This window comes from Rhodnius prolixus, unplaced genomic scaffold (genome assembly GCF_049639745.1).
Source record: "Rhodnius prolixus isolate KJV_2025 unplaced genomic scaffold, Rpr scaffold_8, whole genome shotgun sequence".
Taxonomy (NCBI): domain Eukaryota; kingdom Metazoa; phylum Arthropoda; class Insecta; order Hemiptera; family Reduviidae; genus Rhodnius; species Rhodnius prolixus.
The window spans coordinates 6,269,005-6,791,003 of NW_027411593.1; the positions used below are offsets into that span (position 1 = coordinate 6,269,005).

The window sequence follows — 521,999 nt, forward strand, 5'->3', positions numbered from 1 at the left end:
GGGATTAAGGCAAATAAGTTCTATTGGATAATAAATCTTCAGCCACCAAAGTTCATTGATGTACATTTGCATTCAAGAAGAGAAAAGCAATCGATGACCCCAAGACAAACGTGAGGGCAAAAACAAAGGAAAGAAAAAAAAAAGAAAAAGGAAAACCTTATTTATGTATATACAGAATTTATTCTAAGCATATCCTGGAGGAAGTTTTCCGGGAAACTGCTGGCCCACTCTCATAAAAGTGATATATATATATCTATATAAGGAAGAGGAGACGCAGGTGGGGAGCTAACAACAGTTATGTTCGACAGGGTTAGTTCTCGGAACGGGTGGTGGGCAGCACCTAAAAAGGGCAAAAGTTCACTGTGGTATGTGTTCGTACTAGGACTCGAAAAGTTTTCCTAGATCAACATGGGAAAAACTAGGCTATCCCACGGTTAGAAGTTCTGGAAAGCCAATGCATTTGGCCCCAGAGAAAGGGTTTAAGTTTAGTGGTGGAGTTCAGCTTTTTTTTTTTTTTCATCAGTGTGGAACTGAAATCCACATAGAAGGGCCCTCAGAGCTGAACAACTGGCAACAAGCAGTGTGGGTTCCCCTTTTTCAGCAACCTTTAAAGCTTTATCCTCAACCCTTTGTTTTACAGAGTGTGGATGCGTGTAGCGATAAGCCGATGGGAAAATTTTAAGTGAAAAACAAGGGTGAAAATTTTGGCATCATGCCCATCCTGATTGAATCGTGCTCATCGGCTTTTCACAATCATCATTACTGGAAACTTTTCAGCAGTTTCTAAGAAAGGGTGTGCTTTAGATAAAATGTATAAATTGGGCCCCATGAACTTGTATTTAAGTTGATTTAAACAGAAAGAAAACAACTTCTTCACTAAATCTTTCAGTATCTTTAGATTTTCCGTTCAACTTTTAGCAGTCTATCTCAAATAAAACTTTTTCATTTAAAGAACCCGGGAAATCATCAACATTTAACTGGGCTTAGAGGAAATCGGGTATACCAGATATCTTTGCGCAGAATTTAAAGCAGAGAAAGAAAACCCCATTCATCTCATTGATTGAAGAACTTAAGTGGTTTTCCATTGAGGTTACCGTCCGATTTGTTCTATGATCAATTTTTGGTGGTAAAATTTTAGAGCTAGAATTTATTCCTAGACTCCATTTATGATGCTATTGTTCTTCTTTGGGGTAACTACAAGGGCCCAGAGCGTAGGGCTTTAGTTCTTCCACTCAGACAAGTTATAATAAGGAGTGTTACATTCATTGCTGGTACACGGACGGGTCTAAGATGGATGACGGAGTGGGAGCCGGCGTGTACGGGGCTCATCCGAGATGTAATATCTCGGTGAGCCTGGGAAGGCTAGCTACGGTCTTTCAGGCGGAGCTAGTCGCGATTATTATCTGCGCTACCGAAATAAGAAGGCGGGGAGTGTATAACTCCAGAGTTGTCATTTATTCGGACAGCCAGGCTGCTCTGCGGGCAATTGACTCGTGGGAGATCAGCTCAAGGCTGGTGTGGGACTGCCTAGGTGCACTGAAGGAAATCAGTAGCCATAATAAGGTCTTCCTGGTTTGGGTACCTGGGCACTCGGGTCACAGAGGCAATGAGGCGGCGGACCGCCTGGCCCGGGAGGGTTCAATGAGAGCGCTTATCGGGCCGGAGCCGTTCTGCGGTGTCTCAAGATGCCTCAGGAGCACATCCATTAAGCTATGGATGCAGGACCGATCAAGGGAATGGTGGGTCAAAACTCCAGGCCAGAGACAGGCGAAAAAGTTTATCCATAGCTACTCGCCCAAGCTAACTGCAGAACTACTCCAACTAGGCCGGGTGGCCATAAGGATAGCAGTTGGCATTCTCACTGGCCATTGTAGACTAAATAAGCACATGCATCGCATGGGCCTGGCAACGGATAGCCTGTGTAGGTTTTGTCAGGAAGAAGAGGAGACGACACTGCATGTGGTATGTCAGTGCGAGGGGCTGGTCTGGCTAAGGTACCGACTCTTTGGCAAAGAGAAGCTGGTGCCAACAAGCCTCAGCCAGGGCCCTCTCTCGGACCTATTAAGGCTTTTAAGGCAAGCAGAACTCGAGAGGGTGCTCTGATGGCAGGTGCTCTGATCGACCACCTGGGAGCCCCCCCCAATTCCATAGTTTGGTTAAGGACAGGATAGGGAGAGGGTCTTCAACTAGGGGGATGCCACAATAGATCCTTGGGGTGTCGCGGTGGCGTAGGCTGAATAGCCAATTCCCCAGATGGAATCTAATCTAATCTAATCTACATTCATTGCTAAATTTCCAAATGTGAAGAGCATTTTTTCAATGAATGGATTCCTGTTTATACTTTGTGTACACTTTTATTCCTGTCATTTCATAGAAAATGTATGTACTTATTTATCAATAAGTTTCACTGCAACCTTTCATAGAAGTGAGAACCAAGTATCCTTTAGATAGACTAAACATAAATAGTTACAAAAACAAGCCTTGGTTTATGTTTATAAGAGTTACGGCGGCAGTGTAAGCGTTGTACGTGTTGTTAGGCTAGGATACCCACAGGGATGTTAAGATCCCTGAAGAAATGGCTAGCCCACTTCCCCGCACTTTTAAGAGAAGAATGAAAGACTGGGTCTGGGTTTGGACATAAAAATACTGGTTTAGGTAATATGTATTGTTGGTTTAGTGGGTTCGATTCTCGGTCTTAGGCCTTGGATTTTATTTAATGGTTAAAATTTACAGTAAAATATGTTTGCTAGTCGCCTCCGTTCACGACACCTAATTGGTAGTTGGATGTTAAGCCCCGCCTGGCAAAAATAGGCGATTACTTTACTTTACCTTTTTACTGGTTTAGGATCGATGAGGAAGAGCAGAACTTCCGTTCTGGAAAGCCTGTACATCTCCTGTTCTGCGAAATCACCATGTAACCTGTTCCTCTGATAATCTTTAAGCCAGCACTTCCGTTCGTTGTCCTAGAAGATTCAACAACACCCTAGAATAGAAAAAGATTTGACCCTTTTCTCCAGGAAGTTGCGAGTCTTTATTTCCGGAACGCACACACAAATAGCTTAATCAGGAGTAAGGGAAACTCTTGGTCTGGGAAGTTAGGGTTCACTTCCTGTTTTGAAACAATCACATTTTTATTTTTAATTAAATTGAGAAATTTCAAAAAAATTTAGAAACTTCATAAAACGAACCTAAACTGATTTCTATTTTATCATTTTCGCACTTTTTTATAAGAAAAAAAAATGGTTTTCAGAATTTAATTATAAAAACTACAGGGAAATATAGTCAAGGAAAAATATGACAACGTTTTTTCTACCAATAGAATAAAAACATAATATGTTTTTCCAACTCTTATAGAATGTTATGTTAGCTAGCCTCACACAAACATTGAACTGAAATGAAACATAACAAAAAATAAAAAAAATACCCAGAATGTGGGTATGAAAGAAAATATATACCTTGGAAAAACAACTACCACGAACATTTCTCACAGAATCCAAACAAAATTGACGTTCTGTATCGTTAAGTTCAACAAGCCCAGTGCTTTCCCTAGTAGCAATTTTTTTTTTTTGTTTTTCCTCAAAGATTTCCCCAATAATGGCTCAATCAATTTTCATTAAACATTGTAATAGCTTCGGAAAAATTCCTTTAAGGACACTTTAGAGAAGCAGACTTTTTGCACAAGGTGTTAATCGAAAGTACTGAAGGAAATACCTCGACCGGAAAGAACGACCTGTTTACTCGATAATTTGTTCACTTTCCCGAATATGGTTTTACGTACTTTGACGTAAAAATTTTGTTAATAATATAACACACATAAATTTAATTTTTTCACTCATCATGTTTCTAATTAAACTTGATTTAGGGCAATTCTTGAAGGTGATTTTTTGCAAGAGAAACTGGTCATGTGAGAGTTCAAACGATTTTGTTTTTCTTAAAAGCATCACCTGGGCAAGAAAAGGCTGGTAAAAGGTGGAAGTCACAGGTTAATGAGAAAAACATGGAGTGCTTAGTTCTACTTAATGAGGTGAACAGCCACGCGTGTTCTTCATACCATAATCAAGGTGTCTGTCTGCTGAAAATAAACCAAAAAAAACAGTCCAATCGATCTAACTGAATCACACCCCATCTTCCGTTCCAAATACAACAGGAAGTTCGATTCTAAGTTCCTTTCCAAAACCTTATTTCTCTCTCTCTCAGGACGTACGAGGTGTGTTCAAAAAGTAACGGGAATTTTCGTTTTTTGAAAAAAATATTTATTTATTCATCTACATTAATATTGTCGCCTTCAAAGTAGCCCCCTTCGCATACAATACACTTGTGCCAGCGCTTTTTCCAATCCTCGAAACACTTCTGAAACTCGATCTTTGTGATAGCTTTCAGCTCTTTCAGCGATTCGCTTTTAATGTCATCTATGCTTGTAAAACGACGGCCTTTTAATGTTCTCTTTATGTTTGGAAATAGAAAAAAGTCACATGGAGCCATGTCTGGCGAATATGGAGGCTGGGGCATCGTTAAAGTTTTGTTTTTGGCCAAAAATTCACGAACAAGCAATGAAGTGTGAGCAGGTGCATTATCGTGGTGCAAAATCCATGAATTGTTTTGCCACAAATCCGGGCGTTTTTTTCGGATTGCTTCACGTAAACGGCGTTGAACTTGTAGGTAGTACTCCTTATTGATTGTTTGACCTTGTGGCAAGAATTCATGATGCACTATGCCATTAAAATCGAAGAACACAGTGAGCATAACCTTCACATTCGACCGCACTTGTCGAGCCTTTTTCGGTCTTGGCGATCCAGAATGCCTCCACTGGGACGATTGAGCCTTAGTTTCGACATCATATCCGTAAACCCATGTTTCGTCACCTGTTATAACACGTTTCAGTAGATCCGCATCGTTGTCGACTTCATTGAGTGACTCTTGAGCAACTTCCATTCTCCGCTGTTTTTGTTCGAAATTCAACAATTTTGGAACAAATTTTGCTGCCACACGTTTCATACCCAAAACATCCGAAAAAATTTCATGGCATGAGCCAATTGATATGGCAACATCATCAGCGACTTCTCTGATTGTGATTCGGCGATCGTTCATAACCATTTGTTTCACTTTTTTCACGTTTTCATCGGTTGTTGATGTGCTTGGACGTCCAGGTCGTTCGTCATCTTCAACGTTTTCGCGGCCATCTTGGAAACGCTTATACCACTCGTAAATCCTTGTTTTACTCATAGCAGACTCACCATATGCCTTTATTAACATTTCACACACTTTATTACACTTTATTTCATTTTTTACGCAAAATTTAATACAAATTCTTTGATCCATTTTTTTTAACAAACAAAAATCGCCAAGCTCGAAAAACACGTCTAACCTTAACGGCTGCCACTTAAGAAGTAAACAATGAATATTACTGAAAATTTGATCGTACTTCAGGGGCATGTGTACCAACATAATAAAAAAAAAATTTTACAATCAGACTCTCCAAACCCGCGAAATTTAAAAATTCCCGTTACTTTTTGAACACACCTCGTATATTGCCTCCAGTGTTAAAAGCACGTCCTAATACTCGTAACTTACCAACTATTTTACCATTGAAGAACCCTGGATGTTCCTCATTATTTTCTCTTAGTAGAATTTTTGCAAAATCGATAATTTAATCGATGTTTTCTATTGCTAGGATAAAATTTTAAAATAAACTCTCAATTATGACGGACAAACAAAAAGTGATCACAAGCCTGCAGTTGACAAATCCATCAAAGCGGCTCTGGTGTAGCTATCGAAAGTATGACGCCACTGTAAACACATTCTACGTACTTCATAATTACTGTTTTCCATTTTTTTTTTTTTAATTTGTGTTTATATTTTCCCTTTTCATAAAGAGAAAAAGTGGCAGAATTTGCACTAAAATATAAATGATATTTTTTTTAAAAAAAATATCGTGTTTGATAGGATAATTTATCAGTTAGCTGCGCAATAGGTGACCCAGGAAAAAATGGGCGGCTACAGGATAGTGAAGGAAAATGTATTCTCTGGAGAGAAGAATAATCAACAGGACGCCTGGAACTGAAGTTGAAGCAGGATATATTCTCGTTTGGGGGATAGTGGTTAAGATCTTAGCCGACTGCTCCGATTTTTTTTAGAAAGCCAGAATGGATGAAGAGGTTTTATCCTGCCTAAAAAAACCACCCAGTTTATGGTGTCATCTTTAGAATATTCTAGAAGGGAGTAGGAGAAAGGAGTATATGGGACACAGAACAGGAGTATAGGACAACTCTCGATTATCCCTTTTTAGAGCCAGATTCCATTAATTTTTGGGAATCATTATCAAAAGGTATACTGTTCATTATATTTTGGTGACTGAATCATAGTTTCAATAGGATAAAAAAATTATTGCCAGTTTCATGACATTATAAACTTTATTATGCCGCGAGCTTTCGACCTTAGGGACTAGGTCATCTTCAGGGCTAATTTACAATATACTGTTCATTACATCATTAGAAGGTTGGTGTGTCTTCTGTCTTGTCTGTCATGAAACTGGCAATAATTTTTTCATCCTATTTAAAGGTATAGCGTGAACTTTCACCAAGGGAGTGATTACTCCTAACCGCTGACTCCTAGCCTCTACCTGTGGCTTTCCTGGATAACCACGATGTTATTAGTGAGGACACACTGTTCATAGAATCCTTTATCTTTAAATTGGGGGGGGGGGGCAGAATTTTCTTCAGAATATTAACTGTGAGAGTGAGCATTGTGGAGATGTGTATGAGTTGGTACTTCGGATTGGTTGTCCCTAATTACTGACTCCCACTTCTCTACCTAAAACTCTCCTAGAAATCCTGAGTGAATGATTGCTTTCGAACACCCTGACATAATTAGTTTTCTGAATGAAAGCAGTTGCACAAATTATGAATAAAGATTGGCACTTACAACTATCGAATATTATAGTTAAACGAAGTCTTTCACACGCCACGAAAACTATTTTGTTCATTTGATAAAAGAAAAAAGTTTACTTTGCAGATAAAGAAATTCAAACAAATTACCACGGCAACCGAATGCTGAAAATGTTTTCTAATTATACTGCAGCAAGACAATGTTTATATCCCACTTCCTTTCCAACTAGACAACAAAATCCTTCTTTCCAGTTAAAACATTCTTCTTCCATGCTGTAATCTTTCACAGCCATCTATATATCTAAAGAGCATTTCCTGACATTGTGCTGCTAGTTCTGTTTCCTTTTTTATACTATATATATATATTGTTACAGCCTTAACATTGCATCAATCCATCCTTGACAATTACAGAATCCAAAGAGAACTAAAGATTACACTACTGTCCAATAAGAGAAATCAATAAAGAAAAAAATATTGAAATTTTCTTCTTAATCAATTTAAGATTTCTTTCAAAGATGCTGCAATGAGCTGATGAATGAAATTTGCTGGAAGAGCAATACTAAATACTACCTTGAGGAACCCAGTTTCTGCAGGAGGTCTCAGAAAGAGTAGGTTGAACTTTCTTACATATGAGTGGGTCTGTAGTTTTTTTATGAACTATTGCTTAAGTAAATGCAGTTGGAAGGAATCTCTTGAACTGCCAGATCGAGGGCTTGATTCAAGAATGTTAAGTTGGTTATTGAGTAAAAACTCTTGTAAGTACAAACAAGAAAAAACTCATATTTCAAAACTGGACGACTTCCATTTTAAAGAATAGAAATAAACTTTGACCTAAAATATATGTATATTTATTTTACAGCCTCTTGTAAACACAGATGTAAGATAGTAAACTCCTAGACTATAGTTATTCATGAATATCGATCAATTTTCTAGTTAATTGTAACAGACATATCAATTTGTATTCCATTAACATAGTACGGTAGTCATTAATAAAGTTGTACAATGCTCTGTCAATAATAGACTTCCGTTATACTACAAGCTTGTCATGTTCGTAATATCTTACTGACAATGGTACCTGTATCACTGCATGTACATGCATTACCTGTTTTGTGTTTATTTATTAACTAATGCACTGATCATTTTGCAAGTTCATATCATATTTCAAAGAATATTTGAAATCTAAACTGTTTTTTTTTTACTTTTTTCTCGCCTTGGAGAGACTAGATTTCCCAAACCGGTATTTTCTCTGTGAAGGTAATAATGATTTTGAAGAAAAAGTAAAGTAATTGCCTATTTTTTCAGGCGGGCTGCTACCAATTAGGTGTTGTGGACGGAGGCGACTAGCAAACATACTTTACTGTAAATTTCTTTTGTTAACCATTAAATAAAATCCAAGGCCTAAGACCGGGATCGAACCCACTAAACCAACAATACATCTTAGCATTGCGGGTCTAGTCTATAACCGCCTAACATACTTTACTATAAATTTCTCATATTAACCATTAAATAATACAAAGATTTAGACAGGGGAATCGAACCCACTAAACCAACAATACATCTTAGCATTGCGGGTCTAGCCCATAACCGCCTAACATACTTTACTATAAATTTCTCATATTAACCATTAAATAATACAAAGATTTAGACAGGGGAATCGAACCCACTAAACCAACAATACATCTTAGCATTGCGGGTCTAGCCTATAACCGCCTAACATACTTTACTATAAATTTCTCATATTAACCATTAAATAATACAAAGATTTAGACAGGGGAATCGAACCCACTAACCAACAATACATCTTAGCATTGCGGGTCTAGCCTATAACCGCCTAACATACTTTACTATAAATTTCTCATATTAACCATTAAATAAAATGCAAGACCAAGACCGGGAATCGAACCCACTAAACCAACAATACATCTTAGCACTGCGGGTCTAGTCTATCTAACCGCTCGGCTACCGTGGCGCCTGAAGAAAACTTTAAGTGATAATTCACACGTAGTTCTTTACTAAAAATTTGTAAATGTATAATTTTTCTTCTATCTTTAGGTTTCTCTTGAAAGTGGTGGGATAATTCTGGCAGGTATTGGATTAGATCATGAGAAGGGTTATGTTCTTCCAGTTACTGCCAAATGAGGCTCATTATGCTGACCCTTTGTTTTTTAACCAGTTTATCGCATTCTTCTTCTTGTAGCTCTACAGCCCCCGGGGTAGGCCTTGGCTTCTCTAATTATGTCACTCCAAATATTCCTATCTCTTGTTTTTCCTCACCAGTCATCTACTCCAACGGTCTTTTAGGTCTTCCTCAACCAGTAATACCAAACAGTAATCTGCGTGGAATTCTGTTTCCAGCCATTCTTTCCACGTGACCCTGGCTACTCTATTCGTAGGATTCTTATAAAGTGCGTTACGCAGACGTCTTTTTACGGCTCACAGAGCTCGCAGTTATTTAGAATTCTCCAGCAGTTTCATTGTCATAAACCGAACGGAATATTTTCCTTAATATCTTCCGTTCGTAAGTTTAGCGCATTATCACTCCCTAAATCCAAACGCCAGAGGTGTCATATTGCAGAGCTTAAGGGCTCCTGTCCTCTCCTTGACTCCTGTCACAATGAGCAAAGAGCTGGGACTTGTACAGCATTTTTCTGCGACTATTAAAAAAAAAAAAAAAAAAAAAGAAAGAAAAGAAAAAGAAAGAGTTTTGACTAATAGAAGCAACAGGGATGGACTTGCTCACTGGCCAGGGATTAACCTCTTTATACCCATAAAGCTCCAAGGGTAGAAGGGAACGAGGTATTCCTCCTTAATTGAGTCAGCATCTGAGAAATCGCCCTCTGTCCATAGTTAATAAAAACCTTTTTATTGAATGTAATATGCGTTTAGCTGGAGACAAAGTACACGTTTAAATAAACAATTATTTCAAAACAATTCATGTTCAAACATGAAAATAAGCGAAAAACTTTGAACAAACTGAAATATTTCCTTTTTTTAAGAGTTCTTTTCTTCCTGTTACGCTAAAGAAAGAACTTGACGTTAAAAACCAATTCTACTGAAATCTATAAAGTCTATTGTGTGACTCCCTTAGGTATCATCAATGTTTGTTCATAGATTGTACGAGAGGCGATTGTACAGGAAAGTCAAGTTTCCTCTGAAGAATTCTATAATCCACTTTCTCCAAATAGGAGAAGATAATGAAAGCAGTCGGAAAGAAAGAAAGAAGGAGAGAGAACGATGAGGATGAAACTGTCAATCTAAGAGCATGTCAAGAAGGGTGAGAAAAGAGAAATGGTTGAGTAGTTGGTGAAGAAAATTGATTCCGAGAGAGAGAGCACAGACGAAGAGATAGGAGCATGAATCCAACTGGGTAGGAGAGCGATATTAAAGAGAAAATAGCCTGTGGATGGCCTGCAAGTCGATGGCGAGTGGAGTGACAAGAAGATGGATTCTATATCGTTAACGTTTTAAGAACTAGCAGGACTGCGGAAAAGTAAAAACGTTTGTAACAATTGCAATAAGATTTACACTTTACCACTTTTATTGCACCTAAAAGTTTTCAATTTTGAGGTTTTCTTTTCCCCGGGAAATACACGTTTTGTATCCGGAAAATCCAAAAAAAGAGTTTATGTCCAGGATAACTGCTACCCAGAGAATGCAAAAAACATTGATGAAAATCGATACTAAAAGTAAAGTAATCACCTGTTTTTTCAGGCGGGGTTTAACGTCCAACTACCAATTAGGTGTTGTGGGCGGAGGCTATTAGCTAACTATACTTTACTGTAAATTTCTCATATAAACCATTGGGAATATAGACTAGTACCGCAATACATCTTAGCTTTGCTGGTCTAGACTATAACCGCTCGGCTATCGTGGCGATTAGCTAAGTATACTTTACTGTAAATTTCTCATATAAACCATTGGGAATATAGACTAGTACCGCAATACATCTTAGCTGTGCGGGTCTGGCCTATAATCGCACAGCTACCCTTCCTACGGGATAATATTACGTACGATGAACCTTTACTGGAATTACTGACAGTACCATACATGGTTCTGTCAAGACAGTTAAGAAGGATTCCCAACAATGCTCTTAGCTATACCAAAAATAAATAATAAATGAATTACACGAGAAAACGAAATAAAAAGCGATAAACTTTTTTATGTATCCGTTAAGAAAATCGATACTATTTTGCATGGTTACGAATTTTCCTTCAACTTATAGGAAAAACTTTTTTTTTTGCGAAAAAATTTGGGAAAATTCCCGCTCCCCCCGAATGAAGAGAAGAGTTCGATTTAGAGTGAGAAAGTGGGAGGATTCTTCTAAAAACCTATATTTTAGAGTAACATATGGTCTCACCGCTTTAATATTAGTATTATCCTAAGGATTCTAGGTTAGCGAGGAATCGGTCAAATAAAAAATAAACTCGTCTTTTTGCCAACTTTACGAGAAATATATTGTCTTCTTCAGGGCCTGGATATTACAAATACAAAACAATTTAGGGAGTCAGTAACATAGAAAATCAGTAATACAAAAATAAACAGTAAAATACAATAAATTCTTTATAATTATTGAAATTTACGTGGCTCTGCGGGTTGGTTGAGTTACAGAAACTAAGAGCCAGAACTGGAGAAGCGGGTTCAGATATAGCGGGACTTACACGGGAATTTTGGTAATGACAATAGAGTAATTTCAACAAAAGAGTAAATAAAATAGATATTGGAGATTTCTTTTAATTCAAAAATCTTTTTTAAAAACACTTTTAATACAAATCTATTGCACGATTTGTTTGTCACTTCCTTCCTTCAAAATTGCTTTTAAGTGAGGCTCTGTTACGTCACGCTTCTCTCCTTATATCATGATGATCCTTTACTGAACCCAATATACTTCAGTAAAACAGGAATTTTGAACAAAACAGTGGGAATTGGAATAAATTGTATAATTGTTCATTCATTTTCCCTTTTTTTTGCCAGAATTCACAATTCCAATTTTTTTAAACGACTAATTACTTGCACTCATGTCCGTAAATCTACTTTATTAAAGTATTCAATGGAATTTGAAATTCATTAATCCCTCGGATACTCTGGAAAGTAATTGCCTAAATCGATTTCATTCAATCATGCGTGAATCTGGTTTGAATAATTATTAGAGCCATATGAATCAAAAGTGTTTTACATTAATCCATTTCAGTAGCCCTCAGTTATTTGTGGACAAATCCTCTCTCCATTAATTACTTCTGCGAAGATTATTTGGGATGTGCAGCATCCCAGGTATGGAGATTTGGCACAGTAGAGCAGTTTTTCCTGGAAAAAACAAAAATTGAATTAATTAGTTAAAATTTATTTCCAGTTAATCGATTTTTTGTCTCAAAACAGGATAATCTAGGAATTCTTTAAAAGTACTTTAGAATTCTGCAGAATGTAAGATGGGAACACAGGCTCTTGTTTCCCAGGATCACTGACTAAGGAATTCCTTTTTCTTTACTCCTAAGAATTTTTTTTAAATTTATTTTGTAATTTACAATCTATAATGAGTAAAAGTGATGAGTATGATGAACTGATGCTGGAGAAGAGCAGGAGGAGAGAAACTACCCAGCGGTAGCACTCTCTATAGGAGAGAAGATGACGTTTAGGTCTTCAGACTGCGAGGAAGTCGCGGGGCCATTGGCGATTCACTCGGCAAGGAGGATTATTAGGAATGTCAGAGGAAGCGAGAGACAGTACAAGAGGATTTGAGCAAGTCGAGAGAGCAGTATGGAACTGGTGATATTTCGTCTTGGCGAATTGGTTGTACGAATGGGATGTTGAGGTCGTTGTGAAGAGTGAGGTTAGTCACGTAGAAAGAAGCGTCAGCTATCTATCGAAGTAGTTTTGACTGTTAATGTTTGTACAGTCCGTATGTTTGTAGGTTTGGCTGAATCCCACAGCTCTAGTCCGTAGGTTTGAGGATAGTGTTGTATATTAAGCGTTTTAGTTCTATGAGCAATTTGGAGCGTCGTCTAAGTAGTCTCTAAAGCAGTTAAGGATGTGATTTTCACCTTTAAATGTTGTTTAGGCTGAGATTCCGGCCAAGATGGCTATTCCACTTCTCCCCTAAGGCTGGAAACATAGTGGAGCGGCGGGCAAAGCGGCGATGATAGCGAAGAGCACAGCGGCAAAAACAAAAACTAGAAATAGATAGAGTTGCTCTATCTTCGCTTTGCTCGCCACTATGCGCGGTCCCATATGTTTACTTGTGTTTGATTTCGCCGCTTCGCTCTTCGCTATCATCGCCGCTTTGCTCGCCGCTCCACTATGTTTCCAGCCTTAGGGATAATATTATATGTTAAGAAGGATTCCCAACAATGCTCTCGGCTATCCCAAGACAGTTAAGAAGGATTCCCAACAATGCTCTCGGCTATCCCAAAAATAAATAAATGAATTACACGGGAAAAACTAAATAAAAAGCGATAAACCTTTTTATGTATCCGTTAAGTTCAAAGTTTAATTTAGTTGGATCTATTTCTGCAAGCTGGAAATCGAGGAACATCTCAGAGTGAAGGTAGTTCCTTCGTTCAAAGGAAAATTAGAGATTTTTCATTAAGAAAATATTTTTACTCAAGATAAATGAGCTAGCTTCTATCCTGCTCCATTCAAATTGTCATTTATATTATTTCCCAATTAGCGAATGTATTTTTAAAGGTGGAGAAAAACGGAAAGAAACAGATAGAAACTGGCCCCCCCCCCCCCAAAGAACTCAGCTGATCCTAAGTTGCCATGTTAATATAAATTAGCGCCATTGTGATTCAGTCAACGACGTCAGAGCCCTGACTGATTAGCATTCACTCCAAGATGCCTTTCTAGGCTCTTTTTTGCAGCTTCCACCCCCTCCACCACACTTGTTCAGCATTTTCTAAACAGCCGGCGGACCTTTAAATGAATATTTATAAAGAGATTACTTCTCTGAAAGCATCGGTTTGTTTAAAAGTTACCTATCTAATAATAAAGCACCAAGTGAAGTTCTAAAAATAAAGAAAAAAAAAGAAGTTTACTTTATTTAAGGAGGGGGGGTGAAGGAAATAAATAAATAAAGGAAAAAAGTGACTGCAATAGACGGAAACACGTCACAAAGTTAGAATTTAAATTTAAATGTTATAGATTCCTTCTCAATTACTTTTAACAGGATGACGAACTGTCCTGATCTGTCAAGTTCTATTTCAGTCAAGCTTTTACTGGCAATATGGGCTTTTCCAGGAATGTATTGTCAATACTTTGGAAAATATTCTGTTTGATCTTTTTCAAGTTAAATTAATTTTTCCGCCATTTTACTGCGCACTCTAACTTCAAAAAGCTGTTTTTAAATGATTTGAAAGCAGAACTTATATACTTATGTATATTAAATAAGAAATATTTCAATCTACTTCTGGCCTCCACAATAAAACTTAATGAGACTTTTTCTGTTCAAGTTATAGCTTAAATTCAGTCTACAATTTTATGTAACGCCTCAATGTTGGAGAGCACACCTAAATAATAAAGCACCAATCAACAGTATATGTACCACCAGCTCACTACGAAGCGACAGACAGACCCCAGACTATTCTCTGCGACGGACAACCTCCTTTTCTAGTAGCTAGTTTTAAGCACAGTCAATCTACGAGACTTGTAACCAAAACTAGCAACCATTTCTTAACCAGTGTTTAGTAATCTCTTCTCAAAAAAGGTTTTTAATATTTTTTAAAAAAAAGAAAAAACTTTCCCCGCGTCCTTCCCAAATATAACTGGCGCCCGAACAGGGATAACAAAGTTTCCAAATATAACTTACGACCAACAACCACATGCAGAGACGTTGGGTGCAGCCAATTCATTCTAACAAAGAAACACTGATCAAGTTTGTATCACGTGCAAGGTATACAGTAAAAGCTCTTTATTCGCGGGGTATATGTTCCATAAATATGCCGCGAATACAGAAACCGTGAATACGGAATGGTAATTTATATGGGATTATAGGGGATACGTTCCTAGCTGACAAAATAAAAAAAAAAACAAATATATAAAAAAATCAATTTAATTGAAGTTTTTGAACATTTTGATTAATTATCTTAAGGCTTAGGCAATGGTTTGAAGAATTTTGTAATTTCCTCTTGCTTGGCAGTTTTTAAAAGCCTTTGTTTGCAGTCAAAGTTTGAACTTGCCACTACAACTACCATCAGGTTCTTTAAAATGAGCGTAAAGATACTTTGCCTTCTCCCGGACCATTGGACCACTCAGGGGCACACCCTTTTTTGATTGCGGTCTTCGATCCATAATGACAACGCCACTTCCATTTTTTCTATTGCTGGATCACGAACAATTGCTTTCATTCTGTGCGTTTACATTCTCAAAAACACCGATCGCGGCGAAGGCGGCTTATGTCAAAGTCCTCGGCAATATCATTTAACAACATACTTTAGGCAAAGTTGTAATAAGATCTATTTTACTTTTTTTATTAGTCCATTTGACGGCATTTACAAAGGATATTGGGTTGGATACCTATTGGAATCCTTTTATTATCATAGTGTACTTCCGGGAATATCCGCGAATATAGGAATTGGGTCGCATTTTTTTAATCCGCGAATAGTGAAAACGCGAATGAAGGAAGCGCGAATAAGGAGCTTTTACTGTACTTTTAAACATGCTCCGGACAAATAAAAATCAAAGATTCTTAACTAATATACCTTCTCTATTACATAGTTTTAGACTGAAATTTGTTTCATGAAGTTAGATTTTTTTTTTTTAATGGGCTCTCGAACCTCATTTTTTGATAAGAATTTTTGCCAGTTTCGTAATATCTCTGGATTAGATTATTTTTTACACAATATTCATTTCAAAATATGAAATTTATACATTTAAATAAACGTACAGGTTTTCTATTTGATTTTAAGACTATTAGGAAAGATTTACAGCAATTTTCAAACTGTTTTTACGTATTTCTCAATAAATATGTTCTCTAAACCTTTAAACCATCTAGAATTTAATAAGCTTCTATCTTCTAATGCTTGTGTATATTAAATTATCTCATCTCAGTCTTCTTTGTAACGTTCTATTCTAAAGTTTGTCAGATGTAATCACCAGATGTAATCCATAATAAAAACAATTATTTAAAAGCCTAAAGTTATGAAAATAAACCCAATCATGAACTAATAAGTTATCAAATCGCTTTTTTTATTACTTACAATCATTACAACGGTTCCGCCTCAGGAGTTCTCCTTAGGAGCACTCCTATTAGAACTAGAATGAACCTGTAAACATAATTGAAGACAGGGGCGGCTCTAGCTCGTGTTGCGCCCGTGTGCAATGAAACCCTGGTGCCCCTAGGCCTGACCCCCCCCCCGCGGCTATAACTATTAACTAAGTTATCTCGTTTGATAACTTCCGCCACCGCGCTGGCTGGCCGCTTCTGTCATATCATTGTTGTACCATGATGGTCCAAGACGATGCTCTTAGCTGTCTCAGGGAGCGCCGCGGCCCGTGTGCATTGCACACCCTGCACTATAGGTTAAGCCGCCCCTGATTGAAGAAAACTAAAATTTGATAAAACTTCCAAGTTTGCAAGGAAAATCCTTTAAAACTCTGATAAAAGAAATTGAGGAAAGCTAACAAACCGATTTTTTTTTTTTTTACAGAAAAATTGGATTGACCTTGAAACTTGTATTTTCCTTTTTATAAATTCAATTGGGAAAACTTTGAAAGGATCCAAATATACTGGCGGCTACAGCAGCAGCAGCAGCAGTAGGCCGAGTGAAAAGAGGTGTTAGGGCATTGGGTAAGGGCTAACAGCTAGTTATACAAACATATACATGCATAACTTGACCTTCCAGTACTCCAGTAAGAGGATTACAAGGGTTTCCAGTCCCATTGTTAAGGTATTTCTTTTGCTCGCTGAAGGGCTGGGTTATATCCCTTTGTGTACAACAGATGTATGGCCGAGGTTTTTCTGGGAAGGAATGCTTCTTTTGCTAACTAATATGCTTAATTTTGTAAAGTTTAGACTTGCCAAGAAATTCCATCTGCTGATACTTGTCTTGATAATACTGTAATCTTGATTATAAGAAAGCAACTACCATGAAATTCAAGTATGGTGAGATGCTGCAAAATAAAAAAGAAGACATCAATTAGAATCTTTACTTTCTTACAGACATTCAATTACCGGAATTAGCTTCACTGAAGTCGATGAGTCTTCCGTTAATCATTTATGAAACCTCTTCCGGTATGATCGAATGATCAGAGCAGCCATTTATGTTAGAATTAGCATTTATGCACTTCAATCGTAAAATTTAACAGCATGTTACTTAAACAGAAAACCTACCTCATTATTTAATGGAGGGAGCAAGTATTTATTCTATAAAACTATGGCAAATCAGTTACCTAGACAACCATGGTCACTATAAATGGGTTGTTACAACAATAAGCAGGCTGAGAGAGCGAACCACGCGGTGTGCGGATCGTATCTTCACAGGATCAACAAAAGGTCCACTCTCCTCTTTGCGTAGATTGCAATGAGGAGGAGGATTTCAAACATATAATAATGATATGTCCACGTTATTTGGTGGAAAGGAAACGAATGTTTGTCGACTTATACAGGGTATTTAGATGCACCATTTCGCTACGAAGACATAATATTCTCCTCCAACATTTATGTGCTTAAGTCGATAGCAGAGCTAGCAATGAAATATGAATGTATTTAATAGTTTTAACCGATTAGAATGAATGCGAGAAAATGATTAGAGAAGGATTATTTGATTTTAATTTAGGTTAAGCTATAAGGATGGCAGGTATATAGAATACTGATCCATCCATTAGTTGTAAGTTTGTATGTAAATAGTAGTATATAGTAGAGGGATGAAGGAGTGAAGCGAATGTATATATAAGTAAGAATGGAGAGTGAGTGATATTCTAGTGATAAGCACCTACACGATGCTGGCTGTATGGCGAAAGCCGATGCCAAAAAAAAAGAAAAAAAATAAGTATTTATTGATGTCAGCAGTGCTGAATTAAATGCAGAAAATGTAATAGCAATGTTAATTAATTATAATCGATATTTTCATCCGTTTTAGACGTGGAAGGGCGACCCAGACGGTCATCATCTCCGACGTCTTCTCGGCCATCTAGGAAACGCTTGAACCACTCAAAAAACTCGCGCACGTGATTAACATTCATCGCCATAAACTTCCTTTAATAAAAGATAAGTTTCAGTAGCTGGTTTTACCGAGTTTTGATGTGAAATTTTACGACAATTCGTTGCTCTTTGTGTAGTATCATGTTTTCGGCAAAACGAAACGAATACCTCTTACACAAACGGAAGGTTCCGGTCAGACAGATTTCTCTACAAAAACACGTGAGACGCTGCAAACGAAAGAGAAGGCTTTATGCTGCACAGCTGTCGGTCGTTAGGATTTGGTGCTTGCATTAGTTCTTCTGTAGCAGCATCAGTCTCGTTATTTAATAGCCACACCTCGTATTATGCAGATTTAAAATAAGCATGATAAACTTCACTAAAAGCAGAGATAATTGTGGATTGTGATAAATAAAATTAACGTTAAGTGATCAATAATTTAAACGTGTAAACCACCAAAGAAGGTGTACGTTAATCAATTGCAAATAAGCATTTAATGTGCTGGTAGTAATATATACGTCTGGCCTCCACATATGCATTTATGGTAAAACTTCAGACAGTAAATCATCATAAGAAGACCAAATTTGTTCGGTTGGCTGTTTTGGATGGCGGGGATGATTATTATTCTTGATTAAGTATTATTGCACTCCTGTGACCCAGCCCAACATTAAGCAAATAGTTCATTCATTGGCCATGGCACTTTCAGTTCCATTTCCGTTTAGTTTCGTATTCACTCTCCCAAAACAAGTAAACTTTTCGTCGCAGAATTTCCATCAAAATGAAAAGTTTTTCTTGATCTGTATCAAATATTGTTTTTTAGGGTATGAGCGTTTATCTTTCCAGTTCAGTCACCACCGTCTGGAACAAATTTCAGCACCCCCCAATTAGCAGTATCACCTCTCCAGAAACTTGATTCCATAATCCTCTTTGATAAAAAACAATTCATAATGATCGAAGAAGAAGAAGAATAAATATTTATTATAATAAATATATACATAAAATAAATAAAGAAGTATAAATGAATACATTTCAACCTTCTTAACTAAGTGAAGTAAGAGAAAAGTTAGGTGAGGAGGATTGGAATGCAGGGAAAAAAAGAGAGGAAAAACCTGCAGCTAGTGTAGAGAGTTAGAGTAGGATATTTTTTAGTCTTCTGTGTCTGTATGGGGATAGAAGGATCTGTAGGAGGCTATGTCGCGGCATAGTGGATTGGGATGGCAGTCTAGGATGGAAAGGAGTTTGAGCAGACGATTTTGGATAAAGGAGTGTACGGGGGGATAATGGGCGCAGTCTCCGTGGAGTGAGTCATTTCTAGTGCGTCGTGGAGGGTCTGTTGCGAGTTTCAGTAAATTTGTTCTGTGTTGTCCTGGAGTTTCTTGATATTATTACTTACTACAAGTCCAGGCGTAGAGCAACATCCGGGACCTAATGACTACTTTGTAGAGGAGGAGTTTGTTGGCCCACAGTCATTTTGGAGTCACGTGAGAGCATAATGATCTTGATAATATTTTATTTGTCTCAATGCTTCAGTTACGACTCGTTTAAACGGTTATGGTTAACCCAGCATACGTCACTAACATTTCCTGACAACTTCACTAGATGTCTGATCTTCACTAGTGCTGTCCGCGCGATTTTCTTATTGACGGAAGTAGTCAGCGATTACTTCTCTCATCTTTCTATTTTCAGCTTGTTGATTTAAGTTTTGCAGTTGTAAATTTCAGAATAAATAATATTATTAACGAATATTTTTTGAGTACAATTTCTAAGAATAATGTTAGCTTTTTTTAAAAAAGAAAACCAGCTTTGCAAAAGGGCTTCTTTTTAAGTGAAAAAATTATTTACATTTTCGTGATTTTCTTTCTGTTCAAAAATTGTTGTTAGGAAATTTCAGTAAATAGGAATTCCGGTAACAATTTAATCAACAATGAAGTGTTACACTTTAAAAAAAAAATTAAATTGTTAATAAAGTCAAACTTTTCTAAGTTTGTAAAATGTAAAATCAAATATGAAAATGAAATTTCGTACAAGTAGACTGTTTAAATGAAACTAAACTGGGAAATTAATTTTGCACTTACTCCATCTAGCTGACCAAAACCTAAACAGTAATCCAATTTTAACTTTCTATTTCCTCAGTGACGTCATATTAACTATGACTTCATTTGCTGCCTGTCACACCGTGAGTTTTGGTAAAGTTCTTGTTTTATTTTATTTATAGGAAGTGATGGAAATTAACTGAAGGGAAGTTTTTTTTGGGGGAAAAGTTCGTGTCGAATTTATAAATAATGTGCTTTAAAGTTTGTATAGTTTATTTTGGTTAAAGTCAAAGTAAACCTTATATTACTTTTTACAAACATTGTAGTTTTAGTTAGTAAGGTTTTTTAAGTTAGAAAGTAAAGGATGTCAAAGAAAGCTGTAGCCCATGAAAGCCAAATAGCAACTTAAAGAAAGAGAGAGTAATGAAGTGAGTATTCGGGTTGATGCTTCACTTAGAAGGTGCTAAGACTTGAAGGCTTTTTTAGGTCTTCTGCGGATATCCTAATCCAAGAAAGAAGAACAACATTCAATAATGACTCCTCCAATAATCACATTAAATACAAATGGCCTGCAGAGGTTGTTTGTATGGGCTACTATTTCTATTTAGTGAACCAAAAGCAAAAAAATAAAGAATTCTAGAACTGCCCAATGCAAGGTGTCAAAAAAACCATGCTAAAGAATGATGGAACAAAGAGGATGTCTCCAAGACAACAGGCGTCTTCACGGAATAAGCAACTTTTCCTGAATATTGCGGTCCTGAAGAGAGCGTTGCAAACTTGTGCAGTTAGCAGATGTTGGAAGAAGGATATATCCTCTTTCTCGGGAATGTTTAGTCACCTAGGAGTGTTGTCCCAACGTTATGGCTCCCCTAGCTTTCCTGGACAAAAAAAAAAGGACCTACCTAGTTAACGTGGTACTTTTAATTTGAGGAAGAGTTTAGAAGTACCTGTGAAACATTGAAAGGAAAGGGATCAAGGGTTGATCCAGGTTTTGGTTATACTTAGCCCAGGTGTTTGAGTAGTGATTAAGAATTGCGAGGATTTGTTAAAGAGAGATACCCGGTTCGGATCCAGCATCCAGCTACTTTTTATCTTGTAGAAAAAAAAAATGTTCATAGAAAAGCAATTGCCCCGTCCATGACAATTGAATGGTTGATGGTTAGAAGTTGAGCCCCGCTTTGAAAAATAGGCTACTTTACATATCCTAAACTCGACTCCAGCCACTAAATGAAGGTTCCAGGAAAGCCTGGCTAGTTTCTCGATGCGCAAATAGGGAACATTCCCTATTTATGTTCTACGGTCCCTTTAATCTGGGAGAGTTTTCTTCGAAAATAATTAATGAGGCGAGCTGTGAATTGCTACAAAGAGGATTAGCTGCAGGTTTTTCCTTCTTTTTTCCCCTGCATTCTTTATCCTTCAAATCTTAAGCTTTCCACATACATCTGTTATGAAGGTTATAATGTATTGGCACTTCATGTTTGTATAAATTTTACATATTTTTATAATAAAGATTTATTATCTATTAAAAAATACATAAATAAAGAGGATGACGGCTTCTTAAACTTCCCTAGAGAATCCCTAGGGGACTGATTAGATACTGTAGGGCACTAAAAATTAGGGATTAAATTCATTAAGTATAAAATATAATAATTTTTTGTTCTTGAAACTTCATTAAAAATGTTTTCAAAATGCGCATAAATTATAACCTTAGTTAATAATTCCATTCTAACATTTCTCGCCTAATTTTGATAATTTGCAGACTTATAGTTTGCAGAGAATATAAACTGAAATTTTCTGAGAATCAATTTAAATCAAACTGTAAATGTTTTGTATTGTTCGTGGTTAACCATTGTGGTTAACCAAAAATTCAGATACTAGTCAGCTAGCCATTAGTAAACTTTAATTAATGTTTCACCGGTCTGTAGTTTTACCAATTTCAATTTCAGTGTTCCAGATCGCAAATGTTGGTATCCAGTAGATTGTTTTCGAATTTTCTCTGAATAAAACTCAAGGCTTTACAAGTTTATCATAAATGCCAATATCCTAAATGAAATAGATCACAAAAGATCTAAGTACTTGCCAGCTAAAACTACAGAATCTTCTCCAGCGAAATGGAAATAGTCCTGTCCTACTCTCTGGAGAATGTGTAATGCGTAGGCGGTGGATGTTAGTGGAAAATGGAAGACCTAGACTTTATATACTCGTACATGTATACATGTTGCTATGGCTAAATCTATACCACCTACAAAGACCGTAAGGGGGGATGGTAAACGAACTTAGTTCTTGGAAATGCCGAAAAGTTAGCGGAAGGGATAATTCCTTGCTCCTACAAGGAGATTTACAGCTAGGATTTGAAAGCTAAACATCTAAGGATCTTTTACTTCTCTTTTCTTATCTGCAGTATTTATTATTATTTTAAGAGAGTTTCTCTAATGTTATTAATATCCAGGAAGTTAATACGTATAACTCTTCTTTTTGTTTTATTTTCTCTTACTATTAGCGCAAGAAAAAGTATTACCATCTTCGCAGATATTCTGTGCTGATTTTTCATCATAGATATCTGTTTAGGAGATCCTCTAAGTCAAAAAATTAGTTTTTTACAAATTGGTTTGACGTGTATATCAGCAGCAGAATTCAAATTTGGAATTTTGCTTAGATGCTAACAAGGACTTCTTCCGGTTCAAAAAATTGTATTCCACATTCCTACAGATTTTTGGTTTTCACATTTTACCTGGAATACCCTCAGTACGAAAATTTTAAAAATGTTTGTGAGTGTGTGGATCTCCATGTAATATTTGGACTGTATAACTTAAAGAGTTTTCAGGGACTGAACATAAATAGAAAACGTATTACTAACGGGTTTTCTTCATTATCGACTCCATAGACACCCTAAGGATACTGGGCCTGGAAAGAAGAAGCGTATTACCGACGGGGTTCCTTCATTATCGACTGGATAGACACCCTAAGGATACTGGGCCTGCAAAGAAAAGCGTATTGCTGACAGGGTTTCTTCATTATCGACTCGATAGACACCTTAAGGATACTGGGCCTGCAAAGAAAAGCGTATTGCTGACAGGGTTTCTTCATTATCGACTCGATAGACACCTTAAGGATACTGGGCCTGCAAAGAAAAGCGTATTGCTGACAGGGTTTCTTCATTATCGACTCCATAGACACCCTTAACCAGTTAAGCGTGGAATTCAGTTGTAAAAAAAAACCCCCACAGTGTGCGGAATTAAAATCAATGACGTGTATACACGTTGAACGTAGGGCAAAACAACCCAAAGTTTGCAACGTAATAATAGTCACTGCAAGCGACTTTTTCTGCAATCTCTTTGGGGCTTGAGATAACAGAGCATTCTGTGGTGTTTCAAAAATCTTGCACCACTTCATGAATGCATTGCTCTAGTTAACTATGGAAGCATAAGAGCTTTTACAAGGAAGAAAAGAGCTTTTTGACTTCTGTACAAAATGAAAATCATGCTCGTACTGAGGTCTGCACCACTATCTAAGGTAAAAAACGGGCATTGCACAAGGCATTGAGAGCTACTATTTGTGTGAGGTAATTCCCCAATCTCTAATGCGGAGACCAAACATGTACCAACCACTTATCATTTGGCTGTCTCCCAACACCCACTCCGTATAAAATACTTGGCAGTTCTATTGGTAAGACAAAGGAAACATCCCACCAAATAATATTCTTATTGTAATTTTATTAAAATTTCGAGTTTTTATAGTTAATGGCAATTTTATATTTTTCACAACGAGTATATACACGTCGAACGCACCGTAACAGAGATTTGGTTTGACGTGTATACACGTCAAACCACGCTTAACTGGTTAAGGATACTGGTCCAGGAAAGAGAGTCAATTCAGTTTCTTTTAAGAGATGCAGAAGGCAGAAGAACACATGTGATGAAGAACGATTTTGACTTGACTATCGACTCGATAGACACCTTAAGAATAATAAGGCTTACCTTAGGATACTGGGCCTGGAAAGAGAGTCAATTCAGTTTCTTTTAAGAGATGCAGAAGGCGGAAACACATGTGATGATGGGCGATTTTGACTTCTAGGCAGTTACAAAAAACATTGATTCAATTAAATTATATTTCTGGTTAACTATATTTGACTAAAAACTTATTGTGAAGCCGTTATTGTTTAGCTTCTAAGCAAAATACCTAATTGGACTTCCTACGATTTCGTGTTATGCTACAGGTAAGCACACAAATACCACTTTGTAAAAACTAAATTTCTAGACTCAGGGTGGTCCACCTTTAAACGGATATTTATAATGGCAATAAATCAGCATAGAGTACCTGCGAAGATTACAATAACTTCTCTTGTAAACTCTCTTCTCCTTCGCTAAAAGTAAGAGTGAACAAGATAGAGGATTTATGGATTGAATATAGAATGTTTCATCCTCACTAAACATCAAAAACACAAAATAAAAAAGTTTTTACAATTTAAAATGCTATTTCTAGATTTGAACCCAAAACTCCATGTATTACTACTTTACTGGACATTATTCGCAATCTCGGCTAATTATGTGTATCTCTTTTGATTGCTGATTCAATATTCATTATTTCCATGGAATTTAATTAAAATGAATTGTACTGAATGAATTAAAACAGGGAAAGATTATAATTATAAAACTGTACATATGTAATTTACATTTGTCCAAATATTTTGTTGCTTTAATAAATAGGTGTATGTTGGTAAATTAAATGCTACTAATTTAGAAATAACTTTGTTAATATTAACAAAGTGATTTGTTTATTAAATTAAATTTGTTAATTGAGCCGCCATTTTGTAGCAATTAAAAAAAAAATCTTACCAAAACACTCTCATGACTCTTATTATTATTATTATTATTTATTTACTTAAGGCGTGTCAAAATCATTTGGTGCTATTTCCAGGTAGAAATTGTTTGCCTTCGGACAGTGGACTCCAGTTACAGACAACTTATTACCGGACAGGTAAGCTGTAAAGAAGCTCTAAGTTGAATTGAGAAGCTTTGGATGAGAGGATTAGAAATGAGGAACTAGTTTGAAATGGAATTTCAGATGACATGGATTTGTCTAAATAGGATACGAAGGGAATGCTCAGTCTTTGTAAGCTGATACGTAAATAGGAGCATTGACTATGGTGCATTAGGATTTTGGATTATAGGGATTGAATACGGATATATGATTATCCGATTGGCTGTTCCGTATAGTTCCGAGTTCTAAACGAACTGAAGTAAATTATCGTTACAGAAAAAACAGACTGTTAGACTAACGCACAAAGCGGTATACGAGGTGTGGCTATTAAATAACGAGACTGATGCTGCTACAGAAAAACTATGCATGCGCCAAATCGTAACGACCGACAGCTGTGCAGCGTCTCACGTGTTTTTGTAGAGAAATCTGTCTGACCGTAACCGTCGCCTGTGTAAGAGGTGTTAGTTTCGTATTGCCGAAAACATGATAACTACACATGTAGTAGAGCAACGAACTGTCGTGAAATTTCACATCAAAACTTGATAAAACCGCAACTGAAACTTATCTTTTATTAAAAGAAGTTTATGGCGATGAATTTTTATCACGTGCGCAAGTTTTTGAGTGGTTCAAGCGTTTGCAAGATGGCCGAGTAGACGTCGGAGAAGATGAACGCCCGGGCGCCCTTTCACGTCCAAAACGGATAAAAATATCGATTATAATTGATCAACATTAATCAAAGAGTAAGGAAAAAATGACCCGATTTGTGGAAGAAGAAGTCACGGGGTTCTCCATCAAGACAACGCGCCGGCTCACACTGCATTGTCTGTCAAATCGACGTTTCTAGCCAAGTACAACATCCCAGTTTTAGGCCAATCGCCTTATTCGCCTGTGACCTGGCCCCATGTGACTTTTATCTGTTCCCTAAAGTCAAATCTGCATTAAAAGGAACACACGATTTCAGTCCATTGAAGCTGTGAAAGAAAAAGCGGCACGCGTCATGCAGGAGCTCACAGAAAAAGACTTCCAGCACTGTTTCGAACAAGGGTAAATTTGCATGGAGCGTTGTAGGGATAGGGGAGGGGTGTATATTGAAGGTGATAATAACTAAATATGTATAAATTTAAAATAAAATGTTTTACAGCAATAGTCTCGTTATTTAATAGCCACACCTCGTATAGCATAACAAGGGACAACTGTGTACTATAATCCTGGACGTACCAGGGCACCATTACCCAGCCTAGAGTTCCTAGAATCATCAATCCATAGTAAAATTGATAGATTGTATTTATCATAATTTGAGAAGATGCAGGAGAAGACTTGTGCAGTAAAGCCAATCTCTCCTCTCCTTCGTCTACAGTTTCCATAATTAATTGATACAGAAATTTGAGTAGAAGTTTAACAACAAATTGGCGAAGTTTTGGACAACTAGTGCTGTACAGTAGAGTTCAAAACAATGAATCACTAGTTTGTGTATGAAGACGCTTGCTTGGCAGGGGCCTTCGCCATCGTTTTATAACACCCCCGACTTGATTAGGAGAGCAATTCTATACGGGTCTACCCTACTATCGTGCTAACCTCATTATTAACTGAGATACCGCCTCCTCTCAATTCTTACACCGCCCCCAACACACACACACACACAGACAGACAAATATTCTGTAGATAATGCGAGTATTTAGGTTGGCAAATTCTAATTAAAAACTTCATTCTTCCGTTTTAATTTTGTTTTCCCTTTATTATACTCGTATACAGATATTTTTTAATAATGGTAGTAAATAAATTTGTATTACAATCGAAATCCAATCAAACAAAAGTGCTACTCTTAATTCAACTCCTCCTCAACCAATTAAAACAGGCGCTCTTGAATTGTAAAGCCCTACAATTCTTTACAATGTGATTAAATAAAGAAAAACTTATGATGGAAACATGATTGATGTAAGAGGCGTGTGATTAATGAATTTTCCAAGTAAAGTGGGGGATTTACAGTAAATTTCATTATCTACGAGTAAAAGTAAAGTAAAGTAATCGCCTATTTTTTCAGGCGGGTTTTACGTCCAACTACCAAATTAGGTGTCGTGGACGGAGGCGACTACTTTGAAGGTGATAATAACTAAATATGTATAAATTTAAAATAAAATGTTTTACAGCAATAGTCTCGTTATTTAATAACAAGGGACAACTGTGTACTATAATCCTGGACGTACCAGGGCACCATTACCCAGCCTAGAGTTCCTAGAATGGCTAGCAAACATACTTTACTTTAAATTTCTTTTATTAACCATTAAATAAAATCCAAGGCCCAAAGACTGGGAATCGAACCCAGTAACACAATACATATTAGCTTTACAGGTCTCGCCTCTAACCGCTCGGCTACCATGGTGCCTCATTATCTACGAGTAAACACTGAACAGAAGCCGAAAATTCAATGAAAAAGTCTTTCTCAATTTTTAAAATTTACACCTGTACAATGCATACAATTAGTCAAAATGATGATTACTGCATCACTGAAGGCGTACACATCCGGCGATGGGTATCTCCTATATAACACGATAACTGGTCAATTGAGGAGGTCTTGTGACGCTTCAGCCAACGTCTAGGATGTGCCGGAGGTGTTTAAACTACGCGAGATAAGAGAATTTGCATGGAGGTGATAACGATTAATGGAAATGTTTGCGACGAGAAAAAAGGACCTAGGTGATTTGATGTAGGGAATAATTCTAGGTCAGATTTTTGGGTTTTTGTAACAAAAACCAGGAATGGTCTGCGATTTTTTTTTGGCTGAATTCTGAACTAGAAAGTTTCAGCTGAGCTGGACAGTTCGGATTTTGACAAGTCCGGATATGGCGTATTACTGTCTTTGTCAGTTTGTTTTTATGTGTTCGGATCGTGTACAGTAGTCTTGTAGAGAAGTTTATATTGTCAGTTTGTTTCTTGCCTTTTTCTTTTTTTGGAGACTATGGGGATTCCAGACCAGTTTCTTGTCTTTGTACATTCCTAAGCAACTTAGTGGTGACAGCTGTTGGGATAAGGGTATTTTAAAGGATGGTTGGAATACGTACTGTGCGACCTAAAAGTAATACTAGTGTTTTTCCCTTCGTTCATTTTTATTTTCCACCTTTTCCTCCCATTGTTGTAATTTTTCTTTAAATACAAATTTTCAAAACAAATCTAATTCTCACTGACATTATCTGGATATTATTTTACCATCCAGGAACCAATCCTAGAAATGGACCTTAAAGGAACACTACCCTTTAACCTCCTAAAATTGAGATCCACTTCGAGAAAGTATGCAAATAATAATTTTTGTTACTTTTTCTTCTTCTTCTTTGGGCATTGGCTTTCGCCATACTTCCAGCATTATCTAGGGTGCTTACCAACTCGTATTCATATACATTCTCTCAATAAATTACGTTAACCCTAATAACTGTAACTAGAAGCTATGTACGACCACACATGCACAACAATTTCTACATCAATACATATTTACCCTATTATACCCATGTACACCTGGATAGGCCATTCTTTTGTCACTAGAATATCACTCACTCTCCATTCTTACTTATAAATACATTCGCTTCACACATTCATCCCTCTACTATATACAACTATTTACATACAAACTAATGGATGGATCAGTACTCTATATTCCTGCCTCCTTATAGCTTAACCGTAATTAAAATCACCGTAATCCTTCTCTAATCATTTTCTTCCATTCATTCTAATCAGCTATAACTTTTAAATACATTCGTATTTCTGGGCTAGTTCTACTACAGATTTAAGTACATAGATGTTGGTGGAGAATATTATGTCTTCGTAGCGACATGGTGCATCTAAATACCTGTATAAGTCGTCAAACATTCGTTTCCTTTCTACTACATAACGTGGACATACTCGTATCATTATTATATTGTCCTGAAATCCTCCTCCTCATTGCAATCTACGCAAACCTTTTTGTTGATCCTGTGAAGAAGATAAGATCCACAAACCGATCCGTGTTTTGTTTTCAACCTGGTTAATATTAACTATAGAAGTGTTGGGACGTTTAGTTTTAACTTCACCGAGTCCAGGTTTTTAAGGGGGCCTAGTTCTCAAGAAGGGAATGGAATTGAAACTCCTCTAAAAAGAATTTAGTACAGTTTCAAAAAGCATAAATATCTTATCGAAACTTCAAAGAACCTAACTTGGAATTTATTCACCGTAAGTGCGACTGCACTCACTTTGGGTTGTAATTACTCTAAAAGAAATGTTGATTTTTTGCGTAGTGAAGAGGTGACGTGATGTTTCGTCAAGCATGATCATTTTACTATGCTCCTTTAACTGCAGAATCTATGACAAATTCTAGGTTCAGGGAAATTCATTTACGTAAACTGCGGAAAACGAAATTAGCCTGAATGGTTGCCCCAGCAAAGAGAAAACGAAGGAGATACTGTGATGAGTATATCTTAAAAATCTTTGAATTGCTTCTTTCTTTTTATAGTACTCGGATATATAAATATTTTTTCAAATTTTAATTGGTTTATTCAGCAATAAAAACCAGTACTGATAACCCACCAGAATTGTGTAAATAAAGTGTGAACAGTAGCGTAGGTGTGTAGCCTATACTGAAGCTACCATAAATCAGCATCTAACTTGTAATAACGAGCCTCTGAACAAAGTTCTCTCAAGCTGAAACAACAGGAGGAGCTCAATAATTGGCTCACGGCTTAACTACTGCAACTTTATCACCACCCACGTACCCAGGCCCTAGTACAGCCCTACATCCCTTCTAAATATATATCCAGTTATGATATTCACATGGTACGGTCAGCTAAATATGACCTGGTATACCCTTTTATAATTAGTCTATAACATTTTAACTGGTCTACAAAGAGAAAACAAAAACTTCGTGAAATTACTACTTTGAGGTTGATGTTGATATTTTGCTCAGTATTGCCAAATTAGATTCATAGTAGTTCAAATAATAAAATTGCTGAAAAAGAAAATTATTGATTACAAATTACTATTGCATTATATTATTTCAATAAAGGAAATAGTAAAGACAATAAAATTCTGAACACAGGATTGAGTTAAGGAGCGTGCAGATTCGAGTCCAGCAAAACTTTCCATAGATTTGCTCTTCCTGGGACCCATTTTCAGCTCTTGGGGACAGACAGGATTCAGAGAACTCTGCTCGGGAGTGCCACTGAAGAAAGTACCGGATCTCCAACTGTTAACGCGTCTTAATTAGTGTGAAACTTAGTCGACATCCTCTGGCGGATATTTTGCTACCAGACGGACAGACGCACTGGCCAATTCCTAAAAAACTGCTCCTACGTATTAAGTAGATTTGTAAAACAGATTCTTTCGATCTCAAAACACAAACTAGAATGCACGATTACGATACAACTAGCTGAGTAAGAAGATATGCTGAACTTATCTGAACGTTCTGAGACTTGTTCGAGCTAAAAGTTATGTATTTTTATTCAAAAAACAAAATAAATAAATCATAAATCATAGAAGAAAAGGGAAAATGTATTTTTTGGCACTCATGTACACAAAACATGAACTCTGAAACTAATAGAATGGGGCTTACGGGGGGGGGGACGGCAAAATGGTGAAGATTTGAACAGGGCGTATTCAAAGAATACTCTCCTGAATTCTGCACTTATCCACCCCTGTTGGCAGCATGACAAATGGGCATACTATTTGTTTACTACAACTGTTATGGCTACCAGTGTGCATGAATACACTTTGCGCTCTCTTCAGTTCTCTACAATGTTCGTTGCTTTACTGAAGGTTGTTCAGTCTGTTATCATTTTATCTCAGAAACAGAAAATTGTGAGAAAATTTAAATTTGGTATTTTGACCCGGAAAAACTTTTGAACAAAATTATTCAGCAAACCTGAAGTACCACTTTTCAGAACAAATTTTACATTTTCTTCATAAGTAGCTTCAAAACAAAAAATGAAACCTTAATCTCATCTGTATGTCTTACATGTTCCGGTGCAAATTGTATAGATCTCGGAAGTTCCTGTTTAGAGCTGTAAGAAGGATAAAAAAGGGTCAGCAAAAGGGTCAATACGAAGGGGTTAGTTCATGTAGTAATAAATAAATGTGAAACAATGCCTGCCATAGCAGGACCTGACAGCACTTTGCCATTCTGTCACGTATTGGTCACTACATAGAACGTCCAGTACACGTACTCCAAGGAGCTAGTCTATGTCCCCCCTATGTGAGTGGATATAAGAGACCGGGCGGCGGGGCGCAAATAGTAAAGATAGAGTCTACAGCAGCCAGAGAATTGCCAGAGGTCCCACCAGCCAAGGTTACCAAGGAAACTCTCCTTTCTAGGACCCCCGTCGTCTCATCCTTGCCTAAGAACACCAACAACCTGCCGCCCCACGTCAAGGTAATATCCTGGAAAATGAGATTTGGCGCGGTGTTAATTTTGTCTAGCTCAGTAGAGCAGCAGGCCCTCCCTGCTGTGTCTTCTACAATTCTTTACCAACAACTTTACAGGGCTGGAACACCCTCCAGGGTGTTTTGAGAGAAACACACCCGAGCTAATACTGTTCAGCTTGATTCCCAGGTTCTTGGAAGGTTCTTAATTGCCACACATTCCTGGTAAGGGATGGTCTCTTAAGCGGATAATGGAAATGCCCCGGGGAATTTTTTCCTAATTCGTGGAAATTACTATTTTTCCAAAGTTTAGAAAAAATAAATATGCATCAAGAATGATGTTTTTCTGGCCTAAAAACCCAAAAACTTGCCCTACTTTATTTGCCCTGACCAGGCACTTCCTCTTTCTATAATCTCAATTGATGACAATGGAGTTTTCATTCAGTTTTAGACACGATTTCAGTCCGCTGTGAAGCTGTGAAAGAAAAAACGGCACGCGTCATGCAGGAGCTGACAGAAAAAGACTTCCAGCACTGTTTCGAACAATGGTACATTCGCTTGGAGCGTTGTAGGGATAGGGGAGGGGTGTATATTGAAGGGGATAATAACTAAATATGTATAAATTTAAAATAAAATGTTTTACAGCAATAGTCTCGTTATTTAATAGCCACACCTCGTACAGGATACGGTTTAGTGTAACCTTAAACCGTGCATCTGCTTAGACGTTCAACTTCATCAACATCATCCACTATCATTATCGTCAAATTATCATCCGTATTAGGTCGAATTAATGTCTTAGTAGTAATCTGATTTCCGTCCAGCAATCGCGGTAAAAGTAGAAATCACTCAAACAGCCCGTCTCTAAGTTTAATAAAGGCATCCCTGATTAGTCTGAAGGAAGAACAAAGTTAAAGTATAACTTTTTCTGTGGTCTTTGTCTTTGTCTTTGTTTGCAGCTTGTGCTTTTTTTTTTTTGTTGGTTAATTGTGTCTTTGTAATGGTGATTAGCAGCCTGGAAGGAAGCATAGAGTCTTCAAGCCTTTTTTTGTGCTTAGATTAAATATAAAATGAGACTTAAAATGCTTTCTCGACGTAATTAACATGAATCTTAATGCTGGGGGAAAAGAAAGCTCCTCGCTATTTTGTAAGTGGAATAAAGTATGAATTCCCAGGACTTAAATCTTGTGAACTCAGTAAATCTGGCGAAGTTGATAATTTAGAGCATTTCCTGATTGCTTGCCCTGTTTTTTGTCTCATTCAGACACAAATATATCGCTACAAATCTCACTCAAAACACAAAATTGAATCTTTTTAATGATGAAAATGAATTGAACAATGTAATATACAGGGGGTGTACACGGAGGAGTGGTCGAAACTTCGGGAGGTGATTCAGCAGCTCAAATGCAACAAAAAATATTCTCTTCACTTTGGCCCGATTCTCAATAGTGTCCAAGATATTTGCATTTTTAACTTTTCCGTCGATATTCGTGTTTTTCACCATAAAAACGGCCGTAACTTTTTCAACCTTTATCCTACAAAAAATCTGTTTGAACGAAAGAGCATTAAATTTCCTATAAATATGCTTAACTCAGAGCCTAAAAATGTTTCTTATAAACAATGAAATTTTTACTTTAATGTCAACAAAAATTCGTTCTCGATGATTTTTGTTTAAAATTTTCCACTGCATTTTTTCAATGATTAATGAATCAAGGAGTCACATAATTTCAGAAAAAGTTGCGCATTTATTGAGCTTCAAGACCATATGGATGCTTTTTGTTTTTAATAAAACCCTACCCCGAACAGAGGGGTGTAAATGCAGAAAACTGGGATTTTGCGTAACCGACTTTTCACTACTAATTTACTCTTATGTCAATTTCTGGAGAAGGAACAAAAAGAAAAGTAAACCATTTTAGTTTTTAACTATCATTATTCAATAAAACGGAAAACGAAACTATTCCGTCGCTATTCGCGTTTTCCACCATAAAAACGGCCCTAACTTTTCTAGCCTTTATAGACAATTTTTGGCGGGGTATTGGTAAAAGTTGCAACAAGCAATAATTTTTTGGAGTCCTGCGAAGCTAATATGTATCGTACTGTGGTAATGAGTTCGATTCCCGGTCTTAAGTCTTGGATTTTATTTAATGTTTAATATGAGAAATTTACAGTAAAGTAGGTTAGGCGGTTATAAACTAGACCCGCAAAGCTAAGATGTATTGTTGGTTTAGTGGGTTCGATTCTCCCGATCTAGGCCTTGGATTTTATTTAATGGTTTATATGAGAAATTTACAGTAAAGTATGTTGGGCGGTTATAGGCTAGACCCGCAAAGCTAGGATGTATTGTTGGTTTAGTGGGTTCGATTCCCGGTCTTAAGTCTTGTATTTTACTTAATGGTTAATATGAGAAATTTACAGTAAAGTAGGTTAGGCGGTTATAAACTAGACCCGCAAAGCCAAGATGTATTGTTGGTTTAGTGGGTTCGATTCTCCCGATCTAGGCCTTGGATTTTATTTAATGGTTAATATGAGAAATTTACAGTAAAGTATGTTGGGCGGTTATAGGCTAGACCCGCAAAGCTAGGATGTATTGTTGGTTTAGTGGGTTCGATTCCCGGTCTAGGCCTTGGATTTTATTTAATGGTTAATATGAGAAATTTACAGTAAAGTAGGTTAGGCGGTTATAAACTAGACCCGCAAAGCTAAGATGTATTGTTGGTTTAGTGGGTTCGATTCTCCCGATCTAGGCCTTGGATTTTATTTAATGGTTAATATGAGAAATTTACAGTAAAGTATGTTGGGCGGTTATAGGCTAGACCCGCAAAGCTAGGATGTATTGTTGGTTTAGTGGGTTCGATTCCCGGTCTTAAGTCTTGTATTTTACTTAATGGTTAATATGAGAAATTTACAGTAAAGTAGGTTAGGCGGTTATAAACTAGACCCGCAAAGCCAAGATGTATTGTTGGTTTAGTGGGTTCGATTCTCCCGATCTAGGCCTTGGATTTAATTTAATGGTTAATATGAGAAATTTACAGTAAAGTATGTTGGGCGGTTATAAACTAGATCCGCAAAGCTAAGATGTATTGTTGGTTAGTGGGTTCGATTCCCGGTCCCCAGGTCTTGTATTTTATTTAATGGTTAATAAAAGAAATTTATAGTAAAGTGTGTTAGGCGGTTATAAACTAGACCCGCAAAGCTAAGATGTATTGTTGATTTATTGGGTTCGATTCCCTGTCTTAGGCCTTGGATTTTATTTAATGGTTAATATGAGAAATTTACAGTAAAGTATGTTAGGCGGTTATAAACTAGACCCGCAAAGCTAAGATGTATTGTTGGTTTAGTGGGTTCGATTCTCCCGATCTAGGCCTTGGATTTTATTTAATGGTTAATATGAGAAATTTACAGTAAAGTATGTTGGGCGGTTATAGGCTAGACCCGCAAAGCTAAGATGTATTGTTGGTTTAGTGGGTTCGATTCTCCCGATCTAGGCCTTGGATTTTATTTAATGGTTAATATGAGAAATTTACAGTAAAGTATGTTAGGCGGTTATAAACTAGACCCGCAAAGCTAAGATGTATTGTTGGTTTAGTGGGTTCGATTCCCTGTCTTTAGGCCTTGGATTTTATTTAATGGTTAATTAAAGAAATTTATAGTAAAGTGTGTTAGGCGGTTATAAACTAGACCCGCAAAGCTAAGATGTATTGTTGGTTAGTGGATTCGATTCCCTGTCTTAGGCCTTGGATTTTATTTAATGGTTAATAAAAGAAATTTACAGTAAAGTATGTTTGCTAGTCGCCTCAGTCCGTGACACCTATTTTGGTAGTTGGACGTTAAGCCCCGCCTGAAAAAAATAGGCGATTACTAGACAATTTTTTATTGCATTTGAGCTGCTGAATCATCACTCGAAGTTTCAGCCTCTCCCCCGTGTACTCCCTGTATATTAAGATTAACTGCTCAAAATTAGGCGAATTATTGATCTAATATCGATTTACTAAGATACTCGATTGCTTTAGCAATTACAATGCTTCTCTATTATTTATGTCCATTAATATGTTCAACATGAGAATAACATGATGATTTAAGTTCACGAACTTTTTCAATTTGGAACAAAATAGTTCTTATTTTTTGTTTTATGATTAGAACTTTATTTTTGTCTTGTTTATTTTTTTGTACAGACTTTGTTTAAATAATGTTTGTCAAACTCTTGTAATAAGACCAAGTCTTTTTTTAGCGATAAGTACGATACAATGCAATTATTATGAAACTGGAATTGTAACAAATTATTTGTCCTTATTTAAGGAAAACAATTGAAGTGAGATTTTCTTAAATTATTGAATCTGCCCTTAATTGGTTGAGAAACCAAAAGAAAAAATAGATTTTAGGGAACGAAAGCACCTTATACAGCAATTTTTGTTTTAGTTATCCCTTTACACTTTGATCAAACTGTAATTCTACCTGGAATACCGATTGAGAGATACAAAAGAGAAAGGACGAGGAGCTGTTCTTCAGATTCAGGTAGTTTTGTTAACAGCGTCGTGAGAAGCATATTCAATGACTTCGGATACACGCAGCAGCACAGAGAAGATAAAGCTGAATAAATATAAAATGGACTTACTATACATGTCGAGGGAAATTGTCTACCTGCTGTTTGTAAGCCTTTTCCCAAGCCCAGTTAAACACAAAGAGACATACAGGGAAATCTGCTGTAACACAAATATCATATTTTTTTCCCCCCCTTATTGCTATTATTCTCCCATTCTTGATAACATATATTTACTTTTCCCAAGCTCCCGTAAGTGGAGGATTTTCTTTTGAGTATCATTTCGGAAAATGTACGTAATTTTCTTTTTACTCGATTTTCAGCCGCACATTTTTAACCGTCTATACAAAGGATAGTTGCCGAGCATTATGGAAATGTTTTAGCCAATCGGAAATGGCAATTTTGGTAGAATTGTTTTTCACCCTTAATCCTTTATGCACGCTTCATCAGGTTTTCCTACACAAATATTTCAAATAAAAATTACAGATCTACATAAACGGTTTTTAAAGAAAATTTGGGAGGCATAAAGCTGAAATAACGATTTTAGCAAAGAGGTAAATCCAGCTGTTCTATTTTGAATGAAATGTTTATGTAGGTAATTTCATGAAATTATATTGTATTATTAGAAATAATACCAGCCCAATTTGCATATTGTTGCTAAGAGTTGTTTAGTTTTAACTTAATTGGAAAATTATTAATAAAGTTAATAACTATGAATATATAGGTTTCAAAATAAGAAAATGCGCCTAGTGATACCTCTATTCTAGAAAATGTTTTTAAGAAATGAAATAATCAAAAAATCTGAGTGTTCGTTTGGGTCACTTTTGTGCTCGGGAAACATGTTTTCTAAAAAAAACTGCCTCCTTAAGCATGACTATTTTTTTTTGCAGTTTTTCCTTTTAAAAATAATAAGAAAAAAATAAAAGGCTAGGGATTAGGGATTAATTAGAAGTTTTCTGGTGCACTGGATTCCCACTAGGAGATTCCAGATTTGAATCCCAATAAATTCTATTATTAGTCGAGTATAACAGAGAGAAAAACTAGCTTGTGTTAGTTACAAAGTTTGGAAAAACTTTAATAAAAAATATTTCCCTAGACCCCATTGGAAAAATTTTGTGAGTAAATCGTTAATGGATGAGTAATTTAGTTTACAATTTTTTAAAGGTCATTTTGTAATTTTCTGATTGCAAATCAAATGATACGTCCTGAGTTCAATTAAGATTCAGACTTAAAATAGTACAGAAATATGGGGGATGCAAGGGTTGGGAATGAGAAAGAGAGGGAAGGTGCGAATGAGAGAGCAAAACTGGCTTAATATTAAAAGCTCAACTTTAAGTTTGAATTTTTGAGCTTCTTTTTTTTGTATTTCATTTCAAAATTTCGAAACCATTAAATTACAAAATAAATACAAAATATAATCTAAAACCATCCCCATCCATGTGGGGGGGGGGGTAGGAGGTCTTAAATGTGATCGTTCACTTCCGGCAATGGTCGCCACAGTTCGCATAAGCCCGGGCTATAGTGTGCAACAGTTCATCTCGGAACTCGGACAGCATCATCCCCAACTAGTGGTTCGGTCGGCTCGCGTTTACAGTTTTCTTGAACGTAACATCTAAATATCTTGTCATCTTTTTTTTTGGAGGGGGGAAAATCGTAAGTAAAACGTTTACTATTTTTTATTTTTTAATTAAACTAATTATAAAATCTATTTTTCATTATTTAAAAAAATATTAATTTAAATCTTTTTTTTTTTAATTAAAATCTAATATACGATATTTTTTACCTAAATATTTGATAGTAAGGGATGAAATTTTATTAATGAATAATTTTTATGGGTCTATAGAGAGTTATATTAAATACTACGTAAATGAATGAAAAATGAACTCGAATAAAATTTCCAAATTAATTTGCTAGGTAATTAATAATATTATTTGTATTAATAATATTATTAATTAAATAATTAATACTGATAATTAAATATTAAAATATTAACATTTTTTAATTAATAATTATTTATTTATTTTTTTAATTTTATAGTAATAAAATAAAATACCTGGTTTTCTAGACCAACAGAGACTGTTCAATATTTACCTTACTTCCGTTTTGTTTAATTAAAATGCAAATTGGTAAGGGTACGACGACCGTTCTAGAGGCGTTGAAATAAAGATAATTGAGAGACCGACTTTTGCTTAGCTACTTCCTTTTTAGGTTTTCATTTTTCCTAAAGTAATAAAAAAAAAGAAAAAAGAAAAACCTACTTCATTTTTTTGGAATTTTCTTTATTTATTTATTTTCTTCAAGAGTAAAAAAAAAATCGAAATATTAATAGAAAATTTTGGAAAATAATGGTAACTTTTCATATTATTTTACTTTCATTTGTCGAAAGAATGTACATATAGGTGACCGTGCAACATTCTTATTTAGATTTTAAATGTACCTTAAGATATCGATAAAGGGCTTCATGAAAGATTAAAGAAAATGCCTAAGAAAATATTGAAATTGTTTAGAAATATGTCAGACAGTAAATTGCAGTAAAGGTTCATGTAATTCTTAGTCAATTGCTGTGATCGATAAGTTCGTACAGAATGAAGTACTTACTCGTAGCTCAACTTTCTACATTTATGACATAATGAGTACATTACTGATCGTGGGGCCCAATCGCGTTCAACTTTATCGAGACGGGAACTTCCTCTGTATGTCGTTCATTAAGTATTTCCTCTCTCTAGAAAAGTAAACCTGATTGAAATATTAATTTTTTTGCTATTAAATGACTAGTTATTTGTTCTTGAAACTATATTTTCTAGTTAAATTTGAGAAAAAATACGGTCAATCAAGTCCGGTTTTTAGTTGACGGGTCTAGTAAGGGGGCCCAAGTCAATGATGTCGTATGTCCATAGATTTTAGTCTGTTCGTCCGGCGTCCTTTCCAAGAGTCTCATTGGATGAAAAGTAACTTTTACAATTTACTGCACCCTTTTAAGGGAACTTTAGGTCAAGGTTCGGGGTCCATAATATTAAGAGGAAAACCAGAAAACTGTTTCTGACGCGCTGTTCCTTGGTGCATACTTCCGGCTATTTTTGCGGAGTGTTTCCTGTCTGAAAAATTGACTTCACGATTTCATGTTTTTGGCATTCATACTTTTAATAAAAATATTACATAATAAATTAATCGCTGGGTGTACAAAAACGTTCGTGTCCTGTGCTCATTTGTTTTCTCAAGGTTTCTGTCAAAACTACTGCCAAAAGAGAGTTCTTTTACAGCCTGCATAGTTCTGCTTATTGCACTATGTATTTCAAAAACTAACACACCCGATCATGTTCATATGAATCAATCTTATTGGAAATTCATTTTAGAGGCGCTTTAGAAGTGGCGTGTCTTTTAAAAATTACGTTTCAGTTTTAGGGTATCTATATTTTTTTTAATAGTTGTACAATTTAAAAACGAATCAAATTGTGTAGCCAAATTTCGAAATATTTGAAAACTATATTTCTAAAAATATATGTGGATGGAAACTACATTTCCCCTATTTTTTTGAAGATATGGTGCCTTAAGCGTCGTCCATTTTTCATAATTTCCACAGATTTCTGAGCAAGAACATCAAAGATACCCTCCAAAGATGCTGATAATGTTTTTTTCCCCATTCTGAATGTTATAACTGACTCTGAAAAATAAATATCTACATTTTCTATCTCTTATAGAAAATACAGAACACTTTTTTTGCGGACTTTTTTGACGATTAACGCCCGGAGATGGTTTAAAATATGGATGCTCCACAATACTTAAAAATCAATACCTTTGACCTTTTCAAAGAATTCATTCCAAACATGTCGGTCGTACGCTTTATGGTGGCATCTTCTTGCACTGGGCTTTGCCTATAAATCTTCTACATCATCATTCAACCATCTTAGTTGCCGGCGATTACGTCTTCTTGTGCGTCCTGGTTTTCCAGGCCCTCTTAATCTCTGTTGCAGCCACTGTCCAGGCAGACATCTTAATCTTTCTTTACTACAAATTGACTAATCCAAAAATTTGTTTAAAATATTTAGATGCTTCTAGCCAAAAATTTGATTTTTTGAGAGACAGAGGTGGATACACCCATCAAATCTCATGACGATAGTTCAGGGTCTGCGGAGGATAGATCATTGGTAGAAATAGGTTACCAGTGGGAGGAGCTTATTCTGGTATCCCTTGAGAATGTTGCTCGATTAGTGCGGGCTACTGGGAAACTCAGGTGGCTCGGTTCGTTGCTATTGGTTACCAATAAGGAGGTCCAGAGGAGTTTTGGATAGCTCAGAGTGTTCCTCCCCACTGATAAAATAACATAGCAGTGAAAGTACCATGTAATCAAAGTTTTAAGTTTCCTTGATTGGGTTATTATTTTCCAAATGAGACGTATTTATTTTCCGAGAATGCTTTATATATATTTATCTGGAAAGATAGTGTTACGTTACGCAACGGTTATAATATCGACTCCAGGTTTTTATTATTACAACTGCGCCTAATGTTGTGTGATTGCTGAGATGGATAACTGCGGCGATAAAGACTGTAAAATGTGAAGAAGTCCTTGAAAAGAGGCAGTTATAAATTCACTTGAAGAAAGTGGTGAATTTTAGTGGGATAACTGGGGGGAGAAAACAGGAGATGGCGACGACAAAATGGAGTACCTGCAGGAGATATGGCTGGAGAAATACGAGTCCTTTCTTTCTTTCCATCTTCCTCATACTTGGGTAGGAACTCCAGGGTACCGCTGAAGGTAGGAGAATATAAATCTCTATTCATACAGAATCAAGTAAATCGCCCGGGTTTTAACGAGTTTCTTCTGCACCTCACGATGTATTTTTTTCTTTTTGCCCAACGTGCTTTCTTTACACGTAAAGAGCGCGATGAGCCCATGTAGTGAACGTTGGAAATAATGGCTTATCCATATCCACCATTGGGTTTTCGTTAGTAGTTGCCATCATAAAATGGTTCTTTAATAGACTACCAGGAACTTGAATGGAGGAAGGGGCGTATTTTCTACTTTATGATCATCCGTTGGAAAAGCGGATGAGTTAAGACGTTCAGGATAATGGGCGCCTTCATATCCCCAGTTCTGCCACTACACAATATCCTCCGTGTATTTATGATACGTAATCACGCGCTTTAATCGTAATCCTGTCAAAAAAAAAAAAAAAAGAAATGAAATTTACGTCGTCGTCCTAACTTGATACAGTTTTCTTCATATCTTCTTAAATTTCTAGTGGATTTTAAAGCTATACATGTTCCCTATAAATGTCTTGAGATCTTTTTGGGGAAATCTCACAACCCTAGAATCACCCTAAAATTACCCCCACCCCCCCCCCCCCCAAATAGCATCAGATGTATTTGTGAGGTTTTTTTTTTTTTTTGTGGGTACAAGAATAAATAGCTAAGAAAGTGTTCTTCTGATTGACTTTTACTGAGCGGAAGACATTGTACGCTCAGCTTCCTGTAGCTGACTTCATACGCTAGTTATTAGAGAAACTGGCGAACAAATATAAAATTTAATCATTTCCGAATTAGAAATAAATGATAAAGTAATTGCTAAAAATATAACCTGAAAAGCAATGTACCCAAACATTTATTATTCTAAACTGAGCTACATTTGTTATATTGTTGCTTTAACTTGCAGGCTCGCTGCAAAGCTCCGAATTTAAAGTACAAAATATTTTTCGGGGACTTAATTAAGTAAGACGGCTTTGCTCAAACAAAGTTGAAGATTTGGTAAACCTAAGTGGAATTTTGCTCAATTTGGTCCCAAAACTGATCGAAATATTTTAATTGGGATTTTTAAAACGCTAACCACTGAGATATTTCCTCCCTTACGTGTTATTATTATTTAAAAAAGATACTTTTTTGTCTCTCGCAGTTTGCCCTGAGCAGAGTTTGTTGCAGATAGAGTAGTATATTTAAGTAAACTAATCGCCTATTTTTCTTACATCATTCTTGGATATTAAGCCCAACTACCAATTAGATGTCGTGGACGCGGGGCCAGAAGCTTATAGTGTGGATAGTGTTTACCATAACTCTTTCAAGATTAAACAAAGGCGAAGTTTTTAAAAATTTGTCCGGTTGGTACTTAGTTTTTTTTTTAAGTAGTGTTAAAACAAAACGGCTTTGCCTTTTAAATAAATAATAAAACAAAAAAAGGGTCCAGCCCCTCTTTTTAAATAGGAACAGACTAGACACAAGCGGGGTGACCTAGATAAATAGGGCAAAATCATAAACACCCGATACTAAACAGACAGGACTTGGAACGCGGATCCTTCCAGCTTAACACCCTTAAAATGGTACTAATTTGGATCGTGTGCGTCTATTGCACTTTACTGGATATAAATTCCAGTTTTATTTGCATCAAAGGGGAATGAGCGTCATTTGGAAAATACATAGAAGGACTCCAGGGTGTACTTCTAATATCTGCAGGTACTGATAAATATTTTTGTTTTTTGTTTTTAAAGATTTAAGGCGCGTCAAACATCTAAGGTTATTGGCACCCAGAGCTTTTTTCAGTGCACTGCCGGCCTCCGGACAGTGTTCTCTCGTTACAGACAACACTGTCCATCACCGAACTGTGAACTGTAAGAAGCTCCTAGGAAGAGAAAATCTAAGGATCTTTTTTAAGATTTAAGGCGCGTCAAACATCTAAGGTTATTGGCACCCGGAGCTTTTTTCAGTGCACTGCCGGCCTCCGGGCAGTGTTCTCTCATTACAGACAACACTGTCCATCACCGAACTGTGAACTGTAAGAAGCTCCTAGGAAGAGAAAATCTAAGGATCTTTTTTAAGATTTAAGGCGCGTCAACATCTAAGGTTATTGGCACCCGTAGTTTTTTTCAGAGCACTGCCGGCCTCCGGACAGTGTTCTCTCATTACAGACAACACTGTCCATCACCCGGACAGTGAGCTGTAAGAAGCTTCTAGGAAGAGAAAATCTGAGGAACTTTTTTAAGATTTAAGGCGCGTCAAACATCTAAGGTTATTAGCACCCAGAGCTTTTTTCAGAGCACTGCCGGCCTCCGGACAGTGTTCTCTCATTACAGACAACACTGTCCATCACCCGGACAGTGAGCTGTAAGAAGCTTCTAGGAAGAGAAAATCTGAGGATCTTTTTTAAGATTTAAGGCGCGTCAAACATCTAAGGTTATTGGCACCCAGAGCTTTTTTCAGAGCACTGCCGGCCTCCGGACAGTGTTCTCTCGTTACAGACAACACTGTCCATCACCGAACTGTGAACTGTAAGAAGCTCCTAGGAAGAGAAAATCTAAGGATCTTTTTTAAGATTTAAGGCGCGTCAACATCTAAGGTTATTGGCACCCGGAGCTATTTTCAGTGCACTGCCGGCCTCCGGACAGTGTTCTCTCATTACAGACAACACTGCCCATCACCGAACTGTGAGCTGTAAGAAGCTTCTAGGAAAAAAAAATCTAAGGGTCAGCAGTTGGATTCGAACCCGGGACCTCCGCGTGGGAGTCCAGTACGCCAACGGCATGGCTAAATAATATTGATAAATATTATGATTAAGTCTTCAATCAGTGATAAGACGTAGTGGGTGCATAATAATTAATAACTTAACATCGTCACTTTTTCTCAGTTACGCCTCCACACATTTATTTTCTCTTATTGTTCAAGATAGAATTGCAAAAATGAGAGAATTTTCAAAAAAATCAAGCTTTCTCCTGGTAAGAAATACGTTATGTTCATGTAGGTGAATAAGGTGTTGAAACATTTAAAAACGGAAGTAAGACTTTTCAAAAGCACTACTTTTAACTTTGGATTAACTGTGTGAACTTTAGAGAATGTGATTAAATGAGTCCTGTGAAAAGTTTTCGAAAATTTGCAGTTAATATTTCCGCTTTACAAGTTTAATGGTGATATAACAACGGAAGAGGTTTTTTCTTCTTTTTTTTGTGAAGTTAAGTGTTTCAAGTACAGTAGTACATTTGGTATAATGCCTAGTTTAGGAAACAGTAACAGAATTAAACACTCTTAGCTCAGTTTATTTTTATATGCAAATTAACTGCTTCTAAGTCTCTTTGTGAAGTAGATCTCTTGTCTGTTTCCGGAGGCCCCCTTTTATATTATAATTTCTACATCTCATTAACTTGAATATATTATAATAATAATACAAAAAAAAAACTTGTATAATGGGAGAAATTCTCTTAAGAGATATGACAAGCTGTTTGCAGACTTTGCTCAAGTTAGTTCTTGTATTTAACTACTTGGCAGAACATAAGTTCCATCTGTGTCTTAGCGATCAATTAATCCAAGCAAACTAAGTCTACATACATACACACACTCACACACAAACCTTTCAAACAAACATCTAAAGTTTTTCATCCATTAATACTTAGTAAGTTCCAAGGTTGGTGCATTAGTTTAACACCTTAAAATTTAAGACATTCGTAATTAGTAGCTACTTATTACATTCTTAACTTTGTTTTCATTAATAAAACTAAATAATTTAAAAAATGTTTAAAGTGAATCATCCATTGAATAAATCGGAACTTCCTTCTATTGAGAAAAAAAGATGCTTGCTTACCTACATTGAGAAAAAAAGATACTTATACGAGTATGTAAGCTAAGTGCTGGCTGCAGAATTAATCCGTCAAGACCGTAGGGCTATAAGGATAATTGTAGGCCTATTAACTGTGGCCACTGCAGGCTCAGAAAACACATGCATCGCATGGGCCTGACAGATGATAGCCTCTGTAGGTTCTGTCAGGAAGAGGAGGAGGAAACGGCACTGCACTGTGTTGTGTCAGTGTGAGGGATTCGTGTGGCTAAGGATGTTACTTCTCGGTAAGGAAAAAACCAAGGCCTGAGAGCTTTACCCAAGAGTCGCTCTCTAGAATTAAGAGTCTGATTAAACGGACGAGGTCTGGAGGGGAAGCCACAATAGATCCAAAGGGGTCGCAGTGGCGTAGGCCTTGAGGCCGCCCTAGTCTAATCTATCTATCTATGCATGCTCAGAACTTGGGTTCAAAACATGAATCACAACAATTCAATAATAGACGCATCGCTGGGGAGAAGTAAGAAAATTAAAGAGCTGAAAATGTCCAATTTTAAGAAAAACAGGAGTTAAGCTGTACCCTGTATAATCCTGGAATCGATGCGGGTCTTTTAAGAGTACGTCAAACCTCTTTCAGGTGTGAATTGCGTCGGTTTTAGTCTCATTTTAAATGATCTTCGTCTGCTTAACACCAAAGTTAATTTTTTTTATAAGTCTGTGTTAGACTCAAATACTTTTTTTCCCCTCGGTTTTAGAAGAGCTTCACTGCCTAAAAGAGCCTAAATTAAGAAACTTTAATTAAGCTGCGTAACAACACCAACCACTAATTATTTCATTGAAATCAAAACAAGCCTGCCTCCATTCATGGGTTATACTTTTCTTCTTTAATAAAAAAATTATGAATGGTAACTCCTGGCGATTAATTAACTCTCTGCACTTAAGAGGGGGTAATTTTGAGTAAAATAAATAATAAGCTTGGCAGGGAAGGGGTTAGCTATGCGGTTAGAGTATTGGATTCCCACGCGGAGGTCCTGGGTTCGATTTCCTTAGATTTTCTCTTCCTAGGAGCTTCTTACAGCTCACTGTCCGGTGATGGACAGTGTTGTCTGTAACGAGAGAACACTGTCCGGAGGCCGACAGTGCACTGAAAAAAACTCCGGGCTCCCAATAACCTTAGATGTTGACGCGCCTTAAATCATTAAAAAAATATATATAATCAGCTTGTCAACGCGTGAACGTTGACACCCCAAAGCGTAGCGTTAATCGGGGCGCTATGCGCCAGCGGATAAAACCGGAAGTGACGAAGCGGGTCACAATAATCGTGAATAGGTCACACTTGAATACATGCAAATATATATAGAGAGTAGAGCAGAGGTAGGAATGAGTAACACTTACCCTTGCGGCCGGATGTGAAACTCCTGAAGCGCAGTGCTAGAAGTATAAGGGCGAATGCCAAAACAGCGGATATGGTAGAGGTATAAGCGTCTCTAAGGAAAGCGGAAATAGTACATGTATATGCGTCTAGAAGGAAAGCGGAAATAGTAACTGTATATACTTGTCTGAGGGTTAAGCGTAGCGTGGAGGAAGAGGGAAATCTCAGGAAAGGCGTAAGGAGAGGACGAACCTTGCACCGGAAGCGGGTCCACGGAGTGGCCCGCGAAGCGTAGAATTATTGGGGTGATGTCCCTGGATGTCACTCGAGTGATGGTACGTGTATACCACCAAGGCGGAAGCGAAGCGTAGCAGCGTAGAGAAGCGGTAAGAAGCACAGTAAAACCAGCAGGCTCAAAGGCACATGCAGCAGACCAAGCACCGTACAGGACGATAAGGAGGTGACCCTATGGTCTAAGAGAAGGTAGAGGGGGTAGTTGGGCAGCGTGAGAATGGCATAGAATAACATCGAAAATAAGTTAAAATATATACAAAGCTTCAGAGAATAAGAATAAGGTTTTAAATATATACGACAAGCTGAAAGTCCAACCAGCAGAGGCGAACGTCAGTACGCGCGCGGGTGATGGGCCGACCAGCGCGAAGTCATAGCCAGCCGAACTGGCCGAACGTCCCCGATCGCGACCGAACACAGCTAATCAGCTTATCGACGAATGAAAACCCAAAATAGAAGATTTTTGAACAAGGCATCATCGAATCTAAGAACCAAGAAAGAGCGTGTTTTATAGAACCGTTTTCATTCAATAAAAGAACATCTTACATTCCAGCTCAAATACAGTGTCACGCCAAACGTAAACAATGATGTTTTCTTAATGTAATTCAGAAGGTGAACTACTAAATTTAAATGAATTTTAAACCTTATATTCAAGGGAAAGTAAAACGTAAATCTCTGTTCCATTCTCAGTTTTGAATGGTTTAGAACATGCTTTCATTCCCTTGTCTGAAATCCTATTTTCCAACTCCATTTAGGAAAAGTATTTTAATTTAGAATTCCTACAGGATGGGGGTATATGATAGAGCTAATGGTCCTGGATGGTCCTTCCTTGGAAAAATTACCATAAACAATCCTTCGCGTGCTGGAAATCTCTTGTCAAACAATTTATTTCATTTTCAGGGATCAAATCTTAAGCTTTTCTTTTAGTTTTCTAGTAGGGAAGGGATTAGTGGCAAGCGAATATCCCGGATTCGAATCCAGCTGCTGGCCCCTCACCTTGTCTTTTCCTAGGAGCTTCTTACAGCTCACTATCCTTCAGCGGACGGTGTTGTCAGTATCGAGAGTGAAGTGCCCTGAAAAAAAGGTAGAAACAGAGGTAGTGAACCGATATTGGAGACAAAATTTTATAATATTTAAACCGGCAAAGAAGTGGCGGATTAAAATGAACCCATAGAAATGCCCAGCATGCCACGTTTACTCTCTGGCGGGGCTCCTGTCCACCTGTCCTCTTCAGCAATCCTCTTCCTTGTACAGATCTGGTGCGCTACCTTGGGCTCTACATAGTCAAACGACTCACGTGGAACCCACATACTAGACTTAAAAGACAAGCAATGACAGAACGTGCGAAACTACTTTACAGACTACTTGGACGACGCTCTAAATTACCCATTGATCTCAAACGTTTAATATACAGTACTAATCTCAAACCTATGTAGACTTACGGACTAGAGCTGTGGGGTTCAGCCTAACCTACAAACATACGGACTGTACAAAACATTTCAGTCAAAACTCCTCCGACAGATAGTTGACGCTCCTTTCTACGGTGACTAACCTAACTCAACATTCCCTTCGTACAACCAACTCGCCAAGACTAAATACCAAAAGTTCCATACTGCTCTCTCGACTAGCTCTAATCCTCGCCGACTGAATCGCCAATGGTTTCGTGACTTCTTCGCAGATTGAAGACCTAAACGTCATCCTTCTCCTGTAGAAAGTGCTACCGCTGGGTAGTTTCTCTCCTCCCGCACCAGTTCATCATATTTACTGATTGTATTCATGTATACAGATAGTAAATTACAAAATTAATTAAAAAAATATATATATTTAAACCAATTAATTAACATTTTAAACCCATTTCCCTGCATTCTATCCTATGTGCCCTTTTTAAACTCCAAAGAAAAGTGGAATGGTTATTTTTTGGGCAACTTTCTTTAATTTTCATTGGGTCTTTTCTCATCCACATAAAAATAAGAACATGATGCTTGATGTTATGATAAAAATAATTTTTTCGTGCTTAACACTAAGTAAATGCTCTTATTAACACTAAACCTACCACGACCGGTCAATTGACTGTTTTTTAAATTTGATTTAAATTTTCTAATTACAGCGTCATCATACCGCCATTAAACTTCACTTCTTTTCCTAATATTTGATTTTTGAGAAAAATTTGTAGTCCCTCTTAACTACCGCGACCGGTCATTTGACCGGTTGAATATTTTCATTTTATTTACTCATGATTTAATTATTTAATATTTTATTTTATTTATTTATTTTTGTAACAGAATTCTCTCGAAATCTCAATTTGATAATGCATTTATCGGATTATTGTTTGCATGTGGTGCATGTGAGGCGAAAAATGTACGATATTGCCCTTTTCACTGGAACAAAAATAGGGAGGAGCATTCTTCTCAAACACTATGAGCAGAAATGTATAGACGGAAATTTTGAGGTTTATTCGAGTGGATCAAAGAAATCATCGATAAATTTGCTTTGATTTCTAAATTTTGGAACAAATTCGTTGAGCACAGTCAAAACTGTTCTAACCGAGAGCATTTATCTCTTCCAAGGACGTTTGTTCCCAACAAAGTCAAGATGCAGATTTACTCGGTACATGCCAAACAAACAGGACAAATTTGGTATCAAATCTTGGCTAGCGTTCGATGCAATAAAAGGCTTTCCATTTTTGGGAAAACGAGATTCATTTTTAAACAAAAGAAACAACGCTTTTCCATTGTTAAATAATTATTATCTTCATTCTAAAATAAGTAATTTAAGTAATTTTAAAGTCCGGTCATTTGACCGCTCACGGTAGGAATAGTTATGCATAAATGTCGGTAGGTTTAGTGTTAATTAGATTTAAAAAAAAAGGGCACCTGAAAACATATTTAAGGCATCAAAACTGTTCTTTTCTTAGGGAGGAAACTGTAATTTGTAATCTTTCTGCTGGATTATACTGTAATTAGAGAAACATTATGTCTTAACCATAATTATAAAAAAAGAAGAAGTTTTTTGATCCAAAAATTTACAATTAGAAATTTATCAAATGTTAAATGAAAAGAAGATCCATCTTTACAATCAGCAAGCACATTTGATCTAACAAACATCGCCCACATTTATGGCTTCCCTCTTTCGTCAGTCAGTCAGTAGAAAGAACCATAGTTGATTTACATTTCTGAAAACCAGCCTTTCTGGTTGGGAATTCAAAGTGAACCATGCATATCTAATCATACCTTTAAATCATGGCGAAAAGCTTGGTGAAAAGAGAACGGAGAGTAACTTTATTATCAGGCCTTGCCTTGAGTTTGTGAGCAAACATTTTGAGGAAAATACGAGTATATACGGGAATTCGGGATTTCTTCTTTATTATGTTTTCCAACCTGACTGAAGAAGCTCCCCATCATCATCATCATCATCATCATACGCTTGAGAAGATGCTGTGTGCAGTGTGCTGGAATTATTTCAGTTCTTTCATTTAAAGTTCTTCATCGATGAACAATGGTGTACGAGATCAGAGATCCCTAAACTACGGCCCGCGGGCCACTTATCCGGCCTCCGCTGCACTTCCGGAAGGGGCATCTCTTTCACTAGGTGGTCAGTGAGAGGAGGTGCCGCAAAGCGCTGTGTCGCTCATGTACAGTACTACTTCCGATGACGCGCGGGATGCACGCGTCACGGCTACGAAAACCGTGCGTAAAATAACAGCCAGAAGTAGGAAGAAAGGCAAAGCACTATAACTAAACCGGACATTGGACCATCTCATTAGCCAAAAAGCAGGTCCATAATTCCCACAGAAATACTGGGCAGTTTGTTGTTTTAAATTTACTTGTTCTTTATTTGAAATATTCTATTTGTTCCCGTTTTTTTTACTTTAAAATAGTCTGTTTTATAGTCGGGGCTTTCCAACGGTCTGAGGGGACAGTGAACCCCCTGTGTAAAAAGTTTGGGGACCCCTGGTGTAGATGAAATTTTTATCGCGTATAATTCCTCTTTAAGATTGACCAAATTAGTTGGTATTAGTAATACAATATTAGTAATACAGTATTTTACAAGTGCTTTTTTGTGTCTAGATTACAAAAAAAATGGTGTACCATTTTGCTAAGTAATTTTATTTCCCAAATGTCTTAAAATATACACAGAAACACTCAAAAAGCTTCCCTTTTTTTAAAAAAGTTTTAAGCTGGTTTTTACCGGAAGGAAGTATTTTTGAAGAAATTGATGGATCAGGGTTTTATTTTACCCACCGTGAAGTAAAGACCAAATCAACATTAGGGAGTCAGTCCCAGAAGTTTGGGACTAATACTTATCAATATAAAATATGCAACAAAAAAACTGGGGAACAATCGGTGACCCCCCCACCTGTCCTGTAGTAAGACTAAGTCGGAAAACCGACAGGAAAAGTCAGGAAAAACCTGCATTACGGAGGGAGTAACAAAGGAAATAATATTTAATTCCACCTCTTTAAAGTACAACCAGAAGGCTTCTTACCTTCTCCTTTTAAGCTTCTTTCTAATTAAGGCTATAAAATGAAGGACCTTTAAAAGTAACAAATAAAAGCTCCAAATGCTTTTTTTTTATAATTATTAAAAAAAAGTTCTCGAGCTTTTTTGGGTTCTCGAACCTGTTTTTCTTTTTTTGCGATAACAATACCACCTCTATTTAAACCAAAATCGTTTACCTGTTTTTAAACAATAGGTGGTTCAAAAATAAGATTATTTACTTTACCTTATTTACTTTTGTACTTTACGCTTACTTCTCCCCGTTGGAATTCTATTTACTTCTAGGAGAAATATTATATTTTTTCTGCAACCATTAGGGTTATTAACTAAAAAAAAAAAAAAAAACTAAACAGGAATCACTAGAATCCATTTTAAATTTCTATAAGGTAATACTACAACCTTTTTAACTGTTATAATTAAAAATATCTAATTATTTATTAAAATATTATTTTTATTTCTATATTCCTTTCAATTTTTATTTTATTTTTTTAATATTCGTTTTTTAATTATTTAGATAAAATAAATTTAAATAAGCTTATTAAAGTTTTACAGAAAATATTTAATTACAAAACTTCTTATATCAAGGAAGCACAATAAAGTTTTTCTTCACTCACTAAGTGAAACGAAACTAATGTGACACTAATAGGAATTTTTCCCCACTAGTAAAAGTAAAGTTGGGCCTAACACAGCTGATTTTAATTGAGTAATGAGAACATTCCTACATAGTTGCAGAAAAAAGATAATTTATTTGTAGTAAATAATCTGACTGGATTTAAGTTACATTAGTTAGCTTGGTGAGCACTCGTTTTTTGGATTGGGTACTCTAATAATTGGAACTCTATAAAAAGTGCCATGAAAGCTAAGATGTTATCCCAGCAACTTGAAAGCAAGGTAAACCCTTTTAAGTTTTTATTTTATAAACTAATTTTACATAAGTCTTATTTTTCATAAGGTCAATTTAGCAAAACCTAACCGTCTAGTTTTTTTTTAAAATTATTATTATGGGACTGAAACTAGCACTTTCTTAAGAGTTATGCGACTTAAGAAAACGACGCACACCCATAAGAAAATCACTGCAACAACTTAAGTATACAAGTTATAGCTACAGTTATAGCTAACTATATGGTTTAATGAGCAACATTCATGTGAGTTACGCTACAGTTAGTTCGGCTTATGCTATAACTTCATCATATCCACCATAGTGCATAGAGTTCATGAATTGCACATAGAATCATCATTAATCAACAAGTAAAACTTGTATACGATCTGGAAACCATGACGTGACAAACCACTGTCTCGAATAATTTACTGATATCTAGGTGAAATTAATTTATGTACTCTGAAAGGAATTAAATTTGGTTTTTTTTTCTGGCCTATAATTCAACCAAACAGTACAGTTATTAAAGTTTTTCTAAGTCCCCGAAGGATTTGGATAGTTAAATGGATAAAGTACAAAAAATGGGAAGGGATAATAAAGGATTTACAAAATTGATTGTAAACAAGCCACAGCTCTTATAACTTGGAGATGAATCAGTAAACCATAATTTGTAACTAACTCCTCATTGAAAAGTTAAGCTCTGCTAAAACATTTTAAATTCTTGTGTCCCCATCCCTATCTTGAAATTTGTTGCTAACTTATTCTTTACGAGACCGAAAGAAATTTTTTTCCGCATTAAGTTTGTACTTAGAAATCTGGCTACTAAGTTCTGCGGGTACTTTAGAAAATGAAGAAGAGATAGAAAATTATTTACCAAATTAAGTGTGCTACACTTCTCCCTGTTTTGGTTTCAAATATGTTGTATTTAACGAGTAACTGGTTAACATGAGTGTCCAGCTTCTAGTAATGGACAACTTCCCAGCTTCCCTTGCAGCTTTTTTGGGGTTGTTGATGCTTAACAGTTAGGAATTATAAATTTATTCCCTAACTAGGTTAAGGCCCTCAATGTCACAATGGTTTAAAGAGACATTGAAAAATTGATGAGCTAGATAATTGTTGGGAAAGCAATAATACCTAATTGGGGAGAGCTGACAGATTATAATATTCAAAAAAGGGAGGATCAAAGGGGATGGGCACGTCACCAACACTCAGAATTACTAAGAGCTTTAGACAAACAAAATAATTTTATATTTCCAATTAAAACAAGAACACCAAAACATGCAAATACGGGCTAGCCCTAAAATATAATTGATAAGACTTACAGTTCTTTTTGTTTGTTTTACAATTTGCAACACAGACTGACTTGTTCATTAATAATTGACACTGGCACCTGATATATAACACAAGACGAGACAAAGTTCTTTATATTTCTTCTATAAGGCACACCGAATGGCTGGGACACTGTCGAATTCCTAACGAAACATAGACACTTAAAGAAAAACAAGAGTAATGGCCGACCACAACACCGTTCTGAGCCCGCCAAACAAAGACCAAGCACGCTCTCAGCATCAGCTGGAAGTCCCCTCTTCTTTCCCAAAGCCTTGCCAACTGTCTGGGCGTGGACGACTTACCAGCAAGAGAGAGCGCGCGAACATCTTCAAATTCAAATTTTATTCAGGGATTGAACAGACGATCTCTTTAAATAAATGAGTCCATTATCGGAGGTAGATTTTTTTGAGGTAGGAGAAGATTATTGCCCAAGATGTTCACGACTCCTTTGTAACTTACTCAGGATTTTGAGTCTCGAATTTTGTTCTAGGTTTGGTTTAAGTTTTCATTAATGCGCAGAGGACACTGATAAGCGCAGGGCCATGTTTCTCCATTACACAACCAAATAATGATCCATTCAGCCAGATACAAGCTGCTGCGTAGACAGTCTAAATTGCAACTTTGAGTAATCTTGTTGAACTAATTCCAACCGATAGATCAGACATTTAAGCACCCCTTATTAGGTATCAATCGAATTTGATAGAACTTAATAGAATCTAAAGAACATTTCTTTATTTTCATTTAGAACACAATCAACATTAAGAGCAACATCTGCTGTTGGATTTTCCACACCAGATTCATTAATATTTTCTCCAAATGCACTGTTACCTTTAAAAAATTCTTTTTCCTATTCCAATTTTATGATTTTTTCCCAAGGAGGGGGCCTTTTGTTTTCTTTATTTTTTATTATTATTTATTTTTTTTTTCTAAAGAGCTACAGTTTTTCTCATTCATTTCGCTCAGTCTAAAACCCTGGAAAATTTATAACCAGAAAAACCAAGTCCAATTTCCTAACTTTGAATTACGAAGCATTTACATTGTGTATGTATTAAATTACGTTCATATATCTTTTTCATTTATTATACAAATGTTATTCTTTTATATATTATGTGGGTTGTTTTATATTATTACTTCTAAGGGATTACTATGCCCATATATTTAACGTTAATATAAAAAGTTTGGTTTAATCCATTTTTTCTTTGTAGAGCAATGTTTTTTCTTTTAATTTTATTAAAAGTTTAGATGGCAGCACTTTAATGTTAATTATTATTTTTTCTTTTACTTTTATGAGAATAATTACAAGAGAAAAAGGGTTTTCTTTATTGGTCTAGTTTGTTGTATCTTTTTGTGGAGAGCATGATTGAAAAACGGAGAAAATCGTTGAACGTTAAAATTTAATATTTCAATTTTGGAGTCACCAAAAGAAATAGCGAAAAGTTTTTGAACAAAGTTGCTCCACCGGAAGCGAAGCGTTAGGTGGGGCGCTATGCGCCAGCGGATAAAACCGGAAGTGGCGAAGTGGGTTACAATAAAATCGTAAATAGTTCACAATGAGTAATACTTACCCTTGCGGCCGGAAGTGAAGCTCCTGAAGCGCAGTGCTAGAGGTATATGAGCGAATGCCAGGAAAGCGGATATGGTAGAGGTATAAGCGTCTCTAAGGAAAGCGGAAATAGTAACCGTATATGCGTGCCTCTGGGTTAAGCGTAGCGTGGAGGAAGAGGGAAATCTCAGGAAAGACGTAAGGAGAGAACGAACCTTGCACCGGAAGCGGGTCCACGGACTGGCCCGCGAAGCGTAGAATAATTGGGGCGATGTCCCTTGATGTCAATCGAGTGATGGTACGTGTTTACCACCAAGGCAGAAGCGAAGCGTAGCAGAGAGGCGGTAAGAAGCACAGCAAGCAGGCTCAACAGCACGTACAGCAGACTCAAGCACCGTACAGAATACGCTGGTCAGTAGCGGACTCCCTCAATAGACCAGTTAGGTGACCATGTGGTCTAAGACAAAGGTAGAGGGGGTAGCTTTGTAGCGATAGAATGGCCCAGAATAACATAGAAACAAGTTAAAATATATACAAAGCTTCAGAGAATAAGAATAAGGTTTTAGATATACGTACATGAAAAGCTTAAAGTCAAACAAGCGGAGGCGTACGTCAGTACGCGCGCGGGCGACAGGCTGACCAGCGCGAAGTCATAGCCAGCCGAACTGGCCGGACGTCTCCGATCACGACCGTTTCAGGAAGCTTTAACTATTTTATCGCTACGTTTAGTGATGTGATGATTTTTTTGATATTTAAGTTACATTTGGGAGGAGTAGTTGTATTCATTTTTCACTTAAACATGTGTACACAAGAGTTAAGCAACCATATTTAATTAAAACCACAACAATAAATCTAGTGTTCACGTTATGGTTGTAAAAACGTGCTCAATTGTGCACATACAATATAGTGGTATTGAAAATATATAGAGGAAGACCACAAACAAAAATTGAATTTTCTCCAGTCACTTCAGTCCTAAATCCACCAATGAACACCACAACATGTGGAACATAAGTTTGATCGGCCCATGAACATTCACAGTGATCTGTAGTTTAAGGATAATAGATTCCTGTTCATCATCCTGCTTTTGAAAAGGGGGATTGCGGGGCGGTGGTACATTCACAGGCGGCAATTTAGGTTTGCAGGATGCTGAGTTCTCTAGTCTCCCTCCCTAACCAACAAGTTCCTGTAAATCATTCTGATTTCTATTGTAGACCGGTAAACTCCCAATGCAGTTTGGGTGGGAAATTTGGTCTATTGTAGTTGCTGGTCATTTTCATATCCACGACAAAATCCACATATCATTTTGTTAATATGTCCGGATTCCACAAAGGATCGCTGGTATAAAATTTAGGATACTGCACTCTGGGGTGTTAGTTTCAACTATTATATAGTTAGCATTTCTTCATAAAATAGCTGCATGCGCTTAGAAAGAAAGTAATAATTATCTCGTGAACGTCATACTGTGAAGTCCCAGTAAATCAGGCGGACTTCTATTAGGCCTCCTAAAGTTCAACTTTAATTAAGAGATGTCTTACTGTTAGGAACCATTCAAATTATTAAAGTTTATCTCAAATTAATGGTGCTGTGGATTTTTTAAAGAGCATAATCCTCGACTATGCCTGCTCATTATCTAAACACTCCAGAAAAACCCCAGGTGGAGCGAGAAGTGTCGAAAGTTTAAGGGATAGGCCTTCTTCCCTAGTGCTAGAAATCACCTAGAGATTCTAGGATCCCCAGGAAGGATATTTCTGTAGTAGAACATGATGTAGGACAAGGTTAACCCCTATCCAGTGTAATTCACGCTTCTTCCCTACTCTTCCAAAATATTCCTGTATGGTGATTTCCCCGGCTAAAGAAGTTAGAGAGTTCTAAGGTAGTACACACTGGTGGACTAACTAGGCTCTTCAGTGAAAATCCCAAGAGAGTGGGAGGCCGGCACAGGGATATCCCTTCCCCTAGAGAGGATATATTCCACCACAAACAAGGTTACTGTCCATGCGCTCTCTAGGAAAGCCGCAGGAAAAGAGAAGAATGCTGGGTTAGGATAACCGCAACATCCTAAACCTCCTTCCTCTCTGAAAAAGAGGGTATACCCTTCCTACAACTAGTGTTGTTCAGTTGAGGTTCGAGCTGAAGGCTCAACCGAGTCGAGCTTCGACTCGAGCCTTCAGAGCTCGAGCCTTATAGCCCACGAAGCTGGAGCCGTGAAGCTCAAGTTGGAGGCTCACAAACCTGGAGTTGAAGGCTCTCATAAAGTGCAAGCCTTTTTAAATTCTTAAGGAATGACGAGTAATCAATGAACAACGAACGTTTTAGAAATTATTGTATTCATTTATACAAAAAATAAGTTTGAAAAATTCATTAGCTGCTGTAACTTGATTTTAAGAAATGAATTTATTAATTAGTTCAGAATAAAATGCTTCACATAAAAAACAAAAAAAAAAGCTCGAACCTTTTGAGCCAAGCCTTGGAGGCTCACCGAGCTCTCTGTAAGGCTTCACCTCGAGCTCTCTGACTCGAGCCACACCCTGAGAGCTCGAGCGTTCAAGGCTCGAACCTTATAGCCTTATAGTTCAGCTCTTGAACAACACTAACTACAACACTTAGTCATTGGGAGAAGTTTACAATGCTCTACGTCAGTCAGACAAGTCTATTTACTCTCCGAGGGAGCGCCAGCTGCGCAGCAAAGCCTCTGTGTTGTCTACCCTTCTGAATCTGACAAAACTAACTTGAACTTCTCCAGTTTAAAGAGAAAAAAAGACTAATCGAAAGTGAAGAATATTATTATAAGTTTAAAAGACTAAAATATGTATTACACTATGATTTGGCAATTAACAGCTTTTATTTAAAAGATTTTCCGTGTAAAATTAAAATGCTAAAATGAAATTCAATGTTGTCAGTGAAATTGTAAACATACTGCAGTAAACGAGGGTGTTTTCATTTTCACTCTGATTTTTTTACACTTCCGAATTTGTATTGTTTTTTCGGTGGAAATCCTCCATTAAAAAATGAAAATTAAAAGGGCCTCCTTCTCACCTAAAAAAAGGGACAATTAGAAATATAATAATTTACTAAAGAGCCTTTAGGGCATGGAAATACAATACAGTTGAAAATTTATTTCAATTGATTTAACCCCCGGTACACCTGGCTGGTCGCTGGGAAATTTAATATGGAACAATGGGTTCATGAAAGGGGGTTTTCTGTTGTGACAGTGGAGACAGAGTGTGTATATGGATCACACACAGCCTGCACGCTGACCCACTTTGTAGAGCGATGGCGTAGCAACCCAAGCGTGCATGAGCACTTCGTTGCCCGGATGTCCATCAGAGGTGTTCATTGTGTTCCGGAGTCCGCTAACTACTAAATAGTTATTTAGCAATTAACATTGATTTAGGCGCTCCCTGATGCTGGGCCTTCCTCTAGTGTTACCATGAATACTGATTGTAAAACAGTTAGCAATATAATCTCCCTTTTGGCTTCTAAGATTGAATTTCTTTTTGACTGTATAGATAACATTTTCAATAAATAATTCTTACTAATATTATTCCAGATTTTAAAATTAAAAATTACGTGGAAATGAAACCATTTTACATTAAAATGACATAATTTTAATTTTTCTAGCAAAATTGTTCTAATAATAGAATTGTAAAGTTGTGGTAAATTGAATTTTCAATCATGAGTCCAAAAATCGCTCAACGCATGAGCGTAGCAATTGGGTGATTGGAAGTGAAAAATTTGGTTCAGGAAAATTCAATAAAAACAAAATTTTAGATCAATAAGTAAGCCAGTTTAAAGAAAATAGGTTCAGCCATTTTTCAAGAAAAATTTTAAAAACTAAAATTGAGAGGTAATCCGTGATTACTGGTTTTTGACTGAAACGTTAATGTAAAGTAAAAAGTAAAGTAATCGCCTATTTTTTCAGGCGGGGCTTAACGTCCAACTACCAAATTAGGTGTCGTGGACGGAGGCGACTAGCAAAAGTACTTTACTATTTCTCATTTAACCATTAAATAAAATCCAAGACCTAGACACTGGGAATCGAATCCACTAAACCAACAACACATCTTAGCATTGCGGGTCTCGCCTATAACCGCTCGGCTACCGTGGCGCCTAAACGTTAATGTTATGACTCCTAGTGGCAGCTGAACGAAGTATTACGCAAAATTGAAAATTGAAAATTACGCAATTCGTCGTATTGGCGTTAAGGTGATTGCAGGCAAACGGGTACTGAGACAGGCTAACTTTACGTTTGCACATAAAACGGTCCTCAAAAGAGTAAATATCCGGTGAAAAAGTGTAAATCTCAAATATGCATGACTAAGCATACTACCTTTTAAGAGTTGAACTAAGAGTATAAAAAAAATCCGTGAAGATGCACTTTCATGACTTACAGTAAAGCCCAATTATATTTTCAACCAAAAAAGGTTATAATGTGCTTCCCTTAAGAATCAGTCTTTTGGTCCACAGATTGTAAGCAACGTGTACAATGTGATTCGACTGAATGAATCAATGAGAAGCTAGAGTTAATAGAGAAAAATTCTTCGATCTTCGGCTAGATTGAAAACAGGAGACTCATATGGTATCCTGAAAAGCGTGATTAAGAGTTCTAGGCAGCTACGCCATTGAAAACAACGCCTTAGTTTATATCTTTTTAGTAGAAACCAACAATGATTTACGCTCTTAAAGGGATTGGACATCCCGTAGGAGGAAGTGGACTAGCCACTTCTTCAGGGATTTTGGCGTCCCTGTGGGTATTCCAGCCACTTCCATCTGACACACCTTTGGGTAAACCCACAGACAAACTAACTCTAGCTTGTTGTTCATTCTTTTTTGGTGACTGATTCATAGTTTCAATAGGATGAAAAATAATTGCCAGTTTTCAGTTGTGATAAATTTATTTTGCCGAGCTTTCGACCTAGGGACTAGGTCATCTTCAGGGCTAGTTTACAAAGTAATATTTTTACATTACAGGGTTGGTGTGTCTTCTGTCTTGTCTGTTCATGAACTCACACACACTCAGTCCATGAACAGACAAGACAGAAGACACACCAACCCTGTAATGTAAAAATATAACTTTGTAAACTAGCCCTGAAGATGACCTAGTCCCTAGGGGTCGAAAGCTCGGCAAAATAAATTTATCACAACTGAAAACTGGCAATTATTTTTCATCCTATTGAAACTATGAATCAGTCACCAAAAAAGAATGAACAACAAGCTGGAGTTAGTTTGTCTGTGGGTTTACCCAAAGGTGTGTCAAATGGAAGTGGCTGGAATATCCACAGGGACGCCTAAATCCCTAAAGAAGTGGCTAGTCCCTATAAGAGCGTAAACCATTGTTAGTTTCTACTAAAAAGGACAAACTAAGGCATTGTTTTCAATGGCGTAGCGGCATAGAACTCTTAATCACGTTTTTCAGGGTACCATATGAGTCTCTTGTTTTCAATCCAGCCGAAGATCAAAGAATTACATTTGAAAAGAGTTTTAGCGATTTAAAATAAACGTTGGGCATTTGTGTGGATAAAGTTGTGTAGATTAAATAATTGTAGATTATAAAAAACACAGCCCAATGTAGATTCACTGCAAAGGAATTTGTTTCTTTCTTTAAGTTATAAATAAACCTGAAGCTAGTTTAAGAGAAAAAGATTTAAGCCCCTGTTTAAAAAAAAAAAGGGCTAAAACTAAGAGAAGAAATCCTTCCATCACTAGACCTTCCAAACTCCCTTATTAAGGGCAAAGGGAAAACAACTAAACGAGTAACTTTTAATTCAGCCAGTAATTTTCTACTAAGTCTAAAAACGGAGTTAAAGTGGTAAGTACAGATGTGGTAAAACTGGATTAAAACCTAGAAACATTACGTTAAGAGTTAAAAGGCTGCGCTGTAGGGTCAGACGGTGGGGATGGAGAGATGAAGATGGTTGTTGTGGAAAGTATTCTGTCTCGCGAAGAATTAGAAAATACTTGGATATTCTCTGCAGGGTTGCTAATTACGCGTCTACTTTTAATTGGTGCAAGGGTTTATGAAACAGATGGCATTTATTAATTTAAAATGTTAACATTTATTCTAAATTGCTGCAACGTTTTATGTAATATGGGGCAGGATTTATTTGAGGGGGTTTGAAAACTTTGTGATCAAATGTATTTACTGTTAGGAAGGAGTAGTTCTTGGCATTCAGGTCTAGAAATGAAATTGGAGCCGGTAGTAAAAGATGATTGAGTAACGTGCGGTAGAGATGGTACCAAGAACGTGGATGGCTTCCCCAAAAATTTGGGGAGCCTTATATACGCTCAACAAATTATAAAAACTAAATTTGACCTTCTATTAATGTCACTTGTTTCTTGTTATTTGACCTCCAAACTATGTAATTTGTTTAGAAAAGCTGCTACAACATATCCAATGTCTAGAAGTATTGAAACTTGTCATACTATTAAAAAGTGGACAACATGAGTTAACATCTTCAAGACTTGCAACAGAAGAAAACAACACAAGAATTCGTGAAAAACAACTGTACAAAACATGAACTGTACGAAGGCCTAAAGAAAATCTGTTTAATAAAATGTGACATTTAGAGTTGGGAAAATATCATTGGAAGAAATGAGGCACTTCCTGTGTGATCAACTTTTGGTAAGGCTTTTTGATTAGTGCTAATTTCCTGTAAATATAGACTTAATTTGCATTCACACACTCTGACCCTATACTCGCAGTACGCTCACCACGGTCCCACCTTCACTCAATAGAACCTTGGTTAGAAAAACTGGCGTATAAAAATTAACCCAAGTCTAAATACATAGTCTTCACACTGAAACGACAAACTCCACCATTTGTCTTCTTACATCATACACCTATCCCACCAGCCGACCAAGTGCGGGTACCTTGGAATGTACCTAGACAAGAGACTTACCCCATACAAGACTTAAACGCACCGAAACTAAACAAACGATACAAACTTCTAGCCAGACTACTCGACAAACGCTCAATACTCTCACTACAGAACAAACGACGATTCTATACAGTTCTTCTCACTGCAATATGGACTTACGGGACTCGAACTTTACGGAACAGCTAAAAAAAATCCAACATCAATAGACTGTGCAAACACTCCAATCCAAAATACTCCGCCGCATAGTAGACGCTCCATTCTATGTTAGCAACCACACACAATACTTACAGATCTCTAAATTCCACTCATCTCCGAGAACTTGCCAAAATCCGATATAAAAAATTTTCATCAAAAACTCTCATTTCATCCCCCAACCTTTTGGCTGCAAACTTGTCTTCAACTACGCTACCCTCCAAGACTCCTCGAAGACGGCTGAGGCGTCGTTGGCCCCGTGACCAACTGGGTGGACTAATGGCGGCCATCACTGGATGACCGTCATTCACGTCTGCTACGCTGTTTATTTATACACTTATCTCATTTACTTATTGTACCCTGTAGGTACAGGTGTAAATTTCAATAAAAAATAATTGCATTCTTACTATTATTGTACAGTTAACAATGCAGTACAATGAACAGTAATGGTAGTTAAGGGTAAACCTAACTATCACAGAAATGCTTTCAAGATAGATCTTGCTTTTTAAAATATAGTACACCAAAATTTAAGAGGTAATCGTCACAAGCCTGGTGTGTAACTAACTCAAAATCGAAAGAAACTCGCCGGAAAAATGACAGAAAAACATGTTCCAGGTTGAAACCAAGTCAACCGAAAGTATTCTATATTATTGGACGGATTTCCCAGTTTTTCTTTAATTATTTTCTTTAAGGAAGATACCTGGAGTAATTTACATGTAATTTTGCAAAATCAATTCCAACGGGAGGAAGTGTTAAGATCATTCTGTTAAGCCTTCAGTTTGTAGAAAACTTTAATATAGTTACGTATTTCCGGTGCATACACAATTGCTAAACTTAAAACATGATCACGCCACAGTAAATGTGTGTGTGAAGTGAAATACAGGAAATTGACTTCATTTCGTTTTCCATCGTTTCATTTCAACACTTATCTACTCACTTCCACAACTTCTACCTCGGCTATGATATCCTGTATAGGTAAATTGCTTCATAGACTTCACATGGTTTGGCTTATGTATATATACATATATATGCCAGGTGTTACCAGAACTCTATTTACCGTTTCGATATCTATGTTGCTTCTATTGAAAGCAATAAGCAGAAGCCCCCTCCGAGTATCAACTCTCTCTCTATTTCTCAACTTTTATCTTAGTCCTTTTTGCACATTTTCGGCTAACTTATTTTTTTCAATTTCACTTTTTCTCAATTCTATTCTGCATCTTCTTATTAAGTGTTAGAAACACGTGACAAACCAGTTGAAAGCGTGTATATAAAGCATTGAACTCAGTTAAATTTCATTGAAACTTGGTATAGAGTACAAAAAAGTTATAGATATTAACTGTAATAATGAAATGATTCCTGTTAAAGAAAGACCTCTGCCGGAACCATCTTTTTCTTTAGCGATGAATGTTCACTGCAGAAAAGTTTTAACATCCGGTTGGTAAAACCAAAGTTTAATTTTAAATTTAATGCTAGTTTTTATTTTTAAGATATTTTTTCCGATCCTCTTATCACTACACGAACTCTACAAACACACATCAACCACTTACAGGACTGGCATTTCAAATGGAGAATCAAAACCAATGTTGCGAAATCAAAATTTGTAGTATTTACTTTCAGACGGGAAATCCTACCTCCTATCATCTTGAACCAAACTCCTATACCAACTCTGTGGACAAAGTACGGTATCTTGGACTGTACCTAGACATGGAATCCCCATACTAGGCTGAAAAGACAAGAAACTAACCAACGCTAGAAAACTTCTCGCCAGACTACTGGACAAACGTTCGAAACTTAACCTACCTAACAAAAGACTCTTATATCTACTATTACTGCGACCTATTTAGTCATACGGCATCGAAGTATGAGGGGATCGACTAAGCTTTCCAACTCACTACGCCTCCAGGCATTACAGTCCAAAAAATACTTCGAAAACTTCTTAACGCTCCGTTCTATGTATCATCTAACCTCACTATCCATAATGACTTCAAAATCCCTTTCATTACAGATCTTGCTAACCCTCGTTTCTTCAGATTTTATTCCTCTACAGCAGCTCATTTTAACCCTCACATAGAACACCTATCTTCCTCCACATTACCAGGTAATGCTCTAAGGAGATTGAAGAGAAGATGGCCTCGTGATCTACTCCTTATCGTGAGAGCAAAGCACGTTACTGGAGTGACACCACTGGGTGCCTTCTCCACTCATGATTTTCTTCTATTTCTTTTTTCTTTTACCATATTTGCTTGTTGCAACAACTGTTGCAGTGGTAAATTACAATAAAAGATTTTTAAAAAAAAGATAGATCACATAAAACTATTTTTCAAAATCCAAAGATTACACATTATTTACTTCTGGAGAAAAAGCAATGCGTAAAAAAAAAAAAAAAATCGATTGCCTACAGAAAATAGTGAAAACAAACATTTATACTCCAAAGGCTAAATATATTGGAATTATTTCTAGTTAAATTGGAGCTACTTCCATCAGACTGGAAACTCACTATCATAGAGTAGTGAAGCGGTAAATTAAAGAAAAAGAAAAAACCTAATTTTCAATAGTGGGGAAAACTAGTGTTTTCTATTTTCAGTTTTGAACAGCCAATTGCAATTTATTGTGAAATAACAAATCGATATTTATGCATGATTTCCCATAGCGAGCTTCACGGATAGATTTTAGGAAATCTATTATTTTAAATTGAACCTCAAATTGGATTAAAAATTGTTGGTAACTTAAATTTTATAAAATAAAGCAAAAATAGTGTAACAGCAGAATTTGTGCAAAACTTACTAGCGTAGAGAAAAAAAAACGGTTCTGCCGTTTATGATAATCCAGCATCCACTATGAGCCATAGCTTTTAGGAACTTTGCTCAACATTATCAGATGAGTTGCGAGGGTTAGGGTTAGCTGACAACAATAAGGCTGGGAGACACAGGATTTAAGATGGAAGAAAAAAGGGACATTCCTCCAGATCTCGGAAGTAACTACTTAAAAAAACCTTTGCCCTATTCACTACCATCGTCCTAAATTATCATGATTCATTTCAGTGAGTCATCATTCTTCTATTATTCAGCTCGGCATTGTCATTTATTATGAATTCAATTCCAGAATAGAATATTCTGGAGCTTTCCTTTATCAGCCCAAACTGTTATTGTTGTAGCTCCTATTTAATGAACTCATTAATCTAAATTAATGCATCCCATTACGTTAGATATAACTACATATTGAAGAAAAACTACCAAGCTACAAATGCCTAGCGAACATCTACATCTTATAACCTATTTGGACGTAAGCCATTGATTCAACAAAACGTTCTAATCTTCGGAGACTGTAAACTCTTCAATGCGAAATCATCCACACCATCGTAAATGCTCTCTTTCTATTTATAACCAGGACTCTCTTATGAACTGCATCTAACACTGCATCGTGGATGACGTCGCACAAAACTTCCGCAACAAAGAAAATCACACTAACATGTTTCTGCTCCTACACAGAGACAGCCTACGGATCTGTCTAGCATGGTCCTCTCTTCCGCCTAGTCGAATATAAGTTTCCAAAATTTCTAAGCTGAAACCTCTTCAACGAGTCTGTCATCCAACTTAAACTCTGCTCTTCCATTTTCTTATCCCACCGCAGCAGGCGATTTGAATGCTATTTATAGAAAATCGAGTCTATCACTAGCCTATTGACTAACCACTGCACCAAATGGCAATCAAAATAAACCATGAAAAAAAAAAAATAACGAAACCTTTATTCAACTGACGAATTACAATCAACACTACCTTGATCTCTTGGACTAAAAGCCTAACTCTGCCTAACTTTGGACAACCAACTGACCCTCTATGACCCTCTATTCAAGTTCAGGACAAAGTTAATTCTGGTAACTTTACAACAAGACTCTATTATTCTCACACGATTCGAAGAGGACTGCAAACTAATGTTTACAGAGTGTTCATTAGGCTGAAATTATTCTACGCCTACATTGCCTAAAGTCAGGAACTATTTTAGTAACATCAAATTGCATTATCCAATCCGGGAGAGGAATATTTTAGTAAAACTAGCAAAGATTTTCAATATTTTCCCTTTTATCGGAACGTCTTATTTCTAAAGCTGGCCGACATGATGTGTATGATCAAGCCCTGTCATAAAAATGGAATTCGCGAAGTAAGAAATAAGGAATTTCTGTAGAAACTTTAATAGATTTGCCATCCATACTAATTTTCAGAACCTCTACTTCCAAAACTAGCCCACCATCTGTGTATTATCCAACCTTGGTATTAAAAAAGAAATGTTAGAAGGAGAAACCAAGAAACTTTTAGTAAAACCAACAAAGATTTTCAATATTTTCCCTTTTATCAGAACATCTATTTCAAAATCTAGCTGTCAAGTGCTGTCATAGAATTCACGCAATAGAGATTTTTAAGATTAAGAAAATTTCCCACTTGAAATGTGTGGTTTTTTTCAAACGCTAAAATTTTCTTTTTAAATTACTAGATTCCGGTGGTAAATGCAGCATCTTTGGTTCTTTCTTTCTTCAAGACGTTCATTTATTCTTGCCCATTCATTAACGAACATTCGTTTGCGTTCAGCGTGGTGTTATTATTATTTTAAATATTATTACGGATATCATTAAGAACGAAGTGACTATAGAAGAGGCGGCTTCGTTTAGGTCTTCCGGTTTTCCCTTTTGCTAAAAATTTATGGAAAAAATCTTGGTTAATAATCACAGAACTAAAGAAAATAATAATAGTTAAAAGAAGAATCTCCATTCTTCTCAGTAGTTGCGAATAAGAATTTCGTAAGGGAAAAAAAAAGAAGTTAATTGTTCCATCTCTCTTTAAAAAATAGTCTTTCAGTATTACGTTTTATGATTCTTACTACTTTCTGTGTTCTTTCCGTTTTTGTAAAGACTCCTTTTAGTTCTAAATCCATCGTCAGGATAAAGATAGGGTCACCTGGCTAGACCTTAACGTTTTTTAAATTCTTGTGTCACACAAAATGGTTAAAAAAAAAAATTATTACGGTCAGAGAAAGTCATATAAGTGACCCATACCAGAAATCATCTTAATTTTTGTTACTTCAAACTTACGTAAAATGAAAACAGTGATAATCAAGCTCCATAATCAGTGATTTCAAACTAAATGAGCTTGAAGGTTGTTCTGGGCAAACTAGGACCCGGGCACTGCTTACACATAGTTGGTACAAGTCATCAAACATAGTTTTGTAAGTTTAAACCAAAGTCTTCATTCAAAGAGTTGCATTAAGTTAGTTTAGGATCTAAAACTAACTCGGGAACTTCTTTGCTAGTTTAAATTATAGATACCCTTTAGATTCGATATGATCTGGTTATTGAAAACAAACTGTGATCGATTTATTTATTTTGAGAGATTTTGAAATATTAAAGCAGCAATAATAATTTAAAAAAAGTTTCAAATTTTGAACAAATAATTTAAAAATCACTTTATTGATTGTGCAAAAGATGCATCGATTTCTTAAATTACCCCCCTCGCGACTCTCCAAGCTTTTGCTAAACATTTTGCAAGATTGTCTGAAGACTAAAAAAGACTAAGAACAAAAAAAGTATCTCTGCAACTTCTTTCTACTACCAATCCCCTGCACTTTGGGAGTTTTACTACAGACATTTAACAAAGATCTGAATCTTGGCAAAGCTAGGAATCCCACATTTAAAGAATAAAAACATTTGAAGTTAGATTTTCTTTTAGTTTTCCTAAACTGGAAAAATAAACTTTTTAGATGGTGGTGATTAGGATTTTATTTAATGTTTAATATGAGGAATTTTGTAGCAAAGTATGTTTGCTAGTCGCCGACAACTAATTGGTAAAGCTCGCCTGAGAAAATAGGCATCATCTTATTTAAGAAACATCAAAACATTCTTCCAATGAAAACTCCTTTACAGATATTTGACCCAATCCTTAGTACCTCCCTCTTATTAGATAGAATTTCATCGTAATCTACTTGGTAGTATTTTGCCTATATTAAACTTAGAATATTTTAGAATTTAGATTAAATAAAACAAAGAGAAGAAGAAATGTGACGAAATATAGCAGAATCAGTTTTAGGAATGTTCAATATTCTCCAATAAATCTGAGAGAGAATAAATGAAAGTGGAATAAATTGAATAACCGGAATAATCTATTCCAGAATGCGGCGTTGAGGGGGGGGGGTTGCTCATTGATGAGAAAGCTTGAAGAATTTCTAAACCCTTCGAGGGTTAGCCGGCCTATATATTTTTTTATTTTAAAATTAAGGATAAGGGCTCTAAGGGCTCTGGCATTTATCTATTCTATACTCAGCCTTAAGAATGGTCGTCTGGCATCATGAGGAGATTTTTATCCCAAGCAGCTGGGCTTGAAGGAAAAAAAAACTGTCCGCGCCCTCCTCAACCGCATTATAACACATTCTGTTCTGGTGAGGTGATCATGTAAATGAGTGTATGTTTTAGGGAAAAAATTAATTTGTGAATTACATGAAGTCAAAATATTTCAGTCTTAATCCCCAGTCGAGAATTATTGTAAGAGCTTCTTCTTCTTCTTCAGTTCAGGGATTAGGCAGCATGCCTGTTCTGTCTTCACAATATTTTATTTATTAATTTTATTTTATTATTATTATTATTTTTTATTTATTTATTTTCATCTCCATCTTTTCAATGGTCGTCCTACACTACGTTGTCCTCTAGGACCGTACTTATTGACCATAACCGGTATTCTTGTAGTTGACATCCGGTTAAGATGCTCCCTCCATCTATCTCTAATTTCCTCTATAAATTCGTTGATATTATATTCAGGGTGTTCATTTTAGGACGGCTCAAGCATGTACTGTGCCTTCAAAGGTGCCTCCTCTGGCTCGCATGCCAGGTTAGCCAGGAGGTTATCAACTGCTCTCTGTATCTGAGGAGGCACCTTTGAAGACACAGTACATGCTGCCCAAGCTGCGTAAAGTGCATTATTTGATAAATTAAGGAATAAGTTTGATCCTTTACATGAAAGATATTGATCACTTAAATATGTGGCAGGAGGTTTCCACTTTTTTTTGGTAATAAAAACGCAACTCTCCCAAAATTACCAAATAATTATTAAACCTTCTTACTTGTAACAGATGTAAAATTAATTTTTAGCCATTTTGGGTATGCTTGAGAACATCTAAAGCTCTTAACATATGATTTTTCTTAGAAAAATCACTCGGAAATCCCGATATTAAGAAAAAGACTGGCTTTACTGCCTTGGCAATATTTTTAGTAGAAAGGGGATGAAAAAATACATAAAAATGATCTATCGTGTGCTCTTCTTTCTCTTTGATAACAAGTTAAAAAATTGAAATATGATTAATAAACACCAGATTTTGAAATGGCCTAGCACCTTTAATTTTAAAGATATCGAATTGCGGTTTCCGGTTTCTTTCATAACTTTTTATACTCTTTAAAACTTTGTATATGAAAATGGGGGTCAACTGCAAACTCCTTACTTTTGGTCGCGCGTCAGTCGCGTATGCGGGCAGGAATCTAAAATCAAGTCACATATTCTGAAACTAGAGGTGACGGGCAACAAATTTTTCCTCCACCATTTTTGGCTCAGATTAACCGTTCAAGCATGAAATGCATTTGAGCCGTCTTAAAATGAACACCCTGTATATCCAATTACTCCCTACATTCCGTATCCTCTCTCTTTTTGTGTAACTTAACTCGTCTAAGGAATCGCAACTCTGCAGTTTGTAGGTTATTTTTATCTCTAGCTCTGGTAACCCAAGATTCGCTTCCGTAAGTGAGCAGAGGCCTGTGCTATGGCTGTCCATAGTTTTATAAAATTTTAGTTTTGTTTCCGGTCTCGTTTCTATTTTTAAATGTCCTGTTTATTGCACCACAGATAGATTGAAATTTACTTATTTTATTGTGTATATCATCATCTGGATGAAAGCTAACTCCTCTCAACCCAAATAATTGAAATACGAGATCTGTTCCAGTGGCTTATCATCTATTATTATTTTAGAACGAAGTGGGTGCATTCATTGTAAAAGCAATTTGGTTTTTATAGCAGATTTTTAAATTTTTAATTAGAGCAATTAAAGTTTGTTTGGAGATTACAACCGAACTTTTATTATCATTAAATTGGTTTGGAAAAGTGGTAGACACATTCCAGCAATGAAAAATGAAAAACTGCTTCAGTATTTTTCCATACAATGTAATTTACTGTAATACTCGTATTTTATTTAAGGCCCTACTAAATTTGCGAAAGAACCATCTAAACAACAGGTGGGCATATTTTTTTGGCTTTATTTTGGAAGGGGGAAAGGAAATAGAACTAATTATTTGAAGAAAAGTTTCCAATAATTTTGCGATAATTACGGAAATAAGAGAAAGTATTTGTGGAAGTTTATTTCCGTTTTTCCCCCCAACCACTTTCAACAAGTTAGAAAACAAGGAACATATATTTCGGAAAATAGAGGCAGTAGTTACTATGTATAATATATACAAACAGAAATGTTGCTAGCAACTTCACTGATTGCAAACATAACTAGAGGCTATAACCAACCCCCGTTGCTCGTTAAGTGTTTGAAGCCTCGTTTCTCGTTCAGCAAAACTTTACCCGAAGTACGCGTAACAGCAAGCTTGGGAAAACACAAGTCAAAAAATTGCGTATGTATGAAATTTTCTGTCTAGAACTTTTCTTAGCAATTTATTTCTACTTCTTTGACGAAGTACCCTAAAATTGACTTGGGCGACACAGCTCTCTCTCTCTATCAGTCAGTATCGTGATGTTAGTCAACAAAAAACAGTCAGTTTTTTTTTCAGTAAGTACTTAAGTAAAGCAATGCCTATTTTTTCAGGCGTGCTTAGCGTCCAACTACCAAATTAGGTGTCGTAGACGGAGGCGACTAGCAAACATACTTTACTGTAAATTTCTCATATAAACCATTGGGAATATAGACTAGTACCGCAATACATCTTAGCTGTGCGGGTCTAGCCTATAACCGCTTGACTACCGAGGCGTAGAGCTAACTATACTTTACTGTAAATTTCTCATATAAACCATTGGGAATATAGACTAGTACCGTAATACATCTTAGCTTTGCGGGTCTAGCCTATAACCGCTCGGCTATCGTGGCGATTAGCTAACTATACTTTACTGTAAATTTCTCATATAAACCATTGGGAATATAGACTAGTACCGTAATACATCTTAGCTTTGCGGGTCTAGCCTATAACCGCTCGGCTATCGTGTCGATTAGCTAACTATACTTTACTGTAAATTTCTCATATAAACCATTGGGAATATAGACTAGTACCGCAATACAACTCAGCTGTGCAGGTCTAGCCTATAACCGCTCAGCTAATGTGGCGATTAGCTAACTATACTTTAATGTAAATTTCTCATATAAACCATTGGGAATATAGACTAGTACCGCAATACATCTTAGCTTTGCGGGTCTAGCCTATAACTGTTTGACTACCGAGGCGTAGAGCTAACTATACTTTACTGTGAATTTCTCATATAAACCATTGGGAATATAGACTAGTACCGCAATACATCTTAGCTTTGCGGGTCCAGCCTATAACCGCTTGACTACCGAGGCGTAGAGTTAACTATACTTTACTGTAAATTTCTCATATAAACCATTGGGAATATAGACTAGTACCGCAATACATCTTAGCTGTGCGGGTCTAGCCTGTAACCGCTCGGCTATCGTGTCGATTAGCTAACTATACTTCACTGTAAATTTCTCATATTAACCATTAAATAAAATCCAAGACCTAAGACTGGGGAATCGAACCCACTAAACCAACAATACACCTTAGCTTTGAGGGTCTAGTCTTTTAACCGCTTGGCTACCGTGGCATCTCACAAAAAGGAACTGAAAATCTCTTTTAATTTTTAGATAAAAAAAAAAGAGAAGCATTTGTTTTTCTCTTTTATGCTACAGCCCTTTGTATTTAGGTGCCCTTCTCCTTTTACGTAATTCCAAAGGTATCTGGTTCATCCCATACTCCATAGAATGTTGTATAATATAATGAACTAGCAACTGCCCTTTTTTTATATTTAACCCAATTTCATTTGCCGCAACAAAATTGCCGTACAAACTAGAAGCTTTTTATGTTTGCTTTTTTAAAACCAAATTGAAATTGTTCTTTGTAAACAACAATCTAAATATATTCAAAGAAATATCATTTTTTAGTGTTCAAACAGAGAGCGTTTTAGCGTGAGTGAGAGAGAAACTTTGTTTTGAAAAGAACGCGGAAATCATCATTTGTTTATCACAATATCATCTTTAATAGGCCTTTTTTTTTTATAGAATCTAATCTGCTAATTAATTACTAAATATCTGTGACATCCTTCTTGCAAATGGAAGCAGTTCCTGAAAAAGATTTTTAAGGAAGAGATAAACTAAGAGGTGCCAATGTGGATTTTCGCAAAAGGTAATCCACCTCAACCTGTTCTTGTCACTTAGAACTCCTCCTTATCTTGTGTTAGGGAAGAGCAGCCCAAGGTGAACCTATGAATTTCTGAGACCTCAAAATGGATTTTTCGATATGTGAATGAAAGTTTGGGAGGGAGGGAAGCGACCTGCCCTGGAAATCGGAAGTTGAATTACATTCAACACTTGACGTAATGCAATAAAAGTCAACTGTACGGATAAAACGGAAATATATTTATGCAATGCAATTCATTACTCTCTTTCACATCCTCTTTAATTCATTCGCCTTACAATTTACAGCATCCTTAACACTTCTCACTCTACGCCTTTCTACAAGCCATTCATCTCTGCCATTGACAAATTATACTATTGACATTAACCAATCGCCCACGCCCAAATTGAGGATCACCAAAATAAATGCTTTTCCTTTTAAGCCGATACATTCATTCACTAGTCTACCATTTCATCGATTCTACTTGTTGCCTGCAATGTCTGAGGAGCTTTTAAAATTGACGTATAGGAAGAATTGAGTGTCAAGTTGTTATTTTTTTTTTTTTGTAGTCGATCGATTAATTGCGATATCGGAATGGAACATTCTTCGAATGATTGTGAGCATTCTTGTCAAACTGTATATAATTAAAAATCGATTTTTGGGCTTCAGCAAAGGGGAAGACTAAGTGAACAAAAACTGAACAATACTTAAAGGCTTCAGTTCCCACAGAAGGACAATTGTTCTTTCTCTTATTTAGTGATGAGAATCGTAACATATTTTTGTCTGTTTTAAGACTTCGCTGTAACTTATTTTTAGTTCCCGCTGAACACGAATTGGTCTTGAGTGTTTTTCTTTGCCTGTCGTCTAACTATGGCGAGCATAACTTCAAATCAAAGTTATCTGAAGTTCCTAATTTTGAAAAATATGACTGGATCAAAAATGAGAATTTTTACGAAGATTCTTGCAGTTTAGCGATATTTTCTCGTAATCCCCGTTATTATTTATTTAGTTTCTATTTTTATGAATTTGTATAATCCTTTAGTGACCGTAAACTATTAATATTTAGGATTAAACTTTACGTCACCGCGTAAGGACGGTATTTTCAATCCTAAATGTTTTCATTTTTGTCTGTTATCTGCGAAAAACACTTTTTTATACTCTAGGGAAGCTCAAAATGAGTATTTCCGGTTGGAACGAAAAAAGGAATCCGTACTTTCTTACGAGAACCAAGAAAAACCCCAAAAATTTATTTTAAACAAGAAACTGTCTGCCGCGATCACAACTCGCAAACATTAAAATAAGAAAATATGATTAGATTCGTTAGTGCTGGATTAATATCTTCGATAAAAATGTATCAGTAATCAATAAATGCAATCAGGAGGACTCTGTGATAAGGTTTTGATCAAAATTAATACGCAGGAAGTGCCAATAAATCTGTAGTTAATGATTTTTTTTTTTATTTATAGCGGAAATGGCTCAAAAAAGTTTCTTTTATCTTTGTATATTTCATAATTATGGAAAACTAACTTTTGTTTCCGATTTTCTTAGGAAAATTCGACTATTAGTCTTTTTCTGTGATTAGGTTTCCCTCTATGTCGTTATTTTAGAGCAATTTATAGATTAAGCTCTTATATGGTTTACGTTGGTAAAAGTGCAACGTTCCTGAATGGATCAGTTTTTCCACAAATGAAAAACTAAATATTTTCAAACATTTTATCTAGTAAAATTTATCAAGAATATTTCTGAAAAAATATCATACATATTTCAAACTTTATTGGAACATGGCTTTGCCATTGAAATATTACCGTTGTAAAAACCTGGCGAGTATAGTCTACTAAATCAAGTTTATCCGCTCTTATAGGTTCAACATATGAGTCGCAAGCTCTTTTTCTCAGTACATCCGGTTCACATATCTGCTTTCAGTTGGTACAAAAAATAATCTAGTTAATTGACTAACGAGATTTTGATTTTCCTGTTTTTTTTTTATTCCTTAATTACGCCGAGCGATGCATGTATTTTTAAATATTCCCAATTATTTTGGAAAAATCATGGATAAAAATTTGGTTCAAAGGGATTCTTCGCGGAATTTATCTTTTTGACTTCTACAGTAGGGATGTCTTTATCCCACTTAGGATATTTTAGAATAGAATAGAAAATAAATTTATTATTCTGGGACAATTGTCCCCTAAGAATAAAAACAGGTACAATTAAAGGCCTTAATAGTTTGGCCTGTGATTAAACAGAAAATATACATACGTAAATATTTACAAAAAGTGAAAATAAAAATAACAATAGAAATTAAGGAAATAAATTAAAACAATTAGGATTTCGGAGGAAGCTGAATAGAAAGGAGATCACTGAATAGACGGGATTTAAAGATAGAAAGGGTAGGAGGATGGCGGACAGATAGTGGCAAGGAGTTCCAGAGAGAGGTAGCACGAAGAATTTGTCAAAGGATGAGGTACGGTGAGAGGGAATATAGAGCTCAGAGGAGCGAGATCTAGTGTTACGGGAATGTATCGAGGATTTAAACTTAAAGAGTTGGAAAAATAAAGGAAGGCCTTTGAGACTGGATAACTTGAAAAAGAAAAGAAGCCAAAAAATACTGGCGGCGATAGACAGGAGAAAAGTCACTTCAACTCATCGTAGAAGTGCGAAATGCGAGAGTCTCTGGAAATGCTGAAAATGAGTTCATGGAGGCGCTTGAGCTTAGCTTCAATATCACCAGAAAGTCCGGCCATACACTAAGCAACCATAGTCGAAATGAGGGAATATAAGAGAGGAAAACTAGGAGTTGTCGGGTCTTAATTGGGGAAAAATGGTGTCAGGGAACTATTAAACTGCTTTGGGATATGGATGGAACGACGAGAGATTTGGGAAACATGGTTTTAGTCCTAAGCAAAATTCACGTCACAAAAAATTTATATGAATCGCGACGTTCATGGATTTCGTACCAATTTTATGTAAGAATAATATTTTGCCTTTAAGAATATTTATACAGTATTTCCTTCACATAAAAGTTAATTTTCTTATATGATTTCCCGGAGAACTCCAGAAAAGAGAATTTCCATCTGTTGAATTAACTATAATAGAATTCTGGACAGTATGGGGGTGTGAGAGAGTGGAATGAAACAGGGAATTCCTGTTTCTTCAAGTGATGCCCTGGAGTGCTTCTTTGTGTTCAAGGAATGTTCGGCAAAATTAGAAGCGACTGGAATAGAATTAGATTTTTTTTTTTTTATTTTCTATTTTTTATGGAGGATGTAGCAGCTAACGCCATTCTATGTTAAAGAAAAAGTAACATTTTTTTTACTGAAGAGAAAAATCGAAGAGCTTGGTGCAAAAAGGAGTTATCTACAGTATTTTAAAATTTTTAGTAGGGACAAAAAACTAAATACGCTTTAAGATGTATTCCTTATGTTGTGTCTGCTGTAAGGATTAGTTAATATATTGTGATGGGGTCATTTGGGGCTCAATTTGAACTTTCTAGAGCATTTTTTAAGCGTGCTCTAAGACAAAGTTATTTTGCAGCTAAAACTCTTTTTTGCACCAAAATCATAATTTTCAGTAAAACTTGAGTACATATTAAGTACTTTAGTCAACAGATTTCTTGTTTTTGAGCTTTTAAGTGGCATTTTGTGTCTTGTCGAAGCGAATGTTAGATATATAATTATGTCTGTCAAAAAAAAAATAATATCTACCTAATATAAACATTAAATAAAGCTAATAACAAAAATTTTTGTTTGATTGATGGCGTCATCTTTTCTGTTTGGAGCAAAAGAAAGTTGTCTGCAGCAGAAAACTCAGTTTTGCTCCAAATCTAACCAAGGTTAGAGAATAAGTAATAATAAATGAGTCTGCATAAAGACTCGTATATGCACCAAAAGATGTAGAATTGAACATACTACAGGGGGCGCCACTAAATACATTTTCTGAAAAAAATGTAGATAACTCCTTTTTGCACCAAGCTCTTCAATTAAGACTTTTTACTAAGAAGACGATCTTACAATACTCGCAGACCAATGTTTGAATATCACTTTTTCAGAGTCTAGGAACTTTGTAATTAATATTTCTGGCCACAAAGTCAAAAATCTAAAATCTGCATATTGCTAAACCTTCTCTTAAAACTAACAAGAGACTACAAAAAAAGTGAATAGTGGTTTGTTTCCGTTGGGTACTTAGAGACCCATTTCAAACAAACGATCAAAAAAAAAAAAAATCCTTCAACGGAAGTATCACGTGTTTGATAAACTCTTTCCTTTTTTAGTGGCTTCGAAACCAGCTGATTTCTTAAATGTTCTTTTTTCGTAAAAACCTCAAATAGCTCACAGTTCCTGGTAGTCATAGAGAACAGAAAGACACATTCCGGAAGCTGACTCACTATTTAGAAGGCTCCAGGCGCCAGTGGCCACCCGGAAGATGGAAGCACCTTAATTAAAACAATAATGAAGATGGACTTAAGGCATCACTTATCAAATTAAATTTTCTTTACTATATTGCCATAAAGCATCCAGGAAATTTACTATCTACATTTTCCATAATAAGAACCTATCTTAATATCCTTCTGGAAGAGCGAGAGGGGGGATATTTATCTTCTTGTAATATAATAAGAAAATATAGGAGGCCCTAGGGTGGTTATAATTAAAATTTTGATAAAACCACAACGGGTGGTAAACCATTAAGTAAAGAGTGCGAATTCTCATCCTCATACCATCGTGAACCCAAGTATTAGGGTTTCCTTTTATCAGGAGAAGATAAATAGCATTCAAGTAAAAGACCCCTGCTGCGTTTTACCCACTATTAAAAACAAGTTGGTTATTATGTATCGGGAAATGGAAGTACAATAGATTTCCATTAAAGCGGGTAAATATTTATTTATTTATTTATTTATTTATTTATATGTGAGAAATAGTTTTATTTTGTAGATATCTTAAAATTTTAAAACTACATATTTAAACTTCTAGTTTTGTCGCCAGAGTTTTAGAATTTACTCGCAGTGATTTACTGAGTTTATCTTCCAAAAATCTGGGACAGATCTCACAGACTCTTACTATTCAAGATTTTATCTTGTATTATTGGTACTTAACTTACAGAAAATTTGGCAACACTTACGCTAGAACTTGGTCAGTTTACAGTATTTAAAGGTGGCCACGAGGCCATCGGCGTCCTGTATAAGGGGGGGGGGGAGGGACGTGTTCGGCAATCTGGAGGCAGGAGGAAGATAGATGATAGATTTTTGAACCCGGAAGGTTTGTGCAGAAAGGGAGCCGAAGAATCTTGGAAATTTTGGATTTTGAGGCTTCAGTTAGTGATGAAATTTTCGTGTAGGATAACAGTTTGAGACTTAAAATTGAGTATTTGTAATCTGTTGGTTGAAAAGACCTAGGATATTTTGTGAATTTGAAAGCTTGGTTGAACTTTGAACCCCTCAAAGTTGCGTAGATCTAAATCGATTTGAGTATGCTGTTGTCGTGGTAATAATTTGTTCTATCCGGTTAAGGCTGGAAACATAGTGGAGCGGCGAGCAAAGCGGCGAAAACAAACACAAGTTAACCGTATGGTACCGCGCATAGTGGGGAGCAAAGCGAAGATAGAGCAACGCTATCTATAGAGAGTGTTTGTTTTCGCCGCTTTGCTCTTCGCTATCATCGCCACTTTGCTCGCCGCTCCACTATGTTTCCAGCCTTAGTTTCTAAGTCTTTTCAGTTTAGTACTCGGGTTCCTTGTTGATCTTCTGTCGATGTACATCCCAAGGTGCAGAACTAAGTTATGCAGCAGAAACACAAAGCCTCATTGAGTAAAACATCTCCAATGGGTTCGTTAAGTTTCTTGTATCGAAATGAGGGATTTCAATTTTAAGTGGAAATTTCTCCGAGAAAATCTAAGTAAAAGATGATGTGGATGGAGAATTTCAGATCAGTTTATTTAATGTAATTACAAGAAGCCTGGATGAACTCGTAGATGATTGAGTTTTGATACAATTGTTTTGCTAACTATTTGGGTCCTAGAGAAAATTAGATTTTCTTTATTTCACGTTGGAATGATTTTCATCTTGACCGCTATAATGAAGTAAAATTATAATTAGATTATGGTGAATCCATTTTCCAAGGTACAATGGTTTTGATTTTAATAAAAAAAAAATTTCCATCTTAGAAATTCAAAAACATGAAAAAGAGATACTGGTTCTTGGAAATAGATTATTAACCGATGATATTAAAGTTACAAAGTTCATTAAATTATAAGTTATATCATGGCTGCTGCGGCTTTTGGCCCCGACCCTCCATTATTGCCCAGCGGCTTCACCGATGTTAAGTGCAGTTGGGTGTACCCGACGACGAGCTAGGGGAGAGGCTTCTGTGTAGTGGTAAAGAAAATTCAATTTAACAGGAGTACGAACGATAAAGTGTAGGAGCAAAACGGACGTTTTTACCTTCACTTCCTGGTAGAGCTAAACGGGAGTCTTAAGTGACTAACCTGCCGCCCAGCAACCTTCCCCTTTTTTTCTTCCCCCTGCCATCCCTGTTGACTTCATACTAGGGTATCAGCAACCAAATAGAAGGGTTACTCCTGGTTGTTATGGTGGTAGTAGCGGCAGACTTGGGAGAGGGGCTTCTATCCCCCTCATCTTCTCCTTTCTATACTCCTCGTCTGGCTGTCACTCCAGGCCTATCCCTGAAGGCTACATTACCATAAAGCAGCCCGTGTCTATTCTCTTGGTATCGTGTATAACTTTAAAATAAATAAATAAAAAATTGTATATAATGGTGCACCATTTATAGAGCCAATTTCTTGACAGCTACTTACACCTACCTTTCATTGTTCAACTTTAATTTAAGATAAACAATTTATCACGTGAGCGAAATCTAACATCACGTATTAATTCATCAAAAGCAATAATATAGTTAAAATCACTCATTCATTATTCTTGATTCTTCAAGCTCATTAACCAAGTCCAACTTTTCTTTTTTTTTTACTTTCATTAAGAAAAACTAATCCCATCTAATGAATGGAACTAGGCCAGCGCCTAGATCTGATAATGATCGCATGGGGACCTGGTGAGTTTACTTAGGGGTTTCGATTGCTCTTGTTTTTCTAGTTTGCGGAGGGGGATTGTGGCTGATTGGAGAATAACTTATGCTTCGAAATGGTATCAATTTTTAGAAAATTTATCTTCCTTTCTGACCGTGTCATCAGAATCGAATTCGGACTAGGACTTCCTGAGTAATGGCATTTTTATTGGAAAGGGGTGATGATTTTGGAGGAGGAATTTAGAAGTGGCGTCACTCGGGAACGGTGGAAAGTGTGAAGTTGTGGCCAATACGTCATTGAACTCCACTTTTGGTGTACTGCGCACACGGTGGGCCTACGGTCGTTGCTTACTGGTTCACCCTGTATATACAGATAATTATTTCATTTATTTTATTGTATTATTATTTCTCTTTCTTTTAAATTGCATTCTCGTTTAATGTCCGCTAGATAGACTCCTCCGACGATCGATTGATCACGGATAAAATATTTATTATTAAATTGTAAAATGCATATTTATTTTTATTATTATATTGTATTTTTAAACAAAGTCTACAACTACTACGTTTAAATAAAAAAGACGAAGGTCTACGAGAAATAAGTATGTAATTAGTTGAGCTAGAAAAAGAATAAATAATTACAAAGATGGAATAAAACATCAATTTACATTTCAATCTTCAGTATAGTTTAGGGAACGTTTAGGTAGGGACATAGATATAATTAGTTGGGGGAAAAAGAATAGAAAAACCTCTACAGCTAGAGGAGAAATTTAGGAAAAGTGTTTAAATCTTTTTTTGGCAGCGAGGAATATGGAAGGGTCATAGGTGGCTATTTCAGGGGCTGAGGATTTAGGATGATAATCTAGAGTGGAGAGGAGTTTAAGTTTTAGATTGAGCCATCTTATGGGATGTCTATTTTACTACCAGTCGAGAAGAGTCTTTTCGCTTTTCTAAGGAATTTGGTTCTATGTTGTTCTGGAGTTCCATGAAGTTAATTCATACAATCAAGCTCAAGACGGAATAGATTTGGAGTAAAAGTGGCCTGATTAACACTTTGTAGAGGAGTGTAGTACGATCATCTTGTGCTTAAAGGAAAGAGTAGTCTTGTAGTCAGCTTACCAGATTTCACTTTGTCCTGAAGGTGCGTAGAGCGTTGAGAGGGTGAGTTTGTTGTACAAAGTTAAGCCGAGTACTACAGGAACAGACGATTGTTTGGTCTAATTTGTCTGTTCAGTATGGGACTACGTCTAGTAAAAAGTATGGCCGTTAGTCTTCTCATAGTTTTTTATTTTGATGCTCCCATTTAGTGTAGTATTGAGTCAGTGCTTGCCTGTTGCTAAAGTAAGTCTTTTGATGGTATTGTCGATTTCCCATGATGAAATGAATAAAAGCCACTACTGAAGAAATTCAAAGACATACAAACTGCTGCAAGTGATGTAATAAATGCATTCAAGGCGGCGTTCTTTGTAACGATTCGATTGCATCATGTTTCCCCAATATTACTATCTACCCCAAATCGTGTTATTTCTCTCTCTCTCGTATTCTGTAGGTTATTTTCTTTTAACCAAAATAACAGTATTGTTATTCACTTCTTTAACTTTTCTCCAGCAGAAAAGAGAATTTCTATGTCTTGTAATAAAGTATTTCGTTTAAGATGCTTTATTTGATCAAACAACAATTTGTTATTCATAAGTGTACTGCATTATATTTTTCTGGTCCTCTACTTTCTGTGCCATTTCTCTTTGAATATATTATTCAATTCTTTTTGTTTTCTTTCAGGGTCTCTTTTTTTGGCAAATTGTTCTCTTGTATTCTTAATATAAATACAAATAAAGTTTACATAATTGAACGTCTTTGTAGAGACATTGTTCATCCCTTTTGGTGGTGACTGATTCTTTGAATATTCTAATTAAAACTCTTTATCATTCTAAGCAAGTGGAGATTAGTAAACAGCCCTCTAAGTAAAATACATCAAGGTTGATTTCAATTCTGTTTACATTTCCCGTAACTTTATTGTTTATATTGAATTTAATTTACGAGCAATGTAGTGGAACTCGATGTAATTTCTTCTAGTAAATAGCCAATTTAATTGGCTCAAGTTTGCAATTACAATGTTACAGCTGTAATAACTGCATAATAGTTTCCATACTACTAGTAGTAGTGTGGTAAGGCTGGATTTTGCTAATAAATTTGACATACTAAAATGTGCTTACCGTAAGCTATTACGTACATTGAAAACTATACCTAGACTGTTCTGTAAAGGGGTTCTCAACACTACGGAGGGGAAATTGGTGGGGGCCGTCCATTATTGGTTCAAAATGCCCCCAGCTCCTATTCACACCAAACACGCTTTTCTTGCTGAATCGTTTTTCTCGTATTTAAAAGGTGTGGGAAATTCCAATTCTTGTTTACAGTTTGGGGGAAAAATCTGGATATGAAAGTTAGTCCATAGAATTGAGGAGATATGTTCAATTTTCCAGCTTCTTTTTAAGGAGACGAAAGTCCCTCTTTTCCAGGTTTAAAAACTTCTTCATTTTTTTTTTCAAATCATTTTCTTGCTAAGTTGAACTTTATTTAGTTGTGAAGCCCAAGAGACTGAAAATATTAGAATTGAATAGACTTTTATGGGACAACAAAGTACGACTAGTTGGGTCGGAGGAGATGCTGCATTGATCTAAGGACAGCGTTTCCCAACGTTTTTTGGTTTGCGTACCACTTGGTAGTACATCATGCTAAATTGTACCACCTCGTAAGAATGATTGTATTTCGTGAAATTTGTTATTCCGAGTGTGCTATTTTATTATTATTATCTTAATTTGTATAGAGATACCAATGTATCTGTTACGAAGGAGTTCCAAGTTCATATTCTCTTTATAAACTTTGTAAAGTGTAAGATCTTAGTTTTAAAACTTTTTTTAAATTAAATTTAATGTTGCTTGGATAGAGCTTACTCATTACAATCCAGTCTCTTTAAGCAGATCTTTACATAGTTATCATTTAAGTTCTGTCACATGATAATTCTATTAAATTATCTTTATCTTTTATTGGATAATGATGTAGCTTTTCCTAAATTTTCTTTATAGAAGGGGTTTTGAAATCCAATTATCATTTGTGTTTTCAGGTTTTGGGAAAATACTCGCATGAAAGACAATTTTAATCCTGTTAAACGTGCTATTATATTTTCTCGTATATCTTGAGACAGATTTACTCTATTCCTGTACATATTAACAACTTTACTGTATAATATTATTAATTAAAATAATTTTTATGAAATAGGTAAAAAACGTATCTATGATATTTTTAAGATTTAATGTTTTTTTATGTCCGCCATTATTGGTTATTTTTCGCGTACCACCCAACCAGCAACTCGCGTATCAGCAACGCTGATCTAGGAAGTAGGTAAATTGATTTGGTACAGTTAGTAATACTTTTGATTGACCAATTTATTTCCCTTAACACTTATTGTGGCGCCCTTAGTTGGCATTTAAACGAAATACTTTTTTTCAAACTTTCTTCATTTAAGCTTTCTCTTTCTCGGAGAGAGAGCTAACGAGTGAGAGAGTAAGTGAGAAAGACAGAGAAGAGAAACAGAGAGAGCCAATTTATAGAATATGAGAAGGTTCAAAGAGAAAGAGAGGATTTGCTTTTAAATTAGCTTTATTTTGTACCCACGGCCACGACGTGTTTATAAAAGCTTATTATTCACGTATACAAATTTACGTCCCATAATAAAACGCGACGATGCGTATGTACTATATATATAAAACCTATTAAATGGTGAAAATATGTATTTTTTTTCCTCTCTGTTTAACAGCATGTAATGATCATATTACACAGTTAGGGTTAAAAGAATCAAAAAGAATCAAGTAATACGTTACAGGAAATTGAATACAATTTTAGTACTTTCACAGGATATTATTTAGGAAAGGTTACAGTTTAAATTGTGTTCCTTTTTATATCTGCATTGGGGTCCCCCTATGAGGGTAAGGGTTTTAGGGAATAAATCCACAAAAAAATAATAAAAAGCTACCAACGTATAAATATAAAACTCCCGAGATATGTGCACCTTTTGTATTATATAAACGTAATATTCCCTGAGGGATTTATTGTACCGTAAATACACAGATTTAAGGAGGAAGTTATCTGGACGTGGTTGCAAAAAAATGGAAGAAGCTACAATTTTATTAAATAATTACAAGAATTTAGCGGTTTAAGCAGGAAATGTTTATGATATACAAATTGATATTTAATTTATTGTATGCGGTTAGCGCGTACTAGGACTCCCACGCGGAGGTCCCGGGTTCGAATCCAGCTGCTGATCCTTAGATTTTTCTCTTCCCAGGAGCTTCTTACAGCTCACAGGGTTGTCTGTATAGAGAGGAACACTGTCCAGAAGGCCAGCCGTGCACTCACTGGCGTGCTCCGGACGCCAATAACCTGAGATGTTGATGTGCCTTAAATCATTAACAAAAAAATTTGATTGATTCTTGGTAATTTAGAATGGCATTTTTCATGAATGCGATACATAGGATGTAATTTATTAATTTTTGACGATATTAATTGGAAATTTAAAGTTTGAAGCAAATTTTGGAAGCCAATTTTGAGAAAATTAATAAGAAAAAAAATTGAAAAAGATAGTACGAAATTTAACTAAAATTGCAACCATTATTTAGATATTTAATTCATATGAATATCTTACAGGTAGTGAGATCGTAAATTACACAAAAATAGCACTTTTTAATAAAGTAAAGCAATTAGTTTTACCAATTATCGACAAAAATCGATGTAGGAGCTGTTTTGGTAAAAAAATAAAATAACTGAAACATAGACTTTAGCGAAATGAATATCCGGTTGCCCTAAAACTTATTTCCGTATTTGATGGTGAAGCAAAATTCAAATTTTAACTTCCTGCTTTTGGTTTTATTAGTTCAAAAACACACCCAATTAGTAAAAACAGCTTTTTTTTTTTGCTTCAAGAGTGAGATTTTAAAAAGAATAATTTTGATGAAACCATATCAGTTTACGTAATTATTATATTCTCAGAAAATTTGAATGGAAATATCTGTTTCATATTGAGAGGATCCACAGATTTTCCAAGGTTTGAGAGACTAAAAGGAAAAAGACAAGAAAACTGTCAAAAATTGGAAAAACGATTGAAGCTGGAACCAGCGAAGATCGGAAACTGTATTTCTACCTAACCGGAAGGAAGTGAAGGGTGAAATAAAGAGAGAAATCAATGTTGGCAAATTACATTAAACCCTACATCCAGAAGAGTATTTCCTCTTTGTCTTCAGATTCAGTCTTCCTCATCCCTATCACAAGACGGCCGGTTTCATTATTGTCTGGGGGGAGGGAATGCATTCTGGCGAGAAGCTGATATGGAATTCTCTCGTAGAAATGAGATTCTCTTTCAACAAATACTACAGTCTTACAAAGATATAGGACTTTTGGACAAACAATCGCTCTTAACTGATATGCTTCATAATAAAATGCAACTTTACATCTTATTGGTTCGCTTCTACTTTGGGCAAGAAATGTACAGAATCCCTAAGCTAAGCTAAGCATTCCTGTATTCTCGCTACGATTGTTGTACACTCTATTTATTTATTTATTTTAAGTGACAGTAAAACGACGGCCACATACATCATTCGATACATCGTAAACGTTCTTATCTTAGGAATTTAAACAGATCTCAAATCTAGGCTGTAAAAACTCTAAGAAACCTCAAAACTATTTGTTTCCAGAGAAAACACTAAATCTGATCGATGTGTTCCTACTTTCTTAAACAGGAATCAGAAAAAATGAAAATGAAAAATATTAGCAACCAAATATACAATTTATTTATCTTTCTGTATCAAATATATCTTACTTGTGAACGATCCGTATTTTTGGGTCCATTCGTTTTTCCGCTTTTTCATTCCTTGTTTTCTCTTCGAGTAGTGAGAGGTCGAAATACAGTTTTCACTAAAATGGAAATTTGTTGTTCAATGAATTCGAAAAAAAGTAGTTTTTACAAATAGGAGGTCAGAATGTTGTGAACAGTATATAATAGAAACGGAAAATTTAAGGAAAGGTCCTCTCTCCTCTTTGCGTAGATTGCAATGAGCAGGAGGATTTCAAACATATGTCCACGTTATGTGGTAGAAAGGAAACGAATGTTATTACGACTTATACAGGTATTTAAATGCACCATTTCGCTACGAAGACATAATATTCTCCACCAACATCTATGTGCTTAAATCTGTAGCAGAGCTAGCAACGAAATCTGAATGTATTTAAAAGTTATAGCCGAATTAGAATGAATGGAAGAAAATGATTAGAGAAGGATTACGTGATTTTAATTTAGGTTAAGCTATAAGGATGGCAGGAATATAGAGTACTGATCCATCCATTAGTTGTAAGTTTGTATGTAAATAGTTGTATATAGTAGAGGGATGAATGTGTGAAGGGAATGTATTTATAAGTAAGAATGGAGAGTGAGTGATATTCTAGTGATAAGCACCTGGACGATGCTGGCTGTATGGCGGAAGCCAATGCCATAAAAAGAAAAAATAAATGAATTTGTGAAATTAATTAATAAAGTTCTTCCGTTTTAATGAACAATAAATTTACCCAAATCTAGGCTAATTATTTTTCTTAATAGTTTAAAAATTAGAAATTACTTCCTGTTCTCTCCCAAACTTTATTCTGAACTTTAAGCACTATCCTCCATCTTAACTTATAATTTATCCTTTCATGAACTACTACGGTTAAAGATCGGATGTCAAGGCGCAAACAACTTCCTTCCTCTTTCAAAATTTAGAAAAATAGGAGGAAGTAGAGACTAAGTTTCAAGCTGGACTGATTGGCCAGCTGACTGGTCTAATTGTTGTGCGTGTGTCCACACACTATCGTTAGTTAGCTAGCGTTGATTAAAATGGTGCTTTTTGCGCGATTTACTCGGCGATTCAGTTCAATAATGCGACTCTTTGAAGAGCCATTCATCATTAGAGGTTAAACTCTTCTCATATCACTCGTCAGTTTTATGAATTACTTGTTAGTTGCAGGCACAACTGCTCTCTTGTATTTGCCAATTGCAATAAAATTATTTAAAACAATAAAAGAAAAACAAACCTCGCATTCAAGAGAAGCCAGTAAAGAGTAAAAGATATGCAAATCGATGTCTAAATCGATTAAACTTCCTCATTACACACAGTTGTTTTTTTTTTCTCTCACACCACATAATTATAAACTGAAGTTAAACCCGTAGGCTGAGCTACTTGGCACCGTCTTGGGATAAAAAGGAATGAGACACGGACTTTACGGGTTTTTAAAAAAGGTCGCGTAATGAAAATGGAATGGAAAATGGAAATGTAATGGAAGGGAAACTCATTAGAGTGGGCTAATGAGCAGAATTAAAGGGGATGAGAGAATGGCCAAAGGCATTTCTAGTCTAGGAAAGCTAAGAGGGAAGAAGACGACGAAGACAGAAGAAGAAGAAGAATAAGAGATGGTCTTCTTAAAAAGAAAAGAGAATTAGATGGAGTGTTTTATCAGAAATAGTCTTTAGAAATAAACTCCAAGAACAGAATTAAAGGTATTCTGAAAAGATGAAATTTATTAAACTTTTACCAATGGGGTTGTAGCTGTTAAATTATGCATTTTCTATTCACTATTTTATAGTAAAGAAAAGGTACTGTAATTGTGCAGATGTTTCTAGTCGAAAACTAGTCGATCGAAAGTACTACAACTCTTTACTAAATTGACTTTTCATCCTGTACCTTCAAAGAAGCGAGTGAAATGTATTGCCTAAAACAGGAAGTATGTGGGCAATTTCCTTAACCGGAAATATTTACTAAATTGATTTGTTCATTTTTGTTTTTTCGAGATATTCTCGACAATGTCTCTTAAGATTTCCTTCCTGTTAATTATACTAGAAAAATTAGTGTTTTGGGGCTAGTTTCCGGGGAGCGACTTGCCCTGTATAGTTCCGTTACAGTGTAATTCATGGATATCACGTATAAAGTAAAAGTACAGTAATTGCCTTAACGTCCAACTATCAATTAGGTGTCGTGGACGGAGGCGGAAGCTCATACATTATTATAAATAATTTTTTTCTAACCAATAAAAAGTAGCCATACGTGGGATTCGAACTGGGGATCTCCCAGTTCTTACAAAGCCTCGCTCTTGACCACTATAACCAACACCTGCCCTTTACATACTGTATAATCCCGAGAGAAGCAACATTTACAGTCTATTTCAGTCATAATTTTGTTAACACACAAAAAAGAGAGAATGATTATTGCCTATTTCAGTCATTTTTTTTGTTTTTGCCTAGCTTTCGGACCTTAAGGTTATTTTTAGGGCTTATAGGATGAAAAAATAATTGCCATTTCAGTTGTAATACATTTATTCTGCCGAGCTTTCGACCTAGGGACTAGAGTCATCTTCAGGGCTAGTTTACAAAGTAATATTTTTACATTATAGGGTTGGTGTGTCTTCTGTCTTGCCTTCAGTCCATGAACAGACAAGGCAGAAGACACACCAACCCTCTAATGTAAAAATATTAGTTTGTAAACTAGCCCTGAAGATGACCTAGTCCCTAGGTCGAAAGCTCGGCAGAATAAATGTATCACGACTGAAATGTCATTTATTTTTTCATCCTATTGAAACTATGAATCAGTCACCAAAAAGAATGAACAACAATTTAGGGCTTATATTAAACAGTTATAGTTTTGAATTGCCTACATTGAAAGTTCGGCGTATGTTTTACATGTTCTGACCTGTTTAGTTCCTGTTGAATTCTGTCTGAAATTGGCAATAATCTTTGTTATCCCCGTACAAAATTCTAATCTTGAGGTTTTACTGGAAACTCTTAAATGAAAGTGGAAATCTTAAATTTTATTACGAGAAAATCAATCAACCGATCGAATAAAAAGCAATCGATAAGTTTTTTTGCCCTCCCCCACTCACAATTCTGTTTACTAAGATTGACCAAATACTTGGATCAATCTAGCCCAAACTGGCTTGCTTGGAAGCTGAGCTGGCACGTTGCCAATCCTGAGCTTTCTTTACATTAGTTTCTTTTTAGTATACTTTCTTTATCTCATCAGAATGTACCAGCTACTTTCCACAGATTCCCTGTTTATGTGAAAAATCTCCCCTCCCCCGCTCCTATTATCATTGGCAATCTCAAGATATACTTTGTCTCTATATTCTTAGAGTAAATGAAGTTAGTCCTAGAAAGAACTAACTCGCGCTCTCTGTTTCTTTCTTTGTTTTTTTTTATCAAGAGTTTATTTCAAGCAAAATTAATGAAAACAAGTAAATCTTATATCCACAGATCAATTTATCAATTACTCCTTTCTTAAGACATTCAACAATCTATTATTTGCGCCTCCATTTCCTTTTTAATGAGAGAAAAATTAATTATTTTAATATAACCAAGAACAAACCACTTCCCCCATAATATTAAATTATACGTTAGTACTTTGTACGAAACTACCACCTACATAATCACAAGAAACATTAATAATCATTGCATAGAGTCCACGTGTAAAGAAAAAAAAAACTAATGGAGTTTCCCAGGCAATTTCGACAGAGAAAAGCTACACCATTTACTTTGACAAGAAAGACAGCTTTTCCATTACGAAAGGGGCAACACCGTGCTGGAGAAAATTAGGAGGCAATAGCTTTTTAGTTTTTTATACCCAATAAAACCCAAAGAATTCCCCATGTTTGGGGAAAAAACACTGTGAGGGGATAACGAAAAACTGGGGATTAAGAGCTAATCCGCTGTTACTGTTGACAAGGACTTAATTTAAGCACTGTCTTGGTTAAATTTATAAGCTCGTTGATGAAGATCGTTATATTTACATGTTAAGGTATTCGCATATAAATGGTTGGGACAGCTGATGTATAGTTCTTAACAAGAACATGGTTTTATTGGGCTAAAATGTGTCCAATGATTGGGAGGCTAATGCCGCTTGCAACCCGATTATTACTTAGCTGGTGGCTTGCTTTAAAGGTTTACTGAAACTAGTCGAGAATGTCGATGAAAAGGATGAAAGAGATTTGAACAGAACGAACAGAAAGGAGTTTGCGATACAGGCAACAAAGAAAAACCGACAAATCGACCAAGAAAAGAAGACGAATGACAAGAAAAAAAAAAAAAAACTCAGACTGAACAACCTAATAACTTCCAATTAAAGAAATACAAATAATACATATACTCGTATCGAAGATGTATCGATGGATCGAAGTGACGTGTGAAATAAAATAAATTGAGTATACATTCCAATACTGACTTAATTATTAATATACTGAAGCAGAAATCCTAATTTTTCCGGTCAAACCAGACGAGAATTCCTTATTTTACCATTAATTTTGCAATTACAACTTAAAATTCAGGCTACCCTGTTTATACATTCTACCTTTGACTTAATTATTAATACAATGAAGCAGCAATCATAATATTTTCAGTCAAACCAGACGAGAATTCCTTATTTTACCATTAATTTTGCAATCGTAACTCCAAATTCAGAATTTCGAATAACCATTACGATATAATTGGTAAAACAAGTAATTCTTCTCTTGTTAAGAACATAAGAACGTGATTTTGCTTCAGTGAATTAATAATTAAGCCAAAGGTCGAATTTGGTCGAAAGGACGGCCACAGGGCCGTCAAGAATTTGAAGTCACGATTATAAAACTAATGGAAAATTAAGGAAATCTCGTTTAGTTGTACTTTAAACATTGAGTTTTCTGCTTTATATATTTCATTACTAAGCTACAGGTGGAATGTGAATTAGATTCATTAAAAACAAAACACATTTAAATTAATTGTTTGACTCTATTTTAAGCATCAGATCCAAAATTACCATTCTCCAGGTATTATGATATACGCTTAATATAAGAATTTAATGTTAGAGTCAGAATTCATTTTTTCTGATTGTCTATATCGAAAACTAGCCATCCTAATCGATATAATATAAAGCTTTCTACACAAAATTAAAGTTAAAAACATAAAACCACCAAATTCCTGTAAAAAAGAAATTAAAATGATACATTTTTCCCCTATTTCAAAAATTTCCACAGCCACAACTAGCTGACGTAAAATGTATCATTTACAAATGGCTTGAAAATACATTGTTAGAAACAAAACAAGAACATTCTATTAATAATAATAAAGATTATGTATTTTTCTCTTCTTTCGGAAAATCTGCGTTCCCATTTTTCTGAATCTTTTCAAAAAAAATAATTCGAAAATTAAATAATCGATAAAAAATATCTCACAACATATCTTACAAATTGTGACTTGTAACATTTTATTATTATTATTTAATAACAACAATAGTTCTGAAAATAGTACAGATGAAACATCACCAAAAAAACTTCAAAATGTAAATCTGACGCTGAGACGCTCAATATTTGGACTTGCAAATCACTTTCCCCTACGTCTATAGAAATTTACGAATCTGAACTATCTAAAAACTAGAAGTTTTTAGTACTAGTATAAAGTTAGTGAGAATTGGACTTAAAAGTTTTTGACTAAGATTTATTAGTGACTTAACTGTCAGGGTGGCTAGCCTGACTACTTCCCCTTTAAACTTCTGTATTGGAAATTAGTCGACTAAAAGAATGTAGAGAATATAAATGTGAGGACAGACGTGTGTCTGTGTGTTTTAGAAAAGAGCGAGATTAGCGTATAGAAAAAGTTAGAATTCCTAAGTAAAACATTTATTGGAATAACAAGAGAATAAATAGTTAGCAAATAAAAATCCGAAAACTCTAAAAAAAGGACTAATCTAAAAGTTTATTAAAATAATTAAATATACCGAGCTATATATAAGCTTTAAAAAGTGTACTGTCTCTGTTAGCCTACTCCCGGGAGTAGTTGCCCGGGGAGCACCTCGAGGAGGTAGAGATCAGTTTTCGCTCCCCAAAGAACGCCTTTCAACCCACATCCGTATTCTAGTTGGTCTCTTAAGCAGGCATAGGGTTATGTAGAACTCCATACAATGGAGCTTGTAAAAATGGATTGGGAGAAAATTGGAGGAAAAGGGAAAAGGGTAATAAAATCGTTTAGTGATTAAGGGATATACAGGGAAATCTGTCTGCATAGACCAGTGACTAGAATGACGTAAACCTAGATTTCTAGGTTTTGTATAGGATGGGGCAAGTAGGGAAATAGGGGGATAATCAGAAAGGCGTTCGGAAAGAAAAGGGTTTTTGGTCTGGTGGGTAATTGGCATTATAAAAAGATGCAGACTTGAAAAAACCAAGTCTGCAAAACCAACAAAGAAAACGAAGTTCAAGAAACAACAAGACGACGATTAACAACTGAAACCGAAGCCTGAATTTAAACCAATCAACCAAGAAAGAACAAATTAAAAATAAATGAAAGGTGTAATATGTAAAATCGGAGCCAGTGTTTTTTGTCACGAAGTGTTGTGCAGAAAGTGTATCCCAAATAAATCTAACACAATAATTGATTAGTCTGTATAATTGATCCACAGTTAGTCATAAAAAAACCCGTAGAAAAACATTTATAGTGGCCACTAAAATGTTTTAAATAATTATAATTCCAAGTATTCATTTAGGTGATTAGTGAACATGCAATTAGTGAAATGATTTAATTTTTTTCATGCATTATCATGCTATTAGTTACACCTTATTAATTGAATATGAAAATGAAAAATAAATGGAATTATAATTATTATTGAAACGCAAGATTATAATAGAAATTTGGTAAAGTAAGTGAAACAATTATTATTAATAATAGAACTCATAAAGATTTTCGACTGACTGCTAAGCTATTAATGTAGAAACAATAAGACTGTTTAGAGAATGCTATCAAAAATAACTAGAAAAGATCACCTACGCTTGGATGAATTTGAAATGAAACCATCTCGACAAGTTTCTCAGTAACCAGCATACAATTTTAACCTGTTCAACCGTTTTCTTCTTCCAATCAACGTCACTCTTTTACCTAAATGTAACCTTCTTTTTAAGAATAAAACGAACCTTTAAATGAACAACTTAGAACTAAGCTTAACTAAACTTATAAACTAGATACTATAGCCATCCATTGAAATTCCTATGATATGTCTTCTTTTGATATGTTTTCTTCTGATATGGCAGTGGCAAGTTTTGCCAAACATACAACTAAGCTTAACTTAACTTATAAAGTAGATACATTAGCCATCCATTGAACTTCCTTTGATATAGTTTCTTCAGATATGAAAGGGGAAAACTTGCCCAAAATAATACTAAGCTTAACCTAACTTATAAACTAGATAATTTAGCCATCCATTGAACTTCCATTGATATGGTTTCTTCTGATATGGCAGGGGCATATTGCCCAACTTAATACTAAGCTTAACCTAACTTATAAACTAGGTAATTTAGTTCTCCATTGAACTTCCTTTCATATAGTTTCTTCTGATATAGCATGGGCATGTTGCCAAACTTACAACTAAGCTTAACCTAACTTATAAACTAGGTAATTTAGTCATCCATTGTGATTGCTTTGATATAGTTTCTTCTGATATGTCAGGGGCATAATGCCCAACTTACAACTAAGCTTAACCTAACTTATAAACTAAGTAATTTACTCATCCGTTGATCTTTTATTGATATAGTTTCTTCTGATATGGCAGGGGCATATTCCCCAACTTACAACTAAGCTTAACTTAACTTATGAACTAGATAATTCAGCCATCCATTAACATCCTTTGATATGGCTTCTTCCGTAATGGGAGAAGCAAACTAGCCCAACTTAATACTAAACTTAACCTAACTTATAATCTAGATAATTTAGCCATCCATTGAACTTCCTTTGATATGGTTTCTTCTGATATGACAGGGGCACACTTGCCCAACTTACAACTAACCTTAACCTAACTTATAAACTAAGTAATTTACTCATCTGTTGATCTTTTTTTGATATGGTTTCTTCTGATATGGCAGGAGCATATTCCCCAACTTACAACTAAGCTTAACTTAACTTATAAACTAAGTAATTTACTCATCCATTGATCTTCCTTCGATATGGTTTCTTCCGATATGGCAAGGGCAAAATGTCCAACTTACAACTAAGCTTAACTAAACTTATAAACTACATAATTTAGCCATCCATTAACTTCCTTCGATAAGGTTTCTTTTGATATGGGAGGGGCATACTGACAACTTACAACTAAGCTTAAATAAACTTATAAAGTAGATAATTTAGCCATCCATTAACTTCCTTTGATAGGGTTTCATCTGATATGGGAGGGGCAAACTTGCCCAACCTAATACTAAGGTTAACCTAACTTATAAACTAGATAATTTAGCCAACCATTGAACTTCCTTTGATATGGTTTCTTCCGATATGGCAAGGGCATACTGTCCAACTTACAACTAAGCTTAACTAAACTTATAAACTAAATAATTTAGCCATATATTAACTTCCTTTGATAGGGTTTCTTCTGATATGGGAGGGGCAAACTTGCCCAACTTAATACTAAGCTTAACCTAACTTATAAACTAGATCATTTAGCCAACCATTGAACTTCCTTTGATATGGTTTCTACCGATATGGCAAGGGCATACTGTCCAACTTACAACTAAGCTTAACTAAACTTATAAACTAAATAATTTAGCCATCCATTAACTTCCTTTGATAGGGTTTCTTCTGATATGGCAGAGGCACACTTGCCCAAATTAATAGGAAGCTTCACCTAACTTCTAAACTAGATAATTTAGCCATCCATTGAACTGCTTTTGATATGGTTTCTTCTGATATGGGAGGGGCAAACATGCCCAACTTAATACTAAGCTTAACCTAACTTATAAACTACATAATTTAGCCATCCATTAACTTCCTTTGATATGGTTTCTTCTGATATTGGAGAGGCACACTTGCCCAACTTACAACTAATCTTAACCTAAGTTATAAACTAGATAATTTAGTCATCTATTGAACTTCCTTTGATATATTTTCTTCTGATATGGAAGAAGCAAACTTGCCCAACTTAATACTAAGCTTATGCTAACTTATAAACTAGATAATTTAGCCATCTATCGAACTTCCTTTGATATTGTTTCTTCTGATATGGCAGGGGCACACTTTCCAACTTAATAGTAAGCTTAACCTAACTTATAAACTAGATAAATTAGCCAACCATTAACTTCCTTTGATATAGTTTCTTCTGATATGGTAGAGGCATTTTGCCCAACTTACAACTAAGCTTAACCTAACTTATAAACTAAGTAATTTACTCATCCATTAAAATTCTTTTGATATGGCAGGGGCATAATGCCCAACTTACAACTAAGCTTAACCTAACTTATAAACTAAGTAATTTACTCATCCATTGATCTTCCATTGATATGGTTCCTTCTGATATGAGAGGGGCAAACATGCCCAACTTAATACTAAGCTTAAGCTAACTTATAAAATAGATAATTTAGCCATCCATTGAACTGCTTTTGATATGGTTTCATCTAATATGGGAGAGGCAAACTTACCCAACTTAATACTAAGCATAACCTAACTTATAAACTACATAATTTAGCCATCCATTAACTTCCTTTGATATGGTTTCTTCTGATATTGGAGAGGCACACTTGCCCAACTTACAACTAAGCTTAACGTAACTTATAAACTAGATAATTTAGCCTTCCATTGAACTTCCTTTGATATGGTTTCTTCCGATATGGGTGGGGCAAACTTGCCCAACTTAATACTAAGCTTAAGCTAACTTATAAACTAGATAATTTAGCCATCCATCGAACTTTCTTTGATATGGTTTTTTTCTGATATGGCAGGGGCACACTTGCCCAACTTAATACTAAGCTTAACCTAACTTATAAACTAGATAAAATAGCCATCGATTAACTTCCTTTGATATAGTTTCTTCTTATATGGCAGAGGCATATTGCCCAACTTACAACTAAGCTTAACCTAACTTATAAACTAGATAATTTAGCCATCCATTGAACTTCCTTTGATGTGGTTCTTTATGTAATGGCAGGGGCACACTTGCCCAACTTAATACTAAGCTTAACCTAACTTATAAACTAGATAATTTAGCCATCCATTAACTTCCTTTGATATGGTACCTTTTGATATGGTACCTTCTGATATGGTACCTTCTGATATGGCAGGGGCATATTGCCCAACTATCAACTAAGCTTAACCTAACTTATAATCTAGATAATTTAGCCATCCATTGAACTTCCTTTAATATGGTTTCTTCTGATATGGCAAGGGCACACTTGCCCAACTTAATGCTGAGCTTAACCTAACTTATAAACTAGATAATTTAATCATCGATTGAACTTCCTTTGGTATGGTTTCTTCTTATATGGCAGGGGCACACTTGCCCAACTTAATACTAAGCTTATCTTAACTTATAATCTAGATAATTTACCCTTTCATTAACTTTTTTTGATATGGTTTCTTCTCATATGGCAGGGGCATAATGCCCAACTTACAACTAAGCTTAACCTAACTTATAAACTAAGTAATTTACTCATCCATTGATCTTCCATTGATATGGTTCCTTCTGATATGAGAGGGGCAAACATGCCCAACTTAATACTAAGCTTAAGCTAACTTATAAAATAGATAATTTAGCCATCCATTGAACTGCTTTTGATATGGTTTCATCTGATATGGGAGAGGCAAACTTACCCAACTTAATACTAAGCATAACCTAACTTATAAACTACATAATTTAGCCATCCATTAACTTCCTTTGATATGGTTTCTTCTGATATTGGAGAGGCACACTTGCCCAACTTACAACTAAGCTTAACGTAACTTATAAACTAGATAATTTAGCCTTCCATTGAACTTCCTTTGATATGGTTTCTTCCGATATGGGTGGGGCAAACTTGCCCAACTTAATACTAAGCTTAAGCTAACTTATAAACTAGATAATTTAGCCATCCATCGAACTTTCTTTGATATGGTTTTTTTCTGATATGGCAGGGGCACACTTGCCCAACTTAATACTAAGCTTAACCTAACTTATAAACTAGATAAAATAGCCATCGATTAACTTCCTTTGATATAGTTTCTTCTTATATGGCAGAGGCATATTGCCCAACTTACAACTAAGCTTAACCTAACTTATAAACTAGATAATTTAGCCATCCATTGAACTTCCTTTGATGTGGTTCTTTATGTAATGGCAGGGGCACACTTGCCCAACTTAATACTAAGCTTAACCTAACTTATAAACTAGATAATTTAGCCATCCATTAACTTCCTTTGATATGGTACCTTTTGATATGGTACCTTCTGATATGGTACCTTCTGATATGGCAGGGGCATATTGCCCAACTATCAACTAAGCTTAACCTAACTTATAATCTAGATAATTTAGCCATCCATTGAACTTCCTTTAATATGGTTTCTTCTGATATGGCAAGGGCACACTTGCCCAACTTAATGCTGAGCTTAACCTAACTTATAAACTAGATAATTTAATCATCGATTGAACTTCCTTTGGTATGGTTTCTTCTTATATGGCAGGGGCACACTTGCCCAACTTAATACTAAGCTTATCTTAACTTATAATCTAGATAATTTACCCTTTCATTAACTTTTTTTGATATGGTTTCTTCTCATATGGCTGGGGCACACTTGCCCAACTTACTACTAAGCTTAGCCAAACTTATAAGCTACATAATTTAGGCATCACTATGTTTGACTTCCACATCACTGAATGTGAGGATTTGTCTCACTTCTATAGCTTCTTATTTATTTAAATTGTATTTTCCATTTTTGGCTTCCATATCATGGCTACATTGCCCTTGGTCTTACAATTTAATGTCATACTGGTGCTTAATATTAAGAGGATTAAGGAGAAAAATAGTAAGAGATATCTTGTTTTTCTTTTTTTTTAAATACAATATACAAACTTAAAATCTCTTAAAACTAACTTAACTAAACGAAGTGGGTTTTCCTCATCACAGCTTGGAATTAAGATTACTTAAAACTAACTTATAAGTAAGTAGCATTTAAATTTTTTGGTTTCCACATCAAAGCTTGATTCCACATCTTCATTATCGTTGACGTTCTACATTATCCTTGATCTTAATTGCTATCTTAACTATACTTAAAACTAATTGTTTGGAACATGAATAGTTTAATTTGTTAGCTAAACTATAATGTGATTTCAGTGAAACGACACTAAATAAACTACTCTTAAACTAACGTAAAGCCTTTTTTAATTCTGTCTGGCCAGAATGATTATTCTGCCATGAATTATCGCTATGTATATTTTTCTCTGTCACTTTTACATGTTTTTGTAAATAAAGTATTATTGATTTAAAAAAGACCCTGATTCCTAGATCAGTATAGAAATTGTATATTTAGCTGGCAATAAATTTTTCGCTAGTTAATTTAAGTATCGATCATAAAAGGTAAACGGCAAATTTAAGCGAAAAGATGACATCAATACAGAAAAATGTTTAAAAAATTAAACACGCTTGCTGTAGTGTAAGAATTAACTTGACGAGATCTTATTAGTTTTATTTCAAGGTGGAACTGAAGCAGTTGCGGATTATTTTTGTTAGCAAATTTAGAATGCTATATCTCAAACATTCGCGATACTGCACCAGATAACACTTTCATATTCTACAACCCTTTTAATACTGTACTAATTTACAATTTGTAATCATTTCGATTAACGTTAATGAATATATTGTTATTTATAAAGATTGACTAATTTTGGAAAAAATTAAATTGAAGCTACATTTGAGCTTTAAAAAGTATACTGTCTCTGTTAGCCTACTCCCGGGAGTAGTTGCCCGGGGAGCACCTCGAGGAGGTAGAGATCAGTTTTCGCTCCCCAAAGAACGCCTTTCTACCCACTTCCGCATTCTAGTTGGTCTTTTAAGCAGGCATAGGGTTATGTAGAACTCCATATAATGGAGCTTGTAAAAATGGATTGGGAGAAAATTGGAGGAAAAGGGAATAGGGTAATAAAATCGTTTAGTGATTAAGGGATATACAGGGAAATCTGTCTGCATAGACCAGTGACTAGAATGACGTAAACCTAGATTTCTAGGTTTTGTATAGGATTGGGCAAGTAGGGAAATAGGGGGATAATCAGAAAGGCGTTCGGAAAGAAAAGGGTTTTTGGTCTGGTGGGTAATTGGCATTATAAAAAGATGCAGACTTGAAAAAACCAAGTCTGCAAAACCAACAAAGAAAACGAAGTTCAAGAAACAACAAGACGACGATTAACAACTGAAACCGAAGCCTGAATTTAAACCAATCGACCAAGAAAGAATAAATTAAAAATAAGTGAAAGGTGTAATATGTAAAATCGGAGCCAGTGTTTTTTGTCACGAAGTGTTGTGCAGAATGTGTATCCGAAATAAATCTAACACAATAATTGATCAGTCTGTATAATTGATCCACAGTTAGTCATAAAAAAAACCGTAGAAAAACATTTATAGTGGCCACTAAAATGTTTTAAATAATTATAATTCCAAGTATTCATTCAGGTGATTAGTGAACATGCAATTAGTGAAATGATTTAATTTTTATCATGCATTATCATGCTATTAGTTACACCATATTAATTGAATATGAAAATGAAAAATAAATGGAATTATAATTATTATTGAAACGCAAGATTATAATAGAAATTTGTTAAAGTAAGTGAATCAATTATTATTAATAATAGAACCCCTAATGATTTTCGACTGACTGCTAAGCTATTAATGTAGAAACAATAAAACTGTTTTGAGAATGCTATCAATAATAACTAGAAAAGATCACTTACGCTTGGACGAATTTGAAATGAAACCATCTCGACAAGTTTCTCAGTAACCAGAGTACAATTTCAACCTATTCAACCGTTTTCTTCTTCCAATTAATGTCACTCTTTTAACTAAATAAAACCTTCTTTTTATGATTAAAACGAAGATTAATTAATAAAACTATATTGCCAGAAAATATACCATATCTGTTCTAAAACAAAAAAAGTCCCTCAAATCCACCAATAATGCTAAGAGTACAAAAAAAATACAAGTGAAATTTAAACATATATCAATACTTCAAGAGCACTTCAACAGTCTGCAAAACAAAATTAAAGTGTTCACTTAAATTAGTTTGAGTTGTGTATTTATTAGATGTAGTGCACTGAAATTACTATTATAGTCACGATTTAACTAAATAAACAATTTGTTCCAAACAATTACCTTAAAATACTACTTATCAACTACTGTCAGATCCACTATTTAGGTTCCAAAGATATGGTTTTCTTCTAAGGTGAAGGACGGACGCTTCACTTACTTACAACTAAGTTAAAACTAATTTATAACCTAGCTACATTGGGCATCCTTTGAAATTCCTAAGATATGGTCTCTTCAGATATGGCAAGGGCATACTGACAAACTTAAAACTAAGCTTAACCTAACTTATAAACTAAATAATTTAGCCTCCATTGATATTGAATTGATATGGTTTCTTCCGATCTGGCAAGGGCATACTGTCCAACTTACAACTAAGCTTAATCTAACTTATAAACTAGGTAATTTAGTCACCCATTGTGATTGCTTTGATATAGTTTCTTCTGATATGGCAGGGGCACAATGCCCAACTTACAACTAAGCTTAACCTAACTTATAAACTAAGTAATTTACTCATCCATTGATCTTCCTTTGATATGGTTCCTTCAGATATGAGAGGGGCCAACTTGCCCAACTTAATACTAAGTTTAACCTAACTTATAAACTAGGTAATTTAGCCATCCATTAACTTCCTTTGATAGGGTTTCTTCTGATATGGGAGGGGCAAACTTGCCCAACTTAATACTAAGCTTAACCTAGCTTATAAACTAGATAATTTAGCCAACCATTGAACTTCCTTTGATATGGTTTCTTCCGATATAGCAAGGGCATACTGTCCAACTTACAACTAAGCTTAACTAAACTTATAAACTAGATAATTTAGCCAACCATTGAACTTCCTTTGATATGGTTTCTTTCGATATGGCAAGGGCATACTGTCCAACTTACAACTAAGCTTAACAAAACTTATAAACTAGATAATTTAGCCATCCATTAACTTCCTTTGATAGGGTTTCTTCTGATATGGGAGGGGCAAACTTGCCCAACTTAATACTAAGCTTAACCTAACATATAAACTAGATAATTTAGCCAACCATTGAACTTCCTTTGATATGGTTTCTTTCGATATGGCAAGGGCATACTGTCCAACTTACAACTAAGCTTAACTAAACTTATAAACTAGATAATTTAGCCATCCATTAACTTCCTTTGATAGGGTTTCTTCTGATATGGGAGGGGCAAACTTGCCCAACTTAATACTAAGCTTAACCTAACTTATAAACTAGATAATTTAGCCATCCATTAACTTCCTTTGATATGGTTTCTACCGATATGGCAAGGGCATAATGCCCAACTTACAACTAAGCTTAACCTAACTTATAAACTAAGTAATTTACTCATCCATTGATCTTCCTTCGATATGGTTCCTTCTGATATGAGAGGGGCCAACTTGCCCAACTTAATACTAAGTTTAACCTAACTTATAAACTAGATAATTTAGCCATCCATTAACTTCCTTTGATAGGGTTTCTTCTGATATGGGAGGGGCAAACTTGCCCAACTTAATACTAAGCTTAACCTAACTTATAAACTAGATAATTTAGCCAACCATTGAACTTCCTTTGATATGGTTTCTTCCGATATGGCAAGGGCATACTGTCCAACTTACAACTAAGCTTAACTAAACTTATAAACTAGACAATTTAGCCATCCATTAACTTCTTTTGATAGGGTTTCTTCTGATATGGGAGGGGCAAACTTGCCCAACTTAATACTTAGCTTAACCTAACTTATAAACTAGGTAATTTAGTCACCCATTGTGATTGCTTTGATATAGTTTCTTCTGATATGGCAGGGGCATAATGCCCAACTTACAACTAAGCTTAACCTAACTTATAAACTAAGTAATTTACTCATCCATTGATCTTCCTTTGATATGGTTCCTTCAGATATGAGAGGGGCCAACTTGCCCAACTTAATACTAAGTTTAACCTAACTTATAAACTAGATAATTTAGCCATCCATTAACTTCCTTTGATAGGGTTTCTTCTGATATGGGAGGGGCAAACTTGCCCAACTTAATACTAAGCTTAACCTAGCTTATAAACTAGATAATTTAGCCAACCATTGAACTTCCTTTGATATGGTTTCTTCCGATATAGCAAGGGCATACTGTCCAACTTACAACTAAGCTTAACTAAACTTATAAACTAGATAATTTAGCCAACCATTGAACTTCCTTTGATATGGTTTCTTTCGATATGGCAAGGGCATACTGTCCAACTTACAACTAAGCTTAACAAAACTTATAAACTAGATAATTTAGCCATCCATTAACTTCCTTTGATAGGGTTTCTTCTGATATGGGAGGGGCAAACTTGCCCAACTTAATACTAAGCTTAACCTAACATATAAACTAGATAATTTAGCCAACCATTGAACTTCCTTTGATATGGTTTCTTTCGATATGGCAAGGGCATACTGTCCAACTTACAACTAAGATTAACTAAACTTATAAACTAGATAATTTAACCATCCATTAACTTCCTTTGATAGGGTTTCTTCTGATATGGGAGGGGCAAACTTGCTTAACTTAATACTAAGCTTAACCTAACTTATAAACTAGATAATTTAGCCATCCATTAACTTCCTTTGATATGGTTTCTACCGATATGGCAAGGGCATAATGCCCAACTTACAACTAAGCTTAACCTAACTTATAAACTAAGTAATTTACTCATCCATTGATCTTCCTTCGATATGGTTCCTTCTGATATGAGAGGGGCCAACTTGCCCAACTTAATACTAAGTTTAACCTAACTTATAAACTAGATAATTTAGCCATCCATTAACTTCCTTTGATAGGGTTTCTTCTGATATGGGAGGGGCAAACTTGCCCAACTTAATACTAAGCTTAACCTAACTTATAAACTAGATAATTTAGCCAACCATTGAACTTCCTTTGATATGGTTTCTTCCGATATGGCAAGGGCATACTGTCCAACTTACAACTAAGCTTAACTAAACTTATAAACTAGACAATTTAGCCATCCATTAACTTCTTTTGATAGGGTTTCTTCTGATATGGGAGGGGCAAACTTGCCCAACTTAATACTTAGCTTAACCTAACTTATAAACTAGATAATTTAGCCATCCATTAACTTCCTTTGATATGGTTTCTTCCGATATGGCAAGGGCATACTGTCCAACTTACAACTAAGCTTAACTACATTTATAAACTAGTTAATTTAGCCATCCATTAACTTCCTTTGATAGGGTTTCTTCTGATATGGGAGGGGCAAACTTGCCCAGCTTAATACTAAGCTTAACCTAGCTTATAAACTAGATAATTTAGCCAACCATTGAACTTCCTTTGATATGGTTTCTTCCGATATAGCAAGGGCATACTGTCCAACTTACAACTAAGCTTAACTAAACTTATAAACTAGATAATTTAGCCATCCATTAACTTCCTTTGATAGGGTTTCTTCTGATATGGGAGGGGCAAACTTGCCCAACTAAATACTAAGCTTAACCTAACTTATAAACTAGATAATTTAGCCATCCATTAACTTCCTTTGATATGGTTTCTTCCGATATGGCAAGAGCATACTATCCAACTTACAACTAAGCTTAACTAAACTTATAAACTACATAATTTAGCCATCCATTGAACTTCGTTTGATAAGGTTTCTTTTGATATGGGAGGGGCCAACTTGCCCAACTTAATACTAAGCTTAACCTAACTTATAAACTAGATAATTTAGCCATCCATTAACTTCCTTTGATAGGGTTTCTTCTGATATGAGAGGGGCAAACTTGCCCAACTTAATACTAAGCTTAACCTAACTTATAAACTAGATAATTTAGCCAACCATTGAACTTCCTTTGATATGGTTTCTTCCGATATGGCAAGGGCATACTGTCCAACTTACAACTAAGCTTAACTAAACTTATAAACTAGACAATTTAGCCATCCATTAACTTCTTTTGATAGGGTTTCTTCTGATATGGGAGGGGCAAACTTGCCCAACTTAATACTTAGCTTAACCTAACTTATAAACTAGATAATTTAGCCATCCATTAACTTCCTTTGATATGGTTTCTTCCGATATGGCAAGGGCATACTGTCCAACTTACAACTAAGCTTAACTACATTTATAAACTAGTTAATTTAGCCATCCATTAACTTCCTTTGATAGGGTTTCTTCTGATATGGGAGGGGCAAACTTGCCCAGCTTAATACTAAGCTTAACCTAGCTTATAAACTAGATAATTTAGCCAACCATTGAACTTCCTTTGATATGGTTTCTTCCGATATAGCAAGGGCATACTGTCCAACTTACAACTAAGCTTAACTAAACTTATAAACTAGATAATTTAGCCATCCATTAACTTCCTTTGATAGGGTTTCTTCTGATATGGGAGGGGCAAACTTGCCCAACTAAATACTAAGCTTAACCTAACTTATAAACTAGATAATTTAGCCATCCATTAATTTCCTTTGATATGGTTTCTTCCGATATGGCAAGAGCATACTATCCAACTTACAACTAAGCTTAACTAAACTTATAAACTACATAATTTAGCCATCCATTGAACTTCGTTTGATAAGGTTTCTTTTGATATGGGAGGGGCCAACTTGCCCAACTTAATACTAAGCTTAACCTAACTTATAAACTAGATAATTTAGCCATCCATTGAACTTCCATTGATATGGTTTCTTCTTATATGGGAGGGGCATACTTGCCCAACTTAATACTAAGCTTAACCTAACTTATAAACTAGATAATTTAGCCAACCATTGAACATCCTTTGATATGGTTTCTTCTTATATCGCAGGGGCTCACTTGCCCAACTTAATACTAAGCTTAACCTAACTTATAAACTAGATAATTTAGCCATCCATTGAACTTCGTTTGATAAGGTTTCTTTTGATATGGGAGGGGCCAACTTGCCCAACTTAATACTAAGCTTAACCTAACTTATAAACTAGATAATTTAGCCATCCATTGAACTTCTTTTGATATGGTTTCTTCTGATATGGCAGGGGCATATTGCCCAACTTACAACTAAGCATAACTTAACTTATAAACTATATATATAGCCATCCATTGAACTGCTTTTGATATGGTTTCTTCTGATATGGGGGTGGCAAACATGCCCAACTTAATACTAAGCTTAACCTAACTTATAAACTAGATAATTTAGCCATCCATTGAACTTCGTTTGATAAGGTTTCTTTTGATATGGGAGGGGCCAACTTGCCCAACTTAATACTAAGCTTAACCTAACTTATAAACTAGATAATTTAGCCAACCATTGAACTTCCTTTGATATGGTTTCTTCCGATATGGCAAGGGCATACTGTCCAACTTACAACTAAGCTTAACTAAACTTATAAACTAGACAATTTAGCCATCCATTAACTTCTTTTGATAGGGTTTCTTCTGATATGGGAGGGGCAAACTTGCCCAACTTAATACTTAGCTTAACCTAACTTATAAACTAGGTCATTTAGTCACCCATTGTGATTGCTTTGATATAGTTTCTTCTGATATGGCAGGGGCATAATGCCCAACTTACAACTAAGCTTAACCTAACTTATAAACTAAGTAATTTACTCATCCATTGATCTTCCTTTGATATGGTTCCTTCAGATATGAGAGGGGCCAACTTGCCCAACTTAATACTAAGTTTAACCTAACTTATAAACTAGATAATTTAGCCATCCATTAACTTCCTTTGATAGGGTTTCTTCTGATATGGGAGGGGCAAACTTGCCCAACTTAATACTAAGCTTAACCTAGCTTATAAACTAGATAATTTAGCCAACCATTGAACTTCCTTTGATATGGTTTCTTCCGATATAGCAAGGGCATACTGTCCAACTTACAACTAAGCTTAACTAAACTTATAAACTAGATAATTTAGCCAACCATTGAACTTCCTTTGATATGGTTTCTTTCGATATGGCAAGGGCATACTGTCCAACTTACAACTAAGCTTAACAAAACTTATAAACTAGATAATTTAGCCATCCATTAACTTCCTTTGATAGGGTTTCTTCTGATATGGGAGGGGCAAACTTGCCCAACTTAATACTAAGCTTAACCTAACATATAAACTAGATAATTTAGCCAACCATTGAACATCCTTTGATATGGTTTCTTCTTATATCGCAGGGGCTCACTTGCCCAACTTACAACTAAGCTTAACCTAATTTATGAACTAGGTGATTTAGCCGTCCAATGAAATTCTTAGGATTGAACCATAAAAACATAAATACTTTTATTTAACTTCACACGTTTCGAATCTAAAAAAGGATTTCATCTATTTAGAGTTTAACCCCTATGGATTGTTAATCTACTGCAGCGAATACAATTCCATGAACATTAAACTCTCAACAGAAAGAAAGTTTATCCCAAAACATTAAATTCAAAACGTTGAACTTAATAAATAAAAGCTCATTTTTTGAAAATTTTTAGAATTTAAATTCTACATAAATGTTTAATCAAAATTATGATATACACATAAAACCGTACAAATAGACGGTTTGGGACTGAAGCTTTCAGTTCGAAGCCATACAAGCAATTTCACTAAATTAGAACTCATACATGCTCTGCGCCCTGTTCTGCTTGGCACATTAAATAACAGTAAATTAATTGTTCGGCGACATATGTCGTACATAGTCGTTCTAGAGATCACATACTATCGAAATAAGCGTTTACCGATTTAGTTCCGTTTGCCACACCGTATTACTTCTCGTACACGCTCCGCGCCGAATAATCTTTTAAGCTCATTAAAATAAAATAGTAACTCGGACGATGGATATTTCATACCGAATGTTTTAACGTTCACGGATTATCTAAATACGGATATCCGATTTTATCGTTTCCTAGAAGACCCGCTTATACAAATCGCACCGTTTTATTTTATATAAGCCCGGTTATTAGTTGTATGGTACCACACTTTTAAAATATATCGTATTAGTAGTGAACTCTAGAAGAATTAAGTGTCACATTTAAGCTAGCAATTATTTTTTTATTAACGTGCAAAAAGCGTTAGGTGCAGATAGTTTCAGAGGAATAAAAGAGTAAAATTGCTTGTCTGGAAATAAGCTTCAAATTCACTTATCTTTTATGCCAAGGTGGGGTAAGAGCTAGTTTTATTTAGGTTAGAAACATAATGTAAGAGGAGTAAGTTAAACAAATTAGGTTAGTTACCTATTGAAACTGCATCTCACAACATCTGAACTTTTTCAATGAATATAAACTGATATGATGGCCTTTAAATGTGCTTAATACTAAACCTACTTCTATTACTAATTCCTTAAAACTATGCCTACTTCTATAACTAATTCTTAAAACTTTACCTATTTTTATAACTAGTTCTTAAAAATATACCTACTTCTATAAATAATTCTTAAAACTATACCTACTTCTATAACTAATTCTTAAAACTATACCTATTTTTATAACTAGTTCTTAAAACTAAACCTACTTCTATTACTAATTCCTTAAAACTATGCCTACTTCTATAACTAATTCTTAAAACTATACCTATTTTTATAACTAGTTCTTAAAACTAAACCTACTTCTATTACTAATTCCTTAAAACTATGCCTACTTCTATAACTAATTCTTAAAACTATACCTATTTTTATAACTAGTTCTTAAAACTAAACCTACTTCTATTACTAATTCCTTAAAACTATGCCTACTTCTATAACTAATTCTTAAAACTATACCTATTTTTATAACTAGTTCTTAAAAATATACCTACTTCTATAAATAATTCTTAAAACTATACCTACTTTTATAACTAATACTTAATTCTATCGCTACTTTAAAACTAATGCTATAATTAAACTAAACTGCAACTAAAAATGTAACTAAATCTAGTGCCATCTATCAGTTTTTATTGTCACTTCTGATATAGTCAGTTTCAAGTCTTAATTAATTTATGTTTCGATCATAAAATGTAAACGGCAAATTTAAGTGAAAAGAAGACATTAATACAGAAAAATGTTGAGAAAATTAAACACGCTTGCTGGAGTGGAAGAATTAACTTGACGAGATCTTATTAGTTTTATTTCAACCTCGAACTGGAGTTTATTTTTTTTTTTAGCAAGTTTTGATATATATAAATACAGATATATCTCAAACGTTCGCGATACTGCACCAGATAATACAGTTTATAGTTTGTAGTCACTAATGAACATCTTTCTATATTTAAAGTTTAATTAAATTTGGTAAAATGTTTAATTGAAGCTACATTTGAGCTTTACAAAGTGTACTGTCTCTGTTAGCCTACTCCCGGGAGTAGTTGCCCAGGGAGCACCTCGAGGAGGTAGAGATCAGATTTCGCTCCCCAAAAATTATCTACCGATTATCGCAATAACTATAAGGTGTAGGATTATCTTACCTTATTAATGCAATGTATTAACAAACATAAAATCAAGATATTGTTTTCAACAATTGAGATCGTTTTAAGATTTGCTCTATGTAAGTATAATGGAAGGCTGAATCATAGATTTCTTTTTATTCAATGCTAAACTCCAAAGTGAAGGTTGTATTTCTTATTGTGAGTTTTCAAATTATTTCAAAATCCAATCAATTGTAGATTGTAGCATGTTTCATTTGAATCCTTAATTGATTTCAGTAACTCATTTTATTTTATACTATTTGAATTTCTATTAAAAAATTTTAATTTGCAGTGTTCCTTATTAAATAAAATAATAAATATTGTTACATACTTGTTTTTTTCCAAAATCTACTTAACCCCTGCTTATTCTGTTCAAGATAGGTAAAGACTGTTCCGGGTGACATGCTTGACAATTCGAACTATTGATTGTTTTAGAAAAGTTGTTAAGAAATGTCCCAAGGTCAAAAGCTATTTCAAGAGTTAAGTTAAAACAAAAAAATAAATAAATAAATTTAAAATTAGAATAAACATAAATTTAAATTCAAAATGTAAAAATTAATAAAGTGAAATAGAAAATAATTAAAGCTTGTCCAGGCATGCAAGATTCGTTGGTCGACCACGTGGTAATTAAATGTTTATAATTTTTAGCAAAAATAATATTTAAAACAATTATAAAAATTAATTTCATGTTAAAATGTAAAAATAATAAAATGAAATAGAAAAATAATTAAGGAAATAAGAACTATTGCTTGTCCAGGCATGCAAGATTCGTTGGTCGACCACGTGCTAAATCACTTTTGTTAAATTTTTAGTAAAATTAATAATAAAAATTAATTTCATGTTAAAATGTAAAAATAATAAAGTGAAATAGAAAAATAATTAAAGAAATAAGAACTATTGCTTGTCCAGGCATGCAAGATTCGTTGGTCGACCACGTGCTAAATCACTTTTGTTAAATTTTTAGTAAAATTAATAATAAAAATTAATTTCATGTTAAAATGTAAAAATAATTAAGTGAAATAGAAAAATAATTAAAGAAATAAGAACTATTGCTTGTCCAGGCATGCAAGATTCGTTGGTCGACCACGTGCTAAATCACTTTTGTTAAATTTTTAGTAAAATTAATAATAAAAATTAATTTCATGGTAAAATGTAAAAATAATTAAGTGAAATAGAAAAATAATTAAAGAAATAAGAACTATTGCTTGTCCAGGCATGCAAGATTCGTTGGTCGACCACGTGCTAAATCACTTTTGTTAAATTTTTAGTAAAATTAATAATAAAAATTAATTCCATGTTAAAATGTAAAAATTAATAGAGTGAAATAGAGAAATAATTAAAGAAATAAGAATTATTGCTTGTCCAGGCATGCAAGATTCGTTGGTCGACCACGTGCTAAATCACTTTTGTTAAATTTTTAGTAAAATTAATAATAAAAATTAATTTCATGTTAAAATGTAAAAATAATTAAGTGAAATAGAAAAATAATTAAAGAAATAAGAACTATTGCTTGTCCAGGCATGCAAGATTCGTTGGTCGACCACGTGCTAAATCACTTTTGTTAAATTTTTAGTAAAATTAATAATAAAAATTAATTTCATGGTAAAATGTAAAAATAATTAAGTGAAATAGAAAAATAATTAAAGAAATAAGAACTATTGCTTGTCCAGGCATGCAAGATTCGTTGGTCGACCACGTGCTAAATCACTTTTGTTAAATTTTTAGTAAAATTAATAATAAAAATTAATTCCATGTTAAAATGTAAAAATTAATAGAGTGAAATAGAGAAATAATTAAAGAAATAAGAATTATTGCTTGTCCAGGCATGCAAGATTCGTTGGTCGACCACGTGCTAAATCACATTTGTTAAATTTTTAGTAAAATTAATAACAAAATTTAATTTCATGTTAAAATGTAAAAATTAATAGAGTGAAATAGAGAAATAATTAAAGAAATAAGAATTATTGCTTGTCCAGGCATGCAAGATTCGTTGGTCGACCACGTGCTAATTAAATTTTTTTAATTTTTTAGTGAAAAAATATCTAAAACTCTCTAAATTTAATATAGTTTTATCACTTTATTAATTTTAATAAAAATTTGATTGAATTTAATTAAATAAATAATAAAATCTTACTTACGTGAACAGCATAGATGTGCACTGGTCGGGAGCCCAATGGCAACTGACTGTAAAAATCCGTTAGTCCCCATATTTGAACTTGGATTTTTTATAAACTCAAATTTAAGCATAATTCTATTTAAAAAGGATTAATAATAAGTTAATATAGATAAAAAAAATTATTTTGCCACACTTATAATAATTTTAAAGTCTTCTTTTTTTTTATATAAATAATCAGGGACTACTTTATGATGTCACTCAAAAGCACATGGTTTTGCGGAAGAATACAAAAAGAAGTTCCAATTAAAAATTAATAATACTACTACTACCAATAATAATATTTAAAATTATAATAAAAATTAATAAAGTGAAATAGAAAATAATTAAAGCTTGTCCAGGCATGCAAAATTCGTTGGTCGACCACGTGCTAATTAAATTTTTATAATTCTTTAGCCAAAATAATATTTAAATACTAATAAAAATTAATTTCATGTTAAAATGTAAAAATAATAAAGTGAAATAGAAAAATAATTAAAGAAATACTAATCATTGCTTGTCCAAGCATGCAAGATTCGTTGGCCGAGCACGTGCTAAATCACTTTTGTTAAATTTTTAGTAAAATTAATAACAAAAATTAATTTCATGTTAAAATGTAAAAATTAATAAAGTGAAATAGAAAAATAATTAAAGAAATAAGAACTATTGCTTGTCCAGGCATGCAAGATTCGTTGGTCGACCACGTGCTAAATCACTTTTGTTAAATTTTTAGTAAAATTAATAATAAAAATTAATTCCATGTTAAAATGTAAAAATTAACAGAGTGAAATAGAGAAATAATTAAAGAAATAAGAATTATTGTTTGTCCAGGCTTGCAAGATTCGTTGGTCGACCACGTGCTAATTAAATTTTTTTTAATTTTTTAGTGAAAAAATATCTAAAACTTTGTAAATTTAATATAGTTTTATCACTTTATTAATTTTAATAAAAAATTTGATTGAATTTAATTAAATAAATAATAAAATCTCACTTACGTGAACAGCATAGATGTGCACTGGTCGGGTGCCCAATGGCAACTGACTGTAAAACTCCGTTAGTCGCCATATTTGAACTTGGATTTTTTATAAAATCAAATATAAGCATAATTCTATTAAAAATGGATTAATGATAAGTTAATATAGATAAAATGAATTATTTTCCCACACTTTTCATAGTTTTAATGTCTTTTTTTAAATAAATAATTAGGGACTACTTTATGACGTCACTCAAAAGCAGATGGTTTTGCGGAAGAATACAAAAAGTAGTTCCAATTAAAAATTAATAATACTAATTTTTTTCTTTTAAAAAACGAAAGAATAATTAATTATCAAGTTAAATTAAGTAGTTAAAAATTTATTTTCCATTGGAAATTGTTTTTTAAGGCAAAAATGGCCACCTCTACTTCTGACCTTCTCTGGCTATTTCTTAAAAATCTACTCGATAGATTATCTTCAAATTTGGAATTTTTATTAAATAATAGATAATGTTTAATAATAAATTAGTGGTATAACTTGAAATTTTATTTAAATGCTTGTTTACGAGTGTTACCTAGGGCTGAAGTTGTACTAAGAAAGTGGTCTCAAAATAAGATTTCAGAGAACAGTTTTGAGTAAAATTTATGTAATACGGCTTAAATAAAAAGTACACAAAGTTTAAACAAAATCTTTGAAGCTGTTTTTAAGAAAATCCGTAAAATTTACTTACCTATACCTCTACCCTTATACGTGACGAATTTCCACGAACCTACGCGATAATTTTCTTTTTTAAGTTGATATTTTTGTAAAAACTTCATTGTGTGTAATCCTACATTAGTGGTAAGATCTTAATCTTGTGTTGAAATTGTTTCATATGTAAGCCTTAGAGTGGAAACCCTACTTAAGTCAATATTCATTCATATTGAAATTTTAGCTCGCATTAACTGTTCATTTACGCATTATAATTGAATTTTACATCACATTTAAGAATAACAGTTAAGTGTAGGTGAGAAGTTTTACCTTTGAGCCATTTTTTAAATAACTTAAATCAGCCTTTAACCAATCTTCCTTTTTCCCATAAGTGCACTCAATAAATTTCCTTTCTATTGGTTAATATTAATAAAAAAAAATAATAAAATTTAACTTCTTTTAATGTGATGTGCCTGCTTTAAACAAGTTTTATTATACTTATGGGCCGTTTAGACCCTAGATGTGATTTTCAGTTCACCAAAGTAGCTCAAAAACCAATCAATACTCAACATATACATACAATATTTATCAAAATAACAATTTTAGATAAAATTAAAGTATTTTAACAATAATATACCTCCTTGAATGCTGAAGATTAATATTTCGACAAATTATTTGAATCTGGGATCTTATTTCGTTCAAAATACCTTGAATTATGTGATTTTCCATCATTTAAGTGAACATACAGCAGTTTATTATCAAATAAAGTTATTCTATGTTAATTCTATAGAAATCTTTGTAAATTTGTTAACTTTTATTTAAAGTTGTAAAAAAGATGATAGTTTGTTATCTTACTGTTCGAATGTGAATAATCTTCTTAACCACATTAGCCAACAAATAAGATCACACTAAGCTTAAAAGCAAAGATAAATTTGTGAGTTATATTTGTAATAATAGTAAAAAGCTAATATTCTTCAGACATTGAATTACAGGCAATCCTTTTCATTCAAAGATAACAATAAAATGTATGCTTTACCAAAATCTTCTTATATTAAGTTCTAGAAGGCAGCAAAATTTAAAAATTAATCATGAATTTTGAAGAGATGTAGACATATTTAATTCTATGCAAGAGGCATACCTCAAAAATCGACTCTCTAAACGTTTCCAACAAAAATGAATGTTTTACTTGATAAAATACATGCATCTACTACTACAGTATATAGTAATAGGCCCTAAATGAAATATTAGATTTGAAAAATGAATTCAGATGGATCCGAATTCTCTGAAACACGTTCAGATAACAATGTTTTACCAACTTCTTTATTTATTGATATTTTAAGAGGAACCAAAGTATTAATAAACATTCTGAGTTATCAAGAAGATTTGTCCAATTATAATTATTATAATTTCAGTAGGAGAAAGTAATTTTAGAAGATTTTAAGTTGCGCATTCTTTACATAAAAGGGGGAATTTTTGCTACTTTCTACCTTCTGCATTTATAATTAGTTTAAAGCCACTCAAGTTTTACTGAGTTATCAAGTGGATATGTCCAATTATGATTATAATAATTTTAGTAGGAGAAAGTGGTTTTTGATGATTATATGTTGCTCATACTAAAGTTGTAACGATGAATTTGGGCTACTTTCTACTTTCTGCATTTACAATTAGTTTAAAGCCACTCAAGTTTTACTGAGTTATCAAGAGGATATGTCCAATTATGATTATAATAATTTTAGTAGGAGAAAGTGGTTTTTGATGATTATATGTTGCTCATACTAAAGTTGTAACGATGAATTTGGGCTACTTTCTATCTTCTGCATTTATAATTAGTTTAAAGCCACTCAAGTTTTACTGAGTTATCAAGAGGATATGTCCAATTATGATTATAATAATTTTAGTAGGAGAAAGTGGTTTTTGATGATTGTAAGTTGCTCATACTAAACTTGTAGCGATGAATTTAGGCTACTTTCTCCCTTCTGCATTTATAATTAGTTTAAAGGCAATCATGTTTTACTGAGTTATCAAGAAGATATGTCTAATTATGATTATAATAATTTTAGTAGGAGAAAGTGGTTTTTGATGATTGTAAGTTGCTCATACTAAACTTGTAATGATGAATTTAGGCTACTTTCTATCTTCTGCATTTATAATTAGTTTAAAGCCACTCAAGTTTTACTGAGTTATCAAGAGGATACATCCAATTATGATTCTAATAATTTTAGTAGGAGAAAGTGGTTTTTGATGATTGTAAGTTGCTCATACTAAAGTTGTAACGATGAATTTAGGCTACTTTCTATCTTCTGCATTTATAATTAGTTTAAAGACAATCATGTTTTACTGAGTTATCAAGAAGATATGTCTAATTATGATTATAATAATTTTAGTAGGAGAAAGTGGTTTTTGATGATTGTAAGTTGCTCATAATAAACTTGTAATGATGAATTTGGGCTACTTTCTACCTTCTGCATTTACAATTAGTTTAAAGCCACTCAAGTTTTACTGAGTTATCAAGAGGATATGTCCAATTATGATTATAATAATTTTAGTAGGAGAAAGTGGTTTTTGATGATTGTAAGTTGCTCATACTAAACTTGTAACGATGAATTTAGGCTACTTTCTCCCTTCTGCATTTATAATTAGTTTAAAGCCACTCAAGTTTTACTGAGTTATCAAGAGGATATGTCCAATTATGATTATAATAATTTTAGTAGGAGAAAGTGGTTTTTGATGATTATATGTTGCTCATACTAAAGTTGTAACGATGAATTTAGGCTACTTTCTATCTTCTGCATTTATAATTAGTTTAAAGCCACTCAAGTTTTACTGAGTTATCAAGAGGATATGTCCAATTATGATTATAATAATTTTAGTAGGAGAAAGTGGTTTTTGATGATTATATGTTGCTCATACTAAAGTTGTAACGATGAATTTGGGCTACTTTCTACTTTCTGCATTTACAATTAGTTTAAAGCCACTCAAGTTTTACTGAGTTATCAAGAGGATATGTCCAATTATGATTATAATAATTTTAGTAGGAGAAAGTGGTTTTTGATGATTATATGTTGCTCATACTAAAGTTGTAACGATGAATTTGGGCTACTTTCTATCTTCTGCATTTATAATTAGTTTAAAGCCACTCAAGTTTTACTGAGTTATCAAGAGGATATGTCCAATTATGATTATAATAATTTTAGTAGGAGAAAGTGGTTTTTGATGATTGTAAGTTGCTCATACTAAACTTGTAACGATGAATTTAGGCTACTTTCTCCCTTCTGCATTTATAATTAGTTTAAAGGCAATCATGTTTTACTGAGTTATCAAGAAGATATGTCTAATTATGATTATAATAATTTTAGTAGGAGAAAGTGGTTTTTGATGATTGTAAGTTGCTCATACTAAACTTGTAATGATGAATTTAGGCTACTTTCTATCTTCTGCATTTATAATTAGTTTAAAGCCACTCAAGTTTTACTGAGTTATCAAGAGGATACATCCAATTATGATTCTAATAATTTTAGTAGGAGAAAGTGGTTTTTGATGATTGTAAGTTGCTCATACTAAAGTTGTAACGATGAATTTAGGCTACTTTCTATCTTCTGCATTTATAATTAGTTTAAAGACAATCATGTTTTACTGAGTTATCAAGAAGATATGTCTAATTATGATTATAATAATTTTAGTAGGAGAAAGTGGTTTTTGATGATTGTAAGTTGCTCATAATAAACTTGTAATGATGAATTTGGGCTACTTTCTACCTTCTGCATTTACAATTAGTTTAAAGCCACTCAAGTTTTACTGAGTTATCAAGAGGATATGTCCAATTATGATTATAATAATTTTAGTAGGAGAAAGTGGTTTTTGATGATTGTAAGTTGCTCATACTAAACTTGTAACGATGAATTTAGGTTACTTTCTCCCTTCTGCATTTATAATTAGTTTAAAGCCACTCAAGTTTTACTGAGTTATCAAGAGGATATGTCCAATTATGATTATAATAATTTTAGTAGGAGAAAGTGGTTTTTGATGATTATATGTTGCTCATACTAAAGTTGTAACGATGAATTTAGGCTACTTTCTATCTTCTGCATTTATAATTAGTTTAAAGCCACTCAAGTTTTACTGAGTTATCAAGAGGATATGTCCAATTATGATTATAATAATTTTAGTAGGAGAAAGTGGTTTTTGATGATTATAAGTTGCTCATACTAAACTTGTAACGATGAATTTAGGCTACTTTCTATCTTCTGCATTTATAATTAGTTTAAAGACAATCATGTTTTACTGAGTTATCAAGAAGATATGTCTAATTATGATTTTAATAATTTTAGTAGGAGAAAGTGGTTTTTGATGATTGTAAGTTGCTCATACTAAACTTGTAACGATGAATTTAGGCTACTTTCTCCCTTCTGCATTTATAATTAGTTTAAAGGCAATCGTGTTTTACTGAGTTATCAAGAAGATATGTTCACTTACTACTTTTAAAATAAGCTTACTCTGAATGTAGAAAAGATCAAAGCTATTGTTATTGTCTCCAACTCTCTCCTTAAATCATTGACTCCTCTTCCTAATCTTGTCCTCTACAATATCCCAATAAAATATTGTTCCTCTGTGATAAACTTTGGTATCACTTTTGACCAAAACCTCTCCTGGAAATACCATGTTTCCCAAATCTCTCGTCGTTCCATCCATATCCTAAAGCAGTTAAATTGTCCCTTGACACCATTTTTCCCAATTTAAGACCCGGCAACTTCTAGTTTCCTCTCTTATATTCCCCCATTTCGACTACGGTTGCTTAGTGTATGGGGCGGTCTTTCTGGTGATATTGAAGCTAAGCTCAAGCGCTTCCATGAACTTCTTCATAAGATTTATTTTCAGCATTTCCAGAGACTCTCGCATTTCGCACTGCTACGATGAGTTGAAGTGGCTTTTCCCCTGTCCATGGCCGCCCAGTATTTTTTGGATTCTTTCCATTTTCAAGTCATCCAGTCTCAAAGGCCATCCTATATTTTTCCAACTCTTTAAGTTTAAATCCTCGATCCATTCCCGTAATACTAGATTTCGCTCATCTGATCTCTACATTCCCTCACGCCGTACCTCATCCTTTGATAAATCCTTCCCTTATACGTGCTACCTCTCTCTATGGAACTCCTTGCCATCATCTACTCCCGCCATGCTCCTACCCTTTCTATCTTTAAATCCCGTCTATTCAGAGATCTCCTTTCTATCCAGCTTCCTCCGGAATTTTAGTTGTTTTAATTTATTTCCTTAATTTCTGCTGTTATTTTTATTTTCACTTTTTGTAAATACTTATGTATATTTTCTGTTTAATCAAAGGCCAAACTATTAAGGCCTCTATTTGTACCTGTGTTTATTCTTAGGGGACAATTGTCCCAGAATAATAAATTTTTTTTCTATTCTATTCTATTTTACATTTTTTAAAATACCTCCTCACCAGACAATTGAAGCTGTAAAGTATTGTGGGTAATCATCATCTTAATGTATGAGATAATCAGATTGTGTCTCTTAACAAACCAAATTTGAAGTTTTTCTTTATGGAAAACTAAATAAACAATTAGAGGAAAATTACAATAGTAACAGTTTTGGTAAGATAGTTGTAAGTTTTCTCCAGTATCTGCTTCTTTACAACTATAATTTGTTTTTGTAATAGAAATTTAATCTTACGTTGAAATAAACAAATTATAAACATTTTTAATTTATCTAAGTGAAAACTTAATTTTTATTGGAGTAACTATCAGGAACACAAGATCCACATTTCCATTTATTGATTCCGTGTCTTATGTATTTGTATCTATTTTTCAAGTCCTAATAGTGTTGGTTTCGATTGATGGATAGATAAGTTCATGGACTTGAAATTTTATCTCTCAATTTTCTTTTCTCTCTCTTGTCTGCTTATTCACTTTATTTATTCTTCTTTTTTTGTTTTTTTCTCTTCAGCAAACTCGTTTGTCTAGTTCAATCTAGCACTGATTGCTTCTCTCCATTTAAAATGTAAATGAAATTGAACTACTGCTGTTTTCCATTTATTCATATGAGTAAGAGTATATATTTCATTTTTAAAAAGACTATTGACATTTTGTCTACAAATCACAACAGTATTAGCGTAAAATAATTCAAATTTAATCTTCGGATCTGACAGAAAATCTGATTGTACTATGGGAATGCGTATGAAATTGGTGGAAAAGATCTTGAGTGGCTGAATTTGTCACAGATTAGGCGTAAGTGTGAAGGTGAATGCTGGGGAATAATAATCTGCATGACTTTGCGTGTATTCGCTCTAAACCTAAGTACGATGATAATCAACTACTGGTCTTCAGAGCTGAGATGTTAGCATAAGTATTTTCTATGCTGAGATATCCGTAGGACTCCTAGGGGTAAGCGACCAATCTGGTGAGATAAATTATTAAATTTTAAGAGAATGCTTGAGTGCATCTTCTTCCCAGTGAAGCTCCAAGTACAGAGGATGGATGCTGGAATGTTTCATACCAGTCGCAACTCTTAAGTAGACATAATACAGATAGTCTTATACCAGTTATAGCTGAAGGTGCCTTATTCCAAACTTAACTCTCACTAGAGTGAATGCAAGAGTGTCTCATTTCTGTCTTAACTCTCAGTAGAGAAGATTGATGCTGGAATGTATCATCCCGTTCTCAACTCTAACTAAAGATGCTTTCAGGCTGTCTTGCTTCAATTTCTGAAATGTCCAAGTCTTCAGGAATGATGTTCTTTTTTATTTTCGCAAAATAATTTCTTATTAGCCAATGAAGCGCTTCTTTAAATATTTAATACAACAGATAACTTAAGTGCAATAATAACAATTTTAAACAAAAGTTCAGCGTAATACCAATAAAAACAAAAAATGAGCAATGTTAGGCTTAAAGTAATATTTATTCGATTAAATTGAATTTATTTTCGTATCTATGGTTGCAAAGAGTAGTAAATCAAACCCAGTAAAATTTATAATCTGTTGTAAAATTGTGTATTCAATACTCCTGATCCTTTTAACATTGGGCAAACCATAAATTTCAGCCCACAAATCATACACCAAAGAAATGGAGGTTGTTCTTTGATTGATATATCGCCCATATAGCTCCTACCAGGATAAAGTTGCGGCTATTTTTTTTTTTTTAATTGTAATCCTGGATTTAATATCGCTCTCTGTTGTAAAATTGAAATATAATTATTTTTTTTTATTATTAGACAGTTGAGACTCACCCCAAATTTATAGATTTCATACGATACCTTCGTGTTAGGCGCAACAAAACGGTGGAAAAAGTTTTAAAGAGGTTTTGAGATAAACAGGGGGGTTTCAAAACATGTGTTCCTGTGAAAATTCAGTTTCAAAATTATGGCTCGGAACCCAATACTCTCATTTACTTATAGTAAGTGAGAAAAAAAAAGTTTAATTTGAGAGATACACGAATTCAGTGAGCTGCTAGGCTTTAAATTGAACCATGGTAGTGCTTTTACTTTTCTTCGCTTCTACGACGATGAAAAGAGCTCTTTTATGATATAAGAATGGATCGAGAACTCCGCAAGAACTGGAACTAGAGTGTTTTGTCGCCGTAATAAGTAATTGGAACCCGTGAGAATATTTCCTTATCATCTTGCTGGCGGTGATTCACACGATTAGAAGAAGTATTAAGTTTTAAGGCCGGCCTTCGAGGATCAGGAGATTATGGTGATCAGGAGGGCATGAAGCACAGAGCTCAGTTGTCAATGATTTCGAAAATTATTTTGTTAACGTTATTGGCCTTCTAAACGCCAGTTAACACTGGTTATTACCAAGGCTTGTTGGCGTGGAAAGAAATTAGATGTTCGACACTCTGGCAAGACAAGGCGCTAAATCCTCTCATATGAGGGCTATAACCTTTTAGCGGTTAGAGACTTCAGTTCTTCTCACTTAGGAAGAAGTTCGAGAGCCACCATTAGACCTCATAGATGTAAGAAAAGATACTCTTTTTATTTTTGCAGTGAAACTCAAAAATTCTGTTACACTTACAGATTCTGTAGCAAGATAGAGGGACCATCATTGCACCTCCAAATAGTAGCAATGTCATTATCTAAGAATGACTGAGATACCCTGGGTTTTTTACCAGGTTCTGGAGTTGCACATACCCACCCTGGAATCTGCACAGATTATAACATAATTCAGACATCATGAATTGCTATATGATATCACCTACCAACAGTAAGAAAAGAACTGAGATCTTGAAGGAAGCAGAGCACTGCAGGTAACTTTAACACAGATATCTTGAATTGCTGCAGGGTTTCACTTTACACTTGTTAGAAAAGTGCAGTAGATGTTGAAGATGATGCTGTAAGAGGACACATTTACCCTTGAACCCTCTCTGATTATAATATACCTCGAATTACTGTATGGTTTCATTACTTATCATCACAAGTAGCAGGAAGCCCAGTAGATATTGAAGGTCGCTGATAATTCTTAGACTCTGTCAAAAGACAAATGAAAGTACAAGTGTTTTATACTAATCTTTAGATTATTTACACAGACATTCTTACAAACTATTTAACCAAAACAGCAAATAGTACAGTTTCAAGAAACGGGTCCTACTTTATTGATGATAATTAGAAATAACTGCTATTAAAAAGTTAATTCAAGTAGTAAGAAACGTTTAAGTTGTTCTTTCGTCGTTGTTAAAGCTTATTTTATGACAAGTTTAAGAGACTTGAGTTTATTTAGAGTTTAGTGTTTCTTAACGATAAGACTATTTTGCTAGTAATTCATTAAAGGAGTTAAAAATGTTAATTTCATGACGGGTAACTTCTAAAAATGAGAACAATTATAATAATTTGGCTGTTATTTAGTGGCATATTTCATTTTCACAAAACTCTTTAAGTAAAACCTCCAAATATTATGATTTCTGTCTTTCTCTGGAATGTTAGAAATTCCTTTTTCAATTATGTCTACATTATTCAAGAATGTTTTCAGCTCCAATTGGCAGTAGTTTTAATTTAAATTGTGGAAACCTATTAAATCAGTTTCCATCTTGATAGTATTTACAGACCAGACAAATTCATCAATGAAAACTCGAGATCAATTCTTGTTTCTGGATTGGCCAATCTCTTTTTCTTTTCCATTGTTAAAGCTTTTCTTATCATCTGGCTTCTTTCTCTATCATGCTGCTTACATTCCAATATTAAAATGGTCCCAAGTTTCGTCACATACATCGCCGCAGGCACTGTCCAATAGTCCAAAGCTCTGAAGAAAAACCCCGATTTAGTGGGTACGTGTTTTAAGCTCAGAATTTATAAAAAACAAAAAATACGTTTTTAACTGAAAAATTGTCCAGTATCGCTTTAATTTCCTAATAACAGTATTTAGAGGAAGTCAAAACAAAGTAACTGCCTGTCTAGTCGACTTCCTTTATTTAATATCTTACATGTTGGAAATAAGGAAATAATTGCAAAGGATAATTTCGTTTTCCTAAAACTAACTAAACCGTCAACTAATTTCCTGTACGTTTAGGAAGGCTGCTAATTTGTTTATTCCACCGGATAAGTTACCTATTTGATAAATTTTCTTTGAAGATAATTAAAATAAAAAGGCAACACAATAATTGGAAAAAAATGTTGTGATCACTCTCATGACTTCCTTTTACAGCATTTTACATGATTTATTTTCTTTATTTTTTTTTTTCAAATTTAGAATTAATACTAAAAAAGATATTTGGTTTCTGTTTTTCTACAGATGACCCTTCCATTGAAATAGTTATTTCCAAAAAAATGTGTTATAATATATAATTCGGATGTGTTCAAATATTTGAAATGATTCCTTTCTAGCGTTTCCTAGTAAATCATGGATTCCCTAAAATACCATCTTCTTCCTGCAGGACCCCCATCTAATTTGATAATGCCTCGTTTGGGGAAACATATCAGTTCGTGGTTAATTTCTCTTTATTCTGGGCACATTTCAAATCTGTTACGATTAATAATAATAATAATTCACTAACCAGATTTTGGTCTATTTCAGGACCAGGAAAACTGGTCCAGAGAGAGAGAATTCGTAATTGAAGGAAGGCGTCTCCCACTTACTGCTCGTTAGAGTAAGTTTTGCGAAGTTGTTTTTACCGGAATAGGTTTTTTTTCAACTTTAAGCATCACAAACCTATGTGGGACTTACGGACTAGAGCTGTGGTGTTCAGCCAAACCTACAAACATACGGACAGTACAGGACATTTCAGTCAAAACTCCTCCGACAGATAGCTGACCCTCACCCTCTTTACAACGACCTCAACAACCCCATTCGTACAATAACTCGTCAAGACGAACTATCATCAGTTCTCTCTACTTGCTCTAATCCTCTCGTACTGTCTCTCGTCTTCTTTGTCAATCCACTACGCTGACTGAATCGCCAGTGGCCTTAAGACTTCCTGGAGGTTTGAAGATCATCGTTTATATCCTATAGAGAGTGCTACCGCTGGGTAGTTTCTCTCCACCAGCTCTTCTCCCGCACCAGTTCATCATACTCTTCATATTTACTCATTGTATTAGTGTTGTTCAAGAGCTAAGCAATAAGGCTATAAGGTTCGAGCCTTGAGCGCTCGAGCTCTCAGGGCTCAGCGGGTGGCTCGAGTCAGAGCTCGAGCTGAAGCCTCACAGAGAGCTCGGTGAGCCTCCAAGGCTCGGCTCAAAAGGCTCGAGCTTTTTTTTTTTTTGTTTTTTAATCAAGTTATAGCAGCTAATGAATTTTTCAACATATTTTTGTATAAATGAATACAATAATTTTTAAAATGTTCGTTGTTCATTGGTTACTCGTCATTCCTTAAGAATTTAAAAAGGCTTGCACTATGTGAGCCTTCAACTCCAGGTTTGTGAGCCTCCAACTTGAGTTTCACGGCTCGAGCTTCGAGGGCTATAAGGCTCGAGTTGAAGCACGCCTCGGTTGAGTTCAGCTCGAACCTCAGCTGAACAAAAATACATTGTATACATGTATACAGATTGTAAATTACTAAATAAATTATAATAATAATAAAAGTATCACAAACTCGATTTTATAATTTGTTTAAAATATTACACTCGTTAAAACTATAATTAACTACTGCTGGAAAATTAATTTAACACTCTAAATATTAAAGAAAAGAGCAAACGATAAGCTCGTGAGTAGGGGAAAACATGAAAGGTGCTTTTCTTCTCAGTGAAATGAAAATTATCCATACTACATTAAACATATAAAACGTAGTAAAAGCTGTAAACGTAGTATACATTATTTATCCTTTATAATATACGAGTATAACCCTATATTACTTTAGCTCGAAGCTTTGTTTAAGCTTTACAAGCATGCCACGTGCATGATTAATAAACACATTTGTAAATGGAACGTGTTTGAACGTATGTTTACTAAATTCTGAAAGGTTAACTGCTTTGTTTATATAGTGCCGGCTAAAGTATGTTTAGAACCTAGAATTAATTCTATTAGCTAAAAAACTTGGAACTTAATGAACGTATCTTTGATTTTATCGTGTTTTTTGTTTGTTTTTGTTTCTGTCAGGATGTTGGGTTTTCATCCATAATCAGAGATTGATTCATCGACCCTAATCTCAACTTGAAATCGTAGCACAGTAAATAAATCCATTCTATAGTGAACACTACTGCTGTCAGAAAAGAAAACGTTTTGGGTGACTATTCACTGTTGGGCCAGGTGTAGACGAGGATACACACTCTCTATGAATGGGATTATTGATAGGGAGTGTTCTGCCACCAGAGTGAGAGGTGTTTTGCCTCTAACAGACGTCTTAAGACATGCCTTAAGTAGTTATAAGTTATAAGTTATTAGTTATAGCTTGAGTAGTTATAAGTTCAGAGGATGACCGGTCAATTACCCAGACGATTTCGTAGAACGTCTGATGTGATTTAGTATTTTTTAGAACAGTGCACAATATTAGAATATGCAGGTCATTATAATGAGACTTGAGACTGATGGACAGTCTTCTTGAAGACATCACCAACAGAACAAGTATGGAACTGGTAACTTTTCTTTGGGAAAATTGGGATAAAAGTCTTTGGAGACTTTTAAGTCCCTCAGCAAATTGTTGCCTCAGCAACAATAACTTAATAAATAAATAAATATAAAAGAAATTAATATGTCAGTAGTTAGCGCACTAGACGTCCCTGCGTACTAGAATCCAGCTGCTGGCTCTCAGATTTTTCTCTATCAAAGATAATGGGAACAACGTGGTCTGAAACGAGAGAATACTGTACAGGGACGGTCAGTACACTGAAAAAGGCCCCGGGTTCCGACGCCAATAACCTCAGATAATTCCTTAAAGTAAATAAATAACTTCACAGATATAAGCGACACGGTAGCCGAGCGGTTAAGATGTATTGTTAAGATGTAACTGTGCCCGCAAAGCTCTAAGATGTATTGTTGGTTTAGTGAGTTCGATTCCCCGGTCTCTAGGCCTTGGCTTTTATTTAATGGTTAATATGAGAACTTTATAGTAAAGTATGTTCGCTAGTCGCCTCCGTCCACGACACCTAATTGGTACCTGGACGTAAAGCCCGCCTGAAAAAATAGGCAATTACTTTTACTTTACATCACTGATAGGCTAATATGCTGTAATAACCCGGATAATTCACTTTTTTAATAATTTAAAAATAATCTTCCATCATAATGTGGAAAATTTTGCAAATAGTTATTGATTTATTAGAATTTAATTATTCTAGTAAAGTTAATAAATATGGCTTTATATTCATAACTCATTGATCAGTGATAATCGATAATTGGAAATTTGCGTATATCTCGAATAAGGGCTCCCTTTGCAAAGCAATAAACTAAAGCCTGCATTATGTATTACCATGAATCCTGTCCTTCCTCAACTCACTTCCTCACTCTCTCTCCATCTCTCACTTCACCCAGGATTCTAGCAGAAGTAATATCTTTCTAAAATTTGTTTCCGATAAAATGGTGGACAAAATGGATTTGCAATGGGTGCAGATTTACTGATTACAAAATCAGTATTCAATCAGATTTGTTGATTTCTGTCGGAGATATTGGCGGAAAATAAATAAATGATCTCTCCTTTTTCCTCTCTCTTTGTCACAGTAAGCGAAGGTTATTGTAATCATTTTTAGTTTTCACGGAATTATCAGTTTTACAGGAAATGTGATAAAAGAAAAAGGAAATCTGATACCTCAGATCCTGAGAAAACTGTCCGGTAAGACAGTTGGATAAGGTTTGATCGTCAAAAACTGCTAGGAAAAGCGTCAAGTTGAAAAAAAAAAAACACCCGTCTTTGACCACTTTTTTCTCTTTTTCTATATAAGATGAAATCCCCAAATTTTCAGGAAAATGTAGGGCATTCCCTCTTTTTTATAAATTATAATCATTTAGATAAGACGCAGGTCGTTTATTGTACCATGCTCTAGATAATCTTGCAGGTAAATCCTTCCCTTCTAATTAGGTCCAGGATCTTGACCACCAGTAAAACGAGAGGTTGATCCTGCTCACCAAGGCACCGCTGCCAAATGGCTTATTGTACAATTCCTTAGTCTATGAAGCAGGTAAACACAGTGCACAATATTAGAATATGCAGGGCATTCTAATGAGACTTGGCTGATGGTTAGTCTTCTTGAAGACATCACAAACAGAGCTGTAACTTCTCTTCGGAAATATTAGGAAAAAAGCCTTTGGAGACTTTTAATCCCCTAGCAATTTGTTATCTCAGCAACAATAACTTAATAATAAATAAATACAGTGCACAATAAATCTTCTTACTTGGTTCAGGATCTCACTCACTAGTAAGGCAACGGATGTTGCCTAATCCAGTCGCCAAATTGTGCTGGCTGTGGTGAGTCCGATGAAACTGTGAGGCACTTTGTTGAGGTGTGCCCAGTTTATTCTAAAACTAGATTCCTCGTCTTCGGAAGGTCAAATGTCTCCCTACCGGAGATTGTAGCATCTGGTAATCTTAATGAACTTTCTAGGTTTATTCAGTGCACTGGGCGATTGAGTCGTCAAGCTCGCTAGTGTCCTGTTGCTACTTTGTTAGGTTATTATATTAGCATCTGGTAATTTTTAGCCGGATTTGTTTTTAAACCCCGGTATCTCTCATGAGATGAGGGGTGGGCGGGGAACAATGGGCATTAGGATTGCCTGCGTTCCTTCCCCTTTGTTTTTGGTGGAACCGCCCGTCTTGTACAATCTACAATCTACAAAGGCAACGGACGGGTCATGTTCTCCAAGGCTCCGCAGACAAGAATGCTTGAATAAGTATATCACATTGCATGGTGTCGAAAGGAAGGGTTCCTCAACAATTGGAATGGAATACTTTGCTTTACATTTGGGCAATACTATGGAAGAACCAAGGCACCAGAAATCTAGGAAGAGCTAGCTGCCTGTGGTGGCTGGATAATGTGGATGAGAATGTGAGAAGGATAGAAGTGAGGAAATTAAGGAGCCCTTTAAACTTTCAGGGCCAATTAAAGAAGATTTACTGTTGATAGAAGGCGCCACGGTAGCCAGCGGTTTAGAGGCGAGACCTGCGAAGCTAAGATGTATTGTTGGTTTAGTGGATTCGATTCCCGGTCTTAGGGCTTGGATTTTATTTAATGATTAATAAAAGAAATTTACAGTAAAGTATGTTTGCTAGTCGCCTCCGTCCACGATACTTAATTGGTAGTTGGACGTTAAGCCCGCCTGAAAAAATAGGCAATTGCTTTACTTTTTAACTTTTTACTGTCGATGGATACATATCTACTTCACGAATCTGCCCAATCTCATGATTTCTTCTATTTGAAGATTAAGATAATAGCAATAACAATAATGATAGTAAAAGAAAACAAATGAATAAAATAAATACAGTCTGTGACAAGGTGGGCAATATCTAAAAGATAAATGAGGTAGAATATTAAAGGTGCAACGGTACGGGAACCCTTGTACATAGTTCTTGCTATACGTGCAGGCTGTGGAGTATTCAAGCGAAGGAAGACGAAGATGGTGGTAGCTGGGGCTCATACATCACCTTGACGGTTCAGGGCGCTGCTCTACTCCGGAAAACAGCTGCAGGGCTTCTGATCTCTTTATCTCGCAGCTGACAAGAAGCACCTACGCGCGTACTCACTACTTCCTCTACAGCATTTTTCCTTGTTACATCTTCTTGCTATGCTATTTATTTTGCATCTTTCTCTTTCCCTCCTTATTCTCTCATTTTATCCATCTAATAGCGCTGAACATGCTTTAAGGATGAAGTAGGCTGCCGTCATATGGAAATACTTATGTTTCTTTTTTTGGGTCCTTCCTTTTAGTAGAAAGAACTCGTTGTGCTTTCTAGTTTAGATTATATTATCAGGATAAGGCGTAAGCCACCAAGATCAAGCGGAGGTCTACTGCAACATCTAGTAGTTACAGCATCTCTTCCAGGCCTATCTGTTTAATTAGACTTAGTCTGGCTTCAAGGTACGGTTAAAAGGTATTGAACTGCGCCCTTCACAGAACAGCTTCCTCTTCTTCCTCACAGAATCTGAAAGAGCATCAGTGAATCAACAAAGCTAACCCTGAAGTAAGATGTCGCTAAATTTTTGTAAAGAAACGCAAGATAACTCAAAACCCTATTACCTGGAATAAAAACCCAAAAAAACCGAGAATATGTACGAAAACAGAACTACCTCTTACGAGAGATAAGAGATGTGTCTATATCCCTTAGAATATACCCGTTAAATTTTCCTCTATCACTATCGAAAACGAGGTATTTTCTTAAAATTTTCAGTTACAGTTAAATGGAAATTCATGAATTGAGATCCCCAATTTGAAGAAAGTGTGTTAATTTTCCAAATTTTGTGAGCACGTATTTACATCCAGTGAAACACAAAAAGTTGATATGCAGCATAGGTTCCTCAAGAGCACCAAGACGTTTTAGAGGCAAAGCCCTCTAAGCTAAGAAGTATTGCGGTACTGGGTTTGAATCATTGTCAAGGCCTTCGATTTTATTTGATGGTTAATAAAAGGGAATTCTCTTGCTATTCACCTCCTACGTCGTAGTTAGGTGTGTGTTATAGTTAATTAATTGCCATGTGATAGAGTTATTACACTCAGAGAGGTGAAGTGTAATATAGTTACTTAATTGCCATGTGATATAAAAATGTATGTTAAATTGAGTTGTAAAACTAGATTGTATGAAAAAACCGAATTAATTGCAGAATATCTGTAACAATTCTAGAGTTCTTTTTGTTGTTAATAGTAGATAGAGTTATTACACTCAGAGAGGTGAAGTGTAATATAGTTACTTAATTGCCATGTGATATAAAAATGTATGTTAAATTGAGTTGTAAAACTAGATTGTATGAAAAAACCGAATTAATTGCAGAATATCTGTAACAATTCTAGAGTTCTTTTTGTTGTTAATAGTAGATAGAGTTATTACACTCAGAGAGGTGAAGTGTAATATAGTTAATTAATTGCCATGTGATATAAAAATGTATATTAAATTGAGTTGTAAAACTAGATTGTATAAAAACCGAATTAATTGCAGAATATCTGTAACAATTCTAGAGTTCTTTCTGTTGTAATTGTAGAGTTATTACACTCAGAGAGGTGAAGTGTAATATAGTTAATTAATTGCCATGTGATATAAAAATGTATGTTAAATTGAGTTGTAAAACTAGATTGTATAAAAACCGAATTAATGGCAGAATATCTGTAACAATTCTAGAGTTCTTTCTGTTGTAATTGTAGAGTTATTACACTCAGAGAGGTGAAGTGTAATATAGTTAATTAATTGCCATTTGATATAAAAATGTATGTTAAATTGAGTTGTAAAACTAGATTGTATAAAAACCGAATTAATGGCAGAATATCTGTAACAATTCTAGAGTTCTTTCTGTTGTAATTGTAGAGTTATTACACTCAGAGAGGTGAAGTGTAATATAGTTAATTAATTGCCATTTGATATAAAAATGTATGTTAAATTGAGTTGTAAAACTAGATTGTATGAAAAAACCAAATAAAGAATATCTGTAACAATTCTAGAGTTCTTTTTGTTGTTAATAGTAGATAGAGTTATTACACTCAGAGAGGTGAAGTGTAATATAGTTACTTAATTGCCATGTGATATAAAAATGTATGTTAAATTGAGTTGTAAAACTAGATTGTATAAAAACCGAATTAATGGCAGAATATCTGTAACAATTCTAGAGTTCTTTCTGTTGTAATTGTAGAGTTATTACACTCAGAGAGGTGAAGTGTAATATAGTTACTTAATTGCCATTTGATATAAAAATGTATGTTAAATTGAGTTGTAAAACTAGATTGTATGAAAAAACCAAATAAAGAATATCTGTAACAATTCTAGAGTTCTTTTTGTTGTTAATAGTAGATAGAGTTATTACACTCAGAGAGGTGGAGTGTAATATAGTTACTTAATTGCCATTTGATATAAAAATGTATGTTAAATTGAGTTGTAAAACTAGATTGTATGAAAAAACCAAATAAAGAATATCTGTAACAATTCTAGAGTTCTTTTTGTTGTTAATAGTAGATAGAGTTATTACACTCAGAGAGGTGAAGTGTAATATAGTTAATTAATTGCCATGTGATATAAAAATGTATATTAAATTGAGTTGTAAAACTAGATTGTATAAAAACCGAATTAATTGCAGAATATCTGTAACAATTCTAGAGTTCTTTCTGTTGTAATTGTAGAGTTATTACACTCAGAGAGGTGAAGTGTAATATAGTTAATTAATTGCCATGTGATATAAAAATGTATGTTAAATTGAGTTGTAAAACTAGATTGTATAAAAACCGAATTAATGGCAGAATATCTGTAACAATTCTAGAGTTCTTTCTGTTGTAATTGTAGAGTTATTACACTCAGAGAGGTGAAGTGTAATATAGTTAATTAATTGCCATTTGATATAAAAATGTATGTTAAATTGAGTTGTAAAACTAGATTGTATGAAAAAACCAAATAAAGAATATCTGTAACAATTCTAGAGTTCTTTTTGTTGTTAATAGTAGATAGAGTTATTACACTCAGAGAGGTGAAGTGTAATATAGTTACTTAATTGCCATTTGATATAAAAATGTATGTTAAATTGAGTTGTAAAACTAGATTGTATGAAAAAACCAAATAAAGAATATCTGTAACAATTCTAGAGTTCTTTTTGTTGTTAATAGTAGATAGAGTTATTACACTCAGAGAGGTGAAGTGTAATATAGTTAATTAATTGCCATTTGATATAAAAATGTATGTTAAATTGAGTTGTAAAACTAGATTGTATGAAAAAACCAAATAAAGAATATCTGTAACAATTCTAGAGTTCTTTTTGTTGTTAATAGTAGATAGAGTTATTACACTCAGAGAGGTGAAGTGTAATATAGTTACTTAATTGCCATTTGATATAAAAATGTATGTTAAATTGAGTTGTAAAACTAGATTGTATGAAAAAACCAAATAAAGAATATCTGTAACAATTCTAGAGTTCTTTTTGTTGTTAATAGTAGATAGAGTTATTACACTCAGAGAGGTGGAGTGTAATATAGTTACTTAATTGCCATTTGATATAAAAATGTATGTTAAATTGAGTTGTAAAACTAGATTGTATGAAAAAACCAAATAAAGAATATCTGTAACAATTCTAGAGTTCTTTTTGTTGTTAATAGTAGATAGAGTTATTACACTCAGAGAGGTGAAGTGTAATATAGTTAATTAATTGCCATTTGATATAAAAATGTATGTTAAATTGAGTTGTAAAACTAGATTGTATGAAAAAACCAAATAAAGAATATCTGTAACAATTCTAGAGTTCTTTTTGTTGTTAATAGTAGATAGAGTTATTACACTCAGAGAGGTGAAGTGTAATATAGTTACTTAATTGCCATGTGATATAAAAATGTATGTTAAATTGAGTTGTAAAACTAGATTGTATAAAAACCGAATTAATGGCAGAATATCTGTAACAATTCTAGAGTTCTTTCTGTTGTAATTGTAGAGTTATTACACTCAGAGAGGTGAAGTGTAATATAGTTAATTAATTGCCATTTGATATAAAAATGTATGTTAAATTGAGTTGTAAAACTAGATTGTATGAAAAAACCAAATAAAGAATATCTGTAACAATTCTAGAGTTCTTTCTTTTGTAATAGTAGATAGAGTTATTACACTCAGAGAGGTGAAGTGTAATATAGTTAATTAATTGCCATGTGATATAAAAATGTATGTTAAATTGAGTTGAAAAACTAGATTGTATAAAAACCGAATTAATGGCAGAATATCTGTAACAATTCTAGAGTTCTTTCTGTTGTAATTGTAGAGTTATTACAAGGTGTATCCACCGACACCTAATCTGATAGTTGGACGGTACAGTATTCCTGAAAAGCTATGCACTTTAAAAGTGCACACTGCTTTTTTTTTTAAGCTCAATTGAAAGTTTCAAGTTAAGTTGAGCTCATCTTTTTTTTTTTTTTAATCCTTCGGAGAACTTATAATCTTCCAAATTGGAATTTTTGTTTGCCAGTTCGTGTACTAATTAAGTATTTAACGTACAAATTTATAAGACTTAAACTTATCTTCATCTTGTTCCTCTTAAGAGCAAGGGCTTAAGTGCAGTTTCAAGTAAAAATGCACCAAGTAAAATTAAATTTCTGCATTTTTCTGTGTTATACATACCAATTAGGTAAAACCATGGTTTTTCGTATTCAGGGGACCTCCTATCAGATATTTTGATGAGCGTACTCAAAAACCATTAACAATACTTTCTGCTTACCTAAGCATAAAACTTCTCTTGCTTCGCTTTCCCTTAATCTTTTTAATTTACCATGACTAAGCAAGAAAAAGGATTATCCTAAATATGATTTATCAGCTGGTTAATTAAGCGGGCTTTTAACTAATTACTTATCTAGGTCAGCTTATCCGATAATTCCTGCATCCCTAATCTAATTCAAATAAATCAGATATACCTACCTACCCTGTAATATTAAACAGAGCATGATAAATACTAATTAAATGCACGTGTAATGAATGAATGGAAACTACTTTAAAGTCCCTAAATATTTATTCAACTGGGGTAATATTTCTCTAGAAAATTGGGACAGTACTCTGGGTACAATAACTCAACTGGGAACCATTTGTCTGTATTTTGGGGGCACTTTAGGACTTCACTGTTCACGAGCTGGTCTTAATAAAAAGTAATGTGCTTCACTTGGGTTTCTTATTGATCCTAGTAGTGCCGGGGTGTACCTTCGTTCAAACAAAATTTATATTACTTTACGAAAGATTTCAGAAACATTTGAACATAAATCAGCTCGAGACAAATATGGGTGTCCAATATTCTAAAAATTAGCACTCAGTACTAAATTTATGATAATTATACATAATAATAATAATTTAAGCAACATTAATATCGAACTATGGCTGTGGAGATATTTAAAAATTAGAAAAATACCAAATCTCTCTTACTTTCGCTGTAATTTCCTAAATTTTTGTTTCTAACAATGTACTTTATTGCCAGGGGTCAGGGCCAGATTTAGATGAAAAGAGGCCCTAGGCTATTCCACTTGTAAGGCCCTTTAACCTCCCATTTTTTAGTTTGTAAATTACTAGATTACTTGATATTTAAGATTAGGGCCTACCCAAGATTATGCATCATGGGTCGATCTATTTGGACAACTGAGAAGTAAAAACTACTAGAAAAAGTCCGAATTTTTTTTAGCTTTATTGGCAATTTCAATCGTTGATGCCTGATTTAAGGGTGAGTATAGATGATAGCAGAGATGATAACTGATAGAGTAAAATATAATCGCTGATTAGTGTGCACAACGGAGCTGTGATACATCCAACATGTCCGAGAAGTGAAGAAGAGTTTTTATGTTCAGCAGCAACGAAATGGAATATTTTAAAGAAAAAACGCTTTAGAAAATATCATGTACATCGCATAAATAAAAAACGAAGTACTTTGGGCGAATTTCACTATTTATATAAGGAACTTAGAAATTATCCGGATCGTTTTTTTGAATATGTGAGGATGGGTCCACCCACATTCGACTATATTTTAGAAAAAATAAGGTCAAAATTAAGAAAACTTTGGAAAAATTGTCATGGAAATCCTATAACCATAGAAGAAAAACTGGTGATTACTCTTAGGTAAGTAATGATTTGATTGGAAAAAAAACAACAAATAAATACACATGAAAATAAATGTAAGCACGATTTAAAAAACAAAATATTGTTAAAAGTAAATAATAAAATAATAACCAAAAATAATGAGTAAAGACAGCACTAAATAATTTTTCGACGTCCATTTTGAAGCTCCGATACTGGAGTTCAGCTAGCAGAAAAATGAAAAATTCAATTCTATCATCTATGCTGGTTTATAGCAGCGCGTATGAGTCACTAGTCGAAGCTTCGTTGTGCACGCTCACATAAGAATGTACTAGGTTATTCTATAAGCGCTGATGCATCACTGCTATCATCTCCGCTATCATCTATGCTCACAGCTCCGTTGTGAACGTACCCTAAGGCTGGAAACATAGCGGAGCGGCGATGATAGCGAAGAGCAAAGCGGCGAAAACAAACACTAGAAATAGACAGCGTTGCTCTATCTTCGCTTTGCTCGCCACTATGCGCGGTCCCATATGGTAACTTGTGTTTGTTTTCGCCGCTTTGCTCTTCGCTATCATCGCCGCTTTGCTCGCCGCTCCACTATGTTTCCAGCCTAAGGGAATTAATTAAGTTTAGCTTCCAGTAAAAGCGACTTTTTTAAAAAAATAAATGGTTTTTGGATAAAATTTTAGGTCTTTGTTTGAAGTTAAATTGATTTTTAGGCTATTTCTTCGATTAAATTTTAAATTTTGTTCAAAAAAAATATATAAAAAACGCTTGTTCTGAAGATTTGCTTGTATATTTTGATTGATTGATTTCAAAATGTAAATTTTAGTCCAGGATTTAATGCATCTGAAACATTTATACTTATTTATTTATGCACATATTACTTGGATCATTTTAGCAGGTTTAAGATAAGATTGTAATAGGGCGGCCCTTCAGGCCTACGCCACTGCGACCCCTTTGGATCTATTGTGGCTCCCCTACTCTAGAGCTCACCCTCCAGACCTGTCCGTTTAATCAGACTCTTAATTCTGGAGAGCGACACTTGGGTAAAGCTTACTGGCCTTGGTTTCTCCTCCCAGAGAAGTAACATCCTTAGCTAGACAAGCCCCTCACACTGACACAACACGCGCAGTGGCCATTTCCTCCTCCTCCTCCTGACAGAACCTACAAAGGCTATCATCTGCCAAGCCCATGCGATGCATGTGTTTTACTAAGCCTGCATTGGCCAGTTAATAGGCCTACAATTATCCTTATAGCCCCACGGCCTTGACGGATTAAATCTGCAGTCAGCTTTTTAGCAGGTTTGCTTGGATATCCACTTCACGTACCCAATGTGCAAAACTTTTAATCGCTCCAGTTGCAAAACAAAACAAAAAAATCAAAGTAATATTTGCTGATCAATATACGGGTTTTAAACGCAGAAGATCTGAAGAGGTATTTAGACAAGCTGAATATATATTTACTTTTTACAAGTGTAGATTGCCCACAGTCCAAAGGACTTAATGGGTCGCCTAAACCAAACCCTCGTTAACAGGATCAGGTGTAAAATAAATAGTGGGAAAAGGCGGGCTTGGACCGTCATTGCTGAAGAATGTGTCGCCGAATATAACCAGGACCATACACACACCAACTAAGTTTGCACCGGCATATCTTCTACGTGGAGAAAAACAAACAATTTGTCCAATTAATGCTTCTAACCCAACTAATCTTATGGAGGATCGGGAAAAAGCATTCAAAAACTCGTTCATAAAGTTTTGCTAGGAACAAAAAGAGATTTGATAAAAATCGTCGAGAATATGAATTTAAATTTGGAGATCCAAGTATGCATAGAAAATGGAAATAAACTCAACAGGCGGAAAATGGATAAAGTAAGAATTGGTCCATTTAAAATTGCAACATTTAGGTTTTAGCAGTAAAATTGTCAATGTTTTAATTGACATTTAAAATAAGGCAACTATAATTTTAAAAGATTCTAATAACGAGTATTAAAGTTGACGTTACCAATGGCGTTCTTCAGGGAGACTCTATCAGTCCCTTACTATTTTCGCTATTTATTAGCGATCTAATTGCCTTTTACAGAAATAATGGGTGAGAGGGAATCAATATTAGTATGGATACGAATGTTTTGGCACTTCTATAAGTGGATGATTTAGTGTTGGTCGATTGTAGCGTTCAGGGTACTATTAAAAAATTAAAGTTACTGTCTGATTATTGTTCTAGTAATTTCCTAAAAGTTAACATTGCTAAAAGTAAGATTGTTCATTTTAGAAGAGTAGGTAGGCAGAGAAATATTAGACCTGTACTTAACAATTATGAAAGAATAGAACTTTGTTCCAAATTCAGTTATTTGGGTGTAATTTTGTCCTCGTCAGGTGTTTTTTCACAAGCGGCTGACGAGTTTGTTTAAAAAGCTAAAATGGCCATTTTCCAGAGTAAGAGGAATATTTGTTAAATCTAAATCTGACGCCTGGAACACAAAAGTTGAGCTTTATAGTTCTATAGTGTGCGCCATATTACTATATGCCTGTGAAGTATGGGCTCCATTGTACTGCTCGAGAATTAATGTTATCAGCACTCAATTTTTTAATTCTGTGTTCACCTGACAGCGTAATACGCCCAATTACATGGTACGCTTGGAGACCGGTATATAGATCACATTGAATATGAAGTCATTAAGAGAATGTTAAACTGGTGGTCCAGCAGGGTTGTTCAGATGGATGATAAAAGATTGCTAAAGATATGAATGAAGAGGTTAATTTCTTTAGATGGCAACCCAAGTAACAATTTCAAGTACAATTGGTACTCCCAGTTGAAATATAATTTGACTCGTTTTGGTGCTCAACATTTTCTTGAACCTGGTAGTAACTTCTGTCAGACTATAGAAATTTCTAATGTTTTGGAAAAAGTAAGAAACCACAATCTCTCAGTGACATATCTTCTGCTTTAAACTCTAGTTTTCTTCCTTTAAATAGGAAAGTCAGTAACTTGGGTAAAAGAGAATGGTACTAAGAATATAGAGGTAGTATTTTGAAGCAGAGGATTGTAAGTCAACTGAGGCTAGGCCATCCTGATAATTGTCTTGTGATCTTTAAAGGCAGTCTTTTCAGATTCAATGTGGACACTCACTGTATCTGCTGCAATTTAGGTGCCCCAGACACTTTCTGTTGGTATGTCCATCATTTAGATCTACCAGAAACGAATATTTATCAGAATTTATTAAAGTTGAGCACGATAACGAAGAAAATTTACTTTAATTTATTAGTAATTGACAGTCTCACTAAATTGAATAACTTTTATTACTTTGTGGCATCTGCTTTAAAAATTACATTATTAATATTGAAAATTAAAGAGCATTTTGTTATTTTTCTTTATAAATTTTAGTTCTTTTAGTTGTCTTTTATTTTGTATTTAGTTTTTTATCTGTACCAATACTCCATTTGTGAAGGGAAGTACCCTAAGAACAAATAAATTATACTTATACTTACTTATATACCCAACATTTTTTGAAATTAACTGTGCGGAAAACGGAAGAAGAATTCGAACTATTTCCATATTAGTAAGTTGTCACTTTTTGCTCCGGTACAAACCAACCATAGAGGTGGAGATGTAAAAGTGCCAACAGAGGGTGCTGACAACAACGCGACACAACCTGAATGTTAGGTTATAGTCTGGGAAGGTTTAGCGTCACTTTAGAGTGTTTACGTTACATAGGGTGTTTTCATAGTGTTTAAAGATGGTGAAATGTAAACTACAATAGTAATTTAATTATTCTTTACAGGTATTTTATTGTTTTAATTATTTATGTATTTATTGTACGTTAAAACTGTCCAGTAGGACAGTTGTATAAGGGTTGATCGTCAAAAAGTGCACGAAAAAGCGTAACGTTGAAAAACACTCAACTTCGATAATTTATGTATTAATAAATTATAATTATGCATAGTTGGTTAATGGGTTCGATTCTCGGTCTTAGACCTTGGATTTTATTTAATAGTTAATATGAGAAATTAATAGTAAAATATGTTTGCTAGTCGACTCCGTCCACGACGCCTAATTTGGTAGTTGGACGTAAAACCCGCCTGAAAAAATAGGCAATTACTTTACTTTTACATTTTTTTATTTGTCCAAACAGACACTTTTCAAGTTCTTGTTACTAAACAATTTTTAAAAGATCAATAAGTGATGTACCGGGTTACAAAGAAACTGGTAAAAGTAGAAAAATAGAAAGATATAAAAAGAAAAGTAAAAAAAAATTATCATAGCAATAAGAACGAAAAAGGAAATTGTGGAAAATAAGTCTTGCCAGACAATATTTCCTTCGGTCTGACATTTCCCATTGTGCTATAGACGAGCAAGAAGTATGCCATTCCCCTACTATGGAGCCCCGATTTCATTGTCCCTTACCCCCTTTTTGGGAAGGAAGGAGGTATTCTCAGTGATACTCTTTAGGCTCATATAACGGGTAACCCCAGACACTCCTTATTTCTTGTGGAATGCCGTCTTAGGAACAGTTGTTCTCTCTTTCTCTTGCACCACAAATACATGCACAATGTCCACAAATCTATACGTACAAATAAATGTATCATGAAAACATGCGCACCAAGATAAATACATCGATGATCAAACTACATAACTTTGGTACTTCTTGTGTACATCTGGTTTGTTTTCAGCATGAAACGGTAGTAAAAACTCTCCGACTATAAACTACTTACTACGAATGCTGATCATCTCAGATCTTCCTCTTTCTGGAATCTTCGATTCCTAATTTTTCAATTTTCTTCATGCTTTTAAAAGTACCTCTTTTGTTTATTATCTTTTTAAATGGATTACCTGGAATATGTTAATTTCATAAAATTCCTCGTAATTTTAAAAAGCATCAATCCAAGGCTTTGTCGAAAACGGGGCTTCGCAGGGTACAGAGTGCTCAGGACACAAGGGAGATTAAATTAATTAATCTCTTTGGTGAGTTTTGATCTGGTAGAGGCATCCTTAGAACATTTGGGGATTCTAAGCTCCTGGAAGAGCCGGTGATAGTTAACCTGGTGTTAGTGGGGGAATATACTCTACCCAGTAAAGGAAGTTCTAAGGAGTTTTCTTCGCAATGTTTTGGGAGAGCAATATAAGTGGATGTAGGCTGGACTCCCGGATTACTTATCCTTAGGGTACGTTCACAACGGAGCTGTGAGCATAGATGATAGCGGAGATGATAGCAGTGATGCATCAGCACTTATAGAATAACCTAGTACTTTCTTATGTAAGCGTGCACAACGAAGCTTCGACTAGTGACTCATACGCGCTGCTATAAACCAGCATAGATGATAGAATTGAATTTTTCATTTTTCTGCTAGCTGAACTCCAGTATCGGAGCTTCAAAATGGACGTAAAAAAATTATTTAGTGCTGTCTTTACTCATTATTTTTGGTTATTATTTTATTATTTACTTTTAAACAATATTTTGTTTTTTAAATCGTGCTTACATTTATTTTCATGTGTATTTATTTGTTTTTTCTCAATAAAACCATTACTTACCTAAGAGTAATCACTAGTTTTTCTTCTATGGTTATAGGATTTCCATGACAATTTTTCCAAAGTTTTCTTAATTTTGACCTTATTTTTTCTAAAATATGGTCGAATGTGGGTGGACCCATCCTCACATATTCAAAAAAACGATCCGGATAATTTCTAAGTTCCTTATATAAATAGTGAAATTCGCCCAAAGTACTTCGTTTTTTATTTATGGTATGTACATGATATTTTCTAAAGCGTTTTTTCTTTAAAATATACCATTTCGTTGCTGCTGAACATAAAAACTCTTCTTCACTACTCGGGCATGTTGCATGTATCACAGCTCTGTTGTGCACACTAATCAGCGATTATATTTTATTCTATCAGTTATCATCTCTGCTAGCATCTATACTCACAGCTCCGTTGTAAACGTACCCTTAGTCACCTTAAGAGTTTTGGCTAAGTCGTTTCATCCGCGGGTTGGAGAATTCAGCTGATATCAGTAGGGGACTTAATAGACCTAAAGATCGACGTGTAGATTGATCCCTGTCTAAAAGAAAGACTTCTTGTCATGACGGGAAAGCGTTAGTGAAAATAAAATTCAAGCTCATATTGGAAAATAAGCAGAGATCGCGAAAATTCCTTTTAATCATTATTTAATGATTAAATTTTTATTATTTTTATTCACTGCCAAAATACAAAATTGCATAACAGTGGAGCTCGACCCACTATAAATCATACATTGAGCAATACATTTGTAATCAATATGAATTCTTTAAGAGGACTTATTAAAACTATTTACTTTAACATTAAAATATTCAAATATTTAAAATAGCCAATAAACAAATCTATAAAAGTGGAATGAAAAAATACATACACAAATAGATACAAAACAAACATTTCACAAATATATTATTAATAATCAATTTGTAAAAAACAATAAAATCCCTCAAAAAAGGGTGGAAAAATACCAAATATACAGGTACCAATACTACATAGCCAGCCCATCATTTACAGCATCAATTCTAATTTCTTTTCTCTCAGACTGAGAGCCTGAATGGTGAAACAAAACAGCTCATTTATTCCCTCAATGGTGTTCACATTTAGGAGTGATAATAATGCATCTGGAAGGTTGATAAATCCCTGCAAAAACTTATTTTTGATTGCAGAATACAGGAGGGCATACAAGATAGAAGTGCAATAGATTGTCTAGCACTTTTAAATTGCATAACTGGTATACATTTTTTGGGTTAAATATATATATTTCTTCCCAAGGGCATAAAGTGTTGGATATTTCTTAGGTGCTAGCGGTACTTGTGAGAGCCATTTAATTTTAGCCAGGTGCACCTTCAGTGAGAGATATGTCCCGTCAATTAACAAGTGGGGCAAAACATGTCTATAGGCAGCATTAAGAGTAGTATCAATATCCCGACTTAAGCAGTTATTTGTACATATCTTAAACATATTTTCCATATTTCGCTTTAAAAGATCAGGATAATTCCTTTTATTACTTTAAACAGTATCCAGGATAAACATTTTTGGCATTTCTAATCTATTATATGTTCAAGTTGAACAAAATGAAAACCTTTCATTCTAAATGTAAAACAATTTTCTTTTAATATGGAAATATATACTCGTGGAAATTAAATTCATTCCACAAAACTACGTGCCAATGTTACGCTAGACGTGCTCTCCTGAGTGTTGTTAATAAAACAAATGAACCGAATTCCCACTTACGCCAGGGATCAATAGACTAAATATAAATGGAATTACTAATGTTTGTTCCCTTCACTCAGCGCTCAATTATATGCTCTAGTATTTTTTTGATCTATTAAAAACTTTATGAGGAATCACGATTATCATAATCATGGTTGATCTCCTTCGAGACAATCGATGTAATCCTCCTTACATCTAGTTGTGGACATCAAGAGTTCTTGCTTTATTTTAAAAAAAAAATCGATCATTTACTCGATTTTACTGGTATTGAATACTTTTTATCTTTTTAAGAACGCGCCAAAAACTAAAATTTACTGGTTTAAATCCATTTTAGTGCTCTTGTAATAGTTGATAAGATTGGTATCTTTTGATTCCTCTTGAACACCCAACATTCTTTTGCCGCCTCCTCTAAAACCAGCCTTAGAGGCCTCTAAAAGTAGGTTACACGGAAGCAAACTTTTTAATGATCCCGGAGGTCCCGGGTTCGAATCCAGCAGCTGACCCTTAGATTTTCTCTTCCTAGGAGCTTCTTACAGCTCACTGTCCGGTGATGGACAGTGTTGTCTGTAACGAGAGAACACTGTCCGGAGGCCGGCAGTGCACTGGAAAAAGCTCCGGGCGCTAATAACCTCAGCTGTTGATGCGCAAAAAAAAAAAAAAAAAAAAAAAAAAAAAAAAAAACATCCCCAAGAACCGATAATGAGAAAGAAGAGTAGAGGAAAGAATGTAGTAAATCGCAGTGATGCTTTTTTATGGGGACGTCTTGAAGCCTTGAAGGAGGCTAGCTTAAGAGGTGGTACCTCTTTGTAGAATGGATGAGATTTGTGCTTTGCGTTCGAAAACTTTTTTTTTTTCCTTTGAGTCTGAGCCTTGATCATTAAGAGCGAAAGATTGAAATACTTGCTTGGTGATTTCAAACGTAATTAGGCTGTATTGAGTTACTTTATTTTTTAATGAACCCTTTCATGGGATGGAACAACTTTTTTTGTTTTCTTGGGATGCTGCAATTCCAGATTAGATTAGATAGGGTTTAGTTCAGATAATCGCCCCTAATTCATGTCGCCTCTTTCATGTATATCCTGGTTCCACTATTCTTACTATTTCGTTTTAAAGCGTTCCTCTTGGTAGGGAAATCCCTTATGTAAATGAGCCTAGGGGGAAGAATAGGCATTTTGGATTACCTGCGTTCCTTACCCTTTTTTTTTTTAGGTGGAACCGCCTTGTTAATACAATCTACAAAACGTTGCGCATTTAAGAGACAACTGTGCGTGAAACACTTACATTTAGGTCACAGGGGGACTTAATTTTTATAGTCACTTTCTTTCAAAGCATCACACTTCTATTATCCATCACTTTACAGAACAGATGTAATCAGTAAATTGTAAATTATTTATCTCTTTGTTTTTGTTTTTGCAAAAGTAATTTTGTTGTGTTACTTTATCCAATCTGTCCCGTTTTATTTATTAAAGTAATTTCTTTTTTTTTGGTAAAGAGCAAAAAGAAAGTAGGAAACGTTTCGATAAAATTGTTGTTTAAATTGCGTAATAAATTTAACTCGGAGATCGGATTTATAACCGTTAAAGGGTACTTTACAGTGGCAGCTTTAGGCAAGATTTGTGGACACGTTTTCGGTACTATTATTGCTACAAGGATGTTAGGGAAGAGGAGGAATCAGGAAGCAAAGCACAGTATTCAAGCGGAAATGGCACACTTAGTAAATTATTTTTACAAATGAATAAAAATAAATTACAGTGAAAATGTATTTCTTCCGTCCTGGTGATTATATATTGGTGAAGGGAAGGGATACATTCAGTGTTTTAGAGCATTGGATTCCCCACTCGGACATTCTAGGTTCGAATCCCGGTTGGAGCTTCTCTCTTCTCTTACTCCTCCACTGTCCGGTGATAGACAGTGTTGCCTGTACCGAGAGAAAACTTTTCGGAGGCTGGCAGAGCGCTGAAAGAAGCTCTGGGCGCCCTTAAATGATTCTCCTGTTTTCATTCACCATTCCACAGAATCTTGCAATACTGGCCTTAGATTAGATTAGTCTAGGGCGGCCTCAAGGCCTACGCCATTGCAACCCTTTTGGAGATCTATTGTGGCTCCCTTCACTCTAAAGCTCACTCTCCTTTTAATCAGACTCTGCAATGCTGGGAGAGCGTCTCTTGAGGGGTAAAGCTCCACAGGACTTGGGTTTTTCCTCCCCGAGACGTCCTTAGTCCAGACAAGCCCCTCATCACACTGACACAACACGTACAGTGCCGTTTCCTCCTCCTCTTCCTGACAGAACCAACAAAGGCTAGCCATCTGCCAGGCCCATGCGATGCATGAATCCTGCCCTTTCAGTAACTAAGTTTTTTTTTTTTTTTTGTAAACGTACAGATTGATTTTAGAGTAAATCGCTTCAAAATAAAGACGCACTACCGGTTTTTCGAATTTTGGGCAAAATTATAACAATTATAAAAGTAACAATGCTTTAAAAAACGAATTATAAGTTTCAGGTTTTTTGGGGGGGTAGTTGGAGTAGGATGTTGGCAGTAATTAGACCAGCCGACCATGTGCGGTACCTTGGAATGTACCTAGACAAGAGACTTACCTGGAACCCCCATACGAGACTTAAACGTACCGAACTAAACAAACGACACAAACTTCTAGCCAGACTACTTGACAAACGACCTAAAACTCTCACTACAGAACAAACGACGACTCTATACAGCTCTTCTCACACCAATGTGCAGGGGCAGCTCTAGCTCGTGTAGCGCCCGTGTGCAATGAAACCCTGGCGCCCCCTAGGCCTGACCCCCCCCCCGCGGCTATAACTATTAACTTTGAGTTGAAACAAAATGTTCGAAAAAGAAGCCGCCCATTGGGCGCTCGCGTTTGATAACTGAGACGGCGGCGCCCGTGTGCATTGCACACCCTGCACTATAGGTTAAGCCGCCCCTGCCAATGTGGACTTACGGACTCGAGCTTTACCGGAACAGCTAAAAAAATCAAACATCAATAGACTGCAAACACTCCAATCCAAACTACTCCGCCGCATAGTAGACGCTCTATGTTAGCAACCACACAGATCTCCAAATCCCATTCATCTCCGAGAACTTGCCAAAATTCGATATAAAAATTTTCATCAAAAACTCTCATTTCATCCCCCAACCCTTTAGCTGCAAACTTGTCTTCAACTACGCTATCCTCCAATCCTCGAAGACGGCTGAGGCGCCGTTGGCCCCTGTGACCAACTGGATGACTAATGGCGGCCATTACTGGATGACCGTCATTCACGTCTGCCACGTTATTTATTTATACACTTATCCCATTTACTTATTGTACCCTATAGGAGGTACAGGTGTAAATTTCAATAAAAGGATATTAAAAAGAAACAGTTTCAGCTTTTGGGAAACTTAAGTTTTTGTTTTTTTTTTGAGGCAATCACGTATTAAATGTTTCCTATCGTCTAGAAATGCCTTTATTCGATTTTTTACTGGAAAACGATTTTAAAGTTGTTGAACGTCTAATGGACGTTAATTATGCCCAAGTAAAAGAAAAATCGTAGAGGCCGTTTTTGAGAAAAACTCATGAAAATTTATACAGTGGTTCTTCCGGTTTTCTGATTTCGTTCAAAAGGTTATTCCCAAGTCCGGAAGTTAGTTTCCTAAAAACCAAATATCAAATGTGAATTTGCTGCAATGTTTCGTTTAGAAATTATGCTTTCCCGAACTCCTGATTTGAGGGATACGTGAATTAAATTTGTCGAAACTCCCTTTTTTTTGGATTGAGATAACCGTATATTTTCGGTAATGACATATTAATACATCCTTCTTACTTATCTTTATATTAACTAAAAGTAAAAAATTTATCACCAACAAGTTAACAAATCTCAAATTAGTTATTGTTTACAGTTAGTCACTACTGTTAAACATTGTTTTCAGGTATCCGTTACAAATTTATAATTTAATTCGAATTCATAAAATATTTCCAAAACCTGAAATATCCGGCATTTTTCTTTTTTAAAAATAAAAGAAAAGATAACAGGGTTTTGACATTATTTCTCTCTGATCAAAAACTAAAGGGCACATCCAGGACACAATATGTTGAGAATCCTCCTCAACATTCCAGGGGTAAGCGCACAAAGGTTTGGTTGGCCCTTTGTCGCCGTCCCCCCAGTCCTATGCAGATGATAAAGGCTTTACCAACTCGAGTACGGTTCATCTTTGCTTTTAGTTGGTTCACCGCGTGCTTTCTTGATTTTTAGCTACCGTTAAAGCATGGTAACTCTTATTGTCCTACTTTCATATTGTTTCCTTCTATTCGAACTAGAAGCTTCGTATTTATTGATTGGTATTGGCTATTATCGCTCCCAATTTTACAGTCTAAATCAGTGATTCTCAACCACTGTGTTGCGGCACGCGAAAGTTTTGAAGTGTGCCGCCCAAATTTTAGAAATGCATACAATAAAAATTATATATTAAATTGTAGAAGACGATATGAGAGTAGCATTATCATACATTAAGACCAAATATAAACTGTAATTATCAAAAAAAAACATCAAGCTCAAATTTCTCATTAAAAGTATTCTTATTATTAACTAGTAATTAATCCCTTAATAAACATATACTGTTGTTTTTGTAGTACATATTATTTTATTTTAAATTGAAAATAAACATAAACTATTTTACACAGTGTATTATGGGATAAGTAAAATACTTTTAAACTTATCTTATTGTTAGTGTACCGCCAAATTTTGAAATTGTTATAAGTGTGCCGCGACAAAGTTGAGAATCACTGGTTTAGGATCACCAAGGGTTCAGTTCGTGAGGCTCTCAGAGATTGGATCTGGAGAGAACATGAAAAGTACTGGGTGATGCTTCCTGGGGTCACAGCACGGCAAGAATATCAGCCCTGGCTGTGTAAACAATGGACCAAAGTGACTCTGGGCTTGGGTAGATATCAGATTACTCTGGTTACAGGCCTATTCACAGGGCATGGTAGGTTCAGGAAGAACCTGCACTAGGTGGGGGCTTATTAGCTCGGAACCGATGTGCAGATTGTGGCCAGGAAGAGGAAGAAACGGCCTCTCATCTGTGTGCAATCGAGAGACTGCGATACAGATATCTTTGGAACTTTGAAGCCAAAGGAGATTGTAGCGCAGAAAAAACTGGTAGGGGAAAGTCCTCAACCTTCTTAGAAGGGGAGGTTTCATCTATCAGACTCAAAAAGGGGAAGGCACAATAAGCCTCTTGGTGGCTGCGGTGCCGTGGGGCAAAAAAATCTAAAATCTAAAAAAATCACTGGTCTAGATACTCCACATATTGCCTCTTAAGCTAAATGATCAGCAGTTTTGCTGTACCTGTTCCAAGACGGCCCTTAATTTTTGGAATTAACGAAAGATATTTTTATAAGATGAAAAGTTAGGATTTTTAAGATGTCAGGATTTTTTTTATTATTATTGTTACTATTACCATAGGATTATGGGTGGATTTTTCTGGAGTTATCTCAGGTGTAATAAAAGGTGAAAGTAAAAATGCCAGTAAAAGAATAATGTCTTATCTAATGTTCCATAACAAAAATATTTTCGTATTATATCTCAAGCTATACCTACAACTTTTTGTTTTATCCAATTGCATAACTGTGTAAGAATCACGGTGAATAATGCAATAGGATTTGTGAACTTTATACACACAAAACCAAGTTTTTTTGTGCTGAAATGTTTTTGTATTTGTTTAGTAACATCAAGGTAAGTTGGCCTCCGTATTGTTTCAATAGAAACAGTTTCCAATGGTTATTGGGTGCTTGCAAAACCACAAAGAGATAAAGCTGTACCATTCGGCTCTCTAATAAATATCTCACAGCTTTTATAAAGCTTCCCAAACTGGGAATCCATCCTACTTTCGATTCTCTACTAGTATAAAATAAATGAAATATGGATGAAATATTATTTTCGTATATACCAGTATTTTCATAAAGATAAACAAATATTCTTCATAAAAGAAAACAAAAAACTCAAGGAAAAATAAGGAAAAGAAAACAGAAAGAAAATCAATTTCCTTTGTTTGTGAACATACATGATTTTTCTGTTACTCCAATTAGCGAGTACTTGACTGAAAATGCCTCAAAACTAATTTTCCAAGGAAGTTTAAGATGAGAAAATTTAGAAAACATTTTCGAGAGAAAAAAAAAAAATCACAGTAACGTCAAAAAATCTATTTGAGTAACGTACTACTTCCGTTAGTTTTGGAATTTTCTTCAAACTAAAAAAAAGTGTTGGAGAATACTACTACTATTCGTACTACTTCCGGACGTCCGAATTCCATTTTATGGTTTAAATTTTAAGGGGCGTCAACATTTTTTGTGGGACATGTTCGGACAGTAAGAAGCTCCTAAAGAAGGGAAAATTTCTCTCAACTGGATTCGAACCCAAAATCCTCCGCGTGGAAATCCACCATACTAAACAACATAGTAGCTTAATTCCTCCATCCCTTCCTGTTGTAATTATTACCCAGATTGGATACTGTTGGCGGAAGTTTAAGAGTTGCTAAAATAAAATAGAAAGAGATACAAATTACTTAGTCGAGAGGTCGCCAAAGTGGTCTATACGAGTATAAGAACCCCAGGGGTCTATTTAACAAAAGTAGGGGTCTATCTGAGCCAGGGAGTCGAAGGAATGACAATTTCGAACCCAATATAGCGAACCTTGCAAAGAAACACCAGGCACACCCATCTCATTAATTAAGAAGCAATACTGTAGTTACTTTGCTTATTATTTAATAAATATTAATGTATTTAAATTTCAACATTAAGATATTTTTCCCCCATACTAGGCTGGAAAAGACAAGAAACTAACCAACGCTACAAAACTTCTCGCCAGACTACTTGAGACAAACGTTCGAAACTTAACCTACATAACAAAAGACTCTTATATCTACTGCTACTGCGACCTATTTGGTCATACGGCATTGAAGTATGAGGGGTTGGACTAAGCATTTCCAACTCACTACGCCTCCAGGCATTACAGTCCAAAAAAAATACTTCGAAAACTTCTTAACGCCCCGTTCTAACCTCACTATCCACAATGACCTCACAAAATCCCTTTCATTACAGATCTTGCTAACACTCGTTTCTTCAGATTTCATTCCTCTACAGCAGCTCATCCTAACCCTCTCTTAGAACACCTATCTTCCTCCACATTACCAGGTAATCCTCTAAGGAGATTGAAGAGAAGATGGCCTCGTGATCTTCTCTTATCGTGAGAGCAAAGCCCGTTACTGGAGTGGCACCACTGGGTGCCTTCTCCACTCATGATTTTCTTCTGTTTCTTTTACCATATTTGCTTGTTGCAACAACTGTTGCAGTGGTAAATTACAATAAAAGATTTTTAAAAAAAAGATAGATCACATAAAACTATTTTTCAAAATCCAAAGATGACACATTATTTACTTCTGGAGAAAAAGCAATGCGTAAATTTTAATATTTTTTTAATATTTCGTTTTTTAATTATTTAGATAAAATAAATTTAAATAAGCTTATTAAAGTTTTACAGAAAATATTTAATTACAAAACTTCTTATATCAAGGAAGCACAATAAAGTTTTTCTCCAATCATGATTTTCTTCTATTTCTTTTTTCTTTTACCATATTTGCTTGTTGCAACAACCGTTGCAGTGGTAAATTCCAATAAAAGATTTTAAAAAAAGAATATATTTTCCATAAAACTATTTGTAACACAATGTAAAATTACTTTAATAAATGTTTTTTTTAAAAAATCTTTTATTGTAATTTACCACTGCAACAGTTGTTGCAACAAGCAAATATGGTAAAAGAAAAAAGAAATAGAAGAAAATCATGATTGGAGAAGGCACCCAATGGTGCCACTCCAGAAACCTGCTTTGCTCTCACGATAAGGAGTAGATCACGAGGCCATCTTCTCTTCAATCTCCTTAGAGGATTACCTAACTGGCCACTGCAGACTCAGGAAACACATGCATCGCATGGGCCTGGCAGATGACAGCCTTTGTAGGTTCTGCCAGGAAGAAGAGGAAACTTCCTGTTTAATGCTTCGTTTAATGCTGCACGTGTTGTGTCAGTGTGAGGGGCTTGTATGGCTAAGGATGTTACTTCTCGGGGAGGAAAAACCAAGGCCTGAGAGCTTTACCCAGGAGTCACTCTCCAGAATTAAGAGTCTAATTAAACAGACGGGTCTGGAGGGTGAGCTCTAAAGTCGGGGAGCCACAATAGATCCAAAGGGGTCGCAGTGGCGTAGGCCTTGAGGCCGCCCTAATTTAATCTAATCTAATCTAGAGGATTACCTGGTAATGTGGAGGGAAGATAGGTGTTCTATGAGAGGGTTAGGATGAGCTGCTGTAGAGGAATGAAATTTGATTTGACTATCATTATGGATAGTGAGGTTAGATTACATAGAACTGAGCGTTAAGAAGTTTTCGAAGTATTTTTTTGGACTGTAATCTCTGGAGGCGTAGTGAGTTGGAACGCTTAGTCGATCCCCATATTTCGATATGACCAAATGTAATAAATGTTTAAAAATCATAAAATAAATGTACAAAACACAGTACCTATTAGTTTGTTTTATTTTAATTAACTGAAAATTACTTTCATGGGAGGTCGATGGAGATTACGAAAAATTATATAGGGGGGGTCCATGTTCAAAAAAAGTTTGGTGATCCCTGACTTAGTCGAAATATTACTTACTATGAACTTAAGGCGATTTGTATTTTTATCTATTATAAAATGAAATATTTACAGTTCATTTCATTAAAAGGAAAGAAATAAAATTTACTTTGTAAAAGAAATAATGAATTCCTTTAGTAATGGAAACCGGAAAGATGGCCGACAGGTAATAAACAAATTCACAGAACACACAAACAAAACAAAAACAGAAACATAAACAAAAAGGAAATGTAAGATTAATAGCCAGTTTTAAGAATTTCAATGGCCGCTATAGAAATAATAAAGGGTTTGCATTGTTAAATTATTATTTACTGTACAAACAGCAAACACTTAATAGTATTGTCTTCTAATTGAATTAAAACCATTCTTTTAAACGTTTACTTCTACTCATAATTTATTCTAGTTAAAAGCTTATTTTGAATTTGTTTAATAATACAATTTAAAATTTGTAATAACACTTTATTTATTAGATTTATTAAAACAGTTTGCTTGACTAATACTCTATTTTAATAAACTTTATTTTAATCTAAGTCCTCCAGCAATTATTTAAAAACGTTTAATTGTTATTTATTATTTTTTACAAATTTCTAATTTTTATTGAACGTTATTTTACGAAAATGGATTTTACTTTTAGGACTTGTGTGGAAGCGTGCAACTCTCTGGTATCACCTTGTAACTGAGTGAAGAATCGAATGCTGGCAAGATTATCCGTGAAGTGATTCCTTTATATTCGCAAATTTTTTCCAAGTTTAATTGTCTGTAGTAAGAAAGGTAATAATGCTATACAAGTTAATATTATGACGTTAGCGGAAATAATTCCTCCAATCTCGTTTTCGTTATTATTTTTTTAATCAATAGTACATCAATACGTTCATTTCCGGTATTCAATAACTTCTTCGCTTCTTGTTTAGAGTCATGACTTCTCTGAACCAGAGGGACCCTTCTTGTCCAAGGTATTTTTTTCCCTCACCCTCCTGAAACATCTTTTCTGATATTAAAAATATGATAACAGGAATTCAGTTCATTTTGGAGTTCATGATTCAGTTCAACAGTCAGATCGTTCTACATCTGTCCGCTGTAGGCTATAGGGAAGGAGATCAGTAAAGTGGACAAAAGTGACTCGGATTAAGCTCCTAGTTGTTCATCGCCTGCTCTTTTCAATTCCTTTATTCTGGGGCTCGGCTGAATGAAGATTGTCCAGTGACCCGTTCAAGATGCGCTAGCCCGGACTGGCACTTACTTTCTCCAGGTCGTTCAAATGGAAAAATATAACCTTACTTTTTTTTTTTTTTAGTACTTCCTTCCGCCTTTACCCTATACATCTTCTTACTCGATGTTCCTTCTTTCCCTACCATTGTAGGAATAAAAGTATATTCCAAGAAGGAATGATAAGATTATGCTGACACGTTTTAGCCACCTGTTAGCCATTCTTTGGGGGCTACACAACACTCCACTTCTCCGCAATCCTCCGTGGAGGGAGGGGCCTTGATTTATATTTTCACCCCTTCTACCCCAAAAATATCCGCAAACTCTCAAAGAATAGGCGCTCTATATTCCAGCTAATCCAATACCGCAATCTTTATAATTTATTTACTTATCAAATCCAAGTTGGGATCTCCATTTTAAGCTGTATATGGTTATTAATTTCAAAGCATGGCCTTTCTAAGGGGGGAAATATTTTCTGTTTTTAGAGATTCTACCCTTAAACGGACTTTACAGATTTTATTTAAACTTAGTGTAGCGGTTTTAAGCCCATAAATCTGCAACTTTTATAGGAGAACATTTTCCCGGATAGAGGTTATATTAATGAGACCTTGTGGTGGGTGGGTAGCCTTTAAAGTGAAATGAATTAAGTATAAGCTAAACGTTCCGAGTTTAAAGACTTGGACTTGCAACAAAAATTTGTAAATCAGAACTTTGAGAATTATAATAAAGTTTGGGAATGCCTCTGGTGCTGTATGGTTAGTGTACTGTATTCCCTCATCGAGATCCCTTGGTTTGAATTTCATCTGTTTGCCCATAGATTTCTCTCTTCTTACCGCTTATTGTCCGGTGATTGATTGTAACGAGAGAACCCTGACCGAAGCCCGGAAGTACACTGAAAAAAAAGCTCCAACAACCCAGATGTTAACGCGCCTTAAATTTAGAAAAAAAGTAAAAAATCAGTTATTTTTTTACTTTTTCATATATTTGTCTTTGTATATTACAAAGACATTTTGTTTAATGAATGATAAACGTTCATTGATAAAAATAGGAACCTCTTTTCGTGAATATTATTTACCCATGTGTATGTAAAAAAATAAAATCGATTGGTCGCTGCATTCAACAGTTTACGTAGATAACAGATGTTCCTATCAGAATTGATATTTGATGATGCTGTTTAGAATGAAATATTTTTCCATCAAATTGTTTCATCCATCAAATTTTTTAGACTAGGATTTATTTTTCTTCAATGAATCGAATTCGTCTTGCTCTTATTGTGGTGTTTCTATCTTGTCGCCATTCTTATGTTAATACGAGGATAATGTATGTAATCATCATATGTATTGATGATTTGTAACTTGAATGAGAAAAAGATGCGTCTCCATTGATGTCCATTGTCCAACTTCACTCATTCTTTTTTCCATCAATTGCTGGAAAATAACCGGTAATTCGGATTTAAACTCATTTTCCCCACATCAATATTAAATTGTCAGAAATTTAGAAATACCAGGGTGGACCCAAAAGTAACGCGGGAATTGGGCTGTGGTGGGGAAAGAGATTGGGGGGAACCCATTGCTCGACTAGGTATCCTTTAGGGTCACATCTCTTGAGACAGTGTGCCTCTCAACGTCAAGAACTGAAGAAAACGTGGATAAAATCAATCAATACCCTCGTTCGTGAAGACCGTCGCCGAACCATTGATCAACTCTATGAGATGTCTGGAATATCCTGGAGTTCTATTCAGAGGATTTTATCCAAAGATTTACTCATGAGAAGGGTTGCAGCCTAATTTGTCCCTCGCCTGCTCACAGACGAGCAAAGGGAGCGTCGACTTCAGGCATAAAAAAAAAATCTAAATCATTATTGTGTGGTTGGACACAATTAGGAGTTTAGTAAAAATTGTTGTAACAGTGTTCTTTAAAAATTAAATCTTCTTTTTATAAAGGCTTCTATTCAAAGTAAATCTTAACCAGGTTTTTCCACCGTAAAATGCTCATTTTCCATTTAATTATAAACAAGATTAAATATCCTTCTATAATTCTGAAAATGCCGTTTTTGGAAAAAAAAAAAATTTCTCGAAATCTAAAGAAAATTTAGGAAATATAATCTTTTATAGGAAAAATTGGACAGTGTTGGGGCATGGTCTTTCGTCATTACGTTTTCTTTTGGTTCAGGTTTTCTTTTTCTTGTCGTCATTCCTCACACAACTATCCTTCCGGTTTTATTATTTACTTACCCACCTCAGCTGGATGATTTAATGATGCCCTGCAACTATCCAGGAAATCAATTTGGCGTCTCTCTTTCACCAAAAGGAAACTCATTAGAATTGGACAGAATATAATGATACACCTGCAGCGCGGGAGTAGTGCGCTAGCCATTATCGCCGCGTTCCCTGCGCGGATATCCTATTCTTCCCACATAGATCAACATCTAGCTCCAAGTGATTACTCTTAAGAAACTGTTAATTTGTGCTATTTCTTAGGTGTTTTTGTATATTTTCTTAGGCTGAAAGTAATTTTGAAATTTAGTAAAATACTCTTTTTATGGTTCGGTTTCATTAAAACCTGGTAAAATTTTTGGGCAGTTTCATAAATAATATAAATATATTTATATATATTTTTTGTTTTATTGTCAGGGATGCTTCAAAATTTGCACCAATTTCTTTAATTATGAATTTTAGAAAACCAATCATTCAAAATATCTGCTAAATTCTTGATGATTTTAAATCCAAAGTTGCGTTGACGCTTCCTTACTCGAAGTAATGGTTTTGTTATAAGGCCCATTATGTACAGATGTTCTGAAAGGCACAGATCATCCCTAAATTCACCCACGTTAGATCGCTCTCTACAATCAACACTTATTCACCGTCAACCATACATGTTCATCCATTAGTTTGAATACTTTAAAAACATCCAGGGAGCCAGTTATGTATCCATAGGGATGACACCTTCAGCTTCAGAGTTCAGAGAAAAGATTTGGCTGACCTCATATCTCTAACCATCACAGATATCAAGTCCAGTTTTTCGGCACCATTAAACACCAACCGTCCTGTCAATTAATCTTCTAAAATGTGACACTCACTTGTTGCCGCCGTTCTAACTTCTGCCCAACTTTGCCTCTCTTTTTTTTTGGCTCTACGGTGTAGTTAAAAGCCAACCGTGTAGAGGAGGAGACGACGGCTCTTTTCCTCAAAAGCTCTAGCCCTCTAAGTTGCAGGTTGCATACGTGGCGATTTACCCACAGCTCTAAAAATATTTTTCTGCCTTTAGAACCTAAAATTAATATTGCTTTAATTAAAAACGTCTTAACAGATATTTTTCTAAAGATTTAAAGACTAGCTTTTAAACACTACTTAACCACGTCTACTAAGTTAAAGAACTTTCCTAAAATTCGTTCCTTTCTTCCCCCTACCATCTGTGTAAAAAAGGCCTACTTTTAAATAAAATTGAGCCACAAGCTAATTAAACTTCTAAAGTCAAATTAAAACTTTTTTCAAAACAAGCTAAATAAAACTTCGTATGCATTGTATTATTAAAACACTTTAACACGAAATGGAAAATGAAGGTTTTTATTTTTTTTTTAAAACAACTATTTGAGAACACATTCACAGACTCTATCTCTTATTTCTTTTTTTAATTAAATAATAAATAGTTTTGAAACTTACTAATCGTTCAAAAACATTTATTGACCTCAATATTTTACATGTTAAATGTAATGAGACTGTCGATGAAACGTGATGTCACTGCATCTCACTCAATAAAATCAATATTTCTCGATCAAATAGATTCAAACCGAAGTGATTTGGTCTAAAGATTCTTTATGCCCTTAAATAAAAAAGATACAGTTTGTAAAAGGTTAACAGAAATTGCTGAGGAGAATTGAAATTTCAACAATTAATGGAAAGAATTAAACAAAGCAAAAACATTTGCCATTCAGCTTGATGAGACTACAGTCATTCAAGATTCAGCTCAATTGTCCAACAAAAATCTTCAATCAAATCAAAATTAGGCACATCATAATTGAAATAAAGCATATTTGGCAATCATTCACTAACCATAATTGTTGGTGAAACGTAAAATAAATTATCAAAATAAATTATTTTTATTTTTGCATATAATCATTCTTTATTAAATACCTATGGGGGAAAAAATAGTGAAAAAATTCTAGAGTACATTTTTCGTAGGATTTTTTGGCCTCAAAAGTCTTAATGGCGGAACGTAGAAGTGGTATGTGGGCGTGTAATTGAAACTGGTATTCCCCCACCTACCTACAATTCCATTGGCCAGTGTACACGCCTACTAGACCCTTCTTCGATCCGCCATTAGGATTTTAATTGCCTTATATTTCCATTAAAACAATAGTTTAGAATTTTTTCACTATTTTTTCCTCCGTAGGTATTTCATAAAGAATCAATTTATGCAATAAAAATTTTTACCACAAAAATTATTTTTTTTTTAATTTAACTGTTTTATTCCGTCATAATTCTTCAATAAATCAAAATTAGGCACATCATAATTGAAATAAAGCATATTCGGCAATCATTCACTAACCATAATTGTTGGTGAAACGTAAAATAAATTATCAAAATAATTTATTTTTATTTTTGCATATAATCATTCTTTATTAAATACCTATGGGGGGAAAAATAGTGAAAAAATTCTAGAGTACATTTTTCGTAGGATTTTTTGGCCTCAAAAGTCTTAATGGCGGAACGTAGAAGTGGTATGTGGGCGTGTAATTGAAACTGGTATTCCCCCACCTACCTACAATTCTATTGGCCAGTGTACACGCCTACTAGACCCTTCTTCGATCCGCCATTAGGATTTTTAATGCCTTATATTTCCATTAAAACAATAGTTTAGAATTTTTTCACTATTTTTTCCTCCGTAGGTATTTCATAAAGAATCAATTTATGCAATAAAAATTTTTACCACAAAAATTATTTTTTTTTTAATTTAACTGTTTTATTCCGTCATAATTCTTCAATAAAATCAAAATTAGGCACATCATAATTGAAATAAAGCATATTCGGCAATCATTCACTAACCATAATTGTTGGTGAAACGTAAAATAAATTATCAAAATAAATTATTTTTATTTTTGCATATAATCATTCTTTATTAAATACCTACGGAGGAAAAAATAGTGAAAAAATTCTAGAGGACATTTTCCGTAGGATTATTTGGCCTCAAAAGTCTTAATGGCGGAACGTAGAAGTGGTATGTGGGCGTGTAATTGAAACTGGTATTCCCCCACCTACCTACAATTCTATTGGCCAGTGTACACGCCTACTAGACCCTTCTTCGATCCGCCATTAGGATTTTTAATGCCTTATATTTCCATTAAAACAATAGTTTAGAATTTTTTCACTATTTTTTCCTCCGTAGGTATTTCATAAAGAATCAATTTATGCAATAAAAATTTTTACCACAAAAATTATTTTTTTTTTAATTTAACTGTTTTATTCCGTCATAATTCTTCAATAAAATCAAAATTAGGCACATCATAATTGAAATAAAGCATATTCGGCAATCATTCACTAACCATAATTGTTGGTGAAACGTAAAATAAATTATCAAAATAAATTATTTTTATTTTTGCATATAATCATTCTTTATTAAATACCTACGGAGGAAAAAATAGTGAAAAAATTCTAGAGGACATTTTCCGTAGGATTATTTGGCCTCAAAAGTCTTAATGGCGGAACGTAGAAGTGGTATGTGGGCGTGTAATTGAAACTGGTATTCCCCCACCTACCTACAATTCTATTGGCCAGTGTACACGCCTACTAGACCCTTCTTCGATCCGCCATTAGGATTTTTAATGCCTTATATTTCCATTAAAACAATAGTTTAGAATTTTTTCACTATTTTTTCCTCCGTAGGTATTTCATAAAGAATCAATTTATGCAATAAAAATTTTTACCACAAAAATTATTTTTTTTTTTAATTTAACTGTTTTATTCCGTCATAATTCTTCAATAAAATCAAAATTAGGCACATCATAATTGAAATAAAGCATATTCGGCAATCATTCACTAACCATAATTGTTGGTGAAACGTAAAATAAATTATCAAAATAATTTATTTTTATTTTTGCATATAATCATTCTTTATTAAATACCTATGGGGGGAAAAATAGTGAAAAAATTCTAGAGTACATTTTTCGTAGGATTTTTTGGCCTCAAATGTCTTAATGGCGGAACGTAGAAGTGGTATGTGGGCGTGTAATTGAAACTGGTATTCCCCCACCTACCTACAATTCTATTGGCCAGTGTACACGCCTACTAGACCCTTCTTCGATCCGCCATTAGGATTTTTAATGCCTTATATTTCCATTAAAACAATAGTTTAGAATTTTTTCACTATTTTTTCCTCCGTAGGTATTTCATAAAGAATCAATTTATGCAATAAAAATTTTTACCACAAAAATTATTTTTTTTTTAATTTAACTGTTTTATTCCGTCATAATTCTTCAATAAAATCAAAATTAGGCACATCATAATTGAAATAAAGCATATTCGGCAATCATTCACTAACCATAATTGTTGGTGAAACGTAAAATAAATTATCAAAATAAATTATTTTTATTTTTGCATATAATCATTCTTTATTAAATACCTACGGAGGAAAAAATAGTGAAAAAATTCTAGAGGACATTTTTCGTAGGATTATTTGGCCTCAAAAGTCTTAATGGCGGAACGTAGAAGTGGTATGTGGGCGTGTAATTGAAACTGGTATTCCCCCACCTACCTACAATTCTATTGGCCAGTGTACACGCCTACTAGACCCATGTTCGATCCGCCATTAGGATTTTTAATGCTTAATTTTTCTACTAAAACAATAGTTTAGAATTTTTTTACTATTTTTTCCTCCGTAGGTATTTCATAAAGAATCAATTTATGCAATAAAAAATTTTACCACAAAAATTATTTTTTTTTTAATTTAACTGTTTTATTCCGTCATAATTCTTCAATTAAATCAAAATTAGGCACATCATAATTGAAATAAAGCACATTCGGCAATCGTACTGCCAAGGCATCATAGTCTTGCTGTGTTTCACCTTAGGCCACAACACTCAGTTCTTTTCATGCTCTCTCCAACATCCAGTCTCTGAGAGCCGCACAAACTGCACTCTTGATGATCCCCCAGGTCAGACTCCAGGCCATTGAAAGGAGTGTTTGCTCCGCACCTGACCATCTGATCGGCTGTTTTATCCCCATTGACCTCCATATGTCCTAGTATCCATTCCCAGCCAATCTTTCTTGTGCCGAGCCATTAGTTCCTGGGACTTTTTACATTCCAAAACCAGGTGAATAGGAGAGAGATACAAAAGATCCCTATTTCTAAGATCCATTCACGGGGTTTCCTCAGCCAAAAAAAAAATCCCTTATATTAAAGACCGACTGTGGCGGGATGATGTTTAGATTGTGATGTTCTTTCATTCAGTAACCTTCTGCTCCTGGATTCCATGAGATAGGCATTTATTAATGAATGGAGCATCAGAAATTGATGCTTGAAACGTTTCTTATATTAAGAAATACATAAACGCAGAGACTGTAATGGCCATCTTATAAAAGCAACCATTATTCTGACCATTTTGTGTTGGAAGAGTCTGAAAATAAGGCATAACTCCCTTAGAACAAATGGTTTGGATGATATTTGTTACAAATTAAAGAAGACTGAAAATGGTTAGGTCAACTGATCATTTCTAGCTTGTCTCCTCTGGTCGCAGTTTAGTCGAGACACCATTTATCCCCACTCTCCTGTCGCAGCTGCTTTCATCTTTCAGCCCCCACTTCCAGCTCATTTTACTGAACATTGTGAACCAGACGGCTCACTTAGGGCGCTCGGGGCTTTTATAATTTCTTCTTATTTTATAGAGATTTCTACAGCCACCCTTTCCTCGTCGCCAGTTTTGCCCTTCCAGCGTATTTTTGTCCCTTTTTACTTACCCTTCCTTACAAGAGTATAATTAAGAATTTAAAAGCTATGTTCCAGTGTTGGCCAGTGTTATCATTAATGAGAGCTTCTAGAAACTCTTCTCTCCCGAACACTCTCTCGGTCCATCTGCTTCCGCCCTGTTTCTAATGTAAAGTGGAAAACTATATTTCCCTAACCCCCAGTCAGCGAAAATATTATTTTTTTAAAACTTTCATTTTTAATTAATTTTTGTTTATATTTTAATTTAATTTTTAGCCAATAGTGCTTTTTTTTTTAAAAAAAAAAATCATTTCATTTTAATGAAAGTGTAATTAGGTCGGCTAGTGCTGGATAATATCTTTGATTTTATCCATCGTAGCACGCATATTTCCGGTTTCGTACTTTCGTCCGTCACCAGGGGTACAGATTTTCACTTAACTTTCGTTACCATCTGGCACTTCACTTGCTGACTATAAGGGGATACCTTAAATAAATATTAATAGTAAAGTATATGCTTCAGGCCCCTTCTTCGACACCTGATTGGTAGTTACGACATTAAGCCTCTCTTTAAAGAAATAGACTACAGTACAACCTGGATTAACCGGGCTGACCTCCGGCTATACCCACCCCGGAAAACTGAAATCCCTGTTAAACCGAATACACAGTATTACACAGTAATACATTACTGTTTCGTCCCAGAGATCAACTCCTATCTTAGGCTGGAAACATAGTGGAGCGGCGAGCAAAGCGGCGATGATAGCTGCTTCAAATCAAAGAGAGCGACGAGCAGCGAGCGAAGATTCGCATGCACATAGCGACGAGTTTAGTCGCGTTCTCCTTTTGACAAAACAAGATGGAGGAACTATTTTTATATGAAAATTCTTCGTTGAAAATTTGGTATTTACAGCAGATTAGTAGTAGGAGCTACAGTGTTCATGATATAAATAAATTTAGAAATGAACTTGGTAAATTTCATCACTTGTACCAACAACTTCGGGAACATCCTGGCAAGTTTCATTCGTATTTTCGAATGTCTTATCAACATTTGATTACATACTAGCGACTAGCCCAGTGTAACCCCATTAATCAAAATCAAATTTTATTGTTTTTGAGTAATACAAGAGTTAGGCATAATATAGAAAAATTAACTAAATACAAATCTGTGTAACCCCATTAAGTTACTTAGCAGTTACTTTAAGGTTAGAAAAAAATAAATAAAAAAATAGAAATATATGCAGATAAAAAGAAATTAGTCAATTAAAAAAAACACAATAATTTTATTAAATCACTACACCATGATTTGTCGTAAATTAATGTTGTTCATCTGAAAAACTGGAGTAGTAGGACGCTACAGAAGAAGGATTGGAGAATTCGTTCTGATCAGAAGTAGTAGGACGTGAAAATGTAATTTAATTTTGCCTAGTATTTAGATGAAAGTTAGCATTAAGGGATTGAGAACCAATTAAATGTAGCAAAAATTACCTGAATTCTCCATTAACTACTAATTGTTAATTAATTTTTACTATTAATTATTAAAAACTATTGTAGCTTCGCAAATACTGTGGTCCCACAGAGGTTTCTTTAAACAAACTAAACCAATAAATGTATCAATATCCATAACCTTTGAAAAATAACCTTCACAAATTGAGCGCGATAAGAGCGAAGAAATCAAACATATCATAACGCTTCGCTCTACTCTCTAGAGATAGCGTTGCTCTATCTTCGCTTTGCTCGCCACTATGCGCGGTCCCATATGTTTACTTGTGTTTGATTTCGCCGCTTTGCTCGCCGCTCCACTATGTTTCCAGCCTTAGACGGCCAGTCCTTTTTTTTATTTTTTTTTTTTACAATACTTACATAATGACCCTTCAAGAAAATCAGGTATAAAAGAGTTGCTGCCACGCCTAACAATTATGTTACATCGGAAGACAAAAAATTTTCCTGTCGCCACCGAAAATTAACTTTAGTTTCGGCGCCGATCCAGGTGTTTACACCAATTTACAAAGAAAGGGCGTTTACACCAATCTTTCTTCTCACAAAAAAAAAAAGTAAAATAAATAAATTGTGTACATAAAATATTTTAGATATCGAGCAGTTAGCCTAAACTAAAATATTTGGCCATAAATTTGTATATTATTGTGGTGTTTTCTTTAGTGACAGTGAGCTGGGTCTCTAAAGAAAATGTAGTAGAAAAACAAATGTAGTTTTTTTCCGGCTAGGGTCTATGGTGGTATATTCACTTCCAGAAAAACATACTAGCTTGCCAAAGTATTTTCTAGACCAGTTCGTTTATCTTTTATATTCTTTTCTTTTTCCTTTTGTACTATTTAGGATTTCTTTCAAAGTAATATTTTGGGCTATACTCGTACTTGCCAAAGAGATATTATTAAAATAATAATAATAATAATAATAGTAAGGGATACGATTTGTTGAATGGTAAGAAAATGGATTCCTACGCGAAGATCCTTGGTTTCTAATCCAGTTTTTGGCACTCTGGTTTTCTCTTCTTAGAGCTCACTGCCCGGTGATAGCTAGTGTTGTCTGTCACTAGAGAACACTGACTGCAGGCTGGCAGTTCAGTGAAAAATGATCGTTGGGTGCCAATGTCCTCAGTTATTGACACGACCTAAATTAAAAATAAAATAACTTAATTCTTACAGCCCTTTTTTATTTTCACTCACTGCGGTAAAGAGAAAATTATTGGGGAAAATCATGTCAAATTATCTATTTCGAGCTCTTACCGGATATAATTGAAGTCCTTTCTGTCCAAACTTGGAATCGCAGGAAGCCGGAACTTTAGACTTGGATTGTGCCTTAATGAACCTGAATGCAGTTGAGCTATCCAAGTTCCTTTAAGGAGTGCTTAAATGCATGAATACAATTAAATTCCAGGATGTGAATACAGTCGAACCTCCTATAAAGGACACTCTCACTAGCGACCACCTCCATTTACGGGCCAGTTTTTGGATTTCCCCGTTTTACCCCTATACACTTTCTATATAAAAGATCCTCCGCCGTCTAACGGGCACTCTACAAAGCGACCGCGGGCATTGATTTTGGGGAACGGATTAAATGTTTCACCTCCCACCAACGACCACCTTATTATTAAAAAAGTTCGTTTGACGGGGTGATCAAAATAATTATCCCCTCTCAAGTTTTTGTTTGTTTTTCCTGGTTTTCCCTAAAGTTTCCTATATAAGCTCCATACATCTTGTACCATTTTAATCTCATTTTTCAATGTAACTTTGGACGAACAATATTATTTTTTCCGGGTATGTCGCTCAAACGAAAGTTGTTTAACTCTAGAAGAGAAAATAAATGTGTTGTAAGATTTAGTAAAAACCAAAACGAACCATCGTTAACTACTTGCCGAAAGGTTTGTTCTATTTTTCTAATAATAGATGATAGTATGATGATAATTTTACCATAAATTATTATTGTTATGAATAAATGTGATGATTATTATAAAAATTATTAATTAAGTCAATAATATGTAGTTTTTTGATAATTTTTTTTGGATAATTAAGAAAAACTTGATGCATATCGTATAGCTGCAATAGGGTGAAGGGACCAGTAATTGACTGGGCACCAGTAATTGACATACCAGAAATAAACTGGCATTATAAGGGATATGACCCGTTTTTAGTGGTGATTCTTTCAATTTCGTTATTGAGAAGCCTTTGGGCAGCAGTTCCAGAAAAATATTAATTATTGGAAGGTTCCTTGGTATCAGTGGAAGGTTATTTGTGTTAAAAGTTCAAAATCAAGGAAAAAACAAGCCGTTGCTAAGGAGGATTGATAAGAAAATAATTTTCCTTTTTTCTTATTTTTCGTTTATTTGTTCATATATTCGTGTGGTTATCAATGTTCTGTTATAATTAGTATTACTTGTAGATTTCATTTATGTAGTTTTTTTTTTAATTATAAGAAGCATTGAGCATTAAAATGGGGCTGTCAATCACTGGTCCTTGAAACGGCAATCTGCCCAGTAATTGACATGTATGTCAATTACTAGTCCTACAGCTTTTTTGTTTGAGACCAGTGATTGACTTCCTGGGAAAATGATAAGATAGGTTGATAAATTTTATTATAATTAAAAATTCAATACATTGTAAAATAAAATCATTGATAAAAATCGGCAACATAAAATAAATAGTAAAACTTCCAACAAAATGTGTTTAAATTAATGAATTAGCAAATGTACGCCTTATTTCAAGAGGGCATGCAGAATGATTATTCTGTAGAGAACAACAATGTATGAACAACAAACTGGAACAGTCGTGATCGCCGAACAGCTTCCGAGGCCTACGTGACTGATAAAAACGACGCCCACGTAACGGAGTTGGAAAATCTCTCATTCTCCCTCAGTTTTGGGTCCTAGCCACATGACAAAGAAGAAAGGGAGGAAATAGCTAAACCATAGAATTCCATCAAAGAAAACGGCCAGAGGAAAAATGAAGCTCCCTCAAGAGAAGTACCAGGTGCGAAATCAAACATACGTGGAGAGTTGGTGACTTTGTGATGTTTGTGATGTTACCGGTAGTACAGTTGTGTAAGGGTTGATCGTCAAAAGCTGCATAAAAAAGGGTAAGGTTGAAAAAATATTAGATTATTTAGGTTTGCCTATTTAAAAACTGATTGTAATTAATTATGAATAAGACTAATTTTTGTTATAAATCTAATTGAAAAAGTGATTTATTTAGATTTAAAAGTGATTTTGAATGCATACCTTATGTCGTTTCATGAATATATTTGTATGTCAATTACTGGTCCCACCCCATGTCAAACACTGGTACCACCGAAAATTCGGTATGTCAATTACTGGGTCATTGACATATTTTCAAAAAAAATCATTTTTGGTTGACATAAAGATCGAATTTACTGCTTTTAAAATATTAATAAAATAAAATACATCCTACTGGAGCGGTACAATTTTATAACCTACACCTGGAGCCAAAATAACGGAAGTTATTCTATCTTAAACTCGAATTTTTTCTTAAGCAGTCAATTACTGGTCCCTTCACCCTAATTATGCAATTATGCACGTTTTCAAATCTATTAATAATAAACAATTTTTAAATAGATGTTTGGAAAAAAAACAACATATTTTTTCATTATGAAACTTGCCAACCTCCTTCTAACGGCCACCTCCAAACAGCGGCCACTTTGCTTTCCCTCCGCCAGTGTCCGTTATTGAGAGGTTCGACTGTAATTAAAAAAAAAAAAAAAAAAATAGTACCGGATGTGACGCATTACTAACTGAATGGATTTTTCTTTTTGTAGTACAAAAAATGGGTAGCAGCTCGTGGAGAAAATAATATTGCGTAATTCAGTACCTCGGAGGAGTACATTTTTTTTCAAAATTTATTTTTCTAATGTTTCTAATACAAAATTATTACTTTTATTACCCAACCATCTGTTACTTATTATCCACCAAAGATTTAAGTAGAATAACTTTAACTTCCGTGGGCTTATAAGTAAGGAAAAACCGTGAAAAAACTCTTTCATTTACTCTCCTGTAAAAAATTTAAAATTGAACAGTGTTGTGTACCTGCGAGGTACTGAATTTCATAAATATGTACATTTAAATTTCACATTTTCCTTTTTAATTTATTTTTTCCCGTACGAAATTTAAAATTTCCTCGGGATAAAACAGAATCATGGAAATAATAATATTTTTTGAGAATTAAAAACAAAAAAAAAATGTTAAAAATATAAAAGAGAAAATTATAATTTCCCAGTACATGAAAAATTCATTTGAATAAATTTGAAAATAGGGAGAGACCCTGAAAATGAATATTGAACTCCCGACTATACCTTGTAAATTAAAGTTTTTCCTTTCATCCAGTTTTTCCAAAATGCTAATAATTTATTCAGTATTTGTGAAGGAAATTTTTACATCAACAAAAAAATTTTACGTAGTGTTATGCTTACTGTATTATGCTGTTACCATCTCAGACAGGCTTCAGTCTATGATGAGGGTTAGACAAGTGTGTACGGTTGGGGGGAGGGGGATGCTGAATAATTTGAGGACAAGAAGGAATGAGTGTGGAATTTTTTTGGTAACTAGATCAGGAGGCTAGATCTGGGATGATAGGATTGTGTGGTTCGATATATGTATAAGGTAGCAAATGGGTTAATAGTGTTCAGGATTTTGGATTTTAGGTTCGTGCTATTTGTCAAGTATTGAGGATTATCTGGCCTCTTCTTGGGAGTGAGATTGGAGCGTTTTTCAAGTAAGCGTACTATCAATTTATATCACTAGATGCCTTATCTTCGGCTAAGTTGAAGGTGATTGTGGTTTAGATAAGTTGATTGGTCAGCCATGTTGACCGTTGACCTGCCGAGTTTAGGCATGGAAAAGTGCTTTCTGGTGTCCTTCTATTTTCGCTAGGATAGGCTAAATAAGAGAGAATGAAAAGCCAAAGGATAACTTTAAAGAAACAGAAAGATTGAATTTGAATATTTGGGGAGTCACTAGCAGATATGATTCCATTGCAACAGCCCTAGGTGTCATACTCTGTCAAAGACTTAGGAGAAATATACAGGAAGACACCCGGGCAGGTACTGTTTCAGTTCTAGGAAGGTAGCAGTAATGACCATTTCACGTTACGTCTCCTGGATTGTCGAAAGCCGTATGCGGGTATGCAGTTTAGTGTTTCAATTTCATTTTTGGAGGCGAAGCTGTTGAGGTTGTAAGAACTTTTGTGGTTTCGGTGTCTGAAGAAAATTTCAACAGGATGGAAAAAGTAGATGGTTTGTAGAACTGTATTGCATTTAAGTAGGAGTGGCCAAACTTTTTTGATCATGGACCACCCCTATATAATTTTTCGAAATCTCCATTGACGCCCCCATAAAAGTAATTATCAGTTAATTAAAAATAAAACTATCTACTAGGTACTGTGTGTTTTGTACATTTATTTTATGATTTTAAACATTTATTAAAGTAATTTTACATTGTGTAACAATAATTTTATGAAAAATATCTTCTTCTTTTTTTAAATCTTTTATTGGAATTTACCACTACAACGGTTGTTGCAACAAGCAAATATGGTACCTGATAAAAAGACTACGTGAAAATCACGAGTGGAGAAGGCACCGAGTGGTGTCACTCCAGTAACGGCTCTTGCTATACTGCTCTCATGATAAGAGTAGATCACGAGGCCATCTTCTCTTCAATCTTCTTAGAGGATTACCTGGTAATGTGGAGGAAGATAGGTGTTCTATGAGAGGGTTAGGATGAGCTGCTGTAGAGTGGAATGATATTTGAGAAAACGAGTGTTAGCTAGATCTGTAATGAAAGGGATTTTGAGGTCATTATGGATACTAAAAAATATCTTAATGTTGAAATTCAAATACCCTAATATTTATTAAATAATAAGTAAAGAAACTACAGTATTGGTTCTTAATTAATGAGATAGGTGTGCCTGGTGTTTCTTTGCAAGGTTCCGCTATATTGGGTTCGAAATTGTTTTTCCTTTGACCCCAATCGACCCCTACTTTTGTTAAATAGACCCCTGGGGGGGTCTATATTGATCACTGTTTGGCGACCTCCGCATTAAAGGGAGGTGTCCAAAAACGGTACAGATCATAGCTAGGACTTTTTGGGGAGAGGTAATTAAGAATTAATCTTGTGACCTTTTTTTTTTCTGGAGCTAAAAGGATAAAGAAGAAGTGGAAGAATGTCAAATTCATTACTGATGTTGAGTGTCATGTATGTCTCAAAGAGAAGTGAGTGAAAACTGAGGGAGAGAGAGAAAAGATGCTGATCCGATCTTTATCATCGTCGGTTTTGGCCCAAGTACCATCATTGAATTGGTGAGAAGTGTTTTTTTTTTTTTGTATTTTCTTGGTGACTGTCCAAGAGAGAATTGTCTTCCCTTGTTAGTACGTTCCGGATTGGTCGTTGTAGTTGCTCTTTAGTGAGTTATCTTGTCAGTTGATAGTCTTTTATAGGTGGGGGTTATCTAGCATGGTGCCAATGGGGTTTTCGCTCGACGTTTCCACGGTAATAGTAGAGAGAGAGAGGCTGAGACAGGGGTGAGCGATCAGGGTTACAGTTCTGTGGGTAGTGTGTGTTACGTGTAGTAAACCATATACGTCGTCATGGCTGATTCCCTAATACTTTATGGTGGTTCTGTCGATTTCTTCTCCACTTTTAACCTTTCAAAGTGAACAGGTACCTGAAGTTGACAATTTTTTGCCAAAATTTTCAAGTTTCAACAAAATTAAATTATTTGATCTGCGATGTGTGCAGGTCGTCTGAGTGTTCACTCCATACTTAAAAAACTGTGGCTGTGTCATGGACATGGCCGTGTGTTGTACGTGAATACGCTACTGGCTCTTCAGGGCAAGTATTAAGCAGCGGTAAGTGTTAGTAAGTTAGCTTTAATGAGCGCAGAAACCATAGACTATCACACACATCACACTTATGTCCGAATGGATTGTTGAAAAAAACGTCGTAGTGAAACGTGCACTAGCTGCTGCCCAATGTGTCTTCATAATCGACAATCGAACACAATCTATGCCTTTACAGCCCGTTGTCGATGTAGAAGTGATTTCATCATCCAACTTGCATAATTTCAACCGGCCCCAGCTGCAGATGTGACTGACACCGTCGTTGATCTGGTCGGCCGCATTCATTCTTTTACGTTCCCGGCACAGCTTGACTCGGTCATATGGTGTTTTATGATTACCATTCGATTGTTCTTGAGAAGCCCTTTCCAACCGTATACTGTATCTCTGTATTTGGTTTTGGCTTTTCGACGCGTATAGGCCGACATTATATATTTTTGATAATATTTTTTTATTCTAACATCTTATTATATTCGCTGTCCTGTCACTATTTTACACTAATGTTTTACATACAATCGATAGATTGTGACGACAGCTGACGATTAAAACTTAAACGAACATCTTAGCTACTCCGAGTCAAAAGTTATACCAATTGCAAATCTCGATACGCAGCAAAATTATCTCAAAATGGCGGCGCTTCCCCCTCCACTGCGCGCGATGCGTCACAGTCCTCGCTTATCGTAATGAATTCTTTGATCCTTTAGCTATCCAGTGGTCTAATTTAATTTTGGATGTAGACGATAGATTCGAAACTATAATGCCAAACTGTATCCCCCGATTTTGTTATCATTAGGTTTTTTGGATTGCCACCATATGATTCAAATTTAAAGACGTATTCACGTCAAGAAATAATAATAATTCCAGGCTTGATTGATAAATGAAAACGAAATTGATGCTGTGGTAAAACTTTGAATATAATTTTATTTAAAACCCACGGGATTATTTTATTTATTCAAGGATACCACAAGTTACTTTGAAGGTGTACCCCACCAAAGGACCATTATTTAGTTTTTAATGTGTGTGTGTGTGTGTGTGTGTGAATTGTTGACTTGGGAATTGTTGACTTGTGTGTGTGCAAGTGTAGACTGATTTAGGAGGCCAAACCGGAAGGATGGTGTACGCCCGCCCCAGTAGTGGTGGGCGGAAATGCTTGCGTAGAAGAAAGGGGAAGAAGAACTCTGCGGTCTGTCTGGGTCAGTGTGGAGATCCCTTTGGGGGAGTCAAAAGCGTTTGTTATTGAACATTTTCTACTGCTCCTTAACTCGGTCGTTAACTGGTTCTTGTCTTTGTGGAAGAGATGCGGCTTTATACCAGCTGGAGGCAGCAGGAAAGATGGACGATGAGGAAGCAAGGAAAATAGCTGTTGACCTCCATTTGCTGCCTCCAGGGTTGTAGCCATCATCCCCGCTTTATAATATACCCTCTCAAGAGTTGTTCCCTTTGAATATATTCTTAATTTCACGTATTTGTCATTTCACTATTTGCGCGTTAAACGGCAAGATTAATAGCGTCAATATTGAATTTCACTGTAAATATCATTTTGAGTTCGAAATAGGTTTTTAAATTCTATTTTAGAAAATAGTCACCTGTGCGAGAAAGAGAGCACAATATATCACGATAAAAACACAGGAAGGTGGAGCTCCTTGTTTTGATGGGGTCCTGCCAGAGAACAATCAAACTTTTAGCAATCTAAAAGCTCCTTACACAGGAAGCTGGAGCTCCATGTTTTGATTGGGTCCTGCCAGAGAACAATCGTAACTTTTAGCGATCTAAAAGTTTCTTACTATGTATCCAATCATGTCATCCAAAATGACCTAAAGTAAACAAACTGAGATACCAAAATCTTCATTTTACTCTGTCCCCACATCATCGGATCCTGAATCCTTCCTGGCAGCTCTCTAAGACGCCTTAAACGCCAAAGATAAAGATTTAAGGACTTATCTAATGGAGATTTGATGTGAATTAAGCGATCCTTAAAAAAAAGAAAAGAAGAACCTAGACAAATTTTTTAATGGAAGATACTTAACGGGTACCATTCATCACAGAATTATGTCCGCACCATTTTCCCAATAAGTAATAGATTGGTGGAAAATAGAAAATTTTATTTTTTGTCGAAGAGTAGAAGATTAATTATCTTCCCTTTCCGCTGTGTCACTTAAAAAGACGGTAGTGGTCGTTTTTAGGTTCTAGAAATAACCCTTTTATTAGGGCAGTTTTCCGTCTTTCTGAAAGTCTTATTAAGATGAATTTCCCTTGGGAAATATTTTCAGATAAACATTACATTGATGCAATCTAAAGAAAATTCTGAGAACTGATTTTCAAAATTCAAAAACACATCCGATTGGTCGTGTCGGTTCAAAAAGCTTATTTCCCAGGTGCTACCTAAATAAAATATCAAATTTTATTTATTTTGAATTACGTAAGCTGGCTTGACAGGAACAGGAAAGAACTCCATGCTCGCTAAGCTTCGCTGGACCAAGTATTTGCCAGCTTTGCTAAGTCCCGCAAAAGTGATTAGTATAAGTGTAAGTTCACATAGAGATATTTATTATATTCGATGTCCAGCAATAAAGCTTTAAAGACAAAAACCGGAAAAGCCATTTTGCCACATAGAATAGAATAGAATAGAAAAGAAATTTATTATTCTGGGACAATTTCCCCTAAGAATAAACACAGGTACAGATAGAGACCTTAATAGTTTGGCCTGTGATTAAACAGAAAATAAATAAATAAATAAGTATTTACAAAAAGTGAAAATCAAAATAACAGCAGAAATTAAGGAAATAAATTAAAACAATTAGAATTTCGGAGGAAGCTGAATAGAGAGGAGCTAACTGAATAGAAGGGATTTAAAGATAGATATGGTAGGAGCACGGCGGACAGATGATGGCAAGGAGTTCCAGAGAGAGGTAGCACGTATTAGGAAGGATTTGTCAAAGGATGAGGCACAGTGAGAGGGAATATAGAGTTAGGATGAGCGAGATCTAGTGTTACGGGAATGGATGGAGGATTTAAACTTAAGGAGTTGAAAAATATAGGAAGGCCTTTGAGTCTGGATGACTTGAAAAAGGAAAGAAGCCAAAACATATTGGCGGCGATAGACAGGAAAAAGCCACTTCAACTCATCGTAGCGGTGCGAAATGCGAGTATTTCTGGGGAATGCTGAAAATAAATCTTATGAAGCAGTTCATGAGGCGCTTGAGCTTAGCTTCAATATCACCAGAAAGACCGCCATACACTAAGCAACCCATAGTCGAAATGGGGGAATATAAGAGAGGAAACTAGGAGTTGCCGGGTCTTAATTGGAAAAATGGTGTCAGGGAACTATTAAACTGCTTCAGGATATGGATGGAACGACGAGAGATTTGGGAAACATGGTTTTCCCAAGATAGGTTTGGGTCAAAAGTGATACCAAGGTTTTTCACAGAGGAACAATATTTTATTAGGATATTATAGAGGAAAAGATTAGGAAGAGGAGCCAATGATTTAAGGAGTGGGTTGGAGCCAATAACAATAGCTTTGGTTATTGGGTTTTCATACGTACGGGTTTATCCTGTTTTATTGAGAAGTTTAGTCGATTTTTTTTTTTTAAACTTCCTATGACGTCACGTAGTTCTACTACATTTTCTCCTGGTAACTCCTAGAGTTCAGCTCTCGGAGTACAATGATCTACCTGTGTAGAGTTATTAATATGGATTAAATATATTTATATGTAACATTCAAAAATTCGAAGAAAATTAGTCTGAATTTCCATCTTACCAACAAGGAACTTCTTTGGTTTTTACTGTATTTTCTGGGACTTAATAATTAAAAGAAATAGCTCAAGTTGATAGTTCCAAGGTGCAGAGTTCATTTAATTTTTATTTAAAATAAGTTAATTTTAATAAATTATTTCAAAGAAATTTTGCACATCTCTCGTCACTCTCACAACTTTTAGTTTAATAATTATTGTAAAGTAGTTAATTAGATAAAGTTATCAAAATACTCAGTTATCTAATTGGTTAAATTCAATTAACTATTTATATTTACTTAGTAATAGATCAATTGCTGAGTAGTAAATAAACATTGTAAGCAATAAATGTTAGTTTATAGACAAAGCTTCTATTGGTGTAGACTACACTAACAAGAACATAGATACTCCTTTGATTTCAATTGTTGATATATACTAACAGCGTTCTCTATTCAATTCAACTAATCAGAGAAGTTCTTTGTCAATAATATGAGAACAACAAAAGTATCTGTTTTCAGTTCTAAACTTTTCTTAGTTTTTACAAAGATTACAAAGTTTCCATTTATGTCTATTGTATTCACTTCTTTATTTTTATTTCTTCTTACTATCTTTGGGGTTTCTTTTAATAATTCTTTACGATTCTTTGTTTTACAGAAAACGTAAATAATATTCGTTTGTCAAACTTACGTACTTAACACTTTACTTTTTAGTAGAGGTAAGAAAGGAAAAAGTCAAATAGTAAGCTATTTATTTTAATATCGCCCTGTCTAAGAAACAGTTAAGGGGTTGTGACTTCCTAGAGATGATTACTTGGGATAGAAATGATCTAAGTAACCTAGGGACCGCTGATTACTGGAGTGGCACTTGTTACTAGTCTCTTGTTCAAACAAAGAAGATGGAAGAGCTTTACAGATTCCGTGAAGCACTCAACTACCTTGAGGAATTTCCTTGCTTTGCAACAATACAGCAGATTTACGGTATTTGGAGTGGGGTTGTTAAATTCGGTGAGAGAAATTTTTAAATCTATCTCAATCAAGCACTTGTAGGAGAAGTGTGGAAGTTGAAGATAACCGGTCTCCCTATGACAGCTTTGGATGTCTGGCGCTTACCGAACAGGTTCCGTTCCTCGAGAGCGAAGCAAAAAGGATCGTTCTTAATCTTTACTTAAATTTTGCGGGGGCTCCGCACAAACATTTTTAAATTCGTACAAGTTTCTTGTACTTTACGAAGAGCGTTCTGCCAACCTCTACACATAACAATAATACTGAGAGATAGCTACTTCTACACAAGTTTGGGTACCTAGATCTCTACTTACTACAGTTGTCTAACGTGGAACCCTCACATAAAAGACACACTTAATAGACGGTTACGGACTTCACAGGAGACTCTCCCTTGGACCTAAATCCATCCTGACGATGCATGCCCACAAAGCCTTTACATTACTAAACACTGCACTTTACAAAGAACGTTCTAAACACTGAGAGACAGCTACTTCTACACAAGTTTGGGTACCTAGATCTCTACTTACTACAGTTGTCTCACGTGAAATCCTCACATAAAAGACACACTTAATAGACGGTTACGGTCCTCACAGGAGACTCCCCCTTGGATCTAAATCCATCCTGACGATGCATGCCCACAAAGCCATTACTTTACTAAACACCAGTTGGACTAATATGGGCTTCTGGAACAGAATTAAGGGGCTCAGCCAATTCTTCTAGCATTCAACCAGTGCAATCCTTCCAATATAGAGTCCTACACGGAATCTAAACCTTACTATATCTCCAATCATGACCTTGAAGTCTCCCATTCTATGTCAATGAAGTAATCCATACTTGATTTCTAAATTTCCACCTCAATCTAGCGGATCACCCGTTCCCTATATGTCCAATTTTTATCTTATTTCTTATTTTTTTCTTATCTTATCTGTCAATATTTTCCTACAATCTAGAAAGTGTCAGTGCTGGCTGGTTTTCAACCATCAAAATTCAAGTCCAAAGAAAATTTCTTCCGGTTTTCCCAGTTCCTTTTCAACCATAAAAAGAAATTTGGTGTAAAAACTCCCTCAACTTCGTCATACTTACTTTCTACTTCTGTTCTATCACCCAATCATCTTTTTCTAAAATCTACTTATTCGGACTTAAGGTACCATCTAAATGGGTATTTCCTCTTAATAAAATCTGAAATCGATTCGTTAACATGATTGCAACGCTTCTCATATTTAAGGAGAGAAAACAACTTTACTTATACTTTGAACTTACGATCAAAAATAGTCGAGTTAATGCACTTTACGTTAAGACAACTTAGTTGTCATTTTTATCGTATAGTCTTAAACACTGAGCTGTTCTTATTTTTTTTTTATTTCCTGCTTATAAAACTTACTTTTTTTTTTCTTAACAAAGTCTTATCTAAGTCTAAAGTGAGAACTAGAAATAGCATGTACTTTTTTTTTAACGCTTACGTTACTAATAAATGATGTAAGTTTCTAGCATAATGGTGTTAGTTTAAATGCCATAAACAGGTTCAAACTTTTCACCATCAACAAAAGACCCTAATGCCCGTTCAAGACGCGCCCTAACCATATCTACTTACATATTTGTTTTGAAGGTGTGCTTGTGTGTGTATAGTATATATATATAAATGTTCATGTGGTTTTCCAGACTTACTGTGTTCAACGTATCTTGAAAACAACTTCTTAGAAGTTAACTCTCATACTCTTATAGAATAATTGAACACTCTTGAGTGAAGAGATTCAACTAAGTTTTTAGTTAGTTACAGAACTGAGTAGGCGGTTTCTTTATTCAGCGGTGAAACTTTTACATTATCTACTATTTGCAACAACATCTTACTTTATTCTCGTACTCTTTTCCTATTCAAAAACTTAAAAAAAAGTAATAAAATAGCGATTTCAATGCACCTCTGGCCTCTGGACAGTGTTCTCTCGTTACAGACAGCACTACCCTTTACTGGATTGTGAGCTGTTGATTATAGGAACACATCTCAAAATGCTCAAAATGAATTTTTTAACAGGAAAAAAAAATATTCTATTATAAACTGATACAAAGTTAGAGTAAATTTAGCAGAAAAATATAACATTTATTGAGTAATGTGGTACCTTGGCTTGCTATCAAAACTTAAACTGAGGAAAAACCTGCTAATGGATCTTAGAAATAGGGAGATTTGCATCTTTTTCGTGCTGTCAATCTGCACACTGAAGGCCCTTACTTCCTACAGAACTACCTCTTCAGCTGGTTTGGGAATGTAAAAAGGTCCTTAGAACAACTGGTTTGGTATAATAAAGTTCGGGTGGAATGGATGCCGGGTCATGTGGAGATTAAGGGGAATGAAACAGCTGATTAGATGGCCGGGAATGGAGCTAGCACTCCTTTCATTGGCCTGGAACCTGTCGTACGGTTCACGAAGGGTGCAGTTCTTGCGGCTCTCAGAGATTGGATCTGGAGAGAGCATGAAAAGTACTGGGTGATATGTCCTGGGATCAAACACGACAAGAGTATTATGCCCTTCCTGTGTAAACAAAGAACCAAAGTGACACTGGGCTTGGGTAGAAATCAGATTACTCTGATTTTACAGTCTATTAACAGGGGTTCATGCTAGGTTCTGGAAGGATCTGTACAAAATAGGGCTTATCAGTTCGGAACCGTTGTGATGATTGTGTGCCAAGAAGAGGAAGAAACGGCCTCTCACCTGTTGTTATTCGATTGCGTTACAATCGATCGGCTGCGTTACGATATCTTTGGTACCTTGAGATTAAAGGAGATTGTAGCGAAGAAGGAAGTCCAGCCATGATCAAGGTGTCTTACTGCTACACCGGCGTATAGGTCCCCTGTCCTGTGTCTCCTTAAAGACTTTAATATAAATATTTAATGGTTTTAATGGTCATTAATGTCGCGAAGTCTATGTCTATTGTGTCAAAGAGTGAATTAATGTTGTAATAGCGAGGGAACATAAATTGTAATAAGAAGCCAAGCACGTGCTAATAGTAATTGTATGTCTCGTAAGGTACCAAATTATAAGTATTTTTAATATATATTTTGTATGGTCTAAACCACATTATGTGTGTTTTTGTGCAGCTGAATTATCTAAAAATATATGATCATTTTCTATCCAATCTCTGTTAGTATTCTGAGTGTTGGTGGCGTCCCCCAACCTAATCGTAATTCCCATTTTCAGTCTGCTCTCCCAATTTCTTACCTTTTAATATCTTTTTATTTCTATAATTGCTCTTCCCTCCTTCCAGTATTTTTTCATATCTTTGGAATTTTGAGACCAAAAGAGATAGTAGCGCAAAAAGAACTAGTAGGGAAAGTCCTCAACCTCTAGTAGGAGAGATATTGTCTACTAGATCCAAAAAAGGGAGCTGGCACAATAAGCCTCTTTTGGCAGTGGTGCCGTTGAGCATAGGTCTAGTTCTTCTTTCTAGTCTAATCTAATCTAATGTGGTACTTCCGGTACTTCCGATAGAGTTGGAGTTTTCCATGAATTTGAAATTAAACATTTTCTAAGGAAATAATTAGAAAAATTGATATTTACAAAAGACTTGTTATAGCTTACAGCTTTTTTTGGCTTTGAGTCAGTGAGTTCACATTTACACTCAAAAAAAACAGTTAAAACTTTGCCCGGAAATGTATCTCAATACACGTGTACTACAGTGGTGACTATATCGGAAAGTTAACATGATCGCTTGAACTTCCTGTTACCACTCACTAGTGAGAGGAGGTGAAAATACATTGAAAACATTGAACTTTTGTACTCCAATCTTCTTTATTGCTAAACTTTTAACATAATGTTCTAAGAGGAGGACAGTTAAGCCCCGCCCCGCGCTATCCGGCAACCTCTTCTCCACAGTTATAATAGAATTAAATATCCTTACCATAATAGAATTAAAAAGGTAATAACAGGACGTCCTGAAAGAAATAGGGGGAGCACTTTAACTTACTTTACCTCTTTTGTAACTCAGTTAATTATACTTCCTCTTTCTTACAACACTATTTCCGGCTGTATAATTCTTTGTAAATAAGTTGAAATTGAAATATCCATTATGAGTAATGACTTGATAAGGAAGAATAAATTTGAAATAACTAGGATGTACTCTCGCTCGACCTTATTGTTATTGTAGTTCATTTAATTCGATATTCCTGAAACTTGACTCTTTTCTCATGTTACTAACTGCAGACCGGGAGAAGACACGTTCCCTGGGCAGTTATCAGGGAAAATCAAATCTCCAGGGAATCCCTTCGCTTTTCATTGTTAAGAAACACCTGGTGGTTCAGCAAGATGCCGCTCATTGGGGTCTTCCCATCTCTCTTCTGAATAAAACCAAGAAGTTTCGACTAATTAAAAGAAGTCTAAAGCTACACTAGAGCTATTACAGTTAGAACAAGTCCAAGAAAACGAAATTACAATTTTGTAATAAACGAAAAAGAAATTGGTAAAAACAGAAATACATACTTTGAATGAAAACTTGCAAGTTTGTGGGAGTAAAGTAAGAGAAAATTAAGTTGTAAAGAAATCCATCTCGCTTTCACTTTTTTTGTTTACATTCTTTGAAACTTTCTTAGTCACGGCAAAGCTGAGCTTATCTCTACAAAGCTTAATTTGATTTTTTAACTTATCTTTCTTACTAACCTGCATCCCAGTTTAATTCCAACTCTATGTTGCTTCAGCGTTTTCAGTGTTTATTCCATTTTTCTTATTTGTTTTTCACTTTGGAAAACTGTGTGAAATTGGTTTTTAAAAAATGGGTTCATACCATTTTTCCTGACTGTTTAGAACTCTGAAGTGTGGTCGGTAGATTGTTTGTATATGTTTTGAAATACAATCTAAACAACATGTTCGCCAACTTACTATAAAATTCTTTAAAAAATCTTTTTTTTTTTTTTGCTATTTTTACCTGTTCAAAAAATCAGAAAAAGTATTTAAACCAGCCACTCTTAGTGCCGGTATAGGCAGGACAGAAGACACGCCAATCTTAGTAAAAAATATTATAATTATTAATAGTATAAGCCCTGAAGATGATCTAGTTCCTAGATCGAAAGCTTGGCATTATATATTTGACTGAAATGGGCAATATTCTTACTGCATTTTCATTTGTTTTATCTATTTTTGTTTCAGGGCCTGAAGTATCTTCAGTTTAAGAAAAGTATCTTCAGTTCAGATCAGCACAAGTGTATGTAAGTGACTTTATTTTTCACTATAAATTATTACATCTCATTATTACAGAATTCATTTAATAATAGTAATGCAGAAATATAATTTATCTCCGTGTATATTTTGAGCGGCCAACTTAACCACATTCTTAACTAACTAGATCTAGTTAAATATGATTTTTATTTACCTTATCTCGTACTTTAATACCAATTACACTTCATGAACGGTCGTCCTTCTAATCTACCTACAAAACGGAAGCCTCATTATGAATAATTTGTACGAAAATGAACAAATCTCATAGTTAAAATTTTAGACTCTAGTTAAGTCATCTTCTATATAAATATGTGTAAAGTAAATTTTACGATATAGAATAGAAATCTGTATCTCACGTTGAGAAATTATAGAAATCTGCTATCTCTTTCTACTTATATTATCATAATTATGGAAGAAGGAGTATTGGGAATCAGGGAAAACGAAGAACTTAAAAGAAATGTTGTAGATACCAGATATGGTTACAAGAACCAGATAAGATGGTTAGGGTTACGTATGTGGTGAGAATGTCTGACCTGAACACTCCCAAGGGTGAACTGTGAGGAAAGGCTGTAGGATCCAGTCAAAGGTGGATATGCTGAAGGAAGTAAGACAGATTTTACTTGACAGTAATTCGACCTAACTGGACTTACGGAGGTGGAATATATAGGGTCTGATCCGCCGAATCTCTGTCGTACCTTTTTATGTCTTTAACCCTTACCATCCCATAATGAGCTCAATATCCCTCTCATTTCCAATTTTATTACATCTGGATATAAAAATAAATAATAAACAAGGATTTTCACGAAAATGTCCAGCATTTGCAAATGTTTTATTATTTTTCTTTATGAATTCTGTAACAATAAAGAAATAATTCGACTTTTGTAGACTTCATTTTTCCCCACCTTATGTTTTCCCACTGCATCAACAGTGACGTCATGTTATCTAATGTTACCTCTTTTTTTTACCAAATCACCCTACCATAAAACATTTTCAATGTTTAAATTCCCCTCCAGCCTTCTCATCAAATCCTCTAGTATCCACATTATCTAATCACTCTTCCACAGAATCCAAGACGACACTTGGAGTGCAAACCAACCAAAATTTGTCTTGCTCTTTGAATATACTCTCGTATATTGGCCCCTCTTGCGAAAATTGACGTTGGAATAATGTGAACAAACATAATAGTTGAATTTATTTAAGATAGTTTTATTTAAGCCTTTACTATTCTTTCTGATACATTAATAACATAAGTATAGTCTTGATTAACCATTTAAGCAAACCAAATCTCTATTACAGTGCGTTAGACGTGTACACTCGTTGTTAACTTTATAAAATTGCTATTAACTATAAAAACTCGAAATTTTAATAAAATACAATAAGAATATTATTTGGTGCGAGGTTTCCTTTATCTTACCAATAGAACTGCCAAGTATTTTATACGGAGGCGAGTGGAGGGAGTCAGCCAAATGATAAGTGGTTGGTACATGTTTGGTCTCCGCATTAGAGATTGGGGAATTACCTCACACAAATAGAAGCTCCTCAACCCTTGTGCAATGCCCGTTTTTTTACCGTAGATAAGAGATTCAGACCTCAGTCTCAGAGCATGATTTCATTTTGCGCAGAATTCAAAAAGCTCTTTTCTACCATGTAAAAGCTCTTGTGCGTGTCCCTAGTTATATAGGAGCAATGCATAGCAGTGAAGCGGTGCAAGATTTTTGAAAGAGCACAGAATGCTCTGGTAATCTGTAAGCCCCCCCCCCCCCAGAGATTGCAGAAAAAGTCGCTTGCAGTGACTATTATGACGTTGTACACTTGTGGTTGTTTTGCCCTACGTTCGTCGTGTATACACGTCATTGTCGTGATTTTAATTCCGCCCACTGTGGGGGGTTAAAAAATAACCAGGACTTTATCTGTATTTGATGTTTAATTCAAAGTTGAAATAATGATTTCTTAAGTATTGCTTCTAGATTGAAAAATTACTTAATTAATCTATAAAACAAAATTTCATTCGACATATCATAAAAGTTTAACCTTTATTAATTTAAAGTAAAAAGGTTACCTCAAGAAAAGATTAAAAAATGAAAAACAAGGATTCTGTATATATCGTATTGCTCCTCAGAGTATTTCTCATTTTACGACCGTACTCGCTTCTAGAGTATATCTTAAAGAGAAAGAGGGAGGTTTCCTATCCTTTATTGAGTTTTGTTTTTGATGTCTACCCAGGAGTGGATATGGATGTTATTGGATTCAGAAACTAAATTCTGTTCTGGTATTTTAGTTTTTTAACTTCATTTAATTGAAAACGACTTTTTTTTTTTAGCTTTCAGCTTTTTAGTATTATTATTTTTTCACACAATTTTTTTTTTTTTTAATTTATTAGTTAAGTTAGACCAGCGCCTAGATACGTCATAAGTAACAATGACAATAACTGACCACTACAAACTCACTAATTGAGAGGAGAAGTTACCCAGCGATAACACTCCCTAAGTCGTCTCCCAGGATTAGCTACTCTCTTCGGAACAGAGAGAAAATCGCGAGTCCACTGGCTGATTTTAATCGCCCAGGAGGATGATCTGGAAGGTGATGAGATGATAAGTGGCGGACTTTAGAGGATTGGAATGAGAGTGCAAGTTCTGAGGAAAAATGGAGCGTTAACGATAGTGCGGAGAATTTTAGACTGAAGAGATTGAATTCGCTGAAGATTGAAGCGTTTCGTTGAACCCCACAGTTCAATACCAGTACGTCCAGGTGGGTTTTAGTATAGAATTGTAAATCAGTCGTTTGTTATTAAGTGAAAGTTTTGAACGAAGGTCTAGTAGTCTTTTAACCCTCAAACCGCAAGATGAATTTTCCTGACACGAACACTAAGGTAGGGTCGGATTCGACCCGATACTATATTTTCTTGCTTACAGTGAAAAACTCAAATATAACTCAAAATAACACATTTATTTCTATATAAAATGTATAAATTTTTTAATAAATTGTATAATTTTATGGCATTAGTCTATTTAGAATGGACTAATAAGTGAAGAAATGAACTTGAAAAAGGAACTTTGTTTCAATGAAAACAGAACAGTTTACAAAAAGGTTGAATGGAAATTAAAGTAAAATAGTGGTGTGGTAACAAAATTATCACATTGTTAAGGAAAAAAATCATTTGATTGTTCGCCATTATCAGTGGGAACAAGTAGGACATATTTTCCAATCGTAAGGAGTAATTCCTTTGGAAAACGATCGTTTTTCAGTCTTTTTTCTTCTAGTAGAAGCGACAAGGCAAACGCAAGATTCTTGAGAAACGTCGAACGTGCATCTCCAGAGTAACTTTCTTCATTTTTGTTCCACTTGTGCAGGCCAAAACGTATAACGTTAATACCAAGATGCGGGTCGGATCCGACCCAGAATCTGACTTACTGAAAGAAATACAAACCTAGAGAGCGGAGAGACCCTTACAGAATCGGCGGAAACAGTGTGGGCTCTTCCTAAGGACTCACAGTAAGGGTATACCGAGTCTAATCGCTAAGAGTTAATTCTGGGGGGAACAATGGAAATATTTTTTTTCCTCGGGTCGGATCCGACCCGCATCTTGTGGTTTGAGGGTTAAGCAGTCGATAACGTCTGTTAACTTCAGTCGTGTGTGCGGGTTCCAAGTCAGTCCCCCCCCCTGCAATTAAAGAAAAAATATGTAGTTTTTTTAGGCGTACAAATATTTAAGGTTATTGGCGCCCGGAGCTTTTTTTCCCTTCGTTACTGATAACAGCGACCTCCAGCGGACCGTGAGAGCTGTAAAAATATAAAAGCCAGCAGTTGGATTCGAAAACAGGATCTCAAGATGTGTTCATCACGTTAATTTATTTTATTTCGTAAATAATTAGCTAATAGTTCCGGTTAATAAAATGCTCACGTAGTCCGGATTGTGGTTCAAAAAATAATAAGATAACAGAAACAGAATAATGTTTTCTTCCGTCAAGATCAATATAAAATGATCTTATGAGCAGTTTATTGCACGAATCGATCATTTCTACCTTTTGAAATATCTTAAGTATCAGTAGCTTTTTATATTTAAAATTAATTTCCCAAATAATAAAGGTTAACACCTTTAAACGATAAAAAGATTTTTAGGCCATTAAATAATAAATAATTTATTTCAGAAGCCATTTATGATTAACTCAGTGCTCTAATTTAAATCGTTGCAATAATTGAACTCAAATTCTGTAGCAGGCGCTGATCGAATGATAATGGAAAATTTTATTTGAATCATATTATAAACAGATTCATAAAAAAATTACGTCATTTGATTGCTTTTATTTTATTTATTTTTTTAATGGAGCTGATCGAGTCTTGCAGCTTCATGGTATTGATAAGTTTTACACAGAAAAAACGAGTTAAGCATCTCGTTAACACCCATTCTGTTTTATTCATGAATGTAGTTTGGTACTTTAATATTATAATAAAAGGATAGATTGTGACGAAGTATTGGTAAAAATTGATTGATACTTTTATATGTATCGATCAATACTCTGATTTAAAAACAAAAAAAAATAAAAAATAATTATTAATGTTCTAAGAAAAGCTTTTAACAAAAATAAAGCTTGAAGGATTTTTTTATTTTTAGAAGCTTTAAGATAAATCTAAAAGAATAAAAAGCAAGCTCGATTTCAATTTTAGTGGTCGAAATCAATGATAGTTTTTTTAAAAAAAAAAATAAACTAATGTGTGAACTTACAAACAACAAACTAGTATCAGAAAAATAACGGCAGAGATCTACTAAATACTACGAGGGTCGTTTGAAAAGTCCGTGCAAAAATAAAAACTACTTAATTTTTTGGGGTAAACCTTTTTTATTTTTCAACATAGTCTCCTTTTAGGCTTATACACTTCGTCCAACGCTGCTCTAGTTTGTTGATCCCTTCCGAATAATAGGATTTGTCCAAGTCTGAAAAATAGCCATTCGTTTCTGCAATCACGTTGAATAAAATCTTTTTCCCGCCAGCCATTTCTTCATATTGGGGAACAAATAGTAGTCCGAGGGAGCCAAGTCTGGTGAATAGGGGGGGATGTGAAACGAGTTGGAACCCTATTTCCATTAATTTTGCGACCACAACTGCTGAGGTGTGAGCTGGTGCGTTGTCGTGATGGAAATGGACTTTTTTGTGGGCCAATCGTGGGCGTTTTTCTTGCAGCTCGGTTTTCAAACGGTCCAATAATGATGAATAATATGCACCTGTAATAATTTTACCCTTTTCCAGATAGTCGATGAGGATTATTCCTTGCGAATCCCAAAAGACAGTCGCCATAATCTTTCCGGCCGAAGGAACGGTCTTCGCCTTTTTTGGCGCAGATTCCCCCTTGGTAACCCATTGTTTAGATTGTTCTTTGGTCTTAGGAGTGTAGTGATGTATCCATGTTTCATCCACAGTGACGAAACGACGCTTAAAGTCCTGCGGATTCTTCTGGAACAGCTGCAAACCGTCCTTGCAACACTTCACACGATTTCGTTTTTGGTCAAGCGTGAGCAATCGCGGCACCCATCTTGCGGATAGCTTTGTCATGTCCAAATGTTGATGCAAAATATTATGTACCCGTTCATTCGAGATGCCCACAGCACTAGCAATCTCACGCACCTTCACTCTTCTGTCATCCATCACCATATCATGGATTTTATCAATGATTTCTGGAGTAATAACCTCAACAGGGCGTCCAGAACGTTCAGCGTCACTTGTGCCCATATGGCCACTCCGAAAATTTTGAAACCACTTATAAACTGTTCTAATCGAAGGTGCAGAGTCACCATAATGTTTATCAAGCTTCTCTTTAGTCTCCTGAGGCGTTTTGCCTTTCATAAAGTAGTGTTTAATCAACACATGAAATTCTTTTTCGTCCATTTTTTGAAAATCATTCGACTTCCTCGATTCAAACGAATGCCAAACACAAAGAAATAGACCGATCTGGCTGAAACTTGGTGTGTGTTCTTCCAAGAGATGCTACTAACTAAACATAACCTCGATACGCGCCAGTAGTGCTATCTCTCTGACATTACACGAACTTTTCAAACGACCCTCGTATATTTGTAAAGGAATTTTCAGATTAATTAATTTTTGTAACCATATTCTAAATTTGTTTCTTGATGTGAAATAGTAAACTGAAATAAGAATAGGCTGTATTCATCATCTGAAACATAACAAATACTAGATTTCACAAAATTAAATAAACGTTTAACCCTATAAATTTTTTTAGTTACAATCAACGCATTACGTTATAAGTAACAAGGGTAACAATAAGCAACATATCACACATATCAGAGTGGAGAAGTTACCCAGCGGTAACACTCCAATAAACATTCTAAATTCTACTGACTCTCTTCATCAGAGAGGTGATCGCGAGGCCATGTTTTCAGCAACTTGTGTAACGAAAGAAATGTTCAAGTCTGTGTGAATGGTTTGATTGATGACGTAGAAAGGAGCTGTTTACTATAGAGAGAAGAATTTTAGCCTGCAAGGACTCTGGATCCTTTGCAGATTTGAGCGTTTGGTTGAACCCCACAGTTCGATGCTCAGAGTGGCTTTAATATACTTACATAAATAAGTCTTTTGTTGTCCAGAGTGAGTTTTGATCTATTGTCGAGTAGTTTTTTCCAGTTGTCGGAAGCGTCTCCTATAAATTTAAAGTATTTTCTTTAAGTCTAAAAACCAGTTTATTTTATTTTTTCTACTTACGGTCGCAAATAATTCAAAATTTGCTGGCACATGAAGTTTCTTGTTAAAATATAATGTCCTTGACTGTTGAGCTGTTGCTAACATGATCTGCAACATTCTTGCACTGTCTTTATCCTTCACAGTGTACCAATTTATTGAGTATAATGCTTTTTCAAAATTGTTCTTCTGCAAAGATCAATAGAATCAGATGTGAACTTGATGCTTTAATAGCGGAAGTTCCTCATTGTCAAGAAAAAAGATTCTCAACACTTACAGCGCCAGAGATGATTTCTCCACACCAGCAAATTACGAAAAATATGCCAATTTCCGCTATACCAAAGGCCAGTCCGGACATGAATGTATCTCCACTTCCCTGCAATATACAAATATTTGAACGAATCTGTATTAATTAATGTTCGATTTTTATTTTAAGTAAATTTATCGATTTATTTATTGGATTCGTGACATTAAAAGTGAATTATGTACAAAATTTTGTACATAAACTTACAAATATCATAGATATTCCAGCAATCGCAATCAAAGTGGCAGTAGCGTAACTAGTGAAGGATAAAGCCACTCCTCCCAATACGTTCAGGTCAGAAACTGCCCTGAAAAGAAAATGGAGTCTTTAATTTTTTTTTTGTTTTTTAAAGAAAAAGATTGAAAAGTAATTATTTAAAAAATGGAGTTTATGAACGATTATTGACTCTGGCGCCCGGAGCTTTTATCAGTGCACTTCCGGCCTCTGACAACTCTGTCTATTGCTGGACAGTGTAGCTGTAAGAAGTATTCAGGAATGGAAAAACTAAGGGCCAGCAGCTGGATTCAAACTTGGGATCCCTGAGTGAGAATGCAGGATGTGGTCACCACTGAGTTCATTTCCTCTAAATATTATTATTATTATTGCAATCAAAACTTATGCTGAGGAAAACCTGCGAATGGATCTTAGAAATTGGAAGGGCTGCATCTTTTCGGGCAGCCAAGCTGCACTGAAGGCCCATACTTCCTTCAGAACTACCTCTCCCCTGGCTTGGCATTAAATAAAGTTCGTCTGGAATGGGTGCCGGGTCACGTGGGTATTAAGGGGAATGAAACAGCTGATCAGGCGGCCTGGAATGCGGCTAAACCCATTCATTGGCCCGGAAACTGTCCTGGGAAATCACCAAGGGTGCAGAGTTCGTGTGGCTCTCAGATACCGGATCTGGAGAGAACATGAAAAGAACTGGGTGATGTGTCCTGGGTCAAACACAGCTAGACTATGATGTCTTGGCTGTGTAAACAAAGGGCCAAAGAGAGAGACTCTGTGCTTGAGCAGGAATCAGTTCACTCTAATTACAGGCCTATTTATGGAGCACAGTAGGCTTCAGGAAGCATCTGTACCATAAGGGCCTTATTAGCTCGGAACCGTTGTGCTGATTGTGCCAGGAAGAGGAGGAAACGGCCTCTCACTTGTTGTTTGATTGCGTTACAATCGAGTGGTTGCGCTGTGAAACCTTTGACACTTTGAGACCAAAGGAGATCGTAGCGCAAAAAGAACTAGTAGTGAATGTCCTCAACCTTTTTAGAAAGGGGAGGTTTTGTCTGTTAGATCCAAAATGGGAAGGCATAGTAAATCTCTTAAGGATGCGGTGCCGTGGGGCATAGGTCTGTCCCGCTTTCTAATCTTACTATTATTCTGGCAATGGCTAGCTCAATTTTTGGAAAATATCTTCCAAGATTTTACATAATCTTGGTACGTAGATGATCATAGATTTATTATAACTTTTCTTTAAACATTTTACTAGGGAAATTTGTTTTTTATTGGGACATTTCTGGAGTAGGAGTTGGTATAGGCTTCCCTATATGGTAACAATTGAGGGTAATGTACTCCACGGAATTATGACTCAAGTATTCGGTGTTTCAAGAAAAGTAGTGAGTTAGAACCTTTAAAAAAAAAGGGGTTCTATAAGAGGAAGTCGTGAGAGTGTTCTCACCAGAGTTCTTTTTAAGGGTTTTTTGACCCTAAAAATACGATCCGGAAGCATAGTATGTACAACAGACAAACACAGAACTTTAAAACATTTACCTGATGATCTGTTGATGTTTTCTGATGCATTCTTTTACGCATTGTACTTGACAATTCAGTAGAGCTGGATTGTTATCTAGCTCGTAACTAGATACGCTCTCATCGTATAGCTGCTCATAGAGAATTATAGCTCTATCTTGTAATCTATTTATTGCATAAGTTAGTGTATCTAGCTCTAAACGAACATGTTCCACAAGTGAATAAAATAATGGTACACTAAACGAGATGATTAAAATATGCACTATCTGTGCAACAGCTATATTTAAGCAACTGATGGTAAAATTCCAATAATTATCACTACCAAATGGTGTCCATTGTAATTTGGGCAGATTTAATGATACACCATATTTTGTGTAAACTTCTTGCCTATTGTTTTTAAAGTAATCAACCAATGGTATTACTATTGTTATTATTGTATCAGTTATTGTGAAATAAAAAAGACACGTATAAAATACCGTCTTATTGTACTTTTTATTGTAATTTAATCGATTTTTTTTAAATTGATCAGTTACAGCGTCAAATTGTACACTATTATCGAACATAAGTGTTAATAAGTTTGTCAATTTTGATCTATGAACGTTATAGAATACAAAGCAAGACATTATAATACACATTATCAACAAACCGTTAACTACCTTGACTATATAATCAAAATTATCACTTACTAAGATAAGCGATATCACTTTGCTGATTATATCGAATATGAATATGAAAAAGAAAATGGAAAAGTGAACAATACTCTTCAACCGTTTTTCTGGATTAAGACGTGGATAAATACAGGAGATCCTGAGTAAGATACCATATTGTTCATCAAGAATTGTATGCAATTCTTCCTTATCTTCTGTAATTAAACTATCTAAAAAAGGCATTGTTTGGGTACAGATTTAGTTTAGGTTGTCACACTTGGAATGTACAGAGCACAATGACAGAATGTATCAGGCACTTTTATGTACATTATTCAGAAGATTAATATTTATTAGAAAACGTTATACTGGACAACTTTGCGCATTTAGTCATAAATATTTAAAATTGAAATCAATAATCAATATATCAATATTGAAATCAATATAACATGCTTGTACTTGGGATGAAAAAATAATTGCTATTTCAGTCGTGTTACATTTATTTTGCCGAGCTTTCGACCTAGGGACTAGGTCATCTCCAGGGCTAGTTTACAAAGTAATATTTTTACATTTTAAGGTTGGTGTGTCTTCTGTCTTGTCTGTTCATGTCTAGCCCTGAAGATGACCTAGTCCCTAGGTCGAAAGCTCGGCAAAATGAATTTTACTCGACTGAAATGGTAATCATTTTTTCATCCTAATGAAACTATGATTCAGTCACCAAAAAGAATGAACAACAATGCTTGTACTTATCATCAACATATACAAAATTCTTATATTTTTTTATTTAGAGTTTGAATTACAGCATAGTTTGTCTAGTAAAATCTTGAAATGTCTTGTAAAATCTTAGAGGCCTCGTAATTCAAATATACCGTCAATCTATTTATATTCTTAGGCTTCATGGGCAAAACGTGGAGTTCACAGGGCGCACAGTAATTCAATTAGTATGTTCCACTTTTATTATTTTTTTTTTAATTACAATATTTTTAATTTTTTTTAGATTGAAAGAGTAATAATGGTAAAATTCCAATCTCCAACTACTCGTGGAGTTCCCTTCGGAGAGGAGAGCTAATGGAGTAAATCCCAGAACGTCTGCGGTAGATGTGTAGGGCAGGGAAGGAAGCGTAAGGTCCAAGGTAGCGGAGGTATCCCTCACTGCTGCTCTTCTCTCTTTTCCCATCGTTTCCCTTGTACAATCCAAACTGTCAAGGCGACCCATGCTGATGGTTGGACAGCCCAGTGGTGACTGGATCGAATACTGAGCCCCTCCTTAGGTACCGGTCTGCCTCTATAAATTAAGTAGCTTTTCCCGTTCCATGAGGACTTTGAAGGTACTTTTTTCTTTTTTAACCTCCCTCAAAAAGCCTTTGGAATAGTGGCTGTGTAAGAAGGATATCGCTTCCCACCTCTCTTCCCTGTACATTCCTGCAGAGAGCCTGGATTTCCAGGTGCTGGGGCTTAGAGAGAGAGGCCTCAACGTGTGTAATAATAAACTATTTACAGTCGACTCTTGATAAATCGAAATCCAAGGGACTACAAGAAAAATTCGAATTATCGAGACTTCGAATTATCAACAAGTTTGAATTATCAAGAGGAAAGAGAACAAAATTCGAATTATTAAGAGTTTTTATTATGTATATATGTACATACTCTGAAAATACTTATGAGCTTACCTAAATTTTAGACATATTATATAGCCTCAAGTAAAAAAGTAAAAATGAATATTGATAGTTTTGGCGACATCTTTTTTTTTCGAACCACTTTCCACGGCCGCGATAATGTTTTCTTTGTCGGACACAGTTCCCCTTTGCATTCATAGTGACAAACTAAGAAAGAGAATCGGAAAGTTAAACTGGGCTGAAAGGAGAGGGAAAACATTACGCAGGAAATGAACAATAAGCGGAAAATGAGAAGTAAACATTACTAGGGAAAATTCGAATTATAAAGAGGTTGAAGCGGCCTCGTTCGAATTATACTCGTAGAGCCTTCTCTCCCCATGATGTTAAGGGAAAAGGATTTCGAGTTATCGAGCGTATCGAAATACACTGCATTTTTTCGATTTACCGAAGTTAGCCTCTGTTGAGTTTGAATTATCGAAAAATTCGAATTATCGAGGTTCGAATTATCGAGAGTCGACTGTATTTGTTCTGAGAAGTTTTGCTTTTTGAATATATAACAATCCTCTTCGCCGACTGGAATAGCCAATGGTCCCGCGACTTCCTTGCGGTCTGAAGACCTAAACATCATTAATATCGTAAATATCATTAATATTTAATAATATTAAAAAGGAGCGTCACATGGGTTTGAGGATCGGATTGTACTGTATATTAAACGTTTGAGTTCTATGGACAATTTCGAGCATCGTACAAATTGATCACACGTTTTCCTCATTGTTTGTCTTTAAAGTCTAGTACGTGGATTCCACATGAGGCATTTGTCTATTGAACAGCCCAAGAAAGCGCCGCACCAGGACTGGGCAAGGAAGAATATTGCTAATGAAGAAGTCAGGAGGACAGTTGCCTCGTTCATTACTGTTGAAAGTTGTAAAAATGGTATTATTGTACAATAAGGCCTTTTCTTTAAAAAACCCTCAATTAGCAATTGGAATAATTATAACATGTAGCCCAGCTGTGATATTGGAACTCGTGAAATGTTGGCCATGTCGGGTACAGCTGTTCCCCCTATTCAATCAATCACCACATAATGTTGACAAGTTTAACCATACAGAGATCCCTGACAAGACGATGTGACTTACAGCTGGTAAACATTAGTGGTTAAACTTCTTTTTATTTTGGTAATTTCTTTAAAAGATTCTGTAATTACTTTAAATTGATTAAGTAATGATGATTTTTTTTTTATTGTATCTATTTATCAATGAGTTGTTTTATAGAAAATGACTCAGTAGATTCTACTGAAACTGTCAGCTGACTATTAAGATAGGTTCAGTTCAACGCGTAAATGATAGAAGCTAAATGGAGATATCAGCACCAATTCATTCTTGCTGAACAATCCACTTCTCTACGGACGAGTGTTCCGTGAAATTGGAATTGTTGTTATCTAGAAGAAGCTTGCTGCAATTCTGCACCCGGATCTCTCCCAAAACAAATCATTCACCTTACACATGACAATTCTCTCTGCTTGGAAATTAATTGTTTTTATACTGTGTTAAAATAATTTAGGTTTCAATTTAGTTTTTTTTTATTAAATTAGATCGTCAAAAATACTCGAATACTTCAAGTTTTCCGTGAACCTCAAATCACGTATTTCCTGTGATAATTCAACATCGCAATTTTAAAACGTTTCCCCTCTTTATATTTTTTCTCAAATGAACGATTATTTTTAATAAAGCCGGTATTTCTACGAATAAATGGCTAAAAAAAAATCACTTACTTTTGAACAAAATGGCTCCAACCAAAATTGAGAAGCAAAACTGGATTAATTTTTAAAAAAATATTTTTGTTCGCTCGTGATCGGAGACGTTCGGCCAGTTCGGCTGGCTATGACATCGCGCAGGTACTGACGTACGCATCCGCTTGTTAGACTTTCAGCTTTTCGTGTATATTTAAAACCTTATTCTTATTCTCTGAAGCTTTGTACATATTTTACCGTAGTTTCTATGTTATTCTATGCCATTCTATCGATACCAATCTGCCCCCTCTCTACCTTCTCTTAGACCAAATGGTCACCTCCTTATCTATTGAGGGAGTCCGCTACAGACCAGCGTGTCCTGAACAGTGCTTGTGTCTGCTGTATGTGCTGTTGAGCCTGCTGTATTTGCTGTGCTTCTCACCGCCTCTGCTACGCTTCGCTTCCGCCGAGCCTTGGTGGTATATATGTACCACATCACTCGATTGGCATCAAGGGACATCACCCCAATTGTTCTACGCTTCGCTGGCCACTCCATGGACCCGCTTCCGGAGCAAGGTTTGTTCTCTCCTTACGCCTTTCCTGAGATTTCCCTCTTTCTCAACGCTACGCTTAACCCACAGACACGCATATACCATTTCCGCTTTCCTTAGAGACGCATATACCTCTACCATATCCGCTTTCTTGGCATTCGCCTATACACCCCTAGCACTGCGCTTCAGGAATTCATTCCTACCGTTGCTCTACTTCGTTTATATATTTCCTATATTTCTATTTGTTTATGTATTTAATTGTGAGTTATTCACGATTATACAACTCTCACGCGCTGACAGTTTTATTCATATTCATTATTATTATTATTTATGATTACATAAAATTATTTATTAAAGTATCGTAAAGTGAGAGAGAAAATAAATAATTGGAATACAAAATTAATTAACTTTACCTTAGTAACAAGTTTCTGAAATGAAGACTTCAAGTGATAAAATGATAGAGCTCATTAAGTTTTATGAACATTATTCTAAATATTAAGAAGCTATTGAATTCTATCTTTTTTCAATGTGCAGATCTTATGTTATTCAATAAAATAATATCGATTTGTTTAGCAGAAATGTCTTGGAGTTGCTTTGTATTATTCAAAAACACCTTACCATGTCGATATAAATAATAAAGAAATAAGTGTTTAGCTGTGTGGATTATCAGACTTCTTACATCATCTTAACATTTACCACATCCATAAACTGCTATTTCACCGTAATTGCTCTACCAGGGCCTCTAAACAAGTGGTGGTTTTTAACAGATATGTGGTTGTACGAGTGGTCAAAATACCACCAAAACGAAATTAGAATTATCTAATTTATAATTTAGCTTAGATTCAAATTTTAGATTTAATTTGGTTTAAATATTAACCAACCCGGAAAAGCCTCTTCGCTGAATCGATTTTTATCCCAGTTTTGTGGGATTTTTCCCCCAGAAACTACTCTTTCACTTTCCCTGACCATTTAGTTGGAACATTTCCCAAGAGGAATTCATAAAAGGACTCTTTTGAGCAAGAGAGAGAGAGGAAGACTGTCCTCTAAGTGCCATTCCAGTCAAATGTACACCATCTATAAAATATTAAACCGATTTAAAAGTTAATTGATGTTCATATTTCGAAGAGAATCAACCGATCACATTTTGGAATAAGTTTACAGTAAGCTAGCGATTATTTCGAGTATCGATTTATTCTTTAAAGCTTCATTTATACACCATAGTACAAGTAGGAATGTTACATTTATAACAATCGTTGTTTCTAAGCAACTTTACTTATTTAGGAGGGGGTTAAATAAGGTTTTCTAAACTTCCATTTTAGATATTTTAAGGTTTTACTACCTGCTAAGTATTTGATTATCAAATTTCTAACCAAACTTTCAAGAAGATAGAAAATCAACACAACGGAAGTGCAATTTTAAAGAAAGACTTTTCCTGTAATTCACTATGAATTTGCCAAACAAATTCATTTGAAGCTGATCTAATGGCGGACTTAAGCTTAAATGTCAGTTTGGCTTGTAGTATTTTCTCAATTAATAGTTTGGTCCAGAGGGAATGTGTTGCATTCTATCGACATTATTATTAAATTGATCTTTTAGTTCTTTTTTTTTAAATAATAATACTGAGTTAAAAGAAAATTCAATTATATTCGTAAATTATGGTAAGAAAAAGTCATGTGAGTGTTCATACGAGATTCTTTTCTTGAGAAAGTGAAGTGAAACTGTCGAATATTGGTGAAAACGATCTTAACTTAATAAAAATGTATTGAAAATTGAGAATGATTTTCTTTTTTTTAATTACGTCAATAGAGACGTCATCAGAACTTATTCCAAGGACCGGATGGCGTTTCTAGAACTAACCAGGCTAAATCTCTCCTCTCTAAATTTTTCTCTAATAATTAATTTTTGCAATGAAGTTTATCGTATCTTTTAAAATTTCAGAAAAAATGAAATTTTTGAAAATCACACTCCTAGTCTAACAATTATTTCTAAAATGCAATTTCATCAGTACTTCGGAGATCTTAAGAGCTTTTCCAAATTGAAAATTCAATTAAGAAAATTTTAATAAGATCGCCACGCTTCCTCTCACTTCCGGAGTAAATGAAAGCATTAATAAGGGGGGAAAAAAATCTCAAAGCATCTTTCACAGTTTTAATGCACTTTTAAAACTTTATTAAATGCAGTTTTAATTACCTAATTAAAATTTAATTACACCAAGCGTAATACTAGCAAAACTAGGTTATATTATTAGCGTAATTTCTGCTTCATTAATTAGCCCTGCTTCAGTTTTTTGTGTTTGTACTTTATAATGATGTTGTAATTTATAGGTAAATAAGCGAGCTAGTTAATTGGAACAAACTAGTTATCTAAACTAGACTTTAATATAAAAATTTCGCTACAAAAATATGCAATTAAAATAACCTCTTGTATTTTGGAAGTTAATAATTTTTTTAGCGTTTTTCATTTATTTATTTTTTTTCATGAAATAGTTTCTTAATTATGTAAAGGAAGAAATTTTATGATGTAAATTGGAGTTAGAGGAAGTCAAATGAGTGTCACAAAACGGATGTCCTGTTATTATTATTATTTTTCTACAATAGTTATTTACTTTGTAAAATTAATTTATCGAAGGTTAAATGATTTTTCAGTCGAAAAAAAAGGGAAATAAAAATCGACTCCGAACGATGAGTCAATTTAATTTTTACAGAACAATTGACTGTTACGATTATGTGACACACGTTTAATACAATTAAGATTTAAAAAAAAAAAAAAAAATTGCTGTACGCATGATTGGAACAGAATCTTGATGAGTTGTCAGTCTGCAATTTGCATCAAATACAATTATTTCAATTTTTTTCCCCATTCAATTTGTTATTTACTTTGTAAATCGCGTTTTTTTTAAAGGAGTATTAGTTATTTTATTTATTTTTGTGGAAGATGTGTTGCGGTACTAGTCTATATTCCCAATGGTTTATATGAGAAATTTATAGTAAAGTATAGTTAGCTAGTCGCCACGATAGCCGTGCGGTTATAGGCTAGACCTGCACAGCTAAGATGTATTGCAGTACTAGTCTATATTCCCAATGGTTTATATGAGAAATTTATAGTAAAGTATAGTTAGCTAGTCGCCACGATAGCCGTGCGGTTATAGGCTAGACCTGCACAGCTAAGATGTGTTGCGGTACTAGTCTATATTCCCAATGGTTTATATGAGAAATTTATAGTAAAGTATAGTTAGCTAGTCGCCACGATAGCCGTGCGGTTATAGGCTAGACCTGCACAGCTAAGATATATTGCGGTACTAGTCTATATTCCCAATGGTTTATATGAGAAATTTACAATAAAGTATAGTTAGCTAATTGCCTCCGTCCACGATAGCCGAACGGTTATAGACTAGACCCGCAAAGCTAAGATGTATTGCCTAATCGCCTCCGTCCACGGCACCTAATTTGGTAAAGTTGGATGTAAAGCCTGCCTGAAAAAATAGCCATTACTTCACTTTACTTTTATTCCTTCCTATCCTAAATAAAATAGGTAATTCAGTGTTCTTTTCTACGCTCTCTCGTGTAAATTGCAATCCCAACTTTATGATTCACGCAGCATTATTTATTTAAACGTAACAGTTATAAACTGCAAGTAACAGAAATTGCTTCTTTGGCTGATAAGCAAGGTAATATAAAGTCTCCAAGTCTATTTCAAGTCAGCCTAAACTCATATTTATAGAGTTGTTATTCGTTATGTTGTAGTTGAATCTCAAATGATAGTAATATGCTTTCCCCTCCTTTTTTTTTGTAGAGGGAGATTTTAAGGAAAATATTCATCCTTAAACGGGGAAATCGGAATTTAGAAAAAATACAGGCAGCTCTGTGAGTCAGATACGCGTTGGCAAACATGTTAAAAGAAATTAAAGGGCAAAGACTTGATTATTAGATGTGAGACTCGTTGAGGCAAGGTTAAATATAACGAAATAAGTTGTACGGAAATGAAGAAGAAAAGATGTGGCAGAACGAGGTGAAGGTGAAAATAGAAAGAGGACTTTGTGAAACTGGAGATTGCAAGATGGAGATAGAAAGCTAAAGGAAGGAAATGGTGGAAAATTGTCGAGGAAAGCCCGCTTCTAGAGTTGCATAAAGCGAGTATGTATAAAATACAAACAATTTTAAATAGGTATATGTTAAAATGTTTAGCTAAAAGTCCATTATAAGGCTTCACACAAATAAACAGGAAAGGTTACTCCCTGAACCGGCATTAAGCAAGATTGGAGGAGGAGAGTTAAGTAGTTTAGGAAAGTGGAAGAGGAAAGTGAAAGTGAAGAGGTCGAAGGACAAGAGCTGGACGACCGAAGGTGAAAAGGGATGCTGCTAACATCTTTGATCTCAACAAAACAAAAAGTCAGCCGCACAAAACAGGGAATCTGGAGGCACAAACCTTTGAACTAGAGGCAGCTTGGCTCTCTAGAGTACTCTTGATAAGGTGGAAATGCTACGTTAAAAATAGCCCAGACTTTGTTTTCAGAAGTACTTGGCAAATAGATAAATATTACATTCTAACTTGTATAATCGAACCAAAAAAATATCCCGTTTCTGTCCCAGTTTCTGGGGGAACATTGTTGTTATTCTTTCTGGGAGATCTTTCTCTCTCACAGAGTGAGACAGAGTATGTGAAATAGACAATACCAACCGAAATAGAAGACCATAAAACAAAAAGCAAAACAGGGACGGTAAAATCAGGTCAGTCTTTTAAGTTGTAAAGGGAGAATAGCAATTAAAATTGTTCTTTAGTTTGTAAGTTTATAATATCAATAGTAAAGTAAAGTAATAAGTAAAGTAATTGCCTATTTTTTCAGGCTAGCTTTACGTCCTACTACCATTTACTAGGTGTCGTGGACGGAGCCGACTAGCAAACATACTATACTGTAAATTTCATTTATTAACCATTAAATAAACTGCAGGGCCTAAAGACCGGGAATCGAACCCACTAACCAACAATACATCTTAACATTGCAGGTCTAGTTTCTTACCGCCTAACTTACTTTGCTGTAAATTTCTTGTATTAACCATTAAGTAAAATCCAAGGCCTAGACCGGGGGAATCGAACCCACTAACCAACAATACATCTTAGCATTGCGGGTCTAGCCTATAACCGCCAAACATACTTTACTGTAAATTTCTTTTATTAACCATTAAGTAAAATCCAAGACCTAAAGACCGGGAATCGAACCCACTAACCAACAATACATCTTAGCTTTGCGGGTCTAGCCTATAACCGCCTAACACACTTTACTGTAAAATTTCTTTTATTAACCATTAAATAAAATCCAAGACCTAGACCGGGAATCGAACCCAGTACCACAACACATCTTATTAGCTTCGCAGGTCTCGCCTCTAACTGCTCGGCTACCGAGGTCCTTTGTAATATCAATATTTAGGTTATTTTTTTAGATTTAGTTGATAAGAAGAGACCATAGATGGTTACCCAGAACATGTGCGCGCATAAAGAAAATAAATAAATGAAGCTGTGAAAATTTCGTATTCTCACTAAAGCTGTTTTGAGAATAATTGAACTTTAGATTGTTGCGATTGGGTTCATTCAATTTCGTATCGAATTGAGAAATAATCATTTTCAGGTCCTTTTAGTTATTAAAAAAGAAGGTAGCCCAAAACTTTATGTATCGATTAGGGTTACTCCCAAAGGGATCGTTAGCGGAAGTAATATTTTTTACTGAAATGATTTTTCATTTTATTGATATTTTCCTCCAAGATGGCTCCAACGTTTTTCTTGGTACTGTGGCCTAGTACTATTTTTCTTCTTTTTCATCGGTTTTCAAGCTTCCAATCTGGCAACATCCTCTACAAAACCGTGGAAACAGTAAGCCGTGTGAACGATCATAAGACAAGTCAGCCAAGTCTGAAGTAAGATCTCTATTAGATTGAGGATGGATTTTTTTCTTTTTCTTTTTGTAATCAATGGGTGACCAGCCACACTGTGGAGTTTACGGAAATTAGATGGCTGATATAGCAGCAGCAAAAAAGGGAACGATCCTGTCAGGTAAGGGAGGAATCTGGTCACCAATGAACAAGCAGGGAAACAACGCAGGCTGAACTTCTCATTTCTCTTTCCAAATGGATTACTCTTCCACGAAAAGAAAATGTTTGCCCTGTTTTCAGGTAAATGTCAGGTCACGATTACTGATAACATGGGTGTCTAGAGTTTGAGCCCATCATATTTATCTCTCTGTGGCGATTAGGGAAATGATGAGTGAATTCCTCGTACAGTGTTTAATGATCAAACGGAAAACAACATATAAATGGTGCTAAGAGCATCAAAGGAGTTTTCCACCTGAAAACATATGGAGCAAAACTCTTAGCTAAGCATTAAAAAAATCCAGGAAAATTCGATTTAGACTGCTTTTGGGGTTAGAGCTTGGGAAAAGCTTCCCTTTAAAGTTTCACTTTTACTTTGTGTTGGTCCTATCATTTATATACTACTAAGGAGAATTTGATTGGCTTTAAAAACTCCAAGTTAAAAAAAAAAATCCTTAACCAAAGTGCATTTTTACTAAATGGATTATTCATACCTTTAACTGCACTAGCTGCCCAGAAATATTGCAATCAGAAATAACTTTTTTAAAGTCCTCTAAGCTCACTTAATGTACACATATATAAGTCTTAATTTTGGGTCTTACTCCACTCGTAAGATCATGAAATTAAGTTTCAAGAAAACTAAAATACGGTAACAGTAATAAGAGAAAGTCGTGTCAGTGTACACACCATATTTTTATTTTTAGATTTTCTCGAAAACTGAAAAAAAAGACGTTAAAGAATATCATTTAAGTTCATTTGAATGCTTTTAAATATTTGACAAGAAAATTCAAGAGACCACTAAGCCAGTACTGCAAACAGTTGTTTTTATACTAGTTGTTTATTTAAACTTTTGCATTTAATTCGATTATTGAAATTAAGTTGGTCACTCTGCTCAGATATAGTTTATTTACCAGCTGGTACGTCTAGTCTAGTTACCGGCGGCCATCTTTTGGTTGTCCGTTATCTTTCAGTTTTTTTTACGTGAGTTTTAGTGATTATTTTATTAGTTTCAATGTGAAATTTCGTTCTTTGAGTTACAATTTTGCTATTCTTAGTGCGTGGCATTTCAGCAATAGTGGGAACAGTGTGGTGATTAGTTGTAAGAATGCAAATGCTCGGTTTGAGCTGGAGATCTGGTACTAGGTTAAATGTAATGTTTAGCAAGGTAAGTCTTAATTTAGTTTATAAATAATAAAAATTTTAAGAAACTCAAACGAATTTTTAAGTAATGCATCATTTATTTTAAATTATAATTAGTGTTGCAACGGTTAGTGACGTTGAATGGTATTGTTCAGAGGTGTGTAATTCGTTGTATGATTTAATTTGTAATTGTACCAAAAGTTCTTATACATTTTTAGTTTTAATATTTTCTGTGTTACCGATTGCAATGAACACAATATTATTAATTCCAAAAGAGTTACAATTATAAATTGAGATAACCAACGGTACAGGTTTCTTTAAAATAACCGACTGGTCCTGTACTCTGTTCTGACCTGTCTCGTCATCTTTGTAATTTCTTTTACTTGCATTAGATTAAAGGAAGTACTGCTTTCTTGCTGAGTTTCTATTTTTAATTTTCAGCGGAAATAGTTTTGCTTTTACTAATTTGCTCTGGATATCCATAAATTAAAATTACAGCAGTAATAGGTAAAGTAGAGAGATTGGTAAAATAAAATAGATTTAAACAAAAAAAATGTGGACTGAAATTGGCCATAATCTTTATTGGAACAAAATGGATAAATCAACAAAAAAGATATTCCATTTATAGTCTCACCTATAATTAGGATTTCAACCTACAAACTGAACAATATAGATGTTTAATTTTGAATAAACAATAATTCATCATACAAAGAATGTTTAAATCCTAATTCTGCATATAATAATTGAATTTATCATACCAGCATTTTGAACATTGTAAACATACGTTTACTTTATTCAATTTCCTTTCAATCAATTCTCTTTTATTAAGTTGTACTTTCTGGAAGTTCTATATACATTTTTATCGTCCTCTATTAAGAAATACTGTTTTTACATCTAAATTAAAACAATTCCAACCTTAAATAATTTTGTTACATCTATCTTGGTTATTTTAGTAGCCGCAGGTGAATCAAATACATTTTTTTTAAAGTATATATTTTGACAGCTAGTCTTACTTTAAATACGTAATAATGTTCTATTTCAGCGTTTTTCCAACCTTTTTTGACTCGCCTACCACTTGGTAGTACATCATGATAAATTGTACCACTTCGTAAGAATGATTGTATTTCGTGAAATTTGTTATTCCGAGTGTGTTATTTTATTATTATTATTATTATTATCTTAATTTGTATAGAGATACTACAATGTATCTGTCACAAAGGAGTTCAGGTTCATTTTCACTTTATAAACTTTGTTGTTCATTCTTTTTTGGTGACTGATTCATAGTTTCAATGGGTTTGAAAAAATAACTGCCATTTCAGTCTAGTAAAATTTATTTTGCCGAGCTTTCGACGTAGGGACTAGATCATCTTCAGGGCTAGTTTAGAAAGTAATACTATTACATTTCAGGGTTGGTGTGTCTTCTGTCTTGTCTGTTCATGGACTGAGACAAGACAGAAGACACACCAACCCTGAAATGTAATAGTATTACTTCTAAACTAGCCCTGAAGATGACCTAGTCCCTACGTCGAAAGCTCGGCAAAATAAATTTTACTACGTAGACTGAAATGGCAGTTATTTTTTCAATTCCTTTATAAACTTTGTTAAGTGTAAGATCTTAGTTTTAACACTTTTTTTTTAAATAATTAAAAATTGCGTAGATACATATTTTTCTCTTCAAAATTATTAATTAATTTACAAAGTTCTTCTTTAAGGATTATTATATTTGTGCCCAAATCTTCTAAATTAATTTCTTTTAAGTACTCATCTATCTGTAAGTACCAATTAAATTTAATGTTGCTTGGATAGGAGCTTACTCATTACAGTCTCTTTAAGCAGATTTTTACATAGTTCTAATTTAAGTTCTGTCACATGACAATTCTATTAAATTTTCTTTTTCTTTTGTTGATAATGATGTAGCTTTTCCTAAATTTTCTTTATAGAAGGGGGTTGAAATCCTATTATCATTTTTGTTTTCGGATTTTGGAAAATACTACATGAAAGACAATTTCAATCCTGTTAAATGTACTATTATATTTTCTTGTATATCTTGAGACAGACTAACCTTATTACTGCACTTATTAACAACTTTACTGTATAATATTATTAATTAAAATAATTTTTATGTAGGTATTATAGGAAAAATCGTTTCTATATTTTTATGATTTAATTTTTTTTATGTCCGCCATTATTGATTATTTTTCGCGTACCACATGTTGGGAAACGCTGTTCTATTTGAATCTCTATTTTTATTAAGAGCCTATCTGTCTACATTTCTATTAGGATGCTTGTGGATTTTGTATTGTCCTAAGTTTTGTTCAATTTTATGGGGATTACGTTTCAGTTTTAGTTGCTTCTAGCCGCTGTCCCATTTTTTTCCCTGTTTGTGACTTATGTAAATATCTTTTGGAGCTTCATTAATATTATCGATTAATGCAATTATGTATCTTTTTTTGGTGATTCATTTAATGTGAACGATAGATGCAGTTAATTTGTCTTGAAATTATTTTACCAGTTAAGTGATATAATTTCTCTATCTTCATCTATTTTGCTTTCAGCTGTTTTCAGTTATTTTGTGGTAATTCTTTTCTTCTACTTCGCTCAATATATCTTCTCCAAGTAGTTAGTTCATTGTAATGTTCTTCACGTTCAATCTCTTTATATTCTCTGCATTCCAACAATGTTTTATATTCAATATTATCAGTAACAAAATTTGTACTTTTATCTATTCTTTTTTTAATAGAATATTGTCTCTTTCTACAATTTTTCTTATCTTAGATTCCCAAAGACGACATCCATTTATGCACATCCTACTTCTTTGTTTTCTACTTCCTTCTTCCCCAGTTTTAATGGCTCCTAAAACTTGATAGGTTTACGCCACATATTTCTTTTTATAATAATCAAAAATTAATGGTTTATTTCTCTGGATGATTTATTATTATATTCAAGCATTAAGCTTTGCATTCAAGTTAATGAGAATATGGTTTATGGTGTGTTCTGATAGCTTTGTTCTTGAACCCTTTTTGAAATTCCTTCAATTTATATTCTTCACCATTATCTGCTCCCTGAATTCATATGTACTTTTTTTAAATTACTTTGTACTTCCACTTGACAAATACATATATATATTTGGTGATTAGGTCCTTCATTTTTTACAAAGTTCTGTAATCATTTATTAATGGTCTCTACTACATATCTATTATTATCCCAAGTTGGAACATCTGTGGGTTCTTTATCTTCAAGCATCTACGAGGGTCGTTTGAAAAGTCCGTGCAAAAATAAAAACTACTTAATTTTTTGGGGTAAACCTTTTTTATTTTTCAACATAGTCTCCTTTTAGGCTTATACACTTCGTCCAACGCTGCTCTAATTTGTTGATCCCTTCCGAATAATAGGATTTGTCCAAGTCTGAAAAATAGCCATTCGTTTCTGCAATCACCTCCTCGTTTGAATAAAATCTTTTTCCCGCCAGCCATTTCTTCATATTGGGGAACAAATAGTAGTCCGAGGGAGCCAAGTCTGGAGAATAGGGGGGATGTGAAACGAGTTGGAACCCTATTTCCATTAATTTTGCGACCACAACTGCTGAGGTGTGAGCTGGTGCGTTGTCGTGATGGAAAAGGACTTTTTTGTGGGCCAATCGTAGGCGTTTTTCTTGCAGCTCGGTTTTCAAACGGTCCAATAACGATGAATAATATGCACCTGTAATAGTTTTACCCTTTTCCAGATAGTCGATGAGGATTATTCCTTGCGAATCCCAAAAGACAGTCGCCATAATCTTTCCGGCCGAAGGAACGGTCTTCGCCTTTTTTGGCGCAGATAACCCATTGTTTAGATTGTTCTTTGGTCTCAGGAGTGTAGTGATGTATCCATGTTTCATCCACAGTGACGAAACGACGCTTAAAGTCCTGCGGATTCTTCTGGAACAGCTGCAAACCGTCCTTGCAACACTTCACACGATTTCGTTTTTGGTCAAGCGTGAGCAATCGCGGCACCCATCTTGCGGATAGCTTTGTCATGTCCAAATGTTGATGCAAAATATTATGTACCCGTTCATTCGAGATGCCCACAGCACTAGCAATCTCACGCACCTTCACTTTTCTGTCATCCATCACCATATCATGGATTTTATCAATGATTTCTGGAGTAGTAACCTCAACAGGGCGTCCAGAACGTTCAGCGTCACTTGTGCCCATATGGCCACTCCGAAAATTTTGAAACCACTTATAAACTGTTCTAATCGAAGGTGCAGAGTCACCATAATGTTTATCAAGCTTCTCTTTAGTCTCCTGAGGCGTTTTGCCTTTCATAAAGTAGTGTTTAATCAACACACGAAATTCTTTATTGTCCATTTTTTGAAAATCACTCGACTTCCTCGATTCAAACGAATGCCAAACACAAAGAAATAGACCGATCTGGCTGAAACTTGGTGTGTGTTCTTCCAAGAGATGCTACTAACTAAACATAACCTCGATACGCGCCAGTGGTGCTATCTCTCTGACTTTGCACGGACTTTTCAAACGACCCTCGTATTTACTCTTTTTCGAACTTTAAGACAAACTTCACCAATCAACTCGACAGGAATCCATGTTTTATTTGTTACTTTTAATTTTAACAGAAATTGAGAGTAGTTTTTTTTCAGTTATGTCAAACCTGGTAGACCCAAGACTGGATTGTTGCAAGATGTCTTATTTTCTGTTAAAAGATGGGTAATGTTTGTTAAAGTTCTTGGTCGTTTGTTACATTACTTTTACCTATCTGTTTAAATTCTATGGTCCTTATTGCTTTTTAATATTAATACAAAAGTTTTACTGTTAGAATTTCAATCAGTACTTGTTTCACGTCTTTTTTTAACAAGTGGAAAAAAGTATTCTTGCCAATTGAAGAGCTTGGTACAAAAAGGAGTTATCTACAGTTTTTTAAAAATTTTAGTAGGGACAAAAAACTAAATATGCTTTAAGATGTATTCCTTATGTTGTGTCTGCTGTAAGGATTAGTTAATATATTGTGATGGGGTCATTTGGGGCTCAATTTGAACTTTTTAGGGCATTTTTTTTAAGCTTGCTATAAGTAAAAGTTATTTTGCAGCTAAAACTCTTTTTTGCACCAAAATCATAATTTTCAGTAAAACTTGAGTACATATTGAGTACTTTATAGTCAACAGATTTCTTGTTTTTGAGCTTTTAAGTGGCATTTTGGGTCTTGTCGAAGCGAATGTTAGATATATTATTGCGCCTGTCGAAAAGAAAATTAATAATATCTACCTAATATAAACATTAAATAAGCCTAATAAAAAAATTGATGGCGTCATCTTTTCTGTTTGGAGCAAAAGAAAGTTATCTACAGTATAAAACTCATTTTTGCTCCAATCTAACCTAGGCTAGAGAATAAGTAATAATAATTTGGTGCATACACTAAAAGATGTAGAATTGAACATACTACAGGGGACGCCACTAAACACATTTTCTGAAAAAAATGTAGATAACTCCTTTTTGCACCAAACTCTTCAATTTCAGTCATAACTTTATCTCATTTATTTCCATTGTCAAAGCTTACGACGTAGGGACTAGGTCATCAAGACTGTAGAACGCATTTTACGTAACAGATTGATTTTATAACACAACATTATCTTACACTTATTAACAGTCGTAATTGGTTTTAATTTGTACATGTTATGCTGTAACCCTGTCCTGAATGTTTTGGTCGATTTTAATATGATCTCGCTTATGATGGAGTCGAAGTTGTCAGCTGTCAAAAATGATGCTTTTATCCGTGTTTCTTTTAGTAAGTTGGTGTATGTATGGCCATTTACTTATTATTTATTTACATTCAGAACTAAGCTATTCGCTTGCACGATATTAAGTAATATAAATAGTGTGATAAATTATGAAATGGTAGTTTGCGACGAACGATTCGGTACTAGATAATTCTTGATAGTAAAATTCTTACCAAGATTATGCTTATCTAAAGGATTAATGGTTCTTCCTGTTTTATCTGGCTGTCCTATTTACACAGGAAGAGGTAAAAGCGCTCCTGCTGGTCTCCTGGCAGGGGGAGGGCAAAATAAGGAGTTTCCCCATTCTCCCCAATTATGCCTTCCATTTCTTCATTACCAGCCTTTCTTGGGAAGCTACTGTTAGCATTTTCTTACGTTGACAAGTATTGGTAATTCCTCTTTTTCTGCAAGTTTTAACCTGAAATTCTGTTGAAGCTTTCTCTCCTTATTTTGACGGAGATTGGGTAGCTTTCAGCTTTTTATTTTTAGTGATATTTAGTATTCAGAACGATTCAATACATAAAAATGTATTTCCGGTGGGTTGTCAATTGTATTTTAATTCGATTCAGTAAAAATTGAGAAAAAAATTCGTTCTCTTCATTCTGTAAAATAGCTCTATTCATAACATCTACTTCTTTTTTTAAACCTCGAATTGCAGCCTTGTTTTTAAGGAGCTATATTTTTTTTTATCCTTTTATTGAAATTTACTCCCTGTACCTACAGGATACAATAAGTAAATGCGATAAGTTTATAAATAAATAGCGTGTCAGACGTGAATGACGGTCATCCAGTGATGGCCGCCATTAGCCCACCCAGTTGGTCACGAGGCCAACGGCGCCCTCAGCCATCTTCGAGGATTGGAGGGTAGCCAAGTTGAAGATAAGTTTGCAGCTAAAGGGTTGTGATGAAGTGAGAGTTTTTGGTGAAAATTTTTATATCGGATTTTGGCAAGTTCTCGAAGATGAGTGGAATTTGGAGATCTGTATGTATAGTGTGGTTGCTAACATAGAATGGAGCGTCTACTATGCGGCAGAGTATTTTGGATTGGAGTGTTTCCAGTCTTTTGATGTTTGATTTTTTAGCTGTTCCGTAAAGTTCGAGTCCCGTAAGTCCATATTGGTGTGAGAAGAGCTGTATAGAGTCGTCGTTTGTTCTGTGGTGACAGTTTTGAGCGTTTGTCGAGTAATCCGGCTAGAAGTTTGTATCGTTTGTTTAGTTCGGTACGTTTAAGTCTCGTATGGGGGTTCCAGGTAAGTCTCTTGTCTAGGTACATATTTAAGCTATATTTAAGAAGCAAACTTAACGTAACATTTTAAATACTATTACTCAATAGAAAGGCCTTGAGATCGGAAATTAGTATGCTAATTTTATTCCGGAAGGGAAAGGTAAAAAAATAAAAAATAAAATCACCGACCGACGACTTCTGTGCCCAGTTAACGAAATAATATTCTAAAAGCAAAACCGGAGGAAATATGAGCAACTTTTGAAGATATGAGGGAAAGGAATACGCTATAGAATATTTATTTCTGAAAAGACTGTGGCCTCGCGAACGATGTAGTTGAATTGGTATGACTAGAATAAATATCGATATATAATATGTGTATGCTTTTCACTTCAGTTGTCACGGTTATTTCTATTCCGATCACGCTCCCTGGCGATATGATGTTGTCAAGATTGTTTATAAGTAAGATCAGTAAAATGTTGGATGTTGTAAAAATCAAATTTATCTAAGCTATTTGATGATGGGAAAATGGTTTAATGTTGTATTTTTAGGGATTGTCCTTTAAAATTTTTTAAATAATTTTCTGATTAATTGTTGCATTCAATGGAAACTCGCGAGGTATATGTTGATATTTAATATCGATAAATTTGTCTGCTTTTCATATTAAATAGCGAATTAAAATTAACATGGAGATCTCGGTTATCTCATTAAATCGATTGTTTTCAAATCATGTTTGCAGCTAAGCGCTTTAATTTATCGCTTAAACCGGAATAATAATTGCATTGTATCGTATTTATTGCTAATAAAGACTTGGTCTTATTGTAAGGGTTTGACAAAAACATTTTTCAAATGTAGACATACTATAGTCTGAACAAAAACCAAGACAAAAATAAAGTTCTAATCATAAAACAAAAATAAGAACTATTTGTTCCAAATTGAAAAAATACATGAAACTTAAATACATCGAATATCATCATGTTATTCTCATGTTGAACATATTTATGCACATAAATAATAGAGAAGCCTTGTAATTGCTAAAGCAATCGAGTATCTTAGTAAATCGAAATTAGATCAAATAATTCACCTAATTTTGAGCAGTTAATCAAAAATTTATATATGCATAGTGTATACACTGTTCAATTCATTTTCATCACTTATCACTAGCAGGCGCCACGGTAGCCGAGCGGTAAGAGGCGAGAACTGTAAAGCTAATATATATTGTTGGTTAGTGGGTTCGTCTCCCCTGGTCTAGGCCTTGGATTTTATTTAATGGTTAATATGAGAAATTTACAGTAAAGTATGTCAGGCGGTTATAGGCTAGACCCGCAATGCTAAGATGTATTGTTGGTTTAGTAGGTTCGATTCCCCCGGTTTAGGCTTTGGATTTTATTTAATGTTTAATATGAGAAATTTATAGTAAAGTATGTTTGCTAGTCGCCTCCATGATACCTAATTGGTGGTAGTTGAACGTAAAGCCCGTCCTGAAAATTGTCACTAGCAAAGATTCCATTGTTCCGGAATTCAATTCCATAATTTTTAACTTAGGTCTCTTTTCAAAACGCATAAATAATGATAATAATAGAAGGGATTAGGTTAGTAGTTAGCTTACACTGGTTTCCAGTGCTGCTCCCCTTAGCTTTTCGGTTACTAGGAGCTTCTTATAGCTCACTGACCGGTGAGGGAACGGAAGTGCAATGGAATAAGTTCTTGAGGTGACCAGTGATCTTGAATGTTTACGCCATTTAAATTTAAATAATAATAATAATAATACAAAATGCAATTATTTTGATCGCCGTTGTACTAGTTTCAATCAAAGAAAAAACACGTGTGTTTTAGTAGCTATAAGTTTCGAGCTCATTGTCCGCCCGTAGGAAGAAGTTAATATTTCAAAATGTGTTTAGACCCAAAGTGCTAGATATTATCGTTGATTTTATCTGTCATAGCACCCCTATTTATCTCTTACCTCCATCATCAGAGGTAGGTTATACAGTTTGGTGAAGAGAATTCGAGACTTCATTTTTATGTTACCATCTAACACACTAAACTTTCTCAATTTAAGTCAAGTTAATGGGCCACATGGGGTCAGAGAAATCGACCGTGAGAGAGTTGTTTACTTTCATCCTAGTTCTCTGCAAAAGCTTAAACCATAGAGTCGCAATGAGTAAATATTATTTTACACTAATTGAATCCGCGTGGTAGGATTCACCATTGGCTGAGAATAAACAAATTCTACCATTTACAAAGGAAGCGCATGCTCCAGAGAATATCTCCATATTTATTTAGTGCTTTTTTCTCATCTAGTATTTATGTATTCAAATTGGCTCTTTGCTTTTGATGTGTAATGAAGGTTTTATGTATGTTATTCCACTTTATTTTTCGACGTCGAAAACTTTCTTCATTAACTGGGGAGACATTAATTTTTTTGTAAAGAAAAAATGTTAATTAAAATAATTTTTTATTAATTTTTTAATAAATGTGCACATATCATTAAAGGTACATTTCTGTTTTCGCTTAACCCGAGAGGTTAACAAGAGAAAACTGAAATATATATATATATGCCGTAGAGCATATTTTTATTATTATTTCTAGTGGAAAATATAAATATGTAAATAACCATGGCTGGATGAATTTACATGAGCAGGCTAGTTTGAGCTCCACTGGGTAAAATTCTATGTATTCACAATTGGGTCACAGTTACATTGAAAGTAAAGCCGATAACATTTGCCACACTGTTATTAAAATGAAACAGAAAAATGTCCAATATTTAGGTAAAAAACAAAAAGAAGATTTAATGTACCAAACAAAAAGTAAAGTTTAAAAGAGATATTATTTTTGACAAATTCCTGTTTTACCTTTTCTTTTTTTTAAATAATGATTCCCTCAACTTGGTCCAGGAAATTTATGGGATGCCCATTTTCCTTTCTAGAGAGACATTTATCTGCTGGCTGACTGCATAATCCTGTGGCATTAGCTTAATGTAAAGGTTGATTTTATGCCACGAAAATGGTAACTAAGTCAGCTTTCGTTGGAATATCAGAATATCAAAATCGGGCCAAGATTTGCAGAGTAATTAGTAATAAGAAGGGGGGGCCTTATATACATGGAGCTAACTCCTCCCACATTTGATATACAGCGTCGAGACCCCTAAAAGGCACATCTACATAAAATTCCGAATCGAATGACACCTCATTCATGAAAATCGGTTCGCGCGTTTAGGCGCTACCCATTTTACAAAAAAGGGTAACAAGAACAACAACGGTTTTCTGAAAATGCCGTTTTTGCTCATTTGCGGCAACTTTTTTTCTCAAAATCTAATAGATCTGGGTTGTTTCAAAAAAAATTACGGTTATAAAGGAGGGTTTGCCCTATATTTTAAAGTAAATTTGGGAATTTTATCTTTTATAGAAAAAGAGAAAAAAAAATGTCAAAGTTGGGTGTTTTTCAACGTTACGCTTTTTCGTGCACTTTTTGACGATCAACCCTTACCATTGAATAGAATAGAATAGAATAATTTTATTCGTTTTAAGGGTTCTACCCTATACAAATGGAGTTTGGTTAAATACAACAAAATAAAACCTTATAAAACATAAATAAAAACTTGAATTGAAAACTAAAAATATACATTCCAGTCGAATGGAAATAAAAAGAACCAAAATTTAAAAACATAAAAAATTAGAGACAAAACAAAATTATAAAAGTATTTTTATAAACTTAAAACGAAATTCCTCATTTTGAAGGCACTTGTTATAAAATAAAATAAATCATTTAATTTGTTAATATCGGCTACATCTAATAGAGCTTGAACTTGAACATCTACATCTGAAATACTAGAGATGTATTTATTCAAGTATTTATCTCTATAAGATTGCAGCCTTAAACATTTTAATAAAAAGTGCTGTAAATCCTCTCTTTCGGGAATGCTGCATATTGGGCAGCTGGAGGTATCTGTTTGGAAACTGTTTCTGAAACCAGAAGAAGTGATTTGAAATGAACGAGGCTGACATAACCTCATTTGACTAATTAATTTATGCTTTATAATTGGCACCCTAAGAGACAAATATTGCTCACCCAGCGTTAGACTACTTATCTTTCTGAAGTCTGGATTGTAGTTTGAATGCAGAACAGCGTTAATGTCTAAAGAAAATTTATTATTCCGAAATTTCAGAATGCTACTGCTGAATTCATCCTTAAATTGTCCCTTACCATTGATACCACTGTAATTTAGGTTAGGTTAGCTAACCACTAACCTAATCCCTTCTTATGTTATTTTTTTTTTTTTTTTGGCGCATCAACAGCTGAGGTCATTAGCGCCCGGAGCTTTTTCCAGTGCACTGCCGGCCTCCGGACAGTGTTCTCTCGTTACAGACAACACTGTCCATCACCGGACAGTGAGCTGTAAGAAGCTCCTGGGAAGAGAAAATCTAAGGGTTTCTTATGTTATTATCATTATCATTATTTATGCCTTTTTTAAAGAGACCTAAGTCAAAAATTATGGAATTGAATTCCGGAACAATGGAATCTTTGCTAGTGACAATTTTCAGGACGGGCTTTACGTTCAACTACCGCCAATTACGATACAACTGTCTTACCGGGCAGTTTTAATACTATAAATGAGGATATAAAAAAATAATAATCTGGAGTTAATTGGCTTATCATTAGACAATAAGTGATGACATTTAGTGAAAAATGGTATTATATGGGAGTAGAACAAAAAAAATTGGTTAAAGAGGTTGACATAAAAGATGTTAAGAGAGATAGATAATCCTCTGGAGGATGTTACTTAGAATTGAGAAAGAAGAGGGATATCTTCTCTGGACATCGTGGTAGTGTTTTCTTTCTCCTTCGGGAATGCGGCCATGGAATGGATATATATATATATATATATATAACGAGTTTTTGAACAAAAGAAGGATAAAATTATTGTATAAAAATATTAAGGATGAATGTCACGAGAGAAGATGATGAGGATGAGGAGGATGGTGTGTGGTGCATTAAGGAGAAGATGGATGATGTAAGACAGCTAGAGAGGGACTCCCATGATTCACTTGCTCTTCGTCTAAAAAGGGGAACAGGAAAAGACAGTTTAATAAAAAGCCCTCCGACTTTGGCGAGAATGTTGAGTGGGCGGGAATACGAACAACTCAGCAGTCTATATCTTTCATTTCACAGCTGATGGATGGAGATATATATATATTTATATACACCTCATTCAAGGGACCCTGTCTAGGAGTCAGTCGCTTCTAAAGCGACAACCCTTTTGGGTGAAGTGTGTACACGTCCTGTAAGGACTTGCTACAGCGAACATTAAATTTCTTTACTCCTGTCTTAATCCTGCCCCATGTCTTGGAAAAACATTTTACAGTGAATTCCCTCTTTTCCTCTATTAGTTCTGAATTATTTCATCCCATTATTTATAAGTAAGGACTTAAAAAAAGTCGATTCCATTTTTCCTTTGTGAAAAGGAAAATAATTAAAGTAACTTTTATCAGCTTTTTGTGTTAGATAAATTGATGTTTTTCCGCGTGGTTGTTGGAAAAGTGTCATTAACGAGAAAGCTGTTTTCCTTATACATAAGTTCAATTAAAATAAATCTCTGTGATTCATCCGGAAAAGTTGTTCTATAAGGAAATAGCTCACGGTCAACTTTTATTAAACTATACCACCGTTTCTTAGCAACCTCGGAATTTCTGTGGCCTCTTCCATCGCCTTAAAAGGTTTAATTCTTGTACTTCTTCCCAAATTTAACCACGACAAGACTAACGCTATACTCTTCACCAATTGTAGACCACTCTTTTAACCGATAAATCAGACTTAATAACACTCTCATTCCGTGGTCTACCCACGTTAAGTATTTAGGGCTAACTTTAGTCCAACAAACTGACTTTCACTACGCACGTTCAGGTCAAAGTCAACGCAGGCAAACTGGCTGTACGATTATTATTTCCTCTACTCTCACGTGACTCCAAAATGACTTTTTAAAACTATATCACCGTTTCTAAGCAACCTCAGGATTTCTGTGATCTTACTGTACCTTCATCATAATCGTGCGCCTCTTCCATCGCCTTAAAAGGTTTAAGGCTCCCTACTTCTTGTTCTTCTTCCTAAAATTAACCACGACAAGACTAACGCTATACTCTTCACCAAACGTAGACCACTCTTTTAACCGATAAATTAGACTTAATAACACTCTCATTCCATTGTCTACCCACGTTAAGTACTTAGGGCTAACTTTAGACAGCAAACCTGACTTTCACTACACACGTTCAGGACAAAGTAAACTCAGGTAAACTGGACTACACGACTATTATTTCCTCTACTCTCTAAGTGACTCCAAAATGACTGTGGACCAACAAACTCCTCCTCTACAAAGTAGTCATTTCGGCCGATGTTGCTCTAAGCCTGCTCCGCCTGGACTTCTAAGTAGCAACATCAAGAAACTCCAGGACAACACAGGACAAATTTCTGAGACTCGCAACAGACTCTCCACGACGCACTAGGATTGACTCACTCCACGGAGACTGCGTCCATTATTCCCGTACACTCCTATATCCAAAATCGTCTGCACAAACTCCTTTCCATCCTAGACTTCCATCCTAGACTTCCAACCTAATCCATTATGCCGCGATATAGCCTCCTACAGATCCTTCTACAACATACAGACACAGAAGACTAAAACATATCCTACTCTCTACACTAGCTGCAGGTTTTTCCTCCTTTTTCCCTGCATTCCAATCCTCCTCACCTAACTCTTCTCTTTCTTCTCTAGATAAGAAGGTTAAAATGTATAATACATTTATACTTCTGTATTTATTTTATGTATATATTTATTGTAATTAATATTTATTCTATTCTATTCTTCTTCCTCCATACCTCTGTGTCCTCTGCCATAGCTCTTCTCCTGTCATTCCACACAATTCCTCTTTTCTCGCACGCCTCCTTTATCTCCTCATCTAGCACTTCTAGCCATTCTTTCGTATATGGTGCTTGAATCAGGGTATCCTACTCTATTGCATCAATCATTTTAAGGGATATCCTAAATCTTTCTTAAAATTGAATCACTCTCTCGAGGGAAATCCTTCACCCTAGGCTATTTCAGAGTTTTCCCTTCACTCAACTGATTGGGGTCCAGATTATTCTCGGGAAATAGTACTATTTATTTAAAATTTGACATTTTTATTGTTGCTATAAACAAAATTTAGGGTCTAATATTTTTGCTTTTTAAAGAGAATATATATATATATATATATATGTATATATTTATGCATACAAATCTCATTTGCACAGGACTCTAAGGAATAGAAGTATATTCTCTCGTAGGATACTGTCTTTTCCTTTTTTTATTTTTTAAGATGAAATAAGATCTCCAGAGAGGAAAGTTAGTGGAATATTTATATTAGGGCGAAGATAGGAGGATAGAAGAAGAGGAAGAGAATGGTGGCTTTCACAGAACAAGAGGAAATGGTAGAGATAACTAGACAGGAAGTGTGAGCCAGATATGTGATCGAGAAGCAGTATAACCTCCGCCACCTGTATGTGAGTGTGCATGTGTGTGGATAAGCGTCACCATGTGGCTGGCGGCCCCATGTGTGTAAAGTGATGTTCCTGTGGTTGGAGGCGGCAGGTAAATATGGTGGTGGCACAGTGAACGATGGTGGTTGGTTGAGTGGAGAGTATTTCCCGCGGGAGAGGGGAGGGAGAAAAAAATTTTATATATATATATATTTACCACCTCCATTCCAGGGTATTAGAACTATCGCAAGTCCCCCGAGAGATACGCGCGCGCTGTGGTGATCGTGTGAGTTTGCGCGAGATAATTTTTCCTCACCAGCACTTTTATTTCACGGTTATCGAGGTGTAAAGTAGTGGTTACGGCTTTGTAGCTAGTAACTGCCACCTGCAACGAGTAACTGAGTTCGATTTTTTTAATAAAAGGAAAAAAAAAGTGTTGCCGATTAATTTGCGCAGGTTGCAAAAAATAAGGATCCTAATTTATGATGAATAAACTAAACTATCTAAAAAAAATAAAATAAAATTATATCCTACTCCTCCTAAATTTAGGGAACTTCACAACCCTCATCCAGAATATTCAGAAAAATACGTAATCTATCTAAGAATATCCAGAAGAGATGCAGCGCTCCCTAGGAGTCCCCCTGGAGTGAACTTCAGGGTGAACCAGAAGCCAATAATAATCACAATAAGGGAGGGGATCAGCTATGCGGTTAGCGAATCCTGTATTCCAACGCAGAGGACCCCGGGTTCGAATCCAGCTGCTGGACCTTAGATTTTCTCTTCTTAGGAGCTTCTTATAGCTCACTGGCCGGTGATGGAGAGTGTAGAAAGAAAACTGTCCGGAGGCCGGCAGTGCACTGGAAAAAGCTCCGGGCGCCAATAACTTGAGATGTTGACGCGCCTTAAATCATTCAATAATAACACTACTTTATTCACACCAAAATACAGTAATACACAAAAAGTATTAATCGTTATGGATATATTCCGTCTACGGGAGAAGGTGAACACTTAAAAAAAAAGATGAAGTACAATCCAAAAAAGAAAAAGAATACCTACTTTTAGAGAAAGAAACATCAAAAATTAAACTCTTGATTTAATTCAAAGCGATAATGACAAGCATGTCGTGCATAAGCGACAAGAAGCTTACAATTATCAGTATGCAGAAAACAAAAAAAAAATAAGCTGAGACTTAAGGATCAAGGATTAAAATAGCGGGGCGTGACCTGAGCCCCGTGGCACCGCAGCCAAAAAAAAGGCCTAAACTGAGACTTAGTAAGAGAACGATGACCCAGCCAGAGAAAGCGAAAGTAGAAGTAGAAATTGGTAGGTGATATGTCAGGGGTCTCCAAACTACGGCCCCCTGAGGACATTTATCCGGCCCTCGCCGCACTTCCGGAAGGGGGATCTCTTTCATTGGAGGTCAGTGAGTGAAGCACTATATGTGGCGGTGCCGCAAAGCGCTGCGTCGCTCATGTACAGTACTACTTCCGATGACGCGCGAGATGCACGCGTCACGGCTCCGAAAACAGTGCGTAAAATAACAGCCAGAAGTAGGAAGAAAGGCAAAGCACTATAACTAAACCGGACATTGGACCATCTCATTAGCCAAAAGCGGGCCCATAGTTCCCACAGAAATACTGGGGTAGTTTGTTGATTTAAATTTACTTGTTCTTTATTTGAAATATTCTATTTGTTCCCGTTTTGTTTTTTTAATTTAAAATAGTTTTGTTTTATAGTCCGGCCCACCAACGGTCTGAGGGGACAGTGAACTGGCCCCCTGTGTAAAAAGTTTGGGGATCCCCCGTGATATGTAGTAGTATAGCAGCCACTGCCTGCTGTATTTGATTTTATTTATGTGACAATTAGGATATGTGTTCAAATATGCAATCACCAACCAAAAATCTTAAATTTTACAAGAAGAAATGTGCGAACTTAATTGGAAAAACTTGTGTAGGAAAAACTGGCCAAATTGCCAGGCTAAGCATAAACTAGTTATGGTGCAATATGGTGCTGTAATAGCATAGACATAGAGAGAGCTGGTGGTCTCTAACAGAGAGACAGAGAGGAGAGAACTTTATAAACTCTCTTTTTCCACCAAATAATAACTTACACCATAGACCCTAAAATCTAATATCTCCATCTTGCTTCTTCCGCCCTTTATTTTCTCATTTCTCCATTCTCTCTCGCTGAATGTCTTCATTTATAAGTTCCTAGAAGACTTAATTTTTTTTTTTTTTTATTTGGACTTAGTAAATGCTTTAATAAGAAAGAGGGAAATCAGAAATTGTGGGGGGAAGCTTTTTGCTGGGTTTCTGTATACGAAACTTTTTATTAAAATGTTCTTAAATTATTTTGCTGAACATAATTTTTTGTATGCTTTTTATGATTGTTGGCTTCCACTTGTCTGTGTAAAATTAGGTTTCCAAAATTAGTAGCTGTAAAAAATAAAAAACCCTAAAAACAATCCAATCATCACACTGTGGTTACTCTTTAAATCTACCAGTTTCCATTGCAGTACCATCTGTCAGAGAGGCTGATCTGTAAACTTGTGTGTTTCTCCACTTCCAAGTAAGCACCACCGGTAGTGCTGCATCACACAGTATCATCTTTTAACACTGTTGACACACTGACAATGTGCAACAAGTGACTCTAGCTACAGGTGTATTTCCGGTAATAAATAAGCGGCCACTTAGCCCCCACCCCATTGCTAACTCCCTCCCACTCCATTTAATAATCCCTAGGAAGTGATAAGTGCTTATCTTCTGCCTCTCTCTCTCTCTCTCTCTCTCTCTGTGGAATCCCTTTGACTGGCCGATTTTGGATTTTGTGGGTTCGTAATGTTGACTCTTTTTTTTATTGGAGGAGGAAGAGAGGTATTTTTTTTAGGATTGTGTAAAAAAATTTAGGATTTCGAGATGTAAGGGGGGAACATCCGTTTTGAGGTTCCATTTTCTTTTATTTTTTTAGATAAATTAATCTATTAATTTATCTATTATCAATTCCAATCACCGTTTATTCAGTCTAAGTAATATCTTTTGATTTTATCCGGTCGTAGTGCGCATGTTTTTTTTTTGTATCCTTGACTGTTTTCGTACCTTCGTCCATTGTCAGAGTTTAGAGTAATCAGTTTGACGTAAAGATTTCAACTTATTTAACACTTATAAGTGGTCCCTTAATTAGTTACTCAGTCAGCTAGTGTAGTACAAGACGCTAACTTAATTGAAGTCGAAATCTCTTCATGTCTTTGAATTGAATTTGAAAAGTTTATTTACAATTTAAATTTTTTTATACAAATATACGAGGGTCGTTTGAAAAGTCCGGGCAAAGTCAGAGAGATAGCACCACTGGCGCGTATCGAGGTTATGTTTAGTTAGTAGCATCTCTTGGAAGAACACACACCAAGTTTCAGCCAGATCGGTCTATTTCTTTGTGTTTGGCATTCGTTTGAATCGAGGAAGTCGAGTGATTTTCAAAAAATGGACGAAAAAGAATTTCGTGTGTTGATCAAACACTACTTTATGAAAGGCAAAACGCCTCAGGAGACTAAAGAGAAGCTTGATAAACATTATGGTGACTCTGCACCTTCGATTAGAACAGTTTATAAGTGGTTTCAAAATTTTCGGAGTGGCCATATGGGCACAAGTGACGCTGAACGTTCTGGACGCCCTGTTGAGGTTACTACTCCAGAAATCATTGATAAAATCCATGATATGGTGATGGATGACAGAAGAGTGAAGGTGCGTGAGATTGCTAGTGCTGTGGGCATCTCGAATGAACGGGTACATAATATTTTGCATCAACATTTGGACATGACAAAGCTATCCGCAAGATGGGTGCCGCGATTGCTCACGCTAATATTTAATTAATATTTACATTGGTCGATATAAGTCGAACTTAATACTAAGCCAAAAAAACCTTACTACATACAGTTATTTAAAGCAAGATATGCATAAGCCTTTTATGCTTGTATTTTTTATAATTAGGAGAACTTAAGTTATAGTCAACAATACTTCTTACATGCGGGTAGGGACTATGTGTACAGGAAGTTACAAAAAATTTCCGTGGCCCTATAGATAAATGTAGATACGCTGGCAACATCAAGAGTGCTACATGTATGCAGTCTATGGGTGTACACCCGAGGATATGACCCGAACTAGTCTTAAGCATTTGTTTTGGACTCTTTGTAACTTCCCGTAGTTGGTGCAACAAGTATGGGACCGCACAGGTGCTGCATATAGGAGTACGGAACGGATCTTCACTTCTTAAATGTTCTGCAAAGAAAACAATAAAAACTATATTGTTATTCATAGTAAACAAAAAAAAATCCTAATTAATTTTATTATAGAAAATACAAAAAAATAAAATAAAATAATACAACTCTATCAGGGAAGAAATTAGCTATGCGGTTAGCGTACTGGACTCCCACGCGGAGGTCCCCGGGTTCGAAACCAGCTGCTGACCCTAAGATTATCTCTTCCCAGTAGCTTCTTACAGCTCATTATCCGTTGATGGACACGTCTGTAACGAGAGAACACTGGAAAAAACTCTGGGCGCCTGTAACCTCAGATGTTGGGGCGCCTTAAATCATAAAAAAAAAAATCCATGTGTGTGTGCGCGTGCGTTTTTTTAGAGAGTGTGACTCAGAGATGAAAAATCGCCGGAAGTTCCAAATGGATCTGGAGAGAGAGAGAGTCTAAGCAGATTTGGAGATGTGGGTTGGAGGTTGTGAGATTAAGATCGGAAATCCACTTTGAGGATTCTTCTTGTCGTCTTCTATCTTGCTTGGCACTACAGTCCTTGAAAGAAACTTGGCCGCCTCAATAATCTCTTGCCATTCACCTCGCTGTTGAGCCGCTCTTCTCCAACTTCTTAAAGCCCAAATCTCTCAAATCCTGCTCAACATTGTCCAGCCATCTCACCCGCGGCCTCCCTCTCTTTCTAGCCCCTCCTGGATGTCCAAGAAATAGTCCTTTCCTCCCCCCATTCGTTCCAAGTAACCTAAGCATCCTAATTCTTCCTTGTTTGAGATAAGGCCATCTAGGTCCTGATCAGTATAAAGATCTATAACTTCTTTGTTGGTCCTTATCCACCAACTGTCCCCTTCCAGAATGGGGCCATATATTCCCACTTTGAGGATTAGTGGAAGAAAATTTGAACTTCGAGGGAAGGATGCGGCCAGTCTTTTGAGGAAATCCTCATTAGTGAAAACAAAAAAGGGGGAAAAGGGAAAATTCACTGACGACCAGCCAAATGATCAGTTTCTCTGGAGGGAAGCACAGTGTAGTTATGTGATTACAATTGAAAAGCATGTAAACAACACGACACTAAGTAGCTACTTAAATATTCGGTGAAGGTAGATTGAGCAACACCTACACGAACAACAAACAAAAAGGAAGTGTATCCTTCATTGCCCTTCCCATTTCTTCCTTAATTTGTTTGTGTTCCCCCTTTTCTCCTTTTGCGAAACAAGGTTTCGCTCCTGAAAACGTTCCTTTCTGCTTTTATCTTTCTCCCTATTATATTTGGTATAGAATTTTCTGTTTGCATAAGTTTAAAGAAGTTCGTCTTTCTATTATTATTATTATTATTATTTATTCATCTCCATTTTAATGCCAGCTTCGTCTCTCTTGCACCAGAATAATACCGTTTTCTTCCTTTTTTTTTACGGCCAATTTGCTGTATCATTATTCATCAGCGCGGCGAACTCACCTCCTCCCATCCTTTCCTTCTTCTTTTCCTATTTACCCAATTTGTTCCTTTCCGTGTCCTTCCTCTTCCTTCAAAGTCATTCTATAAGGAATATCATTTAAATTTTTAATTTTAGAACCATTATAGCTACTTATATTGAATTTAACAATTATAAATATTTGGTGAAATTATTAACAATTCTTAATTGATTAAGGAACCCATCTAGGGTTCCCTTTAATGACTAGAAAAGAGCGGAACCCTTTTTTGGTTCCAGACAGCTGAAGATATCAGAAAACCCCTCAAGGATGCCTCAGATGAGATCGCTACGTAGTGAAAAGGTTGGATTCCTGTAAAAGGAAAAGGTACGCGAAGGGAAGCTAAAATAACACCTTATCTACACCTGTTCAGAGAGAGAGAACCCTTTTTTGGTTCCACTCTCGAGGCGCCAGACAGCTGAAGATATCAGAAAGCCCCTCAAGGATGCCTCAGACGAGGTCGCTAAGTTGTAAAAAGGGTGGAGTCCTGTAAAAGGAAAAAGTACGCGAAGCGAAGCTAAAATAACACCTTATCTACACCTGTTCGGAGAGAGGGAACCCTTTTTTGGTTCCGCTCTCCAGGCGCCAGACAGCTGAAGATATCAGAAAACCCCTCAAGGATGCCTCAGACGAGTTCGCTAAGTTGTAAAAAGGGTGGAGTCCTGTAAAAGGAAAAGGTACGCGAAGGGAAGCTAAAAAAAATCTACATCTGTTTGTTCCGCTCTTGAGGAACAAAGCCGCAACAATTTTGCCAGTTCCTTTAGATATTTACAGGCAGTAATCGCCTGTAATTTCCAGGTGGGGCTTAACGACCAACTACCAATTATTGGACGAAGACGGAAGCTCATACTTTACTATAAACAATTTTTTCTAACAAATAAAAAAGAGCTTTACGCAGGATTCGAACTGGGGATCTTCCACTTTAAAGGAAACCACTCTTCATAACCACTAGACCAATATCCGCTGCTACTGTAATTTTTATTTGAAGCTTAAGTAATCGATTTCATTGAAATTCAGGAAAATATCGAGTTGAATTTTAGGTTTTCCGATTCATAAAGACAGCAATCAGTAAAAGATAGTGTATCGATTACTTAATTATATTAATCCTTAACTAAGAATGTTTGTATATTTGTAATAGAGGTTAAATTGAAATGTTACATTACTAAAAACATACAAAGAACCAATAAAATCAGAGGATCAAAAATTGAAGACAAGACCCGCTCGCAAAAATACGTAATGTGCCTGAAGACTAGGCAGTTAAAAAAATTTACGCATTCTTTTTCCCACATAAAAGGCCTATTGGAAGCTTTAAATAGATTATTTAGAAGCAACCAGAGTATAAGACACGTTCAACACAGTACCTACATAAAACCAATTTATTTGAACTAAAGGGATCTAAGACCTATCAAATGGGACCAATTTGATGTGCATAATTTACCTCAACGACTGCACTAGCCTAGCTTTTATGGGACAAACTTCCCAGCATTTAGATGATAAAAGAATTGAAACAACTCGTTAAAACAATTTAACCAAGATACAAAATACAGTCACCGTATTTAATGCTGTAAAGCTCAACTGTATTAACCTAATATTTGATAAGTAATATGAAAAACCTCAAAATGGTGAAGATACGCCAGTGGTGTTACTTCAACAAAATTTCACTGCCTATGGGCACCCGTCATGTGAGAGGAGATCTTGAGGCCCCTGTCTTTTAAGACGTCCAGGATTGTTATCTGGAAGTGATCTGGGGAGATAGATGTTTAGGCCACTGTATTGTGATGAGATTGTAAGCTAAGATGGTATTTTCTTTAACGGGTTTGAGCAAATTGGGTGACGAAATGAATGTTTAAGTTTGTGTGAATGGTTTGATTGGTGACGTAAATAAGGAGCGTCCAACTATAGAGCGAAGAACTTTAGACTACAAGGCCTGGAGATTCTTTGGAGATTTGAGCGTTTGGTTGAACCGCAACAGTTCGATACCATGAGCCCAGACAGGCTTTAATATACTTACATATATAAATCTTTTGTTGTCCAGAGTGAGTTTTGATCTGTTGTCTTTTAGTAAAGTCAAGTCAAGTAAAGTAATCGCCTATTTTTTCAGGCGGGGCTTAACATCCAACTACATCCAACTGGGTGTCGTGGTCGGAGGCGACTAGCAAACTTACTTTACTGGAAGTTTCTTTTATTAACCATTAAATAAAATCCAAGGCCAAGACCGGGACTTGAACCCAGTACCACAATGCATATTAGCTTTGCAGGTCTCGCCTCTTAACCCGCTCGGCCTTTGTCTTTTAGTAGTCTTTTCAGTTGTCGGAAGCGTCTGTTGAGTTCTGTTCTCTTAAGTCGTGTATGAGGATACTAAGTAAGTCTTCTGGCTAGATAGTGCCCAATATATGTTAGCCGTACCACGTTGATTGCTGGTAAAGGAATTCGATTGTAAAAGACAGAACGAAGAGTGACGATAATTGGTTGAGATTTTGTCCCGATCCAGTTACGTAGTCCATTTTTTAAAACCATTTTTCTATGGAGTTGAAGTGGGACCCGAAGGTTTCTATGTGCTATTAATGGATCTTTAATTATAAAAAATAGATGCAAATAACTTAAAACTAGCATTTTTTTTTTTAATTTAAGAAGACATCCAAAATCCTTCTCATAACATATATCAAGCAATAGATCTGCACATAATACTGATAGTGTCTTGCTTCGACATTTCAGTCTCCGAAGAACAAAAACTCTCACTTTACAGGTAGCCCCCAAAAATTCGATGGCTCCACTAAGTTTGATAGAGATGATTCTCTTCAAACTCGAGGACAGTGGAGATTCTTCATAAGTGTCTAAGGTTCTTGTGAGAAGCCGCGGTTCTAGATGAATTAAGAAAAAGGAAAAAACGAAGCGAAATAGTTTGTTATACGTAAAGCTAGCCTAACAGTTAGCCAATAGGACAAGCTTTAATGTAATGAAAGTTGAATTTAAAAATATATCTCCTAAACCAAAACTTACAGTTTAAAATTGTTAAGTATAAGGGTTGATTAAACGCCAAAAGGTACACAAATCGGTTCTCGCGTTTAGGCGCTACGCAGTTTACAAAAAAGGTAACAACCGCGAGAAGAAGAAGAACAAGACCAATTTTTGAAAAAGCTGTTTTTGCTCATTTTCAGCAACTTTTTTCTCGAAATCTATTCGATCTGTGTTGTTGCAAAAAATTACAGTCATAAAGGAGGATTTGCCCTATATTATAAAGAAAATTTGGGAATTTTATCTTTTATAGAAAAAGAGAAAAAAATTGTCAAAGTTGGGTGTTTTTCAACGTTACGCTTTTTCGTGCAGTTTTTGACGATCAACACTTCATACATATTTATATAAATAATATATATATTTAATCAATTTTTAAATATCGATGTTTTAACTATCGACTACTTTTAATTATTCGTTTATTCAAAGAATTCAATCGAACATGTAGTTTGAAGTTCGCAATCTTACATTAAATTTGTTTTTTCTTGCTTTTACTGTGTTTTTCTTCAACATAATAAAGTTACGCTGGACTCAAGTGTCCTTGGGTCCAAGTGGGTACTTAGAAACCGGAAGTTGATAAAAAACAAAACTTTCCCCCATCCCCCTTAAACTCTCTTTAACCAATACCCACATTTCAATCAAACATCGGTGGTTTTTAATTCTGCCAACTTTTCTTTATATATTAGCATATTAAACCATAATTTCCCTGTTTCTCTTTCTTCCTTGGAGAAAGAGAAAAATAATTTATCGTACGCCCCCTAGCATTCTCTATATTTTTCATACGCTCACATTTTTAATTTTCTGTTATCTGAGTGCTCTTAAGATTTAATAAGGAGAGTTTTTTAATTAAATTTAACTTTGTTTGTCTGTCTTTTGAGAAACTTTTTATTGAATAAAATATTGTTTGATTATATCTTTTGAGTGAGGTAGTTTTAATTAAACAACAATGATAATTTTTCTTCCTTTGTTTGTATTGTAGCCGTTGATGGAGGGAATTTTCATTTCCTCTTATTTAAACAGAGCAATAAGGATGTGTAGAGATGGTGTCAAATTTTCTTTGTCGAATTTTCACTGGAAAAATCCATTTTTAAGGGTTTCCACAATAGATGCCTGTTTGTGCTTCAAAGGCTTATATCGCTAGGGGAAACATTAGGCCAACATAATCATTTAAGCTATCGAAGCGGGGGTGTTGAGCCAAGAAAATGTAAAAAAAGATTCATGTGGTTTCGGAAGGAAAAGTACTAAGAAAAACCTACGCCCTTAAATGGAGGGTGGAAATTGTGGGAAAAATGAGGAATTGAAGCAGTTATTTTTGAGGATCCGGATATAAAGAGTAAAAGATTAAGATGGTTGGGTCATGTGAAGAGAGGAGAAGGATACCTCTCAGATTAGGAAAGCTTTTGTATGCAGAATCGAGGATACGAGGATGCCTTCGAGGTGATTGGACGATATAGAGAAAGATGGCACCACATCAAGGCCATAGATCAGGGGTCCCCCAAACTACGGCCCGCGGGCCCTTGAGGCCACTTATCTGGCCCCCACCACACTTCCGGAAGGGTACCTCTTTCATTGGTGGTCAGTGAGAGGAGCACTGTATGTGGTGGCGTCGCTCATGTATAGTACTACTTCCGATGACACACGTCACGCGTCACGGCTCCGAAAACAGTGTAAAATAACAGCCAGAAGTAGGAAGAAAGTCAAAGCACTATAACTAAACCGGACATTGGACCATCTCATTAGCCAAAAGAAGGCCCATAGTTCCCATTGAGTTACTGGGCAATTTGTTGATTTAAAATTGCTTGTGCTTTATTTTAAATATTATATTTTTTCCCGTTTTGTTATTTTACTTTAAAATAAGGTATGTGCAGTGCGCATAAGGATTAGTTCATAGTTTTTTTTTATAGTCCGGTTTATTTTATAGTCGGAACAGTGAACTGGCCCTCTGTGTAAAAAGTTTGTTGGGTACCTCTGCCATAGATCGTCAAGAAGTGGGCAAAAACTCATTGAGGCGGTCCTAGTTATAGTCTGTGGACAGTCAAACCCATTACTTAGTAGCAATGGTCTTCCGAGTCTAAAAAAGCTGTTTCTAAGAGTATCCTCTTTTCTCTTCCTATTTGAAGACAGCCAAACTAGTCTGAATGCTTTAAAAAAAAATTAAGCATCTCTAAAACTCTGCTCGTCCAGTAAAATTATATAATTATAAATACAAAGAAGTTCCAATAATATGCATTACCAGCTAATACTTTTATGTAATCATTTTTATCAACTCAGTGTAAATTAATTTTTAATATTTTTGTCTTGCAGGTGGGCCTAAAAACTGACTTACCAAATTAAGCCGAGGTTATTAAGTAAGTACCGTTTTACTAGTACATAAATAATCAATAATAATGTGGGAAACAGTTGAAGCTGAAATATCAACCATTCCCTTTTCTCATAACTCGTAATCAAAAAGAGCAAGCTTGAATGAACTACTGTGTATATTTACAGTTCTTGGGGCGAGGGTGTTGGTCTAGTGGTCAAGAGCTTGGCTTTGTGTGTTGGAGATCGCCAGTTCGAATCCCGTGTATGACTGACTACTTTTTATTCGTTAGAAAAAAAATTGTTTATAGTAAATTATGACCTTCCATCTCTGCCTACGACACCTAATTGGTAGTTGGACGTTTGACTTTGCCTGAAAAAAATGAGATAACTTTACTATACGTATTTACAGAACTCTTTGCAAATTAACTAAATGGTTGTAACCAATTCGTCTGTTAGTCTGTGTATGATAAGTGCAAATTGAAATTGAAAAATCTTCAGTTCAAATTTATCGTGTCACCATTGGTCTAACCTTGTGGACACAATCAGCCAACCGGAAATGAGCCTCTTCACCGAATCGATATTTTTTCCTCTCGAAAACGGTTCTTCAGATTTCTTGTGAACTTGGTATACTTGTAGTTAGTGGTAGTGTCCTGTTTAGTGGAAAATTCTAATTTTGGCTTTTCTAGGTGAAGGTGTATTTAAGCTTGTATTTGTAAAGTGCCTTGAAGTGTATTTAGTGCAGTTAATAATGATGAGGATTAAATACGAAACCAAGTTTTAAAAATTTAAAGGAAATTGGCTTAACGGAAATGCTATTTAACTTGAAATTTTTTTGAAGTTTCATAGGGATTTTTTCCCTTCATAAAAGTTCCTTTTAAGTGCATTTAATGTTAAAGTGAAGTATGTACTCTTTAGTGCACATGGTAAAGTCCCTAGAAAATTCAAGTACTTCAATTATTATCAAGTTGTTTGTTTCGTGAGCCTATCTTGCACCTGCTTACAGAAAACACTATTTTTTAAGGTGTTATGGAGAACTTATGAATTATGGAAAATGAAGTACCATATTTAAGCAGTCAGAACAACCAGTTGAAAGCAAGTTAGTAATTGGAAGGCGAGTTACTGCAACTAGAGAAATTATTAATGGTCGTTGTTAATGGTAGGTTTGCCTTATATCTGTATATAGCTCTACCACACAACACCTGTCTCAACTCCCGTCCAATCATATTCCCTCCATGTAGATAAATCTTAACGAAGGACTGTTACCTCCACCATGCTTGATCCTCATTCTCTTCACCCAGGCGCACTCTGTATTTTCCTGCTATCAAATCCAATTACAGGAGGTTCCCATTTCCTGGCTGACAGCTTGACATAGTTACTCTCTCTTCCTGGCAAGCTAAGTAGATTAAAATACCGATCATCCCTTAGGCGGCAATCCAGATTGAATTAGAATCATATTAGTTTCTCAAATCATCCATATGGAACCCCTTAATTTCTCTGTATCTTACCAAAGTTGTTTGTTTAGATGCTTTGTGTTAGTAGGAAAATCTTCGAAATTTATTTTGTCCTTAGTGAAGGAAATTCATGTTATAGAGATTGAAAAATTTACAAGTCGTAAGTGAGTGTCGAAGCTGATTTAATGAAGAAAATTAGGATCAGCTGAAAGACCAGATAGATGTCAAAAGATATTGCAGGAGGAGTGCTTGCACTAAGACTAAGATTGAGTTTCCAGATAGAGGTTGAGATGGCTCAGATGTTGCCCTTCACGCGATTCTGGATACTCCCAATCGGTGAGCAGCCCAGGATATATCAGGAAATGACATCACAGATTGATTTCTTTGGTTTTTTTTTGTTTTTTTTTCTAAAGTTCATGAACATGCTGGGGGATGGCTTGGGATTATGTAGTCTTCTTGTGAACGTTCAGGAGATGCCTTGTGTTGGGTTCAGACTATAAGTTCTCACTTCTGGAATAAGAAGCAGCTAGCACATACTTCTCATCAAAACACTTTGAGGGTGGCCTAGACTTAGCCTTTCCATATTTAGCAGAAAAAGGACTTCTTTTAAGCTCCTTATTGAGATGACTGTGGTCTATCCGTGTTCAATCTTCTGAGGAGGGATTTTAAGCCTTCCGTTTGCCAGAGTGATGGACATCTCATTCTTCACATTAGCACCATCCACATCAGTAGCGAAGAAAAAAGTAATTTCATTTTCACAGCCAAGTTTAAATTTCCCCTTGGGAATTTTTCAAAACGGAAAAAATAGCAACCCCCTAATTTCATTACTTTTCCTCGAGGTTAATCGGAAATCTGGAACATGTTGGGAAATGTACCCTTGTTCTTGGAGTGGTCTAGTATTAAACCATCTTTCCCGGTCTCCCTCTTGGTCCATGGTAGTCCCAGGAATCGCTTGTTCTTTGATATCACAAAGAGCAGGGATTCACTGCTCCATTTTTCAATTTTGACATGAATTTCTTGTCAGAGATTTATTCGGTTTCTGAGGAGCTTGCCTTTAGGGATAAGCACTCCTTCTTAGTGCCCTCAAAACTTCTAATACTCTTCACTAATTTTTCTGATTACATCCTCCTTGGCTCTAATTGTAGGTTTAGATTGTAGGAGGTCGTTTTTTATTTAAAATTTCTTGGTGACATTCAAATGCAGAATATTTATGGATATATTATTTTGGTTGGTGAAGAAAGGTGTAATGTAGTTTGTGGAGAATATTTTTAATAGTAGAAAAAATTACAGTGAGAATAAAATATAAAAAAAAATTGTGCGGAGTAGAGAGGAGATAAATAACCAAGAAATGTAGTAAGTTGTAGCCGCAGGAGCAATGAATATCTGGGAGGTGTACAAAAAAGAAATCCATGGCACAAATAGAAGTTGAACGAGTGGGGGCCGTAGGTCAGAAAGCAATAGCAACGGATGCCACGAAGATGGCAGGAAAAGCGTGGTTGTGTTAGTGTGTGTGTTTGTGTGTGTACAGGAAGTGAAATGTCAGAATCTCGCCCCATCACTAACAGAATAAAGGCCAGCATTGTTGGGTGGCTCAATAAAAGTGGTAAAGTGGCTCCCTTGTGGTGGACTAAGTGGGCTGTAAACAGGAAGTTGAGTTAAGAGATGCAATCATGTCCACTATTGAGTTTTAAGCGGAAATACCCGTGTTTTTTGGGGCCCCTTAAAAAAAAAAAAAAAAGAAGGTTTTTAGGAAATCGTCGCCCCCCCACCTATCTTTCCCCATGTAGGCTTGTTAACGTATGTTCACACACATAAGCTCAACACCCAAAAATTCAAAAGAACCGTATAATTCATTTGAGGTCAATTACTGGAGACTATGACATCACAGATTGATTCGCGAGAGTTAGCTGGGATCATCTAGTAGTACCCCATGGGTGCTTTGGAGTACCCTTGTTCCAATAATTATGACCTGACGGAAACTTGGCGTTGAACATCTCGTAACCGGAAATACTACAGTTTATTGTATTTTCTCTGAAAACAGCTATGAATTTTTTTTTTTTTTTTTGCATTCTCAGTCTCTTCTTAAACCGGGTGAACTTATTGCACACATCTAGATCCATAACTTTTGTGTTTGAAACACTTTTACTGGAACACTAGATTAAGATCAGTTCTTGAAGAAAAAGTATTTATTGAATTTCCTCTGATGAACTGTTTATTTACATCCTCTAATATCCGTCCAAATACTGTCACTTGAAAAAAAAAAAAAAAATCGAATAAATACTCCACTTTTAAGGAGCTCTTTAAATAGCTCCTCTAGTACCTTGAAATCCTGTTATCTGTATAGTTTGTGTTTAGTAAATAAGTCAATAAAATTTACAGGTTTTGAAATCAGGATAACAGCGTTGAAGATAGCTAAATGAGGCGGAAAGCATCATCACCTTAGGCACTCACTGAGAAAAGTGGGAATTAGGTACTTGTCGGCACGTACTCTTGGAAGTGTTTGCTTGTAAAGCTTGAATTTCCCTTTCTAAATTTTTATTATGCAAAGAAGAACTTACATTTCTTGTACTGCTAATTCAAGTGTCTTTACTCTACAAGATTTTTCGTTACTATTAGAAAAGTCTTTCAGTCAATTTCTTTAACCTTCCAGTGATTTTTCTTTTTGAGAATTCGAGAATCTCTCTATCAAATTCTAGCAATGTAATATGACGATCCTATTACTAGCTAAAACGCGTTGCTAACCCATTGTACCCTACGTCATATTAATTTCACTTTTCACCAAGTTCATTTGTACGATGTTTTTCTAATTTAACTGGGAGGATAAAAGGAAAAGAATTTCCCATTGATCTCCGAGATTTCCATAGCGGCACAAGAAAACATTCTGCTCCCCGAGTTCTCCTTCATGGCATAACAAGCATCTCCGTACCTTTCCCTCCCTTATAAGACGCATTTTCGCGCCAAATTGAAGAAGAGGAAAAGGAAACGGAAATTTAAAAATTCCTTCTTTAAACAATCATAAAAAAACATGTTATTTCCCTGAGCTCAACATTTGTATATTTACCCTGCTGCAGTATTTTCCACTTAATAGATTGTAATAAAAATTTATGAAAGCTGGGAAACTTGAAGGGAAACACGTCATTTTGTTTTCACCGGAAAATAATCTTTAATAGCTTTTATTTGCTTTTCATTTTTTGGTTAAAACAATTTTTTTGTTTTTCATCTCTAAATTTGTTTTTAAAGATAAATAAACACGTTAAACACAGTTCAAAGTCACAAATTTTTATGTTCAGCGTTCTATTTGCTGTCTTGTCCGTTTGTTTTTGTACGTACATTTATATTTTCTTTAAACTTTTAATTTCCTTGATGTAACATGCAATATCTTGTTTGTTCAAACACTTTAAATTTTTAACGAGAGAAAGAGAAAACTAAGAGTACCCTAAAGTTCTCTTCTCTTCGAGTAACTTAGTTCGGCGAACCTCCTATTTTCAAGTTAGTGTTTATACTTGAACATCAAAGAGCAAAGTTAGGCGACGCCCAACTTAATACTCTTTACAGGCACTCATTAGCACTGTTGGAAACACTTTATTAAACAAGTACCGATTTACTACAGCTCAACCTTAGGACCGGGATATGTAGTAACTACTTAAAAGGATGAATACTTTAAGGTTCTGCAGTCTAAAGACTTGAAGCTTAAGATCTAATTCCAAGTTATGCGTCTTCAGACCATTTATTGGTAAATGTAAAAAATTTCCAAAATCTAGTGATAAAGATCTGGTTAGGTACAAGTGTTGGATGGTGTCTTTGATTTTATCCCGGTCGTAGCGTGCATGTTTATTGTGTCCCTGACTGCTTTCGCCGTACAGCCAGCATCGTCTAGGTGCTTATCACTAGAATATCACTCACTCTCCATTCTTACTTATAAATACATTCGCTTCACACATTCATCCCTCTACTATATACAACTGTTTACATACAAACTTACAACTAATGGATGGATCAGTACTTTGTGCTCCTGCCATCCTTATAGCTTAACCGAAATTAAAATCACGTAATCCTTCTGTAATCATTTTCTTGCATTCATTCTAATCGGCTATAACTTTTAAATACATTCATATTTCATTGCTAGCTCTGCTACAGATTTAAGCACATAGATGTTGGTGGAGAATATCATGTCTTCGTAGCGAAATGGTGCATCTAAATACCTGTATAAGTCGACAAACATTCGTTTCCTTTCTACTGCATAACGTGGACATATCATTATTACATGTTTGAAATCCTCCTTCTCATTGCAATCTACGCAAAGAGGAGAGGACCTTTTGTTGATCCTGTGTAGATACGATCCGCACACCGCGTGGTTCGCTCTCAGCCAGCTTATTGTCGTAACAACCCATTTATTAGTGACAGTTCCCCTTAAACATGGTTATCTAGGTAAAACTGATCTGCCATAGTTTTATAGAATCTCCCTTTATTACCATTACTGTAATCTGTCTGCCATTTTTGTAGTGCTACTTTTGCAATTATGCACTTGATATCGGTGTGTGGTAATTTATAATTAGCCATTTCCCCCACTATTGGTGGCTTCCTTGGCAAGTTAGATTGTAGACTGTAGTGTCTGCAGGCAGGCGTTTGGAGTTTGCAAGGGTTTGGTTGAGCCCCACACTTCTACTCTTAACAGTGTCTTGTAAATTGTCAGTTTGTGATTCAAGTCGAGTTTTGGATCTGCGGACAAGTAGTCTAGTAAGTAGCTTGTAGCGTCTGTTCACGTCTTGTCGTTTCAGTCGAGTATGTGGGTTCCACCACGTGAGTCTCTTGTCAATGTACAGTCCTAAGTATCGTACTACGTCAGCTGGAGGAATCGTTACACCGTTCAGTTGAAGTGGTGAAGTCGCAGATTTTCGTAATGTAAAAGTAATGTGCACTGATTTTTCTTTAACTTTTGACCAAATTTTTTATATTTATTTATTTATCTTTTTAATGAGATTTCCACCTGTACCCACAATAGGGTACCATAGGTAAATGCGATAAATGTATAAATAATTAACGTGGCAGACGTGAATGACGGTCATCCAGTGATGGCCGCCATTAGTCACCCAGTTGGTCACGGGGCCAACGGCGCCTCAGCCGTCTTCGAGGATTGGAGGGTAGCGTAGTTGTAGACAAGTTTGCAGCTAAAGGGTTGGGGGATGAAATGAGAGATTTTGATGAAAATTTTTATAACGGATTTTGGCAAGTTCAGAGATGAGTGGAATTTGGAGATCTGTATGGATTGTGTGTGGTTGCTAACATAGAATGGAGCGTCTACTATGCGGCAGAGTATTTTGGATTGGAGTGTTTTTGCAGTCTATTGATGTTGGATATTTTAGCTGTTCCGGTAAAGCTCGAGTCCGTAAGTCCATATTGGCAGTGAGAAGAGCTGTGTAGAGTCGTCGTTTGTTCTGTAGTGAGAGTTTTGGGTCGTTTGTCGAGTAGTCTGGCTAGAAGTTTGTATCGTTTGTTTAGTTCGGTACGTTTAAGTCTCGTATGGGGGTTCCAGGTAAGTCTTTTGTCTAGGTACATTCCAAGGTACCGCACATGGTCGGCTGGTGGGATAGGTGTACGATGTAAGAAGACAGGTTGTGGAGTTTGGCGTTTGAGTGTGAAGACTATGTATTTAGACTTAGTTGGGTTAATTTTTATACGCCAGTTTTCTAACCAAGGTTCTATTGAGTGAAGGTGGGACTGTAGTGAGCGTACTGCGAGGATAGGGTCAGAGTGTGTGGAGAGAATGGCAGTGTCGTCAGCGAAGGTGTAACATTGCCTTTATAAAAGAGACCCACTTCAATGTCCAAATTTAAGTTTAAAATATTGCCCATTATTGCATTAATTTTATTATTATTATTATTATTATAAGCAATAGGAGAAAAATAACGTGTTTCATCATTTCGAGGTAATGATACAACGGCTATTTATTACAAGATAACAAACGTGTTTACCCAATTACATTAATTTCAACCCCATTAGCCCCACCTATTCATGAAGGGCGGTAAAGTGCAGTCTAATTACATTAATTAGTAATTACATAAACCAGCTCAGTACAGGAAATGGTACGTACGATATGGTATGTACGAAATGGTTATATATGCTATGATATAACATAAATTGGTTGTTGATAATGATCATATATGAATGTGGATAAATTATTAATTTTGGCAATTAAGTATTGTACATAACTGAGTGATTATAATCTTTTCATTTGGTATTTATTACAAAATTTATATTGTTTTTGTGCAAGTATTTTCAGTTTTCCATTGTACATAGATCTACTGTAATGTTTGGGTTTAAAAGATCATATTAGGTGTAATATCACATCAGATTTTTTAAAATTTAGCTATCATTGAATTGCATTATTATGCGTTCATATTATTTGAACATATTTATTTCAAAAACTTCTTTTTGACGTGAATACGTCCTTAAATTTGCTATCATATGGAGGCAATCCAAAAAACCTAATGATAACAAAATCGGGGGATACAGTTTGGCATTATAGTTTCGAATCTATCGTCTACATCCAAAATTAAATTAGACCACTGGATGGCTAAAGGATCAAGGAATTCATTTAGATAAACGAGGACTGTGACGCATCGCGCGCACTGGAGGGCTGCTTATCGAGATTTGCAATTAGTATAACTTTTGACTCGGAGAAGCTTCGAAGTTTTAATCGTCAGCTGTCGTCACAATCTATCGATTGTATGTAAAACATTAGTGTAAAATAGTGACAGTGAATATAATAAGGTGTTAGAATAAAAAAATATTATCAAAAATATATAATGTCCCCCAAAACCAAATACAGAGATCGTATACGGTTGGAAAGGGCTTCTCAAGAACAATCGAATGGTAACAATTAAACACCATATGACCGAGTCAAGCTGTGCCGGGAACGTAAAAGAATGAATGCGGCCGAACGGATCAACGACGGTGTCAGTACATCTGCAGCTGGGGCGGTTTGAAATTATGCAAGTGGATGATGAAATCGACAACTACATCGACAACGGACTGTATAAGCATAGATTGTGTTCGATCGTCGATTATGAAGACACACTGGGCAGCAGCTAGTGCACGTTTCACTACGACGTTTTTTTCAACAATCCATTCGGACATAAGTGTGATGTGTTTGATAGTCTATGGTTTCTGCGCTCATTGAAGCTAACAAAAGAAAAAACACTTAGCGCTGCTTTGTCCGATTCGTATTGCATCACACAGTCTACTTAAATATATAACCCGTTACGTAAACGTATTCACGTACAACACACGGCCGTGTCCATGACGCAGTCACAGTTTTTTTTTTGTTTAGTTTTTAATATGCAAATCCATTTTTTAACTGGTCTAAAGTGCTCTTTCAGTAAATTGTACGCCATTAACCTCCTAAGTAATATGGTTTGAAAAACAAAACAAATTAGGTCCGAATAGACGTATCCTCATAGATGATTTCCTCTTTAGCCTTTGTACAGTGTACTCTCCTGATGTAAGCTCTGCCACTGGATTGAGGGAAGTCCTGAAATCAGCGAGGGAGCCGAGTTTAAGTGTCCCACTAGTTCTTTTGGTTTATGTTGTTATAAAGATGGTTTAGGTCCAAATAAGTCAGCAAATGTAAAGCGAGACGATGTCCTAAGTGAAATCGAAATCTTCTCTACACCCAAACTGATCTATCCTGCTGACCCCTGCTGATGGATGAAAATCCGAAACAGATCAGGGATACAAACGGATCAAATCAAAGATAGAATTTATATATTTTACATTCTTCTCATAAGATTGCGTTCATGTTCCATTTTCTAATTTGAGTTTTCACCTGATGTAGCGGTTTTGAGGTCCCAGATTGAAAATATGATTTTCAGAAAATTTTCTGTGTGTATGTGTGAGTGAACAAAAAACATCTCAAAATGGAAAATTGTACAGGAAAACTGTAATTTACAGAACGTTGATCACTTTTTTCTTTTCTTTTTGGATCAATATTTCTATTATTGGAATTTGCACTAATAATTTGATCTAGTTTTTCTTTGTTTCGATTATAGTATTTTATGAAGAACTGGATTCAAGTGGAAATGAATTTCTTTTAGTTAACAATAATTTGGTTGGTTCTAAGAGTTCTTTGGCCCCTTAAATCGGTTGAATAGATGTGCAGATAAAGGGACGGTTCTGAAACTAATAGGGACAAAAGGAAGGGAATAAGGGCCGTTCACCAGGGCTGCAGTTAAAGTTGATAATAGACTGTGAAAGTGAAAGGGTAGTTGTGTGAGAGAGGAGGAGGATATGATGCGATACCCTTACAAGAAGATAACCCTTACTGCGACTCCAGTATTGTCCCTACCAATACCTTTCTGCGTCATAAGAGCGGAGGAGAAACCCTATCCGTTACTTAGCCTCCTGACCATTCCTACTAACCCCAGGACAGTGAGAATTGCCCAATTTCCCCGTTTCATACTTCAGTACTTCTTAGTTAAAACCGCCATCCGCTCGTGTTTTCAAAACTAGAGGAGTATTGTTATAGAACTAATGCCCAGTTGTGCGAAGTAGTAGACTTGGGAAAGTCCGCGCAAGTCTAGATAACGCTATCTCCTCCACTGCCAAAATTATTTCAAAGTTCTTCACTGACAGAATATTAACCCATTCTCTCCCCCCTCCAAAAAAAGCTCCCCCCACACTTTGTTATCAGTGCTAGTATTTCAAACTAAGTAAAAAACTTTACAAACTTGTCCAAAACTTAACAATCAAGTTTGCTCAAATCTGTTTTCTTTCACTCAAATGTTATTGTGTATTCATTTTTAAAGAGATTTCTGTCTTTGTTCATTTACAAAAAAATAAAATAAATCAGCGGTTCCCAACCTGGGGTACGCGAAAGATTGTTTAGGGATACGCAAAAAAAAAGTAATTATGGCGGAAGATATAAAAATTATACAGATATATTATTAATGAGAAAAAAATTATATAATAAATGATTCCTACAACTTAATTACAAAATTATTATAATAAAACTGAATGAATATATTGGTTTCGTGACCGTAAATTGTTAAACTTAGGATGGATGATTTGCGAGGAATCGGTCAAATAAAACAACTCGTCTTTGTGCCAACGTTTCGACAAATATATTGTCTTCTTCAGGGCCTGGATATTACAAATACAAAACAATTTACAGGGTCAGTAACATAGAAAAAACAGTAAAAAATCAGTAATATAAAAATAAACAGTAAAATACAATAAATTTTTTTATAATTATTGAAACTTACGTGGGCTATGCGGGTTGGTTGAGTTACAGAAACTAAGAGCCAGAAATGGAGAAGCAGATACAAGGGTCGTTTGAAAAGTCCGTGCAAAAATAAAAACTACTTAATTTTTTGGGGTAAACCTTTTTTATTTTTCAACATAGTCTCCTTTTAGGCTTATACACCTCGTCCAACGCTGCTCTAGTTTGTTGATCCCTTCCGAATAATAGGATTTCTCCTAGTCTGAAAAATAGCCATTCGTTTCTGCAATCACCTCCTCGTTTGAATAAAATCTTTTTCCCGCCAGCCATTTCTTCATATTGGGGAACAAATAGTAGTCCGAGGGAGCCAAGTCTGGAGAATAGGGGGGGATGTGAAACGAGTTGGAACCCTATTTCCATTAATTTTGCGACCACAACTGCTGAGGTGTGAGCTGGTGCTTTGTCGTGATGGAAAAGGACTTTTTTGTGGGCCAATCGTGGGCGTTTTTCTTGCAGCTCCTGCGGATTCTTCTGGAACAGCTGCAAACCCGTCCTTGCAACACTTCACACGATTTCGTTTTTGGTCAAGCGTGAGCAATCGCGGCACCCATCTTGCGGATAGCTTTGTCATGTCCAAATGTTGATGCAAAATATTATGTACCCGTTCATTCGAGATGCCCACAGCACTAGCAATCTCACGCACCTTCACTCTTCTGTCATCCATCACCATATCATGGATTTTATCAATGATTTCTGGAGTAGTAATCTCAACAGGGCGTCCAGAACGTTCAGCGTCACTTGTGCCCATATGGCCACTCCGAAAATTTTGAAACCACTTATAAACTGTTCTAATCGAAGGTGCAGAGTCACCATAATGTTTATCAAGCTTCTCTTTAGTCTCCTGAGGCGTTTTGCCTTTCATAAAGTAGTGTTTAATCAACGCACGAAATTCTTTTTCGTCCATTTTTTGAAAATCACTCGACTTCCTCGATTCAAACGAATGCCAAACACAAAGAAATAGACCTATCTGGCTGAAACTTGGTGTGTGTTCTTCCAAGAGATGCTAATAACTACACATAACCTCGATACGCGCCAGTGGTGCTATCTCTCTGACTTCGCCCGGACTTTTCAAACGACCCTCGTATAGCGGGACTTACACGGGAATTTTGGTAATTACAATTGAACAGATACAATAGACTAGTTACAACAAAAAAGTAAACAATAAATATTGGGAAATTTCTTTAAACAACAAAAACCGTTAAACACAAACTGAATAACATATAAATTGACAAGAATTAAGTACTCACTCGATACTGCAGTATTTTTTTTTAAAGTAAATATATTTGTATATCAAAAATTATTAAATGATTTCTTGAAAATGCAAAAATTGCGAAAAAATGCTGCTTTAGTTTTGACTAATATTACACATGGCCCGCATATAATTTACTTCTCCTTTATTAACGCTTTGCTCTTTAAATTTACCACCCCCGCAATAGTTATTGGTTTGAAATGTTTACCTATTCATCAATGATTTTTTTAATAGGAACATATCATATGTATTTGTTCTTTACAAGACACATTATATTCAGATTGTTTTGCTGTTAATTTATAGTTACAATACGTATTATCAAGAATACGATTATTTATTTTTTTTATTTATATATTGTATGAAATAAATAAATAATCGAAGGAAAAGGAAGTAATGAAAAAAAAAAAAATGACTGCTGTGCAACCAAAATTGGGCATCAACGAACAAACAGTAGAATAACGAAGAAGCTTACAAAATTAGGGGGTAATATGCAGGAACAAATTTGATGCAATAATTCGATATGCCAGCAAGAGTAAAATTAAGAAGTTGAAGGTTCAAATATTTACATTGAAGGGTCCTGTTATTAAAGGGCTGCCATTGAATCAATGCTAAAAGGGTTTGCTTTTTTTGAAGATGCACTATTATGGACGCATGAATGGCTAAAAAAAAATTAAATTAAAAAAAAAACAAAGTTAGTAAGGGCTTTTTTAAATACCTTGTATAAACAAGTGTATTGAATCTGTTCAAAGTACTATATCTACTCTAAGTGTTTTCTAAAAGGGACCTAAATTCTTTCATCTAACACCTTTTAATTTCACCTTTAGGAAGGAAGGTAATATACCTACCCTTGGACACCTCTTCTTCCGGCCCCCCACTACCATTGATTAGCTGCGAGAGTTTATTGTATAATAGTGAAAGACTTTTCCTCATGATTAGAAGCTCAAACGGTTTTAGAGCTTCTTTAAAAAAATAAAAGAAAGAAAAACGAAGGATTTAATGAATTCCGTAAATAATTAGCCAATAATAAAGGTTTTTTTTTAATTAATTAAAGAGCCAATTAGAAGAAACAACCGGTGCAGGCTTTTTTTTTTACAATTGAATTCATAGCTTCTGTCAAATCCAATTGGTATTAACTTTCACTAGATTGGCCAATAATTTGGAAGCCTTTAAAGATTCAAAATTGAGGTGATTCATTGGACCAGAGTTTCTCGCTAGTTTTAACTGGTTGTAATAGATAATTATGATGTAATTAATTTCTCCCAATTAGAATTTCTGAATAACTCCTGAGAGCTTGCTGGCTAGGGTCTCCTGAGAGCTAGCCAGCTAGGGTCTCCTATCAGCAAGTTGGTGTAGAAATTTGGGTGTTCTTTAACTCAGAGTGGAGTATAACAATGCAGGAATTGTATCAATATTAATTTAACTTAGGTCTCCTGAGAGCTAGCTAGGTAGGGTCTCCTATCAGTTAGATGAAGAAATTTGGGTGTTCTTTAACTAAGGAGTGGAGTATAACAATGCAGGAATTGTATCAATATTAATTTAACTTAGGTCTCCTGAGAGCTAGCTAGGTAGGGTCTCCTATCAGTTAGATGAAGAAATTTGGGTGTTCTTTAACTAAGGAGTGGAGTATAACAATGCAGGAATTGTATCAATATTAATTTAACTTAGGTCTCCTGAGAGCTAGCTAGGTAGGGTCTACTATCAGTTATATGAAGAAATTTGGGTGTTCTTTAACTAAGGAGTGGAGTATAACAATGCAGGAATTGTATCAATATTAATTTAACTTAGGTCTCCTGAGAGCTAGCTATCTAGGGTCTCCTATCAGTTATATGAAGAAATTTGGGTGTTCTTTAACTCAGAGTGGAGTATAACAATGCAGGAATTGTATCAATATTAATTTAACTTAGGTCTCCTGAGAGCTAGCTAGGTAGGGTCTCCTATCAGTTAGATGAAGAAATTTGGGTGTTCTTTAACTAAGGAGTGGAGTATAACAATGCAGGAATTGTATCAATATTAATTTAACTTAGGTCTCCTGAGAGCTAGCTATCTAGGGTCTCCTATCAGTTAGATGAAGAAATTTGGGTGTTCTTTAACTAAGGAGTGGAGTATAACAATGCAGGAATTGTATCAATATTAATTTAACTTAGGTCTCCTGAGAGCTAGCTAGGTAGGGTCTCCTATCAGTTAGATGAAGAAATTTGGGTGTTCTTTAACTAAGGAGTGGAGTATAACAATGCAGGAATTGTATCAATATTAATTTAACTTAGGTCTCCTGAGAGCTAGCTAGGTAGGGTCTCCTATCAGTTAGATGAAGAAATTTGGGTGTTCTTTAACTAAGGAGTGGAGTATAACAATGCAGGAATTGTATCAATATTAATTTAACTTAGGTCTCCTGAGAGCTAGCTATCTAGGGTCTCCTATCAGTTAGATGAAGAAATTTGGGTGTTCTTTAACTAAGGAGTGGAGTATAACAATGCAGGAATTGTATCAATATTAATTTAACTTAGGTCTCCTGAGAGCTAGCTAGGTAGGGTCTCCTATCAGTTAGATGAAGAAATTTGGGTGTTCTTTAACTAAGGAGTGGAGTATAACAATGCAGGAATTGTATCAATATTAATTTAACTTAGGTCTCCTGAGAGCTAGCTATCTAGGGTCTCCTATCAGTTAGATGAAGAAATTTGGGTGTTCTTTAACTAAGGAGTGGAGTATAACAATGCAGGAATTGTATCAATATTAATTTAACTTAGGTCTCCTGAGAGCTAGCTAGGTAGGGTCTCCTATCAGTTAGATGAAGAAATTTGGGTGTTCTTTAACTAAGGAGTGGAGTATAACAATGCAGGAATTGTATCAATATTAATTTAACTTAGGTCTCCTGAGAGCTAGCTAGGTAGGGTCTCCTATCAGTTAGATGAAGAAATTTGGGTGTTCTTTAACTAAGGAGTGGAGTATAACAATGCAGGAATTGTATCAATATTAATTTAACTTAGGTCTCCTGAGAGCTAGCTATCTAGGGTCTCCTATCAGTTAGATGAAGAAATTTGGGTGTTCTTTAACTAAGGAGTGGAGTATAACAATGCAGGAATTGTATCAATATTAATTTAACTTAGGTCTCCTGAGAGCTAGCTAGGTAGGGTCTCCTATCAGTTAGATGAAGAAATTTGGGTGTTCTTTAACTAAGGAGTGGAGTATAACAATGCAGGAATTGTATCAATATTAATTTAACTTAGGTCTCCTGAGAGCTAGCTATCTAGGGTCTCCTATCAGTTAGATGAAGAAATTTGGGTGTTCTTTAACTAAGGAGTGGAGTATAACAATGCAGGAATTGTATCAATATTAATTTAACTTAGGTCTCCTGAGAGCTAGCTAGGTAGGGTCTCCTATCAGTTAGATGAAGAAATTTGGGTGTTCTTTAACTAAGGAGTGGAGTATAACAATGCAGGAATTGTATCAATATTAATTTAACTTAGGTCTCCTGAGAGCTAGCTAGGTAGGGTCTCCTATCAGTTAGATGAAGAAATTTGGGTGTTCTTTAACTAAGGAGTGGAGTATAACAATGCAGGAATTGTATCAATATTAATTTAACTTAGGTCTCCTGAGAGCTAGCTAGGTAGGGTCTCCTATCAGTTAGATGAAGAAATTTGGGTGTTCTTTAACTAAGGAGTGGAGTATAACAATGCGGGAATTGTATCAATATTAATTTATCTTATATGAATGTTTAATATATACAGTATAGTGAGGGAGTTACAACTCAAAATGGCGCCCACTAGAGGAGAAGGTGGGTAATATGGGACAGTCTTTTTTTACCTTGCATATTTTTGAACACTACTGAATTAAAAATCTACTCTGAAGTAAAAATCATAGACTTACATTATTTGTCTTTGTAAATTTGGAATCCTGTGTGATCCTGCAAGGAGTCTGGAGTTATAATGAAAAAGTCTGTGGTGGTGCCATATTGGGTTTTCAGAAAGTGTGGTCGTCATATGGGAGACACATAATAATTATAGTTAATGTTCTCGTTTCTCCATCAATTGTAAAAATAAGCCTTAAATATGCCATAAAACTATATTTTTACACAATTATCGTACATTAAGGAGAAAAATTAGGGTGTAATCAGTTTTCTCAGAGAAATGTGAAGAAATCTTTGAAATGATCTTTCTAGGCCCTTTATAGTGCCCTGTAGAAAGAAAAAACAATTATAAGACACTAGTTTCGTCCTCAGTGCCACTTTTCACACTTGTTCGGCAGACGATTAACGAGGTTGTTATATGGGACAACGCTGTCCCCATAATACCACCATACACCGCGTACAAATACGAGGTGTGTTCAAAAAGTAACGGGAATTTTCGTTTTTTGAAAAAAATATTTATTTATTCATCTACATTAATATTGTCGCCTTCAAAGTAGTCCCCTTCGCATACAATACACTTGTGCCAGCGCTTTTTCCAATCCTCGAAACACTTCTGAAACTCGATCTTTGTGATAGCTTTCAGCTCTTTCAGCGATTCACTTTTAATGTCATCTATGCTTGTAAAACGACGGCCTTTTAATGTTCTCTTTATGTTTGGAAATAGAAAAAAGTCACATGGAGCCATGTCTTGGCCAAAAATTCACGAACAAGCAATGAAGTGTGAGCAGGTGCATTATCGTGGTGCAAAATCCATGAATTGTTTTGCCACAAATCCGGGCGTTTTTTTCGGATTGCTTTACGCAAACGGCGTTGAACTTGTAGGTAGTACTCCTTATTGATTGTTTGACCTTGTGGCAAGAATTCATGATGCACTATGCCATTAAAATCGAAGAACACAGTGAGCATAACCTTCATTCGACCGCACTTGTCGAGCCTTTTTCGGTCTTGGCGATCCAGAATGCCTCCACTGGGACGATTGAGCCTTAGTTTCGACATCATATCCGTAAACCCATGTTTCGTCACCTGTTATAACACGTTTCAGTAGATCCGCATCGTTGTCGACTTCATTGAGTGACTCTTGAGCAACTTCCATTCTCCGCTGTTTTTGTTCGAAATTCAACAATTTTGGAACAAATTTTGCTGCCACACGTTTCATACCCAAAACATCCGAAAAAATTTCATGGCATGAGCCAATTGATATGGCAACATCATCAGCGACTTCTCTGATTGTGATTCGGCGATCGTTCATAACCATTTCTTTCACTTTTTTCACGTTTTCATCGGTTGTTGATGTGCTTGGACGTCCAGGTCGTTCGTCATCTTCAACGTTTTCGCGGCCATCTTGGAAACGCTTATACCACTCGTAAATCCTTGTTTTACTCATAGCAGACTCACCATATGTCTTTATTAACATTTCACACACTTTATTACACTTTATTTCATTTTTTACGCAAAATTTAATACAAATTCTTTGATCCATTTTTTTTAACAAACAAAAATCGCCAAGCTCGAAAAACACGTCTAACCTTAACGGCTGCCACTTAAGAAGTAAACAATGAATATTACTGAAAATTTTATCGTACTTCAGGGGCATGTGTACCAACATAATAAAAAAAAAAAATTACAATCAGACTCTCCAAACCCGCGAAATTTAAAAATTCCCGTTACTTTTTGAACACACCTCGTACGTATAACCTCATTTTTCCCCCAATATACATTCATATTTGAAATCCATAATACTGGCAATTTAAAACTCTACTTTCTACATTTTTAATGTCTAAGGGAAATTATTCTAACTTTCCTCGGTATTAACCAAAAGCAGAAGAAAATAAACCTCAAGAAAACTTTTTTAGCACTGACAAAATCAACACGGTCCTCTCTCTTGGACAAAGCTACCACTCGATTGACAAAGCCTACCCCAAAAAGTAGTAAGGCACCAAAAACTAACAGATAGCACTACTGTTACAAAGGTGTCCCAAATTCCAACCCCGTCCCATATTACCAACCTTCTCTGCATGTCAAAAAATCTATTAAAAGCCAGAGTTTAATTAAAAATCATTATATAAGTTAGGGTTAATCAAATACGGTGAATACATTTAATATAAATACAACTGGGAACAAATCTGCCATTCAATTAACTGATGAAACAGCTGATAAAATAGCGGTTTTTGTTGATATTAATTAAATAATAAAAACAAAACTGCAATAACAAAATGGTGGACTGGAGATAATTAAATTTCATTGGATCCTGAGAGAACAGAGTGAATTGTTCAAATAGGGATAATAATAGGGCAAATTCCCTACTATAATGTGAAATTTATTACAAAAACCTGGAATGTTTTATTATAGTTGGTTGCCCTTTTATTTAGGAATAAATATATATTAAAAAATAAATACAATAAGACCAGGCAATATTATTGTATTTTAAATAGGGTCCAAGGGTTGAATATATAAAGAAAATCACGGATTGTGACACGTCACCAGAGTTAAGTTAGGGTTTTTCAAAATTTTGTCACGATGGGCTCAAAAAAGTTCGCCATCACTGCACTAGACCCGGACCTAGCCCTAAATAAAAGTACTATTATTTTATAATTAAAAGGAAAACAAAATAAGAAATGTGAATCATTTTAAATACCTTGGGTCAGTTCTAGAACTGAATGGATCCTCCAAAAAAGATGTATTAAGAAGGGTTGCTGAGGGTCGGAAGGCTGTTGCTATTCTGAATCCAGTATTATGGAGCAGAAATATTCTTAACGGCACCAAAAGAATAATTTATTCATGCCCTAGTGCAAAGTATATTGTTGTATGGTTGCTTTGACATGGCCAGTTGGGATAGCAAGATCAGAAAAAAAACTGGTAGCTACCGAAATGGACTACTGGCGCAGATCTGCGAGAAAATCCCGAAGAGAAAAAGTAACGAATGATAAGATCTGGGAGATTATGAAGGTCCAGAAGTCGGTACTAGAAGTTATCTGTGAGAGACGACTCCAGTGGTTTGGGTTATGTTAAAAGAATGGCTCCAGAAAGGTTGCCCCAACAGGTTTTGGATTAGGAACTTGATGGTAGAAGGAGGAGAGGCCGCCCGAGAATTGCTTGGAGGTCTATAGTCGATATAGACATGACTGGCCATGGTTTGACGGAGAGTGATGCCGAGGATAGAGTTTATTGGAGAAAAAACATATTTGGCGAGGAAAATCTCAATTGTGGGGAAACTCCTTAAAAAGAAAGAAAAAATAAATAAATAAACCATAAATGAATGAGACAGTTACCATAAATTTTTCACTAACTCATGAAATATTGCTTTAAGCAATGAGTTTCATGAGTAAAAACAACTTTGTCCTTAATTTACGTAACACCACCCTCGTATACAATTATGTTACCTCTCTCACAACTAACACCTTCCGGTAAAGAATCGCCACTGAAAGTTGGCAATTAGATCAAAGCTAATTCAATTGCGTGTTGTTGTACTGTTGAGATTGATTCATCGTCACTTCTGAAAATCGATTCCGAAATTAGTTATTGATAAATAACTTCCTCTTTCATGGCAATAACAATTGAAATCATGTAGCCGGAAGTACTTTTTTAAATGAATGGAGTTTTCATTTTGTTTAAGTTTTTGTGATTTATCGTATCCGCTGTTTTTTTATTAATTGTTTTGTGAAGAGAGTAGTTTAGTTTTTATTTTGTTTATTGCAGTGTTTGATCAATTATCATAAAATATTGTAATATTTTTTTAATTATTTTATCTAATTATTAGAAAGTCTGAACAACTCCTTCTCAGAGCTAGCCATCTAGGGTCTCCTGAGAGCTAGCTATCTAGGGTCTCCTGGGGGGTAGCTTTGGGGGGGTAGCATTGCTCGCGTCCGTACAGATAGTACACGTGCCCCCTGGTTAGCGCTAAATGAGCAATACGAGGGGGTACCCAAAAAAAACCGGAATTATTTTTTAAAAGCTATTTATTTACAAATTTTTTACAGAACAACCTTATCCTCTTCAAAATACTCTCCATTACAACTAATACATTTGTCCCACCGGTGCTTCCACTGTTCGAAACATTTTTTGTAGTCATCTTTAGAAATGGCTGACAGCTCCTTCTTCGTTTTTTTCTTGTCCTCTTCAATGTTGTCAAATCGGTGACCTTTCATGCCCTTTTTCATGCGTGGAAAAAAGAAAAAGTCGCACGGAGCCAGGTCAGGCGAGTAAGGTGCGTGGGGCAGCGGAACCATGCCATTTTTAGCCAAAAACTGTGTAACAGAGATGGCTGTGTGTGCAGGTGCATTGTCGTGGTGGAAGAACCACTCTCCTGTTTGCCACAAATCGTGTCTTTTTTGGCGAACACTATTGCGCAATCTTTTCAAAACTTCCAAATACAAGGTTTGATTGACGGTCTGACTTGGGGGGACAAACTCTGAATGGACTACGCCTTTGGCATCAAAAAAGCAAATCAGCATTGTTTTGATGTTTGACTTGACTTGACGACATTTTTTTGGTCGGGGTGAAGATGACGTCTTCCATTGGCTCGACTGTTGCTTTGTTTCTGGGTCATAACCATAGCACCATGACTCATCACCAGTAATGACTTTTGACAGAAAGTCTGGATCAGTTTCAAGCTGTTGTTTCAAAGCACGACATGTTTCAACTCGATGTTCTTTTTGATTGTCAGTCAGAACTCGAGGAACAAACTTGGCAGCAACCCTTTTCATCCCCAAATCTTCCGTTAAAATTCGCTGAACCGAGCTCCAAGATAACCCACTACTCTCTGACAGTTGATCAATTGTCTGTCGACGGTCTGTGAACACCAGCTCTCGAATTTTTTCAACATTTTCGTCGATTCGGGCAGTTGATGGACGTCCAGAACGAGGTTTGTCATCAATCGACATGTCGCCATTTTTAAACCGAGTAAACCACTCGTATACTTGAGTTTTTCCCATAGCGTCATCTTTGTAAGCTGTTTTCAACTTAAAACACTTTCAGCAGCATTTTTGCCGAGTAGAAAACAAAATTTCAGAGCTGCACGTTGTTCACTTAAACTTGCCATCATAAAAAACGAAAAAAGAACAAAACAGCGCTGGTAAAAACAATCACTGCAGATGAACAGAACAAGCCAGGCAGACAACACAGGCAGGACTGAACTGGCAAGGAATTGCGCTATACACGTCTAGCGGCAGAAATGCGTACTACATAAGCTCCATGCGCGGCAACGCAATTCCAGTTATTTTTGGGTACCCCCTCGTAGTGTCGCCATACAATCAGTCTCCTGAGAGCTAGCTATTTAGGGTCTCCTGAGATCTAGCTAGGGTCTCCTATAAGCTAGATGGTTTAGAAATCGGGGCGTTCTTCAACTGAGAGTGGAGTATAACAATGCAGGAATTGTATCAATATTAATTTATCTTAAATAAATAAATATAATATACAGTATAGTGAGGGAGTTACAACTCAAAATGGCGCCCACAAGATCTCAAAAAGTAATTAAATGTAAAAGCAGACTTTATTAAAATAATATTCCCAAAATATTGGAACATTACTTGTCGGCTCTCTATCCAGAACTACTAAACCTCGGCTTCCTTTCGTATTTTTAAAACTACGCTAGTCAAAAGTCACACCTCTCCACTCAAAATTCTGAACTTCTACCGCTGTTCCCGAGTTCATAACACTGCTGTCCGGCCTTTTTCAAATACATTTCTTTATTATATTTATGTATATATTTTTTTTAAAGATGTCCCTGCCATGATTTATTACAATATTACGATTGTAAATTTTACGATTGTTGATTATGGACTTAACGATATGGGATTGTCAAACGCACAAATTTCTATCGCTTTCAATTCTTCGATTCTAAAATTGTAAAATAAAAAAATTATCAGGGCCTCACAAGGAAGATGTTCCTGGACTGAAATTTTCGCTATTTATAAGAATTATTTGAAAAGCAGAATATTGATAAAAAGTTAAAAGAACAAAAAAAGACTGTACCAGCATTTTTAGAACAAAAAAGAGGTAAACTTAGAAGTCATGAATTCGAAAAGTCGTAAAAAAAAGAAAAGTCTTAATGAAATTGTTCGTAGAATTTTCAGGAGTTATGAAAAACACAAAAGAAAGGGAAGAAAAAACTGTGCTACACAAAGAAAATGTATCGCTTAGGTAATTATAAATGGGAAAAATATGAAAAGCGGAGAGAGACGGTAGACATTGCAGGAGTGAAAATTGTTTAAAAGCTTTATTATTATTTTCTTCTTTTTTACCTTCTGAAGATGAAAGGAGTAATTAAAAGGAGATTCACTGGATATTTTCTTCTTTTTTTTCCGGAGTTTTAATCTCCCAACAATTCTCCGGGCATTACCTTCACAAGTTGTTATAGAAGTGGTGAGGAGTTTCATAGGCTGAAATGCTGGCGGAAGGAAATGGCGGGTGTAGCTTTTTTCTCTTGAGCTTCAAGCACACAATACCAGGATTCGCAGAGAAAGCTTCACCGAACGCCGTTCTAACGCATGAATACCTCCCCCACATTGTACTAGCTTACTTTATGGTATAGCCCAGAATGTACTTGTGGTTCGTTCCTTCCCTCCTCTTATTGTGCTTTGTACAGTAAAGCTATCTTAAAAGCTTACTCATACACTCATTGAATTACGCGGTGTGCGTGCAGAAGCTTTAACGCGGTGTGCAAGAGTGGTTAAATGCAAAATAGGTTTTATAAAGGATCACTCAGAATACATTAACACCTTCTACCTCCGCCGTCGGCGGTGGCAACCGTAAGGTATTTAATTATGCAATACTCCTTTTAGCGGCAGCAGCGCATTATTATATACCTATCGATAAGCTCTTTTAGCTTAATATTTCACTGTTGACTTAACAAATCGATCTTCTATTTGCTTGAGTTTTTTTGTTTTGTATAGATAATTTAGGTGTGTTTTCTGCTCACTCATATGTACGTACATACCTCGTACCCGGTTCTCGACCACAATTCGTTACGGAAGTGCGGTCGAGAACCGAAACAATTTATCCCTTAAGAAATAATGTAAACTATGTACAGTGGAGTCTCGGATATCCGTCATGACCGGGACCGGACACGTGACGGTTAGTCGAATAGACGGATAATGGAAAAAGACATGAAAATTTCCAGATTCTTTTGTTTAACGTGTTAACTTTGTATTAACTAGTGCTGCACGAGAAACGAGACAAATCTCGGTCTTGGTCTCGGTCTCGGTACCGAGACCGAGACGAGACTAGACTTGAGCAACCGAGACCGAGACCGAGATCGAGACATGATATATATCTCGTCGAGAAATCTCGGTCACGTCTCGGTTTTTCAAATATTAATTTTTAGCTACAAAATTATAAAATTGTGTTCTTTATTAATAAATAATCATTACGGGTATTGAATTAATTATTAAAAGACGATTTTATTATATATGTACAATATTACTACTTCTATTTGACTTAGTATAAATGTGCAAACAGAAAGCCAATTCGCCAAAACACTATGAATGACCAAATTAACCTATAACTCTGACACACTCTTTAAAGTCATTCCATAACACAAACACAGCTTAGTAGCAAACCTCAATCAAAACACTACAGTATAACGAACACAAAAGTGCGTGATCTGTACAAAGTAAAGTAAGCAAAGTAAAGTAAACGCCTATTTTTTCAGGCCGGGCTTTACGTCCAACTACCAATTAGGTGTCGCGGAAGGAGGCGACTAGCAAACATACTTTACTGTAAATTTCTCATATTAACCATTAAATAAAATCCAAGGCCTAAGACCGGGAATCGAACCCAGTACCACAATACACCATTAGCTTCGCAGGTCTCGCACCGCTCGGCTACCGTGGCGGCCCCCTTCGAATTACATAATTTTTACATAAATTCACTAAATTTCACTATTCATATCATTCATTTATTCAATTTCATAAATTTCACTATTAATAATCTAATACTTTGAACTTAGATATTATTTGAATTATATTTTAGAATTAATGAATTTGAAAAAAAAGACTATCTATGCACCTAAAAAATATTGCCACAAATTTTCGTTTTTAAGATACACTTTGCCCAAGCATTGATACATAAAAGAGCTTTTACTGAGTCAGAAGTTAGAGAAGATCTTCTATTGGTCATTATCATCGCAGCTTGCGAAAATAATCTTTCCGATGGCACTGAAGTTGCACAGATACTAAAAATATCTTTCGCCATTCTAGACAAATTTTTGAAGGAATTCTCCATTCTAAAATGTCAACGTCTACTGGTGCTTGGTCTAATTTGGTGTAATTAATTATTTCTGTCTTCCATGCTTCGGTGATATTTGCTGATTTTTGAGCAAATGGTGCAAAAATATTGATGCAGTCGTCGTCGTCGTCAAAAGGTGAATCATCAGATTCTTTATCTTCACCAACAGCCATAACTAATGGAGCGGGAAGTTTGTTGGGAGGTGTATTTTTTATTTCACGAATCGACTTGTTATAGTAGGCAGATATGTTATTTGGGTCTTTCATTTGGCGCGTTTTTAACATCTTTTTGAAATTATATATAGATATATAACAGTAATAGTAATATATGATGCATTGAAGTGTAAGTAGTTGTCTTCTTTTACACACATTTTCATTACCAATATATAAATTAAATTAATTATTAGAAAATAATAACATTTTTTGAAAAGATTATTAATAGCAAATCGCTTTTAATACTTAAACAAAAATTCAAAAAACCGAGACCGAGATATCTCGACGAGACCGAGACCGAGACCGAGACTTGAGCGACCGAGACCGAGACCGAGATCGAGACTGCATAATGTCTCGCCTTGTCTCGGTCTCGTGCAGCACTAGTATTAACTGGTGTACATATTTTATACGTTTATAGGCTTAAGCCTTAAAGGTCAGGTATCTTTCATTATTCAATTCATTCTATTGGGTATTAAAATTAATGAATACAAAATAATTTTTTTTTTTTAATTTTTAAATACTGAGGACGGTGACGGTTAATTTGAATAGACGGATAAAAGGGTGACGGATAACCGAGACTCCACTGTAGGTTATTTCGTTTCTAAGTCCCAGAAACATGCCGTTTTTACTGGCCTAATTTTTATATTTTATGTAAAAACATGTGTTTCTAAACAAGAAATAAGATCTAAAAGTGTACAATTATAAACAAAACTCGGCTTATCTCGGGTGTTCGGATTGTTGTTCGGATTTCAGGACAATATTTTCTCGAATTTCTTGGTCGAATACCGGTTTGTTTGTAAAGTCAAGTCGTTCGAAAACCGAGGTACCACTCTGTATTTCTTGATCATTAGGCAAAACGCGATGTAAAAAGAAGTTTTTAGGATTCCGCCGCTAGCCTATATCCTAAGTCTTCTTCTTCTTCAAACCACGCTACTGTCTTTTCTCTTTCTTAAAGAGCATCTTGCCCTCCCAGGTCTTCAGCAACCACTCTTAAATTTCAAAGTCTGAATGGAGTGCAGGCATTTTCTTGATTAGCGTAATCTTGAAGCAAACATTTTTAGAAGTGGTACAGAACCCGAAAACAAGAAGAAGAAGCAATAATGGCAAGAACTACTCGTATATAAATTATGTATCTTGGAAGTACTTAGAGATATACATTTTTTTTTTTTTTTTTTGCGATGTTTGGTAGTTGAAACTGAATTTCTAGAAGTTTTGTGATAATCTGGGCTCGAACTCGCGAGATATTCTGTGAAGTTAATTGCTGATCTGTCTGTTATTTCCCTAGATCCATCATAGAAAACACCTGTAGACTAGACAGCTTAAGTGACGCACTTTTATGTTCCACGAGAGGTTATCGCACAGGTCTGCCAACAATTCCATTGCCTCCGATTCATTTTAAAATTGAAATTAAAAAAAAAATCTTTCTATATTGTTGTTAAAATCTGCGGTGGTTGGGAATAGAACTTCCAGGTGGCCCGCATTGAATTAGCGCATCCAATTTTAAGATTAGGGTTTTGTTGACTTCCTCAGGCGTTGCTGGTTTAAAAGAGTTCTGATAAGATAAAAGTCTATTTTTATTTTTTTTGTTCAAAGACCAAAAGGTTATTCATCCGGTTGTTTGTTGCGTATTATCTCTCCTTCTTCAAATGCTAGAGGTTTCATAGCTATTGCATTCCACTCAGATAAGATGTAAGAGACGTTTTCTCACTTTCCATCTGTCTGCACAAAGGCTGTGGCCAATTCACTTTTAAGTACAACCTGTGTAGAAATTTTCTGAGCCTGAATAGCCATAAGACCTGATCAAGATGGTAAAGGATCTCAGTCTTATCGTTCAAGACTAGAAGACTCTCGAAAAAGGAAAGAAGACTAGCTAGAGAATCCTAGGTGTCGCAGACTAACGATAAAACAACACAGACCAATATAACAGTATACAATAGAACTTATAGCAACTGCAGTTATTGGATTTAGCTTTATTTATTGACATTGAATCCCTCTACTAGACTGAAAAGACAAGAAACTAACCAACGCTACAAACTTCTCGCCAGACTACTTGTCAAACGATCTAAACTCAACTTACAAAACAAAAGACTCTTATACCTATTGTTACTGCGACCTATTTGGTCATACGGCATCGAAGTATCGGGATCGACTAAACCGTTCCAACTCACTACGCCTCCAGACATTACAGTCCAAAAAATACTTCGAAAACTTCTTAACGCTCCGTTCTATGTATCTAACCTCACTATCCATAATGACCTCAAAATTCCTTTCATTACAGATCTTGCTAACACTCGTTTCTTCAAATTTCATTCCTCTACAGCAGCTCATCCTAACCCTCTCATAGAACACCTATCTTCCCCCACATTACCAGGTAATCCTCTAAGGAGATTGAAGAGAAGATGGCCTCGTGATCTACTCTTATAGTGAGAGCAAAGCACGTTACTGGAGTGACACCACTGGATGCCTTCTCCACTCGTGATTTTCCTTTATTTATATATTTTTATCAGGTTCCATATTTGCTTGTTGCAACAACCGTTGCTGTGGTAAATTACAATAAAAGATTTAAAAAAAAAAAAAAAGCTTTATTTAAACATTGCATTCTTAACTGTGGGCCACATTCTAAGCACGAATTTGGACACTTAAGGGAGCTTACATCTAAATCTTACTGTTTGCAATCCACAATTTACCGCAGGGACCACTAAGAAGTGTGTGTTACTTGCTTCAACCTATCTTGGCTACTGAAATGATCTTGTATGTCACATTCTGGACCTGTGTAACACCCTCTCCGTCCCAAAAGTGCCGAGGTCAGTAATTGGAGGAATATCAATCAGAACTGCCGGCGAGTCTTTGGTAATGGATACGCCCAAATTTAGGTGTTAGGCTCTGCTCCTCAGACCAGAGATCATGTTCCAGAAAAGGAGAGGGAATAAGACTAAACCTTGTATAGAAAAAAAAAAGGCTTAAGGGATGAGAGCCTATTTTCCTTCATAGTCTTAGTAGAGGATCCGCCCCCCCCCCCTTAAAACTAATCTGCAGACCAAAGATTAATCCAGCTATAAACTATCAATCCGTGAGAGCAATGTTGATCGTGGGCCACATCTTTCGAGAATCTTGGCGTCACTGCACTAATCCCGGCTGGACAATCCTCTCTGAATGCATGTGCAGCCTGCAGAGGTAGTTGTTGTATGCAACTATTATTTGGGTTTAGTGTATCCACAGGCAAACTTTAGCTCACCATTCACACAAACACACGCTAATCTTACAGTTGTCTTCATTTCCATGAATAAACTACTCGCTCTTTTGGATATTCTATTATAACTAATTAAATCTTTTTAAAATTTTTTGTTGCATTTTGTATTGATGAACTGATGATGCGTGAATGTCAGAAGAGAATATTGTTGGATGATTCACCTTTTTTTTCGCTCAAGTAATGGTAGCAGTTTCCGGTAGCTTTCATTCCTGCGGAGGTCTACAAAGATTTTCACTGATAAGTATTCCTTCCGTAATTGAAAATGTATTGAACAATATCAATCACCATTGAATATTATTTCTCATTTCTAACCTGTCTAATCATTATTAACTTATCAATGAAAAATACTTAGCTCGCTTTACAAAGAATGAATCAACTACATTCAAATTCAATTAACCTTTGAATGATGGCAGTTCCATTCACAAATATTTTTTAATTTAATATAAATTTACAAGTCCCTATATTTAGAATGGACAGAAGTTCCATAAACTTTTTGGTTTTAAAGAGTTACAGAAATATATAGATATATACATGTATATAAAGAAATCTTTGAATGACAGAATTAAATCTGTGAATGGTTTTATTTATGACAGCCCGGTTTTTCCTCCCTCTACTGTTTCCCAATTGATGTCCAAACAACGTCAAAACTTTTTCGAAGTTTTCTCATTTTTAATATAGAATATATTTTATTTTCCATTCTTTTTTTGCTTTCAATATTTTGAGTTGGTTTTTATTATGCTAGATTTTTATCTCAAAATGGACAAAATGAATGGATCTCAAAAAATATGGCTCTCTATTGTTTCAATTTAAATTTATTTGTCACCTCTTATTTACGTTTTGATGGCTTAGTACAACAAAATTAACAATTAAAACGTTAATTACACGTGTCGTTAATTCTAAAACATTAATTTTAAAAGATCGTTTTGATGAAGATGGCTGGGTGACGGTCGAAACGTCGTTAAAAATTTAAAACTTGTGACCTAATTTAACCAGTTTTTTTTTTTTTTTTAAATTTATTTGCTATTCACAATCTACAAAGAATAGAATTCGTAATAAGTGAATACGATAAAAGAAGTCTTCCTGACTGGATCAACTTGAGGAGAGAAGCTGCCCACCGGCAACACTCTCGCTGGCGTTTCTTATATTACTGGAGATTGTCACGAGGCCAACAGCGTTTCAGTCGTCGTGGAGGACGATCTGGAATCGTTGTGGAGGAGAGATTTAGAACAAGAGGATTGGTACAGAATGGAAGAGAGTCAAAGAATTTTCTATACTTAGATTTAGATTCGTCAGTTATGTATGAGATTTTGAGATCGTTATGGAGAGTAGAGTTAGACACATAAAATGGAGAATTTGTAATCTGTCGGAGAATTTTTGATTGGAAGGACTGTATTCTTTGTGAATTGGAATGTTTGGTTGAACCCCACAGCTCAAGTCCGTAAGTCCAGATCGGTTTAAGTACACTGTTGTATATTAGTCGTTTGTGTTCTAATGGTAGCTTGGATTGTGTGCCAATTAGTCGTAACAGTAATTTGTTTCGTCGGTTGAGTTCTAGTCTTTTCAGTTTAGTGTGCGGATTCCACGTTAGTCTTTTGTCGATGTACATTAACCAGTTTAAGCGTGGAATTTAGTTTTTTTTTTAAAAAAAAAACCCGCACTGTGTGCGAAATTAAAATCAGACAATGACCGTGTATGCACGTGTCGAACGCAGGTCAAAAACAACCAAAAGTTTACAATAGTCGTAATAGTCACTGTGCAAGCGACTTTTTCTACAATCTCTGGGGGCTTACAGATTACCAGAGCATTCTGTGCTCATTCAAAAAATCTTGCACCGCTTCACGTATGCATTGTTGTAGTTTGCTAGGGACGTAAGAGCTTTGTACTCTGCGCAAAATGAAATCATGCTCGTACTGAGAGAGGTCTGAATCTCTATCTAAGGTAAAAAAACGGGCATTGCACAAGGGGTTGAGAGCTTCTATTTGTAATTCCCCAATCTCTAATGCGGAGACCAAACATGTACCAACCACTTATCCTTTGGCTCACTCCCACCAACCCTCTCCGTATAAAATACTTGGCAGTTCTATTGGTAAGATAAAGGAAACATCCCACCAAAATAATATTCTTATTGTATTTTATTAAAATTTCGAGTTTTCGTAACGAGTATACACGTCGAACGCACCGTAACAGAGATTTGGTTTGACTTGTATACACGTAAACGCGCTTAACTGGTTAAGTTAATGCTAAATAAGGTTGTTGTGGACCATTCTTTAAAACAAGAGTGGTTTAAATCTTAGACGATATTAAGTTTAAAAGACATAAAGTTTAAGCTAGTTATGTCCATTGATTAAAGCTTAAGGGTAATTAGCATTTCATTAAAATAATACTTTTATATTAGATTAGTATTCAGCAGTATTTAGTTTGCTAAATATACTGGCCAAAGAAGTGTTCAAATTAAGTTACCTAGTAACAATGAATAAATATTCTTTGGAATTACTGCGGTCGTTAAACAGGTATATTTTTTGCCGAACTGTAACCTTATCAGGGAGAATAACCTGGTTCCTCTTTTTTTTTTTTCCTCCCTCGCAGGAATCTAATATGGACTTAAGAGAGAGAGTAATGGTCAGAAAAAGGAAGGGAATACTTCTTGGACGTTGTCTCTCCTGGTGCAAAGCAAACGGAAGGAAATCCGTTACAGATAGAAGGGATATAAGAGGAAATGTGTTGGACAGAAAGAAGTATATATGTTACCTACTCTCTCTCTCTCTCTCTGTCCCTCTTTTCCCCTAACCGGAAACCCCTCTCCAGAGAAGTTCTAAGTGATTTAGATGTAGCTTTTTACTTCTCCAAAGAAGACAGTTCCTGTATTAAGAGGCTACAGTATGTGGATGGGTGGGTGGTTTTCTTTGCCCTAGACTGCCTCTAAAGCTTGTCTCTGGGTATAGCAAAGCTTTTCGTCCTAGAAAGCTTATTTCTTCTTTTGCTTTCCCCGAGGAGTTACATATCTTTTCCTGTTTCTTTGATAAGAACCAGGAATTAAATTTTTTTTTGTTTATAAACAGGATAATCCTGGTGTGAACGGACATGATTTTCACTTACAATTATTTCCAATTTTTAAAGATTCTATGAATTTTGGGGGGAAAATTTTTTTTCACACTGATGCTGAATTGCCAAAACCATTTTTTTTCTAGATTAAAGTAAAGTAATGCTTTTGGAGGGGGAGGGGCTTAATGCCCAGTTATTAATTTCGTGACGTGTACAAGGTTGTGGAAGCACATACTTTACTCGTTTTTTTTTTTTTTTTTGTAAAAAATAAGAAATAGCTACAAGTGGGATTCGAACCTGGGATCTCCCTCTTACTTCTTATAAGATAAGATTCTAACAGAGCGGCCTCTTAAGGCCTACGCCACTGCGACCCCTTTGGATCTATTGTGGCTCCCCTCACTCTAAAGCTCGCCCTCCAGACCTGTCCTTTTAATCAGACTCTTAATGCTGTGAGAGCGGCTCTTGGGTGATGCTTACAGGCCTTGGTTTTTCCTCCCCGAGAAGTAACACTTTTATAAGAAAAAGAGGGAAAAATTGTTACAAGGTGGGTGTTTTTATACGTATAATGACAGTTTAATACTAGTTGCCGTTATCATTTTGACATTTAAAAAAATATATTTTTACTGTTCATTAACTACCTTTAAACCCACACTGCGCACCTCTCTTTCCAGCCAGCATGCGTAATGAGGGACAGAAACATAAAAAGTTAAAAATCAAATCTTCTGCACCAAACTTTTGAATCCAAAGTCTCTGATGATGAATAGAAGTTAGAAACTGACTAAAAGGAAAACATCTTCTAACGACAGATAAAGTCAACGTTATTTTCTCTAACACTACATATTTATTTTTACCTAACCTCATTTTTATTTTGAAATTTATTATGACTAAAAAAATCAAAAATACAATATCGTACCATAACTTGAAACTTTTTAACTATTACTTAAAATTTCAACTACCCAACTTCATTGATTATGATTTTCAGTCGTTGAGCGTGATTTTCAGTCGTTGAGCTTGAAGTAGCAGAACTTTTAATGATGTAACCCTGTAGTTGCATCTACGAAACTACAGCTACAATCTATTCATTAGAAAAGTTCTTTTTGTTTATTGTTGCTATATTTTGTTCATCAACCCTCTCACGACCATTAACAACGTCAATTTTTATTATAAATATTATTGGGTACTAAGAAGAAGGTTATTTTTGGTTATCCTTCAAAAACATGGCCGAAAATAATTTGCAGCTAATGAATTTTATACCGGATATTATCTTAATATACAAAAATTTTCTTTAACAGTTGTACGAAGGTCGTTTGAAAAGTCCGTGCAAAGTCAGAGAGATAGCACTACTGGCGCGTATCGAGGTTATGTTTAGTTAGTAGCATCTCTTGGAAGAACACACACCAAGTTTCAGCCAGATCGGTCTATTTCTTTGTGTTTGGCATTCGTTTGAATCGAGGAAGTCGAGTGATTTTCAAAAAATGGACGAAAAAGAATTTCGTGTGTTGATTAAACACTACTTTATGAAAGGCAAAACGCCTCAGGAGACTAAAGAGAAGCTTGATAAACATTATGGTGACTCTGCACCTTCGATTAGAACAGTTTATAAGTGGTTTCAAAATTTTCGGAGTGGCCATATGGGCACAAGTGACGCTGAACGTTCTGGACGCCCAGTTGAGGTTACTACTCCAGAAATCATTGATAAAATCCATGATATAGTGATGGATGACAGAAGAGTGAAGGTGCGTGAGATTGCTAGTGCTGTGGGCATCTCGAATGAACGGGTACATAATATTTTGCATGAACATTTGGACATGACAAAGCTATCCGCAAGATGGGTGTGCCGCGATTGCTCACGCTTGACCAAAAAGCGAAATCGTGTGAATTGTTGCAAGGACGGTTTGCAGCTGTTCCAGAAGAATCCGCAGGACTTTAAGCGTCGTTTCGTCACTGTGGATGAAACATGGATACATCACTACACTCCTGAGACCAATGAACAATCTAAACAATGGGTTACCAAGGGGGAATCTGCGCTAAAAAAGGCGAAGACCGTTCCTTCGGCCGGAAAGATTATGGGGACTGTCTTTTGGGATTCGCAAGGAATAATCCTCATCGACTATCTGGAAAAGGGTAGAACTATTACAGGTGCATATTATTCATCGTTATTGGACCGTTTGAAAACCGAGCTCCCTCGGACTACTATTTGTTCCCCAATATGAAGAAATGGCTGGCGGGAAAAAGATTTTATTCAAACGAGGAGGTGATTGCAGAAACGAATGGCTATTTTTCAGACTTGGACAAATCCTATTATTCGGAAGGGATCAACAAACTAGAGCAGCGTTGGACGAAGTGTATAAGCCTAAAAGGAGACTATGTTGAAAAATAAAAAAAGTTTACCCCAAAAAATTAAGTAGTTTTTATTTTTGCACGGACTTTTCAAACGACCCTCGTAAAATTAGGATTGGAAGTTAATAAGTGGTATTTTCAAAAGGACATTCCATCTCCTGTTTGTTGAGCCCACGCTAAGAGATAAGCATAATTTCGTTTCCTTTCGTTGATTTTCTCCATTTCCTTTGTAAGCTTGAACTGAAATATGATTAGGGAGGACCAGAATTCATATCGTTCAGTTTGTTGTTTCAAATTATTAATTTTATTCCCATTGTTTATACTAAATTTTATATTCGTTGAAAACTTTTTTTTTGTGTGTAAATATTACCTGACATAACATTGCTATATTTAGTACATGGCGTGCATTATGTATTTGTTATATGTACAGGCAAAAATAAATAAATAAAATGAAATGAAAACAATATCTGCTAAATCCTGAAATAAATGAATATAAAGTAAAATAATATCCTGTTTCAATATATTGTTACAAAAAGCTGTTTATTATTGTTAATAATAATGGCCAACCAGAGCAATAAAATAATAAATAAAATAAAAGAAGCATAAAAAGCATGAAAAATTAATTAATGCGAGCTTCTTTCTACTTACAGACTATGCATACACTCACAACGAGCACCACTTAACATTCTTAAAGTTTTGTTAAGTAAAGTAATTAAAAGTCATTCAATTTAATATTCTTTATATTCTAAAAAAGAATAAAGTAAAGAACAAAAACAAAATATTCCTATTGTTCAAAAAAAAAAGAAAAAAAAAGGTACAATAGAGGTGCAAACTACAACTTTGTTCAAGAACAAAAAAAGTAACAAAACTTTTTTGTTCTTAGTGTCATGAATTAAATTTTTTTTGTATTTTCTATGAAAAATATTCGCCTTTTTTTTTCTTTTTTTTTGTTTATCGTTTTTCCACGTGTTCATTGTTTAATAATAAAATCGTTTGATTGTATCCGTCGTTGTCCCCGCGTGTTTATTGGAAACTGTGGCTGGTATCTTTCCAGTGTAGATAGAAACCAGTTAGAGGAAGGGGCAGATATTTCGACTTCAATTTAAGCAAGTCAACTGAAGTTCCTATTTTTTCAGACAGGCTTTTTAAGTGCAACTACCAAATTGGGTGTCGTGGACGGAGGCGACTAGCTAACTATACTTTACTGCAAATTTCTCAAATAAACCATTTGGGAATATAGACTAGTACCGCAATACATCTTAGCTGTGCAGATCTAGCCTATAACCGCTCGGCTATCGTGGCGATTAGCTAACTATACTGTAAAATCTCATATAAACCATTGGGAATATAGACTAGTACCGCAATACATCTTAGCTGTGCAGATCTAGCCTATAACCGCTCGGCTATCGTAGCGATTAGCTAACTGTACTGTAAAATCTCATATAAACCATTGGGAATATAGACTAGTACCGCAATAGATCTTAACTGTGCAGATCTAGCCCATAACCGTTCGGCTATCGTAGCGATTAGCTAACTATACTGTAAAATCTCATATAAACCATTGGGAATATAGACTAGTACCGCAATACATCTTAGCTGGGTCTAGCCTATAACCGCCAGATTATGAAGGCGTTTCTGTCTTACACTACATTCGCTAAATCTACACCAAACTGATATTATTATTGTACCTGTAATGATGGATTAAAATCTAAAATCCAGTCAGGGATACAATAAACACGCGAATACTGACTTGTTTATTTATTTATTTAGATAGGGTAGTATTTTTGTTTCGGATGAGCGGATTAACAAACTCCTTGGTGAAAGAGAGACCCCTTTTTTGGGCCTAGCGGTAGAAATCCTTAGTATGTCTATAGATAGGCTGTAGGGGAATTAGTTTAAAGAATAGTGGAGACTGATCCGAAGAAATAGGGTTAACGTTTAAAAAAAAATCTTGGAGTCCCTAACAGGGTAAATTTAGCAGTTTTATCAAAAGAATTATTTATAAATTTTTTTGTTCTATTTTTGATTTTACCAATATATCCCCAAGAAGAATGTGTTCTTTGATACCACATCTCACTAGTGTTATACACCGTCGCTAACGATCCATGCGCAGCACTGAATCTTCTAGACTCTCCCTCTCAATGATCTAATAAAGTTTGTACCATATTGACTTAACATCACTTTGATTAATCTGAAGGAAATAAGCGGCAACATTGCGCCCCCCCCCTGAAGAACACGGCCCCCATTTGCAAATAACGCAACTGTGCATATAAAACCGTGTCTGCATTCTTCGTAACTTATTAAGTCTTGCAGTATTGATTAAACCATTTAATCTAGACAGAATGCATTTTTTTCCCTTGCATCAGCGACTTCAAAACGTATATATTTTTGATGGATAACCTTTTCTAATTTCTAAAAAAATTCGCTCGTGGTTCGTTACCGCCAATGTCAATAGTACTTCCTGTCTGTGTCGTATCTTTTTATAGAAATCCATTCCTGTAAGTGCCTTAAATTAGTTATTTTGTAAGTATTCCAAATTTTCTGAATACTTATTTTTTGGCTGAAATATTCGAGGCACTATTTTATACTTTTTGGGTCTAAACTTGCCCCATAAAGCTATTTGCTTTCACTGAAAAAAGTAAATAAAATAACCTAATTTTCGATTGTTTTTCTCATGGTTTCAGTGAGCAAATGATTGATTGCTATAATCAAATTCTTGTTAATATGTATTCCTTAGTATTACATTCTTGTAAAACTCCATCTTAGCTTAGCCCTTGGTTCTTCTTCTCGCATCTTTTTTTAAGGGTACACTGAAACCGGATACCGGTAGGGGCCAGTCGTATTAGTGGGTTGATCGGGAAAAACTGCACGGAAGAGCGTAATTTTGAAAAACACCCAACTTTGAACAATTTTCCTCTCATTTCCTATAAAAGTTAAAAATGCCCAAATTTTCTTTAAAACATAGGGCATATCCTCGTTTATAACTACGGATTGCGAAGGAAATTGTTTTTGTTCGTACTGTTACTTATTTTTTTAAAAAATTTTTATTTTCTGTAAAATATGTAAAATACATCTCTACAACTTGGTTAGTGCGGGCGTCAAGTAGGATAATTCTACGATTTAAAAACGAGTTGAAGTCCAGTTCAGTTTTCAGGTTAACTGTGGTGGTTTTTTTTTAATTATTTATTTAATTTTTGTTAGGCGCCACAGTAGCCGAGCGGTTAAAGGCGAAACCTGCGAAGCTAATATGTATTGTTGGTTAGTGGGTTCGATTCCTGCTCCCAAGGTCTTGGATTTTATTTAATGGTTAATAAAAGAAATTTACAGTAAAGTATGTACAGGCGGTTATAGACTAGACCCGCAAAGCTAAGATGTATTGCTGGTTTAGTAGGTTCGATTCGCGGTCTAAGCCTTGGATTTTATTTAATGGTTAATAAAAGAAATTTACAGTAAAGTATGTTAGGCGGTTAGATAGGCTAGACCCTCAAAGCTAAGATGTATTGATGGTTTAGTGGGTTCGATTCCCGGTCTTAGGCCTTGGATTTTATTTAATGGTTAATATGAGAAATTTATAGTAAAGTATGTTTGCTAGTCGCCTCCGTCCACACCTAATTTGGTAGTTGGACGTTTAGCCCTGTCTGAAACAATAGGCGATTCCTTTACTTTACTTACTTTAATTTTTGTTCTCTGTTCAATTTTCCTTAAGAGATGGGACGTGTCTTTTTCATTGATTTTATAGCTTCCAGCTTTTTCTTTTTAGAAAATACTACCGTGTAATTTTGGAATCATCTGTTTACTATTAAAGTAGTAATAGAATGAATTGTTCAAAGCAGTTTTTTTTTAAAAAAATATAAGTCTAGATAAATACAAGAATTTTCATTTTGAAATTTATTTCAAACGAAGTACAATTTTACAAAGTGGATGAGAATAAAACTTTATGTAGTGTAAGTTGTTAAGTTTACAACTTAAAACAGAGAGAATTTTGAGCAAATAATTTGCCCGTATTAACGGATAGTGAACAATAGAGAGGGAGAGAGAGAGAGTACAAAGCAAAAACTTGTGTTTCTAGTTTTAATTAGTTACAAGTTTGGTAGGAAAAGTGTAAATAGTGTGCGCATGCGTAGAACGTGCTGAAGAGCCCAGAATGAAGAACGTTCTACTGCAAACAAGTAACAGACTCTCTTCTCTTCTCTCACATGGTTTATATACCATGAACCCATAAAATATACCACACTCTTAAGAGGAATAAAGTGTTTTTGCACCCAAAAGATCTCTTGTATAGTAGACACTCCCACTCAAGTCCACTGTTAAGAGGAGTAGGAGGTTATATTTGAGGATTGTGGTACAACAACTTCTACGTCAATGTTCTCCCGCGTAAACGCATCTTTCCCACTCACACACACTTCCCTCTCCCGCCGGAAACCTTCCCCCACAGTGGAACAATAATAGTGTTATCCAAACAGTGTGCGGGTTTCCTCCATTCGCAACCCATTAAAACGATCTTCCTCGTAAAATCCAACGACATTTAAAGGGACAACCACAATGTTGTGTTGAATTTCCTTTATGTACTTTCGCTTCACGCGTTACTTAGCATTAATCTAATTACCATGTGCATACAAAAACCTTTAGAACCATTTCCGGTTGTTTGGTTAATTGTCTTCAAAAATAGAATAGTTTAGTTACAACTATTTTATGTGGTAATAACATGGTTGTCAGCGCTTTCTACTGGAGTTTTAATTCATTTAACTACAGGACAAAAAATTGGAAAAACATGATGTTACGATTTTCGCTAATATTTTTCCGGAAATACCGTTTTAAATACGACAAAAAAGTTTGTTTTAGTCAAAAAATACTTGATACTCCCATTTAGACTTAATGCCACTTTTTTTTTACTAATTTTTTGCGCGAAGTCCATCAATTGGTGCAACTTTACTAAAAATTCAGTATTTTCTTGGAAATAAATACGATTTTTTCTTTTTTTGCAGTTTCCTTTAATTTTTTTAAGTAGACTTAAGGACTACGAACTGCACAAGGTGGGGCTTATCAGCTCGGAGCCTTTGTGCAGTTTATGTCAGGAAGAGGAGGAAACGGCCTCTCACCTGTTTGCGCAATGAAACCTTTGGAACGCTGAGGCCGAAAGAGATAGTAGCGCAAAAAGAACTAGTAGGGAAGGTCCTCAACCTCTTTAGGAGGGGAGGGTTCGCTTACTAGAACTAAGAAGAGGCTGGCACAATAAGTCTTTTGTGGCTGCGGTGCCGTGGGGCATAGGTCCCGTCCCATCTACTATCTTATCTTATCTTATCTAAGGACTACGAAAGGTTATTTTTAATTATCTTACTTAGTCCTTCATTTCTTTCAAAGCACTTTGCCAACGTTTGTCCAAAAATATAAATAGGTACCATCCGTGAAGTTGTGATTCAGCTAGATAAGTGAAAATTCTTCTCCGGGTGTTTGCCCAACTAATTCGATACTCGCTTCCTGAATTATAACAATAACCTTGCAGGGGACATCCCCCAAATCCCGCTGCATAAGCCCTTTCTACATGAAAACCGACAATCCTCCACGACGATAGCCTCACTATCTCCTAAGTACTTTGTTCCTGATTTCTGTCCAGAGAGTTCCAGCTTAGGCTGGCTCACTCTGATCGTGGCGATGAGTCCTAGATGAATCAGTACTCCACGTGACTCATATTTACATCATCTATTACATCAGATATCAATAATTCAAATTTTAAGATAAAAGTGCTAAATTGTTTTTATGACTTTAAATCTAATTCTACTTATATATTATTATTATTATTATTTTGGTCATTATTAATGGTAGATGAGATTTATCAATTTGGAAGCAGCGGTATTTTTACTGTAATTATCAGTAATTGTTTACGTTGCTTATCTTCTTTCAGATTTTGTTTGTGTTTAAAAATAATTTTAGTTTAAACATTTTGTTAAAAAAAGTCGGAGACATCACTCAACTTCTCACCAGGTGCTTCGCGTTGTAGACACTATTGCTACCTCCCTCGAGCGAACGCAGTATTGCCCGAGTGGTTTCCTTGACGTCGCTCAGGCGTTCGACAGGGTGTGGCACGAGGGACTACTGTTTAAGCTGAGGGAGATTCTTCCTCATACATACTACCTTATCCTCAAATCCTACCTACAAGATCGATATTTCGGAATCAACTGTGGAGCAGAACACTCTGATATCCATCTAGCTCGAGCTGGTGTACCTCAGGGCAGTGTCCTAGGTCCTCTTCTTTACTCCTTGTGTACAGCAGATATACCTCAACATCCAAATACCATTATTTCTACCTTTGCTGACAATACTGCTATCTTATCTCCTCATTACGATCCTCTTATTGCTAAACGAATTCTTCAAACGCACATCAACCACTTACAGGGACTGGCTTTTCAAATGGCGAATCAAAACTAACGTTACGAAATCAAAATATATAGTATTTACTCTAAGACGAAAAATCCTACCTCCCATCATCTTGAACCAAACTCCTGTACCAAATGTGAAAAAAGTACGCTACCTTGGACTGTACCTAGACAAACGGTTGACATGGAATCCCCCAGACTAGACTGAAAAGACAAGAAACTAACCAACGCTGCAAACTTCTCGCCAGACTACTTGAGACAAACGATCTAAACTTAACCTACAAAACAAAAGACTCTTATACCTGTTGTTACTGCGACCTATTTGGTCATACGGCATCCGAAGTATGGGGAATCGACTAAGCGTTCCAACTCTCTCTACGCCTCCAGACATTACAATCAAAAATACTACGAAAACTACTTAACGCTCCATTCTAAATTTCTAACCTCACCATTCATAATGAACTCAAAATCCCTTTCATTAACGACCTTACAAAAACTCGTTTCTTAAAATTTGCATTCCTTTACAGCAGCTCATCCTAATCCTTTAATTGAGCACTTATCTTCTTCCACATTACCAGGTAATCCTCTAAAGAGATTGAAGAGAAGATGGCCCCGCGACCTGCTCTCCTCATAAGAGTAAGAGGGTCGTTTGAAAAGTCGGTGCAAAAATAAAAACTACTTAATTTTTTGGGGTAAACCTTTTTTATTTTTCAACATAGTCTCCTTTTAGGCTTATACACTTCGTCCAACGCTTCTCTAGTTTGTTGATCCCTTCCGAATAATAGGATTTGTCCAAGTCTGAAAAATAGCCATTCGTTTCTGCAATCACCTCCTCGTTTGAATAAAATTTTTTTCCCGCCAGCCATTTCTTCATATTGGGGAACAAATAGTAGTCCGAGGGAGCCAAGTCTGGAGAATAGGGGGGGATGTGAAACGAGTTGGAACCCTATTTCCATTAATTTTGCGACCACAACTGCTGAGGTGTGAGCTGGTGCGTTGACGTGATGGAAAAGGACTTTTTTATGGGCCAATCGTGGGCGTTTTTCTTGCAGCTCGGTTTTCAAACGGTCCAATAACGATGAATAATATGCACCTGTAATAGTTTTACCCTTTTCCAGATAGTCGATGAGGATTATTCCTTGCGAATCCCAAAAGACAGTCGCCATAATCTTTCCAGCCGAAGGAACGGTCTTCGCCTTTTTTTGGCGCAGATTCCCCGTTGGTAACCCATTGTTTAGATTGTGACGAAACGACGCTTAAAGTCCTGCAGATTCTTCTGGAACAGCTGTAAACCGTCCTTGCAACACTTCACACGATTTCGTTTTTGGTCAAGCGTGAGCAATCGCGGCACCCATCTTGCGAATAGCTTTGTCATGTCCAAACGTTGATGCAAAATATTATGTACCCGTTCATTCGAGATGCCCACAGCACTAGCAATCTCACGCAATCTTCACTCTTCTGTCATCCATCACCATATCATGGATTTTATCAATGATTTCTGGAGTAGTAACCTCAACAGGGCGTCCAGAACGTTCAGCGGTCACTTCTGCCCATATGGCCACTCCGAAAATTTTGAAACCACTTATAAACTGTTCTAATCGAAGGTGCAGAGTCACCATAATGTTTATCAAGCTTCTCTTTTGTCTCCTGAGGCGTTTTGCCTTTCATAAAGTAGTGTTTAATCAACACACGAAATTCTTTTTCGTCCATTTTTTGAAAATCACTCGACTTCCTCGATTCAAGCGAATGCCAAACACAAAGAAATAGACCGATCTGACTGAAACTTGGTGTGTATTCTTCCAAGAGATGCTACTAACTAAACATAACCTCGATACGCGCCAGTAGTGCTATCTCTCTGACTTTGCACGGACTTTTCAAACGACCCTCGTATAGTGTGCCTTCTCCAATCTTCAATCAAGACACTATATTACATCGCAAATTTCAATAAAAGATTTAAAAAAATAATAATAAGTTTAAAAATAGTTTTTTTTTTAAACTTCTTTTAATTTTTTTTTACCGTACGGAAAATATTTTGTAAATACATTTTGTTTTCAAAACATTCCGCATTCGACAAGAAAGGGTCAGTTTTTACGCATTTCTCATCTAAATAACTATCCTTTCTTAAAGAAAATTTTTTCAAAGAAAAAGTTCGATAAATTGCGTACAATGTGGGAGCAGAGAGAGTTTATAAAAGAAAATTTTTAGAGTAGTTTTTGAGAAAATTCATTAAATTAGTAATCTAAGTGGGGGACGCCCATCTACGGTTGGTTGGATTATGTGGAAAAGTTTTGTTATTTTTTCATTGTAGAATTTCTAAGAATTTTTCGATTTAGAAAAATTTTTCCGAAGACTGAAATATACATTAATAGGGGAGAATTTTTACGACCGAAAAAGTGGAAATGTTTTTTTTAGCCCGGGAAATGTTTATATTTATTTTATTTCCTATATATGTAAAAAAAAATTCTGTTTACCCAGATATAAGGCCAACATGTTCGCGAACATGTTCAAGAGCATTTCGTAGAGCGGGAGAGCAACCTCTAGGGGGTGGTGGCTTTTCCACGCTTTTATAAATATTTTCCCGCACAAAATAAACTTAGGCTGAATATATAGGCGTATCATGGCCCGCCTTTTTCCGTTTCATCTCTCTCTCTCTCTTTCTCTCCAATTATTTACTCAGCTCCTCTTTATTCTTGGTTGCGTGTATCTATCAAACAGAATAACGAGATGATGTGAAACGTGGTGATTAAGTTAATGGTTTTTCTGGGTAATACTGTGTAAATAAATTTTTTGTGGTTGATATCAAAGAAAACTGACCGTGGACTTGAAGATATTATTAGAAGGATTTTACTTTTCTTTTTTCTTGATTTGTACTCTTACTACTGTGATCAAGGTAACTTCAAGTTATGGGATAGCTGAGTGCTTACCAGATACTGCGATTACAACTCGAAGATCATGGGTTCGAATCCCAGCTGCTAGCTAACCTCTTTTAGCAATTTTACTAAGATGCTAATGTAGGAAAAGAAATGACGTAAAGTGTGATGGTTTGAGTGACGATCACCAAAAATTTTAAAACAAAATCACAAAAAGATGGAATCTTTAAATTATTGATTTCAGTCCACCAAGAGTGTGACGTAACGATCATAGTCTCAATTAACAGAAAGTATCAATTTTTCAAAATACAATTTTCATTTTTCCAGAATTTTCTTTTTAATAGCTCCAATAATTTTCTTTAAAACTGAAAGTACCCACGTAACTCATAGAGGACTACCAACTTTTACTTCGAACATTTTTCCGAGAAAAATTCGATCAAAGGCAGGAATTCCTTCAGGAGAGGAAAAATTGTTGTTAAAAATTTCCGAACTCTGGTTTGATGAAAAATTTAGCAGCCGGAAGTACTGAGTGAGTTTTTCATTTTCCTGAGCTATCCGTTTTTTTTTTTTTTTTACAAAACTTGCTACGAATATATCAACAAAAAGGGTGCATTAGTATTAGGGTCGTTTGAAAAGTCCGTGCAAAGTCAGAGAGATAGCACTACTGGCGCGTATCGAGGTTATGTTTAGTTAGTAGCTTCTCTTGGAAGAACACACACCAAGTTTCAGCCAGATCGGTCTATTTCTTTGTGTTTGGCATTCGTTTGAATCGAGGAAGTCGAGTGATTTTCAAAAAATGGACGAAAAAGAATTTCGTGTGTTGATTAAACACTACTTTATGAAAGGCAAAACGCCTAAGGAGACTAAAGAGAAGCTTGATAAACATTATGGTGACTCTGCACCTTCGATTAGAACAGTTTATAAGTGGTTTTAAAATTTTCGGAGTGGCCATATGGGCACAAGTGACGCTGAACGTTCTGGACGCCCAGTTGAGGTTACTACTCCAGAAATCATTGATAAAATCCATGATATGGTGATGGATGACAGAAGAGTGAAGATTGCGTGAGATTGCTAGTGCTGTGGGCATCTCGAATGAACGGGTACATAATATTTTGCATGAACATTTGGACATGACAAAGCTATCCGCAAGATGGGTGCCGCGATTGCTCACGCTTGACCAAAAACGAAATCGTGTGAAGTGTTGCAAGGACGGTTTGCAGCTGTTCCAGAAGAATCCGCAGGACTTGAAGCGTCGTTTCGTCACTGTGGATGAAACATGGATACATCACTACACTCCTGAGACCAAAGAACAATCTATATAATGGGTTACCAAGGGGGAATCTGCGCCAAAAAAGGCGAAGACCGTTCCTTCGGCCGGAAAGATTATGGCGACTGTCTTTTGGGATTCGCAAGGAATAATCCTCATTGACTATCTGGAAAAGGGTAAAACTATTACAGGTGCATATTATTATTCATCGTTATTGGACCGTTTGAAAACCTAGCTGCAAGAAAAACGCCCACGATTGGCCCACAAAAAAGTCCTTTTCCATCACGACAACGCACCAGCTCACACCTCAGCAGTTGTGGTCGCAAAATTAATGGAAATAGGGTTCCAACTCGTTTCACATCCCCCCCTATTCTCCAGACTTGGCTCCCTCGGACTACTATTTGTTCCCCAATATGAAGAAATGGCTGGCGGGAAAAAGATTTTATTCAAACGAGGAGGTGATTGCAGAAACGAATGGCTATTTTTCAGACTTGGACAAATCCTATTATTCGGAAGGGATCAACAAACTAGAGCAGCGTTGGACGAAGTGTATAAGCCTAAAAGGAGACTATGTTGAAAAATAAAAAAGGTTTACCCAAAAAAATTAAGTAGTTTTTATTTTTGCACGGACTTTTCAAACGACCCGTATTTGTTAATTAGGTATCTTTAAAAGTATAACCGCATTGCAGAACAAAGACGAAGATTAATTCAAAAATTAAAAAAAGCATTCCTATAAAAATAAAAATCACGTCACGCATTTGGAGATGGCAGCAAAAAATGGAAAACTGCTAAAAAAAATTGTATTTTTTTTAGTAAAATTTGTTTATTTTTTAAGAAACTAAATGTTAAATTTGATAGTTGTAACTGGTTAAGGAAGAATGTTTAAATATTTGAGAAGGTGTTACTAGCCGACATGTTGGTAAGTAATGCCGGTGCGGAGGGCAAGTAGAAGATCTACAACAACTAGGGCCTTTTATTTTATTCATGAGGCGTGTGTGCTGGAGGCGCCGCAATTGCTTCGCCGCCTCTAGTGCCTGGTGGGATTGCCACCCCCGAGCTGGAATATGGTCTTAACCATATCTGATTACTTGTTGGTTTTTATATTTACACATATATTCGGCTATATTGCTTTCACTTCCGGTCAACAGAGGGCATTAGTCCAGTTTCATTTTTACACGTTACGTAAAAGTCTACATGTTTTTCTACTTTCTCTTACTAGATATCTGAGATCTTTCTCTTACTAGATATCTGAGATCTTTCTCTTACTAGATATCTGAGATCTTTCTCTTACTAGATATCTGAGATCTTTCTCTTACTAGATATCTGAGATCTATCTCTTACTAGATATCTGAGAGATCTCTCTCTCACTAGATATCTGAGATCTTTCTCTTACTTATCCCCTCGTGTCCAACTTTTTTACCTCGCGTTTCGACGGAAAAATTCGACTCTAAATAACTGAGTCAAAATAATTGGTTTTAACAAATTTTTATGTGTTTTCTTTCCACCAAAGGTCGAATAATAATAATAATAGCCTTTATTACCAATACAAACTGTACATAAGCATATAATTCGAAATTTTAATTAATTTAAATATATACACAAACAGAAAATTAAATTCAAAAAGTAATGTTATATAAAATGAAAGATTTTGCCTGAAATAAACTTAAAATAAGAATAACTAAATAACTTTTCAACTGAAATTTTTACACTGATATATAAGATTGAAATTAAAAATTAAAAATAATTGAAAAGAATAAGCCCAAAATAATTTAATTGGTAACTAGGCCGATCTTAGGGCAAAGGCTTCTCCTTGTTTCTTCCATCCATTTGTGTTTTGAGCCGGCTCTGTTCCACAGTACCCCCACAGAATTTCTCCAGATCATCCTTCCATCTCAAGAACGGTCTTCCTCTTTTCCTTGGTCTGCCTATCGGGTATCAATTCTGTGACTCCTTGCCCAGTTAATCTCCCTCATCCTGGCCCAATTCCATTTCAAGCAATAAAGCCGCTTCTACTACATTAGTCATTCCAGTTTTCCTTCTAATTTCGGAGTTCCTAATTTTCTGAGCTCTTTGAATACCCAACATGCTCCTTTCCATCGCACTCTGGGTAGCTCTAAGACGACTCTTAGCTCTCCTGGTCAACGTCCAAACCAAAGGTCAAATAATTTGCATTAAATACTTCACAAGTCCAACCTATTGCCTATTTTTTTTCAGGCGGGACTTGAACATCTAACTACCAATTAGGAGTCGCGAACGGGAACGGAAGCAGGAATTTTTTTAATGTAAATATTTTCTCTAAATAAAAATGTTGTTACATTATTTTTTGGAACTGGGGATTTTCCACTTACAAAGCGCTACACTTCATAACCATTAAACCAAAACGCCCCTCTACAGAACAACACTTTTAACAATGATTCTTCAAAAAGTATACGGCTTTATTTAACGCGACATGTCATGTAATGTTTAGAATCAACTTTGATTAAAAAAAAACTTCTAAATTTTGAAGGAAATATGATTTTTAAAGCTTCCTGTGTATTGTAAAAAAGAGAGATAGATAATCGTATTAGGTTTTCACCAAATTGTCATTTTTCACTCCAAAAAAACCGGCTTCTAGCCAATTAAAATGTAGGAAAAAATAAAACCTTATTAATGAAATATCGACATCATTGAGTAAGTTAATTGCTACAGCAATCTTTGCGACCATTTTCCCCATCATTGGACCGTGAAATAACGGTTTATTGGTTGTTGTTTTTTAATCACCCAATCCCAGTAAACACAACGTATTTGTAATTCCATTTGGAAAAAGTTTTACACTCTAAAGTAGAAAAACAAAAATAAACTGAATATAAAACGTATTAAAAATAGCTCAAGTGTTAAAAAATTAAAAGAGCTCATGTGTTAAGAGCTGCTACAAAATGTGGCACAGAAATTTGTTTTTATTGGGCTTATCTTGGACAAAAATAAAACGTATGCCACCAAAATTGTTGGGTATTAATTGGCATCTTTCCTAAAGTTATACTGTTTTTTTGTATTTTTTATAGAAATCAATGAGTGAGTGTTATTCACTTGCATATTCAGTAGGGAAACATTCAGTCCTTTTTCTCCTGTAAGTGACCAAAGTTTCGAAATCTTTGATACCCCCTGGGGAATCCTTTCATCGATCCCCTTACTCCAGGACGGCGGTGTTATCTCGTTCCAGTTTTGCAGTAAGAGGCTCATAGCAAGAGAAAACTCGGTATTTACAGCAAGACTTCCAGTAACACTGAGCCAATACGTTCCCCCCCGTATAAATATCGTATCTTTAAAAAATGGATATTCAATTAAAACGTCGTTCTATTTTTTTTTTTGTGTGTGTTGCAGGTGAATAAAGCTCGAGAGATTTCTTTCTCCTATTGGTGAACTCTTACAGATGTTTACGGTCACCTAAAGAAGAGATCAGCACCATATCCCTTTCGGAAGTAACTAATTGGTAAGTAACTAAATTGATCGACAATACTGTAGTTTTCAATACAGAACTTGTGTTTATCTTCTTCCAAGTTATTTCCTCTTATTTCAGGAACTCTATTTGCTCGAAACAGATTACTAGAATAGGAGAACTGGGTGCTCAATCTGGGTCCAAAATAAATACTTCATCTTCTTGTATAGTTTTTTTTTTTGCCTTTTTCTTTGGCATTGGCCATACAGCCAGCATCGTCTATGTATACGAGGGGGTACCCAAAAAAAACGGAATTATTTTTTAAAAGCTATTTATTTACAAATTTTTTACAGAACAACCTTATCCCCTTCAAAATACTCTCCATTACAACTAATACATTTGTCCCACCGGTGCTTCCACTGTTCGAAACATTTTTTGTAGTCATCTTTAGAAATGGCTGACAGCTCCTTCTTCGTTTTTTTCTTGACCTCTTAAATGTTGTCAAATCGGTGACCTTTCATGCCCTTTTTCATGCGTGGAAATAAGAAAAAGTCGCACGGAGCCAGGTCAGGCGAGTAAGGTGCGTGGGGCAGCGGAACCATGCCATTTTTAGCCAAAAACTGTGTAACAGAGATGGCTGTGTGTGCAGGTGCATTGTCGTGGTGGAAGAACCAGTCTCCTGTTTGCCACAAATCGGGTCTTTTTTGGCGAACACTATTGCGCAATCTTTTCAAAACTTCCAAATACAAGGTTTGATTGACGGTCTGACCTGGGGGGACAAACTCTGAATGGACTACGCCTTTGGCATCAAAAAAGCAAAATCAGCATTGTTTTGATGTTTGACTTGACTTGACGACATTTTTTTGGTCGGGGTGAAGATGACGTCTTCCATTGGCTCGACTGTTGCTTTGTTTCTGGGTCATAACCGTAGCACCATGACTCATCACCAATAATGACCTTTGACAGAAAGTCTGGATCAGTTTCAAGCTGTTGTTTCAAAGCACGACATGTTTCAACTCGATGTTCTTTTTGATTGTCAGTCAGAACTCGAGGAACAAACTTGGCAGCAACCCTTTTCATCCCCAAATCTTCCGTTAAAATTCGCTGAATCGAGCTCCAAGATAACCCACTACTCTCTGACAGTTGATCAATTGTCTGTCGACGGTCTGTGAACACCAGCTCTCGAATTTTTTCAACATTTTCGTCGATTCGGGCAGATGATGGACGTCCAGAACGAGGTTTGTCATCAATCGACATGTCGCCATTTTTAAACCGAGTAAACCACTCGTATACTTGAGTTTTTCCCATAGCGTCATCTTTGTAAGCTGTTTTCAACATTAAAACACTTTCAGCAGCATTTTTGCCGAGTAGAAAACAAAATTTCAGAGCTGCACGTTGTTCACTTAAACTTGCCATCATAAAAAACGAAAAAAGAACAAAACAGCGCTGGTAAAAACAATCACTGCAGATGAACAGAACAAGCCAGGCAGACAACACAGGCAGGACTGAACTGGCAAGGAATTGCGCTATACACGTCTAGCGGCAGAAATGCGTACTACATAAGCTCCATGCGCGGCAACGCAATTCCGGTTATTTTTGGGTACCCCCTCGTACAGCCAGCACCGTCTAGGTGCTTATCACTAGAATATCACTCACTCTCCATTCTTACTTATAAATACATTCGCTTCACTCATTCATCCCTCTACTATATACAACTATTCTTGTATAGTTTGATCTATACAACCATTATCATATCATTGAGACCTACTTGAGACCTGCAAAGCTAATATGCATTGTGGTACTGGGTTCGATTCCCGGTCTTGGCCTTGGATTTTATTTAATGGTTAAATGAGAAATAGTAAAGTACGTTTACGTTAGTAAATGGTAGTTGGACGTTAAGCCCCGCCTGAAAAAATAGGCGATTACTTTACTTTACTTTGAGACCTACTTCTACTTAAAACTGGTTTTTAGGGTTTTAGGAAAGAATAAATAAAACCTAGAAAGACATAAAAAGTTGGTATCATTTTTTATCTATCCAACCATTATCAGCGTCATTGAGACCCACTTCTACTTAAAACTGTTTTTTTTTTTAAGGTTTTAGGAAAGAATAAACAAAACCCTGAAAGACTTGAAAAGTTGGTATCATTTTTTATCTGTCCAACCATTATCAGCGTCATTGAGACCCACTTCTACTTAAAACTGTTTTTTTTTTTAAGGTTTTAGGAAAGAATAAACAAAACCCTGAAAGACTTGAAAAGTTGGTATCATTTTTTATCTGTCCAACCATTATCAGCGTCATTGAGACCCACTTCTACTTAAAACTGTTTTTTTTTTTTAAGGTTTTAGGAAAGAATAAACAAAACCCTGAAAGACTTGAAAAGTTGGTATCATTTTTTATCTGTCCAACCATTATCAGCGTCATTGAGACCCACTTCTACTTAAAACTGTTTTTTTTTTTAAGGTTTTGGGAAAGAATAAACAAAACCCTGAAAGACTTGAAAAGTTGGTATCATTTTTTATCTGTCCAACCATTATCAGCGTCATTGAGACCCACTTCTACTTAAAACTGTTTTTTTTTAAGGTTTTAGGAAAGAATAAACAAAACCCTGAAAGACTTGAAAAGTTGGTATCATTTTTTATCTGTCCAACCATTATCAGCGTCATTGAGACCCACTTCTACTTAAAACTGGTTTTTTTAAGGTTTTAGGAAAGAATAAACAAAACCCTGAAAGACTTGAAAAGTTGGTATCATTTTTTATCTGTCCAACCATTATCAGCGTCATTGAGACCCACTTCTACTTAAAACTGTTTTTTTTTAAGGTTTTAGGAAAGAATAAACAAAACCCTGAAAGACTTGAAAAGTTGGTATCATTTTTTATCTGTCCAACCATTATCAGCGTCATTGAGACCCACTTCTACTTAAAACTGTTTTTTTTTAAGGTTTTAGGAAAGAATAAACAAAACCCTGAAAGACTTGAAAAGTTGGTATCATTTTTTATCTGTCCAACCATTATCAGCGTCATTGAGACCCACTTCTACTTAAAACTGTTTTTTTTTAAGGTTTTAGGAAAGAATAAACAAAACCCTGAAAGACTTGAAAAGTTGGTATCATTTTTTATCTGTCCAACCATTATCAGCGTCATTGAGACCCACTTCTACTTAAAACTGTTTTTTTTTAAGGTTTTAGGAAAGAATAAACAAAACCCTGAAAGACTTGAAAAGTTGGTATCATTTTTTATCTGTCCAACCATTATCAGCGTCATTGAGACCCACTTCTACTTAAAACTGTTTTTTTTTAAGGTTTTAGGAAAGAATAAACAAAACCCTGAAAGACTTGAAAAGTTGGTATCATTTTTTATCTGTCCAACCATTATCAGCGTCATTGAGACCCACTTCTACTTAAAACTGTTTTTTTTTAAGGTTTTAGGAAAGAATAAACAAAACCCTGAAAGACTTGAAAAGTTGGTATCATTTTTTATCTGTCCAACCATTATCAGCGTCATTGAGACCCACTTCTACTTAAAACTGTTTTTTTTTAAGGTTTTAGGAAAGAATAAACAAAACCCTGAAAGACTTGAAAAGTTGGTATCATTTTTTATCTGTCCAACCATTATCAGCGTCATTGAGACCCACTTCTACTTAAAACTGTTTTTTTTTAAGGTTTTAGGAAAGAATAAACAAAACCCTGAAAGACTTGAAAAGTTGGTATCATTTTTTATCTGTCCAACCATTATCAGCGTCATTGAGACCCACTTCTACTTAAAACTGTTTTTTTTTAAGGTTTTAGGAAAGAATAAACAAAACCCTGAAAGACTTGAAAAGTTGGTATCATTTTTTATCTGTCCAACCATTATCAGCGTCATTGAGACCCACTTCTACTTAAAACTGTTTTTTTTTAAGGTTTTAGGAAAGAATAAACAAAACCCTGAAAGACTTGAAAAGTTGGTATCATTTTTTATCTGTCCAACCATTATCAGCGTCATTGAGACCCACTTCTACTTAAAACTGTTTTTTTTTAAGGTTTTAGGAAAGAATAAACAAAACCCTGAAAGACTTGAAAAGTTGGTATCATTTTTTATCTGTCCAACCATTATCAGCGTCATTGAGACCCACTTCTACTTAAAACTGTTTTTTTTTAAGGTTTTAGGAAAGAATAAACAAAACCCTGAAAGACTTGAAAAGTTGGTATCATTTTTTATCTGTCCAACCATTATCAGCGTCATTGAGACCCACTTCTACTTAAAACTGTTTTTTTTTAAGGTTTTAGGAAAGAATAAACAAAACCCCGAAAGACTTGAAAAGTTGGTATCATTTTTTATCTGTCCAACCATTATCAGCGTCATTGAGACCCACTTCTACTTAAAACTGTTTTTTTTTAAGGTTTTAGGAAAGAATAAACAAAACCCTGAAAGACTTGAAAAGTTGGTATCATTTTTTATCTGTCCAACCATTATCAGCGTCATTGAGACCCACTTTTACTTAAAACTGGTTTTTTTAAGGTTTTAGGAAAGAATAAACAAAACCCTGAAAGACTTGAAAAGTTGGTATCATTTTTTATCTGTCCAACCATTATCAGCGTCATTGAGACCCACTTCTACTTAAAACTGTTTTTTTTTTAAGGTTTTGGGAAAGAATAAACAAAACCCTGAAAGACTTGAAAAGTTGGTATCATTTTTTATCTGTCCAACCATTATCAGCGTCATTGAGACCCACTTCTACTTAAAACTGTTTTTTTTTAAGGTTTTAGGAAAGAATAAACAAAACCCTGAAAGACTTGAAAAGTTGGTATCATTTTTTATCTGTCCAACCATTATCAGCGTCATTGAGACCCACTTTTACTTAAAACTGGTTTTTTTAAGGTTTTAGGAAAGAATAAACAAAACCCTGAAAGACTTGAAAAGTTGGTATCATTTTTTATCTGTCCAACCATTATCAGCGTCATTGAGACCCACTTCTACTTAAAACTGTTTTTTTTTAAGGTTTTAGGAAAGAATAAACAAAACCCTGAAAGACTTGAAAAGTTGGTATCATTTTTTATCTGTCCAACCATTATCAGCGTCATTGAGACCCACTTCTACTTAAAACTGGTTTTTTTAAGGTTTTAGGAAAGAATAAACAAAACCCTGAAAGACTTGAAAAGTTGGTATCATTTTTTATCTGTCCAACCATTATCAGCGTCATTGAGACCCACTTCTACTTAAAACTGTTTTTTTTTAAGGTTTTAGGAAAGAATAAACAAAACCCTGAAAGACTTGAAAAGTTGGTATCATTTTTTATCTGTCCAACCATTATCAGCGTCATTGAGACCCACTTCTACTTAAAACTGGTTTTTTTAAGGTTTTAGGAAAGAATAAACAAAACCCTGAAAGACTTGAAAAGTTGGTATCATTTTTTATCTGTCCAACCATTATCAGCGTCATTGAGACCCACTTCTACTTAAAACTGTTTTTTTTTTAAGGTTTTAGGAACGAATAAACAAAACCCTGAAAGACTTGAAAAGTTGGTATCATTTTTTATCTGTCCAACCATTATCAGCGTCATTGAGACCCACTTCTACTTAAAACTGGTTTTTTTAAGGTTTTAGGAAAGAATAAACAAAACCCAGAAAGACTTAATAAGAGTGTATTTGACCTTTAACTTAACTGGAACTTTATATGGTTCATAAGTTAATTTGACTTTAATTAAATCTCTAACTGATTAATTTTTGCTCTAAACTTTGGGATGTTAACAGTTTTAATTAATTTATTGTTTTCGAGTTAATATTAATTAATTCGTTTATAAATTAATTAAATAAATTTTGTGAACTTGTTTTTTTCCTCTGAAATTATGAAAAAATTTACCAGTACTAACAGAAATGAGTGTTGACAAAACAGTTTTACCGAGCCAGTCAATAAAGATAGCAGCGGTAGAACGCCCGGTCTAGACTCACTCAGTAATGAACTGATGTACATATATACAGGAAGTGGATGGGTAGATTGAGCTTTGTGCGTCCTGCTTTGTCTCGTATAATGAGCTTTTGTTGCCACTTCTAACGAAAGCCGATTTATGTTAAACCTTCAATCTAGATCCACTATCATTATTATATATAATAGATTTATTTGCATTTTAATAATTTCTTTATTAATTTAAATAAGCGAAATGTAGTTTTTTCCGGTTTAAAAGTGAGAAGGACTTAAAACTAGATTCGGTAATTCAGTAAACGACTGAGGACAATAGTTGGAATTTATCTAAGAAAATATTTTACTATAGAATAAAGAAATTTTGTGTAAACAATTACGAGGCTCCACGGTAGCCGAATGGTTAAATAAGCGGCCCGCAATGCTGAGATGTATTGCTGGTTAGTGGGTTCGATTCCTGGTCTACTTGGCCTTTAAATTTTATCTTAACGGTTAATATGAAAAATTTATAGTAAATTTCGTTTTCTTCAACACGCTTGTATTGTAGTATAACGTATCTTTCTCTTACTAATATCTGCGTGATTGCAATTCCTTCAGTTGCTCAACTAGCAACGTAAAAATGGTGGAAAGGTCATTAATAATTTAAACAAAAAAAAAATCTTTCATTAATTAAAGTTTTATGAGATTTTAGGATGGAGCGAACAAAAAAAAATCGAGATAAAAATAATGTAAGCTTCTAACTACCATACCCATCAATCTTCATTTCTCTGCGCGGTACATTTTTCGTTCCCGGAAGTTAAAATATGGATGTTGCAAAGAGTTCTGCTTTTTTTTTTCTTCTTTTTTTTATTGCAGTCGAGAAGCTACTAGCGCATTCACACTTATCTACCCACATACAATATTAGCCTTACCTTATGCATAGTTGACCTCTCATCTTCCAGATCGATACTTACCTACCTGGCCACTGGACCTTTGCCTTTCTACACCCATATTCTCCACCAACATTCTTGTGGTTTTTAGCTTCTGGCTTTTTTCTAGTGGCGATTTAATTTTGAACTTGTGTTATTTTTTTTTTTTTTTTATTTTTAACAAAGTATAATAAAAAGTATCAAATAATAATCACGAAATTTTACCTCAAAAATACTATTTATATTTATGTGTGTATTCTGCTTTTCTCTGACAAGGAATTCTGAGGTCATTAAGGCCCTTAGCTTTTTATCATTGCACTTCCAGGCTATGGTTAGTGTTCTCTTCGTTGCAGTGAGCTGAAAGATGATAGAGAAAATCTATGAGCCGGTAGCTTGATTCGTGTACCCAGAATCACTGCATGGAATTGCAGTGCGCTAAATTTTTCACCTGACCCTATTAGAGTCATCCTAAATTAAAGTATATTATTTGCCTATCTGCTGAAAAGTTGCCTAAAAGTACCTTAATGCTCAGCTCTGACACAATAATGCATCATAATTTTTTTAAAGCATGAAATTAAAACTATTAATCTTAATTTTGTGGACAAGATTTTTAACATTGTGCTATAATGAGAAATAACGTACTGTAAACTATTAACCTTTTAGCCTGAATGTTCTAAGGTCACATGGTTCTTGCTGTAATTTTAAGCAAACAAAGGGCATAGGTTCATTTTACATACTACGTGCCCTAATTTGTCCTTATTTATTATTGAGATTGATTTCTGGGTTGTAAATTGGTTTTAATCAAAATACATGTTTTCGAAATTATTCCCAATCAAGCATAGCCAATGTTCTCGATAATTTGTTCTGGAGTTGGTAATAATTAGAACAAAACTTCGAGTTTAAAGGATTTGTAAGGTTAGGTTAGGAATAATACATATTAAATACATTTTATGTATTTCTTTCAAGTACATTTTTGTTATCTTCAAGTTGTTTATTTTTATTTTTTGTCAAGCAACACTGAATCCCTCTGTCGTCGTACAACATCAACATTTGCAATACTAATGTAACAGCTCATAACATTAACATAACATTACTATGTTAATGTTAGTGACCCAAAAAAAAAAAGAGGAGGATAGATTTTTTGCCAAGGTGAATAAGGTATATAAAAACGGAATTAACATTTATGTGGAGAATTGGGTGGGGGAGACAGGAAGTTGGTTTGCTGAAGAAGATGAAGAAGGAATAGAAGAGGTTTAAAGTTGCTAAGAGTCGAGAAGTTGGCCTACTCACTAAGGCGCTTTCAGGAGACATGTAAAATTCAGAGGAGTGGCCCACTTTCATTGGTAGCTTTTAAAAGAAAATAAAATGGAGAATTGGTTTTCTTTTTGCTCTTTTCTTCGACTGTTTCTTTGTTCAGATTATTTAAATATTATAACTTATTTTTATCCCTAATTAAGCAACGTACAAAAAACAACTGCACAAAATGGAAAATAAATCAAATTAATGCTATTAACTGGACGGAGACTTACGATAAGTTACCCTCAAATATCTGTAACGCTTTTGCAAAGCAATAGTTACCAATTTAATTGAGGTAACCTGTAAATGGGAATTTCCACTAAACGATCGTTTGTCCACTTCCATAATTAAATTTTGTGGTAGGCTGATCATAAATTATGCTACAGGTAGGAAAACGCCCTGTTTAGTTATATTACTGTGCCACCCAGTTGTCGCTTCCGCTATCTTACTCAGTAAATATGATCTTAATTTTTAATGTTAAATCTCTGGTCTACAGGAAAATTTCTTGAGCTAATTTTTGATTTTTTTGGAGAAAACATTTTTCCAAAAATAAAAGTGATAAAGTGTTTAAATATGTCCCGTTTTCTTTTATTCTCAGTGAAAACTAGTATTTATTGGGAAAATGTTTAAATGAGCATCGTTTTTCTTTGGGAAATTGATATTGCTGTAGATGAAAACTCCTTACTACGTCAAATGCATAATTGTAGAAGATTGGAACTGAATGACATAACTGCTTAACAAAATGGTGTTCAGTTTGATTTGTTACTGCTTACTTACTCTGAGTGTTTTTTTTTTTAAATAATAAATAAATATAACGCCTTTATACAGCATCCCACCCAGATTTAGTATCAACAAGCAACTCCCGCAAAAACATAACGTAGATTTCCTTAAGCTTTAAAATCTTCACGACAAAAAAATCGATCCACCTCTACACATAAAATCTTCCCTAATCCCGAGGAGTATATCCTTTCCGGCAGAAACATCCTCCTCCACTCCAACCCATTCTACAGCAAAGAAAAACCATCACCGCCGAGAATCCATCCATTTCTTACTGAGACAAAAGATTAATATTCTCTTATAAGACCTTCTATAAGCTGCAGGTTTCTTTTTTTTTTTTTGTACCTCTCGACTTATCCCAGATATCCCTATATATAGTATATAGTAAGTCTTCCGTATTATACTTTCTAATATAATCTGCGGTCAACAGTTAATGGAAAGAAAATAAAATAAGCTATAGCTACAAACATTAAATGGATTAATAAAAGACAGACATAATTACAAAACAATAAGCATTTTTTCCGGCATTACGTAGCCTTAGTTTTGTAGTCTTTTAGGCCAAGACATCGTACACTTTAAAGAGAATTTATTGTAAAACCTTTTAGACAAACAAGAACTAACTAACGTCATAACTTGAATTGACGTCATGGTTAGATTAACAAAAAAAAAAAAAAAATTTATATATATATATACCACTTTTTGGGTCGCTAAGACCCTATTAATTAGCTAAAAATGTGGTATTGGGTTCGCAGTGCTAAATAATATCGCTGGTTTGATTCGTTGTAGCGAATGTTCTCAATATTCTCGACTGGTTTTGGATTTTCATGCATTATCAAGGTAGTTTAATCAACAACTTCTGATGAGAGGTGAAAAGTCTGAAACCGAAAGGCGAGTTTTGCGGTCCTAATTATAACTCAGAACATTTGTCTGTCAGCTTTGCGGTTCTAATTAACGCTTTAAATAGAATCCGAGGCTGAAAATAGGACCCATTACGCATGAGGGTCAGCTTTGCGGTCCTAATTAACGCTTTAAATAGAATCCGAGACCGAAAATAGAGCCCAATACGCATGAGTTTCAGCTTTGCGGTTCTAATTAACGCTTTAAATAGAAGCCGAGACCGAAAATAGGGCCCATTACGTATGAGTGTCAGCTTTGCGGTTCTAATTAACGCTTTAAATAGAAGCCGAGACCGAAAATAGGGCCCATTACGTATGAGTGTCAGCTTTGCGGTCCTAATTAACGCTTTAAGTAGAAGCCGAGACTGAAAATAGGACTCATTACGTAAGAGGGTCAGCTTTGCGGTCCTAATTAACGCTTTAAGTAGAAGCCGAGACTGAAAATAGGACCCATTACGCATGAGGGTCAGCTTTGCGGTTCTAATTAACGCTTTAAAAAAAATCCAAAAGCGAATTTATAATTCGGAATATTTGTATGTCAGCTTTGCGGTCCTAATTAACGATTTAAATAAAATCCAAGAGAGAATTTATAACTCAAAACATTTTTCTGTCAGCTTTGCGGTCCTAATTAACGCTTTAAATAGAATCTGAGACCGAATATAGGACCCATTACGTATGAGTTTCAGCTTTGCGGTCTAAAATAACGCTTTAAATAGAAGCCGAGACTGAAAATAGGACCCATTACGCATGAGTTTCAGCTTTGCGGTTCTAATTAACGCTTTAAATAAAGTCCAAGAGCGAATTTATAACCTAGAACATTTGTCTGTCAGCTTTGCGTTCCTAAATAACGCTTTCAATAGAATCTGAGACCGAATATAGGGCCCATTACGCATGAGTTTCAGCTTTGCGGTTCTAATTAACGCTTTAAATAGAATCCAAGAGCGAATGTACAACTTGAGAACATCTTTCTTGTCACCTTTGCGGTCCTAACCTTCATCTGTTCTGCTACCGTGCCGTATTTTATTATTATAATGTGTTGTGAACCATAATTTGTACCTGTAAATGAACCTTATCTGTCTATTTATTATTATTGTTATGCCACCACTGTTAGTTGTCGTAAAATTTTATTATCTATCTCTCTTGGCTTGCTGTTAGCCAAGTCTAGCTAAAGGAAAACGTTCTAACTCTACCCAGTAATTTACATTTTAGGCGGTAGGTATTTTTTAATTAAATAAAGTCAGAGAAAAAAACTGCAGGTCGCCCATTTTCATGCTGGAGAAAACTTCTTATATTGAAATTAATTTTTCTTTTATTTACTGAGGTTGAATTTTTTCTCTTTTTTTATATTTACAGTTTCTTGTTATTCTCTTCTGTTTTTTGTAACGTTTATGAAATTTTGTTTAAATGAATTCATCGTTTTTTTCCCCCCACAAGCAAGCGTGTTTCATGTTTTATACTTCACGTTTCTCTCTATATTCTCTTTATTTAGGTAGATTAATAAAACCAGGGTTAATTCCGGGTTCAATTTGAATCCGGTGTATAGAGTTACAAAGTTATTTAAGTGTAAATTTATGGTGTCCGTTTGCAAATGTACGAGTATATTCGTACATTTTTTACTTTTATTTGAAAACCCTCCGGAAGTGGTACTCTTGTATTTGTACAGATTTTTTTATAGAGTTCATCGGAAATGAAGGTTACGAGAATTGAAGTTAACTGTCGAAAATTGGATATGTCTGGCATTTTAAAGTTAAAAAATTGGTCATAGCAGTCGAAAACGCCTTTTTTAAAAAAAATCGTTATAAATATTCTCTTCTTTATAAACATATTCGTTGTACCTTTTATCCGGTCGTAGCACGCATCTTTATTGTATCCTGCTTCCTGTTTCAGACTTACATCCACTATCAGAGGTAGATTTAATAAGTTTGGAGTAGAGATGCTTCACTTATTCTACCGTTTCGCGCACTACTAGTCATCAAATCTTTGTAGAAATCTCTACACCAAAATTATTAATCTACCTCTACTGATGGATTAAATTCCGAAACCGGTCAGTGATGCACTAAACACGCGTACTACGACCGGATATTATCCAGCGCTGCGGATCTAAACCACATTTTCAATATTCATTAACCATTAATATGCATATTAATAGCGGAAATAATTTGTTAGACGAGCATCATTAGCGATTATAATATTTATTATGTTAATATGGTAATTTTTTTTGGTAAAATTTCCATCAAAGTCAAAAGAATTTTGCGAGCCTTTTATGCACGCCCATACACTACATAGAATTAGCACATCATCTCTTTTGGATGTTGTAAATACGATCTTTTTTTTAACGAAAGATTTATTGTTACATTTATCTGGATTTGTCTTCTGATCTATGGATGAAAATTCATTTTTCGCAAAGGTATTACAACAGGAAGTATACGAGGGTCGTTTGAAAAGTCCGTGCAGTCAGAGAGATAGCACCACTGGCGCGTATCGCGGTTATGTTTAGTTAGTAGCATATCTTGGAAGAACACACACCAAGTTTCAGCACAAGTGACGCTGAACGTTCTGGACGCCCTGTTGAGGTTACTACTCCAGAAATCATTGATAAAATCCATGATATGGTGATGGATGACAGAAGAGTGAAGGTGCGTGAGATTGCTAGTGCTGTGGGCATCTCGAATGAACGGGTACATAATATTTTGCATGAACATTTGGACATGACTAAGCTATCCGCAAGATGGGTGCCGCGATTGCTCACGCTTGACCAAAAACGAAATCGTGTGAAGTGTTGCAAGGACGGTTTGCAGCTGTTCCAGAAGAATCCGCAGGACTTTAAGCGTCGTTTCGTCACTGTGGATGAAACATGGATACATCACTACACTCCTGAGACCAAAGAACAATCTAAACAATCGGTTACCAAGGGGGAATCTGCGCCAAAAAAGGCGAAAACCGTTCCTTCGGCCGGAAAGATTATGGCGACTGTCTTTTGGGATTCGAAAGGAATAATCCTCATCGACTATCTGGAAAAGGGTAAAACTATTACAGGTGCATATTATTCATCGTTATTGGACCGTTTGAAAACCGAGCTGCAAGAAAAACGCCCACGATTTGCCCACAAAAAAGTCCTTTTCCATCACGACAACGCACCAGCTCACACCTCAGCAGTTGTGGTCGCAAAATTAATGGAAATAGGGTTCCAACTCGTTTCACATCCCCCCTATTCTCCAGACTTGGCTCCCTCGGACTACTATTTGTTCCCCAATATGAAGAAATGGCTGGCGGGATAAAGATTTTATTCAAACGAGGAGGTGATTGCAGAAACGAATGGCTATTTTTCAGACTTTGACAAATCCTATTATTCGGAAGGGATCAACAAACTAGAGCAGCGTTGGACGAAGTGTATAAGCCTAAATGGGGACTATGTTGAAAAATAAAAAAGGTTTACCCCAAAAAATTAAGTAGTTTCTATTTTTGCACGGACTTTTCAAACGACCCTCGTAATGTACGACTCTGCGTGTCTCATATTATTTATGAAGGAGGGTTTAAATTGGTCTTGGTAACATTCTGAGCCCATTGAAAGTTCCCAAATTACCATCAAAAATACCGGAAGTGCATCATTAAAGTTGATTTTTTGTTTTTCGAAATATAGCATGGGGTCTTCACATTAGATTTATTTTTAGAAAGAATCGATCCTTGGAGAGAATGAGTAGTAAGAATCGAGCAGAGTTGGTTTTCCATTCTGACTGAAAGAGCCGCCGCCTACGTCGGCTTTCCACTGGATAACAATAAATCACCCGCGCTTTTCCTTCTTAAAGTTATTCCATTAGGCGCGAAATTAATTAATCTTTCGTAATACCTACTCCATCTTGTTGCTGTTTACCATCCCCATAGTTTAACACGTATTCTCTTTCCCTTAAGTACTCGGGGAATATTTTCTCACAGGATTAAAAAGTGGAGATAAAGTTTCTATTCATCCCTTACTTCTTGTACTCAGAGTAACTTACTATCCTTTACCCAAGTACTTTTTGAAAGAAGTTGGCTTTTCTCTGGACCGTATTGCTAGTTAAGGTACCTGTTCTAGTTAAAGGGCGTCCCTCTAGAAGTGGGCTACTCCTCCCAACTCAATGAATTTTTCTTGAATGCATCTAGAAAGATTTCTTGCGTTTTCTTGATTATATGGTGCAATGTTATTCATTAAAATTTTAAACCTATTCTGGAAAAAAATGTTTTTCTATTCACAATTAAGTTTCAAGTAATACTTTGTTCAGTTCTCAAATTTAAGTATCCAGGTATTACGATCAAGTTCAATTTTTGATTTTGGTTTTACCGGAAATGGGTTTCCTCGGAATAATTTTTTTTAGAGAGAGAGAAATACAATATTTACTTGATGTGTTCATTAGTGAGGCCCAATTAGATCTTAGAATCACCTGAGCAGTTAACACTCTGTTCTATATTTCTCCATTCAGAACAGTTACTTGCAAAATTCCAATCCATTTTTATTCTAGAACTCTTTGCTTCCACCTTTCATCAATTTCGTTATAGATACTTCCTGATAATATAGGATAATGGTGGAGTTCCTCTGAAGTTCCATCTGAGTGCACTGTACCGATATATGTTTATTGAAGATATAGACACTTCCTGAGAATATAGGATAATAGTGGGTGTTCCTTTGAAGTACCATCTCAATGCAATGTATTAAGATAAGATAAGATTCTAATAGGGCGGCCTTAAGGCCTACGCCACTGTGACCCCTTTGGATCTATTGTGGCCCCCTCACTCTAAAGCTCGCCCTCCAGACCCGTCCGTTTAATCAGACTCTTAATTCTGGAAAGCGACTCTTGAGAGGTAAAGCTCACAGGCCTTGGTTTTTTCCTCCCCGAGAAGTAACATCCTTAGTCCAGACAAGCCCCTCACACTTACACAACACGTGCAGACTGCCGTTTCCTCCTCTTCCTGACAGAACCTACAGAGGCTATCATCTGCCAGGCCCATGCGATGCATGTGTTTTCTGTGCCTGCAGTGGCCAATGCATTGTATTGAAGAAAGGTTAAATTTTGTTGCCGAAATTTTTATCGAGTTTATGGAGAATCGGAAGTATAGACAAGTAACGCCTTCATTATTTGCTGTCAATCATTCAATTATTCAATATGTCAATTGATGTGTCAATCAGCTGGCCTGTAATTTAGCAATCTAATCAGGCAATCAGTTATCCGGAAATGGCTATCTACCTTTTTCTTCAGTTTACTGACTATTTCATAAAATATTATATATTTTTTTTTTAATTTTAATTAACTGTGGAGCAGCAGACTCTGATATCCGTCTAGCTCGAGCTGGTGTTCCTCAGGGCAGTGTTCTAGGTCCTATTCTTTACTCCTTATATACAGCAGACATACCTCAACACCAAATACTATCCTCTCCACCTTTGCTGACGATACTGCAATCTTATCTCCTCATTCCGATCCTCTTATCGCTACACGAACTCTACAAACACACATCAACCACTTACAGGACTGGCTTTTTTTTTTTTTTTTTTGGCGCATCAACAGCTGAGGTTATTAGCGCCCGGAGCTTTTTCCAGTGCACTGCCGGCCTCCGGACAGTGTTCTCTCGTTACAGACAACACTGTCCATCACCGGACAGTGAGCTGTAAGAAGCTCCTAGGAAGAGAAAATCTAAGGGTCAGCTGCTGGATTCGAACCCGGGACCTCCGCGTGGGAGTCCAGTATGCTAACCACATAGCTAATCCCTTTACAGGACTGGCTTTTCAAATGGAGAATCAAAACCAACGTTACGAAGTCAAAAGTTTATAGTATTTACTCTCAGACGGAAAATCCTACCTTCTTTAATCTTGAACCAAACTCCTATACCAACTGTGGGCAAAGTACGCTATCTTGGACTGCACCTAGACAAACGGTTGACATGGAATCCCCCATACTACACTGAAAAGACAAGAAACTAACTAACGCTACAAACTTCTCGCCAGACTACTTGACAAACGATCGAAACTTAACCTACATAACAAAAGACTCTTATATCTAATGTTACTGCGACCCATTTGGTCATACCGCATCCGAAGTATGGGGATCGACTAAGCGTTTCAACTCACTACGCCTCCAGACATTACAGTCAAAAATACTTTGAAAACTTTTTAACGCTCCGCTCCGTTCTACGTATCTAACCTCACTATCCATAATGACCTCAAAATTCCTTTCATTACAGATCTTGCTATCACTCGTTTTCTCAAATTTCATTCCTCTCTACAGCAGCTCATCCTAACCCTCTCATAGAACACCTATCTTCCACCACATTACGCCAGGTAATCCTCTAAGGAGTTTGAAGAGAAGATGGCCTCGTGATCTTCTCTTATCGTGAGAGCAAAGCACGTTACTGGAGTGACATCACTACGTGCCTTCTCCACTCATGATTTTCTTCTATTTCGTTTTTCTTTCACCATATTTGCTTGTTGCAACAACCGTTGCAGTGGTAAATTACAATAAAAGTTTAAAAAAAATAATAATAATAGAATTATAATTTAAATTAATTTACTTACTGATAGTTGTTATTATAAAACATAATTTATCAAATTAATAACCTCTTTAAAAGAAGAAGAGTGATTATAATTTATTATCGATAAAACAACAGGCAGTTATTATGAAAGCTGTTAGTAAACGTTCTGTCTGTTAGATGAACATGAATTTACCTTTGAGAATAATATCAATGTTAGACAAGAGGTAGCGCGGCGCCAGCAGCAGGGTGTGATGGTACCGCTTGTCATCCGTATATATAACATGGCGGCAAAAGGCTTTACAACGTCAGCTAATCTCTGGAACACCTGCTTCTTCAGGAAACACGACACAAACTCACACTGCGAGTGACTGGAGTGTTTACCATGTTCAACCATTTCTTGTCTTTTCTTTTTTAGCCAGCCGTGTAATCTCCATGCTGGAATTTCCATTCAAGGTATTGTTGGCACATCTGTTCTATTGTTCTTTTGATTCATCCTAATGAGTCTCTAAAGAATCTAATTAAATTATGCTCAGTTGAATCCTTTATATTTCAAAATCTTCTAATTCATTATTATCATGTTTTTTTTTTTCTTCTAAGATTGGCTCATTTTTCTTTCCAAATCTTAGACAGATTTTTACTAATAGATTCTGTAAAAATTTAAAAGTTCGTTTGTGGGGGAGTAGCTGCTTTTTGGGAGGATTTTTTGAGGCAAAAAAAACCTTTTCTAATAATGGATTTAACTAATTTTGTTTATTTATTATAAGGAAAATATCCTGTAGGGGGAAGTGGACTAGCCACTTCTTCAGAGAGCTTGACGTCCCTGCGGGTACCCCAGCCTAACAATACAAACAACACAATACCGTCACCCCTACAAAAAAAAAAACACTCTCAATCGATTTCCATAGAGCCTAGCATCGATCATTATTATTATTTTTTTAATGATTTAAGGCGCGTCAACATCTTAGGTTATTGGCGCCCGGAGCTTTTTTCAGTGCACTGCCGGCCTCCGGACAGTATTCTCTCGTTACAGACAACACTGTCCATCACCGGACAGTGAGCTTTAAGAAGCTCCTAGGAAGAGAAAATCTAAGGAGGTCAGCAACTGGATTCGAACACGGGACCTCCGGAGTCCAGTACGCTAACCGCTTAGCTAATCCCTTCCCTGATCATTATTTTGGGCATCTATTTTGGGTTCAGCCGAACCGACAGATCAACTCAAGCTAAAGCCAAACCCAACTTGTCAGGAAGCCCCGTGCCATGCTTACTAAAATTGAGTAGGCTTTTCTGAATTCACAATGGCTTCCCCCACAAATACCACAGGAGATGAAGAAGGATTTATTCTTCCTTGTTGAGAGAGAGGTGTTTATCCCATTCTGGGGGATAAATACCTGGTTTTATCGGGGATCTATCCCTTAACAAGAGGCCTCTGGCTTTAATTTGGGAGGAATTGAGTTGCTAGAGTCGTAGTCTCTGTCTAAAATAACATACATTTTCATCAAGAAAGAATCCAAAGCAGATGCTTCTAGCTAAATCGATATATAGTAAATAGCTGAATTGAAAAATACATAAATAACTGCTATTTACACAAAACTTTCCTTATAAAAGTGAAAATGATATATTTACAATTTATAATAAAATAGTAGCGGCCATGTGCTACATTATATATGGTTTCTGGTGTGGAGGGGGGTGCTAAGGGTAGATAAAATTAGTTGCGGTCGTATACATAATGCCAAAACCTAACCAACGGGCGGTATAGATAACACCGCTGTGGAAATGGTGCGGTATCCAACTTGTTTCAAACTCCATAATTCATATTTATTTCCGCTGGAAATATATTACAATTTTGCCATCTTCCTGTTAGCGTCAAGTAGTTTCTGTTATAAACCTGAAATTACTGTTAATTCAGATAAAAAATTTAAAAAAAAAAAATTATTTACATTTTTAATTTGGGGCTTACTGTAATTTTATTTTACGTATTACTTCTTTTATCGCTTGTAAAAAACATGTTTGTACTTTTCAGTGATATTCATTCAGAAATAGGGGCTTTTTTCCGTAAGAAAAGGAAGTTTAAAGTTTATGTTCAAGCTCCCCTCAAGCTCCAGTTTTAAAGATTCTTCTTTTAAGTTTAGATCCTGATTAAACGCAAATAGAAAGCTCTACAATCTGTGTTTAGACTATAGCATTTCTTTGATTGTCACTACAAACAAAACAGGACAATACTTTTGGCATTTAAAAAAAGTGTTGCAGCAGAATAGAAGTAATGCAAGATAGCCATCGAAGAACTGCTGAACGAGTAGCGGTCCCTGGACGAGGCGAAACGTTTAGGCCTTTTATTGAAGATTGACATTGAAGATGCAATATGATGTAGCTATACTACCCGCTTTCGATGATATCTGCTAAGAGCATAAATGGAATGCGTGAGTTTCGTTCGTTTTATGTGGAAGCCCTTGGCAATAAGATGGATGGAAGCATTGTGAAGCCCTCGGCAATAAGACGGATGGAAGCGTTGTGAAGCCCTCGGCAATAAGACGGATAGAAGCGTTGTGAAGCCCTTGGCAATAAGACGGATGAAAGCATTGTGAAGCCCTCGGCAATAAGACGGATGGAAGCATTGTGATGCCCTCGGCAATTAGACGGATAGAAGCGTTGTGAAGCCCTCGGCAATTAGACGGATAGAAGCGTTATGAAGCCCTTGGCAATAAGACGGATGGAAGCATTGTGAAGCTCTCAGCAATAAGACGGATGGAAAACACTGAGAAGCCCACAACAATGAGATGGATGGAAATAAGCACTTGGAAGCCCAGAGAGAGCAAAATTCCCTAATAATTCGCCCGATTCTTCGTTGCTTCCAGGATTGTAACGGGGTACACTACCTCGGAGTGCATCTTCATCGATGAGTCCTTCATGTGCTTTGTGCTATAACGAGATGTAGCTATTAAATAACGAGACTAATGCTGCTACAGAAGAACTATGCATGTGCCAAATCCTGAAGACCGACAGCTGTGCAGCGTGAAGCCTTCTCTTTCGATTGTAGCGTTTGTAGAGAAATCTGTCTGACCGGAACCGTCGTTTGTGTGAGAGGTTTTTAGTTTCGTTTTGCCGAAAACATGATACTACACATGTAGTAGAGCAACGAATTGTCGTGAAATTTCACATGATACTAGGCCAAGAATGAGATGGCTTGATGACGTCGAGGGGGATTTGAGGAAGGCGGGTGTGCGAAGGTGGAGACTGCAGGCTCTTGGATAGAGCTCAGTGGAGGAGAGCCTTGGTTGAGGAGGCCCTGGTCCTTTTAGGACTGTCCACGCCGTAGAGGAAGGAAGGACTTATACTCGTAGGCATGATACTCGTAAAGAGACACAACTTCTGCTGTCCACCTATACATGGAACCAGTTCTGAATGACATTAGAGCCATTGATGGACCTCTACCTTCAATAATAATGAATAATCCTCAAATTTTGAGTTACCAGGAAATGGATGATACTTACTTAGAAATCAAATTTATGCACTTCCTCTCTCTGACCTTTACCTTCAAATCTCACGTCATATCCGTTTACCTGCTCTTTACAAAACTACGCGCTTTTCTTTGTGTATTTAAGAGACCTCCGGCCATTTCCGGCGAATACCTAATTTCAGAGAACTTTGCGAACGATTGCAGTATTTTCTCTTCCTAGGAGCAGAAACCGGAAGTTGCACGATGTGTGTTTACATCTAATTTGTATTTTTTCAATCAACTTCCTTGTAAGCATATGTCTAAAAACTTATCGTCAATATTAAAAAAAAAAAAAAAAGCTATTTTGTGGGACATACATAGGAAAATTGTGTCATCTATTGAAAATAGAATTTGTTGTTAAGTCCCAGAGAAAGAATTCAAGCCAACAGAATTCCCACTTCTCCTAAGTCCCGTACAAATCTGTTTACCAATTTGCAATCTTTTACTTTTATATTACTTTTTCCCGCGTAAAAGAAAAAGTTTTTACCAAGTAATATTACAATGGGAAAACTACTACTTCAGTGAAGATTCCCTACAGGAAAAGGGAATTCAAGTTTTTCCTTTTTCTTTAATTTTCTTACCATCATGGACTCTTCTACTGAATGGAATTAGGGCTTGTTTTGGGAGCTTTTTAATAAATTGAAATGTCGTGTATTAAAGTTCGCGCAATTTTGCCAAGTATTTTAGCATTTATCCTGTTGTTTTCCTTTTCCTGCTTTCATGGAAATCAAGTAACATTTCAACTTTTAATAAAAAATGAACATAAAAAGTACTAGTATTATTATAATCATTTAAAAAAGTGCCAACGTGTGCGAGATTTTTGAGGCTGACGTAGTTAATTCATCTCTTTTTTTCTATTTTAAATTATTTTTCTTAAATTTAAACGTCATATCCGTTTACCTGCTCTTTACAAAACTACGCGCTAAAACTTTTTTCTTTTTTGTGTGTTTAAGGGACTTCCTGGTCTTTTTATTTCCGGCGAACACTTTAATTTCAGTACTTGCGAACGGTTTCAGAGTAAAGAAAAAATACAGATATCAGAAGTTGCTTGGCCACTGTAGCCTCTCATTCTTTTTACATCGTCTTGTTATTGAATAATAAATAATAATCATTTATTAAGCAAAATAAAATACATTATACAGTACAACCTCGATTAACCGGGATTCGGATTAACCTGGATCATGTTGAGTCATCATAAGAACACCTGGATCGGCGCCGAAACAAAAGTTAATTTTCGGTGGCGACAGGAAAATTTTTTTGTCTTCCGATGTAACATAATTGTAGGCGTGGCAGCCACTCTTTTATACCTGATTTTCTTGAAGGGTCATTATGTATGTATGTAAAACCCCAAAATATGGTGCAATTAGTACTGAATTTCTTGGGATTTACCACGGTCTTACAAAAGACTGGGATTTACGTGTCGTAAATGGTTGATTTTCAACTTCATGGTTATATGTAATATTTTTATGGAAAATTACCGGCATTATTATTTTAATCTTCCCAGACAGTAGCCTAATCTCAAGCTAGTCTTCAGTGTTAATCAGTAAAAGGATTGCCGTCTAAGATAGGAGTTGATCTCCGGGACGAAACGGCTTTTTAATTTACATACTCGCATTTTCACATAGGCATCTTACTGATGAGTCTACCTATGCACCCGTATAATACATACATACTTATGTACATATGTACATTCATAGGTACAAACATACTACGTAATACCATGTATTCAGTTTAACCAGGATTTCAGTTTTCCGGGGTGGGTATAGCCAGAGTTCAGCCCGGTTAATCCAGGTTGTACTGTACATTTAAAATGATGTAACTCCAGGTCTTAAGATCATCCGCCAAATTCCAATCATACCATAAAATAATATAACTTATGATAACTAAATTTTCTGCCTCTTTGTCAAGACAATCAGAATCGTGAAGCTACAAACTATCGAAATACCTGACATGCATTTGTACACTTAGTGCTTTGAATCATTGAAGTGAAGTTTAGCTAATCCTTGATACAAACCAAATCCCTTATGGAACAGTTTGGTGAGCGCCCTAATTTTGGGGCATTTCAGATCTTATTTTAACGATGAATCAGGAGAATTTTAAAGTTTGTAATATAAGAGGCATGTCCATGTGTACTGAATTTTTGTAGGTTACAAAAATGTTTATTTGAACAAAAACATAACCTGGTTACATTAGTACATATGTAAGCTATTTTTCGACATAGTCACCATCCCTCTTAATGCAGGTGGTGAACCGGGATATTAATTTTTTGATGCCTTCCTCGAAGTAGTTTCCCGCCAACTGCTTGTCCACTTCTCCATCTCGTCGGTTGAAAATCTTTTTCCACCCATGTGCAGGTTCAGGGAGGTAAAGAGATAGTAATCTGAAGGTGCTAGGTCAGGTGAATGCGTGGGATGGTTCAGGACATCCCATTTAAACGAGGCGAGCTGTTCCTTCGTGGCATTGGCCGTGTGTGGTTTGGCATTGTCGTGCAGCAGTCAGCATGCCTCTTCTCTTGTTCTGAATTGCCCTCCGCAATTATTTTAGGGTCTCACCAGTAACTTGCAGAGTTGATGTTCTCCCCTAGTACGTACTCTTTAGACGAAATGAGCGGAAACGGATATAGTTAAATGAGATTTTCTGTAATTAGTTTCTTTTATCAAAAAAGTTAGCATTCTCTGACTTGTTAGCGTGTTGATGAATGGTATAAGACATGTAGCGTAATACATTTTGATATCTACGCAGTGCACCACTTCCGGCATCACTCTCTCTTTTTTCGATCAGTTTATCCATCTTTTCCAAAATCTAAATCCCATCTAAGGATGTGCAATGTACCAAACTTTGTTTTAGTTTAAAAGCTAACTTGGAACTAAGATGCAGGAAAAGGTGATGCAAAATTTCTACTTGAATATTTTATAACCTAGTCATAAGGTAATTTCAAGCGGAAGTGTGTTTCCTGGATAAAAGCCTATATAGGAAGTACAATATAAGGAAAGTGTTTGCACGAGATCAGCCTAAAGGAATGATATCCTCCTGCGCCTATACTCTACCTAAATATGAAGGGGCTGTGTGCCTTTAAAAGAAAGCCGAGGTAAAAAAATTGCGCGCTATAATGGGGAAGAAGACACGTTCATCTTCTATTTATGAATAAAGTGTGCGAGTGTGTATGTGTGTGTTGTTTATGTGCTGAGAGAAAATGCCAAGCTGAAGATTTGATCTAAATTGCGTATAAACTGATATCTAAACGCTTATATTGTTATTTAAGTTGCAGTAACTGTTTTAACTAGCTCAGTATGCAAATTAAATCTACCTTTTTGTAATTAAGATAACGTATGTATCTGTCTCACTATTTTAGTGGATAGCTCGTAATTGGATCCGTAGATGTATGCATAAGGTGTGACGATATATGAATAAACTAGACCCACTGCTAGGTAGGTGTAGGAGATCAGATGTGTGTATTTGTGCACAGTGTGTTTGTCAATCGTCTGTAAAATTTGAGGTATGTATGTGTAAGTATGATGTAGAGCTAGAGTTTGCCTGGGGGTACGCTAATCATAGTTTGTTTCATAAGTAATGGCAGTGACTGGAAGATTACAAACGTAAGAGAAATGGTAAGAGAAACTAACTAAAGAGTAAAAAAACATAAAATTCTCTCTGCATTCAGTCAAACGAAAAGTCACTAAAGTTTACCCAGCTATATTTTCTGTTCTGTTGCATCTACAATCATCACATTTCTCTCAATTGTGTAGATACTTAATGACTACAATTGTGCAAAAATGCGTAGAGTTTAGTGCAATAGAAATCGAGATATCAGGGCTCAAAGTGTAGGCCTATCGAAATGTCACTAAAGTTTACCTAGCTATATTTTCTGTTCTATTGCATCTACAATCATCACATTTCTCTCAATTGTGTAGATACTTAATGACTACAATTGTGCAAAAATGCGTAGAGTTTAGTGCAACAGAAATCGAGATATCAGGGCTCATTTAGGCCAAACGAAAAGTCACTAAAGTTTACCTACCTATATTTCCGTAACTATTGTATCTACAATCATCATACTTCTCTCAATTGTGTAGATAGTTAATGTCTATAGTTGTACCAAAATACAAAGAATTCCGTACAATAGGAATCGATATATAAGGACTCGCGCAATACCTGCTTTTCTAAGAGCATTTACAAATAAAGAGGTGGTTTAAAGAAAAATATATGATTCAGCAGTAACACTTTGTACGATTTAAAAAGTATTGAAAATAGTGCAAATGCGATTTGGCAACTGAAAAAAGCTAGTCGCAGCTTATTCAGCTCCATTAGAGGAATGCAGCATTGCTGAAAGAACGGCAGACATTGTAGTAAACAGCATTGAGAAAGACACAAATAAGCACAAAAGAAAGAACTAACAAAAAACAAAAGAACTCTATAATTTTTGCGTCACAATTTTCCAAGTCCTTTTTCTGAGTATTATCGTTACCTTTTGATGCTAATCTCACTAATGATCTTGATTAAATCCTGAAAACATTATTGTTTCAAGAATATCTCATAAATGGTGGAATCAGCTGTTTAATTTATAGCTATTCAGCTAAATACAAAAAGGCACTGTCATATAGTCAGTTCGCTTTACTTCAAAGAAATCTAGAATACAAGAAGGAAGCTTGTGATTAGTGGTATCAAGTTGCTGTAGTTGCCTTAAGTCCCCGCCTTAATTACTAGAGCTTTGTGAGTAGGAGGCATTCTGTAATTAGCTCAAGAAATGTAGAATACAGAATAACACAAAAGGGACCAGTTTAAGTTGTTGGATGTTGTTGTGTAAATGTATATTTTTATAGGGTCAAAACCCTTTTAGCAGAAACCAAATAAATAAGTGGGAATATATTATTCTAAATTTTGGCCGTATTTGAAATTTCGTTTATCACCAATTTCGGTTTAGGAATTTCCGGAACTATTATCGGAGTTTACAACGGAATATTATCGGTGGGATGACCACTGTTCCAGACCAAACATTCTCTCCAGTTATTTTACCCGAGGATTACCTCAATCCCAGCTGTAGGACAAGTTCTCTCGATGGCAGTGGCCAAGTAAGCACTTTGGAGTGGTTCATATCGGATTTTGGCCCCCAATCAACGAACAACCAGACTTTTATGATCTACGCTAGCTTACAAACTCTAGTATCTTGGACAAGAAAAACAAAAAATAAATATTTATAAATGTAACTAATAGACAGTGGTCCTTACTTGTAGAAGTAAACGTACTGCAATTAGTAATCAAGCCTCTAAACCAGCATTTCCCACACTGTGGTACGCGAGTTGCTGGGTTGGTGGTACACGAAAATTAATCAGTCTCAAGATATACGAGAAAATATGTATAACTAAGCAAAAATCTACTTAAAGAGACTGGATTGTAATGAGTAAGCTCTATCCAAGCAACATTAAATTTAACTGGTACTTACAGGTAGTTGAATGCTTAAAAGAAATTAATTTAGAAGATTTGGGCACAAATATAATAATCCTAAAGAAGAACTTTGTAAATTAATTAATAATTTTGAAGAGAAAAATATGTACGCAATTTTTAATTATTTAAAACAAGTTTTAAAACTAAGACCTTACACTTTACAAAGTTTATAAAGTGAACATGAACTTGGAACTCCCTTGTAACAGATACATTGTATCTCTATACAAATAAAGATAATAATATCGCACTCGGAATAACAAATTTCACGGAATACAATCATTTTTACGAAGTGGCACAATTTTTAGCATGATGTACTAACCAAGTGGTACGCGAGCCCAAAAAAAAGGTTGGGAAACGCTGCTCTAAACCAAGCGTGATCTTGGAACAAAATACAAGTCACCAGATTTTAATCTAAACTGGGAACAATCTCTACAAATACTCCATTGTGCTCCGTAAACGGTGCAATCATAAATGCTGCAAGAAATATTTTACAAAATAAAGAAAAAAAAAGCTCAGCAGGTAACCGAATTAATTAGTAATTATTACCTTTAAAAATAAAACCGCAAATACGTTCAGCAGTTCTGTAACAGTTTTCAGAGGCGTAAGTTTCTAGCACATGTAACGGGTATAGACAGACATCTGTCTAGGTTACTTGGGAGCTTATGAATGTATATAGACAAGTCAGATTCTCGCACAAACAACCTATTATTTGACTTTGTGTCATACTAATACAATTACACTGACAAGAGTTATGAAAGCTCTGCTACAGTCTGTGCCAGAAGTGGGTTTATTAAATGCGCAAACTAGGACTGTTGGCAGAGAGATTGGCCGCACTTCCTCTCTATCCCCACTCCCTCGAACAAGGGTCTGATCAGTCAGTACCACTCTGTAGTAAAGCTGTAGTGGTGCGAGTATTTAAAGGGCCCATTATAGGTACAGTCTTGTTGAGTGTTGCAAGTTTATTTGTAACTCATTCATCTTCCACTTCCGCATATATGAAATATTAAATAATGAATTATGATTAGGTTTTGGCTAAATATCCTTATCAGATTCACTACGTCACGTATTATATGTTCAGAGAGAGCAATTTATATTAATTACCATTTAAAATTTCAATTAACAGTTCTCCCATTAATTTTCATTTTTGTGTCTTACTAAACTTCAAAAAATTAATGCGAAAACTTACACCCAATTTCTTTTCATTTAACTAAGTCTTAAGATGGTTTCTGATTCGTTCATTTTATTGCGAAAAAGTTGGTCTTAAAAAACAATATTTCGGCCAATTAAAAAAAAAAACAAGTCTTTTATCTGTGAACCCAAAATTTGAAAGCTGTGAACACTCGAATCTTTGTCTTTCTTTCGCTGCAATTCTCTCGCAAGTTCACTCCACAAAAATTTGGGTTAAGTATATTTAACCCTCGAACCACAAGATGAATTTTCCTGACACGAACACTAAGGTAGGGTCGGATTCGACCCGATACTATATTTTCTTGCTTACAGTGAAAAACTCAAATATAACTCAAAATAACACATTTATTTCTATATAAAATGTATAAATTTTTTAATAAATTGTACAATTTTATGGCACAATTAACATAGAATAGACTAATACATGAAGAAATGAACTTGAAAAAGGAACTTTGTTTCAATAAAAATAACAGTTTACAAAAAGCTTGAATGAAAATTACAGTAAAATAGTGGTGTGTTAACAAAATTATCTCATCGTTATGGAAAAAAAATCATTTGATTGTTCGCCATTATCAGTGGGATCAAGTAGGACTTATTTTCCAATCGTAAGCAGTAATTCCTTTGGAAAACGCTCGTTTTTCAGTCTTTTTTCTTCTAGAGGAAGCGTCAAGGCGAACGCAAGGTTCTTGAGAAACATCGAACGTGCATCTCCAGAGTAACTTTCTTCATTTTTGTTCCACTTGTGCAGGACAAAACGTATAACGTTAATACCAAGGTCGGGTCGGATCCGACCCAGAATCTGACTTACTGAAAGAAATACAAACCTAGAGAGCGGAGAGACCCTTACCGAATCGGCGGAAACAGTGTGGTCTCTTCCTAAGGACTCACAGAAAGGGTATACCGAGTCTAATCGCTAAGAGTTAATTGTGGGGGGAACAATGGAAATTTGTTTTCGCCTCGGGTCGGATCCGACCCGCATCTTGTGGTTTGAGGGTTAATTCTAATCAAAAGCTATAGTTAGTAAAATCCTATATTAAATCTTACCTGTAAATCTTAAAGAGAAACGCCCGCCCACCTTTTTAACCATCTTTTTGAGAAATACACTGAAAAGAATTTTTCAAACTCTACAAAATTTATCAATTTAAATTTCTTTCATGTGCATACAAAAAGTTTTCCAGTAAATTCTTGGAAGAATTTTCGGTAAAAAAAAAAAATAATTTTTCTTCGAATATTATTTAATTTTATATAAATAGACAATTATCATAACTCAATCTATATTTTTTTTTAAGTGAAAAACACACCAAAATATTTACAATCATTTAATTGAACTAGAATCTAGTCCCCATTGTAGTTACGTCATCTATAACCTCAGTACGGTTTCAACCCGCACGCGTACCATTCGTATCCTAATAGAAAGTATAATGCAATTCTTTTAAATCTTTCCAAAAATGAGAAAGATTTCATTAAGTTCGGTATTTATTTAATGAAATTAAGTGAATCATCATTAATTGTGGAACTAGGGCCGTACATCATCATCATACAGCAGATGAGCTTGTAAGTTATGCAGACTGGGTGCTTTAGAGTGAAGCTATTAATTCTAGATCCAGCTAATCAAGAGTAAGTCAATTATAATTTTGTCATGCATTTGTTATACCTCCATTTTACTCGAGTTTCTTTTCTGAACAATGAAAAACAATTTAATCTACAACAAAAATATTTGGTAAAATTTCTTTACTACTTTGAAACTATAAAATGTATATTTTGAATAAATTTGAGTAGAATTGAAAGTTTACTACTAATTTGTAAATAGTTTTAAACAGATATTAAGTTGGAGGTTATAACAGAAACCTTTTCTTATATCTTTGTTTACTTCTACTTACTACATTTCTAAGAATGTAGTAAGTAGAGGTTTGTTTTGAACGCATCTTGACATTAGTAATTCTCAAGTCTCTCCACTAAGAATACTAGCTTACAAAAAGTGAATCAAAAAAGGGTCAATTTTATTTAAATACTAACAAGTTAAGAGATAAACTTCTTTATAATTTTACTTGTTTAAATCATTTTATTTGTTCTTACTCAAATTTCTGTTTTACAAAATTATCTTCCAAGATAAAAGGCCTGCAACGTTTCCAAATTTGTTAACATATCTGTTTCTTTGTGTTGACTCTAACACCACCATATTTCGGCTGTAATAAATTATCATCTATTTTATTACTTCATTAGAATTTATATTTTACTTGTACATAGATTCTAACATTGTTTATTTTGTATCATTGCTCAGATTTCATAATGATCTGGTTAACGTTAGACGAGACATTAAAGTTATATTTATGTCCTATTATAAACCAACTAAAAGTTCGGCTGATATTATCTCCTGAACTTATACATGGTTAGGAGTAAATACTTTACTTGTACATAGGCCCTGATATAGTTCATAATTGCATAACGTTTTAATAAATATAGAGCAAGATATTAAAAGCATAAATTTATGGTGTGCTTTGAACTAAGAAAAGTTGAGCCGCTACTACTATCTCCTAAACTAATATATCGTTAAAGTTGATCTTTTACTCGTATTTAGGGACTGATATAGTCTGTAGTGTTTATGGTTCCATAATGATCTGATGAATTTGGAGCTAGATATTGAGAGTTAAATTGAAGCGTTTTTTTTATCAAGTAAAGAGTTGTACTTAATGCTTTTATGAATACAGGTATGTTAGGTATTGGCCATTATTGTACCCTTTATCGTTTAGCTTTTACGTTAGGTAATGGCCATTATTGTACCCTTTATTGTTTAATCGTTGAGGTATTGAGACTTCAATGTCAGAAGTGTTTGAACTATGAAAAGTTTAGTTGCCCTTATCTCCTAAACTAATATATCGTTAAAATTAAACTTTTACTCGTATTTAGGGACTGATATAGTCTGTATGTGTTTATGATTCCATAATGATCTGATGAATTTGGAGCTAGATATTGAGAGTTAAATTGAAGCGTTTTTTTATCAAGTAAAGAGTTGTACTTAATGCTTTTACGTTAGTTATTGGCCATTATTGTACCCTTTATCGTTTAGCTTTTATGTTAGTTATTGGCCATTATTGTACCCTTTATCGTTTAGCTTTTATGTTAGGTATTGGCCATTATTGTACCCTTTATCTTTTAGCTTTTATGTTAGGTATTGGCCATTATTGTACCCTTTATTGTTTTATAATCGAGATATTGAGACCTCAATGTCATAAGTGTTTTGAACTATGAAAAGTTTAGTTGCCCTTATCTACTAAACTAATATATCGTTAAAATTAATCTTTTACTCGTTTTTAGGGACTGATTTAGTCTGTTAGTGTGTTATGATTCCATAATGATCTGATGTATTTGAAGCTAGATATTAAGAGTTAAATTGAAGAATTTTTATAACAAATAAAGAATTGTATGTACTTCATGTTCATGCTTTTATGTTAGGTATTGGCCATTATTGTACCCTTTATCGTTTAGCTTTAATGTTAAGAATAGGCCGTTATTGTACCCTTTATCGTTTATCTTTTATTTTAGGTATTGACCATTATTGTACCCTTCATCTTTTAGCATCTATGTTATGTATTGGCCATTGTTGTACCCTTTATCTTTTAGCTTTTATGTTAGGTATTGGCCATTATTGTACCCTTTATTGTTTTATAATCGAGATATTGAGACCTCAATGTCATAAGTGTTTTGAACTATGAAAAGTTTAGTTGCCCTTATCTACTAAACTAATATATCGTTAAAATTAATCTTTTACTCGTTTTTAGGGACTGATTTAGTCTGTTAGTGTGTTATGATTACATAATGATCTGATGTATTTGAAGCTAGATATTAAGAGTTAAATTGAAGAATTTTTATAACAAATAAAGAATTGTATGTACTTCATGTTCATGCTTTTATGTTAGGTATTGGCCATTATTGTACCCTTTATCGTTTAGCTTTAATGTTAAGAATAGGCCGTTATTGTACCCTTTATCGTTTATCTTTTATTTTAGGTATTGACCATTATTGTACCCTTCATCTTTTAGCATCTATGTTATGTATTGGCCATTGTTGTACCCTTTATCTTTTAGCTTTTATGTTAGGTATTGGCCATTATTGTACCCTTTATTGTTTTATAATCGAGATATTGAGACCTCAATGTCATAAGTGTTTTGAACTATGAAAAGTTTAGTTGCCCTTATCTACTAAACTAATATATCGTTAAAATTAATCTTTTACTCGTTTTTAGGGACTGATTTAGTCTGTTAGTGTGTTATGATTCCATAATGATGTGATGTATTTGAAGCTAGATATTAAGAGTTAAATTGAAGCATTTTTTTTATAACAAATAAAGAATTGTATGTACTTCATGTTCATGCTTTTATGTTAGGTATTGGCCATTATGGTATTCTTTATCGTTTAGCTTTTATGTTAGGTATTGGTCATTATTGTACCCTTTATCGTTTAGTTTTTATGTTAGGTATTAGCCATTATGGTACTTTATCGTTTAGCTTTTATGTTAAGTATTGGCCATTATTGTACCCTTTATCGTTTAGCTTTTATGTTAGGTATTAGCCATTATTGTAGCCTTTATTGTTTTATAATCGCGATATTGAGACCTCAATGTCGGAAGTGTATTGAACTATGAAACGTTTAGTTGCCCTTATCTACTAAACTAATATATCGTTAAAATTAATCTTTTAGTCGTTTTTAGGGACTGATTTAGTCTGTTAGTGTGTTATGATTCCATAATGATCTGATGTATTTGAAGCTAGATATTAAGAGTTAAATTGAAGCATTTTTATAACAAATAAAGAATTGTATGTACTTCATGTTCATGCTTTTATGTTAGGTATTGGCCATTATTGTATTCTTTATCGTTTAGCTTTTATTTTAGGTATTGGCCATTATTGTACCCTTTACCGTTTAGTTTTTATGTTAGGTATTGGTCATTATGGTACCCTTTATCGTTTAGCTTTTATGTTAAGTATTGGCCATTATTGTACCCTTTATCGTTTAGCTTTTATATTAGGTATTGGCCACTATTGTACCCTTTATTGTTTTATAATCGCGATATTGAGACCTCAATGTCGGAAGTGTATTGAACTATGAAACGTTTTGTTGCCCTTGTCTCCTAAACTAATATATCGGTAATATTGATCTTTTTCTCGTATTTAGGGATTGATTTAGTCTGTAATGTTTATGATTCCAAAATGATCTGATGAAATTGGATCCAGATATTGAGAGTTAAGTTAAAGCGTTTTTTTAATAAGTAAAGAGTTGTACTTAATGCTTTTATGTTAGGTATAGGACATTATTTTTTCCTTTATTGTTTTATAATCGAGATATTGAGACCTCAATGTCAGAAGTGTTTTGAACTTTGAAAAGTTTAGTTGCCCTTATCTACTAAACTAATATATCGTTAAAATTAATCTTTTACTCGTTTTTCGGAACTGATTTAGTCTGTTAATGTGTTATGATTCCATAATGATCTAATGTATTTGAAGCTAGATATTGAGAGTTAAGTTAAAGCGTTTTTTTTAAGAGATAAAGAGTTGTACTTAATGCTTTAATGTTAGGTATAGGCCATTATTGTACCCTTTATCGTTTAGCTTTTATGTTAAGAATTGGCCATTATTGTACTCTTTATCGTTTAGCTTTTATGTTAGGTATTGACCATTATTGTAGCCTTTATTGTTTAGCTTTTACGTTAGGTATTGACCATTATTGTACCCTTTATCGTTTAGCTTTTATGTTAGTTATTGGCCCTTTATCGTTTAGCTTTTATGTTAGGTATTGGCCATTATTGTACCCTTTATTGTTTTATAATCGAGATATTGAGACCTCAATGTCAGAAGTGTTTTGAACTATGAAAAGTTTAGTTGCCCTTATCTACTAAACTAATATATCGTTAAAATTAATCTTTTACTCGTTTTTCGGGACTGATTTAGTCTGTTAATGTGTTATGATTCCATAATGATCTGATGTATTTGAAGCTAGATATTGAGAGTTAAGTTAAAGCGTTTTTTTTTTAAGAGGTAAAGAGTTGTACTTAATGCTTTTATGTTAGTTATAGGCCATTATTGTACCCTTTATCGTTTAGCTTTTATGTTAAGAATTGGCCATTATTGTAACCTTTATCGTTTAGCTTTTATGTTAGGTATTGGCCATTATTGTATCCTTTATCGTTTAGCTTTTATGTTAGGTATTGGCCATAATTGTACCCTTTATCGTTTAATCAACCCTTTATACTTAACTTTTTTTACTGTAAGTTTACTTTACACTTAGAAATAGTATATTTTACTATAAATATTATAAAATTGAATACAGATGTAATGCAGAATTCGCTCTGTTTTTAATAACTTCGGTTTTACATAGTTGGTTTACATTGGTTTATCACCAAAACAATATTGAACCTGTCTGTTGTGTCTCTATTTTTTATTAATTTATCTAATAAGTGAAACAAGGATTACTGTGGCATTACAGAAAGTTTCGTGTTAACTTAATGAAATTAAGGTCTAAGATTATCACTTCTTCAAGTAAAACAAACTAATCTCCAAAGTAACACGGTCTAGGATGGGAGAGTAGTTCCTTGTGAACGAGTTAGTAGTACGTGGTGCTTTGTTATCAGTTATAATTTAAAGTAGGTGTCACCTTAATTAAAGCTCTTAGTATTAAACTAAGATTTATGTCCATTACTTGATTGATGTTCAGCGCCTTAGTAGCTTTTTTTAAGTTCTTTAGAAAGAAAATAAAGAATTAGCCAAAGTATGTGTGAATGTTTCAAGTCTGATTTTTATGAATAATCTCGAGAATTGTGTCTCGTTTTGTTGAAGCAGAACAGAATTCAATGGACTGAATTCTGTGACTATGCTGAACAAATCCTTTGGAACATCTAGACATTAGACTACACTCGTTGGGAATCGTTCAAAATATTTACAATAAAATCATCTATTTTGAAGGAAATTTTTGATTTTCCTAGCTTGGTGAAAGTATTTATTTATTTTGATCCAGAATTTTCAACGCTTTTCATTTTAATGAAAATTCTATATACCATTAAAATGCATAATTCATGTCATAATAACCATTGATAACTAAATATTTATAATTAAAGTACTGTAATTTTATTTAATTCCAGTAATCATTAACATGAATGCTAATTAATAATAGCGCTTAGGGGCGTTATTGTGGTTCAGCGCATCTGAATAATTTTGCAACATAATTTACTCTACTGTGGGATAGACTTGAGTATATATATACAGACTATACAGATACCTTACTGCGTGGTTTACTGTACCAAAAGTTTGATCTGGGTAGATTATACCTGAGTAAAGTTTACCATGGTTTCAGTTACCTTGAATTTCTCTTACCACAGTTCTGAAAGGTTGTTGGTATTTTGATTTTCTTATTCAACTTTTGCCCTAAATCTTTTTATTCTTGGGAAAAATGGTTTTATATCTTGGAACTATATTTTGCCGCTCTTTTCCACTAAATTTCTGCAATTTCCTGTTGCACATTTAATTGTTCTCCTAAATTATTCAAGTGCTATAACAATTTGGTGGTGTTTAAAAGAGAAATACCATATTTACTGAAAAACTTGGGTAGATATTGTAAAATTTTCTCTCTATTTGAAAATTACAAACTGCAACTAGTGACTGCCACTAGTTAATAAGTAGGTTCTTAAATGATAGTACACGTTAAACTTGTAATAAAACTAATTTATTACATATCACAGTAAATAAATTTACTAACAACACGACTATTTACTGAAGTAAATCACTTAAGTCATAACAGTTCACTGTTAAACACTTATAACAGCACTACATAAGTGTATTGTTATTACGTTATTATAATTATTAATAGGTGATGGGGAGAGCTAGTACACATGTAAAGACGAAGCGTTACTTTTTTCTTATAACCTTTCAAGAAACCTACACAAGAGCTAGCCAAAATATAGATGGCGTTACTTTATATTACAATAAGTACACAATAAATGCTGGTTATAGACTATTCATATATAAACGATGACTATTCAAAAAAGACTGACTGGAGCCGCTCTTTCCCGCTTTTTATATACCCATAGAATGTTCTGGAATCTGCTAGAACAGCGGTTCCCAACCTGGGGTACGCGCACCCCTAGGGTGAAAAAGAAAGTTATTATGGCGGAAGATATAAAAATTGCGAAAAAATGTTGCTTTAGTTTTGACTAATATTACACATGGCCCGCATATAATTTACTTCTCCTTTATTAACGCTTTGCTGTTTCAATTTACGACCCCTGCAATAGTTATTTACCTATCATAAATAAAGGTTTTCGTGTTCCTTCAAAATTTCATACTATTATATCTCCTAAACTACTTATCAGATTTCAATGAATTCTTCATGAAAATGTAGAGAATAGTATTCTGTATAAATGGTATAAATAGCAATTTCCTAGCTATTATAGTACACAAAATATAGAAGGTTAAATTTTCAGTGTTTTTGATCTACGATAGTAGAGGGAAAATGACGGTTCTGGCGCACCTAAATTGTGCCAGATCCAAACAACTCCAAATCTGACCAGGTATTCATCATGGTAGAAAGCATTCCGGAACCGTCATCCTATCATTGCAAGAAGGATAAGCGAACTGTTTCTTGAGCGAAAGTAACCAATACTAGTTTGAACGTTTTGTATAATGAAGTTTCTCGATAATTGAATGACGCAGATGCCCTAGAAGGTTTGAACGAAATTAAAACTCTCCTGTAGGATAGCTGTATAAGGGTTGATCGTCAATAACTGCATGAAAAAGCGTAATGTTGAAAAATATTACATTATTTAGGTAGGCCAATTTAAAAACCGATTGTTATTAATTATGAATAAGACTGATTTTTTTTTGGTAATAATCTAAGTGGAACAGTGATTTAGGTATTTTGAATTTTCTCGGTCGTTTCAGGAATATACTTGTTGTCAATCACTCAGTTTTGGTTGACATAAAAATCGAATTTACTGAATACATAATACAATCTAATGGAGCGGCACAATTGTACCAACCAACACCTGGAGCCAAAATAACGGAAGATATTCTAAACGAAACTCGAATTTTTTCTTAAGCTCTAAATTTCCGGTCCCTTCACCCTATTTGTTTTGTGTGTGTGCTTTTTTAAACTCATTTTTCGAAAAAAATAAGCATACGCTTACAAATACCCTTTAGTCTGTTGTTTATTTTAAACTTCTCTGTCAAAAACCTATTTATTTCAAACATTATTCTGAACAAAATTATTACTTAACAATTCTGAGATCTGAGTATATCTATACCGATTTAAATCTTTAGATCTTTTAAAACGATTCCTCTTTTTTTTTGTGATGGTGCGGATTTCAGCCTCGTCAAATTCGATGATAGGTGGGAGGTAGAATGGTGCTGATGGGTATGGCTTACAGCTTCGTTGAACTTGATGATTACCCGGTCAGATTTGGAGGTGTTAGGATCTGGTACAATTTTGGTGCGCCAGAACCGCCATTTTCCCTCTACTTACGATTAGAAACTCGTTCAAAATTCAATCGAATATATCTCTTTGCGTACTGTTCGGATTTCAATGAAATCTTTACCAAATTGTACAGAAACGTTAGCTCTATAACGGATATAAATAGCGATGTTCTATTCTTAATAGGTATTGTGATATGGAAGGTTATAATTTGAACTTTTTCTTGTTTTTTCAAAATTTCATACTCTTATATTTACACCGAAACTGCTACTGTATAGAAAGAGTTTTTTTCTCTCTCTCTTTTTCTTGATTTCCGTAATTTTCTTAACAATTGCCTGTTGGGATTGATTTGAACTTGTGGGAGGGGACGTGAGTTAGGCCTATGTTATCCAATTTCTCTGAGGATTTAGTTGTAAGTGTGTTGGATCAGAAATATCAATTTTTCCTTCAATATTTTTGATAAAAATATTTTTTATTGCAGTGAACGTGTACAATTCTGAAGTGAAAACTTAATCAACTTGGTGAACTTAATCATTATGGGGGAAATTGTAAGTTCCAAGAATATATAGTAATTACGTAAGTTGTTGTCAGAGAAAGTGGATGTATTATAACATTTCATTTTATTTATTTATATTAGTTTTTTATCATCACCGTTGCAAATATTGATTGAATTGATTTAAACAGCGTGCAAATTGATTGCCATGAGCAGTATTGCCTCTGTTATACAAAATGACTCGGAGTCCATTTACGGCCCAATGCAATTTGCATAATGAGAATTGGCATTCCCCAAAGTGCAGCTAGCGTTAGGAGCCCTGGAAACGTGGGGTTTAACCTTTAAATAAATAATATGGGAAAGCAAACATGGTGATTATTTATTTAGTTTTTAATTTCATTTATTTTTCTTTTTATTTATTTAATTTCGTTTACATATTTTATGAACGTAATAATTTGTTTCTAAAAATTGAGGGAGAAAAGTTGGTGCCTGTGGGTGGGTATTTGCTTTTTACGAAAATAAGATCATATTTTTGGAACATCATTAAATCAATCATTCATTCACTTTTTAACATTTTGAATTGATATTTCCTTTTTCCGCTACCAAGAGGAACTTGGCGATAGTGTCCAATTTTCCAAAATTTAAATTAGTAATAGTAAAAATGAAAATCCGCTGATATGATGACAATAAATAATATAGATTGAAAGTATTAAAAGAGGGCCAACCAAAATCTTTATGATGGGTCGGCTAACTTAAGATATTACCGATGAAATGAATTCGAAGGAGGTCGTTTTCTGTCATGCGATCAAAGGTCATCGGTGCTTCAGCCTTCAGGGAAGATTCCAGGGAAAGAATAGTTTGTGACAGGTCTTGTATGAGGAGCGGATTGAAGTGTTGGGAAATTTGATGCTAGGTCAAGGTCGAAAAGGATTTTGGAGGTCAGTGTGGATAGTCTGATTGCTAACTTAGAAAGGATTGTGCGTAGGATTTTCGTTTGAAAGGATTGGAAGCGGTCAGGGGTCGCGCAACCTATTTTAAGTAGAGAGCCATTTCTCCTTAAATAATTTTAATAAATCTTACCAAGAGCCGCTGGGATGATAGTGTAAAAACATTTATTTTTACATATTGCAAAGTAAATAAACAAATAGATAATAACTAAACCTGTATTTGAATGAAAATGGCGGCAGTCCTATATATTACGTACTGTATTTTAATATAATTCTATTCAATTTCAAACCAAATCTCAATTTAAAATTCTTTTTGGAAAAATATCTTTACTTTAATAAATGAAATTTTCATTTGTTCCAATATAATTAAAATATACAATATATTTTAGGGAGGCTGAAGAGCCACACAATTTGGATAAAAGAGCCGCATGCGGCTTGCGAGCCGCGGGTTGCCGACCCCTGGATACGTTTAAAGACTGGAGGCCTTTGCAGTACCGTACAGTTCTGAGTCCAGATTTGTCCAGATTAAGGCTATGTAGAGTTTCTTTCAGTTCCTTAAAGCCAATTTGGATCGTTTGTCGATTAGCAATCTTTTTGATCATTCATTTAATATAAGTTAAGTTCAAGTTCTTGTTAGGAAGTACTTCATGATTGCATGGTAAAGTTTATTGTTAAGTGCTTTGGGCTCGTTGATCTTTATTCTCTGTCACTGACGAAATATCAGGGTTCGAGAATATCAAAATGGCTGAAAACTTCAAGAAGCCAAATTTGAGTCACATAAGGAAGCTTTAATACCAAAATCATACTTCTTTGAGGAAAGAGTTGGCTGGTAGTTTTATTAAAAGCCAGATCTAGGGTCAAGAACCGGTGGTTTAAAAAGAAGTAAACCCCTGAAAGAAGAGCTCAAAGTAGCTGGAACACTTAAAGTTTGGATGTTGTGCAGTAGCTACCGCGAAAACACGCGACTTTCTTAAGTTTACGAACTTAAATTTCTGGCAACTTAAAAATTGTGATTATTTCAAAAATTATACACATTCACTTAAAGGAACCAGTTTCTGGAAATATACTCCTCCCTAAAAAAAAAAAACTGCAGTAATTCTATGCACTTCCTCCGGACGTAGTAAATCTTCAGATAGTATCCTATTTTATCTTTGTTAATATTTGATTGGTTAAAAGTCAAGTACATTCTCTGTAATGGCATTTTCAAAGATAGATCAATCTCATCCTCCTAATGTCCGGAAGTGCTTTCCACCAAATTTTCCGGAGGGAAAATGTTTTAAAAAATAAAAGTAATAAAACTACGTATGTGTAATAATGTAATCCGATAAAGGTATTGCATAATAAATAGTGTATAAGGGCGATAGTAATAAATATTAAATGCCTTTTTAATGGACTATAGGAAAAAACCCTTTCTTCTGCGATAAGGAGCTAGCAAAAGTCTGCTGACTCGGTAGTATTATTGTCCGTAGTAAACTGCTCTACTGTAGGTTGTTCTGGTCGTGGTGTTGTAGAGTATAAGGGTCTTGGTGGTGATTGCCGATTGGAATGGATAGCCCCAATAGATGGGAATGTCTTGTGGGACGGCCATGACTGTCTAGTTCGCGGGGGGTAAATTTTTTTCTCTTTACCTCTTTGCTGGTTTCCGGTCTCTTTACGTATTTTGTATCCGTTAAACAATTACTATAGAACTTACAATAATTATTCATCAATTTCAGAATAAATTATTCAGATTATCCGTATCCCGAACCAAAAAAATACCGAAGTATAATAAACATCCCTGCCCATACTTTACCCACGTACACTTTCCACAGAGCTATAGATTAGATCTAAACTAAGAGTTTTTCCAAGATGAGGAAAAGAAATGAAGTATGTGGCCCAAAAAAACGAAAAGCATGTAAATTTTCGTTCACCATTATGCACTTAATTATACAAGTTTTGTGGTTTGGAAATTTCCATAGTGGGTTTTCTTCTTGGAATTCAAGACGCTTTCCATTTTCCGTTTCTCATCCCACTCTAAGCGAATAAAATATCATCTTTACTTTTCTCTATTTTAGAGTTACTTTTAACTTTTCTTTTTTTTTTAGAATGAGATAGATATTTGGTAACTGTAAACTTAGAAGTTTTTTTTTTTTTAAAGAAGTGACTTAATAATATTTCCATAACTTTTGGTGAACTTGAAAGTCAAGTAAGTTTTTAACATTAAAGTGTCCATTAACTATTTAGTTCTGTTCATTTAAGCCTAGTGTGGGGATTCCAAGACAGTAAAGCCCAAAGTAGAGGGCAACGTTCACAACTGGTAGAGGTTAATGATAATATTAAAAATAACAATAACAATAATAATAATACTAGTCTTTATTAAAGTATTACACAGTTTAAACAAAATACAAATTTTCTGGCGACAGACTTACTCATGGACATGACGACCGTCGTGAGAGTTGTCTTGCATACTGGTAGAGGTTAACAACAACCTTAACTACAGATTTTTTTAATAGAAAATGATTTAAAAAAAAAAATGTACAAATCCATGTGCCCGTAATTTAATACAGGAAGTTGACTAGGAAAAAGGGCTAGGAGATTTCCAAGGAAGTAAGTCTAGTGACGAATGAGGTCCTTCTCGATATTATTAAAACTCATTTTAACAATATATTTCCGCCAACATCCAAAAGGTGGAATACCACTCCAGTATAGGGGCTTTTCTTTTGAAACTTAAGTTTCAAATTTGATCGTCATTAATATTAATAAAGGTGCTCGATTATTAATTAACGTTAATTTAAAATTTATTCATATTTAAATTTATTAAATCATAAACAGAACAACAGAGTCAGAATTATTTAATTTACAGTATAAATATTGCGAAATTGTTTTAGGTATATCAAAAAATATTGCGGTGAGTTGAATTGTTTTATTCATTTTGCGTTTGTATTCATTTGCATTTGGTTGAATTTCGTATAATTGCGTTAGCACTCATTTGCTTTTGTAATATGCTTAGGCTATAGTGCTTTTTTACAAAAATGGTATTTTTAAAGGAAACGGAACAAAAATTTCTTATTTTCTTCCACGCTACTACAATTGAATTTCCGTTTTACCACATAATAATAAAAGACTTCCTTCTTCTGTCTCTTAATTTTCAATTGTACTCTGGTAACTACGTATTAAGCATACCTTCCTTTTTGTTAAGTACCTCAATTAGATTTAAGTATCTCTTTCAGTTTATGGTGGTATCAGTGGATTATGAAGAGATGAGAACTATAAAGGCTAGTTTAGGCAAAAAACCGACTGGAGGCCAATATTTTTAAATAAATAAATATTCCCTGGAGAAAGTTTTCGAAAAAAAAGGAAGGTTACAGAACTTTCAAAACTCCTGAAGATGAAAGAAAAAGGAAAAAAAGTAAATTCAAAAAGCAACATGTACGTTGGATCCATTGCTGGAATACGTAATGAAACTGATGCTATCTCAATTCAAGAGATGTCATCTGCAGTCACCGGAGAAGAGACAAGCAAAAAAAAAAAAAAAATCATTTGAAAAAGATGATTAAAATGAGTTTCTGCTTTGATAGGGAACTAAGATAAAGAGTGGAGAAGCTGCGGCGTTCCCTTTAATGAAGATGAATTAGCTAAAAGTAAAAAAAAAAATAAAGATTAATTCAAATATTAAGTAATTATTCAAAATGTCTAGCCAACGACCAAGGAAGCTGCTACGATCTGTGCGACGCCTGGACAATGTGATCTTGGTTAACCACTACCCAATCAAAGGTGAGAGACTTGCCAAACAAAGCAAACCAATGAATTCAATCAATAAAGTTAATTATAGAAATTAACTGAATTGGAATGTAGACACCAAGTTTAGAGTGTCAGCTTGATGTTGTGGTTGGTTTTCTACTAATTTTACAACATAATGGAAAGGATCTAAATTTCAAATCTTATTTTAATGGTGAACAGTTACTGTAGATTGCATGTTTAGTACAATAATCGAACATCTCCGGTAACGCGTAGCATAAACGCAAAAAAAATAATAAATAAAATAAAATAAAGTTGTTAGGGAAGGGTTTATGTAGACTTCCTGAATAAGTTACATTTCAGTGTAATTTCCGGTTTCAAAAACAAAACAAAAAGAGAATTTAATATTCTTGAGTTTGAGTAGATTTATGAGTTAGAATTATTAATAATAATTGATTATTTTTGGCTAATTGAGTAAATCTAATTAATAAACTATGAACTACAAACAAAGTAGACCAATAATAATGATAATAATAATAATAATGATAAAAACAAACGATGGAAAATCAATAAAGATCACTTTGATAAAATAGTTGATCAACTCCGTTTTATTATTCATTTCCAGGTTATCCGTCAATAATTGAACAGATCCAATAATAGTTGATGCGGTGAAGGATATAAGGAGAAGAGAGTTCAACAGGTTAGTTGAATAGCATCAAAGTTGTTGAACTTAATTATTCAATCAATCAATAAACGATAGTTTAAGCTAATTAATTTATTATTTGGTTTTTCAAAAAAAAGTATTCTCCTTTATTATTTATTAAAGTAGTGCGATCAAATCAGATTACTTTTATGGCATTAAATTACTACCTTTTTGTATCTTTAATGATATGTAAATTTGTGTTGTTTTTTTAATTCTATTATTTTTTGGTAAAAGGAAGTACCACTTATCGTGTAGACTTTGCATTTATATTATTTCCGGAAGTACATGTTTTGGTGAGACTTTCTTTTTTTATCTAATTTTTTTTTTTTATAATAAGAGGAAGTGCCTTAATTTTTTTAAAAAAGGATTTTTCACCGGCAATATCCGGTTTAAGTGAAAACAAATATCCGGTTTTTTGGTTCATTGAGACGGAACTTTTTTTTTTTATAAAATAGGATTGGCACCCGGAGAGAGATTGGGGTTCTGGTGATTTTATCTGCTACACGCTTCTCTCTTGACTAAGACTTCCTTCTTGAAAGCCTACGGGGTTACGTGCTGTTGTAAGGCAGGATATTGTCCCCTGAAGGGGTGTTGTGGGCAGAGAGAGAGAGAGAGAGAGAGAGAGAGAGAGAGAGAGAGAGAGAGAGAGAGGTGTGATCCTTATCCTGCCCTGCCTGTGAGTTTCCTTCAAAAAAGCCTGGATAGTTCCCTCAGGTTTCTTAAAAAAAAAAAAAAAAATACATTCTCTCATGACTACCAAAAAAAAATCTTAAAAGGAAATTTAAAAAACATCTTGGGTGAACACTCGTCCTCCAACTACCTCTTTCAGAAATACTCCTCTCCTCCCTTTCCAGATAATCCTCTACGTCGTTTTTAAGCGGTAGTGGCCTAGAGACTTGTTGATGTGATTGCAATTCACTGTGAAAGAGTTTCACCACTGGGTGATTTTGCGCTTAACTACTGAACGCAGCCAATAAGATGTTGAAGGGGAGGGGGGACTATCGGATCCCTAGGTTCAGAAAAACGAACATCTCCGGTAAAACACAGAATCTAAAATCTGTACGATCACAGGGAATAAGATGTTAAATTCTTTGATTTCTTTGATTGTATCCCTAACCAGATTCGGACTACCAAGAAATCTCTACACCAAACTGATTCATCTAGTGAATATTATTTAATAATATATTCTTTTTTATTTATTTTATTTATTTTGTGATTTACAATAAATTGTAAATATATACAATAAGTAAATAGGAGGTGAATGAAATGAACTGGTGCGGGAAGAGCAGGAGGAGAGAAGCTACCCAGCGGTAGCACTCCTATAGGAGATAGAGGAATGTGAGGAGAATATGAGTAGGAGAGAGGAGAGATTTAGTTCTTCAGACTGTAAGGAAGTCGCGGGGCCACTGGCGATCCAGTCGGCGAGGAGTATTGTTAGGGATGTCAGAGGAGGTGAGAGACTGTACAAGAGGATTTTAGTTAGTGGAGAGAGCAGTATGGAATTTTTGATATTTAGTCTTGGCGAGTTGGTCTATGAAGGGAATGTTAAAGTCGGTGTGAAGAGTGAGGTTAGTCACCATAGAAAGCAGCGTCAGCTATCTATCGGAGGAGTTTTGATTGAAATGTCCTGTACAGTCCGTACGTTTGTTGGTTTGGCTGAACCCCAAATCTCTAGTCCCGTAAGTCCACATAGGCTTGAGAATAGTACTGTGTATTAATCGTTTGAGTTCAATGGGCAATTTAGAGCGTCGTCCAAGTAGTCTGTAAAGCAGTTTCGCACGTTTCGTCATTGCTTGTCATTTAAGTCTAGTGCGTGGGTTCCAAGTGAGTCGTTTGTCTATGTAGAGCCCAAGGTAGCGCACCAGATCTGTACAAGGAAGAGGATTGCTGTTGAAGAGGACAGGTTTGACAGGAGCCCCGCTCGAGAGTAAACATGGCATGCTGGCATTTCTGTGGGTTCATTTTAATCCGCCACTTCTTGGCCCAGGATTCTATTATGTAATGTAAGTGTGTCTGTAACTTGTATGAGGCTGATGAAGGCTGTGTACTTGTAGCTAGTATGGCTGTATCGTCTGCATGTGTACAGAGTAGTGTAGAGGGTTGTACAGGTATGTCTGATGTGTATACAGTGTAGTGAACGGGGCCAAGTATACTCCCCTGCGGCACTCCCGCCCCCGCTGAATAATATATTCTTAAAAAAATAATAACCTACATTATTGTTAAATTAAAGCAACATCTCCAGCATCCCCTTACTGTAAAATAATAAATTCTACTATTTTTAAAATTCTCTCTCCTAGAATATTTCCAAATATGACAAATCCAATTATTCCTCACCACAAATGCGCATTAATTTGTCAGAAACAAAGCTCTGTGAGGATTATGAAGTTTTGATGAACATTCATTTATAATAATACTAATTATCTTTGAAGGGTATTTATTATATATTATATAATCAAATGGTTTTCATGAAGAGAAATCTACTGAATAAATTAACATTCATTAATTAAATCTCAGTGGAAAATTACTATTTTCTTTTGTTTCAAAAAACCTGACTAGTTCTTAAAATTTAGCACCTAAGCAGTTAAAGAAAATTCCAGTTTTTTAAGTCCTTAAATTCTTTTTAAAAGTTCTTTATATAAAATCTTCTTTTTTTGTTCTTTAGGAAGGAAAAATAAGAATTGTTCGACCGGTTTAAGTTGACCGTAGAACTAGATGGAACTTCAGAAGGAGCGAATCCGAATGCCAGACAGCTCTGTAGATCGCAACCTCAATTCAGAACTGTGAGGTTGCAACATATGTGTACTAAAACATACCTAAAATCCTTCAGGGATAATTTAGGTACAATACAATGGAATTTAGGTATGTAAATAAAAGATAATTTTCAATGAATGCAATTTTTCTTTCTCTTACTATAAGAGTAAGAAGAAGGATTTTCAGTTTTGGGTTTCCACTGGGAAAATAGCCGTATTGTTGAGGGTCAATCGAGTCCTTAAGAAGCAGTTTTTACAAATTGGTCTGTCTGGAAATGAGCAGTGTAACCTCAAAAACTAGAAGGGTGGAATGGTTATAGATTTCTCATTTTATAAATAAAATCTAAGGTCTCTAGACGGGGAATCGAACCTAGTACCGCAATACATCTAAGCATTACGGGATGCGCTTCTAACCGCTCGGCTATCGTGGTGCCTCGTTAAGTGGTAATGCTATAATAATATTTTGATTAGACCAGCTTTTCTATAAAGTGCCTTTGCTGTATTTAGTATATTTATTTAATACGGCAGTTACACCTATAATATTAAAAACAACCGTACTTCCGATTTAATTATTAAAAACAACATTCAGCCGGAAAAGCGATAGTACATGTTTTGTTGAGTTTTCTGCAATTTTCTAGACACTCGTCTTGGGTTTTCCTTTGGTCTTGGACATACTTTCTAAGCCTACATTTATTATTTATTTGATTTCCTATCTTTTCGTATGAGTTTTAATGGGATTCTGGAATTCTCCATTACAATGCGGGTATAATCGTGTATATCATATCTTAATCTTGGGTTGCAGACTTACTTTTAAAGTGTCATTTCAGAATCATTTACAGCTTCGTCACCAATTAAATTTTAATATGGAATGTAAAGTGAAATTCTGAAGTATAAGGATAGGGAGATGGTACTTTGAACGCATAATATTAAAGTCTATTAATTTTTAATACAAATTGTAAGTAAAATTTTTTTATTTTTTTCAACATTTAAGGTTATTGGCGCTCGGAGCTTTTTTTAAAAATGCATTACTAGCCTCTGGACTGTGTCCTCTTGTTGCAGACTTCATTGTCCCATCACCATACAGTGAGCTGTAAGAAGCTTCTTCTAGGAAGAGAAAAAAAACTCTAAGGGGCCAGCAGCTGGATTCGAACCCTAGATCTCTGTGAGGATCCCATTTGGATGATTTGGACACGGCGAATTTTAACAGTAGCACGCAAAGACTTGCTGAAAAATTAAAAAAACAAAAAAAATTTAATGTCTTCTGGAATTAAATATCAGTTGCCAATATCAGTACGAATTAATTTTGTACCAACAAACAATTTTCTAAATTTACCCAATTTGACTGTCACATATTGTTGTAGTTTTCGATCATATGTTTGTGAAAAAATATTTTTTTTATGAACATAATAAAATCAAAATATCTCACAAGATTAACTGATATGCACCTAAGACACCTAATAATTGTTAGCATCTCCAAAATCTAATCTTAATATAAATTGACTTAGTAAAAAACTACAAATTCAAAAGCCACATTAAGTGCACTAATTTTTTTTTATTAATTATTTAGAATTAAATGTTATTCATTTTTCCTTCAATTAAATGTTATTCAAGTTAAAAAACTACCAATTCAAAAGCCACATTAAGTACACTAATTTTTTTTATTAATTATTTAGAATTAAATGTTATTCATTTTTCCTTCAATTAAATGTTATTCAAGTTAAAAAACTACCAATTCAAAAGCCACATTAAGTACACTAATTTTTTTTATTAATTATTTAGAATTAAATGTTATTCATTTTTCCTTCAATTAAATGTTATTCAAGTTAAAAAACTACCAATTCAAAAGCCACATTAAGTACACTAATTTTTTTTATTAATTATTTAGAATTAAATGTTATTCATTTTTCCTTCAATTAAATGTTATTCAAGTTAAAAAACTACCAATTCAAAAGCCACATTAAGTACACTAATTTTTTTTATTAATTATTTAGAATTAAATGTTATTCATTTTTCCTTCAATTAAATGTTATTCAAGTTAAAAAACTACCAATTCAAAAGCCACATTAAGTACACTAATTTTTTTTATTAATTATTTAGAATTAAATGTTATTCATTTTTCCTTCAATTAAATGTTATTCAAGTTAAAAAACTACCAATTCAAAAGCCACATTAAGTACACTAATTTTTTTTATTAATTATTTAGAATTAAATGTTATTCATTTTTCCTTCAATTAAATGTTATTCAAGTTAAAAAACTACCAATTCAAAAGCCACATTAAGTACACTAATTTTTTTTATTAATTATTTAGAATTAAATGTTATTCATTTTTCCTTCAATTAAATGTTATTCAAGTTAAAAAACTACCAATTCAAAAGCCACATTAAGTACACTAATTTTTTTTATTAATTATTTAGAATTAAATGTTATTCATTTTTCCTTCAATTAAATGTTATTCAAGTTAAAAAACTACCAATTCAAAAGCCACATTAAGTACACTAATTTTTTTTATTAATTATTTAGAATTAAATGTTATTCATTTTTCCTTCAATTAAATGTTATTCAAGTTAAAAAACTACCAATTCAAAAGCCACATTAAGTACACTAATTTTTTTTATTAATTATTTAGAATTAAATGTTATTCATTTTTCCTTCAATTAAATGTTATTCAAGTTAAAAAACTACCAATTCAAAAGCCACATTAAGTACACTAATTTTTTTTATTAATTATTTAGAATTAAATGTTATTCATTTTTCCTTCAATTAAATGTTATTCAAGTTAAAAAACTACCAATTCAAAAGCCACATTAAGTACACTAATTTTTTTTATTAATTATTTAGAATTAAATGTTATTCATTTTTCCTTCAATTAAATGTTATTCAAGTTAAAAAACTACCAATTCAAAAGCCACATTAAGTACACTAATTTTTTTTATTAATTATTTAGAATTAAATGTTATTCATTTTTCCTTCAATTAAATGTTATTCAAGTTAAAAAACTACCAATTCAAAAGCCACATTAAGTACACTAATTTTTTTTATTAATTATTTAGAATTAAATGTTATTCATTTTTCCTTCAATTAAATGTTGTTCAAGTTAAAAAACGACCAATTCAAAAGCCTCATTAAGTGCACTAATTTTTTTTATTAATTATTTAGAATTAAATGTTATTCATTTTTCCTTCAATTAAATGTTATTCAAGTTAAAAAACTACCAATTCAAAAGCCACATTAAGTACACTAATTTTTTTTATTAATTATTTAGAATTAAATGTTATTCATTTTTCCTTCAATTAAATGTTGTTCAAGTTAAAAAACGACCAATTCAAAAGCCTCATTAAGTGCACTAATTTTTTTTATTAATTATTTAGAATTAAATGTTATTCATTTTTCCTTCAATTAAATGTTATTCAAGTTAAAAAACTACCAATTCAAAAGCCACATTAAGTACACTAATTTTTTTTATTAATTATTTAGAATTAAATGTTATTCATTTTTCCTTCAATTAAATGTTATTCAAGTTAAAAAACTACCAATTCAAAAGCCACATTAAGTACACTATTTTTTTTTATTAATTATTTAGAATTAAATGTTATTCATTTTTCCTTCAATTAAATGTTATTCAAGTTAAAAAACTACCAATTCAAAAGCCACATTAAGTACACTAATTTTTTTTATTAATTATTTAGAATTAAATGTTATTCATTTTTCCTTCAATTAAATGTTATTCAAGTTAAAAAACTACCAATTCAAAAGCCACATTAAGTACACTAATTTTTTTTATTAATTATTTAGAATTAAATGTTATTCATTTTTCCTTCAATTAAATGTTATTCAAGTTAAAAAACTACCAATTCAAAAGCCACATTAAGTACACTAATTTTTTTTATTAATTATTTAGAATTAAATGTTATTCATTTTTCCTTCAATTAAATGTTATTCAAGTTAAAAAACTACCAATTCAAAAGCCACATTAAGTACACTAATTTTTTTTATTAATTATTTAGAATTAAATGTTATTCATTTTTCCTTCAATTAAATGTTGTTCAAGTTAAAAAACGACCAATTCAAAAGCCACATTAAGTACACTAATTTTTTTTATTAATTATTTAGAATTAAATGTTATTCATTTTTCCTTCAATTAAATGTTATTCAAGTTAAAAAACTACCAATTCAAAAGCCACATTAAGTACACTAATTTTTTTTATTAATTATTTAGAATTAAATGTTATTCATTTTTCCTTCAATTAAATGTTATTCAAGTTAAAAAACTACCAATTCAAAAGCCACATTAAGTACACTATTTTTTTTTATTAATTATTTAGAATTAAATGTTATTCATTTTTCCTTCAATTAAATGTTATTCAAGTTATTATTTTTTATTTTATACATAACCCAACTGACTGAACCATTAAAAATGTTTATTAACAATAAAACCTAAGTTTGTTATTTTGTTTTATTTATTTTATTATTTTTTAAAACTCCACTACACAGACTTGAATAAAAACAAGAATGTGCTATTTGCGTGAAAATCCCATAATCTATCCCATGAATAACACTTTACAAAAAAGGTTTGGCAATCCCTGAATTACTCTGTAAAACCACAGAGTAAATTCCTTCCTTTATTAATTATTGTTTGCTTTTTTTTGGTACCAGAATTCTTAGTTTGGGGAAAAATTAAAAAGAAAAAATGCCGGAACTATGAATAGAAATAAAACGGGGCGGAAGTCATTTTAAGTGAGTTTTTAACGGCAGTATTTTTTTTTTTTTTTTAACCAGAGAGAAAAGCTGGTTCAAAATTATTACATTCGATTCAGCATCAGATAATCTGTCAGTTGCAGAGTGTGGTGGTGGATTTCAAGTTTTGAACGGGTGGGGGTGGGTGTATTGTTGGAGAGCGTCACGATAGTGTTATCTACGGGTAGGAGCTTACACAATGTGCAGCAGCCTTTAGGTAGGACGGGCTCTATGGTAGTAGATTCAATGGTGCACATTAATTCCCTTGGACTGGGCTAAAGCTCCTCCTAACCTAGAGACCAGGAGCAATAATAAAAACAAAAAAAAAAAAATGCTCTTCAGTACCATCCCAAACACTCCCAACAAAATCTGTTTCTCTTTATGGGTGAGATGTTTCTATTTTTCTTTTTAAATAATAAATTTGCCTACTTCCGGGCGTCATTTCATTTTTATTTTTAAACTCTTAAAAAAAATGAATGTTTTAATAGTTCCCTACAGGAAGTAGCTCTCTCTCTCTCTCTCACTCACCCCCCATGACCAAGATCCTTCCCTCACTTCCGTGACTTTAGTGATGTCACGAAGAGCTAACAGCCCCACTAATATTTAGAAGTAGCTCTCTAGACTCTGGGATGTTTGCTCTCTAAATTTAGCCAGGTTAACGGGGGGACGAAGTACTCTTAGCGAAGTCCTGACCATTCTAAAAACAAATAATTTACTTATGTACAAACATTTTTACAGGAAAAAAAAATTCGAAATTTTTGCGGGTGATAATTGTAAATACTTTAAACCAACTTTTATAAAAAAATAGTTCATATCTCCAATTAGAACTTTACCTTCCAAATAATTAAAATTATTAGCCAGCTTCGGGTTGCTTCAATAGATGAATGTATTTTATTTATTTAAAAAAATAAATACAATACGTTGTAAATTTCAAAGAGAAATTCGCAAATACTGTGTAATTTAGACGTGCCAGAAACGCAAGCTCATATATCTTTTATTTGCCCAACTTTACTGTCTGTATACGAGGGTCGTTTGAAAAGTCCGTGCAAAGTCAGAGAGATAGCACTACTGGCGCGTATCGAGGTTTTGTTTAGTTAGTAGCATCTCTTGGAAGAACACACACCAAGTTTCAGCCAGATCGGTCTATTTCTTTGTGTTTGGCATTCGTTTGAATCGAGGAAGTCGAGTGATTTTCAAAAAATGGACGAAAAAGAATTTCGTGTGTTGATTAAACACTACTTTATGAAAGGCAAAACGCCTCAGGAGACTAAAGAGAAGCTTGATAAACATTATGGTGACTCTGCACCTTCGATTAGAACAGTTTATAAGTGGTTTCAAAATTTTCGGAGTGGCCATATGGGCACAAGTGACGCTGAACGTTCTGGACGCCCAGTTGAGGTTACTACTCCAGAAATCATTGATAAAATCCATGATATGGTGATGGATGACAGAAGAGTGAAGGTGCGTGAGATTGCTAGTGCTGTGGGCATCTCGAATGAACGGGTACATAATATTTTGCATCAACATTTGGACATGACAAAGCTATCCGCAAAATGGGTGTGCCGCGGTTGCTCACGCTTGACCAAAAACGAAATCGTGTGAAGTGTTGCAAGGACGGTTTGCAGCTGTTCCAGAAGAATCCGCAGGACTTTAAGCGTCGTTTCGTCACTGTGGATGAAACATGGATACATCACTACACTCTTGAGACCAAAGAACAATCTAAACAATGGGTTACCAAGGGGGAATCTGCGTTAAAAAAGGCGAAGACCGTTCCTTCAGCCGGAAAGATTATGGCGACTGTTTTTTGGGATTCGCAAGGAATAATCCTCATTGACTATCTGGAAAAGGGTAAAACTATTACAGGTGCATATTATTCATCGTTATTGGACCGTTTGAAAACCGAACTGCAAGAAAAACGCCCACGATTGGCCCACAAAAAAGTCCTTTTCCATCACGACAACGCACCAGCTCACACCTCAGCAGTTGTGGTCGCAAAATTAATGGAAATAGGGTTCCAACTCGTTTCACATCCCCCCTATTCTCCAGACATGGCTCCCTCGGACTACTATTTGTTCCCCAATATGAAGAAATGGCTGGCGGGAAAATATTTTATTCAAACGAGGAGGTGATTGCAGAAACGAATGGCTATTTTTCAGACTTGGACAAATCCTATTATTCGGAAGGGATCAACAAACTAGAGCAGCGTTGGACGAAGTGTATAAGCCTAAAAGGAGACTACGTTGAAAAATAAAAAAGGTTTACCCCAAAAAATTAAGTAGTTTTTATTTTTGCACGGACTTTTCAAACGACCCTCGTACTGTGTAATATAGACGTGCCAGAAACGCAAGCTCATATATCTTTTATTTGCCCAACTTTACTGTCTGTATAGAGTACATTACCTGAGTGGTTGTCATAATGATTTAAACTTACTTTTGAATGATGTGAATAAAAAAACAGATATGGAATATTTACTACTTTATCACATTTGTACTTAAATTTTGGGGCGCTACTTGCCTAAGATTGCTTAAGTCATATGCTGTAACTTTAAGGGACTTAGTATGTTTTACTTTATTCTAATAGATTTTTTTTGTTAAGTAATCAGTTTAATTAAGCATTTGTTTAAATTAATTTTAAGTTTAATTTTTTTTTCCCCCAGTGGTATTATAAAACACTAAGTTTTTTTTTCAATAGGATGAAAAATTAATGCCAGTTTCAGTCATGACAAACTTTATTCTGCCGAGCTTTCGACCTAGGGACTAGCTCATCTTCAGGGCCAATTTACAAAAGTTAACAATGTTTTACATCATTGGTTGGAGTGGCTTCTGTCTTGTCTGTTCATGGACTGAATGTGATTAATGATTTAAACATTCAGTCCACGAACAGACAAGACAGAAGTCACACTAAAACAATGATGTAAAACATTGTAAATAGTGCTGCACGAGAAACGAGACAAATCTCGGTCTCGGTACCGAGACCGAGATCGAGACATGATATATATCTCGTCGAGAAATCTCGGTCTCGTCTCGGTTTTTCAAATATTAATTTTTAGCTACAAACTTATAAAATTGTGTTCTTTATTAATAAATAATCATTGCGGGTATTGAATTAATTATTAAAAGATACGATTTTATTATATATGTTCAATATTACTACATCTATTTGACTTCGAATTACATAAGTAAAGTAAGCAAAGTAAAGTAAACGCCTATTTTTTCAGGCCGGGCTTTACGTCCAACTACCAATTAGGTGTCGCGGACGGAGGCGACTAGCAAACATACTTTACTGTAAATTTCTCATATTAACCATTAAATAAAATCCAAGGCCTAAGACCGGGAATCGAACCCAGTACCACAATACACCATTAGCTTCGCAGGTCTCGCACCGCTCGGCTACCGTGGCGGCCCCTTTCGAATTACCTAATTTTTACATAAATTCGCTAAATTTCACTATTCATATCATTCATTTATTCAATTTCATAAATTTCACTATTAATAATCTAATACTTTGAACTTAGATATTATTTGAATTATATTTTAGAATTAGTGAATTAATGAATTTGAAAAAAAAGACTATCTATGCACCTAAAAAATATTGCCACAAATTTTCGTTTTTAAGATACACTTTGCCCAAGCATTGATACATAAAAGAGCTTTTACTGAGTCAGAAGTTAGAGAAGATCTTCTATTGGTCATTATCATCGCAGCTTGCGAAAATAATCTTTCCGATGGCACTGAAGTTGCACAGATACTAAAAATATCTTTCGCCATTCTAGACAAATTTTTGAAGGAATTCTCAAGTGTTTTCCACCATTCTAAAATGTCAACGTCTACTGGTGCTTGGTCTAATTTGGTGTAATTAATTATTTCTGTCTTCCATGCTTCGGTGATATTTGCTGATTTTTGAGCAAATGGTGCAAAAATATTGATGCAGTCGTCGTCGTCAAAAGGTGAATCATCAGATTCTTTATCTCCACCAACAGCCGTAACTAATGGAGCGGGAAGTTTATTGGGAGGTGTATTTTTTATTTCACGAATCGACTTGTCGTAGCAGGCAGATATGTTAATTGGGGTCTTTCATTTGGCGCGTTTTTAACATCTTTTTGAAATTATATATATAACAGTAATAGTAATATATGATGCATTGAAGTGTAAGTAGTTGTCTTCTTTTACACACATTTTCATTACCAATATATAAATTAAAATAATTATTAGAAAATAATAACATTTTTTGAAAAGATTATTAATAGCAAACCGCTTTTAATACTTAAACAAAAATTCAAAAAAACCGAGACCGAGATATCTCGACGAGATCGAGCGACTTGAGCGACCGAGACCGAGACTGCATAAAGTCTCGCCTCGTCTCGGTCTCGTGCAGCACTAATTGTAAACTTTTGTAAATTGGCCCTGAAGAGGACCTAGCCCCTAGGTCGAAAGCTCGGCAGAATAAAGTTTGTCATGACTGAAAATGGCATTAATTTTTCATCCTATTGAAACTATGATTCAGTCACCAAAAATAATGACCAGTAACTTAAGTTTTTTTGTTACTTTCATTTAATAGTATCTATTTTAGTTGTGTTTTCCTTTTGTATCTTTATATTATGTATTTATTCTGCGTACTGCAAGTCTCACTCCTTTGCTGTATGTACATTTATGTATGAAACAGTCAATAAAATAAATAAATTGTGAATACTTCGACGTGGCGATACATCTTGGGGCAGTGTACCTATTTATCAAGTTACCTCAAGTGTAACTTAAGGCATTCAAAAGCCAACTGCTCATGAAAAACTGAAGTTCTCACAAATTCAATATTAGTACAATATATACCTATTCATTTTATTTATTTGAAATTTAAAACGGTAATGCCACAAGTAAAAATGTGCAGAAATGTGTACGTATAAATACGAATAGGATGGGAAATTACCCGAGTGGATAGTTAAGTTCTCTAATCACTCAGTGCATTAACACTTGTACTAGAGAGGGACTTCACGAAGCTATCGGCGTTTAAGCCGTCGTAAGAGGTTTTCTGGAAATGTTCAGGACAGCCCCAGAACTATAGACTCTAGGATACTTGTTTTTTTTTTAGCGATTGTTCAATTTCCTATCTTCCAAGTTGAGTGAGTGGGGAATTCCTAGGTTCCAAGTTAGAAGCTGTACATTCCAAGGTAGCGGAGAACATCAGTACCACGAAGAGGAATCTCGTTGGATAAAAAAAAAAAAGGAGGGAAAGTAATTTAGCCAAGAGTAAGTTTGACAAACTACTGACGTGGAAACACAGGAACTTACAAAAAAAAAATGCTCCCACTTGTTAAGGCAACTTTAGATGGACAATCTAAACTGGCAAATAATATGTGTTCTCCAATTGAACCGTCCATAATGATTCTTACATAGGGCCGGCTTCAGCCTAGGGCCTGAAGATCAAGAAGGGCCTACATTCAAATTGTTAGCAAAATTAAAATTACACTATTCTAAAAACAGTACCAATAACAACATGTTTCATTTAACATATTGTAAAGTTTTTCTTGTCCTTTTACTAAGAAAAAACTTTACTTACACAACTAATGCCTGCCACTAGTTACGTTAAATATGTGGGTTTGATAAAATAATAAAACTCGCTAAATTTGTAAGTAATAACCTGATTTATTAACACATTACCTTTACTCACATTAACATTTACTAGCAACTAACGCTATTCATTACAGTAACCATTTACAACAGTCACAACAGTTTTCTGTTACTTACTCACTACGTAACGCCACAAAACTGTTCCCCGACTGGACTGACCACTGGTCCGCACTGCACCGAATTGCACTAGTCTCTGCTACACAAACAACATACTGCCACCACCTCAGGTGGGGCCGCCCTCCTCCTACTCTCTGTCTCGCTCCTACCTGTCAATCACTGGCTGGGAAAACACATATGCCACTCACTAACTGACTAACCGCCTGACTAGCTACCACTGAAGCACTCCGCAACACTGACTCTCTCAAACTGTCACTTCCAAAGTGTCTCTCCAAACCAACGTCTCTCCAAGACTCACTCAAAACTAACTGATTAACAACTCTAATAACTCGTTAAGAACTCTAATAACTGACTTCTCCAGCTGTGTCTGCCTCCTTTTAACTGCGTGCCTCCCTCCAACTGGGACTGCCCTCCTCCAACTCTCTGAGCATAAGTTTCCACGCCCTCCTGACGTTCATTAGCTGGAGAAAACATACTGCCACCACCTCAGCTGGGGCCGCCCTCCTCCTACTCTCTGTCTCGCTCCTACCTGTCAATCACTGGCTGGGAAAACACATATGCCACCACCCCAACTGAGGCCTTTCTCTTAGCTGGCTTTTCCACAGGTCACTAACTCCTTGAACAATCTAGCCCTTTCCTTTCTAGTTCAGGTAGAGACCGGCCCTTTTGTCTACACAGTGGTGGCCTGATACCGACTTTGATCGCTCAACCCCTAGAACAATCTAGGCCTTTCTTCTCTGCCCAGGTCAACTTCGTTACAATATTGATATACGAGTATATCACAGAGTGATGTATTTTATTATCTCTCATGTAATTTACAAACTTAAAAATGTGAGGTGGAATAGCCTAGGGCCTCTTTTCATCTAAATCCGGCCCTGCTCTTACATACTATTAATTAAATACTTCATCTTGTCTCGCTATAAAACAAAAAAAATTCATTCTAAATTCTTTAATTCATCTTAATCTATTCACTTTCATTCATTCAATATTCATCTTACATAAAAACTGTGAATGAATGAAGGCGAATATTTACAAAATATATGAAAAATACATGAATAGAAGTGCATGTACTTATTACAGAATAATATACAATTAAACACAAATTAAATAATAAACAATGTAAAAAGAATACACTAACAAAAAATTCAAAATAACTTTTCAAATAAAATAATATTTCGCATCTCAGACTATGGCCATCTGTCGAGTAGTTCTATTTAAGTTTATAAATATGATTAGTTTGGAAATGAGTGATGTGTAAACTATAACAGCAATACTATTTGCAATATGGAAATTTCAAATAAAGTAAATTTAACAATTCACTTCGTTCTTTTTAATTACAACGTTAATATGGCAGAGGAAGCTAAATTTTGGTTTAAACGTAGATATATTTAAGATTGTGAACAAAAACTGGGTTCATAGTTCTAAGAGAGTGTTATAAAATCTACAAAAATTAGCTTTGATATGGTGAACAATTGCTGTGCCTTAATCTTTTTTTTATTAAAATTAACAATAATTTCCGATTCTTATTACTTCAATTATTATTCTCTTAGTAATCTAACTTAGTAAGATATTTTGGAAACGTGCTTAGTACCAAATAACATCGTAAGTATTGGTTGAAACGCCCCAAGTCGTTACCAAGAGAGCAGTTAACAGTTAAGGGGATGTTATCAGTGAATTTGAATGAATACATGGTTTACTCTTATCTAGTCCTATATTCATCCCAGAGAGGGTTTAACTGTCCCATTGAAGCAATCAATAAATTTTAAAGAATCGTTTGGGAAATAGTTCCACAATCGCCAGCATTAGTGGTGTTGTAAACTTGAAATAACGGGATTTTATAAGTCAATTTACAGTATAGTTTTCAAACGATATATTTTTTTTTCGCTTACATTATCGTAGACCCTTTATTATACTATATATTTTATAATACACCGTTGATTTCAGCAAAAGGGCGTCTTACGTTCATATTGCTGAAAAAAAAAAGAAAAAATTAAGGTAATAAAGTGAATGTCTCTGCTCTCTGTTGGTGCAGAGACGAACTAAATTGTTGATAATTGAATTAGAACACCATTGTTAAGTTTGACAGTTCTGTTGATGAAATACTTAATTTTCTAAGCATTTTTTATGAAATAAATGATGATGAAAATCTTTGATTTTCCAGAAAAAAAAAATTAAGCGTGTAAAAGACATGTTTCAGCAATTTACCAAGTATTAGTTTGGTTACTTCTTATAATTGCGGTGTTGAGAAGGAATCAGTTAATAAAGGGACCAGCCACTTCTTGAGGGATTTTAGCTTATAGTTTTTTTTTTTTTGAGATATTCTAGATTCTCAAAATACAGATCATAGATAAAAGATAGCTTTATAATTTTTGTAGATGACCTCAAATTCTTCTTTTTAAAAAAATAATAATAATGTTCAACGAAATTTTAATTTTAAAAACTTGAAACGATAGCAGTGCTTGTGAGTCTTATTATGAAGCTGGAAATAAATGTTTTAGAAGCTACGTTTGAAATATGATTCACCAGTTTGAGATCCAAGATATACTCACTCGTGCGGCATGTGGGCTCGCTATGTGAACAGCTGGCCTGAACTATGTTCTTTGTTGTAGAGTAATAAACAAAATTTATTAAAGTACCTTCTCCGTACTAACTTAACTTCATTGTGAGTCCCATCTTTTCAGAGAATACCTTGCTTAACGTACATACAAGAGCATCGCAGACTTTTCAGAGAGAAAAAAAAAAAACAGAACCCTCTTCACTATTTTAAAGCAGGCTAATAAAGATGTCCTTTAGTTGTTGTTTTTTCCTCTTAACTTCAACATCCAAAACCAAAATTGGTTATGTTTATTTTATGTTGACAGGTAATGCGGTGGTGTATGAGCCAGTTATTAATGTTTAGTGATGTTGGATGGCTATGGCCTCCTTGTTAGTTGGTTCATGCTGGCCTCACTCGTCAAGGTTACTGCTGACACTAGGACAGACAAACAAGGTAAGGCGACAAAAAAAAAGTATGTATTTTGTTGATCTTGATGATCTTTTAATAATAATTGTTAAAGAGCGGATAGTTTAAAAATGTATAATGTTGAGATTCACCGAAAGAAGATGTTGGAATACAAAAAATTAGTATGGTAAGTTGTGGGCTTCACAAATTTTTCATTTGTAAAGATTGGGTTCAGAAAAGGTCGAAATGGTTACCGGAACCTTACACCTCTAATCCCAAGGTTGCAGCAAAGTTTTGTACAAAGTTTGTGTTGTAATATAAGTTGGCAAATCGTCTGTTAGTCTCTCCATTCTTTTCAGTCTGGATGTTGAGTGTTCCAAGTTAGCCGTTTGTTCCTAACCCACGATATTGTTCTATGTGAGTAGTAGGATGCCAATACCATTGAATTTAACACCAGAACAATTAGAGTACTGGAGTATAAAAATGGTTTGAAATACACCATGTTCATTAATTATTTATCTTCCACTTTTTTACACCACTCTTTTATTATGAACAAATGTTTTTTTTTTGAAAGTGTCCAGAAGCCGAGATATAGATTCAATAATGAGAAGGGAGTATAGTAATATCATCAGCAAAGATCCAAGTTATTGTACTAGGATGCAAAGGAAATCTGTAATGTAAAAATAGTGTATAAAATAGATCCCAAAATACTTCCCACCGGAACTCCTGCTTTCACATCAAAGCAGGGAGAAAAGGATGTACCTTGAGGGACTTCTGGGGGGGAAAAAAACCCGGTCTCTAAGGCGTGACTTAAGGAAGAGGAAATAGGTATGGGGTAGACTGCCTTTGACTTTTGGCAGTAGCCTGGGATGCCAATCCTGAGAGACTTCGAGGAAATCTTATTGTTTCTTCTCAAAGGAGAAGAAATAAAAGTCCAAACTCTGATGATCAACCTACTTAACGATAAGTTTCTCAAATTAACACATAAAAGGCGAAGGCCCTACCTATCTAATCGTTACGCAAAACATCTTAGCTGTAAGGGTTTCGTCCCTAAACTTTTATTGCGATAATTAAGCGAACGTAAATATCTTAAAATAAATTTAATGTCATTACCTTTTCTTTCCTCTCTAATTACTCAAGAAAGTAATTAATTTAATTGATTAATAAATTAAAATGTTTCATAAAAAAAATAGCTGAAACTTAAAAGCATCGTCTTGATAAATTTATTAGCTTTCTTGAGTAAATAAAAAGACCTGCAAGCTAGAAAGTATAAATTTGTCTCTCTTTATTTATTAAAGTAACTTTTATGAACAAGGAATGGGCAAGGTCTAACCTGTAAAGTAAAATAACCTGTAAAAGACTATTTGTCAAAGCTCTTGTTTATGTGAGCATTACTTTTTTTTCCAGTGAAGCTAATTAGTTAATTTTTTAGTTAATTATATTTGTTTAATAATTTTTATTTATTTGAGTAACTTTTAAAATTAAATAATTTAATTTATCATGATAGATAGGGTCATGATGGATACACTGTTTGTGGCAACGCTAAGTAGGGTGCCGAAGCACAAAGGAGAACAACAGACTTGTCAAGGAGTAGTACTTTTCGGATACGCTGAACATTTTACCATGGCCCATTGGGTCACTGAAATAAATGATCCTTTATTGGGAGAGGATTTCGCCGATATGAACCATTCCCAAGATTTGGCCAGTGAAGTACTTGTAACATGTCTCGCTTAACCTATAACGATAGTCATGCTGTGAAAGATTACTGTATAAGGCGCGCGAACACGCCTACACCCAGATGCTAAGGTGCCCAAGTGGGCGCTGTAAGAAGTAATAGTAAACAAAAAAAATAGAGAAAAAGAGGGAGGTACTTACCCTTTGGTGCAAGGAACGATATGCGTGAGGTATGTTGACGAGATGCCTGAGAAGCGATGATAGGGAAAGGAAGCTGTGGAGCGGAAGCGGGTGTATATGTTTGTGTAAGTGTGTGTGTGTGTGTGTGTGTTGAGCTCTGAGAAAGGTAGGCAAACTGAGAAGTGAGGTAAGCGGAAGAGTAAAGGGGAATAGTGCAATAATGCACTAGATGCGGTTGAGGGAAGATTAATAGTGCAATAGATGCGTGTAGATGCGGACTGCTAGGTGTCAGCGGCAGTGAAGCGTAGCGAGTTGAGATGCGTTTAGAAGAACACCAAAAGCAGACAGCAGAAGCGTAGGATGCAATGCCCCACAGAGAAGCACTAGGCGTCAGCGGAAGTTATGCGTAACAGGCGGAGATGGTTAAAGTTAGCGAAAGCTTAATTAGCAAAGAAGCGTCTGAAGCAATGGCTAGCAGGGAACTGTACAGACTGAAAGAGCGACCACATGGTCCGAAAGGAAGTAGTGGGGCAAAGGGTCTAGAATATAGACACACAAATAAAGGAAATAGAAGCTATAAGTAGTGACGCATTTGGCATAAGAAAAGGAAACAAGTTGAGATAGATAGAAAGTTGAAGAGAATAAAAAGGTGTAAAATAATAACATAATAATAAGCGATACGAAATATGTAGAAAGAAGGAAATTAAGACGGATGCGTACATTAGTACGTGCGCGGGCGCGAGGCTGACCCGCGGGAGTCGGAAGCTAGCCAAACTGGCCGAAGGTCCTCGGTCACGACCGAACACAGGGTATTGCTTCTTGAGTTAGTAAACTAGCTGAGGAATCTGTTTTTTAAGAAAATATGGGCAGAGGGATGAAACTGCATTCCATCTTCTTGGAGAATGCTGGAATTAAGCTTGCATCGATTTTATTTTATGTTCGGTGTCTCTGTTGACTAGGAGCTGAACTGGGATTCTACAAGTATTTCCTCTGCTCAGATTGGCCTAAATACCCACTTACCTTCTTATGGAGACCCTGATTCTAGATTCGATTAAATTTATGGGCACGTGTCATATCATTAATTTTAACTCCTGTAAATTTCAAAAAAGAACATGTTGCCAAAACTACGAATTTGAACAAAATCATTGCCCTTAAGTGGTTGAGGTTTTTCACAATTTTCTTTTATTTGGAAAAAAGTTTCCATGAAAATTAATCTAGCGGAATTATGTAAGTGACAGTAAGGGACAATCGTGTGAACGTTTCATGCAGGGTTTGGTTTTCAACTAAAGAAACATGTTTAAATTACGGGAAAAATAGAGGACGTGAAATAATATTCTGTGAAAAACCCCACTATTGATTTTGAGTCTGAATCTTTGGGTAGTAGATCCAAATTAGAAAGGGTATTCGTTACCAATAAGAACGCGCACATTATGGCAACGGTCCAGGATCAAGGAAGAGAGAGAAATAGTCCAGGGTTTGTAATCAGGTTTGCCTTAGATTCGCCCCCCAAGTTTCAGATAGAGTCCAAGGCCGGTCGATTGCTAGGCTCCATTTTACTTCTTGAGTAGTCTTACTGGTTCTCCCAACGCTCCCTCAGGCCCACCCCAATCCTAAACTTTACCCGTTTTACACAACTAAGTTTAAACACGCTCTAGTGAATACCGCTGCAAGCTACTTATTACCCAATCAGTACGGTTGTATTCATTACTAAAGTATTCCTGCATCAATCCACAGTCTTCCACACTGAGCTATGAAATCAACCCTGCCAATATTTTGTCTTAACTTTATATTTTACTGAAGCAATACTGTTTGTTATTATTAATTAACTCTAACAGTTTCTAGAAGCCATTTTCTATGTTCTATATTTTACTATTTTCAAAGTTCTAACTTACAATTTTTCTTCGAAGGGCGTATTTTTATTTGCACATTAAATCAGCATTATTATATAGTTTGTAAAACTGTACATTGCATTGAAAACACACTCCAAATATTTAAGAAAAGTCAACTACAAGTACTCCACGAGGACTGCCCTAAAACGAATTTTTATTTATTTTTGAACTATAAATTTGAATCTATGTGTACGTTAAAGTACTTAGTTCATACAGGAAATTAAAGAATCCCATATTAGAGAAAATACCATTTTCTAGGTAAATAAAAGGAAAAATATTTGGCACCGCTTTCAAGAAATTAAACCAGCTTCTGTGCGCCTGACAGTCAAAGCTATTAGAGGCAGATGGTGCTTGCAAAGCTCTAAGGATGCCTTAGGCGGGATCGCCTTACGGGTGAGAACAGTATACAGGGTCTGTAAAGAAAGAACGTTGGCAAAGGCAGAGTAAAAAAAAAAATTCCCTGTTTTCTTGAAAAGAAAACTAGAATAGACAGGAAAATTAACTAGAATGGAACGGAAAATAAAGTAGAAACACACACAAAAAGCAATGGGAAACATAGTACAGCCTATGCCATCTAGCGGGAATTTCGGTTAACAATGGTCACGAATATTTGTTTTTTTTTTGTTTTACAAAATATGACTGGGTCATTCTTGCTGGAAATATAAGTACACGATGATTTTTTCACCACCTTAACATGGAGCTTTATCCCCCACCTGACATTTTTCAGATTTTCATCCTTTATCAGAGATTAATAATCACAGTAGCGTAAACAGAATTTGACTTCCATTTTTTTTTTTTTTTTAATCGCTAAGCATCAGCCTAGCACAGCTCCTACAGATAAACTATACAGTTATGTATTCATCTTTAAGTAGTAGAGTTGTTTATTAGAATACAGTAATTGATAGCAAATGTCGGGTGTAACAGAAGTAGTAAAAATAGAATCCAAAATATCTTTACCTAGTTTTGAGGCCAATACGAAAGTATATAACCACGGTGGCCCTATTTTGGAAAATGAAAGTTAATTTACAACAGAAAAGTATCGAATTTGGTTCCAGTTCGTCTAGATTTCTAAATTATTTGTCACTGTTATCTAGTTTTGAGGCCAATACGAAAGTATATAACCACGGTGGCCTTATTTTGGAATGTAGAAGGCAAATTACAACGGAAAAGTATGGAATTTGGTTTCAGTTCGTCCAGATTTCCATTTGTTTTGACTCTGTCATCTAGTATTAAGGCCAATGCTAAAATATCTAAACAGGGTGGCCTTCTTTTGGAAAATACAAGGTAAATTACAACAGAAAAATACCGAATTGGGTTCCAGTTCGTCTAGATTTCTAAATCATTTGTCACTGTTATCTAGTTTTGAGGCCAATACGAAAGTATATAACCACGATGGCCTTATTTTGGAAAGTAGAAGGTAAATTACAACGGAAAAGTATGGAATTTGGTTCCAATTCGTCCAGATGTCCATTTGATTTGACTCTGTCATCTAGTATTAAGGCCAATGCTAAAATATCTAAACAGGGTGGCCTTCTTTTGGAAAATACAAGGTAAATTACAACAGAAAAATGCCGAATTGGGTTCCAGTTCGTCTAGATTTCTAAATCATTTGTCACTGTTATCTAGTTTTGAGGCCAATACGAAAGTATATAACCACGGTGGCCTTATTTTGGAATGTAGAAGGCAAATTACAACGGAAAAGTATGGAATTTGGTTCCAGTTCGTCCAGATTTCCATTTGTTTTGACAGGGTCATCTAGTATTAAGGCCAATGCTAAAATATCTAAACAGGGTGGCCTTCTTTTGGAAAATACAAGGTAAATTACAACAGAAAAATACCGAATTGGGTTCCAGTTCGTCCAGATTTCCATTTGTTTTGACAGGGTCATCTAGTATTAAGGCCAATGCTAAAATATCTAAACACGGTAGCCTTATTTTGGAAAGCAGAAGGTAAATTTACAACGGAGAAGTATTGAATTTGGTTTCAGTTCGCCTAGATTTCCACTTGTTTTGTTTCGGTTTTCTAGTTTTAAGACCAAAGCTAAGACATCTTAACACCGTGGCCTTATTTTGGAAAGCAGAAGGTAAATTTACAACGGAGAAGTATCGAATTTGGTTCCAGTTCGTCCATATTTCCAGTTGTTTTGTTTCGGTTTTCTAGTTTTAAGACCAAAGCTAAGACATCTTAACACCGTGGCCTTATTTTAGAAAGCAGAAGGTAAATTTACAACGGAGGAGTATCGAATTTGGTTCCAGTTCGTCCAGATTTCCACTTGTTTTGTTTCGGTTTTCTAGTTTTAAGACCAAAGCTAAGACATCTTAACACCGTGGCCTTATTTTGGAAAGTAGAAGGCAAATTACAACGTAAAAGTATGGAATTTGGTTCCAGTTCGCCTAGATTTCCAATTGTTTTGTCTTTGTCATCTAGTTTTGAGGCCAATACGAAAGTATATAACCACGATGGCCTTATTTTGGAATGTAGAAGGTAAATTACAACGGAAAAGTATGGAATTTTGTTCCAGTTCGTCCAGATTTCCATTTGTTTTGACTCTGTCATCTAGTATTAGGGCCAATGCTAAAATATCTAAACAGGGTGGCCTTATTTTGGAAAATGAAACTTAATTTACAACAGAAAAGTATCGAATTTTCTTCCAGTTCGTCTAGATTTCTAAATCATTTGTCACTGTTATCTAATTTTGAGGCCAATACGAAAGTATATAACCACGGTGGCCTTATTTTGGAATGTAGAAGGCAAATTACAACGGAAAAGTATGGAATTTGGTTCAAGTTCGTCCATATTTCCAGTTGTTTTGTTTCGATTTTCTAGTTTTAAGACCAAAGCTAAGACATCTTAACACCGTGGCCTTATTTTGGAAAGCAGTAGGTAAATTTACAACGGAGATGTATCGAATTTAGTTCCAGTTCGTCTAGATTTCCACTTGTTTTGTTTCGGTTTTCTAGTTCTAAGACCAAAGCTAAGACATCATAACACCGTGGCCTTATTTTGGAAAGTAGAAGGCAAATTACAACGGAAAAGTATGGAATTTGGTTCCAGTTCGCCTAGATTTCCAATTGTTTTTTCTTTGTCATCTAGTTTTGAGGCCAATACGAAATTATATAACCACGGTGGCCTTCTTTAGGAAAATAGAAGTTAATTTACAACAGAAAAGTATCGAATTTGGTTCCAGTTGGTCTAGATTTCTAAATTATTTGTCACTGTTATCTAGTTTTGAGGCCAATACGAAAATATATAACCACGGTGGCCTTATTTTGGAATGTAGAAGGCAAATTACAACGGAAAAGTATGGAATTTGGTTCAAGTTCGTCCATAATTCCAGTTGTTTTGACTCTGTCATCTAGTATTAAGGCCAATGCTAAAATATCTAAACAGGGTGGCCTTCTTTTGGAAAATACAAGGTAAATTACAACAGAAAAATACCGAATTGGGTTCCAGTTCGTCCAGATTTCCATTTGTTTTGACAGGGTCATCTAGTATTAAGGCCAATGCTAAAATATCTAAACACGGTAGCCTTATTTTGGAAAGCAGAAGGTAAATTTACAACGGAGAAGTATTGAATTTGGTTTCAGTTCGCCTAGATTTCCACTTGTTTTGTTTCGGTTTTCTAGTTTTAAGACCAAAGCTAAGACATCTTAACACCGTGGCCTTATTTTGGAAAGCAGAAGGTAAATTTACAACGGAGAAGTATCGAATTTGGTTCCAGTTCGTCCATATTTCCAGTTGTTTTGTTTCGGTTTTCTAGTTTTAAGACCAAAGCTAAGACATCTTAACACCGTAGCCTTATTTTAGAAAGCAGAAAGTAAATTTACAACGGAGAAGTATCGAATTTGGTTCCAGTTCGTCCAGATTTCCACTTGTTTTGTTTCGGTTTTCCAGTTTTAAGACCAAAGCTAAGACATCTTAACACCGTGGCCTTATTTTGGAAAGTAGAAGGCAAATTACAACGTAAAAGTATGGAATTTGGTTCCAGTTCGTCCAGATTTCCATTTGTTTTGACTCTGTGATCTAGTATTAAGGCCAATGCTAAAATATCTAAACAGGGTGGCCTTATTTTGGAAAATACAAGGTAAATTACAACAGAAAAATACCAAATTGGGTTCCAGTTCGTCTAGATTTCTAAATTATTTGTCACTGTTATCTAGTTTTGAGGCCAATACGAAAGTATATAAACACGGTGGCCTTATTTTGGAATGTAGAAGGCAAATTACAACGGAAAAGTATGGAATTTTGTTCCAGTTCGTCCAGATTTCCATTTGTTTTGACTCTGTCATCTAGTATTAAGGCCAATGCTAAAACATCTAAACAGGGTGGCCTTCTTTTGGAAAATACAAGGTAAATTACAACAGAAAAATACCGAATTGGGTTCCAGTTCGTCTAGATTTCTAAATCATTTGTCACTGTTATCTAGTTTTGAGGCCAATACGAAAGTATATAACCACGGTGGCCTTATTTTGGAAAAATAGAAGGTAAATTACAACGGAAAAGTATGGAATTTGGTTCCAATTCGTCCAGATGTCCATTTGATTTGACTCTGTCATCTAGTATTAAGGCCAATGCTAAAATATCTAAACAGGGTGGCCTTCTTTTGGAAAATACAAGGTAAATTACAACAGAAAAATGCCGAATTGGGTTCCAGTTCGTCTAGATTTCTAAATCATTTGTCACTGTTATCTAGTTTTGAGGCCAATACGAAAGTATATAACCACGGTGGCCTTATTTTGGAATGTAGAAGGCAAATTACAACGGAAAAGTATGGAATTTTGTTCCAGTTCGTCCAGATTTCCATTTGTTTTGACAGGGTCATCTAGTATTAAGGCCAATGCTAAAATATTTAAACACGGTAGCCTTATTTTGGCAAGCAGAAGGTAAATTTACAACGGAGAAGTATTGAATTTGGTTTCAGTTCGCCTAGATTTCCACTTGTTTTGTTTCGGTTTTCTAGTTTTAAGACCAAAGCTAAGACATCATAACACTGTGGCCTTATTTTGGCAAGCAGAAGGTAAATTTACAACGGTGAAGTATCGAATTTGGTTCCAGTTCGTCCATATTTCCAGTTGTTTTGTTTCGGTTTTCTAGTTTTAAGACCAAAGCTAAGACATCTTAACACCGTGGCCTTTTTTTAGAAAGCAGAAGGTAAATTTACAACGGAGAAGTATCGAATTTGGTTCCAGTTCGTCCAGATTTCCACTTGTTTTGTTTCGGTTTTCTAGTTTTAAGACCAAAGCTAAGACATCTTAACACCGTCGCCTTATTTTGGAAAGTAGAAGGCAAATTACAACGGAAAAGTATGGAATTTGGTTCCAGTTCGCCTAGATTTCCAATTGTTTTCTCTTTGTCATCTAGTTTTGAGGCCAATACGAAATTATATAACCACGGTGGCCTTCTTTAGGAAAATAGAAGTTAATTTACAACAGAAAAGTATCGAATTTGGTTCCAGTTCGTCTAGATTTCTAAATTATTTGTCACTGTTATCTAGTTTTGAGGCCAATACGAAAGTATATAACCACGGTGGCCTTATTTTGGAAAGTAGAAGGCAAATTACAACGGAAACGTATGGAATTTTGTTCCAGTTCCTCCAGATTTCCATTTGTTTTGACTCTGTCATCTAGTATTAAGGCCAATGCTAAAATATCTAAACAGGGTGGCCTTCTTTTGGAAAATACAAGGTAAATTACAACAGAAAAATACCGAATTTGGTATTAGTTCGTCTAGATTTCTAAATCATTTGTCACTGTTATCTAGTTTTGAGGCCAATACGAAAGTATATAACCACAGTGGCCTTATTTTGTAATGTAGAAGGCAAATTACAACGGAAAAGTATGGAATTTTGTTCCAGTTCGTCCAGATTTCCATTTGTTTTGACTCTGTCATCTAGTATTAAGACCAATGCTAAAATATCTAAACACGGTAGCCTTATTTAGGAAAATACAAGGTAAATTACAACAGAAAAATACCGAATTGGGTTCCAGTTCGTCTAGATTTCCAATTGTTTTCTCTTTGTCATCTAGTTTTGAGGCCAATACTAAATTATATAACCACGGTGGCCTTCTTTAGGAAAATAGAAGTTAATTTACAACAGAAAAGTATCGAATTTGGTTCCAGTTCGTCTAGATTTCTAAATCATTTGTCAATGTTATCTAGTTTTGAGGCCAATACGAAAGTATATAACCACGGTGGCCTTATTTTGGAATGTAGAAGGCAAATTACAACGGAAAAGTATGGAATTTTGTTCCAGTTCGTCCAGATTTCCATTTGTTTTGACTCTGTCATCTAGTATTAAGGCCAATGCTAAAATATCTAAACACGGTAGCCTTATTTAGGAAAATACAAGGTAAATTACAACAGAAAAATACCGAATTGGGTTCCAGTTCTTCTAGATTTCCAATTGTTTTCTCTTTGTCATCTAGTTTTGAGGGCAATACGAAATTATATAACCACGGTGGCCTTCTTTAGGAAAATAGAAGTTAATTTACAACAGAAAAGTATGGAATTTGGTTCCAGCTCGTCCAGATTTCCATTTGTTTTGACTCTGTCATCTAGTATTAAGGCCAATGCTAAAATATCTAAACACGGTAGCCTTATTTAGGAAAATACAAGGTAAATTACAACAGAAAAATACCGAATTGGGTTCCAGCTCGCCTAGATTTCCAATTGTTTTGTTTCGGTTTTCTAGTGTTAAGACCAAAGCTAAGACATCTTAACACCGTGGCATTTTTTGGAAAGCAGAAGGTAAATTTAAAACGGAGAAGTATCGAATTTGGTTCCAGTTCGTCCAGATTTCCACTTGTTTTGTTTCGGTTATCTAGTTTTAAGACCAAAGCTAAGACATCTTAACACCGTGGCCTTATTTTGGAAAGTAGAAGGCAAATTACAACGGAAAAGTATGGAATTTGGTTCCAGTTCGTCTAGATTTCTAAATCATTTGTCAATGTTATCTAGTTTTGAGGCCAATACGAAAGTATATAACCACGGTGGCCTTATTTTGGAATGTAGAAGGCAAATTACAACGGAAAAGTATGGAATTTTGTTCCAGTTCGTCCAGATTTCCATTTGTTTTGACTCTGTCATCTAGTATTAAGGCCAATGCTAAAATATCTAAACACGGTAGCCTTATTTAGGAAAATACAAGGTAAATTACAACAGAAAAATACCGAATTGGGTTCCAGTTCGTCTAGATTTCCAATTGTTTTCTCTTTGTCATCTAGTTTTGAGGGCAATACGAAATTATATAACCACGGTCGCCTTCTTTAGGAAAATAGAAGTTAATTTACAACAGAAAAGTATGGAATTTGGTTCCAGCTCGTCCAGATTTCCATTTGTTTTGACTCTGTCATCTAGTATTAAGGCCAATGCTAAAATATCTAAACACGGTAGCCTTATTTAGGAAAATACAAGGTAAATTACAACAGAAAAATACCGAATTGGGTTCCAGCTCGCCTAGATTTCCAATTGTTTTGTTTCGGTTTTCTAGTTTTAAGACCAAAGCTAAGACATCTTAACACCGTGGCCTTTTTTGGAAAGCAGAAGGTAAATTTACAACGGAGATGTATCGAATTTGGTTCCAGTTCGTCCAGATTTCCAGTTGTTTTGTTTCGGTTTTCTAGTTTTAAGACCAAAGCTAAGACATCTTAACGCCGTGGCCTTATTTTGGAAAGTAGAAGGCAAATTGCAACGGAAAAGTATGGAATTTGGTTCCAGTTCACCTAGATTTCCAATTGTTTTATCTTTGTCATCTAGTTTTGAGGCCAATACGAAATTATATAACCACGGTGGCCTTCTTTAGGAAAATAGAAGTTAATTTACAACAAAAAAGTATCGAATTTGGTTCCAGTTCGTCTAGATTTCTAAATTATTTGTCACTGTTATCTAGTTTTGAGGCCAATACGAAAGTATATAACCACGGTGGCCTTATTTTGGAAAGCAGAAGGCAAATTACAACGGAATAGTATGGAATTTTGTTCCAGTTCGTCCAGATTTCTATTTGTTTTGACAGGGTCATCTAGTATTAAGGCCAATGCTAAAATATCTAAACACGGTAGCCTTATTTTGGAAAATACAAGGTAAATTACAACAGAAAAATACCGAATTGGGTTCCAGCTCGCCTAGATTTCCAATTGTTTTGTCTTTGTCATCTAGTTTTGAGGCCAATACGAAATTATATAACCACGGTGGCCTTCTTTAGGAAAATAGAAGTTAATTTACAACAGTAAAGTATCGAATTTGGTTCAAGTTCGTCCATATTTCCAGTTGTTTTGTTTCGGTTTTCTAGTTTTAAGACCAAAGCTAAGACATCTTAACACCGTGGCCTTATTTTGGAAAGCAGAAGGTAAATTTACAACGGAGATGTATCGAATTTCCAGTTCGTCTAGATTTCTAAATCATTTGTCACTGTTATCTAGTTTTAAGACCAAAGCTAAAACATCTTAACACCGTGGCCTTATTTTGGAATGTAGAAGGGAAATTACAACGGAAAAGTATGGAATTTTTTTCCAGTTCGTCCAGATTTCCATTTGTTTTGACTCTGTCATCTAGTATTAAGGCCAATGCTAAAATATGTAAACAGGGCGGCCTTCTTTTGGAAAATACAAGGTAAATCAACAGAAAAATACCGAATTGGGTTCCAGTTCGTCTAGATTTCTAAATCATTGGTCACTGTTCTCTAGTTTTGAGGCCAATACGAAAGTATATAACCACGGTGGCCTTATTTTGGAAAAATAGAAGGTAAATTACAACGGAAAAGTATGGAATTTTGTTCCAATTCGTCCAGATGTCCATTTGATTTGACTCTGTCATCTAGTATTAAGGCCAATGCTAAAATATCTAAACAGGGTGGCCTTCTTTTGGAAAATACAAGGTAAATTACAACAGAAAAATGCCGAATTGGGTTCCAGTTCGTCTAGATTTCTAAATCATTTGTCACTGTTATCTAGTTTTGAGGCCAATACGAAAGTATATAACCACGGTGGCCTTATTTTGGAATGTAGAAGGCAAATTACAACGGAAAAGTATGGAATTTTGTTCCAGTTCGTCCAGATTTCCATTTGTTTTGACAGGGTCATCTAGTATTGAGGCCAATGCTAAAATATTTAAACACGGTAGCCTTATTTTGGCAAGCAGAAGGTAAATTTACAACGGAGAAGTATTGAATTTGGTTTCAGTTCGCCTAGATTTCCACTTGTTTTGTTTCGGTTTTCTAGTTTTAAGACCAAAGCTAAGACATCATAACACTGTGGCCTTATTTTGGCAAGCAGAAGGTAAATTTACAACGGAGAAGTATCGAATTTGGTTCCAGTTCGTCCATATTTCCAGTTGTTTTGTTTCGGTTTTCTAGTTTTAAGACCAAAGCTAAGACATCTTAACACCGTGGCCTTATTTTAGAAAGCAGAAGGTAAATTTACAACGGAGAAGTATCGAATTTGGTTCCAGTTCGTCCAGATTTCCACTTGTTTTGTTTCGGTTTTCTAGTTTTAAGACCAAAGCTAAGACATCTTAACACCGTCGCCTTATTTTGGAAAGTAGAAGGCAAATTACAACGGAAAAGTATGGAATTTGGTTCCAGTTCGCCTAGATTTCCATTTGTTTTGACTCTGTCATCTAGTATTAAGACCAATGCTAAAATATCTAAACAGGGTGGCCTTCTTTTGGAAAATAGAAGTTAATTTACAACAGAAAAGTATCGAATTTGGTTCAAGTTCGTCCAGATTTCCAGTTGTTTTGTTTCGGTTTTCTAGTTTTAAGACCAAAGCTAAGACGTCTTAACACCGTGGCCTTATTTTGGAAAGCAGAAGGTAAATTTACAACGGAGAAGTATCGAATTTGGTTCCAGTTCGTCCAGATTTCCACTTGTTTTGTTTCGGTTTTCTAGTTTTAAGACCAAAGCTAAGACATCTTAACACCGTGGCCTTATTTTGGAAAGCAGAAGGTAAATTTACAACGGAGAAGGATCGAATTTGGTTCCAGTTCGTCCAGATTTCCACTTGTTTTGTTTCGGTTTTCTAGTTTTAAGACCAAAGCTAAGACATCATAACACCGTGGCCTTATTTTGGAAAGCAGAAGGTAAATTTACAACGGAAAAGTATGGAATTTGGTTCCAGTTCTTCCAGATTTCCATTTGTTTTGACTCTGTCATCTAGTATTAAGGCCAATAAGAAATTATATAACCACGGTGGCCTTCTTTAGGAAAATAGAAGTTAATGTACAACAGAAAAGTATCGAATTTGGTTCCAGTTCGTCCAGATTTTCACTTGTTTTGTTTCGGTTTTCTAGTTTTAAGACCAAAGCTAAGACATCTTATCACCGTGGCCTTATTTTGGAATGTAGAAGGCAAATTACAACGGAAAAGTATGGAATTTTGTTCCAGTTCGTCCAGATTTCCATTTGTTTTGACTCTGTCATCTAGTATTAAGGCCAATGCTAAAATATCTAAACACGGTAGCCTTATTTAGGAAAATACAAGGTAAATTACAACAGAAAAATACCGAATTGGGTTCCAGTTCGTCTAGATTTCCAATTGTTTTCTCTTTGTCATCTAGTTTTGAGGCCAATACTAAATTATATAACCACGGTGGCCTTCTTTAGGAAAATAGAAGTTAATTTACAACAGAAAAGTATCGAATTTGGTTCCAGTTCGTCTAGATTTCTAAATCATTTGTCAATGTTATCTAGTTTTGAGGCCAATACGAAAGAATATAACCACGGTGGCCTTATTTTGGAATGTAGAAGGCAAATTACAACGGAAAAGTATGGAATTTTGTTCCAGTTCGTCCAGATTTCCATTTGTTTTGACTCTGTCATCTAGTATTAAGGCCAATGCTAAAATATCTAAACACGGTAGCCTTATTTAGGAAAATACAAGGTAAATTACAACAGAAAAATACCGAATTGGGTTCCAGTTCGTCTAGATTTCCAATTGTTTTCTCTTTGTCATCTAGTTTTGAGGGCAATACGAAATTATATAACCACGGTGGCCTTCTTTAGGAAAATAGAAGTTAATTTACAACAGAAAAGTATGGAATTTGGTTCCAGCTCGTCCAGATTTCCATTTGTTTTGACTCTGTCATCTAGTATTAAGGCCAATGCTAAAATATCTAAACACGGTAGCCTTATTTAGGAAAATACAAGGTAAATTACAACAGAAAAATACCGAATTGGGTTCCAGCTCGCCTAGATTTCCAATTGTTTTGTTTCGGTTTTCTAGTGTTAAGACCAAAGCTAAGACATCTTAACACCGTGGCCTTTTTTGGAAAGCAGAAGGTAAATTTACAACGGAGAAGTATCGAATTTGGTTCCAGTTCGTCCAGATTTCCACTTGTTTTGTTTCGGTTATCTAGTTTTAAGACCAAAGCTAAGACATCTTAACACCGTGGCCTTATTTTGGAAAGTAGAAGGCAAATTACAACGGAAAAGTATGGAATTTGGTTCCAGTTCGTCTAGATTTCTAAATCATTTGTCAATGTTATCTAGTTTTGAGGCCAATACGAAAGTATATAACCACGGTGGCCTTATTTTGGAATGTAGAAGGCAAATTACAACGGAAAAGTATGGAATTTTGTTCCAGTTCGTCCAGATTTCCATTTGTTTTGACTCTGTCATCTAGTATTAAGGCCAATGCTAAAATATCTAAACACGGTAGCCTTATTTAGGAAAATACAAGGTAAATTACAACAGAAAAATACCGAATTGGGTTCCAGCTCGCCTAGATTTCCAATTGTTTTGTTTCGGTTTTCTAGTTTTAAGACCAAAGCTAAGACATCTTAACACCGTGGCCTTTTTTGGAAAGCAGAAGGTAAATTTACAACGGAGAAGTATCGAATTTGGTTCCAGTTCGTCCAGATTTCCGCTTGTTTTGTTTCGGTTTTCTAGTTTTAAGACCAAAGCTAAGACATCTTAACACCGTGGCCTTATTTTGGAAAGTAGAAGGCAAATTACAACGGAAAAGTATCGAATTTGGTTCAAGTTCGTCCATATTTCCAGTTGTTTTGTTTCGGTTTTCTAGTTTTAAGACCAACGCTAAGACATCTTAACACCGTGGCCTTATTTTGGAAAGCAGAAGGTAAATTTACAACGGAGATGTATCGAATTTGGTTCCAGTTCGTCCAGATTTCCACTTGTTTTGTTTCGGTTTTCTAGTTTTAAGACCAAAGCTAAGACATCTTAACGCCGTGGCCTTATTTTGGAAAGTAGAAGGCAAATTGCAACGGAAAAGTATGGAATTTGGTTCCAGTTCACCTAGATTTCCAATTGTTTTATCTTTGTCATCTAGTTTTGAGGCCAATACGAAATTATATAACCACGGTGGCCTTCTTTAGGAAAATAGAAGTTAATTTACAACAAAAAAGTATCGAATTTGGTTCCAGTTCGTCTAGATTTCTAAATTATTTGTCACTGTTATCTAGTTTTGAGGCCAATACGAAAGTATATAACCACGGTGGCCTTATTTTGGAATGTAGAAGGCAAATTACAACGGAAAAGTATGGAATTTGGTTCCAGTTCGTCCAGATTTCCATTTGTTTTGACAGGGTCATCTAGTATTAAGGCCAATGCTAAAATATCTAAACACGGTAGCCTTATTTTGGAAAATACAAGGTAAATTACAACAGAAAAATACCGAATTGGGTTCCAGTTCGCCTAGATTTCCAATTGTTTTGTCTTTGTCATCTAGTTTTGAGGCCAATACGAAATTATATAACCACGGTGGCCTTCTTTAGGAATATAGAAGTTAATTTACAACAGAAAAGTATCGAATTTGGTTCAAGTTCGTCCAGATTTCCAGTTGTTTTGTTTCGGTTTTCTAGTTTTAAGACCAAAGCTAAGACATCTTAACACCGTGGCCTTATTTTGGAAAGCAGAAGGTAAATTTACAACGGAGAAGTATCGAATTTGGTTCCAGTTCGTCCAGATTTCCACTTGTTTTATTTCGGTTTTCTAGTTTTAAGACCAAAGCTAAGACATCTTAACACCGTGGCCTTATTTTGGAAAGCAGAAGGTAAATTTACAACGGAGAAGTATCGAATTTGGTTCCAGTTCGTCTAGATTTCTAAATCATTTGTCACTGTTATCTAGTTTTGAGGCCAATACGAAATTATATAACCAAGGTGGCCTTCTTTAGGAATATAGAAGTTAATTTACAACAGAAAAGTATCGAATTTGGTTCAAGTTCGTCCAGATTTCCAGTTGTTTTGTTTCGGTTTGCTAGTTTTAAGACCAAAGCTAAGACATCTTAACACCGTGGCCTTATTTTGGAAAGCAGAAGGTAAATTTACAACGGAGAAGTATCGAATTTGGTTCCAGTTCGTCCAGATTTCCACTTGTTTGTTTTCGGTTTTCTAGTTTTAAGACCAAAGCTAAGACATCTTAACACCGTGGCCTTATTTTGGAAAGCAGAAGGTAAATTTACAACGGAGAAGTATCGAATTTGGTTCCAGTTCGTCAAGATTTCTAAATCATTTGTCACTGTTATCTAGTTTTGAGGCCAATACGAAAGTATATAACCACGGTGGCCTTATTTTGGAATGTAGAAGGCAAATTACAACGGAAAAGTATGGAATTTGGTTCCAGTTCGTTCAGATTTCCATTTGTTTTGACAGGGTCATCTAGTATTAAGGCCAATGCTAAAATATCTAAACACGGTAGCCTTATTTTGGAAAATACAAGGTAAATTACAACAGAAAAATACCGAATTGGGTTCCAGTTCGCCTAGATTTCCAATTGTTTTGTCTTTGTCATCTAGTTTTGACGCCAATACGAAATTATATAACCACGGTGGCCTTCTTTAGGAATATAGAAGTTAATTTACAACAGAAAAGTATCGAATTTGGTTCAAGTTCGTCCAGATTTCCAGTTGTTTTGTTTCGGTTTTCTAGTTTTAAGACCAAAGCTAAGACATCTTAACACCGTGGCCTTATTTTAGAAAGCAGAAGGTAAATTTACAACGGAGAAGTATCGACTTTGGTTCCAGTTCGTCCAGATTTCCACTTGTTTTGTTTCGGTTTTCTAGTTTTAAGACCAAAGCTAAGACATCTTAACACCGTGGCCTTATTTTGGAAAGCAGAAGGTAAATTTACAACGGAGAAGTATTGAATTTGGTTTCAGTTCGCCTAGATTTCCACTTCTTTTGTTACTGTCATCTAATTGTAAGACCATAGCTAAAATATCTAAACCCGGTGGCCTTATTTTGGAAAATGAAAGGTAAATTACAATGGAATAGTATTGAATTGGGTTCCAGTTCGCCTAGATTTTCACTGCTTTTGCCTCTGTTATTTAGTTTTAAGGCCAATACGAAAGTATATAACCACGGTGGCCTTATTTTGGAAAGTAGAAGGCAAATTACAACGGAAAAGTATGGAATTTGGTTCCAGTTCGTCCAGATTTCCATTTGTTTTGACTCTGTCATCTAGTATTAAGGCCAATGCTAAAATATCTAAACAGGGTGACCTTATTTTGGAAAATGTAAGATAAAATACGACGTAAAAGTATCGAATCGACTTGCAGTTCATGTCAGTCCAGGATGAGAACCGAAAAAAATTGGACACTTAAATTTAATTAAATTTTTGGAAAATCTGTTCTATAAAGTCGTATTTCCTGTTGATTGAAAATAAGGCAACCCGTGTGCAACATATATTTTTTTGCTATTTTCCGGCTTTTTGCTTATGTCTAATTCGGTGGTAGAGAATGTGTATTTATGTAAAATGTAATCAATAAGCATCCAAAAAAAATTAGATCAATTAATCATTCAAACTGGGACTAATTGCTATTTGAACAAGATTTATAAGCTAATATCGATTTGCAAAATGAATCATCAATCAAGTTTAGATGAGTAATTAAGTTCTGTCCGGCCGCCCCGCTCCGCCGTTTCTCAAGTAGAATTTTATAATTAAGTAATTTATGTTTGTTTAACAAGGATATCCACCCACTTGGAAATGTTCACCTGACAGGTGAGCTAAATGGTGGGTGGGTTAAAAGTAATTGAACAACTCCATTGAGACAGATGCAATGCTGTCTTATTTTTGTTTTTCTTTTCCTGTACACTGTTTTCAAAAACTTTTAGAGCTGAATTTTCTTTTAAAGTGTTGGCGTGAGAGAAAACTGTCAGCCAAGAAAAACAACTAATTTGTTGGAATCCTTGAAAATGAAACAACACTCAGCTTCCTTAATTGCTATCGTCTGGTGTGAGAGCTTCTCTCAATTCTCTTCCTTCCCATCATCTGGTTTCCATCCTGGTTTTCCATGGAGAAATCTCAATTTTCCCTCATTATTCTGGCCCATTTTCCTTAATAGTCATTCTGGGAAAATACTCCTACGATTTTTAATTTTCATTTAGTCTTCACTTAGTAAGAAAGTTTATGGATGTTGGGTACACCAAAAGGGCTGTTTGGGCATCCTGTCAGGACAGATTAATGAAGATAATCCTCTGCTCAGTCTTGATTGGATATACGATGGTATTTTAACGAGTAACACTCGAACTAGCGCTGTAAGCATCACAGTCCGCCCTAGTTACCCTAATAGCTAAGTAAGAAAGTAAAGTTAAGGTAATCGCCTAGTTTTCCATGCTGGGCTTAACGTTGAAGTACCTAATTAGGTGTCGTTGAGAGAGTGCGGGAGCTCATACTTTACTGTTAGCTTTGTGAGGTATAGATTATTACCACTGTCTGTTAGTAAAGTAAAGGAATTGCCTATTTTTTCAGGTGGTGCTTAACGTCCAACTACCAATTAGGTATCGAGGACGGAGGCTACTAGCAAACATACTTTACTATAAATTTCTCATATTAAACATTAAATAAAATCCAAGGCCTAGACCGGGAATCGAACCTACTAACCAACAATACATCTAAGCTTTGCGGGTCTAGTCTCTTACCGCCTAACATACTTTACTATAAATTTCTCATATTAACCATTAAATAAAATCCAAAGGCCTAGACAGGGGCATCGAACCCACTAAACCAACAATACATCTTAGCATTGCGGGTCTAGCCTATAATCGCCTAACGTACGTTACTGTAAATTTCTTTTTTATTAACCATTAAATAAAATCCAAGGCCTAGAGACCAGGAATCTAACCCACTAAACCAGCAATACATCTTAGCTTTGCGGGTCTAGTCTCTTACCGCCTAACATACTTTACTGTAAATTTCTCATATTAACCATTAAATAAAATCCAAGGCCTAAGACCGGGGAATCGAACCCAGTACCACAATACATAAATTATTATAATTAACTAATAAATTATTATTGAAATTGGCAATAAATAGTGTTTTTTATTCTCATCTGGTATTAATGAATCAGTCACCAAAAAGATAGTTCACAATTAACATTTTACCAAGTGAAAAGTAACTACACTTTGACTTGAACTGGGCTACTCTAACGAAGTTAATTTTAGGCTATTAAAATATATTAAAGAATGTGCCAGCTCATTCTAGCTTATTATCCATCCTGGTCTAAGATCCTGTTATAAGCATTCATAGGGCAGGAGATGTAGCAAAAGTGTTGTAGAGAGAGTATATGAAGGAAAGTTACCGAAGAAAGGGTAGACCACAAGAAAAGAAGCCCCGGAAACCTAAATTAGCTTGAGTCTGACGGAAAGCATAAAAGTAATCGCAAAAATTTGCGGGAAATTTCTAGACACAAAACGCCAAACAAAAGAAGTGCTAATTGTCGTGAGCTTTTTTTTTTCAGTTTCCTCTGATTTTTCTCAGACGCTGGAGAGATTCTTTTGGAACTTTAGAAAGCTTAAAGCGGCTTCAAACTTTAGTCTCTGTCCGTAAGCAGAGTCTCTGTAAAAGTATACGGTTATGGGGGGGGATGGCTCAAGAAGTGGTGGTTCTCCTTGCTTTGATGTCATCGCCACATTGTTTCAATACAAGTTCTTAATCGTGAAGACAAATACCTAGTATCAATTCATACCCTGTCTAAGGACTTCATCAGTTACACTCTTATTAAGTATTTCTTATCATATTTATCACAAAATAATTGAAAAATTGTCCTTCCTACTTCCATCTTTAAGTCACATTTGTCAGACTTCACAGCATTCCATGACAATAATCTGGCCCAAGAAAGAAAAGCTCCTCTTAAAGTTGTTTTCCTCCTTCATATAACAGTTACAAGATCCTATTTCCTCCGTTTTCTTTGTGAAAAGAAGAAAATGTCCCATATTATGGTCCTTCTTACTTAAGCACATAAATATACTTTACCCTTCTTATTTTTTTTATTGTATTATATATCTTCCTGGACTTATTTGGTATAAGAGGTTTTTAGTTAAGGAAAAGTAGAATTTAATAAAACTTGATCATGAAAGCTTAGTGTACTGCGTTTTTTCCCCCACTTTTCTTTTCTCGTTAAAAAAAAAACGAAAAACAAATCTACTTTGTTGGAAAATTTTGTTGATTTTATTCGGTTTCTGTGTAAGGTTCCTTGAAATAAGCAAATCTCATATTTATGATTGCCTTTTTCTTACTGCTGTTAACGCTAGATTTACGAGGGTCGTTTGAAAAGTCCGTGCAAAGTCAGAGAGATAGCACTACTGGTGCGTATCGAGGTTATGTTTAGTTAGTAGCATCTCTTGGAAGAACACACACCAAGTTTCAGCCAGATCGGTCTATTTCTTTGTGTTTGGCATTCGTTTGAATCGAGGAAGTCGAGTGATTTTCAAAAAATGGACGAAAAAGAATTTCGTGTGTTGATTAAACACTACTTTATGAAAGGCAAAACGCCTGAGGAGACTAAAGAGAAGCTTGATAAACATTATGGTGACTCTGCACCTTCGATTAGAACAGTTTATAAGTGGTTTCAAAATTTTCGGAGTGGCCATATGGGCAGAAGTGACGCTGAACGTTCTGGACGCCCTGTTGAGGTTACTACTCCAGAAATCATTGATAAAATCCATGATATGGTGATGGATGACAGAAGAGTGAAGGTGCGTGAGATTGCTAGTGCTGTGGGCATCTCGAATAAACGGGTACATAATATTTTGCATCAACATTTGGACATGACAAAGCTATCCGCAAGATGGGTGCCGCGATTGCTCACGCTTGACCAAAAACGAAATCGTGTGAAGTGTTGCAAGGACGGTTTGCAGCTGTTCCAGAAGAATCCGCAGGACTTTAAGCGTCGTTTTGTCACTGTGGATGAAACATGGATACATCACTACACTCCTGAGACCAAAGAACAATCTAAACAATGGGTTACCAAGGGGGAATCTGCGCCAAAAAAGGCGAAGACCGTTCCTTCGGCCGGAAAGATTATGGCGACTGTCTTTTGGGATTCGCAAGGAATAATCCTCATCGACTATCTGGAAAAGGGTAAAACTATTACAGGTGCATATTATTCATCGTTATTGGACCGTTTGAAAACCGAGCTGTAAGAAAAACGCCCACGATTGGCCCACAAAAAAGTCCTTTTCCATCACGACAACGCACCAGCTCACACCTCAGCAGTTGTGGTCGCAAAATTAATGGAAATAGGGTTCCAACTCGTTTTACATCCCCCCTATTCTCCAGACTTGGCTCCCTCGGACTACTATTTGTTCCCCAATATGAAGAAATGGCTGGCGTGAAAAAGATTTTATTCAAACGAGGAGATGATTGCAGAAACGAATGGCTATTTTTCAGACTTGGACAAATCCTATTATTCGGAAGGGATCAACAAACTAGAGCAGCGTTGGACGAAGTGTATAAGCCTAAAAGGAGACTATGTTGAAAAATAAAAAAGGTTTACCCCAAAAAATTCAGTAGTTTTTATTTTTGCACGGACTTTTCAAACGACCCTCGTATCTTAAGCCATTACCGCTGTGAGATCTATTGCTAAGTGTCACAGTTAATGCCCTAAATTTAATAAAAAGATAGCTCAGCTCGTCAAGCAAGCTATTTTAAGACTTCAAGAACTAGAAGTCTCATTTCTAATCCTTCCTGTATCTGAAACCCAACCTGTAGATGGGTTCATTTAGATTTTATTGGTCTGTATGAAGGAAACCATATTTTCTTTGGCAAAAAAAATAAATAAATAAACCATATCTAAATTTAAACGTAGAACTTTTAGCTGGTACTTCCAAAGTTAAATTCCTCCAACCGGTAAGTACTGGCATTATATCTACTGGCTTTATCGCACAGGAAAAGGGCGAAGGGGCTGTACAATATTTATTTGCTCCTCCGCTTAACGTTTGGCCACTCTTTGGCTAGTTTATAAAGGGCCTAGGTAATTCAGAGGCTGTACTACCACTTACTCTATCTAGCCAGAATGGTAAAAAGTTACCTGACTGGGAAATGTACTTTACTCTTGGAAAATTACATTTTAAATGTAGGATAGTTTTCCAGAATTATTTATTTATTTGTATGTTCACTTTACTAAACAGTTGATTTTAACGAAAAACTATAATGCTTGCTGTATGTTGAATGCCACCTAAACAAGTCCAATCCAAGATCTCCTTTAGGTTTCAATCTCTTTACTTCCTATAAGTACCATATTACTAAATATATTTTTCTTTATGTAACTCAGCTTTGAAATTTGAAGAAAATTAGCCAACATGAAAATGCTACATTACTACGCAGATTTTTAAATAAATTGTACATTTCATGAAAATGACTTTTATGTTTTTATTAAAACTTTGTTTGGTAATAAATCTTTTCCTTATTTTTTTTCTTTTTTAATTTTCTGAGAGAGAGGCGCCTCTCTAATGTTCTTTTTTTATGCAGTGTACGGATCTTATTACACAAAATGAAAATCACTTATTGTAGAGGACATATTAATAAGATTTTCTCTTTTTTTAACCAAAGATCCGAGTTTAAAAGTTCGTAAACTCGCAAGCACCTTTTAAATTCATTAGATTTGTTTTTTTTTAAATATATTTTCTCAAAAATAGTTCTATAATTTTCTGTATACTTAGAACTAATAAATGTACCGGCTGAGGTTGAAATTCTAGCATTTTATTATTATGCCTAGTTTACTTTATAAATCGTATAAAATGGGAAAATAAGATTATAAAAAAATAGATCAGTCATATTTGTTAAACAATTTCGTGCTTTAATATTAAGATATTAATTAAAGTAAGGGAAACAAATGTTAAAGAAAAACGAAATTTTAATATAAATCACATATCAAATAAATGTAAATTAAAAACCTTATATTGAGTCCCTAATACTTTAACATAGTTGTCATTTTACATAAATGGAATAAAATAATAACCCGCTTATTTAAATTAATAATTATTTCAGTTTTAATTAAAAGTTAACTCTTAAAAACAGTCCAAAAACACTTAAAAAAGAGCATTGTCACGATGTCTAGCGGCGTTAATTTGAACTAAATTTTTCTGTAGTTCTTGCCATTGCCGCTAGGTAGCAATGCAATGTATATAGGTTATGCTTTTAGTGTTGTTAGTTTAGTACCTACCTACTATAAGAAGTTTCAAACTGTTATAATTATATTTGCTGAATATATATTAATTTATTAATTCCTTTTTTGTTTGATCGTGTTATAAATGGTATTCTGTTAATGCAATATTCTATTTAAATTCTAACTTTAACTATTTAATAACAATATAACAGGAAAAAAAATACTTTGGAAAAAGGTTGACGCATCTTAAAGAAGAAATAATAGTTTGCTGGCAACATAAAACTTACTAACAAACATATCAATAATTTTTTACTTCTTTTTAAGTAAAAGAAAGAAAATTAATTGACGGTACTTCTTTGGGAAGAGATCTGTGTAGACTTTTCTGTAAGGTAACATTTCAGTGAAATATTTTACAAACTTTACAATGTTGTCTTTACAATGTCCTTAAAGTTGTCTGTAAAAATATACGGTTATGAAGGCAGCTCAAGGAAAGGCGATTGTTCTTGCTTTAATGTCATCGCTACATTGTTTCAATTCAAGTTCTCATTCGTTCTAAATATGAGGACAAATACCTTGTATCAATTCATACCCTGTCTAGGGAATTCATCAGTTACAATCTTATTAAGTATTTCTTATCATATTTGTTAAACAATTTCGTGCTTTAAAATTAGGGTATTAATAATTAAAGTAAGGCAAACAAATTTTATTATAAATCACATATCAAATAAATGTAAATTAAAAGCCTTATATTAAGTACCTAATACTTTAACATAGTTGTCATTTTACACAATTGGAATAAAATAATAAACCTCTTATTATTTTTTTTATTTTAAATAAATAATTATTTCAGTTTTTATTAAAACTTAACTCTTAAAAACAGTCCAAAAACACTTGAAAGAGAGCATGGTCACGATATCTAGCGGCGTTAATTTAAACTAAATTTTACTGTAGTTCTCGCTATTGCCGCTAGGTAGCATTGCAATGTATGTAGGTTATGCTTTTAGTGTTGTTAGTTTAGTACCTACCTACTATAAGTTTCGAACTGTTATAACTACATATATTTGCTGATTACGTTAATTTATTAATTCCTTTTTGTTTGATTGTGTAGTAAATGGTGTTCTGTTAATGCAATATTCTATTTAAATTCTAACTTGAACTAATTAATAACAATATAACAGGAAAAAAAAAACTTTAGCAAAAAGGTTGACGCATCTTAAAGAAGAAATAATAGTTTGCTGGTAACTTAAAATTACTAAGAAACATCAATAATTTTTTAATTCTTTTTAAGTAAAAGAAAATTAATTGACGGTACTTCTTTCGGGAAGAGATCTGTGAAGGTAACATTTCAGTGAAATATTTTACAAACTTTATAATTATGGCAAAAATTAAATATGAGCGTAACACTAGGCTACAGAGAAGTGATTAGCTAAAATGTGCTTAAGCATGATTGCCACGCGAAGATAATGGATTCTAAATCCAAGCTGCTGTCCCTTAGATTTTTCACGTTCTTCTTAAAAGCTTCTTACAAATGATGGATAGTCTGTAACGAGAGAAAACTGCCTGGAGGCTGGCAGTACGCTGGAATAAAATAATCACGATAATCTCGCGATGTTGTACGCAAACTTTATAATGTCCTCAAGTAATAGATTATAATCCAAAACTGGTTAAGAATATAATCTACAGGGTGCTTCGACACTAAAATTAGCGATATTATCCAGCAATGTGGACCCTATTTCCAGTAATACTTGGTGGTGGTTCAGGCAATTCTATAAGTTAGAACCTTTGAGAATTGATTGTAAATGGAATTCAAGGAAGTATTGTCTATAGATATATATATTTAAGTTTTGTTAAGTCAAGTAATCTTATAAATGTTTTATTTGTTAGGTGTTACCTGCTACACGTGTGTCAACGTATCAGATAATCTAATGTGTAACCAGTACGCTATAGACCGACCTTGCCCTCAAGGTAAGTGACTGTATCTTTTATCAGTTTGGAAGTTTAAAGGTTATCTTCTCTTTTCTTCTTTTTATGTGCAAACTAAAACAACATCTCCCTCACACACTTCATGTATTTGTCACCCACCGTTCGATCAACGAAATTGAAAACAAACATTACTTTTATTTGAAAAGGCAGCCATCCTTTCCCTTATATATATATATTTACTGCCAGTGAAGTAGAAGAATAGGCAAACAGAAAATTAAAAAAAAATCTTTTTTGAAGCTTTTCTTTTATAGTTTTTCTCTTTCAGTAATTCACTTTTTCCAATTTATAGAATACAAAGACATTTATTGGGCTGACTTTTGCACATAAAGGTGAATCAATTATTTACAATGATTAAGAATCGTTGTGTCTAAAAAGAATTTATAGCATATTGAATATGCGGTCTTTACCTTGCCCTTGCACTGGCCAACGATAACAAATGAATTGTTCACTCAATTTTAATGCCAGGCAGAAAGAATAAAAATAAAAGAAGGACATATTTATGTTTGTTTGCATTAAATAAATAATAATTGTACAATATAGGGGATTCTCTGGTACTCGATATGCCAGAAGAACTGTAAAATACTTCGTACTAAATTTCTAAACCTAAATTTTGTACTATCAACGAATGTTCCATTAAAAATAATTGGCATTTTCGTTGTTTTAAATCTGTGACTTGTTTTCAACTAACTTTTGGCCTCTGAATCCAACTGCTTCCGCAGTTTTTCATCTTATCACGTAAACTTTTTACAGGATACTCTCAAAAGTCATAAAAATTGTGCATGTAAAGGAAAATAAAGTAAAAACTTACTAAATATACTGTTTACAAAGAATCATTTTATTCATTCAAAAGCTAAAATACATAGTTACTGCAAGTTAAATTGTGATCATACAAATAGTTGTTTCTTTACCGAACGGTAATTATAAGGTACAAATTTTCACTTATAGCTTTTTCTGGAGTGTTTAGTCTGTGGACATTCTCGCTTGATGGTCGAACAATAGTCGGTATCCCATCTAACTTGATACCGTGTCTCCATGACCTTCAAATCTTGGTGGAATTGCTCACCCTGCTCCATGACTGACTGTACTAAGATTTACCGGGATAATTTCGGCGTAAATTCTGTGCTAGTGTATTTCCAAGTAAGTCTTTAACAGTGTCTTTGAATTTTTTGCATTGCTCCGATGTAAATGTGCTATCTTTAACTAGCTGCCGAATCTGAGGACCATCAAAAACACCGGCCTCTATCTTTTCAAATGACTGGCTAGGAAATGCTGAAATGAGATACTTAAAACAATCTGCTTCGGTTAGCAAAACTTTAACGAATTGTTTCATGAAACCCAATTTTATATGCAGAGATGAAAATATAATTTTCTTTCTGTCGACAAGTGGCTCATGCAGAATGTTTGGATCAACAGGTTTCAGGTTTCTTGGCGGCCCAATGCTCTATTCTTTCACATACATGAAAAGCAGGGATAAATAATAAGTTACATACAAAAAAAGGATTCCTAACGCTTAATTTTTTGAACCTCCTACTTTTCTAATCTTCTTGTTAAAGCCGTTGATGAAGGCTTCATACGCAGACATTAAGGTTTACATTGATAAGTATCCATATTCAGGCTTGATTAACCTATGAGTGATAGTAAAAAATCAAGGGTACATTTACCAACCAAAGTTTCTTAAAGGATCATCCTCTTATCTCCAAGACTATCCAGGTACTAAAACAGGAACATTGGTCGTTCTGCGTTAACTAGTAGTCTTGTGGGATTTCATAATTTTTGGGTCATCTCCATTTCCGCTTTTCATTTATTAAACCTCAAAATCAGTGCCGTAGGTAAGTAGTTAATTATAGGAATTTTGTTTCACTTCTTTTTCGTTTTAGCTCATATTTATTTAATTATTAGTTTTAAAAAATGAATGAATTAACTAAAATATAAAATTAATCTGTTTCCCTTCATGATATTAGATGTGAAATGAAATATTAAGTCATCACCATTTAGTGGCTAGCCTCTTAGAATAATTACTGGAGCTCAGAGACGTTCAAGAAAAAGAGGGAAGAGTAAAGAACTTTCGCTGAAAATAGAAGTAAAACTCCTTTTTCTTTGGTAGTTAGCACATCTAAAACTGGTTGGTCTAAAAATCTGCTGCCTGAGGCAACCATAAAATGGGGAAGCTGATAAGAACAAGAAGCAGGATTAACAAACTGAAGAAACCTTTTTTGAACTTATTTTTAGGAAGATTGTAAGCGAAAAAAAGTTACATATAAATCATGTATATAATCTGTGTTCATACACACTGCAAAAATGTGGAAATATCTCAGTATGCGAGGGAGTGCAGGACAAATATTTATTCATTCAATAAACGTGATCGGAAAGGGTTTTACACTCGTGTTTCTGGCACAAGTAATTTTCTCATATTATTCTATACCGTGTTCAGTCGACACAAAGTTATTAAAACCTGTCAGTTGCACACTGACTTGTTGATTACTCTTTTCACTTGAGTTTAGATTACAGGTTATACGTTCTCAGTTCGTTTGGTGGCACTTCTCAAAATTTCTTATTTTTATTTTCTTTTACAGAGTGTTACGATCGAACTATTAAGGTTGATCACAAAATCTATAAAATTCCCTCCATTTATACTTAAATGTTATTTATACATTTTTATGTATCGATTAGAACTACTTAACGATTCCAGTCAGATAAAATACTATATATTGTTCACACCAAATACATACTTCAGTAAACTTTTGTCGTTTAATAAAAGTTTCTAGTCAGCCGTAAAACATTGCTTAGTTGTTTCTGAAATGTATGACCAGAATAGTAAACCCTGTTTAAGAATAGGGTTCCAAAAGCATTAGATTATGTGGTCTTTTAGGTCTTAGCGCTTTGATTTATTGATGAATTATTGCACTTTAAAGAGATCGTACTTCGCCTGAATATTAAAAGATCATGTTGAATTCCTAGTTAAAATTTACTATAGAATTTATTGTTCTGTTTATTAAGAAAAGCTCGTAAATATTTATTTAAATAAGTTTATATAAGCATTTATTTTGGGTATGTTAAAAATAGATTTCTATAAATTTTAATTCAGATTGGGCCAAATCCTTAGTTTCTATCAACATTTTTTAGTTATTGTTACGTGTCTACTAATTAGTAGTTAAGGTAGACCAATTTAAGTCTTTAGAGTCACGAGCATGGTCAAATATAAGTGTGAGAAGATAGAGAAAAGATAGCCCTATATAGGTTAAATACCAGCATGGTTAAGTAAGTGTAAAGTGGTACTACATAGCTCTAGAGAGTTACCAGCAAGGTTACGTGTGAACTGGACATCTATATAGGTCTAGAGGGTCTCCAGCATGATTAAATTTAAAAATAATATAGTCCATGTAGGTCTAGAGAGTCACCAGCGTGGTTAAATAAAAGTATAAATCAGTTCTATATAGGTCTAGAGAGTTACTAGCGTGGGTAAATGTATGCGTAAGACAGTCCCATGTAGGTCTAGAGAGTCCCCAGCATGGTTAAATGTAAGTGTAAACTGGTTCTTCATAGGTTTAGGTTTTCTTCATAGCATGGTTACATACAAGGGTGATCCGGATCTCTATATAGGTCTAGAGAGTCACCAGCATGGTTAAATGTAAGTTTATTCTGGTCCTGCACAGGTCTAGAGAGCCACCAGCATGGTAAAATATGTGTATAAGACAGTATTATACTAGACAGTCAGCAACATGGTTAAATATAAGTATAAAACAGTCTTATACAGGTCTTGAGAGTCACTAGCATGGTTAAATATAAATGTAAGATAGTTCTATATAGGTCTTCAGAGTTACCAGCATGGTTAAATATAAGTGTAAAACGTCCTATGTAGGTCTAGAGAGTTACCAGCATGGTTAAATATAAGTGTAAATTGGTCCCGTATAAGTCTTGAGAGTGGTAAGAGGATGATAAAATAATAATAAATGGTTGCCAAAGTCTAGAGAGTGTAAGAGGAACGTAAAATAATAAAATTGGAAATGCCTGGCAAAGTCTAGAGAGTGTGAGAGCAATGTTAACAAAATATGGGCGGTGCTAGCCAGTGGGAGGAGTTAACTGAACTAGTGGGCGGACGTCTCCATGGTGATAAGACGCTCATATCATATGGTACCTCTCTATATATACGTGAACAAAAAAAAATGGTCGTCAGTACGACACAAGTCGTACTGCTTGATGCAGGGGGGTATTGTCGCTCGTCGCTCCAAATATTCCAAATAAATCTTGTCAACCCATACTTCTTCCTCAAAAACTCTTGAAAAAGTGTCGTGTTGTGGTTACGGAGATGTTGTCGCTTCGACGGTCGGAAGGCAAATAATCTCCCCACCCGGCCCGGCCCGCGCGGCGAACTTTCTTATATACCCTCTGGTCGCGTCATATCTCCATGGCAACGGCTATATTAGTTCCACCAGCTGTCACTAGATGTCACGCGCTATCATATTTTAACCTTGCTCTCACACTCTCTAGACTTTGGCAACCATTTTCCCTATTATTATTTTACCTTCCAGTTACACACTCTCAAGACTCTGGCGGCCATTTTCCCTGCTATTATTTTACCTTTCTCTTACCACTCTCTAGACTTTGGCAGCCATTTTCCCTATTATTATTTTACCTTCCTCTTACCACTCTCTAGACTTTGGCAGCCATTTTCCCTATTATTATTTTACCTTCCTCTTACCACTCTCTAGACTTTGGCAGCCATTTTCCCTGCTATTATTTTACCTTCCACTTACCACTCTCTAGACTTTAGGGGCCAATTTTTCTATTATTATTTTACCTTCCTTTTACACACTCTCATGACAATTTTTTTAATTTTTTAATAATTAGGGGGTTGTAGGGAAAAATAAAGACAATATTATTATCAATTATTTCCTTTTTTATTTTTTCAAAATTATTTACATTTTTTTTTAGAACAAATTTATAAAAAAATTTACAAACACTATAAACATTTTATTTTATAAATAAGTGAATTTTGACTTTACAAATACAACTTTTAAGTAAAAATTTTTACATTAGATCCTGAAATCCAGCTGAACTCCAGTACCAGAGGTTTTTAATCTGAAAAACAATATGTTATTATTAACGTAATTATAATAGCTGGTCACTCTCTAGACCTATATAGGTCTACCCTAGACTTATACTTAACCATGCTGGTGACTCTCTAGACCTATATAGGACTACCTTAAACTTATATTTAACCATGTTGCTAACTCTCTAGACCTATATAGGTCTACCTAAAACTTACATGCTTGTGACTCTCATGACTTTTATAATAGGACTTACTTAATTTATTTAACCATGCTGGTCACTCACTAGACTTCCTATTATCCCAAATCACAATTGGGAATTTGAAACTATATATTGAAGGGATTATCATATAGAATGCTAAACAAGCCGATAGGTTGTGGATGAAGTTAAGAGACAGACGTCAGGTTAAGAACATCTTATGAATATTAAGCATTTGCTAATTATTAAAGGTGGAAGTCGTTCAGATGTGGAATAGTCGTATTCTTTATTATTGCTTTGGCACGACAGTCTGGTCTTGGAGGGTACTTAAAGAGGACTTTTATAAATAGTAAAAGAACTGATGTTGGTTCATGTCCTAAAGGCAGTCATTTACGTGTTTCTTGTTAGCATCAGACTTATTTCAATTGATTTTCCTTAGAAAAACACTTTCATTATTAATTTTCTGTTTTAGGCGAAGATTTTTGTCATACGTTGCACATCATGGATTCAAAGGGTGCTAGCGTGGTCGTTAACAAAAAATGCGCTGATTCAACCGAATGTTGGCCACTGGGAGTTGGTTGTGTTCTCGTTGACACCCAAACGGTTGGTCTAAATTTAATTATTTATTAGTTTACAGTTTAGTATTTTCAATTAACAATCTAGGCTCATATATCATATTAGTAACTTTATGGACCAAACAGGGATAGTTAACATCTAAAGAGGGTGATAAAAGAAAATTGGAAGATTCAGAGGTAAAAATCCTAGGATAAAATATGAAGAGCTGATTTACAAAAGTACTACAGAAATTTTTCTTGCATTTATTTTCAAAAAAAAATTTAAAAAAAGGTGAAACGTGTACTTTTCAGCAATATTTTCAATTTCTTAATTTTCATTTTCTGATCGTTCATAATCCACTATAAGTTTCACTTACCAGGTTCCAATTAATTTTCTGATCTACTCCTTTTTTCAAATTTGTTCCAGATATGTGTTTCATGCTGCGATGAAATGTATTGTAACGTTACTGTGCCAACAAATCAATCTAATGCCATTTATTCAAACCGGCGAACTCAACATCGGACCAAAGTACGACCTACACCACCTCCTGAAGTAAAAATGTCTTCTTCGTCATCCGCCTCAGTTGCTAACCGGGCTGTTGCCAATTATCTACTTTTAATAACCTTCAAAACGCTATTATAAAAGCAATCAAGAAATTGTTAATGATAAATCTACTCTTTAATTAGAATAATTCAACAAATTAAAGAAAGAGAAATTAAATCAGGGTTGAATCATGTAACAGTTGATTTTATTATTTTCTTTCTTTTAATTTATATATATAAAAAGAAATACATATATAATTAATTTAAGTCATTAAATGAATTACTATTAATTTAAATCACTGACTAACTTACTAATAATGTGATGTTAATGTGCTTTAAACTGAATTCATTAAAGTCATAAATGAAACTTATTTATTTTTTTAATCATATTTATTCCATAATATTGTTTTATTAGGTTTAATAATGAGATTATTTAAAAAAAGAAAGGAAATATTTTTAATTGTTTTTTTTTAATTTATTAAGAAGTTTAATCTTGTTCAGAATAGAAATGAGGGGAGAAAGAAGAACGATGAACATATCCTAAATAGAGAAATTAAAATTAAATTTCAGAAATACGCTTTCAGCAAATAATTAAAAATAGTTGAAAATTATTTTCAATTTTAAACTAAATTTTTTGTTATAATAAAATAAAAAGTACTATTAATATATAATATATATCTCTTTTTGATGCAGTAGAGTGCAGTTTGTTTAATTTAATCCGAAATGTAATGTACGTGTTAGTGTAATGAAGCTTAGACAAACTTATCAGCTGGCGATTTGATTGAAATGATTGCATTGCATATCCCTATTAAATAGAAAGAAAAAAGCAGCCTAATTAAGTTTGCTATCAAATTAAAATCAATTGTTAAAAGTAATTAAAAAAAAAAGAAAGTATATTGGAGAGAGGGTGCCATAAAAAAAAAATGTGGTACAAACACTGTCTGTGGAAATCGCGAGTTTTTCTGAGAAAATTATATAGTTTCCATTTTAGACTTATGGATGGGTTTTGCTTTCTATCCCATAAGGGTTTTTCTTTATTGTTAGGCTCTCGAATAAGTCTTCTGGATCTCTAAAGAAGAGAGTTTTTGGGGGAGATAAGTTCAAACATTGACGATTTCTTTTTTTATCTTATTATTAGAATTCCTCATAAACAAATTAAGAAAAACAAAAAAACTGAATAAGTTCTGTCTACGCTTAATTAGCAAACACTTAAAAAATAAAGGTAAGCATTTGAATTTTATTTAATTCATTAGCTCCAGTTCAATAGAAAATTTGAAAGATTTTACTTAAAAATAACCGAACACATAATTAAATTTCCAAAATATTAAAAAATTATTATTGTCATAGATTGAACACAGAAAAATAGATGTTTTTAAATAAATGTTTTTTGTGCGTAATTTTAGGAATTTACTGTTGTAAGAAAAAATGAACCTACTTAAAAAATAATGGATATTTAATGGAAAAAATAAATTAATAAATAAACTTCTTGTAGAAATAAATTTCCAAATAAAATTATTACCATATTATTCTCTGAAGTTCTTCTTTAAATTATGTGCATGCTGTTTATTAACAAAAAAAACTAAACCTGAATACAAAAAAAAAGATCATTTTTGTGGAAACAAAATGTAAAAAAAAAAAAAACTAATTGTTAGAAACATTAAACATTAAAATCAACAAATATTTTAATAAAAAAATTTGGATAATGATTCTTCTTTTTACAATCCCGCAAGCGACAAAAATGTTATTTTAATCTTATAATCAATATTGATTAATCTATACATTTTTTTCCCATAAAAGTACTTATAATTAATAATTCTGAAAATTAATTGTTATCAGAATAAAATTAAATCGTATTAATTTGAAAAAAGTTTTTATTTACTTACCTATTTGTTTTTATATTAATTGATTTGATCTCAAGAGGACCTCCTTTTATAAGTTTCTGCCAACCCTTACAAGCTCAGTAGGCTTTAGCTTTTTAATGGCTAAGGTGTTGGTATCCCATGGATCGAAGTGAAAGACGTATTCTACGTCAAAAATAATAATGCATCTTAAAGCTAATTTTTTTTTTTTTGTAGACATTATTATGTAACACCTATTCGATGGTGATTGGAAAGAAATAATTACAATCATTATTAAACTACTTTCTCATCAAGTGGCTCGTGTATAAATTAAAAATATGATAAATTTTAATTAAAAAAGAAATACAAAAGTATTTAAAAATAATAAGAATTAATTGATTGTATAATACCAAATTTTATCTTTCAGAATATGTAATGTAATTAATTAAAAAAAAAGATGACGTTTTTAAATTATTATTAAACAAAAAAAAGATGTTTTCACGTAGTTCAATTATGCATCAACTTAATCCGACAATGTCGGATGTTGAATGAGATTATAGGAGTCAAAAATGCACATAATTTACAAATAATTGGATTTTTAATATTTTTCCGTGTAGGTGAAAAAATTAAATTGGAATTGGAAACCAGGGGCTACAATGGGATATAATTCAATGTATCCATTAATATTTTTATAATAATAATAAAAAGAAAAGATTTAATTACTTTCTGTATAACCAAAAAATAAAGAAAGACGAAGCCTCCCTCACCTGCTCTAACTGCTAAACCCATGAGTTTTAACTAAAAAATTGTCTTCAGCCAATTCTTTCCTGAATGGTCTTGAGTTAATCCGAATCTTCTGAAGCTAGATGAAGATTTGTTAATCAAAAATGAGAATGAATCCTAAAATAGATCTTTTCCAAAAAAACTGAATAACCGTCGTCTAGTTTGGGCGATGTGCATTAAGTCAATAGCGAAGAGACAGAAAACGCGAGTGCCCCAATCTTAAGGTAGCTTCCAACGTGTGAGAGAACCAGTGTCAGAATAACTGGTTCATACTCTCTTGGTAACATGTGTGTCTCTCTGAAGAGGCTTCTAAATTATTTACTCAGAAAATAGATGGAATCATTTTTCGATTGTTTCCCTAATACGAAGCCAGTTTTGTACTTTTTTCTTTTCCTTTTCCGTTGCCGTTGAACTTGATGCCAGGCAAAGTTTGTTTCATCTGACCTACCCAATAAAAATCTGAAGTGCCAATGTCAAGGCTCCCAACCTACCTTATCAATAGTTTCCAGCGTCAGTTTTGTCGTATAAAGTCGAGCGTTGATTTGAAGAAGAAGCTCGCCTTTTCTCTGCCATTCCTGACATTTCCTCAAAAGCGTGGGCATCGCTTTTTTTTTAATCATATCTTATGAGTAGTATTGACTGCTGTTAGTGCATTGCTGCTCCAAAATATAGGGCTCATCTTGATTGAAGTCCGCTCTATGTTGAAGATGTCCGAGCTGCCTCTATCTAATGGTCTAAGCCATAATTTGTGGTTAATCGAACTCGGTATGATTTAATTTGCTTGCACTGGCACGAATCAACCTGAAGGAATCACTTCAGTTTAGATAGATGTAACTCAGATTCTGTAAATTTCGTCCAAAACTATCGTTTCTGTAGCGATTAATGAGACTTAACGCAATATTAGTTTCCTGTAATTTTTACTCCTCTTTCGTTTTTCAAACTCAAAAGGATTTCTAAGTAAACACCAGTAAGAGAAACAGAAAGAAATAAAATTTATCACTACGATAGTTGATAATGGAGTATTATTGTTTAGTTTGTAAATTGCCCCCATTATTTAGTCAAGCTTTGTGTAAATATACTTACCTCTTAATATAAGTACCTCATAAGCGGCAAATATTTTGGAATTATTTCGAAAATATTCACAGTCTTAAAGTGATTACTATTCTTGAACTAGAGTTTTATCTACTTCTAGTCCAGTTTCCAACGAAAAAAGCAATGGTTGTACACCATCTGTTCCAATATTCTTTTTATTTATTTGTAAATAAGAATTCATTGAATAAAAATAATATTGAAATTATTTTATTAAAAAATATATTGACCATGAACACAACCCACCCTATATTTGTGTGTTTATATACTGTTTTTCCACTCATATTGACGAAAGATATGAAAATTTATTGTAAAAGAATGACATCCATCATCTTAATTCAAATAATAATGCAAAAGAAAGTATTATGTATTTATATGTATGTTCATTACGATATTTTATGTTGTTTTTTTTTTAATTGTATATAAAAATAAACTTGTATTGGATTCTCTAAATGTTTTTTAAATTCTTTTCTTTTCTTCTTTTAAAAGAGAATGTGTAAGGATTTATATTTTCTATTGAGGGGTGTAGCTAATACCAAACGCTATTCAAATTATACATAGATGGAAGTCTCCAAAATATCTGAGATTACTTGATTAGTTATTATAGTTCATCTGCCAATAAAGAAAAAAAAGGTTTCCAGAAACTTCTGGTCCAGCGACTCTTTTACTCTCCAAGATTCATGATCTTTCACTCCAGGTTTATCTGTAATTTTTTAACAATACTTAACGTTAAGATTAACGAAGGGGTCTAATAATTTATTCTTCGTTTTGTTGTTGTTTTTTTTTTTTGTCATTACAGAAAAATACTTTTCCTTTGTTGAAACAATTATGTAAATGGCAGGCCATGAGCAACGATATTCAATGTTTTTTAGAAAGCTCACTGTCCGGTGATGAACAGTGTTGCCTGTAACGAGAAAACACAGTCCGGAGGCCGGTTGTGCACTGAAAAAAAGCTTCGGCTAATGACCTCAGATGTTGACTCACACGTCTTTAAAAAATAAATAAATATATTTATAAAATCATTTTATTTATAAACAGTATTTTACTTATTCTCCTATTTTCTTTACACAATAAAAATAAATAGGCCTCAGCAAATAGCAAAGTTGCTTTTACTTATCTTCTTAAAAAATTTGAAGGTACTTCTTTAAAAAAATACATTATAGGCATTTTATTATCACTCAATACCTACGTTTTTACTCAAAATATATAAATTCAATCACCCTGTAATTGAAACGAACTATGTTTGATTAAAAAATACTTTTTTTAAATGATTTTTTTTGTACCTTTAAAGAAACACTCATTAAATAAAAATTTACAATTAAAAAAAATGTTCGCATTAATTAAGTAGTCAAATGTAATTTACATTTTTTTTTCTTTTTTTTTAAGTAAGAAAAGGCATTAGAACTTACATTTTGATTGCAATATACTACGAAGAGAAAGAAAAAAAGAAAAAATAAAATTGTACTAAAAACAATGCCTACCTTTTTTATTCTAAAACAAAAAATTAAAAATAAAGAAAATATTTAACTAATTTTGTTCTTCGAAACCAGTTTTTATAAATATTTACAGATCTATAGATTATTTTTCAATTCGGTATTAATCACTGGAGTAGTAGTACCCATTCCCATTATTTTACTATTCACTAATTTTTTAATAACAAAAAATCAAAACACATCTTTAAATGTTAAGAATAAAATGTTAATACAGATTGTTGATTTCCTCTGACTAACAAGAATGGTGGCATATCTTTGGTTAGAATTTCCAACCATGCCATGTATAGTGAAGCTGCTACTACATTTTTTCTTGGCATTGGCAGAGTCCTGAAAAGAGAAAAAAAGAGAGAATCGAATCGTTTATTTCATTTTCTAAAATTTTAAAGAACTCAAATAATGATCAACTATCTTTTCTTAGATTTCCTGATAGTTTTTTAGACAAACTACGAGTTAATAAGTATGATAGGAGTTTGTGAAACAATAATTACAATAATTGGAAGTATATTGATCAATGGCAAGGTCTTCAAAACTGGGACGATGCTGACATTGATTGTGCAGCAATGATGCAACAAGAAGTAAATCCCTTGTTACCATTAATAAGTTATATAGTTCATAAAATTAAGTTCACAGTTTTCAAATTACATAGTTAACTGTAATTATTTTAATAAATATTTGTCCAATCGCTGATGAGTAGTGAAGAAAGGAGCAGTCAGATATCACGTCAAATATTTAACAAATAATGAAGGATACCAAAGCTTAACAAACAAATCCTCTTGTAACACTGAGTATTTCACAACCAGGCAAATAGAATCAACATTGTTTATTCTCCTGTGTCCAGGCAAATAAGAGATTCAATCTTAAAAACAATCTAAATGAAAACAGTTCACCTAACCGCTAGCAACTCCGCTTTCAAGCGAACACAAACCAAAAAAGTTTGAAGTACAAAATATATAAATATATATACTTACATTACTATAAGATTGGAATTTATTGAATTTTCAGTAAGCAACTCTCTCAAACGTAAATGTCTATTGGTTTTGTCTCTCATTGCAGACAATTCAGCATCATTAACAATAACTGAAAAAAATAAATAAATAAATACAAGGGGTAAAGTTTCTTACACAAACTGCGCACTTTGGCTTTTATGATTACTGATAACTTGATTATCTGTACTTATTTTAGATTTGAAAAAGTTACTTTTGAAAATTTGGTTAGGTCCACAATGCTGGATCGTTCATTTTTATCTGTCGAATTACCCGTGTTTATTGTATATTAATAATGTAAAAATTAATTATTTATAATTAATTGTACAGTAAGTGTAGTGCGAGACGGAAACTTAAGTGAAGTCAAAATCTCTACATCAAACTTATTTAATCTACCTCTGATGATGCAAGTTACTTTCATTCTTCCAGCAAGAACTTTGAAAAATGGACGACTTATAATGTCAATATCGAAAGTAAAGGATTATTGAAAATAATAAAAGGAAGAATAATATCGACGAATTTGACAGCAAGAGGCTATCAAGTTCATTAACATAATTATTATTAAATGTTCATGTCGAAACGAAAATACTTTCTTAAAAATAATTACCTCCATCATCGTCTTCTGATTCATTAATGAAGCCCTTAATTATTGAATCAAATAATACACTTGTTTCTTCCATAGGTTTCTTAGTTATATCAGGTATTACTTTCAAATCAGAATAATCTATTCTGAATTTGGACAGAAGGCTTGCCATACTGAAAAAAACAAAATGTCACTTAATAAAATGATTAGGGTCCAAATTACGACTAAATTAACAAATTATCTCATGAAAAAACTTGTAAAACATTTTTTCCAGCACTTTTTCTGATAAATAAGTAGTAGCAAGTAACCATCTACTTACTAAATTAATCTATCATGAATACTTTAAAGTATATAACCAAATTAACTATTTAAATGAAATAAATGAATCATAAAATGATCATTCACTCTAAAAAGCTTTAAACAGTAGAATGAAGTACTTACTTCATGACAAGGTATTGCAGTTAGGAGCATAACGTGATATTTGTTTTTGGAATTTTAAGCACATTAAAAATAGAAAATAACCATCAGGATATTTGTTTAATCAGGTAAGTTGGGGAATATATGGATCCGTAAGAGCCATAGTAAAGCCGAGTAAAACTTATGACTAAGAAAATAAAGTTCATTTTATATGTCGTAGATAGAATGTTACAGTATCCCTGGCCGGTTTCAGATTTTCATTCATTATCAGATTTAACAGTTAGGTGCAGAGGATTTGGCCTCACATGTTTCCACTACACACGACTGCTGGCTGACTGAGTGAGGAAGGTAACAAAGTGAACATATGTGTTGTTCAAAATGTTAATGAATCGTAAAATAATTTTTACAAAAATTCTGAAATAAAATTAATGAAACTAATACGTGTTTAGGGTTCTTTAATTCTTGTGCAAATTTAATATTTTAGAATTGTAAAATATTTAAAAATTAAAGTTTTATTTTATAAGGGGGCGCGCGCAAATTTAAGCAGTTAACACTTAATAACATGCAATAGGCTTACATGTTTTTTTTTTCTCTCTCGAGGATTGTTCGGCCTCGTGTACGATACAGTATGACTTTAAAAGAGCGTACCAGAGTTAATCTATACATCACCCTTTCCTTCAGGAATGCAACAAATGTGCTGTGACGTATAGAATCAATGGTATTATCCAGCACTGCGGACCTTACTAAATTTTCAACGAGAAAATAGATAAGTGGTAGGTTTAACTCGGGATGTCACTCCTCACGTCAAATGCCAGAAAGACATCGAAGTAGGCTCTCGTACAGTAATGTTTCTTCTCAAATTACTTAAACCACATTTGAGACAAACACATTTGTCTTAATTACGGAAAAACTGCTGAAGCTTAACTTGATAAAATGTCAGACCACTACAATTACAAACCATTAACCGAATATGAAGCCCTAATGAATTTTTGCCCTTTTCTACGAAAATAATACATTTTTCTTTTTAAATCCACTAATGACCCACAAAATACCTATCCTTTTAATCTGAAACATCTACTCAAGAAATTTTTCATGACATTTAGCCTTTCGACGTTAAGCTATTTTATATGCATTTAATCAATAATATATGAATAGTTAATTGTGTCACAGATGAAATTGGTGAGGGAATATGAATGAAACAAATTCCTTTTTTCACTGAAATAATTTAAAAGTATAATTTAATAAAAATATTTACTTCCTCTGTTCGTATACCAAATCCTCCTTTTTATTGGCCAGCGTAAATACTCGCAATTTACATTCAGACCAGTTTCGTCTTGTACTAATTATGTATGGTAAAAGTAAAGTCAATCCTGCAAAAATGTTTCACAATTAGCTAAATGTATAAACGATAAATTATCATTCAACACCGGACATCTTTTCCGAATTATTGAACTTCGTTTTTCGTCATCAGATAGATTGTTCATAATCACTGTGATTTCAAAGAGAATTTGTTCATCGCAATCACAAAATCATAAATTCAGTGATGTTGAACATACAAGATCTCAGATCCTGAAAGTGGTCGAACGTTCTTTAACTTTCGATGACCGAAAATTTGTAACGGATAGCATGAAAATAATTCTGCTATTTTTGCAACAGTGCAAAAATCCAACCAATATGTTTGTTGAAGATGCTTGTCAAATACCAAAAGTTTAATAAAACGAACCTCCATCGTCATAAAGCCACCATACATCGATGATTCCTTTCTTTTGTTTTCTCTGGAACTGATTCAATGAGAGTATAGCTTCTTTGGGAAGATCGCAACCAGAACTGTTCCTATAAAATTTAACATAATCAAAATTGCACACACAAAATAATTAACCAGAGACTACACCAAAACTAAAGAGTGATTAATTTACTTGTATATATCAGCTCTGGAGAACCTGTAAAGCTTGGCTGGTTTTGGTGTTGATTTAGCAACAGGCGTAGCAGTATCTGGGCTGGGATTTTTGCTAACCCTCGATCTATTCATACTTGGAGTTGCCGGTGGTGAAAGATCACTGGTGCTACTTGCTTTTCAATAAAAAAGAATAATCAAGAATTAAAATTTGGTAAACAAATCTTTTGATTCTTGAGGCTGTATTTTTGCTGCGATTGGATAAAGTTTGTACTATACGTTTATTTCTTTTAGAATTTAGTTATTAATTTAGTTTCTGTGCCTGTTACTTTTTTTGTATATTCAAGTTGTAATTATTTTAATTTCTAGCGCTACAAATAATTATTTTACATGGCATCTAATTTATATTTGTTGTTTACAGTTTGTATTTGTCAATTTAAGCCAATTGTTTCCATGGAAAATCTTCCAAAACTGATAAAGAATTGATTGATTGATTGATCTTATAGTTGGTTTTTATTTGGAGACTTAGTGAGATTTCCAATTAAGATCATCGTTGTTATTATTATTAAAAAGAACTTTTGTCAAAGATAAAAAGGGTTTTTGGAGAAGTCACTATGTCCTTCTAAGCCCGCACTATTTAGAACACACTAAAGAAGACGTCTTCTTCGTCAACTGACATCTGTGTTTCGACTACGGTCCCCATTAAACCTTCAAAAGAAATTTCTCTGTGGGTTCGTTAAATCAAACACACATCAACTATCTACGCAGGCCAAATGATGTGTAAATGTTAAATCTGTCAGAATTGAGTGTGGCTTGACCTGCTGGGCTGGGAGCCCTCTGAATAAGTGGCACCCTAAGAGAATCTTTATCATATCATATCATATTTCTGGCAAGTAATTTTAAACTCTTTATGCTTGGGAAAACAGTGACTACTTGATTAATGGAAACAAACAAAGTTTTGATGGGTTATTTGAAAATATTAAAACTAAGTTTAGAAATGATTTAATTTCGAAGGCCCAAAACTCTATTTATCACGTATTGTATAAAAAACTAAATATTAACTTAGAGCAGAACGATTATTTTTCGGATAAATTTAAAATACATTTTACTTAAAGTTATTTTCAAATTAAGAGGTCAATTGCTGAATCTGAATTTCAATGTTGCCAGAGATGAAACTGTACATTTGTGTTCCATGTGTAACCAGTCTGTGATTGAAGACACCTTTCATTATGTAAGTGTTTGTCCTGTACTATCTGAATTCAGAGTAAGATGGTTAGGAAAGAAAGTGTTAACTGAATCAGAGTGTATTGAATATTTAAATGGACGCGACTGGGATAAGCTATATAATTATCATATTAGAGCATGGAAGTACAGAAGCTTTCTCATACAGGAATATAATACTTAGTATATATTAGAATGTAATGGAAATTGTGCGATAAGTTCTGGCTGCTATTTTGTATTGTAAATTTTTAATAGAATTTGGTCAAGCAGATGGACTGCTGTCCATGCTTTTGTGTAAATATGGTTTACTGTTTATAAGATTATGTACATATTAATTCAGAATAAAACACTTAATTATTATTATTATTAAGAGAATCTTTATAAAAAAAAAAAAATACCAATATTTAAAACTAATTTACGATTATTAAAAAAAAATCAGTAACATACGAGATTAAACATAAATAACATAATCTACTAAGAGAAGACGTTTCTCTTAAAATGAACTTGAAATTATTCATATTTACCTTGAGATATCTGAGAAAATGAAACATTTCTAGGTATTGATTCATTTGAGGCTCGCCGAGTTTGTTGATTGGTAGTGTTATTGGCGCCATTAGCTTCTGCAGCTGTATCCGTAGGGGAAGCGTGCAAGAATTTCGAATAATCAAGTCCTTCTGGCACTCTTAATAACGCCACTCCCATGTAGGTGTCCAAGGCTTTGCTAATTAAGCAAATTTAATAAATGTGATGAGAATATTCGAATTACTTTACTACTATTCTTAAAGTTATAACTCCCAAATTTTCATAAATGTTTTGAATAAAAGTTATAGTTCATCGAATATACAATTTGCACACTAAGTTTGTGGAAAATCGGAATAGCCGTTTTCAAGAGAGAGAGAGAGAGAGAAAAAAAAAAAGCTGAAAAATCTACATAGTAATACTTTCGGTTTACCAAGCTTGACTAAAATCTAAGTGTGGCATCCCCCTTTTGAAGCCTAAACTAAATGTCAAACTTAAATTTATCGTTTTTGAGTTAATACAAATAAAATCACACACACACACACTGATTTATTTTGTCCTGGGACAACACCTCTTAAAGACAACGAAAACATGAAGAAATTAATTAAATCTGCTTCTTTTGCAAAACTTCCACAAACTATATTAAAAACACATTTATAACAGGTACGATGTGAATTTAAAAAGAATACCAGCCGAGAATGAGACTTCAAAATCGATCATCTCTCGACTACAATAAAAATCTTAAAAAATAGAATGAAAATAAAAAAAAAAAAAAAAAAAGTGAACAAGTTAATGCAATATTCTTTGTACAAAAAGTCTTAGACCAATAAATAAATTACTTACTGAACAACATTAAAATACATGGCCAGATCGTTTCTATCACAAGTCTGCCAATCCGCTTTAAATCCCATCATGACGATGTTTGGCTTTAGTTTCCCAAGGCCTGTAGCTTGCATCAAAGATTGAGCACCTTTTTCAAAAGTGCTATTATCAACTTGTGCGAAAAACGCTTTAATATTCTGTTTGATGAACCAATTCTGGGCGGAAGCTATTGATTCAATACGAACCCGATAAGGTTGCTGGTGCTAAACACAAATAAAACAAAACAAAAGAATATAGATTCAAGTAATTTTAAAGAAATTAAGATATAAAAAGTTGCAACAATATAAATATAATAATAATACAAAAATCACAAACCTTAACAATATTAGCACAGACTAACAGCGATATATTTTTGGTGATTAAGAATGCAAAATCAATTAATGGCGGCCTAGTTTCTGGAGCTCCGGTCAAAGCCAATATCTGTGGACAATAGTTCTTCACGTGATCTTCCACTCTGCTTAATTGTTGTACGGATACAAGTGCGTTCTTGTAAGTTTGCGCTTGAGTACTTGATCCCCAGTTAACATCTGTTAAAGAGCAACAGGTTTTAGATCATGCTTAAAGGCTTCTAAAACTTAAGATTGTCAGAGCGACAAAGATGTTTGAGCAGGCAATCAAAAATCTGTAGCTTAACTATTGTTCGTCTGAAATATGTACTATAAAAACTTATAAAAGAAGCTTTAAAGAGAGGCCAGTCTCTCGTACAAATGCATTAGGTATTTCTAGGATCTGGGTCAAGCTGCAACTATCCCCAGCTACACGTAACACAATCAATGTTGCGTCACAAATTATGTACAGGGCCTACAGAAATAGTTTTTTATGTTAAAACATATGAGCAAACTTTATCCTCTACTTCCTAAGGAATTTATAAAGTACCACTGCAGAAAAGACGTAAAAAATCAAAAAGTACAAAAAAAAGGTGCTCAGCACCTAACCTAATGGACCATCACAGAAAAGATCCATGGAATTTATAAATAAAACAAAACAAGACTAAAGTTTTAACAATTTCAATGATATTACAGACTAGAAAAAAATTCTATAAAGCGTCGCAATTCTGTATGGAAAGGAGAAAGCTCATCATATCGCATGTAACCACTTATTATAATTAAGCGGAGGATTCAGAAGCCTTGGCGCTTAATAGACTGAAAAATGAATCATCTTTCCCAAGAAATTGTTCTTGAATTGGCAATTAACCAAGAAAGTTAGCTGAAAAATAGACAGTTTAAAACTAAAAGTAAAAAAAAAGAAAAAGTAATCGCCTATTTTTTCAGGCGGGGCTTTACGTCCAACTACCAAATTAGGTATCGTGGACGGAGGCGACTAGCAAACATACTTTACTGTAAATTTCCTTTTATTAACCATTAAATGAAATCCAAGGCCTAAGACTGGGAATCGAACCCAGTACCACAATACATATTAGCTTCGCAGGTCTCGCCTCTAACCGCTCGGCTACCGTGGCGCCTGACAGTTTAAAACTAAGTAAGTAGGTTTTTAAAATAATTAAATAAAACTGAATATTACCTGGTTTTCTATATTGTACTATCATGTATAGACCCATAACGAAAGCAAGTGTCAACAATGCTGTCCACCAACTTATTAAGAACATCACCGCAACACACAGTCCAGCTCCAACCAAGCTCAGCCACATATTGTAATACTGTCATTAAAAATTATTTATGTACTGACTTTCGTTAAATAAATTTTTTCAAATTGTAATCAATTTTCGTTACTTCTTTCTTGATGCAATGAAATACCAACTTACTTTAAAAGTTGGCCTCCAACCGACAGGTTTAGCCAAAGATGCATGGAAAGTGCTGAAGTTAATAAGTGCATAAGCCGCTAAGAAAAAATTTGAAATTAAAGGAGCTATGGCATTTAATTCACCTAGAAAAAAGAAAATGATTTTCAATAAAGTTCTGAATAAAACATTTAAAATACTAGAAGTAATCAGCTGAATGTACTATGAAATCTCATTTATGTATATGTTGGTAGAAATTTAGTCTGGGTACCAATTGAGCACAACGTGATTAATTTCATATAACAAAAAGTGGAAAAATGCAATGAAATAATGTACATAGTTTTTTAAAATTCTGTTTCTTATATAAATTTAAATACATATACTATTATCATTCAGCGGATGCTACTGAATTTGAATTTCATTATTTCAAAGATTTACATTAGAGCACGGAAATAATCAAAACAGCTTCTGAAATAAATTATTTATTATTCAATGGCCAAAACATTTTTGACGCATAATGGAGTTGATTTTATTATTTGGGAAATTTTATTATAAATATAAAAAGCTATGCCTGAACTAAGAGCTTTGACACTTGAATTTAAGATATTTCAAAAAGTGGAGTTAATCGGACTTGTACAGAGAAGAAAAGCGTAAAGCAGCCCGAAATATCACAATATTAAAAAATAAATTGAAAATTTTGTGAATATTAAGGCTTATACAGTTTAAATTTATCTTATATCTACGTAACGATAATAAAAATTACAAAACTTTCCTACAACTTACCGACCAAGATAAAAGCCAACGAGATAAAAAATGTGAGAACATATCCACGTACTGGTTCACCATTTTTGCCATAACCTTTACCAAAAAAGGTTATATATGGATATAGATTGTCTTTGCACAAAGCTTGAAAAACTTTAGGAGCTGAGACAAGACTGGCCAGAGCAGAGCTCAAAGTGGCTGCAAAACATCCAGCATAAATCAATGGTCCAAAGGCTGATACTAATTCCATAACCTGCAATGGTACACAAAAAATAAAAGAAAGTGACTGGAGTCCTTCGAATATATTTTTTTGAGAAGATAATAAGCGGTTATTTATTAGATGGTAACAGGAGGCTACCGCTTGGCTAGAAATGGAGCTTGTAGATACCTCCATAATTTTGTGAAACAAAATATAAAGCTTTTTGGAGGCTTTATTTACTTAAGCATAGCTTGAGAAAATTATTTAATTTTCTCAAAGTGGAGTTAAACGACTTGTACAGAAAAGAAAAGCGTAAGGCAGCCCGAAAGATTACTATATTAAAAAATAAATTAAAATTTTGTGAAGACGTCTAAATTAAAACTCTAAGACTTTGTAAATTTTAGAATAGAATAGAATAAATCTTTACTACGTATAATAAATATGTACAAAAAAATAAATATACGAAGTATCAATGTACAAAACCTTTAAAACAAGTGAGTATAACAAGAAAGGTTAAGGTGTAGGATAAGAATGCAGGGAAAAAGAGGGAAAACCTGCAGCTAGTGTAGAAAGTTAGAGGAGTATGTGTTTTATTTCTTTATGAGAAGGAGTTTGTTAGTAACAGTCATTTTGGAGTCACGTGAGAGTAGAGGAAATAATAGTCGTGTAGTCAGTTTGCCTGCGTTTACTTTGTTCTGTGTAGTGAAAGTCAATTTGTTGTCCAAAGTTAAGTTTAGGTATTTAACGTGAATAGACCACGGAGTCAGTGAATTATTATGTCTAATTTTTCAATTAAAAGAGGGTCAACATTTGGTGAAGAGTATAGCCTTAGTCTTATCGTGGTTTACTTTAATTCTCCTCTTAGTGCAGAATTTTGTTAGTTTGTCGGTAGCAAGAGTAAGTCTGTAGGTGATAGTGTTCATTCTCCAAGATAAAGCCATGTCTTCAGCGTATAAGGCAAGGGTGACATGAGGAGAATTGGGGAGAGGATTTATGTAAGTGATGACAGGATAGGACCTAGGATGGAGCCTTGAGAAACGCCTGCTGCGGTTGGATAGGGGTATGAGGAGGCAGATTTTAGGTAGGTGACAGACTCCTTATTGGAGAGGTATGATTAAATTAAATTTCAATAAATTACCTGAAAACTATTTTGTAATCCATATTCACAGGTTCTGTTAAAACAATTTGTATAAGTATTATTAACAAAATCATCTACACTTCCTGAAGCATCTCTTACAACCATGGCACCGGTGAGTATTGCCATTACAACATAAGAAGCAGTTGTAATTGCAATAGCTAAAATAGTTCCCTTAGGAATTGCACTCTGAGGATCCTGTAAATCAGAATAACATGTTGTAGGCGACATAAAAAACAAAAAGAAGAGAATAAACAGGAAAAAACACAAAAAAATAATTACCCTTAAATCTCCAGAAATATTGGCACCAGCCAGGAATCCTGATGCTGCCGGGAAAAATACGGAAAATACAGAGAAAAAATCGTGGTTATCTCCTTGACTTACACGATAATCTGGCCAAAGATTTTCTTTTAACGTCGCCGCTGTAAATAAACAGATCAATCATATAAAAAAGCCATCTGAATTTCATAAACATTTTCCAAGAAAATAGAAAACTGGTAATGGGAAAACCCCTTATACCTTTTTCAAAATGTAAAAGAAATAAGAGACAAGTTGTAAGATAAGATCAAAGTTATCTTATGATAGGTACGGGTAAAAACTGAAATGGAAGTTAGCTTGATATATTAGCCAAATAAGACTTAAGTGTGGTGCTCTATGACTATGATTGGTCAGATGAAAATAAAGTGGTAACTGGAAAACCCTAGGAAAAGATAAGAAACCATGGAAAGGAATGGGATATATCTCGTGGAAAAATGGTGTCATTTTTTCTTTTGCTTCTACTTTTTTAACATTTTACATTATTAAAAGTTTATTTCGCTGCTTCTTTGATGTTATCTGGCGTAGCATGTTTATTTAATTCCTGAGCAGAAATTTAGACTTCGATTATGTTTCCGGCTCGTTGAATTCGAAAGCTCTACACTAAACTGACTAATCTATCGTCTAATAGTAGATAAAAGTATAAAATCGAAATAAAAAATTCAGAAAAAAAACTTTGGTACTGATATTATAAAATGTTCGACATTATAAAAAAAGTTCGTTTATAATTATACTGAACTGTGCAATGAGAGAAACAGTGTAACAAACTCAATTCAGGAGTTTTTTTGATCTAAGTTGATGACTTATTCATGGCATCCCCTCTGATTTCTACTTAAGCTATAAATTATTATCTCTATGGGGATGCCATTTTGGCCATAAAGATGGCTGATTAATGGCCATTAAAAGTAAAATTTCTCACAAACGCAGAAAGACGTAATGAATAATTTATTGAGCAGCTGATTAAATCGCAATGACTAACATAAATGTAATAAAGTTTACTAAGAAATATATAATATTCATTATTTGATTGGAAAGCAACTATAGTGATGAAAAAATTAATTTTTTTCATTTCTACATCTAGAATTACTTACCCTCATAGCAAAAATTACGTTTATATAGTTTCAAAACATAAAAACTACCACGATTAAGTACATATATACATTACGACTAACTGTCGAATCCAAGAAAGCCTCTAGCCTTGGACAGATCACTTTGCGGTCCCATTAAAGCTCCAATGAAGAAGTCCAATATTGCAATCAATAAGATGACTAGTAACCCGATCTGGGCCTGGAAAAAAGAGAAAAACTAGATTTAAAAGAAGAATAATATTAATTACACAATTAGCTAGTAGGATAGACTTTGATTTGGGCCCTGTTAAATACAAAAACTGAGGTTTTAGTTAATGGACTGTGGTTATTTGTGTATTTAGAAGAAACATTTTCATAGCGCAATGTTACCCAAAAATATTGGAAAATCACAAAAAGCACAAAGTTATATTTCGTTTAGATGTTAACTAGAGATAGTTTTACTCGAAAATAGCAGCAATCGACAATCTGGCAGTGTCTATGTTGTAGACAAATATTTCTACAAAAAAAAAAAGGCCCCAATGATGTTTATTTAAAATTCGTATTAAATAGATGTACATCTAAATGGAAGATAAAAGTGGTTTAAGTTTGAGATCCAGTTCAGTTTCAATCAAAAGCACCCTTTGACAAAATGGAAGTTTTCCTTTTTTTTTAAAGAACTTTCGAGATTTACTCGAAACAACCTTCGACTTAAAACACCATAAAGGTAGGAAACATTTTCCCAGAGGAATTCTTTGAAGTAGTTTCAGGGATATCGTTCGGCCTTCCTCAATACTGCTATTTTCCAGGCGAAATTATATCTTTAGCTCCTCGTAACGCAATACGTAATAAATAATGTAATACAATACGAATTATGTAACACAATACGTATTAAATATATTTATAAAATTTCGAGTTGACAGAAAATCGCTTGACTGAAAATATTAAAGTTTCTAGGGAAGTTTCTTGATTGTGGCAATCAATATGTACCCTTCTAACTTCAACTTAATTTCAGCAGTTACACTTTGATTAGCTTTGGAAATTGATTTTAGTACTTATGGTTCCCGCAAACAATTCTAGACTTAAATATTTAACAAAATTATAGGAAGTAAGGATTGAAATAAACGTTAAATTGATGAAAGAATAAAATACAAAATAAAGAATAAATTTGAAAATTATATGTCATCACTATAATTAGATCTTATTTCATTGACACAAATTCCCAAGTTACAAAAAAAAAAAAGAAAAGAAAAATAAATAAATGAAGAAATTAGTCTCTGTCATACTAATGTCAATATTAATTGACTTTTATTACTGTGATAATTATGGAGTACTTTTAATTACAATACAGGCTTTTAATAATATTTCCTTTTCTTACTGGGCTCAAAAAGTAAAGACCTAGAAAACTTTCCAAGTTTTTTTTTTCAGGAAGAGTATACATAAATTGGTAAAATATTTAGCCGGAAGTAATTCTGCCAAAAATAAAATTAAAAAACATGTACTTCATTGCATTTGTTGTTACGAGTAGTAGGTCCTGTAGCAGTTTAGATTTTAGTCATCATCGATCAGTTCTCTGTCCAAGTTTACGGATCTATCTAACTTCTAGGAGTTCGTAGGTTATCTAAGAATGTTGATAATGTTGGTTAAGATTCGCAGTGCTGGATAATATCGCTGATTTTATTCGTTAGATTCATTGTATCACGCAGTCGGCAAGTGTTGTTTGAGAAGGAAATATAATGAAAGTCGCAATTCTCTACGCCAAATTAACAAATTAATCTATTCATCTGATGCTGGATGAAAGTGCGAAACCGATCAAGGATTACCATTAACATGCGTTCTATGACGAATAAAATCAGCGATAATATCTAAAAAAAAAAAAAAAAAAAAAAAAAAAAAAAAAAAAAAAAAAAAAAAAAAAAAAAAAAAAAAAAAAAAAAAAAAAAAAAAAGCGTACGATGTCCTGTCAATGAATTCTCTCAAGTCTTAATACTTCCACTTCTCTATGAATGTGGTGATTGTTTTCTTAACAATTGCTTTTCCTTTTATCGCGAAATATCTTTTTTCTTTACGAATTCTTGAATTAAGAGATATAGACTTGGCCGAATTTATAGCACTAACAATAAGGAATGGATAGAAGAAGACAAAAGATCCTTTCCTTATTCTTTTTTAAACAGAAAATAAAATAGAGTAAATGTACTCTTGAAATTCAATGAAACGAAAATTAAGACAAACTGATGGCCGCCAACCGTCAGAGGAGTAAGGAATGGATAATAAACTCGTCAATTATTTTGTAAAGAGGCATAGAGTTATAGATACTCTTTAGTGTAAGAATTTAATTATTAGTTTAAAGTTAATATTTCTTTTTCCTTTTTGAAGGTAAATGCCGATAAGGATAATTTAAGCTTTATCACGTATTATAAATAATTTTACTTTTGTTGTAAGTTAATTTCATTCATACTTTAAATGTCCTTTATTACGCGGATAATTTTAGACGTTACTTTTAACGGAGCAGAAGTAATATCATTTTAATTTCTCTATTGCATTGCTGTTTACATTTTAATTTGTTTTTTGTTTTTTTTACGCGTTGTTTCGCCGCCTTATTTATTGATTATGCTGATTAGAAATATCCCCTGCAACGGTCTTGAGGACCAACAATATGTCAGTGAATAAGATAATTTATTATATTTTTCCCTTTACAAAAAGGTAAAATAAAAATTTTGTATTTAAGGTAAATTAAGAAAGAATTAATTACAGCTTACCTTTGCCTCCCATTCCATTCCAATGATGACAATGCCAAGTAAAACAAATATAGTAATAGAACCAATGATCCTCGTGTCTTGTATGCCAGCGTCAATAATGGAAAGATCAAATGTGCTTAATAAATCCGATAATGATTCACAAAAACCAACCGCATACATAGCACATGCTACAGCATTGGCCAGTGAGAAAATCAAACCGATAGAAGCTCCAAATTCTGGTCCTAGAGATCTTGAAATCATGAAATAAGTACCACCTGAAAGCAAAAAATGAAATATTCGTATGATAAACGGAAATGGATAAGTATTTTATCCGGAACCAATTCTGATATTAACAGGAACATCTTTTTTAAGTTACGTTCAAAAAAAACATTTAAAATACTAACAATAGTAATAGTAATCTTTAAAGGTGGGGTTTTGAACACTAATGAACACATCTACAAGGATTTAGAACATTGCCTTTGCCTTATATTCTAAAACTAATACTTCTAACCAGATCACTACAGCTAATACCCTAGAGAGTTGCATAAATTGGTTTAAACCAGTAATACAATAAAACTTGATAATAAACAAAAACATAAATGGGGTAACACAGTATATTTACGCACATTACTTCCTTTTCAATTCTTACTTGATAAGTCCTAACAGGAGTACCTAGGTATTAGGATATCCTAGTTTTCAAGAGTTCAACTCAATGATTTTTTTGAGAAAATTGCGGAAAACAGGAATTAAAAAATCTTTTATTTCAATACAATTTTTCAACTATAAGTAAACGAGTCAGTAACAGAACCAATGATCCTCATTCTTGATCGCCAGCATCGATAATGGAAAGATCCATAGGTACCTAATACATCCAATAATGATCCACAAAAACGAACTGCATATATGTCTACAACGTTTATGTAAATACATTACAGCGTTGGCCAATGAGAAAATCTAACAATGATAGAAGCTCCCGAATTCTGATCCTAAGAAAGAGGACTATAAGCCAAATCTTCAAAAAGATCTTTTGTGGCTCACAAATTTGTCAATAATTTGAGCTAGAATGTACATGTCTGTAAACTGTTAATTATATAAGTGTGAATGTGTGATGATAGCCCTGTGGGTTCATTAATCCCAATTATCTGTCATCAAGTACATCTGCAGATTTTTTTGGGATACCAGTAAAAATGTTGTTCCTGCTGTAAAACTGGGAACCCAATGCAAGAACTTGCAGTAAGGAAAGTCTAGTGAATATATCTAAACAGACTTTTTAAAATAATTTTTCGTAGTTTCGAGTTGTGATGACAGTTGTTAATGAGAGACATTCATCTTTTTCAACATTAAGTAATAGTAAATAATTAAAAATATCAATAGGTAAATGAACTACTTTTAAGTTAAATGCAATAATAAACATATTTATTATTATGTATAACAGGCTAAAAAAAACTGTCGTACAGTTTCAGTCATTATTTATTTTGTGAAACGTTTCTAAAAAAACAAAGGATCCATTTTAAGTTTAAAAAATACAAGACAAACTAAACCATATTATATGTACATTGATAACGTTCTTCTAAACTGGAGATAAGTATTCCAATTGAAAAATAAATAAGCTGGTCGAGATAGAAACTGTGCTTATCGAATTTGGTGAAGACTTGTCCACCTAATCGACATACTTTAGAATAATAGATCAATAATTTAGAAAGTATATTGAAACAAGATGATGTATAAATTAAAAAAGAAATACCTCCTAAATAATAGAACCAAAGAGAACAATAATTAGTAATTAAAACTTACAATTTTGCAAATTAAACACTCACCTCCTTTGATTAGACCATTAGTACTAATTGCTGACATAGAGACCGCTGTGATAATAGTCACAAGCGAACATGCTAAAATTATTCCAACTCCTTGAACTGAAAAAAAAAAACTAAATTAGTCTCTTAATTACGGTCTAACACCTATTATTTTAGGATGGTAATGGTTAATACTTTAAAAACGAAACTAGCCATAAATGGGAGTTGAAAATTAGCCAATATAAAATAACTATCACATTTTTCATTTTTACTAATAATTTAACATTATTGTTAATTAAATAAGTCTGACCCTTCACTGTACTCATATTGTTTGGAAAGTTGTTCAAAAATAAACCCAAATAAAAACTATAAGCCAAAAATATAAGATTTGTTTGGAAAGAAACATATTGGACTAAAAATAATAATAAATGGGGCTGCTCAACTTTGTAGAGTTGAGCAAAAATACGGCTTAATCGCAAGAAAATTGCTACACAACGCAATATTAGATTGGCTAAGTCAGAAAACAAAAGATTAATAAAATGGATTTATAAAAAAGTCAGCAATGCCTACATACGTATAAGGCGAGGTCAGTGACATAAATCAGTGACTATACGTAGCAATTACTTGCCATAGATGTGGTTATGTAGAACACCCATTGAATCAATGATAGACTAAGCTATATCCGTCAATTTCTCTGGGTCAATGCTGATCTCGCCAAAGAACCCTGTTCGCTGTCTTTGGTATAGTCCCTCACGATCCAAACCACGAACATAGAAAACCATCTGTCCACTAATTGCTTCCAAAATGTTTCCTTATAGAATAGAATTCATTTTTCATAGATAGCTTTCTTTTCGACATCTACTTTTATTGCTTGATCGCGTTAGATCAAGTAACAAAACTGTATTCCGTCAGACTTGGAAGTCTTAGTGTTATTGGCTAGGGGCACTGCAGACTTGAAGATGTTAAAGGATCTGGTGGTTGATTTTGGTCAATACAGGGTCTCCTTGAATTAAAAAATGGCAATGCTTAGCACTGTTGCAAGGGCTTAGCTCTCTCAACGTCAATCTAAGTTCAGCTTAAGCAACATTCTTTCACCTGAACCAGAGGATTACGCAATATATAACCTTGTAAGGGGAGATTATGTTTCTTAAGTTCATTTCATTTTCCACTCTATTCTAATTCTAGAATTAGAATTCTATTCTAATTTATTTTGTAAACAGCAAAAATAAATTGTAGAATACAGTTCATCGTTGTTGGTGACTGAATCATTAATCCAAAAGGAAGAATGTTGCCAATTTTAGTCGTAACTTTTTATTTTCTCCCAAGCTTTCGACCTAGTGACTACATCATCTTCAGGGCTTATGCTTATAATGCAAGGTGAGCCAAAAAACTTGGATGTAATTTCAAAAAATATTGTAACTGTTATTTAGCATAAGCTCTGAAGATGACCTAGTCCCTGGATCAAAAGCTTGGAACAAAATTATGACTGAAATTGGCAATATTCTTTCTTCCTTTTTTGGTAAAAAAAAAATAAAATTTTAATAAAATAAAATATACTAAGACGAACCTATTCCTGCTTGTCCCACTACCCAGGACAATCTAAGAAACAGCATGACACCCCATATATTGAGTAAATTCCTAACCAACACTCCTTTGATCCATCCAAATTTGACGGCACTTTCAGCGCCTGGTTCACCGGGAGCGGCAGCTCGACCATCTTGTCCGCTTGCATCAGTGCCATTCATACGAACAGACGCATTCACCTGTGCAAAAAACAAATAATTATAAATACAATTACAAAAATAAATAAAAATTGTTGAAGTAAGTTGACAAAAAATCTGGCGCCAACACTTATGTAGATTATTTTCTATTCCTTTAACGATTGTCGAAGATCTTATACATGTTTTCAAATAAAGAAAATATAATTACGTACATTGGAAATTCTCTCCGCTTCGAAAATCTCCAAAAAGAAAAAAAGCCATTCTGGAAAGTTTCAGGTAATCTATACATAAAGTTTCAGCATCCTGCGATTTGGTTTTCGAGATATTTTGTTCACACATAATTATGTGGAACACTTGTTTCGGACTAAGAGGTCCACAAAATGAATACAAGAAAACAGTGTAAACTCGAATTTGAAAAAAAAAATCACTCCTTATCGCAATACTTTCCTCATCTAGTAAGAGCAAGTAATCAAAATTATTAGTAATTAGGAGGTGTATTAATAATATTCGAGAAATGTTCTATTTATGTTCCTAGATTCGATAATCGCCTTAACTAAAACAGTGCGCCACGTGCTAAACAATCCTTGAGCGGGTTAACCTCTGTTGTGGTTATAATCATGTGACTGTAAAGGCCGCGTACTGCCGCTGCCTTTTTGTGTACATATTGATTAGGTGATTATAAATTTGATGTATTTCTTTTTTTCTAAATTAATTAAGAAAGGATAGAATAGGATTGGGTAGAATTTTATTTAATATAAGGGACTGCCTACTTCTGAGCTCCCCTAGACACTCCCTAGACTGTTTTCGTTATTTTCTTTGTTTTTAAATTTTTTTTTTTTTACTTTTCTTTGGGGTTACAGGTGATTAACGTATGCTTATATTTTGTGGCGTGGAATGTTAAGAATGTATTTTCACTTCTTTTACCGATGTATGTAAGGCCTTCCTATATTTTTCAACTCCTTAAGTTTAAATCCTCCATCCATTCCCGTAACACTAGATCTCGCTCATCTGATCTCTATATTCCCTCTCACCGTACCTCATCCTTTGACAAGTCCTTCCTAATACGTGCTACCTCTCTCTGGAACTCCTTGCCTTCGTCTGTCCGCCATGCTCCTACCCTATCCATCTTTAAATCCCGTCTATTCAGTTATCTCCTTTCTATTCAGCTTCCTCCGAAATTCTAATTGTTTTAATTTATTTCCTTAATTTCTGCTGTTATTTTTATTTTCACTTTTTGTAAATACTTATTTATTCATTTAATTTCTGTTTAATCACAGGCCAAACTGTTAAGGCCTCTATTTGTTCCTGTATTTATTCTTAGGGGACAATTGTCCCAGAATAATAAATTTCTTTTCTATTTCTATGTATGTATCTTTCTCTCGTGTTCAAACCTCTCACTAGCCAATACAATAGGTCTTTTGCAGTTTGCTGGAGCCCTTAAATACTTTACTTTGAAAATTTCAAATCAATAAAAATATACGGCTTTACACAAAGCACCAATTTTTTTTTTTGTTCTTGTTCCAACTTATATGACTGTAAATGTGTAATAAGTAGTTGGAAATGAATGATGAACCATGTGGGTTGCTCAGAGGTGGTAATTGTGGACAGTTAACCTTATATCTGGAACTTGTGGGTCACAAGATCAACAGGAGGCCAAGACCTCTAATATAATATCCAAAGGCAATCACCCACACTTTTTTTTTATTCGATGAAAATACTTCCCATTCTTTCAACAATTAAAAGGATACTTTATTATTCTAAGTAATTAATGGCGCAACCACCATTCTTGGAATAATTTTTTCAATGAAAATTATTTATTTGAAATAAATATATAATAAATAATTTTAAAATGTATACAACCTTCCAAGGCAGTTATTCTCATCAAATTCGATATTGTAGTCACATTATTAATTTTTCACAACGTAATTTTACACAAATGGTAATGCAGTACTATTCAGGAAAACGGCATTTTCATAGAAAGCCTATACTTTGCCCTAAAATGAATTTTACCTAGATCAAAATTTCAAGTGAAAGTTATAACCTATCACAAGGCACTAAATTTAAACAAATCAAGCAAAAGAGGTTATTGAGCATGTTCGCAAAAAAAAAAAAACTAAAAGAACTCAGATCATGCAAATTTCTTAAAAAACCAAGAATTTTTAGCGAGTTATTTAATCATTAGTAAGTACAACATGTTCATCAGCCGTTGAAGTTCACATTCACATTGATTTCTTACCGATTTTAGTCAAGTTATTTATTACCAATTTTGTGCTTACAAAATAAATAAAATCGTACAAAAGTGCGAAAAACTAAATTTTGTATAATTAAGCCACGAATTTGATTGCAAAATTACGCCTATTAAATTTGTGCAAAATGGAAAAATATCATTATAATTTAAGATAACATGAAATGTGATAAACTGTTTGTAGTTAACTCAGTAAAAAATCAGATTTTATTAAAAATATGACTAAATAATGATTTAAAAAAAACAAAACATAAAACTTTACAAATATCTCATTCATTTGTCACAAATTTTGTCATTAAGTCGTCATTATTTTGTCAACTTAGCCTCAATGTAGATAATAGATTTTTTTGGAGGGGAAGGGTATGACAGAAACTAGGATTCTATAAATAATTATTTCCGTTCCAAACAACTGAATAGACTAAGTTCAAGATTTTATTTTTAAAACAAGAGGAAACTATTTATAGAAAAACAAATGCTCACGGAGAAGATCAGTGTTTATTTGCTTTAAGGAAAATAAAACTTGATGAGAAAGATTAAATCCAGCGCGGCACACTCGCACGACTTGCTCATTATCTTCTTATACAGTTATCGTGATTCAAATCTCTGCTATAAAAATTAATTTACTTTAATTTTATTTATTTTTAAAGAAAAATGCAGCTAGAAACAAAAAGACTCTATTGAGTGCATGCACTTTCTCCGTACAATTTTCTTAAAATTGGGAAAAGACCCCATTTTATTTTTTAAGAACCAAAAAACCCACACTTTTCCAGACCCTGGAAACCTCAAAATGTGAAGTTTCGATAAATTTTCAGTTTCATAAAACTGACGACGATTACCTTGCCCACAAAGAGAAAATACACCCGCCACATGAGAATGCAAGTCCTTTAGATGTGCGACAATGTGTACATGTGGAAGATTTGAAATTAGGCTCAGACTACAGACTGATCTCAAAATAGATTTGGCTTACACATGCGACAAATTTCTCATTCATTCATCGCAGAAACGTTTCTATTGTATTTGATTTGATTTTGTTTTGTTTTGCTTTCTTAACTCATTTTTTATTGAGCAGGTCATCATCAATATCTCTTATTTGATTAAATAAGTCATAAATATTCATAGAAATTTTTGATACTTCATTAATTATCAAAGATAATTGTTATTCAAATATAAAACTATACAACAGAACTAAAAATTTGCCTAAAAAAATGAACTAAAAAATGAAAGCCTACGAATTACGAATTTTTATCTACTATGTGCTTTTTTGGAGGTTGAAGTCTAATTTTTATTTTATCTTTTATCTAAGACCCGCCCTGAGTCTTTTTTTTTCTGTACACTGACGGTCTCTGGACAGTGTTCTCTCGTTACAGACTTTCACAGCAGTAAATAGCTTCTAGGAAGAAAAAAAAAAAATCTAAGAGCTGAGGATTCTAGCAGCTACACTCGGACCCAGAACTTTCTGACCTGAGCCAGCCCAAAACCTTAATCTCTTCCGACTATGACGAGGCAGAACCTTATTACTGCGACCTGCATTTCGTATGAAAATCTGAACCCAAGTTGGAAATGATAACACACACACACACACAAAATTACACAAACTAAAGAAGTTAAAAAATAATGTGAACTCAAAAAAATCTTATTTTTCTAATCTATTCAAAGAAAATATATAATAATCTGCGATGTAACTGAAAAACAAATGACTTCCTGTCCGAAGTTTTGAGAAGAGAAAATATACAAGATGTTGCTCAAATCTCTACGGAAACAGTCTGCGCAAAATTTATTTTATACACTATACAGTAACCAAACCTGGATGTCTACTAAATTTAAAAAAGAACACTTCTTGTCATTTCCAAGGCTGATGACAAAATTCTTTTAATGTGACGATTTAAAAATAAACACACAAACACACTGGGATGGGAGGTTAAGGGAAAGGGGGGAGAGGAGAGAATGAAAAGTTCAACGTTTTCTTGAGTACATAGGAAATTGTGGTAACATTTTCTAAATTTAACTTGGGAACTTTTCTATTTGTGTGAAAATAGAAAATCTTTCGTCAAAATTAATTAATTGAAATTTTTATTTATTTGCCTTTCTGTTTATTTTTATAATTTTCTGCTATTTTTTAAACGTGTGGTCACTTACTTGTTTTTACACGATTAAAACACTGGGTTTTGTGCTTAATTTATGGGAACAATTTGAATAGTTGTATCATAAAACTAGCCAGTACTTATTTTTTTGTAAATTGATCATATTAAGATACGTGATTGTGGCAAAAAAAATCAGTTCTTCAGTTCGCAGGATCTGAAGATTGGTATGTCGACCATACCCGAAGTTCTACCTCAGAAATCTCTAGTACGAGTTTAACTTAGACGACAAATCTGAGCTGTTTAAGTTTAAGGCCTGTTGCACTGAGCAAACAGCCCGCAATTGTTTGATTGGTTCCAAAGGGACAATACTAACTTCAATGGCTCTTTAGGCCTGCCTAGGGAAAGGTTCAGAAATCGAACAGCAGTATTTGTCGCCAGAAGTGAAAAAAAACAGCTGTTACAATTATTTTTCGAATGGTCTTTTTTTTTTTTTACCCAGAAACCCCTAATGAAAAAGAAAAAAGTAAGAACAGGGTTTGTCTATGTAATCAGCAATGGCCAAATAAAGCTAACACGCACGTACACACGGACAGATATGTAAAAATTCCATTTCTACCCTCTAACCACGTCACATGCATGCATACAAATCGTGCTTTCCAATTACACAGACAATCGTCATTCATTTATAAATTTATTCAACTCGTCTAAAGTACTCACCGTTTTGCAATGCGAATTGCTAGTATTAACTGTTTTGGAAAGTACTAATTATGTGGCCACAATAAACAACAACTTAATTTTAAAAATTCAATACTTTTCAAAAAATGTAGCCATCAAAACACAGTAAATAATCTTGCGGATATTAGAATTTAAAATTAACTAGGAGTTCAATAGTCGTCAGACTATCGTATACTAATCATTATTATTGTTCAGTCGAACTCATCTTTTCTTGGCGCCGCCTCTTTTTAAATTTCCCGCCTTGCTTTTCCCGCGTTTTGGTTCCCGCCAAACTTCTAAGTGCATCTCGTTCATCAGCAAGAATAAGGAGCAACAACCGCCTTCCTGTATCCTTTACGTACATTACACTTCTCTTCAGGATCAGTTTTTCTACATCTTCAACTGCAGGGTTATCTCGGTGTCTTTTGTTTGCCCTCCTTATGGCCCTGGCCCTTCAGGCCTTGACCCCACTTGGTGTCCAACCTTGTAGAGGTAGTGGGGCTTACGCACTAAGGACACTAGAGATTAACCCTCTCTAAAACTCTAGCGTTTTTCCGCTTCTGGGTGTAGGCGTCTTCGCGCGCCTACAATTATAGTTGGATTAAAATAAGCAAGTCAAATTTAAATTACGAGATTAAAGTATTTGTTAGTTATTGTTTTTTAAAAAAAATTGAAAATAGTTATTAATTCAATAATTCAGTTTGATTTAATAATTTCAACTACAACTCCATATCAAAATCGCCCCCCTTATAATGGAATTACCATGAATTTTGCAATCTTTCATGACTTTAAAAACAAAAAAGAATGTAGTTTCGAACTTGGGGAATCCTGTAACATTTTTATCTAATCAGTATTTTTAATTAGGCCAAATGCATCGTAACAGTTCCAAAAGCGATAATTAAAAAAAAAAAAATATTTTCGTTCAAAATATATACTGCAAATATAGATAACAAAATCGCAAGATTGCCAGAAGAAGAATGGGTAACCAATAACACTAATTTCAGGCTATCCCCTCTTCTTTTAAAAGAAAGAAAGGAAAAAAAAAATCAATCGATTGAAAGTGCGATTTTTATACAATCGATTTTTTTTATTTATTTATTGCAATTTTTTTACTGTACAACCTCGATTAACCGGCCCTCGGTTAACAGGGATTCGGATTATCCAAGGATCATGTTGAGTCATCATAAGAACACCTGGATCGGCGCCGAAACAAAAGTTAATTTTCGGTGGCGACAGGAAATTTTTTTTGTCTTCCGATGTAACATAGGTAATTGTAGGCGTGGCAGCAACTCTTTTATACCTGATTTTCTTGAAGGGTCATTATTTATGTATGTACGTATGTAAAATAAAAGAAAGGATTGCCATCTAAGATAGGAGTTGATCTCCTGGGACGAAAAGGCTTTTTAATTTACATATTTTCACATAGGCATCTTACATATGCACCCGTATAATATACATACTTATATATATATGTACATTCATAGGTACAAATGTACTATGTAATACCGTGTATTCGGTTTAACCGGGATTTCAGTTTTCCGGGGTGGTTATAGCCGGAGGTCAGCCCGGTTAATCCAGGTTCTACTGTATTTGAAAATACGTAATTTCAAGTTTCAAAAGAATTGAATCTGTAGTAGAGACGGTCAAGGGAGTGATACAAAATTTATTTTTGGTCAAATCATCTGTCGCTCAGATTGTTTTTAAACTTTGCTTAAAGTATTCATTGTAAAATGAGTAAAATTGTTGTAACATACGAGGTATGTTCAAAAAATAAGGTGAATTTTCAAATTTCGCGGGCTACGTACATTCGAATTTCGATTGTCTTTTTTTTTTATGTTGGTACACTTGTCTCGAACATATTTTCAAAGTTGTAGCTATATAGCATGTTTAGTTTGTATGTTAGAGGCATAAATAAGACAAGTGTTTTGCGAGTTCGGCGATTTTCTTCTGTCGAAAAAATGGATCAACGAATTTGAATCAAATTTTGTGTAAAAAATGGAATTAAGTGCTCAAAAACACTTGAAATGTTGAGAGTGGCGTACGGTGAGAGTACTCTGTGTCAAAAAAATGTTTACAAGTGGTACAAGCTTTTCACAGAAGGTCGAGAAGATGTGAATGACGACGCTCGCCCTGGACGCCCCAGCACATCAACAACCGATGAAAATGTTGAGAAGAATCGTCGAATCACAATTAGAGAAGTTGCTGAGGTTGTCGGCATATCGGTTGGCACATGTCCTGCAATTTTTTTCGGAAATTTTGGGCATGAAGCGTGTAGTAGCGAAGTTCGTTCCAAAATTGCTGAATTTTGATCAAAAAAACCGTCGCATGAGCATCGCTCAGGAATTGTTGAATGACATTATCATGTCTCAGTCACCGTATTCACCAGATTTGGCACCCTGCGACTTTTTCCTGTTCCCATGATTGAAGAGACCCATGAAAGGACGGAGATTTGCGACGATTGAGGAGATAAAAACCGAATCGCTGAGAGAGAGCTCAAGGACATACCAAAAAGTGCATATCAGAACTGTTCCGAGGATTGGAAAAAACGCTGGCACATATGTATTATATCTGAGGGGGACTACTTTGAAGGAGTCAAAATAAAAATCGATGAATAAATAAATATTTTTTAAGAAAAATGAAAATTCACCTTATTTTTTGAACACACCTCGTATGTTTAAAAAATAAATAAATAAAATAAGCAAATAGAATGTATTTCTAATTTCTTGTTAGTCTCTTTTTCTGTCCACGATTCCAAGAGAATGATTCAATTATCGATATTTTTCTCTTAAAAAATCCTTCATGGACTTTTTAATTTTTAAAGCAAACGTGCTTTTTATTTTTAAAAAACTACTTAAATCAAAAATGGCTATCAATCAACTGTACCATAAATTAGTGCTTATCGTGGGGCAGGCAGTTCACCGTGAGACATTTCCGTCAGTTTGGACATTGTTCTAGCTCATATACCAGTATATCCGTCCTTTGTATATTATGTACCGGATGTGGAAATGAATCTTTATACGCAATAATGTTTTTATTTTAAGGCAAATTTTTTTGGGGAGGGAAAATAATAAAAAATAGATAATTAACAATTGAAACTTATCTCAATGAATCGCTTCCGTCAAAGTCAACATAATCATGCTTCCGTAGTTAAGAGGTAAATACGCGCTTCATTTTAGATTAAAAAAAAAACCTTCATTAAGCTAATAACTTTAAATAATGAGATTAATTTTTAGAATTTGTTAAAAACAATAAGTTAGGTAATCAAAACGGGGGTGGAACAAGGCCCTAGTACGCTACCGGAAGGCCCAAAGATACTACATAGGTTTGATCTCATGTTGAGGGATAAAAGTTCGAAACCAGTCAGAGATACTATATATAAATATGCGTGCCCCGACGCACGAATAGAACTTATCCAGTAATGCGGATCAAAAAATATTGGGGGTATCTTGTTAGTGACAGGCTAAATTACTCAGGAATACTCGGAGGATTTGGAGCTGAAGGATATCTTAGGATGTCGCAGATAGACCGGAAGATAGCTTTTGGAGCAGGGTCTTAGGAGGAGCGGAAAAAACAGGCCATATTACCCCATGTGCTTCCTTGCCTAGACATCCCAATAATAAATATTACTACAAATTTCAATTCCAATTTTTGCTAAAAAATTTATTTAATTAAAATTAAGGGGACTTCCTGGGAGACACTGAGATCGTTATCACTTCCCTTTATCACTTAAGTGAAAGAATCTAACTTTTAAGACAATCTGATGAAACTGTGATGTATAAAAGATGGAATCCTTTGAGTCTGAATATTTCACACAAACTTGCACTTTGTGGCAAAACTTTCTTTTCAATTCACGTTAAAGTGCAACTAAAAGAAAACTGCATTCTACAATAAATAACTGAATAAAATAATACAAAAATAAAGTAAAAACAATGTGGAAGAGCTTAAACTATAATTACAAGGAAATAGATAAGTTTATCAAAGTAATTAAACATTTATTACTAAAGGTAAATTGTAAAAAAAAAAATAGGTTTTAATATCCATAAACTAACATCCTAATGATTTATGTTTCCGTTACTCTGTGTGTGTTAATTTGTGAAAGTTTAGTATTTGTGAAACTGTTCTTTTGTTGACAAATAGTGTGGAGACATTAATCTCCAATTTTAAAATGAACTAAAATCAGTGGAAATTTGCTAACCAATCTAAAGACACCGTGACACCAATGGGTATCGGTTAGAGGGAGCTGATTAAGGCAGCTACTCCATGCCCTTAAAGTCCTGGGCCAATTAATAATGATAGAAGGGGGAGGAACACCACAAGCCCGCAAAGTACTGGGTGGATTAAATCCACTCCAGAATTGGACGACCTGATAGGTAGTACGTTTCATAAAAATCAAGAAGAATAAGCTGGCTTGGACTTGTACAAAAGATGTACCACGTGAGAGGATGGTGAGGAGAATAACAACTGAGATATTCCTCGAAAAAAGAGGATGCCCTAGCAAAAGCTGAAGTAAAGATTTGGACCACGATCTGTCTAAAGTCGGAGTGACCAAATGGAGATGAATAACTCAAGACTGAGATACGTGGAGAGGAACTGTCAGGGTTGCCAAAGTCCATCTAGTACTGTACAGCAAGTTACAATCCTGGTACCAAATAAGAAAGTGGAAGAAATCTAAAAGCGAAGAAGTAAAAGTCATTGTCGTGGTCTCCCAAGTCTGAATGGAGAATCAACCTCCTTGGTCAGAGAGCTTGTAAGAAACTGCTAGGGAAGGTTATAGGAGCCAGCAGCTGGCTTCGAGTCCGGGATATCCTGTATCATTGAGCTAATCCCTTCTTTTATTGTTATTATCATTAATTTTTATTATCGATGTATTATTTCTTTCGAATGAAGTATCGATTGAGTAAAAAAAATAAACAATTAAGATAATTCACCTTGCTCTAATCATTCGACTGTTCGTGTAATTATTATCCTATTAAACATCCATACCAGCGATAATGTTTCTTCGATAATTTTGAATAGATTATCAACTCGTGCTTTGTTTCTACTAAACAATCGCATACGTGCGATTATTATAGGAAAAAACCAGTCGTTTAATCTACTCAAAATTAACCAGAAAGATTATCAACACTTTTGGTTTTATCGTAGAAGTTAAAAATAGAAAAAATCCACCTTAATGCAATAATATTACCTCTCATGAGTGATAAGAGGTGATAAATACTATAATCTGACTCCATAATTCATAGCGATTTGCAATATCTCTTTGGATTTACGCATATTTTCTTGAAGTTGTATGATTCAGAATGTGCTGTCGTCAACTCTATGAAAGAAAAATAGAACTTAATTTTGTACTAATTTGAAAATGTCAATATGGTGGGTATGTCTGTATGAAGTTCGTTAACCTGTACATAAAAGTGTACTGTGGCATAGTTTGTCCCACATTTCCTATCGTACACCTTTACGATCCACCCACCCATTGTTGTTCTGTACATCACTTACACACGTCATCTTAATCTAAACAAACAATACTAATTTACATCAGACAGTATGTTTGATTAAACAAAAAGGAAGTTATTTGCTTTTTCCCGATAGTATAATATACGTTAGAATAGTATAATACTTCAATAATTATAGTATGATAAATCATATGAATTATTAATTAGTGCTCGGTGTGCTCCGTGTAAATTATGATAAATATTTAACTGAGTTCTTGAAAAATTGCTCTTAATTTCTGGCAACACTGTACTCAGCAAAATATTTTAGTATTAAATAATACACTGTACAATAACAATACATAGGAAAAAAGACTACTTTCTTTAATGCTGAGCGTATAATGGATATCAACGTTCGGAGATCCCGGGTTCGAATCCAGTTGTAAACCCTTTAGATTTTCTCTTCTTTACAGCTCACTGTCCGGTGATGGATATTGTTATCTTTAACGAGAGAACACATTTGACTGATTTTTTTTTCTGCCGTAAAACTGATTTGTTGCGTGCTCTAAGAGGTATGAACATGTACAAATTGAAAGCCCGAGTTGGTACTAGCGCTCCAAGGGGTGAACAGTATGAACTAATGTACCTCACCTGTCAAGAGCATTTTTTTTAACTTATGGACAGCCTACACCACACCTAATTGTGAAACTAACCTACTAACCACTGATTATTAAGCCAAATTTAGTGTTGGAAAGAAAATTTGTCAATTTAGTTCAAATTTCAGTTGCACGATGTCGTGGTTGGTTTTCACACAGATTTTGTATTAACCAGAAAAGAAAAAACTGTAATAACTGTTGAATTCATTCACCAATTATGCATAATTTAACCGGAAATCATAAAACAAAGAGTTGGCAAAGGAAAAAAATATGGGTTATTAAAGTGTACGACGAGAAGGCAACGAAGCCAGCAGGCTAAGTTAAGATGAAGAGCTCTGGCTCGTGAATCAGAGAGCAACAACCTTGCCAGAGAGCTCCACGCCCCGCTCATCCTGGGACAAACAGGTTTCCTTCAGTAATTCACTGGGTATACTTTAAAATGCAAAGAACACGCCGGTGGATTGAGAGATAAGACTGTCCTTGGATAGTTTGTACAATAGTTTCTCCTGTGTGAAGAATTACTTTTTCAAAAGAAGGTTGTAAATATCTTCTCCCCTCCATTGATCGCAGGTCTTTGAAGAGACTGACAAGTGACTGTACTAAGTCACACCCACCTCACATTTCTTCCTTTTTAAATCTGTCCTTCAAGATGTTGATTTAAACCCGGCTTACAATCTATAGTGAATTGTAGATTTCACATAAGTACAAATTTTAAGCAGAGCTTAAAGTTTAAGCTTTAAAATTCAAGTATGAATTGGATTCAGTTTCAAAACTACTCTTTTCTTACATTCAAGAATGTAAAAAAAGAATGTATTTAAAGATCGTGACAAAACATTGTTCTTAACTTATCTCATTTATTTTGAGTATTTTGTCACGTTAAACAATATAAATGATCTCTACTGACTTAGTGGTAACTAAAAATACTTTTTAACGTTCACAACGGAAAATGGCAAAAAACCAGAATTATTTGACCAGGGTAGTACTTATAACCTCCTGTTTTACATAGAAAGGCAGTTGGTTATACCTAAGAATCACATGTGGTGTTTTACACTGATCAAACTGGAAATATTACGGAAGTATGTTGATGACGTATGGCCGAACATGATTTTATGAAGGACTTATGTAAATTTTTTTTTGTTTACATTTATTTATTCATCAGCAGAGATTGTTCTAAATTAGGTTGGAATGAATTGCAAACACCAGAAAGGTTTCTTTAAAAAAAAAAAAAACAAACAAATCCAAGAGGGAAATTTAGTGAAAATAATTGTCATGGATTTCTCAATTCAGCGAATAATGATGATGGGACTTTTGAAGCTGGTTAGAAGTAATTAGAAGGGGCCAATTAGGAAAAGAAAACTTAAAAGAATTCGTCAGTGGCGGAGAGAAACCCTATCAAAAACCCTTCAGGACATATATAACTACTTACTCTAGCCCATATCCACAACAGACCGAGTCTAAGACAAAAATCCAGTCCTGAAGAGGAGCACTGTTCGAAAAAAAGGAGTTATTCATTAAAACAACACCAAATTTAGTAAGTTGGTAATCATTAACGACTAAAATCAAAGAGGCTGTGAAAAAATGTCTATTAATTTAAATATTTATTTAGATTTCTAGGGCATCAAGGATAAAATCCGCGTAATATATCATTTATAATTTGAAAAAAAAGTTAACGTTAAAACAGTTTTGTTAGGTTTATAGCCGCCATTTGTGGAGTCCAGTGTTGTCTAGATCTTTTTTGTCTTTACCTTGTAAAGCAGACTATATTATGAAATAAACTATATGACTCACCCCTCTGGCTGTCCTATATTTTTTTCTCTCTCTCTCTCTCCACTCTCTACGCATCTCTTTCTCTTTCACACCCCCTCTCTGTCACAAACACATACAAAATACGCTCTCTGTCTTTACGCTCACTTATTTATTCGCTGCTGTTGCACAAAATGCTAAACGGCCTTGTTGAATGCCAAGGTTACCCAATGTTGAACTTATCTCTGAGACTAAACAACTTGAACATTTAAAAATTATTTAATATTCAATAATCAAAAAAATCACTATGGAGAGAGAGAGAGAGAGAAAGAGAAAAAAAGAGGAAGTGAATTCGAGTTTAACTTCCTGTTGTGGATTATAGGCGGAAGGATAGTAATTCTGACTACGAAGTTTTTCTCTGTTATGGTTTTATGGTTTTAGTTAGGTTATTATGGAGGACGTCAACAGTATCGATACTTTGGTGAACGTTTGCAACATTTAAGGTACTTTTTACTTTGTTTAGTATAATTCTATATTTTACGAAGAATAACGTTAAGTTTTGTAAGAAAGGAAAATCTTGAGGAAGGTAATTTGCGTAAGGTGGAGGAGAATAAAACTCTAACACCTGGAATAATATCAATTATATTAAAGAGACGAATATTGTAAGAGTGGTAAAACGGGGGATGCTGAGATGGATGGGTCATCTGAAAAGTGTGGAGGAGAGAAGAAGATTGACAAGACCTGGAAGAAGTGGGAGTAGGATGGCTCAGGAGAAGTATCGAGGAGGCTGCGTCCCTTGAAGGACTGTTTTGCCACTTAAGAAGAAGAAGAAGAAATAGCAGCAAATGCGATAACCAGAAGTAAAATAAAATTATAAAACTGAACGTAAAGAAATGGAACTCTAAAAAACATAGAAGTGACAAAATAATACAGCGGAAATAAAACTACTATTGTTGTCACATCTGAATATATCACATTTATTTATTAAACAAATAAAGATATAATAAATATTTGGCGTGAAATTCTCTTATGATTTTTCAAATTAATTTTGGACTATATCCAAAAAAATTACGGTACCCTATAATAGGGTATGTACAATTATCGTTTATAATAAGAACTATCGTTTAGATAACTGATGAGGTAATACGATTTGAAGTTATCGATAATTAAGGTGACAATTGGAAATGATAAAGCTTTTAATTAAGTAATAACTAAATGTAACCTGATATATTTTGTATAAAAATTGCAGCAAACACACACATTTCCACATTTTTGTGAAAAATAAAAAATAATGGCAAATGAAGACTTAATAAAAATAAAAACATGAATAAAATAAATAAATAATAAACGCTCTTTGCTAGAGAAAAATAAATTAATTAATTAAATAAAGAACATAGAATAATAAATGGGCATCATGTCCTACATATTCATAACGGCATTACAAGACTACCTACTTATTTATTTATTTATTTATTCCAAATAACTTTCCATAAATTTTATTTGAAATAAAACAAAATTACTAATCTTTAAAGCATACTTAAAGTTTTTTTTTTTTTAATTAATAATATTGAAATTAATTAAATTTGGCATTCAATCAATTATGATCCTCACAATTTTCAACATGTCAAGATATGTATTGTATCTTTATTTTCTGACGCGTCAAATTGATGTCAGATTAGTGACAGCAATACAAACACGACAATCAATTATATTCCCATCAAATTCAAAAATTATTAAAAAACGTGTCCAAATTAATTAAATAAATTTTTTATTAAAGTAAATTAAAAAGAAACTTACTAACTAAACACGTAAAACCACTACAACATAAATAAGAGATTAAAAAAAAAAAACAATTTTCGATCTCTTGTGATTAAAATTGCAATTTATTAATTAAATTTATTATTATAATGAACCCCCCTCTACCAAAAAAAAAATTAATTAAAAAAATAAAAAACCAAAACAAAGAACATAAATTAGCGAAATTACCAAGAAACAGCGAAATGAACGATTAGTGGCGATTGTGTAACTTGTCATTCATTATGAAAGAGTGGGCTGACCTCGATTAATAGAAAATTGAAGAGCCATTCATAAAATAGGAATGAATGAAAAAATTAATGATAAATTTTTGTATTGTGCATTTTATTTTTTAATTAAAAATCCAATCAAAGAATTTAAATTTATTAAATTAAAATAAATTAAATTAATTTCAAATAAAATGGAAATAATAACTGTTAAACATTTTTTAAGTTAGTTTTAGAAGTTGAAATAGACTTTACGACAGCGACGGACAAATAAGAATACTCCAATAAGAACAAGTTTATCATTCTAGCTAAGTACGAGGTGTGGCTATTAAATAATGAGACTAATGCTGCTACAGAAGATACTATGCATGCGTCAAATCTTAACGACCGATAGCTGTACAGCGTAAAGCCTTCTCTTTCGATTGCAGCGTCTCACGTGTTTGTAGAGAAATCTGTGTCTGACCGGAACCGTCGTTTGTGTAAGAGGTGTTAGTTTCGTTTTGCCGAAAACATGATACTACACATGTAGTAGAGCAACGAATTGTCGGGAAATTTCACATCAAAACTTGGGTAAAACCGCTACTGAAACTTATCTTTTATTAAAAGAAGTTTATGGCGATGAATGTTTTATCATGTGCGCAAGTTTTTGAGTGGTTCAAGCGTTTTCAAGATGGCCCGAGAAGACGTCGGAGATGATGACCGCCCGGGTCGCCCTTCCACGTCCAAAACGGATGAAAACAATCGATTTGTAATTAATCAACATTACTACCGTGAGGTGCTTGCTCAACTCTGGTGAAAGAATAAGGAAAAACCGCCCCGATTTGTGGAAGAACAAGTCACGGGGGTTCTCCATCAAGACAACCCGCCGGCTCACACTGCATTGTCTGTCGCAAGACGTTTCTAGCCAAGTACAACATCCCAGTTTTAGGCCATCCGCCTTATTCGCCCCTGTGACCTGGCCCCCAAGTGACTTTTATCTGTTCCCCCAAAGTCAAATCTGCATTAAAAGGAACACGATTTCAGCCCGTTGAAGCTGTGAAAGAAAAAGCGGCACACGTCATGCAGGAGCTGACAGAAAAAGACTTCCAGCACTGTTTCGAACAATGGTAAATTCGCATGGAGCGTTTTAGGGATAGAGGAGGGGTGTATATTGAAGGTGATAATAACTAAATATGTTTAAATTTAAAATAAAATGTTATATAGCAATAGTCTCGTTATTTAATAGCCACACCTCGTATAATGGACTTACCAAAAAGTAAGGTTAGATTTGAAAAGACAATACGGACTTATTGTGGCTCCCGATGGATACCACAAACAGTTGAATATAACACCTACTTCTGCAAGTATGTTTGTGAAGGTCTTTGGGCCTCCTAGATCCCTCCAAGAAGTGGTTAGTATAATTATCATCATCACAAGGGTTACCATAATTTATTGGTCAAATCCACTTCCCCTAGTTGAATGGAATATAACAAAAAAGTAGCAGAATAAAGGCATTTAAGGGATAATCAAGATGGGGAATCAAAATCCAGCTGATTGCCACGCTTCCTTTGACCTCTAACCTTTTACCGCCGCTGCACAAGAGACGTCATAGAGCAAGCTTACAGTCTAAGCATGTAACTTCAGAAGATCGAAGTTCTTTTTTATTAAAATTTAAAGCTTATCTACCTACGATCTCTGCTTCATTCAGAAAAACATCGAAATCCTACGTCACTATAAACGTTGACAGGAACACAATGGAAACCGGAAGTTCCTATAGATTGGCAACTCCTCTCCGTACAAAAAAATAAATAACTTCTTTAGAAATAACCAAGAAAGAAGAAGAAGAATTAGCAGCATCCGGAACTAAAAAATAATACAAATAAAATGCTAGAAAAACCTTTGCCCATTATCCCCACCAGGTATTCCCAGATATCCTGATATTTACTGCGAACTTCCAATATAACTAATAAAGTAATAGGAAAAAATAAAATAAAAAACTTCTGGGTCGTGACTTTCAGTATTGCAGGTAGATTATGAAATCATTTTACATCGTACTTTGTTATTTTCTAATTTTATAATTATTTTTTTTAATCACGTCAATATCTGAGGTCTTAGGGGCGCGGAGCTTTTTTTTTAGTGCACTACCGGCAACCGGACAGTGTTCTCTCGTTACAGACAACACTGCCCATCACCACATACTAAGCTTTAAGAAGCTACTAGGAAGAGAAAAATCTAAGAGCCGTGCAGCCTGGATTCGAACCTATGACCTCTCCGCGTTGGAATCCAGTATTTGCTAACCACTCATTATTTAAACAACATAACATTACCTAAATAACTACCTGAATTTCTATGTCCAATTTCGGTAGAAGCATTTCCTAGGAAAATGTTCCGAAATAAAAAAAGAAAATCTAAAAGTAAAGTTTTCACTTTACTGTGTCCTTCCGGTTCGTCCAAGAACTTTTTGTGACGACACAAAACCATAATATTTCCGGTTGAAACTAAAAAAATCAACAATCTGCACGATCACAATAACTCTCTCTCTTACTAGAAAGAGAAAGTAGATAATGCATTTCCCCCTCACCAAAATGAAACTGAAAAAATGTTTTAGCCAGAGATTAATGACCAGGTATGCGATAAAGGTAAGTTGATCAATTCAGTTCAAAATTCTTTTTTTGCCCCTTTTTTTTAAAGTAAAGACTCTTACAAAGGATGATTGACATGCACGTCAGATGGAGAGCCAGCCATTGTCTAGGTCAGATGTCAGATTGCCAAACAGGTGATCACGCACGGCAGGAAGGTTATAGAAAGTTTTTTTTTTTCATGTGAAGGTTATGCTGTTTTGGTTTCCCTAGTTATTAAAATTATAACCTAAAACTGATTCTTGTACTTCAGGTTGTTTTCAACTTAAAAAAAGGGCATATTTTATTCCTAAAATAGAACTGAAGCTATTATTATTTCCTAAAAACGTCACTTAAAACATTCAGCGGAAGTGATGCGTCGACAATTCACTTTTTTACGTACTAAAAACGTTTTTTAGTTACATATCTTTCAACCAACTGGTTTATTCCCAAAAACCGAAACAAAAATTAAGAAAACAAAGTAAGATTTACCACAAAACTGGATAAATTTTACTGATTGGCAATGCAGTAAGTAGTCAACATTGATACGACAAAGGTTGGTGGTAATGGAGCGTATTGATTCCTTTCCGGTGCAGGTAACACCTGCGTGATAATAGTTTTGCTTAAACAACTTATCGTTGAACTGTGCAGAAAACAGCTTTATTACCTGTTGCAAGTAAGACGTCAAGCATGGTTACACAGGAAGCAGACACTGCTGCTTATGCCTACAGCATCGGTGTCTAAAAAAAAAAGCCTTAAAACAAGGCATTTCTAAGGCAATTTTGATCTTTTACAGCTGATACAGCAACTTTTATAGAAGAAATTACATTATTTTGCATGTTCATGCTGTCTCTGATTGGTTTCCATTGAGGATTTTGGTTCACGATTGAGATCCCCTTATACGCACTAAGACAGGGGTCGCCAAACCATTTTTGATCGTGGACCCCCCTTGTATAATTTTTCGAAATCTCCATCGACCCCTTAAAAGTAATTTTCAGTTAATTAAAATAAAACTATCTATTAGGTACTGTGTTTTTACATTTATTTTATGATTTTAAACATTTATGAAAGTAATAATTTTAGTTCATTATTTTTGGTGACTGATTCATAGTTTCAATAGGATGAAAAAATAATTGCCATTTCAGTCGTGATACATTTATTCTGCCGAGCTTTCTACCTAGGGACCTAGGGTCAGTTCATCACCAGACAAGAGAGAAGACACACCGACCCTGTAATGTAAAATATTACTTTGTAAACTAGCCCTGAAGATGACCTAGTCCCTAGGTCGAAAGCTCGGCAGAATAAATGTATCACGACTGAAATGTCAATTAATTTTTCATCCTATTGAAAGTAATTTTACATTGTGTAACAAATAGTTTTATGAAAAATATCTTAATGTTGAAATTTAAATACCTTAATATTTATTAAATAATAAGTAAAGTAACTACAGTATTCCTTCTTAATTAATGAGATGGGTGTGCAATGGTGTTTCTTTGCGAGGTCCGCTATATTGGGTTCGAAATTGTTTTTCCTTCGACCCTCTGGCTCAGATCGACCCCTACTTTTGGCAAATAGATCCCTGGGGGTCTATATAGACCACTTTGACGACCTCTGCATTAAGGTTAGAATGAATGGTCCAAAAAATGATGAGAGCAAGTGTAGTAAGAAATGCAACCATAAATTAAGTTGAAATCTCTACACCAAAACTGATCTACTCTACTTCTGCAAGTTGGAAGCAAGTCTGAATCCGGTCTGGGATTAGAATTAACAAGAGCTCTACGACCGAATAAATTCAATGAACCGGATCTAACCACATTTTCAACTTATATAATTTTTCCTTGATGGAAATTCAAGACTTTAGTTTTTCCCGACTGAAACTGCAGATCCACAAGTTAAAAAAAAAACCCTTTCCAAACATTCTTGGCACAAAACCTTGGTAAGTAATTCAACTTAGACTCGACAACCCTCCTTCAAAAATGTAATATTACATGAATAGCTTAGTTAAAAATATTTAAATTTCAATAAAAACAATTACTGCTGCACCAAATACATAAAAACTAATTACCATTTAAAAAAAAATTAAGGCACAATAAGTGATTAAAAAAGTTATAGCCAAAGACATAAACCAAAATTTACATAGGAAATGAGATACAGAATAGCGTGGCTTATTTTCTTTAATGACGCCACTAAATACTCTTTGGAATAATTAAAACATAAAAAACCACCACTAATTAACAGAATCTTTTATTCGGACTCAGAGTTGAAATATGACGGTAGTAAGGTCACAGAAATGTGGGTGGGCAACACATTAAGCAAGAGGAATTACAACTTGGAGTTTTTACTTATTGTTCGTTCGGTTATTCTTAAAATAACCTCATTGTCATTGTCCCTAGATTGTGGTTGATTCTACTGCACACCGCAATGTTACCATCTCTAAACAGGGACACCTTTTTACCTCGATAATAAATCATTTTTTTAATTTTTTTTGTTTAGTGACGTACATCCGGTTAATCTATTTTTCTTAAACTACAAAAATTTAGGAAATACATTCAACGTCCTTTAAATAGAGTACGTTAAAGGTGGACGTTGTGACCTCTTTCAGCACTTTAGAGCAGAGGTCGCCAAAGTGGTCTGTATAGCCCCCAGGGGTTTATTTAACAAAAGTAGTGGGTCGATTAGGAGTCTTAATTATAATTACTTATTAAAGTAAAGTAATCGCCTATTTTTTCGGGCGGGCTTTACGTCCAACTACCAAATTAGGTGTCGTGGACGGAGGCGACTAGCAAACATACTTTACGGTAAATTTCTATTATTAACCATTAAATAAAACCCAAGGCCTAAGATCGGGAATCGAACCCAGTACCACAATACATATTAGCTTCGCAGGTCTCGCCTCTAATCGCTCGGCTACCTGATTACTTATTATTTATTAAAAATATTAAGGTATTTAAATTTCAACATTAAGATATTTTTCATAAAACTATCATTACACAATGTAAAATTACTTTAATAAATGTTTAAAATCATAAAATAAATATACAATTTCTAATAGATAGTTTTATTTTAATTAACTGATCATATTACTTTTATGGGGGTCGATGGAGATTTCGAAAAATTATATAGGGGGTCCATGATCAAAAATGGTTTGGAGCGACCCCTGGTTTAGAGGATTGATTTAAGATTTAAAAGTTGTCATTTTTTTTTTTCTGTGACAGACTTTCATCTTAGGCAGTGCTTGATGATTTGGTGCAGCCCAAACTCCAATAAATAATAGAAGAAACTCCAACAAACTGACTTTTTATTAGAATTAAATTTATTAGATCTTTATTAGACTCAATTACCTTTTAGAAAGAAAATATAATCACCCCGGTCTCCCCAAAAATGGGCCCTGAATCATTAAGTTCGATGATTTTATGCGTCGTACTGCGCATGTTTATTATACCATGCTCGGTTTCAAACTTTCATTCACCTTCAGAAGTTAACAGAAAACCGGTAAAGAATGTGACTTTTCAAATATGTTTCTATCTCACATTATATTTATTGATTCTAACCAAAACTCTTCGATAATCCTTAAGATTTTGATATTTTTTTTTTTTAAGTACCCACAAAGAGAGACTTTTCCTGAAACTGGGAAACTTAAAACGGGCATTTCCGGTGGAAACTAGGAACTGAAATTTTGATCTATTACGGGGGGGGGAAATACAAACAAAATAACCACCCAATATTTGAATATAACCTAATTTCCGTCAATATCAACCAAATACGAGGGTCGTTTGAAAAGTCCGTGCAAAGTCAGAGAGATAGCACTACTGGCGCGTATCGAGGTTATGTTTAGTTAGTAGCATCTCTTGGAAGAACACACACCAAGTTTCAGCCAGATCGGTCTATTTCTTTGTGTCTGGCATTCGTTTGAATCGAGGAAGTCGAGTGATTTTCAAAAAATTGACGAAAAAGAATTTCGTGTGTTGATTAAACACTACTTTATGAAAGGCAAAACGCCTCAGGAGACTAAAGAGAAGCTTGATAAACATTATGGTGACTCTGCACCTTCGATTAGAACAGTTTATAAGTGGTTTCAAAATTTTCGGAGTGGCCATATGGGCACAAGTGACGCTGAACGTTCTGGACGCCCTGTTGAGGTTACTACTCCAGAAATCATTGATAAAATCCATGATATGGTGATGGATGACAGAAGAGTGAAGGTGCGTGAGATTGCTAGTGCTGTGGGCATCTCGAATGAACGGGTACATAATATTTTGCATGAACATTTGGACATGACAAAGCTATCCGCAAGATGGGTGTGCCGCGATTGCTCACGCTTGACCAAAAACGAAATCGTGTGAAGTGTTGCAAGGACGGTTTGCAGCTGTTCCAGAAGAATCCGCAGGACTTTAAGCGTCGTTTCGTCACTGTGGATGAAACATGGATACATCACTACACTCCTGAGACCAAAGAACAATCTAAACAATGGGTGACCAAGGGGGGAATCTGCGCCAAAAAAGGCGAAGACCGATCCTTCGGCCGGAAAGATTATGGCGACTGTCTTTTGGGATTCGCAAGGAATAATCCTCATCGACTATCTGGAAAAGGGTAAAACTATTACAAGTGCATATTATTCATCGTTATTGGACCGTTTGAAAACCGAGCTGCAAGAAAAACGCCCACGATTGGCCCACAAAAAAGTCCTTTTCCATCACAACGCACCAGCTCACACCTCAGCAGTTGTGGTCGCAAAATTAATGGAAATAGGGTTCCAACTCGTTTCACATCCCCCCCTATTCTCCAGACTTGGCTCCCTCGGACTACTATTTGTTCCCCAATATGAAGAAATGGCTGGTGGGAAAAAGATTTTATTCAAACGAGGAGGTGATTGCAGAAACGAATGGCTATTTTTCAGACTTGGACAAATCCTATTATTCGGAAGGGATCAACAAACTAGAGCAGCGTTGGACGAAGTGTATAAGCCTAAAAGGAGACTATGTTGAAAAATAAAAAAGGTTTACCCCAAAAAATTAAGTAGTTTTTATTTTTGCACGGACTTTTCAAACGACCCTCGTAAGCTTTGATTATTACGTAATAATCATAAGTGAGCAAAAAATTATGTTTAAAAATGACAGCTATTTTTTTTTTTATCAATAACTTTTACTTACGTAATTATTAATTCGAAAAAATTAAAACCGGAACAACAACACTAAAGTAATCCACCTTGAACGTTATATTATGTTATGGGTTATTTCTTTTCGAACTGGACCAAGATAGAGTAAGTTATTCGTTTTATTTATTCGGAATAACCTAGGAAAAAAAAAACAAAACTATAATTATAATATTAATACGATAATACAGCTTCCGCAAGCTGATTGGCATATATGGGTGTAATGGGTTCAGATGACTTGAAGAGGAGAGAGTTGTTGGTTGTAGACGTTGATGGATAAATAACACTTTTAGTATCGGTATAAGACTTTGTATATTTATATGACTGACTGCCAAGGACTCTATACTTTACACTACAAGAACAGAACAGACTGACTGACGTGGCTAAACGATGTGTACAACTGAAGTGTAAGACTTTGAACAGAATTACAGAATCTTCGAATCACAGATCTCGAGCTGAATATTATATCACTGAATTTGAACTGAATCTCAATGAATTGAATCTCGAGCTGAATATATCAGAATTGAATCTCCCTTTGACTTTCCTCTTGTTCTTATATACCTTCGCCGAGCCTCCCTTCTCTGCGTCCGAGGGGGCTGTCCCTTTCTCTCTGGCTAGAGTGGGTGAGTGGTGGGGTTTCACTACCCCTACGCTAGAGTGGATGAGTTGTGGGGGTTCACTACCCCTACATCATCCCCCTGATGTAGGGGTAGTGAACCCCCACAATGGGTTTTGTTCTCCCATTGTTTTGTTTTTATTTTATTTATTGCGGAAGACCAAGTTTTTGATCAAATGATTGATAGATGATAGGGAAGTGATTGATGATTTGTAAACCAAAACGTAAATACAAATTAGTCATATTTCGAAATAAGTGGGTTCCAGTATTATGCAAACCAATCGGATCGTAATTATTTCTAAATAAATGACGTGTTTTTATCAAATATGGTTTAGATTTCTGATTTAAGCCCCAAATTAATCTTGATGACCTGGTTAATTATAAAAAAAAAATTACTACGATTTTAGGTCAAGTTATTTTATTTATTTTTTTTACTTATTAATTTATTTTGCTTTATTTTATTTTGTACAAGGGCGATGGTCTTGAATTTACACTCGTTTTATTTTTTATTTATTTTTTTTTGCATTCCGTGTTTAATGATCAGATTTCTCCTTGACCAGAATTACAGTTTTAAAAAAAGTTTAAACTATTTACAGTATAATTTGTGAGTCATTGTTTTTTTTTTGCAAGAAAATTTAAAAAAAAAATTACAAGTTATACTCACATGACTTTTGTTTTGGCATTTTTTTTTTTTTTTTTTTTTTACAGGGTTATCATCCATTTAAAACGCACCAATCGCTAATAACTTTTTTGGGAAAGCGGAATTCCGAAAAAAAAAAAACTCACGAAGTAAACTACATGTTTTTCTTTTTTTTGGTCTAGTTTTCAAATTTTTCCATCCCCGATGCTGTATCTTCATTTTTGGCGAAGTTACGGGCAAAAAAAAACTTATCAGGGGTTTCATAAGGACCACTGGTTTTGACCATGAATGTGAAACATAAAAAAAAATTGTGTAAAAAGGGCTAAGGGATATTGGAACAGGGTTAAATATTTGTCCAGATATTTCAAGATCAAAGTTTACCATTTTATTTTATTCGTGATCGCTTTTCAATATTAATTTCCCACCAGAAATACACGTGAGCTTTTTTTTCAAAAAACAACTTTTTGAAAATCTACATCTCAATACATTTAAGTTCAAAGTTAAGGACGACGACTAATTGTCGAGAATATTCCAATTGAAACATCGCGTTAGTAAGTTGATTTCCGGTTCATGGATTTACGCCAAAGCTTTAGCGGAAGCGACTAGAATCTCAAGATGGAGCTTTCTGATCTTATATTATTACTCACACACACACACACACACACACACACAAAATTGACCCGAACTTTTAATCTTTATTCTTTCAAATATTCTAGTTACAATAAGGTTCTGTGCTGCCGAGATTGTTGGACGAGCAACTATTAATTCTAAGGTCGTGATTTTCAAAGGACAGTCAGGCTGCTCTACCAGCTATTAGTTCTTACCAGGTCAATTCAAGGCTGGTTTGGGACTGTCTGGGTGCCCTGAAGTAAATTAGTGACCAGAATAAGGTCTTTCTGGTTTGGGTACCTGGTCATTCAGGACATATGGGAAACGAAGTGGCAGATTTATTGGCCCTGGAAGGCTCTGGCTGGACACTTCGTTGGGGTCTCCAAGTGTCTTAAGACTGCGGCCATTAAACTATGGGTGCAGACTAGGTCTCAGGAGTGGTGGTTTGCCACCACAGGGTAGAGACAGGCGAAGGAGTTCATCAAGGGCTATTGGCTAAAGCTGACTACACATTTAATCCGTCAAGGCCATGGGGCTATAAGGATAATTGTAGGCCTATTAACCGGCCACTGCAGGCTCTGGCAGATGATAGATAGCCTTTGTAGGTTCTGTCAGGAAGAGGAGGAGGAAACGGCACTGCACATGTGTCAGTGTGAGGAGCTCGTCTAGCTAAGGATGTTACATCTCGGGAAGGAAAAAACCAAGGCCTGTGAGCTTTACCCCTCAAGAGTCGCTCTCCAGAATTAAGATTCTGATTAAACGGACGGTTCTGGCGGGCGAGCTCTAGAGAAGGGGAGCCACAATAGATCCAAAGGGGTCGCAGTGGCGTAGCCCTTAAGGGCCGCCCTATTAGAATCTTATCTCCTTCAAATACTCCATTTTATAAGTGCACGAAATTTTAATAAACAAAAATACATTTAATGTATAACGTCAAACACTATTTCCCATTTTCAAGAGTGCCTAGATAATAAAAGTAATGTTTTAATTACTCATAACTTAATGAGCGACATCAATACAATGATTGGCTCTTATTAAGTAATTAGTCAAGTGAAATTCCACAGTGCTGAGTAACAGATCAGGGAGGCTGTGAATAAGTTTTTTTTTTTTTTTTTTTTCTCAGTATTGCTTATTTTATCAATGAAAAAAGAGGCAAGCACTTAGGCATTCCAGACCAGTATTTATCTATTTTGCAAAACACCGCCTGGACAACAGTAATATCTAGTGTTTTTGCTAATCATTTTCCAGATATTGGACAGTACATCCCGCTTACGACTTCCCCCTTCATTCCCTAGAATGAATCACCCTTGATTTGGAATACCAAATCGCCCACACGTTCCCAGATTTTTTTAGTCAACATTCTACGGTTTAAGTTGCCAACATTGCACTCGTGACTATCTCTGGGTCAATTTCAGTCCACCAGCCAGCAATTTTTGTTTTTTTTAAAAAAAGAAGGTTTTCAGGAAAATTCCATCCAATATTTCCATTAAACATGGCGACTTGGTGAGGAGGGCAGAGGCTTCTCAACAGAATATCAATTCAATGTTACGTAAAGCGCCTCATATCCGGTACATAATTAAAATGAATGAAATACGTTACTAGAAAAATTCCATCCTACAAAACCATTTCGTACAAAAATTTGCGAGTATATTTTTTTACATTTTTGCGAAACAATGCTAAAAATGTTAATGAACATAAAATAAATACTTTTAGTAAATTTTTTTTTTTTATAGCGACTCAATGTAAATAATTATGTTACTGTAAAATATTTGTTCCACAACCCTGAAGATGACCTAGTCCCTAGGTCGAAAGCTTGGCATAATAAAAATATATCATTACTGAAATTGGTAACTGGCAATAATCTTTCTTACTAAGATGTGTTCGATTACTAAGGTAATGGATTCGATTCCCGGACTAGGCCTTGAATTTTTTTTTTTTATTTTATGTTAATATCAGAATTTATTAGTAAAGAATGTTGCTAATTATTTCTATCCACGATACCTAATTTTATAGTTGGAAGTAAAGCATGCCTGAAAAAAATAGGCATTTCTTTTACTATTTTTGAAAAAAGAAAAATCCTTCCAAGATGCTGTACCAAAGAGGATTCTTCAGTTTTCAAGAGATGTCCAATTTATCAGTTCTACTTGAAAACAAGTCTATCAGAAACTAAATATTTCTTATCTGCATACTGTTTGGCCACATTCTAAGTACTTCCGTTCACCTATAAGATTAATAGAAGGTAAAATAAATATTAAACGGAAATAACAATTATTTTTCATGAATCAATACGGTGGAGAATTTTTTAGTTTTCGAGAAGGAACTTTAAAGCAAAGAGCACGTCACCTCGGTGACGTCACTCAATAACGTAAATTCTTATTATTGATCTAAGAATTGTAATAGGATTCTACCATTATTATTTCAATGATATAGTGCACATAGATATCATTTTTAACTATTACGTCATTGGAATCGCTAGTATATATATAAACTGTTATTGAGCGAAAACGCTCTTTACTTAACCTAGAAATGTTTCTTCCAACGTTGAATTCTTACTCACTCTAAGAGAGTGCTGCAATCGTAAAGATTACCACTTTGGTTTTTTTGAAAACTTTAACTGAAATTTTTACTAATTATTCCTTCAAACTCTTTCGATTTAAACAGCAGAAAATTTAAGTTCATTATTATTTACAAATTACCATGGAAACTTAGTTTTTTTTTTTTAATCAACATCGATATAATCGATAAGTGCAAATTTACTGAATCGATGATTTTTTTTTTAGAGAGAGAGAGATTTACAGCGCAACATTAGCGTCAATGTGACGTCCATTACTTTCTTACTCTTCAGTGACATCACTTCCTTTTTTCACTCTGCACTGGGATATTTTCTTTGGCCATCTTTATTTCTCCTATAACACCTCGTTAAGATTCTGCTTAATCTAATCTACGACAAATTCAGCACTTGAAGCAACATTAAATAAAATCGCGAAAAATTGTTTACATTCATTCTAAACAATACCCGAAAATACGTATCTACATCCGGTTCAAAATTTTGATATGATCGCTATAACAGGAAGTAAGATAAAGGAAACGAAATGCTAAAAATAAATACAACGTTATGATTTGTATAGTCCCTTTTTCAGGGTTCACCTTTTCTCGACTTTCATGGTTCGATTTTCCACAGATGATCTGGACAATGTTGGCACGGCTGATAGGTAGCAGATAATATAACTACAATGAAATTAAACAAAATATTCAACTCTAACTGGAGTCTAAAGAAAAAAAAATTATAAATAATATTTACGACAAAATACTAATATTTTACTACCAGAACGGATGTGGTGGCTTCCGAGATAGATTGCCATCTAGATAATGTTCACATGTACCGCATTAGAGAATTTGCACCACTTCTGGTTCCAACTGTTTTATTACGTCACATCGATACAACACTAAGGCACCAAAATTTTGAATATTGTCTTAGGAATCAGTATGAGATATTATGTAGCTAAGTTTGAACCCACAGTATTGTCCATAGGAATGAGATGGGACAGCACACATTTGTATTTCCCATGGTAGTCGATACTTGATATTGTAAAATAAACTTAGGCTGAAATTTTCAGTTGCGTAAGTGCAACAAAATAGAATTCATTCATCATCTATGTAACTGCATGGTGCTATGAGAAGGATTTCGAGTCTAAAGAATAATTCAGGTTTTCCTAGATTGATAGTGTGCTAAATGAACAGAGTGACTCAGAAATAGAATGAGAGTGTCAGAATGATACTGAATTGTCATACTTAGATTATACTTTTGAGTGTTAAAGTTAATAAAGTTAATAAATTTAGTCGTTTTGCATGTCTCTTTGTACATGTAGTCCTATTTAGTAGACACTAAACGTAACCTTTCATAAATTTAATAATTTTATTTGAACTGTATTCCATATTAATATTAAAATGAGAATCCCGTGGGATGGGATGGGACAGGCATAAATTGCCATGGGATGGGATGGGACAGGCATAAATTGCCATGGGATGGGATGGGACAGGCATAAATTGCCATGGGATGGGATGGAATGGGACAGAAAAATATGTCCCATGGACAAGCCTGTGAACCCAAGAGAACGAAACCACAGATGTAAAATCTTCAATTTGTTCAAACTCCTAAACTGTTCTGGACCAAATGTTGATTCTTTATTTATTTATTTTTTAAATATCTGAAATCTTTAAGTTCCTGCACCCTCTCGACAAACTAAAAACCTACGCAATTTCTATCAATAATTTATAGAAAACCTTAATGCAATTATTACGTAGAACCAATAGAGAATAAGGTGTAATAAGACGCATGTTGCGATTGGCTAAGATCCCAATTTTACAAATTACTTTGTAAGCATTAAGCTTTCAGCTTACACGTGACCAGAAACCCAACTTACAAATTAAAAACAAATAGAAAAAAAATGCTAAGAAAGCTAAATTACCAACATATAAGACTAGAGTGAGCCACGGTGAGGAATTTTAATAACATAGTCTCCACTCCAAGACTTGGAAATGAACTTAAGTAATGATATTTTTTATTGGATAGTAGATTAAAGATGGCCTCTGTTGCTGGGGCCGTAGAATTTCCTTTACTAAAGAGAGAGAAAACTAACTACTTACTTCGGAGTACTTATTATGGAACACCCTGCTGTTAAGTCCAATATTTACGGTAATTCTTAAGTCCCGTTAGCTTTGATTACCTATATTTGTTACCGAACAGATCTATTTAATATTTCATATGTTTTACATACCTGCCCAACAACTGAAACCTTTCAAAGTGGGGGGTGGGGGGAATTTAATGGTAAAAAGATGAAGGGAAGGGATAGCTCAGTGGTTTTGGATTGTGACGCGCAGAGATGCTGGGTTCGAATCTAGCTGTCTGGTGCTTACATTTTTTATTCTTTAGTAGCTTTATAACTCTTTGAGGCGCACGATTTTAAAGAAAATAAAAGCCCTAGTTGCACAGAATTTCTTTTATTATAAAAAAATGGAAATAAACATTCATTTCCATTATTTTCCATCTGTAATCATCCCTCTCAAATAATCATCACTCTCGAAATACGAAAAAAAGAAAAGAAAAAATTAATACCATTTCAATAGTCCTTTTTTAGTGTGGGACACTGGTATTGTATAATACCACTATGCAACTTAATGCTTTATATGATGTTCATTCAAACACGAACTTTTTACCAAAACAAGGCGGAACTTCGCAGACAGTACAGCACTGTCCTTCAGCGCACTCTTCCTTGAAATGTTGTAAGTTCCATGTTTTGACCTAATTGTTTGTAAACAATATATGAATTAACAACAGCTGCATCCAAATAATAGAACAGTATGCGGTGCCACCATTTTTTACTATCGGTCAAGTTTATAATAAATATAAAAATTATTTCACTTATTTTCGCATTTACCATTGGTGCATAGCACTGCCAACTGAATGAAAAACTTTAAATAACATATTAAGCTGTATGTATGAATAACTTCAACTTTTCGAGGTGGGTTAAAATATATCCCACCATGCAGCAAAAGCTAAGCAAAAGGTGGGACAGTTTTTAACCCACCTAGCCGCAAAGAGTTAAAGCACAATGTCTGGTGATGGTAACAAGAGTAGTCTATCCGGAGGCTGGAAATGCAACGAAAAAATATCCAATATTATCAATAACCACAGATGTTGAACAGTAAAAAGATGTCAAATCTTGGCCTTAGATACAGTAAGTAGCTTTAACGGTCTTAAGACTGAGATAAAGTAGATTGTAGATCATGAAAAGAGTCTACTAAGATCAATTTTTGCATCTATTAAGTGCTGAATTGCATCTATAAGTGGATCTCTGAGATGAACTTGAGTTTGCCTGTTGATTGGCAGGCCCTAAGTGTACTTTTATTTTGAGTGATTAGGGTGTCAGTATAAACGTGTTGTCAGGCTGGGATCCCTAAGGGGGTAAAACGAATTAACTGCAGGATTTAAATACTTAGGTGACATTTCTGAAAGCAAGAGAACATCTTACAGTAAACGATGGCTTCCATAATCTAAGGAAAACTGAAAAACCAAGTTTTCAATTACTACTCGGTAAGTATTGCGATCGGGTCAAATTTTCCGAAACTTTACACCGGAAGTAAATGTTCTAAAATTGGAAAAAAAAAAACGAAAATATATCACATTTGGTACTAATTTAAGCATAAATGTGTGTATATCTTACTTCTGATCATTTTAGCGCAATAAATTTATTTTTTGTATTTCCGTGGTTAAAAAAATTATATTTTTAGCTAGTCGATTAACCGAAGCCTTCAAATGCACCATGCAATTTTGGTGTCCCCGCAAGGGGGTACCTATTCGAAGCCTACTCTTATGGAGTAGCGACTGTCTAAAGGTTACCATGCATACCCACCAGAACAGTACACACTTTACGCAATCTAAACAACTCAAAGGGCTCAAATAGAGACACAACCTTTGGGCTATCTTCCTAAGGGAGCGACTCTTCTAGGAGAGCTTTAAAGGCAGGCGTAGGAGTCCTAAAAGTGGCAGTCCTACCACACTCCGTTAAGTGTTAAGAGACTGTGAACCTAATCCCTCAAATTTAAATGATTACAAGTAACCAAAGGAAAATCGGAAGGTTTCTCAAGGGCAGAGCCTTCTAGCAGTCCTTGTGGAAAGCCTCTCCACTACAGGATAGACGAAGGAGAACTTAGCTGTAATAATGGAAGGATAAATATCTTCCAAAGGTGTGTAAATAATTTAAGTGATAATAAAACAGGCAATTGGGCAGATGCGACTTCCGTTCTGTTATCACTACCGGGATTACCGATAATATTCCCCCCTTTTAGTTATTATCTATCAAGTTATTGTTTGTTTACACAATATCATAAAAAATAGCCATAAAACAAACTTCTTTATTTAAAAATAGAAAATATAAAATTTTCCTCTTTCATAATGAAGAAAATTTAATAACCAGTTCTTAAGAACATTTTAGTTTTATTGAAAAGTTCTTATTGTTACAATATTTCCATTGTTAAATTGGTCGCAAATCAGTGGCGTAATATCTGTAAATGCAAGACATACAATACATATCTTCGAATCCTTTATTATGATGATATTAAGAATTCATTTCATGACGTTCAAATCATGTACTCAATTAAAAAAAACATTATAACATTATTTTAACCACTAAAGTTCATAAAAATGCCGACGTTTAGCGCCATTGAATACTTGTGGTTTTGTTAAAATGGGCGGGAAAATACGTTTAATGCAGTATGTATGAGAATGAAACAAAAGGCGGGAAAAAAAAACAATGTTTGAACATTCGATAATTTTTATGCTCATGTTTTATTCAGGTGACCCCCAAAACTTATCATTTCCGGCGATTTCAATCGTAATACTTCCCTTTCATCTAGAACTAGAAAAAGTAAAATTTGTAAATACAGTCGAAACTCGATAATTCGAACTCTACAGCTGCTAACTTCGGTAAATCGAAAAAAATCAGTGTATTTTGATACGCTCGATAACTCGAAATCCTTTTCCTAACAACAGGAGAGAAGGCTCTATAACTCGAACGAGGCCGCTTCCCCTCTTTATAATTCGAATTTTCCCTAGTAATGTTTACTTCTCATTTTCCGTTTATTGTTCATTTCCTACGTATGTTTCCCTCCTTCCAGCCCAGTTTAACTTTACAATTCTCTTTCTTAGTTTGTCACGATAGGAAGTACGTCTCCCTTACTGTGTCCCACAAAGAAAACAGTATCGTGGCCGCGAAAAGTGGTTCGAAAAAAAGAAGATATCGCCAAAACTTTCAATATTCCACCATCAACGCTTTCTACAATTCTAAGTCACTGACTAAGTCAAGCCACATTGTAACAAAAAACTGTTCTTCATTTTTTTAATTAGCTACATACCTATGTATATTATTATTTATTGAAATGTTAATACATATGTAATTTTTTTGTTCTTTTTTGTCGTTTTCATTATTTTTACTTTTTTACTTGAGGCTATATATGTTTAAAACTTAGGTAAGCTCATATGTACGTATTTTCAATATACGTATGTACATACATATATATATATAATAAAAACTCTTAATAATTCGAATTTTTTTCCCCCCTTCTTGATAATTCAAACTTATTGATAATTCGAACTCTCGATAATTCGAATTTTTCTTGTAGTCCCTTGGATTTCGATTTATCGAGAGTCGACTGTAGTTCATACAGGTTAGTTGATAGAAGATTCAAGAGCGGCAATAAGTGAAACACGAGCTTAGAAAAACAATCAATCTATTACACATCCTAATGATACAAGTTGTTTACTTAACTGTCCAACACCTTAACTGCTAACAAGAGAGGTATAATCAGAGTACAAATCAAAACACCAATCAAACAAGAATAAAGAATTTGGGACACGTCCAAAAATGTATGTTTATTTATTTACATTTTTTTTTATCAAATCAAAGGGCTACAAATACGCGCAGTAGTCAATAAATATTTAAACAGTAATAAATCATAAAATATAAAAATAATCCTAAATTTACACATCAAATTTAAACACATGCTACCGTAATTTACGATGTATTTTGGTAAATGAATTGGGTGGCGAGAAAAAATGTAAATATAACTGACCTTTTTTTCGCTACTATTGTTTCTTTTATCAAACTGTAAATAAATTGTAAATAATAACTTTCGCAATTTCAACTAATTACAATATGTTAACAATGTCATAATTACCAGTCAGCCAGTCAGTCAGTCAGTCAGTAAAAGTAAATACTAATTCTGATAAATTTATATTCTTGTTTTTTTCATTTTTATGACTCTTTGTTTTTTTTTTTTGTCTATTTACAAGGAAATTAAAAAAAAAATGCAAGTCAAAATGGGGGCACTAGTATCTTACCTATTGCGAGTTATTAATAGTTTGTAAACAATAGTTTTGTCTGTCGCGTTTATATGGGCTTTATTTCGTTTTTAATTGTATTTATTTATTTTTTATGAAACTGCAATTTAATTGAAACAATGAAAATGTTTAGCTAATAAAATAATAATTTTTGTTCTCATTGCTTTGAGAAACACATAAAGCATTATGGCCTTCGCTTCATGAAAAATTGCAAAGATCAAAATTGATTACAATATACGAGGGTCGTTTGAAAAGTCCGTGCAAAAATAAAAACTACTTAATTTTTTTGTGTAAACCTTTTTTATTTTTCATCATAGTCTCCTTTTAGGCTTATACACTTCGTCCAAAGCTGCTCTAGTTTGTTGATCCCTTCCGAATAATAGGATCTGTCCAAGTCTGAAAAATAGTCATTCGTTTCTGCAATCACCTCCTCGTTTGAATAAAATCTTTTTCCCGCCAGTCATTTCTTCATATTGGGGAAAAAATAGTAGTCCGAGGGAGCCAAGTCTGGAGAATAGGGGGGGATGTGAAACGAGTTGGAACCCTATTTCCATTAATTTTGCGACCACAACTGCTGAGGTGTGAGCTGGTGCGTTGTCGTGATGGAAAAAGACTTTTTTGTGAGCCAATCGTGGGCGTTTTTTCTTGCAGCTCGGTTTTCAAACGGTCCAATAACGATGAATAATATGCACCTGTAATAGTTTTACCCTTTTCCAGATAGTCGATGAGGATTATTCCTTGCGAATCCCAAAAGACAGTCGCCATAATCTTTCCGGCCGAAGGAACGGTCTTCGCCTTTTTTGGCGCAGATTCCCCCTTGGTAACCCCATTGTTTAGATTGTTCTTTGGTCTCAGGAGTGTAGTGATGTATCCATGTTTCATCCACAGTGACGAAACGACGCTTAAAGTCCTGCGGATTCTTCTGGAACAGCTGCAAACCGTCCTTGCAACACTTCATACGATTTCGTTTTTGGTCAAGCGTGAGCAATCGCGGCACACCCATCTTGCGGATAGCTTTGTCATGTCCAAATGTTCATGCAAAATATTATGTACCCGTTCATTCGAGATGCCCACAGCACTAGCAATCTCACGCACCTTCACTCTTCTGTCATCCATCACCATATCATGGATTTTATCAATGATTTCTGGAGTAGTAACCTCAACAGGGCGTCCAGAACGTTCAGCGTCACTTGTGCCCATATGGCCACTCCGAAAATTTTGAAACCACTTATAAACTGTTCTAATCGAAGGTGCAGAGTCACCATAATGTTTATCAAGCTTCTCTTTAGTCTCCTGAGGCGTTTTGCCTTTCATAAAGTAGTGTTTAATCAACACACGAAATTCTTTTTCGTCCATTTTTTGAAAATCACTCGACTTCCTCGATTCAAACGAATGCCAAACACAAAGAAATAGACCGATCTGGCAGAAACTTGGTGTGTGTTCTTCCAAGAGATGCTACTAACTAAACATAACCTCGATAAGCGCCAGTAGTGCTATCTCTCTGACTTTGCACGGACTTTTCAAACGATCCTCGTACTGCAAATGAAAATTACACCTCTAGTTTTCACGCCATCTTTGGGACGTGAATCAGTATGTTTGAGAATGAAACAAAAGCGGGAAAAAAACAATGTTTGAACATTCGGTAATTTTTAAGTTCATGTTTTATGTCAGGTGACCCCCAAAACTTATCATTTCCGGCGATTTCAATCGTAATACTTCCCTTTCATCTAGGACTAGAAAAAGTAAAATTTGTAAATAGTTCATACAGGTTAGTTGATAGAAGATTCAAGAGCGGCAATAAGTGAAACACGAGCTTAGAAAAACAATCAATCTATTACACATCCTAACTTAATGATACAAATTGTTTACTTAACTGTAAGCTAAGAAATGCTTGATCGGTTGGCAACAATCACGATAATGATGGAATACACCGTTTCTATTTGATACCCTCCTAAGCTGTATAGTTTCCTGCCAAAACCCTGCCACATCAGTACTTCGTAAACCTTCCTACTCCCTCTATCTTGGCTCCGAGGGATTAAAAACCTTCTCCGAAAACTGAAAATCGCCCTGAAAGAAACCAGATACTAGTCTAGTGAATGCATCATGTAGAATGCATTGAATTGCACGCAGGGCCGGATTTAGATGAAAAGAGGCCCTAGGCTATTTTCCACTTATGAGGCCCATTCACCTCCCATTTTTAAGTTTGTAAATTACATGAAAGATAATAAAATACATTACTAAAACAGTGTTTTAGTGTTCACTGTTTTTTAGATTAGTGTAATTTTAATTTTGCTAACAATTTGAATGTAAACCCCTCTTGATCTTGAGGCCCTAGGCTGAAGCCTAGTTAGCCTATAGGAAAATCCGGCCGTGGTTGCACGCCATCTCAATGTAAGCGTACCAGCGCTGTTTCCAACAGTAGCAAAACCAATTTGGAGAAGTGTGGGGCTATCCAAAAGAGGACTACTTTAAATGACATTATATTTCAAGTAAGAGCTACCTTTATAATGAATACAGGTTGCACTCATTGTTGAGCATTTCTCATAAAAACATCCACATAGATCACTTTCTACTATCACTTCCTCACATTCAGGGGACCTAAAAACAGAATTGGTACTTAAAACTGGAAATGATAAAATTTAAACGTTACTCTCTTGATATTTACGTTTGGTATTTTAAAAAAATATCATTTTGAAACTGCACTCACACTTCTCGGCAATTTTAGTGTTACAACCTTGGGATTTATCGGCGCCTTTTATGTTGATATTACGTACCAGTTAAGTAAACAATCATTATGAACGTAAGAGGAGATACTGTTCAAACACATATAAAAATATTTAAATATCTTAAAATTTGTACAGTAAAGCTGTACTTCTACTCAATTAATTTTCCTTCAAATTTGGAAGTTAAATAGGTAATGAGACCGTACATTGTACTTATTTGACACTTTAGAGAGAAGTTTATCCCCATCTATTTTTATAAGTAATAAATTTTTATGATTGAACGAAGTTAAAAGGAAATCTGTTTGACGACTTCAAGAAAATTCTTTTCCCTCTTAGATTAGATTAGGGTGGCCACCGCGACCGCTATGGATCTATTGTGGCTCCCCGGCTTTAGAGCTCACCCTCCAGACCCGTCCGCTTAATCAGACTCTTAATTCTGGAGAGTGGCTCCTGGGTAAAGCTCTCAGGCCTTGGTTTTTCCTCCCCGCCCCGAGAAGTAACATCCCCCCTTTAAAATCACATTTTCGGTATGCCGATCTTTTTTTTTCAAAAAAGGTTATTGTCAGGTTCCCATTATGTACGAGTAGTTTACTCGTTTAAGAAAAAGCGTAAACTTTGAGTACTAGTTGTGTCTATTGCTTCTGACATGCTCTACGACAGGTGTCGTGGACAGAAGCGGAATTTCTAACCTTCTTAACAGTATAAATTTCTATTAATACCATTAAATAAAATCCAAGGCCAAGTTCGGCAATCGAACCCACTAATCCTCATAGATTAATTCATCGATAAACATACGTACCCATTTTAAGAATGTTCTTTATATTAATTGTAACAGCAAAGATAAGCGATGAGGTTAATACAGTATGACTAGAGACAGTGTTGCCACTTAATAAAGAAAAAATAAATAAATATAACACCACCTAATCGATATAAACAATGACCAAAGAACAGCACTGTTATCTGAGATAACTAGAACTTTTTGATATCAATTACGTTATTGACGCCAATCAATCTGTGTGCAAAACAATCACACACATTTTTTTGTTCTGATATCTCTATAAAATATTAATTGATAACAGCGTGTGTGTGTGTTCAGTATAACTCAAAAAATGGAAAATCGTGAATAGTTTTTGAATTTTTGATTCGATGTCGCAATAAAAGCTTTAGTGTTAAAATCACCCAACCTAAAAGAGTCGAATTACCCAGTCGATTTTCAGTTTTTTTGAGAAAAAATCTCCAATTATTTTTATTAAACATTGAAGAATCAAAGTGAATGAATTGAAATCTAAATACATAGTATTCACCTTAAACAAGCAAACTCCCCCTCCTCACTCCTTCAACAATACTTCTATACCAATTTCTAACCAAGTACGGTATCTCGGACTACATCTTGACAAACGACTAACATGGAACCCTCACACGAGACTCAAACGAACTGACCTCAATCTGAGGTATAAAATGTTGAAAAGACTACTCGACAAACGTTCAAAACTGACCCTGACAAACAAACGATCACTTGCCCCAATATGGCCGTACGGAATACAACTTTACGGAAGTGCCAAAAAATCGAACATCAACCGACTTCAGACCTTACAATCAAAAATTCTAAGAACCATAGTTAACGCTCCCTTCTACGTCTCCAATCATACTATACACTCTGATCTCAATATTCCTCTCGTTTCTGAAATAGCCCAAACTCGATACACAAAACTCCATTCAAACCTACACGATCACTACAACCCTCTGATCCATAACATGTCTACCACAACACTTCCTTCTAATCCTCAACGCAGACTAAAGCGGCGGTGGCCACGCGACCATCTCAACACAACGCTGACCTCCTAGAATGGTTGCTGCGTTAGCTGGCCAATCTGGTGAACTAACGGCTTCCATCACTGGATGGTCGTCATTCACTCCAATCACGCCCTTGGCTCACATGCATGTGCGCGTGTATGTATGTACACACATATAGATGCGTGCATGTGTATTTGTGCCATCCCTTATCTCTCATCACTTTTGCCTATTGTACCAGGATACAGTTGCAAAATAAATAAACAAATAAAAAAAAAAATAAATAAATAAAAAAAATAACATTGAAAATGAGCTCTTTGCTCACATGAAATCCTGTTATATTAGAATAATCTTCCCAGTAAAATGTTAAGGCAGTTCTGGAGGAGAGGTAGGGTGAGCTTTCCTCTAAAGCGGTGTTTACTTCTACTGAATGGCCATGTATGTGTAATACTTACAAGAGTACAGAACTTCCTGCGAATGGTCTATTTTTCCGGTAACCGGAAAAGCGAATTTAAAGAAAAGAGATTCATTTCTTTTTGGTTGAAACATATAACTATTTAAAACGTCTTTCTTAATTAAATTTTCGGTATCGTTCCAATTTAAGTGTATATATCGCCGAAGCGAATCCTTTTCTTTTAAGTCAAAATATAACCTTCTCTCTTAGACGTACCTCTGACCTCCAGTTTGCTGCAGCCGGACTGTACTTCCTTGTACTGCCACTGTCGCGATACCATGGACTATACATGGTCAGACGTTTGGCATAAAATCCATATAAAGACGCCTCAAAAGACGATCAAAGAAACGCTATTGGCAGCACTCCTTGCCAGACAATCTCTAAACAAAGTACTTTTATACAATATGCTACTGAAATCGATTTAGACTAATGGGACACACGGAGTTCAGCCAAGCATTCCAACATCTATCGGCTCTAAAACATTACAATCGAAAATTCAGCGCCATATTACATACAAATATGTCTCTGATATTTCTACAATCCCACTGATCTAAAAGTACCTTTCACTTAAAGACTTCATCGACGCCGTGATACAAAAAATTTCACACTCGACAATCCGCATAACCCGATCCTCTCAATGATAACCCCAACCGTCAGCTGAGATCTCGAGATTTACTTGGCGTTGATGGCCACAAATTGATTCATTGGAGAGCCACCAATGGGCGGTAACTTCTCACTTATTATTGTATCAGTTACTACTTTCACTAGTTGCAAGAACAATCGCGTCAGTAGTTGTGAAAAAGTTATTCAAAAAATCTAAATTATAAATTTTAATCTCAAATTAAGGAATACTGGACCCAAAATAGTAGCTCAAAACTAGACGATAACAAGTGCGCGATTAAAGAATTTAACCTCGTTTAACACTACTAATAATAGTTACAAAAATCATTTTCCTATCTATTTTTACGAAAATCCACTTGAACTAAATAAAAGTCAGTAATTGGAACAGACTCCAGGCGATTATTTCTTTTAGAATACAGAAATAAGATCTAACAAGAGTAAAAATAAACAAGTCTGCTGATACTATAAAGATCTACGACAGATAGTCGACAGTCTACTCGAATACAGTTTAGATGAAAACCAAATCTTTCGACGATCAGTATTGATGGATGTTTTCACCTCACGATCAATTCCAAAATTCTGAAAAAACACTTTATTTTCATGCTTTTTTCCCCGCTTGTGGTAGGTAGTAAAAGCGATATGGTTGGAATCCTCTGTGAGTTGCAACTGCACCGAACCTTGGACAATACTGTGAAACCATTAATTATTAACGCTCCGTAAACGCTACAAACTGCGCAATGTTAACAGAGGCTTGTTAACTATACTTCCCACTAAAAAGTCATTTTTGACTGAGTAGATACCCAGGTAGATTTAGCTCTATTTACCCTAAATTTCCGGATCTTTGAGTGAAAACGAAATATCTTTATCAAGAAAAGTTGCAGGAATTCTGTACGAAGTTATCGGATATTTTCGCCTGAATCTATCATCTGAAAGTGTTCCTGTCCTTGCTTCCCTCTTAAAATGACTTCAACGTTTCCATTGTTGTGTACTGTACAAACACCAACAAAGACAAAACTCTTTAAACAAAAAAAAAAAACTGATTCGTACAAGTGGGATTCTCAGAGAACCACTCTTAGAGATTCATCCCTAAGTGTCAAGTCATTGTAATGTACAGATTTGCAGTCTATGCAATGTAGAAGAACATTAAAATTATTCCTCATATATTTCTACTTTAAAAGAAAATCTGTGAACAGAAAATGTGACTTAAAGGACAACTTTCTGTTGTATCGATTCCATTACTCTCCCGAAAATTAAAGAACCACATTTTATCATAAGAGGTCCTGAAAACAAAAAGAACAACAGCTAAAAACTTAATTACTATACACGAAGCCCCATATTTTAAAGAAAATTTGGGAATTTTATCTTTTGTAGAAAAAGAGAAAAAAATTGTCAAAGTTGGGTGTTTTTCAACGTTACGCTTTTTCGTGCAGTTTTTGACGATCAACCCTTATACAACTGTCCTACCGGACAGTTTTAATGCAATACTACCAACCTTAAAAATAAAAAATACGCTTATTTATTTAAATTTCAAGTAATATCAAACAATTACAGCACATTATTTTCAAAACGAACAAAAATAAAGATACAGGAAATAGAATGGATACGACAGTCTCCTTGACCTTAGTGAACTTCAGCTGTTGGCTTTCAGAATAGTCTTGTACAGACCGCACCAGAGGCGGCCAGCCTATCTTTATATAAATATATCTTGTACGCCACCACCATATCGGTTTATAGTGGAAATGTTTATTTACTTTCGTATAAATATATAAGTGATATACCCATGTATAAAAGCTAAATATCTACACCTGTCCTCTGTGAACTTTGTTTTTATTATTTCTTAAATCAATAAAATTATCGATAAATTTTCTTTTAAACAAAAAATTGTACAGAACGAAAATTGTCATTCGTAAGCGTTAGTTGTATTCCTTATTCCCAAATAAAACATCGGTTTGGGATTGCCGTAAAACGCAAGAGTAGATTTTATGGCATTGCAGTTAAAATTCAAACATTATATTCAAGAAATATGTGAACCTTTTAAAAGTATGAATTCAAGAAATAGAAACCTTTTATTCTGTGGAAGCGAACAACCGAATAATTACCTAACTTTCTACTTCAGGAAACAAAGAATCTAACCTTCGATAAAATAGTAGATTAAACAATTTTTTAAACACTTACAGTTTATTCCACAAGATCCCCTCCTTAAATCCTTATCTCTTCCCGTTATCCTTTTACCCATTGCTTCCCATTTAAGAAAATAGCCTTTCTAAAGCAAAACGCAATTGGCAGAATCTATAGAAGCTACTAAGTTATACTTATTTCTATTCTTCAAAATCTAAATTTGTTTTCCTTTTAGTGATGAGTTCTTCAGATAGGTTGCAGGAAAAAGTTCAACAGAAGTGGAAGAGAACTGAGATTGACCTAAAAAAACACAACATGAACTTTGGCAAGAAAAACACTGTGTGGAGGTTATACTATGGTTACAATCAAGTGATTGCAATGGTGGCCTGTTGTTACTGCCTCCTTGATTGTGTATAGAGGAATTAGCTTTTACCAATCGAGGAGAAATTCAAATATCAGGCAACAAGTACTACAATCACGAATAACATATCCCTGGAAATTTGAGCTAAATTAATAGCAGATTTAGAGAATTAAAGCTGTTTCAAAAGAGATCAAAATAATGGTAAGGTTTGGAAAAGAAGAACAAATATGGAGCTAAAAGAGTCTGTGATATGAGCGGGATTTAGAGGCAACGATGAAGGCAAGTAAACTGCGTTGATTGGGGCAGTTGCCATTAATGGGGGAAAAAAGGGAATGCTGAAGAAGGTGATGAAAGCCAGGTGTGAGGAGGAGGATTTCAAACATGTAATAATGATATGTCCACGTTATGTGGTAGAAAGGAAACGAATGTTTGACGATATATACTGGTATTTAGACGCACCATTTCGCTACGAAGACATTATATTCTCCACCAACATTTATGTGCTTAAGTCGATAGCAGAGCTAGCAATGAAATATGAATGTATTTAAAAGCTATAGCCGAATTAGAATGAATGGAAGAAAATGCTTAGAGAAGGATTACGTGATTTTAATTTTGGTTAAGCTATAAGGATGGCAGGAGCACAGAGTAGTTTATGTAAATAGCAGTATATAGTAGAATGATGAATGTGTGAAGCGAATGTATTTGTAGGTAAGAATGGAGAGTGAGTGATATTCTAGTGATAAGCACCTAGACGATGCTGGCTGTATGGCGGAAGCCAATGCAAAAAAAAAAAAAAAAAAGCCAGGTGCTAGAAGGGGTCAAGGAAATAGACCGAGAATGAGATCACTTAAGCATATGTTGACAAGGATCTCGATGATCTGTAGACTCTGGCAATGAGCATCATCTCTAATTAATATCTTCTGAATTCTGTTATTTTCTGTCGTCAGTAATCGTGGTTCCTAGATTGTTAAGGTTTAATGAATGGCAGATTGAGGTGGTGCGTGGTCTAGGTGAGTATACCAGAACTTCACCATCTAAAGTTAAGGCCACGCCCTTTTAAATGTTACCAATCATCATCATTAGTAAAAACCCAAGAGCTTCCGCATCGATAATCAACTTCTAAGAACTCCCAACCAATTTTGAGATAGATTGCCACCAGCTCTTCTCTTCTACAAACCATTCTCCAGCACTTTCAATACAATTGGCGTTGAGCCGACACGAAAACGGATACCAATGAACCGCTAAACAGTAGGTAGTTCGTGGAGTTTTGTGTTTTCAAATGGTATGTTAGTAGATATAACACCAACTAATCATCGCTGCGAAATTGAAACCGTTCTGGACTATAAATGAATTTTCCATTAAAAAAGAAAAATTGAAAAACAGCACTGAATGTTTAATTCGTATGGCATTGTTTTTCACAAAATAATACAAAAAAAAAAATCAATTAAGTCTACTTGCGGATTCTGAATTACAACGCACCTTCGTTTCATGAAAAAACCATGAAGACCATTCGCTAATAACATTGTTTCATGTTCTATGAAAATTAAAAACATGTGTTTCCGGTGTGGATAATGTTTGCAAACCTGATAACCATCAGTCATTTCCTTTAAACAGGAAGGACGAGAGAAAGAGATATAAAAGGCGCTGACCTGGAAATACTTAGCTTATTCATCCTCTCACTTTGTGACTCCATTCATCAGTACTGTACAATGAACTGACTGTATAAATGAATCTTTTCTTTCACTTGATTTATTTAGCCCAGTTAGTTTGATTTATGTGAGATCGTTTAATATTAACCGAATCAAAATTGACACGTGAATAAATGATTCCAAAGCTGATTTCTTTCGTTAAAGAGCTGCCCGCAAGGCATAAAAGTGAATTTGAATACCTCGTATTTGCCAGAATGGTGGGTAAAGCTAAACATTCTCGAAGCGGGCCAATTTTTTTGACTGATTCTTATTTGAAAATTCTATTTTTCTTCAAACATCCCCTAACCTTCTAGTTCGACGCACTTAGTTCAACGTTTTCCCAATAAATTTATTCCATCCTTAAAAGTTTAAATCTGGAAGGAAGGTAAAACCATTCATCTACGGCCATCTACCTCTTCATTGGCTACCAAACAATTCTAAATTACTAATTTCTTTAGACCTGGGAATAGGTTATCCCAACCAGTGATTCTCAACCAATGTGCCGAAAAGTTTTGAAGTTTACCGCCAAATTTTAGAAATGCATACAATAAAAATTATAACTCTTTTTCTTTTTATTACGAGTAAAGATTAAATTAAAGAAAAATACTTATGGCATTGCAGTTAAAATTCAAACATTATATTCAAGAAATATGTTATTACTTACTTACTTATTTTACATAGTGTGTATTATGGATAAGTAAAATACTTTTAAACTTATCTTATTGTCAGTGTACCGCCAAATTTTGAAATTGTTAAAAGTGTGCCGCGTCAGAAAAAAGGTTAAGAATCATTGATTCCAACGATTCGTACTTAAGATTCAGTATTTTCAATTCCTTCGAATCTTTGACGGGCCAGTGCGTTCTTTATTTCACAATTACACGTGTTCCAGAAGTCTTTAAAAAAATCTTCAGTTATTGCTTTACTCTTTACAAGGTAACTCCATCTCTATCCCAGAAAACCCTGGCTAGGTTCCTTCCAGTAGAATATCGGCAACGCTTTTTTCTGGTGCAGAGCCATCAACGTAGACATTTTGAAATGTTTTTTTTCTAGAGTGTAATGGTAGACTTAGAAGATCAGAAAAATAGTTTTTCGTTTGTAAAATGGTCAGCACTTAACCAATACTGGCACCCATCTTGTACAAAGCTTTCTCATAACTAATTCTTGAGGTAAAATGTACCCGAAACTGTATTCTCAAATATACCACAGGTATCAACAATCTCGCAGTTCTTTGCCGTCCTTCGCGTAGCTTAAAGAAAAGTACGACTACGTTTAAATTGAATCATATATTTCTTTGCTGTTGAAAGCAAAGTGTAACAGACTCCTTATAAATGTTCATCTAACTGGAATGAATTTCCATTCGCAGTTAAGCGTCTACAAAAAAAAGAGTAGAATTTCGTGACATCACGTTATTCCAATTCAACGAAATAAACCCGACACTTCCACTTGAAAAAACAAATTGTTTAGGTTAATAACATGACAATTCAAGTTGTCTATTGACGTAGCTATTGCAATACAAATGCCAACGTAACAAAAATAAAATTTCATTGCCAGCAACGCCTTCTCTGTGTACATCCGAGAAGTTTTCACTTTGCCTTAGAAGTACAAGAGACAGGGATATTGATATTAATAAACATCATTACCAATATTCATACTCATTTGCCAAGATAACTTCAGCTGGAATGTATTTCAAGATGCATATTAACGAAATTTAAAGCTCTTATTTCATTTATTACAACCCCATGCCTGCGCACGGTTTACTTCACCCTAACATAGACAACATAAATTGACGCTTACTAGACAAAAAAAAAAAAAAAGAAGTCTACATAAAGTAATCACAAGTTTATCCCGCGCGAGTTATCACCAACAGCTTTGCTTGACATTAATTAAATTGAACATACTCTAAATTAAAAGCAAAATCGATAAAAAGAAATTATATGATTCTTAAAAAAGAAGGAAAACTTGTATTATAATTAAAAGTACAGTTGCTGTTCAATTGTTCATTATTTTTGGTGACTGATTCATAGTTTCAACAGGATGAAAAAATAATTGCCATTTCAGTCGTGATACATTTATTCAGCCGAGCTTTCGACCAAGGGACTAGGTCATCTTCAGGGCTAGTTTACAAAGTAATACTTTTACATTTCAGGGTTGGTGTGTCTTCTGTCTTGTCTGTTCATGGACTCAGTCCAATCCGTACCAGATCCAACTTTTCTCATGCCTCTTCTTCAATCAGTTTCAATTCGAAGTTTATAGTAGTTTCAATTCCAAGTCTTGTTTCCTGTTATACTTGAGGCAACTAGTTTAACTATAAATGATTATTCCAAAACTTTAGTTAGCTATATATTTGGCCAATTAGAAATCTTAGATAATCTTCATCCTGGGATTTTAGCAATGTCATTGTTTCCTTTGTACAGAACATATAACAAACTTACATAAATAACAAAATGGCTATACAGGAATGAAAAAAATTAAACTTATACAGACTTAAACTTCAAGCCTTCTGTCAACTACGTAAACATTTATTTTAAAAACGATCTGTTCAACTAGTCAGTTAGAGTTCCGTTACTACTCCCTGAGTCAGCTAGACTTGTTTTAGATCTTGTTTAAATTTTTAAGTTCTGAGTAGGCCTTTTTGCACCTATAGTTTGTGATCTTTTTCAGCAATAAACCAAACTTTAAAACTGTATATAGACTGAAACTTCAGTTCTAAATAATAAACATTACAGAATTTATATTAGTCGTCTTAAGTTGAAGGAAGAAATCTTAATTTCAGACACACCAATCCTGTAATGTAAAATATTACTTTGTAAACTAGCCCTGAAGATTACCTAGGCCCTAGGTCGAAAGCTCGGCATAATAAATGTATCACGACTGAAAACTGGCATTTATTTTTTCATCCTATTAAATTAAAATGAATTATAATTATTAGAATGCAGCATACAAAATATAATTACTTAAAAATGTTCCAACTCCGAAAATAACAAGCCATAATTATTAATTTTATAAATCAAAAGGAAGTATTTTTTAATAATTTAATAATCGATATTTTTTTTAATTAATGATCGACACTAACAAATCGCTGAGATTTTACAATAGACTTTAGAAATGAGAACTGAATAAGAAAAAATAATAATTAGGGGCACTTTTGTTCATTAACTACCTGATGTTTTGCAGAATTCCAATTTATTAAGCGATAATTAATGAAAAATAACAGCATGAGTTGCATACCTCTCTCTAACTAGCAAAATATACGATCTCTAAGGCTAATTGAAATGTGAATTATTGTTAATGAGATCCATTCTCATGGGAATTTTTTTGTTTTTTTAATGGAAAAAATCAAAATGTTATGGCAGCACTGTCAGTTCCCATCCTAGTGAAATAGAATTACATAAAATGATAATAATATGTGATTGTAAACCTTTCATTCTCCACAAAACGTTATATATTTTCATTTTACACTAAATAATCTAAAAAATTTCACAATATCCGAGATTGATGGTTTGATTTGAGTTACCGATTTCAGTAAAAACAAGCAAAAAAAATTGAGAAGATGCTAAAATTTTTTTAAAATCCTAGTTTAAAATAAAACCTTATTATGGACGTATTAGGAAAAAATAAATGTTTCATTCAAAAGTTACAGGGAAGTGATTGGAGGCGAGGCCCGCAAAGCTAAGGTGTATTATTGTACTGGGTTCAATTCCTAGTCTAGGCCTTGAATTTTAATGGTTAATTTGATAAATTTATAGTAAAGAACTTTTGAATTCGTCTCCGTCCACGACTGATCGGTACTTGGACTTAAAGCCCGACTGAAAAAGTAGGCATCGCATTACTTTAAAAGTAATAGGCATTTAGGTGGAAGAAATAATTAACAAGAAAAAAAAAAAAAAAAAGAAAAGAAAATTGCATTTCACTTCCGCATTTGACTTCTAAACACAGATCTTACTCAGAGAGAGTAAAAATGCTATTTCAAGTAATTGCATGATCAGGTTTGGCATTTCCTCCGAGCATGACATTTAGTTCTAATCAACTTGGGGCAAAAAAATCAAGGAGATATTTCTAAAACGAAAAACTATACTGCCATCATACCGACAATACCAAAGCTATGGAAAGATGCAATTTTACCACACGAAGTAAATAAAATGAATCGCATACCTTGACCTAAAAAGAAAAGAACCGTAATTATTGCTTAGAAACGCAGATCATATATCATCTATTTCACTGTGAAATTTATTCAGCGCAAAAATTCACCTTCCTCCGTCTGATTACAATGGGGGATAACGCCCGATTATAAAAAAAAGGTTATGTAATTGTTTTACATGCTTGACAGTTGCCACCCAGTTCCAAGGAGTGTGAGTAGGTGTGATTGGTAGGACGACTCCTTCGAGGTCATCTGGTATTTTATTATTTATTTACTTTAAACTGAAACTCTAGACCAATGTTTACAGTGATCAGAATAGAGATAGAAGAATGATTATATATTTTATCGACATGTAATGAACTGTGACGTAAACAACTTTACCGAAGATACCTTTAGTTGGTTCTCTACCTATTGACTCGACCCAAAAGCCCCACACAGCCCTTCCTAAAGCATTTCCCCTTAAAGTACTTAGGTAAGGAGAGGAGGGTGCCAAACTTTGTAGAGTAAATTTATAAAGTGAACTTAAGTTACATGCAATATCGATTAAGCTTTTATGAGAGAATGTATTTCTGGATAACCAGAGAATTTAGTCGATAAGATCTTCAGCTTTTTTGCTGTTAACACGATACATATTTGAATAAATTTAAAATTAGAATACTTTTTTACTTCTCTTACAAGTGAAATTAGCTATATTTTTTAAATCTGTAAATAATATAGATTCATACTTATTACTTAAGCATTTTGAAAAGTTAACTCAGCAATTACATTTACTGCAGATGACCCGAAATTCCTAAAAGACAACCTCAGCTGCACACTATCTTAGTACATAAAACTAAATTACCCAAACTACATTTAAAGAAAAGAATTGAACAAACAGACAGACAAATAATTCAGACATTCTTAAAACGAAGTCTTCAAAAATTTGGCACGATTGCAATACTTCTACTTAAAGTAAAAAAAAAAGTAAAAAAATTACAAAAAGACGAATTAAACATCCACTTTGTTTCTGATATTTGTGGCTATAAGTAAAATAAGTATTTATCAACGACTTCAAGTTTAATTACATTATCTTTATTACAAAAATCTCATTAAAAAAAATTAACTGACTAAGATTTGAACTCCTTTAAAGAAGAGGAAAATTGGATGGTTAGAATTTTTAAAATAACTCAAGTAAGAAAAAGTTGATGTTTTACACGACCGACTTAAAGATTCTATTTAAAAAGTACTGACAGTGATCTTGTTAAATTATCCAAATTGAATTTCCATTGGTAAGTATGTACAAGCCTATCACTTAGGTATTAATAATGAACAAATTAGCTTACCGAAATCCCAAACAATATTTGTTACTTACAACTATGAGAATGAAGAGTATTGAAAAATTGTGTAAATTTTTTTACGAATAAAAAATGCCGAGAACGCTCGCTCGACTTTCTCTAAAAATTCTCGTGGCATAAAGTTATACCTCAGAATGCCCTAAAAAAATTATTCAATAGAAATTTCTGGTTATAAACGAAAGAATTTAGAAAACAATTTGGAAAGCACTACTTTAAGAACCTCAAAAAAAACTGAAAAATCCATTCACTAACAGGGAATTTCGTCGCAAAGCAACTTGGTAGGACTCAATAAAAATAAATAGTTCAGCTTTCTTCAATTCTCAATTACTGAGATATTTTATTCACACCGCACACACACAATATTTTTAAAAACCACTTTTTTTGGACCAAGGCAGAACTCAAAACGAATATTTCAACTGAAAACACGAAATTGAAAATTGAATATGACTGTTATACTTTCTAACCTCCTAGTTATGGTAAAAAGTATTTCATTTAAAACACTCCTTGTCCTTACACCTGGTCAACCACTTTTGGCACAGTGAGGGTAACTTTGTACAAAAGAATGTCTTAAGTTAGAGGCAAGTATGCTACATGTCCTACAAAGCTAGGAGGACGCCAGGTGGTCGCCCCAACCAGATGGTTTTCGGAATGTGTGTTAGTATGAAGGAGGGTACAGCAGTAAGACCTGAATTTGGACTGGGAGGTGCGTGTTCGAATAGAAATAACTTTTGTAGGCATTATAAATGAGACAAAATCTTATTTCGTTTGTTACTCGTACACAGATTCTTCTTAAAATTTTCATTCGCAAAATTTAATGTTTAAAAATCTCCTAAAAACACGAGTCGGTTACGCCCATCAATACTTATCATATGCTACTCTCCCACTCTACAATCCACGGAGATTACCATATTTTTCGCGGCTTATTTTGAATATAATTTTTTTATTACTTGGACCGAATTGAAGTTGATTATCTTTGGTAAATGTAGAATGACATGAAAAGCAGAAGCCTTTTTTTTATTTATAATATTAAAACAACAGGATTCCGTGTATTAAACAAAGAAATACAATTAATATTAAGCAAATTCTAAATTTGTAATAAAAATAAATTAAAGGTATTTTTAAAATAATAATCACAGATGACAATGTTGGTTTTCATGTACAAAATAAATATTAATTCATTGTTAGGCCGGGGCTCTTTTCAAAGTAAAAGTTTATGCAAACACTGAGTTAGAATTATGTACAAGTAGGCCAAGGAAGAACAAAGAAGAATTTGCCATATTAGTTGAATGAAAATAATATAAATCTAGAATTAATTTAACACAGATTTAGGCTGTTTAAAGCAAGTAATCAGTAAAACAGAAAATATAAACATTAACTTATCTCTAAAGGGAATAATCAATCATTTATGGTAAACCTACCTTTCCATGAAGTGTCTCATTATGAAGTTCTTCCAATGTAGGACGAAGGGCAGCCTGAATTGACATAATATTCCTATAATTATCCATTCTAGGTAAGGCTTCTCTAGTGAAATGGCGAAAACTTTTCCCATATGAACCAATATATTCATCGTCATCGTCGTCGCAAAGCCGGTCTAATTCTTCAGCATCTCGGGTTGCAGCGTCCACACGATTCACTTGAAATCTTGGACGACGTTCGTTCATTTCTGTCCAAGAATCACGTTGATTTCCTTCTCCACCTCCTTCTTTTTCTTCGTTCTTCGACATGGCTAAAAAAAAAAAATGCCCCTCTGTTGAGCAGAAGAAAGCCAACTGTTCTTAATAAAATAAACAATCAAAAAAAGTCTTTAGTTGTCCTTTAAAAATATATATATATTAGAACAGCGCGCACAACGTGTTTTAAAAAATTACCGGGGGGAACACACCGCTAGTCTCACCACTCACCGACGGCGACTTGTAAGTGAATGAAAGCTGGATCGCGGAGCTCACTCAACAAAAAAAAAAACTAATTCTTATGTCCCCGTAAGCTCCCCACCACACTGTACAAGAGCGCATCCATAATCAAATCGAGAAAGTTTTACGTTATATGAAACAGAGGAAGAATACATCAAAGATACCAAATGCAAATGCACCAACTTACAGGCGCGCGATATTGTTTTACGATTGTTCCTAGAATAATTTACTTTTATAAATAAACAAAAAATGATTATTTTTGAAAATGAGATAGAACTAAAAATAATTGTCTTTAAAGAATCATTAACTAAAAATATGTTTAACAAAGAAGGTTACACATTAATTTTCAACTTAACGAGAAATACATTCCATAAGTGAAGTAGTTATTGGGGGAACTGAAACTTTGCGAATTAGGGTAGATGACGCCACCAGTCGAACGCGTGGCTAGTTTTTAAACCTTACTTAAAGTAACCTCTCCTTTAACTTGTAAGTGAGGAGTGGTGGACAATATCTACAGTGTACATTTTAGAGGTAAATTTGTGATGGCTTTTACGTTGTGGAGATTATTTGAGGCAACACTTTTAGTATTAAATGCAGTCTGTGTTCTTCATGAAGAAAGATTTTTAGCAAAAAGTGAGATAAAATATTTTTGTATTCATCAAATCATAGAACGTAGCCGTAGTACCCTCTTTTAACTTGGCGCTAAAAGCCAAACTTTTTCATTTTAAAATATTCAGTGTCAAAAAAAAGTCTTGAGGCGACCGTTTCTATTAATACAATGCTATGTATTAATATAATAAGTATTGTTGACATTTGTAAGGTTATAATTTTCATCAATCTGTTCGCCGCATTTATTATTCATAATATAATATTAGAATGAGTTTTTTGTTTATTCTCAAATCGATTAAAAAACGTAAAGTAATTATCTAATCATTTATTACAATTTTTGGATAGTTGTTTCTCTTAATTTTGTTTTACCTTTTTAATTGCTCTCTTTGTATTTCAGTAGGCTGGACGACTAGGGGTCATTTGCAAGGTTTTGGTGAAGTACCCACTGCTAAAACGCAATTGTTAAATTTGATCTATTCTATTCGCACCGTTATGAGAGGTACCTAAATTTTTAACAGCAATAATTTTTTGTTTATTTCCGATTCTTGCACAGCTTGGTGTCAGAGATTTCATTTGATGCCAGGCACATATTAACTAAATTTCTAGTGAAAGTTAACAATTTTTTTACATTACCTCTAAAGAGTTGTCGAAGCATTTTGATTGCTTTTTGGGGGGAGAGAGAGACCTGATGGTTTAAGTGCTAAGAGAGATCAATTAAAACTGTCGTCTAAATAAATCATAAGATATATTTAGATTAAATTCTGATAACAAGTTGGTTGGCAATTAATAAAGAAGTTTTTGACCTTGTTAATATAATTATTTAAAATATAATATAATTCTATTTAAACTGGTGAGTAAAACTAAATTCTGGTTGTTTTTATTGATTGCCTATAGTTTAATTTCTGAATTATATCTATTTTTTTAACTCTTCTGTCGTGTGCATTCAGGGCAAAAAGTATTTGCATACCCTACATTCTACTAAAATCTTTGATTTCAAGATATTTTAGAGAAAAAAATTAATCATCTAAACTTGCATTAATTCCAAACATCTGAAGATTTATCACTCTCACACTCAACCTTCTTACTAACTGGTTCTTTTAAACTTGTCTGACTGATTACAGTGCCTTTGCAAACCAAGGTTTTAAGACAGGTTTATAAATTTTATCGCTGTTTCTCAATGTCCAGTTTTACTTAAGTCCTTGTCTTAACGTTCTTTACAAATCTCTTTCCTCAGTAATTGTGTTCTACTATATTCCCTCACTAACTCTGTTGAACACCCAGGCTCTTTTCTTGAGTTTTCGGAGAAATTTCATCAGCCAGACTGTCTAAAAAATTCTTACCAACTTATAGTTCTAGAATTAGACTCGCCTAGCTGATAATTAACTTATTATGATTAATATTTTTGACATTTCAAGTAAAATAAATACATCAACAAAATATAGGGTGTGCAACAACTTTCTGTCCTCATTGAAAACTATATTTATGAAATGAAATTCCTCAAATTAAAAATTAATTCATTTTTTCACTTTCTGTTTCAGTTCCCCTAATATTCATTAATACGATTACCATCATCATTAAATTATTGTTGGGATAACAAACGTTCATTGTTTAAAAAAGTTTAATATTAAAAAGACTACTTAAAAATGGCTAAAAGACGTTTTATAGATATTGGTGCAAACCTTATTGACAATACATTCACAGGAATTTATCATGGTAAGAGTGTACATGAAAATGATTTGGAAAAAGTGTTGGGACGTGCATGGGAAATTGGCATGGAAAAGATCATGATTACTGGTACAACTTATGATGATAGTAAAAGAGCCCATGCTGTTTCCTTGAGTGACCAGAGGTTGTACTGTACAGTCGGTTGTCACCCTACACATTGTCTTGAATTCGAGAATCCAGAACATGGAAGTCCGGATGCCTACGCGAAGAAGCTTCATCAATTGTATCAAGATTGTGGTAAAAAAGTTGTTGCATTTGGTGAAATTGGTCTAGACTATGATCGTCTTCATTTTTGTGGCAAAGAACAACAGAATAAATATTTTCAACAACAGTTATCAGTAGCTGAATCTTTGAAATCACCTCTATTCCTTCACTGCCGTGCTGCATTCCAAGATCTTTGTGAAACTTTGCGCAATCGAGATATCCGCTTACCAGGTGTAGTGCATTCATTTGATGGCACATGTGATGATGCTGAAAGTCTCATGGAACTTGGCCTTTACATTGGTATTAACGGATGTTCACTGAAAACAGATAAAAATTTAGATGTAGTAAAAACTATACCAGTTGAGAAAATTTTAATAGAGACAGATTCTCCTTGGTGTGATATTAGACCAACTCATGCTGGTCACAAATATATTCTTACTAAATTCAACGCTGTGAAAAAAGAGAAATGGAAAGAAGATGCAATGGTTAAAGGACGTAATGAACCTGCAACTATTTGCCAGGTTTTGGAAGTAATTTCAGCAGTGAAAGAAGAAGATATTGATCAATTAGGAAAGCAAATTTATAAAAATACTTTGAATTTGTTTTTCCCCGACGAAATAAAAAATTAAGACAATGAATGATAACCTAAATGGAATTTATTTATTTTCAATTGGTATTTGTGTAAAAATTTGTTATTTATTGCAAGTAAATTAAGACTTATGAAGGGAGTGAATTTTCATCTTTTAATCCCCGAAATAACGAATATTTAAATTCATTTGCAATTATAATAATTACAGTGACAATTATTAAATAATCATGGTATTTGTAGAATTTTAATAAAAAAAAAAGAGGGTTTGTTTCACCATTTTATGGTTCATGTCAAAGTTTTATTATTTAGGTAGTTCAACGATGATGATGGCTATAAATAATTTAAATTTTGAGATATATAGCGCTTTAATGGAATTATGCACCACTTTCTTAAAATCGCCCTTTCAGATATCCGGTGAAAACAGGTATTAAAAATTTAAAACATACTAAACTGTTCAAATTGTGGTAAGTATTGAATAAAATCAAAGGTATTTAGCTTAAACGTTACACTCCCTCTTATCAGTTTTGCATGAAAGTAATAATAGCAATAGTTACATGATTATAATCTATAAAGTAATTTTCCATTCGAAATAGTTCCTCCGCGCGGACGATTAAACGTCCCAGCTCTAGGCTACCCGCAAAGGGAAATTACTCTTTCCTTCGAAAATGCATGCTTTTGCACTTTTACACACGATCTTTAGAGACCTTATGGCCCCTTATTCACACCTTTCGTTCCCATCACCCATACACTAATTTAAAGAAAAGACTTATAAAACAGCTCTAATTAACATCGTACTTGCGGAGCACAAAATAAAAACAATGCTCATTAAGAAAATGCAACACAAGTACACAATTTCGTAATATACTAAGATTTATATTACTAAAAAGTTTTTTTTATATTGAAATACAGTGATATTAAGAACGTATACAGGGACATTACTAGCAGATTATACAATTTTTGCTGAGTTATACGGCAGTTCCCGTGTATTATAATTCATATATGTAGCTACGGAAATAATTATTGAGTTATTAGTAAAAACAAAGTCAACACAGTAGACTATTCATTCAATTCGCTACCATACAACAGTCGATAATGGCATGATCGGACACCTTCAACATTCCTAACCTTCTTCAAATGACTAACCTCTTAAATAGGTTATTTATATGTGTAAAGCATGTGAGGAGCATATGAATATTTTTTTAAACATTTTAGAATCTATCAGACTAAAAAATAATTTAAAATCAAGAAAGGAAAACATATTTTATATTCGTGAATGATTTTATAAGTTTGGGCATAATTCAAACACTGCTATGGGTAAACTAAATGTTACAATATTACGATATCTTACCAAAGAAGATTTCAGAGTGTTAACAGCCGTAAGTAATGACTTACTTAATTATCAATTTATTAGATAGTATAGAAGCGCGAGTTATTATGTTATGCTAATTTGACAGATTGAAATGGGAATGAAAAACCATGAACTTGTGCCAGGAGCTTTAGCCGCAGCTATAGCGAATCTTCGTCATGGAGGAGTACACAAGATATTGCGAGAACTTTGCAAAAATAAGCTTTTATCTTATGAGAGAGGTCGACATTGTGAGTGTCATAATTTAGTAAAAAAACTAAAGTTAACTCTTGATTTTTGGTTATTTGAGATGGATTGAATTTAAGTTATATTTTTCAGATGATGGGTACCGGCTTACGAATGCAGGATACGATTATCTTGCCCTTAAAACATTGACTTGCCGTGGTTCTGTATATTCATTTGGTAACCAGATAGGGGTTGGCAAAGAATCCAATATTTACATTGTGGCTAACGAAGAAGGAGATCCATTATGTCTCAAACTGCATAGGTATATTACAATTTTAATTAAAAGTTAATTCTAATGTTTACTTTTTAACTAAATGGAAGGATTTAGAGTTTTACTTTTGACAGGTTGGGACGTATTTGCTTTCGAAATCTGAAAGAGAAAAGGGACTACCACGCTCATAGAAATAAAGCGTCATGGCTCTACCTGTCGAGGATATCTGCCACGAAAGAGTATGCTTACATGAAAGCTCTAAAAGACAGAGGTTTTCCAGTACCCACGCCAATTGATATTAATAGGCATTGCATAATTATGGAACTTGTGAATGGAAAACCATTGTAAGTGAACTAATTTTATTTCTTGGGGAGTATAATTTATTGCTGAAATCCCACTTTTTTAACTTTTCTATTTAGTTCAAGTATAACACTCTTAATGTAATTTATCTGTGTAGGAGCCGACTTTACGAAGTTCCTGATGTAGAGGCCCTATACGATGAGCTCATGGAGCTTATAGTAAGACTTGGAAATTGTGGTGTCATTCATGGAGATTTTAACGAATTCAATATTATGGTCACTGAAGAAGGAAAACCTATAATTATTGATTTTCCACAGATGGTTTCTACTAATCATATTAATGCCAAAATGTAAGTAAATCCTTCATTTCATAGAGTAAGTTAGTAGTAAACGTACTTTACCATTTTAACTGCATTAGTAATTTCTACTTATATGTTCTTAACCTGTTCCTTATCCCTTATTCTTAACCCGTGGGCTAACTTAAGTGGCTATCTCAGTCTATCAAGAACACCATTTACACTGACAGCTGCCATAATCCATAAAAGACTGCCTAAAGGAGCAATTATTCCATCAAAAGATAGTGATGTATGCAACTATTTGAGGCAAACTACTTAGCTCATCATAAACCACACACACACTCTCTCGCAGACCCACATACTCGATACTCATGCTTTCTTGTGGTCAGTCTACGACAAGCCTATGCCAAATTGCACATTTCACTTACACGATCAGATTTGAGAAGCTTTACCATTTCGGTATTTGTCTCTCCTCACAATTAAATAATAATTAATTTAATTATTTGCAACACAAATTAATTAGGTACTCTTATTTGCAGGTTTTTTGAAAGGGATGTAAAATGTGTAAGAGATTTTTTTAAAAGAAGATTTGGCTATGAAAGCATGCTACATCCAACTTTTGATGATGTTTTGTAAGTAAAACTGGTAGTTTTTGAAGATTTTTAGTTTTATTAGTTAATTTGGAGTTAAAATTTAGATTTATTAAATGCCTAATAATATACATATACGCCTAATATATTATGTTTTAATTTCGGTAATAAGTTATTAATAAATAAATAAATGGTTGCAGTAGAGAAGATATTCTTGATGTTGAAATATGTGCAAGTGGTTTTACGCGTGAGATGGAAAAAGATCTATTGGCTGGTTTAGGCATAGCAGACGATGAAGAAGCTACGGAAACTGAAAGCGTTATTTCGTCCAGTGAAGAACAAGATGTAGACCAGAAAATTACCAAAGAACCAATAGAATCATTAAGACAGATGGTAGAAGATTCTTTAATGGAAAGCATGGAGAGAGTAAATAAAAGCAGTGTAAATAATATGATGAAACAACAAGACAAAGAATCTCTTGAAGTAAACTTTAAGACTTTCGAAATTGAAGGGGAGTTAACCAATAATGAAAATGTATCCTCGTTAATGCAGAAGAAAGAATCTGAGTTAAGTGATGCGGAAAAACTCTTACGGGAGTTTTCTTTAAAAAGTTTAACCAAACTTGAGGAAAATGTGGCTCCATCAGTTAATGATGAAAGTGTTGTTGAAGAAAACATCTCTGCAACTTATAAAGCGGGTAGCATATCTACGGCAACGTCTACTATTCCACCAGAAGAAATCCGAGAAAAATTGCGAAAAGCATTAGAGAAGAGAAGGAAAAATGAGGAAATGAAGAGAATTGTTGTTAAAGGAGAGGCAAGTGCTGTAACACGAAGAAGAAGGGAAAATCGGGATACCATTAAAGATTGTTCCGGTATTTGGGGCTGGGAATAGAGAGAACGATTTATTTCTTTGTATATATTTCTTAATGTAAATTTCAATCAATAATAATTTTATTAATTTAATTCAGTGTTATCTTCTTTTTCCAATTTTAACCTATTTAAATTTAGTATACTCTTAACTCCAAAACAAGTTAGTGCGGATATCGCTTATTCTAGACAAGCTTTTTTCAACAAACATCTTGTTTCTAAAAATATTATATCATGAAAAAAGGAATATTCGTCATGAATAATTTTTCTTTTGAGCTTTCCTTGACTTTTCTGCTAATAAGAGTGATACTAAGAACAGAAATCATTTTTAAAGTAATCCTTGTAAAGATTAGCAAAGAAAAACTTGAGCCCAAACTGAATGTCATCCAAAGTTTATAACATTCCAGAAAATATAAGACAATTAGAAATTTAGGAAAGCATTCAAAAAGATTGCTTGTAAAAACATTTTCTATAAGATGGTTGAATTTCTAAATCTCTAGTGCAAGGCTGAACATTATTCAATAAACTAAACCGACTTCTATTCAATGATTAAACTATCAGATCAGAATTTGGTAAACATTAATTTAGAGTGGGACATGTTTGATAATAATGTGATCGAATATTGTTTTAATGATTGTTCAACATACATTTTTCAAACTCCAGTCTTTGCATCAAACATTGTTTTACATTTATTTATCATTAACAATTTTAAAGGACTGTTATTTATTTATTTTGATTTAACGAGCTATGGGCGCTAATGGCCATAGACTCGATGCGCCGGCAAAAAAAAAACGAGCTATACAAATATTTAGTAAATATAATAATGAATAAAGCAACGAGATAGAATGTTTTGTAAAATAAGCTAATTCTATTAAACAATACACATCAAAAACCAAATTAACTAATAAAAGTTAGGGAGTAGTCTTTTTTTTATTAATTCCCATCTATAGAAGTTGTATCCCCGATGGATCCAAGTTAGCAGAACGGTCACTTCAACGTGAAATTCGCCGCATATCTAAGATTAAGAGTAAGAGCTGGTACATACGTACCCTGTGAATCTGATTAAGTAAGGGCATATTATAGATAAAAAGTTTTGGTTCATAAGTGCACATCATTTGAGCAAGGAGCTGTAAATTGATCTATTTTCCCAGAAGTCGATGCAGTAGTTTAGTATGTCCGTCCAGCCATAAACATTCACTTTTAGTATAAAGATTCAAATTAATCGTTTGTCAACGAACTTGTCAAGATAACGAACCAAATCTGCGGAGAGAATTTTTATTGAGTCAACTTTTGATGGAAGATCGACCTGTACTATAAAATAATTCACGCTGATATTTATAAGGATTCAATCTAATACACCATTCAAATAAAAATTAAAAAAATTATTTGTAGCCTGGAATGTCAGTAAATAGTTCGAATAACTTGCTCACTCGAATTCTGCGCAAAAAAAAAATAAAGTATACAAATTGAAAACTGACCCCTCGTTATTTCATTTGAATTCTTGGATACCCAACAGTTATAAGAAGTTAGTTTTTTATTTTAATAGACGTTTATGGGCTAAACATGTTTAAGATATATAAATTGATGTAGAGGAGAATTTAAAAGAAGAATATTAATTTGTTTTTCCACTACAATGTACAATGCATTGATTGGTGCCTATATAATGTTATAATAAAGCCCTGATTATATTTTTCGTAGCATTTTTTATCTATTATTTTTTATTCAATTGTATTGTTAACATTTCCGTTACGGAAAAATCTTGTTTATGAATCTCTCGATCAAATAAATTACAAGGACAAAACCACACAACGTTTGCTACTATATATTAGTAGGTTTCCGCTGTTTGTGATCGATTACAGCTCTGCTCTTGAACAGAAAAAATGAAGAAATCAAGTTGTCTTATTTATTGTGTCTTTCTAGTAAGTTATATTTCTAAAATTTTAATTTTTCCATTAATCAATATGTTGCTTCTTTTTCTTGGATGTATTCTCAAAAAAAATCAGTTGAGAAGTTAAAGAATAATTGTTTAAGGGCTAAGTAAAATTCAATTTTTATTTATTTTTTAACATTTTAAAAGAGTCTTGTTTTATAAATTTTTATGGTTTCGATATGCTATTTTATGTAATGAAAGGTGAATGATCTCGTTTACTTTTTTTTGGTTCTATCCTGGAGCCTCCAGAATCAGGTCAACCTCTAGAATTTTTTTTTTTTAATTGGTTCAAGTTACAGCTCCAAAAGTAATTATAGACGTCAGATAGAAGTAATTATAGATAGCAGATTACATTAAAGTACATTGATGTTTTGAAAACAGTTAAGGGCCGAATTAACATGTTCTTTACTTTTCCCATTTCTCGGATATCGCTTCAAATTTTCATTTTCCTTGGTAACAAGAAAAAGTAACAAAAAGTAGTTACTTCTAAAGTTACACTCATCAAAACATTTTTGAGTCCAAATAAATAGTTTTACTTTTCTTAGAAACTAGAGAATGAGGGATTATTAGAAGAAGGATTGTTAAAAGCGTAACTTACGAGGATTATAGGATCAGAAATTGAAAAAAAGTTAACCACTTTTGAGAAAGTAACTAAAAACAGAAATATCCATTCATTAAAAAATGGAAATTTTGTCCAGTAGTTACTGGCTGGATATCATGGGGGCTTATAAGAGAAAAGCTTTATGTTTGCTATATGTAATGAAATAATTATTCTGTTACGACAGATTGGACTTTTATTTGAATCTTCGCTAAGTCAGGGTGCTGGCGGAGGAGCAGGTGGTAATGCTGGTGCCGGATTTAACGTTGGAGGCAATGCAGGTGGTGACGCGGGGAGCGACGCAGGAGGCAATGCGGGTGCTGGAAGCAGTGCAGGGTTTGGCATGAATGCGGGTGCTGGAGCCAACGCCAAAAGCGGAGCTGGCGCTTAGACGAAGAAGGTTTTGCCTTCTTTTTGCCGAATCGTATTCAAAGTATAAGCGTCGAATACTAAAAATAAATAATTTCTAAAAAAAAAATGTTAAATTGCATTTAATTAAAAAATATTAGTTAAGCAATCAATTAATTATTTTTTGGTTTCATTCCCCAACTTTGGATGGTAAGTAATTATTTTACTTTGGCCTAGTAAATGGTAATTGGACGTTAAGCCCCGCCTGAAAAAACAGGCGATTACTTTACTTTACTTTTATATTTTACTTTGGATGGTAAGTAATTATTTTAGTTATGCGAAGAGGTAGATAGTTTATGTGAAACAGTTATCAAGTCATGCACCGAGAATTAATGAATACTCTATGGCCAATTTTGATGAAAGTTGTCATAAAATGTAAAAATATAATAATAGCTAAGTTGCAAATGAGTTTGTATTATGATTACCTAAAGTTTGATTGAGTACCTTAAACTCTACCTTAACAAACACTTTTAATTAAAACTTTTTTACGAAAATTTGTTTTAAAGAGAGTTTTGATTTATATGGAATTAGCTCATTCAATTAAATCCGTACTTCTCGTTGAATAGTGGTGTCACATCAGGAGTTGTAGATTTAAGTGTTTGTAATTACCACAAAAGTTTAATTAAAATCGTATGAACCGTTTATGAGAAAAATCAACTGGAAATATACGGGCATGAAAACTATTTAATTAAATCCAAACCACCTCTTCTTCCAGAAATGCCATCAATCATACTTGCCTGGAAAAGTGTCAAATGAAATTTATAAAACTACGTATTTACAATTAATACAATAATTTAAATAAAATCGTAGGAGCCGTTTTTGAACAAATTGTAAAAAAGGAAAAGATCTACTAGTGAAGATTCATAAGTTTAGTGAGTCCTTTCATTAACTTTTGAGCTATTATTAGAGTCATTGAAGAGAAAATCGCTAAGCTTACTCTAAAGTCCTTCAGAGCCCACATAGCCAGAGATACAGCTCAGAAAAACAACAACGATTAAGCTAATTCCTTTCCTAAAAGGCCATATTTTTAGTATACGAAGTTTTATGAAATGAATTAAATCAAATAATATTCTGCTGATATCCAATTTTGTTCGTATCTTCCCTCATTTTGAGAATGAAGAGAAAAATCCGTTGGAGGCAATGTCGGGTTTTGGGAGAGGTCAAGTTGGTTGTGAACTATTTTGTAAATAACAAAAAATGAATAATGAAATTTGTGGATGGAAACAACGATTGGATTGGAATTTTGAGTTGCTACGCTAAGGGTATTTTTGATTCTTTTGTTTTGAACTTAAGAAACGTCTCTTATTCATGATAAAAAAAAAGACCACAAACTACCTCTGCTAATCATTGGTCAATAATTTTGTTTATGTAACCACCTCAGCAGTATTTTATACCCTTCTTGCTTCTAATTAAACATGTTTTATAAATTTAGTCGAAATCAATGTAAAAGCCTATCAGGAACATGCAATATGTTTAACAGGTAATTTTAAATTTTCAAATCTTACAGCCTACGCTGCCTCTTGTCAATAAAGAGTACTACTTACTTGTTAGATAAAAAGGTGCCTTTTTAAAATATCTTATAAGATAAAAACAAGTGACTATACTCGTAACAGCTCCAGCTTATTTTGATTTTACTAGTTTTATAAATATGTTCATAATCAAATATAACTGCAATTAGCATTATCTGTGCCTACACTTCTCTTGTAGTTCAGAGAACCATCGCTAGAGAACGCATTTTTATTTTAACCTTTCTAATGTTTACTATAGCGGGAAATATGTAATTGCTCTTCAGTCCGTTTTAAAGTTCGTTATAGGCAGTCCACGCTTACCTTAAGTGATTTCATTGCAAGTTTTTTTATAATGAAGACTTTTCCATAATTTTCAGTTTGAAGGCGCGAGTTCTCATGGATTTGCAAGCTGTATTAAATTCATAATAATTATTGAAGCGGTTTCAATTTTACCCCGGACTTAGATCGTAATAAACAATGGAAAGTAAGTCGTCTCTTATTTTAACTTGCAGCTGTACAGTGGAGTGGTTGTCAAAAAGTGGTATAGTTAATAAATCAATTAAAGGACAAAATGTTAATGTACGCATAGTTAGAAATGAATTCAGGGATATATTTTTAGTACTTGAATCTAAAGCAATCAATCAGAAATTCCTTATGAAAGGAGTTAACGTTCATAAGAAATTCATGCAAGAAGGAAAAGCCACTATAAATTTTACAGAAATTCCTTTAAATGTTTTTATACACAATGCACCTCCCGCTCAGTTAGTTTCATTTTTAAAAACACTCTTTATAAAATTGTGCAGCTCCAAAAGCTCACCAAAAACTTGTATCAGAGATAAATTACTTTCTACAAAATCACAAGTATTAGAAGAAGTTAGCCCAGTAAATCATAAAGATATTACCAGGGTTAAAGCAGATAATGTCACACTCAAAAGGCCTATAATTAAACAGGAACAGAATACGGTGAGTTTTTTGATCATGTCTTTGAGCTGTGATTAAAGTTCTCTTTAAGAGTCTGCCATTAAAAAGAAATACCTTTATTTTTTAATTAACAGACCAATAAGAAAGTTTGTTTAAACTCAATATCATCTTTAACAGAAGAACAAAAACAGATATTGGATGCTGTTTTGAGGGGCTCCAACGTTTTTTTCACAGGTTTGAATTTTATATTAAAATCATTAATTAATAACAGTGTGAGTAAACAAATGTAATTTTTTGTTGAAATTTTACTGTTGTCATGAAAAAATTAGAAGTTTGCAGATATTCAAAAAGACCATGTACTTTCTTTTAACTCATCTTAATGGACTAGTTTAAATCAATCTCAATCTTATTTGGATGCGTCCTTAGGTGGAGCTGGCACAGGAAAGTCGTATTTATTGCAATATATATTAAGTTCATTACAACCAGACGTGACTGTAGCAACTGCAAGCACTGGTTCTGCAGCTTGCCTTATTGGTGGAGTCACACTTCATTCGTTTGCAGGTAAATTAATGCAATTTCGGCAGCTTATCATATTCCTCGTTTAAGTCAAGGAGAATTTTTTTTTTTATAGGAATCGGTTTAGGTGAAGGAACTTTTGATAGATGTTTAAACCTTGCCAGTAGACCTGCTGTGAAACAGTGTTGGAAGCGATGCAGACATTTAATTATTGATGAGATTTCAATGGTCAATGCTGCATATTTCGAGGTAAATCTAGAAACTAATTAGGAAAGAATAGAATAATAAATCTACTCAAGAGTAGTAGATTCAAAAAACGGCACTATATAACAATGATATGTACTAGATTTTTTGTCTAGAGTTTGTATTACCTAACAAAATTTTTATTTTTTTGCAGAAAATAGAACGGGTTGCCAGAAATATAAGGGAAAATGACCGTCCATTTGGAGGTATACAACTAATAGTTTGTGGAGACTTTCTACAGTTACCTCCAGTTAATAATGATAAAAAAAAGTTCTGCTTTATGAGCGAATCTTGGAATAAAATGAGCTTTCAAACTTATTATTTAAAAGAAGTACACAGGCAAAATGATATAGTATTCATTTCAATATTAAACAGCATTCGACTCGGAAGGTTTGGTTCATTTTTATCTATTTTGTAGCGAACAGAAATCATTTCCTCAAAAACTTTGTTGAATTTGTTCTGTTTCTTTTCTTTGATTATTGTTGAGTTTCGGATTTTCACTCATCTAAAAAAAAGTCACTCACTCGTGGAGCTAACGTCAGATGAAGACCCGAAATCAACGTAACTCATTTTCAAGTTTTTTTTTTTTTAAATTGAAGAAACTTAGCCTTCGACTTTGTCAAGTTACTTTCATTGATTAGGATTTGAAAGTAACAAGTAAACAAGAGTGTGAATCGTTCTCGCATACTTCTTCCACTAAGCTGTTAACTTGAGATTGCCTTCTAGGCGTTTGGCTGTTTAAATTTTGCAGGTTGCACCCTATTTTTGCTAAGATATTCTGGATTGTTTCTTGTGGATCAAGCCGCGGATACCGTAAAAGAAATAATAATATTGAGGAAATATATTTTTCGTTTTGTAGAGATACTTTCATTAAGATTCCAAATTACTAATTAAAATCAGCGGTCCCTCTTATTGTTTTTTTCTTCCTGTCTAACAATTATGCCTTTATTTCTTACTAAGTATTAATTGATTTGTTTTTCAGTGTGACTCCTGCTATGGTAGAACAATTGCAAAACACAGAAACTCAGCATATAGAAAAGGAAGGAATTTTGGCCACAAGACTCTGTTGTTACACAAAGGAAGCTAAAGAAATTAATGATTCTAGGCTAGCTAAATTAACAGGTAAAACTTTTTGAATTACTGAAATTCAAACAAGGGTAAAGGGTCTGCGCTAATATTTAAATAAATAAATAAACGATTAAAAAAACTGCAATGAACTGTTTTACAAATTGAATATGATGATATATCTATTTATAAGCATGCTTTGAAACAGAAAAACAAATATAAAGATCAAAACTTTTATAATACAAGAAATAAACAACTTTACTTTTGTAAAGAAAGAATCTTTTCGAACTCTGGACACTTTTAAAAGTATATTTCTGGTGAAAATTAAAAATAAAATATCCGCATTAGTGTAGGACTAAGAAAAAGACTAAGTGCTCCAGATGATCTCACATTGTCACTATTGTCTTAACATTTTTGTCTTGACATAGCCTAAGCTTTGATGAAAAAATAAATTCTTAATACTCTGCTGGACATGAATACAAAATGTTCTGTGTACTTTAGAATAAAAGAAGAAATTTTGCAAATCTTTAGCTATAACTTCTTTCCTGACTTTACACAGATTCTTCTTCTAGTGGCTTTAATGTTAGAATTCATTGCCTATTTTTATACTTAGCCTGTACTGTACTAGACAAATACATTCCTTTGCATAGTAATAATTAACAAAATAAAACTTCTAGGTGATACAAAAGTTTATGAAGCTGTAGATAGTTCACCAATGGTCACAACTTTGTTGGATGAATGTACCCCGGTTGCAAAGAGCATTACATTAAAAGTAGGTTGTCAAGTGATGCTTTTAAAAAACATTAATATATCACTTGGGTTAGTGAACGGAGCTAGGGGCATCGTTGAAAAATTTACCAATGGTGAGGGCACACCTTTTCTCACAATGTACACAGTAAATTTGGTATTTTTTTTTTTTTAAACGTGTATTTTATTTTTTCAGGAGAGCCGGTAGTAAAATTTTTATGCGGTAAAAAATATTCTGTAAAACAAGAAAAATGGATAGTCAAAACCGCTAATGGTAGTACAGTAATTCGAAAACAGATTCCTTTACGTTTAGCTTGGGCGTTTTCTATCCATAAATCTCAGGTAAAGTTACTATTAAAATTGCTAAATCTAGAAATGTAGAATTGTGCTATTCTTAAGAGGCCTGTAATTTTTTCCTACAAATTTTTAAATCCGAGAGAACACTAATGAATCCTATGTAGAGGTTAATAGATTGGAGTATAGATGGGGGCCTTGACTTACCATTATAACGTTAGGCTGGATAAGAGAAGATTTTGCGTATACCATCCGTACTTGGTCCTTTTATTAGATTTATATATACCGCAAAGTCAATCAATCAGAAAATAAGTAGCATTGGTCATCAATTTCCAAATGTATGTCCCGTGTTTAGGGATGCTCTCAAGCCAAGACCATTACTTTTTCGATCAAGTAGCTCAAAAGTTTTTCCACTGCTAGATTCTTCGTGACCTTACCCTTGGTACTTATAGCATAGCACAGCGCTTTCTGTTTGCACTAGCATTCATTTTCTTTTTTTTTTTTATAACCTACAACGAAAATTAACATAATTCATATAAATAAACAATAACTAGTATCTGTTTATTTGTTTTACAGGGATTGACCCTGGACTGTGTGGAAATTAGTTTGGATAATACATTTGAAGCTGGCCAAGCTTATGTAGCTTTATCTAGAGCGAAAAATTTGAAATCCATCCGAGTTATTGGATTCAATTCGAAACAAGTTTGGGCAAATTCAGATGCTTTGAGATTCTATAAAACTCTAGTACCATATAATCAAGAATTTATTCCTCTAGGAAAGAAAAGAAAATCTCAGAAGAATTTATTTCCAGTTATAGATTTATGACCAAAAATTGACTTTATACAATATTTTTAAATGAATTTAATTTATGAATGTGGCTTGTTTGGCCCTGACTGTCTTAATTTAAAAAATACTTATTTTTTTATATTTTAAATAAATTATAAACTCTTCCCTTATTTTTAGTCAGCGAAAGTATTGCCACGGTGTCAAAAAAAAAACTTTTTAGCGGATATATGTTTTGAATTTTCCTGACTCTGAGAAGTACATAGCTTTTATACATTTTTTAAAATTTAAAAAAAAAAACTACTTGGACTGAACGTGTTTAAACATCTGTGATAACAAAACATCTCAAAAACGAAAAGTTGTAGAAAGCTCACATTATTTATTCTGTTTTATTTTCCTGCCAATTTTGGCTAATATTATCAACTGGAAAAGCTATTGCGCCTATTGTTGCGATTTTTTTACTAATCTCGAAAATAGCTCTCAAAGATTTTCTTTTTACTTACAATTTCCCTCGTAAATGCTTAAAACATTTTATTCAGAAATCATGAATTAGTGGGGTTGAGATGCTGAAGCCATAAATGCTCCACCAAAGCATTTAAAATCATTTTCTTTTAACTTAAAAGCGTTACTAGGAAAAAATAGTCTCTTTTATCGGATTGTGCAATTAATCGAATAGTTTTCTGAATTACCATTTTTAATTCCTTGGTGCAGCTCCAATAATTCACTTTCTAAACTTCCCGTGCTCACTTGTAAATCAAGTTAGGTATTATTAGTAATACATATTTAGACAATCAAATTATAATTATTGATAATCTTAAGTTCTGATTTTCATGATTTTATTTAGGATGAGTTAATGCTAATTAAATGTGAGACGATCAATGTTTGTGTGAAAGTAATCAATGTGATTTGAAAAACTACTAAGAAAATATATGTAATAAATTTAGCTAATTTTTTTTTTTCACTTTATTTTTATATTTACAACTGCAACAATTGTTGCACCAAGTAAATCTGATCTTATTGGTTCAGTTCTCTTGAAAAGTCATGGTTGGAGCAATCACCCACTGGCGAAACTCCTTCACAATGATTTAATCATAACAGATCTCTAGGCCATTTTCGCTTCAGTCGACGAGGAGGATAGCTAATTTAAAATGAAAATCAGTATTACAAATTTAAAAATTTTTATTTACAGACAATATTTGTACACTTTACAAATTAGTTCAGGTGTTATGTTATACCTATTTAATTTATATAAACTTTTACAAAATTTATTTAGAAAATAAATAAATAAATATTTACAAATGATGTCTAATTGTGTGACTCATTAAACGCTTTCTCCTTGCGCGGTGATCTTGAGGTTAATCTAAATTCATTTGGCAAATCATAACAACGACAAACACAACATGATGGAAATTTAAACCAATCAGAAAATATTCCTCTACAATCATTTGTTGGATCATAGGCTAACAGTCTGTGTAGTCTATACTGTTGTTCGCATCTACAACCTTCCCTGCAGAACATCTGTTTATTTTCAAACCTGTAAATAAAAGTTTTAGTAATAAACATCTTTACTAGTTTTTGAACTAAATCTTGATTGAAATGATTCAAATCAGCATAGGAATAAGTCTTGACTGAGAATTGGTTATTACTATCTAAGGGACACAACGAATTTTCTACTTACTGCATGGCCATCAGTGAAAAACGTAGCGTCAATAATCCACTTTATATTACAAAGAATAATTGTCACGAATTCGCTCCCAATGGACTTTCCATGAAAAACTAACCTTTATTCGCCATAAAACAGATAGAATAAAATAAAAAATGACCCACAATTAACTAGTTCTGGTCAATCCTGGGTTAGTTCCAGTAATTTAATATTCAGCCACTCCCGTCTGAGTATATGAAATATTGAACTTTTACGCCCACCTTCACTCCAAACTTAACTCCGTCATATTACCATTTGTTTCGGTCCATAGCATACTTTCCTTATGGGAAAAAATTTAATAAATTCAACTAAAACTGGTACGTAGTTTTTTTTTACTTTCAACAATGGAACGTATTTGCGGAGGCTCCCCAATGATTGGCAGAAAGACATCCTACAGTTGTCTATCGAGCTGGGCTTTGAACAATAATAAAATTCACATTAACTAAAATAAAAATTTAAACTTACGTGCATCTTTCCCAATGAACGTACTGTTCGAAAGGATATAAATTAAGTAAAGCTAAAACTTCTCCTCTTGTACTGTTAGCCCAAAATGGGGCTACAACCTCCTCTTTAACTGGACAAGCATTTCTAAAAACAAAGTTTACAAAGATTAGTTATTTAAACCTTAAGTCCATTGAAGCAGTTATAGGGGCTTGAAGTAGGTACTTCTTATACTCTTAATAAGGAAGGTTTTGAAATATTTTTGAAAAAAAGGAGCAGCATGCTTTAATTGTTTAATGGGAATCTATTTAATTCGTATCAAAAATTTCTAATTACGAATTCCTCTGAGCATATAATCAATGGATCTTCTTATCTTTAAAGCGGAACAAATTAAAGAAATTAATCAAATACTGTCGCTTAAGAGGAACTAAAACGAACGGTGGTAATTCAATGCTAGACTATAGTTTGTTTGGACATATATCTTGAGGAAGAATTCTATACTATCTCAACATCATTATTTTTACAGAATAATGAAATTATTCATTCTCCTAATGCTTTAATTGTAAATAAATACTAACACTCCTTTAGATTTATAAAAAAGATTTGCTTTTTCGGTAGTTGTACTTGACTTCTCCAAAGTATCCTGGAAAATTTGTGGCCGAGCCTCTGCCTTTAACGTAGTTGATGAAGGCTGACTGTCCGGCAATGTTGTCATATCCATACTATCTGGTTCAGTAGTTGTTGAAGTGTAATCAAATTCAGTAGTTGTAGTGACTGGAACGGTTGTATCTACGCTAGTTACATCTGCCCAAGAAGTGGTAGTGGTAGTAGCCTCAAACGTAGTGGATCTGTTACCGGTTAAAGTTGAGCCAGTGGTTGATGAAGTAGCAGCGGTTGTTGTAGTAGTTGCCGAGGTTGTTGTCACTGTTGTACTACTAGCCGGTATTGTAGATACATTTGAATGGTTAACCGGAGTTCGGCTACCGGTTGTTTTGACAATTTCTTCTTTTTTCGGCTTATAGCGCTTTAGATTTGCTTGTTGGCTCCACTTGTCCGTATGATATTCAACATCATTAGATTCTATCTCGGATCTGAGTACAGATATGTGTCTCTCTTCTCCATACATTCGCTTCATAAGACCATGGTTTTCATATACGAATCTTCGAACAGCTCTCCTGAAACAAGATTAACACTGACATAGGCCAGACCATAAATTTTTTAATATTTCTTATCTTATATTAAAAATTGTATATTCAATTAAATTTAAAATAGTTGATTTCAGAATAGAATTTAGATTTGATTTGTTTCACTGAACTTTATAGTAATGTTACATGAATCTTAAATTTAAAAATCACTGTTAAATGTTAAATGATTTTCCTTTAAATCGTTAAAATTATTAATGTTTGAGCAGTAAATTTCAACTTACTCATTATACAACTCAGTTTTACTTTAAAAATTATTAGTTTGGATTCTTAAGCTATATATTGGATGGCCAAATTTGTTATGCTCTAAACTTTTTATGAAGCAATTTTGTTGCATACAGTTTCTGTATTAAATAAGGAAAGAAAAAGTGCAAATGAAGAAATTCATTTTAATGATCCATTTCTGTTGAACAGTCCTTAGTTTTGTTAATACTGCCATTGTTAAAAAAAAGACAAAAAGACTGATTTTGTGGCAAATTTTTATAAATAATAAAAACTTTAAAAACCTTTTTTTTTAGCTAACATTTGAATTAAAGTTGTAAGAACCTATCCACCTCTTTTTCATAAATAGTTCCTTCTAATTTTTGATATTCTCATAATGCTGAATTTAAAAAATTGAAATTTGTAAATGCATTGTTTATAAAATAGGTATGTAATCAACCATAGGTATTGCTTAAAATACTTTTCTCTAATCATTAGTTTCTTATTTTATACAAAATACCTAATTTATTATTTATTTTTCAACAAAACGATACCAAGGGTAGTAGCTCCCAGGAATAGTGCACCAAGTTTGTGTGGTAAAATCACAGGGTACGTCCAGTCTGCTTTTGCCACCTCGAAATGGTTTAGTACAGGTTGTGTAGCCATCGTAGGTAAAAATGGTGTTTATATTCGCCAGCACCTAAACAATAACAAATAATATATGTGATAAGTTGGAACATTTATTTCAAATATTTTTGTTTTTTAATATTTGGAGACTGAACTGTGGCCAAAATAGGTTGAGAAACGCTGGCGCAGACAATCTAAGTCATAGTTTTTCAGGCTATTTCAATATACGCTCAAGAAGAAGGACAACTAATTCTAGAGTCATCTAGTTCTTGCATAGCCAGCGTTCTAGAAGCTATTATTAGTTCCTTGATAATTAATTCAAACTTTGTGTTGGACTGCTTGAAAATTGGCAGCCAAAACAAGGTCTTCTATGAATGGATGCCTGTTTGTTGTAATTGTAGATTGTAGGGGAATGGCTTATTAAAAACCAAATTCATTAAACTTACTTCTTTGAACATGACGTAACAATATTTTGCTTCTTTTTTTTTAATGCTACAGATATAAAAACTAAATATTCTTGACCGCCTCTACAGACAACTTATTGCAATAAAAAAATCGTCTCCTCTACTAGGTCAGTTTATACAAAGATTGAATCTCTTTTCTACTGCAGTAATTACACTAATAGAATCATTTCTATTGCATGAGTAAATACGTTCATGACTGATTACCAGCTGAGTTCCGCTCAGCCACGGTTCTTATTATGCCCTGTATCGGTAATTTTAAAAATTCTAGGCCAAGAAACGCCTCTAAACATTATTTTTTTTGTTGAAAAAATAATATTTAGATTTATTGTTATATTCGTTCTTGCCAGCAGTAAAGGGTTAACTGTACTAAACATTCGTACATCTCCCTCTTACGTATTTAAATTTTATTAAAACGTACGACTTTTACTAAAAAATAGATGACTTCAATGTTCATTTTAAAGGTACCATTTTCGAACAAAGCGCAGACAAATCTATTCAGTTAGCGTTTCCAGTCAGCCTATTTTATTCTAATTTAGAATTTTGGTTACAAATTTGATTCTTATTAATGTTTAATTAAGGTGATAAGTTCATACATTACACTAAATAATAATGTAGAAAAGACCAAAGCTATAGTTATTGGCTCCAACCCACTCCTTAAATCATTGGCTCCTCTTCCTAATCTTTTCCTTTACAATAGCCCAATAAAATATTGTTCCTCTGTGAAAAACCTTGGTATCACTTTCGATCAAAACCTATCCTGGAAAAACCATGTTTCCCAAATCTCTCGTCATTCCATCCATATCCTTATGCAGTTTAATAGTTCCCGTCACCTTTTTCCAATTAAGACCCGGCAACTCCTAGTTTCCTCTCTTATATTCCCACATTTCGACTATGGTTGTTTAGTGTATGGCGGTCTTTCTGGTGATATTGAAGCTAAGCTTAAGCGCCTCATGAACTGCTTCATAAGATTTATTTTCAGCATTTCGAGATACTCTCGCATTTCGCACTGCTACGATGAGTTGAAGTGGCTTTTTCCTGTCTATCGCCGCCAATATTTTTTGGCTTCTTTCCTTTTTCAAGTCATCCAGTCTCAAAGGCCTTCCTATATTTTTCAACTCCTTAAGTTTAAATCCTCCATCCATTCCCGTAACACTAGATCTCGCTCATCTGATCTTTATATTCCCTCTCACCGTACCTCATCCTTTGACAAGTCCTTCCTCATACGTGCTACCTCTCTCTGGAACTCCTTGCCTTCATCTGTCCGCCATGCTCCTACCTATCCATCTTTAAATCCCGTCTATTCAGTTATCTCCTTTCTATTCAGCTTCCTCCGAAATTCTAATTGTTTTAATTTATTTCCTTAATTTCTGCTGTTTTATTATTTTATTTTTACTTTCATTTTCACTTATTATATTTTCACTTTTGTAAATATTTATTTATTTATTTAATTTCTCTATAATCACAGGCCAAACTATTAAGGCCTCTATTTGTACCTGTATTTATTCTTAGGGGACAATTGTCCCAGAATAATAAATTTCTTTTCTATTTCTATTTCTAAAATAGCACTTGAGAGAAAAGGCTAACCCTATCATACCCAAATAAGCCTCCTTAATCAAATTTTCCGCTGAAAATGGTTAACATGAAAGTTGTAAATCTATTTTGTCCAATAAGTGCGGTAGGATAAAAGAAAATCGTACGGGATACTTTAAAGAACAAATAAAAATATCTGAAAAAATCAAGCTGATTTAGACCAAAAAGTTATTTTCCGTTTTTGAGTTACACACTCCGTAAACCCATAACCTCATACATAGATACAAACAGACCAATTCCACAACACCCACTTTTTCGGACTAAGGGAATCTCTCCGGTGAAAACTGGAAAATGAAAATTTAACTGGAATACAATAATTTCTCTCATAGTAAGAGAATGTAACAAATAATGAAGCTAAAATGAAACTGATGATTTTTCTCTGCACTAAAAAACACATTACATAGATTTTTACATGACAATGAAGAAATTATGATTATTTTTGGACTGACCATGAGTGTTTATTTAATTTTTAATAAATATTTGTATAATACTCAAAACCATGGAAAAAGAAGGTACCCCAGTTACATTTGTCTAGAAGTGAAAGGTTACAAATATAATTAAAATAGAGGTTAGGGTCAGTTCTAGAACTTTCTCTCTTAGTGTACGGTATGAATTGAGGCGTCCTTTAGTCGCGGGCGGCGGACAAAGGAAAAAGTGAAAGAGTATGTGGGCACGTTGTCCACATCAAACTGTAACAAAGAGTAACCTGCAGCTTCTTCTTTAATCTTTCATTCTTCTTCTTACTTGCCCAATCGAAAGCTGGCAAAATAGACTTCGTTTTTCTTATTTTTAGATAAAAAAGAAAGAAAAGAAAGAAGAAATCATTTTCATCATTCCAGCTTATTTATGCTCTTTACTTCTTTATTCTCCTTTCATAACTGCGAACAGGTGAATGAGGTCATACCTCTTCATTTTTTATCATAATTTAAAACTCGTTCATTGTAATATAATAGAACTGAAGAAGAATTTCATTTACATAAGTTACAAACTCAATGGAGGACATGAGAGCTTGCATTAATAAAATGTTATTTAACAAAAAATTACTTAAAGATTCTTCTTAAGATAATATTTTTTTTATGATGCCCCAATTTTAATTATAATAAGATCTTAATAAAAGAGAGGGAATTAGCTCGGTGGATTTCAACGCGTCGATCCCGGTATTGGAGTTCTTAGATTCTCTCTTCCTAGATGCTTCTTACAGCTTACTATTCGGTGGTGGACAGTGTAACAAGAGAAAACTGTCCGAAGGCTATCAGTACACTGAAGGAAGTTCCAAGCGCTGACCACAGAATGCGCGCTTTGAAATAAAAATAAAAAGATCTTATGAACTTAGAAGAGCCGAACATCGTGCAAATAATAATTCGTTTGGTCCGTGCACATTGCCCGAATGGTAAACGATGAGATCTCTTAAAAAGCTACTGACTGAGCAGCTACATATTGTCAAGACGAGTTGGTGAATGAATGGGGTGATAGAGGATGCAGAGAATTTGATTTGAGAAATGCGAAACTGGAAGGGAGCTGTACAAGACCGAACAGGAGGCCAAGATTCATTAATTGGGTTCGATGGTACATCTCTTTTTAACATTGTAGTCTGTAAAGCCGTACATTATAATGAAAAGACACTAGTATGGGAACATATCTCCTACTCAACCTCCAAAAAAGGTCTTAAAAAGAACTTCCCCTTTAATAATAACTGAAAACCAAAATTATAAATTTATGATTGAAATTGGCAATAATCTTTTTTCCTTTGGGATCAATGAATCATTCATCAAAAATGATGAATAATCTTCTAAAACAAATTTATATTTAACTATCCATGAATCTTGAAATCAAGGGCAGGGAATCATATCCCTTGAATGTTCGGCACAGTTCCTACAATTGAAACGCGCTCCTAGCAGTACATTGGATAAATTCAGTCATCGAGTTGTCTTAATTACTTAATTACTAATAAGAAAAAAGATAAATGCTATCGTTATTACATGAAAGTCCAAAATAATAAATGGAAATGTATTATTCCATACAATAAAAACATTTTCCATAATAGCAAATTTATTAAAATTCCACATAAATGAATAAATTAAGAAGCTTTTAAAGACACGAACCATTTTTTTTTAAAGAAAATATTGAGCTCATCGCATTTAGAAAGTGGAGAAATGAACACACAGTCACTTGTGCTTAATAACTAGGCGGCACCACTTTAATATATAGTTTTTTTCCTTTTTTTTTACTTGGCAAAGTGATAATTTTAACCGTTGAAGAACTTTTAACACAGTTTTTAATCACTTATAAACTATTACTGGAAGACGCGGTCCTCATCTTTTAATCTTATATAATTTTCGATTATTTATCATGAGAGAAGAATGATACAAGTTGGTTTAAAGAAGGTTCAATGAGATAGAAACGTTATAAAAGTGGAATAAGGTTTAATTTTATTAGTGATGATATTGTATATATTAATAGAAGAGATTTCTTATTCGATCTGAGATTATTATACGAAGTATTTTTAAGGAAACCCAAAGAAAATTTTAAAAAATATTACCGAAGGTACTTTTCGCAAAATCCACATAAATTAAAATCTCATGCTTCAGAATTTGAATAATACACAAAAATATATGATATTTTAGTGCCTATACAGTGTACCAATTGTCTGACTTGGATCTACTAATCGGACTCGTAAAACTCGTAGCCAGAAAATAATTGCTGAACTTTGAAATTTGAATTTATTAACCATTCAAAGACACTCCACGAAATAACTCCTAACAATAATATTAGGGAAGTAACAATCAATCCATTAACAACTAACAAGCGACCGGGGCCTCTAGTAATGAATCAACAGAAATATGAACGACGGGTATAAGTGGAGACAGTTAAAGTGAAAGGCCAAAAAGATAAAAGTATCGGTTAGGGTCAACGATCTTCTTCAAGTTTCAGTGGTAGAAGATTTGGTATTTCTGTCAATACGTCCCGCTGTCTGGTTCGGCTAATCCTCAAAGCCAGTTCTTCTTCTTTTTTTTCTTCATTCAAGAGAGAGAGAGAAGTGTTTTCCAACTGTTCCCTATTCATTCTAAATCTTTTTACCTCTTACAGACAAACTAAACAAAGAGAGAGAAAAAAAAACAGGTTTTTCCAATTACTGGAATTCTGCGCACCACTTATAGGAATGAGTAAACAACGATTCAGTTATAAATAAATAGGTATACCAGTTTTACTACAGAAATCATTATATTATACTTATTTAGTTGACCTTAATTTCATATTTACTTTTGAACCTCTAAAAATATTTAGATTATTTTAATTTTTTCTTCAGCTTAAAAAAAAAAAAGTTACTGAAATAGATTTCAAAGATTCAGTGTTAAAACAATTTACATTTCTATTATAAAAATCTGTTGTAACAAAAAGAAGAAACTTGAAGATACGCATCTTCAAGTGAAAAAATAATAATAATTTGAGTTCAGGTCCAAAATATTGTTAGCAGGGGTGGATCAGTAAAAAAACATTGATTTTTATTTTTTTTAAATGCTAATGTTTGATCCATCTTCCAAGACTTCTTGGTGGCTACTCTATTATTGTACTTGATGTAGGTGAAAAGGTGACGTCTTGTTCCTTCCATGTTCAAAATATTTATGAAGAAAGTGATGGAAAATTGCCAATTGTTGATAAGCATTGCTGAACAATATTCTTTGTTAACAAGACATGGACTACAACAGAGAAGTGTTCTTATAAATGCAAGAAACTATTTTTCCAAAACTGTACACAAAAAAAACGCTGATAAATTATAGAATTAAATAGCTAGAGAAGATATTGAGGTCGTGTTGTCATCTAATAAGGAGGATATTCCCGATTTTTAGGCCAGATTTGGAATTACACATCAAAAAATGTGCCCAAAAATTTGACTTTGGGCGAAAAATAATAACTGAAAATAATGTGGACATTAAGAACTTGAGATAGATGGCTGGTATCGCCGCGAAGTTGCTGCACAGAGCGAGAAACTGAGTGAGATCTACCCAGTAGAGAAATATTTTGCGAAGAACACTTATAAGTAAAACAATTACTTCCTAAGTAAATCAATAATTGATCTGTTTTTAACTTTCATAATAAATGGAATCTATAAGTGAAACTTATTCGCACCCAGCATTTTTTCCTTCTAATTCTAACCTTCTAATTTTTTGATCCATCTTCATAGTTTATCAGTAAATGTAGAGAATGATATCATCCACTTACAATCAGCAATCTAGGACCCATTCTATTAAGTAATCTACTCTATGAACTTCCCAATCACACACCTTAATCACAACCTATTCCGTTTCATTATTTCATTCAGAATAAACTAATCACATCTTCAAAACCTTAAACTATTACCGAAATAAATGAAGGCTTAGATCGCAGTTTCATTACGTACGATCTGAAAAGTTCATCACAAAAAAAAAATACAGATCTCTTCGTTAGTAAATTGGTGGTTATAATCTAAGAACTCTTCTTTGAAAATTTCTTGTTAAATATTGCCTGCCGTTAGCTTTGCTGGAAATCCTGAAGAAAAACAATATTAAATTTATCGAAACGCTAGTAAAAAAAAATTGGAATTGTTTTGTTGACTGAATCTTCACAAACAATCCTCAATATATTAATATAATATAATTACAGTTACATAGAAAAAAAAAAAAATTGCTTCTCGTCGTTTTGTATCAGTTTTCTAAAATTAAAGTGATAGGGCTGTTCATAACAGTTACATGGTTCTTTAAAAGGAAGTCTATAAACTCTCCTTTGAGATTCCCTCAAGGAATTTCCATGAAAAAATGTAAAAGAAGAACGTTTGATTAAAGAATTTCTTCATCATTAAGTTACTGTCTGGTCCTACAGGGCAATGCAAATATAAACTTTACGCTTACTTACATTTTTCTCTTTTAGATCTAGTGCGTACATACTGTACAAAGATACATTCAACCATACAAATAGACCAATTTCTAAACTCCGAGTCTCTCAAAACTCATATTTCCAGAGTTAATTTGAAAAAACTTCGTAATAACGAGTATTCAAATATTTAATTCATATCAGTTTGCTCCTTCTTTTTTTGATTAATTTATTTAAAATGCCCAATGTAATGCAACTAACAAGGAAATATTCTGACTTAATTCTTTCAGGAGGGGAGAAGTCATCCATTGACAGCACTCCTCAACTAAACTATGAACACATTTTGCTCAGTCACTTTTACTGCGGAAAACAGGTCAGCAGTACTTCAGCCAAGAACAATGGTAGAAATAGTCCTTTTAGCCATTATTCTAGATAATGATAGCAAAATCAGCCGATCAAAAGTATCACTTTACTTACTAGATTTATCAGTTTTTCACGAAAATGATTCCCATAATTTGATTTATACTTTTCAAAACTTTCTACTCCTTCTTAAGATAAACTACCATTTCAATCTAGTGTACAACTCAAAAAATCTGCAAAATATTAATGAGTATCAAAATGCGTTGTCAAAAAAACCGAGTTGAAAGATTTCTAGTAATTTTCTAGACAATCGTCAAAGAGATTCATTTTTACTTGGACATAACGTTTAGATCTAAAACTAATTTGAAACTTGATTTAGAGAACAATGATTTGTTGTGGGTTCTAACACTTCACACTTCAATAGGAAAGAAAACATTATCGTCTAAGTAGGAATTTAGTTTGAGTCCATCATTTATTATTATTATCATCTTTTTTTTAAGATAGTATTATTCATTATGAATCATGCAATGTTAACAATTTTATAGATCAGGTTAGAAAGTGCTGTTATTTAAAAACAAATTGATTGACTCACCCAGAAGAATGCTATTAGAGTGTTCATCTGAGATGGTGTACTCCAGAAAGTAGATCGTAGTCGGAGGCGGCAGCAACTCTCGGCTGGAAGACCCGGGCGGCTGTAGGCTCCATGCGGCCAAGACCCCAGCACTGTGTGAATGGGCCAACACCACAGTGGCTGGAAGTGGGTCACCAGTTGTTGGGGTCTGCCTCAGCAGTACCGTTACTCGCCGCCGTACGCGCTCCACACCAGTCCAGTCCTCCCAATATACCACTTTCTCCAACAACTCTTGACCCACTCCACCTCTTTTCCTTTTTTTTCTTTTCTTTCTTTCTTTCTGACTCGTTATCACACGATTGCCCTTGTCAACAACCCATCCATCAAACAAAAGTTTACTAGTATCAAAAATAAAAATTAATCGCATTGCAAATGACTGTGTAAAAAATGGATCTCTTCAAATTCTTTTTTGGGGCTATTAGCTTTTTTTGTAAATAAAATACCTCAAAGAAGAGAAACCTTTATAAGTTCAAATTTGAGAATTACCTTTAGGGGGGCCACAATTGTATTAGGAAACCTTTTCATCTAAAAATACAAATTTATTTGACAGAAAACTTTCTTTTCTGTTAAAAAAAAAAGCAGAACGTTTTTTTGATAAGATCTAGAAGCTTCATTGGATTTCATCAATAATGGGAAATAAATGGAATACTTTCATTAAAAATTCCAAATTTAAAGAAAATGAAGCAATAAAACAAAGTGAGTCGATTTACAAACGAGAGAAAGTTGTATTAGTATTGAACACACATTTCTTATTAAATGCAAAACTATACTTGAAATCATGACATATTTAAAGAAAGTATTACGCAATGCATTTAAATATGATCCGTTGTTTGCTTATACATCTATCCCATATAATTATTTACTTTCCCTTTAGCACTTTATTTATTAGTCTTAAACACAGTTTGACCTAATTACACATTTAGAAATAGTAATAAATTTAAAAGTATCCTATATAATAAATACTTTGCATTCCTAGCAATTCTAGATTTTTAATTCAGTGAATTTTATGTAATATGGTTAAACGAAAGGTTTTAGTTTAAAACTGATTACAGAAAACTATTAGTCACTCCGCAAATCTAAGATAGCAGCTATATAGATGTAGCTAAGCAATACAACTTTTTCTTTTTTTAATCAAACTATTAAATTCATGGAACAATGTTACAAACAGTCAATATTGTTTCGAAATTGAGGATTGGATTTAAACGATGCATCAGCTAGAAACTATAAAAACCTGAAATAAATGTGTTAGAGAAGTAATCTTATATATGATATGTAATAAAATTCAGTGCCGAAATGCTATACAATGCCTAACGTGTAAAAGGTAAGCGTGGCTATGAAAAGAATGTTAAAAAGAGAAAAAAGAATTTCTAAAGATACTAATGAAGGTTTTCAATTTTTCCCTTCTTTCTGAATTTCTATATTCAAAACTAGGCGACCTAATGAGTACAAGGTAAGCATGGCTAAAAAATGGAATGTTACAGACAAAAAAAAAAAAAATTTCTAAAGAAACTAATGAAAGTTTTCAATTTTTTCCTTCTTTCTGGACCCTTTATATTCAAAACTAGGCGACCTAATTAGTACAAGGTAAGGATGTCTATAAAATGGAATGTTACAGACAAAAAAAAAAATTTCTAGAGAAACTAATGAAAGTTTTCAATTTTTCCGTTCTTTCTGAATTTCTATATTCAAAACTAGACGACCTAATATGTACAAGGAAAGGATGTCTATAAAATGGAATGTTACAAAGAGAAAAAAAGAATTTCTAAAGATACTAATGAAGGTTTTCAATTTTTCCCTTCTTTCTGAATTTCTATATTCAAAACTAGGCGACCTAATGAGTACAAGGTAAGCATGGCTAAAAAATGGAATGTTACAGACAAAAAAAAAAATTTCTAGATAAACTAATGAAAGTTTTCAATTTTTTCCTTCTTTCTGGACCCTTTATATTCAAAACTAGACGACCTAATGAGTACAAGGTAAGCATGGCTAAAAAATGGAATGTTACAGACAAAAAAAAAAATTTCTAGAGAAACTAATGAAAGTTTTCAATTTTTTCCTTCTTTCTGGACCCTTTACATTCAAAACTAGACGACCTAATGTGTACAAGGTAAGCCTGTCTATAATATGGAATATTACAATGAGAAAAAGAGAATTTCTAGAGAAACTAATGAAAGTTTTCAATTTTTCCCTTCTTTCTGGACCCTTTATATTCAAAACTAGGCGACCTAATTAGTACAAGGTAAGGATGTCTATAAAATGGAATGTTACAAAGAGAAAAAGAGAATTTCTAGAGAAACTAATGAAAGTTTTCAATTTTTCCGTTCTTTCTGAATTTCTATATTCAAAACTAGACGACCTAATATGTACAAGGCAAGGATGTCTATAAAATGGAATGTTACAAAGAGAAAAAAAGAATTTCTAAAGATACTAATGAAGGTTTTCAATTTTTCCCTTCTTTCTGAATTTCTATATTCAAAACTAGACGACCTAATATGTACAAGGCAAGGCTGTAAATAAAATGGAAGCATACAGAGAGAAAAAGAGAATTTCTAGAGAAAATAATGAAAGATTTCAATTTTACCCTTCTTTCTGGACCCATTATATTCAAAACTAAACGACCTAATGTGTACAAGGAAAGCTTGTGTAAAATATGGAATATTACAATGAGAAAAAGAGAATTTCTAGAGTAACTAATGAAGGTTTTCAATTTTTCCCTTCTTTCTTGACCTCTATATTCAAAACTAGACGACCTAATAAGTACAAGGTAAGCATGGCTAAAAAATGGAATGTTACAGACAAAAAAAAAAAATTTCTAGAGAAACTAATGAAAGTTTTCAATTTTTTCCTTCTTTCTGGACCCTTTATATTCAAAAGTAGGCGACCTAATGAGTACAAGGTAAGCATGGCTAAAAAATGGAATATTACAGACAAAAAAAAAAATTTCTAGAGAAACTAATGAAAGTTTTCAATTTTTTCCTTCTTTCTGGACCCTTTATATTCAAAACTAGGCGACCTAATGAGTACAAGGTAAGCATGGCTAAAAAATGGAATGTTACAGACAAAAAAAAAAATTTCTAGAGAAACTAATGAAAGTTTTCAATTTTTTCCTTCTTTCTGGACCCTTTATATTCAAAACTAGGCGACCTAATGAGTACAAGGTAAGCATGGCTAAAAAATGGAATGTTACAGACAAAAAAAAAAATTTCTAGAGAAACTAATGAAAGTTTTCAATTTTTCCCTTCTTTCTGGACCCTTTATATTCAAAACTAGGCGACCTAATGAGTACAAGGTAAGCATGGCTAAAAAATGGAATGTTACAGACAAAAAAAAAATTTCTAGAAAACTAATGAAAGTTTTCAATTTTTTCCTTCTTTCTGGACCCTTTACATTCAAAACTAGACGACCTAATGTGTACAAGGTAAGCCTGTCTATAATATGGAATATTACAATGAGAAAAAGAGAATTTCTAGAGAAACTAATGAAAGTTTTCAATTTTTCCCTTCTTTCTGGACCCTTTATATTCAAAACTAGGCGACCTAATTAGTACAAGGTAAGGATGTCTATAAAATGGAATGTTACAAAGAGAAAAAGAGAATTTCTAGAGAAACTAATGAAAGTTTTCAATTTTTCCGTTCTTTCTGAATTTCTATATTCAAAACTAGACGACCTAATATGTACAAGGCAAGGATGTCTATAAAATGGAATGTTACAAAGAGAAAAAAAGAATTACTAAAGATACTAATGAAGGTTTTCAATTTTTCCCTTCTTTCTGAATTTCTATATTCAAAACTAGACGACCTAATATGTACAAGGCAAGGCTGTAAATAAAATGGAATCTTACAGAGAGAAAAAAAGAATTTCTAGAGAAACTAATGAAAGATTTCAATTTTTCCCTTCTTTCTGGACCCTTTACATTCAAAACTAGACGACCTAATGTGTACAAGGTAAGCCTGTCTATAATATGGAATATTACAAAGAGAAAAAAAGAATTTCTAGAGAAATTAATGAAAGTTTTCAATTTTTCCCTTATTTCTGAATTTCTATAATCAATACTAGACGACTTAATGGGTACAAGGTAAGCCTGTCTATAAAATGGAATGTTACAAAGAGAATAAAAGAATTTCTAGAGAAACTAATGAAAGTTTTCAATTTTTTCCTTCTTTCTGGACCCTTTATATTCAAAACTAGGCGACCTAATGAGTACAAGGTAAGCATGGCTAAAAAATGGAATGTTACAAACAGAATAAAAGAATTTCTAGAGAAACTAATGAAAGTTTTCAATTTTTTCCTTCTTTCTGGACCCTTTATATTCAAAACTAGACGACCCAATATGTACAAGGTAAGGATGTCTATAAAATGGAATGTTGCAAAGAGAAAAAGAGAATTTCTAGAGAAACTAATGAAAGTTTTCAATTTTTTCCTTCTTTCTGGACCCTTTATATTCAAAACTAGACGACCCAATATGTACAAGGTAAGGATGTCTATAAAATGGAATGTTGCAAAGAGAAAAAAAGAATTTCTAGAGAAACTAATGAAGGTTTTCAATTTTTCCCTTCTTTCTGAATTTCTATATTCAATACTAGACGACCTAATGTGTACAAGGTAAGCCTGTCTATAAAATGGAATGTTACAAACAGAATAAAAGAATTTCTAGAGAAACTAATGAAAGTTTTCAATTTTTCTTTTCTTTCTGAACCTCTATATTCAAAACTTGACGACCTAATGTGTACAAGGTAAGCCTGTCTATAAAATGGAATGTTACAAACAGAATAAAAGAATTTCTAGAGAAACTAATGAAAGTTTTCAATTTTTCCTTTCTTTCTGTACCTCTATATTCAAAACTTGACGACCTAATGTGTACAAGGTAAGCCTGTCTATAAAATGGAATGTCACAAACAGAATAAAAGAATTTCTAGAGAAACTAATGAAGGTTTTCAATTTTTCCCTTCTTTCTGAATTTCTATACTCAAAACTAGAAGACCTAATATGTACAAGGTAAGGCTGTCTATAAAATGGAATGTTACAAAGAGAAAAAGAGAATTTCTAGAGAAACTAATGAAAGTTTTCAATTTTTCCGTTCTTTCTGAATTTCTATATTCAAAACTAGACGACCTAATATGTACAAGGCAAGGCTGTATATAAAATGGAATCTTACAAAGAGAAAAAAAGGATTTCCAGAGAAACTAATGAAGGTTTTCAATTTTTCCGTTCTTTCTGAATTTCTATATTCAAAACTAGACGACCTAATATGTACAAGGCAAGGCTGTATATAAAATGGTATCTTACAAAGAGAAAAAAAGGATTTCCAGAGAAACTAATGAAGGTTTTCAATTTTTCCGTTCTTTCTGAATTTCTATATTCAAAACTAGACGACCTAATATGTACAAGGCAAGGCTGTATATAAAATGGAATCTTACAAAGAGAAAAAAAGGATTTCCAGAGAAACTAATGAAGGTTTTCAATTTTTCCGTTCTTTCTGAATTTCTATATTCAAAACTAGACGACCTAATATGTACAAGGTAAGGCTGTATATAAAATGGAATGTTACAAAGAGAAAAAAAGGATTTCCAGAGAAACTAATGAAGGTTTTCAATTTTTCCGTTCTTTCTGAATTTCTATATTCAAAACTAGACGACCTAATATGTACAAGGCAAGGCTGTATATAAAATGGAATGTTACAAAGAGAAAAAAAGAATTTCTAAAGATACTAATGAAGGTTTTCAATTTTTCCCTTCTTTCTGGACCCTTTATATTCAAAACTAGGCGACCTAATATGTACAAGGCAAGGCTGTATATAAAATGGAATCTTACAAAGAGAAAAAAAGGATTTCCAGAGAAACTAATGAAGGTTTTCAATTTTTCCGTTCTTTCTGAATTTCTATATTCAAAACTAGACGACCTAATATGTACAAGGTAAGGCTGTATATAAAATGGAATGTTACAAAGAGAAAAAAAGAATTTCTAAAGATACTAATGAAGGTTTTCAATTTTTCCCTTCTTTCTGAATTTCTATATTCAAAACTAGACGACCTAATATGTACAAGGCAAGGCTGTATATAAAATGGAATCTTACAAAGAGAAAAAAAGGATTTCCAGAGAAACTAATGAAGGTTTTCAATTTTTCCCTTCTTTCTGAATTTCTATATTCAATACTAGACGACCTAATGTGTACAAGGTAAGCCTGTCTATAAAATGGAATGTTACAAACAGAATACAAACATTTCCAGAGAAACTAATGAAGGTATTCAATTTTTCCGTTCTTTCTGAATTTCTATATTCAAAACTAGACGACCTAATATGTACAAGGTAAGGCTGTCTATAAAATGGAATGTAACAAACAAAAAAAAAGAATTTCTAGAGAAACTAATGAAAGTTTTCAATTTAGCCCTTCTTTCTAAATTTCCATATTCAATACTAGACGACCCAATATGTACAAGGTAAGGATGTCTATAAAATGGAATGTTACAAAGAGAAAAAAAGAATTTCTAAAGATACTAATGAAGGTTTTCAATTTTTCCCTTCTTTCTGAATTTCTATATTCAAAACTAGACGACCTAATATGTACAAGGCAAGGCTGTAAATAAAATGGAATCTTACAGAGAGAAAAAAAGGATTTCCAGAGAAACTAATGAAGGTTTTCAATTTTTCCGTTCTTTCTGAATTTCTATATTCAAAACTAGACGACCTAATATGTACAAGGCAAGGCTGTATATAAAATGGAATCTTACAAAGAGAAAAAAAGGATTTCCAGAGAAACTAATGAAGGTTTTCAATTTTTCCGTTCTTTCTGAATTTCTATATTCAAAACTAGACGACCTAATATGTACAAGGTAAGGCTGTATATAAAATGGAATGTTACAAAGAGAAAAAAAGAATTTCTAAAGATACTAATGAAGGTTTTCAATTTTTCCCTTCTTTCTGAATTTCTATATTCAAAACTAGACGACCTAATATGTACAAGGCAAGGCTGTATATAAAATGGAATCTTACAAAGAGAAAAAAAGGATTTCCAGAGAAACTAATGAAGGTTTTCAATTTTTCCCTTCTTTCTGAATTTCTATATTCAATACTAGACGACCTAATGTGTACAAGGTAAGCCTGTCTATAAAATGGAATGTTACAAACAGAATAAAAACATTTCCAGAGAAACTAATGAAGGTATTCAATTTTTCCGTTCTTTCTGAATTTCTATATTCAAAACTAGACGACCTAATATGTACAAGGTAAGGCTGTCTATAAAATGGAATGTAACAAACAAAAAAAAAGAATTTCTAGAGAAACTAATGAAAGTTTTCAATTTAGCCCTTCTTTCTAAATTTCCATATTCAATACTAGACGACCCAATATGTACAAGGTAAGGATGTCTATAAAATGGAATGTTACAAAGAGAAAAAAAGAATTTCTAAAGATACTAATGAAGGTTTTCAATTTTTCCCTTCTTTCTGAATTTCTATATTCAAAACTAGACGACCTAATATGTACAAGGCAAGGCTGTAAATAAAATGGAATCTTACAGAGAGAAAAAAAGGATTTCCAGAGAAACTAATGAAGGTTTTCAATTTTTCCGTTCTTTCTGAATTTCTATATTCAAAACTAGACGACCTAATATGTACAAGGCAAGGCTGTACATAAAATGGAATCTTACAAAGAGAAAAAAAGGATTTCCAGAGAAACTAATGAAGGTTTTCAATTTTTCCGTTCTCTCTGAATTTCTATATTCAAAACTAGACGACCTAATATGTACAAGGTAAGGCTGTATATAAAATGGAATGTTACAAAGAGAAAAAAAGAATTTCTAAAGATACTAATGAAGGTTTTCAATTTTTCCCTTCTTTCTGAATTTCTATATTCAAAACTAGACGACCTAATATGTACAAGGCAAGGCTGTATATAAAATGGAATCTTACAAAGAGAAAAAAAGGATTTCCAGAGAAACTAATGAAGGTTTTCAATTTTTCCCTTCTTTCTGAATTTCTTTATTCAATACTAGACGACCTAATGTGTACAAGGTAAGCCTGTCTATAAAATGGAATGTTACAAACAGAATAAAAACATTTCCAGAGAAACTAAAGAAGGTATTCAATTTTTCCGTTCTTTCTGAATTTCTATATTCAAAACTAGACGACCTAATATGTACAAGGTAAGCCTGTCTATAAAATGGAATGTAACAAACAAAAAAAAAGAATTTCTAGAGAAACTAATGAAAGTTTTCAATTTAGCCCTTCTTTCTAAATTTCCATATTCAATACTAGACGACCCAATATGTACAAGGTAAGGATGTCTATAAAATGGAATGTTACAAAGAGAAAAAAAGAATTTCTAAAGATACTAATGAAGGTTTTCAATTTTTCCCTTCTTTCTGGACCCTTTATATTCAAAACTAGGCGACCTAATATGTACAAGGCAAGGCTGTATATAAAATGGAATCTTACAAAGAGAAAAAAAGGATTTCCAGAGAAACTAATGAAGGTTTTCAATTTTTCCGTTCTTTCTGAATTTCTATATTCAAAACTAGACGACCTAATATGTACAAGGTAAGGCTGTATATAAAATGGAATGTTACAAAGAGAAAAAAAGAATTTCTAAAGATACTAATGAAGGTATTCAATTTTTCCCTTCTTTCTGAATTTCTATATTCAAAACTAGACGACCTAATATGTACAAGGCAAGGCTGTATATAAAATGGAATCTTACAAAGAGAAAAAAAGGATTTCCAGAGAAACTAATGAAGGTTTTCAATTTTTCCCTTCTTTCTGAATTTCTATATTCAATACTAGACGACCTAATGTGTACAAGGTAAGCCTGTCTATAAAATGGAATGTTACAAACAGAATAAAAACATTTCCAGAGAAACTAATGAAGGTATTCAATTTTTCCGTTCTTTCTGAATTTCTATATTCAAAACTAGACGACCTAATATGTACAAGGTAAGGCTGTCTATAAAATGGAATGTAACAAACAAAAAAAAAGAATTTCTAGAGAAACTAATGAAAGTTTTCAATTTAGCCCTTCTTTCTAAATTTCCATATTCAATACTAGACGACCCAATATGTACAAGGTAAGGATGTCTATAAAATGGAATGTTACAAAGAGAAAAAAAGAATTTCTAAAGATACTAATGAAGGTTTTCAATTTTTCCCTTCTTTCTGAATTTCTATATTCAAAACTAGACGACCTAATATGTACAAGGCAAGGCTGTAAATAAAATGGAATCTTACAGAGAGAAAAAAAGGATTTCCAGAGAAACTAATGAAGGTTTTCAATTTTTCCGTTCTTTCTGAATTTCTATATTCAAAACTAGACGACCTAATATGTACAAGGCAAGGCTGTATATAAAATGGAATCTTACAAAGAGAAAAAAAGGATTTCCAGAGAAACTAATGAAGGTTTTCAATTTTTCCGTTCTCTCTGAATTTCTATATTCAAAACTAGACGACCTAATATGTACAAGGTAAGGCTGTATATAAAATGGAATGTTACAAAGAGAAAAAAAGAATTTCTAAAGATACTAATGAAGGTTTCCAATTTTTCCCTTCTTTCTGAATTTCTATATTCAAAACTAGACGACCTAATATGTACAAGGTAAGGCTGTCTATAAAATGGAATGTAACAAACAAAAAAAAAGAATTTCTAGAGAAACTAATGAAAGTTTTCAATTTAGCCCTTCTTTCTAAATTTCCATATTCAATACTAGACGACCCAATATGTACAAGGTAAGGATGTCTATAAAATGGAATGTTACAAAGAGAAAAAAAGAATTTCTAAAGATACTAATGAAGGTTTTCAATTTTTCCCTTCTTTCTGGACCCTTTATATTCAAAACTAGGCGACCTAATATGTACAAGGCAAGGCTGTATATAAAATGGAATCTTACAAAGAGAAAAAAAGGATTTCCAGAGAAACTAATGAAGGTTTTCAATTTTTCCGTTCTTTCTGAATTTCTATATTCAAAACTAGACGACCTAATATGTACAAGGTAAGGCTGTATATAAAATGGAATGTTACAAAGAGAAAAAAAGAATTTCTAAAGATACTAATGAAGGTATGCAATTTTTCCCTTCTTTCTGAATTTCTATATTCAAAACTAGACGACCTAATATGTACAAGGCAAGGCTGTATATAAAATGGAATCTTACAAAGAGAAAAAAAGGATTTCCAGAGAAACTAATGAAGGTTTTCAATTTTTCCCTTCTTTCTGAATTTCTATATTCAATACTAGACGACCTAATGTGTACATGGTAAGCCTGTCTATAAAATGGAATGTTACAAACAGAATAAAAACATTTCCAGAGAAACTAATGAAGGTATTCAATTTTTCCGTTCTTTCTGAATTTCTATATTCAAAACTAGACGACCTAATATGTACAAGGTAAGGCTGTCTATAAAATGGAATGTAACAAACAAAAAAAAAGAATTTCTAGAGAAACTAATGAAAGTTTTCAATTTAGCCATTCTTTCTAAATTTCCATATTCAATACTAGACGACCCAATATGTACAAGGTAAGGATGTCTATAAAATGGAATGTTACAAAGAGAAAAAAAGAATTTCTAAAGATACTAATGAAGGTTTTCAATTTTTCCCTTCTTTCTGAATTTCTATATTCAAAACTAGACGACCTAATATGTACAAGGCAAGGCTGTAAATAAAATGGAATCTTACAGAGAGAAAAAAAGGATTTCCAGAGAAACTAATGAAGGTTTTCAATTTTTCCGTTCTCTCTGAATTTCTATATTCAAAACTAGACGACCTAATATGTACAAGGTAAGGCTGTATATAAAATGGAATGTTACAAAGAGAAAAAAAGAATTTCTAAAGATACTAATGAAGGTTTTCAATTTTTCCCTTCTTTCTGAATTTCTATATTCAAAACTAGACGACCTAATATGTACAAGGCAAGGCTGTATATAAAATGGAACCTTACAAAGAGAAAAAAAGGATTTCCAGAGAAACTAATGAAGGTTTTCAATTTTTCCCTTCTTTCTGAATTTCTATATTCAATACTAGACGACCTAATGTGTACAAGGTAAGCCTGTCTATAAAATGGAATGTTACAAACAGAATAAAAACATTTCCAGAGAAACTAATGAAGGTATTCAATTTTTCCGTTCTTTCTGAATTTCTATATTCAAAACTAGACGACCTAATATGTACAAGGTAAGGCTGTCTATAAAATGGAATGTAACAAACAAAAAAAAAGAATTTCTAGAGAAACTAATGAAAGTTTTCAATTTAGCCCTTCTTTCTAAATTTCCATATTCAATACTAGACGACCCAATATGTACAAGGTAAGGATGTCTATAAAATGGAATGTTACAAAGAGAAAAAAAGAATTTCTAAAGATACTAATGAAGGTTTTCAATTTTTCCCTTCTTTCTGGACCCTTTATATTCAAAACTAGGCGACCTAATATGTACAAGGCAAGGCTGTATATAAAATGGAATCTTACAAAGAGAAAAAAAGGATTTCCAGAGAAACTAATGAAGGTTTTCAATTTTTCCGTTCTTTCTGAATTTCTATATTCAAAACTAGACGACCTAATATGTACAAGGTAAGGCTGTATATAAAATGGAATGTTACAAAGAGAAAAAAAGAATTTCTAAAGATACTAATGAAGGTATTCAATTTTTCCCTTCTTTCTGAATTTCTATATTCAAAACTAGACGACCTAATATGTACAAGGCAAGGCTGTATATAAAATGGAATCTTACAAAGAGAAAAAAAGGATTTCCAGAGAAACTAATGAAGGTTTTCAATTTTTCCCTTCTTTCTGAATTTCTATATTCAATACTAGACGACCTAATGTGTACAAGGTAAGCCTGTCTATAAAATGGAATGTTACAAACAGAATAAAAACATTTCCAGAGAAACTAATGAAGGTATTCAATTTTTCCGTTCTTTCTGAATTTCTATATTCAAAACTAGACGACCTAATATGTACAAGGTAAGGCTGTCTATAAAATGGAATGTAACAAACAAAAAAAAAGAATTTCTAGAGAAACTAATGAAAGTTTTCAATTTAGCCCTTCTTTCTAAATTTCCATATTCAATACTAGACGACTTAATATGTACAAGGTAAGGATGTCTATAAAATGGAATGTTACAAAGAGAAAAAAAGAATTTCTAGAGAAACTAATGAAGGTTTCCAATTTTTCCCTTCTTTCTGAATTTCTATATTCAAAACTAGACGACCCAATAAGTACAAGATAAGCCTGGCTATGAAATGGAATGTAACAAACAAAAAAAAAAAATTTCTAGAGAAACTAATGAAAGTTTTCAATTTAGCCCTTCTTTCTAAATTTCCATATTCAATACTAGACGACCCAATATGTACAAGGTAAGGATGTCTATAAAATGGAATGTTACAAAGAGAAAAAAAGAATTTCTAGAGAAACTAATGAAAGATTTCAATTTAGCCCTTCTTTCTAAATTTCCATATTCAATACTAGACGACCCAATATGTACAAGGTAAGGATGTCTATAAAATGGAATGTTACAAAGAGAAAAAAAGAATTTCTAAAGATACTAATGAAGGTTTTCAATTTTTCCCTTCTTTCTGAATTTCTATATTCAAAACTAGACGACCTAATATGTACAAGGCAAGGCTGTAAATAAAATGGAATCTTACAGAGAGAAAAAAAAAATTTCTAGAGAAACTAATGAAAGATTTCAATTTTTCCCTTCTTTCTGGACCCTTTACATTCAAAACTAGACGACCTAATGTGTACAAGGTAAGCCTGTCTATAATATGGAATATTACAATGAGAAAAAGAGAATTTCTAGCGTAACTAATGAAGGTTTTCAGTTTTTCCCTTCTTCCTGGAACTCTATATTCAAAACTAGACGACCTAATATGTACAAGGCAAGGCTGTAAATAAAATGGAATCTTACAGAGAGAAAAAGAGAATTTCTAGAGAAAATAATGAAAGATTTCAATTTTTCCCTTCTTTCTGGACCCTTTATATTCAAAACTAGACGACCTAATGTGTACAAGGAAAGCTTGTGTAAAATATGGAATATTACAATGAGAAAAAGAGAATTTCTAGAGTAACTAATGAAGGTTTTCAATTTTTCCCTTCTTTCTTGACCTCTATATTCGAAACTAGACGACCTAATATGTACATGGCAAGGCTGTATAAAAAGTGGAATCTTACAGAGAGAAAAAGAGAATTTCTAGAGAAACTAATGAAAGATTTCAATTTTTCCGATCTTTCTGGACCCTTTACATTCAAAACTAGACGACCTAATGTGTACAAGGTAAGCCTGTCTATAATATGGAATATTACAATGAGAAAAAGAGAATTTCTAGAGTAACTAATGAAGGTTTTCATTTTTTCCCTTCTTTCTGGACCTCTATATTCAAAACTAGACGACCCAATATGTACAAGGTAAGCCTGGCTATAATATGGAATATTACAATGAGAAAAAGAGAATTTCTAGAATAACTAATGAAGGTTTTCAATTTTTCTGGACCTCTTCTTTCTGGACCTCTATATTCAAAACTAGACGACCTAATATGTACATGGCAAGGCTGTATAAAAAATGGAATCTTACAGAGAGAAAAAGAGAATTTCTTGAGAAACTAATGAAAGATTTCAATTTTTCCCTTCTTTCTGGACCCTTTATCTTCAAAACTAGACGACCTAATGTGTACATGGCAAGGCTGTATATAAAATGGAATCTTAAAGAGAAAAAAATAGAATTTCTAGAGAAACTAATGAAAGATTTCAATTTTTCCCTTCTTTCTGGACCCTTTATATTCAAAACTAGACGACCTAATGTGTACAGGGTAAGCCTGTCTATAATATGGAATATTACAATGAGAAAAAGAGAATTTCTAGAGTAACTAATGAAGGTTTTCAATTTTTCCCTTCTTTCTTGACCTCTATATTCGAAACTAGACGACCTAATAAGTACATGGCAAGGCTGTATAAAAAATGGAATCTTACAGAGAGAAAAAGAGAATTTCTAGAGAAACTAATGAAAGATTTTAATTTTTCCCTTCTTTCTGGACCCTTTACATTCAAAACTAGACGACCTAATGTGTACAAGGTAAGCCTGTCTATAATATGGAATATTACAATGAGAAAAAGAGAATTTCTAGAGTAACTAATGAAGGTTTTCAATTTTTCCCTTCTTTCTGGACCTCTATATTCAAAACTAGACGACCCAATATGTACAAGGTAAGCCTGGCTATAATATGGAATATTACAATGAGAAAAAGAGAATTTCTAGAATAACTAATGAAGGTTTTCAATTTTTCCCTTCTTTCTGGACCTCTATATTCAAAACTTGACGACCTAATGTGTACAAGGTAAGCCTGTCTATAAAATGGAATGTTACAAACAGAATAAAAGAATTTCTAGAGAAACTAATGAAAGTTTTCAATTTTTCCTTTCTTTCTGAATTTCTATATTCAAAAGTTGACCACCTAATGTGTACAAGGTAAGCCTGTCTATAAAATGAAATGTTACAAACAGAATAAAAGAATTTCTAGAGTAACTAATGAAAGTTTTCAATTTTTCCTTTCTTTCTGAATTTCTATATTCAAAACTTGACGACCTAATATGTACAAGGTAAGGCTGTCTATAAAATGGAATGTTACAAACAGAATAAAAGAATTTCTAGAGAAACTAATGAAGGTTTTCAATTTTTCCCTTCTTTCTGAATTTCTATATTCAATACTAGACGACCTAACGTGTACAAGGTAAGCCTGGCTATAAAATGGAATGTTAGAAACAGAATAAAAGAATTTCTAGAGTAACTAATGAAAGTTTTCAATTTTTCCTTTCTTTCTGAATTTCTATATTCAAAACTTGACGACCTAATATGTACAAGGTAAGGCTGTCTATAAAATGGAATGTTACAAACAGAATAAAAGAATTTCTAGAGAAACTAATGAAGGTTTTCAATTTTTCCCTTCTTTCTGAATTTCTATATTCAATACTAGACGACCTAACGTGTACAAGGTAAGCCTGGCTATAAAATGGAATGTTACAAACAGAATAAAAGAATTTCTAGAGTAACTAATGAAAGTTTTCAATTTTTCCTTTCTTACTGAATTTCTATATTCATAACTTGACGACCTAATGTGTACAAGGTAAGCCTGGCTATAAAATGGAATGTTACAAAGAGAAAAAGAGAATTTCTAGAGAAACTAATGAAGGTTTTCAATTTTTCCCTTCTTTCTGAATTTCTATATTCAATACTAGACGACCTAACGTGTACAAGGTAAGCCTGGCTATAATATGGAATATTACAATGAGAAAAAGAGAATTTCTAGAGAAACTAATGAAAGATTTCAATTTTTCCCTTCTTTCTGGACCCTTTATATTCAAAACTAGACGACCTAATGTGTACATGGCAAGGCTGTATATAAAATGGAATCTTAAAGAGAGAAAAAGAGAATTTCTAGAGAAACTAATGAAAGATTTCAATTTTTCCCTTCTTCCTGGACCCTTTATATTCAAAACTAGACGACCTAATGTGTACAAGGGAAACCTGTCTATAATATGGAATATTACAATAAGAAAAAGAGAATTTCTAGAGTAACTAATGAAGGTTTTCAATTTTTCCCTTCTTTCTGAATTTCTATATTCAATACTAGACGACCTAACGTGTACAAGGTAAGCCTGGCTATAAAATGGAATGTTAGAAACAGAATAAAAGAATTTCTAGAGTAACTAATGAAAGTTTTCAATTTTTCCTTTCTTACTGAATTTCTATATTCAAAACTAGACGACCTAATATGTACAAGGCAAGGCTGTCTATAAAATGGAATGTTACAAAGAGAAAAAGAGAATTTCTAGAGAAACTAATGAAGGTTTTCAATTTTTCCCTTCTTTCTGAATTTCTATATTCAATACTAGACGACCTAACGTGTACAAGGTAAGCCTGGCTATAATATGGAATATTACAATGAGAAAAAGAGAATTTCTAGAGAAACTAATGAAAGATTTAAATTTTTCCCTTCTTTCTGGACCCTTTATATTCAAAACTAGACGACCTAATGTGTACATGGCAAGGCTGTATATAAAATGGAATCTTAAAGAGAGAAAAAGAGAATTTCTAGAGAAACTAATGAAAGATTTCAATTTTTCCCTTCTTCCTGGACCCTTTATATTCAAAACTAGACGACCTAATGTGTACAAGGGAAACATGTCTATAATATGGAATATTACAATAAGAAAAAGAGAATTTCTAGAGTAACTAATGAAGGTTTTCAATTTTTCCCTTCTTTCTGGACCTCTATATTCAAAACTAGACGACCTAATAAGTACATGGCAAGGCTGTATATAAAATGGAATCTTAAAGCAAGAAAAAAAGAATTTCTAGAGAAACTAATGAAAGTTTTCAATTTAGCCCTTCTTTCTAAATTTCCATATTCAATACTAGACGACCCAATATGTACAAGGTAAGGATGTCTATAAAATGGAATGTTACAAAGAGAAAAAAAGAATTTCTAAAGATACTAATGAAGGTTTTCAATTTTTCCCTTCTTTCTGAATTTCTATATTCAAAACTAGACGACCTAATATGTACAAGGCAAGGCTGTAAATAAAATGGAATCTTACAGAGAGAAAAAAAAAATTTCTAGAGAAACTAATGAAAGCTTTCAATTTTTCCCTTCTTTCTGGACCCTTTACATTCAAAACTAGACGACCTAATGTGTACAAGGTAAGCCTGTCTATAATATGGAATATTACAATGAGAAAAAGAGAATTTCTAGCGTAACTAATGAAGGTTTTCAGTTTTTCCCTTCTTCCTGGAACTCTATATTCAAAACTAGACGACCTAATATGTACAAGGCAAGGCTGTAAATAAAATGGAATCTTACAGAGAGAAAAAGAGAATTTCTAGAGAAAATAATGAAAGATTTCAATTTTTCCCTTCTTTCTGGACCCTTTATATTCAAAACTAGACGACCTAATGTGTACAAGGTAAGCCTGTCTATAATATGGAATATTACAATGAGAAAAAGAGAATTTCTAGAGTAACTAATGAAGGTTTTCAATTTTTCCCTTCTTTCTTGACCTCTATATTCGAAACTAGTCGACCTAATATGTACAAGGTAAGCCTGGCTATAATATGGAATATTACAATGAGAAAAAGAGAATTTCTAGAATAACTAATGAAGGTTTTCAATTTTTCCCTTCTTTCTGGACCTCTATATTCAAAACTTGACGACCTAATGTGTACAAGGTAAGCCTGTCTATAAAATGGAATGTTACAAACAGAATAAAAGAATTTCTAGAGAAACTAATGAAAGTTTTCAATTTTTCCTTTCTTTCTGAATTTCTATATTCAAAAGTTGACCACCTAATGTGTACAAGGTAAGCCTGTCTATAAAATGAAATGTTACAAACAGAATAAAAGAATTTCTAGAGTAACTAATGAAAGTTTTCAATTTTTCCTTTCTTTCTGAATTTCTATATTCAAAACTTGACGACCTAATATGTACAAGGTAAGGCTGTCTATAAAATGGAATGTTACAAACAGAATAAAAGAATTTCTAGAGAAACTAATGAAGGTTTTCAATTTTTCCCTTCTTTCTGAATTTCTATATTCAATACTAGACGACCTAACGTGTACAAGGTAAGCCTGGCTATAAAATGGAATGTTAGAAACAGAATAAAAGAATTTCTAGAGTAACTAATGAAAGTTTTCAATTTTTCCTTTCTTTCTGAATTTCTATATTCAAAACTTCACGACCTAATATGTACAAGGTAAGGCTGTCTATAATATGGAATATTACAATAAGAAAAAGAGAATTTCTAGAGTAACTAATGAAGGTTTTCAATTTTTCCCTTCTTTCTGGACCTCTATATTCAAAACTAGACGACCTAATAAGTACATGGCAAGGCTGTATATAAAATGGAATCTTACAGAGAGAAAAATAGAATTTCTAGAGAAACTAATGAAAGTTTTCAATTTAGCCCTTCTTTCTAAATTTCCATATTCAATACTAGACGACCCAATATGTACAAGGTAAGGATGTCTATAAAATGGAATGTTACAAAGAGAAAAAAAGAATTTCTAAAGATACTAATGAAGGTTTTCAATTTTTCCCTTCTTTCTGAATTTCTATATTCAAAACTAGACGACCTAATATGTACAAGGCAAGGCTGTAAATAAAATGGAATCTTACAGAGAGAAAAAAAAAATTTCTAGAGAAACTAATGAAAGATTTCAATTTTTCCCTTCTTTCTGGACCCTTTACATTCAAAACTAGACGACCTAATGTGTACAAGGTAAGCCTGTCTATAATATGGAATATTACAATGAGAAAAAGAGAATTTCTAGCGTAACTAATGAAGGTTTTCAGTTTTTCCCTTCTTCCTGGAACTCTATATTCAAAACTAGACGACCTAATATGTACAAGGCAAGGCTGTAAATAAAATGGAATCTTACAGAGAGAAAAAGAGAATTTCTAGAGAAAATAATGAAAGATTTCAATTTTTCCCTTCTTTCTGGACCCTTTATATTCAAAACTAGACGACCGAATGTGTACAAGGAAAGCTTGTGTAAAATATGGAATATTACAATGAGAAAAAGAGAATTTCTAGAGTAACTAATGAAGGTTTTCAATTTTTCCCTTCTTTCTTGACCTCTATATTCGAAACTAGACGACCTAATATGTACATGGCAAGGCTGTATAAAAAATGGAATCTTACAGAGAGAAAAAGAGAATTTCTAGAGAAACTAATGAAAGATTTCAATTTTTCCGATCTTTCTGGACCCTTTACATTCAAAACTAGACGACCTAATGTGTACAAGGTAAGCCTGTCTATAATATGGAATATTACGATGAGAAAAAGAGAATTTCTAGAGTAACTAATGAAGGTTTTCAATTTTTCCCTTCTTTCTGGACCTCTATATTCAAAACTAGACGACCCAATATGTACAAGGTAAGCCTGGCTATAATATGGAATATTACAATGAGAAAAAGAGAATTTCTAGAATAACTAATGAAGGTTTTCAATTTTTCTGGACCTCTTCTTTCTGGACCTCTATATTCAAAACTAGACGACCTAATATGTACATGGCAAGGCTGTATAAAAAATGGAATCTTACAGAGAGAAAAAGAGAATTTCTTGAGAAACTAATGAAAGATTTCAATTTTTCCCTTCTTTCTGGACCCTTTATCTTCAAAACTAGACGACCTAATGTGTACATGGCAAGGCTGTATATAAAATGGAATCTTAAAGAGATAAAAATAGAATTTCTAGAGAAACTAATGAAAGATTTCAATTTTTCCCTTCTTTCTGGACCCTTTATATTCAAAACTAGACGACCTAATGTGTACAAGGTAAGCCTGTCTATAATATGGAATATTACAATGAGAAAAAGAGAATTTCTAGAGTAACTAATGAAGGTTTTCAATTTTTCCCTTCTTTCTTGACCTCTATATTCGAAACTAGACGACCTAATAAGTACATGGCAAGGCTGTATAAAAAATGGAATCTTACAGAGAGAAAAAGAGAATTTCTAGAGAAACTAATGAAAGATTTCAATTTTTCCCTTCTTTCTGGACCCTTTACATTCAAAACTAGACGACCTAATGTGTACAAGGTAAGCCTGTCTATAATATGGAATATTACAATGAGAAAAAGAGAATTTCTAGAGTAACTAATGAAGGTTTTCAATTTTTCCCTTCTTTCTGGACCTCTATATTCAAAACTAGACGACCCAATATGTACAAGGTAAGCCTGGCTATAATATGGAATATTACAATGAGAAAAAGAGAATTTCTAGAATAACTAATGAAGGTTTTCAATTTTTCCCTTCTTTCTGGACCTCTATATTCAAAACTTGACGACCTAATGTGTACAAGGTAAGCCTGTCTATAAAATGGAATGTTACAAACAGAATAAAAGAATTTCTAGAGAAACTAATGAAAGTTTTCAATTTTTCCTTTCTTTCTGAATTTCTATATTCAAAAGTTGACCACCTAATGTGTACAAGGTAAGCCTGTCTATAAAATGAAATGTTACAAACAGAATAAAAGAATTTCTAGAGTAACTAATGAAAGTTTTCAATTTTTCCATTCTTTCTGAATTTCTATATTCAAAACTTGACGACCTAATATGTACAAGGTAAGGCTGTCTATAAAATGGAATGTTACAAACAGAATAAAAGAATTTCTAGAGAAACTAATGAAGGTTTTCAATTTTTCCCTTCTTTCTGAATTTCTATATTCAATACTAGACGACCTAACGTGTACAAGGTAAGCCTGGCTATAAAATGGAATGTTAGAAACAGAATAAAAGAATTTCTAGAGTAACTAATGAAAGTTTTCAATTTTTCCTTTCTTTCTGAATTTCTATATTCAAAACTTGACGACCTAATATGTACAAGGTAAGCCTGGCTATAAAATGGAATGTTAGAAACAGAATAAAAGAATTTCTAGAGTAACTAATGAAAGTTTTCAATTTTTCCTTTCTTTCTGAATTTCTATATTCAAAACTAGACGACCTAACGTGTACAAGGTAAGCCTGGCTATAAAATGGAATGTTAGAAACAGAATAAAAGAATTTCTAGAGTAACTAATGAAAGTTTTCAATTTTTCCTTTCTTTCTGAATTTCTATATTCAATACTAGACGACCTAACGTGTACAAGGTAAGCCTGGCTATAAAATGGAATGTTAGAAACAGAATAAAAGAATTTCTAGAGTAACTAATGAAAGTTTTCAATTTTTCCTTTCTTTCTGAATTTCTATATTCAATACTAGACGACCTAATATGTACAAGGTAAGCCTGGCTATAAAATGGAATGTTAGAAACAGAATAAAAGAATTTCTAGAGAAACTAATGAAGGTTTTCAATTTTTCCCTTCTTTCTGAATTTCTATATTCAATACTAGACGACCTAACGTGTACAAGGTAAGCCTGGCTATAAAATGGAATGTTAGAAACAGAATAAAAGAATTTCTAGAGAAACTAATGAAGGTTTTCAATTTTTCCCTTCTTTCTGAATTTCTATATTCAATACTAGACGACCTAACGTGTACAAGGTAAGCCTGGCTATAAAATGGAATGTTAGAAACAGAATAAAAGAATTTCTAGAGTAACTAATGAAAGTTTTCAATTTTTCCTTTCTTTCTGAATTTCTATATTCAAAACTTGACGACCTAATGTGTACAAGGTAAGCCTGGCTATAAAATGGAATGTTAGAAACAGAATAAAAGAATTTCTAGAGTAACTAATGAAAGTTTTCAATTTTTCCTTTCTTTCTGAATTTCTATATTCAAAACTTGACGACCTAATATGTACAAGGTAAGGCTGTCTATAAAATGGAATGTTACAAAGAGAAAAAGAGAATTTCTAGAGAAACTAATGAAGGTTTTCAATTTTTCCCTTCTTTCTGAATTTCTATATTCAATACTAGACGACCTAACGTGTACAAGGTAAGCCTGGCTATAATATGGAATATTACAATGAGAAAAAGAGAATTTCTAGAGAAACTAATGAAAGATTTCAATTTTTCCCTTCTTTCTGGACCCTTTATATTCAAAACTAGACGACCTAATGTGTACATGGCAAGGCTGTATATAAAATGGAATCTTAAAGAGAGAAAAAGAGAATTTCTAGAGAAACTAATGAAAGATTTCAATTTTTCCCTTCTTCCTGGACCCTTTATATTCAAAACTAGACGACCTAATGTGTACATGGCAAGGCTGTATATAAAATGGAATCTTACAGAGAGAAAAACAGAATTTCTAGGGAAACTAATTAAAGATTTCAATTTTTCCCTTCTTTCTGGACCCTTTATATTCAAAACTAGACGACCTAATGTGTACAAGGTAAGCCTGTCTATAATATGGAATACTACAATGAGAAAAAGAGAATTTCTAGAATAACTAATGAAGGTTCTCAATTTTTCCCTTCTTCCTGGACCTCTATATTCAAAACTAGACGACCTAATATGTACATGGCAAGGCTGTATATAAAATGGAATCTTACAGAGAGAAAAAGAGAATTTCTAGAGAAACTAATGAAAGATGTCAATTTTTCCCTTCTTTCTGGACCCTTTATATTCAAAACTAGACGACCTAATATGTACATGGCAAGGCTGTATATAAAATGGAATCTTACAGAGAGAAAAAGAGAATTTCTAGAGAAACTAATGAAAGATATCAATTTTTCCCTTCTTTCTGGACCCTTTATATTCAAAACTGGACGACCTAATGTGTACAAGGTAAGCCTGTCTATAATATGGAATATGACAATGAGAAAAAGAGAATTTCTAGAGTAACTAATGAAGGTTTTCAATTTTTCCCTTCTTTCTGGAACTCTATATTCAAAACTAGACGACCTAATGTGTACGAGGTAAGCCCTGGCTATGAAATAGAATATTACAATGAGTAAAAAAGAATTTCTAGAGAAACTAATGAAGGCTTTCAATTTTTCCCTTCTTTCTGAATTTCTATATTCAAAACTAGACGACCTAATATGTACAAGGCAAGGCTGTCAATAAAATGGAATGTTACAAAGAGAAAAAGAGAATTTCTAGAGAAACTAATGAAAGATTTCAATTTTTCCCTTCTTTCTGGACCCTTTATATTCAAAACTAGACGACCTAATATGTACATGGCAAGGCTGTATATAAAATGGGATCTTACAGAGAGAAAAAGAGAATTTCTAGAGAAACTAATGAAAGATTTCAATTTTTCCCTTCTTTCTGGACCCTTTATATTCAAAACTAGACGACCTAATGTGTACAAGGTAAGCCTGTCTATAATATGGAATCTTACAAAGAGAAAAAAAGCATTTCCAGGGAAACTAATGAAGGTTTTCAATTTTTCCGTTCTTTCTGAATTGCTATATTCAAAACTAGAGGAGCTAATGTATACAAGGTAAGCCTGTCAATAAAATGGAATGTTACAAAGAGAAAAAGAGAATTTCTAGAGAAACTAATGAATGATTTCCATTTTTCTCTTCTTTCTGGACCCTTTATTTTCAAAACTAGACGACCTAATATGTACAAGGCAAGGCTGTATATAAAATGGAATCTTGCAGAGAGAAAAAGAGAATTTCTAGAGAAAATAATGAAAGATTTCAATTTTTCCGATCTTTCTGGACCCTTTATATTCAAAACTAGACGACCTAATGTGTACAAGGTAAGCCTGTCTATAATATGGAATATTACAATGAGAAAAAGAGAATTTCTACAGTAACTAATGAAGGTTTTCAATTTTTCCCTTCTTTCTGAATTTCTATATTCAAAACTAGACGACCTAATATGTACAAGGCAAGGCTGTATATAAAATGGAATGTTACAAAAAGAAAAAAAGCATTTCTAAAGAAACTAATGAAAGATTTAAATTTTTCCCTTCTTTCTGGACCCTTTATATTCAAAACTAGACGACCTAATGTGTACAAGGTAAGCCTGTCTATAATATGGAATATTACAATGAGAAAAAGAGAATTTCTAGCGTAACTAATGAAGGTTTTCAATTTTTCCCTTCTTCCTGGAACTCTATATTCAAAACTAGACGACCTAATATGTACAAGGCAAGGCTGTAAATAAAATGGAATCTTACAGAGAGAAAAAGAGAATTTCTAGAGAAAATAATGAAAGATTTCAATTTTTCCCTTCTTTCTGGACCCTTTATATTCAAAACTAGACGACCTAATATGTACATGGCAAGGCTGTATATAAAATGGGATCTTACAGAGAGAAAAAGAGAATTTCTAGAGAAACTAATGAAAGATTTCAATTTTTCCCTTCTTTCTGGACCCTTTATATTCAAAACTAGACGACCTAATGTGTACAAGGTAAGCCTGTCTATAATATGGAATCTTACAAAGAGAAAAAAAGCATTTCCAGGGAAACTAATGAAGGTTTTCAATTTTTCCGTTCTTTCTGAATTGCTATATTCAAAACTAGAGGAGCTAATGTATACAAGGTAAGCCTGTCAATAAAATGGAATGTTACAAAGAGAAAAAGAGAATTTCTAGAGAAACTAATGAATGATTTCCATTTTTCTCTTCTTTCTGGACCCTTTATTTTCAAAACTAGACGACCTAATATGTACAAGGCAAGGCTGTATATAAAATGGAATCTTGCAGAGAGAAAAAGAGAATTTCTAGAGAAAATAATGAAAGATTTCAATTTTTCCCTTCTTTCTGGACCCTTTATATTCAAAACTAGACGACCTAATGTGTACAAGGTAAGCTTGTCTATAATAAGGAATATTACAATGAGAAAAAGAGAATTTCTACAGTAACTAATGAAGTTTTTCAATTTTTCCCTTCTTTCTGGACCTCTATATTCAAAACTAGACGACCTAATATGTACATGGCAAGGCTGTATAAAAAATGGAATCTTACAGAGAGAAAAAGAGAATTTCTAGAGAAAATAATGAAAGATTTCAATTTTTCCGATCTTTCTGGACCCTTTATATTCAAAACTAGACGACCTAATGTGTACAAGGTAAGCCTGTCTATAATACGGAATATTACAATGAGAAAAAGAGAATTTCTACAGTAACTAATGAAGGTTTTCAATTTTTCCCTTCTTTCTGAATTTCTATATTCAAAACTAGACGACCTAATATGTACAAGGCAAGGCTGTATATAAAATGGAATGTTACAAAAAGAAAAAAAGCATTTCTAAAGAAACTAATGAAAGATTTAAATTTTTCCCTTCTTTCTGGACCCTTTATATTCAAAACTAGACGACCTAATGTGTACAAGGTAAGCCTGTCTATAATATGGAATATTACAATGAGAAAAAGAGAATTTCTAGCGTAACTAATGAAGGTTTTCAATTTTTCCCTTCTTCCTGGAACTCTATATTCAAAACTAGACGACCTAATATGTACAAGGCAAGGCTGTAAATAAAATGGAATCTTACAGAGAGAAAAAGAGAATTTCTAGAGAAAATAATGAAAGATTTCAATTTTTCCCTTCTTTCTGGACCCTTTATATTCAAAACTAGACGACCTAATGTGTACAAGGAAAGCTTGCTAAAATATGGAATATTACAATGAGAAAAAGAGAATTTCTAGAGTAACTAATGAAGGTTTTCAATTTTTCCCTTCTGTCTTGACCTCTATATTCGAAACTAGACGACCTAATATGTACATGGCAAGGCTGTATAAAAAATGGAATCTTACAGAGAGAAAAAGAGAATTTCTAGAGAAACTAATGAATGATTTCAATTTTTCCCTTCTTTCTGGACCCTTTACATTCAAAACTAGACGACCTAATGTGTACAAGGTAAGCCTGTCTATAATATGGAATATTACAATGAGAAAAAGAGAATATCTAGAGTAACTAATGAAGGTTTTCAATTTTTCCCTTCTTTCTGGACCTCTATATTCAAAACTAGACGACCCAATATGTACAAGGTAAGCCTGGCTATAATATGGAATATTACAATGAGAAAAAGAGAATTTCTAGAATAACTAATGAAGGTTTTCAATTTTTCCCTTCTTTCTGGACCTCTATATTCAAAACTAGACGACCTAATATGTACATGGCAAGGCTGTATAAAAAATGGAATCTTACAGAGAGAAAAAGAGAATTTCTAGAGTAACTAATGAAGGTTTTCAATTTTTACCTTCTTTCTGGACCTCTATATTCAAAACTAGACGACCCAATATGTACAAGGTAAGCCTGGCTATAATATGGAATATTACAATGAGAAAAAGAGAATTTCTAGAATAACTAATGAAGGTTTTCAATTTTTCCCTTCTTTCTGGACCTTTATATTCAAAACTAGACGACCTATTATGTACATGGCAACGCTGTATATAAAATGGAATCTTACAGAGAGAAAAAGAGAATTTCTAGAGAAACTAATGAATGATTTCAATTTTTCCCTTCTTTCTGGACCCTTTATATTCAAAACTAGACGACCTAATATGTACATGGCAAGGCTGTATATAAAATGGAATCTTACAGAGAGAAAAAGAGAATTTCTAGAGAAACTAATGAAAGATTTCAATTTTTCCCTTCTTTCTGGACCCTTTATATTCAAAACTAGACGACCTAATGTGTACAAGGTAAGCCTGTCTATAATATGGAATATTACAATGAGAAAAAGAGAATTTCTAGAGTAACTAATGAAGGTTTTCAATTTTTCCCTTCTTTCTGGACCTCTATATTCAAAACTAGACGACCCAATATGTACAAGGTAAGCCTGGCTATAATATGGAATATTACAATGAGAAAAAGAGAATTTCTAGAATAACTAATAAAGGTTTTCAATTTTTCCCTTCTTTCTGGACCTCTATATTCAAAACTAGACGACCTAATATGTACATGGCAAGGCTGTATATAAAATGGGATCTTACAGAGAGAAAAAGAGAATTTCTAGAGAAACTAATGAAAGATTTAAATTTTTCCCTTCTTTCTGGACCCTTTATATTCAAAACTAGACGACCTAATGTGTACATGGCAAGGCTGTATATAAAATGGAATCTTAAAGAGAGAAAAAGAGAATTTCTAGAGAAACTAATGAAAGATTTCAATTTTTCCCTTCTTTCTGGACCCTTTATATTCAAAACTAGACGACCTAATGTGTACAAGGTAAGCCTGTCTATAATATGGAATATTACAATGAGAAAAAGAGAATTTCTAGAGTAACTAATGAAGGTTTTCAATTTTTCCCTTCTTTCTGGACCACTATATTCAAAACTAGACGACCTAATAAGTACATGGCAAGGCTGTATATAAAATGGAATCTTACAGAGAGAAAAAAAGAATTTCTAGAGAAACTAATTAAAGATTTCAATTTTTCCCTTCTTTCTGGACCTCTTCTTTCTGGACCCTTTATATTCAAAACTAGACGACCTAATGTGTACATGGCAAGGCTGTATATAAAATGGAATCTTACAGAGAGAAAAAGAGAATTTCTAGAGAAACTAATGAAAGATTTCAATTTTTCTCTTCTTTCTGGACCGTTTATATTCAAAACTAGACGACCTAATATGTACATGGCAAGGCTGTATATAAAATGGAATCTTACAGAGAGAAAAAGAGAATTTCTAGAGAAACTAATGAAAGATTTCAATTTTTCCCTTCTTTCTGGACCCTTTATATTCAAAATTAGACGACCTAATGTGTACAAGGTAAGCCTGTCTATAATATGGAATATTACAATGAGAAAAAGAGAATTTCTAGAGTAACTAATGAAGGTTTTCAATTTTTCCCTTCTTTCTGGAACTCTATATTCAAAACTAGACGACCTAATGTGTACGAGGTAAGCCCTGGCTATGAAATGGAATATTATAATGAGAAAAAAAGAATTTCTAGAGAAACTAATGAAGGCTTTCAATTTTTCCCTTCTTTCTGAATTTCTATATTCAAAACTAGACGACCTAATATGTACAAGGCAAGGCTGTCAATAAAATGGAATGTTACAAAGAGAAAAAGAGAATTTCTAGAGAAACTAATGAAAGATTTCAATTTTTCCCTTCTTTCTGGACCCTTTATATTCAAAACTAGACGACCTAATATGTACATGGCAAGGCTGTATATAAAATGGGATCTTACAGAGAGAAAAAGAGAATTTCTAGAGAAACTAATGAAAGATTTCAATTTTTCCCTTCTTTCTGGACCCTTTATATTCAAAACTAGACGACCTAATGTGTACAAGGTAAGCCTGTCTATAATATGGAATCTTACAAAGAGAAAAAAAGCATTTCGAGGGAAACTAATGAAGGTTTTCAATTTTTCCGTTCTTTCTGAATTGCTGTATTCAAAACTAGAGGAGCTAATGTATACAAGGTAAGCCGGTCAATAAAATGGAATGTTACAAAGAGAAAAAGAGAATTTCTAGAGAAACTAATGAAAGATTTCAATTTTTCTCTTCTTTCTGGACCCTTTATTTTCAAAACTAGACGACCTAATATGTACAAGGCAAGGCTGTATATAAAATGGAATCTTACAGTGAGAAAAAGAGAATTTCTAGAGAAAATAATGAAAGATTTCAATTTTTCCCTTCTCTCTGGACCCTTTATATTCAAAACTAGACGACCTAATGTGTACAAGGTAAGCCTGTCTATAATAAGGAATATTACAATGAGAAAAAGAGAATTTCTAGAGTAACTAATGAAGGTTTTCAATTTTTCCCTCCTTTCTGGACCTCTATATTCAAAACTAGACGACCTAATATGTACATGGCAAGGCTGTATAAAAAATGGAATCTTACAGAGAGAAAAAGAGAATTTCTAGAGAAAATAATGAAAGATTTAAATTTTTCCCTTCTTTCTGGACCCTTTATATTCAAAACTAGACGACCTAATGTGTACAAGGTAAGGATGTCTATAAAAGGGAATATTACAATGAGAAAAAAAGAATTTCTAGAGAAACTAATGAAGGTTTTCAATTTTTCATTTCTTTCTGAATTTCTATATTCAAAACTAGACGACCTAATATGTACAAGGCAAGGCTGTATATAAAATGGAATCTTACAAAGAGAATAAAAGCATTTCCAGAGAAACTAATGAAGGTTTTCAATTTTTCCGTTCTTTCTGAATTTCTATATTCAAAACTAGACGACCTAATGTGTACAAGGTAAGCCTGTTTATAAAATGGAATGTTACAAAGAGAAAAAGAGAATTTCTAGAGAAACTAATGAAACTTTTCAATTTTTCCGTTCTTTCTGAATTTCTATTTTCAACACTAGACGACCTAATGTGTACAAGGTAACCCTGTCTATAAAATGGAATCTTACAAAGAGAAAAAAAGCATTTCTAGAGAAACTAATGAAGGTTTTCAATTTTTCCTTTCTTTCTGAACCTCTATATTCAAAACTTAACGACCTAATGTGTACGAGGTAAGCGCTGGCTATGAAATGGAATGTTACAAACAGAATAAAAGAATTTATAGAGAAACTTATGAAGGTTTTCAATTTTTTCCCATCTTTCTGAACCTCTATACTCAAATCTAGACGACCTAATGTGTACGAGGTAAGCCCTGGCTATGAAATGGAATGTTACAAACAGAAAGAAAGAATTTCTAGAGAAGCTAATGAAGGTTTTTAATTTTTCCCATCTTTCTGAACTTCTATACTCAAATCTAGACGACCTAATGTGTACGAGGTAAGCCTGGCTATGAAATGGAATGTTACAAACAGAATAAAAGAATTTCTAGAGAAACTAATGAAGGTTTTCAATTTTTCCCATCTTTCTGAACCTCTATACTCAAATCTAGACGACCTAATGTGTACGAGGTAAGCCCTGGCTATGAAATGGAATGTTACAAACAGTAAGAAAGAATTTCTAGAGAAACTAATGAAGGTTTTCAATTTTTCCCATCTTTCTGAACCTCTATACTCAAAACTTGACGACCTAATGTGTACGAGGTAAGCCCTGGCTATGAAATGGAATGTTACAAACAGTAAGAAAGAATTTCTAGAGAAACTAATGAAGGTTTTCAATTTTTCCCATCTTTCTGAACCTCTATACTCAAAACTAGACGACCTAATGTGTACGAGGTAAGCCTGGCTATGAAATGGAATGTAACAAACAGAATAAACGAATTTCTAGAGAAATTAATGAAGGTTTTCAATTTTTCCCATCTTTCTGAACCTCTATACTCAAATCTAGTGGACCTAATGTGTACGAGGTAAGCCTGGCTATGAAATGGAATGTTACAAACAGAATAAACGAATTTCTAGAGAAATTAATGAAGGTTTTCAATTTTTCCCATCTTTCTGAACCTCTATACTCAAATCTAGTGGACCTAATGTGTACGAGGTAAGCCTGGCTATGAAATGGAATGTTACAAACAGAATAAACGAATTTCTAGAGAAATTAATGGAGGTTTTCAATTTTTCCCATCTTTCTGAACCTCTATACTCAAATCTAGTGGACCTAATGTGTACGAGGTAAGCCTGGCTATGAAATGGAATGTTACAAACAGAATAAACGAATTTCTAGAGAAATTAATGAAGGTTTTCAATTTTTCCCATCTTTCTGAACCTCTATACTCAAATCTAGTGGACCTAATGTGTACGAGGTAAGCCTGGCTATGAAATGGAATGTTACAAACAGAATAAAAGCATTTCTAGAGAAAGTAATGATGGTTTTCAATTTTTCCCATGTTTCTGAACCTCTATATTCAAAACTTGACGACCTAATGTGTACAAGGTAAGCCTGGCTATGAAATGGAATGTTACAAACAGAATAAACGAATTTCTAGAGAAATTAATGAAGGTTTTCAATTTTTCCCATCTTTCTGAACCTCTATACTCACATCTAGTGGACCTAATGTGTACGAGGTAAGCCTGGCTATGAAATGGAATGTTACAAACAGAATAAAAGCATTTCTAGAGAAACTAATGAAGGTTTTCATTTTTTCCGTTCTTTCTGAATTTCTATATTCAAAACTAGACGACCTAATGTATACAAGGTAAGCCTAACTTTGAAATGGAATGGTACAATCAGGAAGAAAGAGATTCTAGTAGAGCTAATGAAGGTTTTCAAGTTTCCCTTAATTAAGAAGAAAACATCCCGGCCTATCTGTGAACTCATCCAAAACAATAAATTACTGATTTATGACTAAACGTAGCTTTTTCTAACGATGGGCAACCATAATCAGCTACCGAATAGTAATGGCGAGAGGGAGACTACAGTGTCTAAATCGGGCACGTTTTACATATGTATAAAATTGAATCAATTTTATTGTTTAAAAGAATACAAATCGCCTAAAATATACTTCTTAACATAGGTTGACACTAACATCGATCTATGTGTATAAACATTTTTGTCGAATTTAAAGAAACGCTAAACAAATGCCTTGCGGGTTATATTCATTTTTGAAAATTTGCAGCTTTTCGTAATGCACCTTTGATCTTGCATGCAATAAAACACAGATTAATATGGATTTAAAGATTTTTTCGGGAATTTACAAGGAAGGGGTAGACAACTGGCGACATAGAGTCAAATAACTGTCGATGGAGGAGATCTGCTCGCATTAATAAGCGGAAGGTATAAACACTAACCTTAACTGCTTTACCAACCTTTGGACTATTATTAGATCCAAAGGTTGCTCAGGCGGATTGGAAAATTGAGGAGATTTAGGAACTGGCTCTGTTAGCCTGCTCAGTGGAGCAGTTTCCCGGGGGGCACCACGAGGAGGTAGAGCTCAGGTTTTGCCCCCCAAAAAATACCATTCTTGCATTTATAAAACCGCATTCCAGCCAGTTTTGACCCCATATAAAGCAGGCTTACTAACAAATGTCAATAATATTGGCATCCATCACCTGCGAAGGTACAGGGTGAAAACCAGCTATTTTGGAATACGGTTAGCCGCGATAAAAATTTAGCATGAATGGCGGAAAATAGATTTATTCGCGATAGGGGTAAACAAAAGAAATAGAACAACAAAAACCAACAATACAACAAACAATAACAACAACAACAACTGAAAATCGAAAATCGAGAGGAATGAAACAACAAAAATACTGAAACAAAACCAACAACCAACAAAAAATACAATTTAAAAACCTGAAAAAAATACATAGTATATATACATAATATAAATACATAATATAGATATGAATAAATATTTAAAATAATCATGCAAATATCTAACTAATATGTTTATTTCCAAACTATGGTTGATGTGTAACTGAAAACCCTAACTAAAAAGCAAATTCTAAATTTTAATTTTGAAATTACTTTAATTATCTAATATATTGTGTTTGTCCACCTGAAAACCCTAACTGAAAAGCAAATTCAAAATTTTAATTTTGATAATACTTTAACTATCTAATATGTTGTGTCCAAAGTAGATGGTTCATGTGTACCTGAAAACCCTAACTAAAAAGCAAATTACAAACTTTAATTTTGAAATTACTTTAATTATATAACTAATTAATTGCATTTGTCCACCTGAAAACCCTAACTAAAAAGCTAATTTTAAACTTTAATTTTGAAATGACTTTAAAAATCTATCTAAAAATATTTTCTGCTGTAAATAGAAAAATAATCATGCAATGAAAGAAAAGATGCTTAGTAACATGCAGAATTGACTGACCTGTGCTGCTCTACTTGGACTTGAAGTTCCGAAGAAGGATATTAATAGTGGCCATATAAATAAATAATTATGATTCCATTTATTTATAAAATGACTAGTGTCATTTTGTCATGCACAAAATATTTTATATATCATGCACTAAATAGAGTGGCTGGTTGATGTGTAGCTGAAACCCTAACTAAAAAGCAAATTCTAAACTTTAATTTTGATTTTACTTTAACTATCTAATATGTTGTGTCCAAAGTAGCTGGTTGATGTGTAGCTGAAACCCTAACTAAAAAGCAAATTCTAAATTTTAATTTTGAAATTACTTTAACTATCTAATATGTTGTTCCTTTTCTTCCTTCAGGAGTCCCTAACATGCCCTAATAAATGGAATCGTAACTATTAAATAATCTAATACATTTATTATTGTCGAAAAAGATAGTTCACGTAGAATGGTAAATGTTAAGCAAAATTTGGCCAAGAATAAAAAAAAAATTAAATTTTTGATCAGGAGATTTTAGAGTGTCACTCTCTCTCAAGGAGAGCGGCACTCTATTAATCGCGCCCGAGAATTATTTATATGGCCCACTATAATTCCCCGGCTTACCTTGTTTGCTGTAGGTTGGGATATGTAACCATACTTGCAGTTACATATCCATCGATGTTGCTTCTTCTTCTTCTGCACCGCATCAGAGTAACGCAAAAAATGTAACGCAAAACATTAAAGCGCATTACATTCCGGAATTTAGAAAAATGTGAAAAAAAAAGTAATTAAAAAAAGTTGAAAGCAATTCACGATACAAACACTCCCGAAATTTTGACATTACCGGAACTTTAACACTCCCGAGCTGAAACATAAAAACAAAAAAAAAAGCCTCTCTCTCTTTAGAAGAGGCAAGTGATTTGTGACATATCTGTAAGTGTAAATTACTTTTCTTATAAAGTGTGCATGGTGTTCTGAGCTGGGGTAGCTGTGGGGTCGCTACTCCCCAGGTAGCTGCATGCATCAGCTACCCCCTGCAGCAGTTATTGGCAATGTTCCCGGATCTACGAAAAAAAAAAAACTTGCCCGGAAATACTAATACTCAATCGTAAGTTAATGGAGAAAATAAAAGTCAGCCGGAAATGAAGAATAACTCCGCTACTTTACCGAAAAGAAAATAGTAACTTTTGTAGAAATAACGATGCAAAGAAATGAGAAATTAATATTGTAGGATTCTACTGAAAGGTCTGCAACAGTTGGTTTAAAACAGGATAGTGGGAATCTACCTAGAAAGCTGGAGTTTGTCTATTCAGCTCTTCTGTTGGTCGAACAATATCATAGGTTTATCTGTCAGCTGTTTAATCCTAGATTGAAATGTGAAAAGTATAAAAGTCAAAGTAAAAAACGAAACTTAAAAAATGGAATAAAATAGCAGGTAAATAAGTGTTTCATGATATCTGTTTTAAGAAGAGTAGATGATTAGATCGAATTCAGCTTCGTCTAGAGTTGAGCTCGAAACAAGACAAAAAAATTTAAATTCAAAAGGAAACAGAAGTAACTTTTTTGTACTAAGACGAACCAACGACAACCTAAACGATTATTACCAACCCAACTAATCTAGTTCATCTTTCCCATTTAATTCAGTTCGCCTATCCCATCTAATCCATTACATCTGTCCCATCTAATCCATTACATCTGTCCCATCTAATCCAGTACATCTATCCCATCTAATCCAGTCCATCCATCCCATCTAATCCAATATATCTATCTCATCTAGTCCAGCACACCTATCCCATCTAATCCGTACATCTATCCCACCTAATCGAGTTTATCTATACCCAACTAACCTCTAATCATCGCATACATCAATATAAAATTTACCAGATGTGACAAATCATTTAAATGACAAACGATTATTCCAAACTAATTGCAGTTAGAACGTAATATTTATACAACTAGGATGAACATCTTTAGCCTTGAATGTGTGCCCTAAGAAAGCTTTCTTTGTAAAAGACAAGCTGAACTCTACTAATTAAACCTTGCTTTCCAAAAATTATAAAAATTAAATTAAATGAACTCGAATTCCCAACTAGAACACATTTTCTTAAATTATGTGACCTTCAGAAAACCAAAAACAGTTACTGTAAATCTTAGGAGCAGTTAGTCTGTGTATTAGAGGGTTTTCTGTTTGAAAGTGTTAAAATTAATAACAACTGAATATGAAGGACCATTTTTGCATGAATACTGGATGTGATCTTTTATTTCTTATGTGAACCAAAATTTATTATTGCTAACAGACTGAAATTTGTTCTTTTAAATAAAACCTATATAGAATTTTTCTTATAGGCCATGTCTTATTAGGCCGGGTCTAGAGAAACACGAACGAACGCAATCTCGTAAATACGGAACGGAAGATCGCAGAACGGCGTATAACGGAGCACGTTTTTCCGAGTGAAACCGCAGAAAAATTACGAGACGAATAAAGCGACTAACAACGTGTAAATCGACCTCGTCCTCTTCACGAGCGACGCGCTTTTTCCCGATGTACGAAAAATCGACACGCATTATATTCGACGTAGTTTTAACGGTGTGGCCGCGTGTGGTATCTCGTCGAACGATAGACCCAGCCTTAAGTTTACAGAAATTTCTAAATTTCATTATCTGTAAATTCGATCTCAGAAAACACGATTCTCAGAGTCTTATCTGATAAGCAAGCAGATCATATGAGAAGTTTTAATGCTTGGTTTTACTGAACTTATTACTGTTCATGACTTAGTGATTTCCAACTCACATTTAAGAGAAACCTAGCCGAAAAAGCGTTTCTTAATCTTGAATGGGTAAATAAAGTATGGATATTAGCAAAAGTGAATGATGCAAGCACTGGGCGATCTTGTGCAGGTAAAATGTTAAATGTTTGGCTCTTTGTTCTGCACTATTTTAGATTAAGTCAAGTAAATTCTACTGAATATGCCCAATGACTTGTTTAGTATTTTGTTAAGTATTTTCTATTTGGATAAAATGTTTACCATTGTTTTATTGTATAGTCTTGAGTTCATTCGGAATTGTAGATTTAACGAAAGTGAAATTGCGTGCACAAAAGGTTATTTTAAATCTCAAACTTGTGTTTCAATATTCTAATTTTTATTTGTAATGACATCTTAACAAAGTATACTGTGAACAATCTTCAGAACTGCTTTTTTCAACATTCTCAGCTCAATGTTATTGCTCAGATTTCATGTTACTAAAGACAAATTAATTCATACTTCTTATTTCTAACCTCCTAACAACAAACATCATCACAATATGTCTTTAAGCTAACAATATCCATAATCCTCTTCTTTTTCTCATACTATCAAAACCTCTGAAACACCTCGTATCTGAGATAACCCAGGCTGGCTGCAGTCCAACTACTGCAGTTATCTCGATACAGGTCTGTAGTTTTGTTAGCTGATGCAAAAAAGTGATAGATTTTTGCCGCGTAGACTATAATTGTGATGCTTGTTGTTTTGGTTGAATGAGTTGAATGAATTTATCATTAGGTAACATGAAATAAAAAAGTCCAATTGAGTGAAAAAGTTGAGATTGTATGTGCTGATTGTTCTAAAATATTCACAGTACGTATGTATTTAGAAATAATTCTAAATGTAGTCACAAAATTTGACGTTAAAATAAATAAACCTTTAGTGAAAACTACAATTTTACTTTCCCCAAGTAATGAACTCAAAACTACACGCGATCTAAAGCAATGGTAAACAGTAACCAGACAGAAACTCTTACGACAAAACAAGGACACTTGATCATCTCAGCAGATTTTTTCCATCGATTGGAAGCGACTAAACTAAGAACAGTAATAAATTTAAACCTTAAGCCTCTTTAAAAAACAAAGAATTAAACTTCCCATATTTATACGATTTACCGTTCTGTTGGATCATGTAAGTCTATGAAACTTTCTAAGATTAAAAATATAATGAAATTAAGATTTCTTCCTTCAACTTAAGACGACTAATATAAATTCTGTAATGTTTATTATTTAGAACTGAAGTTTCAGTCTATATACAGTTTTAAAGTTTGGTTTATTGCTGAAAAAGATCACAAACTATAGGTGCAAAAAGGCCTACTCAGAACTTAAAAATTTAAACAAGATCTAAAACAAGTCTAGCTGACTCAGGGAGTAGTAACGGAACTCTAACTGACTAGTTGAACAGATCGTTTTTAAAATAAATGTTTACGTAGTTGACAGAAGGCTTGAAGTTTAAGTCTGTATAAGTTTAATTTTTTTCATTCCTGTATAGCCATTTTGTTATTTATGTAAGTTTGTTATATGTTCTGTACAAAGGAAACAATGACATTGCTAAAATCCCAGGATGAAGATTATCTAAGATTTCTAATTGGCCAAATATATAGCTAACTAAAGTTTTGGAATAATCATTTATAGTTAAACTAGTTGCCTCAAGTATAACAGGAAACAAGACTTGGAATTGAAACTACTATAAACTTCGAATTGAAACTGATTGAAGAAGAGGCATGAGAAAAGTTGGATCTGGTACGGATTGGACTGAGTCCATGAACAGACAAGACAGAAGACACACCAACCCTGTAATGTAAAAGTATTACTTTCTAAACTAGCCCTGAAGATGACCTAGTCCCTAGGTGGAAAGCTCGGAAAAATAAATTTTACTCGACTGAAATGGCTATTTATTTTTCCATCCTATTGAAACTATAAATCAGTCACCAAAAAGAATGAACAACAATTATAGGATTATAATTAGCACAGAACATTTTTCTTCCACTAAAAATATTTTGTCTGAAACCAACTTTGCAACAATTTATAAAAAAGTAGGCATAGAACAAAGAAGCCATTAAAATCTCGAAACCTAATTTAATCTATTCTAAGATCTATTCTAAGATCATCGCCCATTACACTACCAGGAGACACTACTGCCATCGCTCTAAATTCAACACTTGACACCACCAAATATACAAGTTAAACAGTGAGTTTTATAAAAGCCCAGCAAAACAAAAATTACAACTAAGAATTAAATTTAAAAATGAATTGTCTGAAACGATCCGTGGTTATAAAGTTTTCCACAGATTATAGTCATCAAAGCGAAAAATTCAACGCGGCCTATCTACTTCTAAATTTCTCCAGATGTTCACTGTGTTTACATTAATATGCAGTGTTGTTTTGTGTAATGTAATACTGAGTGATTGTTGACATGATGTCAGTGTATGAGTGTTGTTTGTGTGGAATACCAAAAGCCTGGGTACCTGAAAACCCTAACTAAAAAGAAAATTCTAAATTTTAATTTTGAAATTACTTTAATCATCTAATATATTGTGTTTGTCCACCTGAAAACCCTAACTGAGAAGCAAATCCTAAATTTTAATTTTGAAATCACTTTAAATATCTAACTAATATGTTTATTTCCAAATTAGCTGGTTGATGTGTAGCTGAAAACCCTAACTAAAAAGCAAATTACAAACTTTAATTTTGAAATTACTTTAATTATCTAATATATTGTGTTTGTCCACCTGAAAACCCTAACTGAAATGCAAATTCTAAATTTTAATTTTGAAATCACTTTAAATGTCTAACTAATATGTTTATTTCCAAATTAGCTGGTTGATGTGTAGCTGAAAACCCTAACTAAAAAGCAAATTATAAACTTTAATTTTGAAATTACTTTAATTATCTAATATATTGTGTTTGTCCACCTGAAAACCCTAAATGAAATGCAAATTCTAAATTTTAATTTTGAAATCACTTTAAATATCTAACTAATATGTTTATTTCCAAACTAGCTGGTTGATGTGTACCTGAAAACCCTAACTAAAAAGCAAATTTTAAACTTTAATTTTGAAATTACTTTAATTATCTAACTAATTAATTGTATTTGTCCACCTGAAAACCCTAACTAAAAAGCTAATTTTAAACTTTAATTTTGAAATGACTTTAAAAATCTATCTAAAAATATTTTCTGCTGTAAATAGAAAAATAATCATGCAAAGAAAGAAAAGATGCTTAGTAACATGCAGAACTGACTTACCCCTCTGCTCTACTTGGACTTGAAGTTCCGAAGAAGGATATTAATAGTAGCCATATAAATAAATAATTATGATTCCATTTATTTATAAAATGACTAGTGTCATTTTGTCATGCACTAAATATTTTATATATCATGCACTAAATAGAATGGCTGGTTGATGTGTAGCTGAAACCCTAACTAAAAAGCAAATTCTAAACTTTAATTCTGATAATACTTTAACTATCTAATATGTTGTGTCCAAAGTAGCTGGTTGATGTGTACCTGAAACCCTAACTAAAAAGCAAATTCTAAAATTTTAATTTTGAGATTACTTTAACTATCTAATATGTTGTTCCTTTCCTTCCTCCAGGAGTCCCTAACATGCCCTAATAAATGGAATCATAACTATAAAATAATCTAATGCATTTATTGTTGTCGAAAAAGATAGTTCACGTAGAATGGTAAATGTTAAGCAAAATTTGGTCAAGAATAAAAATAAATAAATTTTTGATCAGGAGATTTTAGAGTGTCACTCTCTCAAGGAGAGCGGCACTCTATTAATCGCGCCCGGGAATTATTTATATGGCCCACTATAATTCCTCGGCCTACCTTGTTAGCTGTAGGTTGGGATATGTAACTATACTTGCAGTTACATATCCATCGATGTAGTCTTCTGCGTCTTCGTCTGGGTGGAAGTGGTGGTGGAGGAGGAAGAGGAGTAGGAGGCCTCGTCAATTGGCACTGGACACTTGACACTAGTTATAAATATATCGAAACAAATACTTTTAGCGCATTAAATTTTCTAGCGGTATTTGGAAGAACCCGAACAAGTATTTTTTAATAAGCACTGGTTAAAATATAAATGATATTTAATAAAGGGTAAAAAAAGTTCCGTAGCAATGTCTCCAGGGGATTTTAACCCGAACTCGGTTCCTGTAACAATAAGAAGAAAAGATTAGTGAAACCTATTGTAATTGTCATAAAATAAAATGTGTATTAACTATCTAATAAAATAAAGTAGGTAATAGGAGATGTCTAACTTAAACCTTATTAAAAAGTTCATTTTACTAGGCATGTAAATATAAAAGAATTTAACACATATCTGTGCAGCTTAATTTTTCATCTAAGTCAAAAAAAAGGACTTAGTCTAAATTCATTCATACCAATAGGAACAATATAAATCATTCAAGAATCAACATTATTTAAATTAAATAATGTTCAAAATTTAAAAAGAGTAATTTTCAGTAAATACCTACTACAAATTCATTAAATATGTAATTGGTTAAAGTACACCTTCTTACTTTGAATTTAAAAAAAAGGATAACTTAAATTCTAAATTTACTCAAATCTACTTTGAAAAAAAAAATCCATCAAACATTTATTACAAGACTAAAGAATCATTAAAAAAGACTACAATAGTTTAAAAATATTGAAAATTAAATAAATATATTCATATTTAAGAAGAATGAACGGAACATGCCTGTTCAGACAAGTCTGTACTTGGCCAATTCTATTTTTTCTTAATTTCTTTAAATAAAATTATATAAAACCTTAATTTCTTATGTATTCTACTTTCTTTATGATACTCTATTAATAATTATAAAAATTTGATGGAATAATATCAATAAAAATAAAGAAAACTTACTTGCTGTGCAGCATAGACCTTGCCTGCACGAGAACACGAGGTGTAATGATAACTGACTGTTACCTACTGCGTAGTTATATTAGATATTTTTTTATTAATATTATTAAACATTATTTTTGATTATTTCTTGCAAATCTAAACTTAAAAAATAGTTTTGTTAGCTCAAATATTTTTTTAAAAAAATATTAATGATGTATTAGGGAATACATTATGACGTCATACATGAAAAGTGACTATGTGGTATTTTATGAATAAAATTGCATGAATTAATTATCTAATAATTTAAAAGTAATTTTTACTACTTTAATTAAAATAAAATCATATAGATAATACTTTTTTTAGAAATTCAAGTTTTTAAGACGACGTTAAACATCCGAATGAGACACTTTCTTTTAACATTTGGTTAAAAACTGCTCGATTGATTTTCTTAAATTTTAGACTATCAATTTGATAATAAACTAGATTTTATATTAGACCAGTGTTTGAACTGTAATTTAAGTATAAGAGCCAACTGAGAGGGAAGTTTGAGAAGTAGATCTTCCCCCAAAAACCACTATGAAATCAAGACACAGGAAATAGTTATCAGTAAAAATGACAGGATATTATGTAGAACATTAGAAGGGAAAATTTAAAGTCAATTGTTCGAGAAATAAAGAAACAAAAAACCGAGATCTTCATTTTCCACCAATAGAAAGTCTTCAGCGTAAACCTGGCTTAATAACCAATGTTAGAATGAGAAAATAAGGAAAATCTAGTAAAACTAAGGATGATTTATCTACTATTCTCTATTTTGAGAACCTCTAGTTCCAGAACTAGCCAACCTAAGCTGTGCATTGTACGACTGGCTTCAAAATAGAAAGTTAGAAACAGTAAACAAGGAAATTCTTGTAAAATTAAGAAAGATTTCCCGATTTTCCTTTTTTCGACTGCATCAAGTTCCAAAATTAGCCAACCCCAGCTGTACATTGTACGCCTGGCCTAAAAATACTAAGTATGAAGCAGGAAACAAGGAAATTCTAGTAAAACTAACCAAGATTTCCCTATTTTTCCCTATTTTAAGAGCCTTAAGTTCCAAAATTAGCCAACCCCAGCTGTACATTGTACGCCTGACCTAAAAATACAAAGTATGAAGCAGGAAACAAGGAAATTCTAGTAAAACTAACCAAGATTTCCCTATTTTTCCCTATTTTAAGAGCCTTAAGTTCCAAAATTAGCCAACCCCAGTTGTATATTATACGCCAGGCTTGAAAATACATAGTAAAAAGCAGTAAACAAGATAATACTAATAAAACAAACAAAGATTTCCCTATTTTAAGAGCCTTAAATTCCAAAATTAGCCAACCCCAGTTGTATATTGTACGCCTGGCCTAAAAATACTAAGTATGAAGCAGGAAACAAGGAAATTCTAGTAAAACTAACCAAGATTTCCCTATTTTTCCCTATTTTAAGAGCCTTAAGTTCCAAAATTAGCCAACCCCAGTTGTATATTATACGCCAGGCTTGAAAATACATAGTAAAAAGCAGTAAACAAGATAATACTAATAAAACAAACAAAGATTTCCCTATTTTAAGAGCCTTAAGTTCCAAAATTAGCCAACCCCAGCTGTACATTGTACGCCTGGCCTAAAAATACTAAGTATGAAGCAGGAAACAAGGAAATTCTAGTAAAACTAACCAAGATTTCCCTATTTTTCCCTATTTTAAGAGCCTTAAGTTCCAAAATTAGCCAACCCCAGTTGTATATTGTACGCCTGGCTTGAAAATACATAGTAAAAAGCAGTAAACAAGATAATACTAATAAAACTAACAAAGATTTCCCTATTTTAAGAGCCTTAAATTCCAAAATTAGCCAACCCCAGTTGTATATTGTACGCCTGGCTTGAAAATACATCGTATGAAGCAGTAAACAAGGAAATTATAGTAAAACTGAGAAAGATTTCCCTATTTTTCCTTTTTTGTGAGCCATAATTTCCAAAATTAGCCAACTTCAGCTGTACATTGTACGCCTGGCCTAAAAATACAAAGTATGAAGCAGGAAACAAGGAAATTCTAGTAAAACTAAAAAAGATTTCCCTATTTTTCCCTATTTTAAGAGCCTTAAGTTCCAAAATTAGCCAACCCCAGTTGTATATTATACGCCAGGCTTGAAAATACATCGTATGAAGCAGTAAACAAGGAAATTCTAGTAAAACTAACCAAGATTTCCCTATTTTTCCTTTTTTGAGAGCCTTAATTTCCAAAATTAGCCAACCCCAGCTGTACATTGTACGCCTGGCCTAAAAATACAAAGTATGAAGCAGGAAACAAGGAAATTCTAGTAAAACTAAAAAAGATTTCCCTATTTTTCCCTATTTTAAGAGCCTTAAGTTCCAAAATTAGCCAACCCCAGTTGTATATTATACGCCAGGCTTGAAAATACATCGTATGAAGCAGTAAACAAGGAAATTCTAGTAAAACTAACCAAGATTTCCCTATTTTTCCTTTTTTGAGAGCTTTAATTTCCAAAATTAGCCAACCCCAGTTGTATATTGTACGCCTGGCTTGAAAATACATAGTAAAAAGCAGTAAACAAGATAATACTAATAAAACAAACAAAGATTTCCCCATTTTAAGAGCCTTAAGTTCCAAAATTAGCCAACTCCAGTAGTATATTGTACGCCTGGCCTAAAAATACTAAGTATGAAGCAGGAAACAAGGAAATTCTAGTAAAACTAACCAAGATTTCCCTATTTTTCCCTATTTTAAGAGCCTTAAGTTCCAAAATTAGCCAACCCCAGTTGTATATTGTACGCCTGGCCTAAAAATACTAAGTATGAAGCAGGAAACAAGGAAATTCTAGTAAAACTAACCAAGATTTCCCTATTTTTCCTTTTTTGAGAGCCTTAATTTCCAAAATTAGCCAACCCCAGTTGTATATTGTACGCCTGGCTTGAAAATACATAGTAAAAAGCAGTAAACAAGATAATACTAATAAAACTAACAAAGATTACCCTATTTTAAGAGCCTTAAATTCCAAAATTAGCCAACCCCAGTTGTATATTGTACGCCTGGCTTGAAAATACATCGTATGAAGCAGTAAACAAGGAAATTATAGTAAAACTGAGAAAGATTTCCCTATTTTTCCTTTTTTGAGAGCCATAATTTCCAAAATTAGCCAACTTCAGCTGTACATTGTACGCGTGGCCTAAAAATACAAAGTATGAAGCAGGAAACAAGGAAATTCTAGTAAAACTAACCAAGATTTCCCTATTTTTCCCTATTTTAAGAGCCTTAAGTTCCAAAATTAGCCAACCCCAGCTGTACATTGTACGCCTGACCTAAAAATACAAAGTATGAAGCAGGAAACAAGGAAATTCTAGTAAAACTAACCAAGATTTCCCTATTTTTCCCTATTTTAAGAGCCTTAAGTTCCAAAATTAGCCAACCCCAGCTGTACATTGTACGCCTGGCCTAAAAATACAAAGTATGAAGCAGGAAACAAGGAAATTCTAGTAAAACTAACCAAGATTTCCCTATTTTTCCTTTTTTGAGAGCCTTAATTTCCAAAATTAGCCAACCCCAGTTGTATATTGTACGCCTGGCTTGAAAATACATAGTAAAAAGCAGTAAACAAGATAATACTAATAAAACTAACAAAGATTTCCCTATTTTAAGAGCCTTAAATTCCAAAATTAGCCAACCCCAGTTGTATATTGTACGCCTGGCTTGAAAATACATCGTATGAAGCAGTAAACAAGGAAATTATAGTAAAACTGAGAAAGATTTCCCTATTTTTCCTTTTTTGAGAGCCATAATTTCCAAAATTAGCCAACTTCAGCTGTACATTGTACGCCTGGCCTAAAAATACAAAGTATGAAGCAGGAAACAAGGAAATTCTAGTAAAACTAACCAAGATTTCCCTATTTTTCCCTATTTTAAGAGCCTTAAGTTCCAAAATTAGCCAACCCCAGTTGTATATTATACGCAAGGCTTGAAAATACATAGTAAAAAGCAGTAAACAAGATAATACTAATAAAACAAACAAAGATTTCCCTATTTTAAGAGCCTTAAATTCCAAAATTAGCCAACCCCAGTTGTATATTGTACGCCTGGCTTGAAAATACATCGTATGAAGCAGTAAACAAGGAAATTCTAGTAAAACTAACCAAGATTTCCCTATTTTTCCTTTTTTGAGAGCCTTAATTTCCAAAATTAGCCAACCCCAGCTGTACATTGTACGCCTGGCCTAAAAATACTAAGTATGAAGCAGGAAACAAGGAAATTCTAGTAAAACTAACCAAGATTTCCCTATTTTTCCCTATTTTAAGAGCCTTAAGTTCCAAAATTAGCCAACCCCAGCTGTACATTGTACGCCTGACCTAAAAATACAAAGTATGAAGCAGGAAACAAGGAAATTCTAGTAAAACTAACCAAGATTTCCCTATTTTTCCTTTTTTGAGAGCCATAATTTCCAAAATTAGCCAACCCCAGTTGTATATTGTACGCCTGGCTTGAAAATACATAGTAAAAAGCAGTAAACAAGATAATACTAATAAAACTAACAAAGATTTCCCTATTTTAAGAGCCTTAAATTCCAAAATTAGCCAACCCCAGTTGTATATTGTACGCCTGACTTAAAAATACTAAGTATGAAGCAGGAAACAAGGAAATTCTAGTAAAACTAACCAAGATTTCCCTATTTTTCCTTTTTTGAGAGCCTTAATTTCCAAAATTAGCCAACCCCAGTTGTATATTGTACGCCTGGCTTGAAAATACATAGTAAAAAGCAGTAAACAAGATAATACTAATAAAACTAACAAAGATTTCCCTATTTTAAGAGCCTTAAATTCCAAAATTAGCCAACCCCAGCTGTACATTGTACGCCTGACCTAAAAATACTAAGTATGAAGCAGGAAACAAGGAAATTCTAGTAAAACTAACCAAGATTTCCCTATTTTTCCCTATTTTAAGAGCCTTAAGTTCCAAAATTAGCCAACCCCAGCTGTACATTGTACGCCTGGCCTAAAAATACAAAGTATGAAGCAGGAAACAAGGAAATTCTAGTAAAACTAACCAAGATTTCCCTATTTTTCCTTTTTTGAGAGCCTTAATTTCCAAAATTAGCCAACCCCAGTTGTATATTGTACGCCTGGCTTGAAAATACATAGTAAAAAGCAGTAAACAAGATAATACTAATAAAACTAACAAAGATTTCCCTATTTTAAGAGCCTTAAATTCCAAAATTAGCCAACCCCAGTTGTATATTGTACGCCTGGCTTGAAAATACATCGTATGAAGCAGTAAACAAGGAAATTATAGTAAAACTGAGAAAGATTTCCCTATTTTTCCTTTTTTGAGAGCCATAATTTCCAAAATTAGCCAACTTCAGCTGTACATTGTACGCCTGGCCTAAAAATACAAAGTATGAAGCAGGAAACAAGGAAATTCTAGTAAAACTAACCAAGATTTCCCTATTTTTCCCTATTTTAAGAGCCTTAAGTTCCAAAATTAGCCAACCCCAGTTGTATATTATACGCAAGGCTTGAAAATACATAGTAAAAAGCAGTAAACAAGATAATACTAATAAAACAAACAAAGATTTCCCTATTTTAAGAGCCTTAAATTCCAAAATTAGCCAACCCCAGTTGTATATTGTACGCCTGGCTTGAAAATACATCGTATGAAGCAGTAAACAAGGAAATTCTAGTAAAACTAACCAAGATTTCCCTATTTTTCCTTTTTTGAGAGCCTTAATTTCCAAAATTAGCCAACCCCAGCTGTACATTGTACGCCTGGCCTAAAAATACTAAGTATGAAGCAGGAAACAAGGAAATTCTAGTAAAACTAACCAAGATTTCCCTATTTTTCCCTATTTTAAGAGCCTTAAGTTCCAAAATTAGCAAACCCCAGCTGTACATTGTACGCCTGACCTAAAAATACAAAGTATGAAGCAGGAAACAAGGAAATTCTAGTAAAACTAACCAAGATTTCCCTATTTTTCCCTATTTTAAGAGCCTTAAGTTCCAAAATTAGCCAACCCCAGTTGTATATTATACGCCAGGCTTGAAAATACATCGTATGAAGCAGTAAACAAGGAAATTCTAGTAAAACTAACCAAGATTTCCCTATTTTTCCTTTTTTGAGAGCCTTAATTTCCAAAATTAGCCAACCCCAGTTGTATATTGTACGCCTGGCTTGAAAATACATAGTAAAAAGCAGTAAACAAGATAATACTAATAAAACAAACAAAGATTTCCCTATTTTAAGAGCCTTAAGTTCCAAAATTAGCCAACCCCAGTTGTATATTGTACGCCTGGCCTAAAAATACTAAGTATGAAGCAGGAAACAAGGAAATTCTAGTAAAACTAACCAAGATTTCCCTATTTTTCCATATTTTAAGAGCCTTAAGTTCCAAAATTAGCCAACCCCAGCTGTACATTGTACGCCTGGCCTAAAAATACAAAGTATGAAGCAGGAAACAAGGAAATTCTAGTAAAACTAACCAAGATTTCCCTATTTTTCCCTATTTTAAGAGCCTTAAGTTCCAAAATTAGCCAACCCCAGTTGTATATTATACGCCAGGCTTGAAAATACATCGTATGAAGCAGTAAACAAGGAAATTCTAGTAAAACTAACCAAGATTTCCCTATTTTTCCTTTTTTGAGAGCCTTAATATCCAAAATTAGCCAACCCCAGTTGTATATTGTACGCCTGGCTTGAAAATACATAGTAAAAAGCAGTAAACAAGATAATACTAATAAAACTAACAAAGATTTCCCAAGTTTAAGAGCCTTAAGTTCCAAAATTAGCCAACCCCAGTAGTATATTGTACGCCTGGCCTAAAAATACAAAGTATGAAGCAGGAAACAAGGAAATTCTAGTAAAACTAACCAAGATTTCCCTATTTTTCCCTATTTTAAGAGCCTTAAGTTCCAAAATTAGCCAACCCCAGCTGTACATTGTACGCCTGGCCTAAAAATACAAAGTATGAAGCAGGAAACAAGGAAATTCTAGTAAAACTAACCAAGATTTCCCTATTTTTCCTTTTTTGAGAGCCTTAATTTCCAAAATTAGCCAACCCCAGTTGTATATTGTACGCCTGGCTTGAAAATACATAGTAAAAAGCAGTAAACAAGATAATACTAATAAAACTAACAAAGATTTCCCTATTTTAAGAGCCTTAAATTCCAAAATTAGCCAACCCCAGTTGTATATTGTACGCCTGGCTTGAAAATACATCGTATGAAGCAGTAAACAAGGAAATTATAGTAAAACTGAGAAAGATTTCCCTATTTTTCCTTTTTTGAGAGCCATAATTTCCAAAATTAGCCAACTTCAGCTGTACATTGTACGCCTGGCCTAAAAATACAAAGTATGAAGCAGGAAACAAGGAAATTCTAGTAAAACTAACCAAGATTTCCCTATTTTTCCCTATTTTAAGAGCCTTAAGTTCCAAAATTAGCCAACCCCAGTTGTATATTATACGCAAGGCTTGAAAATACATAGTAAAAAGCAGTAAACAAGATAATACTAATAAAACAAACAAAGATTTCCCTATTTTAAGAGCCTTAAATTCCAAAATTAGCCAACCCCAGTTGTATATTGTACGCCTGGCTTGAAAATACATCGTATGAAGCAGTAAACAAGGAAATTCTAGTAAAACTAACCAAGATTTCCCTATTTTTCCTTTTTTGAGAGCCTTAATTTCCAAAATTAGCCAACCCCAGCTGTACATTGTACGCCTGGCCTAAAAATACTAAGTATGAAGCAGGAAACAAGGAAATTCTAGTAAAACTAACCAAGATTTCCCTATTTTTCCCTATTTTAAGAGCCTTAAGTTCCAAAATTAGCCAACCCCAGCTGTACATTGTACGCCTGACCTAAAAATACAAAGTATGAAGCAGGAAACAAGGAAATTCTAGTAAAACTAACCAAGATTTCCCTATTTTTCCCTATTTTAAGAGCCTTAAGTTCCAAAATTAGCCAACCCCAGTTGTATATTATACGCCAGGCTTGAAAATACATCGTATGAAGCAGTAAACAAGGAAATTCTAGTAAAACTAACCAAGATTTCCCTATTTTTCCTTTTTTGAGAGCCTTAATTTCCAAAATTAGCCAACCCCAGTTGTATATTGTACGCCTGGCTTGAAAATACATAGTAAAAAGCAGTAAACAAGATAATACTAATAAAACAAACAAAGATTTCCCTATTTTAAGAGCCTTAAGTTCCAAAATTAGCCAACCCCAGTTGTATATTGTACGCCTGGCCTAAAAATACTAAGTATGAAGCAGGAAACAAGGAAATTCTAGTAAAACTAACCAAGATTTCCCTATTTTTCCCTATTTTAAGAGCCTTAAGTTCCAAAATTAGCCAACCCCAGCTGTACATTGTACGCCTGGCCTAAAAATACAAAGTATGAAGCAGGAAACAAGGAAATTCTAGTAAAACTAACCAAGATTTCCCTATTTTTCCCTATTTTAAGAGCCTTAAGTTCCAAAATTAGCCAACCCCAGTTGTATATTATACGCCAGGCTTGAAAATACATCGTATGAAGCAGTAAACAAGGAAATTCTAGTAAAACTAACCAAGATTTCCCTATTTTTCCTTTTTTGAGAGCCTTAATATCCAAAATTAGCCAACCCCAGTTGTATATTGTACGCCTGGCTTGAAAATACATAGTAAAAAGCAGTAAACAAGATAATACTAATAAAACTAACAAAGATTTCCCAAGTTTAAGAGCCTTAAGTTCCAAAATTAGCCAACCCCAGTAGTATATTGTACGCCTGGCCTAAAAATACAAAGTATGAAGCAGGAAACAAGGAAATTCTAGTAAAACTAACCAAGATTTCCCTATTTTTCCCTATTTTAAGAGCCTTAAGTTCCAAAATTAGCCAACCCCAGCTGTACATTGTACGCCTGGCCTAAAAATACAAAGTATGAAGCAGGAAACAAGGAAATTCTAGTAAAACTAACCAAGATTTCCCTATTTTTCCTTTTTTGAGAGCCTTAATTTCCAAAATTAGCCAACCCCAGTTGTATATTGTACGCCTGGCTTGAAAATACATAGTAAAAAGCAGTAAACAAGATAATACTAATAAAACTAACAAAGATTTCCCTATTTTAAGAGCCTTAAATTCCAAAATTAGCCAACCCCAGTTGTATATTGTACGCCTGGCTTGAAAATACATCGTATGAAGCAGTAAACAAGGAAATTATAGTAAAACTGAGAAAGATTTCCCTATTTTTCCTTTTTTGAGAGCCATAATTTCCAAAATTAGCCAACTTCAGCTGTACATTGTACGCCTGGCCTAAAAATACAAAGTATGAAGCAGGAAACAAGGAAATTCTAGTAAAACTAAAAAAGATTTCCCTATTTTTCCCTATTTTAAGAGCCTTAAGTTCCAAAATTAGCCAACCCCAGTTGTATATTGTACGCCTGGCCTAAAAATTCAAAGTATGAAGCAGGAAACAAGGAAATTCTAGTTAAACTAACAAAGATTTCCCTATTTTTCCCTATTTTAAGAGCTTTAAGTTCCAAAATTAGCCAACCCCAGCTGTACATTGTACGCCTGGCCTAAAAATACAAAGTATGAAGCAGGAAACAAGGAAATTCTAGTAAAACTAACCAAGATTTCCCTATTTTTCCTTTTTTGAGAGCCATAATTTCCAAAATTAGCCAACCCCAGTTGTATATTGTACGCCTGGCCTAAAAATACAAAGTATGAAGCAGGAAACAAGGAAATTCTAGTAAAACTAACCAAGATTTCCCTATTTTTCCCTATTTTAAGAGCCTTAAGTTCCAAAATTAGCCAACCCCAGCTGTACATTGTACGCCTGGCCTAAAAATACAAAGTATGAAGCAGGAAACAAGGAAATTCTAGTAAAACTAACCAAGATTTCCCTATTTTTCCTTTTTTGAGAGCCTTAATTTCCAAAATTAGCCAACCCCAGTTGTATATTGTACGCCTGGCTTGAAAATACATAGTAAAAAGCAGTAAACAAGATAATACTAATAAAACTAACAAAGATTTCCCTATTTTAAGAGCCTTAAATTCCAAAATTAGCCAACCCCAGTTGTATATTGTACGCCTGGCTTGAAAATACATCGTATGAAGCAGTAAACAAGGAAATTATAGTAAAACTGAGAAAGATTTCCCTATTTTTCCTTTTTTGAGAGCCATAATTTCCAAAATTAGCCAACTTCAGCTGTACATTGTACGCCTGGCCTAAAAATACAAAGTATGAAGCAGGAAACAAGGAAATTCTAGTAAAACTAACCAAGATTTCCCTATTTTTCCCTATTTTAAGAGCCTTAAGTTCCAAAATTAGCCAACCCCAGTTGTATATTATACGCAAGGCTTGAAAATACATAGTAAAAAGCAGTAAACAAGATAATACTAATAAAACAAACAAAGATTTCCCTATTTTAAGAGCCTTAAATTCCAAAATTAGCCAACCCCAGTTGTATATTGTACGCCTGGCTTGAAAATACATCGTATGAAGCAGTAAACAAGGAAATTCTAGTAAAACTAACCAAGATTTCCCTATTTTTCCTTTTTTGAGAGCCTTAATTTCCAAAATTAGCCAACCCCAGCTGTACATTGTACGCCTGGCCTAAAAATACTAAGTATGAAGCAGGAAACAAGGAAATTCTAGTAAAACTAACCAAGATTTCCCTATTTTTCCCTATTTTAAGAGCCTTAAGTTCCAAAATTAGCCAACCCCAGCTGTACATTGTACGCCTGACCTAAAAATACAAAGTATGAAGCAGGAAACAAGGAAATTCTAGTAAAACTAACCAAGATTTCCCTATTTTTCCCTATTTTAAGAGCCTTAAGTTCCAAAATTAGCCAACCCCAGTTGTATATTATACGCCAGGCTTGAAAATACATCGTATGAAGCAGTAAACAAGGAAATTCTAGTAAAACTAACCAAGATTTCCCTATTTTTCCTTTTTTGAGAGCCTTAATTTCCAAAATTAGCCAACCCCAGTTGTATATTGTACGCCTGGCTTGAAAATACATAGTAAAAAGCAGTAAACAAGATAATACTAATAAAACAAACAAAGATTTCCCTATTTTAAGAGCCTTAAGTTCCAAAATTAGCCAACCCCAGTTGTATATTGTACGCCTGGCCTAAAAATACTAAGTATGAAGCAGGAAACAAGGAAATTCTAGTAAAACTAACCAAGATTTCCCTATTTTTCCCTATTTTAAGAGCCTTAAGTTCCAAAATTAGCCAACCCCAGCTGTACATTGTACGCCTGGCCTAAAAATACAAAGTATGAAGCAGGAAACAAGGAAATTCTAGTAAAACTAACCAAGATTTCCCTATTTTTCCCTATTTTAAGAGCCTTAAGTTCCAAAATTAGCCAACCCCAGTTGTATATTATACGCCAGGCTTGAAAATACATCGTATGAAGCAGTAAACAAGGAAATTCTAGTAAAACTAACCAAGATTTCCCTATTTTTCCTTTTTTGAGAGCCTTAATATCCAAAATTAGCCAACCCCAGTTGTATATTGTACGCCTGGCTTGAAAATACATAGTAAAAAGCAGTAAACAAGATAATACTAATAAAACTAACAAAGATTTCCCAAGTTTAAGAGCCTTAAGTTCCAAAATTAGCCAACCCCAGTAGTATATTGTACGCCTGGCCTAAAAATACAAAGTATGAAGCAGGAAACAAGGAAATTCTAGTAAAACTAACCAAGATTTCCCTATTTTTCCCTATTTTAAGAGCCTTAAGTTCCAAAATTAGCCAACCCCAGCTGTACATTGTACGCCTGGCCTAAAAATACAAAGTATGAAGCAGGAAACAAGGAAATTCTAGTAAAACTAACCAAGATTTCCCTATTTTTCCTTTTTTGAGAGCCTTAATTTCCAAAATTAGCCAACCCCAGTTGTATATTGTACGCCTGGCTTGAAAATACATAGTAAAAAGCAGTAAACAAGATAATACTAATAAAACTAACAAAGATTTCCCTATTTTAAGAGCCTTAAATTCCAAAATTAGCCAACCCCAGTTGTATATTGTACGCCTGGCTTGAAAATACATCGTATGAAGCAGTAAACAAGGAAATTATAGTAAAACTGAGAAAGATTTCCCTATTTTTCCTTTTTTGAGAGCCATAATTTCCAAAATTAGCCAACTTCAGCTGTACATTGTACGCCTGGCCTAAAAATACAAAGTATGAAGCAGGAAACAAGGAAATTCTAGTAAAACTAAAAAAGATTTCCCTATTTTTCCCTATTTTAAGAGCCTTAAGTTCCAAAATTAGCCAACCCCAGTTGTATATTGTACGCCTGGCCTAAAAATTCAAAGTATGAAGCAGGAAACAAGGAAATTCTAGTTAAACTAACAAAGATTTCCCTATTTTTCCCTATTTTAAGAGCTTTAAGTTCCAAAATTAGCCAACCCCAGCTGTACATTGTACGCCTGGCCTAAAAATACAAAGTATGAAGCAGGAAACAAGGAAATTCTAGTAAAACTAACCAAGATTTCCCTATTTTTCCTTTTTTGAGAGCCATAATTTCCAAAATTAGCCAACCCCAGTTGTATATTGTACGCCTGGCCTAAAAATACAAAGTATGAAGCAGGAAACAAGGAAATTCTAGTAAAACTAACAAAGATTTCCCTATTTTTCCTTTTTTGAGAGCCATAATTTCCAAAATTAGCCAACCCCAGTTGTATATTGTACGCCTGGCCTAAAAATACAAAGTATGAAGCAGGAAACAAGGAAATTCTAGTAAAACTAACCAAGATTTCCCTATTTTTCCTTTTTTGAGAGCCATAATTTCCAAAATTAGCCAACCCCAGTTGTATATTGTACGCCTGGCCTAAAAATACAAAGTATGAAGCAGTAAACAAGGAAATTCTAGTAAAACTAACCAAGATTTCCCTATTTTTCCTTTTTTGAGAGCCATAATTTCCAAAATTAGCCAACCCCAGTTGTATATTGTACGCCTGGCCTAAAAATACAAAGTATGAAGCAGGAAACAAGGAAATTCTAGTAAAACTAACCAAGATTTCCCTATTTTTCCTTTTTTGAGAGCCATAATTTCCAAAATTAGCCAACCCCAGTTGTATATTGTACGCCTGGCCTAAAAATACAAAGTATGAAGCAGGAAACAAGGAAATTCTAGTAAAACTAACCAAGATTTCCCTATTTTTCCTTTTTTGAGAGCCATAATTTCCAAAATTAGCCAACCCCAGTTGTATATTGTACGCCTGGCCTAAAAATACAAAGTATGAAGCAGGAAACAAGGAAATTCTAGTAAAACTAACAAAGATTTCCCTATTTTTCCTTTTTTGAGAGCCATAATTTCCAAAATTAGCCAACCCCAGTTGTATATTGTACGCCTGGCCTAAAAATACAAAGTATGAAGCAGGAAACAAGGAAATTCTAGTAAAACTAACCAAGATTTCCCTATTTTTCCTTTTTTGAGAGCCATAATTTCCAAAATTAGCCAACCCCAGTTGTATATTGTACGCCTGGCCTAAAAATACAAAGTATGAAGCAGGAAACAAGGAAATTCTAGTAAAACTAACCAAGATTTCCCTATTTTTCCTTTTTTGAGAGCCATAATTTCCAAAATTAGCCAACCCCAGTTGTATATTGTACGCCTGGCCTAAAAATACAAAGTATGAAGCAGGAAATAAGGAAATTCTAGTAAAACTAACCAAGATTTCCCTATTTTTCCTTTTTTGAGAGCCATAATTTCCAAAATTAGCCAACCCCAGTTGTATATTGTACGCCTGGCCTAAAAATACAAAGTATGAAGCAGGAAACAAGGAAATTCTAGTAAAACTAACCAAGATTTCCCTATTTTTCCTTTTTTGAGAGCCATAATTTCCAAAATTAGCCAACCCCAGTTGTATATTGTACGCCTGGCCTAAAAATACAAAGTATGAAGCAGGAAACAAGGAAATTCTAGTAAAACTAACAAAGATTTCCCTATTTTTCCTTTTTTGAGAGCCATAATTTCCAAAATTAGCCAACCCCAGTTGTATATTGTACGCCTGGCCTAAAAATACAAAGTATGAAGCAGGAAACAAGGAAATTCTAGTAAAACTAACCAAGATTTCCCTATTTTTCCTTTTTTGAGAGCCATAATTTCCAAAATTAGCCAACCCCAGTTGTATATTGTACGCCTGGCCTAAAAATACAAAGTATGAAGCAGTAAACAAGGAAATTCTAGTAAAACTAACCAAGATTTCCCTATTTTTCCTTTTTTGAGAGCCATAATTTCCAAAATTAGCCAACCCCAGTTGTATATTGTACGCCTGGCCTAAAAATACAAAGTATGAAGCAGGAAACAAGGAAATTCTAGTAAAACTAACAAAGATTTCCCTATTTTTCCTTTTTTGAGAGCCATAATTTCCAAAAATAGCCAACCCCAGTTGTATATTGTACGCCTGGCCTAAAAATACAAAGTATGAAGCAGGAAACAAGGAAATTCTAGTAAAACTAACCAAGATTTCCCTATTTTTCCTTTTTTGAGAGCCATAATTTCCAAAATTAGCCAACCCCAGTTGTATATTTTACGCCTGGCCTAAAAATACAAAGTATTAAGCAGGAAACAAGGAAATTCTAGTAAAACTAACAAAGATTTCCCTATTTTTCCTTTTTTGAGAGCCATAATTTCCAAAATTAGCCAACCCCAGTTGTATATTTTACGCCTGGCCTAAAAATACAAAGTATGAAGCAGGAAACAAGGAAATTCTAGTAAAACTAACAAAGATTTCCCTATTTTTCCTTTTTTGAGAGCCATAATTTCCAAAATTAGCCAACCCCAGTTGTATATTTTACGCCTGGCCTAAAAATACAAAGTATGAAGCAGGAAACAAGGAAATTCTAGTAAAACTAACCAAGATTTCCCTATTTTTCCTTTTTTGAGAGCCATAATTTCCAAAATTAGCCAACCCCAGTTGTATATTTTACGCCTGGCCTAAAAATACAAAGTATGAAGCAGGAAACAAGGAAATTCTAGTAAAACTAACAAAGATTTCCCTATTTTTCCTTTTTTGAGAGCCATAATTTCCAAAATTAGCCAACCCCAGTTGTATATTTTACGCCTGGCCTAAAAATACAAAGTATGAAGCAGGAAACAAGGAAATTCTAGTAAAACTAACCAAGATTTCCCTATTTTTCCTTTTTTGAGAGCCATAATTTCCAAAATTAGCCAACCCCAGTTGTATATTTTACGCCTGGCCTAAAAATACAAAGTATGAAGCAGGAAACAAGGAAATTCTAATAAAACTAACAAAGATTTCCCTATTTTTCCTTTTTTGAGAGCCATAATTTCCAAAATTAGCCAACCCCAGTTGTATATTTTACGCCTGGCCTAAAAATACAAAGTATGAAGCAGGAAACAAGGAAATTCTAGTAAAACTAACAAAGATTTCCCTATTTTTCCTTTTTTGAGAGCCATAATTTCCAAAATTAGCCAACCCCAGTTGTATATTGTACGCCTGGCCTAAAAATACAAAGTATGAAGCAGGAAACAAGGAAATTCTAGTAAAACTAACAAAGATTTCCCTATTTTTCCTTTTTTGAGAGCCATAATTTCCAAAATTAGCCAACCCCAGTTGTATATTGTACGCCTGGCCTAAAAATACAAAGTATGAAGCAGGAAACAAGGAAATTCTAGTAAAACTAACAAAGATTTCCCTATTTTTCCTTTTTTGAGAGCCATAATTTCCAAAATTAGCCAACCCCAGTTGTATATTGTACGCCTGGCCTAAAAATACAAAGTATGAAGCAGGAAACAAGGAAATTCTAGTAAAACTAACAAAGATTTCCCTATTTTTCCTTTTTTGAGAGCCATAATTTCCAAAATTAGCCAACCCCAGTTGTACATTGTACGCCTGGCCTAAAAATACAAAGTATGAAGCAGGAAACAAGGAAATTCTAGTAAAACTAACCAAGATTTCCCTATTTTTCCTTTTTTGAGAGCCTTAATTTCCAAAATTAGCCAACCCCAGTTGTATATTGTACGCCTGGCTTGAAAATACATAGTAAAAAGCAGTAAACAAGATAATACTAATAAAACTAACAAAGATTTCCCTATTTTAAGAGCCTTAAATTCCAAAATTAGCCAACCCCAGTTGTATATTGTACGCCTGGCTTGAAAATACATCGTATGAAGCAGTAAACAAGGAAATTATAGTAAAACTGAGAAAGATTTCCCTATTTTTCCTTTTTTGAGAGCCATAATTTCCAAAATTAGCCAACTTCAGCTGTACATTGTACGCCTGGCCTAAAAATACAAAGTATGAAGCAGGAAACAAGGAAATTCTAGTAAAACTAAAAAAGATTTCCCTATTTTTCCCTATTTTAAGAGCCTTAAGTTCCAAAATTAGCCAACCCCAGTTGTATATTGTACGCCTGGCCTAAAAATTCAAAGTATGAAGCAGGAAACAAGGAAATTCTAGTTAAACTAACAAAGATTTCCCTATTTTTCCCTATTTTAAGAGCTTTAAGTTCCAAAATTAGCCAACCCCAGTTGTATATTGTACGCCTGGCTTGATAATACATAGTAAAAAGCAGTAAACAAGATAATACTAATAAAACTAACAAAGATTTCCCTATTTTTCCTTTTTTGAGAGCCATAATTTCCAAAATTAGCCAACCCCAGTTGTATATTTTACGCCTGGCCTAAAAATACAAAGTTCGAAGCAGGAAACAAGGAAATTCTAGTAAAACTAACAAAGATTTCCCTATTTTTCCTTTTTTGAGAGCCATAATTTCCAAAATTAGCCAACCCCAGTTGTATATTGTACGCCTGGCCTAAAAATACAAAGTATGAAGCAGGAAACAAGGAAATTCTAGTAAAACTAACAAAGATTTCCCTATTTTTCCTTTTTTGAGAGCCATAATTTCCAAAATTAGCCAACCCCAGTTGTATATTGTACGCCTGGCCTAAAAATACAAAGTATGAAGCAGGAAACAAGGAAATTCTAGTAAAACTAACAAAGATTTCCCTATTTTTCCTTTTTTGAGAGCCATAATTTCCAAAATTAGCCAACCCCAGTTGTATATTGTACGCCTGGCCTAAAAATACAAAGTATGAAGCAGGAAACAAGGAAATTCTAGTAAAACTAACAAAGATTTCCCTATTTTTCCTTTTTTGAGAGCCATAATTTCCAAAATTAGCCAACCCCAGTTGTACATTGTACGCCTGGCCTAAAAATACAAAGTATGAAGCAGGAAACAAGGAAATTCTAGTAAAACTAACCAAGATTTCCCTATTTTTCCTTTTTTGAGAGCCTTAATTTCCAAAATTAGCCAACCCCAGTTGTATATTGTACGCCTGGCTTGAAAATACATAGTAAAAAGCAGTAAACAAGATAATACTAATAAAACTAACAAAGATTTCCCTATTTTAAGAGCCTTAAATTCCAAAATTAGCCAACCCCAGTTGTATATTGTACGCCTGGCTTGAAAATACATCGTATGAAGCAGTAAACAAGGAAATTATAGTAAAACTGAGAAAGATTTCCCTATTTTTCCTTTTTTGAGAGCCATAATTTCCAAAATTAGCCAACTTCAGCTGTACATTGTACGCCTGGCCTAAAAATACAAAGTATGAAGCAGGAAACAAGGAAATTCTAGTAAAACTAAAAAAGATTTCCCTATTTTTCCCTATTTTAAGAGCCTTAAGTTCCAAAATTAGCCAACCCCAGTTGTATATTGTACGCCTGGCCTAAAAATTCAAAGTATGAAGCAGGAAACAAGGAAATTCTAGTTAAACTAACAAAGATTTCCCTATTTTTCCCTATTTTAAGAGCTTTAAGTTCCAAAATTAGCCAACCCCAGTTGTATATTGTACGCCTGGCTTGATAATACATAGTAAAAAGCAGTAAACAAGATAATACTAATAAAACTAACAAAGATTTCCCTATTTTTCCCTATTTTAAGAGCCTTAAGTTCCAAAATTAGTCAACCCCAGCTGTACATTGTACGCCTGGCCTAAAAATACAAAGTATGAAGCAGGAAACAAGAAAATCTAGTAAAACTAACCAAGATTTCCCTATTTTTCCCTATTTTAAGAGCCTTAAGTTCCAAAATTAGCCAACCCCAGCTGTACATTGTACGCCTGGCCTAAAAATACAAAGTATGAAGCAGGAAACAAGAAAATCTAGTAAAACTAACAAAGATTTCCCTATTTTTCCTTTCTATTATTACCTTAAGATCCAAAACTAGCCAACCCCATTTGTATATTGTACGCCAGGCTTGTAAATACAATGGAAGAAGCAGGAAACAAGGAAATTCTAGTAAAACTGAGGATGATTTATCTATTTTTCTTTATTTTGTGAACCTTATGGTCCTAAACAGAGCAACCAACCTGTAGATATTACGCCTGACTTCAAAATAGAAATAAGTAGCCGGAAATAAGGAAATTCTATTAAAACTGAGGATGATTTATCTAATTTTCTTTATTTTGTGAACCTTATGGTCCTAAACAGAGCAACCAACCTGTAGATATTACGCCTGACTTCAAAATAGAAATAAGTAGCCGGAAATAAGGAAATTCTAGTAAAACTGAGGATGATTTATCTATTTTTCTTTATTTTGTGAACCTTATGGTCCTAAACAGAGCAACCAACCTGTAGTTATTACGCCTGACTTCAAAATAGAAATAAGTAGCCGGAAATAAGGAAATTCTAGTAAAACTGAGGATGATTTATCTATTTTTCTTTATTTTGTGAACCTTATGGTCATAAACAGAGCAACCAACCTGTAGATATTACGCCTGACTACAAAATAGAAATAAGTAGCCGGAAATAAGGAAATTCTAGTAAAACTGAGGATGATTTATCTATTTTTCTTTATTTTGTGAACCTTATGGTCCTAAACAGAGCAACCAACCTGTAGATATTACGCCTGACTTCAAAATAGAAATAAGTAGCCGGAAATAAGGAAATTCTAGTAAAACTGAGGATGATTTATCTATTTTTCTTTATTTTGTGAACCTTATGGTCCTAAACAGAGCAACCAACCTGTAGATATTACGCCTGACTTCAAAATAGAAATAAGTAGCCGGAAATAAGGAAATTCTAGTAAAACTGAGGATGATTTATCTATTTTTCTTTATTTTGTGAACCTTATGGTCCTAAACAGAGCAACCAACCTGTAGATATTACGCCTGACTTCAAAATAGAAATAAGTAGCCGGAAATAAGGAAATTCTAGTAAAACTGAGGATGATTTATCTATTTTTCTTTATTTTGTGAACCTTATGGTCCTAAACAGAGCAACCAACCTGTAGATATTACGCCTGACTTCAAAATAGAAATAAGTAGCCGGAAACAAGGAAATTCTAGTAAAACTGAGGATGATTTATCTATTTTTCTTTATTTTGTGAACCTTATGGTCCTAAACAGAGCAACCAACCTGTAGATATTACGCCTGACTTCAAAATAGAAATAAGTAGCCGGAAACAAGGAAATTCTAGTAAAACTAAGGAAGATTCGTCTACTATTCTCTATTTAGGTAACTTTTAGGTCCATAACTAGTTAGCCCTAGCTTACATTGTACGCCGGGCTTGAAAATACAATGTACGAAGCCGGAAACCAAGAAATTCTAGTAAAACTAAGGAAGATTGGTCTATTTTCCTTTTCTTTTATTACCTTAAGATCCAAAACTAGCCAGAGTTAGCTGTACATTATACGGCTGGCTTGAAAAAACATAGTACGAAGGAGGAAACAAGGAAATTCTAGTGAAATTAAGACTAATTTTTCTACTTTTCTCTATTATGAGAACGGTTAGGTCCAAAACTGTACTTGCTCTAATGCTGTACATTGTACGCCTGGCTTCAATATAGAAATAAGTAGCCGAAAACCAGGAAATTCTAGTAAAACTAAGGAAAATTGGTCTATTTTCCTTTTCTTTTATTACCTTAAGATCCAAAACTAGCCAGCCCTAGCTGTACATTATACGGCTGGCTTGAAAAACATAGTACGAAGGAGGAAACAAGGAAATTCTAGTAAAACTAAGGAAGATTGGTCTATTTTCCTTTTCTTTTATTACCTTAAGCTCCAAAACTAGCCAGCCGTAGCTGTACATTATACGGCTGGCTTGAAAAAACATAGTACGAAGGAGGAAACAAGGAAATTCTAGTAAAACTAAGGAAGATTGGTCTATTTTCCTTTTCTTTTATTACCTTAAGCTCCAAAACTAGCCAGCCCTAGCTGTACATTATACGGCTGGCTTGAAAAAACATAGTACGAAGGAGGAAACAAGGAAATTCTAGTAAAACTAAGGAAGATTGGTCTATTTTCCTTTTCTTTTATTACCTTAAGCTCCAAAACTAGCCAGCCGTAGCTGTACATTATACGGCTGGCTTGAAAAAACATAGTACGAAGGAGGAAACAAGGAAATTCTAGTAAAACTAAGGAAGATTGGTCTATTTTCCTTTTCTTTTATTACCTTAAGATCCAAAACTAGCCAGCCCTAGCTGTACATTATACGGCTGGCTTGAAAAACATAGTACGAAGGAGGAAACAAGGAAATTCTAGTGAAACTAAGGAAGATTGGTCTATATTCCTTTTCTTTTATTACCTTAAGCTCCAAAACTAGCCAGCCCTAGCTGTACATTATACGGCTGGCTTGAAAAAACATAGCACGAAGGAGGAAACAAGGAAATTCTAGTAAAACTAAGGAAGATTGGTCTATTTTCCTTTTCTTTTATTACCTTAAGATCCAAAACTAGCCAGCCCTAGCTGTACATTATACGGCTGGCTTGAAAAACATAGTACGAAGGAGGAAACAAGGAAATTCTAGTAAAACTAAGGAAGATTGGTCTATTTTCCTTTTCTTTTATTACCTTAAGATCCAAAACTAGCCAGCCCTAGCTGTACATTATACGGCTGGCTTGAAAAACATAGTACGAAGGAGGAAACAAGGAAATTCTAGTAAAACTAAGGAAGATTGGTCTATTTTCCTTTTCTTTTATTACCTTAAGATCCAAAACTAGCCAGCCCTAGCTGTACATTATACGGCTGGCTTGAAAAACATAGTACGAAGGAGGAAACAAGGAAATTCTAGTAAAACTAAGGAAGATTGGTCTATTATCCTTTTCTTTTATTACCTTAAGATCCAAAACTAGCCAGCCCTAGCTGTACATTATTCGGCTGGCTTGAAAAACATAGTACGAAGGAGGAAACAAGGAAATTCTAGTAAAACTAAGGAAGATTGGTCTATTTTCCTTTTCTTTTATTACCTTAAGATCCAAAACTAGCCAGCCCTAGCTGTACATTATACGGCTGGCTTGAAAAAACATAGTACGAAGGAGGAAACAAGGAAATTCTAGTAAAACTAAGGAAGATTGGTCTATTTTCCTTTTCTTTTATTACCTTAAGATCCAAAACTAGCCAGCCCTAGCTGTACATTATACGGCTGGCTTGAAAAACATAGTACGAAGGAGGAAACAAGGAAATTCTAGTAAAACTAAGGAAGATTGGTCTATTATCCTTTTCTTTTATTACCTTAAGATCCAAAACTAGCCAGCCCTAGCTGTACATTATACGGCTGGCTTGAAAAAACATAGCACGAAGGAGGAAACAAGGAAATTCTAGTAAAACTAAGGAAGATTGGTCTATTTTCCTTTTCTTTTATTACCTTAAGATCCAAAACTAGCCAGCCCTAGCTGTACATTATACGGCTGGCTTGAAAAACATAGTACGAAGGAGGAAACAAGGAAATTCTAGTGAAACTAAGGAAGATTGGTCTATTTTCCTTTTCTTTTATTACCTTAAGCTCCAAAACTAGCCAGCCGTAGCTGTACATTATACGGCTGGCTTGAAAAACATAGTACGAAGCAGTAAACAAGGGAATTCTAGTAAAACTAAGGAAG

At 34.2% G+C, this 521,999-nt stretch overlaps 8 protein-coding genes and 1 long non-coding RNA gene across 17 annotated transcripts; 5 read left to right on the forward strand and 4 right to left on the reverse strand.

Annotated features, from left to right (window-relative positions):
• Nucleotides 1–11,311: 11,311 nt before the first annotated feature.
• LOC141450777 (uncharacterized) lies at nucleotides 11,312–53,069 on the reverse strand. The gene is made up of 2 exons (XR_012456314.1): nucleotides 52,823–53,069; nucleotides 11,312–12,185 (listed from the first exon to the last, which is right to left on the reverse strand). It is a non-coding gene; the product is annotated as an uncharacterized lncRNA (long non-coding RNA).
• Nucleotides 37,453–362,930, forward strand: LOC141450775 (ly6/PLAUR domain-containing protein 6B-like). Of its 7 annotated transcripts, XM_074121571.1 has the most exons (10): nucleotides 37,453–37,590; nucleotides 175,507–175,565; nucleotides 221,615–221,658; nucleotides 268,431–268,539; nucleotides 310,119–310,193; nucleotides 312,859–313,055; nucleotides 326,281–326,408; nucleotides 352,325–352,405; nucleotides 358,143–358,273; nucleotides 358,652–362,930. In XM_074121571.1, exons 7-10 carry the CDS (start codon nucleotides 326,321–326,323, stop codon nucleotides 358,865–358,867), a joined length of 516 nt encoding a protein of 171 aa, XP_073977672.1. In that variant the 5' UTR covers nucleotides 37,453–37,590; nucleotides 175,507–175,565; nucleotides 221,615–221,658; nucleotides 268,431–268,539; nucleotides 310,119–310,193; nucleotides 312,859–313,055; nucleotides 326,281–326,320; the 3' UTR covers nucleotides 358,868–362,930. The 7 variants fall into 7 exon arrangements, with proteins under 7 accessions (XP_073977672.1, XP_073977673.1, XP_073977671.1 ...); XM_074121572.1 differs by lacking the exon at nucleotides 310,119–310,193; XM_074121570.1 differs by lacking the exons at nucleotides 310,119–310,193; nucleotides 312,859–313,055.
• LOC141450771 (uncharacterized) lies at nucleotides 175,618–185,277 on the reverse strand. Of its 2 annotated transcripts, none has more exons than XM_074121566.1 (5): nucleotides 184,333–185,277; nucleotides 182,776–182,875; nucleotides 182,542–182,640; nucleotides 182,289–182,453; nucleotides 175,618–175,786 (listed from the first exon to the last, which is right to left on the reverse strand). In XM_074121566.1, the coding sequence occupies exons 1-5, from the start codon at nucleotides 185,199–185,201 to the stop codon at nucleotides 175,778–175,780; spliced, it is 1,242 nt and encodes a 413-aa protein (XP_073977667.1). In that variant the 5' UTR covers nucleotides 185,202–185,277; the 3' UTR covers nucleotides 175,618–175,777. The 2 variants fall into 2 exon arrangements, with proteins under 2 accessions (XP_073977667.1, XP_073977666.1); XM_074121565.1 differs by lacking the exon at nucleotides 175,618–175,786 and adding an exon at nucleotides 181,293–181,743.
• A 555-nt stretch (nucleotides 362,931–363,485) lies between the features above and the next one.
• On the reverse strand, nucleotides 363,486–432,475 carry Ncc69 (sodium chloride cotransporter 69). The gene is made up of 19 exons (XM_074121567.1): nucleotides 431,977–432,475; nucleotides 381,781–381,976; nucleotides 380,238–380,333; nucleotides 378,442–378,695; nucleotides 375,791–375,905; nucleotides 374,586–374,725; nucleotides 374,307–374,501; nucleotides 372,991–373,222; nucleotides 372,232–372,353; nucleotides 371,991–372,126; nucleotides 370,785–370,996; nucleotides 370,431–370,672; nucleotides 369,593–369,789; nucleotides 367,870–368,023; nucleotides 367,677–367,786; nucleotides 367,209–367,323; nucleotides 365,561–365,709; nucleotides 364,939–365,047; nucleotides 363,486–364,297 (listed from the first exon to the last, which is right to left on the reverse strand). Exons 1-19 carry the CDS (start codon nucleotides 432,280–432,282, stop codon nucleotides 364,162–364,164), a joined length of 3,216 nt encoding a protein of 1,071 aa, XP_073977668.1. The 5' UTR covers nucleotides 432,283–432,475; the 3' UTR covers nucleotides 363,486–364,161.
• A 489-nt stretch (nucleotides 432,476–432,964) lies between these two features.
• On the forward strand, nucleotides 432,965–435,734 carry LOC141450776 (immediate early response 3-interacting protein 1). The gene is made up of 3 exons (XM_074121578.1): nucleotides 432,965–433,101; nucleotides 433,475–433,576; nucleotides 434,616–435,734. Exons 1-3 carry the CDS (start codon nucleotides 433,011–433,013, stop codon nucleotides 434,669–434,671), a joined length of 249 nt encoding a protein of 82 aa, XP_073977679.1. The 5' UTR covers nucleotides 432,965–433,010; the 3' UTR covers nucleotides 434,672–435,734.
• LOC141450774 (deoxyribonuclease TATDN1) lies at nucleotides 434,721–435,734 on the forward strand. Its single transcript, XM_074121569.1, has one exon. It carries the CDS (start codon nucleotides 434,721–434,723, stop codon nucleotides 435,633–435,635), a length of 915 nt encoding a protein of 304 aa, XP_073977670.1. The 3' UTR covers nucleotides 435,636–435,734.
• A 294-nt stretch (nucleotides 435,735–436,028) lies between these two features.
• Nucleotides 436,029–439,547, forward strand: RIOK2 (RIO kinase 2). Its single transcript, XM_074121568.1, has 7 exons — nucleotides 436,029–436,971; nucleotides 437,050–437,191; nucleotides 437,280–437,448; nucleotides 437,532–437,741; nucleotides 437,855–438,046; nucleotides 438,532–438,624; nucleotides 438,783–439,547. The coding sequence occupies exons 1-7, from the start codon at nucleotides 436,906–436,908 to the stop codon at nucleotides 439,474–439,476; spliced, it is 1,566 nt and encodes a 521-aa protein (XP_073977669.1). The 5' UTR covers nucleotides 436,029–436,905; the 3' UTR covers nucleotides 439,477–439,547.
• A 4,562-nt stretch (nucleotides 439,548–444,109) lies between these two features.
• On the forward strand, nucleotides 444,110–449,407 carry Pif1 (Pif1 DNA helicase). Its single transcript, XM_074121579.1, has 9 exons — nucleotides 444,110–444,858; nucleotides 444,951–445,050; nucleotides 445,243–445,377; nucleotides 445,448–445,581; nucleotides 445,730–445,965; nucleotides 446,558–446,697; nucleotides 447,318–447,503; nucleotides 447,584–447,729; nucleotides 448,258–449,407. Exons 1-9 carry the CDS (start codon nucleotides 444,373–444,375, stop codon nucleotides 448,504–448,506), a joined length of 1,812 nt encoding a protein of 603 aa, XP_073977680.1. The 5' UTR covers nucleotides 444,110–444,372; the 3' UTR covers nucleotides 448,507–449,407.
• Nucleotides 449,408–449,625: 218 nt separating this feature from the next.
• On the reverse strand, nucleotides 449,626–461,174 carry spz4 (Spaetzle domain-containing protein 4). 2 transcript variants are annotated; one of them, XM_074121581.1, is made up of 5 exons: nucleotides 460,492–461,174; nucleotides 452,565–452,710; nucleotides 451,186–451,782; nucleotides 450,632–450,754; nucleotides 449,626–449,998 (listed from the first exon to the last, which is right to left on the reverse strand). In XM_074121581.1, exons 1-5 carry the CDS (start codon nucleotides 460,516–460,518, stop codon nucleotides 449,770–449,772), a joined length of 1,122 nt encoding a protein of 373 aa, XP_073977682.1. In that variant the 5' UTR covers nucleotides 460,519–461,174; the 3' UTR covers nucleotides 449,626–449,769. The 2 variants fall into 2 exon arrangements, with proteins under 2 accessions (XP_073977682.1, XP_073977683.1); XM_074121582.1 differs by lacking the exon at nucleotides 460,492–461,174 and having other exon boundaries at nucleotides 452,531–452,670.
• Between the last annotated feature and the right edge of the window lie 60,825 nt (nucleotides 461,175–521,999).

What these genes read in the sequence shown, in the direction of transcription:
- LOC141450776 (XM_074121578.1), top strand. Translation starts at nt 433,011, where the DNA reads ATGGCTTTTACGTTGTGGAGATTATTTGAGGCAACACTTTTAGTATTA. An exon ending in AGAAAGATTTTTAGCAAAAA is followed by an intron (nt 433,102 to 433,474) that starts GTGAGATAAAAT and finishes TTTGTATTTCAG; the next exon opens with TAGGCTGGACGACTAGGGGT. An exon ending in TATTCGCACCGTTATGAGAG is followed by an intron (nt 433,577 to 434,615) that starts GTACCTAAATTT and finishes TTTCTGTTTCAG; the next exon opens with TTCCCCTAATATTCATTAAT.
- RIOK2 (XM_074121568.1), top strand. Translation starts at nt 436,906, where the DNA reads ATGGGTAAACTAAATGTTACAATATTACGATATCTTACCAAAGAAGAT. An exon ending in TTATGAGAGAGGTCGACATT is followed by an intron (nt 437,192 to 437,279) that starts GTGAGTGTCATA and finishes TATATTTTTCAG; the next exon opens with ATGATGGGTACCGGCTTACG. An exon ending in CTTGTGAATGGAAAACCATT is followed by an intron (nt 437,742 to 437,854) that starts GTAAGTGAACTA and finishes TTATCTGTGTAG; the next exon opens with GAGCCGACTTTACGAAGTTC.
- LOC141450775 (XM_074121571.1), top strand. Translation starts at nt 326,321, where the DNA reads ATGTTGGATGGCTATGGCCTCCTTGTTAGTTGGTTCATGCTGGCCTCA. An exon ending in CACTAGGACAGACAAACAAG is followed by an intron (nt 326,409 to 352,324) that starts GTAAGGCGACAA and finishes TTTATTTGTTAG; the next exon opens with GTGTTACCTGCTACACGTGT. An exon ending in AGACCGACCTTGCCCTCAAG is followed by an intron (nt 352,406 to 358,142) that starts GTAAGTGACTGT and finishes TTTCTGTTTTAG; the next exon opens with GCGAAGATTTTTGTCATACG.
- spz4 (XM_074121581.1), bottom strand. Translation starts at nt 460,518, where the DNA reads ATGAACACTCTAATAGCATTCTTCTGG. An exon ending in CTCTAATAGCATTCTTCTGG is followed by an intron (nt 452,711 to 460,491) that starts GTGAGTCAATCA and finishes GTTATTGTTTAG; the next exon opens with GTGCTGGCGAATATAAACAC. An exon ending in GTTCATTGGGAAAGATGCAC is followed by an intron (nt 449,999 to 450,631) that starts GTAAGTTTAAAT and finishes TTTTATTTACAG; the next exon opens with GTTTGAAAATAAACAGATGT.
- Ncc69 (XM_074121567.1), bottom strand. Translation starts at nt 432,282, where the DNA reads ATGTCGAAGAACGAAGAAAAAGAAGGAGGTGGAGAAGGAAATCAACGT. An exon ending in GTTGGCTTTTATCTTGGTCG is followed by an intron (nt 372,354 to 372,990) that starts GTAAGTTGTAGG and finishes TCTTTTTTCTAG; the next exon opens with GTGAATTAAATGCCATAGCT. An exon ending in GTTGGAGGCCAACTTTTAAA is followed by an intron (nt 372,127 to 372,231) that starts GTAAGTTGGTAT and finishes TTTTAATGACAG; the next exon opens with TATTACAATATGTGGCTGAG.
- Pif1 (XM_074121579.1), top strand. Translation starts at nt 444,373, where the DNA reads ATGGAAAGTAAGTCGTCTCTTATTTTAACTTGCAGCTGTACAGTGGAG. An exon ending in TTAAACAGGAACAGAATACG is followed by an intron (nt 444,859 to 444,950) that starts GTGAGTTTTTTG and finishes TTTAATTAACAG; the next exon opens with ACCAATAAGAAAGTTTGTTT. An exon ending in CACACTTCATTCGTTTGCAG is followed by an intron (nt 445,378 to 445,447) that starts GTAAATTAATGC and finishes TTTTTTTTATAG; the next exon opens with GAATCGGTTTAGGTGAAGGA.
- LOC141450771 (XM_074121565.1), bottom strand. Translation starts at nt 185,201, where the DNA reads ATGCCTTTTTTAGATAGTTTAATTACAGAAGATAAGGAAGAATTGCAT. An exon ending in AAACATCAACAGATCATCAG is followed by an intron (nt 182,876 to 184,332) that starts GTAAATGTTTTA and finishes TTTTCTTTTCAG; the next exon opens with GGCAGTTTCTGACCTGAACG. An exon ending in CTGGAATATCTATGATATTT is followed by an intron (nt 182,641 to 182,775) that starts GTAAGTTTATGT and finishes TGTATATTGCAG; the next exon opens with GGAAGTGGAGATACATTCAT.
- LOC141450774 (XM_074121569.1), top strand. Translation starts at nt 434,721, where the DNA reads ATGGCTAAAAGACGTTTTATAGATATTGGTGCAAACCTTATTGACAAT.